The sequence below is a fragment of the Dama dama genome, chromosome 11 (genome assembly GCF_033118175.1).
Source record: "Dama dama isolate Ldn47 chromosome 11, ASM3311817v1, whole genome shotgun sequence".
NCBI classification, from domain to species: Eukaryota; Metazoa; Chordata; class Mammalia; order Artiodactyla; family Cervidae; genus Dama; species Dama dama.
Window position 1 is genome coordinate 18,177,795 of NC_083691.1, and position 570,312 is coordinate 18,748,106.

The window sequence follows — 570,312 nt, forward strand, 5'->3', positions numbered from 1 at the left end:
TTTTGTCAGGTTTCATGAAGACATTATATCTAACTATATATGTTTTCACCCTTCCCTAAGCCAGAACACATAAGCTTCCAGAACACATGTTAACTAATCTAGACTGTATCCTCTTTGCAACTTTCATCTCTTTATTATTAGAGAGGAAATTGCTTTACTTAATCAGAAGGTAAGTTGGAGACCCAAAAGGAAACTTTAAACATTTTAGGAACATTTTTTGAGGTCATTTCAGTTCAGTTCAGTCACACAGTCGCGACCCCATGGACTGCAGCACGCCAGGCCTCCCTATCCATTGCCAGTTCCTGGAGTTTACTCAAACTCATGTCCATTGAGTCGGTGATGCCATCCAGCCATCTCATCCTCTGTCATCCCCTTCTCCTCCTGCCTTCAATCTTTCCTAGCATCAGGTTCTTTTCAAATGAGTCAGTTCTTTGCATCAGGTGGCCAAAGTATTGGAGTTTCAACTTTAGCATCAGTCCTTCCAATGTATATTCAGGACTGATTTCCTTTAGGATGGACTGGTTGGATCTCCTTGAAATCCAAGGGACTCTCAAGAGTCTTCTCTAACACCAGTTGAATCTAATTCAACCCCATTTGAGGATTTCAGCATCAAAAATATTGAATGATAACAATTCACCATATAAAAACCTTGTAAGGGAAAATTCCTGCTTTACAGATGAAGACAATGACACTCTGCTATTTATAGCATTACAGTGAATAAATGACAGAACTGGTATTTAAACCCAGGCTTTCTCTCCCTCCACTCCTCTCCTGTCCAGATGCTATCCCTGATGGTAACACCTGGCCAGAGGTCACCGACTTGACTCCCCAGAGGCCCAGAGAAGAGCGCAGAGATGACAATATGCATCAGTGGGTTTTAGTCCCATACTAAATCTCGGGACTATAGTTTACCTTTTCTGTTTTTCCCGAATTTCTCACCTGGCTAGAGGATAATTTGCCTCGGATCCTATTCTGCTGTCTGGCGTGCAGTGAGTGAGCTTAGCAGAGCAGATTCTGTCTGCAGGTGAGGCCAGCCGCGAGTGGAGTAAATTCAGGTGAGGGGAGGCTGATAGCACCGCACTTGCCACAGACCTAGGCCATGTCTTTACCTCCTTCATTCTTGGTCCTGTGTCTCTTTCTTGGTTGAATTCGAATGCTGGAGTGGAAGAGAGCTATGCTCTCTATCTAGTTCCTCTGGAGCCCCACAGCTGTGGAATCTCGCTGGTTCGGCAGAATGGAGCTCCTGGCCTGAGCCTGACGGCCTTCAGCTCCGGACTGTCCTTTCTCTCCTGTGACAGTCCGTGTCTTGTGACCTGCGCTCTGGGTTCAGCTCCCAGTGACCTGTGTGTGTCCCAGCTGGCGGCCGTGAGGTCCGCAGGGCCAGGATACCCCGCTGGACCTCATCACCAGCACCTAGCATATAGAACAGTTACCAAGTCCAAGCTTGTACTGCTTACTACAAGATGGGCCAGTAAATCGAGAGACAAGTTGTTGGGGCAAGAATAGCAACTTGACTTGGCAAGCCAGCAGATGGAGAAGATGGTGGGCTCATGCCCCCAGAGAACCATCTTGCCTGAGTTAGAATTCATGCTTCTTTTATACTTAGAGAAAAAAAAAAAAGGACATAAAGTCAAACACTTCCCAGTACCCATCAGCCTCTGGAGGGGGTGTGCTAATTTCTTCCTCCTGCAGTCATTTCACAGGTGGGCATGGTCAGGATGCTAAACAATGGTATTTAGCTTAATGCTCATTATCTGGGAGGCAGAGTTCCCAGAGATGGGATTCCATTATGCGGAATTTCAGCTTATAGGTAACATCCCTTTTAGTGATGAACTTGTAATAGAATACAAAGTTTTCCCCTACTACAGAATGTGCGCAATAAACACATTTTAGTGAAAGAATATAAAAGTTATATTTTATTCCCTTAAGTAGAAGTATAATTTTCTATTTGGGTATAGGTTTTAGAAGTGGCCCACCCATCAATAGTGAATCAGAAAGTGTTTGTTTCTGCTTCTCCTTGAGAGCACAAACAAGCAAAAGATGTGTTTTCTGGCCCCAAGGATCTTACAATTTTGTTGATACATATTTTAAAAATTTAATGCATAATCATTCATGAGAATATATGACAAATGCCAAATCAGTTGCACATATAGGAAGGCCTATAAATCATCAAAAGGAGGGTTGTCTCTGTTGTATAAGGGAGCTTTGAGATAAGTGGACTTTGAAGGATGGATGAGGTTTAAAGAGAGGAAGTGACGTGAAAATGATATTTAAATGATCAGAGGTGTGGTCCGAAAAGGAACAGGATGCATTTAAGAACATAGAGTATGCTGGGCTGTTTAGAGAAAAAGTTTAAATTAAGAAGCAATAAAATCCATGGCTGATTCATATCAATGTATGACAAAACCCACTGAAATGTTGTGAAGTAATTAGCCTCCAACTAATAAAAAAGAAAAAAAAAAAAAAGAAGCAATAAGAAATAAGGTTGAAAAGGTAAGAGACATCTAGATTATACAGAACTTTGAGTGTAGTTCTTAGAATTTGGATCTCATTTTATAAGAAATATGTATAGGTATAACCTTTAAAAACTGTGAATCACTATATTTTGTACACTTATAATTTATATAACATTGTATAGCAACTATACTTTGATTAAAAAATAAATGACTAGGACTTCCCCAGTGGTCCAGTGGTTAAGAACTCATCTGCCAGTGAAGTTTGATTCTTGGTCTGAGAAGATTCAGCATGACTTGGGGCTACTCAGCCTGCCTGCCACAATTACTGAAGCCTGTGTGCCCTAGCAATAACCTCAGATACACAGATGACACCACCCTTATGGCAGAAAGCGTAGAGGAACTAAAGAGCCTCTTGATGAAAGTGAAAGAGGAGAGTGAAAAAGCTGGCTTAAAGCTCAACATTCAAAAAATGAAGATCATGGCATCCAGTCCCATCACTTCATGGCAAGTAGATGGGGAGACAATGGAAACAGTGAGAGACTTTCTTTTCTTGGGCTCCAAAATCACTGCAGATGGTGACTGCAGCCATGAAATTAAAAGATGCTTGCTCCTTGGAAGAAAAGCTATGACCAACCTAGACAGCACATTAAAAAGTAAAGACATTACTTGGCCAACAAAGGTCTGTTTGGTCAAAGCTATGGTTTTTCCAGTAGTCATGCATGAATGTGAGAGTTGGACCATAAAGAAGGCTGAGCACTGAAGAACTGATGCTTTTGAACTGTGGTGCTGAAGAAGACTCTTGAAAGTCCCTTGGATTGCAAGGAGATCCAACCAGTCCATCCTAAAGGAAATCAGTCCTGAAGATACATTGGAAGGACTGATGCTAAAGCTGAAACTCCAATGCTTTGGCCACCTGATGCAAAGAATTGACTCATTAGAAAAGACCCTGATGCTGGGAAAGATTGAAGGCGGGAGGAGAAAGGGACAACAGAGGATGAGATGGTTGGATGGCATCACCAACTCAATGAACCTGAGTTTGAGCAAGCTCTGGGAGATGGTGAAGGATGGGGAAGCCTTGTGTGCTACAGTTCATGGGGTCAGACTCGATTGAGCGACTGAACAACAATGTGCCCTAGGCACATAAGATAAGAGGAGACACCGAAATAAGAAGCCCTTACACCGCAACTAGAGAGTAGCTTGCCACAACTAGAGAAAGCTGGAGTGCAACAATGAAGAACAGAAATAAGTTCAAATACAGCACAGTCAGAAATAAGAACAAATAAATAAATAACTCTTTTTAAATTAGTAGAAGAAAAAAAATAAGGTCTTCCCTGGTGGTCCAGTGTGTTAAGACTCAGTGCTTCCAAAGCAGGGGACCTGGGTTTGGTCCCTGGACAGGGAACTAAGATACTGAATACCACATGACACAGTCAAACAAGAAAACAAAAACAAAAAGACATGTACATTAGTTAAAATTACTTTGTGTGTAATATAATAAATTCAAGCTAGTTTAAAAGATGAGAGGAATTTTTTTTTACAGAATTTGGAATATCTTGCACATAGTAATTACTTTGTATATAGCTTTTACATTGAGTTGAAGTTTTAGAATAATATTCCTTTAAGATGAATGGGAAAATAAAGAGAAGAACAATAGATGTGATGAGAAGGAAAGAATGCTAGTGAGAACAGTTATTAGAGGACCTTGAGCTCAATAAAAGAGAAGCTAGGGTCATCCTAATCCAATAATCTTTTGCTCCATGCCTCATTCTTTGGGCCTGACAGGCTCCTTTGTCCATGGGATTTCCCAGGGAAGAATACTGGAACAGGTTGCCATTTCTTCCTCCAGGGGATCTTCCCCACCCAGGGATTAAACCCAAGTCTCCTGTGTCCCTTGCATTGGCAGGTGGATTCTTTATCACTGAGCCGCCTAGGAAGCCTTTGGGATACCTTGATCATTCCCAAAAGGGATGCTTATGACACAGCAAACTGAATCTTCCTGGCTACTTTCTCTCTTCCTTTTCTGCAACCAGGGATAGAAAGTTTCCTGTTAAAGAAAACATTTTCATAAGAGGTAGTTTTTCTTTTCCTTTTCACTTTGTATTATCATCAGGCACACAAACTACTATAATCACATCTCCTTCTGCACAAAGGGGGACAAAGTCAAGTAATGCTATTTCTTTAAAAAAAAATAATAATAATAAACAGGAGAAAGAACAATTCACTGTATGATAGATAGTCCTAAGTTTTTAGAGTTTACTTTTCTTCATTGTACATCTCAATCTTGTTTTATTTTGAGAATTAATTCAGAGGGCAAACTCCACTCAGCCTGTTAATATTAGAATAAGCAGCTGTGAAAGCAAGATTTGTTTTAAAAGCTGTGAGTATAGTCCAGACAAAATCAACATTACTTCATTTGTTCAAAGAAGATTTAAAAAAAAAAAAAAAGACAAGTTAAAAGGAACGCTAAGATCAGAGAGGAAGGCATTCTGGGAAATGTAAATGAGCAAATATTCTCATATCGTTTTTTGTCTTTTAAGAAACAATTATGAACTTTTGTGACTTTATAGGAAGAAAAACTTAATGTAACATTAAACTGCAATTACTATTATTCCAACTTTATTTAGAATCTTTTCATGTACATTTATAAACCTTACATTGTAATAAGTAAGGTACACCCCTAATATGTTCTACTTTTGGCTTTTTCATTTTTGGTTTTATATAAATATGTCCATGTACTGATGTTAGCACACTTGTCATTCTAACATCATATCGTGTTGACATAACCCCTACATACTTGGTAATTGGAGAGTGAGTGAGAGGGTGTTCATACCATTACAAGGCCTTTCTCCAACCGCAAATTGGCTTCGTATGTGTAGAAGAACAGCCAAGTGGAACAGTATAAACAAAGAGGAAGGAAAGTCATTATGTGAGGAATGTTATTATGGTTGTTATTTTCAGGAATAAGTTCTCAGTAACTTATGTTTGTGAGGTTTTAATAAAAAAAAAAAACCCAACAGAGGCAAGGTAATCATTCATTTCAACATGTTGGAGGAACAGGCTTAAGAGACTTGTGTGCCAGTTACTAAGTTATTGTCTACTAGGTGAAAATCACCCTTTCACACTCTGTGATGTTGGAGCTGAGACTGAAAACCACACTTCCATTTTGCCAGCAGATCCATGTCTGGCTCTGTCCATAGGGGCATTAGGGGAAGTCTTCAACACTGGAAGGAAGAAGGAATTTGTCTCTTCCTAATTGCTTCCTGGTGACTTCCTGTTTACTTCATGTGTGGCTTTTGTCTACTGTGTGTGACTTCCTGTCTTCTTCCTGGTGACTCCCTGTCTACTTCCTGTGTGACTTCTGTCTCCTGTGTGTGGATTCTTATCTTCTTCCTGGTGTGTGTGTGTGTCTGCTCAGTATTACTCAGTCATGTCTGACTCTTTGCAACCCCATGGACTACAACCCACCAGGCCCCTCTGTCCATGGGATGTTACAGGTAAGAATACTGGAGTGGGTTGCCATTTCCTTCTCTAGAGGATCTTCCTGACCCAGGGATCGAACCCAGGTCTGTTTCCCACTGTGCCACCTGGGAAGCCCTGAGACTTCCTGTCTGTGTGCTTGCTCCTGCTTCTCACCCTGACTGCCAGGGTTCCTTCCTGAAGTATCTGGATCCAGATCAGAGCTGGGACTCAGAATTTTGAGAAAGGGCACAGACTGACTGCTGTCTGTTAACTGAGTGGGTGGAATGAGGCTGATCCTGTGATCATCGGGAACAAAGTTGGATACTAGAACCAACCACTACCACTGAGGTGAAAAGTCACTGCAGGGGAAAACTGTTAGAAAAGCAAGCAAAACTGAAGGATCAACTCCCTTCTCTCTATTTCTACCTTTCAGTCTCCTATCCTGCCTCCAATTGAGAAAATCTAACGTGGCAAAGAAGATATATTTTTCTCAGAGTCTCAGCCCCATTTCACAGAGCAGCTCAAAGAAAAATTGATTTAGAGTTGAGAGACAACAGCTTACTAATTAGCACAAGTGCTATACTAAATAAGAATGGCAAGGACTTCCCTGGTGGTCCGGTGGTTAAGACTCCATGCTCCCAATGTCAAGAGCCCAGGTTTGATCCCTGGTCAGGGAACTAGATCCCACATGCCACAACTAAAGACCCCCACGTACGGCAATGAAGATCGTAGGTCTCAAGGGCCACAACAAAGAGCTGGTGCAGCTAATTAAATGAATAAATAATTGTATTTTCAAAAGGGGATGGTGATAGGCCAGATCATGGCTTTCTTCCTATATTTAAAAGAGGGATGATGCTAGTATCTTTCATTAAGTATAAAGATTAAGGATAGGAGAAGGAGACAACAGGATGAGATGGTTGTATGGCACCACCAACTCAACGGACATGAGTTTGAGCAAGCTCCGGGAGATGGTGATGGACAGGGAAGTCTGGAGTGCTGTAGTCCATGGGGTCACAAAGAGTCAGACACGGCTGAGCAACTGAACTACAACAACAACATAAGGACTACCAAGTAGTTCAGATGCAAAGCTAAGATTCATGGCTGGACTATTATCAGCCTTACCTGATGAATCCAAAACCAGTAATCTCTGAAGGTTTACTCATTCAAGAAGGACTGGCAGTGAGACGACCCTGGTGCCAGGCATGTGTCGTCCAGCTACGTGGATCAACTGAAGGGCATGTCCCTGTTTTCAGGTCCAAGAGCAACGTTAACATGTAGGGAGAAATTGGCAAGCTAATATAATTGGTTGTAATATATATATATATATATATATATATATATATATATATAGAGAGAGAGAGAGAGAGAGAGAGAGAGAGAGAGACACACATAATTAACTTTGATTAAGATCCATTCAATTAGATGAAGTTGACTGCAGCATGCCAGGCCTCCCTGTCCGTCACCCAACCCCCGGAGTTCACCCAAACTCATGTTCATTGAGTTGGTGATGCCATCCAGCCATCTCATCCTCTGTCGTCTCCTTCTCCTCCTGCCCTCAATCTTTCCCAACATCAGGGTCTTTTCAAATGAGTCAGCTCTTCACATCAGGTGGCCAAAGTATTGGAGTTTCAGCTTCAACATCAGTCCTTCTAATGAACACCAAGGACTGATCTCCTTTAGGATGGACTGGTTGGATCTCCTTGCAGTCCAGGGGACTCTCAAGAGTCTTCTCCAACACCACAGTTCAAAAGCATCAATTCTTCGGTGCTCAGCTTGCTTTATAGTCCAACTCTCACATCCATACATGACCACTGGAAAAGCCATGGCCTCGACTAGATGGACCTTTGTTGGCAAAGTAATGTCTCTACTTTTTAATATGCTATCTAGGTTGGTCATAACTTTCCTTCCAAGGAGTAAGCATCTTTTAATTTCCTGGCTGTAATCACCATCTGCAGTGATTTTGGAGCCCAGAAAAATAAAGTCAGCCACTGTTTCCACTATTTCCCCATCTATTTGCCATGAAGTGATGGGACCGGATGCCATGATCTTAGTTTTCTGAATGTTGAGTTTTAAGCCAACTTTTTCACTCTCCTCTTTCACTGTCATTGAGGCTCTTTAGTTCTTCTTCACTTTCTGCCATAAGGGTGGTGTCATCTGCATATCTGAGGTTATTGATATTTCTCCCGGCAATCACTAGACCATTCAGGTATGACCTAAATCAAATCCCTTATGACTATACAGTGGGAGTGAGAAATAGATTTAAGGGACTAGATCTGATAGAGTGTCTGATGAACCATGGACGGAGGTTCGTGACATTGTACAGGAGACAGGGATCAAGATTATCCCCAAGGAAAAGAAATGCAAAAAAGCAAAATGGCTGTCTGAGGAGGCCTTACAAATAGCTGTAAAAAGAAGAAAAGTGAAAAGCAAAGGAGAAAAGGAAACATATTTCCATTTGAATGCAGAGTTCCAAAGAATAGCCAGGAGAGATAAAAAAGCCTTCCTCAGTGATCAATGCAAAGAAATAGAGGAAAAGAATAGAATGGGAAAGACTAGAGATCTCTTCAAGAAAATCAGAGATACCAAGGGAACATTTCATGCAAAGATGGGCTCAATAAAGGACAGAAATGGTATGGACCTAACAGAAGCAGAAGATATTAAGAAGAGGCGGCAAGAATACACAGAAGAGCTGTACGAAAAAGATCTTCACGACCCAGACAATCACAAAGGTGTGATCACTCACACTCACCTAGAGCCAGACATCCTGGAATGTGAAGTCAGGTGGGCCTTAGGAAGTATCACTACGAACAAAGCTAGTGGAGGTGATGGAATTCCAGTTGAGCTATTTCAAATCCTAAAAGATGATGCTGTGAAAATGCTGCACTCAATATGCCAGCAAATCTGGAAAACTCAGCAGTGGCCACAGGACTGGAAAAAGTCAGTTTTCATTCCAATCCCAAAGAAAGGCAGTGCCAAAGAATGCTCAGACTACAGCACAATTGCACTCATCTCACACACTAATAAAGTAATGCTCAAAATTCTCCAAGCCAGGCTTCAGCAATACGTGAACCATGAACTTCCAGATGTTTAAGCTGGTTTTAGAAAAGGCAGAGGAACCAGAGGTCAAATTGCCAACATCTGCTGGATCATCGAAAAAGCAAGAGAGTTCTAGAAAAACATCTATTTCTGCTTTATTGACTATGCCAAAGACTTTGACTGTGTGGATCACAATAAACTGTGGAAAATTCTGAAAGAGATGGGAATACCAGACCACCTGACCTGCCTCTTGAGAAACCTGTATGCAGGTCAGGAAGCAACAGTTAGAACTGGACATGGAACAGCAGACTGGTTCCAAATAGGAAAAGGAGTACTTCAAGGCTGTATATTGTCACCCTATTTATTTAACCTATATGCAGAGTACATCATGAGAAATTATATTTTCATGGTTCCTCTTGCTTAACTGTCTTGGCCCAAGATCAGCTAGCAACTTTCTCTTCCTCTTAACAATGTTAGCCTCAGCACACAGATGGGGACTAGCAAGTTACAATAGCTGAGAACTCTGCCTCTCTACAGCCTCAGGCTGCATCCCAACTCCAGTTGGCATAAACAACAGAGGTGTGGGCAGATAGGAACCCATACCTCACCCACGTACATGCAGAGTCCCAGTCCATCTGCCAGAACACCTAGTCTTTTCTAATCAGGACATTAACTTTAGACACAGGAAATTAGCTGACACAGTTCTGAAAGGTAAATTAATTTCTCAGTCTAGCCCTCCACCCTCTCAGAACAATGTCTCTGCTTCCTCTGTCCCTTGTGAAAACACCTCTCTCAAGAGCCACAAGTAAACAGGCTTTCATGTCAGGAATATCTTCCCCAATAATTTCTTTTTTTTTAAATGTATTTATTTTTTAATTGGAGGATAATTGCTTTACAGTATTGTGTAATTGCAGTGTCTGGTTTCTTGGGCACCAACATTATTGCTATGTTGGATCTTATTTCATTATCTAGGGTGGTTCATTCCACTGGCATCCTTATCATCTGTTCATATAATTTAGCTGTGTTCGGGTTCTCTCTGCTGTTGTGTTATCAGCCCCCACTGTGTCTTTACTGCACTAGTTCTGTTCTGGACAACTCCCCCAATGTCTTGGATTTCTCTGCAAACATTTATAGCACTAAGGCAGACTTTCAGAGGTACAGAGCATTCTTTTGTAACAATCTTTCTTTTCTCTTTTCTCCCTTTTATAAAAACAGTTGATCGGAGAAGGCAATGGCACCCCACTCCGGTACTTTTGCCTGGAAAATCCCATGGACAGAGGAGCCTGGTGGGCTGCAGTCCATGGGGTCGCAAAAAAAAGAAAGAAAAAAACAAAAAAAACAACAAAAAAAGTAGTTGCTATCAATTCATTCAAGGCTACTTTAAAGAGTTCTGTTGCCTCAGGAACTATAAGTTCTGTTGCCTCAGGAATTATAGTTGTGTTGTCAGGGTTAATTTTCATTGTTTCAAATATTTTTATTGAGGCTTTCTTCAGTAAATTTAGCTTGGTACGGTTGTACCTTTTCTGGCAAATATTCTATCACCTCTCATAGTTAGGAGTATATTAATGTAACATATCTGCCTCATTATGCTACACTATGGCTGATCAATGTTTGTTCTAGTTCAGTATTTAAACAAGACCGATCTGGTTTCCTTATCCAGGCAGCAAAGCACCAATTTTATTATAATTTTTTTGTCTAATTTCATCTTGACCTTGGCAACATTTCCTAACGGTTCACTTGCTCAACTTTATAGCGATTTAGAAAAAGAATTTAAAGAATGTTACAACGTTTGCTGGAAACAGTCATTGTTACCATCATTTGGAATTCTTTGCCACAGAGAAATCTGAAGCAAAGAGTAGATGACAAAAGGGACAGGATGTTGACAAGGGAATCCATATTTCAGGGGGGATGCCACGGCTGGATGGTTCCCTGGGTGCCCCTCAACAAGAAGATTCCCTGTTCTCCGCGGTCCACGCCCTAGAACCGCTGCTCTGCAGTGCTCCAGGGTGCTCCTCTGTGCTGATGGTGTGACACCATGGTGGTTCTACTCCTAAGCAAACACCTGCAAGGCAGCAGGACCAAATGAGGAAACACCAGTTGTTAGTTTAGGGTAATCTTACGAGCCAAAGCAAAGCTACTCTAATGTTTTTAGTCCTTTAAAAGCAAACAAAAAAGCCTACGTGTGCTGGCACCCTTCTCGCCCCACGTCACTTCTTACTCCAACCTCTGCTGCTAGACTGGCTTTGCTCCTGCTCTGACCAGCCTCGCACAGCCTCACCTGAGCCCCACACCTGTCACCGCCCCCTGCCCGGCCCCTCCCTTCGGAGGAAATCGTGACCGGCTCTGCACTCAGGCAACCTTGACCCGTGAGCGCGGCGGGGGCTGGGCACGCCATTAGACCAGGTGTGGGTAGGGGCCGGGACGAAGCCCTCCTCCCTCTGAACCCTGCACACAGCCCCACAGCGCATCCTTTCCAGGCTCCTGTGGTCCTCACGGGCGGGGCCGCGACCCCCAAGCTGGTTGCCTCCAGTGGGAGCTCTTGAGGAAACAGAAACAGAATCTTCTCCCAACCCAGAAGTCCTCTCCATGTTGGTAGCAGAAAAAGAAAACATTGTTATTATTGAACAAGCCTCGAACTAGAATGCAAGGTGCCTCAGAGGCAATTGACCTGCTAAAAGAATGCAGAGACAGAAGGCATCTCCCTACCTCCCACTGCCAAGCAGAAAGAGCTCCCTCCCAGCGTGTTCTCAAGGTTAACACTACCTAGTCCTGCAGCGCTGTGACCTGACAGTAGCACCGGTCACACAGTTCACCCCAACTTTACCTGTAGCTGGGGTTATCCAGTGGAAAACCGACTTCTGTCCGTATGACTGCAGGTCGTTTTACAAACTGGGGCAAAGCACTCACCAAAGTGAGGCTCCTCCCTCCCCCCACCCCAGGAACTGGAAGGGAGGGAAACTTCCTCTTTTGTTTCCCCCCAGATTCCACCTTTATTTATTTGTTGGGTTGGCTGGCTTTTTAATTTTGCAAATGATTTTTTCTTACCTTTTTTGGAGACATTTTATTTCTTGAAGTAGAGGTGATAGGAAACCACTTCTTTTGATGCTTAAATTTCAAAAAGGTGGTTCTGAAAATGTTTTCCTTTTAAGAGATGTCTCTCAGGTTCTTGAGAAAGCATTCCTGAGTCAAAAAGCTTAAAAAAAAATGCAAAAAAAGGCCAGCTAACAAAAGACTAATGTATTCAAAGGAATACATTTTAAAGAGTTGAGAAAGTACCTCCCCATTTTCTAAATTAAATGCTCTGAGAAAAAGGAGAGGACGGAAATCCCTTTGCAGCAGGGAGAATTAACACTCTTAGTTACTGTTTGTCCTTGCATAGCCAAAGCAGTGGGGCTTCCCATTGCTCAGTGGGGCCATACAGACAGGTGGCTCAGCGGCAAAGAATCTGCCTGCAATGCAGGAGACCTGGGTTTGATCCCCGGGTCAGGAAGATCCCCTGGAGAAGGAAATGGCAACCCACTCCAGTGTTCTCGCCTGGGAAATCCCATGGACAGAGGAGACTTGTGGGCTACAGTCCAGGGGGTAGTAAAGAGTCGGACATGATTGAAGAGACTGAACACACACACACACACACCCACACACAGACAAAGCAATAATGCATCTGTACTGGCTTTCCTTCCTTTCTCACCCACTGATTCCTGGGGCCACTTAAAAATCCACCTCCCTGGAAATCCTGCTTAGTGAGGAGCCCCAGGTAGGGTGCTGGTAACAAGGGCACTCTATAACAAAGCATCATAATTAAAATTAAAAGGCAAAAAATAAAAGGGGGAGATATTTATTACATAAGAGAGAAATAATATTCTAACATACTAAAAAATGTGCAAATTAATAAAAATACTAAACCCTCCCACAAACTTAAATTAGAAACCTTTTCCTCATCAGTTATTAAACACTTTTAAAAGATAATATTCTACTTAATCAAATGTAAGACACATTCATTACATGGTGTACCATTATGTTATGAGTCATTGAGAAAGAAAAAATGCAACCTGTTCAACTAGAACCCTAGTTTTTTTAATTTGATGTCTAATTTTATTTAATATAAAATAAAATGAGAGCCACAAACCTTGAATACGAACGTCTGAAATGTGAATTTCTGATATTTTTGAGTCAGATTTGGAATTCAAATTTAGAGTCTCTCCTCTAGGATTTTAATTATTGCAAGATTTTCCTTAGTCTGAATGACAGTTTACATTATAATTTTCACATCCATGAGCACTGAGTCAACAAAACAAAACCAAAGGTAAATTAAACACTAACTACTACAGTCCTTTAATGGACTGAGTACCAGCAATATACAAGTTCTGTTTTCATTTTTGTTACTTAATAAACTTATTTTTAGAATAGGCTTATATTTACAGAAAAATTGTGAAGATTGTACAGAGTTTTCATACACCCAGTACCCAATTCCCCCATTTTTAACATCGTTCATTAGTCACACATGTTGTCACAATTAATGGGTCAATATTAACATACTATTAATTAATAATAGAAAACTAAGATCATGGCACCAAGGCCCATCACTTCATGGCAAATAGATGAGAAAACAATGGAAACACTGACAGACTTTATTTTGGGGGGGCTCCAAAAATCACTGCAGTTAGTGACTGTAGCCATGAAATTAAAAGATGCTTGCTCCTTGGAAGAAAAGCTATGACCAACCTAGACAGCATATTAAAAAGCAAAGACATTACTTTGCCAACAAAGGTCCATCTAGTCAAAAGTTATCGTTTTTCCAGTAGTCAGGTATGGATGTGAGAGTTGGACTATAAAGAAAGCTGAGCGCCAAAGAATTGATGCTTTTGAACTGAGGTGCTGGAGAAGACTCTTGAGAGTCCCTTGGACTGCAAGGAGATCCAACCAGTCCATCCTAAAGGAAATCAGTCTTGAACATTCATTGGAAGGACTGATGCTGAAGCTGAAACTCCAGTACTTTGGCCACCTGATGCGAAGAGCTGACTCATTAGAGAAGAACCTGATGCTGGGAAAGATTGAAGGCGGGAGGAGAAGGGGATGACAGAGGATGAGATGGTTGGATGGTATCACCGACTCAATGGACATGAGTCTGAGTAAATTCTGGGAGTTGGTGATGGACAAGGAGGTCTGGCATGCTGTAGGTCACAAAGAGTCAGACATGACTAAGTGACTGAACTGAACTGAATTAATAATATTAACCAAAATCCCAAACTGGATTCAGATTTTCTTATCTTTTTCATAACATCCCATTCTCTTCCAGGATCCCACCCAAGATACCACATTATATTTAGTTATCCTGTCTCCCAAGGTTCCTTTTTTCTATGACAGTTTCTCAGACTTTCCTTGTGTTGGAAGACCTGGACAGTTTTAAAGTCAGGCATTGTTATAAAGTCTCTTGAGTGGGATTTGTCTGGCATTTTCCTCATTATAATACTGGGCTTTTAGGTTTGAAGGAGGAAAGACATAAAAAATAAAGTTCCATTTCCATCACATCATATCAAAGGTAATGACCATAAATAAACTTACCATGGCTGATGTCGACCTTGATCACCCAGGTGAAGTAGCATCTGTCAGATTTCTCACTGTAAAGTCATTCTTTCCCCTTTGTCCACAGTGTCCTCTTTGGGAGGAAGTCACTTTTCTCAGCCCACACTTCAGGAGTGGGAGGTTATGCTCTACTTCCTAAAGGGTAGAGTGTCTACATTGAACACTTGGAATTCTTATGCACAACAGATCTGTCTTTTCTCCCTCATGTATTCATTTATTCAGTCATTTTTTATATCAGTATGAACTCATGAGTACTTATTTTATACTTTGGGTTCCAGAATGATTTTATTTTCTTGCTCAAATCATTTCCACTTTGAATTCTGGATGCTCTTTCAGTTGCCTCCTTTGTTCCTGTGACATTCCTCAATCACTGTGGGCTTTGACTTTGTTTTTTGTTTTTTTTTTTAACACACCCTTATTTTCTGCCACTACAAGATGCTTGAGGTATGTCAACTATATCTCAATAAAACTGAAGGGGGAAAAACATGATGTATTATTTTTAAGTATGTCAGCATAAACTGTTCTCCCTCTGCCAAAAAGACTTCCTTACTCTAGTCCAAAAAAAGTACTATGGCTCATCAAAATACAATCTACTTAATGGTTTTCCTAGATCTAAAAATAAAATCAATTGTAACTGACTTTTAAGGAGGAAGTAACATTAACATGGTTTATCAGCATACATTAAACTAACTTAAATTTCTTCACAACATGCGTGTTTGCAATGCTTTGTGACCCCATGGGCTGTAGCCCACCAGACTCTTCTGTCCATGGGATTCTCCAGGCAAGAATACTGGAGTGGGTTGTTGTGCCCTCCTCCATGGGATCTTCCTGACCCAGGGATGGAACCCACGTCTCTTACATCTGCGGCATTGGCAGGTGGGTTCTTTCCCACTAACTCCACCTGGGAAGCCCTCTTCATAACATAGTTTACCTTAAACTCTTACTTGCTATATCTAAGGTATGAGTATAAGCTAAGCTGCTGTAACAAAAAGATTCTGAAACACTGTGGCTTTAAACAGTTAAAAGTTAATTTCTTTTTCAAGAACAGTCCAGCAGTGAGGTCCAGGATGAGTGAGGTAGTGCTGCCTTGTGGGGTTATTCAGTGACCTGGGTCCCATTCCTCTGAGTCCCTTTCAGCATCCGAACCCTCCCAGGGCTTCTTAGCATAGCATAGTTGAGCTGATTCACCTCCGCCCATGCTCATGTTTCGGCTCACAGGAAGGAAGAAAGAGAAGCTCAAGGTCACACAGTGTTGTCTCCAAGCGTTTAGATCACCCCTGTTCTGCAAGGAAATCACACAGCTCTGCAAGGAGCCTAGGAACTGTGGTAACTACTTGGGTATCTCTGTGCCCCACTGACAGTCTTAGAGCTTCAGTCCCTAAACAGGAGAAGGGAGGATGGGCGCAGTGTCCACTAGCCATCCCAGGTACGCTGCTGTCATCCTGAGATCTAATGTTGTTCAGTTGCCAAGTTGTGTCTGACTGTTTGCGACCCCATGGACGGCAGCATGCCAGGCTTCCCTGTCCTTTGCTATCTCCCAGGGTTTGCTCAAACTCATGTCCATTGAGTCGGTGATGCCATCCAACCATCTGAGATCTAATATCAGTTCCCCACAGTGAACTCCGTGGCCACAGCCCTTCGTGTTCAGTTCTTTCCGGCATGTGCCCCATGCCCTCTATCCTCATCCGGTTGCCCTGTAGTCCCTGCTTCTCACCTGCCCCTCCCAATCTCAAAGAATCTGACTTACTAAGCAGACACCAGTTCTTTCTTAACTCCTTAAATCCCCAAACTCTGAGTCCCTTTTCTTGGACAACACAGCTAAATTACTTCAGGGCACAGAACTTCCAAACACAAAAGTCCGTAATGAATGGTCTCCAGGGTATCCTGCTCAAGCCTGGAATCTTCCCTCCTTCAGACATCAAAAACCAGCAAACATGTGGCTCTTTCTCTGAGGGGAAGGAGAGCTTGGGCTTCCCGAAGATGGGAGAAATATTTCACTGTAAGTCCTTCCAGGTGGGTTCACAGCACTGAAAACAAACTGTGGGGCAAATATCAATAGATCTCCATCCTACATTAAATAATAAATCTCTATGCTACCCATGTATTATGGTGCTGAATTATATCTCCCTAAAATTCATGTTTGAAGTCCTACCCGCCAAGACCTCACAATGTGACCTTATTTGGACACAGGGTCTTTAAAGAGAGAATTAAGTTAGGACTTCCCCGGTGATCCAGTGGTAAAGAATCCTCCTGCCAATGCAGGGGACACAAGTTTGATCCCTGATCTGGGAAGATTCCACTTGCCTCAGGAAAACTAAGCCTACGAGCCACAACTACTGAAACTATTGCCACAAATACTGAAGCCCAAATGCTCTAGAACCATGCTCCACAGCAAGAGAGCCACCGCAGTGAGAAGCCTGTGTACTACAACTAGAGAAAGCCCGGGCACAGCCACAAAGGCCTAGTGCAGCCAAAAATAAATAAGTAAATAAATAAATTTTTAAAAAAGAGAAATAGCTAAGTTAAAATGAGGTCATTAGGATGGGCCCAAATCTGATATGACTGGTATCTTTATAAGAAGAGATTAAGACACAGACACGTACAGAAGGAAGACCATGAGAAAATAAGGAGAAGACAAAACTCTGCAAGCCAAGAAGAGAGGCCTCACAAGGAACCAACCCTGCCCACAGAACACCTTCCTTGTTCTTGGAGGCCTAGCCCCAGTATTGTGAGAAAATACATTTCTGTTGTTTAAGCCAGTCTGTGGTTTGTTGGTGTGGCAGCCTGAGCAAACCAACTAACTAATAAACGTGATTTCTGAGCAGAAGGCAGGTATTGTAGCAGCAGATTTAGAAACATTTGCTGATTTGTAATTATAGATTAATAACAGTAGGATTTAGCCTAAAGAGTAGGGACTCAAATCTGGGCGTCCGAATTTTAATTCTTATAATTTCTTCATTGTGTATCTGGCCTGGTACCTGGCCAAGTAACTTCTTTAGACCTTGGATTGCTTATTTATTACACAATGAAAGGCTTCGAACAGATCATCTTCAAGCAGTCAGTTTCTGAGTCCATGCTTGATAAAACTGTTAGAAACCCCCAACTGAATCACTCTATTCCAGCTTTTACAAAATGGGCTTTGTGCAACACCGGAACTTAGAGATAACAGATACTTCTATAAAAAGAAATCAAATAAGTTTGGGAAACTCTGTATTTTATATCCCACTTTTGGAAAGACATAAGGCCCATTAGCATCTTAAAGGATCTTTAAAAAAGTCCTACAGGAAAGAAAACTGTTGGTTTTGTGGAAGCCCAGGCCCTCTTTCCAAGCTTGCAACTTTATAAACATCCTGAGGGGCTAATATTCCACAGCCTTTGCTTGGACAGTGCTGACCTATCATGTACCTATGTTAAAATTCTCCTGACACTTCTTAAACCATAGAGCGGTTTTTCAGCAGTACTGCATAGGAGGTTAATTTATTAAACTTCCCTGGTAGCTCAGCAGTAAAGAATCTGCCTGCAATGTGGGAGACCTGAGTTTGATCCATGAGTTGGGAAGATCCCTGGAGAAAAGAATGGTAACCCACGCTAGTATTCTTGCCTGGAGAATCCCATGGGACAGAGGAGCCTGGTGGGCTACAGTCCATGGGGGTAGTGTAGAGTCAGACATGACTGAGCAACCAACATACTTTGAATTTATTACAACAGGGGAGAAAGATAGGGCTGAATTCCAGATACAGCAAGGATTAGTCTTCTTTTGGGAAAGGGACAGAATGAGAGGGTCAGTGGATGCAAAATTACTGACAAGGGACATCAAGACTTGGTGGGGGAGGGGAAGAGGGGTGCCTTGATAAACTGACTGAGCAGGACTCTTGCTGAAGTCAGGCCAGGGTGATCAGATAATAAGAGAGGGGGAGAGGGAGGAATTTGGTTAAATATCGAAGATGGGAGGATGCTTACTAAAACACCTTAGCAGGATTCTTGCTAAAACTGGACTCTGCAGGCTTAATTTAAAAAAAAAAAAAAAAAAAAGTTCCTCAGTCATGTCCATCTCTTTGCGACCCCATGGACTATAGCCTGCCAGGCTCCTCTGTCCATGGGATTCTCCAGGCAAGAATACTGGAGTAGGTTGCCATTCCCTTTTCCAGGGGATCTTCCTGACCCAGGGATTGAACCTGGATCTCCTGCACTGGAGTCAGATTCTTTACCATCCAAGCCACCAGGGAAGCCCAGGCTAAAGGCAAGGCCTAGTCAAAAAGACAGCTCACCGGAGACTCACTCAATTTTGGTTGTCATTGGGTCCGTCTGTGACAATTAATCACAAGAAGCTGCCACGAAATCTTTATCACTCAATCTTCCTTTGTTTTTTCAGTAAATAATTTCAGATAGTCTCATTTTCCAAGAGGGGGAAAAGATGGGAACCCAGTAATAGGACTTGGGCTCTGCTGGTTTCAGTTTAATTTCTGTATAGAATCTGCTGTGAGCAGAGTGTGCCTGAAGTTGTCTGGCACAAAAGCTCGTCTTGACGGTACTGCCCAGCAGCTCTGGTCTGGGACCTAACAGTGCTGGGTGCCCGTCCCCATGCAGAAATCCCCCAGGCAGTTTCCCATGACCCAGGGGAGATCAACAGCATGGGAGCCCTGGGGCCAACAGTGACCAGGAAAAGTCCGAAGACTATTTCAGTCCATGCTGTTAGCACATCTGGTCCCTTCTCTGTCTGTCACCTCACTTTCTTCACAGCAGCTGGAGGACATTTCTGTGGTGGGGTGGCAGCACCCTGCTTCAATGAAACAGGGAGCTGTGTGAACTGAGAAAGACTGTTCACGGAAAATGTAGCAAGAACAGTGGTGGTGTTTTTCCCCCACTAGACTTCACTGTTTATCAGGAAGCTATTTGTGATGAAGGCTTAAAACCCAACCCGAATGAGATGGGGTTATATAAACACCTCCTTTGCACCTACCTATGTCCCAGGGACTAAAACTGAACTTTAAGAAAATTAAATAATGATGGAAGTGAATGGACGTAAGAACCACCTGGCTCAGTGACTTCACATCCTACTGGATTAGGGTCAGTTGAGGAACTTGCCTGAGTACTACCCCTGAAATTCTGACTCAGTTGATCTAAGGAGGGAGAGGGAGGGAGGTTCTGAGCTTTTAAAAGAGAACACATGTTAAAATTTCCCCCAGTTGACTTTAATGTCTAACCAGGTTTGAGACTAGTGATCTGTTTTAGCCTCCTTAAACTTTATGGGTCAAGAAACTGAGGCCCAGAGAAGGGAAGTAACTTGTGAAAGGTCACACAGCTAAATAATGACAAAGACGCCCCCGCCCCCAAAAATAAAGCTGGCATTAGGCAGCACTGCAGGTTTTAAGAAGTTTATTTAACTTCACCTGGTAGTCGCAGTTGGCACACATCTTCACTTATGGTCTTAGAAAACAAGGTAAAAAATCTGCACACTTCTGATTCGTGTTCATTCATTCATGATCTGGATGTGCTGATTATAAGATTGTAAAGTTGACGAGGAGTAACTGGGAAAAAAATTATATTTCAGTCCTTGTGTTTAAATGTTTCTAATTATTTATCATTGTGTCATGTATTATGTGCATCACATCAAATATATATATATATCATTGCAATATCATTATCTGAAGATAACTGACACTAGAAAGAAAGTGTTAGTTGCTCAGTCATGCCCGACACTGAAATCCCATGAGCTGTATAGCCAGCAGGCTCCTAAGTCCATGGAATTCTCCAAGCAAAAATACTGAAGTGGGTAGCCATTCCTTTCTCCAGGGGATCTTCCTGACCTAGGGATCAAACCCATGTCTCTTGCATTGCAGGCGGATCTTTACCAACTGAGCTACCATAAGATAGAAACTAAATTTTTACAGAAAACAGTGAAAAAGGTTTGGACTTTATTTTGAAAAATGAAAGCATACTTAATACTTATAATTGCCATGACAAACTATCTCTTAGAATGAACAAAAAGAGAACTTAATGTTGATGGTTTTTACTGGCATTATTTTGCCATGTAACCAACCAAGCCCTTCACTTCCCATTCAACTTTCAAAAGATGATCTTAAAGAGAGGCACTTTGGCAAAAACACTTCAGAGCTTCATGAATTTTCCCAAGGTTTAAAAGCGTTCTCTTAATCCTTTGTTATTCAAATCCCCCTCCTTTCAAGCAGTATTCTTGTGTTTTTACTTGTTCCCTGTTCTTCATTGGGTACCAGCTGTTCTCCAGTCTCAGATCACCAACTTCATCAAAATCCAACATCTTTTGAAAACTCGACAATATCACTTCACAAACAACTTGCATGGGATTTGCATTATATTTCCATGTGCAATTACAATTTGTGAGAGATTGATGAAGACACAGCCAGAGTGATCAGGGATAGTTATGCTCATCCCAAGGAGGAGTGACATTTGAATGGAGACTGATTTTACAAGTTTTCAGTTGTTTAGTGATTACTTCCTGGTAGAACAAGTCTTCACACAGTTATTTAAAACTATGGACACTTGGATACTAACTGCTCAGCTAAGTTGAACACTCTGTACTGGTTGGCAATCCCAGTAGATCAATATGGCCTCTATGGAGATGAAAACTGCCTTCTTAGCAGGCAGGAAAAGCAAGCTTTGCAACCCATCCATGTGGTAGCTCTTCTCTGCCTAGGACACCTCTCTTACCTTTTTATGGTAACAGATCCCACCCCCCTGATTAAAGTGGGTGGACTTGACCGTTCTGGGTCAATTATTGTAGCCTGTGCTTTGAGGTTGGTAACTGGAGCAGTCCTCAACCCTTTTGGCCCCAGGGACCAGCTTCATAGAAGACCATTCTTCCACGGGGGGCAGGGGGCAGAAATGGTTTGTTGATGATTCACGATTGTGCTCTTGATTTCTGTTATTACATCAGCTCCACCTCAGCAGCAGGCATTAGCTCCCAGAGGTTGAGGACCCCTGCATAAGGGGGTCTTCCTTCCTCCATAATGAAATCCCCATTCTAGACCAGGGGCTTCTCAGCTGGCCTTGTGTCCAGCAGTGGGGTCCATACAGACCTGGTGTAGCCCTAGCCTCCCGGAACCTGGGTTTGGCGGTCACAGCTCTGAAGAAGACGGAAAGATGATGGGAGTGGTCTCTCCTCTGCCTTAAGAGGAGGAAGATTGAAGGCAAAAGGAGAAGCGAATGGCAGAGGATGAGGTGGTTGGATGGCATCACTGATTCAGTGGACATGAATGTGAGCAAACTCGGGGAGATAGTGAAGGACAGAGGAGACTGGTGTGCTGCAGTCCACGGGGTTGCAAAGAGTCAGACACGACTGAGCAACTGAACAACAGCAACAACTCTGCCTTATCGACTTGATTTCTGCAGGAAAGACTTGATTTCTGCGGGTGTCATCTCAGTCAGATTTATCCACTGGTTGGCACACTGGTGACAGCTGTCTGATGCCTGGATGCTCTCCTTGTTCTGTGCTGTTACTGTAGTCAAGCAGCATCTTCCCAAGGAAAAGCAGATGAGAGGGAGTCTCCTTGAGGACAGAAAAGAAAGGCTCAAATACCCAAGCTCCCTGGCTGTGTGTTAAAGTGAAAGTTGCTCAGTCATGTCCAGCTCTTTGCAACCCCATGGTCTATCTGGTCCATGGTATTCTCCAAGCCAGAATACTGGAGTGGGTATTCCCTTCTCCAGGGGATCTTCCCCACCTAGGGATCGAACCCAGGTCTCCCACATTGCAGGAGGATTCTTTACCAGCTGAGTCATGAGGGAAGCCCAAGAATACTGGAATGGGTAGCCTATCCCTTCTCCAGGGGATCTTCCCAACCCGGGAATCAAACCCTGGTCTCCTGCATTGCAGGCATGTTCTTTACCAACTGAACTACCAGGGAAGCCTGTACGTTAAAGGGACAAAGCAAAGACATTGTGGTCCTTGCTCCCCAGCTCAGAATGAACTGAGGCTGCAGCTGTTTTATTGCCTGAAAAGGATTTTGTAGGAAAATAATTTCTCCTGAAGGGCAGAAATAGACCTGAGGCAGGCCTGACCCCCTGGGTCTGCTCAGTGATGTGATGGGTAGGAAACTGACTTCTGATTGATCCAGAGTCATGGTAAAGATTCTGTGCGATGGGCCGCAGCGGGGGTGGGGTAGGGGCGGGAGGCATAGGCAGACAGTCAGATAGTCTCCAAAGTGAGGTCCAGTCATGCAGGGGATGTGAATTTAAGCCACGTCCTCCCCATGAGAATGGCAAAGGCACGCTGCTTTTCCCTGGTAGGTCCTCACGTCGGGCAATGATACTACCAGGTGGTCAACCCTTGGATTCCGGGAACCCTGCATTTATGTCTGGGTAGTCTTCCTCCCTTCATCACAATCTCCATACAGTTTTTTTTAATTAACGCTGCTGCTGCTTACTTGCTTCGGTCATGTCTGATTCTGTGTGACTCTGTGGACTGTACTCTGCCAGGCTCCTCTGTCCATGGCATTCTCTAGGCAAGAGTACTAGAGTAGGTTGCCACGCTCTCCTCCAGGGGATCTTTCCAACCCAGGGATCAAACCTAGGTCTCCTGTATTGCGGGCAGATGTTTTAGCACTGAGCCACCAGGGAAGCCCAAATTAACACTGTCACCTCTCTTAACAACGTACATTTTCACCAATCACATTGCCATCACTTTGTGACATCCACTCAGTGAGGTTTAGATCACAGGAAGGGAGAAGCTTCCCTGTTTCAAGGTGTCGGATCTGAGTTCAGGAATCCTTGCAGGAGAATCCATCCTGGCTCTGGTGGGCCACCATGCTGTGTGCAATGACCTCCAGGTAGCCCACTAGAGAATCAAGGTTACGACAAGCACATGAAAAATGATGCCTTTCATCTTTTTCCCTTTCAGAAAGGCAGATACTTACTGAACAAGCCAGCAGGTTCTACCAACCTTCACACTATTAACCTGGTATCATAAAATGAAATCCACAGTGTAAGCTAGTTCAGCTAGCAAGTTAGGAAGGGTCTGAAATTCAAGGCTGTACTATGGTTACCTCACACCAGCACTGCTTTCAAAAGTCCTCTCTCATTTGGGAGACTCTCCAAAGGTTGTGAGTCCCATTTCCACTGTGACATGTTAAAAATCATCATGGGTAAATTGTTCCACAGATAGTTTTGGATCTTACGCCAAAGCAATTTCCTGTGAATTGAACAAAATTGTTCTTGTAGGATTGAAAAGCCTATATTTTATTGTGGGGGAATAAAAAAGATCTAGAAATTATTCTTTCCAACCTAGGTTGTGTGGAGGTGGTACTATTGGCAATGTGACCTCAGTTATCTTGATCTGTAAAAACAGTATCCAATTGGCTTCTACCACCATATTTCAAAAAACAATTCTGTGGAACAGTTTGCCCCATGAGTGGAACCTTCAAAGCTCTGAGAGAAATTCAAAAGCTGTTCCTTTCTCTTGAAGCACACCAGTTAATTGCCTGCCAGATGGCCTCTGAAGACTCTCGTATTGAAACTACACCTATAAACAGTGAAATGTTAACAACATAAATGGCCAACTTGGCAGGGTCTGTGCCCTAATAGGCTAGAAATGTTGTGTAAGTGTCCCCAATTATTCAGTCATTATGAATTAGGACATAGAGAGATTGAAGATGAACTAGCCAGCCTTCAGAAGAGTCACACCCTGCAAGGGAGCACCCTTGGGTGCTCTGACTGACTCCTGGGTGTGAAAATGAGGAGTGGCTGGCCACTCATGACTGAGTGGCTGGCCAGATGCTGCAAGGGCTTCACCTCCTTCTCCCATCCTTTTAGAAAAGCAAAAGATTTACCTTGCTGAGAATGAAGGCAGGATGTACTTGTATATATGGAAATAGAAATCAAAAGTAAGTTAGGGAAAAGGAAGTGATGAAACTCTCACAAGTTCAAAGCCAGGAGTGTGTGGAGTCAGAATCATTGCTCAGCACTGGACAACCAATGGGCCCCTTCAAAGCAGACAAGTGCCATTGAAAATGAGTTCTTGGAAGAGTCAATCATAACTTAACAAAAAAGCGCTTCTGAAGGTTCGGTTAGGTCACAGGGTAGAATTTTGAGAATTATGATGAAATACTTTTCAAATTTAGAAGTTCACATCCAAAGAAAATGAAAACACTAGTTCAAAAAGATCCATGCACCCTGATGTTCATCACAGGATTATTTACAATAACCAAGATATGGAAGCAATGTATGTACTCACTGGTAGGTAAATGGATAAAGAAGATGGTGTGTATATATATACACACACACAAACATGCACACAATAGAATGTTACTCAGGCATTAAAAAAAAAAAAAAGTGAAATCTTGCCATTTTTGACAACACAGATAGACCTAGAAGGTATTGGGCTAAGTGAATAAGCCAGACAGAGAAAGATAAATATTGTATGATTTCACTTACATGTAGACCGTAAAGAGCAAAGAAATGAACAAACACAATAAAACTGGGACAGAGTCATAGAGTCAGAGAACAGACAGGTAGTTGCCAGAGAGGAGGAAGTCGGGGTTGGGGTGGGGAGGGAAACAGGTGAGCAAAGTTAAGAAATACAAAGTTCCAGTTACAAAATTAGTGAGTCACAGGTATGAAACATACTGTGTGGGGAATATAGTTAATAATTGCATAATATCTTTGCATAGTGACAGATGATAGCAAGCCATCATGATGATCATTTTGAAATCTACTGTAATATTGAATCACTGTGTTGTGTACCAGAAATTAACGTGGTGTTGTAGGTCAATTATACTTCAAAAACTAACAAACTCTTAGAAAAAGAGATCAGATTTGTGGCTCCCGGAGGTAGGGGGTGTTGGGAGGGGGAACTGGATAGAAGAGAGTTAAGAGTGCCTCCAGTTATGAGACCAATCAAGTATTAGGGGTATAAGGTACAACATGATAAAGATCACTAACACTGCCTTATGTTATAGGTGAAAGTTATTAGGAGAGTTAATCCTAACCATTCTCATCACAAGGAAAAAGTATTTTTCTATTTCTTTAATGTTGTATGAGATGCTGGATGTCCGCTAGACCTATTATGTTAATCGTTTCATGATGCATAGAAGTCAAATTATTATGCCGTACACCTTAAATGTATACAGCACTGTCAACTATATCTCAATAACACTGGCAGTGAACTGGGGGACTCTATAGCCAAACTGATAAAGAGTGTTCACTGAGGCCTGGGTCATGGTCTGGCTGATAAGGTAGAAGACAGGCCCCTCTAAATCCTGAGCAAAAACAAAGTTGAAAACCACGTTGGAAAAAAGAAGGTGCTTGGCAACCTAGATGTCCATCAACAGATGAATGGATAAAGAAGCTGTGGTACATACAATGGGATATTACTCAGCCGTGAAAAGGAATGCAATTTGAGTCAGTTCTAATGAGGTGGATGAACCTAAAGCCTATTATACAGAGTGAAGTAATCAGAAAGAGAAAAACAAATATATATTAGCACATATATATGGAATCTAGAAAGATGGTACTGATGAACCTATTTGCAGGGCAGTAGGGAGATGCAGACATGGAGAACAGACTTGTGGACATGGAGGGGAAGGAGAGGGTGGGACAAATTCAGAGAGTAGCATTGAAACAGATGCATTACCATATGTAAAATAGATGGCCAACGGGAATTTGCAGGGAACTTAAACCAGGGCTCTGTAACAAGCTAGAGGGGTGGGAGGTGGGAGGGAGGTTCAAGAGAGAGGGGACATATGTTTATCTATGGCTGATTCATGTTGATGTGTGGCAGAAACCAACACAATATTGTAAAACAACTATCCTTAATTGAAAATAAACATTAAAAAAAAAAAAGAAGGTGCTTGGAGGAAAGATTTAGGAAACTTAACAGGGAGAAATATGAACCCTGGAAGGTGGAAAATATGAAAGATGAAGAAGAATAATAACAAAATAAGAGAAAAAAACTTTTCAATGATGAGAGGTAAAGCCAAAAATTTTTAAGTCCACCAAATCAAGCAAGATTGAAGAACAGCACATCTGAGCATATTCTCATAAAATTTCACTACTCCAAAGAGCAGAAATTCTTCAAAGAGATGGTTTAAACTGAGGAATGCCTGGAGACCTTTTTATTCAAACAGTCACACACCGAACAGTCAAGAATGCACTGCTGTTGTTTGTACCTGTCGTGCCCTCGGAGCACATGGGCAGATTTCCGGAAGAATCCAGAAAGACCAGAAAAGTGTTCTAAAAACCTAGGAAAGACCAATGTAGGCTTCCCATGCCCAATGGGCTGCCACTCCGAGAGGCGACTAACAGGCAGTGGGCACGTCTGTGAAGATCCAGGGGTTCTGGAATGCTGTGCGTCCACCTGTGACCCTGTAGAGACATCACCTCCTCCTTATGGAGCCATTTCTGCAAAAAAGTTTTCACATTCTTTGCAATTAAAGAGACCTGACATCCCTTAGTGGTGTCTGCTGAATTTTCCAAATATCGACCGTCATCCCAACATGACATATCCACCTAAAAATAAAGCCTTCCAAGCTCCCAAATGGAAAGAACAAGTTCCTTACAAAGGAAATAGAATCCCTGGCATCAGGTTTTTATCTGTAACTCGGGAAGCTAAACAACAGAGTGGAATCTATAAACCACTGTGGAAAAAATAACACAACTCCAAGAATCCCACACACATTCAGGAAGAACAAACAAGATACCGTGGGTATGTGAGAATCAGAATAATCACAGCATAGGTTAGGATCTTAGCAGCAGAAGGCAGAACCTGCTCCAGCTAGTCTTAGCAGAAAGAGAGAGAAATCTTTGAAAGAGTCACTGGGAGAGCTGAAGAAACAGGTTATGGGATTAGGGCCTGAGAATAATTCTCTGATTCACACTGCAAAATAGATCTGCTAAGGATATGGACATTTTGGGAGGCCAATAGTCAGCTGATCACAGCAAGCAGAGTTATTTTATAGTCTGTATCCAATAACTTCAAGATCTAAAAGTATTAGAAAGTCTGTTTCTGTGGTACATTTTCGCAGATGGTTCCCTCACATGTTGCTCGCTTATGTTTGACAGTATGTTTGGTATGTTTGATTATGTACTGCCCCCTAGGCTCCTGGGGCTTTTCAGGAAGAGACAGTACCTGGATTCTGTCAATACACAGACTCTTCTCAGGCACTAATTTGGCCATTAACAAAAACACAAGCACCTCTTTTCTACCAATAATTCTGAATTTTTGTTGGAAAACCACTAAAAGTTGTATAGTCTATAAATTTTGTAATACTTCTTTAATCAAGTTATGTATACAAACAGGGCCCTGCTAAAACACATTTGCCCCAAGTCCGTGTAAAGCGTAGTCTTCCCAGGTGGCACTAGTGGTTAAGAATCCGCCTGCAATGCAGGAGACCTGGGTCAGGAAGATGCCTGGAGGAGAGCACGGCAACCCAATTCCAGTATTCTTGCCTGGAGAATCCCAGGACAGAGGAGCTGGGTAGGCTACAGTCTATGGGGTTGCAAAGAGTTGGACACATTGGAAGTGATTTAGCACACACGCACGCTGTGTAAACCACGAAGAAGCCCGAGCCACAGCTACACAGGCAGGAAAGTGGGGACGTTGAGCCAGGGATGCAGAAGCAGGGGTGGAACAGAGGGATCTGAGCTCTAAACTACGTAAGATGTCGAAGCAGGTGGGCTAGATGGTCGTCCTGGTGTGTCTCAGAGATAGGATGCTTGGTGGGGGCGTGGGAGTGGATAGGATATGTGAACACAGCAGAAGAGCACGTTTGAGACCAGGATGGGTCCGGTGTCCTATGAATGAATCTAAAGATGTCTGTGGGGCTTCTGGGAGATGTCCAACAAAACACGGGCAGTGTGATGTAAAGCCTGAGCATGGAGAGATGGGGGGGAGGGGGCCATTGGTGGATGGGGGCAGGGTGGGGGAGTGGTGAAAACCTCGAGGGAACATGAGATTCTTCCAGGAGAGTGTACAGGGCTAAGCAGTGGCTGAGACAGAACCCACTGAAATTTACTGACCACAGCTGAGTCTAGATTCTCACCCTCCTCCTGACCAGCAGGATGAGATCCCAGGCTAAAAGTGGGTAATGATTATAAAACTACAGCCCAATGCTTTATATAATCTAAGTCCTTGGATTTGTTTGCTAAGGCATAGAATGTACTTCTCATAAGTAAGAGCTAATAATGGTAACATGGCTTTACAGGTTTCATTAAATATGTTGAGGGTAAAAATTCAGAACTAAATCAAACTCAAATATGAGAAGACAAACAAAATTCATCTTAATATTGCGTCTTTATGTTTATTGTCCCCTGGGATGTTAGGTGCTATTAAAAAGCTCCTTCCTGGGACTTCCTTGGTGGTCCAGTGGTTAAGAATCTGCCTTCCAATGAAAGGGACATGGGTGTGACCCCTGGTCCAGAAACCAAGATCCCATATGCGGGAGCAGGGCAACTAACCCATATGCTACAGCTACTGAGTCCATTCACCACAACGAAAGATCCCGAGTGCTGCAGCTAAGCCCTGATGCAGCCAAATAAATAGATTAAAGATAAAAACTCCTTTTTCTGGTTAGTGATGCTTTTGAGAGGAGGTATATGAATTCTCTCTCCACTCCTTATTTTTCTTAATCAGGTTGTCTAGCAAGGGAATCTCATTTGGTTCTATCTTTAGCTGCGACTGAACTGACTGAAGTGACTGACTTAGCTGTGTTAAAATTTGGCTGGACTTCCTTGGTGGTACAGCAATAAAGAATCCACCTGCCAGTGCAAGAGATGTCGGTTTGATCCCTGGATCCAGAAGATCCCCTGGAGAAGGAAATGGCAACTCACTCCGGGATTTTTACCTGGGAAATCCCATGGACAGAGGAGACTGGTGGACTGTAGTCCATGAGGTCACAACGAGTCATATGACTTAGCGACTAAACAACAACAATATAACCATGTTAACAGCCTAAGGTACTTTAGGCAAAAAAATAATCCAAAGTTAAATAAAACTGACTTTACAACTGTAGACAGACTTAGAGACAAAAGCACACAGTTATTACTGAAAGTTAATTATCCATATTAGTAAGTTCACAGCCTTTAACTCCTGGCAGGATACAGGCAGGGTAGAAATAAGTGTAAATTAAAATGTGAATTTACCCAGAAAATTTCTTTTCAACTCACTGACTTTACATTTTAGCCACAAAGTCTATATTAATGTTAACTACATTATCTAATCAGCTAATCAAACTCGGTGACTTTTACTATTATTAAAGGACAGTAAAACATACATCAAAGATAGACAAGAAATCAGAGCTCTCAAGACTTCTCTTTTAAAAACAACATAGATAAATTTTGGGGGAAATACTTGTAATCTCACCGTCCTAATACAAAAATTATTTTCATTTTTACCTGTTTTCCATTCTTTGGCCATGTATGAACATTTCCATGTTGTTGCAATCATACCATACATATACTTTTGCAGTTTGCTTTAAAAATTTTTATATTATAAAATATTGTGATATTTCTACACTCTTAACAAATGATCATTATTTTCAAAGTCTTCATGTTGATAAACTATAATTTTCAGACATTCTCTTGTAGTTGGATATTTTAATCACACATAGTTTTTGATTTATTAGAGAATATGACAGAGAACAAACATCAGTATTTTTCTAATTAAGCTCCTATCTAATGAAAATGTCCAGTTTCATTACATCTTTACCAGCACAGAGCGTTACTACTTTTTAGATGATTTGACTATTTAGTGTAAAAGTTCCCTGTGGTTTACTTTAATTGCATTCTTTTGGTTATTAGGGAGAAAACATTTTTGTATGGATTTACATACCATGATTGGAGTGCTAATGATAAAACAAAAAGGAATGAAATAAATCATTGTGTAATTTCAGTACACTAACCAGAGTCTACCTACTAACTGAAGGAGCTTTGATTTTGTCCCCCTGTGTCAGCTTCATTACTTGAACAATCAGAAATCTCTATGTTATGGTGGGTTTTCTCCCCTTCTCTACTCTTATTCTGCTGGAAGAGGCCTTATCTTCTGTTGTAAGGTAGAATCCACGTGGCCTCCACAGAGTCCAACCGCTTTATGCTTTTTGTATTGCTATTCCACAGAAAAGTAAACTGAGGCTAAGAAGGCAGGTTGCTTACTCAAGATCATACAGGTCATGATTTGGCAAAGCCCAGGTTTGAATCCAGATAAGTTCCTCCAAATGCTATGCTTTCTCAAATGTGCTGACCAAGCCAGCTGATTACAAAATTAATGAACAGCTCCCGTTCTTTGCAAACACAAAGTTGCATGCATTTTCTTGGTGGCATTATTGTATTTTGCAATAACGAGTTTAGTAGGACATAAAGCCTTCCCAATGTCCTCTCATTTATGATTCCATAAAAATGAGGTTATGTAAGAGGGCCCTGTCTCCACTGTCCCTCAGGAACCACATATAATTATCTCTTGCTGACTGATTTAATTAAAATTCAAGAAGCACTGATTCACATCCAAAACCACATTCACTGTGATAAAATCTACTAGACAGAGTCCTTTGGTGTGCTAATTAATAAGACACACGATTCTCCTTTTATTTGCTTCGTCTTTGAGTATTTTTCCAAACATTCTCTTTAGGAGATAATGGGATTTAAATTTTTTTTCTTTATGCCACTTAATGAGATCTTGGTTGCTACCAGATTCAGGGAACTCATGCTAAACAATGTATATAACACAAGTCCAGCCATTTGATGGCTCTTGGTGGCTGTGTAATCCTGGCCAAAGATACACGTTCAGCAAGATGTCCTTCTATTTTGGGTGCTGGATGGAGCCAACAACTCTGGACAATTTTCTACCTTGGTAACTGGAATACCCGCAGCTTACTTCACTTTTTGTGAGGGGAAGCACACTAAGATACCTGAGATTCCAAAGAATTCTCACAGGAATTGTGATGGAGTGAGCAGGGAAGAGGAATTAAGATGCTTCATTTCTTGTAAAACAAACAAAAAAAAGTTGAGAGTGCAGACCATCTATGATAACTCCCAGCAAATGTCATTTAAATCCAATAATCCTTTAAAGTCCAGTTAATAAACAGCCATGTGATACAGGATATGTGATAAGAAAAGTATCTTGTTTGGACTAATCCCAGTTCCACTATTAACTATATAAGTGACCATAACACCTAATAATGCTGAATATTTAATATCCAGTTGGACTTCTCAGGTGTCTCAGTGGCAAAGAATCCACCTACCAATGCAGGCGATGCAGGTTTGATCCTTGGGTTGGGAAGGTCCCCTGAAGGAGTAAATGGCACCCCACTCCAGCATTCTTGCCTGGGAAACCCCATGGACAGAGGAGCCTGGCAGGCCACAGTCCATCGGGTCCCAAAGACGGGACATGGCTGAACATCTGAGCACACACACACAGCACACTACACAAGTAGTCCAGTTCTAGGTCTACCTTTTCAAACGCTAAGTTTTTGGTTTTTTTTCTTGCCTTCTTGCATTGGCTGTAGCAATAATCTTATCATTTACTATAGAGAGAACCGGAAAACAATTCAGCCTTTCCACTAATATGGCTGACAGAAATGTTTTAATTATTTTTCTTTATTCCTGATCATTGGACTACATTCAACATATAACTTAACACACAAATATATTCACAGGAATTCTGATGACTTTATCAAAAATCTTTTTGATGTGTTTGTAAATAATTGTATGCTACATGATCTAGTACGTTTCTTTAATAAAAGGTTAAGCCTCATTATTTTGGTTAGGCATCAATAGAAAACAAATTTTCTGCTCGTGAATATACATCTGATCATTGTAAACATATTCCAAAGACAAGCTGACTTTGTATTTTCAAACTTTATTTCAATGGCTGCATGCATGCTCCCAAAGCTGTGCACAGGGGGACACATCTTTACTTGTAAACAATCTAGGTCATGATGCTGTGTAGGTGGATGATAGGATTATTCCTGGAAGTCATTTTTATATGGAAACAGCTAGAACGATCTTAAATATGCACTGATGTGACTGCAAATCCCCAAACACATCTCAACAAATGGAACTAAATATAATGTCAGCTTGAATGCCCTTTAGCCAGGTCCCATGTGTACATAGCCAGTGTTTTGTTAATATTTTCAGCATACAGATTCTGCACAATTTTGTTGAACTTACATCTTGGTATTTTACAGTTTAGGGTGCTATTTTAAAGGGCAGAATTTTTTTCAGTTCCAAATTGTTCATTAATAAAATACAGAAATATGATTGGCTGACTTTTGTATACGGTGATATTGTGACCTTGATAAACTCACTTATTCTACTAATTTGGAGTCGATTCTTCAGGAATTTCTACAATCTTGTTGTCTGAAAATAGGAACGGTGTTGTCTTTCTTCCAACCTATATGCTGTTTTTTTTCCTGTCTGTGCCTTCCCACTCTGCTAGGACCTCCAGGGCAATACTGAGTAGAAGAGGTAAATCCTTCCTTTTTCTTGATTGTAGGGGGAAAGCATTAAGCCTTTTACCATTAAGTGTGTTGTTAGCTGTGGGTATTTGCACAGGGCTCTTTATCAGATTGAGGATGTTTCCTTCAGTTTCTAGTTTGTTGACTTTTTGTGTCTGTTTTGCAATAAATGGATGGTGGATTTTGTCATGTGCTTTTCCTGAACTCATTGAGATGATCATGGAGTTTCTTTTCTTTTGTCTGTGGATATGGTGAAGACGCTTGCTCCTTGAAAGGAAAGCTATGACAAACCTAGACAGCGTATTCAAAAGCAGAGATACCACTTTGCTGACAAAGGTCCATATAGTCAAAGACATGATTTTTCCAGTAGTCATGTATGGATGTGAGAGTTGAACCATAAAGAAGGCTGAGAGCTGAAGAACTGATGCTTTTGAACTGTGGTGTTGGAGAACTCTTGAGAGTCCCTTGGACTGCAAGGAGATCAAACCAGTCAATCCTAAAGGAAATCAACACTGAATGTTCATTGGAAGGACCAATGTTAAAGCTGAAGCTCCAATACTTTGGCTACCTGATGTGAAGAGCCAATTCATTGGAAACGACCCTGATGCTGGGAAAGATTGAGGGCAGGAGGAGTTTGAGCACGATCTCCAGGAGATAGTGAAGGACAGGGAAGCCTAGCATGCTGGGGTCTCAAAGAGTCAGACCTTAGTGACTGAACAACAAAATAGTGAGTTACACTGGTTAATTTTTAAGGCATAAGGCATATTATTGATTGATTCATTTGACAAACACTTATGGGCAGTTACTTTGCCAGGGCATGATGTTGGGTGCTGGAGATACAGTTCTGACCTGGGGGCAGGCCCTGCCCTGGGGGAGCTCAGGGATCGCTGAACCCCTAGTGCTCACTAGCTTTAGAGCCTGCACCCCATATCACTTCTGCTTGGAGGAGCACGTCACCAGGGTCCCCCTCAACCAGGATGGCATGCTTTTCCCGCACTTCTGGGTGAATGGGTAAGATACTGCTGGTCCCAGGAATAGGGGAATCAGGCAAGATACTGGGGTGGGTTGCCATTTCCTTCTCTAGAGGATAGAGGGTTCAATTCTGGGTGGGGAAGATCCCCTGGAGATCTTGCCTGGAGAATTCCACGGACCAAGGAGCCTGCTGGGCTACAGTCCATCATGTCACAAAAGATTCGGACACGACTGAGCGGAACTACCACCACTCATCTCAAGCAAGTTCCTGGAGCAGCAGCCCACTCTGTGCAGTGGACAGTGGGCAGGACATGGCAGCAATGTTCACTTCTGGGGGCAGGGAGAGGTTATCAGTTCTAAGGGGAATTGTCATCAGGTTAACTCATCAGTTACCAGGGAAACCAGCAGAATGCCACACCCCTCACCATCCCTTTGATAAGCTATCGTGATGGAGATGTTATGAACTAAAAAGTTCAAGTAATCAGTAGCTGGGAAGGTATGTAGGAAGTATGCAGGAAGGTCAGACCTGTGAGGAAGTGTATGTGAAGCAGGCACTGGTTGAGCAGGGACTCATAGAGAGTAAGAGGACAGCTGTCTTGGCGGCCCAGTCATACACATCCTAAGCTGCACAGTGGCAGGGCAGCGTTCTCAGAAATAGAACCACTCAAGACGGCCCAAACTTGGCTGAGTTCTAGTATGTACGAAGCTCTGGTCTTCCAGTGCGGAGCCACAGGACCTGCACCTGGTTACCAGCTGGCCAGGGCTGTAATCCCCGCAAGCCCTTTTGTTAATTATTCTTGAGATCCTAAGCAGAGGAACCTTTAAGGGGCATCTAGCCAAGACCCTTAAACCATCTCCTCAAAAATCTCTCATTCCCACTCTGGTGCATCTAGAGTGAATATTTGCTGAAAGCAGGCCCCTCTGGGAGAAATTTACCTACACTCTTGTTGAGCTCTGAACCTTTTAACTTCAGATGTGAAAATGAACAGGAAAGTGTCAGAGGCAGGATGGGGGGTGGGCGGTGGGCGGGAGTTTGAGTCTCGATATGTACATAACACCTGTGGTGAGTGGGTGGCTGAATAACACCTAGAGAAGTCGGGAGAGCAAGGTGATGGCTGAGCCTTCTACAAGAAATTAGTTTGTTCTATCCTTGCTTCTCAAACTGGGTCCTTGCGGGGCCACGAGAGAGTGTCTGCAGTGCATCTTCCTGCTGTGTCAAATTTACTCCAAGATTTTAGGTGAAATTCCACATCAAAGTAAACATGACTATATTAAGGAGTAAGTTAAAACTAAGATGGGAAGCCTCGTGGACATGTGATCACTTTGGAAGCTTGGATGTTCCTCTGTAATCAACGTTCCCGCTTTTCTGAAGTCAGGGAAGCGCAGGGGAAAGGCACTGCCCACAGTGATGTGCTCGGCCCAGGAGCATCCTTTCTGGGAGACAGACGAGCAGGTGTGGAGGTGTGACTTCCCTGCCCACTTCCCTGTCATTGTTATTCTTGTCACTCACGCCATTGTGAGCTCGGGAGGTGGATGAAACCAAAATCCATTCCTGTGTCTGGGTTTGGGAAGAGCTAATGCGCCAGGCCCCCAGCAGAGGTGGCAGCTAGGGGGTGGGGGAGACAGGAAGTGCTGACTGTGGCCTCCCAGGCCTGCTTGATATTCTGGGGACGCAGGCAGCAGTGGTCAGAATCCTCAGCTGAACCTGCCTGGCAGCTCCAGAGGCCGGAGGGCGCTTGGCAGGAAGGCCAGGAAGTGAAATAGCAAACAGTCTCCAAACAACGCACAGCCAAGGGGCCACTTGCTGCCCCCACCCCACGGAGGAGTCTGGGCGGGGGTCGGCGAGGGCTCTGAAGGGCCCAGCCAGCACCACCCCTTCCCCACAGGGACCTCCGCCCCTCTTGTCTCTCCATCTCTCCGGATGCAAGTGATTCTGGGCCGTGATGGCAGTTGTGGTGGCTGGGTCCCCGCCAGATCCCTAGAGAAGCACCTGGGGAGCCCCGGGAAGTGGGGGGGAGTCCGGGGAGGAGGCAACGTGGCAGAGACGCCCCTGCCTTCATGGTGTCCTAGGAGTCTAAGTGATGTTGTTCAGCCACCAAGTCGTGTCCGACGCGGTGCGACCCCATGAACTGCCGCCCGCCATAGGAACAACCTAAATCGTATGGAGAGCAGAAAGGGGTCTGAGTGACACAGGGTCCATTGCCTTCCTACACTGGGGGATAAACTGGGGTCCAGTGAAATGAAAATGTTTCCTTATTGGCAAAGGAGGACCCACACAAGGCCCCTGGCGGGGTGGTCTCCTCCCCTGAGGGAGTCTCCTCCATGCTGTCCTTCCCTCCTGGGCTTACTCCTCCCTCGGTTTGCTCCGGGACCTGCCCAGCAGGACTGCGACACCCTAGGGAGATGCAGCCCCGCAGGACAGTCAGGCCCGGTCCCAGGTCCCTGGCGGTGAGCTCCTCTCAGTCCAGCTGGCCCACAGGAGCACTCTCAGATGTTATCAGAGGGGCAGGAAACGCCACAGGCCCTTTAGCTGGGCCCGTTGTGGCGGTTCAGTCGCTCAGTCGTGTCTGACTCTTTGCAACCCCACAGACTGAAGCACAGCAAGCTTCCCAGTCCTTCACCAGCTCCGGGAATTTGCTTCAACTCACATCCAGTGGGTCAGTGATGCCATCCAACCACTTCATCCTCTGTCACCCCCTCTGCCGTCTCAGCTGAGCTGGAGACCTGCAACAGCCCGTGACTCGGTCCCAAGAACGGAGGGGACCCTGCCTGCACAGAGAGTGAAAGAGTGAAGAGCAGGGAGGGGTGCAGGCAGGAGCCACCTGCTGCCGCCTGGGGGTGAGCCCTCCGCCCAGGGTGGGAGAAGGAGGGGGTGGGCAGAACCAAGGAGCTGGTCATCTGAAGCCAAGAGAGAGAACGGCAAACCGGGGGCTGGAGCAGGCCTTGGGCCAGCGAGGCGAGCAGGTACAACGCAGGGGGCTCAACAGAGTCTGGGTGCCAGGCTGAGGGCCGCACACACCCTCTTAGGGCAGGAGGGACAGGGAGAGTAACCTGACATGCGTCTGATGCCCCAGCATCCCAACGGAGAGCTGGTCCTTTTTCAAGTTCTCCCTCCGCAGCAGAGATGTAGATACAGCCAAGAGCTAGGCGGTGGTCAGGCTGTCCCTGCAGACCAGGAGGGGAAGCCACCCAGGGTGTGGGTGCTGGGGTCATGGGCATGCAGGGTAAAGGAGAGTCTAGAAGATCCCTGGGGGCGTTAGGGACCCCTCTCCAGCCCTCAGGCTCTTTCAAGACTTCAGCTGGCCAGCAGCCCCAGGGACTGCTCCAGGACTGTGGTCTCCATGGCTGGCGGACACCGAAATGTCAGGAATGTAAAGTCAAAGCTTCCTGCTCCACAGACCTCTCCCCAAGGCCCCGGGTTTGGGGGAGGGGGTCTATAAAGGATCTGATATGACTGTTACTATTTATAGTCCATGGGCCTGCACTCAGGCCTGGGACCCTCCCCGCCCCCCAGTTATTTTGTGTATGTGTGCGTATGGTGTGCATGTGCATGTCCACCCCCCAGACTTTTGAAAAAGGGTTAGAATGATTGGTACCAGGACCTGGGTTCTAGCCAGCTCTGCCCAGACACGCCATGTGGCCTCCAGCAAGTGGAGCCATTAATATTCTATGGGCCTTTCCTCTCAGGTTTAAAAAGGAGTCCAAGCCATCTGAGGTTGTTCAAGAATCAAGGGAAATAACAGATGTGAAAGGAGACCACCTAAAATTCACTTTTTTTTTAATGAAGCCGTGTGCATATCTTCATTTATTTGTTTTTGCTCATTCATTCATTCAGCAAACACGCCTTGTGCCAGGTGTTGAGAACTCAGCAGGAAGAAGAACTGGTGTGGCCCTTGTTCTCAGGAAGCTAACAATTTTGTTTGGAAAGACAAACACGAATAATAAACACAAATGCGCATACTATGTTCAAGGTTATAGAGGGCAAGAACAGCCAGCTCTGAGCAGGAATAAAGCACAGACGTGGAGTGGGAGATGGACTGGAACCTCAGGCCTAGGATGGTCCCCCAGGAGGCGGGCCCAGGAGGTTCTGAGCCCAAAACTCTGTCCTCAAGGGACAGGACACAGGCTTATTAGCCAGGACAAGACCAGGAGCCTGGGAATTTGCCCAAACAGGGATGGGGTCTGTGGCAGCAGACAGGGTCCCAGGCGGCAGACCAACAATAGGACAGGAGGCATAGAGTCAGGATGTGCAGGGAAGTAAGACCATCAGAGTCCAGTTCCTGGCGGAGGAGGGTGCCAGGGACACAGGAGGACTCCTCCATAGGAGTGGGGTCCTGATCCTTAGCATCCAAGCCGGCCTGGGGTGCTGGCCCGGGAACCCTGCCCACCAGGGTCACACTCCTCTCCTGGCATGGCCGGCTTAGCATCCTGTGGCTTTGTCTCTTGTCTCTAGCCCCAGGCGAGAGCCAGGGAGGCTAAGACTGGTTCTGAAGACTCTAAGACTGGTTCTGGCTTCTCTGCTTTGCTTCTCCATGCTGTTCAATTCCAGAATTCACATAACTTCGCCTTGTAACTGCCTGGGGCAGCACTGGTCTCCTGACCAGGGCGCCACCCTGACCTCCTCTGACCCTTCTGAAAGGGTTTGAGCTTCAGGCTGCTGTCAGCCTGGGGCCCGCTGGCACATGGCTTGTCAGGACCTGAGTGGATTTGAGTCTGAAACAGGGACCATAATCTTGCTGGAGGTTCAGTGGTCCCAGGCCAGTGGGCCGACGAGTGAGTGAACGGATGACTGAGAAAGAAACCCGAGGGTTGAAGGCATGTGGAACCAAGATGCTCTTTTACATTTAAAAGAAACAGTTTGAAGGCCAGAATTTCCAATGTAGATAGAAATGGCTAATCCTCCCAAATATCTTTTCTAGTGAAGTGAAGTGAAGTGAAATTGCTCAGTCGTGTCCGACTTTTTGCGATCCCATGGACTGTAGACTACCAGGCTTCTCTGTCCATGGGATTTTCCAGGCAAGAGTGCTGGAGTGGGTTGCCATTTCCTTCTCCAGGGGATCTTCCCGACCCAGGGGTCGAACCCAGGTCTCCCTCATTACAAGCAGACGCTTAACCCTCTGAGCCACTAGGGAAGCCCTCCTAAACAGGTTTTACTTTTGAGCCCTACAATCACAGAAAACAAATAACGGTCTAGCTCTCAATATTGAGATTATATTCTTAAGTAGTTCCAGGTAGAAAGGGCTTTCCTCACTCAGTCCTTATAATAACACCACAGGGTAGATGCTACTTGTGTCCATTGCAAAGAAAATCCTGAGCTCCAAGAAGGAGGGCACACAGCCAGCGGCTGGCAGAACACAGACGGTTACACACACAGCGAGTCTTGCTCATGACCTTGGAGTTTGGCTTCTGCAGTTTGGTGCTGGTTAATTTTGTTTAAGCAACTAAGGCTATGAAACGATTTGGCTCCTTTTTGGTGTTTGTTTTCAAACTTTAAAGGCTGATCCAGACTTCTGGCTGCCCCCACAGTCTCCTCCTGTATTCATTCCTCCTGACAGTGACTTCCACAAAATCACGTGCTAAAGAAGGTGGGGGTGGGGGAGGAGTCTGCCGCTGGAAAACTTCCCAGGCGTTGTGGGGGGCAACCAGCATGCATCCTTCCTCATCAGACCCCCATCAGGGAGACAGACACAGCACCGGTTCCCGGGGAGGGGGGGGTGGGGGGGGATGGAAACCAGTGCCCCAAGGTGCCTCCATTAGTCATGAAAAGCTGGAGAGGTATCCTGGTGCCTACACACAGCTCTAGGCTTCAGCAAGTATTTCAGATAAATACACAGACAATGTCATCACCAAGATACTTACATGGCAAGCCTACTTAAGGGAAACACCTCTTTTGTTTGTTTGTTTGTTTTTTAAACTCTGAGAACCCTCAGGGAGCCTTTCAAGCATCTACTCTACATGACTTAAGCTGTGTTCGGCTCTGAGAGCACGTTAGAGACCTGCAGAGATCCTCCTTGTAGATCAGGTGATTTAAAGCTATAGCTGAGAAAACCTAGTGAAGCGGTATGACTCTCAGAAATCAAATATGCCAAAACTGTTAACTTTATTTTTCTATTTCACTAGCCCTCCCTCTTCTGGGTTGCATGCATGCTAAGTTGCTGTAGTGTCCGACTCTTTGCAATCCTATGGACTGTAGCCCGCCAGGCCCCTCAGTCCATGGGATTCTCTGGGCAAGAATACTAGAGTGGGTTGGCTTGCCCTCCTACAGGAAATCTTCCCAACCCAGCGATTGATCCCTCGTCTCCTGTGTCTCCTGTATCGCAGGCAGGTTCTTTACCACTGAGCCACCAGGGAAGCCTTCCCTCTTCTGGGGGCGGTAACAACTCATCTTGGTCGTGTCCGTGTTCCCTTACCCACTTTCCCCTGTGGTTCCTGTAAGTTCCAGTGGCGGAGTGATTGTGGCAGGAGTTCTGAGGGCTTGGGGAAGGGGACATCTCGTCTCCATGCCGTCATCTCACACTGTCAACAGCTGAAACTGCCCACTCGCCTGTTGGTCAAGTGGCTGTGCCAGCTCTCCTGGTCTGTCGACCCTCCCGTCTTCCTGGTGTTTCTCGCAGACCCATGGACAAACTGCAGCAGCTCCTGTGCGTTGCTGGGCACAGAAAACTCTGGGAGGTGGACAAAAGTCCTGCCCACTGGGACAGGCGCCCTTGCTTCTCCCAGAAGACTTTCTTCTAAGTTTAGGAGCTTATGTGCTTATTGGGGATTTCAGTTCCAGCCTGAGGCTCACAGCCTGGGAAATGGGTCTCGCATCTTGTTGTCTGTGCCCGTCAATCTAAACCATCAGTGCTACCGAAGAATCTGAAGGGCTCCCCACCTCCTCCCCTTATCTAGGTCCCTCCAATTCCCAAGGCCAGCTTTCCTCCTTTTCTTCTCCATCAGTTTTTCCTGAAAGTTAAGGCATTAAAGGCCTAGTAGGATTGTCCCTGTGGAAAATGCCATGGAGACCTGGTGGGGCAAACTGACCCCAAGCAAGACGCGAGAACTAGAATTGATGCTGTATGAAATGGCGGTCCAGCATGGCTGGAGCTGAATTCCTTGGGCCAAATCTGGTCTTTCTCACACGCTGTGTGATTCTTGGACAATTTATAAAAAATAAAAATTTAGAAATGGACAACAAAACCTCTATGCTTCCTTTTCCATACATAAAGAGCAGCTAATAGAATCTCATGCAGAAAGCTTATCATGAGAATCAAGCGAAATAAAGCAGGTAAACCATGTGACTCATCCCTGCTCACTGGTCTCACTGAAAGGAGGCTATGAAAACAGAGATGCTAATATTTCACCACGTTATTCACACTGCAGAAGGACAAGCTGAATGTTGTAAGTCCCCTTTGGTGTTTACCTGGAGAAACTCCTGGGGGTGACCCGATGTGGCTGGTTGCACATGGAGGCAGGAGTCAGCGGGTACAAGGTAGAAGCCATGCTCCACTTTCCAGGGAGAGCAGACCGCAGATGAAGGCTTGTAAGGCAAAGGGAGTCATCCCTGAGAAGCAGGCTGGAGTTCAGCAGAAAACTGAGAAAAGCAGGCAGGTTTGGGCATGTTCATTCAGGGACTGTGTACCAGGCAGGGAGATGCCAGGTGATGGGTGTCCAGAATGAGGGCTCCAGGGCAGCAAATGGCCTCTGGACCAGATGGAGACAGCAATCATGACACAAGAGCCCCTGAAGGTCAAAGCCATCACGGGGCTGGGCATGGGAATGCGGGGCTGCCCCTTGGAGCGGGTGGAGGGGGCGCCTTGGAGAGACTCAAAGCCAGCTGTGTAGAAATGGAGGGGACCGAGTTTATGTGGGTGTCAGGAGGGCTCAGGGCACAGGGCTCCCATCTGCATTGGAACCAGGTTCTGGAAAGAGACGGGCCCCCCCCAGTGGCCCTTCGGGGGAGTGAGGAGACTAGTTTGAGGCATTAGGAATTGTTTTGACCTTTTTCTCCCTCGGAAATTGGAATTCGAACGAGCCTGTTAGCTTATTATTGAAAATCATCAGGACCCAAAGGATTAGAAGCTGAGACTGAGGTTTCCACAAATTTAAACTTACTGGAGCGAGGTGGAAGGAATTATTGTAGGCAGATCATCTCCTCTAGAAAACACGAGAAGTGAAGATAAGCCTTGTTGGAGAGACACGTTCCCTGTGGTCACACCCACAGGGGAATTCCTGACCTCTTTATCACCCTAAAGGGCTGAGACAGACAGGCCTGTGCTCCTCGGAATGCTAAACAAACATCTGTTAAAGGAATGAACCTGTGACCTGTCACCAAAGCTTAAGTACATGAGTGTCACAAAAACCCCCTTGGGGAACCCAGGTCTTAAGCAGTACAAAGATAGCAATTTTCTAACATGTTTTCATTTTAGCATCAGAGTTTCTTTTTTTTTTTATTCTTTCTTCCACTCTACTGTTTTGTGATGTCTTAAGGCATCACGAAATTCCAAGGAGATGCAACACAAGATTTGAAAAGTAATTCCACCAGTAAGCTGGAGAGTGGTAGAACTGAGATCTGTGTGACACGTTACAGTTTACAAAGCACTTCGCCGGCCATTCCAGGGGTTTCGGCTTTGGAGGAGATGGAGCTGAGAGACATGATGTGGAAAAGAAGGTCGCTGTCTCAAAGACACAGAAACAGCCGTGAAAGATGCACTCAGAAGTGAAACCCCAGGGCTACATGCAAGTCTGTGTTATTGACAAACTCTCACTCTAAGATTTCCCAGGTCAGCGGATGACTCAGATTCTCCACCACCAGCTGCAGAAGGAAAAAAATGAAAAGATTAGGGAGAAATCCAGGGCTTCCCCTGGTGGCTCAGTGATAAAGAACCCCCCTGCTGATGCAACAGACATAAGAGTTTGAGCTGTGTCCCTGGAGGAGGGCCTGGCAACCCCTCCAGCACTCTTGCCTGGACAATCCTATGGACAGAGGAGCCTGGCGGGCTACAGTCCATGGGTTCACAAAGAGTTGGACACAACTGAGCGACTGAGCACACAGGGAGAAATTCAGCCCTATGTGCTTGTCTGCAGAGGAGGTGAGCTGGGATCAGGAGTGCAGAAGACTCTTGAGTGCAGAAGACTCGGATAAGAGCGGCAGTAGCTGGTCCCCTCTCAGTAGGTGACTCTGAGTCAGGGGGGAGGTTTGAAACCATCACCCGAGCACCTGAGATTTCAGCCAATGCATTTGGAAAATATTCTCTCTCTTCGCCAGGGTGGGAAGGGGTCATTCACGTGTGCAAGGACCACTCTGATTCTCGCTGGAAGGTTCCAGGCCAGCTCTGGTTATCCGGGGTGTCCGCTGACAATCATTTTCTCTCCCAGCACAACTCTGCCCTGGAAGGTGTCAAATGAGATGGATGCTAGGTAACCGTCAGGTCTGGCCCTGGCGCTTCCGGCTATTGTGATTGTTTATCTGCATTTTCAATTTACTGCACAGATTCCAAAACTCTGAGGGGAGATGGTATCTCGTTTGGGGAGATTGTAACACTAGACCTGTGCCCCTTCCACCCCAGGAGACGGCGGTGCATGGGGTACAATTTGACAGACTCTTAAAGGCCTCACACAGCCAAGAACAAGCCCCATGACTTTCATGGGGACTGGAAATCCCTCCATTAAAAATTCACTTCTGTGGACTTCCCTGGTGGTCCAGTGGTTAAGACTCTGCGCTCCCAATCCTTGATCAGGGAGCTAGATCTCACATACTGCAGCTTGGGGCTTCCCTGGTGGCTCAGATGGTAAAGAATCTGCCTGCAAGGCGGGAGACCTGGGTTTGATCCCTGGGTTGGGAAGATTCCCCTGAAGACAGGAATGGCTACCCTCTCCAGTATTCTGGCCTGGAGAATTCCATAGACTGTATAGTTCATTGGGTTGCACAGAGTCAGACACGACTGAGCGACTTCACTTTCACCTTACTGCAGCTAAGACCTGGAGCAGCCAAATAAATAAAAACAAGCATTTAAAAATAAATTAATAAAATGTTTTTAAAAATTCACTCCTTTGGTCTTGGTTGTTTTTCCTGAGTCAGGGATATTGGAATAGAAATAGAACACGGCAGGAGTCAGAACACCTGGCCCTGGGTCCCCGCCCCTGGTGTGAGGCTGGCTCTGCCCTTTCTAGCCTGATGACCTGAAACTCCAATACTTTGGCCACCTGATGTGAAGAACTGACTCATTGGAAAAGATCCTAATGCTGGGAAAGATTGAAGGCAGGAGGAGAAGGGGATGACAGAGGATGATATGGTTGGATGGCATCACCAACTCAATGGACATGAGTTTGAGTAAACTCCAGGAGTTGGTGATGGACAGGGAGGCCTGGCATGCTACAGTCCATGGGGTCGCAAAGATTTGGACATGACTGAGTGACAACTGAACTGATCTGACCTGACATAACCCCCTCTCTTCCATTGCTTCTCTCTCTCTTTTTTTTTTTTTCATCTAAAATGGCACCACTAATGCTTGTCTCACAGGGCTGCTGTGAGGATCAGGCAAGATAATGGATGTAAAAGCTGAACACTGCAGAAACCTAAGAAGGGCCGTGATTACTGAAATGCTCATCGGCAGGCTTGGCTAATTCCTAGTGGGGATTAGGGGGCAACTCCCCAGGCCCAGGCACATACCCTGGGGTGGGCAGAGCAGAAAAGCCAGGGGATCACAGTGGGGAGGAAGACTCCTGGAGAGGAAAGGCAGGGGACCTCCCCTCCTGCTGGCATGACTGAGAAAGCTTTGGGGTGAGGAGGGGACCAAGATCTTTCCTTGCTGGGAGCATCACGAGGGTCCCAGGGCTGCAGGCCCGCCTCAGCCTTTGCACCCTGCTCTCCTGTTGGCCACGGATGTGAAGCCCTTGGGGAGATTCACTTGGGCAAAGAACCATTAGCAGGGGCTTCCCTGGTGGCTCAGCGGTTTAAAAAAAAAAAATCTGCCTGCCAAAGCTGGAGACACAGGTTCAATCCGTGGTCCAGAAAGAACCCATGGGCCGCAGAGCAGCTAAGCCTGAGAGCCACAACTACTAAGCCTGTGCTCTGGAGTCCAGGAGTCACAACGACAGAAGCCTGAGTACACCCCAGAACCTACGCTGCACAAGAGAAACCCCACAACAGTGAGAAGCCTGCACACCCCAACCAAGAGGAGCCCCTGCTGGCTAAAACTAGAGAAAAGCCCCACAGCAACAAAGACTCAGCACAGCCACAAATAAAGAAATAATTTTTTTAAAAAAAAAGAACGAACCATTAGGAAAGACAACCAGCTTTGTCTCGGTCTGTGCAGACATATCACGCAGGTAATTGAAGCCGAAGGTCTGGTTTTCGCACAAGAAGCCCGCATGCATCAGAGTAATTGCTTGCTTTGTCACAATTTCCTGGATAATCTCCTCCTCATTGTTTGGCTGAAAGAGCCGACCTCGCGTCTGGGAGCTTGCTTGCCAAACATGATTGGGTCCTTGGAGATGAAAGGCACAGACAGCAAAAGCAATTTTCCACAGACACGTTGGCACACATACAAATTATCACGAGGGGGAAGATGTGCCTGTGTGTTCCACTGAGGAGGATGGTGTGGGATGAGGGGTGTGGAGAGGAGACGGCTGGGGAGGGAACCAGAGAGCTCTTTCTTATCGGGAACCTGCCAGAATCCCAGCTCTGTCCTAGGTAAAGTGAGTGAGTGAAGTCGCTCAGTTGTGTCCGACTCTTTGTGACCCCTGTAGCCCACCAGGCTCCCCTGTCCGTGGGATTTTCCAGGCAAGAATACGGGAGTGGGTTGCCATTCCCTTCTCCAGGGGATCTTCCCAACCCAGGGATTGAACCTGGGTCTCCCACATTGCAGGCAGATGTTTTATCACCTGAGCCACCAGGAAAGCCACCCTGTCCTGGATATCTTACATTAAAAAAAAAATCTCATTGAATTCTTGCAAGAGAGTGGAAAGCCTCTGCCAAGATCACATTTGATAACCAATAGCTGCCGTTTGCTGTGAGAATGAAGCAAGAGGTCTGGTCTTCTCGTCTGTTCGTGGGAGGGAGAACAGTGGCCTCAGTGGGCAGGGGGAGACATGATCGTGGGTGTGGAGCACCCGAGGGCACAGAGCAAGCATGTGACAAGGTTATTGCTAAACCATCTCTAGCTATTCTATGGAAGCAGCCTCTTAATCTCTGTTGTAGTTGTTGTTGTTCAGTCGCTAAGTCGTGTCCGACTCTTTGCGACCTCGTGGACTGCAGCTCACCAGGCTCCTCTGTCCATCACCATCTCTCAGAGTTTGCTCAAATTCACACGCGTCGAGTCGGTGATGCCATCCAACCATCTCATCCTCTGTCGTCCCCTTCTCCTCCTGCCTTCAATCTTTCCCAGCATCAGGGTCTTTTCCAATGAGTCGTTTCTTGGCATCAGGTGGCCAAAATATTAGAGCTTCAGCATCAGCATCAGTCCTTCCAATGAATATTCAGGGTTGATTTCCTTTAGGATTGACTGGTTTGATCACTTGCTGTCCAAGGCACTCTCAAGAGTCTTCTCCAGCACCACAATTCATGCAGCATAGCTGGGGGGGAAAAAAAGTTATAAAACAAATTGCTAGACTTTGAACTTCAAGGGAGGTAGGAGAGAATTCAAGAAGTGGAAGAATGAGGCATAAACTGAATCCATGCTCTGCAGTTCTCAACACCGTTCCTGAAGGCCTACATTCTAAGGAGTGTGTAGTGTTCACAGGCACCCTTCCTTTAGAGTTGAAACAGTAAGTAAAAACCAAGCTCAATTCCTGAGCCTCCCATACAACTCTAGGAAACAAATCTTCATCCTTTTGGTTATATATCCCATGTATAAAATGGAATTTCCCTTTTGGATTGATTTATTGAGCAGACATTTCTCATATTCATATCTCATGCCACATATGGCGATACATACCCAATAAGTCAGAAAATACAAAAAGGAGAAAACAGAACTGCATATTTATTCCAGCAGTGGAACAAAGATAAATTCCCAGCTCTTGAAAAATTGAGTCTGTCATCAGACAAGATGGGTTTGAATAAACAAACCTTTTGTTATCTTTGTGTAACAAAATTATATACTATATATACTAATAAGAAGACAACAGAATGGGGAAGTTATCTCACCAATATAACTGCAAAGTGTTTATTATTAAAACTGGTAAAAGTGTGCCATGTGCAGGTCTAGGTGCTCCTCCAAGAAGTGAGCAAAGATGTGTCCAGATGGTTCCCAGGTCCCCAGGAGCCATGGTCTGGCCTGGAGAGAGCTTCAGACCCCTGGTGCATCAGAGTCTACACATCCCAGTCACCTAATGAGCGCGTGTCTGTCCCTCTGTGTGTAAAATGGATATAATTACACCTATTTTGCAGTATTCTTACGAGGATAAATTAGAGGGCCTATTACTCCAGTGAGCATTCAAGAAATGGGATTATTATTATCATCAGAGGGTAAAAATGCACACCATTCCTGACAATTAAAAAAACAGAAATTACAATAATTCAAAAGCGACATGACATATCTATTGAAGTCGTGAAAAGATATCCAAATTCACCAATAAAAGGCTGAGCAAGAATATTCATAGCAGTTTTGTCCATAATTTTCAAATCCTGGAAGGAGCCCAGGTGTCCATCAGTAGATAAACAAACTGTGATATATTCATGCAATGGAATATTTCCCAGCAATGAAAAGAATGACTCGCTGATACACACAAGAATGTGGGAAATCACACAGTCACCCCAAAGAGTGACAGAAGGCTTACACAAAAGATTTTCTACTGAATGTTTCTATGAATATGGAATCCTGAAACTATAGGAAAAGTTGATCTGTAGTTGCTTAGATCACAATCAAAATTGTGGTTGCTTTTGGAGGCTGGAGTCCAGGATTGACTAGGAGGGACATGAGGGAATTTTCTGAACTGTGGGAACTACTATATTCTGGTATGGATTTACATGTGCATTTGTCAAAACTCAGCAAAGGAACACTTAAGATCTGTGCATTTCATCATGTATATATCATGTATTCACCTCAAAAGGCTTCCCTGATAGATCAGGATAGATCAGGGAAGAGTTGGTAAAGACTCCGCCTGCAATGCAGGACACCCTGGTTGGATTCCTGTGTCGGGAAGATCCCCTGGAGAAGGGATAGACTACCCTCTCCAGTATTCTTGGGCTTCCTTTGTGGCTTAGCTGGTAAAGAATCTGCCTGCAATGCGGGAGACCTGAGTTTGATCCCTGGCTTAGGAAGATCCCCTGGAGAAGGGAAAGGCTACCAGCATTCTGGCCTGGAGGGACTCTATAGTCTATGGGATCACAAAGAGTCAGACACAACTGAGCAAATTGCACTTTCACTTTCACTTCACCTCAAAAGGGAAACTATAAATAAATATTGCACTCTTAATTAGTGATGCTCACGTATGTTTATACCTGCTTTCCATACATCTATCTTAAAAACTGTCTGTAGGACACACCCCATCCTTTTGGTTATAACTTTCCAGCTCTGTTTTGTGTGACTGCAAGATCTGAATTTCTTCTTCCACCTTTAATGGTCCTTTCTGAACCCTCGTATAGCGCCTTGTCCCAAAGACAGGAGGCAGTATTTCTTGAACTTTCATAAAACCCAAGCCACTGGCTCAGGCACTCAGCCTGTGTCGTCTCATTTCACCTTCACAGTAACATCGTGAGGGTGCCATTATTCTCATTTTACAAATATGAAAATGGAGCCTCAGATTCCTAATGTAACCTGACCAGGGTGACTCAGGTAACAAGATAGGGTTTTTACTTGGAGAATGAATGGCATTCTTTCAGGCTTTATGTTTTAGAATAAAACCATGTTATTTTAGAATAAAACTATGAGAGTGTTGTGCTCGGTTGTATCCAGCTCTTTGAGGCCCTGTAGACTGTAGCCTGCCAGTCTCCCCTGTCCCAGGAATTTTCCAGGCAAGAATACAGGAGTGGGTTGCCATTTCCTATTCCAGGAGATCTTCCTGACCCAAGGATTGAACCCAAGTCTCTTGCATCTCCTGAAATGTCAGTCAGATTCTTTACCACTAACACCACCTGGGAAGCCCCAAAACCATTGGAATTAATCCTATTTTAAATGAAAACTCTTCATTACAATAAAAGTGGCAAACACTTTCATTTTATAATAGAAGAATCAGCCACCTAGGTTCTGGGGAAGTAAAATGCTTACAGCCTGGATAAAGGGTAAATTTTAATTCATTGATTTTTCTCCCCTACTTTAATCTCATAGTTTATAAATAACATAAGCAACGGCTTGGATTTATTTTTGCAGCCTCCAGGAGAAGATAGGTTCAGAGTCACTTCCCAGGGGCCAATCTTGTTCATCAGACTTGCTGCATGATGAGGCCAGGCTCTGAAGGATGGGTGGGTGCCTGAGTGACTCCACTTGGCACCTCCAAGCTGGGCCAAGTGCAAGTCTACAGCCGTCTGTCCTCAGCCTGTCCTCCTCACCCCAGGCAGCTGCTGTCCTGCCCTGGAAGAAGATACACCAGGAAGAAAAGGGGGCAAGTGGGTCAGAGAGTGGGCGGGGTGTCACAGGGGGCACGCCATGTACAACATATCTGCTGTGAACCCAGTTCATGTTCAGAGTTTGCAAATACAACTCCAGACTGGTGACTTGGCAACCTGGGCTCTGCCGTCTCGTCTCCAGGATGTGACCTTCAGGGTCATGGAAGGACAGGGACTGTCACTCAGCAGGCTATGACTTGGCATCACTTCCTACTGCTTCTGTTGGCCAGAATGTGGTCCAGTTGCCCCAATCCAACTGCAATAAAAGGCGAAAGAACGCATGCTTCATGTGTGCAAAGGAAGGAGAAAGGCGAGTTTCCTGTTTCCTATATTCAACAGCAGCCCATCCCAACCCCGCACACCTCATCCCTCTACCTCACTTTCCCTCCGTTTTTCTTTCCCATAGCTCTTCTTCTTCATACATTGAGAGGGCAACAGGCAGGAAGGCCCAGGGGTCTCCCAACGGAGGGAATAGGCTGCAAGTGTCAGACATCTTAAGCAGCAGGAGGAAACAAACAAGTGTTAGATTTTTTTCCCTTCTCTATACGAATTTAAAAAGAGGTTTCTTTTAAAATTCTGTGTTGCCATGACGACACATGGTTCCACCTGAACTTAACTTTTCTCAAACCTTGAGCTAACTAATGTGTTTTTCTTATGGGAATGTTTGTTTTAAGCTATGTTAATGAACTCACAAGCTAGTAAAGTAATGCTCAAAATTCTCCAAGCCAGACTTCAGCAGCACATGAACTGTGAGCTTCCAGATGTTCAAGCTGGTTTAGAAAAGGCAGAGGAACCAGAGATCACATTGCCAACATCTGCTGGATCGTTGAAAAAACAAGAGTTCCAGAAAAACATCTATTTCTGCTTTATTGACTATGCCAAAGCCTTTGACTGTGTGGATCACAATAAATTGTGGAAAATTCTTTAAGAGATGAGAATACTAGACCACCTGACATGTCTCTTAAGAAACCTGTATGCAGGTCAGGAAGCAATGGTTAGAACTGGACATGGAACAACAGACTGGTTCCAAATAGGAAAAGGAGTACGTCAAGGCTATATATTGTCACCCTACTTATTTAACTTTTATGCAGAGTACATCATGAGAAACGCTGGGCTGGAAGAAGCACAAGCTGGAATCAAGATTGCCGGGAGAAATATCAATAATCTCAGATATGCAGATGACACTACCCTTATGGCAGAAAGTGAAGAACTAAAGAACCTCTTGATGAAAGTGAAAGAGGAGAGTGAAAAAGTTGGCTTAAAGCTCAACATTCAGCAAACGAAGATCATGGCATCCAATCCCGTCACTTCATGGCAAACAGATGGGGAAACAGTGGAAACAGTGGCTGACTTTATTTTTGGGGCTCCAAAATCACTGCAGATGGTGATTGCAGCCATGAAATTAAAAGACCCTTACTCCTTGGAAGGAAAGTTATGACCAACCTAGATAGCATATTAAAAAGCAGAGACATTACTTTGCCAACAAAGGTCCATCTAGTCAAAGCTATGGTTTTTCCGGTAGTCATGTATGGATGTGAGAGTTGTACTATAAAGAAAGCTGAGCGCCGAAGAATTGATGCTTTTGAACAGTGGTGTTGGAGAAGACTCTTGAGGGTCCCTTGTACTGAAAGGAGAGCCAACCAGTCCATCCTAAAGGAGATCAGTCCTGGGTGTTCATTTGAAGGACTGATGTTGAAGCTGAAACTCCAATACTTTGGCCACCTGATGTGAAGAGCTGACTCATTTGAAAGGACCCTGATGCTGGGAAAGATTGAGGACAGGAGGAGAAGGGGACGACAGAGGATGAGGGGGTTGGATGGCATCACCGACTCAATGGACATGAGTTTGAGTAAACTCTGGGAGTTGGTGATGGACAGGGAGGCCTGGTGTGCTGCGGTTCATGGGATATCAAAGAGTCGGACATGACTGAGTGACTGAACTGAACTGAATGAACTATGTATTTACCCTAGACTCTGTCTTCAAGTTGGTTCTGTCTAAGACTCAGAACCAACTTGACAAACTAGTATGTTTTACTCATGCAAATGTTCGGTTCAGTGTTCTCTTAAGCTATGTTAATGAGACTGTATTTGCTTGGAAACCTGCCTTTCTTCAAGATTCATGTTAATCATTTTATGGCCCAGGACAACTCATCTTGTGCCAATGTTATCTCCAAATACGTGTTGTGGGTTAGGGGCTTGATGCCAGTCTCTGAATTTTGAGACATTTCCTTTCTCTGATTAGCAGACTGCTAGTTGCTGGAGAAGGAAATGGCAACCCTCTCCAGTATTCTTGCCTAGAGAATCCTGTAGACAGAGGAGCCTGGTGGGCTGCTGTCCATAGGGTCGCATAGAGCTAGACATGACTGAAGCAGCTTAGCATGCATGCATGTATTGGAGAAGGAAATGGCAACCCACTCCAGTATCCTTGCATGGAGAATCCCAGGGATGGAGGAGCCTGGTGGGCTGCTGTCTGTGGGGCTGCACAGAGTCAGACATGAGTGAAGCAACTTAGCAGCAGCAGCAGCAGTAGCTATATAACATCCAGCTAAAGACTAGCAGCAGGGACACTCTTTCTGTCCCCTTCTGATGTCTATGTCATAAGCTTTCTCTATCTCTTTTATACTTTGCTAAAACTTTATCACACAAAACCTCTGAGCGATCAAGCCTTGTCACCAGCCCCAGATTGAATTCCTCTCCTCCAGAGGCCAAGAATCCCGGCATCTTTTACGGCTCAGCAACAAACTTTCAACATCACATGTATTTATTTATATGTGAATTTATATATTTATTTATTTATTATGTTCCTGTTAGTCCTCCCCCACAAATAACATAGGCTCCACTCAGTTAGGGATTTCTGTCTGTTTTGTTCATGGGCCCAGAAGGGTACCTGGCACATGTGTTGGTTAAAGAGACATTCCCTGTTGCTTCCTAAGGTCCTCATGCTCCCTACTCCTTCCCTTTCCAGCTCCATCACTTGCCCATCACCTGCCTGCCAGCAGCCTGTTCATCCTTCAAACTTCAGCCAGGATCCCCCCTGCTTTATGAGGTCTCCATGACCTCCCTGTCCTCCTGCAGAACTTGTGCCAATTTCTACGATGCATCTATCCCAGTATTTCACAGAAGTTAGGTACCTTCCTGATGAAACAACAAGCTCCATCAAGACCAGGAATGTGGGACTTCCCTGGTGGTCCAGTGGTTACAACCCCACACTCCAAATGCAAGGGACCTGGCTTCAATCCCTGGTCAGGGAACTAGTTCCCACCTGCTTCAACTAAGACCAGTGCAGCCCAAAACAAAAATACAAACAAAACGAGCATACTAAAGACTTCATGGTGACAGCTGAATGAATGCACAAACACTTGGAATGGCCAACCGACTCTTCATGATGTGGACGGTCTTTAAAATGCATGAAATTTGAATGTAGACTGGGCAGCAGATGATATTATTAAATTAGGTGCAAAAATTTGGCATTAGAGTTAGGTCATGTACAGTTAAATATGTCTGTGAGAAATACATCCTGACATTAATAGGCAAACTAAGAACACGTCTGACATTTGCCTTAAAATAAAAATTAAAAAGTATGTTAGGAAGAAGTGTGCTTACCTAATGGGAAAAGATATTTGCAAATGGTATATCCAATAAGGAGTTAAAATCCAAGAAATACAAAGAACTCATACAACTCAACAACAAGAAAACAAACAACCTAGTTCAAAAATGTGCAGAGAGCTGAACAGATATTCTTTCCAGAGATATGTAGACAGCCAACAGGTGCATGGGAAAATGTGCCACATCTCTAATTATTAGAGAAATGTAAATGAAAACCGTGGTGAGATATCACCTCATGCCTGGTAGAATGGCAGTTATCAAAAAGATAAGAAATGACAAGTGTTGGTGAGGACGTAAAGAAAAGGAAACCCTTGTACTCTATTGACAAATGTAACCTGGTGCAACCACTATGGAATAGTGTGGAGATCTCTCAAAAAATTAAGAACAGAATTATTGTATGGTCCAGTTATCCCACTTCTTGGTATTTATCCAAAGAAAATGAAAACACGAATTCTAAAAGATATATGCACCCCTAGGTTCGCTGCAGCATTGTTTACAATAGCCAAGATATGGAAACAACTTAAGTGCCCTTTGATGGGTGAGTGGAGAAAGAATATGTGATACACACACACTGGTTATATACTCAGCCATAAAAAAGATAAAAGCTTGCCGTTTGCAGCAACGTGGATGAGCCTTGAGGGCATTAAGTTAAATAAAGTAAGTTAGAGAAAGGCAGCGATCACGCGATTTCACTCACATGTGGAATATGAGAAAATTAAACACACACACAAAATAAATGAACAAACCAAACCAAAGCAAAAATGTTGATACAGAGAACAGGGTAGTGGTCCCCAAAGGGGAAGGAGGAGGAGCGGGGGAAATGATGGAGAGAATCAACTGTGTGATGACAGATAGAAACCACATGTTCAGTGGTGAAGACCTACAGGGCATATGGAAGCAGTAACACAGTGTTGAACACGTGAAACATACAATGCTATAAACCAACGTTCCCTCAACAGACAACCTGTGAGGGGAGGCCTATGAAGAGACAAGGTGGGGAAACCTTCATCCCTGGTGAACTGGTGAACCTCACACTGTTCTCCCCACCTATGTATATGTTTGAAATCTCCTTCATAAAACCTAAAAGCGAACAAAGCGATGGGCCCTGGGTGTCGTCGTCTGGCTCCTGCATTGCCGCCCTACCCTCAGCCCGGGCCCTGCCATAAAACATCTCAGCTTTCTGCTTCCGACGAAAGTCATCTGAATTCAGAAAGTGTAGAGTGTGGCGATTAAGATTGAAACCAGACAGGACAGTCCCGTCCCCCGGGCCCGCTGAGGAATGAGGGCTCGTAAAACCACTTCATTCAACTCCTTCGTGAATGGAATCCACGAATCACAGGTTGAGTGAGTTTCCTAACTTCACGCAGCAAAGCAATAGTGACCCCAGAAGTAAAACCCAGGTCTGGGGCACCTAGAACCAGCTTCCCCCCACCCCTCGAGTCTCCAATCTGTCTGTGAAGAGTGCCCATGTCTTGGACACCTTTCAAATGCTTTCCCTTATCTAAACTCATCAGAGAGGGAAGCCTAGAAGACGGACTGGTATGTGCTGGTTAGGTGGATAAACATTTGTAAAATACTGAGCGTGGCTCCAACGTGCAGTCAAACTCGCTAAACATCCATCAGGGAAAACTTCAGAGTCCCTTGGAAACCCATGAGTTTGTGGAGCTGTGGTGGAAGGGTCATGTGTGAGGAAAAATGCTCCTGACCAAGAAGCAAATGAAAGCTGCTGGCCCTGTGCCGTCTGACCCCCGGTCAGAGGAGTCTTACCAGGGTCAGGGGCGTTTTAACAGAGCGGTCAGTCCTGTTCCAGCACAAGCTGCTCATTGATCTCCAGGCACTCAGAGTTCATCACCGGATGCTCTCAGCAATCCTCCTCTTTTTCCTCAGATAAAGGCAATGAGGCTCAGAGAGAATGCACTTACTGAAGACTGTGCACCCGGCAAGTGATTGACCCAGGACGGGAATCTCAGCTTCTCCTCTTTCCACCCTGCCAAGCTGTGTGTGAAGAATCCGAATGATTTTGGTCAAATGAGGATCACTGGTAAAGCAGCCAGAGGCGACTGACATCCTGACATAAGACGGCGGCCTGTGGAAAGAGGGACAGACAGTGTATCCTCTCAGCTCCCCGCCAGGGGCTCTGATAGATGCTCTGTCTCCTATAGACTCAGGGGCCCTCCCAGGATCTAGCAGGACAGGCCACAGCGACAGGAAGGTGATCAGCGGAAGACTCACTCATAGCTGCCAAGTCAAACTGTGTGGATCTGACCTCGGGGCTCAAAGTGCCTAAACCCTTTTCACCTGCATCTTTTTCCAGCTCAGCAGAGGGGACGGGGAGATGAGAGAGGACAGGGTCAATGAGCCATCCCTCCCCTCCAAGAATGTCGCCCTGTTCTAAGTGCCTCTCCAACCCCACTTCTAGCCTGTTTCTTGATCAGCACCCCTCCTCACCCTCACTCCAGCCCCACACAGAGGAAGATAGATGCATGTGTGTGCATGCATACACAGAGAGACACACACAGATACACTGTACTATTCTTCCCAGATCTGTTTTACAGACAAGAAATCTCAGCCCAAGCAGATGCAATGTATGTAGCATCATCCACAAGGGACCTACAGAAACCACAATTGGCTCCTAGAAAAGAATCACATTAAAAATAAGGAATAAATGAAAACACATGGTCACACACACACAAAAATCTATGCACGGATGTTCAGAGAGCATTATCCGTAATAGTCCAGTGGCAACAATCCAGTGTCCATCCGCGGACGAACAGGTAAACAACATGTTTCCCCATACAGTGGAATATTTTTCTACCTTAAAAAGGGATGACGTGCTGACAGGTGCAACAAACATGGATGAACCTTGAAAACATGATGCTCAGTGAATGAAGCCAGCCCCAAGGGGTCACATATTCTATGATTCCATTTCTATGCCGTGTCCAGAACTGGCAATTCCATAGGGACAGAAAGCAGATTAGTGAGGGGATGGAAGAAGAAGGGTTACTACAAAACCATGTGGGGTTTCTACTGGAGGTGATAAAAATGTTCTAAAATTAACTGAGATGGGGCAAATTATTTCAGTACAGTAAAAACTATGGTATTATACACTTTCAATGGGTTGATTGTACAGCATGTGAATTATATCACAGTGAAGCTGTTACTCAAATTAAAAACGAATGGTAAAATCTCCTAAACTTCTGAGGAAACTGCACAGTTCACTTTCAGAAGCCTTGAGAAACATGGGAGGCTGAAATAATGAAACTGGCTATCTTTAAGAAAGATAAATATTGTATACTAATGCATATACTGATGTTGAAGCTGAAACTCCAACACTTTGGCTACCTGATGCGAACAGCTGACTCATTTGAAAAGACCTTGATGCTGGGAAAGATTGAGGGCGGGAGGAGAAGGGGACGACGGAGGATGAGATGGTTGGATGTCATCACTGACTCAATGGACATGAGTTTGGGTAAACTCCGGGAGTTGGTGACGGACAGGGAGGCCTGGTGTGCTGCAGTTCATGGGGTTGCAAAGAGTCGGACACGACTAAGCGACTGAACCGAACTGAACTCACATATATGGAATCTAGAAAGTTGGTACTGATGAATTTATTTGCAAGGCAGCAATGGAGAAATGGACATAGAGAACAGACTTATGGACATGGGGAGAGGTGAGGAGAGGGTGAGATGTATGGAGAAAGTGTCATGGAAACTTACATTACCATGTGTAAAATACACAGCCAATAGGAATTTGCCTGTGTCTCAGGGAACTCAAACAGGGGCTCCGTATCAGCCTAGAGGGGTGGGGTGGGAAGGGAGATGGGAGGGCGGTTCAAGAGGGAGTGGGCATATGTACAACTATTGCTGACTCGTGTTGATGTTTGACAGAAAACAACAAAATTCTATAAAGCAATTATCCTTCAATTAAAAATAAAGTAATTAAAAAATAATAATGAAACTGGCTCTCTTCAGACACTCTTGTGGAGTGACCCATGGTAAAACCCCCAGAAGCCCCAGCTCAGGGAACACGCTGCCCACAGATGTGCAACACAGGTAACAGGACCCCAGGCGGGGAAACCAGGGAGACCCGGACCTCAGGTTGCCTCTATCCCCCCTTCCCAGCCAAGAAACACAGGCCGGTTCCTTAAGTTAGAGTGTTGTCTATAAAACGGAGAGGGAAGGAATAGCAGTAGGAGGTGTGACTTAAATGAATCCTGGACATGTAGTGTGAGTTCAAAGAGGTGACTGCTGCAGAGACCGTTGCTGCACCATCCGAAGGGCAGACCTGGACAGTCAAGACCTGGCTGATGGGAGGAAGGCATTGTGTCTTCATGTCAATGTTCCAAGCATCTTCAGGGGAGGTTTTTGCGGGCCTGTGCACAAAATGAGCAAGGTCTGTCATCCTCTCATGTGAAATCCAGAGCGGCAGAGTCCGGTGGGTACATTTGCACAAGACACCAGACAGCGTGTTACGACAGCATCACACCCAACCCATCATGCGTGTGGCTTTGCCTGAGACATTTCCCTGCATTACTTCCTGCTTTCATCATCAAGCGTGACCCGAACCTGTACTAAATGCAACGTGCTGGACCAGATGTCCACAAGGTGCAAAAGGGAGAAGCTGAGTCTCTACACTCAAGGAGCGCCTAGCAATTCCAGCGGGTAGGAGGGGCTGCTACTTGCATGCCAGTTTTACAGATGAAGAAACTGAGGCCCGGAGAGGCTAGATGACCTGCCCAAGGGCTCATAGCAATTTCAGGGGCTAGCAACGTTGAAAGCAACATGCTGAGTATCAGCTTCAGGCTGCCTTCCCCTGGGTCTGAGTTCTCTCCTTCAGACACCTGAGCGTGGGTTTAAGACTGTCAGTGGCGCCACTTGCCTCACAAATGACCAAGCACCGAGGACACTCATCAGGACCGCTGTGTGATTTGCAGGGACCAATGCAACGTGCAAATGCAGGACCCCTTATTCAAAAATCTTAAGGATTTCAAGATGGCCAGACTAAAGTGTAAACTGAGCCCAGGGCTCTTCTAAGCACAGGTCACACGGCCCTGAAACCACCCTGTCCCATCACTATCTCACAGATGCCCAGATACACGGAACAGACGGGTCTGTTGCAAGAAAGGAATTCTGGGCTGGGCTGTGGCTTGCTCTGACCCTAACATCCAGCCACCTGCCTTGTGCACGTGGATCTCTTGGGCGCTGACCCAGCATCCTTCAGCACTTCTGGCTCTGCAGATGTGAAGACTCTGGGCTGACACTGCACCACCTTCTTTGCGTGAGAAATCCGGTTTCCCAGCCAAGCTTCAACAGCAGTGACGCATGGATCCATTAACAAACCCCCAGGCATGGAGAAGAGTAAATATCTACTCAGAACTCCAGTGTGTTGGGGCTTCATTTGTCTTATTCAACTCTTTCCTTCCCTAGTTTGCAGTGCCTGTAGCTGTCTTGCAGAAAACCAGACAGGCAACCAAAAATTAGTTAATCTTTCCATCCACCATGCAAGTCTTCTTTTTCTTGAATAACAGGTTACATAGCAATTGCAGACAAGCCGAAAGCTACTAGCATTTCAACAATTAGAAAGATAATTGGATTTGTTGTGCAATGCAGGAAGCTCAAACACGGTGCTCTGTGACAATGTAGAGAGGTGGGGTGGGATAGGAGGTGGGAGGGAGGTCCAAGAGGGAGGGGACATACGTATATCTATGGCTGATTCATGCTGATATGTGGCAGAAACCAATACCATATTGTGAAGCAATTATCCTCCAACTAAAAATTTTAAAAAGAGAGAGAAAAAAGAAAGATAATATGCTATTAATTGGGCACCAGAAGCAGACTGAAGTGAATTAATTAATGAATTAGTTGTGAGGCTTCACCAGGTCAAAGCCCCTCTGTCATGGGTGAATTGCCCCAACCCCCAGGACCTCAGAATGTGATCTTATTCAGACATAGAGTTGTTGCAGATGTAATAAGACGAGCAGAGATAGTGAAGGACAGGGAAGCCTGGTATGCTGCAGTCCATGGGGTCGAAAAGAGTTGGACATGACTGAGCCTCTGAACTATAAAGGAGGTCACACTGAAGTAGATCAGTCCTGGGTGTTCACTGGAAGGACTAATGTTGAAGCTGAGACTCCAACACTTTGGCCACCTGATGCGAAGAGCTGACTCATTGGAAAAGACCCTGACACTGGGAAAGATTGAGGGCAGGAGGGGAAGGGGACGACAGAGGATGAGATGGTTGGATGGCATCACCGACTCAATGGACATGAGTTTGGGTGAACTCCGGGAGTTGGTGATGGACAGGGAGGCCTGGTGTGCTGCGATTCATGGGGTCACAAAGAGTCGGACACGACTGAGTGACTGACACTGAAGTAGGGTGGAACTTAATCCAATATGACCGTACGGATTTTTTTATTATGTATTTAGAAAATTTCTTCTGGCTGTGCCATGTGATATACAGGATCTTAGTTCCCCAGCCAGGGATTGTATCCACGCTCCCTGCCGTGGAAGCGCAGAGTCTTAACCACTGGACTGACAGGAAGACCCATCATCTGTATGCAGTCAAAAAGCACCTGAGAGAGGAATGGAGACTTGGACTCAGACTGCACGGTCTGCGGAGAAGCTCCTGCCTTTCAGAGCCTCAGAGGTCGGGAACCAGAGCCACAAACTGGCTGTGGTTGTTTGCTGGTACACACACACGTATGTGCACACCTGTGCACCTGTATGCCTGCATATACATGCACGTACATATATTCACACACGTGTATACAGAGGACTACAGGTGTGTTTGTACTGGTGTATATGTACTTACATTATATATATATTATATATATACTGTTTTCTACCTGTGTGTTTCCATGTATGTGTATTGCTTGCTAAGTCATTTTAGTCATGTCCAACTCTTTGCAATGCTATGGACTGTAGCCCACCAGGCTCCTCTGTCCATGGGATTCTCCAGGCAAGAACACTGGGGTGGGTTGCCATTTCCATCTCCAGGGGATCTTCCCGACCCAGGGATTGAACCCGCGTCTCTTACTTCTCTTACATTGGCAGGCAGGTTCTTTACCACTAGCACCACCTTGGAAGTCCATATATGTGTAATGTGTATCTATATATACACTGTATATAGATACACACATACTGGTATATGGATCTATATATACATGATATGGGTCTTCCCATATGCACGTATAGGTGTATGTATTGATATGTAGTTATGTATGTGTACTTGTATTTACTACTATGTATGACATGTGTGTATATATTTTTCTGGCATGTATTTACGTATGTTTCCTGGTGTGCGCACACACAGAATGCTCCTTGGTGGACCATACATCCCCTAGTTCCCAGTCCCCACTGCTCCCCTCTGCCCTGCACTTTGGGGTCTGTTCTCTGCACTTAACTTGCATGTAAGGGTGCAGCGCTCTGACCCAGCAGCGCCACCTGCTGGTCACCTTGGTATTTCTGGCAGAATCTGGCCACCTGCGTTTCAGGGAAGGGAGAATCTGAGGGTTGACCCCAGGGGACAGGCACTCCGAGGAAAGCCCCCAGAATCACAAGGCCCTCAGATGACCCCAGAAGTCCATTTGTAACTGTGGAGATGGATTCAAAGGGCCGGAACCCCCAAGAAGTCAGTGATTCTGGATGGGGGGAAGGCTGAACCCCAAAGGAATATGAAGTCTGGGTGAGCCCACGAAGGAGGGAGAGTCTCCACCCAGGAAGGCAAGCTTGCTGGGCACCAGCTGGCACTTCTGCCCCATCTCAGCCCGTCACCCAACCCCGTGGCCAGGCCCCAGAGATGACATCTGGCAGGGGGCAGGGGCAGAATTTCACGTGCAGGGTAGAGGGTGATGGGAGTCTAATCCAGGAGGAGGGAAGGTTCCAGGGGGCCCTGGGGAGTGAATTAGTCCCTGGGGAACCTGGAGGGAGGAGAGTTTTAGGAGAATCAAGCCAGAGACCCAGACATCAGGGTGTGGAAAAGGTCCCCCAAGCCTGCTCATCAGAGCAGGTGTGGGTGAATCATGGGGGCAAACCAGAGAGGAGCAGGGAGCCCCACCACCACCCTTGGCCGGAGCCCCTGGCAGCACCCACGGGCGGCCGGTCAGCGAGCTCACTGCCTCCCTGTGGCCTTATCGTCACCGTGACCATCATCCCGTGGTCCATCCTCCCCTCAGGTGGCGTCTGCCTCCTTACAGGGCTCTCGTCCTGCCTTTGGGGTGGTCCCACACTCCTCCCCCGGAAGGCAAGCCCCCGTCTAACTGACCAGAGCCTGCAGCTCCTGGAAGGCAAGGTCAGCCTCGCGTTCCTCCTGCCTCTTCCCAGCCCGCAGGCCCTGGGTCTGAATCACATAGTCGCCTGGGTCTCAGGTCCTCCAACTTTAAAACAAAGAGGTTAGGGGACTTCCCTGGCGGTCTAGTGGTTAAGACTTCCCCTTCTAGTGCAGGTGGTGTGAATTCAACTCCTGGCAGGGAGCTAAGATTCCACATGACTCACAGTCAAAAAAACAAAACATAAAAAAAAAAAAAACACAGAAGCAATATTGTAACAAATTCAATAAATTTTTTTTAAAGTTGTCCACATCAAAAAAATCTTTTAAAAAAATAAAGAGGTTAGACTGGATTGTTTCGAAAAGCTTTAATGTTCCATTGTTCTCCAAAAGCTGAAAACCCATCTAGCTAACATTAAAAAGGGTTGATAAGTAGGTACACATGTGATCTAAATCTATAAATAGGTATAGAATATAGATGTCAATGTGTGTATACAAAGACACACATATTCCGCTGAGAGTCTGGGAGCCATGACCCTTAAGAAGCACACCTGGCACCTAGATCAGTTCAGTTCAGTTGCTCAGTCGTGTCTGTGTCCGACTCTTTTTGACCACATGGACTGCAGCACGCCAGGCTTCCCTGTCCATCACCAACTCATGCTTGCTCAAACTCATGTCCATTGAGTTGGTGATGCCATCCAACCATCTCATCCTCTGTTATGCCCTTCTCCTCCTGCCTTCAATCTTTCCCAGCATCAGGGTTTTTTCCAATGTGTCAGTTCTTTGCATCAGGTGGCCAAAGTATTAGAGTTTCAGCTTCATCATCAGTCCTTCCAATGAATATTCAGGGCTGATTTCCTTTAGGATTGACTGGTTTGATTTCTTTGCTATCCAAGTGACTCTCAGGAGTCTTCTCTAACACCACAGTTTAAAAGCATCCATTCTTCAGTGCTCAGCTTTCTTTATAGTCCAACTCTCACATCCATACATGACTACTGGAAAAACCTTAGCTTTGGCTTGATAGACCTTTGTTGGCAAAGTAATGTCTCTGCTTTTTAATATGCTGTCTAGGTAGGTCATAGCTTCTCTTCCAAGGAACAAGCGTCTTTTAATTTCATAATTGCAGTCACCATCTGCAGTGATTTTGGAGCCCGAAAAAATAAAGTCTGTCACTGTTTCCATTGTTTCTCCAACTATTTGCCATGAAATGATGGGAGCGGATGCCATGATGTTCATTTTCTGAATGTTAAGCTTTAAGCCAACGTTTTCACTCTCCTCTTTCACTTTCATCAAGAGCCTTTTTAGTTCTTCTTCGATTCCTGCCATAAAGGTGGTATCATCTGCCTATCTGAGGTTACTGGTATTTCTCCCAGCAATCTTGATTCCAGCTTGTGCTTCATCCAGCCCAGGCTTCTCATGATGTACTCTGCATATAAGTTAAATAAGCAGGGTGACAATATACAGCCTTGACATACTCCTTTCCCGATTTGGAACCAGTCTGTTGTTCCATGTCCAGTTGCTTCTTGACCAGCATAGAGATTTCTCAGGAGGCAGGTCAGGTGGTCTGGTATTCCTATCTCTTTCAGAATTTTTCACAACTTGCTGTGATCCACACAGTCGAAGGCTTTGGCATCGTCAATAAAGCAGAAGTAGATGTTTTTCTGGAACTCTCTTGCTTTTTTGATGATTCAGTGCATGTTGGCAATTTGATCTCTGATTCCTCAACCTTTTCTAAATCCAGCTTGAACATCTAGATACTGACTGTAAATTCTATTCCCCACTAGGTGGACTGGGGCTCCTTGGAGAACTGGCTGCTTCCATGGCGTGGACAGAGGAGAGAAAGAATGGAAGGAACTTGGGTTATCTTGCTGCACCAGAAAAAAGGGAGCACTCAGAGAATGAGGGAGCACATCAAAAGGACACAGAAGCCAGCTCCAGGGGCTCCTGGAGCCAAATCTGAGACAATTTGCACATAGACATACAACAATAGTAATGGATTGTAACCCACTGAGTAAATGGAATAGAGATGAATAAACAGGAAGTCTGATGAGGAATGGGATATTCACAGAGTGTCAATGTATCCCTCCACAGAATATTTTTTAATTGCAAACGTAACTTGCAGGGAGAAGCCAGGCAGTCACCACTGTAACCAATGGATAAACCATGAGCGTGGCGTCCATCGTTAATGGGACGAACTGAAACCACGTGCCACCTAAGCAGCGCTTCTGGGATGTTCCTGCCAAAGATTTTTAACCAGAATCCCATCACAAAGGAACAGCAGACACACTCAAACAGAGAGACAGGCCATGGACAAACAGATCCTTAATCCTCCAATTGTAAAAGTCATGAAACTCTGGCTTTCCTTAGCTTAACTGTGGAGGAACTGCTCCAGACTGCAGGGCACCACGGAGCCCACAGCCAGATGCGGTGCAGATCAGAACTGCATCCCTTTACGACGAAGGAATCATGGGGACAGGTGGTGAGATTGGAACAGCGATGTCATCTCGCGATGTTGTGACCAAATAGGAGGAAGTCTTTATTTGCAGGAAATATACTGAAGCAGGAAATACATTCAGGGGTGAGGTATTCAGGGGAGGCCTGGTGTGCTGCCGTCCATGGCGTCGCAGAGTCGGACACAACTGAGCGACTGAACTGAACTGATTCAGGGGTGACGGAGCATCATGTCAATGTATCCTCAGATGATTCTAGAAAAAAAAAATGTAATTTGTGCTGAAACTTTTCTGTAAGTTTGAGATTGTTTTGCATTTTAAAAAAATGACATCAGTTCAGTTCAGTTGCTCAGACATGTCCGACTCTTTGTGACCCCATGGACTGCAGCACACCAGGCCTCCCTGTCCATCACCAACTCCCAGAGTTTACTCAAATTCATGTCCATTGAGTCGGTGATGCCATCCAGCCATCTCATCCTCTGTCATCCCCTTCTCCCTCCACCTTCCATCTTTCCCAGCATCAGGGTCTTTTCCAATGAGTCTCAGGTGGTCAAAGTATTGGAGTTCTCAGGTGGTCAAAGTATTGGAGTTTCAGCTTCAACATCAGTCACCCACAAAACGATCTCTGGAAATTCCTGAGAAAGGAAAAGCAGGGGTCTCTTCTTTCCAATAAGGAATTGCAACCAAGAAAACATTTCTAAGCCTGTGTACCCAGCTTGAGAATCTGGCCCCCGGAGTGGGCCTCCCTGGCCCCAGGCCTATCTTCCCTCAAACCCTGAGAGCACAGATGTCAGGAAAACACAACACCAGCACCCCTGGCAGCCCAGCCCTGAAGAGCGTCAGAACTAGGGTCGTATCTGCTTTTGCGGAGCACGTGCTATGTGTTAGGGGGTTTGAAGTCAAAACCACCAGGAAGTGACTCTCAGCTCACATGCAGTGTGTGACCTTGGGTGAGTCACTTAACCTCTCCGAGCCTCAGCTTTCTGCTGTGTGTAATGTCTACTTTGCTAGGCTGTGGTGTAGATTAGAGAGAATTATGCAGAATGCTTGGTAGAATTATGGTTTTCAGACATTAGACCTTTGGCAGGAGGCCTCCGAATCCCCAGGGAATCTTTGCAAGAAACACAGAGTTTTCACCCCCTCCTAGAGATTCTGATGAAGCTCACCCGCCCAGTTTCAGTTTTACCAGCTCTACATCCCCCTCACCCCCACTTCTGCTTAGATCAGACTAAACTATGTGCCATTTCCCAAATGCCATAGTACTTCTTACTGTACCTTTGTACATGCCGTTCACCCACACAGAATGCCCTTCCCCTTAGTTGGACTGGAAAACTCCTACACATCTTTCAAAATCCAGCTGAAATGTAGCCTCACTTGGAAAACCTTTCCTGATCCCCACCTCCCAGCACCCCCTTCTTTGTCTGATTCGTTGTTATTACATCAGTAAGAAATATAATTACATTCCTTTGAAGGCAGGAGGAGAAGGGGACGACAGAGGATGAGATGGTTGGATGGTATCACCGACTCGATGGACGTGAGTTTGAGTAAACTCCGGGAGTTGGTGTGCTGGCGTGGGAGGCCTGGCGTGCTGCAGTTCATGGGGTCACAAAGAGTCAGACAGGACTGAGCAACTGAACTGAACTTATGTACATTTCACAGTGAATGTCTATTTTAAACAACCACACCAGGGACTAATTATTAGCCTTGTTTTCCTGTTTAATACAAAACAGCTGAGCCTCAAAGAGCCTAAGCCGCTTGCCCCAGGTCCCATAGCCGGCAGGGGCAGAGCCAGAACTACCCGCGCCCGCCCCCCCCCCCCCCCCCCCCCCCAGGCAGCTCAACTCTTAAGCATCATTGTCTTGGCTCTAGTCTTCCACCAGGTGTGAGTTCTGGGATGTCAGGGACCATTTCCCTTTCATCCCTGATCCTCATTGTAATTTCTGAGACACAGCCAGTAGGGCTCCCTGAACATTGGTCCCTGTCTCCCAGGTCCACACCTGGGCTTTCCCAGAACTGGGACAGCTGGGAGCCTCTGGGGTGGGTGAACCTGATGCTTGCAGAAGATACAGAAGAGGAGAAAAGCGTTTTGGTTTTCTCAGGGTGCAGCTCTCAGTTCCACCAGACGATGGCGCCGCTGCACCATTCAGGCCCGGCCACAGCCCCGGGCGTTCCACTGTGGGGTTTCCATTGGGCAAGTGCCCATTCTGCTGTGATAGGCAGAATTTGCAAAACTGAAACTTCATGGATGAAAGAATTAATGTGCAAATGACAGAATAAAAATAGAGAGAGCATGGAATTGATACTGAGGCACCCCCTCCTCCTTGGGGAAAATACCCTCCTTACTTTTAAGTAGGAGCTGACTTGTTAAAGCAGACAGCATGGCTATGTGCTCTTATGGGAAAAGATGCCAAAAATCATAACATCTAACCGCAGACAGCTGAGTGCACATGAGCATGCCCTGTGCAGCGGGCCCTGTGATGGGGTGAGACTCCAGTGTCCAGCTTCACGACAGGGACACCAGGGCCCCCACAGCCTCGGTTATAGTACTAAGTGTCATTGACATATTATTCAAGTACATTTACAACTTTCCAAGCCTAGATTTGGTGCACAGGCTCACGTCCTCAGTCGCTCAGTTGTGTCCAACTCTTCAACCCCATGGACTGTAGCCCGCCAGGCTCCTCTGTCCATGGAATTTTCCAGGCAAGAATACTGGAGTGGGTAGCCATTCCCTTCTCCAGGTTATCTTCTGCATCCAGGGATCAAACCTGCGTCTCCTGCATCTCCTGCATTGGCAGGTGGGTTCTTCACTGTGGAGCCACCAAGGAAGCCCAGATTTGGTACCCACGGCGCAACAAAGCATTCCAGATGCAGATTGCTCTCTGGGGAGCCTGGCACAGGGACCACCATGCTGGCATTTGTGGCTGAGGGTTTGGGGACCTAGGAGAAGGTCTGGAAAACCCGGGCCAAGGGTTGAGATGGGCTGGGGTGGACTGAGGACAACATGGTGCCTTTGAGGGGAGACTGAGACCCTTCCTTTCTCAGAAACGTCTCTTCCAGGAAGGCCTCCAGGAGCTAGGGCAGAACCGTCTTCCTCCATCTGGTATCTGCCACCCTTGCCCCACCCAAGCCTCCTCCTCTTCTTCCTCTGTGTCCTCTCCTTGGAAATCTCATCCAGGTCTGGAGCCTTAAGTGTCCATCAGAGATGCTTCCAAGATACCACTACTGAACATAAAGACATTCCATCAGCAAATAAACACACACACAATTGATGTTGGTCTGGTTACCCAAGTCTACACGCGTCATAAAATTGCCTAGACCTGTACCCACAGACAACATATGAATCCGCTGAAATCTGAACCAGCTCTCTGGATGGCACCCGCGTCAGCTCCCTGGCTTTGATTCTGTACTTATGCAAGATGTCACCATCAAGCGAAACTGGGTGAAATCCTAACTCTTCTTTTTATTTTTTCTTTACAACTCCCTGTGAATCTGCAATTATTTGAAATTTTAAAGGTTGTAGGGAAAGAGCAGTTAGCCAAGATGGCAATGATCAGGCTCTCTCACCCCATGTTTTGTAAACAATGACTTTGCCTGGTTATGTAACACCTGAGGTCATTTATAGCCCTGTGCACACACATCATGATGTATTTGCTTGGCCACGTGACACTTTTATTCTGTCCTATATAGTGAAAGTCACTCAGTTGTGTCCAACTCTTTGTGACTCCATGGACTATACAGTCCATGGAATTCTCCAGGGCAAAATACTAGAGTGGGTAGCCTTTCCCTTCTCCAGGGGATCTTCCCAACCCAGGGATCAAACCCAGGTCTCCCACATTGCAGGCAGATTCTTTACCACCTGAGCCACCAGGGAAGCCCATCCTATATAAGCACCACCTGAAAAGCCCCTGCTGTGTGTTGTAGTGGCATCTGCCATTAGCGGATAAAGAATGTCTGCAGCTCCTACGGCATCTTCTCCCAGCTTCTTCCCTTCTGCTCCCTAGCTCATGCCTTGCCTACCCTGGGTTCAGTGAACAGTGAGACAAAGCACTTTTTTTTGAGAAAAGTGTCCAGCCCACGCTTCTGTCCTGGGCTCTAAGACTGTGCGTCCAGCCACCGTCCCCCAGTGAAGATTCCTGCAGCCTCTTCAAACTAGCATGGTTGAGGAACCCCTTTACCCTCCCCCACCTCCACCCCCCACCCACTTTCTCCTGCGGCTTCCTAGTCTCCCCAGGAACTCCAGGCCACAGTCCAGACCCCCTGCCTCAGGCCTGTCTTCAGCCTGCAGCCCCAGCGCGTTTTTTCAAACACAAAAACCATCCTGGCATTTTGCCTTCCAGGTGCAGCAAGTGCTCAGCAGTTGCTTTCAAGTCTGAGAGCACGGGCTTCCCCGGTGACTCAGTGGGAAAGGGTCCAGCTGCAACGCGGGAGACGAGGGTCCGATCCCTGGGTCGGGAGATCCCCCGGAGAAGGGAATGGCAACCCACTCCACTATTCTTGTCTGGGAAACCCATGAACAGAGGAACCTGGAGGGCTACTGTCCACGGGATTGCAAAGAGCCAGACCGACTTAGCGACTAAACAACAACAACATTCAGGCCTCGCTCACTCAGGTTCTCCGAACCATCCAGGCCTCCACCTCTGCTGTCCTTGTTGGGCCGGCACAGTCCGGTTGTAGCAAGAATCTTGTTACGTCAGTGGAGAAGGAACCCCACCCTCTAATCACCCTGAATATCTGATCAAACTCCATGACTGATCCCCCAGGCCTGCCTCCAGCAAGAATCCAGTTTAACCAGAAACACCGCCCACCCCCCCCACCCCACCCCCCACCACCCCTTACCCCAAAGCTTCCTCTTAGCAATTTTCCGTTCACTGACCCCTACCTGGTCCCTGGGCCATAAATGCCCACGTGGCCAGGCTGCTCTCGGATTTGAGCCCAGTTCTGTCCTAAGGGCTCTTTTCACCACTGCAGGAGCTACTGGTTAAAATCTGCATTGACTGCTTTAACCACCGTCCAGCTCTGCGGCTCTTGGACAGTAGCTGAAGTAAAACTGAAGCTTGATATCAACCAGGCCTCAGAAATAAAGGGCCAGCACCCTGGGCTGGTGAGAGTCGAGATGTTTGATTTAAGGCTGACAGACACGCGGGACTTGTAAGGGTCTAGGTGGTCATGTGCGTGTGTGCTAACTCGCTTCAGTCATTTCTAACTCTTTGTGACCCCATAGACTATATAGCCCTCCAGGCTCCTCTGTCCATGGGATTCTCCCGGCAAGAATACTAGAGTGGGTTGCCATGCCAGGATCTTCCCAACCCAGGGATCAAACCTGCATCTTTTACGTCTCCTGCACTGGCAAGCAGGGTCTTTACTATGTCGACTAAAAAGATGCACAACTTGAAAGCTGCGAGTTGAGTTTTATTTGGGGGCAAAATGAGGACTGCAGCCTGGGAGGCAGCACCTCAGATAGCTCTGAGAGACTGCTCCAAAGAGGTAATGGGAGAAGGTTGATATATAAGATTTTGGTGATGGAGTTCAATGCAATCAAGCACTTAATTTACAAAGTTTTCTGCTCCTCACAAGATCTGATGTCATCTTGAAGGGATTTAGTGCTTTTCTAGATACCAGAAGATGCAAAAATTGGGATCATGTAATCGGTTCCTGAAAATACCCAATTATCTAAAGATCTGTCCCACCAGATTCCCTGCAGCACAGAGGGCCTCACTCCACCCTGAACAAGTCCCTAAGGCCATGTTGAAGGTCACAAGGTTCAATCTCCACAGGTGTGTGTGCTTAGTCACACAGTCGTGTCTGACTTTCTGCGACCCCTTGGACTATAGCCTGTCAGGCTTCTCTGCCCATGGGATTCTCCAGACAAGAATACTGGAGTGGGTTGCCATGCCCTCCTCCAGGAGATCTTCCCACCCCGGGCATCGAACACAGGTCTCCTGCATTGCAGGCAGATTCTTTTACCGTCTGAGCCACCAGGGAAGCTCAATCTCCACTGAGTCTGAGTCCAATCTCTGCAGAGGCAGATGGCAAACACCCTTGTTGTTCACTCATTGGCAATGCTATTGGCAAGTGCAGTTGGTAACTGACAGCCACAAGCATCACCTGAAAGCTCCTAGTCAGTCACAGTTCAGTTCAGTTCAGTCGCTCAGTCGTGTCTGACTCTTTTTGACCCCTTGGACTGCAGCACGCCAGGCTTCCCTGTCCATCACCAACTCCCAGAGTTTACTCAAACTCATGTCCATTGAGTTGGTGATGCCATCCAACCATCTCATCTTCTGTCTTCCCCTTCTCCTCCTGCCTTCAATCTTTCACAGCATCAGGGTCTTTTCCAATGAATCGCTTCTTTGAATCAGGTGGTCAAACTTTTGGAGTTTCAGCTTCAGTACTGGTCCTTCCAATGAATATTCAGGACTGATTTCCTCTAGGATTGACTGGTTTGATCTCCTTGTAGTCCAAGGGACTCTCAAGAGTCTTTTCCAATACCACAGTTCACCATAGTCAGTCACATCAAGTAGCAAAACCTGAACCTCTGGTTTCCAGAACCGATGGAGCTTCAGAAAGAACTGCATCCCCTTGACTACACCATCTGCTGGGTGTGGACCTTGAACAAGTTGCTTCATCCCTCCCAACAGCTTGTTGTCTCTTTTGGGAAACGGGGACAAGAGTGCCTGGAAATCACGCTCCGTGGGTTAAACAAGGAGCTCAGTGTGTGTTCCGTCTGTTACCGAGTCCAAGTTTGCCCAGCTCACCATACAATAGGCCAATGAATCCGAGATGAAGTGTTGGGACAAGGAAGGGACTTTATTCCGGAGACAGCCGACTGAGGAGATGACAGGCTAGTGCCTCAGAATAACCATCTTGTCGGGGCTTGGATGTCAGATTCTTTTATGGATCAGAGATGGGTGGAGAGGTGAAGAAACAAAGTAAAAAGACTATTCAGTCCTTGCAAATGTCCCCTAGAATGGCAAGCCTCCGGTAGGCGGTTGTGTTAGTTTCACTTCTTTACTGTCCTTCACAGGTGGGCTGGCTCAGGTTCTCTCTCTGTGGCAGGCCATTACGTATGCCTACAATAAGCTGGGAAAGCCTGAGGACAGGAGGAGAAGGGAGTGACAGAGGATGAGATGGTTGGATGGCATCATCGACTCAATGGACATGAGTTTGAGCAAGCTCCAGGAGATAGTGAAGGACAGGGAAACCTGGTGTGCTGCAGTCCACGGGGTTGCAAAGACCCCAGTCGTGTCCAACTGAGAAACTGAACAACAACTCTTACATTGCTCAGAGGTCAGGTGTTGGGTCAGGGCACTTTGGAGACAGATGGTCTGAATCCCCATAGCGCCACCCTGAGATCTGTATGCCATCTGAGAAGTCACTTAAGCTCCCCAAGCCGCTGCTTCTTCCCATGTCAAATGGGGCTAACCATGTCTACCCATGCAATTTTTGGTGAGAAAGTGAGGAAAGTCATCTGGATAGAGTAGGTTTAAGGCATTTACTCCAAGATTCTTGGGCACAAACCCCAGGTCTGTGACCTTGGGAAGGTTTTCTAGCCTCTTGTGCCTCAGTTTTCTCATCCATAAAATGGGTGCAGTTATGGCACTTACTCCGTTATGTAACCACTAGGAATTGAGTTTGTCTTTGCAAGGTGCTTCCCCTGGCCTGGCAAGTAGTGAGAACTAGCACAAACATCTTCATAATAACACAAGTGGTCGTCGTGGTCATTTCAGGAAGGGTCTGGCAAGCTTCATTCTCACCCCACACCACGACTGTGCCTCTCACATATGCTCAATGACCACTCAAACCAAATTGAACAGTGAGGAAGCTTTGTCTCCCAGCCGGGGAGGGGGCAAGAGGGATCACAAAACCTGATTTTGTGCCAAAGACTCTGACTCCCTTCTCTGGGGTTCCCTCCACCCCTTCCCCTCTTTCATGGGCTGTCTTCACGTGCGGGCTGGGCCAGGCTCGCCTCTCATTCCCCAGACACCACACCAGGCACGTCCACATTCATTACTTCCCAGAATCATCTTGGCAATCTCTGAGATGGGTCCCTTTGAAACCCGTTTTACAGCTAAAGAAACGGTGGTCCAGAGTGGTCAGGCAGCCTGATGGCACAGCCAGCAGGAGACAGAGTTGGGGGTGCTGAACCCCAAGACCCTCTGAATGGAACTCAGTCCAGGCCTTCCCACCGCCCCTCCCTGCGCTGACCTTGAGAATGCAGGCCCTGGGAAGGCCACCATCGGCCTCTTCCCCCAGGGGGATCAGACCAGTGGCCGCTGATGCAGACTGCTTTTCTGTGACCACAAAGCTGACCCTGGCTGTGGCCGTGACAGCCCTGGGGGTGGGTGGGACCCCGAGGAGGGCCAGCCCTCTGCTCTGTCGCTCAGCCAAGTCCTCGGGCAAGAGGAGGGCTGCTGGGGGACCTGGAGAAGGAAGACAAGTCAGCGCTCACAGTGGACTCCCCTCTGCCCCAAAGCTGTCTGAAGAAAGATGTGAAGACGCAGAGAGGGCAAGCTACAGAGAGAAAAATCACACTTCTCCGCAGGCTTGAGGGCAAGATGTTTAGCACTAATGGCTCCTTTTGTTTGTCCCAAATCATGAGAGAAAAGTCTACCATCAACAGCTACCTTTGGGGTGTGTCTCATCCACTGTTCATGCATTGAGTCTCAGATAGAGCCCGAGGGCCCAGAGGACGTGTCTATGACGTCCTCCCATCCTGAGGCCTGGTTCCCCAAGGCTGGCGAAAGGAAGACAGGAGAAGGAAAATCTCTTCTCAAATCACCTCCTTGCCTAAAGTCTTGGTCAGAACAGAGGGCTAACCATGAGCAGCTCAATGGCTTTCACTCTAGTAAACAACTTTGAGCCAGGTTTTACCGACCAGAATAGGGTGTCTTTTCCTGGCATGATCTGAACCCCCGAAAGTCAGTGTGATTCTGGCTTCTCCTTTACAAGAGAAAGTTAGCAATAGTCTCTCTGGAGGGCGCCTCACAAATGGCCTGGTACCCCGCTTTCCCCTTTTCTGCTCAAGCCTCAAATGCCGTGTTTAAAAGCAGAGCTTTGGTAATTTCCTGGTGGCCCAGTGGTTAAGACTCTGTGTTCCCAATCCAAGGGGCCCAGGTTTGATCCCTGGTTTGGGAACTAGGTCCCACATGTCGCAACTAAGGTGCAGAAAAGTCAAATAAATGAATCTTTTAAAACTTTTCTTCTTTTTTTTTTTTTAAGCAAAAGCAGAGTTTTAACGAGCCCTGCAGCAGCGTTTCTCTACGTGATGCAGTTGAATCCTAGGAGGTGGATTCCTGTGTCCACTTTTAGAAAAGGAGCCTCAGAGATGCACGCACTCCTCTCAGAACACCTGGGAGTCACAGCAAGGGTCTGTCTGTCCTGAAGCCCGGCTCTCTCCCCTGCATGAGGTCTTCAGCCCAGACCTACCAGCACTGAGAGCCATCCGGGGCCTCCAGGGACAGCATCTCCCCCCGCTGCTGCTGGGGCTTCTGCAATTTTACGACTCCATCAGCGGTGAAAGTGTGTTTTAATGAATGGGCTTTCGACAGCAATTCATCAATTAGTTAAAAATTGCATCTGATCGATCTTCCCAGGAGGTTTGGCTTCTCAGAAAGAGCAGCCAGAGCGCCAGCTGTGTCCTCTGACCGCATCTGTCTCCATCTCACTGGCTTTTGTCATGTCTAACAGCCGGAGTGAGATAAATCTATTTAAGGCTGGGGAAAGAGGTAACTTCTACTTCCTTAAACCATGCTCCTTTCCGTGGCCATTTTTAAAAGTCAACAAATCAGATGCTTTACATTTTAAAAATAAAACAAGTCCATTTAAATAGCTTCCAGCTGTGTGATGCCTTGTTTAAAGGGTTAGGGGTGCAGATCCTTGGAATTCTACACATGATGGATCCAATGTTGGGCAAGAAGGGCAGGAGAAATAAGTCAGCAGGAGCGTAGTGTCAGCTGGAACCCAGGGGCTGGTGAAGAACTAGGAGCGTCTCCCAGATGCCTGACCCAATAAAGTGGTCCCTGGGCACACAGGTACCTATTAGGATGTTAACCAAATTCTGGGCATTGAGTCCTTTCTTCTTCTTGGGCTACTGTTGACCATTCTGTTCTGTGATAGTACCTCTTCTGGGCTTGAGAAAGGGGAACCCAAGAACCTTTCTTCCTTATTAACTAAAGTGAAAGTGTGAATCACTCAACCATGTCCAACTCTTTGCAACCTCATGGACTGGAGCCAGCCAGTCCATGGAATTCTCCAAGCAAGAATACTGAAGTGGGTTGCCGTTTCCTTCTCCAGGGGATCTTCCCGATGCAGAGATCAAACCCAGGTCTCCCACATTGTGGGCAGATTCTTTACCATCTGAGTCACTTGGGAAGCCCTTATTAATTAAACCCATGTTCAATTCAAAGAAACAACACATCAATCTAAATTTCCCAGTCACTCTGTAAGGATGTGAGGTTCTGTGACACAGTTCTGTCAAAGGAGAGTCAATGGAAGATGTTGGGCCAGGTTTCTAGGCCCTTCCTGCCTTTTAAGCTCCACCTCTCTCTTCCTGGGACAGAGACATGATGACTGGAGCTCCAGCAGCCAGCCTGGGACCACAGGGCAACAAATTCCTGCCAGGGATTTTTGTAAGCAGGAGTAGAGGGGGCCCAGGTCTCTGAGGAGCTGCTGTATCAGTTTTGGACTGCCCTCCCCTGGACTTCTTTTGCATGAGAGAAACATACATCCCTATCTTGGGTTCAGTTCAGTTCAGTTCAGTTCCTTTGTTGTGTGTGACTCTTTGCGACCCCATGGACTGCAGCACGCCAGGCTTCCCTGTCCATCACCAACTCCCGGAGCTTACTCAGACTCATGTCCATTGGGTCAGTGATGCCATCCAACCATCTTATCCTCTGTCATCCCCTCCTCCTCCCACCTTCCATCTTTCCCAGCATTAGGGTCTTTTCCAATGAGTCAGTTCTTCTCATCAGGTGGCCAAAATATTGTAGTTTCAGCTTCAGCATCACTCCTTCCAATGAATATTCAGGACTTATATCCTTTAGGATGGACTGGTTGATCTCCTTGCAGTCCAAGGGACTCTCAATAGTCTTCTCCAACAGCACAGTTCAAAAGCATCAGTTCTTCAGTGCTCAGCTTTCTTTATAGTCCAACTCACACAACCATACATGACTACTAGAAAAACCATAGCTTTGACTAGATGGACCTTTGTCAGCAAAGTAATGTCTCTGCTTTTTAATATGCTGTCTAGGTTGGTCATAGCTTTTTACTGTTATTCACATTATCTGTTCTGCTAAGTCGCTTCAGTCGTGTCCGACTCTGAGCGACCCCATAGATGGCAGCCCACCAGGCTCCCCCGTCCCTGCGATTCTCCAGGCAAGAACACTGGAGTGGGTTGCCATTTCCTTCTCCAATGCATGAAAGTGAAAAGTGAAAGTAAAGTAGCTCAGTAGTGTCCAACTCTTCGCGACCTCATGGACTGCAGCCTACCAGGCTCCTCTGTCCATGAGATTTTCCAGGCAAGAGTACTGGAGTGGGTTGCCATCGCCTTCTCTGATATTATCTGTTAATAGCAGCCAAATTCAGTCTCAGAAAGTGAGAAGGGAGTAGCCGTAGTACATTAAGAAGGTATCAAAATAACCGTAGCATGTTAAATGGTTGTCAAGAAATAACCCATACAGTACCCAGTCTGGAATAAAATCTACAGAACTATTAGTTCCTAAGGCTGGGCTTCTCTTCTACCCTCATGGCTATGAAGACGGAGTAGTGAGGGAGTGACAGATTCTCCTTCTTGGGGAGAAGACCCCAGAGCAGGAACGAAGCTTGTCTTGGAGTTTGCAGAACCATCACTAAGGGAACCACCCCAAACCCCTTAGCTGCTCCTGCCTCCTGGACCATTGTTTATGATGGGTTGCAGTTCCTTTGACAGGGGAACAGGGGCTCAGAAGGTTACCAAGATTTAAAATTCTTGGAAATTGTAACTCTTGCTCAAAAATAACCACAAAGTCAGCATGTAAGTAAGGTACACCAGTTAACAGCATTTTTAGGACACTGTTAGTGAACCAGTTTTAATCAGGAAGTAAATATAGTCTTATAATAAGTATGATTTATTCAGGGCTAGATTATAGAGATTATCTTTAAAGTCTGGTATGTCAAGAATTGTTTTTTATGTGCTTAAGTAACCCCACATAATATTACGTTGCTACAGCCCATTCAACCAGGGAACGATCAGCCAGCAATATGCAAGTGAGTGATTGAAGGTTGAATGAATGACATTGCTCCCAACAGAATACAGGCTGGACAGGGACAGAAAACAGTGAATATCAGAGACCCCAGTCAAGCACTTACCATCTGCCAAGCACTGCTAAGAAACTGTCCCACATTACTTTGTTAATCCTCAAACACCCTACGAGAGAGGCATTGTGACTGTACTCATTTCACAGTGGAAGAAATTGAGGCTGGAGAAGATTAAGGTGCCCATGGTGACTTGCAAATAAAAAATGTCTTTTATCCACACCTATGTAGTTTTATTTACTGGTGTTCATTCTTTCTTCATGCGGAATTGAGTTCCTATCTTGGGTCCTTTGATTTAGGTCTCCCTCTTGTATTTTTTGTAGAGGAGGTTTGCTGGGACAAATGCACTCAGTAAGTAATACACTTGGCATGAATTCTAGCTGAGCAGAAAGTTACTCTCTGCTTTTGGTTTGGGTTCGAGCAGCTGTTTCTCCAGTGGCCCCTGGGGGTCAGCTGCAACTGTGGGGCTTTCAGATTGGGAGTGGGCAGCTGGGAATGAGGAACAAGCCCCATAGACTGGGGGTCCTCACCTCCGTCGCGTGTGGACATCACTCTCCATCTGAGGGAGCTCACGCTGGCCTCGCATCCTAAGGGCACGGTGGTGGTGGTAGTGGTTTAGTCGCTAAGTCCTGTCCGACTCTTTCCAGCCCCATGGACTGTAGCCTGCCAGGCTCCTGGGACTTCCCAGACAAGAATATTGGAGTGGGTTGCCATTTCCTTCTCCAGGGGATCTTCCCAACCAAGGGATGGAACCCGAGTATCCTGCATTGGCAGGTAGGTTCTTTACCACCAAGGAAGTCTTCAAGGGTGTAGAAAAATGAAAGGGACTTAAATACCTTTTGCCCTGAGAATTCCACATCCAGCTTGAGATAACAGGTGAAGCCCGAGGCTTCATAAAACCAGGACTGAGACTTAAATTGTTGCCATGAGCTCTTGCTTGGTTTGCTTATGGACAAAGGCCTGTCTGACTGATATCAGGAAAGCGGAAATCTAGAAAGCTAGAGCTGGCAGGCTGGAGCAAGGTCTTGAAGCCAGCATCCTCACTTACAGATAAAGGGTCCGAGACCAGAGAGGTGATGTGACTTGCCCAAAGCCGCGGGATGAGTTAGCAGTCTTTCCAGGCTTCCTGCCATCTGCAGAAGCACCCGTCTCTCTGGATGACTCACTTCCCAGGGGCCGTGAATCAAAGAAGTGGGAGAACTAGCCAGAAAGATGCTGAGTGCTTCCTCAGTGGTCTGTGTGACAGAGGTGTGAACTTTCCTGGCCCCACTGACCCAGATGGCACCCAGGTGCTAATCAATGGTCAGAGCTGAGTCCTGGACCCTGAGTCAGGAAGGCGGGTTCTCACCAAGACTCTGCTGCTCCCTGGACTCCAGAGTCAGTGACCTTTAACGTCCCTCCGGCTTGAGGATTAATGAAATCTGTCAGCCACTCACTGTTCCGCCTGTGTCGTTTGATCAACAATGTCTGTTTGCATAACAAGACCCTTTCATCTCAGGATTGTGCATTTAGTTATGTCCACTTGACCCTTCTGTCAATATTCAGCAGGGCAATACGACAGATCCTTCCAGTCTGGGTCCCCAAACACATCATTAGCTGGGAAGACAATGGAAGCCCTGCGTTCTCCACACTGTGCTTTCAACTTTGACTTCAAACATAAAAGGACAGGTGACACTTAAGTGCCCTGAGAGTTGACCAACATTTGAAAAATCTGAAGAGATTGCACTGATGACTCTTATGACCCTGGGTGAAGTGTGCTTTTCATATTTATTAAAAGTCTAAGGCTATTTGCTTTCCCACGAGATAGGCAGTTAAATAGAAACCTGAACATTCTCCTTACAATACGGGAATTTTCCTGAACTGATTCTTTTCTAGGAATGTCAAGGTACTTTATGCTCTAAGACCAAGACCTAAACATGTGGCTAGAAATCATGGGTTTGGTATTCATTTTACCCCAAAGTTTGCCCTTTACCTCAATATCCCCGTTATAAAGCCAAGAGTCAACACACAGGTCATGAAAAATAAGTGGTCAGTGCACATAAAGTGTTCTGAAAATAGAATAACTGTATATGTGCTTTTATTAGCATCTTGGACAGTAGTAGCAAAATGTTAGTCATTCAAACAGCCAAGTTCAACTGCACTGTGAAGCTTCTAACCAGTCCAAGGCAGAAATCTCCACTAAGCAAACAAGTTGTTAATATTTGCATCGAGGCCCGAAGGTAGTTGCTAAATTTTTTAAAAAAATCTTCTCCTTACCGAGGATGTAACCCACAGGGGTTGAGCATCAGATGATTAAAAGCAAAAGTATGAAGCAGGCATTTTCCTGCTCTCTGATGGTGCTTGGCCCTGTCTCTTTAGAACAGAAGGAACAGGCCATGCCATGGAAATGGGTTTGTATTGCTTCCAAGGGGAAGTTCTCTTCCTGCTGCTATCAGAAGCCAGTTCCTCTCCCACAACTCAACAGGGCTTCCTAAGGGCGAGATAAACAGATGGGACTACAGAGTGAGTGACTGAGAAAACCTGCAGACAGCCTTGGTGATGCAGCCCAGATGCCCAAGGGGAGTTATCTGATGCCTATTACATACCAAGTGGGGCTTCCCTGGTGGCTCAATGGAAAAGAATCTGCCTGCTCATGCAGGAGACATGGGTTCAATCCCTGGAGAAGAAAATGGCAACCCACTCTAGTATTCTTGCCTGGAAAACCCCATGGACAGAGGAGCCTGGTGGGCTGTGGTCCACGGGGTCACAAAGAGTCGGACACGACTTATTGACTAACACTGCTACTGCTATTGTATTGCTATGTGCTAGCAGTGAGAAATCAGAAATGGAATTTTTAACAAATTCGTTAACAGTAATGCCCCCAAATCTGAAATATTAAGGATCAACATGACAAAGGTTTTTTAAGACCTGCACTCTTATACCTACAAAATATTGCTGAGGGAAATTAAAGAAGACCTAAATAAACAGGTCTCTGAATTGGATGATCTCCAGGTTCCTGGTCAGTAGATTGAAGCTACTCAGGAAATATTTAATGATTGCTTTTTAAAAAAAATGTCCATTTAAGCCTTATTATCAAATAATGAACATCCACTGAGTAGACTTCTGCAAGATTACTTTTTCCTATAGCCAAAGGCAGAGACATTAAGAAAAAAAGAGAGAATGTAGAGCCTGAGATTCTTACTGGGACATCCTCATGAAGCAGCAGATGTCCTGTTATGTAAGCTCCATCAGTTCAAATGGGCCAGACCCGGGCATCTCTGCCTGGGCATTACTGATGTCATTTGTCGTGGGGGCCTGTCCAGCACATTGTGGCTTGCTTGGCCTCTCCTTGACTAGATGCCAGCATCACCTCCCCAGTGTGACACCCCCCAGATAGCTCCAGACCTTGCTAAATTGCCTCAGCCGTGAACCACTGATTTTGAGCCCACAGGGCAATCCCATTTATTGATAATGTTCTAACTCAATCTTCAAGACGTTCCTCTGACAATTCTATCTTCCTGTAACAAGAAACTGCATCAAAGAATCGTGTCACAGTAGTGACCAAAGTTGCCATGGCTATTTTTCAAAAATGGAAACCAATTAAACACCTACCGTGGACAAATACCACCAGGAGCCATCTCACAGCTCTTAAATGAGAGCGGAAGTGGGCAGACTTCAGAATCTTAAATGAACAGAATTCCTGAGAGACACATGACTCAGAACGGAGGTTAAGGGCTGCCTTAGCATACACTCAACAGCAAGAAAATGTTTCTATTCTGTCAGGCATTTGGCTGGTATGTGTTTGGATCTCTTCTCTGCCTCTTACCAGCTATGTGATCTTTCCTATCTCAGCCTGTTTCCTCACTGTACCATGAGGATAAAAACGTATGATGAAGACAGCTAATTGCTTGCTCTGTTATCCATTTTCACCTTTCTCCTTCTTAACAGAATCCTGAATTTTGGTGGCCGTATTGCCACCAGGAAGAAAAGACTACAGTTTTCAGCTTTACAAGGATAGAGGTATGACCTTCTCTACTACCAGCCCTTTCCTTTTTCCTTCCTGTTGCTTGAAACAAGAATGTCATAACTGGAACTATGGGTGTAATAACTGGAGTTCTAGCAGCTATCCTGGACCCAAGAGGAAACCTTGAGAATGGAAGTCATGTTTTGAGGACGCAAAAGAGTAAAAAGAGGCCTGGCTCCCTGATGACACCTCATAGAGAATTTCCAACCTCTAGAATCCCTCTGCGTGAAAAAGAAATAAAATATCTTAAATATTTTAAAAAATTTTTTGGCCGTACACAGCTCGGTTTAATCTTGGCTTGTGGTGGGGATGACGAGATATACACATAAAGTCTCTAATGAGGTACCTGCCTTTCTGATGGGACCAGGACCGGCGGTTGGTCAGTATACCAAAAGGGCAGAGTAAACTCGAAAGTCCTAAAAAATGCCTACCTATTCTTATATGTCTTATTTTAATTTAAAATGTACACTTATTCATTCATATTTTCTTTGAGCCCCTTTTTTTGGGGTGGGGGCAAGAATACTGGAGTGGGTTGCCATTCCCTTCTCCAGGAGATCTTCCCAACCCACAGATTGAACCTGGATCTCCCACATTGTAAGCAGACACTTTACCGTCTGAGCCACCAGGGAAGTTTATTCATTCATATTTTGAGTAGTTGTTCTTGATGAGAGTTCCACTTGTCATGCACTCTCATGAAGTCGTTTTTCTAAAATGAAATTGTTGGTAATGCCTTGGTGTCCAGTGGCTGGGACTCCACCCTTTCACTGCCAAGGGTGCAGGCTCAGACCCTGGTTGCGGAACTAGGGTCCCTCACACCACACAGTGTGACCAAATAAAAATTTTAAAAATAAATAAAACAGGGCTTCCCTGGTAGCTCCGACCGAAAAGAATCTGCCTGCAATGCCAGAAACCCAGGTTCAATCCCTGGGTCAGGAAGATCCCCTGGAGAAGGGAATGACCACCCACTCCGGTATTCTTGCGTGGAGAATTCCATGGACAGAGGAGCCTGGCGGGCTATAGTCCATGGAGTTGTAAAGAGTTGGGTACGACTGAGTGACTAACACATCGGTTGTTTCTAGACGATGCTGTTTACACCCACATATTTTATTGCATTACATATAATTAAACAATATAATTAAAATAGGAGGTGACGCTGGAATAAACAGGTTTGGGAAGAAGCAGCTGCCTCCTGATCAGCATGCAGCTCTGCTGTCAGATGCAGTGACAGTGGTGTGAGTGCTCCGGGGAGGAGCCTGCTGACTGTGGACTATCAGCCTGCACACGGCTTTCAGAGTGAGAGTGTCAATTCATCTGTCACGTAGAACTCGTTTGAGTTCCACTCACCATAGAGAAAGAGGAAACGAATATTATCGGTTGCCCAGAGGAACCAGAGATCAAATTGCCAATATCCGCTGGATCATCGAAAAAGCAAGAGAGTTCCAGAAAAACATCTATTTCTGCTTTATTCACTATGCCAAAGCCTTCGACTGTGTGGATCACAATAAACTGTGGAAAATTCTGAAGGAGATGGGAATACCAGACCACCTGATCTGCTACTTGAGTAACCTGTATGCAGGTCAGGAAGCAAGAGTTAGAACTGGACATGGAACAACAGACTGGTTCCAAATAGGAAAAGGAGTACGTCAAGGCTGTATATTGTCACCCTGCTTATTTAACTTATATGCAGAGTACATCATGAGAAACACTGGGCTGGAAGAAGCACAAGCTGGAATCAAGATTGCTGGGAGAAATATCAATAACCTCAGATATGCAGATGACACCACCCTTATGGCAGAAAGTGAAGATGAACTAAAAAGCCTCTTGATGAAAGTGAAAGAGGAGAGTGAAAAAGTTGGCTTAAAGCTTAACATTCAGAAAACTAAGATCATGGCATCTGGTCCCATCACCTCATGGGAAGTAGATGGGGAGACAGTGGAAACAGCGTCAGACTTTATTTTTCTGTGCTCCAAAATCACTGCAGATGGTGACTGCAGCCATGAAATTAAAAGACGCTTACTCCTTGGAAGGAAAGTTATGACCAACCTAGATAGCATATTAAAAAGCAGAGACATTACTTTTCCAATAAAGGTCTGTCTGGTCAAGGCTATGGTTTTTCCAGTGGTCATGTATGGGTGTGAGGGTTGGACTATGAAGAAAGCTGAGCACCGAAAAATTCATGCTTTTGAATTATGGTGTTGGAGAAGACTCTTGAGAGTCCCTTGGACTGCAAGGAGATCCAACCAGTCCATCCTAAAGGAGATAAGTCCTGGGTGTTCACTGGAAGGATTGATGCTGAAGCTGAAACTCCAATACTTTGGCCACCTCATGTGAAGAGTTGACTCGTTGGAAAAGACCCTGATGCTGAGAGGGATTGAGGGCAGGAGGAGAAGGGGATGACAGAGGATGAGATGGCTGGATGACATCACTGACTCAATGGACATGAGTTTGAGTAAACTCTGGGAGTCTGTGATGGACAGGGAGGCCTGGCGTGCTGCGATTCATGGGGGCGCAAAGAGTTGGACACGACTGAGCGACTGAACTGAACTGAACTGATTACATACCAAGCACTGGACACACAGTTTCTGATCTAACTTCATAGCTGCTAGGTTAGATACAACTTATTACCTCCATTTCACAGAAAAGGAGCTGAAGGGTCCAGATCTTAGGTACTTTGCCGCAGTGGCAGAAATTCCAATGCTCATCTGCCTGGTTCCAGAATTTCAGCACTCTTCACAGAAGGAAAGCAAGAGGGTTCACCCACAGAACTGATTCGGTGTCTGGTTGATGATAAAATATTCTCGGTGCTCTGTCGTAGAAGTGCTGGCCACCGAAGTCCACAGAGTGTGTGGCAGGATACAGAAGCTCCCATACTTCCCCAAACTGCCAATTCATAAGCACTGGGCATCATTGCTCATCAAACAGCCTCCTTGTCAGGCGTGGTCTTTTTTTAAAAAATAATTTTGTTTATTTATTTATTTATGGCTGTGCTGGTCTTCTTTTTTGCTCAGGCTTTTCTCTAGTTGTGGCGAGTGGGGGTTACTCTCTAGTTGCAGTGCGCTGGCTTCTCATTCTGGTGGCTTGTCTTGTTGCGAAGCACAGGTTCTAGGGTGCTCAGGCTTCTGTAGTTGCGGCATATGGGCTCAGCAGTTGCGGATCCTGGGCTCTAGAGCACAGGCTTAGTAGTTGTGGACCACGGGCTTAGTTGCTCTGAAGCATGTGGGGTCTCCCTGGATCAGGGATTAAACCATGTCTCCTGCATTGGCAGGTGGATTCTTTACCACTGAGCCAGCAGGGAAGCCCTAGGGCTTGGTCTTGCTGGCCAATCAGATTGACCAGTGCCTGGGCCTCACCAGTTGTTAAATATTTTGAACATCACTGCTGGCCACCCCAACACCAAACCCCAACAAACTGTGCTTCCCAAGTGGGCTCCAGAAAGATGAATAAAATCGAAGAACTGAATCCAACACTGAACTCAACTGCCCTTGGAGAGGATTTGGGGCAGACCCACACCAAGTGAGTGTGAGCCACCCAGGCCATTTACTCCTTTGCCAGGGCTCACCCAGCACAGACTAAGGCTCTTGCTGGCTGCCCCATGGTTATCCAGTGAGGCAGGGCCTGGGGAAAACGACTTCACAGTCTGGGGAGACAGACAGATGGACGATGAAAACAGAGGACAGGAAACGATTGGGCAGAGGTGAGTTGAAGGGGCTCATAGAGCACCAACTAAGGTGCTGTGTTATTGTCCACTGTCCAGTGTCTTACTGTCCACTGTCTGGGTGGAGGGACAAGAGTGCCCAGCGGAGTCTGGAGGGACCAGAAGTCAGCCAGAAGAGGATGCTGATCACGGGTCTAACAGCACAGCTAGAGCTGGTGCAGAGGGCCTGGGGCCTCAGGACACAGACACAGACAGTGTGTGAGGGGATGGATGAGGGAGGGCAGAGAAGAGGGCCAGCTCTGCATACCTCCCGGATGCTCTCCATCAGGTCCTGGAGGGCAAGACTGCAGCAGTGTCCCACCCCCACCCCCAGGGTCCATAAACTCCGGGGCATCCTCAGATTTCAGCTCAGAAGTCACTTTCGGGACTTCCCTGGTGGTCCAGTGGTTAAGACCTCTCCTTCCAACGCAGGGGATGTGGGTTTGATCCTTGGTCGGGGAGCTAAGATTCCACGTGCCTTGTGGTCAAAAAAACCAAAACATAAAACAGAAGCGATATTGTAACCAATTCAATAAAGGCTTTTAAAAAATGGTCTACATTAAAAAAAAAAAAAGAATCTCGAGGTCCTCCCTCCCTTCCTCCTGACCCCCTTACTCCAGGGGGGCAGAAACTGGGGACTGTGTGTTCACCACCCTGCTGCCTGGGGCCGGCACATGTGTTGAGTGAATGAGGACACAGGTCATCAAGGCTGTTATGAGTCATGGGTGGAGCTGACCAGTGTACCCAAGTCATGGGCAATCACAAAGGGTTTCCAGAAGGACAGTGAGAGGCTAGTAAATGAACTTAGGGCGCCGACTCTTACCGCTGAGTCGAGGATAGATGGGAATGGGGTGAGGACGGGAATGAGGGGAGCCGTTAGAGATCATGTGATCATCCAGGAGCGCCATGGGGCCCCACGGGCTGACTGAACCACAGGGAGACAGGGGCGAGTACCCAGCACGACCCAGACTCTGGGCTGGCACTTTACGTGCATGAGGTCATCCGATCCCCACTATGACCCCAGGAGGTGGATTTATTATTTATTATCATTGTGCTGAAGCTGAAACTCCAATACTTTGGCCACCTGATTTGAAGAACTGACTCATTTGAAAAGACCCTGATGCTGGGAAAGACTGGAGGCAGGAGGAGAAGGGGATGACAGAGGATGAGACGGTTGGATGGCATCACTGACTCAATGGACGTGAGTTTGAGTAAATTCCGGGAGTTGGCGATAGACAGGGAGGCCTGGCGTGCTGCAGTTCATGGGGTCACAAAGAATTGGACACGACTGAGGGACTGAAATGAACTGTAAACGCTGCTGGTGAAACAGGCCCAGAGATGCCAAATAACTTGCAGGGTCATTCGATAAGGAGTGGCAAGTGCCTAAATCAGAGATGCCCACGTGCTGCCTGCCACCTGTGGCTGAATGTGGACAGGTGGGCACAGGTTTGGAGAGAGCCAAGGGGCATCTGTCTAGCCAGGCCAGGTCCAGGTGCCCTGTGGTGAAGGTGCCAGGTGCCCTGGAGTGTGTGGGACACCCTCTCGCCCATTTGCCCCAGGTGTCTTCACGTTGAGGACAAGGGACAGAGCTCAGATGCTGAAGTCGCCTCTAAGAAGAGAACTGCTCCTGGCCTGACCCTCCACTCCTTGTGAATCATGGCAGTGAAATTGGAACGTGCCAGGCTCCGTGGGCAGAGGCAGTAGGAAGAGTGTCCGGGCCGACGCCCAGCACGCCCGGCCGTCACAGAGCCCTCCACCTCTGCATGCGAGTGATGGCAATGCGTTCCAACAAATAGTGTTTATGTTTGGAATCCAGCTGTTAAGAGAGAGAACAACCGGGATCAGGCGCTTTAGGCACCTCTAAGACATGTTTTCAGATTTCAGAAAACCACGTGAACCACGCTGTTTCAAATTCTTCCCCATGGAAGTTTCAGACTGAAGCTTCTTTGTTCCTGCCGAATGACTCATGGCTGCCCTTTAAAAGAGGACGAAGCAGACGTGTTCTGGTGAGGAAAATACATAAAGAATGCAGTGCATTTTCCCAAACAACCATCAGACCATCTAGTTTAGGCCAATAAGAGCAAAGCCCCCGAAGCTCTCAGGCTGACCTCCCCCGTGAGGGCCTCGTCCTGAGCCTGGGTCCCCAGGAACAGACTGACCAGGACGGGAGAAGGAAGACCGGCTTCCCCAGGGTTATTAGTGTTTCCGGGGTTCTATTTGAAGGGATACTGCCTGTTCTTCTGAAACGTTGTTTTTCTGGGTGGTCATTCTCAGTAGCAAGGAGATAATAATAATTATCTCCCTTTTATTGTAATAGTAATTATTATTACATAATAATAATAATAAATTATATACAATTATATATAAATATAATATATTATATAAAATATAAATAAAATATATAAAAATATAATAATAATAATTATATTACCTCCTGATTATTGTAATAATTGTAAGAAGCTAAGGACACACTTTTACAGCTCTCCCTGTGTGATAAACATGCTCTATGTACAATAATTCCTTTAATTCTCATAGCCTTCCAGATGAAGAGCTCAGGCTCAGAGACAGTAAGTCACTTGCCCAAGGTCACACAGTGAGTAAGTGACATGTACTGTGCGTGCTGAGTCGTGTCCGACTCTTTATGACCCCGTGGACTGTTGCTTGCCAGGCTTCCCTGTCCATGGAATTCTCCAGGCAAGAATACTGGAGTGGGTTGCCATTTCCTACTCCAGGGGATCTTCCCGACCCAGGGATCAAACCCACACCTCTCATGTCTCCTTTACTGGCAGGAGGATTCTTTACCACTGAGCCATTTGAGTAAATGGCACAGCTGGGCACCAACAGGTGGTCTGACCCCTTCCAGCATCTCTGCGTCTCCAGCCTTGGTGCCCACCTTCCACAGGCACCCTGGGCTGCAACAGCCTCCTCTGAACCTGCTGGCTCAATTGAGTTCAACCTTAGTATATTTAGGCCTTCTTAGTTGTACAAGCCGATAAATTCTCTCCTGTATGTTTAAGTTCTTTAGAATGGGATTTTAACTCTCTCAAACATAAAGAGCCCTAATATAGAAATAGCCTATAAAGTGTGTAGAGTGCCGGACTCAGCAGCTTGATCATTGACTTGTTGGCAGTGGGCGCCTCTGGAGGTTTTGAGTCAACAAGCTCCTCCTTTGGTTTACACTAATGTTCAGAATACATTTGAGCACCACCAGGGTACCCTGGGCTGGATCATCCACTGATAAATACAGGTGATTCCCACCCCGAGAAAAACACTGTTAAATTCTCCCTTAAGTGATGCTTGACAATGTCTTGCATTGTGTAAGTGCTTGTTGACCTAACACACTTGGCTCACAATGGTGGAAAATGGTGCTATTGGAAGGATGAATGGTCCATGTATGAGGGGTAAAGGTCTGGGTAGACTGGACATGGTGGGGATACTGTCGGGGGCTGCTATTGGGGGGATGCGCTCCTGAGCAGAGACGAGAGCACAGGAAAGAAGGGACAGCCTGGAAACCATCCGACTGGACAGGAAGATTGAGGACGAGCTGAGCAACTGGATGTGGAAGCAGAGGAAAGAACAAGGAGACGGGGTGAGGAGAACGGGACGCTGTGACTAGCAGGGCATCGGGAGGAGAAGCTGATTTGAGAGGGTGTCGAGGAAGACTGAGTTGGAGTGTGAACACCTGTTCCAAAGCAGTGGGAAAGGCCACCGTGTGCCCTCCGGGGGGAGGGGGAGGAGTGGTGGAGTTCTGGAGCAGGTCAGACCCACAAGACCTGGATTTGGGTCCCAACTCTGTGCTCTCTTTGCTCCGTGACCCCAAGAGCATCACTTGACCTTTCCAAATTTCAGAAAGGATGATGGTGCCCTCCTCACTCCACCTGTGCATGGGCAGACTGAGTGAAATGATGTCAACGGTGTCACGCCAAGGAAAGGGTGGTTATGAACGTTATTCCAAAACCTGATAGGGGAGTTCCCTGGTGGCTCAGTGGTAAAGAATCCGCCTGCTAACGCAGAGGACACGCGTTTGATCCTTGGTCAGTGATGATCCCACATGCAGTGGAGTGACTGAGCCCATACTAAGCCATGCTCTAGACTCTGGGTACCACAACCGCTGAAGCCCCTGCGCCTGGAGCCAGTGCTCCACAACAAGAAAAGTCACTGCAAGGAGAAGCCTGTGCACTGCAACTAAAGAGTAGCCCCCACACGGCAACAAAGACCCAGCACAGCCAAAAATAAAAAAAAAAAATTAAAAAAACTTTTGAATTAAAGAAAAATTGATAGGAGAGTTCGTTGATGGTCCAGTGGTTAGGACTCGGGGCTTTCACTGCCATGGTTCAATCCCTGGTTGGGGAGCTGCTGCTGCTGCTGCTGCTAAGTCGCGTCAGTCGTGTCCGACTCTGTGTGACTCCATAGACGGCAGCCCACCAGGCTCCGCTGTCCCTGGGATTCTCCAGGCAAGAGTACTGGAGTGGGTTGCCATTGCCTTCTCCGGTTGGGGAACTAAGATCCCATAAATAAAATCGATAAACTGTGAAAAAGCATTAAAAACTGTGTGCCAGTGTAAACAGTTATCAACTGTTTGGATTAGAAGTTCGAGATCATCAGATCCTCCCTGGATAACTGTAAAGACAGAGACAGTAGGGATTTGGGACCTAAATGGTGGAAATAATGACTTTGGGTCTCAGTGTGACCCCCGCACTGGGATAAAAGCTTGAATATGCACTTTCTCTCACCCGCTGAACTGCCATCCCAAGCAGAGCCTGTCACTAATGAAAGAGACAGGCATGGACTCCGGCGTTTCAAAACTTCATCTGGAACAATGAACAGAAGTCAATTATCTAGCGCCAGAAATTGCTTCCCAGATGATTGATGGAGCTATTAGCAGGTCCTTGGCAGGCTCTGCTGCTGCCTTCGGGCTGTGCGGTCCAACAGCAGTGGCCTGACCCTCCTTGGAGCCCCCTGTCTGGGACCAGTTCACCCCTCAGAGCTTCCCAAGGTCAAGTGGGCCCTGAGTGGCTCTGCCATGAGCCCACGAGCCACCTCTGTGCCCATGCCAGGCTGTGTTCTCCAGTCTGACTTGCTCGGTAATCTGGGCTCAGCACAGAACAGTTAAAACCAGAACTTCCACAGCATGGGGAAGCAAAAAGGGTATCTGTCCCCGGGGTCTTCCCTGATGGCTCAGCAGTAAAGAACCCACTTGCCAATGCAGGAGACGCGGGTTCGATTTCTGCATTGGGAAGGAGGAAACAGCAACCCACTCCAGTATTCTTGCCTGGGAAATGCCATGGACAGAGGAGCCTGGCGGGCTACAGTCTGTGGGGTCGCAGAGTGTTGGACATGACTTAGTGACTAAACCACCATCATCTGTCCCTGGCACCAGCTAAGAGCAGCTTCTCAGCCAGCTCCTTGGAATAGATGTGACATCTAAGCGGCAGAACAGGCATGCCAGGTCCACCATAGGTCAGACCATTCTGAAAAGCAGCCATTTGATACTTCGACACTCTCTGACTGACCTTCAACCTTCCACAAAGATGCCCAGTGGGACTAGAAATTCTTGAGGAGACAGAGGAAGGCTGGGTTGATGAGTGGTCCCTGCTCACATGCGCCTTTCCCAGGAGGAGGCAAAGTTCCGCAAGCCGTGGTGGGTGAACTCAGAAGTGCCTCCCTCCCAGGTATGCACCCTAGGCACAAGTGGTGCTGGTGGTGAAGAACCTGCCTGCCAATGCAGGAGACCTAAGAGACACAGGTAAGATTCCTGGGTCAGGAAGATCCCCTGAAGGTGGGCATGGCAACTCACTCCAGTATTCTTGCCGGGAGAATCCCATGGACAGAGGAGCCTGGTAGGCTGCAGTCCATGGGGTCACGAAGAGTTGGACATGACTGAGCGACTTCACTTTCACTTTTCACTTTCATGCATTGGAGAAGGAAATGGCAACCCACTCCAGTGTTCTTGCCTGAAGAATCCCAGGGACGGGGGAGCCTGGTGGGCTGCCGTCTATGGGGTCACACAGAGCCGGACACGACTGAAGTGACTTAGCAGCAGCAGCAGCAGCAACCTGTGTAAAGTAAATGGCAAATGAGAAGGCCCCACAAAGATGCTCCATGATTATGTTAAGTGACGGAATAAAGGACTGAATGAGTGAATACATGTCTGTTTTCACCAATGAGTTTTCACTTGCAGCCTCAGCAGAGGTTTACTGCTTGAAAGTCTCTGGAGTCCCGGGCCCCACCAAGTGGCAGGTGATGCAAATCAAACAGTTCTACTCAACTCCTGTTAAGACCCTTTCAAAAAAGCCAGCCGTCTCCTTACATCAATCAGTCCTAACTAAAAACTCCTAGAAGCTACTTGCAAATAATCAAGTCATCAACCAAATCAAGTTTCTAAGCTCTTCACTGAGGACCTACTCCTGGGACTTCCGTGGTGATATAGCGTTCAAGGCTCTTCACTCTCAGTGCAGGGGGCCTGGGTTTGATCCCTATCAGGGAATTAGATCCCACTTGCCCAGCTGAGTGTTCCAATGCTGCAACTAAATATCCTGCAGGCCACAATTAAAACAAACAAAAGATCCCACGTGGCACAACTAAAACTTAGAGCACACAAGTCAACAATATAACTATTAATAATCATAAAGACACACGCCTTCTAGTTTATCAAGCCCACACAGAGCCATTCAGTGCCTGGTTGGGAAAGGGACCCCTTCGGAGACACTGCTGCCTCCAGGACTCTGCCCTCAGAGTCTAATACCTTCGCAGCATGGTGGTGACCGACAGGAAGGGCCCCGAGCTCCGTTCTGCACAACCAGCCCTGGGCCCCTTCAATGAAGACGATTTTAAATTCGACTATCTGACCAGGCCTCTGTCCAAACTTAGGTACAAAGTCGAGGGTTTCCACATCATAGAAGACTGGAGTAGGCTGTAGAGACCACGTTCCTTCAGGAGCATTTGCTAAAATGCGCTGCTTGGGAAAGAAAAAATGGACGGGCAAATCTGTGAGGTTTCTGGGTCTGGAATGACAGAGACTTCCGGTGGGGAGGGAAGGGCTTGATATGGAGGGAGTCATGGAGGTCTTGAATCTCAACTTTCCTTTTTTTTTTTTTTTTTTGCCTCTGGTGTAAATTCACACATTCAAAGTATACTTAACACATTTAAGGCCACTACTAAATGCTGGGTCTCGGGGATATAAAGCTGAAAGGAAAACAGGCTGAATTCCCTTTATAAACACACAGTCTAGTAATGGGGACTGACATGATGTTTTTCCAGTAGTCAGTGACAGATGTTAGAGTTGAACCATAAAGAAGGCTGAGCGCCGAAGAATGGATGCTTTTGAACTCTGGTGCTGGAGAAGACTCTTGAGAGTCCCTTGGACAGCAAGGAGATCAAACCAATCAATCCTAAAGGAAATCAACCCTGAGTATTCATTGGGAGGACTGATACTGAAGCTCCAATACTTGGGCCACCTGATGTGAAGAACCAATTCATTGGAAAAGACCCTGATTCTGGGAAAAATTAAGGGCAGGAGGAGAAGGAGATGACAGAGGATGAGGTGGTTGGATGGCATCATTGACTCAATGGACACAAGTCTGAGCAAACTCCAGGAGATAGTGAAGGACAGGGAAACTTGGTCTGGTGCAATCTATGGGGTCGAAAAGAGTCAGACTGAGTGACTGAACAACAAAAAAGGAACCACATGCTATAGGAGCAAAGATGGAGATATGCCCAACTCTACCTGGACAGAGGGAAGGGGTGGGCTGTGAATTTTAAGGATTATGAGCTGAGCTATGAAAGATGGAAGGGACTCACTAAGTAGACGAGAGCCATGGGGCATCCCAGAGACATGAAAAGATTTGTGCTAAGACCCAACTGTGCAGAAATGTACAGCACCTTGGGGCGCTATCAGTGGTTTGTCCCATTCCCTAAACTCAGCCAGAGAGGTCTTTCAAAAATCAAGTCTGCTCTAAATGGTTCTGTGGCTCTCTATTCCTCTAGGTAACGTCACAAAGTCCTTAATATGGAATCTTCTGAGCTCTTCCATGACCAGAAAGATCCATGGGCCTCTCCAGCTTTCTCTCTCATCACTGACAGGCCACACTTTCCTTCAGTTACTTGAAAACACTCAGATCTCTCATCTGTGACCCTTCGCACACACAGGCTTTCACCACCAACTTCCAACTCACATTCATCATTTCTCACTCATTCCTTTGGATCAGAGGGATCCCTGCCTTCGAGGTCATGAGATGTCCATCTGCTGTGCTCTAGCTAAGCACCTGTTGAACTCAATGAAGTATATACCTTCATGTCCAAAGTCTGTCCTCTGCCTTCGATTGCCAGCTCTAGGGGATCAGGGACAGTGGGTGCCTTGCTTGCATCACTGGATTATCAGAATCCAGCACAGGATCTGATACACGACAGGAACTCAAATGAAGGAATGAGTCAAGTGTGATTGCATCTCTTGATGTATGTGAGGCTTGATGAGAGATTAGGCTGAACAGTTACATAGTCTAGACCATGAAGGACCCTATACAGTACACCAAGGAATCTGGGTTTTATTCGCAGACTGTGGGGAGCCATTACTAGACTGGTATTTTTAAAAGGTCATTTTCGGAAAGATAACCCTGGTTTCCATGTAAACAGGAGGGACTGGAGGAGGACTTTTCGATCCCTGGGTCAGGAAGATCCCCTGGAGGAGGAAATGGAAACTCACTCCAGTATTCTTGCCTGGAGAATCCCATGGACAGAGGAGTCTGACTCTGGGGTTGCAAAGAGTTGGACATGACTTAGCGACTAAGCATGAATGCATGCAAGCACCCTGGGCCGGAGACAGGAGGACTTGTCATAAAGCCCGTTCTTCATGCACGGACAGAATGAGGATCTGAATCAGTGAAGGATGAGGGGGGAACTGAGGGGACAACCATGTGGATATTAAACAGGTGGAAGCACCAGCATTGGATGACTGACTGAATGTGTGGTAGGAAGGAGAAGGATTTAGGATGACTCCACAGTTTCTGTTTGGGCAACTAGATGAAGAAGAGCAAGTTAAATGAACAGAACCATGAAGTGAATTGTCTTTTTGCTTTGGGTTAGCATTCACTGGGGCCCCAATCAAAGAAAGCCATCTTTCCTCTGGTTTGGGGTCAGCTTTTCTGAGCAAGGAGGTGAGGAGGTCTGGCTTTTTGCATTGCAAGAGACTTACACTCAAGAAGTGTGAAGACTACTTATTCAGCCTGCAAACCAGGGGTCTCTGAAGCCCTCCTCAAACGATGTGAGTCCATCCTACCCTGTTTCAGCATCCCTATCTTTGGTATCTGATTCAGGTCTGTAAGCTTTTGCTTCTGAGAGCTCCAGGCTGGATTGCAGTGTCAATTTATGGAGCAGGGCACAAAAGAGTCATTGATCAGCTGCTTCTCCTCCCATCAAATCCCTTGGCCATTCCTCTGCCAGGTTCTGTCTCCAGGGTAATGACTCCAGTTGACCCAGTGTGCCTGACCCTGTTTCCAGAAGTCTGGCCCTGTGGGGGGTCTTCTGGCCACGTTGGGGAGCAGTGCCCAGGGGAGGTTCAGGACAGGACCCTGGCGGAGCCCAGAAGCCCAGGCTCAGAGCTGCTGTGCTCAGAGCTGATGGAAAATCTGATCAGGGCCTGAGCAAACAACACAGCCCACATCTTGGCATCTGTAAGTGGGACTCACCAAAATGCGATGCGGAGTCGGTGAGTGAAGTCAGCTTTGGCTGCGAACCTCGAAAGGGGTGGGTAGGGGCAGAGTCTGGGGAGGAAGGAAGGGATGAAGCAGCACACGTCGCCCGGGTGTCACCCTGGTTTGAAAACGAGAACAGAAAAAGGAGCCCTTGGAGGAAGGGTCCTGACTCCAGATCCAGAGGCATCAGCCATTGCTCAGCTGGTATCTGCCCGAGGCAGCCCTGAGCACCCTCCAGTCAAGTTAAACGGCCTTAGGAAACGACTCACAGCCCCTTTCCAAGGAAAGTCACACATACGGCCTCGAAGACACTGGGAATTCCACGGAACTGAGAAAATGAAGTCTCCGTTTAAAGTCATGCCAAGGGCTCTTATATGACTAAGGATTATTACTTCTGCTTAGAGGCAGTGCATGTCTATAGCTCCAGATCCTACTGGCAAACCAACCCCTCCCCGAGTGCCAGTTAAGCAAGCACTTTCAGAATGAGTACTGGGCATTCTCAGATCCTGTGGGAACACTTTTGCTCTCAGATCATAATTTTGTCAGGAGTTCTCCAGAGAAAGAGTTATTGTTTTGTGGAGAGGGCTTGCTCACCTCAAACCTCCCCTCTAGGATTTGTTCTGACACAGGCAATGCACTTGAAAATGAGTTCAACAGTCTTGGTTTTGGGTTTCTCCTCTAAAATGGTAGATGTAGCTTTCCAAACTTGCTTTATCTAAAATCTCCTGGAGCTCACATTAAAAATCCAAATTTCCAGACCCTTTTCCTAAACATTGATTCAGTGGGTCTAGAGTAGGGTCTTCTGGAATATGGATTTTGTTTGTTTTTTGCTGTTTTTAAAAGGATATATAATATATAATGTGAAAGTGTTAGTCGCTCAGTCGTGTCTGACTCTTGTGACCCCATGGACTGTAGAGCCCTCCCGGCTCCTCTGTCCTTGGAATTGTCCAGGCAAGAATACTGGAGTGGGTAGCCATTCCCTTCTCCAGGGGATCTTCCTAACCTAAGGATCAAACCTTGGTCTCCTGCATTGCAGGCAGATTCTTTACCATCTGAGACACCGGGGAATAATATAATACATATATATTATTGGAGTATAATTGCATTATCATTTTGTGTTAGTTTCTGCTACAACAAAGTGAATCAGTTACGTGTATACATATATCCCCTCACTCTTGAACCTCCCTCCCACCCCATCCCATCCCCTCCCACCCCACCCCTCCAGGTCATCACAGAGCTCCCAGCTGAGTGCCCTGTGCTTTACGGCAGCTTCTGACTATCTGTTTTACACATGGCCATGTATATACGTCAGTGCTACTCTCCTGATTCATCCCCTGCTCCCCTTCCCCCATGACGTCCACATGTCCTGTTTCTAGGTCTTTTTCTCTATTCCTGCAAACAGGCTCATCTGTACCATCTTTCTAGATGGAATCTGGCCTTTTTAAAGGGTCCCTGGAAATGCTTGAGATTAGGCAAGTAAAAGCACTATTTTTGAGTCAGGGGCTCTGGTAGAGGGGGTGGGCCAGCCCACGGTCATTCCTACTGCACCCCAGACAGGTAAGCAATGACCGAATGAGGAGGAGAGCATGCCGACCTGGGTGACCAGAAGGTAACGTGGGGACAACAGGCAGGAATGCTCTGGGGGGAAGGAAGTGGTGCCAGGACAGGGTGGAGAGGCAGAGGGACTTTTGCCAACCATTCTGCATTTCCTCAAAGTTCACAAGAAGATCATCTCTGAATAAGATGTTCTAAATAAGGCTGCATCTGCCAGGATTATGAATCACCGCCACAGGACTGTTTGGACAGGACCTGTTTGGGATGTAGTGACAGGAAGGAATTCATAGACTGTCTGGAGAGTTGGGAGAAAACGTAATTATTGGGGAGGTTTCATCGGCGCTGGATGCCCAGACCACAGGCACCGATCATAGGTTCCGTGTGTGACCTTGAGCTCCTGTTCCACAGACCACAGAACGCCTCTGTGAAGGGCGTGAGTTTGCTTCTGTGCATGAAACCAGGGGCCTCTGCAGACACCACTTCACCATCACCTCTGCATCCCCGGGCCCAGCACAGCACCGGACACACCATCCACGAGGGCCGCCAAATGTCTTTGCGCAGCGTCTTGCATCTTTTCTGACCTTACATCTCCTGGCATTGTGATGAAGCCATCTGACTCATGACCGGGGTGAGGTTTGATTCTGATTTTCTCTATAAAGCATCAGGAAATGCTTAGACCTGTGGCATTTCAGAGACTTATTCTCAAGTCTTTCTGTATTCCCTTCAGACTCAATGCTGACTCAGGTCCGTCCCTTCAAACGGATGTGTTGGGAAACCCCCCCAGACACAGATTTAATAACCCAACATTCCGGAAGCTCAAGGGTGGGCTCCTTCCTGGGGAACCTTCACTCTCTTTCTCCAACTCGGCAACATGCTCTTTTGTCCCAGCTGGAACATGTTGCTGAAACACCAAGTAGTGTGAGCCTTCTTTGACAGCTTCAATTATCAACTCAAGGAATAAAAAGAAAAGGCGGGAAGAGGTGTCAGAGGCAGAAAAACATCACAGAGTTGGTCCTCGTGTGGCATGAAAAGTGTGAAGGGATATGTTTTTCTTCTAAGTTTTAGTTCTCTTTTGGGAGTTTAATTGTCGAGGGGCATGATAAAGGTCTTATTGGGCCATTTAGAAAAATAAATGACTCAAAGAAAGATTTATCCATGATAGAATCACACTACGTTTTCAAGGGTAAAATGTATGGACTAGTAATGATTTTATTAAGCAACTGCTGTGTGCCTGGGGCTTCCCAGGTGGCTCAATGGTAAAAAATCCACTAGCCAATGCAGGTGATGAGGGTTCAATCTGTGGGTTGGGAAGATTCCCCTGGAGAAGGAAATGGCAACTCATTCCAGTATTCTTGCCTGGAGAATCCCATGGCAGAGGAGCCTGGAGGGCTACAGTCCATAGGGTCACAAAAGAGTCAGACACAACTCAGTGACTAAACAACACGCTGTGTGCCTAGATAATCTCTAATTCTTGAACTATCCTGCTAGACTCCTTTGCCCATATCCACATCTTTTCAGTGGAGAAGTTAAGGCAATTTGCTCAAAGTAACAGAAAGTTGGAGAGCCAGGATCTGAATTTTGGACCCAAATCCTAGGTTACACTTTTGGAAAATGTCTTTAACACTTTCTATGAAGCTAATTTGTGTTTTGGTAATTTCTTTATTCACTTACCATACAACTCAACCATTTAAAGTGTACAATTCAATTATCTTTAGCATACTCACAGTTGTACAACCATCACCACAAGCAATTTTAGAACATTCCCATCATCCATAAAGAAACTATGTGCCCTTTAACTATCACCCTCCTATTCCTCCAACCTCTCCCGTGCCCTGAGCAACCAGTAATCTACTTGTCTTTATAGATTTGTCTTTTCTGAATATTTCACATAAATGGAATCACATAATATGTGGCTAGCTTCTCTCACTTCGCACATTTTCAAGGCTCATTCTTGTTGTAGCCTGTGTCAGTACTTCATTTCTCTTTACGGCTGAGGAGTATTCTGTTGTTTTAGGAGTGGATCTGTGCTCCCTCAAATCCGTATGTTGAATTCCTATCCCCTAAAACTTCAGAGTGTGGCTTTATTTGGAAGAAGGATCATTGCAGATATAATTAGCCTTGATGAGGCCGTATGGAGCAGGTCGGTCCATATTCCAGTATGATCAATGTCCTTATAACATGGGGACATTTGGACACAAAGACATGCACACATGTTGAATACCATGTGAACACGAAGAGAGAGAGAGATGAGAGCCATGCTTGTACAACCCAGGGAACAGAAAAGATTGCCAGCAACCCACCAGAAGCTAGGAGACAAGCACATATTCTCCCCCCCAGATGTCAGAAGGTATCAGTCCTACCACAACTTTGACCTTGGACTCTAGCCTCCAGAAGTGTGAGATGATACATTTCTGTTTCAGCCACCCAGTTTGTGGTTCCGTGTTGCAGAAGCCCTAGCAATCTAATACACATTATATGAACTGACCACATTTTGTTTATCCATGTATCAGTTGTTGGACATTTGAGTTACTTCTACTTTCTGGTTATTATGAATAACCAGGTAAACATGTGTGGACAAGTTTTTGTGTGATTGTGTGCCATCATTTCTTTTGGGTATATACCTAGATGTGAAATTGCTGGGTCATTTGATAACTGTGTTTAAACTTTTGAGGACTATTTTCCTTAGTGGCTGCACCATTTTACATTCCCACCTGCAGTGTGTGAAGTTTCCAGTTTTCTCCATATCTTCACCAACACTTGTTATTATCTGTCTTTTTTTTTATTATAGCCACCCTGGTGGGTTGGAAATACATCATACTTTGGTTTGATTTGCACTGCTCTGATAACTATAATGTTGAGCATCTTTACATGTGCTTCTTGGCCATTTGTAGATCTATTTTGGAGATACATCTATTCAGATGTATCAGTTTTAAAACCAGGTTGTCTTCTCATTATTGAGTTGTAAGAGCTTTATATTCCACATTCTAGATACAAAACCTTTATCAGATGTCTACTTGCAAATACTCTTCCACAACTTGTGGATTTTTTCCAATTTCTTGATGTGCCTTTGAAGTACAAAATTTTAAAATTTTTATGAAGCCCAATTTATCCATTGCTAATTATCCATTGCTAATCAACCCCCTGCTTTGCTGCTACACCTGCCTACAATCATTTTTCCAAGACCAGTCAGTGATCTTTTTCATTTTTAAGTATAAAGCAAAGCCTGCCATCCTTCTTGTGCAGGAAAATCTCCAAGATTCTGAGGTGTCACGTGATCTGCCCCCATCCTCCTCCTTCATCACTTCACATCCTCTCTTCTCTCCCTCCCTCTCTTTTTTGATATTGTTTTGCTCACAACAACCCAAATGCTCTGTCCTTTTTTCTCTAAATGTCTATCCAGTTCCTGCTTTGGAAACTCTGTGTTCACTCTGCCTTTGTAAAAAGCTCCCCTGCTCCTTCTTTTCATTCTGGGCTCAGCTCAACTGTTCCTTTCTCCAAGAAGTCTTTCGTGATTGCCCTCCCTAATGTCGCTATCCCTCACCCACACCAGATACTCTTTACTACCTCATCCTGTCCATGTGTGTCAATGGAACTCACATGAAATTATTTTATTTATTAATTTACTTACTATCTTCCTTTTCCTGCTAGAATCTAAGTATGATAACAGCAGCAACCTTTTCTGGCTTGCTCGCAACTACATCCTGGTTTTGGGGGTGGTGTTTAGCCTACAGTAGATAGTAAGTGCTAGTTGAATTACTGAGCAATGGAGTAAAACAGCAACTAGACAGAATGGACTACAGCATGACTTTTCAGAACTGAGAGGAACCTTCACGAACCTCAGCATCAGAAAGAACCTTAACCCTTTAGGTTTTATCAAGTCCCGTGGGCACGGTACAGTTTACATAGTTTGGAATACTGGGCTTCTGACAGGATGGAAAGTCAGGTTCCAGCTTGCGGTGTCTGCATCCTTTACGTTTGCTAGACCTCAATTTTTAAACAAATGACCTGGGGGTCCTGTGAAAGTTCAAACTCTGGCTCGGTAGGTCTGAGACTCTGCAGTTCTACCAAACTCCCAGCTGAGGCTGATGCTGCCAGCAAGGGGACCACACTTTGAGAGGTAAGGGTGGAGGGGACAGAGTGCCTTAGTTTACATGGGGAGAGGTCACCCCGCCACCAGGTGGCAACCAGCCACGCAGCAGGTCTTCTGGTGTTGACATCCAGGGAGGGAGACTGAACAAGTCCGTTTCTGAAGAAGTCGGGTCATCAAGCAAACTGCCCCCCACCCCCAAGTCTTGACTTCCCTCTGCAACTGTATGTTTACCAGGAAACTCCAGCCAACAGAGAAGGAAAAACCCAGGATGCTGCCTACATCTTCATCTCTCAAACCTACAGGTTTTCCTTGTATTGAATTCATGTCTTCCTTCATTTTGTGTATCAGAAGAGAAGCACATCCAAGCAATCCAATTCACGTTTATTAGGCACCTACTTGTGCATGTTCTGCGTTCTGGGGCAAAGATAAACCAAACCTGGCCTCTTCTCCCCTAGGAGCCTAGTCTCTGAAGGTGGTGAGATGAGAAACAAATGCTCAGGCCATATGCTATAACGTGGAACTTCCTGTCATGGAGGCATCCCGTTCTTTGGGGGAGGTGAAGCACTTTTTCTTTCCAGGGTGAAGTTAAGGCTCATCAGTGGAATGAAACAAGTGCCCCCATCTCGTCTGGCTAATGCAATCACTCCACATGCCAAGAAGAGGAGAGAGGGTGGTGGGGAGCACAGGAGAGAGGAAAGACTGGAGACCTTCTCCACGGTGTTAGGACGTGGAAACAGGCACTTCATTTTGCTTCCTAGCAAGAGCATCCGACACAGGTCTAAAGCACAGTGAAAGCACAGAGGAGACGGCTGACCCTGCCTAGAATGTTCGTTCAAAAGAGACTTCATAGAGGCGAGTTTGCCTTTGACCCCAAAAGGTGGCCAGAAGTGTGTCAGATGGACAGAAGACGAGGGCTCCAAGCCAAAGGGCTTGCGGGTGAGGGAACACTTAATGTTAAATGAACAGTGAGAGTTAGGTGTGGCCTGAGCTGGTTGCGGTTGCAGGGTGGTGAGAACCTGGGGGTGTGGGGTGGGGAGGGGATGAGGCTGGAGCAGAGAGAAAGCTATGAGAGGTCTTGCTAACTGAGTTAGGACTTGACCTTCTAGGAAGCAGGTTAGAGGCAGATAACTGCATTAATTCACCTCATAAGAGGACTCTATGGGCTGAAAAAAATGAGAAGCTTGGTGAGGTTGGAACAGGGTAAGCAAACTTCCTCCTTGAAGGGCCAGATAATTCCTTAAATACTTTAGGTAGGTGGGTTGTAGGTGGGTTGCAAGGACTCAACTGCACCACCACCCTGGATAATATGTAACTGAGCGGCTGTGGCTGGGTGCCAATAAAACTGTGGTTTTTGCTTAGTCACTCAGTCGTGTCAGACTCTTTGAGACCCCATGAACTGCAGCATGCCAGGCCTCCCCGTCCCTCACCATCTTCAAGTTTGCCCAAGTTCATGTCCATTGCATCACTGATGCCATCCAGCCATCTCACCTCATAAAACTTTCTGAACACTCAAATTTCAGTTTCATATCATTTTCATGTGTTAAAAAAAATATTCTTCTCCTGATGTTTTTCAACCACTTAAAAAAATGTCAGTGGCTTCCCTGGTGGCTCAGTGGTTAAAAAAAAAAAAAAAATCTGCCTGCTAATGCAGGAGACTCAGGTTGTATCCTGATCCAGGAAGATCCCACATGCCGCGGGGCAACTGAGCCTCTGCACTAGAACCCAGAAACCTCAACTCCTGAGTCCACGCACCACAGCTACTGAAGCCCAAACGCTCTAGAGCCTGTGCTCTGCAACAAGAGAAGATACTGCAATAAGAAGCCCATGTATCACAACTAGAGAGTAGCCCCCACTTGCCACCACTAGAGAAAAGTACATGCAGCCAAAAAAAGACCCAGCACAGCCAAATAAATAAAATTAAAATAAAAGTCAAACCATTCTTTCATTGGGGACAGTACAGAGTCAGGCTGCAGGCCATCTTTAGGCCCTGGACCATAGTCTACTGACCTGGCTGGGAGAAGGTTAACAGTCAGGGGAGTTAGGACAGAGCCTGGGACACATTAAAGGGTTTAAACTTAATCCTGTGGCCAATGGGGAAGCACTGGAGGTCTTTAGAGCCGGGATCATGTACAAATGGACTGCTGGGCCACCTAAGAGGGTGTCCCACAAAACCTAAGAATGGGTCGAAATGGTGGGAGAGTGACTGAACTCAAGAAATTATTGCAGGCACTCTTTAATAAAAGTTTTAGCAAAATTCATGTGCATACAGAGAGCTAATTAAAGGGTTTTTTCTTTGCTTTTTGATTCAAACAGACCACACCCTCTGTTGGCACTGGTTCGTGTTGGTCTAAGTACTTGAAAACAACAAATGGCATTTTCTTAATTACTTGAAGACAATTTCTATGAACACAAGTTGCCTTTAATATTTTAATATTAAATATTGCCTTAATTTGCATGTGTAGTCCAGTTTATTGAGGTTTTGTCCTATGTGGGCTTTATCCTGTTGGCATGACTCAGAGGGGGAAGGTCTCATGTTCTGCCTCTTGGCGGGGAAGATGCAATTACACTCAGCAGTGAGCTGGTAAATGTTTAACAACCTGCTCTGCAAAAAATGTCTGTGTGTGCATACATACATAAGTTTATTTTCATTTAATTCTACAAAGGATGTAGAGCACCCAATTTGTAAATAATAACAAATTATATAATACTCTTTATTATAAATTCCATTTGTCGTTGTTGTTTAGTTGCTAAGTCGTGTCCAACTCTTCTTACACAGACTGTAGCTCCTCTGTTCATGGAATTCTTCAGGCAAAAATACTGAGTGGGTTGCCATTTCCTTTTCCAGGGTATCTTCCTGACCTGGGGATTGAAGCTGCATCTCCTGCATTGGCAGGCAGGTTCTTTACCACTAAGTCACCAGCTCATCGAGCTCACTGATTTTCACAGAACACTTCTGTTGATTTTTGCCCAGCTCTTGTATTTAAAGCCAATCGGTGTTTGCAGTTCAACCACGATCTGACAAAATAAGACTACAAGTAAGTGCTTGATTATTACCCAGTTTGGCAGAGAAGTTCCTCATGTCATTGACAAATAAGTGTGCTTCCGACATGAATGCTGGTTGACATTTTTATGTTAATGGCTAAGATGAAAGTGAAGCCATGAAATGCCTGCTGTGACTTCACTCATCTGTCAATGAGATGAGTGCCCTCTTTGCTGAATCATATGACAGTTTGTAAATACTGGAAGAATATTACCTCAAATATTTTCACAACTCATAATGTAAGGGCTACAGACATGACACACTTTTAAGTTTACATCTTTTTTTTGGCAAAGTGATGCCACTGAAAGGTATAAATAAAGGGAGTGACAATTATGCCCTCTATTTCTGAGCTTTGAAATCTGCACTTTTAACATTTTCTTGACCCCTTTATTACACTTAGACAATCAACAAAACAATAAAGTTGTGATTTTTTCTTTTTACAGTTGCCAACTGTGCTGGTGTAAACAGTCCCACTGTGGACAATTTGAAACTGACAGAATGTAGAGTTAGGAAGAGTTGTGTCGTAGTACACCATTATAGTGGTATTCATACCACACAGATACAACCTACAGTTTGCAAAACACCTGGAAATTTAACAGTCAGCTCTCTGGAGTCAGCAGGAGCTGCCTACAGCATAGTAAACGATACCTCATTTATCTAGAACTGATTTTTGCAATGGATAAAGAAGCTATAGTACATGTATACAATAGAATATTACTCAGCCATATAAAGGAACGTGTTTGAGTAAGTTCTAGTGAGGTGGATGAATCTAGAGCCTGTTATACAGAGTGAAGTAAGGCAGAGAGAGAAAAACAAATATCATATATTAATGCATCTACATGGACTCTAGAAAAATGGTACTGACAAACCTATTTGCAGGGCAGGAATAGAGACTCAGATAAAGAGAACAGATTTATGGACACAGTGGGGGCAGGAGAGGGTGGGACGAACTGAGAGAGTAGCCCTGAAATATCTACATTACCACGTGTAAAACAGATAGCTGGTGGGAAGTCGTTGTATAACACAGGAAGCTCAAGCTGGTGCTCTGTGACAACCTAGAGGGGTGGCATGGGGTTGGAGGTGACAGGGAGATTCAAGAGGGAGGGAACATATGTATACTTATGGCTGATTCATGTTGATGTTTGGCAGAAACCAACACAACACGGAAAGCAAGTATCCTCCAATAAAAATAAGTAATCAGTATTAAAACAAAACCAAAAAATGAACAGACCTAAAGTATCTTCTAGTGAAGTTAGCTATGAATAAATCAATTTGCCATCTAAATCTACCAGCTTAATAAAAAGACAACATTCTCAAAAATTAGCCCCCAACGTCATCTAAAACAGGCCTGTTCTCAAGTGAATAGGACCACTGATTAGATTTCCCCAGTAGCAACGTGGCCCTTGCAGCAATTCCCTCTGGTGCCTAAACTAACACAGAATACGGATCATGGAATCATGAGATGCCTGCTCAGGAAGTAGCCTTTGAAATTAGCTCGTCCAGCTTCCTTCATTTTACCAATGGGCTGAGTCCAGGGAGGTTAATTATTATAACTTATTCAAAGTCATAGAGAAGCAAAGCTGACATCAGAACCTAAGTTTTCATTTGTAAAATGGTTTCTGCATGTTGATTTTCCCCCTTCAAGTGCTAAGCTGGGATCACTGTGGTTAAGTGTATTCAAATTTCTCTCACTTTGCAGATAAATGGGTCCCTTAAGAAATACTGTTTGAGGGTGAATATTGCTAAGAATGGAAATGGAACTTCTGCTTAAGTTTACATGTTCACATCTGGCAGGGGGGGGTGCACATTTCTTCTTGTTTTTCTATTTAATTACACTGTTAACCATAGTTCTTTTAAGATATAGATCTCTCCTTTCCAAGAATAATCATTTACAAATTAATCATTTACAGCAAGTGAACTGGCTAAGTCTTGTGTTAAGTCAGCCAACCCTTAAGCAAATTTCAGAGATAAGAATGTATTTTAAACCTTGATTTCAGAGTGAAAAATCTCAGGTTCTTGAGAACTACTAGGGTTAGAAAATTCCTTTGGAAAATGGGCTGTTGTCCAATCGCAAAGGGTTGCTGAAAATTTCATTTTTGAGAGAAGAGTTTCTTTCCTCTTCATTAGAAATGACAAGTCTGCAACACCATGTTTCTTTTCTTAATAATACAATCCTGCAACCTCTTATCTGAAACCAACCCCTAAGGTGAGATGGGTCCGGAATTTGTCAGAGTTTTGAGAGTTAATACACCACATACACTAGCTATTCTAAGTCACGCCCAGTGAGGTCTGGGGCCATACTCCATAAGCAAGTATATTTATAGTTTGCAGGAAAACATAAATATTACGATGAAGCAAGACTGTAAATAGTCATGTCAATTTAATTTAGGTCAATTTTACTACTAAAAGTGTTGCTTTTGAACTTTAGATTTTTCAGATATTCAGAATTTTAAAGTTCTAGATAAGGGAGTATAGGCCTGTAATGGTTTTCCCAGCATGTTTTTCTTTTCTCCATGAATTCCCCCCTGCCCCCCACCCCCAAAAAAGCGTGTGTCTATAATGTCTTCTTAATCCACATTCAACTCTCATTTTTTTTTTATTTATTGGAAACTACTCATTCTATTAATTTCAGAGACACATTAGCTACGTTTGGTTCTGATCTTGCTTTAATTCTGGCTTTTGTGCTGGGCAAGGTTTTCTGAGATTCTCAGGGATGGCTGGAGGAATGAATTGCTTGGGTGTTCTATCACGGATGTTCTCTCTGCAGTGGACTTGGTAGGATGACTTGCTTTCCACCAGCCTTCTCATCCCTGTGTATAACACAGTGCACCTTTGCCATTTTATTTTTGTTTACTACAGGTTTCTGAGGCTTCCCTGGTGTATCAGATGGTAACAAATCCGCCTGCAATGCGGGACACCTGGATTCGATTCCTGGGTTGGGAAGATCCCCTGGAGGAGGGCAGGGCAACCCACTCCAGTATTCTTGCCTGGAGAATCCCCATGGACAGAGGAGCCTGACGGGCTACAGTCCATGGGGTCACAAAGAGTTGGACATGACTGAGCACCTAAGCACAGCACAGTACAGGTTTCTGTACCTGAAAAATACTATTACATTATAAAAAACAAGGACAGTAATTGCACATGAAGGGAGGATAGAGAAGAACACGAAGCTCAACTTGGTCTTTGTAGAAGAAGAAGTTTGGCTCAGTCTGGTTAATGCCATACTAGTTGTCAAGGAAAAACACTACTTTCTTCTCTTCTTATATCCTTAAATCTGTAGCCTGATAGATATTATTCCTCTAAAAATCAAAACTTGAAAACTTACCCAGGATAAGAAAAACAACACAACTGTAGCTAGAGAGCTACCTAGGAGGGAATAGAATCCTCCTGGTGTAGATGATGTGCTCAGGCGTGTCTGACTCTTTGTGACACCATGAACTGTAGCCCGCCAGGCTCCTTTGTCCATGGGATTTCCCAGGCAAGAATACTGTAGTGGGTTGCCATTTCCTCCTCCATGGGATCTTCTAGACCCAGGGACTGAACCCGAATCTCTTAAGTCTCCTGCATTGGCAGGTAGATTCTTTACCACTGTGCCACCTGGAAAGCTCATCGGAGAGGGTGCATTAATATAAATAATATCTATAGAACCTGAATTGTAGAGACGAGCAAATAGCAGAAACTACCAAAGACACCAAAAAGGGTGAAAAAACATAAATAGAAGATAGAAAGAGAGATACTACAGCTTTAAAAACAGTAACTTATTGCCTGGTACAGTTATAAAAGCTATCCACTAATAACAGTTATTTCAGAAAAACGAAATTTCATATGAAATGCTACTAAAATACCAAAGGCCATACATAATGTCTGACCCATGCTGCCACCTCATATAGCAAATTCTTACAAGGGAGCTTTAAAAAGATTGTTTGACTGGTCCACTGTCCTACAGTGTCAGGAGACTGCTTTGTCTCAGATATTAAATTTCCAATGTCTCTCACACTTCCTCCTTTTCCGATGCACAAAAGCTTTTTGTAAAGTTTCTCTTGGTTTCACTGCTGGCAGCTACAGAAGGCACACCATATGCTTGGTGTAGTGTTATGAGGTGGGATTTTATTTGACCAGTGTCTTCAGAACTCCTGGATTAAAAAAAATTTTTTTTAAATTAGAGTATGAAAGTGTTAGTTGCCCAGTTGTGGCTCAGTCTTTTGCAACCCCATGGACTGTAGCCCGCCAGGCTCCTCTGTACAGGGGATTCTCCCCACAAGAATACTGGAGTGGGTAGTATTTCCTTCTCCAGGGAAATCTTCCCCACCCAGAGATTGAACGGAGGTCTCCTGCATTATATGCAGATTCTTTACTGTCTGAGCCACCAAGGAAACCTTATTAAAGTATAGTTGATTTAACATGTTGTGTTAATTTCTGCTATAAGGTAAAGTCAATCAGTTATACATATATCCGCTCTTTTTTAGATTCTATTCCCATATCCATATAGGTTATTACAGAGTATTGAAAAGTTTCCTATGCTATATACAGTAGGTTATTAGTTATGTACTTTGTATATAGTAGGCTCCTCTGTCCCCATGAGATTTTTCCAGGCAAGAATACCGGAGTAGGTTGCCATTTCCTTCTCCACGGATTTTCCTGGCCCAGGGATTGAACCTGAGTCTCCTGCATTGGCAGGCGGATTCTTTACCACTGAGCCCCACCTGGGAAGCCCATAGTAGTGCTATGTCAGTCTTCATTTCCCAATTTATGCCCCCCCCCCCCCCCACCTTTTAAAAAATGATTACGATCCTTTCCTTAAGAGTTGTTCAATGGAAATCTGTACTAATTCAAACTCTTTACTGGGCCAGTTATGTATAAGCTTCGCCCCCTTTTGTTGCATGTTCTGGCTGAAATCATAAGAAAAAGCTCCTTCTCCTGGTTCTGTCTTACTCCCCACACTGGGCCCCTCTACTTCCCCCAGGTGCACCATTTCAGCGTATTCTTACCTGCCTAGAGTGAGTTCTGGCCTAGTACCTCGAGACTATTTCTAACTAACCGAGAACGACCCAGGACGGCAGGAACACGGACAGGGACACTGACCAGGGGTCCTGTGAGCCCTCGGAGGAAGCGGCCCGATTTGGATCTGAACCCCAGTGGGCCCCTCACTGTACTCTCGGGAGCACCGTTCTGTCTTCCGTGTTAAACGAATAGCCATCTCTTTACTTGCCTCACAAGGTTGGGAGGACTGGGTGACTCCATGGTCGTTTCTCATTACCGTCACCGAACCCCCAAACTGGCTGGCGGGGGGCGCGTCGTCCTGTAGGGGGCGAGCTCCTCCCACACTTTCTCGCGCGCCCGGACGGGCATCCCCGGAGGCTCGGGGGTGGGGGACGGCCAAGAAGGGAATCCACTCCTGGGATCCACTCCTGGGGTGGGGCGGGGACGGAGCAGGGGGAAGCCGGTGCGCCGCCCGGGAGGTGTCCAGAGCACCCCGCGCGCGAGTCCGGGCACGGGGCGGGAGGGGGGCCCGGGACGCGCCCCGGAGGTCTGTCCGGCCGGCCCGGCGGGGCCCGCCATGGAACCCCGGCGCGCGCGGCTGGGCGCCCGAACGCCGAGACAATGCGGCGCGCGGCGGCGGGCGAGCAGCTCGGCGGGCCCGGGGCGCGCGCCGCCTTCCTTCCTGCAGGCTCGGCTTCCCGGCGGCGGCGGCGGCGGCGGCGGCGGCGGCGAGCGCGCGGATTGGCGGCCCGGCCCTCCGCGCCGCCCCGCCCAGCGCCCGGCCGGCCGCCGCCCCCCGGCCCGGGCCCGCCCCTCTCTCCGCGGGAGTCGCTCGGGGCCCGCGGCTGGCTGGCTGGCGGGCACTTCCCGCCGGCTGTGCGCCTCCGCTTCGGGGACCGATCGCGAGCGCAGGCGGCAGCGGCGGCGGCGGACGGACGGACGGACGGACGGGCCGCGCCCGAGCTGCGCGGCGCTGCGCGCGCGCGTCCCCTGCTCCCGCCGCCCGGCCCCGCGGGCGGCCCACCCGCGCCCTGCGGCGGCTCGTGCGGCTCCCGCGGCGGCGGCCCGCGCCCCGGCGCCTCCCTTTGTCCGCGGGCCGGCAGGCGGCGTCCGGGCGGCCGATCGGAGCCCGCGCAAAGCGGCTGAGGCGGCGGCTGCCCCGCGGCCGGCCGCCCGCCGCGCCGAGGCGATGCCGGACCAGATCTCCGTGTCGGAATTCGTGGCCGAGACCCATGAGGACTACAAGGCGCCCACGGCCTCGAGCTTCACCACGCGCACGGCGCAGTGCCGGAACACCGTGGCGGCCATCGAGGAGGTGAGCAGCGCCCGCGGGCTTCGCGGGGCGGCCGGGGGCGGCTCCGGCCGCAGGTAGCGCCGCGCCCGGGTGCGTCCCCGCCCCCGCCTGCCCCCGCCCCCCCCCCCCCGCCCGGGCCCGGCTCCGGCATCCCGGGAAAAAGTTTCTTTCCCTCGGAATCCGGACGCGGCCGGGCGATCCCTGCCCGAAACAGAAGCCCTTTGTTCCAGGAGAAGGCTGCTGCTGCCAGGCTACCTTGGGCCTTTTTAAGACCACCCCCCGCCCCTTCCCTCCCCAGCCCCCCGCGGGGCGCCGGGCCGGACGGTTCATATCCCGTCCCCCTTGCCCGCGCCCAGCCAACTTTGGCCCGAGAGTCGGGGCAGTGGTGAGCGGGGAGCCCCCACCCTGGCCGTCGCGGCAGGGTCATCGGCTCGCCAGCGGGTCCCCGGCGCCCCCCCCCCGTCCCCAGTTTGGGGAATTGCCCGGGTGCCTAGCCTGCCCGGCGCGGCGCTCTGTGCCCGGGGCCCGGCTCTGCCGGACTCGAGGGCCGGTCCGGGGGACCCCGGCTGCCCAGGAAAGGTGTGCGCACCTTTAGCCAGGGAGGCCCGCCCGGTCCCGCAGCGCGCCCGGGGAGGAGTGCGGGGAGCCGGGCTTCTGATACGAAGGACTTTGCTCCCTTCCTCTCCCCAGCCCCACCACCCCGGGATGTGTGTGTCTTACCTGATCGCTCCCCCCGGACGCCTCCCTTCCTCATCAGCCTGGAAAAGGCCTGATTTTAGGCAAGGTGCAGAGTCATCGTCTGCTGCTAACTAGGAAGCCCTCCACGTCCTGGGCGAGCGCACTTAGGACCAGCAGGCTTAGGTGACGGTCAGAACGGCCTGCTACCGAAGGGCAGGGTTTGGGAGGCCAGGGCCACCGCTGACTGTGGTTTGGGGCTTTTTCTCGCTTCTCTGCCCTCATTTACCCTTACCTGTCAGACGGGACGAGCAGTGCATCCTTTCCAGGGTGGTGATGAGGGTCAGAGACAACTATGTGTCAAGTGCTTGGTTTATACTAAATAGGTATGTACTAAATGTACTTGGTTTACAAGCCCTACGGTGCCGCTGTTGAATCGATGATCACCTTCTTTTCCGCCACAATGTCAAGGTACATTCTTGAAATGGGGTATGGTAGGTATTTTAGGAGAGGACTGGGCCTGAGTGAGTGAAGGGAGGTCACCAGAAGAGCTTAATTAAGCGATGGCATTCAGTTTTTTTGCCCACTTGAACAAAGCAGCTGCTGTTAGGAACTGCTTGGGAAAAAATAAATCCAGAATGTTTTCCCTTAATGAAAAAAAATTTCCTTTGTAGGCATTAACAGTCAATAATAGGCTAAATGAAAAGCAGCACATTCAGCATTCTGAATGTTTTAAGTGTAGTAAGGGCATCCTCCCCTCCCTCCTTCCTCGCCTCCCACCCCCCCCCCCCATTTTTTTTTTGGTGGAAGAGAGCTGCATGTAAACGTTTTGCGGTGAGCTGTGTGATCCCACATCACTTAATTCTACTCTTATTAGCAAGGCTTCAAAATGATGCCTTCAAATTAGGCTGGTGGGGGATGAGTGTCAGAAGTTTCTTCAGAAGTGCTGGTTGAAAAGCAAGAAAAAAATTTTCGCAGTGTTTTGAAAATACATCATTAATAATGTTTATTGACTGATAGCAACCCAAAAGGTAGCTGAGTGTGTTTTCAGGGAAGGGAGCTTTTATACACCATGCCTTAAAAAGAATGCTTAATTGTGCTTAAAGTTCTGTTTCTTTTCCCTACTGCAGTTTGTCGGTTAAATATTATTAACACTGGCAGATGTTGGAAAGCTAGGCAAACAGGAGTTGCTATTAAAATTGGCATACCCTTTCGTGATTAATGTTAGTTTGCGGTGTGTAGTTCCAAAGCTCTTTTAGTGTGCTGGGCAGATTACCCTAGAGCTCAGTTACTGAGTGGATGAAAGAGAGACCGGATTTGGTCATTTTATTTAACTGCAGGCTTGCTCCATGTTGCGTCTTAAGAACACACACGAATTGGTTAAAATCTCAAAAAAAAAAAAAAAATTACAGTTCTGTCTCACTTTAAGCAGATCCAGTACACATACTGAGATGATGCCACATGTGAGCTTACATTTATGAGAGAACTGAATTGGGAACAGTTTTATTTAACAAGTATGTCTTCATATTTTGATTTTAACCAAGCATGTGCTTCCTGCAGACAGTGGTTATTGGAACAGAGTTACTCATTTCACAGAAATAAATATAAAATTTGCAAGTCCATGGTCCTATGTTTAAACATACATGTCACTGAATTAGTAAACTAATTTTGAACCGAGTAACCTTTGTGTATCTGTTATTTCCAGGATAGGCTATGTCTGCTAAAAATCATCCTACAACTGAAGTGTACTTTTTCTTTGATACGCGTGCCTGTAGCTGGACTATCCTACCCAGTACCATGAACCTCTCATCTGTTGCATTTATTTCTCATTCTCGAGTTACACTTGAAGAAGTTGAGGCTTAGAGATGCTAATTTGCTCAAGGTTATAGAGCTAGTAAGTTGAAGAGCTGGAGCTTGAACTTGGCTCCATGCCGTTTTCAGAAATGATGCTGCTGTTTGTTACTTTCAGTAAGGCTGAATTCTCTAAATGACTCTTTTGTCAGATTGTCCAAGTTCAGATTCCACCACTGGCCAGTTGTGTGAACTTGGATGAGACGACTAATGTTTTCTCGTTTGCCTTGATGTTAGTCTGGATAACAATACCTGTCTGCCTTGGAGAGGTGAGAGAGTTTAATGAGATAGTCCACAACACAGTACCTGGTAGACAACCGGTGTAATACATGCTAACTGCTTTAACAGTTTGTATTATAATTAATCCATAGAACCTGATGCAGATATTTGGCCCCAAGATGAGATTTACATGGGTGGGTTGATGTGGCCTAGGAGAGTAGGGGGAAAGGAATGGTTGAATGAGTAAGTGAATTGAAAGCTACTACATGTCTGTTAACCATTGCTTTTTAACTGGTTTGTTGTCTTGGCAGCAGGTCAGCACAGCAGTGTTTTAAAATTTTCACTTGGTGATCTCTTGGTGAAGTAATTGTTTTGCACAGTTTTAGCCAAGTCTGATGCTTCAATTGGGATCTGCCCTGTGTTTTTGGAAATAATGGAAAAAATCAGTAGTGACTGAATCTGAAAACCCTCCCCTCTACTGTTTGTGGGGGTTTTATTGCTGTCTCACGTTCTTTGAGTCTCTGAGCCCTTTGAAATATTCTCAGAATAGGGAAAAGTTGTACATGTATGTGAAATGTTCATAGTTAGACCCTCCTTTAAAGCATCAGCCACTCTGTCGTGCTTATTTGGCTTTGTCAGATACATAGTTTTAAAAATAAATTTGATGTTGACTTGTAAGTATTAAAATTTAATCTGCTTCCTTCCGGGCCATAGTTCTCCACTCTGTTGTCCTTGGTTGCCTTGGAAATCTCATTGCTGTCACAAGCACAGGGTTCTAACTGCAGGGAGAGAGGGAGCATCTGGACTGCCCAGACTCCCGGGGGCCTTGCTGTCCTTGGGGCCAGATGCCCCTCCCAGCAGCTGTTAGTGGGAACCCGGCCTGTGTACTTTTTAGGCAAGAGTATGGTTCTAAACCCTGTGTGATTTGTTTGAAAAACACCTCCTCCAAATAGCAGATTAATGGATTTTAGATTTATTGTCGGGTTTCCCTGATGGCTCAGATGATAAAGAATCTGCCTGCAATGCAGGAGACCCAGGTTTGATCTCTTGAGTTGGAAAGATCCCTGGAGAAGGGAATGGCTACCCACTCCAGTATTCTTGCCTGGAGAATCCCACGGACAGAGAAGCCTGGTAGGCTACAGTCCATGGGGTCGCAGAGTTGGACACGACTGACTGAAAGGACATCACCTACTTGCCCAGTCCATTCTTATTTTCAGAAATGAGCCTGTATGGGTCAGACAGGACCACAGTAAAAAAAAAAAAAGACATATATGTTTGTTTATGTGGCTGCGTCGGGTCTTACTTGCAGCAGGTGGGATCTTTGCTGTGGCCCTCCGACTCTGACTGTATTGCGCTGCCTCCAGAGCCTGGGTGCTCAGTAATTGTGGCTCAGGGGTTTAGTTGCTCCATGGCATGTGGGATCTTTGTTCCCTGGTCAGAGTTCAAACCTGTCTCCCCTGCACTGCACAAGGCAGATTCTTAACCACTGGACCATCAGGGAAGCCCGAGGGCCGCCTTTTTATGCTGTATTCTGTAATCTGGACATAGGTGTCTGGAAATCTTGGAGTGATTTGAGAGAATGATCTCTGCTTACGAGATTCCCATTCTCCGCACCCCCCTCCCCCAATTGCCCCTTCAATTTGTCTCTTTCTTGTGATTAACAGTTAAAATACTAATGCCTTCCTGGTGGGGTTTCAGGCCTGTCCCTCATTCAGTATTTAGTAAATGCTTGCTGTGTGCCAGGTGATGGGAAGAGAGTTCCCAGGAGGAATGTGTTCTATCTTTGAAGCAGCCTGCAGCTGAGTGGGAGAGACAGCCATCCTATAAACAAATCAGTGCAGTAAAACATGGTTAGGCTGTGACCACAAGATTGTCCAAAATCCTGGATGCCCAGGGATGGCAGGGGTCAGGTGTGTCTGGGGTCATGGATAGGAGGGCCTTGCATGATGACATGGGATCGAGTCTTGAAGTCAGGATAGTCATCTGTAGGTACTAAGCTGTCTCAATAGAGCCTTTTGTATTTGTCTCCCCGCCTTAGGTAAATATTGACCCACTCCTGAGGTGGTGGCCATCTAGGCCTCTGGTTGAATTTTCATAGCCAATTCACAGCACTGCTCAGACCACGAATTTGGAATAATCCTTGATTCTTACCCTCCCCATTCCCAGGCCCTGATGCCTTTCTTCATGGAGCACATTCATTTTAGATCTGCACTGTCCAGTTTGTTGTTGTTCAGTCACTCATTCGTGTCCGACTCTGTGACCCCATGGACCAGCATGTCGGGCTTCCCTGTCCTTCACCATCTCCTTGAGTTTGCTCACACTCGTGTCCATTGAGTCGGTAATGCCATCCAACCATCTCATCCTCTGTTGTCCCCTTCTCCTCCTGCCCTTGATCTTTCCCAGCATCAGGGTCTTTTCCAATAAGTCCGTTCTTCTCTTCAGGTGGCCAAAATATTGGAGTTTCAGCTTCATCATCAGTCCTTCTAGGGAATATTCAGGGTTGATTTCCTTGAGAATTGACTGGTTTGATCTCGTTGCAGTTCAAGGGTCTCTCAAGAGTCTTCTCCAACACCACAGTTCAAAAGCCTCAATTCTTTGGCGTTCAGCTTTCTTCATGGTCCAACTCTCACATCTGTACATGACTACTGGAAAAACCATAGCTTTGACTAGACAGACCTTTTTCAGCAAAATGATGTCTCTGGTTTTGAATACACTGTCTAGGTTTGTCATAACTTTCCTTTCAAGGAGCAAGCGTCTTTTAATTCCATGGCTGCAGTCACCATCCACAGTGGTTTTGGAGCCCAAGAAAATAAAATCTCATTCCTTCCACATTTTCCCCTAGTGTTTGCCATGAAGTGATGGGATTCAGTTCAATTCAGTTGCTCAGTCGTGTCCGACTCTTTGTGACCCCGTGAACTGCAGCACATCAGGCCTCCCTGTCCACCACCAGCTCCCGGAGTCCACCCAAACCCATGTCCATCGAGTCGGTGATGCCATCCAATCATCTCATCCTCTGTCGTCCCCTTTTCCTCCTGCCCTCAATCTTTCCCAGCATCAGGGTCTTTTCAAATGAGTCAGCTCTTCGCATCAGGTGGCCAAAGTATTGTAGTTTCAGCTTCAACATCAGTCCTTCCAATGAACACCCAGGACTGATCTCCTTTAGGATGGACTGGTTGGATCTCCTTGCAGTCCAAGGGACTCTCAAGAGTGACTAGTGATGGTTAATTTTAGGCAGTATCCAACATGGCAGCCTGAAATCAAGCATTCAGTTTCTTGGCTGCCCCAGCCACATTTCAAGTGCTAATAAGCACATGTGCATTGGACAGTGTAGGTTTAGAACATTTTTGTCATCGCAGAAAGTTCTGCCGGACAATGCTTTTTAGATGCTTGCAACTCAGAAGGGTCTACTGACAGCAGCATCAGCATCGCCTAGAAGTTTGTTAGAAACGCAGACTGTCAGGGCCCACCTTAGGCCTTGGAATCGGAATCTATGGTTTCCCAAGATCCCCAGGTGCATTCTGTGCTCGTTAAGGTTTGCGAAATGCCGTTCTCACCGTGATGGACAGTAGAATCACTTGCAGGGAGGGAGGAGGTTGTAGAATAGAGAGATGCCTGGCCAGCTCCATGAAATTCCGACTTTATTAGTTAGGGTGGGTCCTGAAGCACTGGCATTTTCTAAAGCCACCCCCTAAATGGGGTTGATGATCACTGCAGTAAAGTAAGGTAATGCCAGGTAGTGACAAGTGATAAGTTACACAGGATACAGGAATAGAATGAGACTCTGAAGAGCAGGAAACTGAAATCAGGAGAGGCCTCTCTGAAGAGGTGGCATTGCAGCAGAGCCCAGGACGCAGTGAGGAGCCAGGGAGGAGCAGCCTGTGAAAAGGTGGGGGTGACTCAGCCATCCTGGAGGAGAGGAGGGGTGAGGGTGGGGGCCGGGCAGGCCAGATCACAGGAGACCTTGGCGATGTCGGGAGGGGCTGGGTTTTGTTCTCATGTGGTGGGAAGCCGTTGGAGGGTTTGATCTGATTTACATTATTGGTATTTCAGGGTGGTCGTTCCAGGCAGGATAGACAGGCAGGGCAGGAGAGAAAAGAGGGAGATTGGTGGGGGCTGGGGGTCTTCCCGCAGGCGGATGCAGCGGGGGCGATGAGAGTCCAGTGGAGACCCTCTGTGCTGACGGTCATGGTGTGCGCTAGGGTGAGCTGAACAGAACAGGGTCCCTGTCCCAGTGGAGGCAGAGGCCAGGCTCCGGCCCCCGAAGAGTGGACCTCCTGGTGTCCCCCTGGCGAAGCTGACACCCAGGTGTCAGCGGGTGGAGGCCCGCGGTGCTGCTCAGCACAGCTTGCTCTGAAAGTTGTGTTGGAACCAAGGCTGGACGTTCATTTGGTTTTCCACAGACGCAGGTCAGAGAAGGGAGAGAGGACGCAGAGCTGCGTGGACGGGGTGTTTGCTTCCGTCCTCTTGTTTGTAGGTAGATGTAGCCTGTGACACTTTCTTAGCGGTGTCAGATGTCTGGGACACTGTTCCCATTCAGCTCCCCAAACACTCTTCTTTCCACTAAAAAAGAGGTGGTGAATTCACCTCCCCTCCTGCCACAATAGGAACCTGCCTGCTTTGCTTATACTTTCTCTGTGTCATACGGCCTTCAGGTGGTTGCCAGGGTCCTTCCAGGTACTTTTGTACCGTTATGGTTTTATCATATGGATGATGTGGAGTAAATGAACCAGAGCTGGAATGCTGGAGCTGTGTTTTCATTTGTATTTGGTTGTGTTGGGTCTCCTGATACGTAAATAGGCCTGGGCACCTACCAGTGTATTGTCACTGTGGGGTGCAGTGACGTAAAAGCGGGCAGGACCAGCTCCTTCCCCTAAAGCCCTTATTTTCTCAGTCTTTTGTGTGCAGTTAGTGTTTATCCCTTCAGCACTTCTTTTGTGCTGTGGACCCTCTGGAACTCTGGTGAAGATATTTCAGAAAGATGTTTTAATGCATCGAATAAAATTGAACCCAGGTCTGCTGCATTGCAGGCGGATTCTTTACTGTGTCTGAGCCACCAGCGAAGCCTAAGAATACTGGAGTGGGTAGCCTATCCCTTCTCCAGGGGATCTTCCCAACCCAGGAGTCAAAGTGGGGTCTCCTGCATTGCAGGCGGATTGTTTACCAGCTGAGCTACCAGGGTCCCCTCATACAATCTTAAACGGGACCAGATCTATTGAAATACAGTTAGAAAAATATTTGAAAAAAATCTATAACACTAATATGTATTTCTTTACTAATGCATTGAATATCAAGATCTGGTTGGTTGTGGGTCCAATAAATACTTTAATTTTGAGGTCCTGATGAATGTAAGCAATGTGGGGAGCTGTTTCTAACGACTCTAAAAATATTGAGTCTTCTTTTTGGAGTCACAGGTACTGCTGATGTTACCATGGTGTGTTGCTTACATTCATAATTGAGGGAAGTGCTAAATTTTAGTTGGGGGCTAATGAAATACAGATGTAATTCTTTTTTCCAATCCCAGCTCTCTGAATTCAGACTAAGAATTCCAGGCTTGACAAGATTATTTTAGTTGATTGTCTTTTGGAGTGAGTGAGTGAGTGACTGTGTAACAGTGTTGTTTAAACAAGCCTTGTGATTATTACAGTGTCATGGTCATGAATTGGTTCTTAGAGTTCAGCAGAGAGGGGTGACACCCCGAGCCTGTGTTACAATCATCGAGTAGTAAAGGTGCTTAGAGGAACTAGGGGTGGAGGGTAAAGCTGTCAGTTGTGGTTGGACAGCCATGCTCTCCGAATTTTTTTCAAGGTCAGGGCAGTTTCTCATGTGATCCCAGGTTAGTTTATACCCTCATGCATGCCTTGGAGTTCAGTGACACTATGAATTGCATCTATGAGTCCTGTAGTTAGGACCCTGAGCTGGGCTGCTCAGTTCTATTTTTACCTTTCTTATTTTTCTGGTTTGTCATCTGCTGTCCTTAACTCTGAAGGGCAGGCTTGGGTGTGAAGTGATAGTTGGACTTCTGCCTTGTTTTCAGTGAAGGTAACGTATTTGAAACGATGCTGTTGTTGCATGAGTGTGTTTGGGGTGTCTACAGCATAGCTGAAATGTTACTGTCAGTCGCTGTTTTTTTTTTTTTTTTTCTTTTCTCTTGCCTCTTAGCACTTATTGGATGCTTACAGTATGCCAGGCTTGCTTTAAATTTTTTACACATATTAACTCTTAACTTGTTCAATGATTACGAAAATCCTGTAAGGTCTCTGGAACCTAAACCACTTTACCAGGAGCACAGAGCTAGGAAGTGGTGGAGCCAGGATTCAAATGCAAGCATTTTGACCTGCGAGTTTCCGCTCCTGTAGCCTCCGGCTGCCTCTGTGGAGCCTGGCCTGGAAAACGCTGTCTGTATTGATGCCTCTGTGATTATTTGGCGCGACCTCTCTCTTGCTGTCCAGTTTAGTACCACGCACCTGCTGCCTTCCTTGAGTGGGTGCTTCTGGGGAATGCTTGCTGCCTCTCTGCCTCCTCTGTCTGTGTTGCCCCCCAAATGGTTCCTCTTTACTCCCTTCACTGCTTTGCTGACATGCCCAGCCCTGCAGAGCTTGGTGGCCCTGGGCACTGCTCACACCCTGGCAGGAGGCCTGCCCTACTAACGGGATTATCATCTCTCGCTCCAGCTGAAGATGGCTCTGTCAATATGATTTTATACGCAGATGCTGGCAATCAAAGTCCTTGGCTGGTGAAGACAGTTCCCGCAAATGATGAATTGCCTTGGCTTTTAGGATTCTAGCCAGGTAATCCCGATTTGAGGGCCTCTTTCCCTAGTTTCCTAGAAATCACAATCTTAATAGAGTTTTTTTGTTGTTGTTTTAATTTTTAACACCAATGGCTGACATTTCTTTGAGCACTAATTCTGTGTTAAGGGCCGTGCTGTGTTGTAAATGGAAGGTTTTGATGATTGAATCCTTTCACTTGGCCTGTCTGGTGTAGATCCTGTTACCTCTGGTTTATAGTTGAAGACACCAAAGCTCAGACAAGTGCCGTGACTGCAGGTAGCTAGCCTGCCCCCCAGTTAGCAGATGATGGAACCAGGAACCCCAGCCACGCCGAGATCAGCCTGTGTGCTTAAGACTGTTTTCCTGTTGGTCCTTTAATGTCTCCCTGATGGTCTCCTGCTGGCATCTCTTGCCTGTAAAGATCCCTCTTATGGGTGTTTCTCTGGGCTTCAGTCATGCAGGTTGATAGTCGTCCACCTTCTGCAGGTGGGTCTCCACTGTCGATGCCATTGAGGTGAGGTTGCCTGGGCAGGGTTGTCAGACTCTAACCCCTGGGGAGGTGCTTCACGTCAGAGGTGTTTATTAAGCGGCCTTGCCTGCTTTGGAGTGAGTTAGGACACGTCCCCCCACCCCCAGAGCTGAGAACACTATCAGAGCTGCTTGTAGAGGACTCCAGAGCCACGTAGGCAGTGACCAGTCCATGCAGTATCCCCCCGGTGTCAGCAGATGTGTGCTTGGAGAGTGACCACTGCAGGGTCACAGATGTGACTTGTCTAGGCAGACTGAGTACCCTGCTGGCAGTCAGGGAACTCTGGGGAGATTCTGAGGGGAAGCGAGAGTGTTCAGTCCCTGTACTGTGTCTGTTCCTCTGCTAGCCCTGATCTGATAGCTCTCCTGGTGTTGGGCCTTGGGCAGCTGATTTCACTGGTCCAGCCTCAGTGGCCTCGGTTGTAAAGTGGAGGATGAATGAGATGTTTCTTAACATTGTGTCTGCAACACAGTTCACCTGCCTCTTCTTGCCTTCTTTCCTTTTCTTGACCATCTCCTCCACTTTCTCATGGCCATTCAAGAAAATCCATACCTTTCAAGAGGTTAGAGGTGAAAATATTCCTTTCTCTACTCCCCCGTTAAACATTCCCTCCCCCAAAACACCCCTGGAGTCGATAAGGTGGTTGGCCCAGAGGCTGGAATTTCTTTGGGCGCATCACTAGTTTGTCTGGGACAAATGGTGCTCTGTACTTTGCCATCCCGTCTCATGAAGGGTCTTTCCAGGTGTATGCCTTGGTCTCTTGATCACAGCGCTGTTGTGCTTGGCTTCCCTGGTGAAAAGAAACAGGACTTGCCCGTGTGGTCTCTGATTGCAAAGTCTGTTAGCGGGAGCGTCACTGTTGATCGCCTGGTTGCAGATACGTGCCTCATTTGGCCGGATGTACCGTGGTACCTGAGAGTTTTCCAGTCCAGGGCCAGGCCTCGTCTGTCTTTGCAGCAGCGAGCTCAGAACGGTCCATTGTTTTTCCCGGTTATCCTGGCCTTTTGGCTGCTGCTTTCTGTAAGCGTCATCTTGACCTGTTCACTGTGGGGACCCCTTGCTTCTTGACCAAAGATAACTGTTGAGCTTCCTGGTTTTCTTCTCATCTTGTAAGTTCTCTTGTGGTTTTTTCTTTTGTGGCCAGTAGGAATGAGGTGTGTTTACTCCTTGGGCTGTTGGGTTGTCAGAACCTGCAGCTTTTGTTTGCCCTGGTGGTAGCTTGCCAGGCCATAGGCTTTTCTCATGGGGAAGAGGTATCAGGCAGGGTGGTGCAAGGCGGAAATCGTAAGGAGGCAGAAGGCTCCCCACCTCCTCCATCTCCCTTCCCTTGCCTCCTCCACGCTATGGTTTCTTTTCCTTGGAGACCAGGTTGCTGATGCTGCCGACTAGGCGGTGTCCAAAGCTGAAAATTCTCACCTCCCTTGTTTTTTCTCCTGCGTTCTCTTGCCTGCACTCCTTTGGTGTATTTCCAGACCCCCAGGCCCTGTACATCCTTTTTAAAGCGGATTTTCCAGCCAGAGGGGACACACAAGGGAAGATTTAGTTTGGGGTTTTAGTCTGCGACTTTCTTTCCTGGGGAGTTGCTCTTTGGTGATGACATTTCACGGTGGCCTCCTTTCCTACCACCCTGCCTCCTCTCAGTTTTCCAGGAACTGGGTTTATTGTTCTGTCTTTTAAAAATGATTTATTGTCTTCTGTAACAGTGTGGAAGGAGCTTAATTTTTTGAAGTGCACCGTCTTCTTCTTTATGGCCAGAGCAAAGTAAAGGTTTGATTGATCTTATGACACAGTTGCTTTAGTCATAGCTAATGTGAAGTCTCTTAAGGGCTTCTGTTTTATTTGCTCTTTTTAATTTATAAACCTCCTTGCATCCCTGAGCATCTGTGCACAAAGCCAGCGAGGCCTGGGGTGTCACATTCAGGGCTTTATTCCTGCCCTTGATGTACTGTGAGTTGGTAGAGCGTTCTGACAGTTGGCTAGGTTTTGGGTTGAATTAGGGAGTAGCAGTGTCAGCAGATGAGTGTTTCAGGAATTTGTTACTGGTTTTCCCAAGGAAAATGTACTGTTAGGTTGAATAATTAAAGCCAGTGGTAGACGTGTGTTAGAAGGTAAATAGAAGAAAAAGCTGTTGTCAGTAGCTGCTGGAACAACCATCTTGTTTCTCTGTAGGTCAGGGTCATCCTCAGGGTTCTCAAAAAGGCCAAGTAGTGAAATAGAAATAACAGGGACCAGCGCTCAACAGCTGAGACCAGTGGAAGGGAGGAAGAGAGAACACTGGACTCACTCAGAGTGTGGGGCTACCTCTTCTCTAGGGATCCCCGAGGCTTCTCCCCGCTCAGCAGCAGGTCTAACAAGAGTTCCAGTTGGTGCTGTCTGCCCTGGTGGGCAGGGAGGCATGTGATCCTTTGAGGGGAGTTTGCACGAGGATGGTTTTTGAGCTTTGCTGTGTAATTTTGATGACTTTTAGTTCACTGAGAAAATTCACTTACGTGGAACAACTCCTTCCTTTGGTGTTAGTCCAAATGTGGCATTTAGGACATCTTTCAGGATGGGGTTTGGGCCATGGCAGAATGACATGGAATCAGTTTCTGGGTCACGCAGGCTTTCGTGAGGACAACCCTGGGCTCTTAGATGTCTGCTGTTAAGAAGCATGCAGTTTGCTATCAGACCTCAGAGTATCTTGGCATTTCCTTCTCGGGGGCAAGGGAGCTTCAGAATCCACAGTTAGGCCTGCTCTTAGTTTTCCTGTTGGACCCTCCTGCCAGACCCTGAGAGTGCCTCAGGTTAAGTGTCCCTTCTTTTTGAATCCTTGGAGTCCCAGGTGCTTCCCAGCCCATGGTTCTCAGAAATTGTCTGTTGAGTGTGAAGGTCCAGGTAATCTTTGTTTTTGTGATTTTATATCTTGACCTTCAAGTGGCTTGCTGTATGTTTAGAAATAAATTTGTTTTGATTTGCATCATCAAGATTGTCATGTTATCCTTTGAAACAGGTAAATCTCTATAAGAATTACCGGAATCTCTCTCTAAAGCACCCTGATATCGACTTTCTTCACTCAAAAATATCTCTTTTATTCTGTAAAACCTTCCCTAACATCCCTCATCTATCAGAACTTTCTTCTCTTTTTGAAAAATAATTTTTTAAATTTTATTTTATTTTTTGGCTGTGGTGGGTCTTTGTTGCTGCATGGGATTTTCTCTAGTAGTGGCAAGTAGGGGCTACTCTAATTGCAATGTGTGGGTTCCTCCTTGTGGGAGCTTCTCTTGTTGTGGAGCAAGGGCTGTAGGGCCCGTGGGCTTCAGTACTTTCGACTCCAGGTTCAGTAGTTGTGCTGTATGGACTTAACTGCTCTGAGGAATGTGGGATCTTCCTGGATTGGGAATCAAACCCATGTCTCTTGCATTGGCAGGCAGATTCTTCACCACGGAGGCACCAGGGAAGCCCTTCTCTGAAATCTTAAAGCTGTTACTCTGACTCACTTTTGGATCAATCTGTCCGTCCATACATTCAGGGTTTGGTTGATCCATCCGTCCACCCATTGATCTATTGATCCATCCATCCGTGGTGGATTGAGGCATCCATCTGTCTGTCCGTCCGTCTGTCCATCCATCATTGGGGCAGACCTGGGATGTCTCATGCTTGACATGAAGTGTGCTGCGTGCAGTGTGGTGGACCACAGCGGCTGCGGGTCCTCCGTGTGTGCGGAGAGTGGCCCATGCTTCCCTCCTTGGTGCTCACTCGCTTCCACAGGGCCGGGATCTGATCAGAGAAGACACAGGAGGGGGTCACCTGTCTGAGGGTTTGGGGTCCTCAGAGTTGTCCCTGTTTGGTCAGGACAGTGGATGGCAAGCTTATAGTCCACTCTGGTTTTGTTTGCAAAAAAAAAAAGCTAAAACAAAAACCAAAGTAAACTAAAATGAAAATGGTATTGGCAGTTTAAAAAGAATTATAAAAAAAAAAACGCACCCAAATCTGAAGACTGTACAACAGAGACTGTGTGGATGTGGCCTGCAAAGCTTGAAATACTTCCTGTGGGGCTCTTCACAGCAAGTGCTTCTGCCCCAAGTTACGCGGATGGGCTCTGAGTGTAGAGTCTGGGCTGAGTGGGCAGAGGGCTGGGGTGTGTGGAGCCTTTGGGTGGCTGAGTCCAGTGGTCCGCGTGTCACACAAGCGCCCTGAGCAGGTCTTCTCCCTGTGGAAGCACCTTCTCTGCCCCAGGCTGCAGGAAAACACCTCAGCTTTTGAGCAGAGGAGTGAAGTGAGCAGGGCTGGGCTTCAGGCAGCCCATCTGGCATGGTGAACAAGGGGCGGGGGGAAAGCATCAGCCCTTCATTGTGGGGGGAGGCCCTTGGAAGGGGTACCTGGTGTTCTGCACCCTGAGTCCTGCGGGAGCCGACTGCAGGCCTGCCCGCAGGAGCGGTCGGGGTGACTCGCCTGGAGAAGGCATGCGTTCCCACCGTCGACCTGCTTCCTGCGTTTGTGTTCTCGTTTCCTGAAACCAAACTGCAGACTCCTGAGAGCAGGAGCTCTTTTTTTTGAAAAAAATAATATGCTTATGTTTTTATTTAAACTCGACTGTTTTTCAAAACACGGTTTGGGCTGGACAGGTTTTATGCCCATTTTACAGCTGAGAAAACAGCCTCCCAGGCGTCTTGTGGCTTCATTAAAGAAGACAGTCAGTGGTAGCCCTGAGAATTGAGCCCAGATCTCACCGCTCTTGTCACTGAGGGATCTTTCTGTTTCCCAGAGCAACTGAGTACCTGCTTAGTTATTGTTTTATTGAGTTAAAAAAAAAAAGATGTGGGTACAGTATTTATGCACAGACTCTACATGCTTAAAGCTTCTTCGTTCAGTCTATTTTAAAAGCGATTCAGAATGATGTACATGTATCATTTGCTATGAGTTACTGTCTTTAGAAATGGCTAGGGAGGACAGATAATTTAGAAATATTTGCACCTTACATCAGAAGAGAGTTAATAGTACCCGTTACTATTAATACTAGTGGTATTAGCTGTTCTGGGAAAAGGTACTGTTTATTCATAATAAGCAGATAATAGCAGCAAGATTGGAGAGGAAAGCCCAGATAGCATTGAGTGTAGGTGTAATTATAATTTAAATTCCATGGTGGGGGGTATTTAAATACAAGGTTTTAAGAGCTGAGTGGTAGTGTAAGGCATAACTCCAGTCTTGTATGTAGCAGGAGGTATTTTTTGGCCCTGTAACCTTGGAGACGTCATCAATCTTGAATTATTCATCATTGGAATGAAGTATCTTTTGAGAGAAGCATATCTTCTTCAGTGTTAAAAATATGTTTCTCTCATGTGTCATAGTGAGTATTCTAGTTACATTGCACATTTCTTTCTTTCTTTCTTTCTTTTTTTTTTTTTATATCCTGCCCACTCTACTTGGTTATCCTTGAGAAGAGAGAGAGGGTTTTAGGTGGTAGCTATGTGGTACCCAGTCTTTGGGTCTATAATCATATTCCACATTTTTACAGTTTTCTCAGTCCTTTTTGTTGCTGTTCTGATATTTGACTTTAGATCTCTTTCTTTGGGGAAGGTCACTTTGGTGGCTGAAGGGGAACTGGGCCCATTTAGGGGCTGCTAGAGGATGTAGTTTTGTTATGCTTGACAAGTAAGCAGCGCCCTTCCTCCTGAGTGGAGCTGATTTGTGATCGACAAATGAATGGTCTCTTTCCATCTGGTTGTCACACAGATAGGCGAAAACGATGGTGCCGTTTGAACACTGAGTTTCTCAGACTCCCAGGGGACAACAGAATGTGTATATGAGTTGGCTTGCCCAAATGCAAATGATTTCTATTGATACCTAATGTATGTAAATTTATGCTGCTTGGTTGACAAAGACATTATGAATGGTACTGTTTCTCAATAGTGTTATATAACTGAAATTTTTGTTTTATCGTCACAATGGTGAAGTACAATTCCTGCTGAATTTCTGTGACATTTCCAGTTGCTCCAAAGCTGGCTAAGGGGCTGTCACACCAGAGATGGAAGATTCCAAGTCTTCCGGAGTGAGTGTTTGCATGCCTCACTCCTAAGGGCTTTGACTGTCCTCTCCCCACGTGGAAATGCCCTGATTGAGGGCAGGGTGAAAGTGGATGGTCAGGGTAGTGCGATGACTCAGCAGAGAAGAGGGGTCTTAGTCCAGTTTGGGGGGCGGGGCGTGACGCTGAGACAAGGGACTGCTTTGGGAAGAAAGTTATCTTTTCCTTTTTAACATTGAGTCCTTCTTTTCTCCTTCTGGCAATTACATTGCACCTCAAATTCAGGGACAGAGAATCCAGACAGGTTGTGAGAGAGAAGGGCTTCGTCAGTAGAGTTGGTGGGATTGGGCCCCGTGTGCCTGGTGAACCCTGCTCAGGCCTGGTGGGGGACGTTGGCACTAGGCTGTGCTTCACCTAGTGGTCATGACAGTGGTCATGATAGCTTCTGCTATCTTCACCTCTGCTCTCCCCTGAGCCCTGACAGCGGCGTCTCCCCATCTGGCAGTTAACCCACCTGAGGACTGTGTGCCCACCCTCACTGAACCGGGTGCTGGGGCAACCTGCCTGGTAGGTAGATGTCCCTGCCCTCCTGACCATGCCGCTAGCCTGGTGGGAGAGGCCGGTGGCCAATGTGCTTCGTGCAGGAGCTGAACTTTTGCTAGATCTGGAAGCATAATCAGGCATTAGGTAGACTGCAACAAAGCCTAATGCACAAAAGAGCCCTCTGGGATATTTCCTGAGTAAATGAGAGAATGAATGATAGCAGGAGGTAGGACTCTTCTAGGTCGGGGACTGAGTATCTGAGTCCAAGGTGGGGCTGAGTAAATGGGAGAATGAATGATAGCAGGAGGTGAGACTCTTCTAGGTCAGGGACTGAGTACCTGAGCCCAAGGGGGAGCTGAGTAAATGGGAGAATGAATGATAGCAGGAGGTGAGACTCTTCTAGATCGGGGACTGAGTACCTGAGCCCAAGGGGGAGCTGAGTAAATGGGAGAATGAATGATAGCAGGAGGTGAGACTCTTCTAGATCGGGGATTGAGTACCTGAGCCCAAGGGGGAGCTGAGTAAATGGGAGAATAAATGATAGCAGGAGGTGAGACTCTTCTAGATCGGGGACTGAGTACCTGAGCCCAAGGTGGGGCTGAGTAAATGGGAGAATGAATGATAGCAGGAGGTGAGACTCTTCTAGGTCAGGGACTGAGTACCTGAGTACCTGAGTCCAAGGTGGGGCTGAGTAAATGGGAGAATGAATGATAGCAGGAGGTGAGACTCTTCTAGAATGGGGACTGAGTACCTGAGCCCAAGGCGGGAGACTGGTTGCATGCAGAAAGATAAGGCAGCCCAGGGCTCTGGAGGGCTTCGCCCAGTGGGTGATTCTCTCGCTTGGGGCAGGGCAGTATTGGGCTCTTTGTCCGTGTGGCTGGGAGAGAAATGATCATGTGGAGTAAAGAGTCCTAGCCTTGCTCTACAAGGACAGAAAGGCATTGGTCGAGAGCAGCTTTATGATTTCTGCAATAGAGGGAATTTCTGCAAAAGGAAAAGGTTGTGTTTGCTTCTTCCCCCATCATTCATTGAAGGTCTCCCTGGCCCGTTCCACCACTGGGCGTTTACTCATGTGAGTGAAGAACATCCTGGATTTCCAGGCGTTCACAGTTTCACACAGTTCATCTGTGTATACAGATGCGTAAACAAACAATTACAGTATGGTTTGATAAATACAGTAAGATGCAGAGGCAGTTGCTATGGCAACGCCAAGTCACTCATGACATCCTGCGAGAGCCAATAGGCTTGCTTGCTCAGGGTCTTCTTGTAGGGGACCCAGTGGAGGAGTGATGGTGAGTGGTACCCTGCCGCTACCACTCAGATGAGCCTGACGCTGTGTGCCTGGATCTGCCCTGACCCCAGCGAGTGGGTTTGCCCATGCAGAAGTCTTAACAGCAGCCGTGGGCTGAGCCCGGGTGCTGTGACGTCTCTAGCAGGAGCAAGAAAAATCTGCGCTGGGACCGATTCCCCAGAGGGCAGTCCTACAACCAGATTGTCAGGCGCTCTCCCTGGGTAGATACAGCCTCATGAAGGGGAGGGGTGGCGGGGACAGAGAGTGGCTTCCGCACACTGACCTGGGTTCTGCCAAGAACCAGGATGCTAAATATAGTCCCCGTGTCTCCTGAGCTACTGGGTGAAGAGGATGTTTCTTGTTTCCCGTCTAGTCTGGGAGCGAGGGCAGGTATGGGAGAAGGAGAATAGGTTTTCTCCCCTATTTGAGGGTCTATTACCAGGAAACCATCTACATTTCATAATCAATGGAAGAATCCTTTCAATCAGATCAGGCAGATGTACCAGGGTCTTGACTAGAACCTGGAGAAGGCAGTGGCATCTCTGTGGCGGGGACAAAACAATCTCCGTGCGGAGTCCAGCTGCCTACGCTCCAAGTGTGGACCACAGGGTTCGTGGGGGCCCAGCTTCCACGCTCTGAGTGTAGACCGTTGGGTCCGTGAGACCCGGCTGACCAGTGCTCTGACCAGAGGACTGCAGGGTTTCGTGGGGCCCAGGCATTGTGTGCGGAGGTGGGGGGCGTGGTCCTTGGCTAGTTCCAGTGGCAGGGGACAGGTCAGTTTCCTGCCTCCTGATAGCACAATCACCAGCCCGTTTTCAGAGAGGAGATCAGGTTGCTCTGTGGCTATGTGTCACTTTCCTGAGCCTCTGACTGTTTCCTCTTATATACCAGTCTAGCGGGAAGAACTCCTCTCCCAGCCGCAGGGCAGGTGGGTGGCGTTCCATCTGCTGGAAGGATTTTTCTGCTGTGACTCTGCACCTCCCATCCCTCCAGCCAGGACTCTCCACTTCCAGGAGGCAGGTGACAGTCTCCCCTTGACTCCTGACTGGGCTCTCAGGCTCCGTGACTTGACCTCTGATCCCCTCCTCCTCACTGCCTGCTCTTGCTCTGGGATGTGCATGGAGTCACATCTAACTTTGAGCCCCATTTGGATGGCATCGCTGACTCAATGGACATGAGTTTGAGTAAACTCTGGGAGTTGGTGATGGACAGGGAAGCCTGGCGTGCTGCAGTCCATGGGATCGCAGAGTCAGACACAGCTGAGCGACTGAACTGAACTGAGGGGCATCTGGTGTGGCCGCAGCCTGGGCTTCATATAAACGTGGGTTTGAGTCACAAAGCAGGCTTGCCGTCTGCTGAGTCTGTGCCAGTCACCAGGCGTGATTTGGCGCAGGAGTTACTGTTGCTGGTGCTCGATCAGCATCTCCTTCGTTTTTCTTAGAGTGAAAGTCCCTTGATGAGGGACCCTGTGTTGTCTTCCTGACCCAACCCTGCCACCCTTGCTCCCCCACCCCATGCTGCCTCCCAGGGATTCTACTTCAGAACCTTTCCCTGCCATTCATTCTGCCCAGAACCATCTTCTCGTCTCACTGCTCATCTGCACGGTTCACCTTCTTACCTCTTTTAAATAGACATCACCTTCTCGACGTCCTACCCTGACCACTGTTTAAACCAGTTCCCTGCTGCCAGCCCTTTGACCATCTCTTGTCCTGCACAGCTCTTAGCGCCTCATAACCTAGGACATAACTTACTTAGTTGTTACGGTTTTAATTTATTTTCTAATTCCCTCTTCCCTTCATTAGATCATCAGCTTCATGGGGGCAGGGATTCCTGGCTGTCTCAGTTAACGATGCATCTCCAGCGCCCAGAATTGTGCCTTGTGCCTGGCACACAGTCTATTAATAGTGCACATTTGTTGAATGAATAAAACTGGCCAGCAAATACAATTTGGATTGCGGGAAGTGAAACACATGATCTAGGAGCGCTGGTGCTGTTGCTTCATAGAAATCTTGTTTCTCGGGATTGGCGGTCCAGCAGTTAGGACTTTGCCAAGCCGAGGGCCTGGGTTTGATCCCTTGGTGGGGAAGCTAGGATCTTGGAAGCTGTGTGGTAGGGCTCCCCGCTCCTCCCCAAAGAAATTTTGTTTCTCTGGCTGTAGCGAAGACACTTGATTCTTAGAGGACAGTGCTTGAAAAGTTTTATTAGTGAATGAAGATCCCTGAAAAAGTAAGAGCATGTTTGAGGGGGTCAGTTCTGCAGGGCTTGGGGCTGCTGCCTGCCCGCGGGGGCTCAGATCCAGGGTTAGACCTGTGCCCAGCCTCGCTCTGTATCCATCTCCAGACGGGGTCTGGGATTCCCCGTGTGTTTCCAGATTGCTGCTTAGTAGGAGTGGAGAGTGCGGCTTCTTATTTCTTTTACTCAGTGGATCCAAAGTAGTTTGGAGTTGGTGTAATTCACAGACACGGCTTTAAAACTGTGAGTCAATTAATTATTGTCCAAGGGAGCTTGGAGGTTCACCTCCAGGGTTGCTTTGGTGACAGCAATCTTATGTCTATGTGACAATTATGACAAAGGCTGGTATTATGTTGGGACTTTGAAGAGTCTATCAGATGGTGAAGGAATTGAGAAGCAATGGTTACCACCTGTCCTGTCTCACCCTGTTTTCTGGTTTGGAGTATTGCCTTGTGGAAATTTATTTATTTGTTAATGTTAAGGCCTCCAAAATAAACATTCTCAGAATGGTTGCCAGGATTACAGGGTTACCATGATGAGAGGCTGGTCTGCTTTTTGAACTTCTTTCTTTTGTAAGCCCTGGTAGTTTTTTTTTTTTACTGTTGATAAGCTCTTTTCAGAGAAACCATATGAATCTTTCAGATTTCCCTCTTTTAGTAACACGACACTTCTAAAACTTGTATGGTGGCCTGGGACCTGTAGTTTTGCAGGGATGACAAGATGGATGAGATGTGGTTCGTGCCCAGGAGGAGCTTCTGTTACCCCTGAGCCTGTGCAGTGATTAGAGCCTCTGCTTTGAAGCCACTTGGACCTGGACTCCACCACTGATTTCACCAGTTAATGCTTTGTTAAACCTGTTTAGTCCTTAAAACAACCGTGTGGGTAGTAGGTACTGTTGTCATCCCCACGTTTAAAGAGGAGGAAACTGGGACAAAGAGATTAGGTCCCTTTCCTAAGATCATTGAGCTAGGCACTCACAAAGCTGGAATCTCCACCCCAGATACTCTGACTTTTGAGTCCATGCTTCTCGTCCTGACACTCTGCTGCCTCCCAGCTTCCTAACAAGCTTGAGCTTCCTAAATCCATACAATGGAAGAACTGGTCGTAACGCTGCCTGGGTGCAGGATTGGTGTGAGAATTAAGTGAGAAAACCTCTGTAGAGCACTCAGCCTGTTGTGTGGTGAGGGCTTGTGGCAGCTGGCGCTGCTACCGCAGCCTGGCGGAGGGAGATAAGATGGTACACAAATTATACTCATGGAAAGTAACGTGTGTTAAGTATCCTCGAAGAGCACTGATAACAGAGATGACTTCCTGTGGGGCCCTGGGAGGCCTTAGTTGGAGGACAGACTTGACACCACCCGGGCACTGCCCATCAGTACGGCAGGCACCGTCCGTTTGATTAGCTCCTGGAGTTAACTGGGGCTCTAATCAGTTACCAAGCCTAGGACTGAACTAGATGGGAGATACCACAGGGTGGAGGAAAGGTGGGTCTGTTGGGAGGAACCAGAGGGTTGGACTCTTGAGTTGAGCAGAAGGAGTGAGAGGAAGGCTGACCAGCACGGTGGGGCCAGCAGGGCCCACTTCCGGCCTTGTGAATGCTTAATTAGCTTTGCATATTGTCCTTCTGTTCCCTGTCTTTGGAAGTTTTCTCCCACACCTTCCTTCCAGTGGATTTCTAGAAATACCCTATTTTTCATGACTCACTGACGGAGAATATCCTGTTTGGGGAAGTCCTGGGGGAGGCGTTTCGGGACAGTGTGAAGGGTGCTCCCCGTGATGAATGGTGTGGGCACCAGACGGCTCTGCTTTTCTGCTTCCTCCAGAAAACCCTCCCTGCCGTGTACCCGTCTGAATTTCTCCACATGTGGGGTTTCAGTGCCTTGACCTGACTGTGCCCACTGGAATCTCCCTCCTTGTGTTGTAGGCAGGAACCTATGTGTGGCTGGCTGCAGCCGTGACTGATGATGGGATTAATGGAATTAGATACGGAGCCTGGAGTTTGAACCTGACTGCGCCAGGCGACCTTTTGAACCAAGCGGATGGCCCGACTTCTTGTGCAGCAGGGAGGCCGTGGTGGAGCCTGTGCCCGGTGCCCTGGACCAAGTTGCTTGCAGAGCGTTGTTGAGAGAATTAGAGAAATGGGGACGGCCTCTCAGGGCAGACAGAGCGCACACAGTGTGCAGTCAGTCGGCCCTTCCCTTGGATGGTCTGATTTTACCATGAACTGCTGCTGTTCTGTTTTTTTTTAATTATTGGCCTTCCTCCTCCTAACAGAGGCCGGATGTTTTAAATCATCACGCAGTGGCTGTCTTCTGTATGGCCCGAGGCCTTCTGGCAGGCTGATTGGAGAGCTCGATACATTAGGTGGTGAAATAATAGAAAAAAAAAAATAGGAGGGGCTGAACTTGAGCTGTGGAGAGGGCTGCGGTCGGGGGGCTGGCCGGGTTTAGATGGGAGGAGTGGGCACTGGTGTGGGAGGGGCTGGCCGCTGTGATGTGGGGCTGGACCCAGGGGCAGGTGGCAACATGTGAGGAGCCAGTCAGGCTGTTTTGTCAGAGACTCTGAACCCCAAGGGCGGCCGTGGTGGTGGTGTACCCGGCATGGGGTGCAGAATGTGGACTGATGATGCCCTCCCGTGAATGGTGAGGGTGGTCGGATTAGGCTGGCACAAAGCTGCTCAGCCTGGGCAGATTTGCCTTCCAGGGGGCTTTTGGCAACATCTAGAGACGTGCTGGATGGCTTCAGGTGGGGAAGGGGAGGGGAGCTGCTGGTGTCCCGTGGGTGGTCAGGGATGCTCCTGAACCCCCTCCAGTGCACACAGCGCCCAGAACTGCGGGGCTGGAAGGTTGTCAAGTCCTGGGAGGCTTGGGGGGCTCAGGGGACAGCTCTCTGTACCCCCCGGCGACTCTTGCTTCCCTGGTGAGATGAGGGAGGGTCTTGGTGGGCCTGAGTTTCTTCTTAAATTAGGACAGGATGAAGACGGTTTAGGAATTCTCATAAGCTGAAGCTTAATCAAGTGAAGTGAAGATCATGATTTCAGGGCACTTGGATGTATTAAGTCGATCAAGACCTTCAAAGGATTGCATTAAAGTGCTGATCCTCTTAAACTCTTGGCATGTTCTCATCTCTTCCTGTGTTATTCTTTCTGTTCTTTACCCTTGTGCTGTGCAGAATACTAAATGACCTCCTTTGGGGTATAGTTTGATACCTTACTTTTATGATATGAAGATTAATAAAATTAAAACTGCCTTAGTACTGATACAAAGAGCTTGAATTTCATTTACTTTTATAATTATCTGTACTTAAAAAAATCTTAATTCAGTATCTGTAAAAATAGGAAGACTTTTCACCAAAGAGGTAAAGGGAAGCATAAAGATTGATAGAATAAAAAAAAAAAAAGGCAACCCATACCCCATTATTGTGTATGTGTATGTAGCCATGAGAGTTACGTGATACATTTTGCTGTTTCTGAAATGCCCAGACTGTAAAATTTGGCATTATAATTGATTTCCAGCAAATTAAAATCCTTTTTTCCTCTTGCTTTTCTTTCTCCTTTCCTATGTCACATAAAAAATGTTTATTTGCTTCTGAGAATGTGTTGACTTCTGATTTATCTCTCATTTAAAGTTCTGCCTTAAGCCAAAGAGCTTAGACTTTATCCTGTTTATGTAGGGAGGTGTGGCCAGGTTTTGAGCGAAAGGACAGGGACAGGGCAAGGTCTGAGTCAGAAAGAGCCCTCGGAGGCTGGAAGCAGGGAGACAGGCTGGCTGGCCAGGGAGAGGCTGGTGAGAGAAGAGGATGAGGTCTGAGCCTGGGCCGGAGCCCGGGGATGGGGCGGAAATGGACAAGAGGGACGAGTCTCAGTGACCTCTTGGCTGTGGGGGCTGAGGAAGGGGTGGGAAGTTAGGAAAACACCCAAATTTCTGGCTTGCATGGGTAGAATCTTCTTAAAAAAAAGAAGAAGCGGGGAGGAAAAATCCCTGTTTTGTGCATACTTTGATTGTTAATGTTGCTTTCTGGCTTGGGCTTTTCAAAAGTACGTGAAAACGGCGCCATGTCTTGGGGCTAGATTGAGGCCTTTCTTACTGTACTGTGAATTTTGGATTAAAAGGTGATGTCTTTGGAAAGATGAGGATGCTTCTGCTTCCTTCTGCTGTTTAAGAAGTGTCCGTTTGGTCTGTCCGCTGTGTGATTGGAACGCTGGATTCTGAGCCTCCAGGAGGGATGGGAACCCGTCTTGATCTTCTGGTGAAGAGCATATAGCACACACAGTAGGTAGGCACCCAGCATTCTGCCTTTAATTTGAGGAGTGGTTGTCCTGAGAACACGTGGACGGTCAGATAGAGATTGAAAGGGGTCTTACACCTATTCCCAGATAAAAGCAAGCGGTAAGGCCGAGGAGGTCCCGGTGGTGTGTGGCATCCCGTGTCTACCTTGTGGTCGCACGGGTGCAGTTCCGTGGCAGGCGTGGAGCCCAGATGGTGTCTTGCGTGGCTGTGTTGTGATTTCTGTGGTTTTTTCCCTTCTTCTGCAACCGGGCAGTGGTGAGTGGGTGGCCCTTACCTCTGACCCTGGCTTCCAGTCCAGGTTCCAGCACTCCTGGTATTGCTTCCGGATGGGCTACTTAGCAGTCTTTCACACGTACTATCTACTGACGATGAATACAAACTTCAGGTTCAAGTTACACAGTGCGGCTTTTTGCTTGCTCCATCTTTAAAACATAACCTCATCTCCTTCTGGTCTTCAGTAGAAACTTCTGTGTTCTCTTGGGCTAGTCACTCCTCCTCTGTTTGGAGCCTCCATCTGCTTGCCTGTGACACCAGAGAGCTAGACTGGGGCCCCTGGAGATGCGAACCGTTTGGGTCGTGACGTTCCAGGTCTTTGTCAACACCCATCCTCCGAGCAGCCACGCTCAGTCCCCTTCTAAAGCTGTGTCCCTCCTGATCATGTTTGCCCTCGTGTGGAAGTTGTTTTATTCCTGCGTTACTTAAAGGTGTCTTTCTCAAGAGCCTTTTCTGATTTATAAGTCAGAAGTCCCCCTTCGAGGCAGGGAAACCGCAGAGCTTGAAGCATTTCATGTCTTGTAAGTACAGTGTTGTGTCCCAGTGGGGAGGAGGGTGCAGGCCTGCAGCCTGCGAACGAGGAGTGGCCGAGTGTTTCCTGTTGTGGTCAGCTTTATCGTGATGTGATTTACATGTAGTAAAATGTACCACCTTTAAGGGTACAATTCAGTGAATGCTGACAGATAGTCGTGTAATCGTCATCACAATTACGATGTAAAACAACTTCTATCACCTCCCTGAAAGTTTCCTCCTGTTTCAGACGAACGTATTGGTGGTTCTTGTAGCTTTTTTGTAGGTTCCTTAGCATTTTCTGCACAGATGATCATGTCATCTGTGAATAACAAGTGTTACCTCCTTCCTTACTGTTTGTCTTATTTTTTTCCTGCTTTACTGCACTACTGGGCGCTTCAGTACAATGTCAAGCCATCATGGGGGGGTAGTGGACATCTTTGCCTCATTCCTGATCTTAAGGGGAAAGCATTCTTTCTTTCACTGTAAAACATAACATAGCTGTAGGTGTCTTCTGTAAGCCCATTATCAGGTTCTCTTCTATTTCTAGTTTGCTGAAGATTTTCTGACATGAATGGGTGTTTAATTTTGTCAGATGCTTTTTCTGCATCGATTGAAATGACCATATGGTTTTCCTTTTTTAGCTTGTTAAAAAGTGGTGAGTTCCATTACATTTTTAATGCTGTGACTACCCTTTGGTATGGAAGCCTTATGCGTAGGGTAAGCACAGATTTTGTGTCATATTGGGATTTGAGGATTAGCTGCACTTCATTTTTTGATTTTTTTCTCTTCCATTATGGTTCATTACAAGATACTGAATATAATTCTCTGTGCTATACAGTAGAACTTTGTTCATCTATTCTATATATAGTAGTTTGTATATCTGCTAGTCCCAAACATCTGCTTCATCCCTCCTCCACCCCTTTTCCCTCTTTAGTAAACGTAACTTTGTTTTTCTATGTCTCTGTCAGCATGTGTCCAGGAGCATATTTTATCAATATTAAGCAGCAATGTTGATAATGTAGAATTTGGGTTGAACTGTTGGCATGTAAAACATTTTTACTTGCCTAATAGTTTTCAGTAAAAGGTTTTCTGGTAAGCCATCACCTATTGCTACTGTGTATGCTAAGCTACAGCTTGATTATGAGTTCCTTATACACAGTGGAGTTGGCTATATATATATATATATATATACGTACTTGAAAATGAAACTGATTTAAGTAAATGGTCGTGCCTTCACAGGAAAGTGTCCCATAATTTTCCCATTGTGGACACAGTCAACATTTACTAAGCACCTACATCATGCACCCTGAGAGAAAGGCCTCAAAGGATGAGTTCAACAGGCACAAACAGGGTTGAAGGCTGGTGGACACAGGATTCCCTGGTGGCATGTGTTCGAGTCCAAATAAGTTTAATGTTTCAGGCCGCCTATTAGACAGATCGAGAACTTTGTTACTGGACAGACATCTGTGAATTTTAAGCCTGATTCTGCCGTTAGCTCTGTACTTCTCGGCAATGTGGTTTATTTTGTTTAGCCCTAGTTTCTTTGTATGAAACAAAGGAGATGAAGGTACAATGGGTATTTCACAGGTGTTCAGTGTGTGTGTGTTTCTTGTCTTGGAAGTGAGGCGAGAGGTCTGTGCTCTGCTGGAATGAATGTTATTTTTTTTTCCAGAGAGTAGTGATGGGTGTTCTGTTTGGGCTGGGATCTCATGGGAGCCTGTTTTGGTGGTTTACAAATAAAATCTGCTCTGGCCTGGATCTTGGGAAGTGCAGGCTCAGTCCCTGGTTGAGACTGCAAGTGCTCTTCCAGCAAGCAACCCACTGCCAGCACATGGGTCAGGCAAGGTAAATATGTTCACTGAACCAATGCACCAAGGTTTTACAGTAACCTCTGGAGACCTGCTTTTCTAAGTCTTTCCTTCTGGAAGGATCAGACCTTGCGAGGTTGGATGCTACAGATGGTGACCAGTCTCAGCTCTGTAGCAGCTGTGTCCAGTCTGGTGGTGATGGGTGCTTGACGGTCTTGCAGCCTGACCTGGAATGAACATCTTGTGTTGAGCAGAGCCTGGCTTCTGTTTTCTGAGCCTTCTGTTTGAAGCCTCTGGAGAGAATAGCTGGTGGCTAGATCACTGCTGGCCTTCCCAGTGTCTCAGTGGTAAAGAATCCGCCTGCAGTGCAGGAGATATGGGTTCATTCCCTGCGTGGGGAAGATCCCCTGGAGGAGGGCATTGGCAACCCACTCCAGTATTCTTGCCTGGGACATCTCATGGACAGAGGAGCCTGGCTGGCTATAGTCCATGGCGTTACAAAGAGTTGGACACGACTTAGCAACTAACTAGCAATAACAAAGATCATTGTTAGGAGAGGATCCAAAGGCCTGTGTCTCCTTGTAGTTCCAGGGTAGAATCAAAGAGAGAATTCACAGCTGATAACCATCTTATTATCTTTCTTTTTTTTTCCTGTTTCCTTTTCTGTTTCAACTTTTCTTTCTTTTCCCACCTCTTTTATGGAGGAGAATTGCCCTCTGTGGGGCAGCACAATATTGGGGAAGCAGCTTTTGATTGTGTAACGATTGTCAGATGAGACTTTACATGTATCCAGACCATTAGGTATGAGACCTTGGTGAGTATTAGTTGCTTGGATATAACTGAGGCCCAGTAACATAAAAATCACATTTGTGCTCATACAAGATGCACAAGTGACCTTGTGTATTTTCTTTATTCTGGCCTACCCTCAGTAATGACTTCAGGTATAATGGAGAAAAGGCATATGGATTAATAAAGGTTTGTACTTTGTCTTCCATCAACAGGAATGTTTTGCCCCAGTGAGCCTTGAAAAATTCTACCATGCACATTTTTGTTCACAAATTATAATCACAGTTGGTAAAGGAACTCAGATGGAAAATGTGACTAAATCAGAAAAGGAACTGTTGAAATGATATTTTTTTAAAAAGCATCTGCTTACTGTGTCATGCAGATGAATTTTAATTAAAATACTTTCAAGATCTACTTAGGTGGAAAATCAAAGACATACTCTCTTTTTCAGGGAGGTAGGGTCCACTTGGAGAAATGGAAGCTTGTTATGTTTGTAGATGGAGTAATTGGAGGCAGAATGAGTGGGTAGGTAGATCACTCTGGTGTGTATTTATTCATTCATTCACTTGTTCATTTACTCATCAAGCAATTTGTATACTGTGCTAATTGCTGAGAATTGTATAAACATGGACCTTGCAAGGCTCACAGTCTAGTTGTAAGGGACAGAGAGGTATAATCTGGAAATAATGTGGTAAAAATAGCCAGCAATCTTTGTTTCCTCAAATGAAAAGTGGTTCATGTGTGTTAGTTTTTATGAAACATGTATATGAAGTTTGCTTTTGGGAATTAGTGGAAAATTTACTATTATATAAGTTTACCATTAAAGAATTTGAAGCCAGTGAGGCTTTAACAAGCCATTAAGATTAGGATTAAGAAAATTACTAGAGTTAATGAATATAGTGAAGTTGCAGGATATAAAATTAATACCCAGAAATCCCTTGCTTTCCTGTACAATAACAGTGAAAACTAAGAAAGAGAAGTTATTACAAAATAGCCCCATTCCCCACTGCAGCAAAAAGAATAAAATACCTAGGAATAGACCTGCCTGAAGAGACAAAAGACCTGTATGCAGAAAACTATAAGACACTGATGAAAGAAATCAAAGGTGACACAAACAGATGGAGAGATACACCATGTTCTTGGATTGGTATTTTTCACAGAACTGGAACAAAAAAATTCACAGTTTGTATGGAAACACAAAAGACCCCAAACAGCCAAGGCAGTCTTGAGAAAGAAGGAGCTGGGCTTCAAGTGGACACTTGACTGTGATGTAGAAGGTCAAGACAGGAAACATACAGGCCCAGGAAGGATGTCAGCTTCTACCTCTCATTGCCGGTGTGGCCGGGGCAGTTTCCTTTGTCTCCCAGTCTGCAGACTGTAGGGCTTCCCTGGTGACTCAGACGGTAAAGAGTCTGTCTGCACTGTGGGAGACCCGGGTTCAATCCCTGGGTCGGGAAGATCCCCTGGAGAAGGAAATGGCAACCCACTCCAGTATCCTTGCCTGGAGAATCCCATGGATGGGGGAGCCTGGCGGGCTGCAGTCCTTGGGGTCACAAAGAGTCAAACACATCTGAGCGGCTTCCCTTTCACTTTCTTTCACTGCAGACTGTCAGGAGACTCCAGTGTCATCATGCATGTTACATGCCTCTTCCAGTGAGCAGCTGTGGTCAGGATTTAGTACTTAGGTGGCGATGATGTTATTATTGTTACTAGTAAGAGATTCCAGGAACTAGGGTTGATTTTCATACAAAGAGCAGGAATCCTCCCAGACAAAAGCTTCTGGTCTGAGAAAGACTGGTACGGCCTCTGTTGGGGAGGATGTTTTTTTCTAGATCCGTTGATGACTGTGGGGTGGTTGTGCTGCTGCTGCTAGTCCTTGACATCTCGGGTTGACGGGATGGTGCTGCCTGAACCGAGCTGGCCTGCAGGACTAGTCAGTGTATCCTGGGCCTGCTCGGTCACTCACCATGCCCCGTGTGGAGCGTTCTGTAAACACAAGCCCTGAAAGATGAGCCATACATTTATCCTGGGGCATTTCTTGAAGTAACGGCAGTTACCTCCTGTAATGCAGTTGCTATGTCTTCTGGCACATGTTGCTCAAGTATCACGTCTTCCTGACTTCTCTGTCTGGACACACTGCTCTTCACTGTTGTGTATTCCTGGGGAGCAGAGGACACAGGAGGCCCTGCCTTGGGGAGTCCGGTGATGCTCTTGCTTTGCAGTTGATCTATCTGACACGTCATGCCCGCGTGTATCACTTTCTGTGTCTACTGGGGTGACTCTGGACCCTCCTTGGCGCAGAGACTTTGTTTCTTCTTCTCTGATTTTTATTTATTTATTTTTGGCTGTGTTGGGTCTTTGCTGCTGTGCATTGGTTTTCTCTAGTTGCCGTGAGTGGGAGCTACTCTCTACTTGCTGTGCACGGGCCTCCCATCGGTGGCTTCTCTTCTTGCAGAGCACCTGGGCTCTAGGAGCAACAGGCTTCCATAAATTGTGGTGCACGAGCTTAGCTGCCCTGAGGCACGTGGGACCTCAGTTCCAAGACCAGGAATTGAACATATACCCTGCATTGGCTGGCGGGTTCCTAAACACTGGACCACCGGGAAAAGCCCAGAGACTTTGGTTCTGTTTGCTGCCAGCTCCTTTGGTGCCCTGAACAAAGTCGGAGACATGACTGGGGTCACAATAAATATTGGTGGTTGGGGCCCAGGTGCAAGAAGAGTGAGCCCCACCTTTGACTCGCTGATAGAACTTGTTAATACAAGTAGTGTGTGGAGGAGACGGTTATTTAAGTTTAGTGAAAGGATGGAGCTCTGGACTGGGGGCTGTGGGTCTGCTCCTCAGAAATTGCTTGACTTTGGACAACACTTTCCATTTGTGAGCAAAAAACTTGGATGGGATTCTCTGTAAGTCTCTTCAGACTCACCCTCCCTGCTCATTTAGCATAGGCAGACTTAATCACCGTTCGAGGTGCACGTATCTTTTCAGTAACCCAGATGCTGCAGAGCAGGTGAGTGGTGTGAAACTTTTAATCCTTCAGCTGTATGTAAGGTTTCACCCTCGGTCCAGAATTCTTTCAAAAAAATGAAAACACCCTCAATTCAGTAATCTTCGGTACAGTGTGCCTTCCTCGCTCCTCCGTCCCCCGTGTTCTTGATCCTTCCTTTGCATCCCAGTCATTCAGCCACCGTGGCACCCCTGCGTGGGAAATGCTTGTCCCCGGGAAGGCCTGGCGTGCAAGCGGCTTGTGCAGAACCGTCAGTCAGTGGGGGGTTTCATTGAGGAGACGGCTCTTTGCCTGGCAGCAATTCATCTGTCCCTGAGTTTTGATGGCACAGTCTGCAGGGGCCTGGTGTTGAGGAGGCAGCTGCTGGGAGCCTTGATGAGGCTGAAGTCTCTGCTGTCAGCTGGGGAAACCTTGTGCTTTGAGCTTCCCTGGTGGCTCAGAGGGTAAAGAATCCACCTACAATGCAGGAGACCTGGGTTCGATCCCTGGGTTGGGAAGATCCCCTGGAGAAGGAAATGGCAACCCAGTCCAGTATTCTGGCCTGGAGAATTCCATGGACAGAGGAGCCTGGCAGGCTACAGTTAAAGCGGTTGCAGAGTTGGACGTGACCAAGGGACTTTCCCCACCACCTGTGCTTTGGGGGAGAAGCACCACCTCCGCACAGTCCCACATCACCAGGTGCCTCGGGTGGGGAGTCTCAGGCGGCCCCCCGTCCTCCTCTGCTCCAGGTGATTGATGGTTTGGCCCTTTGCCTCCCTGATAGAACATCAGCCTCAGGGACCTTATTCCTCAGGTGCTACTGTCGCTTTTTGATTCGTGTGCTTCTGTGGGTTTGCTGGCTGCTTGCTTCCCTCGTGGCTGAGACGGTGAAAGCATCTGTTTGCAATGTGGGAGACCCAGGTTTGATCCCTGGATTGGGAGGATCCCCTGGAGAAGGAAATGGCAACCCACGCCAGTATTTTGGCCTGGAGAATCCCATGGATGGAGGAGCCTGGTGGGCTACAGTCCGAGGGGTTGCAAAGAGTCGGAGACGACTGAGCGACTTCACTTTCACTTTCTGTGAGAAGGGTCTTTAAGGGAGCATGAGATGGCAGAAGGAACCTGGGTGGGCGCTGGCGTTTGTGTTCGCAGGTTCAGAGCTCACCCCCACTGCTCACTGGCTCATGTGTCGTCCATCTTAAAAGCTCAGTCTGGCCCTCAGTGTCCTCATTCTGCAGTTTGGGAGTGGTGCTAAGTCACTCGTTAAATGAAATGGCATCCGAGAGCGCAAGGGCCAGCAGCAGGCACAGAGCAGGTGTTCGGGGCATGGGCGCTGCTCCTGTTACTTGCTGCACGTGCCAACGTGCCTGTCCGCGCCTTGTCTCTCTCCTCCTCACTGCACGCGGCAGGTGTGTTCAGGTTAAAACCTGGCGCTCAGCTGGGCTGATCCTGGAAACTGTCCCTCTCTGGCCTGGTCCCCCCTCTGCTCCACACAGACACATGGACCCACCCTCACTCACACTCACTCTCACACATACTTACACACTCACACTCTCTCACACACACTCACACACGCACACTCACATACACACTCTCAGACACACACACACACTCTCACTCACACACGTACACTCACACACACACACTCTCTCACACACTCTCACACATACACACTCTTGCTCATACTCTCTCACACACATACTCTGTCACACACACTGTCACTCACACACACTCACATACACACTCTCACACTCACTCTCACACATACTTACACACTCACACTCTCTCACACACACACACGCACACTCACATACACACTCTCAGACACACACACACACTCTCACTCACACACGTACACTCACACACACACACACTCTCACACACTCACACATACACACTCTTGCTCATACTCTCTCACACACATACTCTGTCACACACACTGTCACTCACACACACTCACATACACACTCTCACACTCACTCTCACACACTCTTACACACTCATTCACACACATACACACACTCTCTCTCTTACATGTACATACTTTATCTCACACACACACACACACACACACTCTGTCTCTCTCACACATGCACACTTTCTCACACACACTGTCTCTCACACACACACACACACAGTCTCTCACACACACACACTGTCTCTCACTCACACTCACTATCTCATAACCACACAAACTCTCACACACACACACACACACACTCTCTCTCTCTCACACACACTCTCTCTCTCACACACTCTCTCTCTCTCTCTGTGATAACCTTTTTGTGACGTGTCCCCCAGCTCTTAGGCACAGTCTTGCCCGACGTATCTAGGGGTCAGACACTTAGCCACCTGAAACAGGTCCAGGAACTGGAAGTCAACAGAAGAGGCCTTGGCTCAGCCGCCCTGGAGTCTAGGCTGGCCGAGAGGGCCGAGGCCGGTGGCCGAGGGCAGAGAAGATGCGGCACGAGAAGATGCGGCGTGGTGCCTGGTGGTCCTGCTTCCCACATGGACCGCCCAGGTGTTCCCTGCCAGGCGGTCTTTGGTGCTCCCAGTGAGCCTCAGCGTTAGGCAGAATTGTGCTCCATCCTCTATTTAGGAAAACGGGACAATAGAAAATTTGCTTTTCTGGGATTTCCAACCAAGATAAGTTTTTCTTTTTAAGTTTTATAAGTTTAGTTTTTGGAGTTTTAAAACTAAAACTTTTTTTTTTAGTTTTTTAAAAAAAGAAACTTTTGGTACTTCTGTGTTATTTTTTTCCCCCAGATAATCAATTTATTTAGAACTCTTAGTTTTCAAATATGAGGAAATGTTAGACCATGGGCTGTGGAGTCACAGTCCAGGGTGTGACTCTTGATGACTTCTGCCACCTACTTCCTAGGTGACCCAGTGAGAGCTATTTGAGCCTCAGTTTCTTCTTCTCTGAAACAAAGGTAATGCCCCTAGCTCAGAGGGTTCCCAGGAGAATTCCTGACGCACCAAGCAGAAGGCATCAGATGCGGGTGACTGGTAGGTATGGGAATTTGCTCTGTTTCCCTGGCATTCACTCTGTTTCTAGCCATAACACCCGCCGATGTCTACTAGTAAGTTACTCGGTGAATTTTCTTGGACCGTTGGATGTGTAGGTTGTGTATTTCAGTTAGATTGGAAGTCCCTTATGGTCAGGGACCCTGAATCCATGGATGAAGTTTGTGTTAAATAATACCATTCTTTGTAATCTATCCACTCCTGTGTTCCATAGAGACTTAGACTCCTAGAATTTAAGTCTAGAAAAAACTCCATGCTAGCATTCCTGTGGACAGTGGCAAGTTCTTCGATGAGCCAGCCCAGGCCAGGGCTGAGAAGTTGACCGTTGGCCAAGGCCACACAGACAGTTAGTGGTGGAGCCAGGTTGGCCCTGGGGTGTCCTGGGTGACCCAGGTTTCTTCCCTCTTTACGGCCAATGGGGGCCTAATGCCTTGTTCTTCTGCTGTGAGGTTCCGGGCTCAACATCCTGCTCTAGGAGCACCTTAAATGTGAAGTGAACCTGGCATGAACTTGGCCTGCACAGTGGGTCTGTGGCTTCACCCTGCCCCTTAACCCTCTCTCTGTCTCTTCCATCTGCCCCCAGGTCTCCAACGTGGGTGGCAGAGCTTTCTGCATGTAGCAATTTTCATGTCTGTGATGGTTGTGGCGTCTATAGGGTTTTGTAGTTATACACTTGAACCACACATTCAAGCTTGTCTTGTGCTCAGATGAGGAGGGGTTTGCGGGGATGTCGTCGGCTGTGTCCGCCACGTGAACTCCCCAGGGGCTTGCCGGAACTGTGCCCCGGAAGCGCCTTGCTGAGGTCACGGGGAGAACCCCTTGGAGGAAATGACAGGTGTGATGTGCCTGCCCATTGGGCCTTTGCGGGGTGGGGCAGCACCAGTGGTGCCATGGGGCCCAGAGAGTGGACGCCGCGGGCGTGCTGAGTCCCGCCGGCGGTCTGCTCCTTCAGAGGAGGCCAGGACCTCCCTGAGGGCCCTGGTCACAGAGGAGGCGCCCTGGAAACCCCTCTGCCAACCTCTGACTTCTCGTTTGGGCTGGTTCTACGTGGGGTCTGTGAAGGGAGTGTGGGCCCGTCAGGCTGGGTGCCGTCGGGGAGGGAAGGCAGGATGCCAGCTCCTCCCATCTGTGCTGTTTCCTTACAGAGGAAATGTACTTCATCTCCTGAGCCTCAGTTTCACTGTCTGTCGTTGCTCATTCGCTTTACGTGTCCAACTCTTTGTGACCCCATGGACTGCAGCACGCCAGGCTTCCCTGTCTTTCACCGTCTTCCGGAGTTTGCTCAAACTCATGTCCATTGAGTCGGTGATGCCATCCAACCATCTCATCCTTTGTTGTCCACTTCTCCTCCCGCCTTCAAACTTTCATTATCTGTAAAATGAGGGAAGTAACACCTACATTAACTACCTCCGGGGTTGTTATGAAGCTGAAATGGTACACGTGGTCTCTCTCCTTGGGGCTGAACCTCCATCCATCCTCATCACTTCTAGCATTTAGCTTGCTGCCAGACACAAGTGGGCATTTACGGTTTGTTGACTAGCGTTCTGTAATCTGCAGGGTATGCCGCACACATGGTGATTGTTCCTCATGATTCAGCTGCTGGTGTTTGACCACAGACTCTATGGTTGGTCAGGGGAAGCGGCAGGAAATGCCAGGCAGTCTCACTGTATCCTCGTTTCTAGAACCCTGGAGTCCTGGCAACTCCCAGTGCCACGCACAACTCGGGATGTCAGACCCGGGGCCCTGTGCAGCAGTCATGGTCTCAGTCTTAATCATTTAACACACTTTAGAATGTGTGAAGTGTTCCCCCATCCCACAGCTGGTCTAAAAGGATGTGGGGACATTGCCTGGTTCCCCAAGGAGAAATACAGTGTGCTGTGTTTTTGTCTAAACCGAGTCCACAAATAGCCGCCAGACATGGTTGGAAAGCAGTAAGCTGTAGCTGAGAGATTAACCATGGCCGGTCCAGCGAGGGAACCAGCAGGAAGGGAGGCTGACCTGACAGGGCGGCGGATGGGCCTGGGCTGAACTGAGGGACTTGAAGAACAGGAAGTGCGGGCCAGCATCTCTCATTTTCTCCTTTCCTTAATTTTTTTTTTTTTTTCATTAATTAACCTGTCTAGTTCACTGAGTTTCTCTCATCAGTGCTTTGTAATGAGCCAGACTGTATGCTTGGCATGTTCCGACAGGGAGACATTTGCGTGTGGCCTGCAGAACATGGCCCTCAGGGAAGGGCTGGAAGGAGAGCCATCCTCTGTGTCAGACAGCCGGTAACACTCCCTGCTCAGATGCTGACCGGAGGTGCTGTTGCCTGTGGGCAGGGGGGGCAGGCGGATGCCTGAGGCCATAGTGTTGGAACTGCAGTGGAGTTCAGGTAATTGAGGAGCCAGTGACCCTAGAGGAGGTGACCTTAAAGGCCTTTGGAAGTTACTTGAAGAACTGAAGGCTCATGCAGGTGTGAGATTTATTAATACCTTCACCCCTAAGGTGACTGCTGGCCGACATCTCCATGTTGGTAGCTTGACCTTCTGGTGAGTCGTACTGACATACACTTGACGTTTCTCCCTCTTTTGAGGAGTCCAGGCCAGGGAACTATGACATTTTTAGTTAAAAATTAAGTTTTGCTCTTACCAAGGATTTGTTTGTACGTTTGGAATAGGACTGATTATTCACAGTATTAATGATCGATCTATTCTGTTGAGATCCTTGGGCAGGATTCTCAGTTACCCTGGAAAATTAATCCATTATGTCAGGTGCATTTGGCTTCCCTGGTGGCTCAGAGGGTTAAGTGTCTGCCTGCAATGCAGGAGACCCCGGTTCGGTCCCTGGGTTGGGAAGATCCCCTGGAGAAGGAAATGGCAAACCACTCCAGTATTCTTGCCTGGAGAATCCCATGGACAGAGGAACCAGGTAGGCTACAGTCATGACTGAGTGACTTCACTTCACTTCACTTCACTTCAGATGCGTTTGAATGCACTTATAGTCCCTCCTTGGAAAGATGGATAGCTGAAATGCAAACTGCCTTAAAGACAGTAATTTCATTGACTCTTCTGTCTGGGACCTCAGAGGGGAAGTGACTTGTCTCGGGCCATGGTACGAGTAGGTGACAGAGCCTGCCCATGCCTTTTCCCGGCCATTGTGCCCACCCTTGGTTTTGCACAGTCCATCATTCCTGTCCCTGTAATAAACATAAATTGGGCTGCTCGGCTTCTACTAGCAGAATGCCTACTATCAGCTTCTGCAGATTTCTTGAGAAACAATACACATTTTGTATCATTGCTTTTTTGAGGGACAGTGAATACTTCACATGTTAGCTTTAATAACAGATAGCATTCTGGTCCGAGAAATGTAGGATATCTACTTTTATATCATCTGGGATGGCAGCTGCAGTGGGCATGTGTCCTGAGTGGGGCAGGTTGTGGGGTGAGTTGGGGGTGGAGAGGAGAATGAGGACTGACCAGGGGTCCTGCAGGCGGGAGGGGGCCTGCAGGTGGGAGGGGGCCTCTCCCCTGGGCTGTGGGAACCTGTCCCCTGCTCTCCCTCTGACTCTGTCAGCTGGGGTTTAGTTTGCTTTGGATAGAGAACAAAGAAAGTAAAACCAATGGTCTGAAGCCCTTCCTTGGGGAGAAACACTCACATCCCCAGATGCTGAAAATAAGCAGCCTCTGAGACCCCTGGCAGCCGCCTCAGCCCACCGAGAGCTGCTCTTGCCTTTGGCTGCCTGTCCCTGCCCCCAGGGTCCAGCCGCATCCCGCCAGCTCGGCTGACTCTCTGGCCGCCTCCTCCTGCCAAGCTTCTGGCTCCTCTTATACCTCACCTTTCCCTCCTCCGTGACCTGGCCGGTCCTGTGTTTCTGTCCAAGCCACCGTCTCCACTTCCCAGCTTCCCCCTGCTTCCTGGGTGAGAGGGTACCGTCTAGGGGCAGAGTGGTTCAGAGGGAGGAAGAAGGGGTGAGGCCCTCTGTCCCCCTGCAGTCTTCCTCTCTGGTCCCCACATTGCTCCTGGCTGGGTTCAGTTTGCTTTCTGATGTGGTGGAAGCCGTCTTCCACTGTGTGTGTGTTTAGCAGAGGTTCCTATTCTTTGGATGCACTCATCTGATGCCTCGTCTATAAAGTGGCCCTGCCGTGTTCCAGGCTGGGGGTGCTGATAGTGAATTCCCCCCGCACCCTTGTTTCAGCTCTCGCACCCCTGAAGAGTTCTGCACGCTCCTGTGATTAAACGGAGCAGGGAGCGGGGAGCCCCTGGTGTCGACCCATCTGTAGGCTTCCTGGTGCCAGGAGCCCCACTTGGAGCATCAGGGCTCCGGGCAGGCTTGATGCTCTCACGCCCCGGGCACCTCAGCTTCACCCCTTACACAAATGTCTGCCCAGGGAATGCTCCTTACAGATGACCACCCCTAGGTTCTGGGGTGGAGTAACCTGGGGAACAAGCCCACCCAGACCCAGGCTGTGAGTGCAGGGTCCTGGGGGGCTAGATGTCTGCCATGCCATCTGGGGGGGTGGGCATGGGTGCCCAGTAGGTGGCCCCGTTGGTCCCCGTTGTTCTCTCCCTAAGTGGACAGGGTGTGGCTGCAGGAGAGCCGGGGCCAGGCCCCCCAGAGCAGCCATCAGGCCCTGTGCAGCCCCGGGTCTGTCTCAGCAGTGACCAGCCACGTGACCCGCCCACGGGGCTGGGCTCTGCAACAGGGGTCAGGGAACATGTGTACTGACTTGCATATTCACCTCCTTTTGCCCCCGGAAAACTCCCGCTGTTGCGCTGCTGCGAGGGTGGTTCTCTGTGTGGCAGGCGGCTCTGGGGCCTTAACAAGCCGGCTGCTTCCTTCCTTCCTCCTTCTGGATTTCCCTCCTCCCTCCTTCCCGCCTCACCAGAGGGCAGGGCGCCAGGCCTTTGGGATGGGAAACAGAAACCGAGAAGTGGAAGATCAAGACACGGCCAGATAGCGGTCCTCTCTCTGAGCTTCCCCTGGAAAAGCCCGGAGTCGATGGTGGAACTAGGCATGCCCGCCACCTGCCTTCAGGCCCCGCCTACCCCTCCTCGGCTCTTGGAAGATTCTAGAACCCCAGACTTGTTACGCCTGTGGTCTGGGCAGGTGTGCCCAGGTTTGGTCTGCACAGGTGTGCCCCTGCACCTGGATGAGCTTAGAGGAAGGGGCTTAAAATGAAGCCCAGGGAGCAGGGTGCAAGAGCGATGATTTCCCAGTGTTAGGAAAAGTGCATGTAGAAGCTTGCTAAGCTCCCCTGGCCACTCTGGGACCTGGGAACCCAACTGTCAGCACACAGGGCTGGGGGCGCAGTTCTGGAAGCCTGCTCCTTAGCTTACAGAACAAAATCTTACTTTGTGCTCTTTGTCTGCACACGGGGCCCGGAAACAAAACGACATCTCCAGTTCCCCCTGCCCCGTTCGGGTTACCAGCATGGTGTTTGTGTGGCTTGCTCCTGTGCCCCCAGGCTGACCTCACTCCCGGCCTCCCCTGCTGCTTTTTCTGCATGGCCAGGCCTGCGGTGCCAGGTCCACGCCTGTTCCCCACCCCGCTTCCTGCAGGGGTGTGCTGGCATCCTCTGGTATAAGGTCCCTTCTGTTTGTGAGCAGAGCACTGTGGGAGGTGTTGGGGCACCCGGGCCAGGCCCTCCCCCTGCCCCTCATCTGTCCGGGAACAGGGCACCAGGGCCAGGGAGACTGGGGGTGCCTTTCTTTGCTTCTGGTAGGGTGTAACTCTCTTTCCAAAATTCTCCTTTCCCTTTTAGCTCCTCAGATCTCCCAGAACCCGCCCCCCAGTAAAAATCAGGATGGGGAGCACTTTTATAAAGCTGGGTTCACATCATCTGTTTTCGTTTCTCTGCCTTAGTGATTCTGATAAGGCCCATGTTGGGGGCTGGCTTTCCAGGGAGAGGGTCCTTGGGGAGCCTGTGGATATTCGGTCCTTCAGCGTTACATGCCTCAGGGCTCTCCTTTGTTATGCCGGGTCTTTGTACATGGTCTGTGTTCTTTTCCACTTCATGGCTTCAGTTGTGTGACCCAGTTGGCATCAGTCATCCTAACAAGTCTAGACTTGGATCCTAGGAGGGTACTGTCGTGTGTGTGGTTATCCCCCTAGTTGGGCATTTGTGGCTGTTTACCACTTTTTCTCAGTAACATCTACACCCTTAAACACATAATCTAAATCCCTGAATACAGCCTAATTTTGTCTGTCTAAAAAATTTTATGGTGTTATGTTGCACATTTATTTTTGCACATTACTTCTTTAATATTTCTGTGAAGTTTCATTGGTGTTCTGGGTGGGCAAAATTTGTTCGTTTCCATTTTTATGTAGCATTCTGTTATATGCATATACGACAGTCCATCCATTTTCCCATTGACAGGCATTTGGTTTTGTCCAGTTTTCAGCTCCTTGGAAGCGTGCCACGAACATCTTTGTATGTATCTTCCAACACAGATACTCACATACTATGAGTAACTTTGATTTTATTAGGCAACACCAAAGTTTGACCTTCTGGTTTGTCCTCATGCACACGTTGCACACAGCTGTGATCCAGCTTGGCTATTTATTTGATCTTTATTCTTCATGACACCTGCTATTCTCCTGGCCTCTGCTTTATTCCCAGGAGGAGGGCAATCCATTATTGCTCTCGCTGTAAACCAAGCCTGCAGGCCACAGTGCATTTCTGTGCTTCCCAAAAGGCTTCTGGAAATATTTGACACTGTCATTAATGTTCTCCGTGACTTCAGAAGTCAGGCCAAACGTGCGATGAGGCAAAGCCGCCATCTCAATGTCTGTACAACCCTTTCTTGGCAAAGCTGTCCTTAGGGCACAGGTCTGCACATTGTTTTGTTTTGCTATTTGGTCTTCTGTCCTTCAAATCTGTCATTTCCTCTCCAGTTGGTCCTTCTTGAAAGGACTGAGGGGACAGGAGATGGGTCAGGCTTGGATTGTGGCCCGAATGGGGAGGCCTGTGGTCTGCTGTCCTCCAGGGCAGCATCTCTGGTTTGCAACAGTAGGCCAGGCCATTGCCACCCTTGCTGGCTCCAGCTGTGGCCTTAGGGAGCTGGGGACCAAGCTGGCCCTGTGCCGAGCCCTCCAGGTCAGGGCAGGAGGAGCAGGGTGCCTGACAGTGCTGGAGAAACGTTTCTGTAGATCCACAGGTCAGGGGTCAGCAGAGTTTATCTGCAAAGGGCCAGATAGTAAATATTTCAGGCTTTTCAGCCCCAGAGGCAGAACTGAGGAAACTGTGTACATGCTTAGATAATAAGAGATAAAATAAATTTCCACAAAATTTTTTTATTAATCAAAAAATATAATCATGATGATGAAGTATAGTTCTTTTGGTTTTGTTGTAGCTGTTCAGTCTCTAAGTCGTGTCCGACTCTTTGTGACCCCATGACCTGCAGCATTCCAGGCTCCCTTGTTCTTCACTATCTCCTGGAGTTTACTTAGATTCATGTCCATTGAGTCGGTGATGCTATCTAATCATCTCATTCTCTGCCATCCTCTTCTCTTTTTGCCTTCAGTCTTTCCCAGCATCAGGGGCTTTTTCCAGTGAGTCGGTTCTTCGCATCAGGTGGCCAAGGTATTGGAGCTTCAGCTTTAACATCAGCCCTTCCCATGAACATTCAGTGTTGATTTCCTTTAGGATTGACTGGTTTGATCTCCTTGCTGTCCAAGGGGCACTTAAGGGTCTTCTCCAGCACCGCAGTTCGAAAGCATCAGTTCTTCAGTGCTCAGCCTTCTTTATGGTTTTTTGGTAATGCAGGTCTGCTAACGAGAAGAGTGGAATTCCTTCTGGGAGGAATGACGTGTCTCTCTCTCGCTTTCTTTTTTTTTCTTATTCATTTATTTAATTGAAGTATAGTTGATGTACGAACCTTTCTTTCAATGGGGGTTTAGAGTGACTATCCCCCATCACCCCATCATCACATAGATTGGACAGATCCTTGGCTCAAGGCCGCCTGTAAACAGACTGAGGGGCAGACATGCCTGTCGGCCCCGGATGCCTGAGGCTCGCTTTAGACGACTGGAGGTGTGGTCCCACAATCCAGCATCAGGACCAGGATGCCTTTGTGTCAGAATGGAGGTCCCCGTGGCGCCCTGGGAACAGGGGAGACAGGTGTGTCACGTGGTGATGTGGGTGCCAAGCTCACCGAGGGAAGAGGGCGTGGGCCCCTAAGTGCTCCCAGTGTTTTATGGGGCCGCCCTGGAGGTTGGCCCACAGAGGGACTGGCAGAGAAGAGGAGAAGCATCCAGGGCCACCTGCTTGGAAATGGTCTCGGGTCCACGACCGGAGCTCCAGAGGAAAGGGAACGAGGCTGAGGAGCTGACTCTGTAATTTTACTCTAAATATTCGTCTGTGGCTAGTGGCTGCCGTCCTGGACAGCTCGGGTCTGAAAAGAAGTGTGTGCGTCCTCCCGGGAAGATGTCCTTTCCCACGCTGCACACAGCCCTGGACCAGCCGTGGACTCAGAGGAGAGCTGCTTCCGTGAATAAATAAGAACTGTGGCTATTAATACAACAGTTTAGGGGATCAAAAGAGAGGCCTTAAAAGTGGTTGTAGACAGTTGTTTATTTTCCTCTGAAATATCTGAGACACATCCCCACAGCCTTGTTTATGTGATAAATTTACTCTGTGAAATTTGCTTTATAAACTAAAGGTCAGCTGTGGTCCGGCTCCTCAGAATTAATGAGCTTTGGCCAGACATAGGCTGTTGCATGGTGCCTGCTTAGGGCGGTATTGTCTATTAGATTTTTGCTTGTTTATAGTTTTTACATGCAAATTCTGGTTGTAATTACAGCTTTTTTTTTCTCTTTTCCTGAACTCGGGTAGATTTTAGAAAGGGCAGGGTGTGGGTGAGGGTGTGATCTGGTTAGAAATCTCAGCCCAGTTGGTAGAAGCTTTTCGTTCCTTGAAACTCTCAAATTTTTATTATTTTTGTTCTAAGATTCCTGTGCTGTTTTTATATATAAATGACAGAGACTTTTTCCAGCACTCAAGTCTTCATCACTTGAACTTCTGACCAAGTTCAACCTTAATTATCTGTAAATATGCACCATAATGAGGGGTGTGTTTTTGCGTGGGGCGGTGATTGCATTTCCCTCTTGTAATTTTAATAAAAAATTACCTCTACCGCCCACCTTACCTTTACTTCCAGGCTCTTCTTAACAGACTGGAAAAGCAGCCGTTACTGCTTATCTGCTCTTTCCTGAGTTCAGGAAACAGCATGGCCCTTTAATGACAAGGCGAGGATTCCATGGGGCGGCATATTTTTACAAGCCTTTGAATGATCAGGGAGGGGTGTGTCCCGCAGTATAACCTGGGAGGAGAGTGTCAGAGTTTAACCTTGTGATAAAGCGTGTTTCCTCTGCCGTCTGCTTTCCACACTGAAGTTCCCATTTTTCTCAGCGTGATCGAGCCGAAGCCCCGTGGACAAATTACTCTCTTGGAGGACCAGGAGCTGGAGAGTTGAAGCCTGGTTGAGAGTAGATCTTGGTGGCCACTCCCAGACCTTTCCAGCATGTCTGCTGCCCTGCCTCGACCTTCCCTCTGTAGGGCCCAGCCGGTCCCCCACCTTTGGGTGGGCTTTCCCTGAATCCACTTCCCTACTGGCCCAGATCCATGTTCTCACTGGGTTCGCATGACCTTCTCCTTCCCTCTGCCCTCTGCCAAGAAGACTTCAGTGGCTGCCCCTTGTCTGTCCTTAGAAGAGAACATTAGGAAGGTAAAAAGAAACAGTAAAATTAGTTTTATTTATATTTTACTTAACCTAGTATGTCCAAAACAGCATCACTTTAAGGTGTGCCATGAGCCACATTTCCATGCTCAGCAGACACTTGGGCCGGGTAGGTACCCTACGAGGTGGCATCCATCTCGAGGCAGAGCTGGACAAGTAGAAAAGCAGGTCAAGCTCAGTCCTGGACCCCTGGCTGTGGTCACAGTTAATTTGTGTTTATTTCAGGCAATGAGTTGCTAGATTATAAACTCCATGAAGGCAGGGGCAGGTCCTGTTTTGTGTACCATCGTATCTATATAATATAGCTCATATTCAGCTCGTGATAGGTGCTCAGTAAATCTTCAGTTCAGTCGCTTAGTCACGTCTGACTCTTTGTGACCCTACAGACTGCAGCATGCCAGGCCTCCCTGTCCATCACCAACTCCCAGACCTTGCTCAAACTCATGTTCATTGAGTTGGTGATGCCATCCATCTCATCCTCTGTCGTCCCCTTCTCCTCCCACCTTCAATCTTTCCCAGCATCAGGGTCTTTTCCAATGAGTCAGTTCTTAAGCATAGAACTTGGTAGGAGAAGCTGTGAGGAGCACCCAGATGACCCATCCAAAAAGACTTTGAGGAGGAAGCGGTACCTCTAAACCAATCAAACCAAATTCAGTGTGGGAGCTGAGGGTCACGAGGAGGAAGGGGGAGTGTTCTGGGTGGTGGGGGAAGGAGGTGTACAGTACTTGGAAGCCAAGAGAAGGTAGCAGGTTAATGGGAGCTTCATTAATTCATTGTAACAGAAGATCAGGGTGCAGGTTCATCAAGCTCTGCCAAAGAGCTGAGAGGTTGTCCTAGGACCTCCTGGGCAGGGAGTGGTCCCTCCAACTCTTGTGAGTTTCTCTCTTCTGTGCAGAATGTTTTCAACCTTCACACCTCCTACCGCACAGGAGGGGCTTAATATGAATACTGGCTGACTTACAGTGTTTCCATATAGTCTGACCAGGTTGCTGTTGATGTCTTCTGCTGTCTGTGGGAAGCTTTAGAAAGAGGAGTAGGTTTTATTATTTGAATGCAAGTCAGACTCTTCCACACACTTTGCTACACAGCGCAGTGGTAAAGAATCCACCTGCCAAGGCAGGAGACACAAGTTCCCTCCCTGGGGGGGAAGATCCCCCGGAGGACGGCATGGCAACCCACTCCAGTATTCTTACCTGGAGAATCCCATGGACACAGGAGCCTGGCAGGCTACAGTCCCTGGGATTGCAAAGAGCTGGATGCGACTGAGCATGCAGGCACAACAGATTCTTTGCTAGTGATTCCAAAGTCTGGACAGGACCAAATTCTCTCCAGAGACTAGGCGAGACGTTGAGTAGAACAGATGTGTTTTTCAGTAGGAGCCCCTTATGTGGGGATTCCGGAGCTTTTAATGCCTGTGTTGAACTTGTGTCTTTGTATGTGGGTGCCGTGTTCTCTGACACATCATTGTCCAAGCTTCAGGAAGTAGTGTTTCTGACATAGCCCTGAGTAAACCCTGTCTTCTTGCTGGCCCTGGGGACTCTGGGAGTCGGTGCATGCGTGGGCAGTAAAAATTGGTGAGATTTTGTGAGAAAGATAGTTCAGTAGTTATTTTCATGGGTTATTTGCTATTTCCAAATATCTTTTTATATCTCAAGGGAAAGTCAGGAATGGATTAGAGATGACCTCCTAGGAAAATAAAAGCTAATTCTCTATAATTATGTTTACTGTCTTATGTTAGTCCCTACCTACTCTTTTCTACAAAATATTGGAAAACATTGCTTTTTTATTGCATCCTTTCTTTGTATTTAACCACTCTGTCAAATATCTGGTGCCTTGTGATCATTTTTCTGTGTAAAATGGTCAGCAGCAGTCACATCTGTTTTTAGCGTCCAGCAAAAAATAGTCATTGCTGCGTTAGAACTAGGACTTACGAAGCAGGTATTGAAAAGGGCTTCCCTGGTGGCTCAGTGGTAAAGAATCCACCTGCCAAGCAGGAGATGTGGGCTCAGTCCCTGGATCAGGAAGATCCCCTGAAGAAGGGAATGGCTACCCACTCTTGCCTGAAGAATCCTATGGACTGAGGAGCCTGGCGGGCTCAAGTCCATGGAGTCACAGTAGTCAGACACAGCTGAGCAACTGAGCTCACGTTGAAAATGGATTCAAGAGGAGATTCAGGAAGGCCGGATGTCCAGAATCTGTCTCTCCGGGGAGAGGTGTGCTCTGTGTAAGATGATCTGTCATTGTACTTTTTTGATCAAACTCAAAATGAGTAACAAGTACTGTTATTGATTATCTACTGTATACCAGACATTAGGCTAGCTACTTCCCTGCAGGTGTGCATTTAGTCTTCACAAAAGCCATGTGTTTGGTGTCCCTGTCCCGGTTTACAAATGCTTTTTCCCTCCCATCACAACAAAAAGTGACACCCCTTGCTCTTCATTGGGATAAAGGGACATTTTACCCCTGTGTCTTTTGTGATTAAAACTCCAGGTATGATTAGCCATTGAACAAATTTTATTTGAGCCCTTACTACGTGCCAGGCATCGTAACAGCTGAACACACCTATGGTGTGGTGGGTGGTCCAGGCCCTGGCAGGCTGGAACGTCCCCGGGCCTGGCTCATTCACAGGGATAAACTGAGGGTTGGTGGAAGCAGAGTTGGTCCAGGTTGACTTGCTACACTGTGGGAGGCCAGTATCCAGCGGGCACAGCGATCAGAGACAACTCAGAGCCTTCAGATGGATGAGGGCATGGAAAGACGGTGGCTTTTAGGGACCACCTGCTTCCCTACCACACTGAGCCCTGGTCCCAGGGAGGTGGCCCCAGACCAGCCTCCCCGTGGCTCTCGTGTGGCTCTTCTCTGTAGCTGTGATCTAAGCTCAAGCGCGTGTTAATGAGTACATTCTCTGTATTTTAGGCCTTGGACGTGGACCGGATGGTTCTCTACAAAATGAAGAAATCCGTGAAAGCAATAAATATCTCCGGGCTGGGTGAGTATGCGTTCTTTCCTAGTCTTCTTTGTGGACAATTTTGTATTCTCAGTCCGGATATCATAATGTTAATTACTGTGAGTGACTAATCAACCGGACTTCTTTTTCTGGGTGTACAAATTAGAGAGAGAGGTGAGCTGGGATGTGTCATTCTTAGGAGCGTGTGTGTTTCCTGTCTTCTGAAGTGCAGTTGAGTTTCCCGTGATCGCCCTGTGTGAACAGCTTTGTCAGACTGGTTAGGGGATGGACTCACTTCTGCCTCTGTAGTTTGGTTTCTGCTGTTTGTTAATTACTCCAGATGCCCTTTCCATTTTCTCTCTTACCTGTCTTGTCTGGAAAGAAAATAAATAGAAAAGCACAATCAACTAATTTGATTGTAGTAATATTTAATCTAGACTTCATTATATGTTAAAAAAAACAAAACAAAACATGGAACTTTTGACCTAAAAGTGACAGGCTGCACGTATGTGGCAGGTTTGCTACATGCACAGGACTTTACAAATGATAGAAAATGTCTTTTAAGTCATTAAGCGACTGTGAAGTTAGGCTCAGAAAGAAGATGGCAGCCTCTGGGGACCAGCAGTTGTGAGGAATCCTGAGAAGGTTGGAGCAGGGCTGATGGTGGGCAGAGAGAAGGGCTGGCTGGTGGGAGACAAACACCTGCTGAGGGTGGCAGGTGCCCCGGGGGTGCCTATAGGCACTGGCCTGGGAGGGGAGGGGCCCGGGCTATGCCCCTGGGAGCACCACGTTGTGCCCGTCACCGTCGTGGTCCCTCCCTTCAGGGAAGACAGTGACTGGAGCAGAGGGCAGGGAGTGCTGCTGGTGGTGTGGTGTCAGGAGGAGGGCTGTGAGACCTTCTGGAAGCGCAGGGCCCACGTGACACCCCCATCCCCCAGCTCAAGTGCAGGTGACCCTCATGGGCCCCACGTGACACCCCCGTCCCCTAGCTCAAATACAGGTGATCCACGCGGGCACCACGTAACAGCCCTGTCCCCAAGCTCAAATGCAGGTGACCCTTGCACAATGCTGGTTTGAACTGCGCAGGTCCACCTACACGTGGATATTTTTCAGTAGCAGATTCGAATAAGATCCATGGTTGGTTGAATCTGAGGATATGGAGGAACCACAGGTATAGAGGGCTGGCTATAAATTATACCCTGATTAATCCCCGCCTTATTCAAGAGTCACCTGTAAAACAGACTCACAGACTCAGAGAACAAACTTATGGTTTCCATAGCGGGCAGATGGGGGAAAGAGACAGGGAGTTTGGGATGGACATGTATACACTGCCATAAAAACATTAAAAAAGAGTCCCCTGTCGTGTGAGCACAACTCTATTAGCTGCTCTGTCTCTCCTCCAGTGAGGGCGGTGCAGACCAAGACAGTGAAGAATAGTAGATTTCAGCTGCAAAGATGATACTGCAGTTGAGAATAGCCAAGTATATTTAGGAACAGATTTAACAAAAGATACTAAGAAACTGACATTGAAAACTACAAAATGCTGCTGACAGAAAGAGGTATATGGTGTGTGTGGGGGGTTGGAAGACAATATTGTTAAGATGTCATTGCTTCCCAAATTGATGTTACTGTTCAACACAATCCTAATCAAAACGTCAGCAGGGGAACTGACAAGCTGATTCTAAAATTTAACAAATGCTGCCGAAACAGCCGAATATCTACATGGGAACAAGGGAGCCATGACCCTCTCCCATCGCTTACACAAAATATTAATTTGAAATGGATCACAGACTTAAATATAAAAGCTAAACCTAAAAATTTCCTGAAGAACACAGGAGGATATCTTTGCACCCTGGGGTAGGCAAAAGTTTCTTGGGTAGGGCAAAGAAAGCTATAAACAAAGAAGAAAAAGAATGGATTGACTTCATCAAAATGAAAATCTAACTTACTCAGATAGTATCAAGAATAGCCTAACAGTTGAAGAGAAGCTGAAAAACTCATATTTGACGAAACAGATTTAATAAGGCAATCAAAGCAAGACTTTTCAGTAAGAATGAATGATTTGGATTCTTCAAGGGGCTAGGGAGGTTATTAAATTTTTGAAATGGGCAAGTACTAGTGAAAAAGAACCGGTAAAAGACTTGGAAGTTTTGTTTTTTTAAAACAACTTGTTGAAATGAAAACTAAAATTTGATAAATGGCAAGCTACACACATAGGAAGACGGAATTAGTGGGGCCCCATGTTATGTGAACACAAGGAGCTGAACAGATGGACACTGTGAAGTAAAAATTAAGAGCCAACGAAAATAGATTCAAAGGAGTCAATATTAGCATCCACCTAAAAGGAACTCCAGAAGAGGGAAAAGAGAGTAGAAAGAGGGGGATTTTTTTTAATTGATAGGTGAAAAAAAGTCCCTGGAACTAAAGAAAGATTTCAGATCTCAGATTTAGAGAGTCCACTAAATTCTCAGGGAAATAAGTTTTATATAAATGTGTGTGTACTAATATCCACATGTACATATATGTATGGGTGGATATGTGTGCATATCTCAAGACTTGTCCTCCTGTCATGACATCAAGGATAAAGAGAAAATTAAAAACTTACCAAGATGGGGAGGAAAGCTTATCCATAGGGAAAATATTTGTTGAGGAAAATAGGCTAAAGATGAATGTTGCAGAGTTTTGACTTTATAGATATTTCTCCTCCCTTTATTTTGCATACTTTATATGTTGTAATTATATTGATGTTAAGATGATTAGACAGGTGTTAATTGTTTGTGACAAGTGCCAAATGAATGTGAAATAAATTTAGGAAAGCCAAGAAGAGCTGGGAGTTAGGTTCCCTGCTGAGCTGGTCCCCCCCCCGCCTCCGCCCCCCCACTATATTGGAAAGCTTTTTGGGCCCGGAGTTTGTGGCATGGGGCTGCTGTGCCCTGGAGCAAGCACTCAGCATCTTTTAGCCCTGGCTTCCTTGTCTCTGAAATAGTGCATTTAGATTCGGGTGCAGATCAGTGGTTCTCAGCCGAAGTGGTTTGCCACCATCAACACAACACACACACACATTGACAACTGAAGAATGTGTGTGTGTATGTGTTTCGTGCATGCACACTCACTCTTGGTACCTAATGTTAGAGGCCAGGGATGCTGCTGAAGGTCTTGTGACACACAGGGCAGCCCCCAGCAAAGAGTTATCTGGTCCCAAATGTCAGTAATGCAAACCTGAGAAACCCCCGTCTAGATCCCCACAGTCCTCTACAGCTGTCTTTTTAAATTTATTTTATTGAAGTACAGTTGATTAACAATGTTGTGTTAAATTCTATGCAGCAAAGTGATTCAGGTATACATATATACACATACTTTTCCATGTTTTTTTTCCATTATGGTTTATCACAGGATATTGAGTATAGTTTTTCCCTGTGCTATCCAGTGGGACCTTGTTGTTTATCCTCTACAGCTTTTTAAAAACAAGCAACAAAAGAAAAACAAAACCACCACCATGCTTAGCTTGCCAATACGAGGATATTAACTGATTACCTGACAACCCCTGATTTTATGGAAGAAGGAAGTGGTGTTTTCAGTGACTAACACCTAACTGGAAGTAAACATGTTGGGAAATTTTTATTAATTTTTTTTCTATTTAAAAGTAAACGTCAAAAACAAGAGTATAAAGCTTCCTCCCTTACTAGAGCCCTGACATTTGCTGAAACAAGGGTTCTTCAATATCTAAAAAGGTGATCACTCCTGAAAAAAGCATTTTTCCTGGTTAAAGTTGGGGGTAGACAGAATAATGATTGTCTTATGTTTTTGAATGTTTCTGTGTACCTTGGGTGTTCTACACCTTCATACTCATCTTTGCAACACGTGGTCCTCATTTTACAAAGAGGACGCTGAGGGCAAAGGTTGCAGGTGTTCTCTGGATGCTTCTGGAGCTCAGCCTCCTGCCAGCAGGGCTGTGATCAGTGGCTCCTCTGCTGCAAGGCTGTCACTGTTGACCCTGGCAGGCTGTCTTCCAGACATCAAGAAACCACTAAGAGATGGACGTCAATTTCTCTGACAAACAGCAGATTACAAAAAGTATCTTAAGAGATTTTTTTTATTGTGTTCACTTATAAACGTTTGAGTTAATCATTTAAAGCTTGTGTAAAAGGGATATTTCATAGTCTGATTAGGTTCAAAAATGAACTTGAAGTCCTGTGTTGAGAACTTGTTCTGATCAAAAGTAATACGAAGTCACGTGCACACATTGTCTGTGTGGCCGCTGCCCGCCTTGAGAAAGGATTTCCCGTGGCTCCTGAGGCTGGCCTGGGGCCCGTCAGGGCAGCTTTTCAGCAAACAAGCATTAGGAGGGGAAGGTGTGTGCACTTTGGCGTCCGGAAGCTGCCTGTATGAATTGAACACCACTGGTGGCTGATCCACCTTTCTGACCTGTACTGCGGAACACATGCCTTAAACCTCATTTCTGTACCTCCCCCCCCCCCCCCCCAGAGTCATTTTCTAAAACACGACTTGGTGATGTCGCTTCTGTGCTCAGAACTCTGCAGTGTCTCTTGTTTGTCCACATTGATGTTCGTGAAGTTCCAAACCTTGAGAGAAATGAGGAAGGACACGCTTCTGTGGACTCCAAAAATTTTAGGGAAATTGGACCAGAGCGTGGGTGACAGGTTTCTCTTCCTGCAAAACTAGCCAAAAAGGGTAACATGCTAGAGTGGATTGTGAGGGAGAACTGGTCTTAACCTTTTCCAAATTCATTTGCCTATGAAACTCCTGCCATCTCCCTGGACCTGCCCCTACCTCGAGCCTCAGCCTAGTCAACACGGCAGGAGACCAGACGCGATCCCAGCTCCTGGCATCCCCTGGGCCCTGGATACCTGTGCAGAGTCCCTCCCGCCTCTCCGCGCCCTTCTTTGTGCACATGCAGCTCTCCGTGTGCCCCCACGTGCCACACTTTGTGTCCTCTTTCCTCAGCACACGCTCTTCCAGCTGCTTGAAATGGCATTCTGCCACTTGGTCGGAGGGGAAACTGAGGCTTCAGGAGGTTGAGGCGTTTGCCTGGAATTTTGACATGGCATTCTGGGCACCAGCCTGTTCTTTCTGAAGCACTGCGCAGAGCAGGCTGACCGTCTGCCTGACCTTGCGGGGAGGGGGGCCTCTATTTTTGTCGCCTTTTACCCATCTTTACATCATGCCAAGTTTGAGTTATTATAAGGCTGTGAGTCTCAATTTTTTTTTTTTTTTTTTTAAGCCAGAGTACTGATCCTGGAATCTTTATTTCAGAGCAAGTGTTGTCTCCTTCAGTCACCCGAGGAAACCCTGTACCTTCTCATGTGAGCTGCTGACATGGTTCATAGCATTTTGGATCTCTTCTCTAGCACATTTTCTTGATTATATTTAGTGGGGGGATTTAAGGATAGATTAAACCGTTTTAGAACTAGATGTCAGAAGTAAGCCAGGCAGATTTAGTAAGGGTTTGAGCTGCTAGCGATGAATTGGTTAGGAGCGTTGTAACTACCGTCCTTCTGGCTCTGAAGACAGTTCCAGGAGAAGTCACCATAGTGGTTTGATCATTCTTGTTGTTCAGTCACTAAGCCCTGTCCAACTCTTCGTGACCCCATGAACTGCAGCACGCCAGGCTTCCCTGTCCTTCACTGTCTCCTGGAGTCTGCTCAAATTCATGTCCATTGAGTCGATGATGTCATCCAACCATCTCATCCTCTGTCATCCCCTTCTCCTGCCCTCAATCTTTCCCAGCATCAGGATCTTTTCTAGCAAGTCGGCTCTTTGCATCAGGTGGCCAAAATATTGGAACTTCAACATCTATCCTTCCAATGAATTTTCAGAGTTGATTTCCTTAGGCAGATAGGAAGAATGCTCATTTTATGTACTATTAGAAGAACAGTGAAGATAATTTAGTATTTATGCCTCACACTGCTGTATACTTTTTCCTATCTCATGTTCCTTAGTTTATGTGCCAGAGGAACTTCTCTGCCAAGTTTCATGGTTGGTGGTGGGTCGGCCCCATCCGACCTGAGGGCTCTCCCAGGCTGGCCGGTGCCTCCTGCTGCAGGAGCGTGTCATCTCCATGTCTGCGTCCTAGCACACTGTGTCCCGAGTGGCCCTGCTCCTGGTCTGTCCACACGCTCTCCTGTCCCAGGCCTGCCCAGCCTTCCCCATCCAGCCGGGACCTGACACGGTACTGGCCTCCTTTCACTCTTTTGTATTAGTATCCCGCGGCTGCTGTAATTACCACAGGGTGCCTTAAAATGACAATGATTTATCTTCCAGCTCTGGAGATCAGGAGTCCAAGCTGATCTCACCAGGCTGAAATCACGGTGTGAGCTGGCTTCTTTCCCGAAGGCAGGGAGGTTTCCCTACCCTTTCCGGCTTTTAGAGGCCCCTGCGATCCTCCGCTCGTGGCTTCCTTCCATCTTCAGAGCCAGCCACGGCTGGTGCAGGCTTTCTCACACTCCATCACTGTCTGCATCTGCCCGGGGCTGCCATAACAGTGCCACCAGCTGGGGGGCTTAAACCTCAGACATTTGTCTCACAATTCTGGAGCCTGGAAGGCCAAAGTCAGGGTGCCAATGTGCTCATGTTCTCGTGAAGGCTCCCTTCCTGGCTTGCACATGGTCATCTCCGCATGTGGTGGAGAGAGAGATGGAGAGTGTAGGCGTGCTAGAGCTGGTGGGCTCTCTGGTGTCTCTTTTTATTAGTATAAGGACACTAATCCCATCTTGAGGCCCTGTCCCCCTGACCACATCTAAACCTAATCACTTCCCAAAGGACTGGCCCCCGAGTATCATCAAACTGGGGGTTCTGGCTTTGGGGGTGGGGGAGCGGCTCATGACTCAGTCCCCGGCAACACTGCCTCTTCCCTCGTCCTGTGATTACGCTGGGGGAGCCCACCAGGATGATCCCGGATAAGCCTCCCTGCTCAGCTGAGCTGATTAACAACTCCATCTGCAACCTCAGATGGCAGCACACCCCACCGCCCCCCTCTCCAAGGATTAGGAGGTGGATGTCTTTGTGGGGGAGAAAACAGTGTTCTGCTGACCACGCTTCTCTGAATTGTGAGTTTTGAGGTCAAAACTGAAAGAGACTCTAATATGCAGACTCTGTTCACTCTTTAAATCTTGCTGTTTATTGTTCCCTAAGAGTTTTATGTCTCTTGATCTTTGCCCTCCAATTAGATGACAAGCCCTGAGGTCCCTGACCCATTCTGAGAGGCAGTGTGGTTTAATGGGTATCAGAATCCTGAAGGCCAAGTGGGTGGTGCCTCTCAGAAAGTCACCGGGAGTGTCGTTTACTATTCTGAGCCTCAGTTGCCTTGCCGCACTTGTAAAATGAGAATGTTAATATTTCATAGGCCTGTTAGTGACAGTGAGCTGAGGTAACACGGAAAAGTGAGAGACGTGGTTCTGGACACAAACAGTGAGGCAGGTGCAAATGTACTTCTTGTGTGTTCCTTGCAGTGGCCAGCATGGAGGCTGGCAGATACGCAGTATGTGCTGGTAATACTCGTTTGTATATTGTTATGGTTTTCCTATAGGTTCTTACACTGTCCTCTTAGTGCAGGAGAGATAAACTTATAATCCTACTTTTCTAAAATCCTTTTTTAAAATTGGGGTATAGTTGCTTTACATCCCATATCAGTTTTTGCCGTACAGCAGAGTGACTGGGAAATTTAGATCGACAGGTTGCTTCCTTGAAATGAACGTGGGTTTAATTAATAAGGGCTTCCCAGGTGGCTCGGGTGGTAAAGAATCTGCCCACCACGTGGGAGACCTGGGTCATATGTATACATATATCCCCTCTTTTTTGGATTTCCTTCCCATTTAGGTCACTGCAGAGCATTGAGTAGAGTTTAAGCTTGTGGTTTTAGCCGTAAACAGGATTTATATAGATTTGTGTATGTAGAAGGGGAGGCAGTTGAGATGTCTTGGAGCAACCAACTGTGTTATTTACAGCCTGTGAGCAAAGAATAGTTTTTAGCACTGAGTGCATATCTACCCAGTAACCTCAGGATTGCCTCTTGGCCTGCAAAAGTTTTTAATATTTCTGTCTGCCCCTGTTTCAGGGCAGTGGTTCTGACATATGAAAGTGCTCTTGCAGGTCTTATTAAAAAGCCCAGGCTGCTGGTCTCTGCCTTCAGGAGCTTCTGAGCTCAGTAGGTCCAGGATGGGGCCTGAGTATTTTCCACCTGAATGAGTTCCCAGGTGATGCTGAAGCTGCTGGTCTTGAGAATATGCCCCATCCCCACTTTAAACATTGGACCATGTCCCCATGTATGCAAAACAATAATTTTTTTGCACAATAACAAATGTATTATGTTTATTCCCAATTTCCAAAAGGATAACAACACAGCTAGATGTATTTTCTAGATTGTCTTGTGTACAGGTTTGCAAAAGCAGTTACTATGATGATTTGTTGAGAAACTGTTTCCACAGTAATTTTTCCCACCTACAATAGACTGCTATCTGACTTCTTAAAAAAAAAACAAAACAACAGTTCATATTTATTCTAATCGTTTCGTGGTCTAGACTTTCACAATTTCTTTCTCAGCTCTTAGGTGCTTTTTTTCCCCCTGGGAAGTTGACGCCACCATTTTTCAGCTGTTTGACATATCTGTGGGTGGAAAATTCATCTTTATTGAAAAGGAAGCAACAAAAGATTTTCATTTTCACTTCTCTAGAATTACTCTAGCTTAAAAGCTTGATGGAGCTATTTTTACCAAGAGTGAGATATTCCTTCTTTACCCTTAGTCTGAACATCCTAGAGAAATTGGCACATCCTTGAAATGAAAAATACAAAGAAAGAAACGCTAATTTTTCTTCAAACCCTTATCATCTACTACCTACAAAAGAAAATGAGAGTTCAACTTTGTTTCTCCCTGTTATTTGCAATGCTAAAGAGAATGTGGCTGTTAACACAGAGAATTATTTCTATCACCATATCATAATTAGGATAGAACAATTCAAAAATATATGTAATTATTTAGGAAGTGAAATGTAATGTGCATTAAGCAGGTACTATATCTGGCATGATTTTCCGCCTGTTACATGAGAAAATAAATTATAATCCTCAGTGTTTGTCAAGAATGAGGTGAAACTGGTATTCTGTTACTTTGTGCAGTATTGAGAACTGGAGCATGGAGTTTGTAGAAAGAAATTTGGCCATGCATATCCAGAGGAAAGGGAAGCACTGACTCATTGGAAAAGACCCTGATACTGGGAAAGATTGAAGACAAAAGGAGAGAAGGGTGGCAGAGGATGAGACGGTTAGATAGCATCAGTGAGTCAGTGAACGTGGGTTTGAGCAAACTCCGGGAGATAGTGAAGGACAGGGAAGCCTGGTGTGCTGCAGTCCATGGAGTCACAAAGAGTCAGACACAACTTCGTGACTGAACAACAACTACATCAAGAAAAATAAAATCATTTTTGGGGAAAGGCACAAAGATGCTACTTGCATTATCAAAGTGAAAAACTGAAAACCTCCTATAACTAAGTCAGAATATAGCTCCTTGGTGGAATAATGGTTATATAGCAATGTGAAGAAAAATGCTTATGGTGAAACTTTCAGACAATAAAACTGAGGCTACAAAATATGTGTATACCATTATTTGTGATTAAAAAAAGAATGGATTGTAACACCTGATGATAAAGTGAAGAAAGTACATCTGTTGAAGTACTTTTATAAATTTAAGAATGGAAACAATAATGGTCTGACACTCATATAAAGTGTCCTTTATAGGCCAAACCCTCTTCTGAATAAATACAGTGAATCCTTACACTGTGAGTTAGGTCCCATCAGTAACTCCATTGTGGATGAGGTCCCTGAGCCGTAGGGGAGTGACTGACCCAGGGCCGTCCAGCTGGCAGTTACAGGAGCTAGATTCAAAACCAGGTCTGCTTCCCAGGCTCTCCTGTAACCATGGCAACCTGGAGACACCGCCTGGGGCACAGGGGTGATGAGGTGCCAGGGGTCAACAGGGGCATTACAGGGGCGGTCATGCCATGGGGGCGTCCTAGACCTCATCTGGCTGAGCCGGAGCAGCTCTGATGAAAAACCTCCTGGTGGTCTGGTTGGTCACACGTTCACTGTGAGCCCGCATGTGACCGGCGTGCCAGAGGTGAGCACAAGTGACCTTTGGGAAGTGTGTAGGTAGTGGCCCCACTGTTGAGTTGTTAGAGCAACTCTCTAAGAGGAGACCCACATGAGAGCTGGAACCCCGTGGTGGTGGTGGTGGTGGGGGTGACGTGAGAAGGACCTGGGACGTCTTCACTTGCAGGGGCCCATATGCGGGGAGCAGAGGGTGCATCTGAAGGCTTTCTTGGAATGAGGAAGTGAGAGGATTCCTTGCTCCTTTCTGGGGTAGTTTCAAGACAGCAGGTTTTGACTCAGGTCTGAGAGAGAAGTTAGCTGGGGAGGTCAGCCCCGGGCTGAGCTGGTTGTCGAAAGGGCTCCAGCAGAGAGAAGGCTGGTGGGTGGCCCGGTGTCTCTAGGGCAGTTTAAGGGGGAGCTGGAGTTGTGGATGTGAAGACCTTGAGGTGTCTTCCAGGGGCGAGGCTCTGAGCTCCTGGTTGTCTCTTCTCTGCTGGTTAAGAACAGTGACTGGAATTTAGATGGCTAATTTGTGGAATCCCAGCAACTGTGATCAACATATTAATCATGGAAGGATAGCACGTCTGAAGGAAGGCTAAGATCTGTGACTTAATGTCCCAGGTATTAACATGAATCATGTGTGGTTTGTACGTAATCAGGTATGATCACACATAATTAAATATGATTAACATGGTCGTATTTTGGGGGTAGGGAATTTATGCTGATCTAGGCTAGGGCTTTTTTACCTGGTGTGTTAGTTCTATGAACAGACCTAAAGGGTCCGTGCATCCCAAAATTTGTATGAAAAATTATGTCAGGATACCTTTTCCTGAAGAGATAATCTACAATGTTCTACTGATTTTTATTGTACGTCATCCAGTCCCTTGGACTGCAAGGGGATCAAACCCGTCAGTCCTAAAGGAAATCAACCCTGAATATTCATTGGAAGGAGCTGAAGCTGAAGCTCCAATAGTTTGGCCACCTGATGCGAAGAGCCAACTCATTAGAAAAGACCCTGAGGCTGGGAAAGATTGAAGGCAGGAGGAGAAGGGGATGACAGAGGATGAGATGGTTGAATGGCATCATGGACTCAATGGACGTGAGTTTGAACAAGCTCCGGGAGATGGTGAAGGACAGGGAAGCCTGGCGAGCTGCAGTCCATGGGGTTGCAGAGTCGGACATGCAAAGAGAGACTGAACAACAACATCCGGTAGATAGGTCTCGATTTCTCGCCCCTCCCCACCTCCCCCACCCCGGGTGTGCTGCTGCACGAGTGTTATACAAAAGTGACTGGGGTTGTGTTCAGTTAGTTGCACAGACTCCAAGTGTCATTTTTTAATCTTTATTTATCTGTTTATTTAACTGCACCACTCATCATGCGGGATCGTAGTTCCCCAACTAGGAATTGAACTGACCCTTCCGCTGGTCCACCAGGGAAGTCCCCCCAGGTGTCATTTTTGTCGTCATTAATATAGGGCAGGATCAAAAGATTTCAGGTGATCACAGACAACAGTTGACACATTTTAATAGCTCACACCGTGACCTTCTGAACTGATTATTGGCTTTCTGTGCCAGACATCCGCAGCAGTGACATCCAAAGGTCTCCATAACGTCAGAGGGGACACTCCAGGGAAGTCTTGATGGAAATCAGTTCCCTGTGAAGTTTTGAAAGTAGGAGGGGCCCGGCGTGTTGGAGAGAGCAGAGGAAGTGGTAAGACCCAGGGGCGAGGCCGTCTCTCCAGATGGCTGTGCGCCTGGCTTGAGCGGGACCCAGACAGCTTGTGGGAGAGGACAGGCGTTCTCACCAAACCCTCTTGGTGGCAGGTGCTTGTGGCTCATCAGAGACGATGCAGGTACTCAGGCCAGCTTGCAGAGGCTGCGTTTGTCATGTCAGCTGGTCCAGGAGAAGCTGGTACAGAAAGATGGATTCTGGTCGTCTCAGAGGCACAGAGAGCCAGGGTCAGTGAGCCGTTGTAGCTGGCATGTACGATTTCTCTCTTTTATTTATTCCTTGCATTGTTATCTGATGATAAAGATAATATGAGCTTAGTTTAGAGCATTAAAAAAAATCCAGAAAAGCAGTGGATCAAAGTCAGGGTCCGGTGCATGCCCGCCTCTCTGAGATGGGAGGGGCTGGGCTGAACTCCTAGTCTGAGGTTCCCAGGCTGTGACCCTGGCCAGTCAGAACTGCCACCTGGCCCCCATAGTCTGTCCCCTCCTCCAAGAAATGCCCGCTCGAGGAGGACACAGCGATGCACCGGGAAGCACCTGGCTTGCACAAGCTGCCAGGTACTGAGCACCTGCTCTTTTAACACCACCTTAGCATTTTGATGTTCTTTCCTTTTAGCCTTTTGCCTACGTTTTACATTTAAAAAAAATAGAGATGAAATACATAGCATTTAAAAAAAATTGAGATGAAATATATAGTTCTGTGTCCTGCCTTTTTTTAACTTGGCATTCTATCCCGACCATATTCCTACATCATGATGTTGAAAGCTTACATAATATTCCATTTTATAAGAGATACTCTTAACCATTTCCATATCGTTGGAGCTTCATGCAGTTTCAGCTTATCAGTGGTTCCCTATATACATCTCTAAGCGCTGGATTATTTCTTTAGGATAAGTTTCTAGAAATGAGAGGGAATGACAGACCACGTTTGGAAAACTTGTCATGCAGATTACCAAATTGTGAATGGAAAGATTGTTATCTGGGATGATTCCAGAAATGAAAGTTCTAAAAATGGTTTTCTCCCTTGGGGTGTTCACAGGGTTGAGATTCTGTTAAGCAGAGGGGATTATCTTTGACTCTGGGAAACTGCTTTCCCATGTGCTGTTTGCCGAGAGTCAGATCTGAAACCAGGCGACGTGCAGGGCCCACGGCTTGAGGGGAAGTGGCCTGGCCCCCTTGCCGTTGAATTGTGCAGGTTCTCCTGGTGATAGAGTTGTGGCTCACATTTGAATGTTAATCATCCTCTAGGTAGGGTTTTTATAAAGCCACGACTGTAGAGAATGTATTTCTTTCCTAAAATGCACCCTTAGTGGAGCTGTCTGCATGGATGCTGGGTGTGTGCAGTGTCTGCTTGGGTTCGCTTCCGCCTGACCCGTGAGTGGCCGGTGGGCTGGAGGGTCCCAGTCAAGGGGAGACCGTCAGGCTGCCTTCCCCCATCCCCACCCCCATTTCTCTCTGGTCAGGGCTCTTGGAACTTTGGGTCACTGGTGCGTGTGCTTGGCCTGCAGGATTATAGCACGTCCTCGTGTTTGCCTAGAGCCGGGAAGAGTGACTATGTGATGAGCAAATGAAGAAACGTTTCCCTGCATGCTTGGGGGGACTTGGAAGTACTGGGCACTGGGAAAGCTGAGTTCTAGTTCTCTAGCTGCATCAAACTAGCTTGTGTGAAGCTGAGCAAGTCAGCACCCTCTCTGAGTTTTGGTGTCCTGGTCTGTGCAGAGGGGGGTCTCTGTCCTGGGTTTCTTTTCAGGATCCTCCAGACTGCCAAGACCCCAGGAGTGGCCCCGGGTGGGTGGGACAGTGAGGCCAGTGCTCTCCTGAGATGGCCTTGTGTCAGGAGTTGGGTGCCGGCGGGCACTTGCAGAATGGGACAGTGGTCACAGCCTCTGCTCACACAGGACCTCTCGGCCATTCCCCTGGGGTCAGTACCTTCCTGTTCCTGCTCGTCTCTCTTGAAATTCCTACCTGACCTGGAGCCCCAGCTCAAACGTCCCCTTCTTGATGTCAGTGAACCCCTGGTCCCAGGATGTTGCAGGCCATCACACATGGCTTGGTGCATCTGTCCCAGAACGTAGGTCACACGTGTCTCTGTCACACTATCACAGCCCAGCGAGGGGCAGACACTCCCAGAGGTGTGAATGTGGTGGAGGTGAGTTGGCTGCAAGACCCTTCTTGTCCTTTGGTAACACTAGACAGGCGATTGGCTTCCCCGACATGCTGTGGTCCATCTAGTGGGAGTAAAAATGCTGCCTTTTTTCCTTTTGGATCCAACATTTTGCTTGAACGGCATGCACTGGGCCTCCTCCTCGGTATCAGTTTTTAAACTGACATAATCAAGTAAACTACAAGGCACACAGCAAGGCCCAACTTTTACCCCTAAACATACTGTGTGTGCCTGCTTGCTGGCTTCACGGCAACTCTTCATGCAGGAGTCTCTGATTGCACCCTCTTTGACGGATTGGTGGAGGATCTGACCTTGGTGCAATGAGGTGCAGGAAGTGGGAGGGCTGCTGGCCGGGGGAGAGCTGGAGTCTCATCTGCTGTGGTCTCAGGGATTCACATTCTCATCCTCCCGAGCCCCTCCTGCATTGGAGTTTCTTGGCCCTGAATCGTGAATGAGAACCAGAGTGGAAGCTGCAGCTGAGCAAGGAGGAGGTGGGGGAGTGAGCTCTTCTGAGAGGGACAGCCTTCACAGTGCTCTAAATAGGAGATGAGAGACCCAGGTTGGGCTCTTTCCAGAAACTTGATTCCCAAGCCATTTATTTTAGGTTCCTATTTTAAATTTAGTTTTGGCAAAAGAAAAATAAAGCAGCTCAACGACTTTCTCTAGTAGGAACATCTCAAACTTTGGGTGATGTGGACCAGTAGGCCAGACAGACAATACGTTATGTGTGAAGAGTTTACTGTCCTGCTGGTGGGCACCAGGCCCAGCTGTTTCAGGGAGACCCAGAAACGCACAGGCTGTGGTCATTTTTCAAGAAGCTTTTTAAGTGTGTTTGCAAGAATAGAAATTGGTCTTAAAAACCCCAACTAGATCAGTGTGAAGAGGTTCCCGTTGACCTAAGCTGGGACAGTTTTGCGCATCAGAAGATAGTGATTGCGGTGGATCAGAATGCTTTAAATATAAATACATGAGGTGATGGTGACAGTGATGGTCCAGAACACTCATTAATCACCATCGGGGTTGCTGGGATCAGCACATTATTTTGAAGGTTTAAAAGGGAAAGAATTTTTATTAAAAAAAAAAGTGACCTATACCAGGTGGTCAGTTAAAAGGCCCAGAAGGAGGAATGAAAGGAAGTGCATCTGTCCTTCCTGGCCTCGCTGGCTGTTTTCATCTGTGCCGGGTTGGTCGATCACCCCTGGAGAGCAGGCAGCATCCTTTCTCCCAAGGTTGTCCCAGGCTTGGGGCAGCCTGCATGAATAGAGGATGGACTTGACCCCTGACCCACCTCCTTGTGTGATCTCGGGCAGATCATCTAGGCCCTCTGAACCGTACTTCACTCAGCAGATAACAAGGGATGCTGCAGCTGGTACCATGTAGTGTCATTAGGTTTAATTGAACAAAAGGCCTGTGGGCCCCTTAATAGTCTTGACTGAAAACTGACACCCCCTCTCCCCCCTCACCCAGAGCAGCTGTGAGGGTCCAGGCGTGTTGTGAAGGCAGCACGAGGCTCCCGAGGTGACTGTAGCCTCCGAGTTCCTGTCTGTTTCAACGGGGGCAGGGGGGGTGGCAGTGGTGACATCAGCCCCAGACATCTGCTGGTGGCCACCACACCCTCGCAGAACCACACAGAATTGCCCACGTCTTGACCGCTGGTTTTGAAATAGTTACAAAACGGTGTGTAGTTTAAAAGGACCTGCCCTTCACTGTTGGCCACATGTTCTAGAATTATAGAGCAAAGGAGGGGTAACCGATCCGCCTCTGAAATGGAGTTTAAAAAATCTAAAACTTGCCTGCCTTTGGCTTTGGCAAGGTAAGCTATTTTTAGAATGGACGGACAGCAGGGCAACCTCAAATGGGCTTTGGGGTCAGGCAGACTCGGGTTTGCACCCCAGCTCAGCCACTTTCTGCCCTGCTTCCGTGGACAGCTTCCTTGACCTCCTTGAGTCCCAGTTTCCTTTCAGCATTGTGAGAAGTCATGCATGTCAGGTGTAAGTTGTTGAGGTCTGGAAGAACTGTGGATGTCATCTGTGCTCAATGTAGATGACACCTGTGCTGCTGTTAACCGTTGTCACGGCTGGTGGGCGTCTGCTGGGTGTGGGTGAGCGGGATCCTCCCCTCATTCTTTGATTCTTACCTTCTCCTTGTGAGTCTCACAGTGGGTCTTTGTCCTTCACGTGGCCCTGACTGTAGCCCCATGAGAGTAAATGCATGTGCTCCCAGGTCGTCTGTGTTTACTGGGAGGCACAGACTCCAAGGTCCGGCGCTACCGCCTGTTCAACACAGCGGGGGTAAGGGTGGGGTGTGCGTGTGTGTGTGTGTGTGTGTGTGTTGCTGAGTATAGTCTCAGAAAGAAAGTGAAACTCTGTTCAATACAGCGGGGGTAAGGGTGGTGTGTGTGTGTGTGTGTGTGTGTGTGTGTTGCTGAGTATAGTCTCAGAAAGAAAGTGAAACTCGCTCAGTCATGTACGACTCTTTGTGACCCCATGGACTGTAGCCCACCAGGCTCCTCCATCCATGGGGTTTCCAGGCAAGAGTACTGAAGTGGGTTGCATTTCCTTCTCCAGGGGATCTTCCTGACCCAGGGATTGAACCCGGGTCGCCCACATTGCAGGCAGATGCTTTACCGTCTGAGCCACCAGGGAAGCCCAGAAGTACATATAATGCATCCAGAGCTTTCAGGCTCTTTTCTAGCATAGAAGATAGTCATAATAGAAAGAAGGACCGAAGTGGTGGAATTAGTGTTCTCTTGTCTTTGTTAGATTCTTGGGAATTCCGTAAGGCACCCACATGCCCCTGATGAAAGCCAAGGGCGCAGTGCCCGCTGGCAGGGTGGGTGGGCAGGCACACCGTCAGTGGATCCTGGGGTGCAGCTCAGGCCCAGGGCCGCCTTCCATGAGCACGTGTCCCCTGTGGGTCCCAGCACTGCTGACGGTGGTCCCGTTTCCCTGAGGAGGACTTTGTGGGGGCCACAGGTGGTTTTTTAGGATCTGTTCTTTGGCGAAGGAGCTGCAGCACGGGGCCTTCTGTGGTCACCTGGCAGCCCTGGGCCGTCCTCCTTGTGGGGCAGCAGTCTGGAGACATGGCTGACCTTGGCAAGTGTGGTTCACGTGCAGGCTGACACGCCCGCCCACCTGCCCTGTTTACACCTGTAGAGTTGTGTCACGTTTCTGACTGGAGCCATGGAGGAGCGGAACTCAAGTGTCCATGCCAGCAGGCTGTTTTATCACAGACTGGCAGGTTCATTTAAAAATGCTGGCCCTGAAGTGAGGGCTCACATCCGGCCCCACTGGCTAACCAGAATTCCCTATCCCCTTCCCACCCTGCTTCTAACCCTGAGATGGGACTCTGGCTTTTGCAATTTGACAAGGATCCGTGTATGATTTTGATGCCCATGGGGCCTGGGACCCACAGAGTTGGAGACTGAGAACCCAGGCTTTTCACTCATTAAGCTACTACTGCCTCAGAGCCTAATGGTGGTAAAACACCTTTAGACGGGTGACCAGGGTTTGCTTTTTTCATTCAGACAACACATGTGTGGTCTTACATCTCAAGCACAAAGATGAATAAGACTTAGTCCCTTCCCTGTAAGCACCTGGTGTGTTGGAGACCACGCTTACCAGGTGGTTGCATGCTTACCATGCTGAGTGCAAGACCAGGACGGTGTTGAGGGCATGGAAGGCCTGGAGAGGAGGGCAGGGCCCCTGGGCAAAGGGCACGTGATGAGGAGAGGTGCCCTGGCCTGTGCTCCGAGGACCGTGGCTTGTCTGTGTTGCAGGAGAAACCAGGGCGTGTGGCTGGCTGAATGTCCTACCAGAGGCTGGGTTCCAGGAGAGGACTAGGGCCACGGGCTGCGAGTCCTGCAATCATGTGGGCCGTGAGCGGGGGCGGGTGGGGGGACATTGTCTTGGGATTTCATTGCATCAGTTAGAGATTGTGGGGCCATGGGGGGAGGTCCCCTTGGGATCTCATCACATCAACTGGAGACGGTGGGACTTGTGTGAGGCGCCTCCCTCCTGGTCATCCTGCTTGTTCTTTGGGGTCTGTTGCTGGCGTGATTGGGGGCTTCCGTGGTGGCTCAAGTGGTAAAGAATCCTCCTGCCTATGGAGGAGACACAAGTTTGATCCCTGGGTCAGGAAGATAACCTTGAGGAAGAAATGGCAATCCGCTTGAATATTCTTGCCTGGGAAATACCGTGGACAGAGAAGCCTGGTGAGCTACAGTCTCTAGGGTCGCAGAATCAGACACGACTGAGCACGCACATACGCTGGTCCAATGGGTGGTTGTTGGGACAGCAGTTATTTCTGTCCCTGGTGCAACTTGACTTTTCTCAGCTTTTCAGGCTTTTAACATGTCCAATTTTGCTCACACGTCAGGACCAGGCAGAGGGCGGGCCTGGAGTGTTGATGCCCTGACCGTGCCTCTCCCGTTACTGTTGCAGCGCATGTGGAAAACGAGGAGCAGTACACACAGGCGCTGGAGAAGTTCGGGGGCAACTGCGTGTGCAGAGATGACCCGGACCTGGGGAGCGCGTTCCTTAAATTTTCAGTGTTTACAAAGGAGCTGACGGCGCTGTTCAAAAACCTGGTGAGTGTCATGAGCGTGTGCGGTGAACAGGCGGTGCGGGAAGTGCCGGCCGATGCTCCGGCCAGGAAGGGGGCTCCATAGACGGTAACTGAAGTGTGTTTGATGAGCGAGGAATATGTTTCCTACCTCCCACAGTACCTAAAAGAATTATATTTTCTGTGTACATTAGGTCACTTGGAAATAATTTTAGAATTGCAATTTTTACTCAAGTGAGACTTTTTAAAAATTTAACTCGGCATTTTACAGGTGCACAGCTGAGGCTCAAAGTGGATAAATGCATTCATCTTCTTAAGGGGCTCTGAGTTCAATTTTCAGTAGTTTCTTAACTGGGTAGAGTAAGCCTGTTTCTGGTGATGAGAGTAGGTATTTAAACTTCCAGTATTTAATAGATATGTTTCAGACTCGTCTTACACAGCAAGGTAACCGATAATCAAAGCCCAGAAATGACCATGAATATTTAAAGGCCATTCATGCTCTCAAATGCAGAACCTAAGAAAAGACTCACTTTTTAAAGCAGACGGAAGTACAGACTGAGTACTTCCTGCCTGTGGTAGGTGCTGGATAAAACGGGGTGAATGGGTTCTTTCTTGTGCTTGGCAGCCCTGTCTTGTCCCCGTTATGGGAGCCGAATTCTGAAGAAGTGGGCAGAACTGAGAGGGAGGGGGTGTGTGACCCTTTGGGCAGTTTCTTCCTCGAGGGGAATGTACTCGGGGATGGTCCCGGCATCTCTTTCCTGTTTTTTCCTCCTTAGCTTCTTCCAGAGGTCATGGACAACCAGACCAGGTCAAGAACTCAATAATGCTTTCTGTGTAGGTCACAAACAGCAGCGTCTTTTTCATTTGTCCTGTCAGCAAGCTCATAACAAGTGAGAAACGAGCTCCTCATTCTTGCAGTGGTGATGGTGGTGGGTTTGGACGTCTGGCCTTGGAAGGGCAGAGACAAGGGATCACAGCGTGGGGGTTAATAACCAGGAGGGGAGAGGACCAGATCATTACGGCTCTCTTGGTCTTTCTCCATGTCCTCACTCGTGAAATGTTTCAGTTGGAAATGGTAAGAGTAAAAAGCCATTGCTGTGCTGAAGTTCTTTACTCGGGTTAATCTGGAGTCTCTTGGGGCTGTTGTCAAGTTTGTCTCCCGTTTGTCAGGTGACAGGCTGACGGCATGCAGACCAGACGTGGAGCCCAGCACCCGCCCCCGCTTCCAGCCCCACTCCCTCCCTGGACATGGGCACTTGGTTTGTTAGGGCCTCATCGCTGAGTCACAGGGGAACTTTTCTTTCCTTTTTTTTCCCCCCTAACTGGAGAAACTGCACAATCCCAGGGAAGTTCTCTTTAGATGCTGACATGCGGGGGGTCTTCTAGTGTAAAACCAGCCTGCGGACTAATCCCCCAAGCCCCTAATCCCCCAGCCCCTCGGGAGGTAAGCCCCTTTCCGTCTCACTGAGCTGCCAGCCAGCTGCCACATGCCTCCCTCTTAAATATAAATGAACTGCCCCCAGAATGAAGGAGACCAAAATAAACAGAAGGAAGATCTGAGGGAGGAACAGACAATGCAAAGAACAGAAGATAACCTTAAAGAGGCTACATTTAATTCCTCAAAAGAAGTTGGAAGGGAGAGTGGGATACAGCTTGTCTGTCATTAAAGAGGGGGAGACGGTTAATGTAGGAAAATGTGACATTGGAAATCCTACGAGAAGGGATAGAGTAAAACAAGTCTCTCACAAATAGATCAAAAGGACCAAACAAGACCAAAAAGTGGGGGAGCAGTTAAAGGATGGGTCGGGGATCAATCCTCAAGGTCCATTGTCCAACTGACAGACGTTCTACAATAAGAGAATAGGAGACAGAGGAGGCTAACCAAATGAAGCTGAGTGTGAGTGCAACCGAGTGAAAGACGGTTCCTGAAACTAGATGGAAGGGCCCAGGACGGTAAGAAAAGACCTGCCCACCCCAAGGCATCCCCTGTGAAATGGCAAAAGACCTTAAATGCTTTCAGAAAGCACACACAGGATTAAGCATCACGATGGGACTGGCCGTCTCAACAGTAACCCTGGAAACTTTGAAAGGTCTGGAACGTTGCTGCTAAAATCCTGCGGAACATAGTCTAACCTAGAATGAGACCCAACACCTGAGCATGAAAGTAGACTCAAGAGATGTTTCAGACATGCAAAGCTCCCAAGCGTCATTTCTCTGAAACCCTTAGAGGTTGTGCTTGAGCACCGTGAAGAGGGAAACCAAAAAAGAGGAAGATGTGTGAGTCAGGGACCAGGATCCAACCAGAAAAAAAGCAGTGAAAGGAGTCCCACGAGGACGGCGAAGGGGAAAAGTCAGCGCCGTGACTGAGCGGGCGGCATGGTGTCAGGAAAGGTTAGGGGCCAGGGTCTGTCCCCCACCCCAAGCAGCCACCTCTGGGTCTTCTTTCAGCTGATCTCCACTCGGGTTTTCTCAGCTGTGAGATGGAGATGATGACGCCATGCCTGGCTTTGTAAGGAGCACAGCCAGTCGCTTTTGCACATCTTAGCTTATTTCATGGAGAAGGCAATGGCAACTCACTCCAGTATTCTTGCCTGGAGAATCCCAGGGACAGAGGAGCCTGGCGGACTGCTGTCTATGGGGTCGCACAGAGTCAGACACAACTGAAACGACTTAGCAGCAGCAGCAATAGCAGCTTATTTCATCCTTGTTGCAGTCCCATAAGGTGAGTCAGTATTGTCCCCACTTTGTAGATTAGGTAACTGAGGCCCTGCTGGTTTAAAGAGCTCCTCTCCCTCCCAGCGGCTCGCAGTCCTTGCCAGCTTTTGGACGTGTGCCTCCAGGTGTAGAAGAGCCCACCTGCATCGATCCATACGGTGGACTCCTACGTGAAGTAGCTTGTCCTCAGCTTTAACATGAGCAGCTGCACAGTTAGACAAAAGCAGCCCCTTTATTTCTTGATTTTCTGCAAAACTAAAAGCAGAGCAGGGCCTGGACATTGTGACAGGTACACTGTCACATGGGGCCCCTGGCTCTGCCATCCGGGGCACATCAGAACCCCTGCCAGGGACAGTTAGGAGTCACATCTAGGTCTTAAAACCCCAATCCCATGCCCTTTCCTCTTGGTATTTAAAGGAATTCAGGCCCCCTGTCACCTCCTTGGGAAGAAAAAGGGACAGAACAGAAGGGAAGGCAATTCAGGGGAAAATGTGGCATAAAGACAAGCCCCTGGGGGTTGTATTGCTGCAGCTGCGAGGCGCCTAACACCACGGCTGCCTCATCCTAAAACGGGTGAGAAAACCACCCCGCTTCACCTGGCCAGCATCAGGATAACGGATCAGTGGGAAGGGCTTTTGGTAAATTACAAATGCAGCACACAGGTGGCATGTCTGTGTTACTGTGGTCAAGTAACTTATTACAGGGCTTCCCTGGTGGCTCAGATGGTAAAGAATCTGTCTGCAATGCAGGAGACATGGGTTCGATCCCTGGGTCAGGAAGGTCCCCTGGAGAAGGAAATGGCAACCCACTGCAGCATTCTTGCCTGGAGAATTCCATGTACAGAGGAGCCTGATGGGCTACAGTCCATGGGGGTGCAAGAGTCAGACGTGACTGAGTGACTAAGCAAAAGCAATGTACTACAGGTGGACAGCAGTAGCTCTGAGTCCAGGTGCATAACTGTCATTAGTTTTTACTTTTTACTACCCTGTTTCCAAGCAGATAGCTTATTTGTGTGCAAATTTGCGTTCCCAGGCCAGGTGCCCCTAGCAGGGTTGGTGCTGCAGGTCTGTGGCCATAGAGATGCCAAGGGGCCGCCTCTAAGAAGCTATCACTGAGAGTGAGCTGCTTATAGGAGAATTCTCCTTTTTTGGTATTTTGTATACCATTCTTACTCCTATTTTGGTCAAACCTGTTCTATCTCTTGTTTTAAAAGCCTGGCTTTTGCTTTTCTTTCAGGCATTCAAAAACCATTTCAGTTCCACATGGCCAAGACCCTCAGTTTTACCTCCTTGTCCAGAAAGAATAATAATTACCACCTACCTGCTCTTCAGTATGAAAGAATGTTTATAAGGCAGTTAGAATATCTCCCAGAGAAAAGCTAACTTAATATAGAGTGATGATTTTGTTACTAATGGGTGAGATTCTCACCTTCAGAGAGGCTATGAATTCTCTCTGCAGTAATGCAGGAAAAAGCAAAAAGCAAGGTTGCCCCCAGAAATGTAACACAGGCTGGTGATAAAGTCAGCCCAGTCTCCTGTGTTCCTGGAAAGGTTTTCCAGGGCTGCTTCAACGTTACAACGGGGCCTTCTGAATGCATTTGACTCAGTTCTAATCAGACGGATGAACCTAGAGCCTATTCTACAGAGTGAAGTCAGTCAGAAAGAGAAAGACAAATACTGTTTATTAATGCATATATGTGGAATCGAGAAAGAGGGTACTGACGAGCCTATTTGCAGGGCAGAAGTGGACACGCAGACGTAGAGAACAGACTTGTGAACACCAGGGGGTGGGAAGGAGAGGGTGGGATGAATTGAGAGAGTAGCATTGAAACACACGTTACCATATGTAAAATTAGAGAGCCACTGGAAATTTGCTGTGTGACGCAGGTGGCTCAAGTCCAGTGCTCTGACAACCCAGAGGGGTGGGGTGGGCTGGGCTGGGAGGTGGGAGGGAGGTTCAAGAGGGTGGGCCCATAGGTATACCAATGGCCGATTTATGCTGATGTTTGGCAGAAGCCAGGGCTTCCCCCGTGGCTCAGTGGTAAAGAATCCACCGACAGTGCAGGAGACCTGGGTTTGATCCCTGGGTCGGGAAGATCCCCTGGAGGAGGGCACGGCAGCTCACTCACTCCAGTACTCTTTCCAGGAGAATCTCATGGACTGAGGAGCCTGGCAGGCTACAGTCCCTAGGGTTGCAGAGAGGCGGACACGGCTGAAGTGACTGAGCATGCATGCACGTGTGGCAGAAGCCAACACGATATTGTAAAGCAGTGTTCCTCCAATTAAAAATAATTTTTTAAAAAAAGTGGCCTTTTAGTGAAGGGCTGCGTGAAAGGACAGATTTCCTGAAAGTCCGGTTGCAGGTATGTCGTGTCCAGCTCTGTTTTCAGAGAATGTCTCATGAAATATATACGCTCAGGCCGTAAACCTGCCCCCGGTGAGAGCATGGCCCAGGACGGAGCTCCAGGGCGAGAGCTGCCAGCGGCCCAGGGGCTGAGGAATTTCACTTCACCCACATGGAAAGAGGAACCTAAAGTTCCACTGTCCCATGTGTACGGAAGTAAAAAAAAAAAAATTTTTTTTAAACACACGATTGGAGTTAGAAGACATTAATAGCCACAGAGCAAAGAGCTAGTAAGGTTGTTGGGGAGAGTGTGGCTTTGTCCCTGTGATGCGGGCAGAGCCCGACAGGGAGGCCTGAGGCAGCAGGTGCTGATTCTCCACGATAACAAAGCTCATCGCGTTCTGCTCGACATGGAGCTCACTTAAGCAGAGACTCTCAGCCTCAGTGATCCCGTAAACTTTCTCCCGTTTTCGCGTCTACTGAAAATGCCTTACATTCTTTCTCTTCTGAAAGCATTTTTTAACATTGCAATAGAGTTAATTTACAGTGTTGTGCTAGTTGCAGTGTGTAGCAGAGTGATTCAGTTATACAGGTATATTCTTTTTCAGATGCTTTTCCCTTGTAGGTTATTATAAGACTTTGACAATAGTTCCCTGTCTGTTGTTCCTGTGTTTTATCCATAGTGTGTGTGTGTTAATTCCAGACTCCAAATGTGCCCCTGTCCCCGCTGTCTCCTTTGATAACCATAAGTTTGCTTTCTATGTCTGTTTTCCATTTGTGTTTTTAAATGCCCTACAGTATTTATTCAGCAGGGGCATTGATCGTAATTTCATCTTTAGGGGAGGAAGGTTTACAGTTGTCTCAGTCCAGTTCAGTTGCTCAGTCGTGTCTGACTCTTTGTGACCCCAGGGACTGCAGCACACCAGGCCTCCCTGTCCACATCGCCAACTCCTGTAGTTTGCTCAAACTCATGTGCACTGAGTCAGTGATGCCGTCCAACCATCTCATCCTCTGTCGTCCCCTTCTCTCACCTTCAGTCTCTCCCAGCATCAGGGTCTTTTCCAATGAGTCAGTTCTTTGCATCAGGTGGCCAAAGGATTGGAGCTTCAGCTTCAGCATCAGTCCTTCCAATGAATATTCAGGACTGATTTCCTTTAGGATGGGCTGGTTGGATCTCCTTGCAGTCCAAGGAACTCTCAAGAGTCTTCTCCAACACCACAGTTCAAAAGCATCAATTCTTCGGCGCTCAGCTTTCTTTATAGTCCAACTCTCACATCCATACATGACTACTGGAAAAACCGTAGCTTTGACTAGATGGACCTTTGTTGGCAAAGTAATGTTGTACAGTTGTCTAGGGCATGAATTAAGGAGCTTCGCTGAACTCTAGAGAATCACCCCAGTGCCTGGTACCTGCTGTGTAGGAGTAACTGCCCTTAGACTGGTGCCAGACTGTCGGATTTCCATTTTCAGTGTCTGTTTTTTTTTTTAACATCCTGACACTGTTTGCCCTGTTAATTGCTGGTCTCTACCGCTCTTGGCACCTGCTTCCCCAGCGCTGTGAGCTGGAGAACGCCATGGCCGGCTGCTTAGGTTGTGCACAGTGTAGGAGTCTGTGAGCTCTGAGTGGGAGGGCGGGAGGACTGGGGCTTCCCTCGGGGAACAGAGTTCTGGCTGGACCTGCTGACAGTCACGTTGGACACCTGGAAACCTCTGCCGTGAATGATTTTTTGTCTGGCCTGATACATGCTTGGAAATTGTTTTCACTGAAGAAGACTCTCGAGAGTGCCTTGGATGGCACGGAGATCAAACCAGCCAATCCTGAAGGAAATCAACCCTGAATATTCACTGGAAGGAAACTGATGCTGAAGCTGAAGCTCCAATGCTTTGGCCACCTGATGTGAAGAGCCGACTGGTTGGAAAAAACCCTGGTTGATGGGAGAGATTGAAGACAGAAGAAGAGGGCAGCAGAGGATGAGACGGTTGGATGGCATCACCGCCTCAATGGACATGAGTTTGAGCAGACCCGGGAGATGGGGGAGGACAGGGAAACCTGGCGTGCTGTAGTCCATGTTATTGTAGAGTCGGACACAACTGACGACTGAACAAGAACATCACAAGACTTCAGCACCGCAAGCTGTTTCCTACACTTGCAGATTCCTGACCCAAATGAAAGCATGTCCTCAGTTGGACCGAGACAACCAAAGCAATAAGGCTACTTACCGTCAGAGCCCGTGTTTGCTTGTAGTACAGACACTACTGTGTATGCATTGTACTTCGGTTCCATTTCTTTCGGAAAAGGCAGGGCCACTTCATTGTAACTCCTATGGTACACTGACTCCTCAAAGTCAGGGAAGGGGGAGCGGGCCCAGGAGGAGAGCTCAGCTGAGAAGAGTGAGCAAGTGCCTGTTGGGGGCACCCAGTTCCCGGGGCAGGAAGCACTCACTGCTTCAGTTGGGGCTACTTTTATTAGGATGCTGTGCGGGCCAGCCCAGCCCTGTATGGAGGCCTGAGGGTGTGACCTCGGAAAGTGTCGAGGTGACTCTCACTGCCTCGGGTGCTTGGGTCCTCGGTAGAGGTGGGCAGGGATTCTGAGGGCTATCACAGGGTCCATCCACGTCCAGGCCCTTCGCCAAGTTCATGAATACATCCCTTACGTTAAAAGTGAAAGTGTTCGTCACTCAGTCATGTCTGACTCTTTGCAACCCCATGGGCTGTAGACTACCATGCTCCTCTGACCATGGGATTTTCCAGGCCAAAAATACTGGAGCAGGTTGCCATTTCCTTCTCCAGGGCATCTTTCCGACCCAGGGATCAAAACAAGGTGGATTCTTTACCCGCCACCAGGGAAGTCCTCCTTTAAACCTAAAACTTGACAAACTACATCAGTACTTGTATATTGTAAATTCTGGTTTACAAAGCTCTTGGACATCGTTTGTTTCATTTGCCATCCCCAGAGTCCTCGTCTTGCCCTCAGAGAGCCCTATCCTTGCACTCAAGTGGAGTCACCTGGAGCCAGTTAGAAACACAGGACCCCCACCCCCCACCCCCAGGCCCTTGTCCCCTAGGCCTGCCAAACTCAATTTTCCCAGGGCATGAATCAGCCCATTCAAGTCTTAGAAGCATCACCTAAGAGCTGAGGTTCTCAAAGTATGGTCCGTGGGCCAGCAGCAGCATCACCTGGAACTAGTTAAAAGACACAGGTCCCACATACACCTACTGAATCGTGGTTCTCAGCTTCACCCAGTGACAGCACCTGAACAGCTGCTAGAACACTGTCTGCTGGGCGCCGTCTCCCAGAGTTCACCCTCCATTCGCATTTCTAATCAGTCCTGGCGACACTGAGCGTGGTGTCGGAACCAGCTATGCTAAGGACATCCCAGTGGACCGCTTCCCATCTTCCCCCGGGGAGACTTGAGGCCAGGGTGCCAGAGTGTTCACTCGGCTGCAAGTGTCCACCCTCAAATTCTCAGAGCTGATGCATTGGAAACAGTGCTTTCGTTTTTGGTGATGGCTTAACTCAGCAATTTTAACGTCACGTGGGTTTTAGAAGACGCTATGGATTGATGAGTCCTGGGCTCTTCTGTGCTGGCCCCAACGCCTCTCAGAGTTGACCACACAGCTGTAGGTGGGCTGTGGTATGTTGTTTCGTCCTCTGCTCCCCAGTGGAAGAGGGTCACTGTTTTCTGTGCACTTAGAACCTAAAAGATCAAAGCGGAGTGACTGCCAGAGACGCAGTGCTAAAGGCAGAAACCAGGTCAGCTGTCTCCCCTCTTTCTTGTGTGAAAGTTGCCAGTGTTTTTGGCAGCTGCCTGGTTTTGATCTTTCAGTTTGCGTTAAACACTCAGGAACTGCGTGGGCTCTCCGTCTCCCTTTTTAATTAAACAAACCATCAGAGTGACTCTGCTGCCAAGAACCAGGCCTGGGCGCGTGTGTTCATGAGGGCCCCGTTTGAGTGAGCGCGCAAGACACTGCGTGGTGTGTGCACATGTGTGCATGCGTGGTAGGCCTTGGGCAATGTTTTCACCAGTCCCTGGGGAGAAATCACCAAAAATGAAAGTGGCCTAGATGGTTTTTCTTTGTCAGGTTTTCCTGCGTGTCTCTGAGGAACTGCTCTGGGGACTGGAAATAGGGAACCCTGATGTAGATGGCACGTCGTGGAGGGTGGACACCGCCCGGGGAAGCAGGTGTTTGGCCTCTACCAACCCCGCTCCCGCCGTGGGTCAGGAGTAAGCAGCCCTGACCGCTCTTAAGGTCAGTTGCCTCTGGCAGGGAAGTGACCAGCAGAGTGCTGGCCTCATTCTCAGCTCAGCTGCTGCTTAGCTGTGGGGTTTGGGGCAAAGTGTGTGACCCTCCCCTCCCACTGTTTCCCCTTCTGTACATGGGGCTAACACTGACCTCTCTCTCAGCAGATGTAAGCCTCGCAAGTGAGTAAGTGGCCCTGTGCTATGGCACTCAGGCCACTTTGCCTATGCTTCTCCAAGAAGTTTTCTGTCTGGATGTTCGTTCTCTCGGATAAGCAGCCTTTGGAAAGAACAGAAAACTGCTGTGACCCTGCCAGGCATGCACCTGCCTCGGGCCTCAGTGTGAGGAATTCCCTCTGCTGGGAACGTGCTCCCACCAGCGTTTCTCTGTGCCTACTGACCACTTCCTCCAGACTCTGCTGCTTGTCACCTTCTAAAAACACTTCCTGATCACTTTTCAAGAGTCCCATCTCTCGAGTAGCCATATCTGTAAGATTCAGGCGTGCATGCCTAGTCACTCAGTCATGTCTGACTCTTTGCGACCCCATGGACTGTAGCTCACCAGGCTCCTCTGTCCATGGAATTCTCCAGGCAAGAATACTGGAGTGGGTCGCCATTCCTTTCTCTGGGGGATCTTCCAACCCAGGGATGGAACCCAGATGTCCTGTATCACAGGCAGATTCTTTATCGTCTGAGCTACCAGGGAAGGATGCCCTTTGTAAGATCTGTAGCAGCTCCCAGACTGGAAAGAACTCAGAAACCTGTCAGCAGGTGTGTGGATAAGCCAGGTGATGGAAAACTGTTCAACAGGAATGGGAGGGAGCCACTGATGCAACAACACTGATGGCTGTCAAAGCAAGGATGAAAGAAGTCGGCAGAAAGCAGTGCACCGTGTAGGGTTTCACATATGTGAAGCCCTGGAAAATGCAGGTTACTCTGTGAAGACAGAAGCAGATCCACTGTTGCCTGGAGACTGGAGATGGAGGAATGAACAGCTGGGAGGTGGGGATTGCAGAAAGGCCCTGGGGGTGATGGGTGCACTCACTATCTGGATTTGGGCAGTGGTTTTCTGGGTGCATGCATGCATCATAACACCCACTCTGATGTGGGCAGATTATTGTACTAAGACATCAGTTACACCTCAGAGCTACTTAACATTTTCTTGAGGTTACTCATGTAAAGCACTGCTGTCCACCACAACCATGTGTCAGTGGATATGGTCTGTATCTGCTCTATCCAGTATCAGAAGCCACTCACCACCTGTGGCTCTTGTGCACCTGAAACATGCTAGCGCAGCTGAGGAACTCAGTTTCTAACTTGATTTAGGTTTAAGCCACTTCAATTTGGATGGGCCTGTGTAGCTAGTGTCTGTCGTACTGGACTGCACAGGTGTAAAGCCATTCCTACTACTCTAACACACCCTGCAGCGCACACAGATGCACGTGCGCGCACGCGCGCGCGCGCACACACACACACACACACACACACACACACACACACACACACACACTCTCCCTCTCTCTCTCTCTCTCTCTCTCTCTCTCCCTCCCTCCCTGCCCCAGGTCTCAGGCTCCAGCTCCTGGGGAAGACTTCACAGCTCCAGGCAGGTGCAGTCTGTTTTCCTTGGTGCATGTCCTTGGCTCATGCCGAAGCCTCTGCTAGGAATGTCCTTGTTTGAAGCAGTGAGGTTTGAGGTCTTTGCAGCTCTCTGTCCTCCCACACAGAGGTGCTGCTGGGGCCTGTGCATGTGTGAACAGGTGTTTGCCCTTCTTTGAAGTCTTGACTTTACCTCCTTAATTCTGTGATTTCCAGTAGTCATGTATAGATGTGAGAGTTGGACTAAAAAGAAAGATGAGCACCAAAGAATTGATGCTTTTGAACTGTGGTTTTGGAGAGGATTCTTGAGAGTTCCTTGGACTGTGAGGAGATCCAACCAGTCCATCCTAAAGGAAATCAGTCCTGAATATCCATTGGAAGGACTGATATTGAAGCTGAAGCTCCAATCGTTTGGCCACCTGATGCGAAGAACTGACCCATTGGAAAAGACCCTGAAGCTGAGAAAGATGGAAGGCGGGAGGAGAAGGGGATGACAGAGGATGAGATGGTTGGATGGCGTCACTGACTAAATGGACATGAGTTTGAGTAAACTCCGGGAGTTGGTGATAGATAGGGAGGCCTGGCGTGGTGCAGTCCGTGGGGGTCACAAAGAGGTGGACACGGCTGAGTGACTGAACTGAACTGAACTCTGTGATTGAGCAGCATTTGCTCAAGTTAAAAAGGAAAAAAAAACCCCTGTAGATCCCAGTGTCATCATTTCGGTCTCTGGTTTCTCATAGATTAGGCATATTAAAATAAGCTTATATGACACCGCTGCATTTCAGGTAAGGCTCTTTAGCCATGTTTTATATATGGCCTTTTAAGGAAACGCTGATTGTCCCCAAAGAGTGAGGGTTTTTGAGGAGAGCCCTTGAAAGACCTGTTCTTTTCTAGACTCAAAAGCCAAGAAGATTCTGCCCAGCAGCTTTTCTGTCCTGAGTCTTCTCGTTGTTTGTTGTTCAGATGCTAAGTTGTGTCAGACTCTTTACAACCCCATGAACTGCAGCACGCTGGGCTTCCCTGTCATTCACCATCTCTTGGAGCTTGCTCAGACTGATGGCCATAGAGTCAATGATGCCATCCAACCGTCTCATCCTCTGTCGTTCCCTTCTCCTGCCCTGTCTTGCCCAGCATCAGGTTCTTTTCCAGTGAGTCAGTTCTTCACATCAGGTGGCCAAACTATTGGAGTTTCAGCTTCAGCATCAGTCCTTCCAGTGAACACTCAGGACTGATCTCCTTTAGGATGGACTGGTTGGATCTCCTTGCAGTCCAAGGCTCTTCTCTTTGCTGCTCCTGAGAACAGTGCACTGTGATGTGAGAATCCTTTCTAGTGTCAGGCTTCTGGACGGATCCCTAGGGCAGTGCAGGTGTGGTCACTGCCTGAGTTAGGAAGGAGGACACACGGAGGGTCCTGGGGGTCAGGCTGGGACCAGGGGCAGAGCTTTGCCTGGCTCAGCAGCTGCTGGTGATCACTGATGAGCTGAAGAAGCAGCTGAGACCTTGCTCCTGTGTCAGGGGAAGTGTTGGGGGGGAGCAGATTTTAGTGTATAAAAGTGGCAACGCTAGGGTTGAGGAATTTTGAGACCAAAACATAATAAATAGGAAGAAGCCATGTGGAAAGATGGCTGCTGTCTGGCTGTATTCCCCCACCCGCCGCCATCTCCTTATCTGTCTCTGCTGATCAGCTGTGACATTACCGAGGCCACTGTTGGTCTCTGATAGCCCGTCTGCCTGTCTGTCCAGGACTGACTCATTCTTCTCCTACTGAGATTATGGATGTTGGATCACTTATCAGTTCCTCTTGTCAAGACATATCCAAGTGAACCCAGGGAAAGGGAAGTCCTCCTCTCTAAGGGGAGGACTGTTAAAGATTGCCTGTGTGCTCTTGGTGTTAGATCCGTACTTACTAGCAGCGATTAAGAGTTATAATTTGTACTTAGATCAAGCTTGGTGTTTCAGAAAAGCCATTTTACTTACGCTTGTTAAAAGTAAGTCAGAGGATAAGAGAAAGCCCAGTGCTTGCTCAGTGCTAAGGAAAATATTTGCGTTGGGTCGCCCAGGGGTGATTTTAATTCTTCCCGGAGATCATAACAGTTTCGTTGCTGGTAAGTTGAGGCTGGAGCCACTGAGCACGAGGCATGTGCGGTGAGAGCCCTTGGCTGTGGTTTTCACCTCTCGTGGCCGGAATGGGGATGGTTTGTTCAGCTGTGGACCCGAGACTGCGGGACAGCTCCGGTATAGGCTGTCCGAGGGGGGCCCAGAGCTGGTCCTTCCTGTGCCGGGCCCGGATGGGACACCTGGGCTCCGCACACGGTTCAGGGCTCAGGCGGAGAGAGGACCAGTCATTTCCCGGACGCTCACCCTGAGTCACTGTGTGGTGTTCAGGTTGCGTATGAGAGCAGGTAGAAAAAAAAAAAAAAGAAAGCAGGTAGACACAAAGGGCAGGCAGAAGCTGGAGCCGGGGGTTCGGGTGGGGTGCTTTGCTAGTAAACCCACTGTTCATAACAGTTTCTTCTTTAAAAAAGGAAAAGCAGCTTTATGAGCTGTGTTGTATATCATAAAATGCACCCATTCCATTTCTACAAGTCAGAGATTTCTAGTAGCTTTACCACGAGGTGTGCAGCTGCCACCTCGAATCAATCTGGGGACATTTCCTCCCCTCCCGCCCCCAGTAAGTTCCTTCCTGTCCCCTCCATGGTTAATCCCCATTTCCACCCCCAGCCCCAGGCAACCACTGATCTACTTTCCGTCTCTTTTGTGATAATTTCACTAATTATGTTCTGATTAGAGAAGTAATAGCTTCTTATTTTAGATCATTTGAGTAACCCCAGAAAGAGAAGTGGCAGGAAGGAGGGCCGGAACCCCCTTGGTGGGATCCTCTCCAGGCTGCTCTTTCTAGCTCTTACCCTCCGCTGCCCGCTCCGCCCACCTGGCCGAGGTGCTTCCCCTGAGTCTCCTCGGTCCTGTGCCGGGATGCTCTCCACCCGTTCCCACAGCGCAGAGTCCTCCCCGTCTTTAAAGGTCCATCCCATGTGATCCCCCGTCAGCAAAAGATTTCCCTGGTGTTCAAACTGAAGGCGATGCTCTCTTCTGAGCACTTCCATGGTGTTCTATTTATGGCTCATAGGGTTTCCATGTGGCACCTACATGCTTCATCTTCCTTACTAAACGGTGAGGCATGAGGACCGAGCTTCTGTCTAACGCATCTTTGTCTCCCAAGCCCTCTCACCTGCTCCATCTTCCGTTGCCCCCTGAGTGCCCCGCGTGACTCCTTCATGACTGTCATCACGGCTGTGATGGCTGTTACCTGTCACGCCCGCCTTGTCCCCAGTGTCCAGCATGAAAGCTGGCTCCATGTTTGCACATTCCTTAGGTTTTTACTCTAATATTTAACCCTTGAGTGCTGAAGCCTGGTTTACCTCTTTCACCTAATACCTGTCCTCACTACCTGACTTCTTATTTCAATTTAAAAAATAATAATAAATAAGAATAAAGTCTTTTTTTTTTGGCCCCACCACACAGCTTGTGAGATTTTAGTTCCTTGACCAGGGGTTGAACCCAGGCACTCTGCAGTGAGAGTGTGGAGTCCTAACCACTGGACTTCCAGGGAATTTCTGATAACAGTCTTAAAATAGATGTGTAAACAAATTCTGGGTGCTATTCTTCCCTGCTGTGCAGAACCTTGTTTTTCTCACTCATTCATGCATGCACTCACAGGTAATGCACCTCTCATAGAAACACATCAGAGTTCTTCCTAGAAACACAAGTTTTAATCAGCAAGCACCTTATTTTTTTTCTCCCCCAACCCACCGTGTATCTATTTGTTCCGGTGTCTTTAGCTCAGCCTCCTGCCCTGAGCGGCTCTGACACCCCCTCCCCGGGCCATTCCTGCTGCCCGTGGTCTTACACTGGCCTTGTCTAGGCAGCGCTCAGGACTGAACCAACTTGTTGGACTCCAGCCAGGACTCTTCAGTCCAGTGGACGAAGGGGCAGAGTCAAGGCTTAGGAATGGGAACAGTCATGTTCTTCCCAAGCCCAAGTCAGCCTATCTGACTGCTCAGAACCACTGGTATCTGTACAGAGTCCAACATGTTGCATGTTGTGTGTCTTACACTTTTCGTTTAATTCTTGGTGTCTACATATTTGTGAAGACTCTTGAGTGTCCCTTGGACTGCAAGGAGATCAAACCAGTCAACCCTAAAGGAAGTCAACCCTGAGTGTTCATTGGAAGGACTGATGCTGAAGCTGAAACTCCAATCCTTTGGCCACCTGATTTGAGGAGCTGACTCTTGGAAAAGACCCTGATGCTGGGAAAGATTGAAGGCAGGAGGAGAAGAGAGCAGCAGAGGATGAGATGGTGGATGGCATCACTGACTTGATGGACATGAGTTTGAGTAGGCTCCGGGAGTTGGTGATGGACAGGGAAGCCTGGTGTGCTGCAGTCCATGGGGTCACAAAGAGTTGGGCACGGCTTAACAACTGAACGACAACAACATATTTATTCTTCCTCTGAGATGGCAAACATTGATTTGTTCATTTGTAGCCAGCTTTCTGCTGTCTGTAAAATAGGTGCTCAATAAATACATGGTGAATGAGTTAACAAATTCCCACATTCATAATATGATGTTTAAAGCTATTAATGTATCTCTAGATTCTGTCTCTTATTGTTGTTCACTTCAGTCACTCAGTCGTGTCTGACTCTTTGTCACCCCATGGACTGCAGCACGCTACACTTCCGTGTCCTTCCTCTCCCAGAGCTTGCTCAAACTTCATGTCCATTGAGGCAGTGATGTCATCCAACCATCTTATCCTCTGTCATCCCCACCTGCCTTCAGTCTTTCCCAGAATCAGGGTCTTTTCCAATGAGTCAGTCGGCTCTTCACATCAGCTGGCCAAAGTATAGGAGTTTCAGCTTCAGTATTAGTCCTTCCAATGAATATTCATGATTGATTTCCTTTAGGATTGACTGGTTGGATCTCCTTGCAGTCCTAGGGACTCTCAAGACTCTTCTCCAACACCACAGTTCAAAAACATCAATTTTTCAGCATTCAGCCTTCTTTATAGGCCAACTCTCACATCCATACATGACTACTGGGAAAACCATAGCTTTGACTTGATGGACCTTTGTCGGCAAAGTGATGACTCTGCTTTTTAACATGCTATCTAGGTTTGTCATAGATTTTCTTCCAAAGAGCAAGCATCTCTTAATTTCATGGCTGCAGTCACCATCTGCAGTGATTTTGGAGCCCAAGAAAATTAAGTCTGTCACTGTTTTCATTACTTACCCATCTATTTGCCATGAAGTGATGAGACTGGATGCCAGGATCTTAGTTTTTTGAATGTTGGGTTTTAAGCCAGCTTTTTCAAACACCTCTTTCACCTTTATCAAGAGGCTCTTTAGTTCCTCTTTGCTTTCTGCTGTAAGGGTGGTGTCATCTGCATATCTGAGGTTATTGATATCTCTCTTGGCAATCTTGATTCCCAACTTGTGCTTCAACCAGCCCGGCATTTTGCTTGATGTACTCTGCATATAAGTTAAATAAGCAGGGTTACAAAATACATCCTTGACGTACTCCTTTCCTAATTTTGAACCAGTCCATTTTTCTGTGTCCTTGACCTGCATACCGGTTTCTCAGGAGGCAGGTAAGGTGGTTTGGTATTCCCATCTCTTTAAGAATTTTCCACAATTTGTTTTTCCTACATTCTGCTTTAGTGCAGTCAGTGAAGCAGAAGCAGATGAGTGCTATGGAGAACAGAAAAGCTTGAAGCCGCCCCTTAGGATGTGTGGCGTGTGTGAGCTTGATAAGGCGAATGCAGGGTGGAACCTGTTAAGTCCCTTAAGAAATTTTCTAAAAAGAAAATACTGGGGATTTCCTCAGTGGTCCAGTGGTTAAGAATCTGCCTTCCAATGCAGGGGACACTGGTTCAATCCCTGGTCTGGAAACTAAGATCCCACATGCCACAGGGCAACTAAGCCGAAGTGCCACAACTAAATCCTGACATAGCCAAAAATAATAATTTTTTTTTAAAAGAATATATTGGAGGATCGGTGTGGGGGTGGGCATTGCTTCCTGCTGAGCAGTTGGGATGTTAATGAAAATGGTGGCACCTGAGTCATCCTCATGGACGGGCAGGTTTTGGGCATCCAGGGGCACGGGGAAGACCGTGAGCTCAGGATGGAGCACGTCATCAGTGACCTTAGACTCCGAGGAGCAGGAAACGACAAAGACCTCTGTTCATCTGGACACGGGGATGAAATGTGGCAAATGAGGTTGGACTGTGAGGGTCGAGATGCAGAAGTAGGTTTGGTTTTTATCAGGGACACGTCGGAGAAACTGAACAACTTCGAGGAAGCGGTTGGGGCGGGCAGAGGAGGTGATGTTTCAGTCCAGAAAAGGGGCAGGGAGGTGAGAAGGCAGAAGGAGCGTGTGGACGGGTAGCAGGTGGAGAGGCTGGAGCCCCAGGAGGCAGGCTGAGTGCCAAGCTGGTGGGTGGGGACGTGGGACATGTGTGTGAGCCCCCACGGCTCAGCGGAAACCCAGGCGCGCTCCTGTCGGGGGTGAGTCACCTGCACGGCCTCACCTTAGACTCAGGTTTTCATTATTTAAGTCCGAACTCTCCAGGCCGATCCTGGCAAGTCATAGCTGAGGGCGTTGTGTCTCTGCTGGTGCGTGCCGAGTCGAACTGTGGGAGCCTCAGACAGAAGTTACCCCAGAAGGCATTTCGGAGACAACAGTCATGACTTGACCATTTATCTGGCAGGGGAGGTGGCTGGTGCAGGCATGGTTACGCACCTTGCTAGTAGTAGTTTTCAGGTAAATTTCTTCCTCTATTTTGAAAGTTCATATGCTGAATAGTGCGTGGAAATCAGATCCCACGTTGCTGTAAAAGTTGTGATGGTGGTTGGCCTTCCAGCCCAAGGAAGCGCTACGAAAAGTGAAATTTTCCTTAGTTGGGTTGTAAGAAGGAAGGGTCTTACACAGGGCCCCTCTATCTGTTGACAGTCCCGTAATTTCGGTGCAGGTCTCTGAAGTGACGCAGGCGCCCGCCGCAGCAGGTCGCACGGGCAGCTGTGCTGACTTGGGGGGCGTGTGCGGGGGAGGTGAGCACCGAGAGCCTCAGCTTTCTTCTCCCTGGGGAGGGATTCTCATCGGGTTGAGAACCCAGGGACTCTGCGCCTTGAGCTTTCTTGCTCACTGAAGCTTGGTGTCTTCCAGTTGGCTCACAGCTGAGTGGCTGGCGGGGACAGGCCCTGAGTGTGTCAGAATGCTTTGGTTCCCCTCGATTTAATCCATGGTGACAACTTGCTAAGTCACTATCTCTCGCCTTCTTGCTTCAGGGGCAAGAGCAGGCGACCTCGAGACCGCTTGTCCCTCCTTTTCTCACTTACCTGCTTTCTCCAGCCACCCCCACCCGCTCAGTGCTTGTTCCGTCTCTCTCACACACATTCTCTTTTAGTTTCCTTTGTTGGGGGCCATGCTGTGGAGACTGGGGGTGCAGACTTCATAGCCCAGTAATAGGTTAATATTTTGTGAAATATAAACAGATGTAGACTTTTCACTGTTAGGTTTTCATTCATAAGATGACATCGTTACGGAGACTGTTAATGATGGGGTTTTAGGGAAAGTTTATCACCATGTGTTCTTTTAACCTCCTTACTGTCCTTGCTTTAGATTAAAAAGGAAATGGAATAAGAATATTTTTCTGTTTTTTTGTTTTTTGTCTTTTAGATTCAGAACATGAACAACATAATCTCCTTCCCTCTGGACAGTTTGCTGAAGGGGGACCTGAAAGGAGTGAAAGGGGTATGACCTGCGGAGTCCTGTCCGGGGGGCAGTGGTTTGAGGACGGCATTGCGGTCTGGCTGGCCCGTCCAGGCAGATACCCCTCAGGCCTTCCTGAAATGGCGGGATAGCTCCACGGCACCTCCGGCTCCCTTGACTGGCCACCTTGGCACCACCATTCAGTGGTGACCCGTGGCTTTCCCAGTTGTCCCGCTGGTGCTTGAGATGTGGGAGGGAAAGAAACAGGAAACTGAATGACTATGGGCTTGGCCAGCGGAGCAGGGAAGCCTGTGTGCAATCCGGTTTTCCAGCTGGTCTAGCCCTGACTGACCCCTGTACAGGCCCCCTGCAGGGACGTGGTCTCCCCACTGGGAGATCAGCACTAGCAAGGCCTGAGCCACCTTCATTCTTCTATCCTGCAAAAGGCGCCCATCGTCGAGGCCTCACCAGCCTCCCACAAACCCTCAAGCCGTAAACTGTGTCCCGAGCACATGTGTGTATGGCCCAAGTGCAGTGTGGGGCCAGGTGCTGAGCAGAAGGTCACTCGAGCCTGTCTCTGGCACAGACAGGTGTGTGATACAAGAGGGAGACGACCATGCCTCAGTCCTTAGGAGGCCGAGTTCTCTGATCCCCAGCGGCCTCCGCAAGGCCAACCTGGCCGACCTGGGGTCTCTGCAGAGGCAAGCCGTGCACGGAGAGCTGTCCGGGCAGGGAGTCTGGCCGGGTGAGCCGTTAGGAGTGAACACGTTGAGGAACGTTACTCATTGTCCCCTGGGGCCCCAGAGAACTAGTCAGGGGAGGTAGGCAGGAAAACGGGAGGGCTGGGCGCACAGGGCAAGTCCTGCCCCGGGGCCTGCAAGTCGGGCCAGTCTGCAGCAGCCAGAAGCAGTCCTCCCCGGGGCCTGAGCTGGGGGGAGTGGAGGTGAGGCTGATGGGGTGGACTGGCCCCCTCTCTGGAGGCTTTAGGTGCCAGGCTGTGGAGCTTGGGCCTTGTCAGAAGGCTGGAGAAGAGCCAGAAAGAATTAGAAATCCCCGCAACAAAAGGGTTTTCTCTTCCAAAAGAGCCCTGTTAAAGGGAGCATACATAGGTGGGAACAACTTGATGGAATTTCTGGTGGCTCAGTACATTTTTAAGCCAGGTTTCATCAGAGAATGTGAGGTCCTGAGTTCCAGACAGAATCGTGCAATTCTCTCCTAGTTCACATTGTAGAGAATCTGCCTGCAATGCAGGAGACCCAGGTTCAATTCCTGGGCTGGAAAGATCCCGCTGGAGAAGGAAATGGCGACCCACTCCAGTATTCTTGCCTGGAGAATCCCATGGACAGAGGAGCAGGCGGACTACACAGTCCATAGGGTCACAAGAGTCTAACACGACTGAGCGCCTAAACCATCAGGTCACAGGAGACAGTAAATGGCTTTTATATTCTTGTTTTGGGGCCCACATCAGGGGTACGTGTGTTGAGATTCTTGTATTAATAAAAAGAAAAAAAAGAAAAAAAACAGAGTCCTTTTATTTCAGAGGGATAAATACTTGCAGATTAAATGTTATGTCTTTCTGGGTTTAATTTCAGAATAATTCTAGGGCAGAGGGCAGGGTCTAGGTGAAACAAGACGTGCTGTGAGTTGATAACTCATTGTAACTAGCTGACTGGCACATTATACAATTCTCTCCACTTCATTCTGTGTGCATTTTGTATATTCCATAATAAAAATTTCTTAGAAAAGAAATGCCACCACTAGTCTAATTAAAAAGCCTATACTAAGAGCTTAGGCTCTTTATTTTTCATGGGATCACATACGTCATTTATCGCAGAAATTAATACTCCTTTCAGGGCTAGTCTTGGGAGAATTAAGTTTATCTTGCCCAGAAATTCATGATTAGTCCAGTTTAATTTATTCTTCTCTATTTACAGGATTTGAAGAAGCCTTTTGATAAAGCTTGGAAGGACTATGAAACAAAAATGTGAGTGTTTTTGTTTTAAAAAATAAGCATGGGTAACTTGAGGCTTTAAGATTGCGCTTTTATTGCTTAAAGGTATTGTCTGAATGAACCTTAATCCAGGAAAGAATTCACCCAGAACTCTGTTGCCCTGTTCTGCTGTGATTCTAGATGTTTTCTTCCGTACCGGGTGTCTGCCTTCCTGATGTTAACTTCTTCAGACAGGCTTTTTCTTGTCCCTCCTCTTCTGTCCTGTGACTGCCTGATTGTTGTTTTCAGGAATGTTAATTGACTGCTGCTGGTTGACTTTAGGCAGCTGCTGTAACATTTCTGATCACAGTTTCTCGATTCCTGGAGTGGAGAGGATCAAGCTAGCTAGAACTGGGTGAGCGATTGTGGGGATAATGGTTTCGATTATTTTAAATACCTGAGAAGTAGAAAATATGTTTTAATGCCTCGTGTTTGCTTTGTAATGGCTGTGCCTTGGGTAATAGAGTTTTCTCAGTGGAAATAGAAACTTTTATATGAAACCATCTGGGAAAGTGGGAAGTGTTCAGAAGAAAGCCTTTTCAGATGTCACTATTGTTGGTCACTCGCTAAGTCAGGTCCGACTCTTGGTGACCTCATGGACTGCAGCCCGCCAGGCTCTCCAGTCCTTCACTATCTCCTGGAATTTGCTCAAATTCACATCCATGAGTTGGTGATGCCATTTAGTCATGTCATCCTCTGCTGCTCCGTCTTCCTTTTGCCCAGTTTAATCTTTCCCAACTTCAGGGTCTTTTCCGATGAGTCAGTCTTTTCCAAACCAGTGGCCAAAGTGTTGGAGCTTCATCAGTCCTTCCAGTGAATATTCAGGGTTGATTTCCTTTAGGATTGACTGGTTTGATCTCCTTGCAGTCAAAGGGATTCTGAAGAGTTTTTTCCAGCCCTACAGTTTGAAAGCATCGATTCTTCGGTGCTTAGCCTTCCTTATGGTACAACTCTCACATCCATACATGACTACCAGAGAAAACATAGCTTTGATTGTACGGACCTTTGTCAGCAAAGTGATGTCTCTGCTTTTTAATACGCCATCTAGGTTTGTCGTAGTTTTCCTTCCAAGGAGCAAATGTCTTGTAATATCATGACTTGCAGTCACCGTCAGCAGTGATTTTGGAGCCCAAGAAAATAAAATCTGTCACTGCTTCCACCATTTCCCCTTCTATTCCATGAAGTGATGGGACTGGATGCCCTGATCTTAGTTTTTTGAATGTTGAACTTCAGGCCAGCTTTTTCACTCTCCTTTTTCATCCTCATAGAGAGACTCCTTAGTGCCTCTTCACTTTCAGCCATAAAGGTGGTATCATCTGTGTATCTGAGGTTGGTATTTCTCCTGGCAATCAGATGTATCTATAGGTAGGTAATTGGGTTTGTTTGTTTTTACCAGCCCCGGGCATCTGTTCAGAGGTAGAGGATCACAAAGCTCACACCAAGCAATACCAAATCTTTGGTGCTCATCCTGTCCTAGAAATCTAAAGTTCCCGTACTCCAGATTCTGGAGTTTTTCTAATGGCGCACATTCACATATTAACACAGATTATTAAACCCAGAGAGCCTCCAAACTCACTAGGCTTGGCCCGTTAGCGTCCTGGATCCATGTGCCAATTCAGTTCAGTAAACAAGAAGGGGATCCGAATTCCTGCTTTATAGACGGGACAACAGGCCTCGGTATTTGCTCTGGTCAGTCACAAGGGACAATTGAGCCAAGGGCAGGACGTGGATTTCCCCACTTCCATTCAGCTGCTGTCACTGCCAGACTCACGGGCCTTAGAGAAAAGGCTTCTGTGCATTTCTGAACCTGGGACGTGAGGGGGTCTCTGAGGCGGGTTGCTGGAGAGAGTCTTCAGGTTCTGAAAGTGAAAGGTTTGAAAGAAGAATGAGATCAAATTCTATAAAATCAAGACACACATAGATATGGTGAGGACTCACAAAATCCCAAAATTGGAGGACAAATGAGCACCACCCTTTAAAACTCAGAGTTATTGTGATGCTGGAGAAGGCTCTTGAGAGTCCCTTGGACTGCAAGGAGATCAACCAGTCAATCCTAAATGAAACCAACCCTGAATATTCATTGGAAGGACTGACGTTGACGCTCCAATCCTTTGGCCACCTGATGCAAAGAGTCAACTCATTGAAAAGACCCCGATGCTGAGAAGGACTGAGGGCAGGAGGAGAAGGGGACCACAGAGGACAAGAAGATTGGATGTCAATGACAAACTCATTGCCATCATCATGAATTTGAGCAAACTCCAGGAGATGGTGGGGGACAGGGAAGCCTGGTGCGCCGCAGTCCATGGGGTCGTAAAGACTTAGCAACTGAAAAATAACAGCAACAATCCTGGGATAAATTTTAAAAGTCACTCTACCCACTTACATGTGAGATTAGATTATCCTGAGAGGCCCTGTGATGCGTAACAAACAGCCTTAAGACGTCTTTAAAATTCCTGGCCTGCAGTTCCATACCTGACCATTTTGAGAGTGACCGACGTCTGGACTGGATCTCAGGCCCTTTGCAGTCGCGGTGGCGTCAGGGGCGCCTTGGGGCTGCGTAATTGTCCCGTGACCTCAGGGGCCTCCAGTCACACCCCGTCCTGGGGCGTGAATCACTGCAGCAACTGCAGCAACATCTCTACCAAGTGGTCACCTTCAACTCACCCATTCAAGTCAGTGACTGTCTACTGTGCGCCTAGCACCGTGCTTCAAATAGAAAACAAGAATTAGAAGCTCTGTTTCTTGCCTCTTCTTGGGGACTTAGAAGTCCCCAAACCATGGGGACTCTGGACCCAGAGGAACCCATTTCATGCTGAGCGCTTTCTGCGGAGTGTTGCTTGTGTAGTGTTGGTGTCCACCTTGGGGTGCTGTGCGAAGTCTCTGCCCGTCTCTTGGTGGTAGCCTTGACACTTCTGGGGGCTTTCTGTGGCTTTTGTTTCGTTTGCTTTTCTCCCGAATAAAAGTCTAGTAGTTCAAGCCCTCCCTAACTGATGTGACTTGTAGCTACCCTGGTTCTCCGTCTCAGGACATGCTCCAGGGAGGGGTCAGCTGGTACCCTGTCCCGCACACTGGACTCAGGAGCACAGTCAAGCCAGGAGATACAGACAGAGGGAATGAAGCTTAAAAACAGGAAAGGCCATCTGTTTCCTTCTGTGACTGTGAAAGTGTTAGAGCTCAGTTGTATCCAACTCTTCACAACCCCATGGACGATAGCCCCCCCCAGGCTCTTTTCTCCATGGAATTCTCCAGACAGAAATACTGGAGTGGGTTGCCAATTTCCTTCTCCAGGGCATCTTCCCGACCCAGGGGTTGAACCCAGGTCTCCTGCATGGCAGGCAGATTCTTTACCATCTGAGCCTCCAGAGAAGTCCTCTGTGACCTTGAGCACTGTCCCAGTGGAGTTGCTTTGGAAGCATTTGCTGAGTTCAGTACTCAACAGAAAGGGCCAAGATGGATATTTGTTGGGACAAATCGCATCTTTTCTTCCCAGTGAGTTCAAGTCCGTCCTGTGCCAAGGCATCTCGGGGAGCATTTGTGTCCAGGGTGGGTGTCAGGATCACAGAGGGGGCTCCCCAGTCTGGAGTTGTCTTGACTGATTCTCTCATTTTTCCACCTGTTAGAACCAAGATAGAAAAGGAGAAGAAGGAACATGCCAAGCTCCATGGGATGATCCGCACGGAGATCAGCGGGGCTGAGATCGCAGAGGAGATGGAGAAGGAGCGGCGCTACTTCCAGCTGCAGATGTGCGAGGTGGGCGTGTGAGGTGGGCGGGCCGGCCCACCAGAGGCCTCAGTCCAGCGCGGAGGTGCTGTGGGTGCTGTTGTCCACTTTCTGCCCCTCAGGGAGCCTTAGGCTCCTGGAGTGTGGGGTTAGACTAATCTGACATCAATGTTTATTAAAGGTAGGGAAAGACTCATTTGAAAGATGGAGGAGGAAATGGCAACCCACTCCAATATCCTTGCCTGGGAAATCCCGTGGACAGAGGAGCCTGGTGGGCTATAGTCCATGGTGTCGCAAAAGAGTCGGACATGACTTATCGACTAAACAACAGAACTTGAAAGAAGGTTCTTTCTGCCTCACACAGATCCTCCTGGAAACACCTCTTCTCCGCTTTAAGTCAGCTAGAATACCCCCTTAAAGTGAAGTCGTTCAGTTGTGTCCGACTCTTTATGACCCCAAGGACTGTAGTCTACCAGTCTCCTCCATCCATGGAATTTTCCAGGCAAGAGTACTGGAGTGGGTTGCTGTTTCCTTCTCCAGGGGGTCTTCCTGACCAGGGGATCGAACCTGGGTCTCCCGCATTGCAGGCAGATGCTTTACCATCTGAGCCACCAAGGAAACCAGAATACACCCTTAGGTGCTTTTAAGGAGGTACCAGGGGGGGTGAGACCCCCCCCCTCACCCCTGCAGCCGTGGTCCCCTCTGTGAGCGTGAGGGTCTGTTTCCAGAAGCTCCTGCCTCTGCAAGTGTCCACCCCCCACCCCCACCCTGGGCTCCCCCTGCTCGGGGTAGGGATGCTCCCAAGGCCTGAAGTCCTCTGGCCCACTCCACCTGCAGCCTGAGTCCTCGCCTCCGGGAGGAGAAAATGGCAGTACTGACACTCAGAACTTTTCTTTGCTGGAGGTTCAGGGATGGAATGGAGAAGGACATGGCAACCCACTCCAGTACTCTTGCCTGGAGAATCCCACGGACGGAGGAGCCTGGTGGGCTGCTGTCTATGGGGTCGCACAGAGTCGGACACGACTGAAGTGACTTAGCAGCAGCAGCAGGGATGGAAAGTCCCCAAGACCACCCATGCAAGCCTTTGCTTCCAGCCTTTTTTTCGTGCCTTGCTTGGGGGGCTGTTGGTTGAAACAGCTCGTGGAAACAGATCCCCCCTCGCCCGAGGGCTCATGCCTCCAGGCGGTGGCAGTGGAGTGTCCGTGTTTGGTGGCATTTGTGTTCCCCCACAGCAGTCCAGACGTACATTTTGAGTGTGCCCGTGCAGGGGTGATGTTTGTGATAGGCACTGAGACTCGGTTCAGCCAGCTTTCCATTCCCTGTAAGCCATCCACAGCAAAGCTCATCAAAAGGCACTTGGTGATTTTAGGATGTTTGTTAATTACAGCAAGCACCTAGCCTTTCCATATGTGTATCTTAGGAGTGTATTTAAATGAGTTTCTATTCCCAGAGTACACTAAGTGGTCTTCGGAGGAGAATCGGTTCCTGGGACAAGAGACGTTTGTCTGATGTTAGTACAGCCACACCAACTCTCTTTTGGTTTCTGTTTGCATGGGGTTTCCTTTTCCAGTCTTTTACTTTCAACTTACGCATATCTTTGGCTCTGAAGTGTGTTTCCTGTGGGCAACCTATATTTGGGTCATGTTTTCTTTATCCAGTCTGACAATCTCTGCCTTTTGATGGGATTCTTTAGTCATTCACATTTGATGTTACTGTCTATGTGGTTGCGATAGTAACATCAAAAAAGTCTGTTCTTTTACCTTTTTTTTTTTTTTTTTAATGTCTTAGGTCTTTTTTGTTCCTTTGTCTCTCCTTTGCTGCTTTGTTTTTCATTACGTGAATATTTAGAAAGGTGTAACTAAACTCAAAGTGTTCCTGTAGATAGGAGAGTGGATGTTTTTAGCCACATGCTGTTTTATCCCAGCAGGCATCACTTAGACTAACACCTGCCTAGTCCGTTTCGCACAGTGTTGGAGAAATCAGCCTGGATGACAGGAGACAGGGACGAGAAAGCAAAACCGCTGCATGTCCTGCAGACACAGGGCGTTGCTTTTATTGGAGAGGGATAAAATGAAGTAGCAGTGTTTCACGGAGAGTGGATTTGGAGGGGCGCGTGTGTGAGTTCAGGTTGTGCTCTCTCTTTGGCTAGTGAGGAGGAAAGCTGTTGACCTGAACTCTGCAGGACTGCTTATTCAAGTATGTTCAGGGACGAGAAACTCAGCCTGGGTGTTACTGGCATTTCCTCGTGTTGAGGCTGTGCTTTCTGTAGCGTGCACCTAGTGTGCACCCAGCACTGGGGCTTGTCCTTGTCTGGGCGAATGGGCTGTGAGGACTGTCAGAAGGGTTATTTTATTGGAAAGGTGCTATCTACCCGACACCGCTAAGTCACACACACGAGTTGTCTGTTGGGCGGGTCCCCAGTCTGTGCTGAGCATCACAGGGTCCCCGCTCTGCAGAGCTGGCTGGGGCAGGGCCCAGTGCCGTGTGCAGGCACAGAAGTGGAGGTGGGCCAGCGGGCTGTGAGGTCGGAGTTTGCAGAGGAGGACGCATCTGATAAAGCTGCGGACGCTGACCAGCCAGACCTGGGCTGGAAAGAGAGTGTGTCTGAAAAGCAGTCCCCGAAAACCTGGCCCCTCAGAGTGAAGACTGCTGCAGTTACAGTGGCTTTAGAATCGTGCAACCGCTTCCTCAAACTGAAGCCCTCGAGCTTTGTAAATGCTCAACATTGTTCAGGTGTTTACCATTTTAGTTGCCTCGGATCTAATGTAGAGAAGTGACTTTCAGGTGTTTATTCTAAACCTGTGGGATTTTTTCTTCAAAACGAATTTTATAAAGACATTCAGTATGCCAGATCGGTAATACAGAGCTCATGTGAATAGAGAATGTATGAGAGATCCGCCCTTGCTTTTCTTATCATTATAAAAATATGTGCTTTAAAACATTGGTCAGTATATATGTGTGTGTATGTATATATGTGCATGCATGCGTGCTTAGTCGCTCAGTCATGTCCGACTCTTTGCAACCCAACGGACTGTAGCCCGCCAGGCTCCTCTGTCCATGGGGATTCTCTAGGCAAGGATACTGGAGTGGATTGCCATGCCCTCCTCCAGGGGATCTTCCCAACCCAGGGATTAAACCTGTGTCTCTTATGTCTCCTGCATTGGCAGGCGGGTTCTTAACCACTAGCACCACCTGGGAAACCCATGTATATATGTGTATATGCATAAAAGAAATTAAAAGTCACTACAGATTTTATTTATTAAGGTAACCACCTTGACATTTAGCTGCACATCTTCCAGATGTCCCTGGTACGCGTACGTTAAAGACAGTTTGTGTAACCAGGATCATTCTCTACTGCTGCTTTGTATCCTGATTATTTTCACTCACTAGTGTGCCACAGACATCTTTGCACATCAGGAAGTCTCTGCTTTATTGGCTTAATCACTAATAGCCCTTCTTTCTATGGATGCGCCACACTTTAGTTCCCTGTTCATTACATTTGGCTTGTTGCCATTTTTCATTTTTACAAGCAAGTCTGCAATGAACCTTCTTTTCCATTCATCTTTGTAAATTTTTATGATTGTCTTCTTAGAATAAATACCCAAAAGTAGAATTTCCAGGTCAAAGGGCACATGGATTTTAATGTTGACACATGGCCAAACATCTCATTAACCATCTAACCATTTTGCTACATTGCCAGACATCTTATTTAATTAACAGTGAAGAAGTATCAGAAAGGAGGGAGATGAGGATGTAAAGGCAATGATGTAGTTACCGTTTCAGAGCAGCTGGGCAGGAGGACACTTGAAGGCGAGTTTCCCAGGTTACAGCTGAGATGCCAGTGGTCAGCGGGGGTCAGCAGCTCTCTAGGGGGCTTTCAATCTTAGAGGTGACTTATTCTCAGGATTGTAAATACATCCTATTTTGATAGTGAAGGGGAGAGGGAATTTATGGGATCTTTTGTTCTATAAACTCTTAGCAAAGAGCAAATGTACGTCCTGATGCTAGTTCTATATATCCCTGGGGTTTCCTGCTGTCTTATGATTGTTAATGAATTCTCCAAGTTAAAAATGATTTTAATTTATTTGAATTTAAAATTTGTTTTTTTAAATTCAAACAATCACAATGTTTATTTAAAGTGTCGGGGAAGTGTTTCAATATCAGAGATGTGGAGACAAAGCCTTAACTACGGAAGACCTGCAGTTAGTGTTTAGACAATGACCTACCTGAAGAAAGGGCCCTGGAACAGGGGATGTGGACCGCAGAGTCCAGAAGGTGGAACCCTTTCACTCTAACCATCTTCACTCTTCCATGCAACTGGGGCAAAAGTTTCCCCTAGCTGGTTAAGATAGACTGTTTTATTGCAGGGAGTTCTTGGCACTTAAAGCTAAACATTTGATTACCCAAAGGTCAGGTAATTCATGTGGCACCAAAATAAAAGAAGCATTTAGTTGTGGCCTTCAGAAAATATTAAGCATCTATCATGAGACCTACCCATAATACAGGATGTCAGAGAAGGCCCAGAGGTGACCTGTCCTCAGAAGTTCATGTTCAGATCATTTTCTGTTTCTATGACATTTCCTGTTTTTGTTTTTTTTTTTTTTTAACAGTATCTGCTGAAGGTCAATGAAATTAAGATTAAAAAGGGAGTGGATTTACTTCAGAATCTGATCAAGTATTTTCACGCTCAATGCAAGTAAGTTCTTGGTTCTTTTCCTTCATTATCATGGTATTTCAGATGTTTCTCTCTTTAGGGCAGCTTCTTGGAGATATGTAGTATTATGCTGAGGAAAATATGCTTGTATTTAAAAATATACTAGTAAATAAGTAAGAAGAGTGAAACAGTGAGGCATGCTGCCACACAGACGAACCTTCAAAACACATAAAGTGGAAGAAGCGAGAAACAGAAGACCACAGACTGAATGAGTCCACTTACTTGAAAGATTGGGAATGGGCAGACCCACTGAGGCAGGGCTTGAGGGGAGGGGGAGAGTGGGGAATGACTCCCAGGGGCCACAGGGTTTCTTTTTGGGCTAATGAAAATATTCTGGAATTAGACAGGGCTGATGATTTCTCAACTTTGTGAATAAATATACTAAAATCCACTGAACTGTATGTTTTAATAGGTTGAATTTTACAGTTTGAGAATTATATCTCAAAAACTAAAAAATAACATAAAAATCTACATTACTTTATCAAATGTACTTTTTTTCCTTTTTTTGTAAATCACCAAACTAGTTTGATTCTTGGATGTTCTTTTTGTTAAAAGAGAAGTGAGATGGTGTTAATGCAGAGTCTTAAATTAGGAGAATACTTCCATGTATTACTGATCTATAAAACAGATGATATGCTAAGCAAAGGCAGCTGTCTGGGGAAAGAGGGTGAACCGTTCAGGGTCAGGGGACTGCTCACGTGCTCATCTTCGCTGTGTCTGTCAGCTCTCCGTCCACACCGGGGCCTCATTGTCTTTCCTGTTCCTCAGCCTGAGTCTCACCATTGACGTGAACAGGCTGCGGGCTCAGTCACTGCTGCTGTTGGCTGTGTGCGGTGTTTTGGGGGCCCCCTGAGATACTGGAGACAGGGTGGTGTACGTCCCGGGCCCAGCGCCTGCTGGAGCAAGACGCAGGCAAACCCACATATAATCGGACGCTTCGCAAAGTGTTCTGACATACCAGAGCCTGAGAGAGTCTGACAGAAGGACCTAATTTAGATCGAGGTGGAGGGCAGAGATTCCTTCTCTGTTCCGTCCTTGCCGTGTTTTCCAGCTGGCGGAGCACGCACCTGGCCCACAGGAGGTGTTCAGATTCTTGAGTTACCTGCAGGTCTCTCTCAGGGACGTGGATTCTGGAGTCTGAAGGACACAGAGGGGCCGGCAGGTGGGGAGCAGGGGAAGAACCTTCCAGGCAGGGTCAGGGTCTCGAGGCAGGAGGGAAGCCAGCCCGCCTGAAGCCTCGTGAGCAAACTGAAGCTGCATGGGAAAGCTGGAGGCGGGCATGGCCTGGCGTCTTGTTCACGGCATTAGATTCTGTCCCACACATACGGGGAGGCGCGCAAAGTTTCAAGAGGAGGCTTCATTCAGCAAGTGTTGGTTGAGCTCCGGAGGACACAGAGTGATACAGAAGGTCCAGGTGATACAGCAAGAAGGAAACTGAGCTCCTCCCTGTGTGGACCTACCGGTGGGACGGAGGACAGCAGCTAGCCAGCCAGCAGGGGTGTGATAGTCTCAGGGAGCGGCTGTGACCTTGAGGAGATGGCTGCAGGACGAGAGGAGAGTGGAGTTGATTGGGAACATCACGGAGGTGTCTCCCAATCCATTTCTGCTTTCACGGGGTTGCTCTGGGTGCCGAGAAGGACCAGATGGGATGGGATGGGTGTGCGACCACTCAGGCGCAGGGGTCGTGTCCAAGGGTGGCTGGAGCCCAGGCTGCCTGGGCCTGGGGATGTGTGAGTGACATGGAAATCTCTCGAGGGTGTTGTTCCCACATGTGTCCACATGCCTTTCCCTTAACGGGCTGGGCCCCGCACTGGTATCCTTTACCCTGCTGTCCCCTTGGCCTGGAACGCAGTTCCGTTCCTTCTGTGCCTTCCCCCAGCCTCTGGTCCTGCGAGACCCAGCTCAGGTGTAGCTGCCGCTGTGAGGGCGTCCGCTCGCCCCACCTGCACATGGCTCTTCCCTCTGTCACCATGGTGCTAGCTGCACATCCCCGCGATGGCGCCTTTCGTGTGTCCTGTCTCCCGCCCAGCTGTATCCTCTGCAGAGATGTCCTCCGGGACGTTTATTTTTTCACCTTCGGCCACGCCCCCTTCCCCTGGCCCGGTTTGCAGCGGTGAATTGCACTGAATTGGGTGGAGCCGGGCTTCGGAATTCTTAACACACCTCTGGGCATGCTGTGTTTCTGAAGTGGAGGCCCAGCAGCCAAGGGGGATGTGTCGTGTGCTTCATCCTGGGTTAAAAGAAGCGCTCCCGGCGTGGAGCTCAGAAAATAGGAAGACCCTCAGTTTGTAGAATTTTTAAGATGATTTCTTTTATAGAAACTCAAAATGCTATGTGATGACCATACAAGTTACTTCTTCAGTCTTCTCCTGGTAACCTTATGTGAGGCCATTTAGGAAGTGGATCGCTTCCTTGCTGATATTTTATTTTTTAAGAAGTTATTCTGGGGTTTCCTTTTTTTTTTTTTTTTTTCCTTTATTTTGCCCAAACTAATCAGTTGGTTAGCAACAGACCACTTGTGGAAAAGTGAACGAGTTGGCCTTTTATGGGCATGAGCTCAGTAACTTTTAAAAATGATGAGTCTTCCATTACTTCCTTTTTGGATGGAGCATGTGTGTGTGTGTGTGTGTGTGTGTACACACATGTATATACCGCATGCTCTTCAAATCATTTAAGAAGCTTTGACTTTTCAAATGCATATTTGGAGAGCATAAAACGTGGAGCTTGAGTGATTCAGCCACTGGATGAAGGAGCCTGTGGCCACACACGTGTTTATCCGCCAGGCAGTTCCCATGCGTCCCCATGTCACACTCTCTGTCTCCACGTCTCACGGGAGCACGGCCCTGCCTGGCAAGCGTGGTGACCCTGGGGCAGAGGCAGCCTGCTCAGTGGGGCTGCTGGTCTCTGCAGGTGCCCAGAGGCCTCATGGTGGAGCCAAATTCCCTGGAAGCATACTTGCTTGTTCTTCCTGAGAACTTAGACAGACTTTACTCTTCTTCTTCCTTTTTGCTTTCTCCAGAAGCCTTCTTGAAGAGTATCTTCTTCATCTTCAGTTGCCCAGATGTGTCCGACTCTGCGACCCCATGGACTGTAGCCCATCAGGCTCCTCTGTCCATGGGATTCTCCAGGCAAGAATACTGGAGTGGGTTGCCATTTCCTCCTCTAGGGGATCTTCCCGACCCAGGGATCAGACCTTGTTCTCCTGCATTTGCAGGCAAATGCTTTACCACTGAGCTACCTGAGAAGCTGATTGTCTTATAAACTTATGATCTATGCCTTTTATATCATGTAAGGGAAGAAGTGGCATCTTCAGTTCCTAGAAGAACCTGGACAGTGTCTTAATAACTTTAGCTGCTGAAGACTGAGGCTCCTGTTCTCTAGTGGAATCTAAAACTAGGCAGTGTTTAAAACAAACAAAAACGGTGACATTCTAGACAGTGGTGATGAGCGCTGCAGTGACTCGTTCTTTGTACCTGCTGGGAACCTCTGTGACCAGTGACGGCTGATGTCCTTGGGTTGCAGATGGAATAAGACCTGCTCTGGTGCCCGGGAGGGGTTCCCTCCAAGAGAGAGAGGGCCAGAGGCCCCCAGCCGTGAGGGGGTGCTGGTGGGAAGGCTTAGGAGGGGGAGGCCGCCCTGCTGGTTGGGCACATGAAGGTTGAATTTCGGTGGGGGTATTATAAAGGCTGGCGAATTTGATCAGGTAGGCTAGAAAACGTTGGATAAAAAGCAAAATTTGGTATTTGGTAGTATGGATGATACTGTTGAAGCCTGGGAAAGCACTGACAGGCTCAACCTAAGAAAACTGCCTGGGAGTTTATACTTAGGCTTGAAGTGACAGCAGTTGGTAAAGAGGCCTCTTGTTCTGAAGCGTTCCCCCTAAGGGCAGAAGAGATAGACACGACACACATGCCTCAATAAGGATTGGTACACAAAAGATAAGAGTTTTGGAAATCAGTGGGAAGAGCTTTCTAGGTAGATGGTCAAGATTGGCGAGGCTTTCCACGACTATGAAATCTAAGTCTGGATCATTATTCCAAGCGCAGGGTCCAGTGTTGCAATGCAGACAGTGTCTGTGATGAGAAACACTTCTCTGGGCAACTGACTCCACTGCAGGGTGCATGTGGGGACTGTCGCCAGGCTCGGAGGTTCCAGGGCCAAGCACCTGCTGCCCTATGCCGGGAGCAGGACCCTTTCTGGGCCAATATCTGTGATGTTTCTCCCCCTCCCTAAACTAGCGTGTATTCAACTTCCCTTCCCTCTCTGCCTCCTTCTCTCCTTCCCCACCTCCTGCCCCCCTGCAACCATCACCTCTTGCCTTCACCTATTTTACAAGAATTTGAATTGATTAGTGAAATTAGTTATACAAGAAAAAAAAGTAACTCACACAAAACATCAGAACCAAATGAGTTCTTGACAAGAGGGACATGTTTGCCCTCTCATTCCTGTGTTTGTGCTTCCCAGTTTCCTTTTCAAATTGCTGCTCTGGGTTGGGCATTGTGCTCAGAGTGGAAACATAGGGACGTGCGAGACATGGCATTTCTGCCCTGGCAGTGGAAACAGACACGTGGAAAAGTCATTATAACCCGGACACAATTGCTCCACCAGAAGCATGTTCTATATTTAGAAAAAAAAAAGAGTTAGGCAAAATGCAGGAATGAGAATATAAAGTGAATTGTGCAAATATCTAAAGATTAAAGTAAGAAATGCTGATAGCCCAGCCTCTTTCCTAATAACCAGCTCATATCGGTTCGTGACCCGCATGCTGTGTGTACGTTTCCCCCTTCCTTCCTTCCTCCTCCCTCCTTGGAGTTATTGTATTAAGTATCATGCAGTATTGTTTTTACAACCCCTCCTATTAATTGCAGACTTGATATGGGAAATTCCCACAGGACCGTTGCTGAGTTTAAAAGAAAGAAGCGTGTGAACCCCAGGTCACTTTTTGAAGATAGTCTCCTTGGTACCCAGTAAACCAGCAGAAGTTAGACACGCCTTCCTTCCTTCATTAATTTCTTCCTTCAACAAATATCGTGTGCTTGAGATGTGTCAGGTTTTGTGGGTACCGTGTCCTCACTCTCCCAGAACTTCGGATCTGATGGGGGAACTATATTTTAAACTGTTACCCCAATGAACACATAATGGCAGTTGTGGTGAGTGTTTCGAAGCCAGAGACAGAATCTCTGAGAGAATCTGGTGAGGAGACCTCTTTGAAGGGAGGGGAGTGTGGCACACCTTGCTGATGAGGCCGTATTTAGCTGAAAACTTGGAGAGTGAGTGGGAACCAGCCAGGTGAACCAGAAGGCAGACTGCAGGGCCTCCTCAGAGGAAAGAACAGTCTGTTGCTAAGGGCCTGAGGCAGAGATGACTGGGTGGCCATGGAGGAGTAGGGAGAAGTCAGTAAAGGGGCAAGGAGGGTGGATTGAAGCTTGGAGGTGGGCACTTTAGGCCTTGTTATAGGTTTTGAACCCTCGCCTAAGTTCCCAGAAGCCTCTGCTTCCCCTCGAATGGGCTCAGAGGCCAAGCTGCAGAAAAAACTCATCCAGCCTCCATTCTCATTCGTGAATCGCTTGTTATAAGTGACTTTATGAGCCCTGGGTTCTGAGCATTAAAAATGTTCCTTTTGATATTTGATCTCAAGTTCTCTGACCACGTCTCCCTGCTCTACACACAGGGCCATCTGTGTGCATTAAGCCAGCTTGCTTTTTTCTTTATCCTTTGTCTTTTCCACTTAGCTGTGGCCTGTTAAGGAGCCTAATTTAGTGTCTTATTCTTACGTTCACCCTGTGCTTCTCTGGCCTCAGACTCTTCTGCTGAACCCAAGTCTCTGCTGTGATTTGTCGGGAGAGTCCTGTTTCCCACTATAAACTGAGAATTTAGGGCTCATTTTATATGAAACGGTAGTGTTTCAACCTTTTCTGCTCTGTTTGTTGCTGGGTAAGTAGCTCTTAGCATCTAGTCACATAGACTCTTGTTATTCAGATGGTGGTTTCTCTCGCTTGGGCTGTGTGGTTCCCCTTCCCTGGTGTCCACAGACTCTGCCTATGTGGCATCAGCAAGTGACTGGTGACTACCTGAATCTTCCAGGAAAAATCACAGACACTAGGCTCATTGCAGTTCCTTCTCAATTCATTGCTCATAGGTTTGAACATCACTTTGTTCATGGTTTGCCTGATATTTTAAGGTTTGGTTTCTAGTCTTTTCCCCCCCAGAAATTACATCATGATCTCAGCCATTTCCTTTAAAGAAGTCTTTTTTCTCCATCTAACAAAATTGTTTTCTCTTTTATGAAACACAGCCTATGCTGTTTTTTCCTCCTAGTTTTTTCCAGGATGGACTGAAAGCAGTTGAAAGCCTCAAACCTTCCATTGAAACACTTTCCACAGACCTTCACACAGTAAGTAACTTCCCTCCCAAGTGAGTGTCGAAAGTATGCACTACGCACTTGGATTTAAACGTTGCTTCCGTGTGGTGTCATGTTTGTATGCCGCACTGCCCAGAATGTGACTGCCCTGGAGTGCCCCCATGAAGCGTGGGGAACAGGGTTCCCACTCTGTCCTCCGTCTTTGTTTGGGAGGGAAGGTTGCAGTTGTTGAGAAATGACCATGAGCTTCACCATCTCGCTGCACCTCAGCTATACTTTCTCTGCTTTGTTATGTTTTTTAAAGATCAAACAGGCCCAGGACGAAGAGAGAAGGCAGTTGATACAGCTCCGAGATATTCTGAAATCGGCATTACAGGTTGAACAGAAAGAGGTGAGGGGATTTAAGTTTGAAAGATCGCTGTTTTATCCTTTCATCCCTTAGTCTCGGGGGCTCTCGGACTGAAGAGGTGAGATCCAGGTCTCTGGGTGCTCCTTCACTGCGGGGTTGTATTGAACAGCATGAAAATATGTAGTTTGTTCTTTGAGTTGGTTTTATAAAACCATCTTTTAAAATACGCTTATTTCGTGGAGGAACCATTACCATAGGCCTTGCCTTAATGGCAGCATTTCAACAACTGCTGCTCCATCCATCTTACCGTCTCTTCACGTAGGCACTCGTCGTTCATATCAATTACTGTTGATTCGCTCCCCGGGGCTCTGTGGTTCCGCTGCCCTGATGTCCATGGGCCCTGCCTGTGTGGCATCAGCAGGTGACTGGTGACCATCTGAATCTTCCAGCCTGGAGATGATGTTCCATAAAATGGGAGGAACTCGATTTTCTGCTTTCTGATGGGCATAAACCTTAGTTTCTTACATCGTCTCTTTCATATAATTATTCCTTCTCTGTGTACTAACACATTTGCAGTGATCATTTGTATGTGGGGAGCTCGGTAGAAAAATCATTAAAAGGTACATTTTAAGGTGATTTCACATGTTTGCTACAGTGCAGATATTATAATGTAAAATTTAATGCAAACCCACATCCTTGTCAATGAAATTAAGTGAATTTCAATTGTCAATGAAATCAATCGTCTATTAAATGACTTAGCAGGGTGTAAAGTTCACTGCTAGCATTTTGGCATGCTCTATTTTGTTTGAAGTTCTTGTACTGTAACTGAATATTGTTGTTTTTCTCCCGAATGCATTTACCTTTTGTGACCGAAGTCTAGGAGAGTAAGTAGTTCAGTATTTTTAATAAATCGTACAACTTTGCATGCTTTCTTCATGAACTTCAAAAAATAGATAATTCTTCCGTGAAATGTCTAATAGCAGTTTTTATCTTTGTTCTTCCTCTTCCAAGAGCTGTGGGTTTTATTAAAAGACCAAAGAATTTGAATGCATAACTGTTAGTGAAATGGAAGTTTTCCAAGTTTCCAGTTTAGCCTTTGGGGGTCACTCCTTTGTGAAGGTGAAACCGCTGGCCCCTTCCTCTTCCACTACATCACTGAGTTCTGCCTGTCTTCGGAAGCACCTCGGTGTCTGCCTCGGGGGCAGGGACTGCCTCTGTTCCCCACAGCCCCAGTGACCTGTATTGCACATTCTGTTTGAGTGACGTTTTAAAAAAATGACAGCGTATACATTTGGGGGCTTGTTGGCTGTGTCCTCAAATGTACAGATGCTTTTTTCTCCAGCTGGACCTCATGCAGGCAGAGGAGGCCTTCCAGCCTTCTGTGCCCAACTGGCCATCACGTCATCACACCATATTGCTCCTTCCATAGGCTCTTGATTAACACGGGTCAGCTGAGTGAGAGGTTGGCAGATTGAGGTCGGATGTAGTGCTGGAAATTTCTCACAGCCTGGTGACTTCCTCCCGGGCTAGAGAAATCTAGGTCCTGATATCCCCAAACATGGAATATAAACAGCAAAAGGGGGGGAGAAAGAGCTTGGAGTATGGAGACTACAATGGCCTGATTGTAACCAGAGGAGATGGCACTGATGTAGGAGCCACCGGCCCCAGAGAACTCAAGGAGGATCCCTGAAGAAGGGTCAGACCTGTGAAGCAAAACCCAGGTTTAAAATCCCGGAGAGCAGGTGCTGGGGTTCGGTAGCCTTCTGGGCACAGAGGGGGGGGGGGGGGGGGGCTGTGTTTGCTTTGGCTGCCTGGGAAGAGGAGGTTATTTATAGCTCTGCAGAAAAGTGTAACAAACTTAACCAGCACAGACCAGAAGTCTTTAATGGCTTGTTGTTTTTCTGTTTTTTTGTTGACCAGCCTGTCTGCCCCAGATGCACACAGGGGTCAAGTGAACCTTCTTGACTGGCTTCTCTGGCTTTACGCCCAAAGAACCCACTCATCCACTGGCTGTGAATGTGTTGTCTTTTCTGTGTCTCACACTCTGTGTTGCTTTTTGATGATGATATTTCATCAGCTGGACATTCTGTGAATACACTGCAAGTAGTAAAAAAAAAAAAAAAAGTGTGTAAATTAAATTTGATCTGTTTTAAAATGATTTTTGTAATTGAGGTCCCTGCAGTTAAAAGAATTGAACATTTGGGCGTTACTGTTGTTTAGTTCTCATTTGCTTCTTTTTGGATTCTCTTCTGGATTCTCTGTGACACAGAAAAGTGAAGGTGTTGATGGATTTTATTCAGTGTTTTAAAAATTCTAAATCTCCATGATTATAGTTCATAAAAATTAGGTAAGATGCCCCAAAGAAACTGCGTTGTTGGTTGGTAGGACTTACCCGCTATGTCCTCTGTGGCATTTCCTGCCTGCTTCACTTCTCAGGGTTTTCCAGGCACTTGACAAGTGTGACTAGTAATCAGGCCTTACAGCAGCATGGCAGGGCAGGTAGTGTTAGCCCACGTTTACAACCTGAGTCTGAGAAATGCATTTGCTGGAGTGAACTCAGGTTTGAGCCCTGGTTGCTTCCAGTGTAGGGCTCTTCTCTTTCCAGCTGTATTATGTGACTTTAATAAGATCTCTGTCAGATAGGATCTCTTAAGAAGTTACTCAGAGGGAATTCTCTGACGGTCCAGTGGTTAGGACTTGGCGCTTTCACAGCCAGGGCTCGGGTTCAATCCCTCGTTGGGGAACTAAAATTTTCTACAAGCTGTGTGGCACGGCCGAAAAAAAAAAATGCTGCCCAGCAGTAACGGGGAACAGGTGGTAAGAGATGTTCACAGACCACAGCTTAGTGCTCACTTGGCATAGCCCCGCCTCGTTATGTCCATGCACATGTGTCCAGGGACATGCCTGGGAGAGATGGGGGCAGTTGGACATCACACCACTCCCTTCTCAGAGAGACTTGAAGCCTCCAATCCATTCATCATGAGAGTCATCTGAACATAGACTTTCTGAGAGGCGGATGGATAAAATGTGAAAGTGTTTGTGATGTTCTAGATTCCTAGGGAGCTCAGGGATATTTCTGGGGTGTGTGCGTGTGTGTGTAAAATATGCAGCATCCTTCTCCCAGGGCCTTCCCAGGTGGTGCAGTGGTAAAGAATCTGCCTGCCAGTGCAGGAGACTCATGATGTGTGGGATCGATTCCTGGGTCAGGAAGATCCCCTGGAGTAGGAAGTGGCAACCCACTCCAGCATTCTTGCCTGGAAAGTCCCATGGACAGAGGAGCCTGGCGGGCCACAGTCCATGGGTTGCAAAGAGTCAGACACGACTGAGCGACTATGCACATGTCATGTCCCCACCCCATTCCTAAAGATTTCAGATACGGAGTCTACTGCTCATCTCGGTGGTTTCTATCTCGGCAGGCTCCCGTGGCTAACCCTTCATAAGGCCACACAAAACTGAAGATCTTGGTTGGTGCCTGGGATCTGGGGATTTGTCTGGGTGTCACAGGACAGAGGGTATACGGGTATTGATAGAATTTTATGAGCACTTTCTGAAGGTCTATAAAATGCCTACATAACCTGTGTGCTTCAGACATACAAACCGTCTCCACGGGGAGGCTCACTCCGTCGGGTCTTAGGTCTTCCTTGGCCCTCCTGGGAAGCATACATACGCTGGAGAGCCTTCGAGAGCCTGGGCAGTGTGGACGTCCCGGCCAGTTGTCCATGTTGTTAGGTGATGGGTCTCCTTAGAATGAAAGGCTCTTGTCCCTTGATGTACATTCTGTTCAGCTGAAATCTTGGTTATATGAGAGGGCCAGCTTTACTCCCTTCCCTTGATCACATGTCGTATAAACAGGTAAAGAAAAGCTGTTTTTTTGTTGGGTCACAATAGAAGTCACCTGGAAGGTGCTGCAGTAGTTCTAAAGTAGGTTCAGTTTTATGTTAGATGGATTATAGTCCTCTTACAAATTTTAAATTTTATAGTTTCAGATTTGCTTGCACTTTTAAATTGATTCAGGAAACACCTTGTCTGAAGAATAAAACAGTAATTTCTTCCCCAGCCTCTGGCATCGTGTCTGATTCTGCTGAAAAGAAGAACGTCCTTTATATCCTGTTCATAAGACCTGTGAAGAGTTCTGATTAATATGCATGGCATGAACACTTTCAGCAGTGTGTCGCATGTTTCACCACTTATTTTGTTCAGGGTTTTTTTTCCCCCCTCCCCAGATCAATAGACGTATTTCTTGGTTGTACAGTGTAGCCTTTTGACAGGTCTATTTTTAGGCTTTTGCAGAGATTCAGATAAGTGAGAATTGTTTCTCCATTTCCCCTCCACTGCATTCATTTCCAGTGATGTTTAAAACTGGTTTTCTCTAAACGTCTAGTGCCAGTGTATGCTGCCCTTCTGAGAGAATGTGGGACCTGGAACCATTCTCATCTCATGAATGAGCTGTTTGCCTTGTTGTTTAGGGGCATGAATCCCTGTGGAAAAGGGGGCTGTTTCTGCTGTCCGGGGCTTGCTTGTTCAGGCTCTGTTGTCAGTTCAGTTGTGGAATGGTTGTGCATATTATTGATTTCTCAGATGAAGATTAAAAAAAAAATTTTTTTTTTTTTTTTGCTGAATTATCTCACCTATATTCCAGAGTTTAAAAAGTCAGTGCCAGACAGCCCATGTTCATGGATTGGAAAACTTACTATTCTTAGGATGGCAGCATGCCCCCAAACTGACCCACAGATTCAGTGCCATCCCTATCAAAATAAAATCCCAGCTGCTATTTGCAGAAATCCGCAGGCTGATTCTGAATTCATATGGAAATGCAAAAGGACCCAGAATGGTCAAAGCAGTCCTGAAAAAGAAGAACAAAGTTGGAGGACTCAGCTTTTCTGGTTTCAGAACTTACCACAAAGCTGTAGTAGTCAGGACAGTGTGGCATTGACATGAAGATGGGCACATAAATCAGTGAAACCCTCACATTTATGGTCAGTGGATTTTCAGCAAAGGTGTTAAGACAGTGCAATGAGAAGGGCTTCCCTGGTGGCTCAGATGGTTAAGAATCTGCCTGCCATGCAGGAGACCTGGGTTCAATCCCTAGGTCGGGAAGATCCTCTGGAGGAGGGAATGGCAACCCCCTCCAGTGCTCTTGCCTGGAGAATTCCATGGGCAGAGGAACCTGGTGGGCTACCGTTCATGGGGTCACGGAAGAGTCAGACACGGATGAGCGACTTTCACTTTCCAATGAGGAAAGAGTCGTCTTTTCAGTAGATGACGCTAGGACAGGATAGCCAGAGCAAAAGAATGCATTTGGCCCCTGCCTCACGCTATAATAAAAAGTTAGTTCAAGAAGGCTGGAGTTTGCCAGGTGTGGTGGAATGGGCCAGATTCTCAGCTGACGGGGTGGACAGTCTGCCCCGAGGGATGCCCGTGGCCCTGCTGCTGGGGTGCATGGGGTCAGAAGGAGGTTGTTGTTCATGTGTGTAACATCCCAGGTGTTCACACAGGTGGTCTCCCTCAGGCCTTCCTAGGTTTACGGTCCTGAATAGAAGTTGTTTCCTGTTTTCCCAGGAGGAAACTGAGGCAGGGAGCTTAGTAACTTGCCCAAAGAAAGAGGTGAAATGTTGTTTGTGTGTTTTGCTTGAAAGCCTGGCCTTTGTCAGCGCGCTGTGTTTCCTTTCTTCTCAAAGGCTGCTTTTGCTGCGCCAGGAGCTTCTTGCCACCATCAGGGACTTAAGGCTTGTAAATGAGTGAAATCTAAGTAACTTCACAAGTCACTGCCAGACAGCCCCTCCTTTCAGCCAGTTTGGGGATGCCGGTGTTTGTTATCTCCCTCTCCAGCCTGTGGGTGGTATTTATGGGTCCCAGGATATGACTTGTATGTCCCTTTTTGGATGTGTTTAAGAGGGGAAATTCTCTAATTTAAAAAAAAATTTTTTTTTTTTGTAAGGGCGTCAGTGTCTTTGTGTGCTGCCTTTTGAAAATTGGAATCTGGACAGGATTAAAAACAACTCACTTCTTGACCCTTTTCAGGATTTGCAGATGCGCCAGAGCACGGCCTATAGTTTACACCAGCCTCAGGGGAACAAGGAGCACGGCACGGAGCGCACCGGCAACCTCTACAAGAAGAGCGACGGGTGCGTAGACGGCGTCGCTACAGGCGAGGGGTGTGCGTAGGGGTGTGCGTGTGTAGACGGCGCCGTTAGAGGTGAGGGGTGTGTGTGCATGCATAGACCGCGTCGCTAGAGGCTTGCGGGGGGTGTGTGTGTGTAGACGGTATCGCTAGAGGCTTGAGGGGGGTGTGTGTGTGTGTGTAGACGGCATCGCTAGAGGCTTCAGGGTGTGTGTGTGTGTGTGTCGTGTAGTGTCCTGCATCCACAATCTCTCAACTCCTTATCTTTGCCCATGTATCTATAAGGATCCGAAAAGTGTGGCAGAAAAGGAAGTGTTCGGTGAAAAACGGCTTTCTGACCATTTCCCACGGCACCGTAAGTATCCTTTCATCGCAGTCCCCATGGTAATGGGATGAGAGGTGCGGGCTGGAGGCCTGGTGAGGGGATCTGGCCCTGGGTGCTGGCCCTGAGGGTGCATTTTAAACACGTTTCCTGCTGAAAAAGCTTGTCTGGGTTCCTCCTCTGTTTGGTACACGTGTTCCTGTTCACAGTTGCCCGATCTGGGGCCCTTGCTGCCTAACAGCGTCAGGAACATCTGAGGAGTTGGGTGGTCTGTGTTTGGAAATTGAACGTCGCACTTGGGATGATTTCTTCTTTTCCATTAGAGAAAAGCAGGCGGTCAGGACTCTGGGAATCAGAAATCCAAGAGAGGAGAGATTTCAGTAACTTCACTGCAGACACACTGCACCCAGCCTTCATCAGGTTCTTTTCTCCAACCCTGTATACAGTTGCCCATGCAGGAAACTGAGCCAACATAGGCTGAGCCAATTGGAAAACTAATTGGAACAGGATGGTTGGCTAATCTGGCTTGCAGAGACCGGGACTTGTAACCACAGTTATAGACATGGCCCTGGTCTGTGATGGTCTTAAGGCTTGTTATCACCTTACTGGGCGTGGACATGGGATCTGGTGAAAGCCACGGAGGCTGGTAGACATTTGTTAAATGTTTGGAGGTGGAGTTGGTGGCCGTTTTGCTGTGACAGAGGATGCTGGTGGTGGCCTGTGTTCCCACGCTCCAGGCCAGAGGCCTGGCCCTGACTGCAGGCCACGGTGGAGAAGAGCCTTCTTCCCTCCCCGCCATCACCAGCTCCCCTGGGAGGGGCAGAGCTGGGCAGGAGCGCACACAGGCTCTCTGGGCGCCCGGGTGCGTGGACGGAGCTCATGGCTCAGTGTGGTTCCAGGGAAACGGCCCTTGTCCGTGTTGAGGAGTAAGGAGACAGAGTAAACCTCACTCAAAGGATGGCACTGCGGCATGGTCTGTGTTCCACTGGGAGAGGTGGCTTCCTTCATGTCCTCTGACTCTGTGTGCGGAGGGAGAGACCATAGAAGTAGTGGGTGCCAAGAGTCAGGAGGGGTCTCTGGGGACCTTTGACCTGGGGGTGGAATGGGGCTCCCGCCTGGGCAATTGAAGGTCATTTCTCTTCTGTAAAATCCGGCCTTTCTGGGCTGCCTTTACAGTCACCTCTTCCCTGTGAGGCCTTGCAGTCTGGGTCCTGATGTGATGTTCTGTCCATATAGGCGCGCGCGCGCGCGTGTGTGTGTGTGTGTGTATGTGTGTGTGTGTGTCGGGGTGACAATACTGTAGACTAAGGAAAGCAGATTGATTCAGCCATCAATCCTCTTTAACGTGGAGCGTGGAAAAAATGGAGGAAGGCCAGGTTCCCTTCCTGCCCTAACACCTGTGATTCTGTGGTTTGCTTTCCAACTGTTATCTACTCTGTTTTAACTCAGGTTTAATGTCTCAGTGCAGAAAATGTTATAAAGTAAGACTGAGTTTCCCTGCATGCTTGTTTACAGCCCTAAAGTCATCGGGTCTCTTTGGCTTCATTGGTGTGTCCACGAGACCCAGGGCCTCAGCTTGAACCAAAGAGTGGTTCTGCCTGCACTTCAGAGATGACAACAGGCCTGGTCATTTCTGGTAATCCTTTGCTGACAACATTGGTTCTCATCACTTCTGTTGCTTGAGCTTCCTCTTAAAAGATACAGAGGCTTAGTTTTCTTGAAATGTTGCCGGGTTGTCCCAGTTTTCAGCAGATATTACTGTTATAACCAGCTTTACCAGTGTGGGGACAGCTCAGCTTGCAAGCCACACCACCACGTGTTGAGTTAGCGTTTCCTTTTTGGGGATTCTGCTGCAGGGAGTCCTTCTCTCTGGACACCTCCTCCTGCCTTTAGCTGCCTAGCCCTCGATGACCTCTGCCTCCAGCCCAGAAGAGTGGCAGGTAGGGGCTTTGTCCCTCTGCCTCCCCTGGGAAACAAGTCAGCCCTCTTTCTTCAGTGGGGTTCCCTGTATGCTGCAGAAGGCAGACCCCGACACCCCAGTGCCACCGCAACCACAGAGCGTTCACATGTGAATGAATCCTCTACTGAGAAAGGAGAGAGGCCTGTTTGATTTGGTCTGGTTTGAATCTGGCTCCTTGTGTAGCTTACCTGTTCAGCCAGCATCTCCCTTAGTGTGCTAATTTACCATCAGAAAAAAAAGGGGGCAGTTTTTCCAAGACTTGACCAAGTAAGTGGGAATCTTAAGAGCAGAATCCGCCACCCAGCTGAGAATTGGGTCTTTACGTTGTGCAGAAGCTCAGGGTGTACTCGCATTGATAGGAAAGCTAGTTTCTTCCCTGGGAGCTGGCAGCCTTTGGCACATGAGATTGTTGTCTTCTGTGTTTCAGCGGAGGGGCAGTGATGACATCCGGGGTGGATTCAGTAGGAAGCCCAAGTTGGTATTCCCCATTAGCCAAGGCTAATTGTGTTTTCTGGCACCAGAAAGAAGTTATCCTTGGGACAAAATGACTCTTAATTAGATATCCTCCTTGCCAGGTTCATCGCTTTGCCACACTGCCAAAGACTGGAGACTGCACCAAGCTGGAAGAGAAAAGTCTGTTGGCTCTTACGAAAATCTTAAAAAAAAATTTTTAAATGATTATCAATCAGGCAGAAGGAAGAATATAAGCTTCCTTTTTAAAAGCCTGACAAATTGGGGGAAAATGTAATGGCCTGATTAAAACGGAGCCTAACTAATAACCCATGTCTTCATGGCACACACTTAGGGCTGTAGGTCTGTTTTCTGCTCCTCCCTGAGTTTTTTCCTACTAAACCAAGGCTCCTCAAATTAGGCCCTCAAGGAACATTGGTATCTGATGGACTAGATGGACATGTTCCACAGCTGAATTTTAATGATGGGAGCATTGCCCCCAAAATTGTAGCACGGAGGCAATTTAATGGATACAATGTTCTCTGCTTAAAATTTTTCTCCCATGAATTTTTCCGACAGCTTTGCTGGCAAACTCATCATTAATGTGAATGGGCCAGTAGCAAGCCCTTGTTAGTGTAAAACTCAGAACAGCTCAACGTGGTCGGCTTCTGTTTGTCGTGGACCATTCTCACGGTTGTCCTTGTGGAACGGTAGCCACGTTCACTCCATCGTCATTCCTGTTTCATAGATAGGCACTGGATGTTTTTCCAGTATATTGAGTATCTCTCGGCGCACTCACGGTGAAGTCGGAAGCTTGTCTTTGAGAGAAGTTGTGTCTTAGTAAGAATGGACCACTTTCCCAACTGCCCAGGGAACATGAAAGAATGCAGGTTGGAGGGGGACGGAGGGAGGGGGGAGCACTCACTCCAGTGTGGTTCTTTGCTGCACTCAGGACACTGAGAGATAATCCAGTAGTGGCTCTGCTTCCCAGGAAGCCGTGTCGAGGGCCATCAGGAGCTTAGGCTCCAGGGCCGGGCTGTCTGCTTCCAGTGTTGGTGTGGTTGCTCCCAAACTGTGCCTGCATCATCAGATTTACTGTCAGGGTCACTTTCTATGTAAATGGTGGAGTAGTTCCTCCCTAGGAGAATTAAATGAGTGAGTTCTTTGAAAATGCTTTCAACAGTGCCTGCCTCATATAAGCACATACGATAATAACCACAAGAACAATAGCAGCAAAAAAAAAAAAAGAACAATATCAGCAACTGAGTAAAAGTATCCATTCTTATTCAAAATCATCTTCTCGTCCATGGAAGCGTTTCTGCATTGACCACGATCTGTCATCACCCCTGTCACCGCTCCTGTATCTAGATTCAGTGGACACCAGCACTTGGAAGTAGTCCAGGAACATCACCTGAGTGCACCTGAACACTTGTGGGATCCCAAGAGGTAACACAGTAGACGGATACCTCTTGTGGGCCAAGCCCCCTGGGGAAGCACTTGGTTGCAGTTGTGGTGGTGTGGGCTCCTACTGTAGAACTATACCGTTAGATCTCCTGGTTCCCACCGAGCCCGTTAACTCTCCTGATACAGATCCGAAACTGGGTTTATGGTGCTTGGGACTGTCAAGGTGTGCTGGATCAGGCCGAGCATAGAGTCCTGGAGCAGGGATTTCTGATGACCCGGGGCGTCTGTTGGGCATCTGCTGTGATGGACACCCCGTGATTTCCACGTGAGGGATGAGGGCAGCATGGCCGTGACCAGGAGAGTCCAGTCCAACCCTGACTGTCCAGCTCCTGCTCACCGCCAAGTTCCTTTTATGAAACGCTGCCAGGGTCAGTCCTCTTGGAATGGAGGCCCTCTCGACTCCAAGCTCAGTTGAGGTGGGTCTGTAAACGCTGGTCTGCTCAGGTGTGAATGCGTGTGAGCGTGTGTCTCAGTTAGTCCCACATCCAGGCGTCTGCCGTTTCTTGCCTCGGCTGGTGACCTCGGGAAGGGTGAGTAAGAACAGCTGAACTCTGAGACATTCGACTTGGTCTCTGCTTTAGCGGCATGGTGGGTGGTAAGACAAGCCTTTCATATTGGGAGATTACTCCAAGATTTCCGAGGGCATTTTGCCATTCGGAATTATTTTTTTTCTGAAATTATCTTCTTATCCTCTGCCCTTTGCTTTCTGGGGACTAGTTATGATAGTTTTTGAAATGGTAGTAAAGTAGTCATTTTTGCCACGTCTCTGACAAAAGGGTGCTGTGATCTCTTGTTACCATTGTGTGTGGAGGGGGGAGGGGATACATATGTGAATGAAGTGGGTTTTGTGGAAAGTTCAGTCACAGATGGCTGGCATTAAGGATCATGAATCTATCATCTGTCATTATTTCAGAAAGCCGGGGATATGATTCCGCTGTTATGTGTGTGCCCTGAGATTACTCTCCCTGAAAGTGCTCAGGAAAACACTTTGAGGTCACTAGAAGTTGATCTGGGAGCCTGTGTTCCCAGCTGATCAGGACGGAGTGCCTCTGGCCTCTGGCCAGGGAGCATTTTGATCTCAGGGAGCCCACTGCCCTTGGACCCCAAAGCTGGCCCAGCATCACTTGTCTGCCCACCCGGGTCAGGCTGTGGGACCCCGAGTGTCCCTTGCAGGGAAGGGCAGCTGCCTCCTGGGAGCTGAGACCCAGGGACACCCTGCCAGGTACCTGTGTCGTGCCTTCCAGAGAAAGCCTGCCTTTTGGTTGCTGTCTTTGCAGCCCCGCGAGACCCTGTTCTTGCTGCATTTTGATGAGGAGTGATGCTGTGGTTTCCCATTCCTTTCCACCCAGCTCTGCTTTTGTTTTTTTGTTTTTGTCTTTCAACAGGCTAACCGGCCTCCCGCAAAGCTTAACCTGTTAACCTGCCAAGTGAAAACCAACCCTGAGGAGAAGAAGTGTTTTGACCTAATTTCACGTAAGCTTCTTTCTCAGACACTCGGCTGCAGAGAGATTATTTTAAACTCTCGTCTAGGGCATCAACCCCATTTCAAACAGTGCATTTTGAAGAATTGGTTTTCATGGAGAAATGCCTTTTTTCTGGTGACTGCGTCCTCTCTTCCTCCCCCTGGTAACTACGGTCAGCTTGCTGGTCTCTTGGGTTGAGGACAGGAAGCTGCTCCACTCAGGGGCTCTGTAAACCCGCCACATCCTCTCCACTTCCCGGGCCTCCGGTTTCCTCTTTGTAAACAAGGAGATTGTGCTAGATCAACCCTCCAGCCTATAGTCCTTTCATTGTGAAAACAGGGCGACTCTGTCTTCAGAGCTCCACTGACTTGGGGGTTGTTAGAAACACTGTCATATTGGCGTGATGCGGCCCCCAGCAGAGCCCTTGAGACCCCCAGGTTGGAAATCGACTTGTTTTCCCACCATAGAATCAGCGTTTCTGCTCCTGCAGGCTGCTTGTTTTGGAGGCACACCCAGAAGAACCCCACAGTCTGCTCCTTTGTGGCGTGAGGCCTCTCGACCTCCCCTGAGGATGAATGCTGTCTTACTAGCCTCAGTCTCTCCTCAGATCGCGAGGCTTTTAAAGACGTGTGTGGGGTTGTATTATTGAGGCTGGGGAGTTTACTATGTAGTTTAATGCTCACAGCCCCTGGAACGACCAAGGGAGACAGGGCAAAGTGAGAAGACCCTGGCCTGATGAGCCTCCTGAGAGGCTGGGGATCGGCCTCCGGACTGATTCTTCCTGCTGAGCAGGTTGCTGGGGGCAGGCATCACCAAGACACCTTTGTTCTCTTAACACACGTGCGTGGTGGAGGAAACAAGTTAAGCTACAGATGGACAGCAAGGGTGTGGTTTCGGGTGTGGGTCCACCAAGCCCCCAGGAGCTTCCCTTCCTCCTGAGCCTCACCCTGCAAAGCCAGCTTGACTCTCTCACCCAGAGAGCCCAGAAGAAGAACAGACGGACCACTGGCTTCAGCTTTTTCACTGCAGGATCCTCCTCTACCCATCTTTCCCCCAGAGGGAGATTGCCGTGCTGATCAAGCTGTCAGTGAGCCTGGCTGCTCAAGGAGGACGTTCCTGTGGCCAGGCCAGCCATTCCAGGAGCGCGTCTGACCCCCTTGCCCTCGATACCCTCCCCCCTCCCCCCATTTACAAATCCAAGTCCTGAGCTGTTAGCCTCAGATCACGTGGTCCACCCGGTGGGGTGGGAGGTACAGAAGCTGGAGATGGTCTGGGTCAGTCTCCTAAGTGGGATGGACCCTCAGGGTCCACACGGAAGGCAGGTGGCCAACTGGAGTCCGAGCCCACAGTGGAGGAGCAGCCCAGTCCGGGACCTGGCATAGCGGGGTTCCGACCACATCCTGTTGCTCTTCTCCCTCCTGCTGAAGCTCCTAGATACTGTTCTTGGTGTAAAGGCATCTTGTTTAGTGTGCATGCCAGGGAATTCTTACTTGGCAGTCTTCACAGAGAATTTCTCCCGATCCCCACCATTCACGTGCTAGAGCACAGAATTAGCTACAGACGTGGGTTGCTGTCTCCCCACCCTACCCTATCTCCTTGATTTTCCTCGGGGCCTGTGCCTGGTCTGACCATGAAGTGACTTGGGGAGAATGGAGGGTGTTAGCCTGATGTCAGACTGGGGCCTCTGGACAACCTGCCGTGGCAAGGGCTTCCCCAGGACCCGGGGTCTGCTTGGGGTGGGTGAGGCCCTGCACCCCGGGTAGACTGGAGGCGGGGAAAGTGGCCTCTCCTCTCTTCCCAGCACCTGGCAGGGACGCTCCGCTCGGCCACTAACATCTGCACTGCAGGATCAAGTTTATTTTTCTGAACTTGACGCAGTTCTCTTAAACCCTGTTCCTTTCCTCAGTAACAGGGGTGGGGGTAGGATTCCCCCTGGGTGTCAGAAGAAAGGTAGGAAGAGGCTGGAACCTGGAGTCAGAAAACCTGATGCACTCGTTCCTACCCCTTCACCTCTCCGGGCCTCAGCCTCCTCTCGGCCAGCGCACCAGAAGTCTCCTGAGGACTAAAGCGCTTGCACAAGTGTAATAACAGCAGCGGCTGGAGATGCCGTGTTTGCTTTCTTTGAGGGGCATCGATGTTTATTGTGAACCCTGAGAGAGTACACGCCCTGCCTGTCCCTGCCCTGCTGTCTACAGAACTTGGATCTCCCTCACCCCCTTTTCTTTCTTTTTTTGTGTTTTAAATTTAACTTTCTTTTTTACGTTGTTTCTGGACCGATTGTAGACAGAATTTCTGTATATCCCTTTTCCAGCCCTCCTAATACTGACAGCTTAGTACAGAACTGCCTAATGCCATTAGCTCATTAGCATTAGTCACTCAGTCATGTCCGACTCTTTGCAACCCCATGGACTGTGGCCCACCAGGCTCCTCTGTCCATGGGATTCTCCAGGCAAGAATCCTGGGTGATCCTACTCCAGGGGATCTATCTTCCTGACACAGGGATCAAACCCACGTGTTCTGCATCGCGGGCAGATTCTTTACTATCTGAACTATCTCCTGACCATGTCTGGAGCTGTGAAAACCAGGATGTTTGCATGGCTGCGATGCCCGTAACTGAGAATCTTATTCTCATTTTACCATTTCCTCTGTTAGTGTCCTTTTTTCTGTCCCAGGGCTTCACATTGCTACTGCTATTTCGTCCTAGTCTCCTACAGCCTATAGCGGTCCTGTATCTTTCCTTGTCTTTCGTTACTTTGATACTTTGAGAATTATTGATCAGCTTTTTGGTCACCTGGCTCTCAGTTTGTGTTCCTCTGATGCTTTCCCACAACTGGACTGATGTTACACATTTTGGGCTAAGAACCCAGAAAGCTTGTAAGATCCTTGCTCTAGAAAAGGGTTTCATACTATTCAAAGGGCCATAGCAATTGGGGACCAACTCAGCAGCAAGTTTAAAAAAAAAAAAAAAGACTTGTTCTCTTTAGACTTGAATGGAGGAACAGAGGCGGCTTGCTAATTTGCATCACAAAGCTACAATTTCCAAGCCAGGGCCTGCCTGCGAAGGGGTGGGAGTGCCTGATTGTATACAAATCATTGACTTCCTAGTGGAGTTTAGACTCTTCCCAAGGTTAATTACAAACCACTTTCTTTTGGAATAGTGTGTGAATTACTGTCCAGGCTTCAATTGACAAAAACCCTTCCTTGCCCTGCAGATGACAGGACGTACCACTTTCAAGCTGAGGATGAACAGGAGTGTCAAATGTAAGTTACGCGGCGGAGGAGCCCGGGACGGGCCATTGTCCTTGGGATTTAACAGAGCGTCACTGTTACTTCTCTAGATGGATGTCTGTGCTGCAAAACAGCAAAGAAGAAGCTCTAAATAACGCATTTAAGGGAGATGACAACACAGGGGAAAATAACATCGTCCAGGAGCTGACGAAGGAGATCATCTCGGAGGTCCAGGGCATGACGGGCAACGACGTGTGCTGTGACTGCGGGGCGCCAGGTGACCCAGCCGCCCCCTCCCAGCCCAGGGGCTGTGGAACCTGGTCACGGATTTTTTGCTGTCCTGTCACATGTCCAGTTCAGAGCAGCCCAGCCCAGCCCCGGCTCCCTGAACTGTGTGCAGAGTGGGGAGAGGGTGTCTGCCTCCCAGCCCCCAGGACAGGCCCCAGAGGGGAGAGAGCTGAAATTTATAAACGCTTTCTGAGAACTGGAAACAGAAGCACACAGCGAGGGTGAAGTCGGGGTCACCGGTCACTGCTGGCTGGAGGCTGCGGCTCCTTCCGGGGTTTGATCCACCCTCTCTTTGTACCACGTCTGCGGCAGCTTTAAGCCGCTGTCTCGCCAGTGGCCCTGGAAGAGCCACTGGCTTTGTCAGATGGCGGTTTTCCTGTTTGGAAAGCGAAGGGACCAGTCCAGACTGCTTGTGGGCCTCTTCCAGCTGCCGTGTTCTGTGAAATGAGCTTTTTATTTCTGAGTTTTGATAAAGCCTACTGGGCTTCCTGGGTGGCACTAGTGGTGAAGAACCTGCCTGCCAGTGTGGAGATGTAAGAGACGTGGGTTTGATCCCTGGGTCCAGAAGATCTCCTGGAGGAGGGCATGGAAATCCACTCCAGTATTCTTGCCTGGAGAACCCAATGGACAGAGGATGCTGGGGGTGACAGTGCATAGAATTCCAAAGAGTCAGACACAACTGGAGCAACTTTTTAACATTCGCTGGGGTTTCATTTTTAATGGACAGAAATTATCATTGTAGATTTTAACAAACAGTACTTTAAAAGTTTAAAGAGTTGGCTTACTCTTATAATTCAGATGGAATAGTATTGGTCAGGGGAGCTGCAGAGTAGTGTTTTCTGAATATTTGTAAAATAGGAAAGGTTGTGGCCTGGTTAGGATGGCCACTTACCTTCTCGTTCCTCTAATTCTGTGGTGATTCTTATTGAAAACAGAGCAAAGATAGAGTGGACAGTTGAGACGTGCCATGGTGAGGGGCGGGGGGGGGGGGGTTCCTGTTAGGTTGGAGGCTGTATTTGGGGGTAATTTGAAGAATTACCTCCTGAGGCCTTGGACCATTAATAACACGTCTTTGGCAGGTGATGAGGTGGGTAGCAAAAGTAGTAAATCACACTTTTTTCTTAGATGAGGACATGTAGTACTTGGACTTCTAAAACACTCTTGTAAGAAACAAAGTCAGAGCTACAACATTTTTGTTTTAAAATGCTAAGACAATGCTGAGACTCTAAAGTATTAATAGTCTACTTTAATATGACATGACATATTAAAGCATGTGTCTACTAAGCATGACACAGTTGATAACAGCAGAATAGGTCCAGAAAAGTGGAAACACAGGTGCCCAGAAGTGTTTCCAAACTCAAATAAAATTTTTATACCTTGAACATTTTAAAAATAACTTCAAGATTCACATGACCAAGGTTACGGTATTTACCTGCAATGAGTTTCTGAGGGCAAACAAGCAGTTCCAAAGAGAATTGAACTTCTGGACTGTGCTCACATGCTCAAGTATGTTTTATTTTGAATTCCGAGTGTTTCAGTAAACCCAGCATGCAGCAAACCTATCTTGACTGCTTAACTGTGGCACGTGGTTAGGACACTTTCGCAAATAAGTGAACATGCAATGCGAGCTGTGTTTGAACCTGGGTAAAGGCAGGACTGCAGTCTGACTCCGCAGCGTCAAGGAAGGCCCCTGGCCTCTCTGAGCCAGATCGTGAAGGCACCGGCCCTGTGTGCGTCCAGATCCTCCTGTGTGTGTTAAATGAGCTATTAAAGGAAAGCACCTGTAATTTCTGAAGCTCTTGTTACAGGTGGAGCTGTTCCTACTGTACTCGCTTCAGCTCTGTGCTGAGCAGAGCTTGGCATCAGCACAGAGTATGTGTTCTCTGCTGGTATTGTTAGCGTCTTTGACATACAGACATACGAATTAAGGCTGTCCCCCATGTGGCACTAGACTATCCCCTTTGCTGATACAACCTGGTGGGTTGTGGTCTGTGTCCAGGGACCCGTGACGGCTAGAGGGCACTGTGTCCTATTCTACACACAGCCCTGTCCCTTGGGAGCATTTATTAAATGAATGGAAGGATGGGCAAGTGGAGCTGTAGGAAGAAGGGGAACAGATATGTGCACCTGTGCACTGTGTGTGACTTGTGTGTGTACTCAGTTGCTCGGTCATGTCTGACTCTTTGCGACCCCATGGACTGTAGCCCACCAGGCTCCTCTGTCCACGGGATTCTCCAGGCAAGAATACTGAAGTGGGTTGCCATGCCCTCCTCCAGAGGATCTTCCTGACCCAGGAATCGAACCCAGGTCTCCCACATTGCAGGCAGATTCTTTACCATCTGAGCCACCGGTGGTAATTAGTGATAATGAGGGTTCCCATTGCACCTAGGATCTGGCTGCATGGTCCATCAAAACTCCATGTTGAGTAGTAACTATACAAGAACCAAGTCCTGACCCTGGCCCCTCCTTACAAGCTTCGGTGTTCCTCGCTGTCTTTGGCAGATCCTACGTGGCTCTCCACCAACCTCGGCGTTCTCACCTGCATCGAATGTTCCGGGATCCACAGGGAGCTGGGCGTTCACTACTCCAGGATGCAGTCCCTGACGCTAGACGTGTTAGGAACGTCCGAACTGCTGGTAAGCTTTAGGTCCCTTGATTTTGGAATTTTGGAGTGAACACAGATGAGCTGAATGCGAGGTTTCCATTTTGGTCTCCTAAAATTCCCCTGAGCCTGGTAGCTGTTGATATTGTCAAGTACATCTGGGTAATTAGAAACTCACGGGTAATCCCTCCTCCTCGGCTACTAGAGGTTGAGGGTTGCAAAGCTTTATTCTTAAATGACTAAAATGGAAGTGAACTCGTAAAGGAGCGTGGAGACTGGTATGAGTGTTGGCAGAGTCCGATTCTTCCCAGGCATTGAGAGGACATGGAGCCCAGAGACCGGAAAGACTCCTTCTCCAGAGTCGTCAGCCAGGTTCTGCTGAGTCTGCGGTCACTACCTGGCTTGAGCCTCGGGTGGACTTTTTCTCTGCCCCTTATTGTTTGCCTTTTGGGAGAAATAATGATATTTGCTTCTACTGCTTGTATTTCTTTAAAAAACAAACAAACGAAACTCTCATTCTTGGTTCAGAGATACACATAGCCATGCACTATAGATCACTGTTAGAGGTTGAAGCATTTTCTGTGAAGTGACTTTCAGAGCCTGGAGACTGTAGTCCCATCAAGGAACAAGTGCTTTGGGGGCACCTAAAGCATGAGCTCTTTGGAGTGTTTTCAGAGTCTGTAACTGCTGATTAGAAGGCAGTGTTTGAAGTTCTTTGTTGAGATAACCAAGCATTGGACAGTAAATATTAAGAGGATATTGATTACCATTGATTTTAATGTCAAGAGCAATAGTCTTGGCAGAAAATCAATTGCTGTGGTCAATAGACCTCTCGAGGGGCCATAAGTCTCATTGATGATCATTCTGGAACCGACGTGTCTGAACTTGTAATGCGTTTTGAACTATCTTGTCAAACAAATCCGTCGTGTCTTTCCAAGGAATTCCTTTATGGTCTTGAAAGACAAAGCTGGGAGAAATTACAGTGGGTTCTGGTAGCCCAGTTAGTAGCATCACTGATTAATTGAAGTTTAAAACTAAGCTATCCTTGGCAAGACCCAAGCAGCATATTCTTTGTTACATAGTACAGTTATTGTTAATGTCATAACACACATAGGCTCCGTCATAGATCTGTGTGTGCAGGCAGTGTCCTGGGTAACTGGAGACAGTGCGGACATGAAACCTTGGTACCTGGGGACAGCATAGACGTGAACCCCTCACGTGCATTTTCATTGAGCACTGCTAAACCAGGGCAGCTGCTATACAGCCCTTGTGGTTGTTCAGCTCCTCAGTCATGTCCGATGCTCTGCGACCTAGTGATTTAAAAAAAAAAAAAGAAACAGTGGGAAGTGTTAACTGGTTTATGTTGAGGTTTAACTGCTGATTTTGCGTGAGGCACTTTGCAAAGCTTTGTGTGTATTAGCTCATTTGCTCTTCAACCCCGTGGCCTTGGTGTATTATCCCCATTTTACAAAAGAGGAACTGAGGTTTAGAATGTTGTAACAAGCCCCAGGTTATGTGTTATCCACATACCAGGTCTGGAGTGGGGGGCCTCTTTAGTCAGAGCTCACACTCTTAACCCCCTAAGGCTCACCCCGTGGGGAGTGCATAAACCTCACTGCAGCCCCTCCGTGTCCCCCCTCCCCATCCCTGACAGTGTCTACAGCCAACTGTCTGGGAGGCAAAGACGTCCTGCTTTGTAGTCTGCTCAGTCACATGATGTAAACACTCCCACCAGGGCCATTTTCAGGCTACCGTGTGAATCACTAAATGAGCCATAAGAGAGGTTTGGTTACACACATATAGTTAGCTCACCCCACAAGACACTGTTGTTGCAAGTATCTTCAAAAATAGAATAGTAAGATGTAGTAAAATCAGAAGTGATGAGTTTTGAGGACTACTTTGTTTTTAGTATAATTTTTATATTAAAACCACACCGTAATGCTTTCAGGATCTTAGTTCCCCAACCAGGGATCAAACCTGGGTTCCCAGCAATGGAAAAATGCAGAGTCCTAACCACTGGACCACCAGGAAATTCCTTAGTGTAGTTTATTTGATTGTGAATTTATAGAATGTAATTTTTAATAATGACTGTTTAACAGCTGAGCTCGTTTAAGCTGGTGGGAGCCTGATACCAGCACATCTGTTACACCTGCTTAAATACATCTCAGAAATTTATCTGATGGTCTACACGAGACTGTTGCCTACTGCAGAGGGAAGTGCCAAAGAGGGTTGGAAGGAAAATGTTTCCGTCTCGATGAAAGGAGGAGGTGACCTCTGATCCCTGGCTCAGAGCTTCCTTCCTGTCTCTCAGAGCCTCATCTATGTAATCTCTCAGGCGTTTACAGTCTGACCAACTCAGCCATTGTGGAGAAATCCAGGCAGAGGCCGCTTAACTGACAGCTGCAACTATTTCTGATGTCTAATCTCTGCCTAAACTCCCTTATCTAAGCCTCTTTTCCTCCGTGATTATCAGAAAAACAAAAGGGCAGAAGCCTGAATCACGTGGGGTTTATTCCCACCCTCTCTTTGCCCTGAACTCTAGCCACTCGCAGGAGGGGGACGTCTCCCTGCCTCTCACCCCAACCCAGTTACTGCGGGCATGACCCGACGCCCAGACCCTTACTCCTCTGGTATAGATGGAGAGTGTGTGTCAGGTGTTAATAACACTGGTAAGGCATGAGAATTTCAAGCCTTTTTAAAGCACCCAGTTATTTTGTTTAGACAGATGCTGCCTGAACAAAAGATCTCCTGAAGGCTTGACTCATGCACGTCCTGTGTGTGCATGTATGTGTTTAGAATTCCACCTGGTGCATAGTAAGAACTATCAAGTATTGTCATCTCCTCCTCCAGAAAGATTGGAACAAAATCCTCCCAAAAGAATGATCCGCGTGTCGTAATGTGTGAATCCTCCAACTGGACCGACTGCTCCGTTTGTGAGCTTTTCAGGTTCACAGAGCCATGGTGTCAGGGTCCTGGGCTGGTGTGTTCATCGGAGTGTGTCTTCTGGGGTCGCACATGGTAACTAGACACTGTGTACTCTCTGAAAGAGATACGATGGTGAACTGGAGGAGGACTTGCTGGTGTATCCGAGGCTGCGGCCTGCCCCGAGCCAGGGTCCCAGCACCAGGGGGTCCTGTGACAAGAGACGGGGTTTTTGAACAGCCTGATGGAGACAGCAGAGACATGAGCAGGAAGCTTCGTTTCCTGTCAGCATTGCGTTCTGAACAGACAGATGCTCACCCTGTAAAATGCTGCCCCTGTCCTCCCGTATGGCCTCAGCGTAGCCCTCATGATGGAAGTCTTTAATTCTGTCTAAATTGTCTTGCAAACAGCTTCCCCTGATGTGGTGCTTCACCATTTCCTTTTTAATTTGTTTTTGTTTCAAGCACGCTGAAGTCCCATGTTTAGTCGAGTGGTTTTAGCAGCAATCTGTGAAGGTGGCTGGTTGGCAGTCATCTTTTCTTCCTTTTTCCTTCTCCTGGAATCACTTCTTATTCAGTGGAAGGAAACTGGGGTAATTGAAGTATTAAGTTGATTAGTTCAGGGAAGCTGTGCCATCTTAACTGGCGTGCACCAGCTTATTACCCTTAGATGTTAAAGCAACTCTACTTTCAGAAAGCCTCCTGAAAAGCAAAGATTTTAAAAAGATGAATTTCCTCCTTAAAACAGAAGATTATGATTTCAGCTCTGATTTTTAGATTGGTCATAGAACAGTATTATTGGTATGAGACTCCTAGTTTCATATGACCAGTTTCACATTGTAAGTGAAGTTACTAAAGAAAACTTCGGTGTTCTGTAATTGAATTTGAGTCAGTAATCTAAAGGGCTTCCCAGGTGGTGCTAATGGTAAAGTATTTGCCTGCCAATGTAGGAGACGTAAGAGACACGAGTTTGATCCCTGGGTTGGGAAGATCCCTTGGAGAAGCGAATGGCAACCCACTCCAGTATTCTTGTTTGGGGAACCCAATGGACAGAGGAGCCTGGCGGGCTATAATCCCTGGGGTCGCAAAAAGTCAGACACGACTGAAGCGACATAGCATGCATCCACAGTAATTTAAAAATCACCTAACATCAGAGAATGGGGTCAGAAACCCCAGGAGCACACAGTCCTGATTCAAGCCCATTTTGTGACCTCCTCATGCCTCCTTCTCCTGAGGTTGTTAACAAGCTATTAAATGTAAAGCAAATGAACTAACAGCTGGATCTGCAAGAGAGGGGAGAGGAAAACCCTCAGAAACTGAGAGCCTCCTTACAGATGACACCACTGTCTCGCTCGGGGCTGAAATGAAGCCATTCAAGCTACGAAGAGCAAGAGGAAGTAGCAGCATCAGCCCCCGTTTACTGAGTGACTGTCACGCTCCAGACGTTGTCCCAGGTCCTTTCTCTTATCTAGCCTGAACAAGAGCTTTGTTTTAAAAAGGTGGCTAAAAGGTTTATTCTTAAATCACAGTTAAGAACTTTTTAAAAACCACAAACCCTATCAGAAAAAATTGAGCACCAAAACCTAGACCTCTATGTAATGTATAGTTGCATTTGTCTTACTTACTAAGAAGTGTATTGTATACTTCATAAAATATATCTAAAGTAGACATTTTAAAGGCTCAGGGGAAACAGTTTTTTTCAGAGTATTTTTTTGTGCTCCCTTCTTTGGAGGCAGCAGGTTAGAGCTCACTGCTGTTTCTTAGCTCTGCCTACAAGGGTCAAGTTCTTTCACTTTCCCAGAGCCATTTTTGTCCATCTGTGTGCCATGCACTCCAAGCTTTCCAACCTTCTGGGACCTGAGGGGGCCCAGGAGATGACATCCCATTTTCCTGCGTGAATTTGGAACCACTTGGGAGATTGAAGGTCCAATTCATTGTTGAAAACCACTGCATCCGCTGACCTGGTTCCCACGTGTGGGGGTAGCTGAATCCCAGACTTGGACTCGGGGCCGAGGCGGGGCCAGAGGGGCAGACCCACCTGGTGCTGCATTCTGGGGGTATCCCAGGGGTGTCCGTCCTTCCGAGCCCCTCGGGCAGGGACGTCTTTTCTCTCACTGTCCTCTTCTCCCGGCACAAGTACAGGAAGACAGAATGTCTCGGGAATTGTGACCTTCCACCCGGAAGCATGAAAACAGGGCACCGGAGGCTCCCTGTCCTCACCCAAACTCTGGAAACCATCTCTAGAGAGAACCCACAGCCCCTTTCTGGCTCAGGGGCCCGAGAGGGTAGGTGCCCCGGGTCTCCAGGGATGTGTCACTGCTGGACCCCTTCTTCAGGTGCTTTGCGCATCAGGGAGACGTAGTCCCAGGGCATGGGGTGGGGGGTGCGTCTAGAGCAGAGCCCTGCTCTCCCACCATCCTGCTGTCTCCATTCCTGCATTGCTGGTTCAGCTCTCATCACAGGTCCCTTCCTTTGCTTTTTTGTTCACCTCTGTCTTGTTTGAGCCCCTTGGAGCAGGCCTAGAGCCCAGCCTGCCCGAGGGCCCCATGTGTGTTCTGGCCATCCCTGGGGCTCACTTCTCTGACGACATGGCTTGTAAGTGCCCCGGACCCCCCAGATCTGCTGGGGCCCCCTGTCCCCTCGACAAGGTCCCCCGTCCAGGGACAGTGCTCTGGGAGCAGAGGCCATGTGGGTCGGGGCTGGTTAACCAGCCTTCCTGCTGCCCTGGCTCCTGCCCTATCCTGCTGGGCCCCCGTCTTCTTGACACAATGCTGCACCCTCCATCTGCAAACGCTGTGCTTCGGCTCCTGATTCCAGACGGTTCTCTGTGGGCTAGACCATCCACTAGGACTCCACGAGGCTGTGAGGTGGCCCGTTGCCCATGCTGGGCAGCTGTGACGCACAGCCGTGGTGGCCCCCTGGACCAGCTGGCCCCTGTGAGCCAGCCAAGCCCAGCAGAAGGGAGGCAGCTCCCGATTCCCAGGAATCCTCCTCCTCCCCTCGCCCCCTCCCGTCTGCCCACGGTCCCGGGGGCTCCTGGGGGCGGTGCAGGGGCTTGTCCTGGCACCCCCCTGAAGGCGGCTATGTTTGGCTGTGGGACACCGTTCATGTTGTGCAGAGCGGTGGGGCCTTAGCAGGTGCCTGGCTCTAAACCGGGGCTCCGACACTGGGGTTCAGTCTAGAGTCTTGGTACGCCGCATCACCCTCTGTGGCATGCTTCTCTGATCATCAGCTTTGTCTCCGGAGACAGAGCAGTGAGGCGGCCTGGAGTTTTGCCACCAGAGGCCCCGGGACCCGGCCTGAGGCCCAGGCAGCAGCTCCTGAGAGCCTGGGGCTCAGGACATCCTGAACTTGGTTCACAAGGACTAGGAAGACTCAGGAAGGCTCCCCACCCTGATCAGGAAGCTGGCGTGTTTCTCTGTCCTTCGCACCCCACCCCCGCCACGACCCCCTCTCCATGTCATGTGACCGGCCACCAGGAAGTGTGGCTTTCTCCAACCCAGACCCCTTGGCTGTTCCTTCAGCCGCGCTCCCTGAGAGAGGCCGTTCGGGCACAGCCTAGCTTCCCAGAACATCCCGCTCACCTGTGTCCATGTGGTTCACTGAGGGCAGAAGCCCCGGAAGCGTCACTGTTCCCACTGTTGTTTTCAACATGGAAATGGGAAATGAAAATACTTGTTCTCTGCAAAGCACTGGGCCTGGTGTTCCTGTTCAGTTTCTTTGTTTCATTGGATGTTGAAGAATCCAGTCTCCATCGGGTGTTGAGCAGGGTGCTGGGGGTGGGATGAATAAGTCCTTGTTCCTAAGACCCCAGTCACCTGATCTTGCACTGGGCCCGGTGTTCACGTTCGGTTTCTTTGTTTCGCTGGATGTTGAAGAACCCCACCTCGGTCAGGTGCTCAGCTGGGTGCCAGGGATGGGACAAATAAGTCCCTGCTCCTAAGACACCAGTCACTCCGGATTTGTGCACCCATTCAGGAGTGTGCCAAGTGCCACTCTGCTGGGTGGCCTGGCTGCCACCAGCCATGGTATTTACGTGGTACCCGCCGCATCCAGCACAGAGCCTGTGTCAAGGAGCAGCGATGAAACCTGCTCCTTTCTAACTAGGTCGGGGGTTGATCAGCAAGTGAGAACCTTACCTTGAAACAGACGTGTTTTCAGTGCTTTAGTGTATTGAATGCTTTCACATAAAATCCCATTTTATCATTATTTGCAGGCTGGCAAGGTAGGTATCATCCCCATGTTTCTATTAAAAAACCGAAGCTCAGGGAAGCCGCCTTGCCTGTGGTCACAAAGCCAGTAAATAGAACCATGATTGAACGCGAATCTTGGCTTCCTGGCCCAGGTCCCCCCCTCGCTGGCAAGAGTAAAGGCTGTTAGATCTCTCTCAGCCAGAACGCAGGTTCTTCTTGGGGTGGGAGGTTGGGGAAAGAACTTGAGTTGAGCCAAGTTCCTGCTCCTCCCAGTCCACGGAGGCTTTCTGTCCAGGGAACGTTTTACGAGAGCCCTCCTCTGTAACAGGCGCTTCTTGTCTCTGGTTTTATGGGTACCTCTGGGGTTTGGGTTTTGTCCAACTTCATTAAAGGCAAACCGCTTTATTGCTCTATTTCTTAGCGACCATTAAATAAATCATCAGCTGTGTGAGTAGTGTGGAGCGGTGGAAGGTATTAATAATTGAGTGCACTGAAACAGACTTTTGTTTTTGCAGCTTGCCAAGAATATCGGGAACGCAGGCTTCAATGAAATCATGGAGTGCTGTCTCCCCGCTGAGGACTCGGTCAAACCCAACCCGGGCAGCGACATGTACGTATGCGGCTGGTGGGTCTCGCCCGCTGAACAAAGGTTGGCTTGCCCCTGGGCCCCCAGAGGCAGGGGGCTAACAAGTCTGGGTGTATCAGTTGTTGCTTCTTTAAGGAAGAAATCAGCCTGTGTTGTGTATAAAGTCTCTGCAACCCTTCTGGGTGTCTAAGTAGAAATTTGATGTGGCAGTTTTTCTTAGAAGCCATAGGCAAGCAGATTTCCCTGGGGATTGGGGGTTGGGGGGGAACGCTGAGTGTCACCCTCTATGTGGGCACAGCCTTGCCTCTGTCTCAGGGCAGGGTTGTTGCCCTCCCACCTGAGTTCTCTCTGAATTCTGAGCTGCTGAGAGGGTGGGTTATCACAGATAACTTGATTATGTCTGGTCCTCAGAGCAAATGTGGAGTGTGTTGTTCCCTTCAAAAAACTTTTTGTTTCTGTTTTAACTGTTGACATGAAACCTGATTAGGACATGTTCATGCCTCATCATGCACCCAGCTGGCCCACTGAGGCAGAGCTGACAGCAGGGGAATTTCCTACCAGTCTTATCGTATAAAGCATAAACCACCCAGGCCGCACACTGGTCCTTGAGAGAAGTGATGGATGACCGGGGGCCAGGGCAGTGCCTGGCCTGCCCCCCAAGGCTCCAGCCCTGTTCTCCCTGGGTGGCCTGTCTGCTGCACCAGGACTGGGGTGGTTTACCCGCTCTAGGGGGGCACAGTGGGGCAGATGGGGGTGGTCCCAGGCCAGTTCAGTATTTGAGTGGTATTGTTGTTCAGTCGCTCAGTCGTGTCCGACTCTTTGCAACCCCATGGACTGCAGCACGCCAGGCCTCCCTCTCCATCACCAACTCCCGGAGCTTGCTCAAACTCATGTCCATTGAGTCAGTGATGCCATCCAACCATCTCATCTTCTGTCACCCCATTCTCCTCCTGCTTTCAATCTTTCCCAGCATCAGGGTCTTTTCTAGTGAGGCAGCTCTTTGCATCGGGCGGCCAGAGTTTTGGAGCTTCAGCATTAGTCCTTCCAGTGAAGATTCAGGGTTGATTTCCAGTCAGAGTGTGTTTTGGCAGGAAAGGGGAAGCGAGAAATACGTGCTCAGGGACTTGCCTGGTGGTACAGTGGATAAGAATCTGCCTGCCAGTGCAGGAGACACAGGTTCGATCCCTGATCCTGGAAAATTCCACATTCCATGGAGCAGCTAAGCTTGTGCTCTGCAACTGCTGAAGCCGGCACACCCTAGAGCCTGTGCTTTGCAACAAGAGAGGTCATTGCAATGAGAAGCCCCCGCTCGCTGCAACAAGACGAAGCCTGTGTGCAGCCATGAAGATCCAGTGCAACCAAAAAAAATAAAAACAAGAAATAAATAATTAAAAAAAAAGACATATGTGCTCAGAGAGAAGAGAGAATCCATTCACTGAGACAGCCGTCCCCTGGGAGTAACCAGAGCGAGAGCTGCTGGCAGGGCTCCCCCAGGTGTCGGGCAAGGACCCCGAACAGTGGTGGGGAGAGGGTTTCCTGCTGTGGGGGTGGGTCTTTGGAAGCCAGGGCCACAGGATCTGGGTTCTTTGGCCTCGGGTGAGGTGACTTACCTCCAGGGAGGGAGCTTAGACAGACTAACGGGAGGAGCAGGTGTCCTGCATGTCGCACACCCTCACAGGTGTCAGCCTCGGAGGTGAGCGTGGGTGGGGTTGGCTTAGCGTTGGTCCTCATCTGAGTCCTGGAGCAGATGGCAGTGGTGTGGCATTTCCTTGAGATTGCACGAGGTGTGATTTTAGATTCCAAGCACGGGGCTTACTGAGTTGGTATCCTCTCCTGATGAGGATCTGAATTCCAAGTCTGTATCCTTACCCAGACCTGGAGAGACAACAGGGAAGTATAGAAACCTGCATCCTTCCCCACCACAGGAGCTGGGAGGGTTCATCAGCTTCCCCGGGCCCTTTTCCTTTAATAGAAAGAGAGGGACAGCCATCCCCCCGCTCACAGTCACTGGGACATACGTCAGGGGTGAGAGGGTTGCTCACCTCGTGCTTGGCTGGTGTTGGCAGCCCTTGTTGCTCCCTGTGGGTGTGGGTGCTGAGAAGTTCGGGTCCTCTCAAGGCAGGTGCCCGTGGAGAGGTCCCTTGACATGGGCTGACTGGGTTACGAGAAGGTCTGTTAGGACAGTGATGTCGTGGTCCCCTGGGGCACTTCACTTACTGTCTCATAGACACTTGCTCTCACGGTGAAGGGCGTGGTCTCCTGAAATCCTGTAGTATTGATCCACTTTGAACAAAGTATAAGACATGGTCACTGATTTCTTCCAAGTACCAGGGGTACTTTATAAAAGCAGAGCATTTGTTTTTTCTGGGCAAAAATAGTTCTAAAAAGTGAATCCTGTCTGCGTGGAACTCTTGGATATAAATGTTCCCTCTACACTGAGCCCCTGCCCCGCCTCCCAGCCTTGGCACCAGTGAAAAGGATGTTTACTCCTTTTTTTTTTTTCAAAAAGAGGGCAGATGACCAGTGTGATAGCACACTGGCACCCACGTGGATGCCCCCTCAGCTGAAACCAGTTGCAGGCATAGCTCTGTTTTAAAGCATTTCATCCCACTTTACATTGTACCTAGGTGTCCACATACTTTTTTCTACTGAATCTCACCTTACTCATGTTTGTTTGTCCCACCATAATATGTTGCTTGTGATGGGAAATATTCGTACATAAACAACGAAGCAATGAGTCAGAGGTGAAGCCCTAGCTCTGTGACTACTTCGAGAAGCTACTGTCTTAACTTCCAGATTAAAAGGAGTGCACTGCTCCTGGCTTTATCTCAAAGCAGCACACCATCTGCAGATGAATCTGTTGAAAGGGAAGCCAGAGACCGTCTCGTGGCCTGTGAATCCCCAGATGGGTTTGGGGGGGGTGTTGAGAGATATAAATAGGCAGGAAGCAGGGAGCTTCCTGCTCACTGAGGCCAGAACTGTTTCTCTCCTGTGATTCAGGGCTCTCATACACGCCCTGTCCTTTGGAAGTATAAGAAGCCTCCCTCTCTGAACACATGCCAAACACATTATTATTAAATTCATTGCTTTCCTCCAAAAGCCTTAACCTTTCCCAAAAAAAGAAGAGGTGGAGGGGTCACACTGACAGAGTCAACTTCCACCAGGAATCCGTGGGGCCTGGTGTGGTCCCAACAGACCTGTACCTGTGCTGGTGGAGGGACCACCTTCTGGGTTTGGGACCCAGAGCCTGGACAAGTGGATGAAACATTTAAAAAGTATAGGGTCCAGTTTATCACTAGCCTCTTCCTGAGGGTTCATAGTGATTCTGTCCCAAAGTGATTATTAGAGCCATCTAAGCCTTGATACCTGTCCAGCCCTGCCGCCCGTCATAAGAGACCTGTAGAGTTTCATCAGACGGGTTGTTGGTTTTGTCCAGCCGGGACAGTCACCAGGCAGCAGCCAGAGCATCGCTCTGGCCGGGAGCCCCTGCGAGGAGAGCTCAGTTCAGCGGAGCAGGGCGGCCCTCGGAGCTGCCGGGCTGCTGGAGGGCGTGGACTCACGGTCACAACGCTGTTGCGAGGGTGAGATGGACAGCACAGCTCCGCCCAACCTGTGGCCCTCAGTAACCGTCCCCTGTCGGGGACACGTGTGAAGTCCCCCAGCACAGTTCACGCGAGGCAGCGTCTATGGACACCCAGGTGGTGGTTTATTAGGTGAAGCTGGCAAAGTGTTGTGTGCCCCCGCTGGAATCCCGGAGTTGACCCACCTGCTTCTGAACCCTGGTGGGCTGCAGTGAGGACCCACGTGGGTTGACCTGGGGGCCTTGGGCCCTGACGATCATAGAAGCAGGTGCGGTGGGTGTAGCCCTGGTCCCCAGGGAAGGAGCGAGCAGTGCCCCGGCCAGGAAGAGCTGGTGGGTTCCCCCAGCGCCTCTTCACTCCGTGCTGCCCTGGTTACTGCATACGGAACCCTGGTCTGAAGGCCTCAGTGTGCTGTCTCTGTCTCTGTGATTCCAAAGAGGCCTGCGAACAGATGTCGTTGGCTTGTGCATGCCTCACAGGCCGTGTACACTTGCACAGGATGAGGAGGTTTGAGTCGCTGGCCCAGAGTCACTGGGGTGGGGGGTGGGGAGGCGGAAACACCTTGATCCGTGCTGAGTTTTTGTCTTGGAATTTTTAACAACTTGGTTGAAATATGAGTCACATACCATCACAGTTCACCCATTTAAAGTACAGTTCACTGGCTTCTAGTATATTCTCAGTTGTTCTTCCATCACCACAAGCAATTTTAGAACATTTTCTTCATCCCAACAGAAAGCCCCGTACCTGTAAACCATCCCCTACTCTGTCCCCTTATGCCCCGCCTCCCCGCAACACCCCCTCCCCCCAGCCTCGGGCCGCTGCTCCCCTGCTTCCTATCTCTACACATTTGTCGGTTGCGGGCATTTCAGTGAATGGAATAACACCACGTGTGGACTTGAGTGTTGGCGTGTTACATTTAGGATTTCAGGATGTTTCCAGGGTTCGTCCACGTGAGTGCTTCATTCCTCTTGTGGCTGAGTCGTACTCTTGTTATGTGGACACCACGTCTTTTTTACCTGTTCATCAGCTGATGGACCCTTATGACTTGGATGTCATGGGTAATTAGCATTTACTGTCCCTCAAACACCATGTCTAGGTTTTTATAGTTGCTGTTGGCTGCATGTTATGGTCCTTGGAGTGAGATGCTCAGTCCTCTGGACCAGGAGCCGCTGTTTTTCTTGCTCCATCTTTCGAATTCATCAGTACTTTCCGAGGCCCTAAGGACCTGCTGGGAATGCAGCAAAGTGTCACCTCATGTGCTTCGCCCAGGCTGTGTGCATTTCACAGATAAGAAGATTTGGGGTCACGTACTTGCCCAGGGTCACTTGGCAGTCTACAGCGGGGGGGGATTTTGGCTCCCCTGGATTTGATGCCGCTCCATGCTCCTTGGAGAGATGGGGTCTGTGCCCACAAGGCTAAGTTAAAGCCTTGAATAGACCATGAAGATGGACAGCTCGTTTGATTTCATGGGGCACATAGGGAACCTGCCTGCCAGGCATGGTGCCCACAAACAGGAAAACAGCCTTCCCTCGCAGTCTGCCAGTCCCCCAACCCGGCTGCTCAGCCCTTAGACCTAGACCTTGATACTGCTTATCTTGGGTGTCCAACCTCCTGAAAGTGCTAGAGGCAGGGTGGACGCTGGTGCTGCAGGGGAGTCACATGCTGCCTGCCTCCTGCTCTGTAATTTTCTGCCCATGCCGCTTGTTACCATGTTGTGGTTCAGTCACCAAGTCAGGTCCAACTCTTTGCCACCCCATGAACTGCAGCATGCCAAGCTTCCCTGTCCTTCACCATCTCCCAAAGTTTGCTTGAACTCACATCCATCGAGTCGGTGATGCCATCCAGCCATCTCATGCTCTGTCACCCACTTCTCCTCCTGCCCTCAATCTTTCCCAGCATCAGGATCTTTTCCAATGAGTCAGCTGTTTGCATCTGGTGGCCAAAGTATTGAAGCTTCAGCATCAGTCCTTGTTACCATGAGGGGGTGGGATTATTTTAACTCATTACAGGTGAATGGATGTTAAGACCCTTAATCATTTACAGAGCAGTTATGTTTGATTTCAGGAACGCAAGAAAGGACTACATCACTGCCAAGTACATTGAGAGGAAATACGCAAGGAAAAAACACGCGGATAATGCGGCCAAACTTCACAGTCTTTGTGAAGCTGTGAAAACAAGAGACATTTTTGGATTACTTCAAGCATACGCCGATGGTGTGGATCTTACAGAAAAAATCCCACTGGCCAATGGACATGTAAGAAAGGACATGTAAAAACAGAAAGGGTTGGGAGGGTTGATGGGGAGTGACAAAGCAGTGTCATCAGAAGTGCTGACAGTGTCATTAAACACCCTGAGCAAAGAGGCAGTGAGTCCTGGGTGAGTGTGGTTGATTCTTCAGCCAAACTGTGGTGGCAGCTCTGGGGAGAGAGTCCATCCCTGGGGGAAGGAGCCTTTTCTCAGACGCCTAAGCTTCATCATGTTGATGATGCAGGGAGGGGGTCAGAAAGCTTGAGAGGACTTTGCAATGAAACCCCCGCAATTTTTCATTCTTTTCCGGGGAGGGAGGAGGACGAGGACCAGTCTCTAAATGACAGGTTCCCAAGGGCAGATTTTGCCATGGAGATTGGCTTCCCTGGTGGCTCAGCTGTAAAGAATCTGCTTGCCAGCATAGGAGACTCAGGTTTGATCCCTGGGTTGGGAAGATCCCCTGGAGGAGAGCATGGCAACCCATTCCAGTATTCCTGCCTGGGAAATCCCATGGACAGAGAGCCTGGCAGGCTACATACAGTCCATGGGGTTACAAGACACAACTTAGCAATAGGTAACACATTTTAGAGATAGGTTTTTCAAAGGACAGACTCAGAGGCTTTTAGAAGAGAAATACATGCTTTCACTTGCGTTGGCCGCAGAACTGAGTGTTCCCCTTGGGACTCTGGAATGTTTCTGTTTGGTCTTCAGGAGCCGGATGAGACTGCCCTCCACCTTGCCGTCAGGTCCGTGGACCGGACTTCTCTCCACATTGTAGACTTTTTAGTTCAGAACAGGTAGGTGTCCTGAAATCAGGGCTGGTGTTTGATTTTGCTCCTGGGTGTTTCTAGGGAAGGGATCAGGGTTTGCCTCACTGCTTCCGCAGTGTGGCCAATGTGCTAGAATTTCCTCAGGTGTGACTAGGAGTTACGGGACAGCGAAAGGGCTTTAGGTGTGGGGTGTTCCCGTGCAGTCTTAACCCCTTCTAGTGTCTGCAGCATCCAGCTTCTGTTGTCTGGGGCTCAGGGGGACACCCCGTGCATAGGTCTGCTGAATTCTGAGCCCCTGGAAAGCATCCTCTGGCTGTAGCCCCCTTGACTGTCAAGTGGGGAGTGGCCCCCATGAGGTCAGACAGGGCAGCCCCCAGGCTTGTCCTGTGAGGTGGGGGGGTGGTCCCGATGACATCCGGCAAGGCATCCCCCGGCTTGTCCTGTGAGGTGAGGGGTGGTCCCGATGACATCAGGCAGGGCAGCCCCTGGGCTTGTCCTCTGAGGTGGGGGGGTGGTCCCGATGATGTCAGGCAAGGCAGCCCCCGGCTTGTCCTGTGAGGTGAGGGGTGGTCCCGATGACATCAGGCAGGGCAGCCCCTGGCTTGTCCTGTAAGGTGGGGTTCCCATGACGTCAGGCAGGGCAGTCCCCAGCTTATCCTGTGAGGTGGGGGTCCCATGATGTCAGGCAGGGCAGCCCCTGGCTTGTCCTGTGAGGTGGGGGTTCCCATGACGTTAGGCAGGGCGCCTAGAGCAAAGGGAGAGGGAAGCAGGAAGCAGGGCTCCACCTCCAATGAGGGCCGAGGTCAGAGATGAGGCTTTTTTTTTTTTTTACTGAAAACGTAGCTGCTTGGAAAAAAGGAACAGTGAATGTGGCTGGTTTCTTCCTGTCGGGATCCTGAGGCATCATCTCCTGGTGATCCCTCCGCGTCCCCACGTGTCTGTTCAGGGTGGAGCCCTGCTGTCCCGCTCAGAGCGTGACGTCCAGTGGGCTGAGTGGCTCGTCCTGGGATCGCCCGGTCTGTTCTGTGTTCTGTGTTGGCAGATCCCCTCGTTCCCCCGGAGCCTGTTTTCAGGGTGGTCCAGGGCGAGCCAGCTCAGAGGAGCCTGGTGACTCTGAACTTTGGAAAAAGTGGCTTTTCCCCTTCCTGGCAAGAGTGTCGTCAGTAGGACGAAAAGAGCTCAGCCCAGCCTTCCGTGCAGTGGGACACACTGGGGGGACCTTGGCAGTGTAGCGGGAGGGACCCTGGTTCACCTGCTTCTCCCAGCACCTGCTCAGGGGTATACAGGTGTCTCGCCCCCTTTTTTTGGCTGGCTCTGCCATCGTCGTTTATTCCCCGATGGCCTTAAGCCCAGGCCACCTCCTGCCACAAGCTGGGCTGGCGCTGTGGCCCCCCCACCCTGGAGGAGGACGAGAGACCCTGCCAGCCACGAACCCGGGCACCGACTGCCTCTCCCACTCCCAGACCCTAGTCTTCTGACCTGAGACTCCCCTGTCCTCCTCTCTCTCTCTGCGTCCGTCCTCGCCAGCGGGAACCTGGACAAACAGACGGGGAAGGGCAGCACGGCCCTGCACTACTGCTGCCTGACGGACAGCGCTGAGTGCCTGAAGCTGCTGCTGCGGGGCAAGGCCTCCATCGGCATCGGTGAGCCTCAGCCCCGCCTCCTCCTCCTCCCCGACCCCTCTGGCCACTGGGCTCCGGGCAGAGCCTGGAAGCTGGCACCACCCAGGAAGACAAAGCCCGCTCTGCCAGGCTGCCGCGGTCTGATACTTAACAGCAGTTTTCCTCCGCTGTCTCATGGACTTGCCCCCATGTTGCTGGCGTTTTCTGGGCCATGAGAGGCAGAGGATGGCCTGCAGCTGTTAACCGGTGGCCAGGTGACCCTGGACAAGGTTCAGGCATCTTGCCCTCCTCTTTCTGACTCTACCTTAGATCAGACTTGGTCCCTCACTGGCCCTGGGTGGGCACGTTTACTGCTGGGAGTCACTGCCCACTGCCCCTCTGTTCACTGGCATGGAACCTCCTCCATGAGGGACCATGTCTGCTTGGCTTCCGTCACTTTCTCCTCGCGTAGCCCTGACCTGCAGCTGGCTCGGCACGGCCTAACCCCCAGGACATCTGGCTGTGATGTGTCCTGGGGAGGAGCTTTGAAGAATTATCAAACGAAGAGCCAAGACTGGAAAAAAGCTCATGCCTGCTTGAGAGCCGAGTATTTTTATTTTTTAATTAATCATCCAACCTCATTGACTGAGGTTTGTTTAGAAGAAAATACACAATTCCAAATTTACGGACTACTTATTAATAAAAGGAGGTGTAAAGTCTTTCAGCCAGGTTCCTGGAACTAGATTAGCAGTGCTTTTGGTTAGAGAATTACCATGAACTGCTTTACTCAGTGAATTACACCTTGGATGTTTATTTTTACATTAGTTGGCTTAACTTTAGTGCTTTTACTTTCATGATTAGTTCAAACCTTGTCTTTTAAAACCTTACTGACTGCACACTGCTTAGTTGTGTATGATTTCAGAATAGTTCAGCCCCGACAGGGGCTAAGTCACCAGAATTCATTAGTCAGGTCCAGTTTCATTTGGGCTGCTTCACTGGGTCTCTGTTTGATAGTCTTCGGGTATCAGACCTTTGCTTGATTTGGCCACAACATGTCCTTTCATCCCACCGTCCCTTAGCTAACGAGTCAGGAGAGACACCACTGGACATTGCCAAGCGACTCAGGCACGAGCGCTGCGAGGAGCTGGTGAGTCTCCCCCGGTGGGGTGGGGGGGTGCCCCTTGGGGAGGGTCCGCAGGAGGGTCCTGAGCAGATCCCAGTGTCCTAGAGGGGACACTCTTGGAGCAAGTGTCCTGGGGCACCTTTAGAGAGGAGGGGACCACCTGCCTAGCGGGACACTTGGAACATGAGTCAGTATTTTCTGGTTGGGCTCTGGTTGGTGTTGTCGGCTCTGGCTTTGGGGGTAAGTGGAGCCAAGGCCCCGGGGTTTGCAGGGAGCTCTACTGCTGTGGCTTGGGAAGGTCACGCCAGCTCTCCCCACTGTTGCCTTGTCTGTAATGTGGAGTCGGCTACGCCAGTCTGTAGGGTCGTCATGGACTTGAACTCTGCGAAGCCGTGGGCACGTACTAAGTGCTCGGTAAACAGAGCAATTAACAGTCACTGCTGTAGAAGATGAGGAACATTATTATTACTATCCTGAGCTCTTTGTATCCATTAACTCATTTAATCTTGATAACCCTTAGGACACTGATTAGTGGGTGCCTACTGTTACCCCTTCGGACACTGATTAGTAGGCGCCTACTCTTTCCTCTTAGGATACTAATTAGTGGGCACCTACTGTTATCCCTTAGGACACTGATTAGTAGGCGCCTACTGTTACCCCTTAGGACATTGATTAGTAGGCGCCTACTGTTACCCCTTAGGACACTGGTTAGTAGGCACCTACTGTTACCCCTTAGAACACTGGTTAGTAGGCACCTACTGTTACCCCTTAGGATACTGATTAAGTAGGCGCCTACTGCTTCCCCTTAGGACACTGATTAGTTGGCCCCTGCTGTTACGCCTTAGGACTCTGATTAGTGGGCACCTACTGTTACCCCTTAGGACACTGATTAGTAGGTACCTACTCTTACTCCATTTTACAGATGAGGAGCCAGCTTCAGAGGGTTAAATAACTTGCCTGAAATCACATGGCTACTGTCTGGCTTTGGAGAAAATTTAGACCCTGATGTGCTAAGACACCCATTTATCTGATGCAATAACTTCTCACCTGTGCATCTAGAATGAAACCAGCTGGCCACCTTCCCAGAGAAAGCTGGGAAAGCAGTCATTTATGTCATTTTTTGCAGGACTTAATTCTCTTGCGCTGGTCAGGAGAAGCGGGGTCTACAGTTAGCGGGCTTGTTCCTTCTTGGATTAAGTGCTCCCTGTGCAGTTGTGGGTACCCAAGGGCTGGCCATTGCCCTTTAGATCTCAAACACTCCTTGGCTGCATGCTGTGACTTTGCAGCTTACAAAGCACTAAATGGGAGTTGTCGGGTTTGAGCTTCCAGGGTATGTGTGGATTTGGGAGGGGCGATTGGCCTGAGACGCAGCAAATTAAATAAGCCAGCCTCATGATGGGGCACAGCTTCTCTGGGGCGCAGACCCGCTGCCTGCTGCCTCTCAATCCACATCTGCTTTACAAGGTCGAGTGTGTGAGCGGAGTCACTGACGGCCCATTGTCATCCTCAGCTAAACCAGGCCTTGTCTGGAAGGTTTAATTCCCATGTTCACGTGGAATATGAATGGCGACTGCTCCACGAAGACCTGGATGAAAGCGACGACGACATGGACGAGAAGTTGCAGGTCTGTGCCAGCTTGCAAAACATGGAGAGTTTTATGATGAGCATCCTTCAGAGTGGTGTGGGCCCCAGCCTTATATTTAGGGCAGAAAGCTGTTGTAGGAAAGGAAATAGAGTTTATTTTTTGCTTCCGCTGATCTCGGTAGTTTTTGGGTTTTACCCATCCCACAACTGCCCCTGTCTCCCAGCTCCTACAAATGTGACTTTACGGGACATTAGTTATGTTATCATGGCAGCCGCTCACCTTCTGATACAAAGGATAGATACAAGAGGGCCTCTGATTCTGGTGGATGTTAGAGAAAGCTCTCTCACTGAGAATAATGTGATGAAAAGCCATGTTTCCCCCAGGAGTGGTTTTTGTGTTCACCGAGTTGATCTTTAAAACCTTCATTGAAATCAGTGACCCTTAGATCTCGTTTGGCCCAACTCTTTTCTCTATCAGATGGCCCATTCAAGCCTCAAGACTGAGAGGCTAGCTTGGCCACAGTGAAGCCAGCACTTGGGGACTGCCCAGGGGCTCTTGCCTCCTCGTCCAGCTGCTCCTCGGGATGCTCTTGCTTGTGCACTTGGGGGCACCCCTGGGAGGTAACCACCTTCACACCCGTCTCAGGGCTCAGAGCCAGACCCATGACAACTACTCCAAAACCTGTATGCCTAGAAGCTGTGAAATTAGAGTGCCATGATGTAAGGTTTTAATTCTTACTGCTGGACTTTAATGTCCTCATATGTATATTTCAGAAATATATGGCGTTTCTGAAAGCTGTTGGACTATTCTGTTTCTTAGAATAAGGAATTTCTGAGTTCGCTCTAAAACAGTATCAAAGTGAGAGGAGCTGGTTATTTTATACTTAGATTTTCCTTTAAAAAAGGTGAAGGTTTTGGACTTCCCTGGTGGCCCAGTGGGTAAGACTCCATGCTCCCAATGAGGGGGCATGGGTTTGATCCCTTCTTGGGGAACTAAGATCTTGTATGGGTCAGCCAAAAAATAAATAAAAAATACAATAAAATAATTTTTTTTTTTTTTTAAAAAGGGAAGCTTTGAAACATCTGCCCCAGCATGAGTGCTTCTTGGTCAGGCACACATCCGTTATCAGGTTCCCAGGGTCATGCAGGCAGGGACTGGGCGGGTCCTGTGGTCCCAGTGAAAGCCCAGCAGCAGTGCTGACACTCACGCCCCCCGCTCCACCCCATCCCTAGCAGAGAGCGGCGGGCGTGGTTCACACAGCCGTACTCCCTGTTGGAATTTAAACTCTGTAGGAAGAACCACCGGCCATTGAGCTCTGTGCACTGAAGCTGAGTGTGAGCCGTTGGTTGGCCGGAGCCTTGACCAGGCAGGTGGTCGTGTGAGGGCAGGTGGGTGTGACAGCCGGTACTCATACCTGCTAAACTCTGGGCTCTGTGCCGGTAGTTAAATTTGTACCCATTTAACAGATGAAAAATAGGATCAGCAAGGCTAGTTTGCTCAAGATCACAGCTGTTATAACAAAGCTGACATTTGAGATAGGAGTTTGATCAAATTTACCCAAGTCCCTGGTTCCTTGCATATGACCTTTAGGTGGAGCAAGGGTCAGCAAACCTATAAAGGGCCAGATGACAGATGTTTTAAGCTTGTGGGCCTAAAATACAAGCCTTTGTTCCAGCTCCTCTCCTCCAGGGTGGTTGGAGAGCAGCCATGGGCAGTGTGTAAACCTCAGGCATGGCTGCTTTCTGCTAATGTTTTACTTGTTAAAACAGGCGGTGGTCCCATAAGTCATAATTTGCTGACCCTGAGCTAGAGGACTCTGTAGAGTCCCGAGTTCTATGGGAGGAAGATGTTGATCTCCCCTGAATTAGCTGTGTGGCTGTTGAGGATCGGTCACAGCTGTGGATGCTGTCTGAGAAGGATGCTCGTGGAGGGGACGTGCAGTGAAAGCAGAGCTACGCCGGGCCAACTCCGGCTGGTACAGATGAAGCAGCTTATGTTCTAAGTTCTTCCCAGGATGAAGGATTGCAGGTTCTTGTAAAGCATGCTTCTTTTGGTGGGTGTGTCCATTAAGAGACACGCTAAGAGTGAGGTTTAGGTCTCGCCGCTGTCCTGCAACGGCAGAGATGCGCTGTGCCCAGGTGGTTGAGTGGCGTGCCTGGGCTTGTCACCAGCACATCCATAGCCATGACTCGGAGGTCAGCGCGTCTGCATCTCACACACTTCTGCCCACCACCCCCCACAGCCCAGCCCCAGTCGGCGAGAAGACCGGCCTGTCAGCTTCTACCAGCTGGGCCCCAGCCAGCTGCCGTCCAGCGCCGCAGCTCTGGCGAGAGACGCCGGCGGCCTGGCCAAGGACAAGCAGAGGGGCTTCGTGCCCAGCCTCCTGCAGAACGAGACATACGGTGCCATCCTGAGTGGCAGCCCGCCGCCCACCCAGCCTGCGGCCCCCGGCTCAGCCAGCGCCCCCCCACTCCCCCCGCGGAACGTCGCCAAAGGTATGTACTGAGCTGTTGGTCGCTCTGGGTGCAGGAGTGCTGTGACTGGGGTCACGCTTTGGGGACTCTGTCCTTGCTTTGTCCCCAGCTAGCTCGCCTGTGGGCCAGCGTCAGGACGCGTTTTTCTTTTGGGTCTTTTGTTTTCGGGTCTTTTAACGTTCTTTGCTTCCAAAATGAGCTCCATCATTCTTAGGATGGTGGGAGTGTGTCTTGGCTTCGTTCTTGTTCTGGGCCGGGCGGTGGCTTGTGTGACTCAGGGACTGCACTGCGCAGGCCTGGGGTGGCCGGGTGAGCCCTGCCGCTGTCCCTGGGTGTTTCCCGCAGACCTGCTTCCTGGTGCTGTTGTCTTTGCTGTCCACCCCTCCCGTTACCTCCATTCTTTCCCTTTCTATCTCTCTCCTGCCTGTACACGGCCAGCTTGTGGCATCTGATTATTTCTTCTCTCTGTGATTCCCCATGAAGTGAAGGATAGAAAGATGCTAATTTGGGAAGCAGTGCTCAGCCTAGCTGTAAAAATACAGAAGAGTCCCCAAGGGTCCTGCTGGCACTTCAGGTGCTGAAGCTTTGCTGTGCTGGCCTCAGTCAGTCTTTCACAGCGTAGTGAATTTGACACCACAGATGCTATTTTCTGTTTTTATAAAAATGGAAACTGAAGGCCCACCCACTCGCCCGCCCGCAAAGGTTAAGTAATTTACCCAGCACTGGAGGCCCACTGGCCATTTTGCTCCTTGAAGGCAGGTTCAGCAGATGGCCAGGCTGGCTGTATGCTGGGGCTCCAGGGGGCTTCCCGAGGGTGGGGGGCAGGAGCCTGCCCTGGGTGTGATGTCCAAGCCCCACGGCGGCTCTAGGCTGATGGCGGCCCCAGAAGTAAGTCCCAGATTGCATTTCGCAGGAGCTGCTCTTGGAGAGGGGCACATAGCCGAGTGGCGGTGATGCTGGGAGGCCTGAAGTCTGTGCTCACAGAGTGGGGTGGCTGTTGCCCCCCACCCCCATCCCTCTGCCCTGGCCGTGGTGCAGGCCCTTCCACACGGCTCTGCCTCAGCGCTCAGGGAGGCCCAGAGGTCACTGGCCACACCGGGCAGTCCTTGCAAACCAGCCCGCCCCCTCCTGCAGAGCCCATTCCTCCTCCCAGGCCTGCGGGGAGCCCCTGTGCAAGGAAGGAGGTCACGCCCTGCAGCTGGAAGGGGCCACGGTGTATGAGGGCCGCTGTGGTCCGGGGGTCTCATGGGGGCGGCTTGTTGCCTCCCCCACCTGCCTCCCAAGTCCCAGGTGTGTATGTTGTCTTATGAGGCTGGAGCTAAATGGTTAGGTCGTTGGCACCTCGTGAGCAGCTTTTCCTGACTGTGTATGTCGTGGGCGGAGAGATTTTCTTTTGCTCCGTTGGGTCACAGAACAGTGGTAGAAAGCTGTTCACCTGTGTTTCTTGGCTTCCTTCAAGTCTTAAGATGAGAAGGGTTTGGAGGGTTCCCCTTTTCTTCCTTTGGTGATGGAGATCACCTTTCACCCCCTCCAGCCCACTGAAGCCTATCTTTGTTTTCTGTCTGTTCTACCCTTGATCCACGTGGACCCCAACAAATGGAAGAAGGTCAGTGCTGTCCCCGTCAGCAGACGTGGGCAGCCCCCCCCACCCCAGGTCTGCCCTATGTGGCTGTGGCCTGTTTTCATCTCCAGGCCCAGCCAGCCATGTGAGCCACATGCAGCCTCAGACACGGTCACGCCTGTGCCCTGGGCTGACGCCGCTCCCTGAGGAGGAGCGGGCAGAGGAAGGGTGTCACCAGGTGCCGGCGTCCAGCCAGAAATACATCTGCCCTTCACCAGCTGTGTGTGACTTGGCCCTCCTCTCACGTGCTCTGTCTGAGGACAGGTGCCCCCACCCTGGCCCCCAGCGAGGTGCTGACCCCATGGGAGGACGTAAATGGGTAGAGACGAGCAGATGTCCCATCCCTGAATGCAGCGCTCAAGAGGGTCACTGTGGTTATCATTTCTCTCTTCAGACAGTACTTCCATTAGAGACATTGGTAAGATGGAGACCAACTGGGAATTTTCCCAGGAGCATCGTTGGTTTGGTGTGTATTGGTATCTGTCTTCCAGGTGCCAGAAAGAATTCTTTTTTTTAAACAAATGAGCGGCCTGTTTGTGGTCTGACCGCTGTTCTGTCCACAGAAGGGTCACGTTTCCCGTCGCACAGGCAGAGGATCAATAATGCCGTGTTCTGTTTCTGTTTTTGTTCTGTGCTCCTGCGTGCGTGTGCATGCCTGCGTGTGCATGGGCGTGCGTGTGCGTGCGTGTGCAGCTCAGCCAGCCTCCTCTGCTAACGCCCCGTGGAAGACAAACTCTGTAAGCGTGGACAGTATAAGCCGGCAGCGATCTTCGTCAGATCCGCCCGCTGTCCATCCACCGCTGCCCCCTCTCCGCGTGACATCTACCAGTACGTTTTTTTTTCCTTTTACCTTTCTTGCCGTCGGGCTTCAATACTACATGGTTGGCTGGTGGGGAGGAGGGGGTTGGTGGTCCTCTCGGCCGCCACGTGGGGAGCAAGCCCCAGCCTGCACGCTGCTGGGGGCTCCCCCGTGGCCCCCTCCTCCCTGGCAGCTGGCCGCTGTCTGTCCCACTCCCCACGGGGTCCACCCCCACTCTTCTCTGTCTCCAAGCACTCCAGCAGCGTTTCTTTCTCTCGCACGTTGGTGCCGGGGCCTCCTCTGGCTGTTCCGTGCTTCGGGGTACCGGCTTGTGTTCCTGTGGATTAGAATCTGCTCTGTGTTTCCCTTCAGTGTCATGTGTCCACCAGGGGGAGGGGCGGGGGGTGCAAAGCGGGGTTGGGGGGTGGCGACTGGACCAGGGAGGCGAGGCCTGGACACTATAGGAGGGGCTCTGGGCTCTCGGGGTGCGGGTCCACTCCGAGAGCGCTGAGGGTTTCTCTGGGTTTCCTTAGCTGGAGTTAAGGTGGGAGAAACCACCCCGGCTGCAGTCGGTGCCCTCCGGGTGCTGGAGGCCAAGCGGGCAGCTGCCTCGGGGAGGGGCTTCCAGAGGCTGCAGTGGGACAGGGGCACCCAGGTCCGGAGGCGGCAGCGAGGAGGTCCGTGGTGAGAGGCGCCCAGCAGGTCTCTGAAGCCCACTCTTCTGCCTCATGGTCCTGAGTCCCCGGGACTGTAGATAGGCATGCGAGAGTCTGCCTTTTGACTTTGCTTTTAAAGCTTATGAAAAAAGGAAAGAAAGCCTGAACTGGACCCCTCCCTGCTCAGCCAGCGCCCCCCACCTCTGCCGTCTGGGGCCGAGGCTCCTGAGGTGTCCACGTCCAGGCCCGGGGGCAGGTCACTGCCTCTGCTCGGACTGCAGGACACGGGTGCTGGCCGTTGAGAAGGGCGCTGATATTTGTCAGCAAACGGGAAGGAGGCTCAAGGTCTGGCCCCTTGTCTTACCAGCCCCATGCCCTCACTGAAAGCCTCGGCTCCCTCATTCTCTGTAAAACATAGAGAATATAACTTGTTGCCCTGTCCCCTTAGAGACAGGAAGCCTTCACGGAGTTGGCCCCAGACTGACCGACTGGCCACTGGGTGACATGGGTGGGCCCCAGGGCAGGAACCAGGACAGGCCTCCTACAGCTGCTTCTCCAGGTTCCCTGGAGGATGGAAGACCCAGTTGGCTTCCCCAGGAGGGGTTCTAGCTGAGAAAACACCCCCCAGGCCCATGGAGTCATTTTAATCCTCCCTTAAGGCCTAGAAGGACTCTCCACTGATACTGCTGTCTGAAAAGTCTTTGGTGGAAGTGGGTGTTTTCCTCGTGAAATAGTGGAAGGAGAAAAGGAAGCCCTCGTCAAAGGAACCTTGGGTGGGGAGCCTGGGAATATGACGCCTGGAGGCTAACCCTCTGTCTCTCTCTCTTTTTTCTCTCTGCAGACCCCTTGGCTCCCACGCCACCCCCTCCGGTGGCCAAAACGCCCAGTGTGATCGAAGCCTTGAGCCAGCAGAGCAAGCCAGCCCAGCCTGGACTCCCACCCAGCAAAGCCCCGCCACCCTTGCCGCCCCAGCCGCCCAGCCGCCTCCCCCAGAAGAGGCCTGCTCCCGGGTAACTGTGCTCGTCTATGTCCCCCTCGGGGGCCAACCAGGTCACCATCCATGCTTCCTGCCTTCAGGGGGCTTCCCAGTGCACCCACTCCACAACTTCACCTGCTGGGGTTTCTCTGAATGTTTGAAATCATCCACGTTTCAAATTCTGCTATGACCCCTGAGGTCAAATGTTGCATGACTAATTCATTAGGTTTCAGGGGTCTTCAAAATAATTTACCAAGAATATACTGCAAACATTTCATACCAGTGTGTGTCTTATATCCACATGATGAATTTAGATTTCTGTCGAACATAGACACTGGGACTGGGGGAGTTAAACTCCTCAAGACACAGGGCCTCTAGGTCTTACTTGTTGTTCACTCATAGGATTATCTTGAATACATGAACTCTTTGCAGTGCAGGGCATGTATTTCCAACAAACTAGGACATTTTCCTACATAAACATAACACAGCCAGCCAGATCAGGAAATTAACATGGTTGTTATTATTTAGTCGCTAAGTTGCGTCTGACACTTTGCGACCCCATGGACTGTAGCCTGCTAGGCTTCTCTGTCCATGGGATTCTCCAGGCAAGAATACTGGAGTGGGTAGCCATTTCCTTCTCCGGTGGATCTTTCTGACCCAAGGATCGAGCCCATGTCTCCTGCATTGGCAGGCGGATTCTTTACCACTGAGCCTACCTTCCAAAATGCAGACTCCAGGTTTTGCCATTTGTCTAAATAAATGTCCTTTACCACATTTATTGTAGTAAAGCTCATGGGATCCAGTTCATGGCTTTCAGTATGGATCTTTATGGTAAAGAAATGGTTCCTTTTAGTGGAATGATACTTAAGACGCCAAGATCTGGGTGGTCGGTGTCTTCATTGCCGTTGGAGTGTCAGTGCTCCCAGGCAGGCCTTCTGAATGATCAGAACTGGGGATACATAACGTGTATATTCATACATATACATGCATGCTTGTATACATGTATAAACATGTTTATTTCTGTTTCTTGTCTATGTGGATGGAAATCCATGAGTTCACACTGTCTCCAGTTTCTCTGGTTCTAAGTAACAAACTACACCAAAATGTATTGACATAAGACACAACTGTCTTATTATGCTCATGAGTTTGGGTCAGCACAGGGGGAGTGACTTGTGTTTACTTGACAATATCTGGGCCTTTAGCTGAAAAGATCCGAGGGCTGGGGGTTGTTCAACACAGAGCGATTCATCAGAGGAGGCCTCCCCAGTTCACACACGTGGTTGGTGCTGTCTGTCAGCTGGGGCTCTCGGCTGGAATACTTAACGTGTCCTGGCCCGTCTCACATCAGGGTGACTAGGCCCAAGAGCAAGTCCTGGAAACCAGTAGGGCATCATGGCTGCCTTCTACTACTGCTCGGCACAGGCAGAGCCTGGACTCAGTCAGGGGAGGGTGGGGCATTGCAGTGGCCATGCAGTCCATTCTTGGTGTTTTAAACGCTCCACAGGGTTCACTCTATTATAGCTTTTTATTCCTTTCTGCACTTGTTACTCCCTTTTCTAATGGTAAAAAAGTCCGGCTCCCATGTTTACATGACTGATCGGTACCCTTATGAAATGCATCTCCCATCCCCGCCTTCTCCTTTGTGCAGAAGCTTCCTCTCCCTGCTGGAATCTGGGACCCTCCTGGGTCTCCAGCTCCCCTGACAGGCCAGCCCCTTCCCGCAGCCAGGTGGATGCCTTCCTGTATCCCCTCAGGCAAACCCCCATCAGGCCCCCGTCCATGGACACCTCGGGCTCTGACTCCCCGGGGTGAGGTGGTCTGTTTTCATCCCTGCTCCCAAGTAGATGATGGAGCCTCTCAACATAGAAACTACATCCTTTATCTGAGAAATCATCATTGATTTTTTTTTTTTAATAACTTAGCATCTGTATTTTTCTGTTCTAACTTGTAGTCCAATTCTTACTATTCAGATATCGGATCCCCTTGGCCTTTCCTCTATGTGTATCACCTTTTCTCTTTATTAGAGTAAGCTGATTGCTCTAACAGCCTACCCCTGGACCATCTCAGTGGTTTAACATAAGGAATTCACTTCTTGCTCCCACGAGTTGAGTGTCCCCATTCTTGCTTGTACAGCAAACCCAAGGGGGTGAGTCAGAGACCCACACCCCTTCTACTTCTGACTCCACCATCTTTATCCCCTGGGCCGAGGGTTAATTCCAGATTGCCGGGAGAAATATCAGTAACCTCATATATGCAGATGACACCACCCTTATGGCAGAAAATGAAGAACTAAAGAGCCTCTTGATGAAAGTGAAAGAGGAGAGTGAAAAAGTTGACTTAAAACTCAACATTCAGAAAACTAAGATCATGACATCTGGTCCCATCACTTCATGGCAAGTAGATGGGGAAGCAATGGAAACAGAAACTTTATTTTGGGGGGCTCCAAAATCACTGCAGATGGTGACTGCAGCCTTGAAATTAAAAGACGCTTGTTCCTTGAAAGAAAAACTATGACCAACCTAGACAGCATATTAAAAAGCAGAGACATTACTTTGCCGACAAAGGTCCATCTAGTCAAGGCTATGGTTTTTCCAGTAGTCATGTATGGATGTGAGAGTTGGACTATAAAGAAAGCTGAGCACTGAAGAATTGATGCTTTTGAACTGTGGCATTGGAGGAGACTCTTGCGAGTCCCTTGGACTGCAAAGAAATCCAACCAGTCCATCCTAAAGGAAATCAGTCCTGAATATTCATTGGAAGGACTGATGCTGAAGCTGAAGCTCCAATACTTTGGTCACCTGATGTGAAGAACCAACTCATTTGAAAAGACCCAGATGCTGGAAAAGATTGAAGGCAGGAGGAGAAGGGGATGACAGAGGATGAGATGGTTGGATGGCATCACCAACGTGATGGACATGAGTTTGAGCAAGCTCCAGGAGTTGGTGATGGACAGGGAAGCCTGGCGTGCTGCAGTCCCCGGGTCGCAAAGAGTTGGACACAGCTGAGCGACTGAACTGACTGAGGCTTAATACTGCAGGAGAAACTGGGAGGGCTAGCAAACCCCTGGGGCCTGAGTGATGCTCTCTCTCAGACCAGTCCCGTGGCCCCACCTAGAGGCAGGGGCTGGAAGTGCAGCTGCACTGCAGAGGGGCCAGCTCCCAGCCCGCTTCTGGTTCTCCATTCCGGCCTTGTTTCCCTGCTTGCTTGCTTGCTCGCTTGCTTGCTTTTTACAGTCAGCTTTCTGGGAGATTTTCTCAGCTTTTTGTGATCATATAATGTTCATGTTAATAGTATCCTGTTGGTTTCATGGACTCATTTTCTCTCATCTCTTCCACGATTCTTTTCGTTCTGACTTCTGTTATGTCATAGATGTTTCCCGTAGGTGTGGTCTTCCCTGTCACTAAGTTGCCCCTTCAGTTGCAGCACTAGAAGCTGGCAGACTGCACCCTGATGCACAGAGGAGCTGCTGGCCTGGGTCTTGCTGTATAGAGCAGTCTCCCTGGGTGGCCCTGGTACTGGACACCGCAGGTTCCTTAGAGAACAGACTTCTAGTCTATTGCCTGAACGGAGCGTGTTTTCTGGTAGTCAAACGTAGAAATAAAGATAAGCTTTCACTTGGCCCCTCGGTCCTGAGGGGAGCCGAGCCATGGTCAGTCTCGGGGGGTTACAGGCAGCAGGAGTCATGGTACAGAGGACGACACCGGCCAGTGGGGCCCAGACAGTCCTGGCAGAGCCCCCAGGGCCCGCGGATTGATCCAGCCCCACCTGCCACCGGAGGAGACCTGGGCCACGTGGGACGGGAACGTCGGAGGCAGAGCTGGTTCTCAGCGCCCAGCTTCCTGCCCAGACCCGGGGTGTCAGCCGCAGGCTCACACAGGACAGGGGAGTCCTGGGAGGAGCCTAGTTTTGGAAAAAGGAACCCCTGGGGGCTGGCGCTGTCCTCTGGGCCTCTCTCTCTTTCTTTTTCCAAGAGAAAAAGAATTAACTTGGATGGCAGTTGATAAAATTAGCTTGCCCGTTTTCAGTTTGAACACGGACAGGTCCTGTAGAACAGGGAGTGAGGTAGGGTGGTCACGTGCCTTTTGGGCCTACTGTACCAGTGACTCTAGGCTGCCCAGTCATGGTCAAGAACCCGCCTGCCAATGCAGGAGACGTAAGAGACGCGGGTTCGATCCCTGGGTCAGGAAGTTCCCCTGGAGAAGGGCATGGCAACCCACTCCAGTATTCTGGCTGGAGAATCCCATGGACAGAGGAGTGTGGTGGGTTACAGTCTGTGGGGTCGCCCAGAGTTGGACACGACTGAGCAACTTAGCATGCACGCATGTACCAGTGACACTATTTCCCCTTCTTCGTAGGCCTGACAAGTCAAGCCCACTGATTAACAAAGGCCAGCCGAGAGGACCTGGTAATTATTTCACGTGAACTGGTCTGTGAGGGCAGAGTGGGGGATGTATCCCGTCGCGGTCAGCCCTGTCTCCTGGCCCAGCTGTCCTGTCCAGGGCAGGGCAGCCACCCTGCCCCCCCGCAGAGCCCCTGGTGCCCCTGTTCCTGGGGCTGCCCGGTACCATACCCCACATTCCACTCTCCTTCTGCCACTGGGGGCGGGTGGGGGGCCCGGCAGGGGATGGGGGAGGTGATCAGTGGAGGAGGTTATAGCGTCTGCCCCACAATGACAGCTGCAGGCCGGCACAATGTACAAAGGCCGCAGGGAAGTCACAAGTTTCTTTGGCCTTCAGGGGATTTTCTGTCAATGATTAGAAAAACCTCAGGAAACCTGCCTTGTGAATCTGACACAATGGCTTTTACGTTGTCTCGTGGTGATGGCTGAGGGGGCATATTGTGAAGTTGACTCATTTTGGCCCTAAAGCAGTGGACCTCTCTGGAACAGAAGCTCTGGGTCCTCTGTCCAATGCCATGGTCATGCAGCCCCCTGCGCCCATGCCCAGGAAGTCCCAGACGGTGAGTGGACGAGCCCCTTCTTTTCTGCCTCTCTGCTCTGGCTGGGAGTGTGCGGGTTATCCTCCAAGGGCTCAGATCTAAGCTGGACATGGCCCAGAGCTCACAGCTGACGGGCTGGCTCTAGGACCAACCCCTGTCTGCACACCAGGCACCGGACTGCCACTCTCTTCCCTGGGTTGGCCTCCTCCAGGAAGTCCCCCTGCCCCAAGCTGCACTGAGCCTCCCCAAGTTGACCCTGGTGGGTGCACAGGCCTGTAGGCTTGCAGGCCCCGGGGACCCGTTGGAAGCAAAGCGGCCCGGTTCTCCCCGAGCAGGCGTGTCTCCCCACACACTGAGCCCTGAGCCCCCTTCTTAACACAGACCAAGCTGAAGCCCAAGCGGGTCAAAGCCCTGTACAACTGTGTGGCCGACAACCCTGACGAGCTGACGTTCTCCGAGGGGGACGTGATCATCGTGGATGGCGAGGAGGACCAGGAGTGGTGGGTGAGTCTGGGCCTGGGGGGGGTCTTTCCCCAGGTGAGGCTGCCCTGTCCTGAGCAGCCTCAGCTGTCCTTTGTGTTTCTCCCCACTTCCGAGGGGTCCCTCCTTGGGTGGGCGGGCCATGTGGGCTGCAGTTTCCAGAGCGCACCTGAGGGTCTGCAAGGAGGACGTGGCCTTGGGAGTCTCGGGCTGCTGCCTCCTCCACAGTGCAACGACAGATTAGTGCTTTTTAAACTTTAGATTCTGACCAGCAGTGGATGTGTACTTAGTTATTGCTAAGTCGTGTCTGACTGTCTGCGACCCCATGGACTGAAGCCCACCAGGCTCCTCTGTCCATGGGATTTCCCAGGCAAGAATACAGGAGTGGGTTGTCATTTCCTTCTCCAGGGGATCATCCTGACCCAGGGATCGCACCTGGGTCTCTTCCATCCCCTGCTTTGGCAGGCAGGTTCTTCTTCTGCTGAGCCACCAGGGAAGCCCAGTGAGTTGACAGTGGAAACCTGAAGTCACAGCCAGCCTCAGCCTTTTTTTAATAGAAATATACGGCATGGTGTTCCCTGGTGGCCTAGTGGGTAGAACTTGGGTGTTTTTCACTGCCGTGGCCCCTGGTTCAATCCCTGGTCAGGGAACTAATATCCTGCAAGTCGCATGGCATGGCCAAAATGAATAAGATACCTCTTCAGTTTTTCTGTATATTTTTTTAAAAAACGTATCAAGTGCAGAAATGCTGCCCCTAATCTCCAGGGCTCCTCATTTTAAAAAAAAAAAAAAAATTTACATTTTGGTGCTTTTCTTTTAGACTTTTACTTATCTAATTTACATCATTGAGATCAGACTTGATATAGAACTTACATAATTTTCCCAGAGCAAAAGTGAATGATTTACTGAAGTCTCATAAATGCTTGCCTACATTTAAATAGGACTCCCTCGTGTTTGCCACTTTCTGTGACTTTAAAGCTCACAAGCTTCTGACATTCAGTCCCTTTGTCTATTGAAAAAACAAAAACACAGATCGGGGTGGTGGTCAGATCCTGTCCTATGTGCCCCCCAAGACTGCCAGGACTGTAGTGGGGGCGTCTTTGAGGGCACCAACTGGCCTTGAACAGGAGTTCTGAGTAGTAGGCAGGGATGGTTTGAAATGTGAGTGGAAGAAAAAACAGCTTAGATGTTTTACCCAAGTAATTCTTTCCCAGAAGAAGTTCTTCCGGACAGTTTTTTTTTTTCTCCCCTCCAAATGCTAAAATGCCCTTCAGAGTTTCCAGCATTTGGAATTTTTATAACCACCTAACCTTGTACTCGTTTCAGATCGGCCACATTGACGGAGATCCAAGTCGCAAGGGCGCATTTCCCGTGTCTTTTGTGCACTTTATTGCTGACTGAATTGCTACTGAAGAAAACACTTCTTTTAAAAGTCATGTCCTGTTTCATTTTGGTACCAGTACTCTTGCCAGATAACCTGTCTCATGACTTGTACCCTACCCACTTTCTCTAATGCCACTGTTCTGCTTTATAAACTCAAAAGGCAATTTATATATATATCAATGAATTGTTTTTATATTTTGTGTTTTTCATGAAACATTGCTATACTTTTATTAGGAAAAACTCAATTTCCTAAGAGGTGAACTGAAAAGTGATTTTTTTTTTTCCTGAAAAGTGATTTTAACTACATAATCAAGCCTGAATCTACAGCATTAGCTGAACCTCAAAGTAGTTTGGACTGTTGGGAAGAAATGCGTCCTGCTTTTCTTGGCCCATTTCTTTAGTCGGTGACCTTTAACACAGTTATTCTTTTTAGGAAGCCGGTAAACTTTTGCTTTCCAATTCTGCAGCTAATCTGCACTTTCTAGATAAAATGCTTCAGTTCACCTTTAAAGACTTAAAAAAAAAAAAATACCTTGAAAGATTTCCTTTGAAATCCACCCAACATTTATTTAAAGCAACTTGGGAGTGTATACGTAAGCGTTGTATTTTCCAGCACCTGGTGTGTGAGGTTACAGCCGTCATTGTATCCTGCATGAGTGTGTAAACTATTGTGAACAAGCCTACCTAAGCCAACTAGGGATGGTTTGCTATGGCATACGTCAGCTCCAGATTGTATAAAACTGCATTTCCTGAATTCGGTTGAAAACTAAAGATGACGGATTGCGACACGGTTCTTCAAGCTAGTTTATACGCTTTAGGTGTCCTGGGATTCGCTTTCTCGAGCCCCCTGGTTGCAGCCAGAGTACCGTCACTGAGTCCTCGCTGTTTCCTGTCCAGTGTACCGCTGCCTTCCCTTCTAGCTCGAGAGAATGTTTCCTCGATTTAGTGTCTTGTCTTCATAGAATATACCAACAGGAATGGTAGTTACACTGTCTTGCAATTTAATCTGTCCACTTGTTTGTAATCACGAACATATCAGAAATCTGTAGGTTCCAGGTAATAAAATAACCCCAGACATCCGGACTTCCTGTTGAAGTCCATCATATCATTCTTAAACTTAAGCTACTAGAGGCAGGGGGGTGGGGGTTAGGTTGTATACAATAAAATAAAAACTCATTAGGTTTAATGAACTTGACTATCATACCTCTACTTAGTCATGGTGGGTGTAAGATTCAGAGTAGGTATGTTGAAAAATTTGGCGCTCTCTGAGAATAAATAGGCATATAATGCCCACTTAGATTTTTACCAAAAGCGGTAAATTTAAGGATAGGCTTGGAAAGCAAGGTGACAATGCTGTTTCTGCATGTCATGATGGTACATTTGATTGAAGCAGCCTGTCTTTATTATGCAAGACTCTTGTTGAGTGTAGAGCTTTTTTTTTTTTTTTTAAAATTTCATTGTTTTGTTTTTTTATTTCACTGATATTATAAAGGAAGACAGAACAAACTGGAATGTTTTATGATGTTGTATGGCAATTTCGTTTTTTACCTTTCAAAGTTCCGGGTAAAAATGTGTTAGATCTGTAATTAAAGTCTTTATTTCTTTTTTTTTTAAGCACTACATCTGTTTTCACTAATTGTTCGTTTCTGTTTTTGAACCCTTCATTAGTTAATTCTCTCATAGATTGAAGAACATAAACAGATGTTTTGCACAGTGCACTTCATATGTATATTTTAGCACAGCCCTCCCACATCCATACCTTATAATCAATCAGCCTTTTGCCTACTTGGTGCCAGCTATATAAGGAATTAATGTTGATCCATATCAACATTGGAACACCAGTCCCAAACTGATATATCAGGTTCACTGGTACATACATAAATATCTAGGAAATATTTTCCCAGTCTACAATTTGGTGGTGCTATTGTGCGGTAATTAATATTACTCTTGCCGGAGGAGAAATTATATTAACTTCCCTACTAATGATGTCCTTTCCTAGTTATTTGCTCTTTGCAAATTAAAAAAAAGCAACTGAGAAAAAGGAAAACACTGTAGATAATCTATTTATATTTAAAGTTTACGTTTTGTGACCTCAGCTGCAGGATTCTGGCATTTGGCATGCCATCCTCCATCAGGTCTGACCTCTAGGGATGGCAACTCAGAAATCTGTCTACGGACTAATGGTTAGCGTGTGATCTGTGAAGGGTGGGAACCACGACTGCAGCCTGGATGCTATCTGAGATGTATGATATTCAATTCATTCACTCGATTATTTCCGTCTAGTTGCAGCGCAACTGTATATATTGTATAACCTAAATCAGTTATTTTCATTGTCCTAATTAGAGCATGTTTAATAAGTTTACTCTTCTTGTTAACTAGTCATCTGACTGGAAAAAAATAAAATACTTTTAAATGGACATGGTGTTTTTCATGTTTTTAATCTTTTGAGTGTTCAGTTGCTTCAGTAATGTCTGACTTTTTGCAACCCCATGGACTGTGGCTCACCAGGCTCCTCTGTCCATGGAATTTTCCAGACAAGAATACTGGAGTGGGTTGCCATGCCCTCCTCAAGGGGATCTTCCCAACCCAGGGATCGAACTACCACGTCTCTTTCGTCTCTTGAATTGGCAGGCAAGTTCTTTACCACTAGTGCCACCTGGGAAGCCCCCTTTAGTAAAGCACTGTATATAAAAAGACTTTTAAAAAAAAATACACTAGTCTACTGAACATGAAATTCTTCACAGTGTAGGACTTCTAACATGATCAATAATCTCTGAGGGTTTTCAAAGATAATTACTGTGGTTTATATTGTGGTTTGCTAACAAGTTATCCTGACAACACACCTTGTATTAAAGTTTCCCTTTTTGTGACTTGAGTTGACAGCATCACTGTTTCAAACCAGCATGATTCGTGGGTCCCTGGACCAGACCTCTGCCTGATTAGAGCTCCGAGCTGGTGAGACTGCATCGCCAGCCAATGCTGAAGGACAGATGGACTGGGTCTTCCTCAGAAAGTTCTCCATGTTCCTTACTCACCTAGGGTGCTTCTGTGACACATAAAAGTTATCAGGCTTATTTGTGTCTAAAAGCGACAAATGACGTTGCTCTTTTAGTCCCAGTAGGTAGGTAACTTCAATGAGTTAATTCGCTGTTAAATAAGACACATTTTACTAGAAAAACAAATGACTGGTATTTTATACACTGCATTTTCTTCAGAAAATCGAGAGCAAAAGATTGCTCATATTTCCGTAACAGTTCAACACTGCAGACTGGAAACAGAAACTATTGAGAAAACAGCTGAATTTGCACATGAAGCTTACTTCCCCCTTGCAGAATTCAAGGTTTCTCAGAAGTCAATACAGAGTCGAAAGCAGTGGATAAAACTTTGCAGATTGCTTGTGCTTGTTCCTACATTAAGTGAAAAGATACAATAAAAGAATTAGTAAGTCTGTTCCCCAACTAGATCAGACCCTCCTAACGCCTGTCCTAAACCTACACACCGCCAGTGTGGGGACGTCCAGGACACGGCCTGCCTGGGTCACCACTTCCTGGGCCCCTTCAGTAACTGCACGCGGTAACACAGGACCGCAGCCATTGGGAGGGACCCTCACGAGTCAGGACCACGAGGTGCAGGAAAGCGGGGCTGCCCGTGGAGGACACCCCCCTTCCGCTCACCTGCTTTGCATTCACTCATGAGGCACGAGTGCTGCTTCTGGGCTAACAGCTCACAGCCTGCAGTAGGCTGGTCCGCTGGCTGACCTGCCGTCTGGTACACGCATTCCCCTGTTATGCCAGGTATCAGACAACGTGGCAGACAGCATCTCTTCTGCCTTTGAAAAATCTAAATAATCTGGTTTTACTACTTGGTTTGATGAATGAGACCTGTAACCAAAGAGACTGAAAACCTTACCAGGCTGTTGCACTGGTAAACCCACAGGCTGTATTCTTGGTTGCTCGCATCTGTGGTCTTCAGAGCCAGTAAACTCTTTCCTGCCCCAAGACCATCGTCGTAACACACCATCCGGATGATTAAATACAGAGCGTGCCGATGCAGAACGTCCTGCAGAGGTCAGGGGAAGAAGGACCATGCTATTTCTTCACATGTCCACATTTTCCAGGGCAGAATTTACCGTGAGGCTTTAAACAGAACATACCCATCCATGGATCTATCTGGCTCAACGCAGTTTTTACAGGTTTTTCACCAAAAGGGACCTTCCGGTGAACTCGGTTAGGGGCCAGTTTGCCTTTAGAATCATGCCTTCCTATGTAAGTTCTAGGAAGACTGAGACAATCTAAATTCACGGCCCTGTTTTCTATACCCAGCTGACAGCTGCTCTGAATTGGTGTGGGGTCCTAAGCTGAAAATGCAGGACAGACCAGCCGTGGGTGTGGGGTGTTGGGGGGCTTGGACCCTGTGCTTTGCTAAACTGCTTCAGTTGTGTCTGACTCTTTGAGACCCTACAGACTACAGCCAGGCTCCTCTGTCCATGGAAGTCTCCTGGCAAGAGTACTGGAGCGGGTTGCCAAGCCTTCCTCCAAGGGATCTTCCCGACCCAGGGATCAAACCCTCGTGTCTTACATCTCCTGTATTGGCAGGTGGGTTCTTGGCCACTAGCACCACCTGGGAGGCCCTGGCTTGGGCCCGACACAGAAGCAAAAGCCTCTAATCATTTACCCTAGGAAACTGGTCACTTTCAAGGCCAGCTGCCAGGAATGACGAAAAACCAACCACTCTGCAAACAGGGGCAGATCTAACTACAAAAAGGCCATTCCTGGTCTGAACTCCCCAAACCCATTTTCTCCTTTAATTAAATTACTTACATACTGATCTGATGTGGACACTTTTATACCGTACTTGGAAACTCCCATAATAAATTCTTCCTCCAGTGGAACGAAGGGCAACTTTCCATCTTGCTTTAAAGTAAAAATAAATTACATTTAAAAATGTTTCATTCTTGATTCTGATTAGTCAGTTTTAGCATCTGGCCATCGCAAACCCAAACCCTTTAAAGAATGTGGGGGCACAGCCCTCTTCTCTCCAAAGAGGCATAAGAAATACCCCTCACTTTTTTTTTTTTTCCAGTAAGAAGTCCACAAATTTGACCAGAACTCAGATCCATGTGCCTCATGGTTCTTGTTTGCAAACTGACACTCCTCACAGATACCAGTGGGGCTTATATATTTACACTAGAAAAATGTAAGGCTCCTTATTCAAAGTTTACTGTAAAGTCAGCACGTTAAATAATAGGAAACACACTGTAGGAACCATTCTCAACAGGTTTATATCCTACCCAGGTGTCAGTATGTCTGGCTATCCCAGTGTCCCAGGGCTGTGGGCGAATAAACACAGCTTGACAAATGGTTTTTTGGCTCTTGAAAACATCCATCAGTATTTTGAACTCTTCAGAAACAAGGAGGACAGCAGATAATGCCTGATGGTTTTCCTAGCAGATTATCACATTTTATCTGCTTAGTGTACCTGACTTGTCTTCTCTAAAATAAAAACGATACTGTCAACCATCAGCAGATGTTCCACACGGTCAACGTTTTTGTGGAACCGTTTGCCTGCACTGAAGAAATTATAGTCATGAGCGGTGTCCACCTACCCTAGTTCTTGGGTCCTCACATGCAGGCTTACCCTCATGCCTATCAGCTCACACAGGGTAAAGCAACTCCAAGAATCCATGCAATGCTACAGTTGTGGAGTTCTGACAAGCCCAAGTTTACAGTGCTGTGAGAGACAGCAGCCCCTGTCGGTGTGAAAATAATCCTAGCATACTTGTGGGGGGCGGGGGGAGCATTATTAGAAAACTTTCAGGAGACTATTAGTTGTTGCTTGCACGATGTTGGAATGACTGTATAGATTCCAAAGTAAAATGCTGGGATAATCGTGTTAGTTGCCTCGTCAATGGCGGATTAGACTGGCTGATTTCTTCTCAGACAGAGGAGACTTTCTTCAGGAGGACATGAAACGGCATATGAAACAAGCTCACCTCCATGCGTTAAGAGACCACATGATCTTAAAAGTGACCAACACTCTACAAATTTGGTGAGGAACCTTCCCATTGCAGTAATATCCCTTTGTTCATGAACACAAAGATGGGCAGTTCCATCTTCTAGAGACTCGGGGAGCAACTGACTGTGGACAGTGTTCAGGCTTCCAGCTCATTCACTCCCTTCACTGATAAAGAGTACCGACCTCACAATACATTATGCACAAACCTTACACCTTTGTCTTCATTTTCACTCTAAATTTTCCTTCGTGATGAATTTATTCTTTTATTTTCTCGACCGGGATATATTTTCAAATCCTACCTCACCTCAATCGTTATTGGAGACAGGGTATGAATAGAGAGAGATGGGAGTTCAACACCATGAATGAGATTGCTCATTTGAATAACTGAAAATAGTTTCATGGAGCCACAGTTAAGATTTGCTGGAGTGTTCTAAAGCTAAGCCTGTGGTGTGCACTCACTCACTGCGCTCAGCTCCCCGTTTAAACAAAGAGATGTCCTCAGTCAGCCCCAGAAAGAGTAAAAAACCACCGTTTGAAGGAAGGAACCAAGTCCCTGTGTTCCTCTGTGACTCAGTCCCGGGGTCCCTCCTCTGACCACAGCGCTCAGTGACATCTTAACAGTGATAAAAGCCTGGCTTCAGGAGAAGCAGTGAAGAGACTGGAAGAGTGTCATCTCTCTCCAAAGCCACAAATTCACCCCAGAATCTGAGAAAATAGAACTTTTTTTTTTTACCTGAGCAACATCTATATAATTTATCAGGTCCAGTGGCCCTTCGAGACTTTTCCCCTCTGAGATTTTCAGTTTCTCAATGGCACCAACATACTTTATTCGAAATTCTGCACAGGTGTCTGAATTGTTGTTGCTTTGTCCTAAAGGTAAAAGAAAAATCGTAAGACTACAAAAGAAACAGCTACATTACAGGGTATCTTTAACCCCTCCCCATACAGGAAATCAACTATCATTAGAACTAAACCTTTAATAAAAAATTAAAAATTTTTAAATGCAAACTTTTTGATGCAATGGGAAAGAACTTGAATTTTCACTAACGTTTTCCTCAGTGACTCACAATGTACTAAATATGTAAGATCTCAGTAGGAATAAATTAAGTATTAATAGCCTTCACTTCTTCAAAAAGAAAACTAAAATGTCAACTTGACAATGATTGAGCACCTTTATAATGCATATGACATTTGATTATTTTTTTGGTTTCTTCTCCCACTTTCCCATGGGAACTTTTTCTTTCCTGATTCAGGAAACCTGGTCTCTCTCTCCCATTCAGCCAGAAAAGACCAGGCTTTCTTTCCCCCAGTGTAGATGGAGTAATGCCAAACAGAACCAGATGGTAACAGGTGAAGAACTCCATGTGCCATAAAGGCCAGCCAGTACAAGGTACCACAAAGGATTTACGACATCTGACATAGTAAGGCAATACTATGTGGTCACTCTTAGATCATGTTTATGTAATACAAAGATGCCCACATTTTTAATATTTCAAAGCGTCTGGAAGTAAAGACAATAGACCTTATGCTACCATGTCCCCTCTTCCACCTCTCCTACTCCCACCACCTTGCATGGACTCAGTTGTTTGTGATCCCAAAAGTAGAAGGATTTTGTAAAACAAAATGAATGTAGTTGGTTTCCAATTAGACATCAGCTAACAGGTGGGTCGGAAGCCACCTTTGATTTCTAGAGAGATACTCCTTTTAGGAGGCTGCATAAATGTTTCCAAGGGCCAGTGACAGATCCCTGCTTATAACCGTGTGCTCCTGATGTTAACCAGCTGGTACATCTCTGGGTACAAGGCTCCCTAGTCTTTTTAATCAGCAGGACATTGTCCTACCCCCTGCGAACAATGTAACTCCAAAATAATTTGCCCTCCGCCAGCCCACTTCTTAACAAAGCTATTCTAATACTTCTAAACTGTCACCACCATGTAGCCACACATAATTTTGCTCCACAACCATTAACAAGCAGTTTGCTCCCGTGGCTTTCACCACCCATTCCTCACTGCAACCCACCTTCTACCAGATCCTGGACCATTTCTGAACTCTTGTCAAAAATGACAGAGCAGAGAAAGAAAACCCCAAATAATCAAGAACTCCTTGTCCACTCTGGTAAAACCATGTGAACTTCAGTTAAAAGCCCGAGATGATAAATGATCCCACCTCTGTCCATACCTGAGCTCTTGGTGGAATCGGTGTCAAGGCTTGCCACAGTGCTGGACCGTGAGAGCCCCCCAAGGCTGGAGTCTACAGACTGAGAAATAACAATCAAACAAACAAACACAAACATTTTAAACATAATTAGAAGCACTATTTTCTTTCAAATTCTCTACCAAACATTCAAATGACTTATTTACTATCACTGAATTAACACATATAAAATCAGGTCAGTTATTCATGCAGATCAACTATGACAGATTCTTTTGAAGACAAATTCCATAGCAAACTTAAAAAAAACATAATCCCAACTGCTCTTCCCATAACACAAGTCTGGGATCAACACTTTTTAAAATTAAAGCCATTGCCTTTATAGCCTCATAAGATAGTTGATATTTACATCGTATTGAGACTTGAGATTTCACATTGCATGTGAAAATCTATACTTCACTTTCATATTATTTCCACAGAACCCAAGAAGAACTCTGTGCAGAATGCAGGCAGGGAGTGCTCTCCTGTTTAGTAAATGAGTGGAGAGATGCAGAGCGGTGAAGTGATTTGCCCAAGGTTACGTCTAGTCACCCCAGACTTCAACCCCACGTCTCCTGACCCTCACCCCAGTATCACAACGCCTCCAACTACTACCTGGCCCCAGCAGGTAAACACAGGTGAAGCGGCAGACCAGAGAATAACTGTGATGTGAATTACAAAGAAAAACCAATGAAACTGTTCAGCAAAATTCAAAGAATCATACGTGTCAATGTAGTTTGTTCTACAGTATCATACTCTCAGTATGCTTAATTTTTTAGAAATAACAGTAAAAACCTTTGATTAAAAAAATAATAATGACTTTTTGGGAATTCCCTGGTGGGCCAGGGGTTAGGACTCAGCACTTTTACCGCTGGGGCCAAGATTTGATCCCTGGTTGGGGAACTAAGATCCCGCAAGCTGCATGGCTCGGCCAAAAAGAAAAAAAAAAATCACTTTTTTATACTTCAAATCAAATTAAATTTTAAAAGTGCAGTCAAATTTTTAGGTGTTTAAGAAGTGAATCAAAATCAATGTAAAAATGTATCAAGTCTTCAGTTTTATTTCTTCTCTTTCTTAATAATTGCATTTCTGGGAATCTCAAACAAGAGCACAGCTATGTGCACAGAAAGGGTCATCATCACGTTGAGTTTCCCCTGTGGGTCAGCTGGTAAAGAATCCACCTGCAATGCGGGAGACCTCAGTTCGATCCCTGCATTGGGAAGATTCCCCTGGAGAAGAGAAAGGCTATCCCTCCAGTATTCTGGCCTGGTCGCAGAATCAGACACGACTGAGCGACTTTCACTTTCAAATAAGAGCTGTATGCACAGAGACGGTCATCATCATGTTTGTGTGGTTCTGACAACCTGGAAGAAACCTGAATATTCAAACAGTGAAGGAAGGGGACCTGGAATTAAGATGCTGTTACAGAGTCAGGCTGCCTTCTGGGAAGGGAGTAACAGAATGAGCTTTTGTGCTTCCAGTTACCCCCGCACACAGGAGAAGGCCAGAACCTAGCGACCCCCTGAGCAAGGAGGAAGGGAAGGGAGAAACTGGCCTATTTCCCTTGGTTCTGAATGACAAGAGCAGAAGCTTACTTCATCCTAGAGCACATGTCTAACGGACACAGGCCTGCAGAGAAGCCACACCAGACTCCCCGTGATTTGGGGCAACACCTCACTCCAGGGCATGGGTCTTCCTGCACCCCCCTGGACCCCCACCCTGCCGGGCCAGCAGGTCCTTGAGCAATCGGCACACGAGCTCTGGTCCAACCTGGCCATCAGCAGGTCCATGCATCTCCCCTTCTCCATTTTCTGATCTAGAAAACAGCAAACTGGGCCCAGTTCAAGCCTGCGGGCCTCACGCTGAGGTAACAGCGGGGTGGTTCTTGACGAAATTCAGGAGTTTAGACGCCTTAAAGAAAAACTTAGTCACCCCATTCCCAGACTGCACAGGACTCTGAAAATGTCAGGTTTCTGTTGGCTACACGCTGAGAGCTCAGCCCTCCCGCCGGATGGAAATTCCTGCAGGGCAGTGGTGTCGTGTCCCTCCCTGAGTGTGCTATCCTCACCCAGGGCGCTGCCCACAGGCTGGGGAGAGGCACCTCCTGGAGGTGCTGGGCCCTGGGCTCCTCTCCTGCCCCCTGCCTCGCCCAGTCCAGGTTCTGGGCACAGACACCTTTCACAGCTGGGAGCTCACAAGGGTGAAGGATGATTTTAAAAAGGCTTTCGAGTCCTGGGGGCTTCCCTGGTGGCTCAGATGGTAAAGCATCCGCCTGCGATGCAGGAGACCCAGGTTCAATCCCTGGGTCGGGAAGATCCCCTGGAGAAGGAAATGGCAACCCACTCCAGTATGCCCTGAAGAATTCCCTGGACGGAGGAGCCTGGAAGGCTACAGTCCATGGAGTTGCAAAGAGTTGGATACAACTGAGCGACTTCAGTTTCAGTTTTCTAGTCCTAGTCCAGTGGGCCCAGTGGGTCAGGACTCGGGACTCTGAGTACCCCGCACACTCAAATCAGCACATCTGCCTCACTCTCCAACTCACTCCCCGTCGTGGACACAGAATTATAATGACACACACACACCTCAAGCCCTAGAATTCAAGACATCCAGTTCTTTGACTGCCTGTCAATTTCCTTGACCAGTGTTTCAGTGAGACCTCTCACAGGTCCCAATTCATCTACATTAGTGGATTTAAGGACATCAGAAAAATCTACCAAAACAAAATAAAATTAAATCAAACAGGATGTATCTTGTGCAAAAAAAAAAAAATGTAAAATCCCCAGTTTGAAGAACATCACAGGTCTGCAATGCTTAGTACCTTTCACGCACCATTGCTCAGAAGAAACAGTTCTCACTGTTTTGGCCGCGGCCTCCACTCCACCACCTACCTTGCTCTTGGTACTGATTTCACTGCTCTGGGAACTGCTACTGCTGTGGCGCTTTTTGCCTTTCCGAAACATCTTCCACCATAGCTTGATCCACAGGCTCCTCTGTAAGAGCAAGCATTGTTTAGATATATGGAGAGAAGCAACTTTAAATCTCTTTACACATAATAGGAATAAAATTAAATAATAACCACCAATTCCTCCCAGTTCCGTGGTATACTCCTTTTCCTTAAAACATAAATATTCCCTGCCAACCCACAAAATTTGGATACTATTTCATTCTTATTCTTTTCTTGAATCACAAAGTTTTAACCCAGTGAACCTGAAAGGTAGGAACCTTTTTGTCGTCTCTAGAAGTATGAAAAGCACCAATCAGAAGTACCAGACACCTGTCATCTAGTCCTCAACATAGTCAAGTGCCTGCCTTCTCTTTAATCAAGCCCAGACGTTAGTAAAATATGTGACATACTAGTTTATCAACCAAGATTCTGAGATCAGTTACCGTCTCCGCTTCCTGTACTGTAAACAGCAGGGCCAAGAACTGAAAGCACTGATGCCTCTGGGGTTTGGTGCATTTTTCTTGAAGTCGCAAACTATGTTTAGGGAAAGGCAGACATGACGATAATGTCAGGGGCTACCTCTCGCCTCATTCCAGTAAGGCCAGGAAGGAGGTGACCTAAATATTCCAGAGTCAACCTTATGTAGATCTTTAATGAACTATTTCTCCTTGACCATTTCACAGGAGCAAGCATATTATACTTGAACAATGATGAACTGGCCAGAGAAATGTTTCATAGTTCAAGTGCTTTCACACTGTCTCACTTAATCCTCACAGCATCTGGAGACACCCAGAGTCTGCTCCAAGTGTTCTCTGAGGGTCTGTCTGCTGCTGTATCCTGCTGGGCTCTGACCCAACCCCCAAAGGGGTTCACAGAAGGGAGGTTAGAATCCACGTTTCACAGATGAGGGAACTGTCACCCATCTTTCAGGAGAATGTGTGAATTCGAGAAACTAACAAATGTTTACTAAAGACTGATTCTACAGACGGAAAAAGGGGTCTGCTTACTGCAGAATCGAATGCTATTCTACCGTCTTCAAAGGTTCCACAGATAGCAGTCTGCAAAGATAGCTTCCTTTCACTCTGACATGGTCAGCTCTTGACAGAAAAACAGGGTACCTGATGAAGGAAAAGAATGAATAAATCAGTGAATGTCCCTCTCCAATGAACAGTTTCTCCCAGTGAATCTGGAGATACTCCCCTCTCTGCCCCCACCACCAAGTCCACTCACAAGCATCTGACCCTAGACTTGACTCCTGAGCCCAAGCATTTTGATCAGCCCCATCATCCAATTTATTTCTATATATTTGCTTCATTTGTGGAGTAGCAAGAACACCCAACTCATTCATTCATTCTTTCCTCAGTGGCCAGCGAGCACCTACCAGCTGCTGGGACTACACCAGTGAATAAGACAGATAAAGTCTCTGACCTCAGGGAACCTATTTTTTTTATTTATTTTTAATCAATTTCATTTTTTTCTGTGTGGGACCTTAGTTTCCCCATCAGGAATCAACCCTGTGCCTCCTTGCACTGGAAGCATGGAGCCCTAACCCCTGGACCACCGGGGAAGTCTGGGGAGCTCATTTTTACAGGGAGTAGCCAGACCAACGTGAAAACCAAGTATCAAACACATTATTTGGAAATAATAATTGCTCTAAGGGGAACTAAAGCAAGTTAAGCAGATAGCGAACAAAGGAAGGGGTGACTCTTTGAGACAGAAAAAAAGATGTTCTGAGGAGGTGAGAGCTAAGACCTGAGAGAAGCAGGAGCGGACACGACGTGGAGGAGAAGCACCGTGAGTGGAGGACATGGCAAGTGCACAGGTCCTGAGGGATGCCATTTGACGTGAGGACCAGTGAGACGCCAGGGAGACTAAGAACGGGAGGCGGAGGGACAGAGGCAGGCGAGACAGAGTCACAGAACACCTCGCAGGCCACAACAGAAGTTGGGGTTTATTCTGGGTTTCACAGGAAGACTCTGGAAGGTTTCAAAGAGCAGTCGGGTGGTACGATCAGATTTCTGTTTTAGAAACATGACTGGCTGCTGGGCAGGGAACTAGCTACAGAGAGAACCTAAGAGTAAAAAGAGGGAGACTACTGAGAAAGCTTTGGTGGGTGACTTGTTGGATAACTTTGTTGCCGACAAGAGCTTCCCCATTGCAGGATACTTTTCTGTCAGAGAAGGCAAAAGCGCCTTATTCCAAAGGCTGCCCAAAACTGGGTTACCCTAGCAGCATAAAGGACCATAATCTGATGGATTAAAATGTTGTTGTATAGCACATTTGAGAACATTTCAAGTCTCTCTATATATACCAATTTTAATGATTTTTAAAAGTTTGATAGTATTATTATGGATTCCCAAAGCATCCATTCAAACCCCTAGAATACTAGAATGATTTGAAAGTCACTACATTATAAGGCCTTGGCAACTCCTTAAGACTTTCTTTTTTCATCATTAGTCTAGGAACTGTAGGGGGAAAGCACTTATGAAAGCCTTTGATATCTGCCACTATTTTGATGCATGTTCTTAATTAAGCAAATCATTCTTGTCTCTGAATTATTCATGCATAAAAATAAGGCCAAAGATACTGCCACTTGGATGTTGCACAGACTCATCAAAGGCAGAAATGCCTAAAGCAGAACCCGTCTTCCCCTCCACACCTGCTCCTCTCCCTTTCAGTAAATTACATTATTTCTGGTAGAAAGTGGGAAACCACCAACCTGTCACTGTCCTCCCGCCCCACATCCAGTTAAACCCAAGACGCACTGATTTTACCATCTGTAGATTATACCATTCATGAATCAAACAGGGCCTGCATTGTTCTAGACTATGGTTACATAGAAATACTTTTTCATTATCTGATGAAAGTGATAGATCCTTAACTCATAAAAAATGCAAAAAGTCTGGAACGCAATTTAAGGAATTCACCAGCCTCCAGGAGACATTTCAAGGGAGAGGGACCCTGCCTGTCCTGAGACAGGTTGGGTCCTGGGACCCTTTGCTGCAATGCCTGCACCTGGACAAATGCCTCCTTGAGCAACAAAATATGAAGAAACTATATGGAACTAAAAATAACTGTGTGCATGCATGCACAAATGTCTTGGAGGAAAAGCTATGACAAACCTAGACAGCATATTAAAGAGCCGAGAAATGGCTTTGCAGACAAAGGTCCATATAGTCAAAGCTCTGATTTTTCCAGTAGTCATGTACAGATGTGACAGTTAGATCATAAAGAATGCTGAGTGCCGAAGAATTGATGCTTTTGAATTGTGGTACTGGAGAAGACTCTTGAGAATCTCCTGGACAGCAAAGAAATCAAACCAGTCAATCCTAAAGGGGATCAAACCTGAATATTCACTGGAAGGACTGATGTTGAAACTCCAATACTTTAGTAATCTGATGCAAAGAGCTGACTCATTGGAAAAGACTGATACTAGGAAAGATCGAAGGCAAAAGGAGAAGGGAGCAGCAGAGGATGAAGACACTAAGATAGTATCACTGACTCAACGGACATGAATCTGAGCAAATTCTGAGAGATAATGGAGGACAGGAAGCCTAGAGTGCTGCAGTCCACGGGGTCACAAAGAGTAGAACACAATTTAGCAACTCAATAACAACAACACACGTGCAGTTGGGGCAAATTCTGGACAAGACACAAAAAGACCAAAAACCCAAGTGCCGCTTCTGAAGAGCAAAAACAGGGTACTGCGCATGCCTCCTGCACTCACCACCACCAAGTTCAGTTCAGTTGATCAGATGTGTCCGACTTTTTGCAACCCCATGGACTGCAGCACGCCAGGCTTTCCTGTCCACCTCCAACTCCTGGAGCTTGCTCAAACTCATGTCCATCGAATTGGTGATGCCATCCAACCATCTCATTCTCTGCGTCCCTTTCTCCTACTGCCTGAAATCTTTCCCAGCATCAGGGTCTTTTCAAATAAGTCAGTTCTTCGCATCAGGTGGCCAAAGTATTGGAGTTTCAACTTCAAAATCAGTCCTTCCAAGGAGCAAGCGTCTTTTAATTTCATGGCTGCAGTCACCTTCTGCAGTGATTTTGAAGCCCAAGCAGAGAAAGTCTGCCGCTGTTTCCACTGTTTCCCCATCTACTGGCCATGAAGTGATGGGGCTGGACGCCATGATCTTTGTTTTTTGAATGTTGAGTTTTAAGCCAGCTTTTTCACTCTCCTCTTTCATTTCCATCAAGAGGCTTTTAAGTTCCTCTTCACTTTCTGCCATAAGGGTGGTGTCATCTGCATATCTGAAGTTACTGATATTTCTCCTGGCAATCTTGATTCCTGCTTGTGCTTCATCCAGCCGGCATTTCACATTATGTACTCTGCATAGAAGTTAAATAAGCAAGATGACAATAAGCAAGGAGTACCTTGACGTACTCCTTTCCCAATTTGGAACCAGTCTGTTGTTCCACAGCTGGTTCTAACTTTTGCTTCTTGACCTGCATACAGATTTATCAGGAGGCAGATAAGGTGGTCTGGTATTCCTAACTCTTTAAGAGTTTTCCACAGTTTGTTGTGACCCACAGTCAAAGGCTTTGCAGTAGTCAATAAAGCAGATGTTTTTCTGGAACTCTCGTTTTTTTGATGATCCAATGGATGTTGGCAATTTGACCACCACCAAAGGGGTGGGTAAAACACCTAAAGCCACCCCTCCTGCCTGACCCCTAGACACACCCCTACTCTCTGGCCAACCTTTGCCTGAATTTCTTGACTGGCCTCTTATCAATTTCTATTGATTAGGGAAGGCTAAGACCACTGGTTGGTATCAGTCCCAGCTGGACTTCTTGCCATTTCAAATCTATCACCAAGCTCCAGCTAAAATGATTTATTTAAAACTCAAGTCAGATGCTATGTAACCAATTTAAAATCTTTCACTGGCTCCTCAAAGTTAAAGCCTGAAGTCACCAGGACAAGCACAGTTGGTCCTGCATGACCTGGCTCACTTCGACCTCTCCAGTCTCCTCTTCCACAATCAGCTTCACAATCACTTAATATGTAAAGAATGGCACAGCTGCCTGAGGTTCTCAGCATGCATTATGCTCCCTGTTTCCACACGTTGCTCCTGCTGTTCCCTCTGCCTACAATACCCTTTCACCTTCTACTTGATCGCTAACTTCGGTCACCTGTCAAGACTCAGTTCAGACTTCTCTTCTAGAAAGCCTCCAAGTTGGGCTAAGGGATGGTCCTCCACATCTTGATTTTAGCATGAGTCGGCTACTGCCCACTTGTAATTATCTCAGAACTGTGAGTGCATCAAAGACCAGGGCTAGGTCATCTCTGTATACCCGATGCCTGGCACAGCCTGTCAGAGGCCATGCTAGCCAACTAGAGAACTTTGTTGTGAGATAATACCCAGATGACAAGTTCCACATACTGAATACCTACCATTTGCTGTCCTGGGCTAAGCGTCATATACATATATATAGAGAGGTATCTACATGTATACGTATGAGTGTGTGTGTTTCCCTGGTGGCTCAGCAGTAAAGAATCCTCCCTCCAATGCAGGAGCCTGGGGATAGATCCCTGGGTGGGGAAGATTCCCCGGAGAAAGCAATGGCAACCCACTCCAGTATTCTTACCTGGGAAATTCCATGGACAGAGGAGCCTGGAGGGCTAACAGTCCGTACTCAGTAGCTTAGTCATGTCTGACTCTTTGTGATCCCAAGGACTGTAGCCTGCCTGGTGCCTCCATCCATGGGATTCTCCAGGTAAGAATACTGGAGTGGGTTGCCATGTCCTTCTCCAGGGGATCTTCCCCACCCAGGGATCGAACCGCTGTCTCTTACATCTTATGCATTGGCAGGCAGGCTCTTTATCACTAGTACCACCTGGGAAGCCCAAAGTCCATAGGGTCGCAACAGAGTCAGACACTACCAAGAGACTAAAAAACAACAAAAAATGCTATATATGTGTGTGTGTGTGTATATATATGTCCTTATGCTGTATATACAGTACCTCTGACCCTCTCTAATGACCAGCAAGGTTGCAATATTACAGCCCCTTTCAAATGAGGCAGCCAAAGCTCTAAGTTTATTAAGCAGCTTGCCCAAGGCCACAAGGCTAATAATCAGTTCGGTTCAGTCGCTTAGTCGTGTCTGACTCTTTATGACCCCATGGACTGCAGCACACCAGGTCTCCCTGTCCATCACCAACTCCTGAAGCTTGCTCAAACTCATGTCCATCACGTCGGTGATGCCATTCAACCACCTCATCCTCTGTTGTCCCCTTCTCCTCTCGCCTTCAATCTTTCCCGGCATCAGGGTCTTTTCCAATGAGTCAGTTCTTCGCATCAGGTGACCAAAGGATTGGAGTTTCAGCTTCAACATCAGTCCTTCCAATGAATATTCAGGACTGATATCCTTTAGGATGGACTGGTTGGATCTCCTTGTAGTCCAAGGGACTCTCAAAAGTCTTCTCCACAGTTCAAAAGCAACAATTCTTCCGCACTCATATTTCCTTACGGTCCAACTCTCACACGATTGAGGCCAAATCGGGAACCTCGGCAGAGCTGCCGCCAAAGCTCCCCGCAGACCCCACCCAGCTCCCCAGGTATTCGTCGCCGTCGTGAGCGCCTGCCACGTGCTGGTGCGCTGGACAGTCAGACACGGCCCCAGCCCCGCCCCGCTGCGGGGAAAACTCCAGCGCGCGGAGAAACCGACAGGATCCGGCACAAAAAAAGACGGCCGCCCTTCGTCGCCATGAGCTCAGATCAGGGCCGGGCGCGGGGAACAGCGCCGCGGCTGCTCGCACCCCTTCGCCTTCCGACAGGACCCAGCCAGACGCCACATCCGTCGTCACCGGGGCCGCAGTCCCACCCCAGACAGGGATCGGCCCAGGGCCCTGCCTCCACGGGCAGGCCCAGGCCCGCTGCGCGGCTCCCGCCGCCCGCCTGGCGCTGCCCTCCGGGCCGGGGGCCCGGGGCAGGCGGGTCCCTGCGGAGATTGCGGCACCACCCATCCGCCCCGCGCGGCTGCCCTCCCCGCCGGCGCCACCCTCGGGGCAAGCGTTCCTGACCACGCTCGGCCTGAGCGCGGCGACTGCCGGGCTCTCACCTCCGCGCCGTCCGCGCTCAGGCGTCAGACACCCACCGCCCGGGCAGCCGGAGGAGCCCCGGAGGCTCCTCCGGTTCTAATTCCAGCGCCAGCTCTTCCGGGCCCCTGAACCCCGCCCACCTGGGCCCGCCCCCCGAAGCCTCGCGCAGGCGCAGTCCGGACCCCGCCCCAGGTCCCGGGAAGCCTGGGCGGGGAGGAGCCTTCCAAGTTGGGTTCTGCGACAGGAAGTCGGAGGGAGGATCCTAGTGTCTCGGGCGCCGAGATGCCGGAAGTTGTGCTCTCGTGGGATGGAGCGGGGGTGGCTCTTCCGTCTTAGGGTCTCTGTGTCTTTTCTTCTAGTTTAGAAAGACTCCTGCGACCTGTTGTTCTTCATTCCCTTTTGGACTTCTGAGATGTCCGCGATTCCTGCAGAGGAGAGTGACCAGCTGCTGATCCGACCCCTGTAAGGGACCTGAGAGGGACTGAAGCTGTGACTGTGAGGCGAGGAGGGGAACCCGATGGTTGGCCTCAGTAGCCCCCTGCCCCAGGCCCGCTTGCCTCGGCAGCCTGCTCCTGGCTCGCAGCTGCGGGCAAGGCCTCTGCGGCTGCAGCGGTTTGAAGAACTGTGAATCGGAAGGGGCCTGCTAGGTTGAATAGGATTTTGCTTTTTCTTCAGTTTCAAGGGAGGATAGGATGTTGGGTTTGGGGGCCGAGGGGGTGGAAAAAGGGCCTATGGTGGGATCGCAGGGCGCTTTCGTATACGCCCAAGAGGGGCGACTCATGAGGGAACCAAGGATGCTCCGGATAGCAGGGTGAGATGATAACTTGGATAAGGCAGTGACAGAGCGAGGAAGAACTAAACTTGTGCCTTATTAACCTCCAGGACTCATATTTGCCGAAATGTGAAAGGGGAAATACATTAGGGAACTTGTGAGTTCCATTCAGAGCTCAAACTCTCCTGGAATAGGGAACGTAGGAAGTGGGAGAGATGAAAAGGCAGAAATGTTAGGACAATATCTCAGCCGTTGATTGACCGTGAGAGGGCTTGTCTTTAATTGGAAATGGCCTTCTGTCAGAGAAGCACCTTATGGACCTGGAATGCTGCTTAGAGAAATGAGAACTTGCCTAACTGTGCAGTTTGAATTCACAAACATGTTTATTGTTAGACATGAGTTAGCACCAAGTGAACACGTGCATTTTTCCAAAGGTAGAAAGTATCTCCTTCACTTGTTCATTCAATAACTCCTTGAGCACCTACTGGGGATGGAACACAAGTTTGCCCGCCGCTCACTTCACACCTGTCGTCTCTTCTTGTGTTCAGCAAACTCTGAGCGAGTGTCAAGCAGCACACTAGGCACTAGGGATACAAATAAGACGGGGCTGAGTTAACTGAATTCACCCTTTTGATGGGAATTGCAGTGCCAAATGAAAAGTGCTGGAGAGAGAGTTTGGAATAACCGCAGCCAATTGCTTTGGAGTCAGACCTGAAATCCAGTCCAATCCAGTCCACAGCTCAGTGAGTTGTGACCACTGTAAGAGGACACACAGGCATTGCACTAAGGCCCTGAGAGTGTGCAGAGTGGGCTTCCAGTGAGAAGACAGTGCCATCCTGCGCCCTGGAAATCAGGACACTGAGCTGAGTCCTAGAGATTGACTAGAAATCAAAGATAGCCAAAGCATGGGGGCAGGGATGTTGCAGGCTGAGGAAGTGGCACATGTGAAAATGAGAGGTCTCTCTGTGGCCAGTCTCCCTATGGGTGCAGCTAAAAGATAGCAGATGAGATGGTAGAGGCTCTCAGAGTCCAGCTTATGAAGGACCTTGGATACATACATACCAAGGATTTGGAGTCTTTATTGCCAGTTATAGGGAGCCAAGGAAGGGTCTTAAGCAAGGATGGGATGTGGTGGAAATTATGCTTTAGGAAGATCAAAGATGCCTCTGGCAGCAGTGGCACAGATGAATTAAAGGTGTAATAAGGGACTTCCCTGGTAGTCCAGGGGTTAAGACTCTGAGCTGTCACTGTGGGGGATGCAGGTTTGATCCCTGGTCAGGGAACTAAGATCCCTCATGCCACGTGGTATGGCCAAAAAAAAAAAAAAGGTGGATCAAGTGGAGAGAATCCAGTAGGATGAGATCGAAACAAACCAAGGGATAAGCAATGAGATCTTGAAATGAGTGAAATGAGCAGCAGTGGGTTGGAAAGAGAGCCCTGAGAGAGTAAAGAAGTGAAAGCTTTAGAGCTTTGTCAGTGATCAGATACGTTAGAAGAGGCAGATGTTGGAAGGGAAGGCAGGGCAGAGAGGAGAGTTAGGATAACTCCAGTTCCCAGGTAGGATAATTGGTAAGTGGTGGTGCTACTCCAGGAGTACCTGAGATGGGGTAGGTCTGGAATAAATTTGGGAGTTTTAAATTCTTTTATAACAGCCTTATTGAGATTGAAATCACATCAGCACACTCATTTAAAGTGTACAGTTAAACAGTTTTTAATCTATACAGAGTTTTATAATTATCACCACTGTCTAATCCAGGACATTTTCATCATTCCGGAAAGAAACCCTGTATCATTGCCCTCCAACCTGCCCAGTCCTCAGCCACCGTTAATCTTTCTGTCTCTGCAGATTACCCTGTTGTGGACATTTCATATAAATGGGTTGCAACATGTAATCTTTTGAAACTGGCTTCTTTAATTTAATGTAATGTTCCCAAGTTTCCCAATTTGGGAGTTTTTACTCATTCAGTAAGTTTTTCTTGAGATTTCTTGCATGTCAGACACTTTGCTGTATAGCAGTGAATGAAATAGACGTCTATGCTATTATGGAGCTTTCACTTTAATAGTGAGAAATAAGCCATAAATAAGTAGATATAATGACATCATGTAGTAATAAGTGTTACGATAGAGTGGTCTGAAGAGCAAATGAGGTGACATTTGAACTGAGACCCAAATGATACACAGGAGCCAATTATGTCAATATCAGGGCAGAGTGTTCCAGAAAGAAGAGGACTAGGGACTTGAAGTGCAGAACTTGTTTGGCATATTTGAATATTAGGCACCTGTGAGATGTCCCAGGAGAGAGACCAAAACCAGGTGACTGTTAGAGGTCTGGGGTTCAGGAGAACAAATATCTGTATTTGGACTACAAATAGAGAATTGGAAGTCCTCAATGTGTTAAAGATGTGAGGATGAAGATCAGAAAGACTGAGAAAGGAGCCAAGGAGAGAACCCTTGAAATAACAGCTTTTGAAAGATGGGTAGAGGCAGCTGCATGAAGGAAACTAAGGAGGAAACCAGCAGGACAGGATGAGAGCATGACGTCAAAGAAACCAGGCTCAGAGAGGGATGGAACAGGACAGATGACGTGCTGCCTGGAGAAGAGTGAGATAGAAACTGAGAAGGGCTCTTTGCACTTAGCAACACAGAGCTGTTTTTCAGGGAGAGTTTCAGAGGGATGGTTGGTAAAAAGCCAGAATTCAATGTATGCAACCTTTAGTAAGCAGACAGGGAGACTAGAGATTAGAATTAAGGGATTTTCATCTGGGGACAAGGATGACTGGCATGTTTAAATGCAGATGTCAAAGAGGATAACAAGGGGAAAGCCAATGATGTAGCAGGGGTCAGTACCTCAGCGGAAGGGAGGGAGAAGGCAGAGTGTAGAACCATGGTGAAAAGGTTAACCTTACAGAGAGAGATCTGTTCTCTGTTCCAGGAGAAGTGGAAGAGGAGAAGGATGTGAGTGCATTGGCAAGTTGAGGGAACCGATAAACTCAGTAATTTTTTGATACAGACAGCCCATGACTCAAGTAGGATAGAGCATGGGAAAATTTAGGAAAGGGGAGAAAGTTTAAAATAGTTACTATACCAACAACTGTAGGAAAAACTGCACCAAAAACTGGAGGGACACTCTAAGAGGGAGCACAGAGGGCCAGTTAAAGTGGCAGGCCAGGGGCTCATGGTAGCTCTGTGGTTGTCTGATTTTCTTTGTCTGCATCCTGCTCTGAAGTAGGATCTCGGTCTGAGGATGCATCCATCTCATGTCAGTCCTGGAGCCTATCTGTTCTTGGAGCCAGGGTCCTGGTATTAGGCCTTTCCATATGCTAGGTGCTTATCTACACTGCTTGGCAAATAGAAACTGCTTGAGGGAGTTCCTTGGCAGTCCAGTGGCTAAGACAGTGCTTTCACTGCTGAAGTCCTAGGTTCAATCCCTGGTCAGGGAACTAAGATCCCACACGCCCCACAGTGCAGCCAAAAAACGGCTTGATGTTAAATAAGTGGGTGAATCATAAGCTACAATGGTTGGGATAAGGCATCAAAGAAGGCGAGGGGTTAGACTGGTGAGGCTTAAAGCCTTGTGATAATTGGAAAGAAAGGCTGTTTGTTCTGAAGAAAGGAAATTTGTTTTAAGTGAAATAACAAAGTAGAAAGAAAAAGGAATGAGATTCACATGTATGAATAAGTATTTAAGCCATTTGGTAAATGTGTATTATCATCTTAAAATGAAAGAATTTTTAACTGCTTATGGGTTTTTACTTAAGTGCTGATTCTAAAAGTCTAGTTAAATCATCTGAGTCACTACTAGTTTACATTTTAAATACATCATCATTTTAACCCTAACATTCAGAAGGCTAGATTTAACCTTTGGTCCTCTCAGTCTGACCTCTCAGAGGCCACTTTCCATTTTTTTCCCACATTGACGCTGTTCTTCCCTGTCTTTGTAATTTTGTGGAACTCATCTGCCTCAAGTTAGTCTTGTCATCAGATGGAACATAGTTTAAGTTGTAAAAAAAAGTTTGAGTTTATTTGGCTTCATTTTGATGGCTTTTTAATCATTTTTATTTTTTCCTTTGAATGTTTACAGTGGAGCTGGGCAGGAAGTTGGAAGATCATGTATTATTCTGGAGTTCAAAGGGAGGAAAATAATGGTAAGTGGCTCAGATGGTAAAGAATCCACCTGCAATGCGGGTGACCTGGGTTCGATCCCTGGGATGGGATGATCCCCTGGAGGAGGGCATGGCAACCCCCTCGGGTATCCTTGGTCTTCCCTGGTAACTCAGCTGGTAAAATTTCTGCCTGTAATGTGGGAGACCTGGGTTCGATCCCAGGGTTGGGAAGATGCCCTGAAGAAGGGAGTGGCTACCCACTCCGGTATTCTTGCCTGGAGGATCCCCATGGACAGAGGAGCCTGGCGAGCTACAGTCCATGGGGTCAAAAAAAGTTGGCCAGGATTGAGCAGCTCAGCACAGAATAGTCAGGTTAACAGTGTATCTGCATTGAGTGCCAGGTCTGTTCTGGTTCAGTAGTTTTATTCGATTCGGCAGTTAACTGTTTTGCCCCCATGATAATGTCATGGTTAGTATATGTGTCTATAAAATGTTAATGTGGAAAATGAGTATACTTCCACTTGGCATTGACATAATATTAAACTGAGGAACTAAAGATTGTAAAACTGTCAACTGGATCTCCTAATCTAAAATTCTTCCAAGTCCCTCTTTCCTGAAGGTCTGCCAACGTGTCTGCCCCACCCCCAGTGGGAGACCCCAGGGAACTGGCCTCCTGAACACATGCAGAACTCCAGCCTCCTCCTGGGCAGTGGGACAGTAGGCCAGGCCCTAGTGCGGTAGCCGAGGTGCCTAAGTTAGCACCAGGGTGCCTGGCCTTGGGCAAGTCAGGCCCCCTCTCATCCCGTTTGCTTAGCTGAGAGCTGGGGGAACTGGAAGAGTGGTCTCTGGGGTCCTCGTTAGGAAGGCGGTACAGAGGCTCATCAGGGTCTCTTGGTCTCACTCCTCCCCTTCTCCCACTCTTAAAAGAACAGGCACATGGCAGACACACTCTTTTTAATCATTTACTGTATTAATTTGATAGAAACACCCCCCCCAAATGAGGATATAATCCAGGAATGACTGGCTCTGAAGACTTTGTCTTCTAATACTTAAATTGTCCTGATCAGAGAAGTTTCCTGTTTTTCTAATCATTGCCTTCTCATGATAGTCACATCTGGTAGTAGTTAATCTATACACTTGAAAAATGCTAGCTATTTCTCATATTAAAGTTCTTGCAAAAGCGTTCATTCATTATTAGAGTGCCTACTAAAAGTAACTGGAAAGAAGATTTCTTGGATTTTGTGTCCTGTGACTCTAAATATGAGCTGTATTTAAATTTGGGAAGTTAGAATTGTTAATGGCATATTTGCCCATTTAATAAGAATTGCATTCCAAACATATAGAATCTTTCCTGATTGTGTATGGTATGATGGGTCAGTTATGATGTCTATTTGTTGACTGAATTTGAATAAAATGTGGAGAAGACTGTGATCTCTTTTCCCATGTCTTTCAGCTGGACTGTGGGATCCACCCTGGCCTGGAAGGAATGGATGCTCTTCCTTATATCGATTTGATTGACCCAGCTGAGATTGATCTCCTACTAATTAGTCAGTAAGGGTTTTTTTTTGTTTGTTTGTTTGTTTGTTTTTCTTTTTTGTTTTAATTTTTATTAAGGGCATTGTTTTTCAAGGACGTTTACTATAAAGATCATTCTTTACCATATTTTAAGATTCTAGTGTTTTAAAAATATTTTCTACTGGGAATTATATTGCAAACATCTAAGACAGCATGCCGTATTGTCATCACAGGTGAGAGAAGTTTATGACAGAAAACTTCCTTTCGCTTATCTAGAGTGAATGAGGAGGAGGGACGAGATAGCATAGGCCTTGATCATTGTAAAACTTGAGACTAAGAAAGCCCTTTCACAGAATATCCCTGAGACTGCTGTGTTGCCTGAATATTCATTGGAAGGACTGATGCTGAAGCTGAAGCTCCAATACTTTGGGCACCTGAGGCAAAGAGCTGACTCATTGGACAAGGCCTTAATGCTGGGAAAGATTGAGGGCAGGAGGAGAACGGGAGGACAGAGGATGAGATGGTTGGATGGCATCATCGACTCAATAGACATGAGTTTGAGCAAACTCAGGAAGATAGTAAAGGAGAGAGAAGCCTGCCGTGCTTCACTCCATGGGGTCACAAAGAGTTGGACACAACTGAGCGACTGAACAACAACTGTGTTGTCACACTGTTCTGTGGGAACTTCATATGTAAACCGTGATGGGTTTCAACTTTATACCACTAAAGCGCTCGTTATAATTTTGACTTCTGAGAATAGGCTTGGCTGTATTTTGAGAGAAATACTTTTGTTTTTCTTATGCTAGAACTAAATACATTATTCCTTCCCTCTGCACATACCTACTCTGGGTGTACTGAAAGTATCTAATTGTTACATAGAACTCTTCTGTACCTAAAGTATATGATATATAATATTTTAAGAATTGACAGAAGCTCTTTTTTCTTTTTTTTAAAGTTTCCATTTGGATCACTGTGGAGCTTTGCCCTGGTTTCTACAGAAGACAAGTTTCAAAGGAAGAACATTTATGACTCATGCTACAAAAGCTATTTATAGATGGCTTCTTTCAGATTATGTCAAAGTTAGGTAAATTACCTTAATAGATTTATACATGCACTTGGTTCTACCCGATACATACAGTTCATGATATAGACCATTTTGTGTTTTGAAATAAGACATTTTCTTCTTATTCACAAGGGTATCGTTCATTTAATCATTCAGTCCCCAGCACCTCCTTGGCAGAAAGGCTTTATGTAGCTGTTGCATCCTTTTAAGTCTTTGAAATTTAGGTGAGTTATAAGGTATGATAGCAATATTCTATATATGGAATTTCATAATTTATTAAAATTTAAAGCAGAATACATTATACAGTGCTATGTACTGAAATCTTTTTTTGGGTGATTTGATCAAAGCAAATTGACTGTCTGAAGTGAAAAGGTTCCCTGGGGAAGCTTTTTCCAGCTGCAAGAGGAAAATCTGCTCCTTTTCCAGAAAGTTTGGAGCCTTCTTGTGATAAGTATAGCACAAATGATGAACCTTCAAAGGCTTACTGTTTCATATATATATTCCTAGGGTAGCTAAGATGAAGTTTGCTATTCTATAAACATACAGAAGAATGGAAGAGTTATCCTTGGTAATGATTATACTGGTTAACACTTAAATGAAGCTCACCATATGCCAGGCGTAGCCCTCAGTTCTTGACATATGTTAACTCCTTTCATCTTCATGTCAGCCTTGTGATGCAGACTCTGCATAAATCCCATTTTACAGATGATTAGACTGAGGCACGGGTTTCTCTGGTGGCTCAAATGGTAAAGAATCTGCCTGCAATGCAGGAGACCCAGGTTTGATCCCTGGGTTGGGAAGATCTACTGGAGAAGGGCATGGCTACCCACTCCAGTATTCTCACCTAGAAAACTCCATGGACAGAGGAGCCTGACGGGCTGCAGTCCATGGGGTTGCAAAGAGTTGGACATGACTAACTAACACCTTCACTTAACTTCACTTTTCAGACTGAGGCACAGAGAGGTTAAGTAGTTTACCTATGATGGTCACAGTAAGAGACAAAACTGGAATTCAGATCCAATCAGTCTGGCTTCAGACTGTATCCTTAACCCTCAACAAAGTATGTTAGCATAATTTTCCAGAGACAAGCCTTTTCATATCACAGGTGGGGAAAACTGCTGTGATTCAATGTGTGTGAATGCCTTTATCTCACAGGAGATGTTGGGGGTAGGAAAAAAGGTTGAGAAGTACTATCCTAAAGAGTACTTTGTCTTAATTTAGTGTGTGTGCTTTGCTTGAAATCATGCTTTATATACACTAAGCATTTTTCTCATGATAGCAGAGTAAAAAGATATACAAAAGGTCCAAGAGATTAGAAATAGCATAACACCTACAATATGATTTTAAGAAATATGTGGCTATGTCATCCACAGACAATTTCTTTGAGTTTAAAGACTTATAAAAATCTTACCCTTAATTTTTTTGTGTTGGCATCTTTAAAAATTTAGTAACATATCAGCAGACGACATGCTATATACTGAGACAGATTTGGAAGAAAGCATGGACAAAATTGAAACCATCAATTTTCATGAAGTGAAGGAAGTTGCAGGAATCAAGTTTTGGTGTTACCACGCCGGCCATGTTCTGGGAGCTGCCATGTTCATGATCGAGATCGCAGGCGTGAAGGTACGCTCTAACTTGGAAATTTCCTGCCCATAGGAAATCAGTGCAAGGCTTACGCCACCGAGTGGTACTGAAGAATATTACCTAAGGCTCGCAAAGTGTGCAAACACTGAAACAAGGTAAAATTAAGCCGGAACTTTTGCCTTGTAAATACCATTGTTCCTACCTCTGTGTTAGTACTTTCTGTATCATGGTTAAGAAGAGTATAATAAACATCTCAAAAAAGTAAAGAGTTCTTTCCTGATCATCATGCCCTTTTTCTCTTAAGATACTGAGAGTACATCTCAAGGTTATCTTTGTGGGCTAATTCTGGGATTATATTATTCCCATTAGTTAGATTGAATAATTGAAACTCGAGATGGTTTATGACTGAGTTAAGTTACACATTTTGAATTAGACACAAGCAATGCATCTACATTTCATTAAAAATGTAGGCTATTTTTTCTATTGCACTTCATTTTCAAGAATTTTTGAGTGAAATATATTCAGAGTAAAATGAAGCATTCGAGAATTCTAACTTTCTAACTTTTCTAATTTCTAACTTTCTCCTTTTCTCAGCTTTTATACACAGGTGATTTCTCAAGACAAGAAGACAGACACTTAATGGCAGCTGAAATTCCTAACATTAAACCCGATATTCTTATCATTGTAAGTATTAGTGCCCTGTATTGTTATTAGTGTATTGTAAGCAGGACTTTTTCTGGGAAAAAATGACATGATCTCATTTTCATATCTGTGATCAGATATAAATATGTCTAGTTTGTTAGTACAAAAATTTTTTGGCCTCTCTTTGTAGTGCAACCCCACTTCCTGTTAAATATATTAGCTAGTCTAATATCAGAAATGGTATGGACCTAACGGAAGCAGAAGATATTAAGAAGAGGTGGCAAGAATACACAGAAGAACTGTACAGAAAAGATCTTCATGACCCAGATAATCACAATGGTGTGATCACTCACCTAGAGCCAGACATCCTGGAATGTGAAGTGAAGTGGGCCTTAGAAAGCATCACTACGAACAAAGCTAGTGGAGGTGATGGAGTTCCAGTTGAGCTATTTCAAATCCTGAAAGATGATGCTGTGAAAGCACTGCACTCAATATGCCAGCAAATTTGGAAAACTCAGCAGTGGCCACAGGACTGGAAAAGGTCCGTTTTCATTCCAATCCGAAAGAAAGGCAATGCCAAAAAATGCTCAAACTACCACACAATTGCACTCATCTCACACGCTAGTAAAGTAATGCTCAAAATTCTCCAAGCCAGGCTTCAGCAATACGTGAACCGTGAACTTCCAGATGGTCAAGATGGTTTTAGAAAAGGCAGAGGAACCAGAGATCAAATTGCCAACATCCGCTGGATCATCGAAAAAGCAAGAGAGTTCCAGAAAGACATGTATTTCTGCTTTATTGACTATGCCAAAGCCTTTGACTGTTGGATCACAATACACTGTGGAAAATTCTGAAAGAGATGGGAATACCAGACCACCTGACCTGCCTCTTGAGAAACCTGTGTGCAGGTCAGGAAGCAACAGTTAGAACTGGACATGGAACAACAGACTGGTTCCAAATAGGAAAAGGAGTACGTCAAGGCTGTATGTTGTCACCCTGCTTATTCAACTTCTATGCAGAGTACATCATGAGAAACGCTGGTCTGGAAGAAGCACAATCTGGAATCAAGATTGCTGGGAGAAATATCAATAACCTCAGATATGCAGATGACACCACCCTTATGGCAGAAAGTGAAGAAGAACTAAAGAGCCTCTTGATGAAAGTGAAAGAGCAGAGTGAAAAAGTTGGCTTAAAGCTCAAAATTCAGAAAACTAAGATCGTGGCACTGGTCCCATCACTTCATGGGAAATAGATGGGGAGACAGTGGAAACAGTGGCTGACTTTATTTTGGGGGACTCCAAAATCACTGCAGATGGTAATTGCAACCATGAAATTAAAAGACACTTGTTCCTTGGAAGGAAAGTTATGCCCAACCTAGATAGCATATTTAAAAGCAGAGACATTACTTTGCCAACAAAGGTCCATCTAGTCAAGGCTGTGGTTGTTCCAGTGGTCATGTATGGGCGTGAGAGTTGGACTGTGAAGAAAGCTGAGTGCCGAAAAATTGATGCTTTTGAACTTTGGTGTTGGAGAAGACTCTTGAGAGTCCCTTGGACTGCAAGGAGATCCAACCAGTCCATCCTAAAGGAGATCAGTCCTGGGTGTTCATTGGAAGAACTGATGCTGAAGCTGAAACTCCAGTACTTTGGCCACCTGATGCAGAGAGTTGACTCATTGGAAAAGACCCTGATCCTGGGAGGAATTGGGGGCAGGCGGAGAAGAGGACAACAGAGGATGAGATGGCTGGATGGCATCACCAACACAATGGACATGGTTTTGGGTGGACTCCGGGAGTTGGTGATGGACAGGGAGGCCTGGCATGCTGCGATTCATGGGGTTGCAAAGAGTCGGACACGACTGAGCGACTGAACTGAACTGAATATCAGAACGGATATTCTGTCTCTGAAATATTCTTGGTTAGGTTAATTACTCCAAATGTGTAGAACATCTTAAAGATTGTGTAGAATGGCATGGCCCCACTGTCTTTGCCGTGGTGACTGTCTTCTGGCCTCTAGCACCTGCTAACTTTATTTGTATGTCTTACCTTCCTACTAGGTTACAATTCTCAGGAGAATAATAATAAAATTAACTGTACAGAAGCTTTGGTGGGGAGGGGATGATTGGTGAGGAGCAAGTTAATAAATGTGCATTGGTCCTATGGTTTATATAAGAATATTGGTGGAAGTGCTGTCTGTTTCCCCCTCACCACCCACAGCATCCCCCAGCTACCCAAGCGTGAGGGACTGGTGTATATTGCTGTCCATATGCAGTGTATTGTCAGTGAACTCAATTTGGCTTAGCTTATGGTATATTCAGCATGTAAACTGACCTTAAATTAAGGGAAGTTGGGTTTTTTTTTAATTCTCAGGAGAAAAAGTTATTTTCACTATATCTGGTACTGTAGAGCAGTACCTCTCAAATTTTAATGTGTTTATGAGTCATCTGGTAATGCTGTAGAAATACAGATTCTGACTGTGGCTGGGCTGGGGCTCTGGTACTTCCGATAAGCTCTTGGGGGGCGGCCAATGCTGAAAGAAGCATCCTAAAATTATCTTGAGCAGGGAAGGTACATTTTTGAACTCTTTCCTGATTTTTTCCCTTAGCCAGACCTGAATTCTAACATTTTTATTCACTCTTCTTTCCAATTAGTGTTTTAATAGCACATGTTCAAGTAAATGGCATATTAATAGAGACATAGGTCACTTTGCTTCTACGTTTGATTGATATTTACCTTTTGTATTCTTTGAGACTCACCAGCCTTGGTCTCACCCTTCTCACGTGTTGTTTAGGAATCTACTTACGGGACCCATATCCATGAGAAGCGAGAGGAGCGAGAGGCAAGGTTCTGTAACACCGTCCATGATATTGTGAACAGAGGGGGCCGGGGCCTCATTCCCGTCTTTGCTCTCGGACGGGCGCAGGAGCTCCTCTTGATTTTAGGTACGCCTTTTCCTTTTTATTCGGGAGATTCTCAAAATCCTACAGTGCTGTTAGAACAAGATCACTGCATGTCCTTGGATAGGTCACTCTACCCTCTGGGCTTTGATTTCTGTATTTAAGACGAGGGAATTGGTGCTAGTAAGAGCCCAGAGACACAGCGACTGTCTACCAGTGCTGCTGGGAATATAAATGGTGAATAGGCAGCATCTTAAAAATCCCCTGCCCTTGGACCCAGCAGTTCAACCTCTGAGAAATAAATACATCGAAAATTCTGTAAGAGATTTCATAATTCTAAATATTTCTAATGAAATATTATGTTAATAAATATCACACTCTAGGAAAAAAATCATGTTTCAGATGAATTAATACATATTTTTACATAATATATTAAGTGGACCAAAAAAGTAGGGTTCAAAACTGTGGACTCTGACCCTGGTTAGGTACAAAATACACAAATGACTGGAAAGATATCCAGATACTAAATCTGGATAGTGAGAAAGTAGATGATTTCTTTTTCCTGCTTTTCTCCATTTTTCAAATACTTTAATGAGTATGTATAACTTTTTGTAATAAGAGGAACAGTGGGTGTCACTTTTTGCATATATCTATATTTAGCAACCCTTTTTAACAGTCTGTGATTCTTTTCTGGGGAATGCATTCTTCTTTAAGAATAACTGGTAAGTGCTTTATACATATATGGCTTCAACGTGAAGAACTAGAAATGATCTTGAGCTCTCACTCTCAGTTCTTCCATCTGTATGATGATAGGGATAAATGGAATCCCTGTTACACTGAAAAGGGCAATAAGGGGAAAGACTAAATGACCTCAGATCAAAAGCAAATCTCTGAGAGAAACAGGGCTTCCCAGGTGGCGTTAGTGGTAAATAAAGAACCCACCTGCCAATGCAGGAGACAGAAGAGGCGTGGGTTCAGTCCCTGGGTTGGGAAGATCCCCTGGAGGAGGGCATGGCAACCCACTCCAGTATTCTTGCCTGGAGAATCCCATGGACAGAGGAGCCTGGTGGGCTGTATACTCCCAAGAGGTCGCAAAGAGTTGGGCACAACTGAAGGACTTAGTAGAAGCTAAATTTTCTAAAGCCTGAGCCAGTCCTTTTTCTCTTGGTTCTCCTTTCCTACTGTATGTCACATTTGTCCTTACAGAAGTCTCAAAATGAAAAGTCTCCGTAGCAAAGTAATGAGAGGGGTAGAAGAAATGAAGGTGTAAAACCAGGTTGTCACCATCATCTGGTTGCCAGATTTAGTAAATAAAAATACAGGACACCAGTTAAATTTTAATTTCAAATAAATAATATGTTTGATATAGCAAATATTTCAGACAAAATATTTTTAGTATAATATTATTATTTAATGTTATTATACTAAAAATCTTTTATTTGTCTGAAATTAAAGTTTAATTGAGCATTTGCTGTTTTTGTCTGACAACCCTACTATTAAGTATATTGTGAGTCCTTTTATGAACGAAGACTGCTCTATGCCCTTGTTCCTTGTCCCTTAAATTCTCCCTGTACTGTTCTATAATAGAGAGGATGACCTTGCCAACCTCTGGTTTCAGATCTCACCCATGATCTAACCATATGATTCTGGGCAAGTTATTCATCTTTTTTTATTAACACTTAAAATTTTCTCATAAAAGTACACACGAAAAATAGCAGGCTGTGATGTGATCTTGGGATATAGTATACTTTGGAAGGTATTTGAGAAATCATAAGAGTATATATGAAAGCATCGACACCGTTAAAAATTCTAATTGTATCTAAAAGAATATGAACTTAAACCAGAGGGCAAAGCAAGAAATGTAACACATGTGACAGGAAAAGTCCCAGTCCTTACATAGAATTTTCACTTATAAATCAAGTTAAAAAAAAAAATGGCCGCAGTTTTCAGCCTTTTTAGCCTCAGCTTCCTAATATATATAGGCCTAGAGATGATCACACTAAGTGAAGTAAGTCAGACAGAGAAAGGTAAATATGTGTTATCTCTTATATGTGGAATCTATAATATGATACAAATGAACTTATTTCCAAAACAGAAACAGACTCAGGGACAGAAGACTTAAAGTTACTAAAGGGAGAAGGGTGGGGCAGGGGGGATAATTGGGGCCTTTGGGACGAGCAGGTACAAACCACTGTGTATAAAATAGATAAACAGCAAGGCTTTACTGTGTCGCACAGGGGAACCGTGTTCAGTATCTTGTGATAAACTAGAGTGGAAAAGAATCTGTGTAACTGAATCACTTTGCCATACACCAGAAGCTAATACAATGTTCTCAATTAACTCTGAAAGTGTAGTGAAAGTGAAGTTGCTCAGTCGCGTCTGACTCTTAGCGACCCCATGGACTGCAGCCTACCAGACTCCTCCATCCATGGGATTTTCCGGGCAAGAATACAGGAGTGGGTTGCCATTGCTTTCTCCAATTAACTATACTGTCATTTAAAAAAAGAAGGAAAGAAGTTCTGGTTTTATAAGCTTGAGTTAGGACCAATTTTAGAAAATTTTTAATTTAATTTTTCTTAACCTCTTTATAGTTTTTTTTTCTTTATAGTTTTGTGCTTTATTTCTTTTCTGAATTTTTTAAAAAACTGCTTGTGTGTATCATTTATTATTTGAGCTATTTACCCCACATTAAGGGGAGAAGGAAATGGCAACCCACTCCAGTATTCTTGGCTGGAGAATCCCATGGACAGTGAAGCCTGGCAGGCTACAGTCCATGGGGTCGCAAGAGTTGGACACAACTTAGCAACTAAACCACCACCTCACATTAAAAATAAAATGTGTTTCTTGTAAAATCTTTCTAGATGAGTACTGGCAGAATCACCCAGAGCTCCATGATATTCCAATATACTACGCATCGTCTTTGGCCAAGAAGTGTATGGCAGTGTACCAGACATATGTGAACGCCATGAATGACAAAATCCGCAAACAGATCAACATCAATAATCCCTTTGTTTTCAAACATATTAGTAACCTGAAGGTGAGTGCTTGTGGAAGAAAGAAGGATGAATAATACTCAAGTAAGTCATTAGCAGTGGGAGATGCCTGCCATTGATCCTCTGGTTGACTCCATGCTGAAGTCTTACCATTTCCTGAAGCAGGCATCACTTTTCTGAGGGATGTCAAAAACTTAGCAACTGGCATTCCTTTTTGCTTAAACATATAAATATTGCCATTTGTTCCAAGCCTCTACATGTTCTCAATATTTACTATTGCTAAATAACTTGGATTTAAAAGGCCCTGATGAGAAAAATATCTGCTATATATTTTTTCTGTTCCTACTCAAACCTAATCATCTTTTTGATTAGCACTGCAGATTCCATATGTGAAAATTTTCATGTTTATTTTTCTAGAGTATTCAGTAAAACCTAATTTCCTTTCATTTAAATAAAAAGTTTCATTTGAACTAATACTCTAATCATAATAACATAATACCCTAAATAATTCAAGTTATAAGTGGTCTTACAATTATTAATAGGTTCTGTTCACAAAGTATTTTTTAGGTTAATTGCTTAGGAATTAGATCCACGTTTTCCCTAGAAACAATGTTAAACTTAGATTTCCAGGCCAACTCAGAATACTGATGAAGTGTGCAAAGCCATTGTGAATCTTTGGGGAAATTCTTTCATCTGTCTTGGATAGATAGAAACCCATTTGACTCTTCCTTCCATTTGACTCTGCCTGTCTGCTAGGCACTAAAACTGGTCCTAATGGTTTTTTAGTTACCTACAGAAGGTTTTGAAGGTCAGTGTGAACTAATGGCTTTTTTTATCATTTTGTTTTCCTTTCATTCTCAGCCTAAATAAACTGTTCAGGGACTTAAAATGTTTGCTAGTTTTGTCAAGGCCCTTCCGATCACGTGATTAACCTTTTTACGTCACTTTTTGGTGTTCTTTACAAATAAAGAATGCTTTATCTTAACATGCTCTTATCATTTCCTTTCCTCTCTCAGAGCATGGATCATTTTGATGACATTGGTCCCAGCGTGGTCATGGCCTCCCCAGGCATGATGCAAAGTGGCTTATCCAGAGAGCTCTTTGAAAGCTGGTGTACTGATAAGAGGAACGGCGTCATCATAGCCGGCTACTGTGTAGAAGGCACACTTGCCAAGGTCAGTCAGAGCCTGAGACCGTTGGGCACTTCCTAATCAAGGCTGCCGAGGTGGCGCTGTCCTCCCAGGTTTCTCCATTGAAGTAGTTCTTTAAATGACATAGGTCTTGATTTTTTAAAATGAGGATGGCAGTAGGCAGCTAGAGCTGATCTTACGGTTGACGAATGAGATCCAGGTGATGGATAAGCATGTGAAAGCTTGAGAAGTACTCATCTAGTTACAGTAAAAAAAAAAAAAATTGTGGAAGGGCATCTATTTGAGACAAACACATGGATTATCCTCATCTGATGAAGAAAAGCTTATTAGCAAGTGTTCTCTTGAAAAGTTGGAGAATTAAAAAGAAAAGTTGGAGAATGTGTTTCGGTTGAGTGCCCACCTTCCTCTTAATATAAAATATTTGAGGGCTTCTCTAGTGGTTCAGTGGTAAAGAATCCGCCTGCCAGTGCAGGAGACAGTGGTTTGATTCCTCATCCGGGAGAATCCCACATGCCACAGAGCAACTACGCCCTTGCGCCACAGCTATTGGGCCTGTGCTATAGAGCCAGGAGCCACAACGACTGAGCCCACGTGCCCTAGAGCCTGTGCTCCGCAACAAGAGGAGCCATCACATTGAGAAGCCTGCGCACTGCAACTAGAGTATTCCCTGCTCCCCGAAACTGGAGAAAAGCCCATGCAGCTGCGAAGACCCAGCATAGCCAAAGATGAATAATAAATTTTTTTTAAATGGTTGATATTAACTGTGAGAGATGTAGACACTGATGTGCAAAGCTTGAGAGGCAGGTTCTGAACATTCCTGCATCACATTCTCTTATTGATAACTTCTGTTTTATTTTTTAAATACATTATGATTCCCAGCTCTGATCATTTTTATTACTTTACCTTATTCTGCTAGTCACTTAGTGTTGGTTGTGTATCTAACGTAGATTTCAGAGTAGAAATACTTCGGTCATTTATACAGATCTCTCACCCGGAAAGGGACTTTCCAGGGCAGATGGTTGGGGATACAAGTGTGCTTTTCCAACCACAAGTTAAAATTCTCCCTTATAGGACTCCAAATACACTGAATTTTTGTTAATCTGCTTATTTTCCAGATTAAGCGTTTGCTTGATTGAGAAAATAAGTATTTGGTATTGACTGAATCAATAGTATTAGGATGCTCTTTGTGCTAAAGGTCCTAAATTAGCATGAGTTTATGACTAGGTGAAAAAGTAGAAAACATACCTTTTGTTTTCTAATTAGAGAGTTTATGTGTTTTGTTTACTTTTCTTTGTTTATAACAGCATATCATGTCTGAACCGGAAGAAATCACTACCATGTCCGGGCAGAAGTTACCTCTGAAAATGTCTGTTGATTACATCTCTTTCTCTGCGCACACAGATTACCAGCAAACCAGTGAATTTATTCGTGCTTTGAAGCCGCCTCATGTGGTTAGTGTTTGCGTTTGATTTTAGCATTAAAGGCTCAGGAAGAGGCTGGCCCAGCAGCAGCTGGTCCTGAGAGCAGCCCCCCCTGACAGTGTTGCTCTCGTCACAGGCCTCTCATGCCCTTAGATCTGACCTTCACCACTTCCCTTTGAGTTAGGCGAGCTGTGCACTTTCATTTTCTCCATTTTACATGGGATCTCTGGCTCATATCTACCAACTCAGCTTCCTTTCCATTATTTTTCTGCTGTCTCCCCAGTAGCTTAAGAGCACTGACCTCGCAGTGTGACTGCTTTGAATCCCGTCTCCATCCCTTACTTGCCCTGTAGCCCTGGGCAAGTGACTTAACCTTTCCTTAGCTCATCTATAAATGGGGATAGTACCACCTCTTAAAGTTCTTATGAAAACTAAATGAGAGAATATATATTTAAAGCATGTAACACGGTGCCTGGCATATAGGAAATGCCTCTTAATGTGAAGAGAGGAGAGAGGCAAGCCATCATAGTAAGAGTTAATGATGTAGTTAGATATGAAATACATTGCACGGCTCCTTAAGTTTTATGTAATTTTGATGGTAACAGTTATATTTTGGTGGGGCTGGAGAGAGTTAAACTAGAAAAAAGTTTCTTAACTTAAAGGAGCACTTACAGAATGTAAGATGAAAGATGAGGAAATGGATGAAGTACCCTCTCTGAGTGTAGCATATATCAAAACTCCATTCCTTTTTATGGTTTGAATAATATTCCATTGCATGTATATACTGTGTTTGGTTTATTCATCTGTTGATGGACACTTGGGTTGTTTCCACCTTTTATAATTAGTGTTTACATTTCCACTATTGTAAATAATGCTGCCATGAACACTGGCATCTAAGTATCTGTTTGAGTCCTTTTTCTCAGTCCTTTTGGGTATATACCGAGGAGTGGAATTGCTGGATCATGGGCTAATTCTGTGTTTAACTTTTGAGGATCACCAAGCTGTTTTCCACAGCAGTTATACCATTTTACATTCCCACGGCAATGCACAAGGGTTCCAGTTCTCCATATTCTTGTCAGCTTGTTATTTTCCTTTTTAGAATCATTACCATGCTAATAAGGACGAAGCAGCATTTCTGTGTAGTTTTGATTTTCATTTCCCTGGTGACCAAGGATGCTGAGCATTTTGTGTCCCATGTTGTTCCTATTTTAGTTCTTTCTAGCAAATAGTCCTGATGGTTACTGCTGCCCCTTCATGAGCAGATTCTCTGGTGGAAAAAGTCCCTCTCCTACTTGGCTTTATATTAGTTAAGTGTAGGCCCTTCGTGGGTGTCTACTAATGTATGTGGTTTACAGATACTCTTCCAGATTTTAAAGCCATGGAGGAAAAGCTGTGTTGCACTTCCTCTCTGGAATCACCCCCTCATCCTCAGTCCCATTGCGTTGCTCTCCAGAGTCTAGCTCTGCTGTCAGTTTAAATCCCTGAATTGGATTTGATGTTTACCCTCCTCCAGTAGCCAAGTCAGCCAAGTCTGCCCACACAATAAAATAATAATTACCAGTGGTAGCAGTAAACAATAGCTGGCATTTACTGACTGTTTTCTGTGTGCCAAGCGCCGTGCTAGTGTTTTATATATATCAGCTTGCTTACTCCTCACAACCAGCAATGGCTCTGTAGACAAGGCAACGAGATGTTAAATAATTTGCCCAAAGTTACACAGCTAGCAAGTGGCAGTGCCAGGATTTGTGGTATAGCAGCCAGGCCCTAGAGCTGGGGCTCATCATCTCCAGGCCATGTGCCTCTGCCTGTAGTGACACTGGGCAAGCTTCTGTTAGCCCCGGTTAGACATCATCTACCAGTAGTCTGTAGGTTAGAAATGATCTGTCTTGGGGCTTTCCTGGTGGTCCCACGGCTAAGACACTACACCTGCAATGCAGAGCACCTGGGTTCGATCACTGGTCAAGGAACTAGATCCCACATGCCACAACTAAGACCCAGCGCAGCCAAATAAATATTTTAAAAAAGAAGAACATTAGGAAAAAAAGAATGATCTAAAAAAAGAATGATCTGTCTTGTAAAATATAGGTTATGAAAGTCAATTAGAAAGACTGTTAGTTAATGCAATACTTGTAAATACCTCTCTGAAACATCATTTCATTTGGTTGTGAAATGTTTTATATGGCATTACTTTAAGAAACAGAAGAAAGCATCAGAAGTTATTTTTTTCCATAAAAAGCTTCTTTTGATAGTCTTATATTAAGAAACCTAAAGAAAACTCTGTGTGTTTTCTGAGACAGTAGGAGTAGCAGTAGTTGCATGCAAGAACCATGTACATTTAAAGTGGGGAGAGACTACAGAAGTCACCTTGTCCAGCCCCTTCCTAGAAAAAGTCAGCTTCCATAAAGTTGTGTATCTTGCTAATGGCAAATACTGGAATGGAAAAGAGATTTCTTAACTCCCTCTTGAAATAAGGCAAATAGAATGAAAACCTCATACATGTTTGATTGACTGGGGATCCTTAAATGTAGTAAAGTTTAATGACTTCAAGTATATCTCCATTTCATATAATAACTAATTCAGATAAAGGCCAACACTAACCTGAACTAAGGATGCTTCCCTATGCTCTTTTAAAATTTATGCTTTGTAGATTTTAGTCCATGGAGAACAGAATGAAATGGCCAGATTGAAAGCAGCCCTGATTCGAGAATATGAAGATAATGATGAAGTTCACATAGAGGTTCATAATCCTCGGAATACAGAAGCAGTGACCTTGAACTTCAGGGGAGAAAAACTAGCCAAGGTAAAAGGTTATGGTTTTTAATCCTATCCATTCCTAATAGTTCATAATCCCTTTAGGGAAATGTATATTAAGAAAATCAAGCTCTTAATCGAATCAAAATAATGTGCTCAACAATGATTTCTGTCTCCTCAGTATGTTAATACTATAAGACTTTATCCTTGTGTTTTTAGGATTTTTCTATTTCCACTAGTATGTTTTTTCATATGGAAAATTTTCAAATAAATTAGATTTTGAGTTTCATAGCTTTTAATCCACATTCCCAACTTACTTTTCATACCTATATCAGACAGTAAACAAATGTCCATTACTGTTTTGTTTTTTCCACTACTGTTTTTTACTACATCCAATACAGTATTCTGTCTACCTCCTGGCATTCTCCCTAAGAAACTGAAGATAGGCCCATGTCTAAACATAATGTCTGTGGATACGATGGAATTTATAAAAATTTGTCTTTTCAAGAGTTAATCATTTTTGATGAAATGTAAGATTTTCACAATTTAAAGAAGAAATACTCGAGAAAAAAATTTTTCACCTGGAATTTTAGTGGGATGCTGTTAAGAAGTCTGCATTTTTACCTCCTGTTCATCAAAAGTCTTTTTAAGATACCGCTAACAGGAGCTTTTTTGTGATCTGTCTGAAGCTTTAAATATCAAGATTGTTAATGAGCAACTTGACAGAATTCTTTTAGTACATGAGCCAAATTCCAGGAAGCTGTTTGATAAATATAATTTCTTCCAGTCAAATTGAGGAAAATTTGCAGAAATTAGGATATAAGGCTTTTCTTGCAAAGTAGAGCCAACTGTTGTATTGACTCCTGAATCTCACTGTTCACAGAACTTTCCGGGGGATAGTTTAATGGAAAGTTTCAAATGGTCATCATTATGATTGAGTCCCTGAATTGTTAATTGCGTTTCACAAGATTCTGTTCTGTTCAAATTGTTTTGGGCTCTTTTTCTTCTTTTTTAAACTAGGTCATGGGCTTTTTAGCAGACAAAAAACCAGAACAGGGCCAGCGGGTCTCAGGAATACTTGTTAAAAGAAACTTTAATTATCACATACTATCTCCTTGTGACCTCTCCAGTAAGTATACTATTAAATGTCGAATGTAATTTGATTTTAGTAGATTAAAAAAATCTGGGACTTCCCTGGTGATTCAGTGGTTAAGACTTCCTGCTTCCACTGCAGAGGGCTCAGGTTCAATCCCTGGTCAGGGAACTGAGATCCACATGCCTTGCAGCCAAAATAATTAATTAACTAAAATTATATATTTTTTAAAAATCTATAAGAAAAAAAAAAAATCTGAAGAACTCTTACCTAGTGGCCAAATTTTAAGTAACAATCTAATAACAGAGTACAAATAGTCAAAACTTAATAATCTAGTTAACGTTATTTGAAAAAAATCTTCCTTGAACTATTAAAATGTTTAAACAACTTTTTTCTTAATTGGAAACATAAGCTCTTCTGTAAGACCAATTGGCTACTGCTGATGCTTCTCAAGCCTGTCTTCTACATTTCACATGAAGTACTGGTACCTTCATTTCCTGAAATGATGTTAGACTCTCCACGTAAACTTTTTGATTTGTATGACCTGTAGTGTTAAGTTGCTTGCTGAGCCTTGTGTTTAAGCCCATGCAAATATAAGCCATCCTTACCTGTGCAGTAACTATGTTATTTGTGCATGCGTGCTAAGTCGCTTCAGTCATGTCTGACTCTTTCAGCCCTATGGACGGTAACCCGCCAGGCTCCTCTGTCCTTGAGATTCTTCAGGGAAGAATACTGGAATGGGTTGCCATGCCCGCCTCCAGGGGATCTTCCTGAACCAGGGATCAAACCTGCGTCTCTTACACCTCCTGCTTTGGCAGGCAATGTATTCTTTACCACTAGCACCACTTGGGAAGCTCCAACTATGGTATTATCTTCAAGTAAATAACTGTGCTCAATTCTATTTATATGACACTAATAAAAATGATTTAGCAAGGAATAAGAAATAACAGCAATGTTTAGGATACAGCTGTGAGATGAGCCAACTGTCAGCTTTCAGACCATCACACAGTAGAAATATAACTTGTTCCCTTAACAATTGGTGAGGTCTTACTCTATGCCAGACATTGTGCCAGGTACTGGAAGACTTGAGATGTGTTGAAACACACCGTCCCAGGCCTCGAAAAGCTCTCTGTTTAGGGAAAGCATGTTGTGAAGAGCTAATGACAGTACTGACCCAGGACCTACAGAGTGCATGAGTATGTGAGGAGAGAATGGGCCTAGAAGAGTTGTGAAAAGCTTTGTAAACCAGTTGGCTTTTATGCCAGGTGGTGAAGGATTGCTAACCAGAAAAGATGGCAGAACACAGCTGGCCTACTGACTTGGAGTTGTTTAGTGACCTATGTGTTTACGGAAATGAGAGTGCCTTCTGGAGCACAAGTTAACTGCTGGCTGGGGTGGGGGGGGGTCGGGTGAGGGGAGGGGGTAAGGGGAACGATATAGAATGGGAACCAATTGCAGAGCACCTTGTTAGCTTGAAAAATGTGTTCTTGTTTATTTTGCTTTTACTTCTCTTTCCTTTACTCCCGATCTGTTTTTGCAAATTGTGTTTTGTGGAACTAGTATTGTTTTTTTACAGCATATTTATTTTAATTTCCTCTCCAGATTATACTGACTTGGCCATGAGCACTGTAAAACAGACCCAAGCCATTCCATATACTGGTCCTTTTAATTTGCTCTATTACCAGCTACAGAAATTGACAGGTGTGTATTTCTTGACATTCACTTAATTATTTTCTGTTTTTTGCATGAGTCTATATTGAGGAAAGGATGTTAATTTTGGTAATTGTGTCAGAATTGCACAAATTTTATTTGTACTTCCCCTGGTCATGTTATCACCTTTAGGTGAAATTTTAAAAATAGACTGATAAACATTTTTAAAATCCCATAATATCTCTTATTATGTGGAATGGAATGGCAAACTACTTCAGTATTCTTGCCTCAAAAACCCCATGAACAGTATGAAAAGGCAAAAAGATAGGACATTTGAGAGATGAACTCCCCAGGTCAGTAGGTGCCCAATATGCTACTGGAGATCAGTGGAGAAATAACCCCAGAAAGAATGAAGGGATGGAGCCAAAGCAAAAACAACACCCAGTTGTGGATGTGACTGGTGATAGAAGCAAGATTCAATGCTGTAAAGAGCAATATTGCATAGGAACCTGGAATGTTAGGTCCATGAATCATGGCAAATTGGAAGTGGTCAAACAGGAGATGGCACAGTGAACATCGACATTCTAGGAATCAGTGAACTAAAATGGACTGGAATGGGTGAATTTAACTCAGATGACCATTATATCTACTACTGTGGGCAGGAATCCCTTAGAAGAAATGGAATAACCATCATAGTCACCAAAAGAGTCCAAAATGCAGTAGTTGGATGCAGTCTCAAAAACAACAGAATGATCTCTTCATTTTCAAGGCAAACCGTTCAAACAGTAATCCAAGTCTATGCCCCGACCAGTAATGCTAAAGAAGCTGAAGTTGAACAGTGCTATGAAGACCTACAAGACCTGCTAGAACTAACACCCCAAAAAGATGTCATTTTTATCTATAGGGGACTGGAATGCAAAAGTAGGAGGTCAAGAAACACCTGGAGTAATGGGCAAATTTGGCCTTGGGGTACAGAATGAAGCAGGGCAAAGGCTAACAGAGATCTGCCAAGAGAACGCACTGGTCATAGCGAACACCTTCTTCCAACAACACATGGACATCACCAGATGGTCAACACCAAAATCAGATGGATTATATCCTTTACAGCCAAAGATGGAGAAGCTCTATACAGTCAGCAAAAACAACACCGGGAGCAGACTGTGGCTCAGATCATGAACTCCTTATTGCCAAATTCAGACTTAAATTGAAGAAAGAGGGGAAAACCAGTAGACCATTCAGGTATGACATAAATCAAATCCCTTATGACCATACAGTGGAAGTGAGAAATATATTTAAGGGACTAGATCTGATAGACAGAGTGCCTGATGAACTATGGATGGAGGTTCATGACATTGTACAGGAGACAGGGAGCAAGACCATCCCCAAGAAAAAGAAATGCAAAAAAAGCAAAAAGGCTGTCTGAGGAGGCCTTACAAATAGCTGTGAAAAGAAGAGAAGCGAGAAGCATGGGAGAAAAGGAAAGATATACCCATTTGAATGCAGAGTTCCACAGAATAGCAAGGAGAGATAAGAAAGCCTTCCTCAGCGATCAATGCAAAGAAATAGAAGAAAACAATAGAACGGGAAAGACTAGAGATCTCTTCAGGAAAATTAAAGATACCAAGGGAACATTTCATGCAAAGATGGGCTCAATAAAGGACAGAAATGGTATGGAGCTAACAGAAGCAGAAGGTATTAAGAAGAGGTGGCAAGAATACACAGAAGAACTGTACAGAAAAGATCTTCATGACCCAGATAATCACAAAGGTGTGATCTCTCCCACTTACCTAGAGCCGGACCCCTGGAATGTGAAGTCAGGTGGGCCTTAGGAAGCATCACTTTGAACAAAGCTAGTGGAGGTGATGGAATTCCAGTTGAGCTATTTCAAATTCTAAAACATGATGCTGTGAAAGTGCTGCACTCAATATGCCAGCAAATTTGGAAAATTCAGCAGTGGCCACAGGACTGGAAAAGGTCCGTTTTCATTCTAATCCCAAAGAAAGGTAATGCCAAAGCATGCTTAAACTACTGCACAGTTGCACTCATCTCACACACTAGTAAAGTAATGCTCAAAATTCTCCAAGCCAGGCTTCAGCAATATGTGAACTTGAACTTCCAGATGGTCAAGCTGGTTTTAGAAAAGGCAGAGGAACCAGAGATCAAATTGCCAACATCCGCTGGATCATCGAAAAAGCAAGAGAGTTCCAGAAAGACATGTATTTCTGCTTTATTGACTATGCCAAAGCCTTTGACTGTTGGATCACAATACACTGTGGAAAATTCTGAAAGAGATGGGAATACCAGACCACCTGACCTGCCTCTTGAGAAACCTGTGTGCAGGTCAGGAAGCAACAGTTAGAACTGGACATGGAACAACAGACTGGTTCCAAATAGGAAAAGGAGTACGTCAAGGCTGTATGTTGTCACCCTGCTTATTCAACTTATATGCAGAGTACATATGAGAAACGCTGGTCTGGAAGAAGCACAATCTGGAATCAAGATTGCTGGGAGAAATATCAATAACCTCAGATATGCAGATGACACCACCCTTATGGCAGAAAGTGAAGAAGAACTAAAGAGCCTCTTGATGAAAGTGAAAGAGCAGAGTGAAAAAGTTGGCTTAAAGCTCAACATTCAGAAAACTAAGATCATGGCATCTGATCCCATCACTTCATGGGAAATAGATGGGGAGACAGTGGAAACCGTGTCAGACTTTATTTTGGGGGGCTCCAAAATCACTGCAGATGGTGATCACAGCCATGAAATTAAAAGACGCATACTCTTCGGAAGGAAAGTTATGCCCAACCTAGATAGCATATTTAAAAGCAGAGATATTACTTTGCCAACAAAGGTCCATCTAGTCAAGGCAATGGTTTTTCCAGTGATCATGTATGGATGTGAGAGTTGGACTGTGAAGAAAGCTGAACACTGAAGAATTGATGCTTTTGAACTGTGGTGTTGGAGAAGACTCTTGAGAGTCCCTTGGACTGCAAGGAGATCCAACCAGTCCATCCTAAAGGATATCAGTCCTGGGTGTTCATTGGAGGGACTGATGTTGAAGCTGAAACTCCAATACTTTGGCCACCTGATGCAGAGAGCTGACTCATTGGAAAAGACCCTGATACTGGGAAAGATTGAGGACAGGAGTAGAAGGGGACAACATAGGATGAGATGGTTGGATGGCATCACCAACACAATGGACATGGTTTTGGGTGGACTCCGGGAGTTGGTGATGGACAGGGAGGCCTGGCGTGCTGCAGTTCATGGGGTCTCAAAAAGAGTCGGACCTGACTGAGCAACTGAACTGAACTGAGTATCTCTTATTCTTGATCCACATAAAATTCTAAAATTGATAGTAGTTTTTGCTTCTTGTATTTAAAATCCACTTCAGTTTACATAATTTTTATACCTAGTATACCTAAATTTTATAATGTCTTTTCTTTGTTCAATGAAAATAATTTTTCTGGTTCTATCAGTACAGATCTATAGACCAGGTTTTTTAAGAGTGCATGACCACTGCCCAAAGGTCAGTAAAGAGTAACCTCTTCTGTTTTCATATTAGACCATTTTTAATTGGAGACTTTTGTGGATGAACATCATGAAGGTCAAAGACTAAAAACGTGGGCTCTCTCTGATAAACAAGAGCTTCAAATTGCAAAGTTATACTTTTTATTAACATGTTCTTTGTAATTGACATAGTACAGTACTGCTAAAAGATGAACCAGTAAAAAGAACATCTTTTTTTTTTTTAAACCTCAGAACCTCATGTTAGAAAATAACACAGGCAGGAGGGGGGATCAGGAGGGGGGATCGGGATGGGGAACACATGTAAATGCATGGCTAATTCATGTCAATGTATGGCAAAAACCACTACAATATAAAATAAATAAATAAAAAATAAAAGAAAAAAAAGAAAATAAAACAGGAAGTTAATAAAATATGTCTGAAAGTGTTAAGTGTCAGCTGCTGAGCAGCTGAGCAGTTAACTGAGCAGTTGTGTCCAACTCTTTGCAACCCATGCACTATAGACCTCCAGGCTCCTTTGTCCATGGGATTCTCCAGGCAAGAATATTGGAGTGGCTTGCCATTCCCTTCTCTAGGGGATCTTCCAGACCCAGGGATTGAACCTGGGTTTCCCGCCTTGCAGGCAGATACTTTACCATCTGAGCCACCAGGGAAGCTCAAAATATGTCTGAATTAACCCTTAATTAAAAGGTTACTGGGAAGACCAGAAAAGCTTTATCTTAGACAATGGAATTGCCCTGTAGAACTATTAAAACCTGTTAAGACAGAAGGTAGAAGTGACGGTTCATGTTAAATATTAAGATGCTAGTTGCTGAATCTCTTTGTACAAACATAGATGTTTGACAGACATCAGTTTGCAATTGATAACATGTTTGTTCAAGGTAAATTGTATCTAGTTATGTGAACTTTTGTAATATAATGCATGTTGATCTCTTTCAATTGCTATTAGCAATTTATATAAAATCTACTTAACTATTTAAAGTCTGTCTATACACGTGAGTTATTAAATTTTTTTCATTGTATCATCTTATTTCAGCTATCTCTATAAATAAATAATTATGCTCTAGAAGATTATTTTTAATTTTTTATTATGGCTTTTTTCCAAAATTTTTTATATTTACACAATTTTTAAAGGTTGCTTTCCATTTATAGTTATTACAAAATACTGGCCGTCTTCCTCATGTTGTACAGCACATCCTTGAGCCTATCTTATACCTAGTAGTTTATACCTCCCATTTCCCTGCCTTATATCGCCCCCTTCAAAAAATTATATACATCTTAACAGTTTCTTTTTTTTCAGGTGATGTGGAAGAATTAGAAATTCAAGAAAAGCCTGCTTTGAAAGTGTTTAAAAATATTACTGTAATACAGGAACCAGGAATGGTGATATTAGAAGTAAGATGAGATCATTTACCTAAACAAGGAGGGGGAAATGTTTTGAGTTCACATGTAATTATAGCGAAAATTGGGTTCTTCCAAGTCAGGAAAAAAAATTGTTGGAAAATATATGTGTGTATATTTTTCTTTGCAAGATCAGCTTTAAATATAGCATAGCTAGGCATTTTCTATATAGTTACAATAGCATAGACACTAATAAATTAAGACTTAGTATTTAGTTTGTGTAATGAGCCAAAGTCTCTCATATGAGTAAGTGTTAACTGATTTTGTGGTATCCTAGAATGTCTTCAGTAATATCAAAAGGTTTTAAAATTCTCAAGATAAAAATATAATTGTTACTTTAAAGCAAACAAACTTGTTACGCAGTTCTTCTTAAGAGGGTGGAATCCTGAAGGTTCAGTTAGCAACATTAAAATGACCCAAATCCACAAAGGCTCGAAATGATTAATTTAGATAAATGTGGTTCCCACTGTATAATTTTATTTATTTTTTCCCTCTGTTATAACTTTAAATTCATACTGGTAGAATTTAGGACCCACACACAAATGACTTTGATGGTTCATTTTCATAGGTTGTGAAAGTCACTCAGTCATGTCCAACTCTTTGTGACCCCATTGACTATACAGTCCATGGAATTCTCCAGGCCAGAATACTGGAGTCCGTTACCATGCCCTTCTCCAGGGATCTTCCCACCCCAGGGATCAAACCCAGGTCTCCCACATTGCAGGCAGATTCACCGTCTGAGCCACCAGGGAAGCCCTTTCATGGGTTGGTGTCTATTTAAAGAAGGATTTTCTCAGTGAGTCCTGGAACTGAATGATCCAGGAAGATACCTTGTCTGTTTCTCTGCCTCACGGCAGAGTGTAAATTTCCCAGCTCTGTGGTCTACTATTCTGTTTATACATATTACTTTTTAAACAAACAGAAAAAGATCGGTCAGTGCTGATCCCACTGCAGTTCTCTTGAATTGTATTTATAAGGCTAAAAGTAACTGAAAAACTGTCAAGAGAAATAGTTATCTATAACATGAAGTTATATAAAATAGTATATTCATATAAAGCATATCTGAGAAAGGGGAGAAGTTATTACAGACATTAATTTAGCTCTTGCTACTAAATACTATTAAGAGAATGCATTTTTTTATTTCCTAGAATTAACATGCCAAAGAAGATCTTCAAGGTAGATCTTCAAGTGACTCTTATTGCTTATAAAAGTACTCTTTGGAGAGATAATAATAAGAGGCGGGGTGGGTGGGGGTCTCACCTAACCTAGTAGACAGGGAAGACTTTCTAGAGCATTGGGCACATGGCAGTGACAGAGGATCTTAGGCTTCATATGAGAGACAGAAGTAAATCTTTAAAGACGATACTGGCTGTGCTACTAAAATCTAGTGGCTAGAAATTTGAGTTTGAATCCTAAAACTAGCAATTAATTACTGTTTATGTTATGCAAATTACTTTTGAGTCAGTTTACTCCTTTATGATGAAGATGTGAGTTAAATGAGAGGATGCCTATAAGACACTCACCACAAAGGACGTACTTGTTGTTTAAAAAAAAAAAAATTAGAGAAGTCAGCATTATTAGTTAATTTCAGTAAATAATGGGTCAGTTGATTTCAGCAACATGCTAGAAGCGGGAGTCCCCCACGTACAGTCTGTGGATGGGTGGTGGTGATTGCGGTTTGTGGGCGTGGCTGGGCCGTACCCCGCTAATTCTGCCTCTTGCTTTGCAGTGGTTGGCAAATCCTTCCAATGATATGTATGCAGATACAGTCACAACCGTGATACTAGAAGTTCAGTCAAACCCGAAAATAAGGAAAGGTACAGAATTACTTCATTTTTTTCAATTCTTTCATTTCTCCCATGGTTCTGTGAAATAAAAAGCAGAAAACAGTCCTCAAGAACTTGAAATCTCTTGATTGTTTCATTCCTGTAATTCAAGATATATGAATAACAGTGTATATTACTAATATTTTACTTACGTTTTATCCTGAGTCTCCATTTGTGCTGTAAAAATGTGGTTGCAATTAACAGGAAGATAAAAATCTCTTTAGTAATAGTCCTCTTAAGAACAATCAGAAATTCCAGAATATTGCTGAATTGAGCCAACATTTCTAATATGAAAATATGCTGCTATATTCATGTCTAGTAAAACTTGTTAAACAAAACGGAATTTCCATTGGGTGCAGTTTTGCAGTAATTTTGTTTTCTAAGAAGCATTTTTTAATCAAAACACCCATAAAAATATCTTTGTATCATTTCTTCATAGTTTGACTCTATTTCATACATAACTCAGTATAACACATGTTAAGGTACACATGTACGGTGGGCCTTTGTGTTCCTGGGGAGGAAGCTATGCTTGAAACATTCTGGGAAGCCTCACATGCCAGCTCTATTCTAGAAGCACCTTCAGTGAAACACTCTGATTCTTCTTTGATAGCATTTGCTCCTGTTTCGTTTCTTAAGCTGCTAACACCTCAGTCTAGATCTGGAAACAGCAGCTGTATCTGTACCTGCATGCATGTTCAGCCCTACCTGCCATTTATTTTGAGTCCCCTCATTCTGAGGACACATAAGCTACACATTTTCCTCAATTTACCTCCACAGGTAGATGCTGTATGTACGTTTGTCACTTAAAGGATTCCAGTTAACCATTTTGGTTTCTCAGCAACTATCTTCTGATTGTTGATTTGGAAATTATCCTAACCAGGAATATGGACATTGAACCCACCGTTGCTTTTTTCCCCCAGGTGCAGTACAGAAGGTTTCTAAAAAATTAGAAATGCACGTTTACAGCAAGAGGCTGGAGATCATGCTCCAGTAAGTGTTGCCTGATTACTGCTCAGCCGGGTAGTGACGCAGGAGGGAGGCGCTCAGTGGTGCCATCGCTGCCTGGCTGAGACGCTCAGACGAGGCCACCGAACTGGTCTGGTGCCTGTTTTCTATCAGTAAAGTGGCTTGAGCTGCTTCCTTCCAACTAAACACCGCAGCCACTGCTGACTGTAACTCACAGGAGGCTTTTGGAATTGATCTTAGAGGCCCAGAGAGCCAGTGGACTGGGGTGCTGGGATTTGAAGACTACTCCAGTGCTTCGTAGCTGTGGGGCTTTAAGCAAATCTGTGTCTGTTTCCCTCCCATCTGAAAGGGGCTCCTTACCAAAATGAAGTGAAAGTGAAAGTCGCTCAATCATGGCCGACTCTTTGCGACCCCATGGACTATACAGTCCATGGAATTCTCCAGGCCAGAATACTGGAGTGGGTAGCCCCTTTCCCTTCTCCAGGGGATCTTCCCAACCCAGGGATCAAACCTAGGTCTCCTGCATTGCAGGCAGATTCGTTACCAGCTAAGCCACCAGGGAAGCCCCCTTAGCAAAACACATACAGGTTAAGATAATGTATATAAAGTACCTAACACAGTGCCTGCTGAATGGAGCATTTTTAGTAAACGATAGCTGTGTATTTTACCTGTCTTGTAAAATTAATAAAATACCTGAAAGTAAATATATCTCAGGGGTAGATGGGGATAAATGCTGTGGCTGACAGTAAAGACTCTGCCTGCAATGCATGAGGCCTGGGTTTGATCACTGGATGGGGAAGATCCCCTGGAGTAGGAAATGGCAACCCACTCCAGCATTCTTGCCTGGAGAATCCCACGGACAGAGGAGCCTGGCGGGCTATAGTCCATGTGGTCACAGCAGAGTTGGACACTACTGAGCGGCTGACACTTTCACTTTTCGGGGGTAGGTATAAGTATTACACTTCACAACTACAGGCTATTTCCAATATTATTTTCGCCAAAATATATAAAACTGTACTCTACATATTTATAAAGCATTTTCCACTAATAATGCATCTTTGTTTATTTTAAGGGACATATTTGGAGAAGACTGTGTTAGTGTAAAAGATGGTTCTATTCTTAGTGTCACAGTAGATGGAAAAACTGCTAACATAAACTTGGAGACACGGGTATGTAGCTGTTCATTTCTACATTTCAAGACACTTGGGGGAAAAAAGTGAAAGCAAAACTCTCTTACATTTTGGCATTTCCTTCCAGTTTTTTCCTACATTTTAAAAATTATGTTTGTGTTACCAGTTTTGCGTCCTTACTTTTTATTTCTCTTTTGTCATAAGCATTTTTTGCATGTTGCTGCATAGCGCACATTTCCCTTGTCTTTATTACGCCACTGTTTTCTATTTGCATAATGTGCCTTAACCTCAGCATTTCTCTAGTTTGGCATCCAGTTGACTCCAGATTTTTCAGAGAAGTTGCTCTTCTGTTGGCAGCAAGATCCAAGTGATTTTTCTAAACAATGGGCTTCCAGAGTGTAGGGCCTCCTCCTACCACACCCAGCAGATCTTTCAGGATTATGTCACAGGCAGAAATGAATAAGTATATCCTCCTTTTGGAGTTGTTTTTGAAGATTAAAACAATTCTACTAAAGAAATAACACTTTTGGTATTTCTTCTGTATAAACTTTGGCTGTTTAGATGTTTTGAAAAAACACTAGATTTATTTTACCTCAATAAGAAAAACCAAAAAAAGCTAAGAACCTAGAGAAGAAATATTGAGAGCTAGTAAACCTATGAAACAAACATTCAAATCAGATCCACTAATAATTAAAGGAAATACAGATTTAAAGCATGGGACATCACTGTTTCTGTGCTTATATTGGCACAAGTTAAAAAGGGTGCTATGACCCAGTAACAGTGAAAGAAACTGGGAACAGTGACTTCCAGGGCTATTTTGGACAAGGAGGAGGCTGGAAGTTGGGTGTTGCATTCTTTCTGCAGGGTGGTTTGGTGATCTGCATCCAAAGTCTTCAAAAAATAAATACTTTTATCTACAATTCCACTTGCTGGATTTACCCAAAGAAGATAATTAGGCAAGTGAGCAAAAGTATCTATAAAAGGATGTCTGTTTTAGCATTGATTATAACATAGAACGGAGAAGGCAATGGCACCCCACTCCAGTACTCTTGCCTGGAAAATTCCACGGATGGAGGAGCCTGGTAGGCTGCAGTCCATGGGGTCGCTAAGAGTTGGACACAACTGAGCGACTTCACTTTCACTTTTCACTTTCATGCATTGGAGAAGGCAATGGCACCCCACTCCAGTGTTCCTGCCTGGAGAATCCCAGGGATGGGGGAGCCTGGTGGGCTGCCGTGTATGGGGTCGCTCAGAGTTGGACACGACTGAAGCGACTTAGCAGCAGCAACAGCAGCATAATGTAGAAAAACTGCAAGAGACCTACATTTCCAAGAGTAGGATCTAATAAATAAAACAACTGAAAAAATAATGTGTGTTATACCCTTATAATGATACTATATGTATAGCCACTAGGAATGATTTATTAATGTGCAAAGTTGTCCACTTACATTATTGAGTGGGAGGGGAAAGTTACAAGATAGCAAGTATGATAAATTATCCCATTTTTGTTTTAAAGGAATGTGTGTATAACCAGAAGTCTAGAAGATTATATACTGAAAGGTTAACAGTAGTTATCAGTAGGTCATAGAATTAAGGGTGTTTTCATTGCTGAATTTTTACATAAGGGGTATTTATTGTGTGACAAAAATTCTTTTAAGCAGCTTAGTAATTTGTAGTTAAGAAATAACTGGGAGATGACTGGGCTTCCCAGATGGCGCAGTGGTAAAGAATCCGCCTGCCAGTGCAGGAGACGTGGTTTCGATCCCTGGGTCGGGAAGATCCCCTGGAGGAGGAAACGGCAACCCACTCCAGTATTCTTGCCTGGGAAATCCCACGGACAGAGGAGCCTGCAGGATACAGTCCATGGACTCACAAAGAGTTGGACGTGACTGAGTACGCATGCACAGGAGATGATGAGTGAATAGAGATCAAATTTAATACCAGGTGTTGAGTAGATGACCGCATCTATTGTTTGCTCAGTATTTCAGTAATTTGTATTGCATAGACTAAATTCCTTGGAGTATCACTTGCTGGATCAAAACACAGGCTGTGAAGTAAACAGTTCTCTCAGCTTTCCTGTTATTCTTTTTTTCCTCCCAAGTTAGCCTCTAGTTAGACCCAGTCGTCATGCCACTGGGGATCTGTGCATCCAGCTGCAGGCACACAGATGTGCAGTGCAGCCATTCTGGCTTTTGGTAATCCAGGCCCCACCCCCTTGGGAACCAGTTGTTTTTAAAGAGCATTAGTTTACCTCGTATATAATTCTAGACACTTGTGTTAAAAGGCATGTCTGTGCTCTCACTTTCAGACTGTAGAATGTGAAGAAGGCAGTGAGGATGACGAGTCCCTCCGAGAAATGGTGGAACTGGCAGCCCAGAGACTGTACGAGGCCCTCACACCCGTCCACTGACAGCCTCTCTCTGTCGGCGTTCAGCCTTTTGTAATGCCTGATTCTACTTCTGTTGCTTAAAATAAAATACATTCATTTCTCTGGGGTAGCCTGTTCACTTTCGATGGCAACTGGCCTTTATCCCAGCACCTTGAATACTGCTAAATCACCACCAAATTTGTCCATTATTCTCGCACTGCTGAATAAACCGCTGTTATTGATTCTGCTTCTAGGCATGTATGCAGCTCCCTCAGGAACTTCAGATCTGTTCCCAGCAGCCGGGTCAGAATGTCTTATGTCCCTTTTAAGGAAAGGTAATGTGTGATGGTTTGAGTTTTCATTTATGTCCTCTGAATTTGAATTACTAATTAGAGATTATCGCTTAAAAGTTTTAAGCCGCCTTTCTATTCCTTCCCAATATTCTTGCCAAATTCGTTAATTTATAGTTTGTAACATTAGGACTTTAGAGATTCAATATTATTTTCTTTGTATAATTCAATTCAGAGATATTCAGAATAGAATTTTTGTGACTCAGGTTCAAGGGTTTTATTCTTATGTTGTCGAATTGTTTTATGCGTAAAGTAATCAGTAGTCCAATTTTCTCAAGTACAAGTAATTTAGACTTGCAAGTAACCAGAGTGTTGGGTGCTGTGTGCTGAGGGCTCAGGCCGGGGCTGCTTTCTCAGGGAAAGGGCCTGATTGCTCCCTCTGAACGAGAATGAGCACAGACGGGGGCCAGCTCCTCAAGTCGCAGCCCAGCTGCAGAGCTGTGACACTCACTGTCAGGCTCAAGCCTCCACTCATCCAGTCACTGTTTAGTTCTTCCCTGTGCTTCGGTGGTGCACGTCAGTGCCTGAATCTGAATTTTTGCTTGAAACAAAATACATCTATTTCTATAAGGTACTCTACTTTGGCCCAAACCAGAGGTCTAAGGGTCACCTTTTATAAGTGGCATTTAAGATTTTGTTGAGATAGATTTAAAAACATTTTTAAGTTAATACACACTTGTGTTATCTTTACAACCCAGGTCATATACAGCGAAAAGAGCAAGTCCTGTTTCCCAGTCCCTCCCCCTAAGGTACCAATTTCAGTTAAGGATGCTGAGCTGCTCTTGAATCTGCACTGTGGCTCTGAGTCCAGGTCACTTTCAACCATCTGGTTCCTGCCACAGTGTTTCTTCTCTCCCTATGATTGATTCCTAAAATAACAGACCTGCCCTCAAGCCACCCCTGCTGGGAATCCTGCAGGGCTTCTTCACCTTAATTAGGGTGAAGTCCAAACCTTAACTTGGCCTCACAGGGGGTTCTCAACCCTGGCTGCACATTGGAATCACGTGGGAAGCAGTGACGCTGTGCTGATGCCCACATCCCACCACCTGCAGTGTAGTTAACTGGTCTGCAGTGATCTACTTCATCAGCACACTCTTAAAGCACTCAGGTGATACTAGTTGAAGCCGAGCACTCCCAACCTAAAGACAGGGTCCCTGCCTGCCTCCAGCTCCAGCCACTCCCCCGACACTCCACGTCCAAGCCACGAAACCGACAACTTTTCTAACACACGTGGCTTCCCTGCTGGTCTTCCCCTTAAGCTCAGTTCTTTCGGGACATCCTTCTGGCTCACTTCGATCACAACTGTCAAACTTCATGGCTATGACTGAGGTGACAAGGACTCTCCTTTGAGCAAACATGGGCCAGGCTCCTCTGTCTTCTAAGCCTCCACTTTGGGTCCTACTCTTAGCCCCTTTAGATCAGTTTTAGTGAGAATCCCACTGAGTCGGTTTAACAAAAATTCTTCACTATTGATCTAATCACCCAGAATAGCCGCTCAGATTCCTCATCCTGATATCACCCTACCCTGCCTTCAGTGTGAACCCTGTCAGGGAGATTTATCCTCCCTCCTTGTGGTTTCACATTCACCTGACCCCTCCCCCTGCTCCTTGGCTACAGACCCCCACTCTTCTTTCTTATATCCAGAGTTTAGTTAGGTCCATAAATCAAGGTAAATTGGAAGTGGTCAAGCAGGAGACGGCAACAATGAACACTGACATTTTAGGAATCAGTGAACTAAAATGGACTGGAATCAGTCAATTTAACTCAGATGACCATTATATCTACTACTGTGGGCAAGAATCCCTTAGAAGAAATGGAGTAACCATCATAGTCAACAGAAGAGTCTGAAATGCAGTACTTGGATGCAATCTCAAAAATGACAGAATGATCTCTGTTCGTTTCCAAGGCAAACCATTCAATATCACAGTAATCCAAGTCTATGCCCCGAACAATAATGCTGAAGAAGCTAAAGTTGAACGGCTCTATGAAGACCTACAAGACCTTCTAGAACTAACACCCAAAAACGATGTCCTTTTCATCTATAGGGAACTGAAATGAAAAGTAGCAAGTCAAGAGATACCTGGAGTAACAGGCAAATTTGGCCTTGGAGTACAGAATGAAGCAGGGCAAAGGCTAACAGAGTTTTGCCAAGAGAACACACTGGTCATAGCAAACACCCTCCTCCAATAACACAAGAGAAGACTCTACACATGGACATCACCAGATGGTCAATACTGAAATTAGATTGATTATATTCTTTGCAGCCAAAGATGGAGAGGCTCTATACAGTCAGCAAAAACAAGACCAGGAGCTGACTGTGACTCAGATCATGAACTCATTGCCAAATTCAGAATTAAATTGAAGAAAGTGGGGAAAACCACTAGACCATTCGGGTATGACCTAAATCAAATCCCTTAATGTTTATACAGTGGAAGTGACAAATAGATTCAAGGGATAGATCTGATAGAGTGCCTGAAGACCTATGGGTGGAAGTTCTTGACATTGTACAGGACGCAGTGATCAAGACCATCTCCAAGAGAAAGAAATGCAAAAAGGCATAATGGTTGTCTGAGCAGGCCTTACAAATAGCTGAGAAAAGAAGTGAAAGGCAAAGGAGAAAAGGAAAGATATACCCATTTGAATGCAGAGTTCCAAAGAATAGCAAGGAGAGAGAAAAAAAAAAGCCTCCCTTAGTGATCAGTGCAAAGAAATTGAGGAAAAAAAACAATAGAATGGGAATGACTAGAGATCTCTGCAAGAAAGGACAGACATAGTAGGGACCTAAGAGAAGCAGAGGATATTAAGAAGTGGCAAGAATACACAGAACGATACAAAAAAGATCTTCATGACCCAGATAACCACTATGGAGTGATCACTCACCTAGAGCCAGACGTCCTGGAATGTGAAGTCAAGTGGGCCTTAGGAAGCATCACTACGAACAAAGCTAGTGGAGGTGATGGAATTTCAGTTGATCTATTTCAGATCCTAAAAAATGATGCTGTTAAACTGCTGCACTCAATATGCCAGCAAATTTGGGAAACTCAGCAGTGGCCACAGGACTGAAAAAGGTCAGTTTTTATTCCAATCCCAAAGAAAGGCAATGCCAAAGAATGCTCAAACTACCGCACAATTGCACTCATCTTAAACGCCAGCAAAGTAATGATCAAAATTCTCCAAGCCAGGTTTCAATAGTACATGAACCATGAACTTCTAGATGTTCAAGCTGGATTTAGAAAAGGCAGAGGAACCAGAGATCAAATTGCCAATATCTGCTGGATCATCGAAAAAGCAAGAGAGTTCCAGAAAAACATCTACTTCTGCTTTATTGATTATGCCAAAGCCTTTGACTGTGTGGATCACAACAAACTCTGGAAAATTCTGAAAGAGATGGGAATACCAGACCACCTGACCTGCCTCCTGAGAAACCTGTATGCAGGTTAAGAAGCAACAGTTAGAACTGGACATAGAACAACAGACTGGTTCCAAATAGGAAAAAGTACGTCAAGGCTGTATATTGTCACCATGCTTATTTAACTTATATGTTGAATATATCATGCAAAATGCTGGGTGGGATGAAGCACAAGCTGGTATCAAGATTGCCAGGAGGAGGAAAAAAAAAAAAAAAGATTGCCAGGAGGAATATCAATAACCTCAGATATGCAGATGACACCACTCTTATGGCTGAAAGCCAAGAACTAAAGAACCTCCTGATGAAAGTGAAAGAGGAGAGTGAAAAAGTTGGCTTAAAGCTCAACATTCAGAAAACTAAGATCATGGTATCTGGTCCCATCACTTCATGGCAAATGGATGGGAAAACAGTGGAAACAGAGACTTTCTTTTGGAGGGCTCCAAAATCACTGCAGATAGTGACTGCAGCCATGAAATTAAAAGACGCTTGTCCTTGGAAGAAAAGTTATGACCAACATAGACAGCATATTAAAAAGCAGAGACATTACTTTGCCAAAAAAGGTCCGTCTGTTCAAGGCTATGGTTTTTCCAGTGGTCATGTATGGATGTGAGAGTTGGACTATAAAGAAAGCTGAATGCCGAAGAATGGATGCTTTTGAACTATGGTGTTGGAGAAGTCTCTTGAGAGAGTCCCTTGGACTGCAAGGAAATCATTCCTGAATATTTATTGGAAGGACTGATGCTGAAACTGAAACTCCAATACTTTGGCCACCTGATGGAAAGAACTGACTCACTAGAAAAGATCCTGATTCTGGGAAAGATTGAAGGCAGGAGGAGAAGGGGCTGACAGGATGAAATGGTTGGATGGCATCACTTACTCGATGAACATCAGTTTTAGTAAGCTCCGGAAGTTGGTGATGGACAGGGAGGCCTTGTGTGCTGCAGTCCACGGGGTCGCAAAGAGTCAGACACGACTGAGTGACTGAACTGATGAAGTCTACCTCTGTCCCCTACTGCAAAATCCCACCAGAGTCCTTCCTGGGTAGTCTGCTATACTATCTTTAGCAAATGTCTTAACTTTTTTTTTTTTTAAACTGAGGTCAAAAGGTTGGATGCCTCATTCAATTAACAAGGGATAGCTGTGATGAATGAATCCCTTGGAAGTCCTTGCTATACCGCTCGTTAGTTCTTCAAACGACTTGCCATTTGCTCAAACACCTGAACCCACCTTCGCGGGGTAGATGTTGGATCTGATTGCAGCGCCACATCGCTCTTTCGGGGTTGTCTTCCACTCGCAGAGCCTACACTGGATACTAGCCAGAGGGCGGGCGGATGCAGCGTCGCCTCATCTGTCTCGGGGAGTCAGTGGGCTTCCGGACGACAGGGTCACCACGCGCCCACGCATCTAACGGCTCGGATAATGGAATAAAAAGCTAATGAATTTCAGGAGGCTGAGTTTTTGTAAACTGACAAAAATGAGCTCTCCAAGAAGCGACAGCTAGCGCATGTCTTAAAAGTGACCTCCAAAGAAGCATCCGCCTGCAATGCGGGAGACCTGGGTTCGATCCCTGGTTTAGGAAGATCACCTGGAGAAGAGAAAGGGAACCCACGCCAATATTCTGGCCTGGAGAATCCCATGGACTGTATAGTCCTTGAGGTCGCAGAGTCGGACACAACTGAAAGACTTTCACTTGGTCTCCAAAGGAACCCGCTCCTGGAGCCCCTAAGGGACCATCCAGGAAGAAGAGCCAACCAGCAAATACCTGCTGGCGAAGGCTTCGGACTGCGCAGGCGCCTCGTCCTCCCGCCGGCCCCGCCCCGCCCCCGGCTGCTCGCCCCGCCCCCGGCTGCTCGCCCCGCCCCCGGCTGCTCGCCCCGCCCCCCGCTGCTCGCCCCGCCCCCCGCTGCTCGCCCCGCCCCCCGCTGCTCGCCCCGCCCGGATATCCGGCGTGGCCCCGCCTCCCGGCCGTCGGCATCATGGCGTTATGCGAGGCTGTGGCGAGCGGGAGTCCTCTCCTCTGGCCTCGGGTTCTGCTTTTCGGAGACTCCATCACTCAGGTGACCGCCGCTCGGCCCCGCGTCCAGTCTGCGGACCCCGGCTCGGCCCCCTCGGCCTTCCCGCGCCCCTTGGGCCTGCGGCCCCGGCCGAGAACCGCGGGCCTGGATTCTTGGCCTATCCCTGGCTCCCATTTCCCCCGACTGTCCCGGGGTTGCGGGGCCGCCTCCCCCCGCAGCCCGCCGCCCCCAGGCCGGGCGCCTCCGAGGCCGGCAGCGTGGGCCCCTTCGTGACACCGCGCCGGTGTCATACGGTGTCACGTATGGTATGTCAATGTATGTATGTCACATACATACGGTGTCTCGGCTCATTTCTCGGCCTGGGAGTGACGGCCTCGGGGGGCGGCACGGCCTCGCAGTACTAGACCCCGGTCTCGTTGAGTCTTGGGGAGCCCGTTTGACAGATGAGACCGTGTGCGGGCGCGTTTAGGGGCTCGTCCGGGCCGCCCCTGGGCTCACTTTTTTTAAAATTAATATATTTTTTATTGAAGGATCGTTGCTTTACAGAATTTTGCTGTTTTCTGTCAAACCTCAACATGAATCAGCCATAGGTATACATATGTCACCTCCCTTTTGAACCTGACTCCCATCTCCCTCCGCATCCCACCCCTCTAGGTTGATAAAGAGCCCCTGTTTGAGTTTCCTGAGCCATACAGCAAATTCTGAAAAGGGACTTTTAAACTCCCTCACAGCAGGAGCAGTGCTCTGTAGCCCAGAGCTTCCCTGGGCCGGTAGCCTGCACAGGTCCCAGGGTGGGGCTAAAGCACTTTCTGCAGTTTTGTACTTCCTGTCACCTCCATGCAGAAACGCTGGAACCAGTTCACCTCTGTGCTTCCTCTGATGGAACAGGTTGATCCAGGAAGAGATGCTTCCAGGTGTTACAGGGTTCTTTGCCTTTCCCTAATCAGTGGGCAAGAGACCAGTCAAGGAATTCAGGCAAGGCTTGGTTGAAGCTCCTGGGGCCACATGGAGGGAGTGAAAGCAAGTAACATGTTCCCTTGCTTGCTCCTGAAGGTGGGGCAAACTGGTTCCTTAGATGGGGTGAGGGTAGGTGTGTTTCGGGGTCCCGAGGCGGGTGGCTCAGGTGGTTTGCCCCACCCCCAAGTGTGTTGAGTGCAGGGGGCACTGGGCAATACCATGCTTTTGCTCGTAACAACCCGCTTTTGTTCCCAGCTCTTCAGAAGTGGCAGTTGGGTTTTTGTTCTCTTTGTATCTTGTCCATAACTGGCCCCACCTTGGCGTGGATGCAGCCATTTTTAGCCCCTTACCGTGTCTTTTTATTTTGTTGCTCCCGTGTCCAGAGGCATACACTGCAGCAAAGAGCCAGATCATGTTTTTACCCAATATTATTTCAGCTCTCATCAGAGGAAAAATAAATGTTCTTAATTCAGGGAAGGAGTTCATTTTAAAAATGACCCTCTTGCGGCTTTTGTTTCTTATTTTTCTCACATTCAGATATGACTTCTTAAACCAGTTTTATTTTTAGGCTTCTAAGGACTTTCCAAATTCCACAAGGGAATGTATATCAAAAATACTCTGAGTTCTCTAATTTCCTTATTAATTCAACTATGGTGAGATAGTGTAGTGTGGGTTTCATTTCCTAACTAGACAGTTGATTTTATTTCTTGTACCTCTCAATTATCTTTTCTAAATAACAGTGACTCTAGTATAGGTCTCAATAAGATGCAGCTGGGGACTTCCCTGGTGGTCCAGAGGTTAGGGCTCTGTACTTCCACCACAGTGGGGGTGTGAGTTCACTCCCTGGTCAGGAAACTTAAGATCCTACGTGCCTTATGGTGTGGCCAAAAAATAAATAATAAAATGCAGCTGACTGGCTCAAATCCTGTTGCCAGGCAAGACCCCTCACTTGCAGAGTGCTGCTGCAGTTTGCAGCTATGGTAATCCCTGAAATGACCTCGGAGCAAAGTGAATGGTGCAGACCAAGAAGTCAGAGAACGCGCAGAGAGAACAGGACAGGGGCTGCTGAAAAGATTGTCCTGATGACATGGATAAGTAGTAACCGGCTTTTCTTTCTTCAGTTTTCTTTCCAGCAGGGTGGATGGGGAGCGTCACTGGCTGACATGCTGGTCAGGTGAGAATAGTTTCTAGATTGGTGCTTGAGTGCTTATTGGTGGAGAAGAGAGGGAATGATAGTGCCAAACAGTAAGTCCCTCCTCTCTTCCTCTTTTCGGCCTTTCCCAGTTGGTGTATGTAAAGGGGTGGGGGAGGGGGGATAGCACTCAGGTTCAGTTAAAACTTGGCCACTGCATGAAACCGAACCCTCAAAGTTGTGAAAAAATGTATCAGGGGTTTGGATCTAAAACATATGGCTATTCACTATCTAAACAAGTTCTTTTTCACTTAACGGCAGATACGACCTAAATAATTAGCAAGGAAGTCAAATGAAATAATACAAAATATGTCCTGAAACTACAGTTGGATTCCTTTTTGGGTAGAGACTTTTTTCCTCCCAAATTCACTTTATAAAACATAACAGAAAAAAAAAAAAAATATATATATATATAGCAGAAATAGTGGGGGTGGGGAGAGAGAAATAGTGATGATTTTGACATTCCATTTGCCAGAATTCATTTAAGCATATGCTAATGGATTATTAAAAGGAAAACATGTCCCAGTTCAGAGGTTAAGAAATATTTAGAAACATTTCCACATTAGAAACAGGAGACACCAGGATTTGTGGTTGGGTTTCGGTAAGCTGATCATCAGTTTGCTTTTTCCCCTTCGGAAGAAACAACAAGCTGGGTGTCTGCCAGCTTTTACTACTTGATAATTTTCTTCAGCAGTATAACTAACACACCAAGAAAATATATTTAATGTAATTTCTGAATTTGAACTGTGTTTTAAAATGTCTTCATTTCTTCTTCATCCCCTAAACCAGAAATGAAAAAAGTGACCTTCCAGCTTTTTCTACTTACAAATGCTTTCTCTGTTTAAATTGACTTAATCTAAAAGCCCAAAAGTGTCGTTTCATTCCTGTTTTCTCTCATGTAAGAAGGGTAGGAGGTTCTAATAGCTAACTTTATTGAGTGCTTACCAGGTGCCAGAGAGGTTAAAATACTTCATGTTTATTATCTCATTGAATCTTTACAACTACCGCATAGTACAGCTAGGGAATTCTCCCATCCATTTGGTGCTGAGAAATCTAGGGTGGAGAGAGGTAGGTGAGGTCACCCAATAGCAAGTGTCAGGTGGCGTGGCCTTGAGCCCAGGCTCCTCCCCTCTGGGGACAATGGGGACCCTGCCTTCCTGTTGGAGGGTGAGTAAGCTACTGGGTGCTGCTCAGTCAAGAACCTGGCTTGTAAGTGCTCAGCAAATGCTAGCTTTTGTTTTTAGTAATTCAGTACTTGTTTAATTGATCAGTTAGCCTTTTCTGATCAAATAGAAGATACTGAAAAGAATAGTCATTCCAGTCATCTGAAACTCTAGAAATGTCTGACCAATAAATGTTTTCTGAATCGTTTTAGTACTACAATCTGGTCGGAACTGTTTGTTTACTGATGTGATGGCTAAGTGAGTGACTGAAAGTCTCTCAGTCGTGTCCAGCTCTTTGCGACCCCGTGGACTGTATAGTCCTGGAATTCTCCAGGCCAGAATACTGGAGTGGGTAGCCTTTCCCTTCTCCAGGGGATCTTCCCAACCCAGGGATTAAACCCAGGTCTCCTGCATTGCAGGCGGATTCTTTACCAGCTGACCCACAAGGGAAGCCCAAGAATACTGGAGTGGGTACCCTATACTTTGACCAGGGATCTTCCCGACCCAGGAATCGAACCAGGGTCTCCTGCATTACAGGCGGACTTCCCTCGTGGCTAAGATGATAAAGCGTCTGTCTACAATGCTGGAGACCAGGGTTTGATCCCTGGGTCAGGAAGATTCCCTGGAGAAGGAAGTGGCAGCCCACTCCAGTACTCTTGCTTGAAAAATCCCATGGATGGAGGAGCCTGGTGGGTTACAGTCCTTGGGGTCGCACTGGACATGACTGAGCGACTTCACTTTCACTTTTCTTTACCAGCTGAGCTATGAGGGAAACTTGTGATTGTTAAAGACCATTTAATTAGAAGCTAGTTAATTTTCAAAACTGAGAGTAATTGTAGGGAATTCCCTGCTGCCCAGGACGCAGATTCAATCCCTGGTCGGGGAGCAAAGATCCCACAAGCCACGCAGCCAATAAATAAAGAAAATTATGTGTATTTCTTAAAGATGAAGTTGTAGACCATGTATGGATATGTCACATTTTAAAAGCATCTTGTGACAGAACTGAGCGGCTGTGGCTGACCCACAGGGAGGCCTGTGTGGGCTGAGATCTCCCTGATCCTGGCTCTGCCCACAGAGCCTGCCTTCCCTGGGCTCTCTGACCTCAACCAAGGCCACGAAAGCCTGTTGTGAACGAAAATACCGTGTGGAACAGAGACTAGAAGCTTGGCAGCAGGGGTTCCTCATGTGGGCGTCCTGAGCCCACCTTCTCCCAACAGGCAGGTCCCTGGAGCAGCCAGGAGGCCACGCGGGGAGCAGCGTGCCCAGCGTCAGAGGCGCCGTCTGCTTCACGCCGATGTCCACAGTCCCGGCCTGCCCTCCCTTTCTGTAATGCTCCTTTCCGTCCCACCGACAACTGCCCTTTGGAAGGACACGTTCTGTCTTTAGCCATTTGAACACTTGGTATGAATGTTTTTTGCAGACCTAAGCCCGGAACTGATTTGATTCAGTTAAAACACTGAATTAACTTACCTAACTTCCAACTCTGCACATTACTAAGAATCACCTTGCTGTAACTGCCCTTCTGTACTGCCTGGATGAGCGTGCGTGTGCACTCTTGCACCGGACTCTACGGCCCCATGGACTGTAGCCCACCAGGCTTCTCTGTCCATGGGCTTCTCCAGGCAGGAATACTGGAGTGGGTTGCTATTCCTTTCTCCAGAGGATCTTCCCGACCCAGGGATCCAATCTGAGTCTCCTGTGGCAGGCTGGTTCTTTACACTGCGCCCCCTGCCTGCATGGAGAGCAATACACTTAAAATAAGAAATGGAGTCCCATAGGGACATCCTGAAGTTTTAGCTTTAAGTAAGATCTTTGTATATTCAGTACAAAAGCATTTTAACAATTCTTAAATCTACTTAAATGCTTTTGAAATTTATTGATATGTTAATATTTTGAATAATTCTTTTAGCCTCTGAACTTAAATTCCTGTTGTTAGCCAAGAATTTGTGTGAAAACCTTGCTTAATTTTCCAGTTTCTTTAGCTATTTGAATAACATGGGCACTATATAGTGTGTTAGTCAATCCAGACCTTGGATATTCCCCTTTTAGACAGGAAGTGTAACAGTTTCAACCCTGGGCCTCACTAGCAGTTTTTTCCTGGTTCCCAGCCTTATTATGACTTTTTTTTTTTTTTTAATCTATAATGGCTGGCATTTATTGAGATCCTTATATAGATAGATCTGGCCACTATGTTTTAGTCGTCAAGTAACCTAGCAAATGAAGTATTAGTGTTCATCTCTCAGTGGTAGGGAGACAAGCCAAGGGAAACTGAGTGGCCAAGGCACCCTTGCTGGTTGGGGCGGCGAGGTCTAGCCACTGGCCGCTGCGTCACTGCCACACCACGCGGGCGGGGGCGGCTCTGCCTCTTGTTTTTTAAGTGCAGCAGGGACTTCACCACTGGATGGATGTGATACAGACTACAGACTTACCAAAATTCTAGAGTGCTCCCCTGTCAAATATTCTCAGTGGAGGCTTTAGAATGGCTAGTCAGTTTTTTGCAATCATTACACACCAAGACACAAGACTCAGAAATAAATGTCCCTGAATTTCTGTTGTCATCGCTCCCAAGACTCGCAGATGCTGAGCTGTCAGAGCAGAGGCCCTCCTCCTCTCTTGGGCCTTTGGTGCCCCAGCTTCTCTGCTTAGTTGCTTACATGTAAGAATTTGAACCAGACAACAAAACTGACCACATCAGTTTGCTAAACCACAAACTGAACTCTGAGATGCATTGGGGAAAAAAATTGTTTTAATGAGTAACTGGAAACATCTAGGGCTTCCCTGGTGGCTCAGAGGTTAAAGCGTCTGCCTGAAATGCAGGAGACCTGGGTTCGATCCCTGGGTTGGGAAGATCCCCTGGAGAAAGAAATGGCAACCCACTCCAGTATTCTTGCCTGGAGAATCCCATGGACGGGGGAGCCTGGTGTGCTACAAGTCCATGGGGTCGCAAAGAATCGGACACGACTAAGCGACTTCACTTCACTTGAAACATCTACAAACCTACCAAAGGTCATAGCTACTCAGTGTTAGCTCCATTTCCATGGTTGGTTTTTTCAGCGTTCCATATAGTATTGTGAATCAACTGGTTTAAACTGAAACACAACTAATCTACTAAATCAAAACCATGGGGTGATAGTGATGGTGGCAGTGTCGTTGATGACCTGAACAAATGCCCCCACTGGTGGCTGCTGTAGACAGCAGGGGACACATGGACAGTCTCTGCCTTCTGCTCCTTTTAAAAGCGCCCCACCAACCAGACATGGCATCAGCAAGTACGTACAGCCCCTTTGTCTGTACTTCACAACCTCTGTCACGGAGGCCTAGGCAGACTTCCCTCGGTCTCGGAACCAGGAAGGAGTCTGACGTGCCTCAGTCAGGCCCTGCCCCAGTCCCACACGGTGAAGCCCGGGCAGCGTCAGCCACCGGGCACTGCCCACCTCCTCACAGACACACCCCTTCCCTCACCAAAGCGTGGCTGCAGGGGGCTGGAAACAGTTCTCTGCCCACAATTCACCATTTTTTTTCATTTCAGAAAATGTGACGTCCTGAATCGTGGATTTTCAGGTTACAACACCAGATGGGCCAAAATTATCCTCCCCAGACTCGTCAGGAAGGGGAGCGGGCTGGACAGCCCAGTGGCTGTCACAATTTTCTTTGGTGCCAATGACAGTGCGCTCAAAGGTACAGCCACTTGCGTTTCCGTAGTCCGTTTGTCACTGTTTTCTGTTACAGCCAACTTAAGTTTCTGCACTTTTTTCAACTGTTTTCATTATCTCCCAGGAGGTAGTTTTGCCAAACTTACAGTGGGTTCCCCGAGTTTACTTCCAGTAATTTCTTCTGTCTTTAATGTCAGTCAGTTTTACCCCCAACTTCACAGAGGCCTGAGTCCTTGGCAGACCTGCAGTTTCTGGAGTTTCATGCTTTTGGACTCCATCTGGGCTGCGCTCAGTTCCTGAGGTCCCTCTTTAGCTGATGCAGTTGGCAGGAGAGAGCCCGCTGTAACACGTCGAGGTGCGACTCACTGACGGAGGAAGGGCCACTCTGGGCAGCAGCGCGGGAAGCAGGTCCGAACAGGAGGCGTGTCTCCGTATTTTTGGAAGAACTGTTGCCATGACTGGAGGCACAGCTGGCCAGCGCAGGCCCCTTTTCCTTCCCTGCTTGTGAAAGGAGGGCCCTCTGATCAGAGTACCTGAGAGGAGCAGAGGCTTCTCTGGTGCCCCGCCCCCTCCACAGTGCAGGTGGGGCCCTCAGGTGGGGCTGAGAGCAGGGAGGGGCAGCTGCCAACCGTGATGAAGGCTTCTTGCGCCTGTGAGGTTATAAACTACAGGTGTTGGCAGAGACTGGAAGTGCTCTCCGTGAGACAGAAATTTCCCAAAGAAGGAATTTCTTTCAATTCAGGCCAAGGAAAAACAAGTATGAAAACAGTGGAGGAAATTGCCAAGGAAAAAAATATAGATTTATGAAATAAACTTAAAATAGCCTATGTCACAAAAAAGAAAATGAGGAAAGGAAAATTAAGGAAAATATTTGCAAAAGCATGACGACAAAAGGTTAATGTTTTTAATGTAGAAATCGATCAGAAAAATATTCACTCCAATATATAAAAATGGGCAGAGGCAGGAACAGATGGATCACAGCAGGAGAAATGTAATAGGCAGTACATGTTTGAAAATGTAATGCCTTCCGTCATGCACAAAATGAAAACTGAGTCAAGGAATATTGGCATTTTGACTCACATCAGTGGGTTTAAGCAGCATTACTACAGCTGCCAAGCATGGAAAACAGGTGCTCTTGCAGGACCGGAGGAGGGGTGGGGACAGGGAGGACTTGAAATCTTTCTGGAAAGCTCCCATCCAGACCCCCCTCATCTAGAAACCTGGCCAGCCAGGTCCATGTGCAGAGACGTCTCTGCTCTGTTATTTACAACAAAACGTTGGCGTGCTGCACAGTGAGGAAGTAGAAGCATTCACTGTGGTCACCCTACAAGCCAGCACCAGGTTCCTGAGGACTCCTTGTGGACACACATGCTCATAATGTATGTTTAACAAAAAACAGTATGAAAAACAAAACAAAAACACAGTATGGTCATTTATCTTTAGTGTGATCTGTCTTGTCTTTTTTTTTTTTTTTTTTTGAAGTATACATATTGGCTTGGAAAGGACTGAAAAGAAATATGACCAAGTGCCCACACTGGTTTTCTAGGGGGTAGGATCATGAGTGCTTTCACTTTCCCCCTGAATTACACTCTGGGGGGTTTGCAGAAAGCCTGCAGCGAGCCTGTGAGCCTGTCTGGAAGGAACCCTCGCAGTGGTGACAGCTGTGGCTTCGCTGTCACTGAGCTCCCTCCCGGCAGGCCCCGTGCTGTGAGTCCTGACCCTTGCTGATGTAACCTCACAGCAACCCCGTGAGCTCCACCCTGCTGTCACCCCATTTTACCAGGAGGAAATGGAGGGCAGGAAGGTGGGTCATTTGTCCAAGGGCACAAGGCCAACCAGTGGCAAAGCCAGGCTAGAACCTGGGCAGGTTCCCTCCACAGCTCGGGTCTCATTTACAAATCCAGCCTATTGGGTTCATGACCACAGAACAGAAAGCAGGAGAAGCAAGCGCACTTACAAGGCTCCAAGCCAGGGCCGCTGAAGTCCGTTTTATGAAGAACCCCGCGCTGGAACTCTTCCCCCTTCCCCACCCTCGGTGCCATACAGTTCCCTGGTGACGATCGGGGCCCACCTGTGAACATGCATCAGCCTGACCTGTCACCCCTTAAAACAACCCTGCTTTGGGGCTGAAGTGTCCGCCTCCCTCCCGAACAGACGAGAACCCCAAGCAGCACGTGCCCCTGGAGGAGTTCGCGGCGAACCTGAGGAGCATGGTGCGGTACCTGCAGTCCGTGGACGTGCCCGAGGGCAGGCTCATCCTCATCACACCACCCCCGCTCTGTGAGGCCGCATGGGCGCAGGAGTGCCTCCAGCAAGGTGAGAGTGGGCTCCCGGACACAGGGCTGCGTCCTCTGGGGTCTGTAACTCCTGCTTTCAGTCAACAGAGGTCACAGAAGAGCTCCCATCATGTTTCCTGTTGACAGAAAGCATGTAGGGGCCAGCCCTTTGCAGAGAAACTGAGTGAGCGCTGTGGTCTCATCCGGCTCTCACCTCCTCTGGTTCAAAGTCGATGGGTGGCTCTTCCCCCGTCCAGCAGTGGCCTCTCATTCCATATGCCAGTTCAGGCATGTGGGCCCCGCAGTCTTCCCCACACACCCCGTGCTGGCCCCCAGACTGACTCCATCCACCTCCAACCAGGGCTCTAGCCAGGCAGCTCAGGTCTCCCCGCCTGTCTGTCTGGTGTCCCCTAAACGCCCTTCATGGCTCCATTGGCCTTGGTTCCGTGCTGGGGAGCAGGACACACGTGATCTGCGAGGCCCGTCCTGTGCCCCCTGTGAGCCCCATGGTGGGCCAGCTCGGGTCCGTCAGCAGGTATACCCATTACCCTGCGCTGAGAAGCCCTCCAGGTCATAGGACTTGCACAGAGGGGCCAGCTCCTGGGTATGTTGGTTGCACCTGGATTCTCTTTTCTCAATAGGCTGCAAATTAAATCGCCTGAACTCGGTTGTTGGTGAATATGCCAGGGCCTGTTTACAAGTAGCCCAGGACTGCGGGGCTGAGGCACTTGACCTGTGGACCCTCATGCAGAAGGACGGTCAGGTAGAGTGGAGTGCACAGTCCTGGCGGGGACCCAGTGCAGAGGGTCGGATGGGTGGTCCTCTCCCCCGCTGGGTTGGATTGGATGCGGGGGAGGACCTGGAGAGGCTCCGGGAGAGAGTGTAGTCGCAGCGGCCCTGGCTTGGCCATGTTCTCTCCCTGCATTCAGCAGCTGGCATCTTGCTCTGGGAACCCCTCTGACAGGAGTTGGCACACAGTGAGACGAATGAGCAGTAAATGGTCAGATGGCGTGAGAAAGTACTGCTGCTAGAGAAAAGGGGCCAGTGGCTCTCAGTGCATCACGTCCAAAAGAACTTTCCAGGGGTCTAGAGCTGGGAAGGTCTTCCTTGGCGGTTACCTGCTCGGACTTCATCAGAGCAGAGGAAACTAAGGCCCAGGAGCGGTGTAGCCTGCAAGTCCTGAGCCAGCTCCCGATTCTGCCAGGCGGGGCGGGGCTCAAGCAGAGGGGGAAGACCCCTCCCCAGAGGGGAAAGGGCTCCCATGGTCAGTGTTCCTGAGATGGGGGGCCATGGGGGGTCTGGACTCTTGGCTGGATGGTACAGATCGTGCACCTGTCAATATAATATCCAGACTGAAGAGTCAAGACAGCTCAGGGCCCAGTGTGTCCAGCTGTTTTTCACGAGTTTCACTTTGTTGATCCCAGCCGAGTGCTGTGTTCACTCACTGATCTCTTCTCCCATCTGCTGAGCCGGAAGGACGCGTCAGCTCAGGTGCTCTCTGATGCTGTGAGCTTGGGGCGCTCCGTGTGTCCTACGTAGATGGTCGGGGCCTCCGCAGAGGACGGGGGACCTGGGACGAGCTAGGGCAGCTCCAGAGGGCTGCCAGTCAGGCTGGGGGCCCGCCAGCAGACCAGCACACGCCTTTAATTGAGTTCTCTCCCCCTCACAGGACTTTTCTTCCTATTTGTCAGACGGACTACATTTATCAGCAAAAGGAAATGAGTTTGTATTCTCCCATCTCTGGCCTTTGATAGAGAAGAAAGTCTCCTCCCTGCCTTTTCTGCTCCCCTACTGGCGAGACGTAGCAGAAGCAAGACCGGAACTCAGTCTCCTGGGAGATGGGGACCACTAGTCACTGAGAACCAGGTCCCACTGTCTATCTACAGAACATGAAGTCGCTGGTGCACAAAGACCCCAAGATAAGTGGCCAAACGATTTTTTTTTTTAAACGTTTCAAGTCTTTTGCTCCTGACTTTGGAACAAAAAGTACTATCTGCCACCAAGATGAATAAAATCATTAGAATTTTCTTAGGACAGCTTTGTACCTAGGTATATCATGTTTTGATAATAAATATTTATTGATTGATGCAGGTGTCATCTGTGCCACAGCTACAAAATATGCCCAGAGCAACTTGTTAATAAGTGGAAAAAAAGATAGACAGTTTTGTTTCTTAAAAAGTCACAATTTTATAAAAAATGGTTTTCTTGCATTCACTCATACATACACCCACACACCCCACTCACCTTCTATCTGATTGCAGAAGTGTAACTACAATGTAAGAATATCATGACTAGTTAAAGAGAGCAAATACCATAAGGTACAGGTTCAAGTATTAGTGTAACAGGTATCTGCGTAACAAACGTCCTTAGGAAAAAGGATATGATTTGTCACAGGTTTGGATGATTGCCCTCAAAGCTTACAAGTTATCTCAGTTAAAATGTGTTGGCTGGTGAGCACATTTCAGTACTTAGCAGGGGAAAAAAGCTTTTAAAGCAGATCAGAATTCAACCTGATGGTTTTTATCCTTCACATAGTGAACGCAGACGTTACTGAAGCACTAGATCAAGAACAAACACAGGTGAATACCAAGGGTTTTTAGAAGTCAGTTGTGTGGGAAGAAAGCCCCAGGCCAGCACATCACACCCCGTTCCTTTGGCAAGAACCATCTCACATACCCTCTTGGCCACTAGTGTTTGAGCAGAGGCAACCATACTCTTACTCTGAAGTAGTTCAGGTTTCTGAATGGCAAATGTTTTAAGAGCATGATAACAGTGCTGATACATGAAGATACAAAAAAAACTGCCCAAGCTAACTAGGGTCCAAAAACAGTTGGGAGGATTTTGTAGATTCATTTGGCTATAATTTGTAACCTTCACTATAAGCTAGATTGTTTTAATTCTAGAAATTAGAAATTCTAACAATTTAGAATTAAGAAATATTAACCTAACTAACTTAATTCCCTTCTTCTGTTACAAGTTCTAGGTATTACCTAGAACTACCTAGAAACAGAACCCACATTTTGGAGATAATGTATAACTTGGTTTTATCTCCCTTTGTCTTGAAGGTAAAAGGGAAATCTGTGTCCTGTTACCCTCACACACAAACCACTAAATGCCTATGTTCGCCAGGTCATTACAGTGTATTTAAAAAAGAAACTGATCATCTCCCTAATCAGTGCTGTTCTCAATGTAAAAAGTTAATTTACAAAAACGTAAATATTCATAACCTAGTCCAGCCATAGTTTCTGCTTCTGCACCACAGGTTGAAAGATAAAGATCAAAAAAACTAAAACCTGAAAGCCTCAAAGTAAGCCAGATTCACCTTACCTCTTCAAAGGAAAAGGGCCTGACCACACCAGTATTACGTATGCAAAGGAAGTCCAAACACATGACCAGCATCTGCTGTGAAGTCACTTCCTTATTTCTCTCAAATCCTCACAAAAAATATGCAGTGATTTGAGGTCAAATTCATAAAAAATATTCTGTCCACGAAGTCAGAGAGCCCAGTATGCGGCTGGGAACTAGCACTCGGTCTCCTTGCTGTCCACGCGGTTCTGACGCTGCAGCTTGAATGATGAGGCCTTTTCACTTCTGGTGACCGGATGATCTGTAAGGTCCTCAAACGACTTGGCGGCTGCACTGCTATTTGGGAAGGGATCCTTCTCAAAGCCATCCTCGTCGGCATGCGAGTCTGTGCTGGGGTCCTCCTGGATGGTGTCCATCCGCTGGTGGTCCAGCTTTGGGGCCAGGGGTGCGGAGGGCACGGGGGGCATCACTGGGGTGGGCTGCAGGCGACCAGGGGTCTGGGGCGCAGGAAAGGGCTTGATGATGCGCACCGATGCTGAGTCCATGCTGCTCAGCATCTCGACGTTCTGGAGAGACACGGGGCAGGGGGTGAGCCCCACCAGACGGCCGCACCTGTCAGCACCCTCATCCCCGCCCACCTTCTGAGGAAAGCAATTAAACAGCTGCCAAGTGTCCTGACAACCCGTGTGTGAAGACCCAAGAGAGTCAGAAGAACCCTTGTCAAGTTAAGATCCCAAGACAGGAAAAGCTCTCCAAACGTGAAAGTAAGTCAGCGCTGAACAGCCAACCACTCAGGGCTGCAGGGAGGGCAAAGCGGCGCTCCTCTGTAGTATCAGTCTCCATCCAAGAGACTGACTAAAAGGTCACCATCAAGAGAATGCACGTTCAAATCCTGCCTGCCAGAGAACGGCCCTCCAGCCAAAGAAGGCGCAGCTGGGGAGGCCAGTGAAGGTCTCTGCTTAGCAGGCCTCCAAACACAATTGAAAATGACTTCCTTTTGTGTGAGATACTTACACTGGGGTGGAACAGAGACAGAGACTCAAACTGCTTATCCAGTTTCTTATCCTAGAAAGACAAGAAGAGTGGAGTCATTCCTACAACCTGCTCAGTACAGGCTCGGTCCTCCTAAGCCCCTCCTAACAGCTAGTGAAGAGCTAGCTTAGAGCTTGAGTCGAAGGAAGAGTGAGCAGGTCCAGCAGGTGAGAATGTGAGTTCTACTCAAGCTTGAGGGGTTCTGCCACAAGTGTTTCCTCTTACACTTGAAGGAAGTATGCTTTTTGGTGTTAATTGCAGAAATAGGCAAGGTTTGCTGTTTTTCTGAGACTCGCCTCATGCCCTCGGCAGGAACAACCAGGACACCTCCGTGCATGCTCCGCATTCAGAGACGAGGCTGACCCTGAGGGCAGCCCTGGGAGGTGGAGGGGCAGGGCCCACGGCCTCACTTGGCACTGACCTCAAAGTGCCCCACACCCCCCAGCCTCAGTACTCTTCTCAGTGTGTCCTGAGCTTCTGTGGCCCAAACTCTGAGAGGGACTAGGCCTCAAGTCATACTGTGGAAGGCTGGACACACGGTCCCCGCCTCTGCCCTGCTCCCTGTCTGGGGCTGACTAGTGACGGGTGACCACGGGCGAGGCGGGAGGCCGAGCCCAGGCCTGACTGCCCTGACCATCTTCTGTGCTTGGAGACCAGCCACTGCGCGCCCTCCTGTCGGCAGCTCTGCTCAGAAATCAAAGGCCGGGCCTCCGTAGTGGGTGGTACTGTTGCCATGTGTCAGAGCTTCAACTCTTAACAGAGCTGGGCTTGAGCAGAGGTTGCCTCAGGCCCACCAGGCTCATCAACCTGAGGAAGGAACCTCACGAGACAGCGCCGTGAGGGAAGGTGGCCAGGGCCAGGAAGACTGGAATTCCCTGCATTGGAACTTCCCAAGTGCTCACAGGAGGGACCCTGCTCAGGGGTTTCAGAGCAAAAGCCTGGAAGCCTGGGTCTGAGTTCCTCGTCTCTGCACAGCAGGCAGATCCTCACTTTCCCACAGAAGCAAGGAGAATTGATTTTTAAGAAAACTTATGAAGTACTGGAGCTTCTCAAAGTGCAACCAAGCTTGTTAGCTGTTACTTGTCTTGAACAATCAAACGACTGCTCCATGTCCTCACAGGGAAGGATCCGAACACCCCAAACGGTGCTGCCGGGACCCTGGACGAGATGGGGCAGTGTCTCTGGACGGCTGCTGGTTGCCATCTGCGCTGTGACAATAGCCTGAAAATGCTCGTGCCGCAGCTTCACTCAAAAGTGCTAGACAAGTCCAGCTACAGAGTCTCTGGTGCTTAGAAAGTATAAAATCCCTCAGAAATTACACACAAGAACAAAACGGCCACACACAAAAAATACCATTTTTAAAAATTTAGTCTTTTAACAAGATATGCTTTCCTAGGGGTAACACCGACAATGTCATTAGAAACAGGTCAGAGTTTTCTAAGACTAAATTTTATCTTTTCAAAACAGCTCTATGGCTAGAGGTGCTCAAGTTTAACAAAATATTTCAATTACTTAAAAACTGGTGACTTACCACACAATGGACCAGAATGCTGAAAGGAATCCAGAATATCAAGGAGAAAACCAGGACGGAACCGACGATGTTGTCTGCCAGAAACTTCCCTGTGAACAGTTCCAAACAGTGAATGTCCTGAGCAAGGACTCAGGAGTCAAAAAACAGCATTCTTAGAGTATCATCAGGTGTTGGGGGCACAGACTGCCAGCGGGGTACTGCGATGGAGCCGGCACTGAGAGGCCGGACCCATGCCACCCACACGAGACCTGAGCACCTCCCCACACACGGGCGCTCTCCCCAGAACAGCCCAACGCACTTGTGGAGGACACGTCACATCATGGGCGGCCCACCGGTCCCCAGAGGGATGGCCCGGGGGGATCCTGCTAGAGGAGGCTCGTACTAGGAACAATGCTCGCCAAGACAGTGCTGCTGCTGTCTGGGCCCCATGGTTATTTCTGGGACTAAACTCAATTATGCATCCTAGAGGACATAGTGTGCATCCTCACTTGTGGAAAATCTGAGACCCACTTCTAAATAAATGATTCTCACATCAAGCAGGATTCTGGCAATCTACAGCTTGCAGTCTACAATCTGATGCACTGCACATTTATGCTGTCAAGAGTTCATTTCCAGTAAAGCAGTCTGTAATTTCTCTTCCCTTGTCTGAAAATCTGTGCATCCATGCTATAGGGGTACAGACCTGTAAGTCCCATTTTTTTTTTTTTTAAGCCAACCAAGTCATTTCAGAACGTAAGTGGTGACTGTTTCCCTCCTCTATTGCAGGACTGTTAGTTGCTCAGTCGTGTCTGACTCTGTGACCCCGTGGACTAGAGCCCGCCAGGCTGCCCTGTCCATGGGGGTACTCCAGGCAAGAACACTGGAGTGGGTTGCCATTTCCTTCTCCAGGGGATCTTCCCAACCCAGGGATTGAACCTGGGTCTCCTGCATTGCAGGAGGATTCTTTACCCACTGGGTCACCAGGGAAGCCCACTGCAGGATTCGGGCATATCAGTCTGAAACCACACTTTCTTACGTTGTCAGGGAAGTCAGCTCAGTTCTAAGCAGCCTCCCACCCGGGGAAACCACATACCGAACGTATTGATGCTCAGCTTGTCAATGAACTCCCAGAAACGCTCGATGACATCCTGCACTCGCTTCTCGCATTTGCCCTGAGAACAGAAAACGTCAGGTGTTACCTCAAGGGCCATGGGTTTAGAAGGAACGTGGGCTTCCTTCATGTTGAAACACATAACGTGAAAAGGGATCCACCTGTGACACATTGAGATGAGGACCTAAAGTCCGTTTTTATAAGTGAATTTAGAGTCACCAGAAGACAGACTCCAGAAAACCAGTCTGTTAAAGATGGGTCAAATCAAGTAAAGCTGCACTGATCACACACACACAAACACACACCCAGAAGCCTGCAGAAGCCTCCCAAGCCCCTAGCAACCCTCTTCTGTGAGCGTGCCAGGATAGCCGTGTTTCTATAAGGAGCACAAGGATCTGACGAAGGTGGGTCGGGCTGCCGGCAGGTCGTTCCTACCTACTCTGTACCCATTTCAAGGTCAGAGCCCACAGTTCTGCAGCATAAGTTTTACAATTAGCAGAGAAAACCAAGTGGGAAGTGAAGTCGTGTCCAACTCTTTGCAACCCCATGGACTGTAGCCTACCAGGCTCCTCTGTCCATGGGATTTTCCAGGCAAGAGTATGTAAGTGGGACTCACTGCATAAAAGCAACCAGCTTTAGCATGAAGCCCCCAGGGCCTGTGTGGTCTCCAGAGACAACCATGGAACCTACCTGACTCTCACACGAGGACAGTGGTCAGACGTGGCACCGTCTGTGTTCTGATTTCCTTCCATTTTCAAAGCTAAGCATTTACAAGACAAAAGCTTCACATGAATAAATACTGTACATAAATAAATACTCACATTCATGTCACAGAAGCCTACTGTACAGGGCTTGCCCTTCCTCAAAAATAAGTTCTTCTGTTCGGCGTCGACATACGGCAGGCAGCGGCCCGAGGGGTCCCTGCAGCACACCTTGCACGAGTTGTCGGTTTCTGAAACGGAGCAGAGCCTCATGTACATGAGCTCCGCTGCTGCCCTGACCCTGCCGGGCCCCCAAGGGCGGGGTCGGGCTGGCAGGCAAGGGCCACCTCCACCCCTCCTGCTACAGACACGCGCTCACCATTACATGCACAGGACTCCAGCCTCTGCTCGCGCTCACAGAAGGGCACACACTTGCCGTCCTTACACTTGCCGAGATCCAGGCACACGGTGTCATCGGCGGCATTTCCGGGAGGCGGGCACTCGCTGCTGTTACCTGCAGTGCGGGGCACACGGTCACCCGTGAGTCACCCGGACCTGCTCCATTGGGAGCTGGGGAGCACTGTGCCAAGCACTACGCTGCCCAGTGTCCACTCAGCCCCGCGGCCTTGCCTCCATCAGGATCTACACGTTCCAGGCATCCTCTTCGTAGTGAAACAAAACGTGCGTATAAAAGAATGTGTATATAAAACAGATCCCTACTACTGCCACTAGTAAAAGACACCTGTGAGCCCTGACTTGACCGCACACTCCCCCAGAGAGCCTCCTGCCCACAGCCCTCCCCAGCCCACACGACCACGGCCACCCTTCTTCACCTTCTTCCATTCGTCTCACCTCAGAACCTTAACGCACGCTGCTCAGTCCCCCAGAGAGTTCCTGTCTCCCTCTTTCAGGTGTCCTGGCCCTTTACATTTTCTCTCAAGTATCTCCTCCCCCAGACAACCCGAGGCCCCCACCTCCGCTGGAGGCCCCTCACCCCATCAGGCCCCATTACTACACGCCACTTCTCCTCTTCACAGCACATCTTACAGTGTTCATCTATTTGATCATCTGTGGTTCTTTTCTGTTTCTGACCACCAGACTGGTAAGCTCTATGAGAGCAAAAACCAAGTCTATTAATGAATCAATGTATGTCCAATCTTGTCACACTGTAGGTAAACCAGAGACATTTGTTGAAAGAATCAATGATTCTTAAAGACAAAGAAAAGCCACCCAAAAATGTTAAATTCAGGAGAATGTGTGAAATGAGTGACTCATTCTGGAAAATGAGAAGCACAAGCAGTTAAAAGTCAACGCTAAAAGAGAAGAGAGAAAGGACTGTACAAAGACACCACAGGCCTGGCCTTTCAAGTGAGGAATGAAAGTGAAAGTTGCTCAGTTGTGTCCGACTCTTTACGACCCCATGGAATTCTCCAGGCCAGAATACTGGAGTGGGTAGCCTTTCCCTTCTCCAGGGGATCTTCCCAACCCAGGGATCAAACCCAGGTCTCCCACATTGCAGGAAGATTCTTTACCAGCTGAGCCACCAGGGAAGCCCCCAAGTGAGGAATGGAACCAATCAAAAGAATTCAGACTTAACTACCGAATAACACAAATGACATAGTAGAATGGCTGTGATCAGAAAGACGGAATTCCCTGGCAGTCCAATGGTCAGGACTGAACTTCTACCGCAGGGGGCATGGGTTTGATCCCTGGTCGGGGAACTAAGATCTTGCATGCTGTGCAGAGCAGCCAAAAAAATAAGACAAATAATAACAAGCATTGGTGAGGATTTGTAGAAATTGGAACCTTCACACATGCTGGTGGGAATGTAAAATGGTGCAGTCACTTTGGAAAACAGCCTGGCAATTCTTCAAAGGATTAAACAGATGTACCACAGGACCCAGCAATTCTACAACTGGATACACACATACACAGACACGTGAGAAATAGCCTAAGCCTACACAAAAACTTGCACACAAATCTGCATAGTAGCTTTACTCACAGCAGCCAAAGAGCAGCAACAATCCAAAATCCATCAACTGATGAATGAATAAGAAAATGTGATATATCCATACAATGGAATATTATTTAGCAATAAAAATAAATGAAGGAATGATTCATGCTACAACATGGATAAATCCTGAAAACATTCTGAAAGCAGCACACACATTGTATGATTCCATTTATATGAAACATCCAGATTAGGCAAATCCATCAACATAGAAAGTAAAGTGGTTGTCTGAAGCTGGGAGGATGAGGAGATTCAAAATGATAGCTATAGGGTATAGGTTTCTTTCTGAAGCAATGAAAACTGACTGGTACGTGGATGCACAAACATGAATATACTAGAAACCACTGAACTTACACTTCCAGTGGACAGGTGGTATGAAATGCTTATTATCTCTCAATAAAGTGGTTATAAAAATCAAGCCAAGCAACCAAAGGATATATAAATTAAAAAATATAAGACGGGATAGATACACCAGACAAATAAGAAGGACACCATGACCACACAGGCAGCAAACCGAATATTAAACAATTTAAAAGAGTATATGCATAACTGATTCACTCTGCTGTGTGCCTGGAACTAACATAACACTGTAAATCAACTGTACTCCAATAAAAGTTTCAAAAATTTAAAAAAAAAAAAAAAAAAATTAAATCACAAGGGTCAGAAAGGAGCATTACATAGTGATGAAGGAATAGCAAGACCAAAATGTGGAGAACATGTACCTGATAATACAGCTTGGAGATTTTTTGAAAGGAATAACTGACAGAACTACAGGGAATATTGACAATCAATACAGATAATCTTAAAACTAGCTCCAGATAGATTAAAGTCCTAAAGGTAAAAGATAAAATTATGAAGCTAACAGAACCAACTGTGGAAAATATCTTTGTAATGATCCACAACTCAAAAAAATACACACACACACACATACACATACAAACAAAATGACAGATTTGATTCAAGAGAAAGATTTCTGTTCCAAAAGGACAACAGATAGGAGGAAGGCATATGCAGTATTTAAACCAGATGGATTATCATAAAAGAACTCCAAATCAATAACAGCAAATATTAAACCCAACTTTTTTTTTTAAACCCAATTTTTATAAATGGACCAAATAAATGAACTAATTATGCACAGAAGAAATCTAAATAGCTAATATAGAGATAGATGTTCATGAAAAATGTAAATAAGGAGAAGAAATCACTTTACACTCAGACTGGCAAAAGAGAGCTACATAATACAGTGTGCTGACAAGGACATCAGAACCTGGACACCCCACGATGGCCCTGACTAACCCACTCTGCTGTTCCGGAGACCACTGGAGCGCTGCCCTCCACGACGAAGCAATTCCATGCTTCCCTGTGCACCCAGGAAGCCCTCACGGCTCCCACAGGAGACATGTGAGGGTGCCCAGTGTAGTCCTATGGGCAGTATTAGGAGAGAAACCCTAGCAGCTATTGCTTGGTGAACAGATAAGCAAACACAGTAAATCACTGGAAACCCAGCAAGGGCCCAAAACAATGAACTAGACATACACAGAAATACAAACCAATAGAAAACACAATCGTAAAAACATGGCACTGAGTTTTCAAAAAAGATCTAATGTAAAGTATCATTTTGGCACATTAAAAACACACATGTGTAGAGTTCCCTGGTAGTCCAGTAGCTAAGACTCTGTGCTCAACTGCAGGGGGCCACGATTTTGATCCCTGGTCAGGAAACTAGAGCCCACATGCTGCAACGAAGACCCAGTGCAGCCAAATAAATAAATATTAAAAAATACACATATATATATATATATACACACACACACAGAAAATAACCGGCTTCCCAGGTGGCTCAGTGGTAAAGCCTTTGCCTGCCAATGCAGGAGACGCAGAGACACGGGTTCAGTCCCTGGGTCGGGAAGATCCCCTGGACAGAGGAGCGTGGAGGGCTGTAGTCCATGGGGTCACAAAGAGTTGGACAAACAACTTAGCAACTCAACAACAACAGCAACAAAAAATAACACATTATCTCAAGGACATACACCTATCCAGGCAAATATCAAAGACATTAAAGCTGATGCCTATGAGGGAAAGGAGAATGGAAGTGAATGATCGCAGGTCTTGCAGTGACCAATGCGAAGCGTGCTGCGATCAACTCAGCTCTGTCTGTGAGGTAAAAGTTCATCTGAATGAAACATTAACTCTGCTTTCAAACACAGGCATACCCGGCTGAACAAATTATTCTAGGAGAACCACCACGAGGACATACCTGTACAATAAGACACGCCTTTGCAAGTAGCGTTAATAGCCTCTTGGCACTTCTTCTGGGCCGTCTCGAACTGACAGTTTTTACAGCAAGGACTGTTCCTGTCGCTGCAGAGGAAGAGCACACAGTCCAAGTCAATGGCCAGCTTCACAGCACAGACTATGGTCATGTCCCAGGGCCCCGAGAGGGCAGGGCAGAGCCTCCTGGCTGCGGCCACCCACTCCTGCAGACTCCCAGGTGCTGGCACCACCGGACAGAGTCCCTCTGCCCTTCCCAATGCAGACACGGGCAGCAGTGGTCCACAGTGACTCATCTTTAAAACACCTTCGTGTCTCTGGTTTTCATTCACTTAATACATTTTTATTCTTTTTTTAAAAAAGGGACTTCCCTGGTGGTCCTGTGGTTAAGACTCGTGCTCCCCATGCAGGGTGCGTCGGTTCAATCCTTGGTAAGGGGACTAAAATCCCTCATGCCACATGACCCAGACAAAAATTAAAGCAAAAAAAAAAAAAAACCGCCACAAAAAACAACCCCACAAGGCAATCAGTAGTCAAGAAACTAGGCAGCCTAGTCAGTATTTACAGTGTTAATATGCACTGTATACAGTTAAATCTGGCACTCACCATAAATTAAAGTTACCCCCTCTACTTCTAAGCCAGGCACAGGACATTAAAAATGGAAATATAAGACCTTCTAACTTGTAACCTGTAACAAGTTAGAGGTTTGTAACTAAACCTTCCTCCACGTTTAGTTTCTGTGATTCAATGGCATTCTTCAATGCTCTTCTACAGCACAGATACACAGGAATGAGTTTATGTCCTAGGATTGTTATGAAAGAATGTGCCATGAACCTCCTTGCTAAGTCATCTTTGTACATCTCTGCTTCCTTAGGATTCTCTGTACTATGGCATCGCTACAGCAGAGAGGATGCAAGACTGAGGATTTGTCATGGAATGTCAAATTGCTTTCCAGAAAACATTTTTCTTGCTGTACAGGGGTAGACACACACTTCACAGGCCCTCTAATGATTCTAAAGGCCCTGTATTTTCAGCCCATCATCGTGGGGACCCCTCGTTAGGCACCCAAACACCCACCATGCCGCACCCCTCACCTGCACTGCACACCTGGCCTCAGCGTGCAGTCGCTGTTGCAGCAAGTGTCGTTGTTGAGGTACATGATGCCGGGGTCGCACTCCTCGCCCTCGTCCACCCTGGAGTTCCCGCACACTTTGTTGCTGCGTTCTTGGAAACACTCCTGGGACTTGCTTTCAATGGTCTTATAGATGGACTGTTTACTGCAGTTTGAAAACATCTTAAGAGAAAAAAGGCCACAAAGGACCCAAGATAACATAAAAATCCAGGCAGTGTTTGTGCTTATTCTCCAGGGACAAACTTTAACACAAAAGCCACAACCAAAACCAGCTTGAAGGCTTATCAGGGTTCACGGTCGCCTTTAAATGCCATTTGCACAGCATCTTCCTCTGCAGGAGGCTAGAAACATTATGTGAATTGGTAAAGAGCCTAAAATTCTTCACAGGAAAGTAAGCTACACAAATGCTGAGACCAAACACCCGCACCAGTCGGGCATGAGCAGAGAGTCACCAGACTAAGCCTCAGGCTCAGAGTGGCCCCACTGCGGGGACACTGAGAACCAGGCAGACCCCTGTCTTCCTAGATACAATAATCCAGGCCTGAAGAACACGTCTGCTCCGATTCCCTGAATTTACATCAGTCATCTATGTTTAAAGTGTTTTAAAAGTTGAGTTTATTAAGAGATGTGATACTACATATATATATGTGTGTGCGTATATATACAGTCTATTAAAAGATTAAATTTCAAATTATTACCTAAACGTCTTCACTGCTTCCCAAGATCTTAAGTTTGAGTTGCTACAGTTGACCCCTAGCTTGTCTACTTGATATGCAAAACCACAGAAATAACCTACATTTGGGCATTTTTCCTGATGCTCTAAAATAGAGTCCAGTTCCCAAACAATTTGAAAATATCAAGAAAAGCGAAAAAAGATTTGGGTAAAACTCAGCCCGAATACTTTTAGAGGTAGGGCCTCCACAGTCTGCAAATGACTACAATGGCTTCATCTGCCACCCAGACAAGCGCCATGAGACCCCTGAGGAGCAGAGAACACAAGACCCTCATGAGACAGTATAAAACATACACTCATCTCTGGCCACAGCTCCGGGCACAGAGCTCCTGAAACCTCCATAATTTCCTAGGTAATAGGAGTGTCTTTGGTTGTAATGAGCAGACTCTGAGTGGGCTCCTGAGTGGACACTGGTCACCAGAAAGACCAAGTCATGATTAGAAGCTTGGAATTTTCAGCCCCACTTTCCATTCTCTTACAAAAAGTAAAAAGAACCAGACAGATGTCTATGAAGACTTTCAGTTCAGACTCTACAAGTGAGCCACAGCCACTCTCAGGAAGTCTCTGAAGCTATTTCCCATGTCCCAAGTCAACGAGTGTCGAGTATTCCAAACACCTTCAACAGAATATGATCTCTCTACTTACTTGACAAAGTAAACAGTATTTACTGCATACCAGGTACCCCGAATGAGCACTAAAGACAGAGCTGTAAAGCAGAAAGGAAAGGGCCTGACCCACAGGACACTTACATCTGGCAAATTATACATACTTTGTTGCAAAAGTTTATTAAAACATGCAAATTGTGAAGCAATGTAGAGTTAATATGAGTGATACGCTTGTAAATGAAAGAAAATTTTAACTGAAAGTCTGAGCCCACCAGACCCTGCAAACTAGGACTCTAGTGCAAGGCATTAAGTAAGTAATTTTCCATACAGCTCAAAGCAACACATGATTAACCTTGACAACACACAATCCAAATGGGCAGATTTAGATGGACCATGTTTCACGGACTTGGTAACGTGCAGTTCCATCCCTAGCTGTTGTCGGTCAGTCACTCAGCCACTCAGTCACGTGACCCTGTGGACTGCAGCATGAATGGAAAGCTTTTCTGGGCTCTCATTATCATTCAGCATCATCTCTTCTTACCTAATCACATTAAAAAAATAAAGTGCCAGAAGACACGTACCTTATTGTTCTCGTGGTCACCGCTCACAGCTATGGGGTACATGACATACTTCCCTCCCTGGTCCTCATTTGGGGCACATTCCGCCAGACCGTCTGGGTCGTGCTCTGCTCCAAAGTTGTGCCCCAATTCGTGAGTTGTAACAAGGTCAGCTTCCTGAAGGATCATGCAGAGAAAACGTTACTTCCTAACACCTAACCATCACCTGCTGTGGAGAGTTGGGCTCTGCTCTTAAATGGGACCTGATCAGTCAGATTCAGATCAACAACAGGGCAACAGATGGACTAGGACTTCTTCTATCAGTTATAGAAATTAAATGGAATATTTAAGATTGTATTGAATACTGTTAAGTAGTATTATATCAATGAATTTAAATCAATGTAAGAAAATATAAATTAAAAGATAGATTGGAACACTGAATGAGGAACCAAACACTGGCCATTCCAAAACTGCCTGGCACTGATAAACCAAAGAGCTAATAACCAATCACCCAAGTCCCCTGCCCCCCGCCCCTCATCTCAGTCACACTTCTAAGTGTGGTGGGAAGGTCAAAACTAGACAACTAAAGAACAGCACAACAATACTGCTTATCCCAGTGACTGAATTCTTGTCCAATGACAATCTTAATGACCCAGAGGATTTTGTTCAGAATCCAGTTAAAGGATTGTACTGAACCTATCAGATCACCAGAGGATTTCTATCTGAATAGAAAGGTAAATTTAGTCAGTAAAGCTAAAACTTTTCCCATATTTAACTGCATAAAATAACAATTTACTGATTTCTTTTTTTCTCTCCTGAAATGAGGGGGGCGGGAATCACTCCATGGACATGAAAAAAATCTGTACATATTTTACAAGACACTGTATATTTTTTAAAAACAAATAGTCCCAATTCTGAAACCAATATGTTGAAGGTTTTCAAGTGTTAATATTAAAATGGTAGTAAAGAAAATTTTGCATTTTTAGCAAAAAAGTATTCAAATCCCAAAGGTGCAATATGGGGAAGTAATTCCAAACTATGCTTTGGAAAAATTCATTAGTGGATTCTCTAACCCACTTTAAAAAAAAACAACAGACTAACACTTTAAAAAACATATAAATAATTTATTTTTCTTGTTCCATGTGTCTTAAACAATAGAAAAACTCTGGGAGACATGTCATGAAATCAAACCACTGATGACACTATAATGCCAAAAAGGCAAAGGAGAGCACCATAAAAAACAATTTTGGAAATTAAAGTTTCCAAAAACTACTTATCATATTTTTCTTCTGAATCCCATTTCACTTTTTTTTTTCTTAATTCACCGAAGTCCATAATTTATATTAGGGTTTGCTCTTTGTGTTGTACTTTCTATGGGTTTTGGCAAACACATAATGTCTTTTTCTTTTTTAAACAAATTTTTTTTGATGTGGACTATTTTTAAAGTCTTTATTGAATCTTTTTTACAACATTACTTGTTTTATGTTTTCGTTTTTTGGCCATGGGGCACGTGGGATCTTAGCTTCCTGACAAGGGATCGAACCTGCACGGCCTGCTTTGGAAGGCAGAATCTTAACCACTGGACTGTCAGAGAAGTCCACACATAATGTCTTATATCCATCATTAAAGTACACAGAACAGTTTCAACACCCAAAAGAAAATCCTCTGTAACTCTGCCTACTCATCCCTCCCTCCCTCCACTCTTGGCAACCACTCATCACTGTATTGCTCCCATGGGTTTGCCTTTTACAGAATGTCATATAGATGTAATCAAACAGATTGGCTTCTTCTACTTAATAATATACATTTATGGTTCCTCCATGTGTTTATAACTTGATAGCTCTTTTTTAAAGTGCTTAATAGTATTTCATTATCTGGATGTACCAGTTTGTTTATCCATTCACCTACAGAAAGACATGTTGGTTGCTTCCAAGTCTTGGCAGTCACTAATAAAGCTGTTATAAACATCCACATGCAGGTTTCTGTGAGGACTCCTTTGACTAAATACTGAGGGTGCTGGGTCCAATGTAACACCAGAGTATGTTTACTTTTCTGAGACACTGCCACAGTCTTCCTAAGCGATTGTATTAATACCATTTTGCACTCCCACCAGCTATGTATGAGAATTCATGTTGTTCCACATCCTCACTAGCATTTGGTATTATCAATACTTTGGATGTTAGCCATTTCTATTTGTTTTATAACGGGCTCTCCTTGTTGTTTTGATTTGCAATTGCCTAATAACATACAGTGTTGAGCATCTTTTCACTATGTTTATTTGCCACCTGTATATCTTCTTTGGTGAGGTGTTTATTAAGATCTTTAGCCTATTTTAAAATTGGGTTGTTCATTTTTTTATTTTTGAGTTTTTAGTATATTTGTTATATGTTCTGGATAGCAGTACTTTATCGGGAGCTGCAGATGAAGGGCTCCAGAAAGGATGTCTTTAGGAAAAACAATAATCCCAAACTGGTCTCAAAAGAAGTTTGACAGCTGACAATATTTTCTTCTTTATACTTTTCATATTTGTCACTAAAAACATACATCTGTTCAGGCACAAAAAACAGTATGCATTACTTTTTAAAAAGATATCTACATAAATATGTAACTGCTGAGGTCCCACTACAATAATAAACTCAAAATCTACTCTTTTAAAAATTAAAGAACATACCTTTGTAAGGATGGTTTTACCATAATTTTTTGTGCTGGTCAAACCACTATTCAAATATATATTTTTCTTCCCAATTGGACTGTAATAAGCTACAGGGAAAAAGAAACAAATGGCTTGTTCAATAATTATAATTATTATGACACAATTATATTATAATCCAATCACCTTGCTATTCCCAAATATTTCATACAACAAATGAAAAACTTACCCTTTGGACAAACACCTCCATGACTGTTCGCTCTGGGAGAACCAACATAAGCTAAGCCAAGAGTTCCCATATCAAAATCTTGGTACGTGAAAAGATGTGCTAAGCAGACTTTAGATGCTTCTTCAGCAATATCAAAACTAAATTGCTTTTAAAAAAACAAAGTGCTCTTAATTAGATTAACAGTTACATCAGACTAAAAGATGTTTCAACTAAATATTCCAGAATACTACCATACTGTACAATTGCATTGTTTTACATTTTTTTAAACCAAAGTATAGTCGATAGACATAGATTACAGATGTACAATACAGTAATTTACATTTTAAAGGTTATACTCCATTTACAGTTGTTATAAAATAATGGCTATAGTCCCGTGTTGTACAGTATATCCTTGTAGCTTATTTTATACATAATGGTTTGCACCTCTTCATCCCCTACCCCTATATTGCCCTTTCCCTCTCCTCACTGCTAACCACTAATTTGTTCTCTATATCTGTATTTCTTTGTCACCACATCCACTAGTTTTCTGTATTTCTGGATTGCATATATAACTGGTATCACACAGTAGCCTTCTCTAAATTATTTACTTATCGTAAGACCCTCCAAGTCCATCCCTGTTGTTGCAGATGGCAAAATTTCATTCTTTTTCTTGGCTAAGTAGTATTACACAGATACAGCACTCTATGGATCTCAAACTGCTAACAGCCTCAATTCCGCTCAAGCTTTGAAAACCTGACTTCACTTCAGTCTTGTGAGACTCTAACCAGAGAATCCAGATGAGCCACACTGTGCATGGACTAAGCCTAGAAACCATCAGATAAACAAAGTGCTGTTTTAAGCTGCTAAATTTGCGGTAATTTGTTTCAGCAGCCATGGGAAACTAACAAATTAACAACACAGTAGAAGATAAACGTTATCAATTCACAGAAGGCCATTTTACAACAAAGCAAAGGTATAGACAGCGTGCGTGTTAGTCACTCAGTCGTGTCCAACTCTTTGCAACCCCATGGACTGTAGCCCGCCAGGTTCCTCTGTCCATGAAATTCTCCAGGCAAGAATACTGGAGTGGGTTGACATTTCCTTCTGCAGGGAAGTCTTCCCAACCCAGGGATCGAACCTGTGTCTCCTGCATTGCAGGCGGATGCTTTACCATCTGAGCTACTAGGGAAGCCCATAGACAGAGACCCAGGGACAAAAATGATAAATCGTATCATGTCAAGACAAGAATCCATATGGCATATGGTATTTATGTTATCCTTAGTTACCAAAATAAAAACACACAAATTAAAAATTTCCTAGAGTACTTTCAGATCTCCACATTACACCTCTACCACCTAATATATTTTCATACCATTTGGTAATTACTGACCTCAGACATCTACTAATAAGCTTCAAAGAAACCTGAACTAACAAAATCATGTATAAGAAATTTATTCAGAATAAGGTGTGCTGGGAGCCATTATGGGAGATCCCACCCATGACGAGGTCATGAAGAAAAAACCTGACACGCAAGGCCGTTCAGGATACAAGGGACCCTCCAGGTTGGCCTCGGCCTCTACCCCACCCTGTATCCTCCTCCCTTTTCTGCTGTTGTTCTTGTTTGCCCTGCTGCAGATTGTTGTGTTGCCTGCCGAGAGTTCTCCTGCTCCTCTTTCACTGAATAAAGACCAACTTAAAACCCTAATTAATAAATCTCCCAGATGCTGGTATCCTATGAAGGGGCCAGGGATGAAGGAAATGCTTCAATTCAAACCCTTTTGCTGGCATTCTGGCTTGTTTGATAAATGTGTGCTCTCATTGCAAAAAATGCTCATGATTGTTCTAAACATCCTAAGCACAGTACGCTAACAAAAGAAACTATTAAGCATAGGTCCCTCCTCGGGATGAGAAAAGCCCCACAAATATAATAGCCACAAATGAGCCTAATAGAAAATAGTTTAGATAGAGATTAGCTGGTGACTTCTTGCAGGTAATTAACTTTTAGACTAAGAGCCTGTTTTGTGCCGTATCTGCTGTTTTTGCAATCCTTTGCATTTCTGTTCTGTAAAAATGTAATCCTATCTAGTTCCCATGGAGATGACACCTAATAGAAAGAAAACAGATTAACCACAAAAAAGACAGGGTTGGCTACTGAAGTTGCTTAAAGTCACACCAGGTGCAAGCCATAAACTGTCAACCGGCCTGAAAGCCAAAAGATATTATACATAAAGATTAACCATAAAAAAGGCCCTAATAGGCACAGAGCCCTTTGAGGGGTGAGGAAGCCCTATTAGAGAACACAAAAAATATTGTTTTAAAAGTAGTTATTGGATCAACATTTGATTGATGTTAATGTGCTCAGGTTGTGCAGTGGAAACTATTGTTAACATAGTTGGAGATCTAGAAAAATAAGAGTTTAGCCCTAGTGTAAAAACAATAAGATAATTGTTAATTTTAACCAAGAGTGCTAAAGCAGAGGCTGCCTCACCGGTGCTGCAGTCTTTGTGTGTTAAACTTTTTAGATAAATTTAGCTGAGAACTTCTGCAAAAAGACTGACTTTTGTGTTAACAGGATTGTATTTCTATTATGTTGCAACCTGCTGTATCATGAGACTGCCACTTTTCTGCTTTCTGCTAAGCTCAAGGCCAGAAGATAATGTACAAAAAATCTATGGGAAAAGACTCTCATAAACAAAAATATACAGAGAACACCTGGTTTCGTGAAGGACAAGCTGATGTAATGTTAAACTAAATCTGTATGCTTATCGCCCCCTTAGAAATGTACCAACTTAGGGTATAAAGACTACAGTGAAGAATAAAACATTGCCAGACTCTGCTGCACATCCCGATCTGGTCTCTCTCTGTTTCTCTCTCTCCCCCTTTCTCTCTCACTCGCCAACGCCGTTCATCCTGAGGGTACCCCTGGATCCTGCTGGGGCAAGGACCCCGGCAAAGGTGGGTATCCATTTATTTCCTAAAGCTCCATTACTTTGTTGGATTCGCAGAGATTTTACCATTAAGAAGCATTGTTTTCTAGCAATTTTCACTTTCAGTTCTGTCCACCTTGCTGTCTGCCCAGCAACAGGGGAAGAGGTCATCCTGGATCAGCTGGGGGGTGCTGACCCTGGTGCTCACCACCTCTAAGACACCCCCTCATTAATACAAACATGACCCACATTTTTAGAAACCACAGAATGGTGTTAAACAGTATCACACTCAGGGTTCCATGACCTACTTCTAGTAACGTCTTCACATCCCAAGCATCTTTTTCTTCATTTGGGTAACTTTTTGCCATATTGAAGTGCCTTTCACCAGGTTTCACCACTTGTGGAGACTTGAGAATGCGAATCTATACTTAAAGAGATAAAATACTTAGAACACTTCAGAAAAGTTCACAAGACTAAAATAATACTGCATTGTTTCAACTAAGTCAAAAAAGACCATTGACCATTCTTTAAAAAAAAAAAAGTTTTAGAGTCAAAATTCCATAAAATTCTTCAATTCTAATATCCAATGATTAAAAACAAACTGAGAACCAAAATGGTATGAAAAATGTCAAAGAATGATTTATAAATTTATAAGTGTACTCATTTTTATTTCTTATTTAGTTGGAAAAAATAAAAATCTAGGTTCCATGAGCCTAAAATCATTTATTCCAGTGATTCAGAGATGAGAATAAGATGTACAGCTCTGCACACCAGACATGTGAGTAAAAAAAAAAAAATCCTTATACATATAGCACAAATTCATATTAATCCTACTTTAAAAAAAAAAAAAAAAAAAAGGATGCTGGTTTCTCTCCAAAGGCTAATGCAAAAAGGAAGAAAGTCATGCTCAGCTCACTGTTTCTCTCATCTCTTTCAGATCTGCCTGCCTACAGAGGAGATACTGCAGTCTGCTCCCCAACCATGTGGTAAACTCACTGGGGTGGGCTTTGAAGCTCTGGCGCTGGGTGATCAAGATCCATTCTGGGATGAACTATGTGGGAGCCCACTCTGAGTGCACATTTAAGCCACATTCTCCAACCCACCTACCATCATTAAAGAAGCTGGTATTTTAATCTCCTACCACATCTAGTTTTTCTCAAACTGGTTCCAAATTCCTAAAGCAAAAAGCAGCTTTATTCATTGGTCTGCTAGAATTCAAATATACTGCAGCTATTTTAAACAAGTGAGACACCTTTATTGTACCATAATGGGGTAATCATCAACATATTCATGAAATGAAAAAGCAAGGTGCAAAAGAGTACAACATATCACACACAGACAAACACATGCTATACATGCATAAAATATCTCTGGGGAGATATGGATGAAACTAGCAACATGGATGTCTCTGGGGAAAGGAACTGGTTTGACGATGGGTAGCTGAGGAGACTTACTTTTCACTGGCTTTTGTACCATGTGTATATATCACCTATTCAAATAGAAACTTTAAAAAGGAAATGCAAAAGAGTAAAAGAAAACGGAAAAGGGAAAAATAACTCTTAGTTTTATACAGGTACTATAAAAGTGGAACATTTATTAGAAGTATGATACATGATTTCAAAAGCTTTCTTCTTTTTATTCTCTAAATTCTACACTACAGAACCTGTAATATGGCTACTTTAGTACAAACAACCTGAAAAAAACGAGATAATTTCCTTAATTTATATGTCAAAATGTCTGTCCAAAGTAATAGCCAATTTCAGAATACCAGATACTAACAAGTCTTATCAATTTGGAACAATTTTCACTATGTGATATAATTGGGATGACATTAATACATCAATGCTGGACATCATTAACAGATAGGAACTCAGAAGATTCTTAGGAAAAGAGATCTAATGGTTCTATATGTATAAATGCCTTGAAAATGTACACACAGCATTTTTGAGTGAATTTTCTAAGGTTTCAACAATGTGTTAGAATTCTAACTAAAGACATTAATTAAGCATAAGCAAAAGTAAAGCAACACAGAAGATAAAAAGGCCATGAAAAAAAGAAAGATCTTAGTTGCATAAGGTTTCCTGCCTAAAACAAGCCTAAGAACAGAATATTTCATAATCTATAAATAGTATCAAAACACTTAAGTTTATCAGATAAATCACTGTCATATCAGAATATTAATTCATGATTAAAGTAGAAGATAAGTTTTTGGGCTGTTAATACAAGTGACAAATATTTATACCACACAACTTAGTTGAACATTATAACACCCATCCATTGATAAATACCTGTTCTATCTGTATTCCATAACCTTTAAAACCTGCATTGTCCCATGAAGTGTTTCGATAGATGTCATCAACTCTGTCAATTAGCTCTATCTGTGTGTATAAAAAGGGAGTAAGAGAAAGACATTATGTATATTTCACCATTCTTTGCAGTCTAATATAAGTTCTTCAGGGATTTAAAAAAAAAAATCAATTTAAATACCACTGTAAAAGTTTCACCAAATAAAAAAACTGACATTAGCATGTTATTCTTAACGTTGACAGTTCTATCAAAGAAATTATTCCTAGACGCAAAATGTTACCAGAATAAAGCAGTTGTACAATTAACCCCCAATTTCAGGTAATCAACTGCATAGAGAATGGAAATATCAAGTAATGGGTTTTTTTAAAAACTGCCACTCAACTATAGAAATCAAAGTTAATAGTCAATTTACCTAAAATAGCCCAAAGAAGTACTCTGTTCACTCACGCCACATACTTCAAAAAAAAAAAAAAAAAACACCTTCAGAAAGTAGTAAGGAGCAGTGACACATACCACCACCATTATCTCAGACCCTTTCTAGGCAAAGTTCAGCACCCAAGCACGAGGCAGAAACAGGAATGAGGTCTCACCGTGTCTCCTCTCTCCTGTCCTCTCACGGGGGTGGGGGAGAGGTAGAGTACAGAGATTACTGAGGGAGGAGGGACAGCATTACAGCCAAGTATGATTCAAACTACAGTAGGAACAAGATACTCATTACCTAGCTTTTCCTTAAGAGAAGACTTCACTGTTCAAACTGGGTAAATGAGGTTTGTTCTGGCAACTGCGAAGTATGTTACAGGTCTACGAAATTGTTCTTTGCTTATGGTAACTCTAAGACCAAGAAATGCAATTTCTGGGAATTCCACATGGTCCAGTGGTTAGGAACCTGCCTGACAATGCAAGGGACATGGGTTCAGTCCCTGGTCTTGGAAGATCCCACATGCCGCACAGTAACTAAGCCTGTATGCCACAATTATTGAAGCCCACATGCTCTAGAGCCTTCAAGTCGCAACTAGATAAAGCCCACACTCAGCAACAAAGACCTAGAGCAGCCAGAAAAAAAAAGGAAATGCAATTTCTAAGACAAGACCTTACCTTATATTCATATTCCTGGTGTAATGAACAAAGAAGTAAACTAAGAGCCCCTAATACAAAACCCACACTAAGAACAGAAGCCTCTCAAGAAAGACTACCTGGGCTTCCCTGGTAGCTTGGTGGTAAAGAATCTGCCTGCCAATGCAGGAGACACAGGTTCAATCTCTGATCCAGGCAGATCTCACATGCCGTGGAGCAACTAAGCCCTACACCTGAGCACCGAACTGTTGAATCTATGCTCCCCAACAAGAGAAGCCACAGCAATGTGAAGCCCGAGCATCCGACAGGAGAGTAACCCCCGCTCACTGCAACTAGAGAAAAGCCAGCACAGCCAATAAACAAATTAATTTTTAAAAAGAGTTTCTTACTTAGGAACAAGAACTATAGTGACTTCACACACTACTCCTACTACCCTCGTAATAAAATTACTTGACATGGAGGGCAAGGGAAAGAAGGGCACAAAGAACGCACAGTCTGGGACCAGCAAGGCGAGGAGAAAGGCGGCGTTGCTGTGCTGGGCTCTGCAGCGCTACAGAATGAATAGCCACATTCTCTGTTACTCCCTCAATGTCATTCCACTCACTGCCAAGTGATCACGAGGAGTGAGGGCAGACTGACGAAAATGTCAATGAAATGAGATTCCCTTGACTTTTAAAATTACAACTGTAAATGCTTAAAAATCCAGCCATCAATGGTTCTGTAATCTTGCCTTCAAATCTTCACCCTACAGTTATGACACTGAAGTTCCATTTATTTCACCCAGTTATGGTCTAACAGTTAGATATTTTACATGATACAAACCAAGTGACCAATTCCTCTGATATATACATATAAGCAAAAATAATACACATAAGTTCATACAAATACTTTTTTCCCCCACTCTGGAGTATACATCCATATGTCCCAGCAATAGGACCACTGTCATTACAACAGTGATGTTTTCACAGAGTTCAGTTCTATAAAGACAGAAGGTCTATATTATGAACCTTCCCTAAACATAACACGCATAAAACTTCTGATGTGCAGAAAATCCTAGTTGAAAGGTAAAATAGGTTTTCAAAAATTTGAAAATAGCATCTAACAACTATTAATAATCAAACTACATTATTGTTTAAATAATGTAAGAACCTTAGGTGACAGACCTCAAATATTCTAGGAAATCACAAATCATCTGAAACAGATCTCATTTCATTACATTTCAAATTATAGCAGTCTTCTCTTAAATGGCACTTGCCCACCTACAGGAACGTTTCTGCCGATTATATCCTCCAATGTCAAATACTCACCAAGTAGTTGGTAGTTGTACTCTCTTCCCCTCTGCCCATGTATTTGTAAAAGCGATGATCTGCTACCACCAATAATTTACACGTGTTCTTCAAGGGATTAGGGTCGGCTCGTCTCTTCACCCGATGAACAAGCTCTAATATGAATTTGGATGCACTATTAAATCAAAATTCACCAAAACAAGGAGTTTTTTTATAGCAAAGTTTTAAATCTAGCATATTTTTGAAACAAATATTATTTGAGCTCAGTATCCTTAACAATATCTTGAACAAGAAAAATTTGGAGAAAGAAAAGTGAAAAGTAAGAATGAGATTTTCAAATTGTAGAATTCAAGGGACTTCCCTGGCATTCCAGTGGTTAAGACTCTGCACTGCCAATGCAAGGGACACGGGATCGATCCCTGCCTTGTGATCCCGAATGCCTTGTGGCGCCGCCAAAAAAAAGTAATAATAAAAAAGTTTTAAAAAAATTGTAGAATTCAAAAACAAGGAAAAGTGTAAAAGTACTTCACAGAATAACCACCTATCTATTGCTCAACTATGGAGGAGTCATTTTCTTCTAGAAGTCTACAAATTAACTAAAGTAAAAATAAATATATCCAGATAATCCAACATTAAAAAATTAGTGAGGGGACTTCCCTGGCAGTGCAGCGGTTAACACTCCGAGCTTCCAATGTAGGAGGTGCAAGTTTGATCACCAGGCAGAGAATTAGGATCCCTCATGCCACTTGGCATGGCCAGAAAAAATTTAAAAATAAAACTTGATCTTTAAATAAAACAACAATAAATGGGTAGACAATCTTTAAAGCACTCTAAATTCATCTATCTCAGGGCTGCTAATCATCTTCTTTTAAACAAAATATACCTCTCTTGCTACCAACTGATTTCTTATAAACGTATCTGAAGATTGTTTATTCACCGTACTATTCTGTCATTTCTAAATACCTGATAATGAAAATGTTTTTCCTCAGATTATTCAGTTTGCCCTTTCCCAATCTTTTTTCTAGTGTTTTCAATTATTACAGGCAAAAAAAAAAATGTAACTTAAGAAATTTTTGAACAATCCTGTTTCCTGTCTATAGCCATACCACCCTGAACATACGTGATCTCTCCTGAACAACTATTTTCAAGCCAAAATTAATACTACAGTTACTTGATAATCATGTTTTTTTTTTAAATCAACTAACAACCATCCCTATTGAAGACAGCTGTTATGCTTGCTTTTTATTTGAAATGTATGTTTTTCGTCTTACCATCAGGCAGCTCGCTGTCTACCAGCCCTTTTGGAAGCAACTCTTCATTATCCGCCTTTATATAACCACACACTTTTGGAGACTGCAAACGCGAAACATTCTTGATATCTTCAGATTTATAAACTAACATTCTTTTGTCTTTAGTATCATTAATTAGTCTCCAAAGTGGCTAAAATAGAAAACAAATATAACTGAGATGGAAAATATAAAAATGCCTAAGTATTAAACTCTTATAACATCCTTTGCCTATTGTTAGATATCAGTAACATTCATTTCCAGGTTAAGTAAACTGACTAGTCAAGACCAAATTCTTCTCTGTAAGGACACTGGTCTCATCTGAATTAGATAGTTCACACAAAAAAAGATGCTGTGTCTGTGTATATGTGCATCTATATATCTCCATATCCATCATGGAAATGAAAATCAAAACCTGAAGGACACCATATCCCCTAGGACAGCTGTAATCAAAACGACATATAACAAGTATTGGCAAGCAGGTGGAGAAACCCTCATCTACTGCTGGTGAGAATGGAATATGAAATATAAAATGCAGTAAATGAAAATGCTGAGGATGTAAACTGTGGTCACCATGGAAAACAGTGAAGCAGCTTCATAAAAAAGTTAAAAAAGGAGTTATCATATGAGCCAACAATTCCATTCCTAGTATATTACATACCCAAGAGCAATGAAAATATATGCTCACATAAAAACTTGTTCAAAAATGTTCATAGCAGGATTAGTCATAATAGCCGTTGAACAGTAGACACAACGCACATGTTCAACTGATGAATCAATAAACAAAATGTGGTATATCCAAATAATGGAATATTATTTGGCAATAAAAAGAAACGGTGTACTTGACACATGCTATAACATGAATGAACACTGAAAACATTCTAAATGAAAGTAGCCAGACACCAAAAGATCACATGTTGTGTGATTCCATTTATATGAGTTGACCAAGCAAATCTAAAGAAACAAAAAGACAAATATAAACAGACAGAGAATAGATAAGTGATTTCCTAGAGCTGGCAGAGTTGGGGGTTGGAAGCAGATAGTGGACTTCTAAGTAAGTAATAAACCACTTGACCAATTTAAAAATGACTAATCTCATGCTAAATCCTTCAACAAACCTGATGAGTTTACTTTTAAGTGACCATTTCACAGGAAAATGTTAATTATGATCATTTTTTTACTTGGTGAAACAGAGAGGAATGAATGAAAACAGAATTCCTAACTGTCCCAAAGGGAATTGTTTGGAAAAGTGAGGAATCTGAGAAAATTTAACTTGGATCTTAGGGCTTTCCTAGTGGCTCAGTGATAAAAAATCCTCCTGCAATTCAGGAGACCACCTGTGATGCAGGAGACATGGGTTCAAGCCCTGGGTCAGAAGATCCCCTGGAGAAGGAAATGGCAACCCACTCCAGTATTCCTGCCTGAGAAATCTCATGGAAAGAGGAGCCTGGCAGGCTACAGTCCATGGGGTCACAAGAGTCAGACACAACTAAGTGACTAACCACCATCACCAACTTGGATCCTAAATGCACACATTTTTGGACTAAGAAAAGACGATCTTAAGGAAATAAGCAAACATGTGCACCGTGGCAGAAATAAGGCTGCGCACTCCCCCCACTGTTCAGCTTGTTGAGCACAGGAGGTTAGCTTTTCCAGCCTGTTCTGTAGGCAGATCAGAGACAAGAATTCTGGAACGTGGGCGGAAGTGACATAGGCCACTTCTAAGCCTGGCCCATAAAATTCCCCTGCGGGATTCTCCAGCTGTTCCCCTTCTGTGGCAACCTCAGAGAACATGTGTCCATGTTCCAGAATATTCTCTTTTTTCAGGGACGCAGAAAACACTTCAACCCACAAATCGGGAGCAAACGGTTTGTTTTCTGAACTGGTATCTGACATGCAGTGATGTGTCTCATACAAAACGTGGCTCCTCTGGACTTGGTTTCGACTACTAGGGTTTCTTTTTTTTTTCGACTACAAGGGTTTCAATGAAAGAGTGGTCAGAGCCTACAGCTTCATCTTTTAACTTCTCAGACTATGAACTGTCACCTTTTATTGACCACATACTTCCAGAGCATCTAGGAAAGAGATTTCCTTTTCATCTTTGAGAAGCTTTACCTTTTGGGGATTATTAAGAGAAAGAATAAAGACAAGAGGAGGGGAAGAAAGTTTCCTATTCTATTATCCATCCCACATATGACTTTCTCTCAATTGTTGTACTTAAAAATACAGAGTGTGTCATAAAAATACAGAGTGTGTCCTATGACAGTATCTTAGATATGTTTTTTAAAAGTCTTTCATCTATTTTTCTGGTCTTAAAAAAATAAAACTTAAATACAAGGAGAAAATAAGTATAATTAAACAGCTTTTTCTTCCTAAAACAACTGTGAAATGGCTTTCTAAAAATAAGAGACATATGCTCCTTGAAAAAAAATTCACATGCAGACTTACCTCTATATTATATTCTGCCCCATCTGTGTTGATTCTTATTGTAATATCATCATCTCCTATGTGTGCTAGAACCCTAGAGTCAGGCTCACCTTAAAAAAAAAACAGCCATTATTAAAAACATTTAAAGCAAAAAAACTATGCACTACTGTTGATAAAAATCAACCACACCCTTATACAGCGTGGAATGCATCCAGGCACTGTGGAGATCTAAGGAACACAGCCCATAAAGTGGGTGGGTATTCTCACTCCCGCAAGAGGAATCTCAACTCTAGTCATCTGAAATCGGCCTCTTTCCCTCGGGTCATCTAGAGTGTGTTACAGAACAAAAGAAAGTACAAAATTTCTTCTGGAATAATTTTACCTATTTTGGGGTAAGAAAGAGGAGGCAGAAAGCATGATCTAGAATATACAGGTCTGAAACTATACTTTTTGAGTATTTTAGGGCCATTTTTTTTTCTTATTGCAGAAAAATGTCCAGAAGTAAACTGCAATTGCTTGTTTAATATATTTTATTAAATAAATACATAATAGGAGGTAAAATAATTGATCTATGATCCCATCTCCCTTGTTTACAATCTCATAAGGGAAGTCTACAGTCCTTCCCTGGAGACAAAAGGAAGTTAAATTCCTATGACTTAAGAGGAACTCCACTGTACGATCAAAATACCCAATCAGTAATGACATGCTGGATAATACCCATTTCCTGCTGTTTGCATGCTTCTGCTTCCAGACTTACAAAGCTCAAATAAAAAAGACAAACAATAGAATTTCTTGGCCACCCCATTCTCCTCCCCTCAAAAAAGAAAATACAACTCTAGTTTAATCTGGACACCCAACCTCCCAGTAGTGGTAGCAGTGTTAGTCACTCAGTCATGTCCGATTCCTTGTGACCCCACGGACTGTAGCCTGCCAGGCTCCTCTGTCCATACACGAAGGCAAACAAATGAGCACCTACTCACCAACCACGTGCCCGCTAAAGAAGTCCTGCCACTTGACGGGGTACTCCCTTTCATCTTTCCCATCTACCACCACGACTTTGAAATTTTTGGAAAAGCGTTCAGTACTTGATGTCAGGTATAATTTAAAATGCCTAAAGAAAGAATGCATCTCAACTTGAAGCACATAAACCTTTAGGAGGAAACATGTCAACATCAATAAGCATTTGTAACATGTACACCCCGACCCAATACAGTAATTCACCTTTCAGGAATGTATCCTAAAAAGATACCTCGACAAAGTACATGTATAAAGATATTCCCTGGAGCACTGTTTGTTATGGGGGGGGGGGGGGGGGCGGGGATCACTTTGATTAAACAATATCCATCTGCAGGGTACTAAAAACAGGAATATTTATGCAGCTGTTAAAAATGAGGTAAATCTATTCTATCTATATCACTTACACAAATATAGATCTATATGCAAAAAATACTCATTAAAATCTTTTGGAAGTTTGTAAGGAAACTTGCTGGGTCTGGAAAGTGCAACAGAATTAGAAGTGAAAACCTCTTATACTTGCTGTCTTTTTTGGGGAGGGGGGCCCCAAGGCCTAAGAGATCTTGGTTCCCCCACCAGGGATTGAACCCTCACCCCCTGCAGTGGAAGCCTGGAGTCTTAACCACTCAACTATCAGGAAAGTTCCTCTGTAGTTTTTTTTTAAAGCTAGGTACATATATTACTTTAAAATACTTGAAGAAGGCCTATCCCATGTATAAAGAAAAAGTCAGTCCATTTATATTCCTCTAATGTTTGTTTTTTGATATGAATAAAACTCTCTAAAAAGACTTTATAAAGAGGCCAGTAATTATCTAACAAATTTACATCTGTGAAACATGAGATATTAAAATTAATGACCAAACAGACCACACATCTATCCATGTATGCTATGAGATAAGAGCAATTCAATGAGGAAAGAGCACTGAATTGTAGACCCAGCTCACCACTAGGCTGTGGAGGCCTAAATAAATCCTTTATCTCTAAAGCTCGGTGTCTTCATTTTATATATGAAGACAGTACTCAGTATAAGGCTGACAATTCTAAAGCATCACGAAAGTAGTATAACCATTCAATTAATTAAAATTCTTTGTCAGAATTCCAAAAAATAAATTATACCATCATTAAGCAACAATAAACAACCATCATTAACACTTTTGAAACAAACATTTACTTTTTAAAAAATAGTCATTAGTATGAATTTTAAAATAAGCAATACATTATTACAAGAAGCATGACAGACTATAATTAGACTAATTACAAATCTTTACACTGTAACTTTCTAAGATTTAATTAGACACTCCAATTTTTCTGCTTTTACCAAACCAAGTACCCCACTGCCCCAACATTATTTTATGAATACTTCATATTACCTTTTCAAGGCTGAAAAAGTCAGTAGTGTTTCTAAGTGTGTTGAGGCCTGCAGCTCCCTTTTTCTCACAGAGTGCTGCTGGATATTGGATAAGGAGAGGATATCGTAGTCCGAGAGCAAAGAATCAAGCTTTTCTGAAATAAAGGTAAAAAGGTTATTAACACTGAAACCTACTAATCAATTGTAATATCATTAAAAAGAGAGTCAAACAACAAACTCTTCCTGATGTAATGTCCCAGCAGTATCAAAGTATTCTTATCAAACACACACACACACACACACACACACACACACACACACTCTCTCACACACCCCTGAATCTAATTAAGATCGAACTTACAGTTTTTAAGACAAAAAGGGATTAGAGGTTGCCAAATTCAATAACCACCTTAGGAAGTAACCAGCCACACCCAGAATGTTCCATTCCTGCAAAACAAATGACCCAATTTTTCCAGGAAACAAATGGCATGAGAAAGAAGGGAGAGGTGCAGACAGAAGAGACTTAAGAATACAGGAAGCAAGTCGAGGTGTGAGCCTTCTGGGCTCCAAGGTCAAACGAATGGGTTCTGGAAAGAGACCTGGGACACTCAGGGAAATGTGAACGTAAGTCCATGTCCATGTCTTAATAATTTTAATACCTCAGAGAATATCAGAGTATGCAATGAACTAACTTCTAAATTCAAGGCATTTATGGCTATATGTTCAGAATTTCTAAGAACAAGGCTGCCTAAGTGACCTGCCCACTGTCCACCTGGGCAACATCAATTCCTTACCACTTGATGTAAAGTAACAACGAGCAACAAATGTATCAATGGTCTGGGCAACCAAACTGGAAAAGCAAATCTTTTATAGAAAAAAACATTCCAAATTAGAGAGCAAAATAGTGGTGATATCCCTATCACCGTGCTCTCAACAGATACAGCAGAACAGCATCCCACGGGACACCAAGAAGTGCAGTGGTAAGACCAAACAAATCCCTAAGAAAAAAAATCTAACACTTTTTTTACCAGACTGACTTGGAACCCAAGAAAAGCAAGGCTGCACTGCCGCAAAGGCAGGACAAGCACATGTAAGTTCTTATTTGGCACAAAACAAGAGTAAACACTGTATACGGAAGTCACTTTTTATCAACAGCAACTCTTCTGTCTCTCCCACCATCAGGAAGATTTCTGGAAGACACTTTTGGTGACTTAAGTCTCTGTAAAAACTGTCTAAAAATATTTGAGCCGATGTTTCCTTTCTTCTCAACAACTATCACTGCAGAAGCAACGGTATTCAAAATCATTCCAGTGGACTTAGAATGTCCTCAAAATAGAGCAGCAGGAGCTTAAAATACAAGTCTGTTGCTGCTGCAGTTAAAAATGCTCACAAAACCATTTTTAAAAGAATCTACCCTATACTTTTCTCCATCCTCTTCTCCTAAATACCCTCAACTGGTTCTTTCATCCATTCATTCACTATGTGCCAATCAGTGGCCTAAGGGCTAAGATACAGCATTCAACGAGCAAAGTCCTTGCCTACAGCAGTGGGAAAGACAGACAACACTCCAGAAAACCCACGCCAGTGCTGTGGGCATGAGAGTAGGAGAGCAGAGACAGGCAGCGGGGAGGGTCAGTTTATACAGAGTGGTCAAAGAAGGAAAAACGCCTCACTCTCGCATGATATTCAAGCAAACCTGCAGAGGCACACTGCTATGTAGTCAAAGGAGATTTAATCAAAGTCCATTCAAGGCTCTACCTCAAGATTAAAGGGGTAGCAAATTTCACACTCACTGGGTACCACCCATTTTCTGTTAACAAAAATTGCCTTTTAATTTTATTCCAGCTGTTTCGGAAGGCGCAGATCTCTTTTATGCCAATGGATGGTTATTGGTGACTTGACCTTGCTAATTATAATGCTAATTATAACCAATGAAAAACCTTAAAGAAGCTTGTCATTTATTCAACAATTTTTGAGTGTTTTGTTTCCTACAAGACTCCATACTAGGCATTTTACATTATCTCCACAAACATCCTTGGGATATTTTCCCTACCTTACACATGAAGAAACAGATTCGGAGAGAAAAGTATCACAAAGCTAACAGCACAGTACAAAGATTTGAACTGGGGCCTGTCTGGCTGAAAACTTCAAGCTTTATTGATTTCAACTTTGAAACTGCTTAAAAATAGCCTAGCTCTTCCTGGACATGCCACTTCTTGGCCTCCTCCTTTTTGATTGTCAATCAAACATGATTCTGCCTCCCTCTGAATTCTTCAGCCTTTTGTTTACACCTCTCTTCTGGCATTTTTGAGTTATATTTGTCTTATCTCACAAACAGACTGTAAGACAGCCAAAAGTGAGCTCCGTTTTAAAATCACAGTATCCTTACCTCACAAGACCTGGCACAGAACCCTGCACAATACAGCACTCCCACGTTCACAAATTGCACAAATTCTCAATGCTGAGATGCTGACACAATCCTTTAGCCCTTCAACTTCCTTGATACAGGTTGGTACATGGACTGAGTTTCACTCAAGATCATAATCACTCCTACTGACTGGGATACTATAGTTTTATTGTCAATGATACAAGCTAGTTGTTCTCAGAGTGTCCTCCCCACAACCAGCATCACCTGGGAATTTGTTTTCCCCTCAGTTCTCCACAATCGGAAATTCTAGGCAAAGGGCCCAGTCATCTGTGTTTTAGGTGCCTTCCAGGTGATGCTGACGTACACTCCAGTCTGAGAACCACTGAACTAGGCAACTAAGGAAACAGCTCAAAGTGAAGGGAAAAATCTTCAAGCACTAAGATGTTCACTGTTCAGTCTCGCGTTAGTTTTAAGAACAAAAAACTGAAAACAAACTAAGTACCTGGCAAACAGAGAAGTGACTGCACTTCCTAATGACAAAGACAAGAAATCTGCAACCATTTAAAAGCTGTCAACAACAGATTTTAAGAACATGAGAAAATACTTATACTATAATATTAAACAAGCAAAGGTAGATTTTAAAATCTATTCATATTGCATGACCTTAACTATGTACAAAAATAGGGCTAGAAAAAAAAGAGCAAGATAGTAACATCATTGGTTATCTTTAGGTGTTTTTCTATAATAAGCACTTTTAAAAGGGAGTTAGCTAAAGCACTTTAAAGTACTTAACTAATATGTTTCCATTGTAATTTACCCTCTTTTTAACTAGAGATCTCAAACTGGACAGCCTGCAGCCATTACAGACAGACAGCAGACGCCTTTCCTTGTCCTGCACTCTTGAGCTCCTGCTCTTATGCAAGCAGTAACCTTCCAGATGCTCAGTATTTCACTGCACTTCACCAACTACTGGTGATCCAATTTTCCATAGCTCTTTCAAAAAAATTTCTATTTCCCCCATCCAAATCCAAAAATCTCCAAAAACTTAAATATGAAACACGTAACTTCCTGCGGTAGAGTTTATGACAGTCACTACCAGACAATGCTAAAAGAATTATCTTATCAGCTCAGGGTACCTTCATGTTCTCTCTTTTAGAAACTCCACAACGGCTGCCCAGCACTCTCCACATGAGAACACTTTCCTCGCTTCCTACAAGTTGCTCCAGCAATCACCCTGAACAACCAAGCTTTTCTCATTTCAGCTGCTACAAACACAAATTAGAAAAAGACACAAATAAAAGAGTATGGCTTTTACTCTTGGCATTTACTCTTTGTATAGAGTACACTATACAATTTATAGTGTAGGAATATAGTATACTGGGCTTCCCTGATGGTTCAGTGGTAAAGAATCTGTCTGCCAATGCAGGAGACTTAGATTTGATCGGGAGGCTCCCCTGGAGAAGGAAATGACAACCCACTCCAGTATTCTTGCTTGGAAAATTCCAAGGACAGAAGAGCCTAGCGGGCTACAGTCCATGGGGTCGCAGAGAATCGGCCACGACTTAAGGACTCAACAATACAGTGCGCTATTCAGGAGTACTGTATCATTTAGGATCTCCTCCCAAACCTGTCAGCTCTCCGCTGCCACATGTTAGTTTCCCTCACTTGGCCTCTTCTGCCTAGTCCTCCTTAGGGACTCTTACTCACTGCTTTTTAAGCCTTTCCACCCCCACCCCTTTCTTACAAGCACATCCTGCACGTATGTATTCTTCCCCTTTCCACCAGACCCCACCTACTCATTTACTCAACAAATATTTGCTGAAAACCTCCCACCTTCCAAGCACTAGGGATATTAATAGAGAGAAAGAAGATATATTTCCAATACTGCGACTTTGGGAGAAAGAGCATGATACCCCCTGCAAAAAAAATCACGATAAAGTACTTCACAAGTCTAGGGAGAGGAAACTGCAAGAAGTTATAGAAGGACACAGAGGGAGCATGACCTGTGTGGCAAGCCAAGGATGCTTCCCCAGAGAACAGCATTGAAGTTAAAACCAAAAGGATGAGGAGGCAGCCAAAAGAAGAAAAGGACAGGGTTCTCAGTAGAGGGCATATCTACGTTGAGGTCCACAGAAATACAGAACGTCATACACACAGAGAACTGAAAGCAAGTCAGGGAGGCTGGAGGGCAGAATGGCGGGGAGAATATGAACAGGTGGGAGTCTGCAGAGGCAGGCAGAGGTCTGGTCAGGGAAATGAATTAAGGATGCAGGACTTCGGACAAGGGCAACAGGTATCAATTGGAAATTTCATTCTGACTGTGAAACCAAATCCCCTAAAACAAAGTTCTCCTGCTGAGCTTATGATCAACCTCTCTATCCAAAACTTAACCTCTCTATCCAAAACTTGGGACTGAAACCAAGCAGGACCCTCCCAGGTACAAAAGCCTTTCTGTCTCCTGTTGCTTGTTTGTAGAAAAGGCTTTAGTCTCCCAAGCATTCCCTGAGTTCCAAACGGCAGATTCAGGCAATTACTAGAGAAGTGAGGGACTGCAGAAACAAAGCAAAAGCAGTCAAGAAACAATAGACAGTCCGAGTTCCTCCTCCAGGGACATACAGAACAAAATGACACAAACCTCTGAGTTGTTCTACAGGAACTAGGACACCTCCCCCCTCCCAGGTGGAGGATGGTGACGACAAGCTCACCACCAGAATACAGACCCCAGACTGGTTGGGACCAGAAGGTTGAAGATTAAGACTCATGAATCACCACCCTGTTGCCTCACCACCAACCAATCGGAAGAAGGTCATGCTCCCTGCAACACTCACCCCAAACGTTACCTTTAAAAACCTTGGGTAGCCAGGAAGATGGATCTACAAGACTACATCTCCCATCTTCTCCACTGGTGCCCTTCCAATCAATAAACCTTTTTCAGCTTCAAACTCAGACATTTCCATTTGTTGGGCCTCACTGTGCGTCAGGCACATGAACCTGGGTTCAACAACAACCATAGTGACTCTTTGCAAACCCATGGACTGTACAGTCCATGGAATTCTCCAGGCCAGAATACTGGAGTGGGTAGCCTTTCCCTTCTCCAGGGGATCTTCCTGACCCAGGGATCGAACCTAGGTCTCCCATATTGCAGGCAGATTCTTACATTCCCTGAGCCACCAGGGAAGCCCTGAACGGGCTAGAGGAGGACAAACCTGCAGTCTAGGAAATCAGCTAGTAAGTTGCTGTGCAATCTGGGTAGAGATCACTAGCTGACCCTCAAGCTTCTCACTTGGATATCTGGGTAGACAGTAGCACTGTATTCACTGAGATTTCAAAAAAGAAAACACAACTGGGAGCAGGTTTGGGGAAGGGATTTGTTAAAAAGAAAACACAGCCTATGATGCCAAACCAGGCTTAATACCTAACCTAACTGTAGTTTCAATCTTCACCAGAAAAGTAATCTTAAGCAACAAGTTTGGAATTGCCTGGTCAGCACCAAGGAGGTAATCCGTCACACAGACCCCTTCATCCCACAGAGGAAGAAGAGATACTCCATATGATAAAATCCTTACCAGTTCCCTTCCCCCCTAAAAAGATGATGTCTTGGCCTAAAAACTACCCTTAATTCTTTCACTAACAGCACCCGTGTCCCATCCTTCTTCCTATCAAAAGCTTCCATTTGGTCCAGACCCTCAGAGAACCCTTCCAGCTGCTGGCAGACATGCTGCCCAATGCATAAAGTGCCTCATCAAGCCAACTAGATCTTCAAATTTACTTGGCTGAATTTTGTTTTTAACAGGTTGACATAAGGGGACAAGTGGATACTGAAAGATTCTGAAGTTCTATACTACATCTTGTTCCTTTATATATAGTCTGCAATTATTCATTTACATAGAACTTTTTTGCATTAAGTCATCATATGTTTGCAGTTGCATCACTGAAAATTCAGTGATTTTAGGCAGAGAAAGAGTAAATCTGTTAGTCTCTGATGTTCAAAATCAATACCAGTGATAAAAAACAGCTGATACTTCTTTATGTTCTCAAAGAATACAGACAAAGCTGCACTTTCAGGTCTGCAACAAACCAGCTTTCTGGATCCAGAAATGGAGTGGCCCACAGGTTTGATAAACCTTCCACTCCACCCTTCCCTCAAACCTGAATTGTTGTATCTTTAGGATATGCTTTTATGACCACTGACTTTAGGACAATGACATAAAATATACCCTTACCTCATTCATCATGTCCAGAGGCAAGTTTTTAAAGTAAAACTGATTTTTTTTTTTTAACATCAGAAACATTTTGTTTTGGGGTACAGCTGATTAACAATGTTGTGATAGTCAGGTGAACAGCAAGGGGACTCAGCCATACATGTATCCGTTCTCGCCCAAACCCCCCTCCCATCCAGGCTGGCATATAACAATGAACAGAGTTCCATGTGCAACACAATAGGTCTTTGTTGGTTATGAATTTTAAGTATAGCAGTGTGTAGATAACCTTCCCAAAGTCCCTAACTATCCCTTCCCCCTGGCAACCATAAAGTTCATTTTCTAAGTCTGTGAGTCTCTTATTAAACTGATTTTTAAATAATGAAGTGTTAGAAGAATCTGGAAACATTTGTGAACTTTTTACTTAATTTCTCTTTCCTTTTTGCAATCAACCGCATCTTCCTGGAATTCAGCTTGCGGTTGTCATGCAGAGCTGTTGGAGCACTCTGCTCACTCTCCACGACTCTGCTGCAGAGTACCAAGAGTTCCTCCAAAAGACACAACCAGAGTCATGTCCTCACTTCTTGCAGAAGTGGGAAAGGTAAAGCCAGGGTTGCAGTCTAGTGTGTATTTTGCTTCTGCAGAAGACACAGGAGACTTGACTGCTCTTCAGTACTCCTCCAAATACGCAGGACAAGGGAAAGGCCTGGTCACTTTGCAACAAGCCCTAGGCATGGAAGAATCCCTCCGTGGGACTAAGGGATAAGAAAAGAAGAACTGGGCTGTCTGCAAGGCGGTGGGCCCCAAAGACTGGGAACTAAAAACTTCATTTAATGGGTTTATCCCAGTTTGGGGGATGAAGGGTGAGGTGCCTCAAATAACTCCTTATCAAGAGCCCTTCAACTGGGCTGGGACTAAACCTGGGCCAAAACTCTCCAGCAAGACCAGTCACAGGGAAGCTGAGCCAAAGGGAAAGTAAGTCTAGCTCAACGTGTGCTTAGTCAATCAGTCCTATTTGACTTTTTGTGAGCCCACAGGCTCTAGATCCATGGGATTCTCCAGGCAAGAATACTGAAGTGGGCAGCCATTCCCTTCCCCAGGGGATCTTCCTGATCCAGGGTATTCCCAAACCCAGGTCTCCTGCATTGTACTTGGATTCCTTACTGTCTGAGCCACCAGAAAAGCCCCAGCCTAAGGGAACCTTGAAAAAACCCTGGATTGATCCATAAGGCTCTGCAGCTGAAATGGATGCAAATTCGGGTTAAGAAATGAGATTACTTACAGTTTGCAACATTGCTGCCTATTCCTGGATTAAATCTTGTCTCCTATATACATTCTTCTAATCAAATAGATAAGTAATTTTGGACATCTGAAGTAAGTGGACTTTTGAAATTTGAAGTATCTGTGAATACTGAGATGGATACATGAGAGTGGCACTTCAGAGAACAAGACGAGGTCAGAGATCTGTATTTGGTAGTTATCAGGACAGTCAAATGGTAAGTGAAACCAGGGTACCAGATGAGACAGCCAAAGCCTACAACTCTTATTCTAAAATCATGGCATCTGGTCCCATCATTTCATGGCAAACAGATGGGAAAAGTGGAAAACCGTGGCAGATTTTATTTTCTTGGGTTCCAAAATCACTGCGGATGGTGACTGCAGCCATGAAATTAAAAGATGCTTGCTCCTTGGAAGAAAAATTATGACAAACCCAGACAGCATATTAAAAAGCAGAGACATCATTTTGCCAACAAAGGTCCAGCTAGTCAAAGCTATGATTTCTCCAGTAGTTGTGTATGGATGTGAGAGTTGGACCAAAAGGAGGCTGAGCACTGAAGAATTGATATTTTTGAACTATGGTGTTGGAGAAGACTCTTCAGAGTCCCATGGACTGCAAGGAGATCAAACCAGTCAATTCTCAGGGATATTCTCAACCGTGAATATTCAATGGAAGGACTCATACTGAAGCTCCAATGCTTTGGCCACCTGATGCGAAGAGCCAACTCACTGGAAAAGACCCTGATGCTAGAAAGATCGAGGGCAAGAAGAGAAGGGGGCAACAGAGGATGAGATGGTTGGATGGCATCATCGACTCAACGGACACTTAGCTTGAGCAAACTCTGGGAGATAGTAAAGGACAGGAAAACCTAGCGTGCTGCATGCAGTCCATGGGGTTACAAAAAGTCAGACAAAAAAAAAAGGTCAGACACAACTTAGCAACTGAACAACAACTTTTATTAAGAGGCAGGAAAAAAATTTTAAAAACACAAGGAAGGACGTAGGGAAGGAGATACCTGGCTCCTTGGCTCACTTTAGGACTAAGGGACATATGAGAACGCACTTCATTTCACCTCACTACCTCTATGAAGGTTTCCCTGTGAAGACTTTTCCTGTCCTTTCCTCCCTCCCTCCCAATCTTCTGACTTTCTTCAAATTATACTTCCAACAGAAAACACTCACCACCTCTCACAAATACTAAACGGTGAAGTTTCCGATATTCAACCACACTGGGCCTTGAAAGACACCTACACTTAATGTTCTGGAAAACCCCATGAAGGCCAAAAGGAATTCTCCAGTTTCCCCACCCCGGCTCTCTGCTTAACTCTTCATTCTATTTTAGAAATAGTTTATCTCTTTCACTAGTACACAGCAGAGCTGCATTAAATTTCTCTTGAAGCAAAGTGGGGTGAGCAAGTGTTTCAGTTTCAATAGAATCCATCCTGTAAGCAAAATTTACATCAAAAGAGGAAGTCAGATGTCAAATATTGAGCAGAATGATGCCATCAATAATGAGAAATGAGCACTGCAAAGTGGAGAATCCCCACACCAATTACCTCAGGGTACACGATTCAGATACAAACTTGCACCCCTCATCTGTAATGGTATTTTTTTCTCTCCAACCACTATATTCTCTTTTATCAAATGTTACACAGAGAAAACTTTTGAAATCAAAGTGAGACTTATATACCCCAGCTGCAACCTCAACAAGATACTATGACTAGGCTCACATGACTCATAAATTTCCTAAATTATGCAATTCGTAACAGTTCAACTGAAATAATTTTCCATTGCCTATGCAGTACTCCAAAAGGCAGAATTCTATTATATATATATGTATTCTTCAGAAAATGTTGTCAAACCCCTAATAAATATTTAGTACTGTGGTTATACATGGTAACATTTATAGGATAAGAAGGCTGTTAAACAATAAACCACATTCTTTAACTATGAAATTACTCATTGGCCTTGACAAATTCAATCTAAATGCTAGGGCAGAGTTAAGCAACAAATTACATTCAAAGCTATCAAACACACACCAACACACAATATTCTTCAAAAGAAAAAATACCCACAAGGCATGTATTTATTGGTATATATTTATCACTAATGGTATGGACCTGACAAGTCACTACACTTTTCTGAGACTCATTTTTCCTGCCACTTTATTTAAAAAATTAGACATGATCTCCAAGTTTTGTTTCAATTCTAACACTAAATGCCTCCATCAGGAATGTCCTTGTTTTCTCTTTTCAGCTACTTAACCTTACTGCCAGGCTCAATATCATCACCTCCTTCAGGGAGCCTTCACTAACCTTCCCCAGCTAGGTTCAGTACCACCTGATGAAATTAATTCCCCGCCATAATGTCTTCTAACAGTCTCCCTCATACTTTCCTAGAATTTTCTGCTTAGATCTCTCTATTCCACTATACCAAAAGCTTTTTGAAGATGGACTTGTCTGATCATTATACTTTCAATGCCACACATATTACCTGCATACAGTATGTGTTCTTCAAACATGCAGTGAATAAATGGCTAAGTCTGTGCATTTTTCTGGCACCAATTATCTGCACTTTGCAAATAAAAACACATGGTCAAAAAACAAAAACAAACCCTCAAGATTTGTGACTGTTCCTGAGAACAGACCTAGAAAGCAAGGTTTTCTTAGAAGAAAATATAGATAGTGCAGGTACTATGTGCGTTCCTAGGATTTGTGCTACTTAAAGTTTCCTACTTGTGAACAACAGAATGATAACAAAACAAAGTTGTATTAGTGGTACAAATATTTGTATTTCAGTTTTGTTATTCTTTTGTTCACAAGTGGGAAACTTTAAGTAGCACGAAGCCTAGGAATGCATATAGTACCTGCACTATCTCTATTTTCTTCTTTTTTTAATATTAAGGTTTCTCTGGTAGCTCAGCTAGTAAAGAAATCTGCCTGCAATGCAGGAGACCTGGGTTCGATCCCTGGGTTGGGAAGACCCCTGGAGATGGGAAAGACTACCCACTCCAATATTCTGGCCTGGAGAATTCCACAGACTATTCCATGGGGTAGCAAAGAGTCTGACACGACTGAGCAACTTTCACTTTCATTTTTTTTTTTTTTCATCTTTATGAAGTGGATCCTTACCTTCTTCCTCCATCCTGATCACCCCTAACTTAGCATTTTCCTTCAATCTGTATTAACTTATCATATCTCAGCACTTCCTACCAGGTTCTCCCTAGCCGTTCATTAAACTAATCACCTGCAACTCATTATCAATTTGAGATAACCACAAGGCAGTAGTTCAGGTGAGAACACAACACCTTTAATACTTTCCATCAATTACGGTTTTTGTCCATTTAATAAGAAAAGAGAATTGCCAGGTAAAGTAATGCAAATTTGTTACTGGCCATAAAAAAATCTACATAGTGTCTCAGTCTGCACAATATTATATTACACGGCATCATGGTAAGACTTGGAAACCAAAACAATCATGAAAAATCACGGAGGCTAGAGCTTCTCACAGCGGGAAAATACAGTTTCATCCTTTATTACTAATTAACCAACCTCTCTTACATGTTAACTTTTAAAAGGTAGAGAACCCCAATGGTCACTGTAAGTTTTCACAAACTAATTTCCACCAAATTTCACATCTCTCAATGTTAGTCCTTAAAAATCCAAGCTCTTCAGAAAATCTAAATAACCCTCTACTTCTAGCCTCAAAACTGGTCAAACTGGGGGTCCCTGATCATTTTTGTTTAAAATGACAAGGAAGGCATTCACAGTAAAAGGCATCACGAGCTGGCCTGGCAGGTTTAAGTACCTCCAACAAGCAGCTACATTTTAAATAACTACACACACGCTTAAAATGTTCGCAAAATACAACTCCACGAAGAGTTCCCCAGTCACCGCCTTCCAACCAGATTACAGCCTAAGGACCTCCTAGGCAAAAAATCTAGTTCGCTTCCTTAGAGCCGCGGAAGACATGGGGAGCTCTGGGTCTCACTATCCTCCTCCAGAACCCTGCCTTTGCTAAGAACAAAATGTAGCTTTGTTTGTTAGCGGGGCAGGACCGGGACCGCATCTCCCTCTCCGAAGACGAGCCGTCACCACTCCCTGTCTTACCGCTTTCCGGAACACACGCCCAAACACAAACTCGGGGGGCAGACCGCTCCCAGGCCCTCAGTCACTAACCGGAGGTCCCCCATCCCACCCCAGGACCCCTTTCCCATTCAGAGAGACAAGCCCAGCTCCTTTCCTTCCCCGATTCCGAGAGCCACACCCCCTTCCCATACCGAAAACTTCGGGACGCGCCACCGTCGTCCAACACCCTGCCTCCAAACACCTGAGAGATCCCACTGCTCTTCCCCCCAAAAGCTGAGCGCCCCAGGCGCCCGGAGCCAACTCCCCAGGGTCCTTACCGAGTCGCCGCGGGGAGCCCCGCTCGTCAGCAGGTCGCGGCGCCAGCACCAGATGAACCAAGCTGGTCAGCAAGAGGACACCGTGCCTCATGGTCCCGGCCCGGCCACCGGCTCCACCTCTCTGGGGGGCAGCCTTCGCCTGAAGGGGGGGGCTCGGGAAGCCGCTCACATTGGGAGACGAAGAGATCCGCCCGGGCCGGCCCTTCAAGCTTCTTATTCCTCCCGCGCCGCCTACCGGAAGACTCCAAAGCCCGGCTAGAGGCCCCCAGGAAGTGCAGGCAGAGCGCCCAGAGGCTGGCGCAGCCTGCTTCCGGCCGCCGCCGACCCCGCCGCACCGCCCACTGCCGGAAGCCCGGCGCCACGCGCGGCATGCCGGGAGGCCCGCGCTCGCTCCGCCCCGGGCCGGCGCGTCGCCATCTTGCCTCGTCTGACGCTCCGGGCGACGTCCTGACTCGACCCAGTGGGGCCGCCCCTCTGTCCCCGGGTGACCGCAGCCAGGAACGGAGTAGCTCACCCTCAGAGGTGCGTCCGGCCGCATCCCTCGGTCCCACCGCATTTGAAAGCGCTGTCCGTTCGCTTTCAGTCGTGTCCGACTCTTTGCGAGTCCATGGGCTGTAGTCCGCCAGGCTCCTCCGTCCATGGGATTCTCCAGGCAAGAATATTGAAATGGGTTGCCGTTTCCTTCTCCAGGTGAATCTTCCTGACCCAGAGATCGAACCCTGGTCTCCCCGGGTTGCATGCAGACGCCTTATATTCTGAGCCACCAGGGAAATCTATCTGGATAGGATCCCTGTTTTCCTTGGTGGCTCAGAATCCGCCTGCCATGAGAGAGACCCAGGTTCGATCCCTGGGTCGGGAAGACTCCCCTGGAGAAGGGAATGGCTACCCACTGCAGTATTCTAACCTGGAGAATCCCAAGGACAGAGGAGCCTGGCGGGACTGTAGTCCGTGAGGTCGCGAAGAGTCGGCCGGAACTGACTGATCGACTTTCCCTTTCACCCTTTTCACAAAGCCAATTGTAGAACCCTGGGGTCCAGAGCAGACGAGGAGCCCCTGGCCGGGTGTGCTTGGGTTGATGACCTAGCAGCGAAGTGCTGGAGCGAATGAAGGACAGCTCCCGGGAGCGAGAGGCCCCCGTGTCCGTCCACGCACCAGCTTCTGCGAGACAAGCCTCCCAGTCGCAAACGGGGTGCAGCTTGGCTCTCCGGGTCCCGCGTCCGACCAGCCGGGTGTCTTAGGCCTCCGTCCATTGTAAGGAGAAACTTTTTTTTTTTTTTTGGTAAAGGACGGAAATAAACAGGTGCTTCCTTAATGCAGTTTCTCTTTGGCCCCGCTGTACGTTCAGGGTGTACAAGGAGTTCCAGAAACTAAACGTTGGACCTAACCCCTCCTTCTGCCTGTACAGGGTCTAGAATCGTCCAGCAAACTTCTTGAAATTCAACTTGGTGGTAACTTTTTACTTAGATTGGAAATTTGCCTAGACAGTTTGTGTTTTGTTTTGCAAATCCTTTGCATCATTTTAGCTCTAGTTTAGAGTGTTCATGGTACTTAATAAAGCATTCTAACAACGTTGGATGTGAATTGCTGTTTTGGTTCAACTAACGTTTATACGAGTAGGACAGAATACATTTTCCACTTAAGTACAAGAAATAAAGCCTTTTCTCCATTATGAAATGGTAAATTGTTAGGAATGGAGTGTTATTCCTGTCTGGTCAAGTTTTAAGGCTGCTCCTAATAAGATACTCATACTGTGGTTTAAATTTAGGTTCACTGCGGCATGCCTCAGTAAAATCTCAGCAGCTTTTCCCAACAGTTATTATCCATAGTTACTAGTTTTGTGCATTTTTGACATAACTAAATCTGGTGTGATCATATGAGGTGTAAAATGCCTTCATTAAACATATACATTGATGACATACCTAATCAAAAAGTAAGGCAGAGGTACACCTCTGCCAATTGTATATAATTTTTAAAAGATGTATACCATATAAAATGAGTTGGGTACAGTTTTTTGTACAGTAAGAATATATTTCCTGAGCATCCAGATACAATCCTCTCCAGCTTATAACTTTAACAGATCCTAGATTGCATTGTCTGCTACCCCAGCTCCTCTACTGTGCCTAGATCACAGTACTTAACTGTTTAATAAATGCCATTTTAAAATAGTAAAATTCCTGATTTTCTTATTCATATCCAGCAGTCCTAGATTTTCAGACTGTCACTTTCCAGTAATTTTTCCCATTCACAAATCAGGACCCAAATTATGATTTCCAGTTTGAGGATTATCTTAAATTTATAAATTGTCCATATAGTTAAGATACAAGAGCACCACGTGGGGGAGATAAAGAGTCAGAAGAACAGGGTAAGAGGGATGCACTGGATAGAATCAGAAGTCTGAGCCAGCTGTCTTCAAACTTTTATACTCGTCCCCAAAAGAATTTTCTTTTAAATATGTACATTTTTAAATCATAAGCATTTGCAAAGGATGAAATTTCCAGCATATTGTAGATACTAGCATTTAAAATTAAAGCTGTTAGGTTTAAATGTACCCAATGGAATATAAATACCTGACAGATTTGACAGTCACTATCATAGCCAGCCTCCCAGATGGCCCTTAGTGGTCTCTGCTCCCTGATACTCAAACCCTTATATAGAATCATACCCCTTCCACACTAGACCCGGGTTGGTCTGTGTGACCAACAGCCCATGGAAGTGATGGTATTACACTTCAAGGATTAGATTGTAAGAGACTGTGTCTTCCATCTCAGGTGTTCTCTTGCTTGCTTGCTCTCTCTCGGATCACTCACTAGGTGAAGGCAGCTTTTGTGACATGAGAACATTCAGGAAGTCTATGGAGTGATTCATAGGAATACAGGTCAACAGCCCACAGCCAGCAAGTAACTGAGACCCGCCAAAGACTATCTGATTGAACTTGGAAGTGAATCCTCCAGTCCTAGGCTACCTTTCAGACAACGGCATTCCCCCAACCCAGCAGCTTGACTGCAACCTCATGAGAGACTGAGCCAGAAACACCCACCCAACCATTCCCTGATTTTTGTCCTTCAGAAACTGGGAAATAATAAATACTGGTTATTTTAAGTTTCTAAATTAGGGGTAACTCGTTAACAGCCACTAATGCCCATTTGAAAAATAACGTGAGCAAGATGACTGGATCCAGATTCCTCTCCTTAACACCATAAGGGTTTCTTTTAATTTAGGATTTAATAAAGATGTGTAAAAGATGACTTGAGATTTGCTGATCCCTTGCTATAGAATGAAATATTTACCATTTACTTGCTGCAAGTGAACTTAAAATATTTCTAATTACTAAATTCACACAATTGGTACGATTCACACAAGCATTGGTACTGCTTTCATCTAAATGATCAGATGTAGCTCTCTAGTTCTGGCTGAGTTTGGAGGCATTTTCTTCTTGTCATCCTTGCTGTGTTTCTCTTATCAGGCACTATTTGCCCTATACCAATCCCATCAGTCCTTATAGATATATAACATCCTCAACACTCTAACGTGAATTATTCCTACATCCGTATATATATATATATATATATATATATATATATATATATATATTTTTTTTTTGGCCAGTGAATAAATCTGTGTGAAGTTAGCACCTGAAAAAGTACGAGTAAATCTGCAAGTCTCCCTCAGAAATCAGAACCCTCTTATTGGAATATGACTATATACAAAGTCGTGTACCAAGAACTATAGTTTCCAAGATTTTAGTTCAGAAATGTTAATGTATTTCAGATCCTTTTAGAAAGAAAGCGGGCTTCCTAATAGCTCAGATGGCAGAGAATCTGCCTGCAATGCAGGAGACAGGTTTAACCCCTGGGTTGGAAACATCCCCTGGAGAAGGGAATGGCTACCCACTCCAGTATTCTTGCCTGGAGAATTTCATGGACAGAGTCCAGAAAGAAAAATGAAAAAATATATCATGCATGGAGCAAAGCAGATTATTTGAGTATCTATGCTGATAAACAGATGATTCTTTGGGAATCTTTTTTTAATAAAAAATAATAACCAGCCCTCTTGAAACTGAATTATTTCCCCTCAAGTCTGAAAAGAGAAGGAAACTAGTCATTTCATTGAAAAAGACACATGCATCCCATTATTCATTGAAGTACTATTTATATTAGCTAGAACATGGAAGCAACCTAGACGCCCATCAACAGATGAATGGATAAAGAAGTTGTGGTATATATACACAATGGAATATTACTCAGCCATAAAAAGGAACGCCTTTGAGTCAGTTCTAATGAGATGGATGAACCTAGAACCTATTATACAGTGAAGTCAGAAAGAGAAATATTGTATTCTAATGCATATTTACAGAATCTAGAAAAATGGTACTGAAGAATTTACTTACAGGGCAGCAATGGAGAAACAGACATAGAGAATAGAACTGTGGCCATGGGGAGGCGAGGAGAGGGTGAGATGTACGGAGAGTAACATGGGAACTCACATCACCATGTGTGAAACAGCCAGCCAGTGGGAATTTGCTCTATGGCTAAGAAACTCAAACAGGGACTCTGTATCAACTTAGAGGGGTGGGATGGGGAAGGAGATGGGAGGGAGGTTCAAAATGGAGGGGATAGATGTATACCTATGGCTGATTCATGTTGAGGTTTGACAGAAAACAACGAATTTCTGTAAAGCAATTATCCTTCAATAAAAAATTAAATTAAAAATAAAACTGGTAATCTACATTGCCTCTTAGGTGATTTTCTCTACATATCCTTTGTAGCTTTGTAATATGTAACATGTTAATGTACTACTATGCAAAACTTAAATCAGTTTTTAAGGTGGTTTTACTACTTAATATGATGCAGTCATTGAGAATGATGTTTCTGAAGAATGTCTCATGACTTGGAAAATTGGCACAATTAGATGAGAAAGAGCAGAAAATTGAACTATGAACTACTTATATTTACCTCTTATTCTTCCTTATGATTATATGCCTACCTGTATTTTCTAAATTACAATGAAATCAGTTAGCATTTATTAAAAAGAAAAAAAAAGGTTCATTTCTAAAACTTCAGTAACAATTTCTTTCTCTCCCTGTCTCCCTCACACACACACACACACATTTTTTATGTCTTTTTTACAGGCGTCCTTGTCTTTTATCACAGAATGATTTGCAGTGGCTAATCTGGCTGTGAGCAAAGCATATCCCTTACAAACTGTATACCATACGAAATATGGAGCTGTGTTCTTTTCCTTCTTAAATCTCTCTCTTCTCGTGAGATCTCAGAGTAATTGAGCCATGTGAATAACTGAACGTAGAGAACAGATTGGATAGAGAGAAAAAAATGTCAACTTGTGCTGGTATGAAATCACCTCAGGTCTGAAGTGGCCAAAAGTCATTACCCTCAGGTTGACAGGCCTGAGAGAAGGCAAGCGCCAATTACCCTCCAGTTCTGCAGTGGCCGGAGGCCTTAATTGAAAACATGTTCTATTTAATCCTTTTTAGAAAAACAGAACTCAGGTAATGAATGTTTAAAATATGCTAATTCTTTAGAAAATACCTCCAAAGTGGATGAAATCAGTATGTCAAAGAGATACCTGCACCCCCACGTTCACTGCATGATTCATAGCCACGCGTTCCAGGAAACAAACTCACTCAGAAGGACAATGCAGATAGTGGAGTGCAGTTTATTACACCGGCGGGCCCAAGGCAGAGTCTCCTCTTAGCCGAGGATCTCAACCAGTCTTTGTGAAAACCTTATATACCCTGAGTGTATCAGGTTTGCTGAAACTAGTCTGAAGAAAGGAAAAAGAAAGAACAATAAAAGTTAACCCGTGATTCATATGCCTTAAACCTAGTTAACAGTGGACAATTATCAATAGGCTTGTGGTCATACCCCAATAAACATAATAGAATGTATGATTCTATTCGGTTACACAGATAATCAGGGTATTCTTTTAGGCATGGAAAGCCCTAGGGCTCTTCCTTCCGGGGGCCTGGTTTTCCAGTTGGTATGTCGTTTCCATAGACACTGGGCATATAGCTCAAAGTCCACAGTCCGGCCCAAGATGGAGTCCTGCTTTCAAGACAGAGCCTGTTCTCTTTTCTCCTTCAATAGTAGCCAAGATTTGGAAACAACCTGTGTCCACTGGCAGGTAAGTGGATAAGGAATATATGGTATATACATACAATGAGATTCAATATTTAGACATAAAAAGGAAGGAAATCTTGCCATTTGCAACAACATGGAGGAACCTGAAGTACATTATGCTAAATGAAATGTCGAGACACAGAAAGATAAACACAGTATGATCTCATTTATATGTAAAATTATATAAAGGGTAAACTCAAGCAGAGAGTAGAAAAGTGGTTGCCAGAGTCTGGGGGTGGAAGCAGTGGGGATGGGAGATCTGGTGAAAGGTACAAGCTTTCAGTTATAAAATGTGGGGATCTAAGGTACACTATGCTGACCATGGTTAAGAACACTGTTTTATACACTTGAACTTTGCTCAGAGAGGAGATCTGAAGTGTTCTCACCACACAAGAACAGTAACTATAGATACAGTAACTAGCTTGATTGTGATAATCATCTCACAGTGAAAAGGTATATAAAATCAACACAGTGTATACCTTAAATATATACAATTAAATATATATGTGTTGTGTGTGTATATACAATTTTTTATCAATTATACCTCAACAAGCCTAGAAAAAAAAAATACCAAAGATGCACATCATACCTTTGCCCTCAATAGACTTACATTCTAAAAAATGAAAGGTACAGAGAAACACAAAAACACATACAATGTGATACTGGTCTAAAAAAAAAAAAAGCTATCATGCATTTTTTTCCTGTCAATTTTTTTAAATAAAATTTTCATTTGGGAATCATTTCAGATGTACAGGAAAGCTGCAAGACAGTTTAGAGTTCCCATTCTCTTCACTCAGCTTCCACTAATGTTAGTATCTTACATAATCTAGGTATGTTTTGTCAAAACTAGAAAACATCAGATTTCACAATTTTTAGAAATATGTGCCTTTTTAAGTCTTTTAAAAATTGTGATGAAATAGACGTGACATAAAATGTATCATTAGTGGCATTCAGTACATCCAGGGTTGTATAACCATCACCACTATCTAGTTCTAGAACATTTTAATCACCCCCACAAAAAACCCCCAGACCCACTAAGCAGTCATTCTTCACTACTCCCTTCTTCCAGCCCTTGATAACCACTAATAGGACTGCACAGTTTCAGTTCCAGGATTCAACCCAGGATATCATCTTGTATTTAGCCACACTGACTTTTTACTCTTTAGGTCATACAAAGCTGTATCTAAATATTTTCCTCTGTAGATAAGCACCATTAACACGCTTGGCTGGCGTTAATGGAAACTGTCCCGCTCAGCCCCTCACTCTCTCCTCTGTACCAGTCTAACAGCCTCTAAAGTGACTTTCTTGCCTCTGGTCTCAGATTACACTTAGATAAAATGCCTCCTCCTCATGGCATATTTCTTGCCTCTTTCATAATCTATCCTGTTTTGTCCCACAATGTTGTCCACCGATGTTATCTTGCTTTTCTCCACAAGAGCATACGTTCCTGAGGCAAGGACCATGTTACCTTCAACAGCAAATAACACAGTCCTGTGCAGAAGGCTATTCCCATTAATCAGACAAATTAGACAATTTAATGCTTGTAATGGATGGAATTGTGTCCCATAAAAAAGATATGTCTGGAACTTTTTGGGGTATGTTCAATCCCTGGTGGGGGAACAAAGATGCCATATGCAATGAAACAGTCAAAAGATGAAAAAGAAAAAAACAAATAAAAAAAAAACATGCTCCAGCTTAGCGATAAAGATGTGAATTTTAAACAAACAAGGGGATGTAGTTGTCATCTAGCTTGGTGATGTTTGGAAGATTTTTTTGGCTATTATTGTTTTTAGCAGTAGCACTCTATCTCCAAAAGAAACAATGTACAAAATAGATCAAAGCAGAGCATTTGGGATTGAAGTACTCCTGAAACATGTTCCTAGAATTCCCCAGCCTTCCTGAAGTTTACAGAAAGAGGGCCATTGATGTTGGCAAAGTCTCAGAGCAAGTTAACAGGCAGGAATGACAGCCCAGGGCTCTGATCTCCAGTCCACGACTTTGTTGCCTAAACCATGGTAACTTTTTTTTTTTTTTGGTTACACAGTAGCGGCTTGTAGGATTTTAGTTCCCCAACCAGGAAGGGCACCTCTACCCCCTGCACTGGGAGTGCAATATCCTAACCACCAGACCTCCAGGGAAATCCCTTTTTCTTTTTCCTTTTTTTTTTTTTTTTTTTTGACTACTGGAAAACCATAGCCTTGACTAGATGGACCTTTGTTGGCAAAGTAATGTCTCTGCTTTTTAACATGCTGTCTAGATTAGTCATAGCTTTTCTTCCAAGGAGTGTTTTTTAATTTTAAGGCTGCAGTCACCATCTGCAGTGATTTTGGAGCCTAAAAAAATAGTCTGTCACTGTTTCCATTGTTTCCCCATCTATTTGCCATGAAGTGATGGGACTGGATGCCATGATCTTAGTTTTCTAAATGTTGAGTGTTAAGCCAACTTTTTCACTCTCCTCTCATTTTCATCAAGAGGCTCTTTTAGTTCTTCTTCGCTTTCTGCCATAAGAGTGGTGTCATCTGCGAATCTGAGGTTATTGGTATTTCTTCTGGCAATCTTGATTCCAGCTTGTGCTTCATCCAGCTCGGCATTTCACATGATGTACTCTGCATATAAGTTAAATAAGAAGGGTGACAATATACAGCCTTGACGTTCTCCTTTCCCTTAGCACACTCATTTCTGCTAAGAAGTACTACCTCCCCAGAGTCATCAGGAATCTTCTGCACTTTAAACTGAATAAGTTAGCAATGAGTTTTCTCTAGCTATAGCTGAGTGAAACAAGATTTTGAAGGAAGAATAGGAATTTGCTAGGTAGAAAGGGAAGGGAAGGATGTTCTAGACCCAGAGAACAAGACTTACAAAGATACACAAGCACGGTCCTTGATGAGCTGTGTTATGAAGCACACAGCACAATCACAGGTTTCTTGCCAGGGAAGCTGAACGTGACTCTTGTAAAGCCTCTTGAGCTAACTTCCACTTACAGGAGATGGGGTTGAGGGCAGAGAAAAATCAGCTACATAAAACTAAAAGCAGCAAAGGGAGATATGGATAGAATAGAGAGACCAGCTACATAAAACCACAGGAAGCAAGAGACAAGTCCAAAACGGGGCCATCTAACAGAATCTGGCTTCAGCACAAGATGACGCCGCCACCCCTCAAAAGAGGAGCGTGCTCTGCATTAAGAAACATAAGACCCCCTTCAAACAAACACAACGTGTAGACCCTTTTTGAACCTACATGGCAACAAATCACTACAAATATTTTTTAAGACAATTGGGGAAATATAAATATGAACTGAATAATAAATGATGCCAATGAATGTAGTTTTGTTAGGTGTGATTATTGTTATTATGAAAGGAAATATTATGTTTCTTGTGAAGAGACATAATGCCCATTATTTGCTTTAAAACACTCATAGAAGTAACTTTATTTCATCATAAAGAATTAAAGCAAAATGGGGACAACAGAGGACGAGGTGGTTGGATGGCATCACTGACTCAAGGGATTTTCCAGGCAAGAGTACTGGAGTGGGTTGCCATTGCCTTCTCTGATCCATATCGGCAGGTGGTACCAAAAGATCCTAGACAACATGGGCTATTTGCATCACCCTCCTTTCCCCACATCTCTCCACACTGCACTCTCCTCCCACTCCGAAATGCAGACACAACTCACACATTTGATCCACTGGGACTGACTGAGCTGCTGCATGGCACAGGCACTGTGTTTTGGTATGTCTGGTGCTTCATATGTTCATTATGCATGTCTCGTCAGATTACAAACCTGATAGGTGAGTGAGGCCAGCTCTGTTATGTCTTCAGAGCCTTTGTTGCCAAATACAGGACTGGAAATATACTAGGTCAGCAACAATTTGAATCACTTCTTTGAGTCATTATTCCTTTCATTATCTGATCTATTAGAAATTTAAGCAAAATTTGCAGAGCTAAACTCAGGATACCCGTTACCCTGAGAGAAACACTTGTGGTTTGATCTGAAATAAGCATTCTGATTGATAGCTGCAGCCCTGCACCTTAAAAGCAAATGAAATACGTCAACACAACGCAACAGTAAATGCCTACATATTACTTTTTCCATTTTTATCTTTGAGAGAGAAAGCTCATTCAAATTTTACTTTTGCCTTGAATCAACAATTTAAGAACTAGAGAAATTAATAGAATAAACACAGAAGGAACTCAACTGCAAGAGAAATATCAGGCCTGTAGTTTGACCCTCGTGACCCACAGAGCCACTCATCAGCTCACATGCAGCCCTAACAAGTCTCTACGCTTCTGGCCCATGGTTGAGATGTTAATACATCCCTGGCTTCCTGCCTCAATCTCCCAACACTGATTTCCCATTAACTCTGAACACAGACCTCTAACCGCATGTCCACCAGCCAGAGATCCTCCTTACCTAAGACCTTCAGGATCAGTTCTAAGTCACCCTCTCAGCAACTTGTCAAATCATGCAATCTGCTTGCTCAGTATTAGACTATAACTGCATTTTTACTTTAATACAAAAACCAATGACATGGGCATGACTGCGAGGGTGAGGCAGAGTGAAACAGAACCTCCTAGGCTCGTCTGCGTTATCAACCCAACGATTTCAGTTGCCGAGAGGAAGGCCCTCATTCATTAGCCTCAGGTGAGCACAACTGTCAAGTGTGCTGCTAGATTCAGAAGTGACTCCTTTTTATTCCCCTGCGGTGAAAATCACCTGACCTTTTACTTTGGCCTTATTGTCCACGCTTCCTTAAAGCCATGGTTTCCTAAGAACCAAGTCCTGAGCATCACCATCTGCATGGCCTGGGAACTTGTTAGAAAGGCACATTACCTATGGGCCCTACCTCAAACCTACTGAATCAAAAACTGTTGCAGTAAGCCCTCCAGGTGATCACGATGCATGCTAAATTTGATAATTATGGCCCTGTGGCACTACAATCACTTACCATAGTTAACTCTTGAGAAACAAAGGCATTTCTTCTTGGTACTTGTTCTCTGGGTCTTTATTCTCTACTTATTTCAACAAAATGACCTTTCCCCATCTGTTCCATCAGAGAATGCTAATTAGAAGCAAAACCCATGCTTAATAGTTTTTTTTTTTTTTAATTTGCATTCCCAAGTTACACTGTCATTTTCTTTTTGTGTCTACCATGTCCTTGAAAATCTACGGCAATAGCCCTGCTCCAAATGTGGTTGGTTTTCTCTTCCACAAGACTGGTTTCACCTTATTAGAACTTTCCAATTCTGAAATCAGGCTGTCCTGCTACTGTATCAAAGTAGTCCTCATCTATACATCCCACAAATATTTACACCTCGAAATACTTTCATGTATTGGCTCAGAGGCAGGGTAACTGTCTATCTTTCATAGGCAAGAAAACTGAAGCTGACAGAGATGAGGCCTACAACTAAAAAAGTGGCAAAGCTGCAAGTTAAACGAGTGAATAACAGAATGAATGACCACAAAAGCTAGGTCTCTTTCCGACAGATCACATGTCTCTCACGTGAATCAACAAGTAATCTTGCCCCATTTATGCTCCTAGCTCCTAAGTGGTGGTATTGCTTCAGTCTCAGAAAACAACAGTCTTCAGAAATCTTTCCAGTGAATCCTCCAAGGTTCTAAGTTCTCGAACAGCTGAAAGAACACCATCTGTTACAGAGAATGGCTCTGTTTAGATGTTCAGGGCCATGTCTAAAGACCTACAGGTCTCAGCACTAATTCCAAATGGGCAAAAAACCTGGCAACACCAGAAGAAAATGAGAAACAAGTAGTCTGATCTCCTTCATAGGCCCAAGTTAAAGTCAGATGGTGTGAAGTGGCTCATAAAATGAGGGATTTTTTTCAATAAATGCCAATTCCTCATGTATACACATGTCCTCAGAAATGAGGTTAACCTGAGCCTCACTGAGTGGGTTTAACTCCCCTATATTTCCATAGTGGAAAGAAAATCAGGCTGTATTCTAAGTTAAACTGGTCTTAAACAAACCTTTTCTGGTTTTCTGTTGCCACAGAAATGATCCTGTATATACAGGCAAATTTCTACTATTAATAACTACATCAGGGCATTTTGCAATAGCCTAGGTGACAGTGGACCCTAACCTCAGGCGCACATACCATCAGAGCCAGGAGCAAAGTGAACACCCGAGAGAGACAGAGAACTAAATCAGCAAGCCACAGTGTAGCATTCCAAACAAATGAGTCTACAGTATATAATTTCATTTGTCTAAATTAGCAAGGAAATTGCTAAGTCTTTAGTTCAAATTATAGTCATTACACAACTTTTTTGATACACATTTGGATAAGAACCTCAGATACTCCTCACAGAACTGTATTTCAGCTCAAACAAAAGAACTTAAAAGAGCCTAGAGTAGTAAGGCCTATTGTACTGATTTTTACTTGGGACTCAACCCAGTTTCAAATCCATTTAATAATTCATGTCTCATGAAAGCCCTTAATAAGCCTCTTTGCTAGTGGTTTAAGTACCTCCTCGATGGTCTTAGGCTAAGGCTGTGATATGTTGCAGAATCAGTGTCTGAGGACAAAGAAAAGACAAAAGAATTAATCTTTATAGAATCCCTCCAGCAAGTAGAATAAAAGTATCACTCTCAAAAGGAATCCCCTTTTTTTCTTTAAAAAGGCAACAAGGGACTCACTACTCAGCACAGTCTAAAGTAGAAAGTGCACCATTATCACAATATTGTTTAGTGGAAGGAACCCAGCAGTGCCACCATTAAAACTCTGACACCATTAACCACAGTAAAACTATGAGCAACTTGCAATCCTAGGACATGAATCTTGTCAAGAAACCTTTAAGCTCATCTAGAAGAAATCACTCTTAAATTCAATTGAAATCAATTTTACATCACAACCCACTGTTCACATAAATTGAAAATGATTTCACAAACTATTATGCTTATTAACATGCCCATATTTCTATTAAAAAAAGGGGAGGGGCTGGCCGTGACCGACTAGGTTTCCATTGTCCACTAATTGGTCATATCTAAAGTTTAAAGAAACTATCCCAGTTTTAATCTCAAAAAAGGGCAACATTAACACAGTAGCAAGTATACCAACTTTCAGGTAGATTACCCAAGTTTGAATCCTGATACCAATACTCACTTAGCTATGAGACTCAAGTCCTAGAGCATGTCATTAGCTTCCGTGCCTTAGTTTCCTCATTTCAAAAATCAGGAGAGAAATCTACCCCCAAAATTTTATGAAACTGAGTTGAATTTGTGAAGATGCTTAAAAACATAACCCGTGAAGATGAGTAAGTCCAGCTTCCAATACGGTCATCCAAGATCACATGCAGCTGCCAGCGGGGACCCTGGGATAGAACCTTGCCAACGGCCTCACTGCCACACTGCAACGTTGGGTATATGATTAACATTGATTACACAAGGGCCTTCAGTGTGAACCACACGAAATTCTTGGTAATGAACATTAATTTTTCCTTACTTTCTGAAAATCATTAGAGGGCTCACACCTTTTAAGAAGACTTATGAGAGAAATATAAACTAAAGCCTTCAATTTCTAAATCTGAATGGCAAAAGAAACAATTTTCATTGAAAATTCTTTTCACTTTACACAGTAGAGAACTACTGTGAATCTGGAGCTATTTTCACCTGTTTTTGTCTACTTTTATCTAGTTTCAGGTCAGACATTAGCTGGGATCTTGGGAGTCAGTTGACTTTTTTGGACTTGTTGCCATAACCATGGAGGTTCAGAACGTCCTAATATTGCTTGAGCTGGTTTTAAGGTTTCCCTCAAAGGTAAAGCTGACAGATTAAGGGGTAAGTTGGGCAAGAGTTAAAATAACAAATCCTCCAAATATGGGAGAAAAGAAACTAATTTCTACTTACCTGCCACAGTAAGTAAGTAGAAGCACCCACAACTGGCAATAGTGGCACAGAAATTAATTTGGTTTTGGCATCTGATTTCAAACTATACGTCTGCCATTTAAGACACACAACTTTGGACAAATAACTTCATTTTTTTTCTGATCAGATGTCCTATCGGTCAAAGGGAAATTTATTTGGCAGGGCAGCTGAGAGGATTAAATATGAAGGTACATGACCCAGCACTAGAATGATTTCAATCAACGCGGATTCCCTGTAACTAAAACAAAAGGACCAGACCATTTATGGCCATGCTCAAGGTGCTATAAACTGATGATGCTTCGTTCAGTCTCCAGCTTCTCCCCTTGGCTATTTATTATTACTTACTCCCTTTAAGCATCAGGTCTGAAGCTTTTGTAAGTAAATGTGGCTAAGCAGTAACTGGCAAGTCTGCTGTGAACTGGACTTCACGATGGTCTGGACTCATCTTTAGGTACTACAGGTTTCTTAAGCACCTGTTGAATGGATCAAAAACGTTATTGTGGCAGGTTGTTTATATTGATACTTAACTGTGATGGCCTCAAAATTCAATAGTAATGTATATGATATTCATACATGGTAATTATCCTCTTGCAAACATGGTAAAACAAATTATACAAGGGAAGATGATACACGGCAGAATAAAACAAACATAATTGCCTTAATCACTGTAAAGTAGATGTCTTCCTAAACCATAAGAATGAGGAGTTTACGTGTTAGTCTTGTAAGTATCAGATGACACCTATCTATAATCAGTACAGATAAAACCTGGCTCATATTAATAATTTAACAAAAATTATCACATTAGTGTACAAGGCAAACCATTCAATATCACAGTAATCCAAATCTATGCCCTGACCAGTTATGCTGAAGTTGAATGGTTCTATGAAGACCTACAAGACCTTCTAGAACTAATGCCCCAAACAGATGTCCTTTTCATTACAGGGAACTGGAATACAAAAGTAGGAAGTCAAGAAATACTTGGACGAACAGGCAAATTTGGCATTGGCGTACAGAATTAAGCAGGGCAAAGGCTAATAGAGTTTTGACAAGAGAACGCACTGGTCATAGCAAACACCCTCTTCCAACAACACAAGAGAAGACTCTACACATGGACATCACCAGATGGTCAATACCGAAATCAGATTGATTATATTCTTTGCAGCCAAAGATGAAGACGCTTTATACAGTCAGCAAAAACAAGACCGGGAGATGACTGTGGTTCAGATCATGAACACCTTATTGCCAAATTCAGACTTAAATTGAAGAAAGTAGGGAAAACCACTAGATCATTCAGGTATGACCTAAATCAAATCTCATGATTATACAGTGGAAGTGAGAAATAGATTCAAGGGATTAGATCTGATAAGAATGCCTGAACAACTATGGACAGAGATTCGTGACATTGTACAGGAAACAGTTATCAAGACCATTCCCAAGAAAAAGAAATGCAAAAAGGCAAAATGGTTGTCTGAGGAGGCCTCACAAATAGCTGTCAAAAGAAGAGAAGCGAAAGGCATAGTATAAAAGGAAAGATATACCCATTTGAATGCAGCGTTCCAAAGAATAGCAAGGAGAGATAAGAAAGCCTTCCTCAGTGATCAGTGCAAAGAAACAGAGGAAAACAATAGAATAGGAAAGACTAGAGATCTCTTCAAGAAAATTAGAAATACCAAGAGAATTTTTCATGCAAAGATGGGCAGAATAAAGGACAGAAATGGTATGGACCTAACAGAAGCAGAAGATATTAAGAAGAGGTGACAAGAATACACAGAACTATACAAAAAAGATCTTCACGACCCAGATAATCATGATGGTGTGATCACTCACCTAGAGCCAGACATCCTGGAATGTGAAGTCAAGTGGGCCTTAGAAAGCATCACTAGGAACAAAGCTAGTGGAGGTGATGGAATTACAGTTGAGCTATTTCAAATCCTGAAAGGTGATACTGTGAAGGTGCTGCACTCAATATGTCAGCAAATTTGAAAAACTCAGCAATGGCCACAGGACTGGAAAAGGTCAGATTTCATTCCAATCCCAAAGAAAGGCAATGCCAAAGAATCCTCAAACTACCACACAATTGCACTCATCACACGCTAGTAAATTAATGCTCAAAATTCTCCTAGTCAGGCTTCAACAGTATGTGAACTGTGAACTCTAGATGTTCAAGCTGGATTTAGAAAAGGCAGAGGAACCAGTGATCAAATTGCCAACATCCGCTGGATCATTGAAAAAGCAAGAGAGTTCCAGAAAAACGTCTAATTCTGCTTTACTGACTATGCCAAAGATTGTGTGGATCACCACAAACTGTGGAAAATTCTGACATAGGAATACTAGACCACCTGACCTGCCTCCTGAGAAATCTGTATGCAGGTCAAGAAGCAACAGTTAGAACTGGACATGGAATAGACTGGTTCCAAATCTGGAAAGGAGTACATCAAGGCTGTATATTGTCACCCTGATTATTTAACTTATATGCAGAGTATATCATGTGAAATGCTGGACTGGATGAAGCATAAGCTGGAATCAAGATTGCCAGGAGAAATATCAATAACCTCAGATATGCAGATGACACACATATGGCAAAAAGCAAAGAACTAAAGAGCCTCTTAATGAAAGTGAAAGAGGAGAGAGAAAAAGTTGGCTTAAAGCTCAACATTCAGAAAACTAAGATCATGGCATCTGGTCCCAAAACTTCATGGCAGATAGATCGGGAAACAGTGACAGACTATTTTGGGGGGCTTCAAAATCACTGCAGATGGTAATTGCAGACGTGAAATTAAAAGACACTTGCTCCTTAGAAGTTATGACCAACCTAGACATCATTTTAAAAAGCAGAGACATTACTCTGCCAACAAAGGTCCGTCTAGTCAAAGCTATGGTTTTCCCAGTAGTCATGTATGGATGTGAGAGTTGGACTATAAAGAAAGCTGAATGCTGAAGAATTAATGCTTTTGAACTGTGGTGTTGGAGAAGACTCTTGAGAGTCCCTTGGACAGCAAGGAGATCCAACCAGTCCATCCTAAAAGAAATTAGTCCTAGGTGTTCACTGGAAGGGACCGATGTTGAAGCTGAAACTCCAGTATCTTGGCCACCTGATGCAAAGAGCTGACTCATTTGAAAAGACCCCAATGTTGGGAAAGACTGAAGGCAGGAAGAGAAGGGGAAGACAGAGGATGAGATGGTTAGATGGCATCACCAACTCAAAGGACATGAGTTTGGGTAAACTATGGGAGTTGGTGATGGACAGGGAGGCCTGGCGTGCTGTGGTTCTTGAGTTCGCAGAGTTGTACACGACTGAACTGAACTGATCCTGGGAAAGACTGAAGGCAGGAGAAAGGGGAACAACAGGGATGAGATGGTTGGATGGCATCACTGCCTCTACGGACAGGAGTTTTGAGTAAACTCCAGGAGTTGGTGATGGACAGGGAGGCCTCATGTGCTTGCAAGTCCATGGGGTCACAAAGAGTTGGACATGACTGAGCAACTGAACTGAACTGATTACATTTGTGCTTAAATAGGCCCTCAAATATTTTTGAAAGGTTGCCCTCTATTTAAGTGACTAGAATTCTGATCTTCTCAAATTGTTTTACTCTTATTAGAATTTTCACACTTTAAATGGGCTTCCCTACTTTTCATGGTTTTTAAAAAACTGTCTACTCATAAACATTTATAGTTATAGACATGAATGTAGTCTACCAATCCCATCCAAAAAAAGTACTGTTCTTTCCCAATCTAAGCTCTAATAATCACAGCTGAATGTTGGAAGAGAAATCCCTATTGCTTTGATTTTTGGATCATCGTTTAGGTTTTAATAACTGAAAATAATGAAGGGGGAATTCCCCCTTCATTATTTTCAGTTATTAAGACCTAAACAACATTTTAAAGGGAAAACTGTCGATTAAAAAGTTCTGACTACTGGGGAATACCCTGGCAGTCCAGTGGTTAAGACTCTACTGCACCAGGTACAGATGCAAACCCTGGTCAGGAAACTAAGATTCCTGCATGCCACAGAGCGTGGCCAAATAGGTAAATAAAAATTCTATCTACAAAATAGATGTAACATTTAGATTTTCTGAACTCAGTAATTTTAAAAGTTAAGAAAGCTCAAATGTGGCTTTAAACCCTCCCTCTACCCCAACTTGAGTTCTCTGCAGTAGTCTATAAATATCCTCTATACATCTGGATATAATACTATAGCCTGGGCCCACTCTTAAAGATGTTCACTTCTGCAGCAAGGATATAATCTGGGACTAACCTGCTCTTTAAGAAGGAAGGTACTTTCATAACTCACCAAAGTAGTGGAGTGATTACTTTATTCCGTACTTACAACTTGGTTAGGACTGATAACTGTCCCATTCAATTCTGTGTTTTCATTTCCCTCAGAAAGCAAATCAAGTGTAAATGAAACCTTGTTTCATAGTCACAGATTATTTCCTGACTTGACAGGCTAGTATAATAGCCATGGTGATATTATAAAACCAAAATTATTTGGAATTCATCAACAGTTTAACTGTTCACAAAGAGAATCATTTGAAAACTGAAGGTACTCTTAAGCTTTTAGCATTCAGCTGGAATATCCACTGAAGCATAATTCTAACACCAGCCAAGGCACTCACAATCACTTAACTTTAACTTGTCTAGGCTCTCCAAGACAAGCGATCACAACACAGAAAACCAGGCAGCACCGCTCCATTTCACAGAAGAAAAAAGGGAAGCAGCAATAAACTTCAGAAGGCAGTACACTCATCTGTCCCTTAAATGTGAGTATGCAACTGTTACAAAGCCAGAGTAGATGGTTTATAAAATGTAACTTTATTTTATGTTACTCTGCTGTTACATAGGGCATAACATTTTCACAAGGCTTTTTTGGGACTACAGTCAATGATTAGCAACATACAATAGTGGTCCAACTCTCTAAATGACAATCACTAGACAAACTGGACACCCTCTCACATGTGCACAAATCTGCATGGAAAAGTACTAATGTTTTAGACTGGACTGTGTGCTTTTTCCCCCTTTCTAATGTATTAAGAAATGACATGCACTTTAATTTGCCAAAAGCAATGCTTGTATTCTGGCAGCAACATGCTACTTCTATTACATAGTAAAGTGAATACCAGAACTACAAAGGCAGGAGGTGTAAGTGAGTTTTTATTGGGAAGGGAAGTTGTCAACTCAAACAGCAGCAAATGAAGAGTGAATAAGGAAACTCCCTGTTGTCACAGATACACAAGTCCTCCATCACATATATATGATACAGGAGGCATTTTAATCTGTGATCCCCCCAGCCCCAAAATGTCAAATGCTTTTCCATTCAATCTAATACTTCTGGATTCCTACTAAAAAGGAATACATTAAGAGGATGGAAAAGTTGCTTACTGAAAGGAAATCTCTGAAGAAGAGTAAGGGGAGGGAATGTAGAAATTAAGAAGTTATGTAGAACACTCTTTAAATTGTAATTAGCTACATTTTCTTATCTTCACAGTAATACAAAACACAGTCACTTGCAGAACTGGTTCAGATTACTTAAATACCAGATACATTTTTAGTCTTCTATATAAGTGTTTGGAAGTTACTTATGTTTGTATGAAATGAAGCTATTAATACTTTTCTACAGCAGTAACTGCACACCAGGAAGGCTAAGACAAACACAAATCAAGGAATGGAGTTTTCCCAAAGCTGCAGTGTGAAAAGACTATAAACAGCTGATTCCATACACATGAATGGGTTTCTTTGCTATAGGAAATCCAAATGGAATAAGGAATGGAGATGAGTAAAAAGGTTTCAAGGGGAAGAAAGATGACACCCTGTGTGCACTTAGTTTTCTGCCCCTTCTGCTGCATCACATTCTTCTCCTGCACTGTCTGATGTCCATAACTGAAAAGAAAAAAAAAAAAAAAATCACATTAAGTTACTATTTCTAGATGACAATTATTTCAGGTCCAATTATATTAAAATGTAATTGTGAGAGCAGTAAATTATTCAAATAGAGACTATGACTAAGATTGGAAGTTATATTTCTCAAAACCCCAAATAACACCAACTCCTCCCAAAATGTATTCTAGGAGACCTTTCAGTGTACATCTGCAAAGTGATATACTCTGAGTACATTTTTAAAGCTTACTGTAATCTCAGTCAAAAAGAAGGTAACTAACATCCTTAGAATTTAATGCTCTCACAATTCCTGACAGCTCAATGCTATTCTTAAAAAGTATTACTGAAATATAATTCATGAAAGTAATAAAGCCAAAAAATTTTTTTTATCTAGCAGAAGAAAAAGCATCAAAACTGGGGCGAGGGGAGGGGCCACAGGAGAACTACATTAAAAGGTGAATTCCTTCTTCCACATTTTGTCTAAGATTTTGACATACCAAATTTTCTTAAACCTACAAAAGTAAAACTCAACCTGTACTTTTTTCTCCATTACTTTTTCCTTGATGCCCTTTCTATATAAGAGGTAGGGTGAAAAACTATAAAGAAAAAAACAAATTAAAACAGACAAACTCTCCATATTAACATAATTTATCAACATCTTCATACCAAAGTGTAACAGTCAATAATGTTAACCTTATGAGTTCCTAAAATCTAGTGTATTTTCTCAGGAAGGTCTTGATAAAATGCCTATTCAACTGCCTGCAAAATCTGCCAACAAAAGAAGAGTTACCCTATACAAAATACTAATGTGTATTTAACATTGCTGTGTAATTTTTATACATCTGTTTTCTAAGACCAGGCATAGTTCCACTGTAGCTGCCCTGGAAGACAGAGAGCCTGAACAGATATTGGCACTTTTGCCCTGAACAGGAAACACAAACGAGAAGAAGGGGGTGCTCACTGTGAGGTTGTCTCTCAGCAGCTGCATGATGAGGGTGCTGTCTTTGTACGAGTCTTCATTCAGTGTGTCAAGTTCTGCAATAGCCTCATCAAAAGCCTGACAAATATCAACATCCACAATGAACAATACTTATCATCAACACAAACTGATCCTCTATGATCACAGACCATTTTTATGTAATGTATGAACAGCCACCTTACTTTCTATTATTAAAACAAAACTAAAACCACTTCCTCAGATTCTCAACTTACGAATTTTTAAGGATGACTTGAAATTTATAAAGATATATATACTTAGTTACACAAGCATTTCTTAGTTCTTTCATAGGACAGACAGCACAGTAGCTATGCCCAATATATTTCTTACAAATAAGAACTAGTATTTACTTTCCAAAACCCCTCTGAATGCGTCCATTTTAAAACACTTTGAGGAGTGCAGAGATTCTAGCAATCACACCTGGTAGGCATTACTTTCCAACCCTCCACATTTCTTTCATACTTTTTCGATTACTCTGACCAATATGCTCTTTAGATAGATCTTACTGCTTACAACCAAAGCTGGGAGAGTAAGGTAGTGGTAGGTGCTCATGATGGTAAGAAAAAAGAAGAGAGAACCAAATAAACATAGGAGAAATCATAACTGGCTATTCAAGTAAAATGCCTAGAAATTAACACACTTGCTATCTCAAATAACCTAAGGAAGGTATTTCTGGACACACGTCTTACCGTTTTAGCCAGTGTGCAGGCCAGTTCCGGGTTATTGAGGATCTCATAGTAGAACACAGAAAAGTTAAGAGCCAGCCCCAGCCGGATGGGGTGTGTGGGTTGCATCTCTTTCTTGCTTATATCGAAAGCCTCTTGGTAAGCTCCTTGGGAATTATCTATCGTTTCTGTGAAGGGCAAAAAACGAAATAAAAAAAAGCATGGTACTGAAAATATTCCATCTAGTATACAGTCACACCTTTAACACAAGCTATTAAGTTGGTAGAACCAGTCTTCCCTCTGCAGTGTTCTTTTGAAACCACAGTAGCAAACCCAAAACATTATCTTGTACCAGATTATTAATAAAAAACTAGTTTATAAGGCTGCTTGCTTATACTCAGCTTAATTTAAAACAACAACATCAACAACAACAACAACATAAGAGCCTCTATTTTTGTGACTTATCTGTAAAAACAATACTGATCCTTGGTATCAAGATATATTAATGTGAAAGGCAATATAAAAGTGCCAGTATATAGATCACAATCTGATCTGAGTTTACTGACTGGCCTAATAAAAATGTCACCTCCTGAAAAAAATGTTCAGGAAGTATTACCAACACTAATCTGATTATGGCATATCTTGAAAAGGTTAAGTTTTCTGAATGAGGCCACCAGGCCCATTACAAGCTCTAAAAAGCCTGACCTAACAGATATTAAGTTATCCCTTTAGAGCCTGAGTATGTGCTTTTTTTCCTCTGAAATGGCACATTTACTATCTAAACATAGCTGGTATAGCCCTCACACTGAACTAAGGAGCTTGCTCTCTGGCACACAAGGAGGTGCTGCAGTGAAAACACTGAAGTGTCTCAGTTTCCAGACTGTAAATACAGACTATTTACAAGTCCCAGACTACTGGAGTATTCTACGTTTAGGACCAGAAAAATCCCAATAAACCAGCAAGGGTTAGATCAGTTAATGCTGGGGCCCTGGTCCAGTCTCCCGAAGATATCCCTTGACAAGCTGACATTTATATATGTTCAGTCTGTGCAAACATCTGTCACATCCCAGTTTGCTTATCTTTGTGGCAACAGAAATTATACATTGGTAACACAACAGTTTTAAGTGTACAGACTCTTGTTACAGCAAAGTACAAAAGTTTTCTCTTCCTATCTCCAATTACACTGATATAGGGGATAGTAAAACTCACATTTACTTAGTAACTCTCTGTAGAAAAGAGGAGAGGAGAACATAACTACCATTTTCAGAGGCATGCCTTTTTCGGATGGGGTAAAATTAGGAACAAAATAAACTAATTGAAAAAAAAAATGAGTTACGTGATACTTGTACCTAAAACTTCCTTGATAAATTTAGCAGCAGACACATACACAACATACTACAGTATACTCAACTACTAATACTCCAGAGATTGGGTTCACTACTAATAAATTCACTTCAGCTTTTTAAAGTCAAGTTAGGAAATTTGGTTCCTCTTTTCCCCATATCTCCGCTTTCTGTGATAAATCATATACCAGCAGTAGTACTTTCATCTCATTTTTCCTCTGTATCTGGTTATGTGTAATTAGTCAGTGTTATGATCCCTCAAAACAGGCAGTAGAGTTAATAAATAAATATGTCAAGCAGAAGTAGTACAATGTCCTGTTTTTATAGTATGTATGTAATTTTCAGTTATCTTAAGTTTGAAGATACAAGATGCTGAAGATGATATGACATAACAGAATCACCCAAAGCATATGTAAAGAACTCTGGGGCTAAAAATATGATGAACCAAATTCTAAAGCCTGAAAGATTATGTTTGTTTTTAATAATATCTAATCAGATTATAATCAGTTTGAATTTTTTCATAAAGAGCACATAATGTAAATTCATGACTGTATTTTCATTTTTGAAAACACAAGATAACATTACAAACTTGCTCTCCCTTCCTTTTATATTTTAGCTTTACCCATAAACCGAATACACTTACGCTTCCGATCATCACCACAAGCAACTTCAGCAAGGTACCGGAAGTAATCTCCCTTCATTTTCAGATAGAAGACCTTACTCTCTGGATTAGTTGCATTGGCTATTAAATACTTATCCAACAATTCCTGAAAGAAACAAGTTACAACATTAGGCACTAGTAAAAACAACTGCCACAGTAATCTACACCATACCACCCTGTACTGGAAGCATGGCTAGAAAGCAGGGGTCAGGTGGTTGTCATTAGTTGAATGCTTTGGGATCACAAGTCATAATGGTAAAGCTAGATTACATCAAACACTAATTAGCAAGAGCCTGTCTGTCCACTCATTCATTCATTTAAGCAAGCATTTCCTGATACTTGGGCTTCCCTTGTGGCTCAGCTGGAAAGAATCCTCTGCAAGGAGGGAGACCTGGGTTCGATACCTGGGTTGGGAAGATCCCCTGGAGAAGGGAAAGGCTACCCACTCCAGTATTCTGGCCTGGAGAGTCCGACATGACTGAGCAACTTTCACTTTCGTGATATTTGTTGGATGCTAGGCACTCTACTTGACCAGAGGGGATATAAAGTCCCTCCCTGCCCTCAGAGTCCAGTCTAGTAAGAAAAGAAGTGAGTACACCATTAACAGTGCGGCTCTGTAAGAGGCTATAGAAGCACAGAGGGAATATCTGGCTCTATTGCAGATGGTCCTTGTTAAGACAGGCTTCCCTGGAGACGGGGTGTCTGACTTGTCAAGAAGTTGCAGAAGGAATGCAGCAGTTAGAAAACAAGGGTATGCAATCATTTTAGAGAGGGGAAATAAAATGTTTTAAGACATTGAGTATGAAGAAGACTACAGTCCCAGAACAAGTCATTATGGCCTACAGCAGGGCTACCCGGTGTCCTCTGCACATGAGAGCTCATCCAAAAAGGGGGAGGAGTACAGGGGTTGAGACGAAGAGCTCTACAAACTTTTCGAGCAATACAACAGTCATGTCCCTCATGTGAAACTATTTTTTTGAGTTGGGTTAATATTTAAGTTTTTTTCCCCCCTCATTTTGTACCAAGAAATGTCCACTTGATCCAATGAGCCAATGCCTCTCAAACTGAGGGATTTGCACAAGGTGCACCTAAGAGTATTAAAAAGTCACAAAAAACAAACATGATCAATACCTTCTTGGACTATCAATTTTACTTGATGTTAAGTAATTTAAAAATCTTTCTGTACTAAAAAATATTACAGAGAAAATTATTTTAGAAATTTTAAAATACTAACACCTCATAGATTTGTTTTGGGAGTAAAATCAACAAACAGATACTAAAGAAGTAAAAAATGGCTTAGAAAATACACCTTTAACTCAAGAACTTTCTTGTTTATCTGAATAAAAAGTGCCTAAACAAAATGCAGTGATTATATGAATATTATCTTAAAGGAAATAAAAACATTTTAAATCTTTAAATTTAATGAAAAATATGCTTAGGTTAAAAAATATATTTTAAAAAGGTCTGAAGCTCAAGGGAAGTTAAACTTAGGATTACAGTTAAATTATCTAATGAAGCCCCAGAACTGTATACATTATAAAAGTGGCAACTATCAAAAGTGTGGCTTACATCTGGAAAGCTGCTGGGCCAAGCCCGAAGCAACAGAAGGGCCACACCCAAACACTAAAGTCAACTGAAACTAAATGTTGCTTCTGAATTGAAGGCTCATGTTGTAAGAGTTTTCCGCTGCTGGGTATCACCAATACAGTTTTAACAGTACTGAAACAAACTTGAGCAAAAACTCTTTCCCAGAGTTATACAAAATCATACTACTGTAACTTATTCCTCGAATGCCATTTTTACATATCATGGATGACTTTTAACTTTAAAACTACATCTATGGAACACTGGACTTTAGGGTTTTTTTTTTTTTTTTTTGATGGGGGTACAATGGTAATACAGCCATAAAAAAGTTCTCTAAGTTTCTAAGTCTCAAACTGACTCAGTCATCCCTAACTTTAAGAAAAAAGTAGACCAAGAGTAGATTCTGAGTAGCAGTATCAAACAACGCCAGACACAGTGTTTCTACTGTGGGAACCAACACCACTGCCTGCATCTGAACTAAGGAGCTACAAGGTAAAATGAAGCACCTCTCACTTTTCTTCTTCTCCAAGTGAGATTCCAGGGAGGATCTCCAAAACAGTGCCAGCTCTGAAAACGCAGCACTTACAATCAAAAAAAGAAAAAGAAAAAAAGAAAGCTACTAGAACATTTAAGACCAGATCTCTGTGACTAAGTGTGGCAGAAATGTGGGAGCACGGGGGCTCAGAAAAGCCTGACTGGAATGAGGACGGGGGAGATGAGAGAGAAATGTGATTCTAGCTCTTATGACCCCTCCGTCACTTGAGCCAATGTGGGAGTGCTCATGAGGACTGTCTTACTAGCACACTGGCCTTCCAAGGAAGTTGCTAAACAGCTACTGCATTAGTGGTTACACAGCCACTTATGAAGCGAACTGTACACTCTTCCCTTCTAAAATGATTAACTTTGATCACTAATTTGCATATAGCCATTACGTACGATTTACAGTGTTGGCTTTTATTAAGTGACTTGTGCATTACTTCCATCCTGGAGTTCAGCCAGGTCATGGTTCTTTGTCAGATGCCACTAGCTCTCTGTGAAGGAAACAACAGGTACAGAATAACTCTGTCTTTTCACATGCTGTCAGCAGTAGCCATGCAGATTTTAGCCCAATTAAAAGACATTGGATTCTGCTTCATGTCTTACCAAAATGATCACGGCTGAATCAGGTATTATGCATACCAGTTATTCATTATTAATACCATATAGAATAAAGGCTAAAAATACTTATGGTACATAGCACAAGTGTACATTTTTTTTTTTTTTGTTAAAAAAAAATTAAATTATAAAAAAGACTCAAAACAGGTTAGACAGTAAAAACCAAAATGACAAGTGGCTCCCTGGAATAAAAAAATCTTCCTAGATGAGGTCATTGGTAAAAAGTCAGTAGAGAGGAAGTGAATTAATTTTTAGCATTAATGTATTTAAAAATTCCTTCCACTAATTAGTCCTGTCATTACTCTTGTCAATAAAACAGGCGATCCTCTTTTTAACTCTTCCACCAGCAAATTTTATGATCCTGGGAGGCTTGGAGAGCTAAATCGGGGTTCCTTCCAGGGCTGAGTGTCACTTGACCAAGAGGCAGAACCAAGAAGTACATGCCTTTTTGAGAGACATGTGACTAAACCAGTGCACTTACTACCCAAAATTACAGGATGTAACATTCTAGACCAAAGAAACTCACATACGAGCAAAAGTCAGAGGAAATAATTTAAGCCATTATTATAGAAGTCATTTCATGAGACACTAACAGACCTTAGAATAAATTTAATCTCAGAAAAATAGGATGGGAATAACAATAAAGAGGACTATATCATAAAAGTGGTAAAGAACCACTCAAGAAATGGAAACTGTCAAGAAATAAGTGATGCAAATTTAGTACAGTAACTAATTCCTCAGCCCCATATCTTAGAGAAAAGGTTAGGAATAACAAAACTCCAATACTAATGCTATTTCTAGGAGTGAATTATTTTTACACACAATAGTCCAACCATCATTTCAATAACTTTTCCAAAGTAATTCATTAGGCTTCAGTGGTTAATAGTCTGTGGCATTCAACAAATATTTTTATCTTTAATTTACTTATAAGTGATTTGTTTTATAGACAAAACAAAACATATTCCTCATTATATAGTTTATACTTTATATACCAAACTGATTTTTTAAGAGAGCAAATAACTAATGAAGAATCTTAAAATACAAACAAAATAATTGACAGGAAACAAAAAAATGTTCTAAGGAGTTTCAATTATCAGCTTACTGAAACTCATTAAATAAAACACTACTAATATGTTCAATTTCTAATTTCAGGGTATATATACTAGTCACTATCTGTATATTTTTATCAACACATTATCACAAAAGATTACATTATTCATTCAACAAATATTTAAGTGTTCAATATGTGCCAAACTGTATCTTAACCACTCTTGTATGTGTTATTTACATAGAGAGAACAACTATGATAAATTTTACAAATGAATAAAATCACCAAGAAAGCAAGAAACTTACAAAGCCATATAATTAATTAGATGGGACCAGAATCTGAAAATAAAGCTAGCATTCTAAGCACCATCCTATAAACAATGAAGCATATCTAACAGAGATAAGGTTTTGACCTTAAGTTATTCAATTAGTAAATTATCAAACAAAAGAATTAATATAGTATATAGAGCAACATAACTGTTCAACAAATGGAACATTTATCTAAGCTATTTATCTAAAGCTATTTTAATAACATCCCAACTTCAAGAATTATATACAGTATAAAGAACCACTGACATGTTAAGAATAGTCTCTAGAAAAAACTCTATTACGTTTAACTCCAAGAGACCAAAATCAAAGTAAAATTCAATCACTCAAGAAGGAAGTCATATTTCATCCAGGAAATTTTATTGGATTTTATAAACAGGCAGAAAGCATGGAGGAAGAGGACATTTCCAAGGCACAGAGCCCATGTCATAGGAAAAGGCACAACTGTACAAACAGGTAGAAAGTCACTTGAAGATGGTAAAATCATTTTAAAACAAAAAGTAGAAAAAAATTGCCCAAAATACCAAAAGTACTTTTTTTTTTCTTTTTTTTTTTTTTAATTTTTCAGTAGGTTTTGTCATACATTGATATGAATCAGCCATAGAGTTACACGTATTCCCCATCCCGATCCCCCCTCCCACCTCCCTCTCCACCCAATTCCTCTGGGTCTTCCCAGTGCACCAGGCCCGGGCACTTGTCTCATGCATCCCACCTGGGCTGGTGATCTGTTTCACCATAGATAATATACATGCTGTTCTTTCTAAACATCCCAACCTCACCTTCTCCCACAGATTTCAAAAGACTGTTCTGTACTTCTGTGTCTCTTTTTCTGTTTTGCATATAGGGTTATCGTTATCATCTTTCTAAATTCCATATATATGTGTTAGTATGCTGTAATGTTCTTTATCTTTCTGGCTTACTTCACTCTGTATAATGGGCTCCAGTTTCATCCATCTCATTAGAACTGATTCAAATGAATTCTTTTTAATGGCTGAGTAATATTCCATGGTGTATATGTACCACAGCTTCCTTATCCATTCATCTGCTGATGGGCATCTAGGTTGCTTCAAAAGTACATTTTAAAAAGGAATCAAATTTCACAATATTTATTATAAATTACAACTGAACCTCAGTGGAACGAATGCTGAACTAAAAATCTGGTTTTCCAACTAGAACAAGTTCCTTAATTTCCTCTATAAAATAATAGAAATATTTTCTAGTTTTAATAATCTATGCTAATTCTAAGGTACTAAATCAAAGGAGCAACCTGTTAAGCAGAGCAACTTCCAGATAAAAATGCTTCCTTAATATTTTTCATTCACAAAATTCTGTAAATACAGTATGTTAAACATTTAGCACATTGCCTACCACACAGTAAGATTCATTATTTGTTAAATGAACATTAACCATGACAGCAACATGGTAATGAAATGATACAAAGCAAAAAAAAAAAAAGTCATACCTAGTATAGGGCTTAAAATGGCATAGGACTTTTCTTGAATTATTTTTCTAATTCTCTATTTTTATCAAAGTAGTAATGCACAATCGTTAATTAACCAGCATTCTAAATTTTTTTAAAAAGTCCCTCCCATTCTTTTCTCTGTTTAACTCCTTCAGCAAATTTGTGTGTGTGTGAAAAATCATGATCTCATACTAATATATCCAGAATTCCAGGTTCAACCTCACAGGACTTTTCTTCCCTTACTTGTATCTTCACACAAAATAAGACTCTAGTTTCCATTAAAATAATATGTAATACATGTCATCACCTAAAACTCAAAAGTGAAAAGTAAACTCTCTCTCCCTTCCCTGGATCCTGAGACAGCCAGTTCTTCCCCTCCCAAGGCAACCATCACCATCATTTTCTTATACGTTCTTCCAGATATATTATACATTTTAAATCCATACACATTCCCGTTCTCATGTTAGTCTACTATGTACATTGTTCTACACCTTGCCTTTTCCATATAATAATCCCTCTGAGATAATTCCCTATGAACATGTTTATAACTGTCTCACTCTATAACATGTAACAACACTGAAGAGCACTGTGTATGCCTACTATATGGGCATATCATAATTATTTAGTCTACTCTGATGACCATTTAAGTTGCTTCCCATCTGATGATATTTCCAACAATGTACCAAATGTACACTTGATCCTTGGAAGATAGATGTTGAAGTGTCCTTCCTGGGGCAATTTTAATTTACATCCCCACTAGCAATGTATGAGTGTTCCAATTTCTCAGCCTCCTTCTGAACCCAGAGTATTATCAAATGTTTTTTATCTTTTCCAATCTAATAAGGAAAAAATCTTACTATGATTTTATTTGCAGTTTTCTTTAAACAGTATGTTTAAATCCTCTGCCATTTTCCCAAGGAGTTTTTTCCCTTACTGTTATGTAGGGATATATGTTAATGAAAAGTCCGTTTTTCAGATTTATCTCATATAACTTCATGTATTCCAAGATTTTATTTAGCAATAAATTATATTAAATCAGACATAATATTACGAATGTTTCTGACCCATAGGTTAACGACTGTTTGATTCTAACACAAACAAAATATACAAACAGAAGACTTAATTGAAATATAAGTCTGTGTGTGTGTTTAGGTTCTGCCCACCTGACCAGATGAAATAACACATATTAAATGTGGCCTGAATACTAGCATATCAGATTAAAAGATACACACACACCCCTCTCACTCACTCCTGTATGAAGTTTTTAAGAAATTTATAACTCATCACCTTAAATAGACATGTAGAAACATAACTTTCTGGTTGGGCAATACAGTGAGACCAAGCATTTTCCCTTCTAAAAATAATCAAAATGCTAAACAGAAATAGATAAAATAGAAGAAAAAATTACAGCAAAGTTCCAAAGGAAGGAAGGAAGTGCTAGATAGGAAGATGAAACAAAAGTTAGAGCAAAAAGTAAAAATTTACAATACAATGACAGCAATGTGTTAGGGGGTAAGGACCCTAGAAAAACTTTGTCATTGCTGAGAAGCAGCAAGAAAGCTATTTCATGGACTTCTGGGGGTTATGGGTGTAGTTTCCATGAAAAACCAAACACAATCTGTGCAGGTGCTATTCAAATTTTTATCTCATATATGACGTGTGAATCCATAAACTGAGTTCAGTTCAGTTGCTCAGTCGTGTCCAACTCTTTTCGACCCCATGAACTGCAGCACGCCAGGCCTCCCTGTCCATTACCAACTCCTGGAGTCCACCCAAACCCATGTCCATTGGGCTGAAAGTGTGCGTAAATGTGGGCCGTGGCTTATTGTGCCCAGCAGAAACAAATCATCAAAACCACTTCCATAATCCAAGGCACCCACACAAGTTCCATAGGAAACACTACATCCAAATTTTTTAAAATAATGAAACTAATCAAGGAACAGGTATACCATGATGAGAGTGCAACAGACAAACAGATGGTAAGTACCCAAGAACTTAAATGAAACAGTGTGCATTAAAAAAAATATATGAAAAATGTCTAAAAATTCTTAAAGAATCCTCCAAGGATATATATTTTAGTATTTACAGATTAAATGGATGATGCCCAGGACTGGCTTCAAAATAATGGATGTGTGTCTGTTGGGGATATAAACAAAATTCGTAATTGCAAGGGCAGGGTAATGGTACATGGGGAGTTATTACAACACTCTCTTTATTTTTGTTAAGTTTGAAATTTTTCTTAATTAAAACAACCAAAAATATTGGAGAGGAAAAAAAAGAAACACAAGTCCAAAGATAGGATTCAATAATTCAAAACCATAATTAATTCAAAATCATAATTCAAAAAGATGTATCCTTTTGCAGCCCAATGTTCACTGCAGCACTATTTACAATAACCAGGACACGGAAGCAACCTAAATGTCCATCAACAGAGGAAAGGATAAAGAAGTGGTACCTATGTACAACGGAGTATTACTCAGGCATAAAAAGGAATGAAATTGTGCCACTTGCAGAGACGTAGATGGATCTAGAGACTGTCATACACAGTGAAGTAAGTCAGAAAAAGAAAAACAAATATCGTCTAACACCGCTTATATAGGAAATCCAGAAAAGTCATACAGATCAACTTATTTGCAAAGCAGAAATAGAGACCCAGACATATGAATACCAAGGAGGGAAGGGAAGGTAGGATGAATTGAGAGATTGGGATTAACATATATACACTGCTGCTGCTGCAGTTAGTCACTTCAGTCGTGTCTAACTCTGTGCGACCCTACGGACTACAGCCCACAGGCTCCTCTCTAGGTAACAATACTGGAGTGGGTTGTCAAGCCCTCCTCCAGGGGCTGTTCCTGACCCAGGGATCAAACCCTAGTCTCCCGCACTGCAGGCAGATTCCTTACTGCTGAGTCACCAGGGAAGCCCCGTAGATAGCTAATGAGAACCTACTGTACAACTGAGAACTCTCCTCAGTGCTCTGTGGTGACCGAAGTGGGAAGGAAATCCGAAACAGAGGGGATATGTGCACATCTAAAGCTGAATCATCTGGCTGTACAGCTGAAACACACACAACATTTTAAAACAACTGTACTTCAATTTAAAAAAAGAAAAGCATCTTGGAGATGGGGGAGAGAATTTTTTAAATTAAAAATAAAAAGGACTTCTCTGGTGGTCTGTGGATAAGAATCTGCCTGCCAATGCAGGGGACAGGGGTTTGATCCCTGGTTTTGGAAGATTCCACATGCCTCGGGTAAGTAAGCCCATGTGCCCCAACTACTGAACCCGCGCCTACAGCCTGTGCTCCTCAACAAGAGAAGCCCCTGCAATGAGAAGCCCGTATACTGCAACAAAGAGTAGCCCCCACTAACCAAAACAAGAGAATAGCCCAAGCAGCAACAAAGACCCAGTACAACCAAAATAAATAATTTTTTTAAAAAAAGCAGTAAAAGAGAAGGCACGTTTGAAGAAACTCCTCAGAATGCAGAATAAAGAACCAGCAAGATGAAAAAATGTGGGTAAGTCAAAAAGATGCAAGATAACATGCAACAGGAATTCCAGGAGAAATTAGAATGAGGAAGAAATGTTACGTAGAGATAACGACTGAGATTCTTCCAGTTACTAGTATAAAAAATCTTCAAAGTGGAAAAACACACTAAATCCCCCCAAAAATAAAACAAAAATGAATTCATATGTAGACCAGCATGGCAACATTGAGGAATGTCAAAGACAAGAAAATTCTTAAAAGCAACCAGAGAAATGACACATTACCTATAAAGAAAGAAAGAACAGTATGGCTGACAAGTTGATTTTTCATGAGAAAACAATCAAGTATCTTAAAAGTGAGGAGAAAAACAACTGTCAGCTAAAATTTCATAACCAATTAAAGTACCATATAAAAGCAAGTGCAAAATGAAGACGTTTCCAGACAGAGGCAGAAGTTCCCGCTTAGACCTTTACTGAAGAACCCCTTTAGAGTTAAGAAGAAAGTAATGGAACAAGAGAAGTCACCAAGTAGAGTAATACAGTAACTAAAATATGTATTTCAGAGCAACTGAAAAATTCCTGGTCATAATCGATGAAAATAACTCTTCCAAAACTGCAACATAGACTCATTAGAAGATGCTGAATAACAATACATATGTGACACATGTTGCAGAGGACAGTATTTCAGATTATTTAGAAGGTCAAAATTTCTTTCATATTAAGTATGTGGAGAGGATTGAGTTGGCTATTAAGGACATGTGCTTTCCAATCCTCTTTTAGAAGATTATCTAAATTTTTAAGGATAGTTAATGTGTTCCCCCTTCTTTAATCCAACAAGTGTCAGGCTTTAAGACTACACTTTGTACTATCACAGTTCAATCAGCTACTAGGAGGAAACATTTCACTAGGATAATCATGGATCTCAAACATTTCAACAGCTATCTATTTTAAGGTAACTGACAAGATGTGGATTCACTTTAGATATTTATTGGCACAAATTTAGCCAATATTTATATGCTAATGCTCACAAAATCTGCCTTTTATCTAGCTAGATAATTTACTTCTGTAACTCCTACCTCATTTTACTGCAGTTAATGACAATCCCTACTTAGGAGCCTATTGTGAAGATTGAATGACTCAATACAAATTACTTAGAACACTGCTTGGTACACAAACCTCCATCACCACGCACCACCACACAAGCACCAGGCCGAGTGCTCCTATCTGTATTTATGGACATTGGGATGGGCCACTGGGACTTCAAACTTCACTCATCCTAAAACATATTAAATTTGACTTCCAAACACAATCCCCTATTAATTCTCCTCCCCTACTACATTTTGTCTTCAGAAAAGCACTCCCTTGCCCTAGTTAGAAACCTGAGTGTTATCCTAATGCTTCTTTGGCCTCACTCCCCTGATCAGTGAGTGATCAGTGAAAGTCGCTCAGATGTGTCAGACTATGCAGTCCATGGAATTCTCCAGGCCAGAATACTGGAATGGGTAGTCTTTCCCTTCTCCAGGGAAATCTTCCCAACCCAGGGATCGAACCCAAGTCTCCCGCATTGCAGGCCGATTCTTTACCAGCTGAGCCACAGGGAAGCCCAAGAATACTGGAGTGGGTTGCCATTTCCCTCTCCAGGGGATCTTCCCAACCCAGGAATCAAACCAGGGTCTCCTGCATTGTAGGAGGATTCTTTACCAGCTGCCTGCAAAGTGGGAGACCCAGGTTCAATCCCTGGGTCGGGAAGATCCCCTGGAGAAGGAAATGGCAACCCACTCCAGTATTCTTGCCTGGAGAATCCCATGGAGGGAGGAGCCTAGCAGGCTACTGGGGTAGGCTATAGTCCATGGGGTCACAAAGAGTCGACATGACTGAGCTACTTCACTTTTTTTTTCTTTACCAGCAGAGCCACAAGGGCTCAAGAATACTGAAGTGGATAGCCTATTCCTTCTCCAACGGATCTTCCCAACCCAGGAATCAAACCGGGGTCTCCTGCATTGCAGGTGGACTCTTTACCAACTGAGCTACCAGGGAAGCCCTCATACCACTCCCCTGGCACCCCATATTTAGTCACCCAAGCCTGTGGATGTAGTACTTTCCAAGTCAAGACTTTAGAAACCTTCTTCAAGAAGCACAGTATACTTTCGGAACACACATCTCCCCTCTCTTAACTATAAACCACTGAAGAAGACTTTATTTCATCTAGAGTAACACACACACAAACGTATTTGTATAGTAAATTAATAAAAATGTAAAACTGTAATATGACAGTATGTAAATATACTTTAAAAATAAGGATGAGTCAATCAGAGTCAAACAGTGCTCACAGGATGAGTCAAACAGTGCTCACAGGCATGGAAACAGAAGAGGGATACAGACACTGAAGGAAAAGGATACAATATACAGTCATAATCAGGAAGTTGCTTACGTGGAGGGCCAACTATACTTATTGTACTACATCATTTTATGTGACAGACTTGTATCTGCAGATTTTGGTTTCATGGAGGCTCTTGGAATCAATCCCCGTGATACTAAGCGATAACTATTAATTTATAGTCTTAGGCGAGTGAGAATCCCAGTCAATCAATCCACTGACTAATCCATGCCCTACCCTGGAGATGACAGCCATTAAACATGTGAGCAGCCATGCAATTTCTCATGTCATAATGCCACATTTCCTATGCAACTCCCTCATTATGACTTGACTCCTATGTGAGCCTGCCTTCTGAATGAGAACTTACTGGTCACACCACAAGTACTTCAATCTTTGTGCTAGTTATTCCTCACTGTAAATGAATACTATCAATTTTATACATCAGTTACAGAAGCCTGATTATCACTGGATCTATCTATGAAAAATAGCTCTACCCTGATGTGTCTGAGTCAACAAGGCTAAAGGTCATAAAATAAAGTACCAGAGGTAATGCACCCCCTCCCACCACTCTATCCACAATCTTACTTCTCTGCAGTGTCACGTGGATGAGTGTTCTTACACCTTTTGAAATATGAATAGCCACTAGACCTCAATATGCCTTAAACAGAAATAAATTTATTTCTAAACCTGTTTTTATATTTCCATTGCTTATTTCTAATCATCCCACCATCCCTCCTACCCACAGCTCATCACCACAACCTCTGATTTTTCACTCTCCATTTCCCATCCTACCACCAACTGTTCAGCCAACATTTTCACCTGTCCTCTCAGTCTCATTTCTATTTCTATTACCCAGAATTAACCATATCATTTCACTTCAACTAATCCAATAATCTAACTGATCTACCAGGTTTTAGGCTTTCTTCTTTCTCTAACCCATTTTATATCCTGCTGTAAGACTAAGCATAAATTCCATTCTGGGTATGTTAATCCACTGCTCAAAAAATCCCAATGGCCTGTTAAAGAATAAACTTAAAGCCTAGCGCACATGGTCCTCCAAGATTAGACTCCAAACCTAGAGCCTTTGACTAACCTAAGTGATAAGTAAAGGCTGATACCCTTGGCCATCACAGCAACGGATGAAGCTGGGGAAGAGATCCAATTTCCCCAGTGTGCCATACGATATGGCTATTCCCATATGCCACAACACAAAGAAGCTGGGAGGCACTGTCTCGGGTGACTGACATCCAACATATATCCATTATTACCACTCCTGCACTGGCAGGAGAAGCAGAGAATAATGAGGTAGCTCTGAAATACTTACAGTGGCACGCTAAGAAACAAAACAGCAGGTACAGGCACGTGAAAAGGCAAACGCTGTAAGTATGATATCTCTAGCACTATGCAGAGAAGACGGTCTCAGGTCTCTGAAGAGTCTTCAAGTAGCAAGGCTGGATGCAGCAGAGTTGAGAGTAACTAGTCATTAAGATCATCCAACTCCTGCCTCTTCTTGTTGGTTTCTGTGCTCATCAAACAATCTTCTAATGCTAATTTGGCTCCTCCAATAAATTTGTCTTCAAGCAGTAAACACGGCTAGACAAAGACTGCCTCACCTGTGGCTCTGGCAGCTCCCCTTTCTGTGTGCCAACGAAGATCTGGAGGCCATGAGTCCAAGGGGACAAACCCTGGGCTGTAAATGTACACTAGTGTGTTGTTCATCTGGCACCCTGACAGACAGATGGACAAACAATTCTTCCTTATCCTGACCTGAGGGAGGGAAACCTGTGAAGAAGGGTTATCAAGTCTTCATATCTCCAATTTCTATTTACTAAAATGTAAACAGCTCTGGAGCATTCATGAATGTGAACATGCCATTCTGGAGAAAGGGTGTAGACTAAAAACCACCTTGTATAAAAAGTGTTCAGACTGTTGAGATATGATTCTAAAAGGAACAAAGGACCTAAAATTCAATGCTGGTTGAAAATCTGTCAAATTAATAATCTAAAATTAATATGAATTAAGGTGACATGATGACCTGTCATCGTGGTCAGAGAAATTAATATAGATTCCTCAGATCCAAAGGGACACGTGCTACTATAGTCACAGTGAAAGTAAAAGAAGCCAGAGTGGTCCATGCAATTGTGTGGTTAACTGTTTTTGTGGGCAAAAGGAAACAAGGAGCTAAAACCCACAAGATAAATAGGGAAAGAAACAGAAAAAAAGAATTCACAGCTCTCAACAAAAAGAGAAAAAGCTTTATCTATGCCCCTGTACCCAGTTATTTCTGAAGTCTTTCTCCTGGTCCACAAGCTGTCGAGCATCCCATGACGCAGGTGAAACAAGTACCAGGGACAGCAGTACCACTGCCAAAATCTACTGGAGCACAGTGGCACTGTTAGGGGCCCTTTTGTGAGGACAGTACCCCTCTCTCCTAAACAATGAGCACTTAAAAAATAAAAATACTCTCCTGTAGAAGAACGTTTGTCTTATCTTCCAACTCAGCTACAGAGCTGTTACAACTGCAGTGGTGAAGACACATAACAGAAAGAGTTTTAGCCTCAGACAAATAATAAGGTTTGTGTAAACTGCAACGTTAAAGAAAATCACGATCTTTGTCCCCTTATTTCACCCAAAGCAGCCGAGCCAATTCCAGATACTCTTAGAAACAAGTGTAGTGTTCAGTCCTTTGTCTCTGACTTGCTGTCTCTCCACGTTTTAGCAGCTGAGTATTGAGTGGCCACAACAGCAAGATAGGAATGTTATCCTTTCACCTCAAAGCTCCCAACTCTCTGGCCAAAATACGAAGGTTTGGAAAGACAGTTTAATACATACACTTGCAACACTAATACTGCTTTCCAAATCTGCTGATCTGCATCAAAAACAATTACACATACACAGCCACAATTTGCCAACATTTACAGATTGGTGCTACCAAAAGAACCAAGGCAAATATCAATGTCCATACTTCCTTCCCCTTAGAGAACTAAGAAACTATGTTAGCATCCAGAAACTATGTTAGCCCCTTCAATTTGCAAAGTAAAACAAGACAAATGATAGTGAGAAGACAAGAGTGTTCCTTAAAAGGAAAACAAAACAAAACGAACAGAACAGGAAGTCAAATCTTAGTTTGGTCATAAGTAATCCAACTGGACAGACATCCTAAAAGAAAGTATGTTCAAGCAATTAAAAACAGGTCAAATTGCCTTCCTAGCTTAGTAGATGGGTCAAGTTTTGCTATATCTTAGGAAAACTACCAAAAAGAGATAATAGCAAAGATACCAGTATACTTTCACATGAGCTTTGTCTTTTGTTAGTCTATGCCAAAAATGAATTAAGCCATTTCTACATTATAGAAATTACACAATTATTTGCAGATTAACTTTTCCATCTATGGCTAAGCTGCACCAAATGCATTTATCTCTGCAGGTGTATTATATACAACCCTCTGGTCTAGCCTTTAGTCTACAAAATCTATTTCAGGGCATAAAGAGAAGAACAGGGTCAACAGGAATTTAAGAGGTCATGATAAGAAAATTAATCTGCACTGGCAACTAAACTTACATTGGTTACTGATTATATTCAACTGAACTACTGGGTACAACACAAAAAAAGTAATTTTGAAAAATTATTAAGAGTAATCAAAAGAAAAAATAAAAATGAAGTCCTTGTTCTTATATACCCTTACAGCTTACCAATAATGATCTGACTTAAAGAGGAAGCCACTAGAGTAACTCAGGACACTGTAAACTCCAGACAATATAGAATTGGGTCTCATTACTAGACGATGGGAAAGGAAATATTATATCAACATAACAACCCATCCTTACACAGAGGAGAGAGTAAGAGCAATGCTAAGAAACTACACAATATAGGAGAGAACCATAGGTAATTCTATGTGGCTGGAACACAGAGGGAAGTGTTCTTTTCTCTCCCTTTACGCCAAGTTTTGTCAAGCAATACCAATATATAGTAAAAGATAAAATGGGGCTGGCTCTACCTACTTGAAGAGCACAGACACAAATGGACCAAAAATTGAATATAAGAACTAAGATGATAAAACTCTTAGATGAGAGCATAGATATAAATCTTTATGACCCTGAATTCCATAATGGTTTCTTAAATATATTGTAACAGAAGCACAAGCAATCTAAGAAAGAAAATGTCATATTCTATCAAAATTAACAACTTTTGTTATTGAGCTCGGCCAATGCATTCTCCCCACCTCTTTCCCTAATCTTTTGAAGTTGTTACTCTCGCCATCCTTTCTCTAATAAGTTGGTTCTCAAGGTTTTTTCCTCTACTCTAAATATCTTGGCAACTATGAGAAAGGTAAGGAGGAAATAAAAATTTCCAGGGGACCACCAGTAGTTTGATATAGACTCCCATCTCAATTTGTTCAGAAACATAAAGTCACTTCAATATACACCATTTCCCATTTCCAATGCCAGTCCCTGGATGTTTAAATATTATGCAATTTTTTCAAATGCATTAAAAGCTAAAATTAATTAAAATCTTTAATTTAAAAAAAAAATAAAATTTTCATCAAGAATCAAATACCTGGTCTCTGTAATCAGTACCCAAATAATCTAGAGTATTTTCTGATCAAAAATGCATAAACCCTTACGATAACCTTTCTAACCTCTTTGCCAATCCATCAGAATCCTGAGAGGACAACATGAGCATTGAAAGCCTAAAAAAACATATTGCCAAATACTTGGAAATAGTACCAGGTTGAAAGATCAGAACACCTAATACATATATGTTTAATTGCAGGTGTCTAATACTGTGGTTTTTAAAAGAGTAAAGCTTTTCTGAGCTGTGTTCAAATAATGTGTGGCGAAATGAGCAAAACAAGAAGGAAAATGGGAGTACTAAATATTCTAGATAAGTAACAATATCTGATTTAAAAATCAATGTCATTACAGTTTTAAAGTATTTTCATGTACTTTCCCACTTATTTCCCACAATCATCCTGACATTTACAAAGACAAATCTAAGACTGTCCTTTAAGAATAAAGCATTAATATTATTAAGTATTAAGCATTTAATGCTTAACAAGCATTAAGATTAAATTTACATGGGTCATTACTGTCATGTTCTCACCCTCCACACCACTGTTTCTCTGAGTAAAGCTTGCAGCAAACATATAGGAGGAGGATGTTCAAAGCTTTAAGGCAGTAAACTGAGGATACTTTACAACATATATTTAGCACCACACTATGCCAAATCCATCTGGAGCAAAACGTGCAGCAGACAAAAGTAATCATGCAAAGTGCTGTTCCTATGGATGGATAGAATTAATAGTCAAGATCTGTGCAAAAGACAAGTTTCATTAAAATGCTTCAACCAACGCTGGCTAACAGCTAACCTGACTTCCCGTCTCCAAGAGCTGTCTAACTTTCAAACCTAAAGGCAACCAGCTCCAAAAGCCATTATCTACAAATTTCATTCATGCCAACTCAGCTTCTAGGCTGGATACTGGGGAGTGAAATCAAATTAACCTTCCTTAACCATTCTAACGTAAGGAAGCAGAAGCCATTCCAACATACTAGTTCTTAAGTAAGTTTTTCAGGAATTAACCAGGGATTCTTTCTTACCCAATACCTAAAATAAATTTTTCTTTATTATCAAGTCTGTGATTTTTCTGGTCTCCAAATCTATACTCCTAGAATAATTTGGGGGGTAGAAAGACTGGGCAATGAAAAAGGAGTGGAAGGTTTTACAAATTTCATTATCACCACATAATCACAACTACTCAGAAACCTGCTCAATCACACAAAATGATCCAAGAGCAGCAATTTTCAAAGTGTGTTGAGAACTCCTCTGTTGTTGTTCAGTCGCTCAGTTGTGCTGGACTCTTTGCAACCCCATGGACTGCAGCACGCCAGGCCTCCCTGGCCATCACCAACTCCCAGAGCTTGCTCAAACTCATGTCCATCCAGTCAGTGATGCCATCCAACCATCTCACCCTCTGTTGTCTCCTTCTCCTCCTGCCTTCAATCTTTCCCAGCATCAGGGTCTTTTCCAATGAGTCAGTTCTTCGCATCAGGTGGCCAAAGTATTTGAGCTTTAGCTTCAGCATCAGTCCTTCTAATGAATATTAAAGGTTGAGTTCCTTTAGGATTGACTGGTTTGATATCCTTGCCATCCAAGCGACTCTTTCAAGAGTCTTCTCCAACACCACAGCTCAAATGCATCAATTCTTCGGCGTTCAGTCTTTATGATCCAACATCCATACATCACTACTGGGAAAATCACAGCTTTAACTAGATGGACCTTTGTCAGCAAAGCAATGTCTCTGCCTTTTTCTGAGAACTCCGATCCCTGCCCCCATCTTTTTGAGTGGGGTGGGGCAAAAGCACAAACCACTTTCATAATACATATTAAGATACTATTTGCTTTTTTACTGTCATGCTCTCACGAGTGGAGTTTTCCACAAGCTATAAAAGGTGTGATACAACAAATAAAACAATGCCACTATTCTCAATTTTCTTTTTAAAAAATGTTATTATTACACTTCTATGCCATATCTTATACATGACATATCTAATACATGTAATATCTCATACACTTCTATGACATATCTTTGTCAAATTCAGACAAAGTAAAATGGTGGTTCTTGGGATGGGAGAATATGGAGTTACTGTTTAATGGGTAGAGTTTCATCTAGAGAAGATGAAAAAGATCTGAAATGCTGGTGATGACTGTACAACAAAGCGAATGTACTTAATGCCACAGAACTGCATGCTTAAAATGGTAAATCTGACATCAGGTATAAGTGAAGTCGCTCAGTTGTGTCCAACTCTTTGTGACTCCACGGACTGTAGCCTGCCAGGCTCCTCCATCCATGGATTTTCCAGGCAAGAGTACTGGAGTGGGTTGCCATTTCCTTCTCCAGGGGATCTTCCCGCCCCAGGGACCGAACCCAGGTCTCCCGAATTGAAAGCAGACTCTTTACTGTCTGAGGTACAAGGGAAGCGACATCAGGTATACTTTACCACAACTGAAAGAAAAAAAAACTAGTAACGTTCATTTTTAATGTGTTTATTATTATTAGATGGGTTATAAAATCTTCAGTTTAAAATTTTAATAATGTAAATATCTATAGGTATAATCTACACAAACAAAAGCTTTTAGGTTCCACAATTTTTTGTTCTTGCTGTTCCACAATATTTTTAAGTTTGTGCAAAGGGGTCTTAAGTCCAAGAAGTTTGAGAACCACTGCCCCAGAGTATAGTAAATCACGTAAGTCTTCCATTGCATTCTTCACCTCCATAAATCTATTTAGCACTTACCACCAAATAAAAGCAAAAGCCAATGGTGCCGAGTCTATCAGCCCAATCTTCTAAGTGGACAGCAATACCTTTCCATAAGTTCTCCTATCTTGAGGTCAACAAGATGTGGGCTTCACCATTTTGGGTTTTTTTCCCCAGTAAGTATTAAAGGCATTCAACCACAGCAATGTAGAATATTATACCGTTAACATATGGCAACAGTGAGCACCTACTGACCCACTACCCATATCTTACAATTAATCTTTGACCAAATTGCTTTATCATACATGTATCTATCCAATTCTGTTAGTTTCTGTGTAAACTGAAGATATCAGTACATGACTGTCACTAACCAATGTTTATTTTCTTTTCAAGTAAAAATTTACATACAACAAAAAGTACAAACATTAAGCACATACTTGCCAAGTTTCCACAAACACATGTACATGTGTAACTCAAATCTGTATCAGCACAAAGACCGTTACAATCACCATAGAAAGTTCCTCCATCCCCTGAAGTTCCCACTCTTCTGATTTTTCACCTAGAGACTACTTGTGCTTGTTCTAGAATTTCACATAATTAGAATGACATTATGTGCTTCTTCACTTAGCATGTTTTTGAAATTCATCTATATTACAGTATGTATCAATAGTCCATTCCTTTTTACTGCTGAGTAGTACTCTATGAATATACCACAGTTAATTCATTGTCCTAATAATGGACTGTTTTCAGTTTTCTGATTTTAGAACAAAGCTACTATGGTCATTCTTGTACAGGGCTTTTTCTCTTGTGTGAAAACTTAAGAGTGGAAAATTTCTAGGGGAGAAAACCTTTTAACCATGGAAAATCTCAAACACATACGAAAGAGCATGATGAGTTCTCATTAAAGCCAGCTGCTACTATATTAATTCACACACACACACACCTGTTTCACCTTAACCCCCTCCTCCTATTTTGAAGTTGCAGATACCATCACTGTGTCTTTAAATACTTCAATATATAAACAACATTTATAATCTGGTCAAATTACTTAAGTAAAAATGGATGAACTATAAATTTTCTTCATTTCACATCTTTCAAACAGTATTTCTCTACCATCCCTCCTTGATACCTGGAAAGTCAATGGCACAAAGATACCTTCTGCTGTTGCTCTGAAAGAACTAGTGCTAAACACAAAAACTGGTATTGATAAATATCATAAAGAAATAAACATCAATATCATCAAGCAGATTTCCCAATTGTTAAGCACCTTGAATTACCTAATCTCATGACATGGTATCATTTTATAAGTGAAACTGGTGTTGTTCAGTTGCTAAGTGATGTTCCACTCTGTGACCCCATGAACTGTTGCACGCCAGGATTCCCTGTCCTTCACTATCTCCCTAAGTTAGATCAAACTCATGTCCATTGAGTCAGTGATGCCATCCAACCATCTCATCCTCTGTCGCCCCCCTTCTCCGCCTGCCCTCAATCTTTCTCAGCATCAGTGTCTTTTCCAAAGAGTCAGCTCTTCGCATCAAGTGGCTAAAGTACTGGACATTCAGCAACAGTCCTTACAATGAATATTCAGGGTTGATTTCTTTATGATTAATAGGTTTGATCTCCTTTGTTGTCCAAGAGACTCTTAAGAGTCTTCTCCAGCACCACAATTCAAAAGCATGAATTCTTTGGCCCTCAAAAGTCTTTATGGTCCAACTCTCACATTCATACATGACTACTGGGAAAATCATAGCTTTGACTAGATAGACGTTTGTCGGCAAAGTGATGTCTCCGCTTTTTAATATGCTGGTCTAGGTTTATCATATCAAGTGAAACCGTATACAAGACTTAAAAAAGTCTGACAACTAGCCCTTTGTGAGAACAAAGGTAGTCCTCGTTATATCCTTAGGAGGTGAACAAAGAGGTAAAATTTCAACCCTTTCAGTAACTAGATTTTTGTTAACCTCAAATACCTATCTGTGCTGGAGAGGGTGAGGGGAAATGGCCATTCTCAGCAACAGCTAATGACAGTATAAACACACATAATCTTTTCCAAGGGCTATCTGGGAAAAAACTGGAAATTTCATTTCCCAACTAAGTAAAGTCTTGCATAAAGCAACAAGGATGTTCTTTTCAGTGTTGTTTGTAACAGAGAAAAATTGTTTACAATCTAAATGTTCAATAGGGCATTAATATAATTACACAACATCCAAATAAACACACTACAGGGTTTACGTCTAGAACCACATATGCTATACTATTAATGGCAGTTAGGGAAAGGAGGGAAATACTTGCCACTCAGCAATTTTAACTGCCACTTTCTAAAATAGGTTTCACTGTAATTTCAGTTGGATCCTTTTTCTTTGTGCCAAGGTTGGTTTTTTTCTTCTTTAAAAAAAAAAAAAAAAAAAAAAAAAAGCTCAAGGCCTTAGAGGTAACCCTAAGGTGGAACTTTGAAAATACAGGGTCCCCTGAATAACTGCCAGAAAGGTGAATTGTAGAGTTAAACAGCATACAGAGTGACAAAGAAATAAAAAATAACTGAGATCTTAGACAAAGGGTTCTGACAAGATGCCATGTATTAGTAAGAACCTAAAGGACAGGTGTCATACAATTCAATACAACGTAATACTTCTTGCTTTATTTATGACCTAACTCAGAGTTCCTCAACCTTGGCATTACTGTCATTTGGGTTGGGTAATTCTCTGTGGCAGCAGACTGATTCTCCTATGCATTAAGTGATGATCAGCAGCATTTAGGCTTCTATTCACAGGAGTTAGTAGCAACTCCTCACTCCCACCTGAGTCTTAACAACCAAAAACACTATCTCCAGAACTTGCCAAATGTCCCTGGTGGGTAAATTCACCTGACTGAGAACCACTGATCAAGACTTATATGTCCATATATACAATATTCCACTCCATTTCACTCTTCAGAAAGAACTCTTAGCTTCAAGCTTACATTTTAATGGCAAAAAAAATGCAAAAGTCAAGTTTTAAAATGTTATTGCATTTTATTGAGGAGGGCATCAAAATTACAGATCAGGTTGAGTTTTGTCCATGACAGATCTACCCTCCTCCCTCCTAATTTACACTTATCAAACTGTACAAATTCCTCAAAACACTGATCTTTTAGTCAGTGACTATGTTATTTAGAGCTAAATGTGTTTCACACAATTTCATCTGGAGTCACACCATCTGGATTCCTTGCTCTTCCAAACTCAGTTTTGTGACATCAATCAAGTTACTTAACTTCCTCATGTCCCTGTTTTCTTAACACAGTGGGTATATCAAGTTCTTAAAGCAGTTCCTGGCATATAGTAAAAGCCCTGTAAATGTCAGCTATTACCTATTATCTTAACTACAAGCCTATAAAGACAAGCATCATCTTCACCAATTCATAGATAAAGAAACAGAGGCTGCAAGAAACTTGCCTAGAATCGCAGAATTATAAGGTTACAGAGCAGTGATCCTAAAACAGACAGTCTTGACTCCAGAGCCCATGATTTTTCAATCATGTCAGTAAGCTTACATTAAGACTCACTAACTATCAAGAACATACTGGTTTCTTACTTCAAAATAATAACTGGCACTAGACACATTTTCTTTAAGACATTCATTTAGAACACAACTGAGTTCAAATGTATTACGGAATTAAGATAACAAGATTTACATACCAACAGAGACTTTCGATTTCTATATATTTTATTTTCTATATATTTTAAATGATTCTTACTTTAAAAAATAAGAACACAGACCTTAACTCCTGAAATTGTTTAAACACTATACTGAAGCAATCTACTGAAATCAGTCTAATAAAAGACCATCAACAGAGTTGTTTGAGACAGAGGTTACCTTGTATACTGCATTCGCTTAGTGTCCAAGGTCACGGACTGTACATGATGTTTGTTCCCACGTCCCAGAAAGGCTCTGTATACCCCTTGGGTTTCTTCGATTTGCCCTTATCTCACACCCAAGTTCTTAATGACTCCTGAACACCTTACTCAATTTTTTAACCACTGCCTTTCTGTCATACAACTTATTAATCATTTTTACTTAAACTTTACCATTTCCAACATTTCTTAATAGGATCACCAATGACTTTTTCATCACCTCTTCCTAAAGGCATTTCACTGAAGTCGTCAGCTTTTCAACATTTTTCTTTTTTTTGGACTGTATATATTATTTTTTTATTGAAGTAAAGTTGAATTAAAATGTTGTGTTAATTACTGCTTACAGCAAAGCGACTTAATTCTAGATACACACGTACATTCTTTTTCTATGTCCTTTTCCATTATGGTTTGTCACAGAATATTGAATATAGTTCCCTGTGCTATACAAAGTTGCTTTTAACATTTAACAACTAATGACATGTTCTTCAACCTAGACTACAAAAACTACTCATTTTAATGTTGGAAGTTAGAGCACAGGTGGAATGACTGGGAGCATATAACTTTAATAGTCCAAGAACACCAGAATTGGAAGAGACAGAAATTTTAGCCCAACTCTCTGGTTTCACAAATGACAAAGACAGATAACTTGGTGACAGCTTCCTCTCTAACTCCTCTTCGATTCTACCAAGAACTTGGCCTTGACCATTTGGGTCCCATTATCTCGTTTTCTCTTTAGATTACTTGCATTTCAACATTTTTTACTGCCTCCACAATTCAATATCCTCTCTCAATCCAGTGATTATCAAAAAGGTTGAGTTGTCCACCATGTTCATTTTGAGTTAATAGTCCAAATAATTCCACCCAAAACTTACTCTATCAAACAGAAAGAAAAGGCCAAGAATCTCTACTTATGACCCAAATCCTGCCTATCTTCTATGTTACTCTTTAACTACTAGCGTCCTATAACACGTCAGTGTCATCTGCTTCCTCCACACCAAATTCCTCTTCCTGTTTACCAGAGGGGAGCAAAAAGAGAAAACCTAATCTTAGCACTCATGTTCAACAATTTTAGATTTCATTTTCCTTTCCCCATTATTTTGATAGATTCCTTATTAAATCACTAATTTACCAATCATCAGACTTGTTCACTAACCAACCCTTCTTATCAGTTCAGATTACAAACTGGTAATTAGCACCCAAATTGTGAATTCCAGATGCTGCCACCTACACATCATTGAAAAATCTTCCCACTGTCAATCAAATAAGAAAAATTCCCTCTGACATTCTCTTACATAGTTCCTACCCTCTTACAGGCTTTTCTACAACAATAGCTCTACACATATCCTGTTCTTCACACAAACCCTTTTCCATGCATAAGGCCAATCCTGTATATTCCTTCTTCCTGTTCTGCCTGAAATATTGACACCCCCCACTCCCATCCTCCTCCTTCGATGCTCATTCCAAAAGTCACTTCTTGTAAAGCCTTTCCTGAGGTTTCTGCTTCCTTCAAACGACAGAGCATTTTGTTCAGAACTGTCTTCTGGGAATTACATATTTATATTTGAGTACTTTCACATGCACTCCTTTTTATAAATTACTGGAGGACAAAATCTCCAGTTCTCAGCTTTGTTCTTCCCCTGCTGCTTAGCACAGAGCCTTGAACATGCTAAGCTCTCAAACACAGACAACTTCAAGATGGGCTTTCTCGGGATTTTTTTTAAGTTGGCCATTAAGTCACAATTGGTTTCTTAAGCCATTTTACTAATAAAAATGTTTTATTTATACCCTGGCATCTGAACTTTTCTATTTCACTTAGTTTAAAAAACAGAAACAAAAAACCTGTCCTAATTTCAGGGGATCTGGCCTACTGAAATGATCTTCTTGGTTTCTTTCAAATCAGTTATCAACTAAGCAAACTCGCCTCCACTTAAGCCATCATAAAAACTAAAATTTATAGGAGCCAGAAAGTAAAACAAGTATTCCCAGTTAACTTGCTATAGAACAGGAAAAATTCTGTGGTCATTCTGAATTGCTGCAGGGTAAATAACAAACTGCAAAGAAGTAACAGCACAGAACAAGAGACTGAAATATGCTCTGAGAGCGCCCCAAAGTAACACCTGTACAGAAAAGCTTCTTGGTTAACAGTGGGAGTTCTTACAGTCTTCCTTGATGACACAATGGATGTTGCCTACAACTGCTACCACGTGCAACTGAAGTCTACAATCACTTTTAGAAGTTGGCAACTTTTTTTTAATACAAGCAATTCAGTTTAAAAATCCTACGTGCCTCTATGCTAGGCAGGGAGTGGAGAACAGAGATGAATATATGACTTTCTTAAAGCAAAAAATCTCAGTATGGTTTTCTCCACTTTGTACACACTCTCTGCATTGCTTCCTTTCCCCCTTTACCAGCTATTTTCATCAGCCTGATTTTGTTCAGATTGCCTATTATTTGTACTGGAAAAGGAGGTGAAAGAAAAAAAATCCTGCCCCACGAATCTGATGGAGCAAGGAAAAATAAGGTTGGGAGAGCAAGAGGCATTTTCCCCTCTAGTCCCTCTGAAAAATCACCAATCTACAAGATGTGTCTTTCAAAGCCCACCTAAAACATGTGTTAACACACACATCAAAAATTAGTAGTCCTCTTGTAAAAGTGGCACTGAAAACAAGTAAGGACATCAGATATTTCGTATTTTATTAGCAGACCTTTAAGAACATTCCGGATACAATAGTGGTACTGAAATTTGAAAACCTTACCTTACTAATCAAAAGATCATACAATGACAAAGCTAAAAATGTTCTCAGTAATAAGCGTGAATCATAGCAATCACCCTACTCCACCCAAAACCCACCCTTGCTAAGACCGGACAGTTCAAAACCTGGATAGCTTTCCCTGCTTGCTCTAAGCCAAAGAGGAATTCATTTCAACACCTCAGGGTTTAAGTGTAGCTATGTAGCAGCAAGGGAACGTTATCCCGTACTGAAATTCGCCAGGATACTTCATTCTTTTTATTTAGCTGTGCCTTTACCACATTTACCAAATTCTCCCCCTTCCCCGTCTTTAAGGAGGAAAAAGCTCAACAGCTACTCTACTTGAAAAACGAATAATCTATTCAGGTTTTCGAAGTAAATTTGCATTCCTAGGTTTGGGAGGAGAACCGACTTATACTGTCACTATCCAAAAGGTACCGCACTTTCTTTCAACGGAAGCCTGAGCCTATCAATTGATTAAATACATGTGAAGAAGGGTTCCCAGATCGCCTCCGTAAGCTGAGGAACGAGTTTCAGTCTGCTACCAACCTACTCGCACGTTTCAAAGTTATCTGGTGTGGAGCAATCCACTATCTAGGAAAGATCTACTTACCACTGGGGAGGGGGGAAAAAACCAAAAAGCTTCCTGATCTCAAGAACTGAAATGCACCAACCCACTATCTAGGAAAAGATCTACTTACCACTGCTGGGGCGGGGGGAAGCTTCTTGATCTCAAAAACTGAAATGCACCAACCCACTATCTAGGAAAGATCTACTTACCACTGAGGAGGGAGGTGTGGGGGAGGGAAAAAAGCTTCTTGATCTCAAGAACTGAAGTGACACATGAAAGAGGCCAAAGCTAACCACCTCAAACACAGCGGCAGACCATCAGGCAAGCCCCGGCCCCCATTCCGTTGCCATGAACATCCCGAGGGAGGGGCTTACACAAAGTGTGGGGGGGGGGGGGGGGGGCTCCGCCGCCGTCCCCCGTGCCCCCAACTTCTCCCTGCACACGGAGAAGGTCCACGGGACTCACCAGGACCGTGGTGCAGATGGACCTCAGCTCGGACTCCACTTTCTCCCGGTAGTCCTTGATCAGCTGCAACTTCTTGTCCGAGGTGTCGGTCTTCTGCTCGATGCTGGAGATAACCCTCCAGGCGGACCGGCGGCCCCCGACCACGTTCTTGTAGGCCACCGAGAGCAGGTTGCGCTCCTCGTTGGACAGCTCGGCGCCCTGCTCCGTCACGGCCTTCATGCAGGTGGCCATGTCGTCGTAGCGCTCGGCCTGCTCGGCCAGCTTGGCCTTCTGGATCAGCTCCGTCTTCTCCATGGGGGCCGGGGGAGCGGACTGCGAGGTGGAGCGCGGACCCGGGGGGCTGGCGGGGGGAGGGGGGACGCGGCGAGGAGGCCTGAGGGCGGGCGCCGGGGGGCGGCAGGAGGGCGGGGGCGGCGCCGTCAGACAATGCGCCCCGCCGCCCGGCCGCCCCTTTTGTCCGTCTCAGCGCGCGCGGCCCAGTTGAATTTCCCTCCCCTCGCCCACGCTCCCCCCACCGCGGGACGCCCGGGAGGGCCTGGGGGGTGGGGGGCGCCCGCCGAGCCGGGCGGCGCGGCGTGAGGAGAAGCCGAGGTGAGGTGAGGCGGGGGTGATGAGCCCGGCCCGCCCGGGGCCCAAGATGGAAGCAGCCGTTGGCCCGCACCTTCCCGCCGGAGCCTGTCCCTGAGGAGAGCGGGCGTCGAGGCCGGCCGCTCTCTCCCCCTGCCCCCCCACCCCGGGGAAGGCCTCCCGCCGGACTCACTGGCCCGGCCGAACCCCCGAGGAGGGATTTCCCACCCCCCGCCCCCGGCCCCGCGCCCCGGGGCGACCCCGGCGCTCACCTTCACGTCTCCGCGGCCGCGGCGCGAGTCCCACCACTTGGATCCCTCTTCTGGCTTTAGCCGAGGACCCTCCCGTCTCAGCCTACCTCGGAGCCGAGAGGCGGGGCCGCCGAGCGGCCCGGCCCTCGCGGCCGCCCACCTCCGCCAATGTCGCGCTGAGATATCCTTGAGAGTTCCGCCTCCCTCCCCGCCTCTGGCCAATGAGGACTGAGCGCGCGGAAACGGGGGTGGGGAGAAGGGGGCGGGGCGGGAGGGGGAAGGGGAGGCTAGGAGGGTGGGTCGGCTTGGGCAAGTTCGGTTGGCCGGCAGGCTGCGGCTTCGGCCACGGGGTTTCCTCCAATTAGATCCAGGGTAAAAGGACGTCACTGTTACCATGGCAATGCTGTTACCAACGCCCCTCATCCTCCCCGCCACCCCCGGCACTCGTGGGCGCGGCACGGGAGCCGGGAGGCTCGCACGACCTCTCCTGCGGTGGCCGGGTTCTCCTGCTGCAGCGGCGTTGCAGACGGTTCACTGCATCTTGTGGGCTCCCCATGCAGCTGCGGCTCTCGTCGGCCCGGGTGAGGTCGGGCCTGGGAGGGTGACACCATCGGCTGCTTTGTTACCCAAGCTCCTGTCTTTCCTCCACCTTCCTATTCGTGACAAAGGTTTGGAGCTCAAGACAGTGAACCCAGCCTTTAATGACGTTGCGATGGGGACCGTGAATTAGAAATAATCCCATCCCCATTAAAGAGGAATTAGTTCCTGGAGTGGCATAAGCTTGGGTTTTACACGATACGTTCGTTTTCAGACGGGCACCTAAAACCTGAAATTTCCTTGGAAAATACCCTCCCAAAAAAGTCCAGGCATTGCCAGATATTATGATTTTCTTTAAAGTGGGAAATGACCTTAGGGATAATTGGGAGAATAACATGCATTTAATCCCCACCCCCTAAAGCAACTGTTTTTATATTTCTTTCCAGACTTTCCAGGTCACGCATTAAAATACTTATTTTTCACATCACTGCTGTCTTACATGTACATGCTTTTTATCTTCTGGTATTATTTTTGGGAGGACAGTCGAAAAGCTAAACTTCTCTCCCTAGATGTTGACTGCTGACTTTCCCTTGTGAACACCCTTCTGAAATGAGAGCGACCGCCTCAGATGGCTTCTATTCAGGGTCATCGCCAGCCCTTTCCCTTCCCTTTAAACGGGGCGCTCCCCTCCTGCCACTCCCTTCTCTCCGGAAAGTTCCCAGTGCCAGACTCCAAATAAGGTGGCAGTCCTGGGTGTCTGGAGAGTGGTCTTTGTGCCATCTGGGCTCACAATGCCACTATTCCAGTTCCAGCACATCCAAGGGAAAACAGATCATTGAGAGCAAAGAATGCCACAGCCAAGAAAGAATTTCACATTCTAAGTGGAGGTCTTAGAAGCAGATCTGGAGACTCTCTAGAATGGAAGATCTGAGCACTGAGAGAGAGCAGGAGAAGGTGCGAACTTTCCAGAAATCTAAACTCCCTCCCGGCTGCCCCTCCCTATCCTGACTTGTAAAGGTTGCTTTGTGCTTTGACAGACAGGAGAGGCCTGGGCTGGAAAGGACTTGCGTCTTAGTGCAGAAATGCCTTCCTGTGTTCCAGCGTTCTAATGGAGGTCCCTGCTGTTATTTCTGGAATCCCTGGGGCCAGGCTGTAGACACACGAGTGTTTATGGCTATGTGGGCTGGGGTGGAGCCGGACACCAAGAAATCCCCATGGAAAGAATTTGCATGTGCAAGGGCAGATAAAATGCTTTCTGTATGACCAGTGCATTTCAAGCTTACTGGAATTAGAGACAGTTCAGGCCAGAGGAGAGACAGCCCAGCAGAGGTGAGTGGGGAATGGAGACCTAGGAACAGGATGGTCAGGAGATAGAACCTCTGGTAGGGAGGGAGGGTAAGAGCAAGAACACTAATTCTTTATCAGAAAGCCTGGACGGTACTGCCATCTCCCGAGGTGACCTTGGGCAAGGTTTACTTCTCTCTGTAACTCAGTCTTTACAGTTTCTGCTTTCATCCAATCAGATATTTATTGAGCAGCAACTCATATAGTTACAATCACCTGAACTCATGGGTAAAAACTGCTTGGAAGCAATGGCACACTATAAAATTATGTTTCATCAGGGACCAGAGGGGTAGGTTAAATCTAAAGTCCTCTGCCCCTGAAAGAACTTAGAGAAAATTAAAGCTCTGGGGACTTGAAGCCCCTGGACACATAAAGAGCTAATACTTATTGAGTGATCACATGTGTCAAACGCCGTTTTAAGTCTTTTGCAAGTCTTAACCCATTTAATCTGCTTAAAGCCACTATGAAGTAGGTAGTACAGTAAGTCCCCTGCCTACAAACCTTCAAGTTTCAAACTTGCGAAGATGTGAATGTGCCTTTGACGAAGGTCAGGCGTGAGTGATACTGCAGCTTGTCTTCCGTCTTCTATTGACGATCCTTCAAGTCTGCCACCTCCTTCCTCTGGTCAGTAACTCTTCTTGCCTGTTCCCGCGATGCCAGCCCTTGTATGCCAGCTGTTGTACTGTACTCCTGTACTTTTCAAGGGACTGTCCTGAAAGATTAAACATGTTTTATTATTTGTGCTTGATTTGTATGTATCATTTGTGTGAAAAGTATTAAAACCCATTACAATACAGTACTATATAGCCGATTGAGTTCGTTGCGTAATTGGGCTAACTTTGTTGGCTTTATGAACAAATTGGACTTATGAATGCACTCTCAGAACAGAACTCACTCATATGCAGGGGACTTACTCTACTCTTATGATCACCTTCTCCATTTCACAGATAAGGAAACTGGGGCACAATGCTTGGATCGAGCACAGAGTGGAAGAGCTAGCAATGGCAGAGCCTGGATGGATGTACACCTATGTGCACTGCCTGGTAACCAAAGCCCATCCCTGTAATGGATGCTCACTGCTGTAGGGACTCTAGGAAAGACCACACTAGTCTCTGTTCTCTAAGAGTTTCATCCTAGCTTAATATAAAAGGTGTTAAACATCCATATTCAACATGCTGGGAAGAACTCTAGGGAACAGAGAGCTAAGAAAGAAGGCATCGAGTTCTTACTTTATCTGTTTGATGTTCTTGTTATTTTTTCTAAATTGCTTGGTGAGAAGAAGCTGCTGGGGGGAACACACTGAGCTTGAAGCCAGAAGATCCTAAATCCCAGCTCTGCTACTTATTTGCAGTTTGACCTTGAACTTCCCAGGTGGCTCAGTGGTGAAGAATCTGCCTGCCAATACAAGAGACATAGGAGATGCAGGTTCAATCCCTGGGTCAGGAAGATCTGCTGGAGAAGGAAATGGCAACCCACCCCAGTATTCTTGCCTGAGAAGTCCCATGGACAGAGAAGCCTGATGGGCTACAGTCCACCGGGTCCCAAAGAGTGAGACACGACTGAACCACTAACATTTGACCTTAACCACTGGCAGTTTTCTAACCTGTAAAAGCATTCCCTACCCCAAAGAGGTCCTGGAGCTATCCCACAGGAAACGTTAGGCATACAGCAGGTATTCAGTAAATATTGGGGGTTTTTTTCCCTTCTTTCCCTCTGCTTGGTGGTAGAGTGCAGGGGAGGAAGGGAAGTGCCGGTCCTATTATAAGCCTCAGAGCCTTATAAAAAGTTAGTAAAGGCTTATCTCTTGAATCACTGTTGTAATTAGTGAAGTTAATGGTCTGCAGAATGGCTACACTCAGTGTACACTTCGGAATGAGTGAGTACTTCTGGTTGAGCTTACTCTCATAAATTGTTTCAGTGGTTTATTTGCCCAGAGCAGTGGGTCATCCAGAGGAACTTCTTCCTCTCCGGCCTTGTGGCAGGTATTTCACTGACAAACATGTGAGTGGGACTTTTCATTGCAGATTTCCATATAATCACCATCAGTGCTTCTGTTGAGAGGGTGGTTGAAAAACTGCTTGACTGTCCACTCCACCGGGAGGGGCTAAATGAGATTCACTGAGAGCCAGGACAGTTTGGTCAGGGCAGGGTCTTCCCACACATTTCCTGGCTGAGGGCTGGGGTCAGGCTAATGAAACTCAGTCTCCCATCAGCCCTGCAGCGAGTGAAGCTCATTCTTGCCATCTGCAGGCATCCGTCTGTGCTTGTGGGTGTCCCGATTCTGGCACCTCCTGGACACCCATGGGCTATTTATTGTTTTCCAACTCTCACTGTGTGTTCTTAGGGAGAAATATCTAATCAAATCATTCCGTCATTAAAAAACAGATAAGTCTTCCGGCAACAGTTCTGCTACGATTTGCATTTTAAACGAAAGAAAGCTCTCACATTTGAAGAATAAAAGTTCACTGGTAGGGGAATTTCCTGGTGGTCCAGTGGGTAGGACTCAGCACAAGCCATGTAGCATGGCCAAAAAAACAAAAAAGTTTACTGGTAGAATTTCAGACATTTTGAAGCAACATTTGGTCCACTAGCCTTTTGGGGAAGGACTTTGGCATTCTGACATTTCTCCAGCATTTCCTATATATCAATAAGTTACTTAAAAAAAGATTGCTTTTGTAATGATAATAGTGATGATAACAGTATTGTTTAAAAATGTCACAGCAAAAAAAAAAAAAAAATGTACCCATCATGGCTTCCCTTGTAGCTCAGTTGGTAAAGAATTTGCCTATAGTACGGGAGACCTGGATTCAATTCCTGGGTCAGGAAGATCTCCTGGAGAAGAAAATGGCAACCCAGTCCAGTATTCTTGCCTGGAAAATCCCATGGACAGAGGAGCCTGGCGGGCTACATACAGTCCATGGGGTCGCAAGAGTTGGACACGACTTAGAGACTAAACCATCAGCACACATCATATTAAAAATGAAACAATACATAAATGTACAAAAGAGAGTAAAAAAAGAACCTGTAAAGCTGTCTCTGCAAGGGGACCATTGCAGGCATTTTGGGAACCTCTTTCTAGACACAGCTGCTGGTTTCATTTGGAGACATGCTTGTGGTCTTACATGTGTAAGATTATATTCTTCACTTTCTTCAGGGCAATGGTTAATTTTATGTGTCAACTTGGCTGGATCACAGTGTGCCCAGTATTTGATCATACATTATTCCAGATGTTTCTATGAGAGTGTTTCAGGGAGAGATTAACATTTAACTTTGTGGACTCTGAGTAAGCAGATTGCTCCCTTTGATATGGGTGGGCCACATCCACCAGTTGAAGGCCTGAATAGAATAAGAATGATCTCCCCCGAGCAAAAGAGAATTTTCCAGCAGACGGACTTTGTACTTGCTCTGTAACGTCAGCTCTCCCTGGGTCTCTCACAAACTTCAGACTCTAACAGAAATACAGTTTCTCCTAGATCTACCCCCTACAGGCTGATCCTGGAAATTTTGGATTTGCTAATTCCTTGAACTAAATCTCTCTATATATCTTACTATATATGCATGCACGCATGCGAAGTCACTTCAGTCATGTCTGACTCTTTGAGAATTTATGGATTGTGGCCTGCCAGATTCTCCAGGCAAGAATACTAGAGTGGGTTCCCATGCCCTCCTCCAGGGGATCTTCCCAACCCAGGGATCAAACCTGAGTACCTTTGTTCTGCCTTGGCAGGTGGGTTCTTTACCACTAGCGCCACCTGGGAAGTATATATATGGTGGTGACAATGCAGGAGACACAGGTTCAATCCCTGGGTTAGGGAGATTCTCTGGAGAAGGAAATGGCAACCCACTCCAGTATTCTTGCCTGGGAAACTCCATGAACAGAGGGGCCTACAGAGGAGCAGGCTACACAGTCCACGGGGTTACAAAGAGTCAGACATGACTGAAGTGACTTAGCATACCTATATATCTTATTATTTTTCTCTGGAGAATCTTGATTAATACTTTCATTCAACAAACGATATCTTTTACTGGCTTTAAGTGTTCATCCGTGACATTAGATTCACCTCTGAGCTTCCTGAGAGCTAGGGTTTTCTTCTTTGATCTTGTATCCATAATGCCCTCGCAACGAAGGTGAGCCACCCTCCTCTGCAGGTGAATAAACTGATGCCCAGGGAGGTTAAATTACCAGTCTCAATTGCTAAACTACAGAGGTAAGATTAAAATACAAGTCTGGGTGACTTCAATCTTCTACAACAATAAACAAGACTGCACTACCTGCCATGGAAGATGAAAACTCCAGTGTTTGCTGGCCTGGGAACAATGTTTAGTTATCTGAGGCTCGTGGGTGGCTAAGTATATATCTGCTGGTGAGTCAGCGGTTGGTTTTATTTTCATGTGGAAGCCTCTGTTTTTACTCTCAATGTCTCTGCAGGGAGCGGGTACCTCTTCATCCTTTATCTGTCCCCTTTAATTAATTACATGTCCGTCTCTCCTCTCCTCTCCCCGCGCACCCGTAAGTCTGTGACCTCCAGTGGGCAGAGTTTCATCTGCTTTCCATGTCCCTGGTGACTGACTAATGGAAGACGTTCACAGAGGGTTTGTTTTGGGGCTTCCCTGGTGTCTCAGATGGTTAAGAATCTGCCTGCAAGGCAGGAGATATGGGTTCAATCCCAGAGTGGGGAAAATCCCCTAGAGGAGGGCACGGCAACCCACTCCAGTATTCTTGCTGGAGAATCCCATGGACAGTGGAACCTGGCGGGTTATGGTCCATGGGGTCGCAAAGAGTTGGACACAGCTGAGGGACTAACACATTCACACTTCACATTTTTGGGCCATTAAGGGTGACATCTCTGATACCAGCAATTGTTGATGCTGTGTGCTTACTTTGTTTCCACCGTATATGAAATCACTAGAAGGTTAGTAAATTCTCAGAGGAAAGCATGTGAAGCAGAGCTGTATACCCCTCAGGGATTCCATGAACATGGAATTGCATCCACTTTGACAAGCACACCAAGAACCTTGAGGTTGACCCCAAAGGGACCTGAACATCAGAAAATGTCCTAAAGTTTCCGCACTGATGCTCACCCATGGAGGAGTGAATGAGCTCTCCAAGGAGCTGCCCACCCCTGACTCAGGCTCAGCTTCCTATCTGTTCATTCAACAAAATATCAAAGGGTCTACCCTGGGCCAGACATGACCCTTGGGGCTGGGATTCCAAGAAGAATGAAGACAGAGCGTTTGCCTGGTGAGAGCCTGATGGAGAGCAGGGAGGTGGGACAGCTCAGAGGGGCGGCAGGGAGTTCTCACTGGCTTCTCAGTTCTCAGCTGCTCAGCGACCTGACTTCCCAGCCACAATGGTTTCGAAGTGACTGTTCAGAAAGTAGAATTCCTTTCAGAATAGAACTACTCCTGAAAGCCCCTCTGAAATCCACTCGACCTTCTTTCTCATCAGATGATTCACAGCAGAGGAAGCGCTGGGGCTCCAGGGCCAGCCCGGGCCTGTCCCTGTGGCCTGACCTGGGAGCTGGTCTCCATGGAAGGTCTGTGCAAGGCAATCAGTTGACAGGTAGAGACGACAGACCTATGAAAAATTATGAGCTTGCCATGCTGACAGCACACTCGTGAATGTGGTGGGCTTTTCTAAAGCCCACCAGACTTTCTGTAAAAGGTGTGGCAAGCACCAGCCCCACAACGTGACCCAGTGCAAGAAGGGCAAGGAGTCTGTATGCCCAGGGAAAGTGGCGTTAGGACAGAGAGCAGAGTGGCTGTGGTGGGCAGACGAAGCCAATTTTCTGGAAAAAGGCTAAAACTGCAAATATTGTACTGAGGCTTGAATGCGTTGAGCCCAACTGGCAGATCTGAGAGACTGCAGGCTATTAAGAGCTGCATGCATTTTGAGCTGGGAGGAGATAGAAGAGTAAGGGCCAAGTGATCCAGTTTTGAGCTTCCTATTTTGTTTTATTGTGAAAATAATACAAATCTGAGATTGTTTAATTTTAAAACAGAAAGCCCAAGAGGCTGGTGCCTTTTAATGGAAGGGTGCGCAATCCATATGTCTTAGGCAGGTCTAGGTATGTAGTAAGAAGCCTCAATTACCACCAAAAATGCTCACTATGTTCTTATTTTTTTTGCTGTTGTTGCTCATGTCAACTATATATATGTATATATATTAAAAATATAAACACTGTGTGTATGTAGATACAGTGTTTAGATTTTTTTTTTAAGTTTGGGTACATAAAGAAACACATCTTCAACCATCTCCCAAATTATGACTCATCTGCAGACAATTCAGGACAGTTGAATGGATGAATGAACACACAACAGCCGGAGAACAATGCACACAGCACTGATTGTGTGGCTCTCACAATGAGAGCTATGGGAGTGGAGAGCAGGGAGACATGAGTGTGGGCCAGAGCCATTGCAGAGGACGTCAGGGTTCGAAAGGCTCCAGAGAGAGGGGGGTCGTGGTAAAAGGGGGGTGCCACCCAGATAATGATGGTGTGGATACCCATCTTCCACTGTCCCGGTGGAGGCCTCTGGAAGGACAGGGAGGCCATAGCGTCTCCTCTTTGAAAGGGAGTCAGCTTTGGACGGACCTGAGTCCTGAGAAGGGGGTTCTGGACAGAAGGCTGGAGTGCAGACCATCCGAGGAGGGCTTGGCCTCCACGGTGTAGAGGTAGACCCTTGTCGGTCTCTTTACCTCCCTCTGCGTAACAGCCCAACCACACAAGCAGCTTAACAAGTGCATGGCGAGTTGGGGAGACTGGTTCCATTAATGTCCTGGGCTGTTGGGCAGGGCTGATCTCATAAAAAATGCAGGTCTCTGCTTTACTTTCCTGCTTAAAACCCTTCAGCTTCATTTAACTGCAGCTCAACGTAGTGGTCGGATTCAGAAGCCAGATGGCCTGGCTCTGCTACCCACAGGATAGGGGATCCTGGGAGGTTAGTTAAGTGCATGGAGCTTCACTCTCCCCACTTGTAAGACAGGCTAATGACCTAGCTCCAAGGTTGTTATCAGGATTCAATGAATTTATAATAGAAGGCACTTTGAACAGTGACATGTAACTGACACCAGTGGTAAAGAACCTGTCTGCCAATGCAGGAGACCTAAGCAATACAGGTTCCATCCCTGGGTCTGGAAGTCCCCTGGAGAAGGGAATGGCAACACACTCTGGTACTCTTGCCTGGCAAATCCCAAGGATAGAGAAGCCTGGTGGGCTACAGTCCATGGGGCTGTGAAGAGACAGACACGACTGAAGCAGGTTTGCACACAGCACACTCATATATGTGTTTGTTAGATGAATACAATCAACTGCAAATCCTTAGGAGAACTCACAAGGCCCCAGTGATGCCACCCCAGTTGCTCTTCTGTCTAATCTGTTGCTTCACCTGTGCTTTGGCTTCTTCTGAGCTCTTCTCCTTCACCTGGTTCATCTGTCACCTCCTGAGTCTGCAGAAATGACCGCCTCTTGGGGCTGTCCTTGGGTTCCTCTCCCCTCTCAGCAACGCGAGCTCCCCCATCCTGTGCTCTGCAAGCAGGAAGCATGGGACATCACTTCCCCACCCCCCGCACCAGGAAGATGGGGCTATATCTCTGTAACTTTGTCTCTGTAACTTGCCCAGGTAGCCCCAGTGCCCAGCAGAGCACTTGGTGGCTAGACTGGGTACCAAGAGATGGACAACTAAAGAGACAAATCGATAAGCGCTGGAAGGAGGAATCATGGACAAGTATACATCAGCCACAGGGCAGGGTGAACTGAGGATGAGGCTCAGGATGGCCCCGGGCTCTGGCCAGAGTCCAGACCCCAGCTGGAGGCACCTGTGACTCTCTGGGAGGGGCTAGAAGCCCCAGGGAACCCCTAGTGTCTCCCACTTCCCTCCATCCTGTCCAGCTCTATAGACAAACTCCCAGTTGCTCCTGAAGGATGGTGATTAAGAGAACCCAGTGAGGAAACTCAGGGATTCAGTGAAGGACAGGGCAGCCTGGTGTGCTACAGTTCATGGGGTCACAGAGAGTCGGACACAGACTTGGTGACAAGTGAAGGAAGTGTTGCAGAGGGAAATCCCTTTTGAAAATGAATAACCCCCTGATTTATTTGAACAGTTTGTCTTCTGGATTTCCTTAAAACCCAGGTAAGAAATTTAAGGACATCATGGTGTTGGTGGGGGTTTAGTCGCTCAGTTGTGTCCAACTCTTTGCGACCCCATGGACTGTAGCCTGACAGGCTCCTCTGTCCCTGGGATTCTCCAGGCAAGAATACTGGAGTGGGTTGCCATTTCCTTCTCCAGGGGATCTTCCCAACCCCAGGGATTGAACCCAGGTCTCCTGAATTGCAGGCAGATTCTTTACCGACTGAGCTATAAGGGAAGCCCCCAGGGACGTCATGTATCTAAACAAAATACATAAAAGCCTGTTCTATCAAAAGCCACCCCTGGAAGGAAGGAGCAGATGCTGCCTTGCTGTTTTTAATGGACCACGAAGCGCCTGGAGGCGGCCAGCGCTCTAATCAATGTGAATGAGCTAATGATCCCCTGTGCTCTCCCTACTCCTGGTTCTGAAATTCAGAGATGTGCCAGTCAGACTGATGAACCCAGGACCACTTTGAAGGATCCTATAGCAGCTGAATCGCCGAAATGTGTTCAAACAGAATGTGGTAGCAGCAGCTGCTATAGCTGTCAAGCAAGCTTCCTGAAATAAAGGGGAAAAGGCAGCAACAGCCTGTTGCTCTTGAGCCAATAGATTTAGAACACGGGATCAAGTAAGATGAAAAAAAATTACAGGAAGTCGCTGAAATGAGAACTTGGCTCACTGGGCCAAAGTAGGCAGTCTGGGGTCTTGGACAGAAAATTTCAGCTACCACACAGGCAGTCTCTGAAGGGTTAGGGATTGGGGGGCTGATGCTGAAGCTCAGCCAGGATGTGATGATGAGGGGGCAGGAATCTGGCAGCCCCTCTGCTCTCAGAAGTCAGGCCAACCCAGACGGAGTCATGAGGGGGCCACCAGGGTCCTTGGAGCCTCCGCACATAAAAGCACATTTAGTCACAAGGCCAAGAGGTGCTCAGAAAATGCATGCTTCCCTTTCCCTTCCTGAAGACCAGGGATGCAGTTTGGTCAAGGTTAATTTCTGAATCAGAGTCCTTAGTTTTAAATAACAAAAACTGATTCTGACTTAAATGTAAGACCATTACTCCTTACCAGTTGTGAAGAAGGCTGGGGAACCAGCCAGTCAGCCAAGATGGGCGGGCACTGGGGACAGTGTGCAGTCAGAACCATGGCCAAAATTTCACCGCAGACCTCAGCCAGAGGGATTCCCGTTGCTTCTGCAGCTGGGCCCCAGACCTTGGTCGGTCCCTACTGCACTGAATCTATGGACACCAGACCCTGGACCCTGGATACTGGGTTCATCCTCATAGAAATCCCAAGTCAGCTTTACCACTGCTCCCAGAAAGAACTCGCCACAAGCCCTGCTTCTGTGAGCCACTCACCCGAGATTCAAAATCACACTGTGGGGTTGCTGGCCAGGCCTGAGTGAAGTGCTGTGTCATGCTACAAGACAAGCTAGGAGGTTGGTATCTCAAGTATACAGCTTCCAAAGAGGAAAGAGGGCTATGCCTCCACCTCCCCTCCCCCATAAGATTCATAAAGTGAAGAATTCCTCCAACAAAAGAAGAGGCTTCAATGCTGGGTGGCTCCCAAAATAGCCCAGTCGCTTGCAATTACACTGGAGATTCAGGTCCACATGGTGAAGAAAAGCAAAAGCTGTTGCGGGAGGACGGCTGGTACATGAAATTAGGAGCCTGAGAGAAGCTTGAGCCTGCAGGGCTCTCATTTTTCTTTCTCTTGAAAAAAAGAGGCGGGAGTTGCTTTGCTGTCATCATTACCCCTACCTGGAAGGCTTGTCCCCATTCCAGCTTGACCTCCTCCCAGATCCACAAAGATCTCTCTCTGGTCCAAGATGCTATTTTACCTCTAGATTGCATCATACTTTTTAGAAATGAATCACTTTATTTATATATGACTTGTAAAGCTCCTCTAGGATGGATACAAAAATCTTATTCATTTAATAGTCAACAAACATTTATTGAGTGTCTGTGAGGCTTTGGGGAGACTGAGGGGACAAAGACAGGGCCTGTGCCTTAGAAAAGAAGGTCATTTCTGGTGCAGACGTGGAGGTGTGAGGCCTCCTGACCTGATTTAAATGGATCTCAAGGATTAAAATGTTCTTGGCCATTTTGGGGGTGGGGGTAAGTAGTGCCTCCTTCCAGAGAGAAGGAACAAGGTAGACAGAGGCAAGGAGTCGTGAGAAGTTGTGGTGTGTCTGGGAAACAGAGTGGGTGGGATGTGGGACATGTGCGACCCAGCAAGGGAGAGGGGGATACGGTTGCCAGTGAAGAGGGACCACATTCTGAGAAGCCTTGAATGTCTTTCTCAGGAAGGGGGCCGGTATCCTGAGACATCAGGGATCATCTGATACTCTTTTCTTTTATTCTGGTAATTCATATTTATATAACATAAAATTGACCATTTTAACCAGTTTGCAATTTAGGTTTCATTGGCATTAAGCGCACTCACATCACTGTGCGCCAGCTGCCACCGTCCATCTCCAGAACTTTCTGATCTTCCCAAACTGAAACTCTGTGCCCAATCGACAACAACTCCACATTCTGCCTCCCCCGACCCCCAGCCCAGGCAACTCCCATATACTTCCTGTCTATGTCATCAGATACTTTTATTTATTTGTTTTTAAATATTTATTTATTTGGCTGTGTCGGGTCTTTGAGGTGACACATGGGATCTTTAGTCGTGGCATGCAGACTCTTAGTTGCTGCACATGTGGTCTAGTACCCCGACCAGGGATCGAACGCCAGGCACCTTGTATTGGGATCATGGAGTCTCAGCCAGTGGACCACCAGGGACGTCCCTCATCAAATACTTCTAAGCAAGAGAATGAACTGATGGAATTTTCCGGAAGGATCCCTCTGCCTATGATATGAAAGATGGCTTAGAAGACTTAAGGTAGGAAGTAGCTGCAGAAAACTCCAGAAGAACCAAGAAGGCTGAATGGAGGCAATGCAATGGTGGCCAGACAGGCCGGGAAGACTAAATTTCAGAGATATTGATTAGATGTAGGAGTTGATTACGCCAAGGCATCTTTTTCTACTTTATGCTCTCTATATTGACCCCCACACCCCTTCCTGTGTGAGGAAGAGAGAGGATTTATGATCCTATAAAATTGATTTTTAAATAGCCCCTCTGACCCTATTGGCTCACAAATATTTCACAATTACAGCCCATGTAGATGGTGGAGTACGTTCCCACATCATTACAGTAGGATACGTGCTGTGACTTTGGAATAGATTTGATCACTGCACGCTTTGATCAATTTTATTAAAGAGAAATAATTTACAAGAATAGTTTGTGATCATTAAATGTTCAGTGGCAATTCAGAATGGTTTCTGTGCTACGAAAAATGATCCGAAGCTTGCGTTCAAAAGACAGCTGACTACTCATAGAGTCTGGAGTGGATCTCAGAAAAAACCTGGATTCCAGCCCAGCTCTGCCATTCACCAGCAGTGTGGCCCTGGGCAATTTGCTTAACCTCTTTGCATTTCTGTGTCCTCTTTAGTAAAGTGGCTGTTGATTAAATGAGCTGATTCCTATAAAGCACAGCAGCGTCTGCCCTACAGTAACTGCTTGGTTTGTGTGGCTATTGCTATGGCTGGAATGATAGTGATGATGGTCAGCATCATCACTTCTGAGGCCTCTTGCAGTGCTGAAACCCTGTGCCTGGCAGCTAGCTGTTCTTGGACGGAGATGGAATTGTCCATTCCCTGTGGTTCTGAAAGGAAGGACTTGCCCGCTCGCTGCAGGGTCTCCCTCCCTCCCTGAAAACTCAGCCTTAGCTGTTCTGCAGGAGAAAGCATTGCACATGATGCGTCTGCCAGCCTCACTCTCCAGCTTCTCACTTCTTCTCCCAACACGCTCTGGTTCCAGTCACCCTGCCCAGGTCTTCTTTAGCAGCTGAGATGTTTCCTTTCTGGTCCAGATGATGTCTGTATCTCCTGCCAGCTCTGGGAGCATAGGAGGTGGAGGACTCAGGCCCTCCTCGCTCTGCTGTCTTGGACCACAGCTGGATGTCTCCCCCCGCAGATCAGCTGTCCTGCCGGTCCTTTCTCAGAGTCTGCACACAGCCTCTCTCTGCCTTCCTTGGCTCTTTGAACTCCCCTTTGGTGCCCTTTTGAAAGGTGTATCCTGGTCACAGAAACTCATCTAAAGCCTTGGATGATGGGGCTTTGAGCTCTGAGCCGGCTGATGGTGTGTGAGCAGATGCAAGACTGCATCCAGGACAAAGCAGGGAACAGTGTGAACTCTGCTGAATGAGAAGATACTGGCAAGACAATGGATGAGACATGAGCTGGAGGCAGCTTTGAATCTCACAACAATAGGCAATGGCTTCAGTCTTGTCTGTGCACATAGGATTGAGCTCTTTGCCTGAGGGAGACCTATGCCTTCTTCTTCATGGTGTATAGTTTCAGATCATTTGTTTCATAGGCAAGATCCACAGGGTTGGGCATGTACCTAACTGACCGATTGATTAGAGAACCAAACATTTGTTGATGGAAAAAGCTTTAAGGTGTTTTAAAAAAAAAATTTCTCCTTGAGGTTAAACATCACAAATCTGAAAGTACTTTGGTTATGAGGCTTCAGGTTCTATATCCCCATATGTAGTTTAGTTTTCAGATCTTTACATCTCTCAGGGTCTTTAAAAAGTACTTTGTTGTTCACTATGTGCTTTGGTATTTCCCCAACTTGAGGGTAGAGGCAGTGTTTATCTCTTTCCCTGCACATAGAAGGTATTCAATAAATATTAATCTCAGGAATCTTTTATCGCAAAAATTATTCATTCCAGACAGTTTAACTTAGACTCTCCTTCATGTGGTCCCGGCCACAATCTGAGTCTTTGATTCAAGCACGTGAGACACCATAAGTGTTCACTGGCATTCTCCTTGATTCCAAGGTAGCTGACTAATGGTTGGGGATATGGTTCAGATATTAAAGGGATCAATGCTTCATCAGAAGCCCTTTTTACACCTGCCTTCACTTTGTAACCATTTCCGTGGTTTCTGATGATAGCAAGTATTTGTCTACTGTTCCTGATACAAGATTCTAGGCTCCTGACAAGCTTTCCAGAAAAGTTCAGGCAGGAAAACCACGACACTTTCCAGAGTTCTTTTAAGGTGAATTTCATCATGGGCCAGAATTTGGAGAACAAAGACCTATTCTCCTGGTTTGTAAGGAAGAATATCTCCAACAAACAGGAGTTCTTTCCAATTCTGCTTTGTTGAGTCTGACTTGAACACCGCTTCACTCAGACCAGGGCCCTCACTGTTGCTGGGAGGAGCTTCAGTGAGCCTCTCTCCGGGGTCTCCACCTTGGAACCCTGAGGTTACAGGAGGTCACATGGGGCCAATCTCAGTGTGTGTGTGTGCTGCAGGATAACGGTGTAGGTTATGGACCTACTGAAGCACATCTGTCCCCAGGAGTAAGTAGTTGTGGTGTCTAAGCCTTCTGAGCTTCCCAGGTGGCGCAGCGGTCAAGAATTCACTGGCCACTTTTCCGGTAAGCAGCCTGAGCTGACCCCTAAAAATGGTGCGCTATTCACTCGACCCAGAAAACCCCACAAAATCATGCAAATCAAGAGGTTCAAATCTTCGTGTTCACTTTAAGAATGCTCGTGAAACTGCCCAGGCTGTAAAGGGTATGCATATTCGAAAAGCCACCAAGTATCTGAAAGATGTCACTTTAAAGAAGCAATGTGTGCCATTCCATCGTTACAATGGTGGAGTTGGTAGGTGTGCACAGGCCAAACAGCGGGGCTGGACGCAGGGTCGGTGGCCCAAAAAAAGTGCTGAATTTTTACTACACATGCTCAAAAATGCAGAGAGTAATGTTGAGCTTAAGGGCTTAGATGTAGATTCTCTGGTCATTGAGCACATCCAAGTGAACAAAGCCCCTAAGATGCGGTGCAGGACTTAGAGAGCTCACGGTCGGATCAACCCCTACATGAGCTTTCCCTGCCACATTGAGATGATCCTTACTGAAAAAGAACAGATTGTTCCTAAACCAGAAGAGGAGGTTGCACAGAAGAAAAAGATATCCCAGAAGAAACTGAAGAAACAAAAACTTAGGGCCCGGGAATAAATGCCGCAGAAAATAAATGCAAATAAAAGTAAAAAAAAAAAAAAAAAAGAATTCACTGGCCAATGTGGGAGGCGCAGAAGACGCGAGATTGATCCCTGGGTTGGGAAGGTCCCCTGGAGTAGGAAATGGCAACCCACTCCAGTATTCTTGCCTGGGAAATCCCATGGACAGAGGAGTCTGGAGGGCTACCAGAGTAACCCGCCAGACTCCTCTGTCCATGGGGTCATAAAGAGTCAGACACAACTGAGCATGCACACATGCTAAGCCTCCCGAATGCCCCTTGTTGCTCCAGCTCCTCTTTGGGACTCTACAGATTCCCCCATACCTCTTTCCAGCCACCCCTTGCTCAGCCCTGGGAGTGGGGTGGGGAGAGGGATCCAGCCTGGCAGCTAAGGGGACCCTGACATGCTGGCTGGCTAAATACTTTGGATACCATTCCTGGGCAATGTGGTTTGATTCCAGTGCATCAGAGAGCTGCATTCGTGAGTTCACAGCAGTGGAAACTGTGCGTGAAAATTGCTTTAGGAGAGCGAAGTTGGCTGCTGCTGTGGGCTAATCCTTAGAGATGGGCTAGCAGCAGGGTGAGGACCTATTCAATGCTTGAGTCGTGTCTGTGAGAAGCCGTGGCTCTAGCTGTAGAGAACTGAGAATCTGCGGCAGAAATGATTAGGGAAATGGAGAGAAAAGAGAACGATGCTCCCTCATTGAAACCTCTCTACAGCTCTCCATCCCCTAGGATAAACCAAGCCCCTGGGCGTGTAGCATCAAGCCCCTGGTCCTGGTCCTTGCCTCCTCTATCCTCACTTCTAGCCAGCCTGCTGCCCTCAGCAACCCCCCCACCCAGCATTTAAAGGGTGGGGAGAACATAACCGAGGGTTTCAATCAAATACAGAGCAGAGAGATCAGAGATGGGGCTGAAAGGGAGGTAGAAGTGAGTACATGAGAGGCATACACAGATTTTATATTTACAGAGAGATCTATGAGTTATGTGTTACAGTAACTTGTCATTAATTGGGCTCTTTCTATATGCAAGATATTCATCTTCTGATCTTCTTGGCAATCCTCATATACTTCCATTACTATCTAGTGGGGATGTCATAGACACCACACAGTCTAGATCCATTTTATAGATGAGGACACCGAACTCAGACTAGTTAATGTGACGTTTGAGAGCTTCCAATTAATGGCAGCAGCAAGACTAGAACTCAGCTCTCCACATTTCCTAGTGTTGGGTCCCAGTCCCTCGGCTCACTTGTGCAAAGCAAGCCCTTGAGAACTGACACAGCTCCTTGTTTATTCAGGAATGAAATAGGCGATGAAAGGATACTCAGGATGAAGCAATCAGGATCTTATCTGAAGCTCAGAAAGTAAGTGGAACCCATGACTTGTTTTTCTTTCCTTCTTTCTTTTAAAAATAATTTTATTTATTTATTTTTTACTGTACTGGGTCTTCATTGCTATGCAGACTTTTTCTCTAATTTTGGCAAGTAGGGGCTACTCCCCAGTTGTGGTGTGCAGGCTTCTCACTGCAGTGCCTTTTTTTGTTTAAGAGCATGGCCTCTAGGTGCATGGGCTTCAGTAGTTTCGGCTCTCAGGCTCTAGAGCACAGGTTCAATAGTTTTGGTGCACGGGCTCACTTGCTCTGCAGCATATGGGATCTTCCTGGGCCAGGGATTGAACCCATGTCTCCTGCATTGGCAGGAGGATTCTTTACCCATGAGCCACCAGGGAAGTCCCCCATGGCTGGTTGAACAGATTTCCACTGCATAAGCATAATTTTTAGTTTGAAAAAAAAAAATTGCTTAGAAGCACCAAGACTCCTTCCAGGCATCTTCCAAAGTCCAATTCCGAGGCCTCCCGTCATCGGCTTGATCGTGGGGTCAGTTTGCACACAATCCACCTGCAGGGCATTGATTCCTCTCCCAAGTCTCCTGCTGACCTCACCGTCATGAGTGCGCTGCTTCAGGCCGGCTCCGGTTCTTGTTCAAAGTCACCCTCAGACACCATCGATCCCATCAGCATTCTTTTCAGGCTGCAGGCTTATTGGTCTGCAGAGAAAGCAAATATTGGAGGATTAGAAGCTGTGTGCTCCTGGCTTTTCTGGAAAGTGCTGGGCCCTGCCCCTGGTGGGGTTTGCAGAGATACAAGGAAGGGGCAGATGGAGGCTGACAGTTGGGCAGAGCTGGTGAGAAGGCCTTGCCTGTGTGAGTGGTCTCCGGATGACAGCCTCAGCCCTTAGAGCCTCCTTGGCTGCTGAGTCCTCCCCAGCAGCTCAAGGTTGTAACTGTACTTTCCTGCCCTTGGTTCATTCTTCTCTACTCCTACCCCAATACAGGAGCCATCTTTTTAACTGGAGCTCAATGAGCACCTCTTGGCACCGGTCTCAGATGTTGACTTTTGGGCATCCTAGTTGTGGGAGGCCGTGGGCTGTGCCCAGGTTGGGTGTCAGGCAGGCAAAATGCAAATCTTGGCTCTACCAGTTGCTAGCTGTGTGACTTTGAGAAAAGTTACCTGCCTTTTTTGAGCCTTTATTTCTGAAATGGGTGTAGACTCAATATCCAACTTGGTAGCCACTAATCTCATGAATGGGTTTCCTGATGGCTCAGTAGGTGAAGAATCCACCTGCACCCCAGGAGACATGGGTTCCGTCCTTGGTCTGGAAAGATCCCTTGGAGGAGGTCATGGCAACCCACTCTGGTATTCTTGCTGGGAAAATTCCTCGGGAGGAGGAACCTGGTGGGCTACAGTCCATGGGATTGCAGAGAGTTGGACATGACTGAAGCACCTGAGTGCCACATAGCACACAGCACAACCTCATGAGCACTCGAGATGTGGTTGGCTCAAACTGAGATGTGCTGAGAGTGTAAAATACACACAGGATTTCCTCCTCTGCCACATCCACAGTGACTGGAGATGCTGATGGGAGGGCTATTTTTCTTGCCCCAAGGAAGCCTGGGATGGATGCCTGCATAGTTCTGGAGAGGCCTTTATGGAAGGCCCTCTTCCCTGTCAGTCACACCTATGGGGGCACCAGAAGTCTGGGAGGCCAAGTGCATGCTGTGGCTGGCAGCCTCTTGGGGCCCAGCCTTGCTTGTACCTGGCATGCCTGTGGCATGGTATGAGAGAGAACATTCCATCTCCCATGCTCGTCATGGGTTGGGGGTGCCACACTGGGGAACAATGAGCTGTAGATGGTGCCAATGGAGTTTCTGGTTCTGGCACTTCCACCCACTGCCTGGGGCACCTTGGATAGGTACTCCTTCCAAACCTAAACTTCCTCATTTCTGAATTAGACTGGCCTCCCCAGGGATGTTGCTAAGTGATCTCCAGGCCTTTTTTATTTTTTTCTCCCTCCACTAGATGTTCCCTGGTTTATAGATTCATCATTCCAATCTCTGCCTTTGTTTTCACATGGCCATCTTTTCCCTGTGTGTCTGTCTTGACATGACATTCTTCTCTCTTATAAAGACACCCATCATAGTGGATTAAGGACTCATCCTCGTCCAGTAGGACCTCATCTAATTAATTAATTCTGCAAAGACCTTATTTCCAATTAAAGGCACATCCTGAGGTGCTGGGGTATAGGATTTCAACATATCTTTTAGGAGGACATGATTCAACCCATAACGCTGAAGCTGAGGCTCCAATCCTGTGGCCACCTGATACAAAGAGCCGACTCATTGGAAAAGATCCTGATGCTGGGAAAGATTGAGGGCAGGAGGAGAAGGGGGCGACAGAGGATGAGATGGTTGGATGGCATAACTGACTCGATGGACATGAGTCTGAGCAAGCTCTAGGAGATGGTGATGGACAGGGAAGCCTGGTGTGTTGTGGTTAATGGGGTTGCAAAGAGTTGGATACGACTTAGCGGCTGAACAATCCAACCGAGAACTTACCAGGAGGAGCTGAAATCAAGGTCTGTTCTTTGCTCCCTTGTTTGGCTACTTCCCTCTACTGAAAGTCACATCTTTCTCTCCTGTCAGCTACTCTGTCTAGGTTCTGATAATCATTCTTCCCCTTTGCCTTGGAACTGCATCCATCCCTTGTTGATTGCCCTAAGCCCTTGCCCATTACTTTGAAAATAGTTCTCAAGTAAGCTCTCCTTCAATTTCCTAATCTGTACATCTGTTTCCTGAAATAGTCTTACTACCCATCTACCTATCTATCCATTCATCATCCATCCATTCACCCATCCATCCACCCACTCACTCATCCATCCATCCACCCATCCATCCATTCACCCACCTACCCACCCACTCTTCCTCCTATCCATCCACCCACTCCATCTTTCTGCATAGCACACAGTTCATTGTGGATGCTCAACATATTCAGCAAACACTGAGCCTTAGCTCTTTGGAAAGTGCCAGATCCTGTGCCAGGAATGTAGTAAGTAAACCACAGTCCCTATTCTCCGGAAGCTGGTGATACAGTCCAGGGATAAGAATATAACATACAGACCGTATTTCCTAATAGTTATCTGCATCTAGCAGGGGTGGAGGGAGCACAGAGGGGGAAAAAATGCCTGGAGAATTACTCAGCAGGATTAGGAGACAACTGAGGAGGTACATTCTGGGCTCTGTTGTTTTTAAATTTTGGAGCAGTTTGGGTCTGAAATTTTCTGTTTGTCTTCTAAGAGACAGAGAGAGCTCAGAGTTGATCATCAACATCTCCCTCTGAAAGAGGCTTCCAGATGGCCAGCTGTCCCCTGACCATGTCCTCGGAGGACTGCTCTCCCTTGGGCCCCTGAGGCAGCTCTCTCTTTGTTCTTGGGAGGCAATTTCTGAGAACAAACACAGGAACAAGGGAAAGGGGTGCAGCCAGAGCAATTTGGATTCACGGTGAAGCTCCTACAATGGCTTCTTTGAACAGGCCCTGTGTAACCTGAAAGGGGCTGAGCGGGTGGGAGAGCGTCATAGAAGCCCACCAAGGAGCTGAGCCTCCTCCAAGGATGAGTCAAGTTGAGTCAATTCAGCGGGCCTCAGCTGAGTCCCTGGAACAAGTGATTCATCCTTTCAGGCCTGGAGATACAAAGATAAGGTCCCAGCCTGCCCCCCACAACCCCATCATCTAGCTGTAATGAGTGATGCCCAGTGGGGTCCGGGAGACGTCCCCAAGGTCATACAGCCATCAGCGGGTGGTAGTTTTGAGACAGGAAATCGAAATTTGTTGGATAAATATATAATGAGTGCTGATAATGTGCCTGACATTGTCTGGTTTCTAGGTGCACTGGACAACAGGCAGAGAAGGCCTCTAATTCTGGAGGCCTTTCCTTTTTGGGGGCAAAAGGCAAAGGCTGTCAGAGAAGGGGATCTAAGAAGATCGTGTGACTTCACCCTCCACAGGCTTCAAAAACTGCCAAGGACTGAGTTGGGCGTGAGCTCCTGGGTTCAGTACTTAGAAGGGACTCTGTGAACTGCAGAATTTAATTGATTCTACTCTCAAGAGGAGGCCCTACACAAATAAAGATGTAGGGGACAGTCAGCATTCAAAACGTTTTACAGTATGTGTTAATACATGATATTTGCTTTTCTCTTTCTGACTTACTTCACTGCAAAAAAAAAAAAGAGAGAGAGTGAGAAATACTTAAAAAAAAAAAAAAAAGTTACAGTAACAAGCAATCAGTAGAACTGCCCAGTGACAAGGCTTCTCCCTCACCCCTCTCTTCCTGTCTGTCTCTATGGTGACCATTACTAGGACTGGTCAAGGTCAAATGTGGTCAGTCAAACAGCAATACTCCCAGGGACTCCAGCAGCTGCATCTTGGGTTAAACGATGGTGTGAAGGGCTTTTGTATTTCACATTATGAATTTCTTTGCACGATGGCAAAGTCTTTTGTTATGGCACATATGATAAAAACATTAAACACATTTTTTTTTTAAGAAAGAAAAATAAACCGCCCCTTGGCCACAGGACTGACTTAATTTTCACATTTCCCTTCCAGCTTTTGTCTATATGCAGCGTTTTTATACTCGTTGGTAATCACAGTGGACAGAGAATTTTGTATTCTGCTTACAAAGCCTTTTTTTCCCTAAAAGCATTTGTTCCTTCATATAGATGCTGAACTTGAGGCCAATCTTTGTTGGCACATCAGTTTTCCTCTTAGGAGCATGAACGCGTCACTGAAATGACGATAAGAGATGTTTTCCTTGCTTGATTGGGTGTCTGTGAAATGCTTTGTTGTTCAGAGTTTTACAGACATAGGAGTTGACACGAGAACAGAACAAAACATACTTTTCTTACAGATTATTTGTGTTGTTATCTAAATGGGGTGTTCTCTCTGTGTGGGAGAAAATTCCCCATGTAAATTGAGTAGACACAGCATTGGTGGTGTAGTCTGAGATACCAGGCTTGGGACCCTCGCTAGCTGTATGACCTTGGGTCACTTATCTAATTCTCTGGTCCTCAGCATCTATCTCTGCACAGCGAGGAGTGTAGCATCTATCTCATCAGGCCAGGGAGAGGATTCCATGAGATACAGGCTGGGCTTTGACCCTTAGAGTGTATAGTCTATGTACGTGTCTGCGTTAACTATATGTTTCCTGTGTGATGCTGGGATTGACCTTGAGCAAGCTTCTTTGAGCCTCTGTACATAAGTGAAAAGGGAAAACAGAAGTCCCAGTGAGACTAGACAAAATAATGAAAACAAGAGTGCTTTGTTATTTAAGATATGTCTGTCCATCAGCCCAGCTGTCACTCCGCCATCTTCCTGTGTCTCTTTCCCCTGGTTCTAGGATGAAGGGTGGGAGTTCCAGGGCTATTTCTAAGGTATGTCCCACAACCAGAACCAGAGCCAGAAGCTTCCAGGGACTCCCTGCCTGGGCCTAGCTCCAAGCCCGGGGGCTAAGTGCCGTGTGCACCAACTCTTCACTCAGTCACCCTGCACTGCTCAGCCTCCAGGGCCCAGTTCCCTGGGAGCTTGAGCAGAGATGCTGAGGACTCCATCAGGAGTTAGCCTTCCCCGAACAGCAGCAAACGGGCATCGAGTGGGGGTCCCAGGACCGGGATAGGATGACCCAGGCTCTCGCAGGGTGGGTGGGGGAGGCACTGGCGGCAGCTCCGGTAGGAACACCCTGCAAGCGCTGGTGGCAAGTCATCGGTCCTCCCTCCTTCCTTATCTGACCCTTTCACTTTCTTTCCTCCTCTCCTCTGCCCCATGTTCTTCCTTGGTTTCACAATCCTGATTATCTCCGGATCCTACTGATATAGCCAGCCTCCTCCTCTGCCAACTGCAGCCCCGGGGCGGGACATGGTCCCCTCCCCAGTTCTCAACATTCATTTTGAAAACTTTTAGAACAAAGCAAAATCAACAATTAGGTTTTGAGCCACTTTGAAGATAAACTTTTCAAATGAACTGCTTCTGCTAGGAAAGGAAACCAGGGGGAAAAACCATTTACAGATGATCTCAGACTTTGACGTGAGAACCAGCCATCTGACCTCGGTTCCCGGATGGGGTGACTTGGGAAGGGTGAGTGTGAAACGGGCAGGCACCTGGTCACACACACCCCAGCCCCTTCCCCTGAACTTGCCTTCCTCCTCACCTCTACAGAGCCCGCAGAGGCTAGCCAAGGCCGCCCCATCCACTGTGGGTGCTAGTGACTTTCCTTTTTTCAAGTTTTCAAGCCTCAGCACGCTTCTGATGGCCGGTCCTTTGTGAAGGGTTCCCAAAATACCACCTGCTCTCTCTCTGTTCAACCTCTAACCACCCAGTTCTGCTTTTTCTAGGAGTTCTTGAAACACTAAATAAAACTCTTTGTGTTTATTAGCTAGCAGAATGTACAGATATCTTAAAAGTCAGAAATCAGATAGTTTTTTTTTTCTTTCTCAAACAGGGCTTTAGAGGGAACGTTTTACTGCAGTCAGTTCAGTAATGGGCTCCCAGCTGGTGGAAGGTATGGCAGTCTATACCTTGTCTCTCTTTCCCAGGTAACTGAAATCCGGTGCTGCTCAAGGGCTTCCCTTGGGTATCCCTAAAAGAAGAAACACTTCTTCCCTCTTCTCACACTCACACCAACACTTCTGACACCAGATGTGCCACCAACAACTTCTCCACCTCCCTGGAAAATCAACCCTTAATATTTGTTGGAAGAACTGATGCTGACGCTCCAAAACTTTGATCACCTGATGTGAAGAGCAGACTCACTGGAAAAGACCGTGGTGCTGGGAAAGAGTGAAGGCAGGAGGAGAAGGGGTGACAGAGGATGAGATGGTTGGATGGCATCACCGACTCAATGGATATGAGTTTGAGAAAACTCTGGGAGATAGGGAAGGACGGGGAGGCCTGGTATGCTGTGTGCACGTGGTCACAAAGAGTCAGACATGACTTAGTGCCTGAGCAATAACTGGACACCAAGTGGGTGTCCTGCAGTGCAATTTTGACACTGACTCCCTGCAGGTATCACTGACCCCAGAGGTTAAGAGCTCAATATACAAGACTGCCCCCACTTCAGATGTCAGTGGCAAGGTACCCATACTTCTGTTTGATTTTGCTACAAGCTGAGGTCCCTACAACCCACCCTCCAGGTTCAATAACGTGCTCTAACAGCTCACAGAACTCAGAGAGATGCGTACCTGTGTGATTACTACACAATAAAGGACACAGATGAACAGATGGAAGAAGAGGTACCTAGGGCAAGATCTAGAAGGGTCCCAAGTGTGGGAGCTTCTGTCTCAGTGCAGTTGGGGTACATCATCCCCTCAACACATGGAGGTGCTCACCAACCTAGAAGCTTTCTGAGTCACACAGTTTAGGGATTTTTATGGATGCTTATCATGTATTAATAGGAATGATTATTTATTCCTATACTCACTCTTGGTCCCCTTCTCTTCTCTGGAGGATGAGGGTGGGGTTGAAGGTTCCCAAGCATGGCTGGGTCTTTCTGGTTATCAACCCCCTTCCTGATGCTATCCTGGAGCCACCAACAGCCACCTTATTAGAAAAAAGGATACTCCTGTCACCCAGAAAATTCTAAGGGACTAAGGAGCTCTATGTCAGGAACTGGGAACTGAGACTAATATATTTATATATATTTCACCATTACCCATGTAGAAGTGAATGAGTCACTGCTACAGAGTGACCATCTATGGCTGTCCCGTGTTGTCACTGAACTCCTGAATATGCGTGCATTATTGCAGTGCTTCACTTCCTTTAACTCACACAGGGTAGAGATTGTTCCAGTCACTTTGGACATGCAGAAAAGCTATTTAGTAAATGAACAGTGGATAGATCAATGCTTCTCTGAGGCTATTATTGCTTTCCTTCTTTCTTTCTAAATTTAACACTGGTTTATAGACTTTTTCTTTACACAAGACTAGAGAGATTGCACATTAACCACCATATACCTATCACCCAGCTTCAGTAATTATCATTTTGCTACTCCTGTTTCATCCACTTTCCCACCAACACTCTTTTTGCTTGAGTATTTTACAGCAGACCTCAATCATCATATGGTTTCAACCATAAAGACTTCAGTATAGATTTCAAATAGGAAAAGGCTTACACAAACTCAACTACATGCCACTGGTTGTTAAAAAAAATTAACAACAGTCCCTTAATATCATCTTAGTACTGAGGCCAGATTCAATATTCCTTGATTGTCTCAAAAGGGTTTTTGTTTTTTTTTTTTTTGCAGTTGCTTTGTTCATTTTTGCCACCCCTCAAGTCTTATGGGATCTTTAGCTCCCCAACCAGGGATTGAACCCATACCCTCTGCAGTGGAAACCTGAGTCCTAACCACTGGACTGACAGGGAATTTGAGGATACTTAAAAGGATGTGGCACTGGATTGGCATGTCCTTATGTCTGTTTTAATCTCTAAGTTTCTCTCTTTTTATTTATTTATTTGTTTCTAAAAGACCACTTATTTGTAGAAGCCAGGTCACTGGTTTTGCAGACATTGCCCAAGTTTTGGATTTGGCTGATTGCACCCACCTGGTGATCCTGGGTGTGTTCCCCTATCCCAGGATAGCAGATGCTGGTGATGAGCAGTGGCTAGATCAATGCTTCTCTGAGCCTATTAATGCTTTCCTTCTTTTTTTCTTCCAAATTTAACACTGGTTTATAGACTTTTTCTTTACACAAGACTGGAGAGAATTGCCCGTTAATGGCCATATACCTATCACCCAACTTCAATAATTATCACTTTGTTATCAGGTGGCCTAGACCCGCCTAATTTCAGTGAAGCTTAAATGATGAAAATTGTGGTCCCACACGAAACACTGCAGCTGTTACTCTGCTTAACTGCTTTGTGGGTTTCTCTCAAATAATTTTTTGGGGGGAGGGGAGGTAAAGATGATGGGGACTAACATTCATGGGAATCTTTAACCAATGCTAGATAAATTCCCCACTTCCCCATTTGGTGGTATCACTTTGAGGCATGCTCAAGATGACTTTCAGAGGGTCCCCAGTTATCTGTCTTTCATTGTTTCTTGGTTACTATTTTATTAGTAAAGGGTGCATAACCACTCATTATTATTAGCACACACACTTCATCGTCTTTTATCCCAGGTTTTACTTTCTTTGCTTCACTTCTTTCTGAGACCATCTCCCAAATAAGCTCGTTGTTGTTTAGTCGCTAAATTGTATTTGAATCTTTGCCACTGCAAGGACTGTAGCCCACCAGATTCCTCTGTCCATGGGATTCTCCAAGCAAGAATACTGGAGTGGGTAGCCATTTCCTATTCCAGGGAACCTTGCCGACCCAGAGATCCAAACTGCGTCCCCTGCATTGGCAGGGGGATTCACAAGGGACGCCCCCTAAATAAGCTCCCTCCACCCAAATCCTTGTCTCAGGTCTTTTTCCTCATGGGTCCGGAACTAAGATACCTCCCTATTTCCTGTAAATGATGGTTACACCTAGATGCTTGACTAGATTCAGGTTCCTTATGTTTTTCTTTTTGGCAAGTTGGCTTCTTAGAAGGTGTTATGTGCTTTGCTGTACCACACCTGTCACTGGCATCATGTGGGCGAGGGCCTCAAAATATTACAGATATTAGGGATCTACCTTGAAGACTCAAGAGCTTTCCTCTAGTGTGTCCCATGGCCCATTTTGGAGCTACTCTCTCTGCATCTGCATCTGAGCTTTTCCAAAGTGAAAGAAAGTGAAAGTGACAGTCGCTCAGTTGTGTCCAACTCCTTGTAACTCCATGAACTATACAGTCCATGAAATTCTCCAGGCCAGAATACTGGAGTGGGTAGCCTTTACCTTCTCCAGGGGATCTTCCCAACCCAGGGAATGAACCCAGGTCTCCCACATTGCAGACTTTTTCTTTACCAGCTGAGCCACGAGGGGAAGGCCAAGAATACTGGAATGTAGCCTACCCCTTCTCCAGCGGATCTTCCCGGCCCAGGAATCGAACCAGGGTCTCCTGCATGGCAGGCAGATTCTTTACCAACTGAACTATCAGGGAAGCCCCAAGTTGGATATTCTCTGCCTGCAGGTAGCACGCTGTTTGTTTAATTGGAGGAGACATGTCTGACTCCCTCTGATACACAGCTCTCAAAGCAGCAGAGTTTGGTTCCCTCCACCTCGCCAGAGCCTCCATGTGTGAGTCATTTCTGCTGGGTGTGTATGTTTAAAAGTCCTCATGGATGGAACACTCAGTATCACGAAAATAGAAGCTCATCAAAGGTGTGTTTTGCTCAGCTGGGTGGCCATTAACCAGTTCCTGTGAGGCTTAGCATCTTGTAATGGAAAGCGAGGGGTGGGGGGAGACATCAGCTGTGTGAGTGCATGCGAGCGTGTGCGCAAGTGTGTGGACACACAAGAACTCTTTCCCCTTAAGTAGCACAAAGCGTCACCTATTTAATATGATTTCTCCATCTGAGAAGTCTTCCTCCTTCTCTGTTTCTTCTCCTGGCCCTCAGTTGGTCCCTCCTGTCTGAAATACCTGAAATAGAGGACATTAAGGTTGGAGGTGGCTTAATGAGTGAAGGGAAGTGGAATTTCAAGTCGAAAGACTTTGAAGAGTCACTGCATGACCCTGGGCCAGTCGCTGAACCCCCATGGGCTCTATTTTTTTATCTTTAAGTTGGATATAATAAAAAACATATATTAAAATGCTTTGATTTACACGAGAGAGTACATCATAAAGAAGAATTTTTAAAACTAGTTTTATTTATTTATTTTTGGCTGTGCTTTGCAAGCTTTTCTCCAACCATGGCGAGTGAGGGCCACTCTCCAGTTGCTGCGTATGGGCTTCTCATTGTTGCGGCTCCAGGGCTCTAGAACACAGGCTCTAGTAGTTGTGGCACATGGATTCAGTAGCCCCACAGCATGTGGAATCCCCTTGGACCGGGGATCGAACCTGTGTCTCCTGCATTGGCAGGCGGATTCTTGGCCCCTGAGCCACCAGAGAAGCCCTGAGAGAAGGATATCATAAGCAGTAAAGCCTTTGGACAAATGAGAGAGGGTATTTCTATGCCTCAGTGGGAATGAATTTTCAATTTTTTCTTGGACAGGTTTCAATAGGGATAGAGATGAGGATTTTGCTTAGTTGCGAACAACAGAAACAGGCCCAGGCTAAATGAAGGAGAAAAGAGACTTATTGACAGGTTATTGAGTAGCTTTTAGATTTGCCAGGAAGCCACAGAGCTAGGTGTGCAAAAAGGTCAGGAGTGAAGCACTCTGTGAAATGACCACGGTCACGGCCGAGAACACACCGTGGAATTGGGTCACTAGTATGGCCACTTTTAAACACAGGACAGCACCTCCCAGAATGTCCACACCCTGCAGCCTCTGTGCCTCCTCCTTCAGACCGTTCTCCGTGGTCCCTGCTCCTAGGCTTGCTTCTGGCCAGCGTCTGGTTGGGCATCTGAGGCAGGCCGGATCACCCCTTCAGCAGTGAGAAACGGGGGAGATCTTACATCAATAGGCAGGAGCAGCAGAGGGATTAGGCAGGAGGCTGACAAAGGCCAAGCTGAACACTGATAATGTTGTTGTTTAGTCACTAAGTCGTGTCTGACTCTGTGACCCCATGGACTGTAGCCGGTCAGACTCCTCTGTCCCTGGGATTTGACAGGCAAGGTCACTGCAGCCTGGCTTCCCCGATGACTCTGGCAAAGAATCTGCCAGACAATACAGAAGACACGGGTTCAATCCCTAGTCCAGGAAGATCCCATATGCCCTGGAGCAGCTAAGCCCGTGTGCCACACTACTGAGCCTGTATTCTAGAGCCCAGGAGCTGCAACTACTGAAGCCTGTGTGCCCTAGAGCCCGTGTTCTGCAACAAAAGAAGCCACGGCAATGAGAAGCAGACGCATTGCAACTGCAGAGTGGCACCCGCTCGCCACAACTAGAGGAAAGCTCATGTAGCATTGACGACCCAGAGCAGCCAAAAATAAATAAAATTAAAAAAAAGAAATACTGCAGTGGGTTGCCATTTCCTCTCCAGGGGATCTTCCCTACCCAGGAATCCAACCTGCGTCTCCTGCATTGGTAGGCGAATTCTTTACCACTGAGCCACCTGGGAAGGCCACTATTGTCACACTATTGGTTATTGATCAGATCCAAGACTTCCTGACAGGTGTTTGTTGAGGATCTCCTGTGGCTGAGTATCACAGGAGCTACATGTAGATAAAACACAGCTTCTGCTTTGAATCCAAAGCAAAGATTGTGTAAACTATAATATGCAACATGATGAAATCATTTGTGGCTGTTATTAATGACCTTTATGAAAGTGCTTTTGATACACTGTTAATGAAACAGAAGAGGAGAATACCAAATTGAACATACACTTGATCACAACGGTATGTAACAAGCATGTATGTGTGGAAGGTCATGTATAAAATGGGAAAGGGTTGTTTTGGGGCTAGAGTTAGCAGAATTATGGATGTTTTTTATTTTTAAACATTTTTCCTTTAATAAAATTGAAGAGAAATGTGGCAAACCTTTTAATATATACACTTAAAGGCAAACTAAGAGCTTTGGTAGTCTGATGTTAGCAATACTCAAAATTTAATAGTATCCCCTTATCCTCATAAGGGGTGAGCCTGAATAGTTCATTCTATAGCATGGGCACAGTGTTCCGCAGCTGAATCCTCAGATCCCAACGCAAAGTCCAAAGTGCAAGAATCCTTTACAGACTGTTCTGGCAAAGATTCATTGTGGCTGCTATTTCCTTTTCTGGAGCGGAGCCTGGGAAGAAGAAGTCTGTTGGGACAGGCCACACCCTGCCCTTGTTCAAGACTGACAGGGATCTGCTCTCCTGGGGCTGGGCCAGCTCACTTTGTTTGCTCACTGACAGGTCCTTCTCGGGGGCCGTCAGCAGAACCTGAGGCCTGGGTGCAGGTGCTTCGGCCTCCCAGACTGGCTCCCTCCAGGTCATGATGACTTCAGCCGGAAGACTGGACAGCTGCCTGGAGTTGTCTCCTGGTTTAGAATTCGTAGATTCGATAGTACTGTCAGCAAATTTCTACTCTATGCCCTGCTGGCTATAACACTCTAGGGTTTTGTTTACTCATGAATACAAAAGGAGATATTAACTCTACTTAAAAAGTAAAGAGTTTCCTTCAGCCGAGAAAACACCAACAGAATATTTCACACACTCTGGATGGCCCCAAAGACTCTCAAGTTGAAACTCTTATTTTACAGAAGGAACTGCGAGTCTCATGAATGGATGAATGAATGATTGAAGTCTATCTTGAGCCCCTACTTTTGCTTCTGAGCCTTCGCTGCCTCAGCTGGACTTCTTGGCTTCTGCAGCACCCCACATTCCATAACTCCCCCTCCTACAGGCAGCCTCCCAGCTTCACCCTGGCTCCCAATTCAGCTTCCATTCCCTGACTTGAGATTTCTGACTCTTTCTGAGAATGTCTCTCAAAGCCTCTTTGTCAGCAGCGCATAGAGATAGAAGTTTTCATTTTCTCATTGTGACAGCTTTAATGCACTATGAGTCTTGAATTAGAATCACTCCCTTGATACTCTTTAATCTTTCCTAATACTCTTCTGGGCAGCCATCGCCGTGGGGACAAGTCCATTACTTATTCTTTGGACGTGACACAAAAGAGCTGATGGATTTCTCACCAGCCCTGTCATTTTTTTTTCCCCACTTAAAGGACTAAACATCACTGCAATAGTCTAGCAAATAGTAAACATCTATACAGAACGTTTAGTAAACGTCTATATGTCTATGGTAAACATCTATACGTCTTACTTGGCAGAAGTTCAATTGTTTTAAGTGCAACTTTCCTAAAATGTGCTGCTTTCACAAAGTGAGCCGCACCAGTGTTTTGCAAGCTGGCCTGCTGAGTACAAGAGGGCCTTCGTTCAGGGTGCCTGAGGCAAGGCACCGGCAAGTGCCCTGACCCATAACCAGGTCAGTGCTCAGCAACGTCACAAAACGCATCCACTTGCATGCAACCTAGGTTTCCTTTGGCTGGAATTTGTGCTTCTATATTTGTGTCAGACCATCTCAGTGTCACTGGTACTGTGTACTTGTGCGTTAGTCGCTTAGCCATGTCTGATTCTTTGTGACCCCATAGACTGTACCTTGCCAGGCTTCTCTGTCCATGGAATTCTCCAGGCCAGAATATTGGAGTGGGTAGCCAGTTCGTTTCTCCAGGGGATCTTCCCCACCCAGGGATTGAACCCAGGTCTCCTGCATTGCAGGCAGATTCTTTATCATCTAAGCTACCAGGGAAGTCCATCACTGGTTATTATTTATCCCTTAATACTTTAAAAGGAAACTTTCTATCAATACTATGCATGCTAACTACATTTATTCTGATAGACATAAAGATATCAGAATAAAATAGGTTCATCTGTGTACCACCTAAAATCGTTTCACATATTATTGATACTAATGCTATGCACGCCTCAATTGGATAAACAGTGTGGTCATTGCAATGAGAAGTTTGACCAGGTGTAGATCTAGCATGGAGGAAGGAGAAAGATGATGTTACCCAGAGTCCTGCTCCTGGATTTTGCTTTTATTTTGAGAATGATGTAGCTCCACCCCATATCATATCCCATATTAAATAAGATATATACCCCTTATTTTTTAGAGCAGTTTTAGTTTCACAGAAAAACTGGGAAGAAAGGAAGAGATTTCCCATAGACCCCAACCCTATCCCCACCCCCACACTCAACCTCCCCCCATTATCAACATCCTCCACAGAGAGTATGTTTATTACCATTGATGAACTTACACTGACACATCGTAATCACGCAAAGTTCATAGTTTATGGTAGGGTTCACTCTTACAGTGTTGTGCGTTTTATGTGTTTTGACGAATACATAATGACACGCATCTGTCATTATATATCACATAGAATATTTTCACTACCCTAAAAATCCTCTTTGCACTGCCTTTTCATTTCTCCCTCCTGACCTTTGGAAAACGCTAAATTTTTTTTTTTTTTTACTGTCTCCATAGTTTTGCCTTTCCCAGGATGTTATATAGTTAGAATTATGAAGCATGTAGCCTTTTCAGATTGGCTTTTTTCACTTAGGAATATGTATTTTGGCTTCCTCCATGTCTTTTCGTGACTTGATAGCTCATTTCTTTTTCTTGCTGAATAATATTCCACTGTCTGAATGTTCCACAATTTATCTATCCGTTTACCTACTGAAGGGCATCTTGGTTTGCTTCTAAGTTTTGGCAATTATGAATAAAACTGCTATAAACATCTGTGTGCAGGTTTTTGTGCAGACATAAATTTTCAATTCATTTGAGTAAATACCAAGGAGTATGGCTGTGAGACCATATAGTAAAAGTGCATTTAGTTTTGTCAGAAACCATCACACCATCTTCCAAATTGACTATACTGTTTTTCATTCTTACCAGCAATGAATGACAGTTCTTTTGGCTTCATATCTTTGCCAACATTTGGTGATGTCAGTGCTTCAGATTTTAGCCCTCCTATTCGATGCATTGTAATATCTCACTATTGTTTTAACATGTAATTCTCTAATGACATATGACGGTGAACATCTTTTCATATACTAGTATTTGCTCTTCAGACATCTTCTTTGGTGAGATGTCCACTTAGATCTTTTCTCATTTTTTAATTGGATTGTTCATTTTCTTACTGATGAGGTTTAAGAGTTCTCTGTGTATTTTGGATAACAGTCCTTTATCAGATACATCTTTTGCAAATATTTTCACCTAATCTGATTTGTGTTCTCATTCTCTTAATGATGTCAAGCCACTTTTTTAATTTTGAATTTTGTTTAGACTACTTAATTCTTGTCATTTAAACTTAATACAATTATATCTCTGTAACTTGAGTTGTGGATGACCAGTTGATATAATGCTATGCTTTAATTAAATATTTAACATTCTTGATTTTGTCATCTTCATGAGTCAATATCATTTTTCTGGCTGTACACATTTTTATAAAACCTTGGAGCACATGTTGACCCTTTGAGTATGGGCCCTAACAGATAAGCCGGTTCTGGCTGACAGCAATGGCACTCTTCACTTAATGCTCGGTCAGTGCTGTAAAGCAACCGTCAGAGTCTTTTAGGATTGGCACTGGTGGTGATAAATGATTTGAACTGGAAGAGCTCTTAAAGCTCATCATAATCCAATCCTTCAATTTTCTAATAAAGAAACCTGAGACCCAGGGAGAGGCAGTGACTTACTGTGTCATTATTACCATCACCATTGTCTCCATCACCATCTACCATTTATTTAACACCTTCCAAGTGTATGTATCTGAGGCCACAGAGAATAATAAGACAAGCTCTTGCCTTCAAAGCGGGCTTCCTTGTGGCTCAGATGGTAAAGAATCTGCCTGCAATGAGGGAGACCTGGGGAAGATGTCCTAGAGAAAGGAATGGCTACCCACTCCAGTATTCTTGCCTGGCGAATTCCATGGACAGAGGGGCCTGGCAGGCTATATAGTCCATGGGGTTGAAAAGAGTTGGACACAAGTGATCAACTAACATTTTTACTTTTTTTTGCCTTCAAAGAGTTTGCAATCCATTGAGATGATTGGTCATATAGTGAGTTAGTGGTCCATCTCCAACTAGAGTCCGGGTCTTTCTCTGTATTCCCAAGGCAGTGCATGGCCCATTACACTGTGGCCTCTATCAGCATAGTCACATGGGGGGTGTATATTCTTAACTTGGTAGAGCAAATTAGCACGGTAGACCCTTACAGGAAATGATTATGTTCTTGATAGCAATGGTGATTCTGGCTCAATGTACAGGTGTTTGGGTGTGATCTGGACTGGGTGCCAGACAAGATGAGTCATAAAAATGCCTAGGGAAGGATTCCATAGGCCTGGCTTGGATCAGGTGTCCACTTTGGGGCCAATCATCTATGGTTATAGAGTCAATGAGAGTATGGAAATGCCTGCTGGAATCAAGTGGTTGGAGACACAGGAGCAGTCCTCAAAAGGAGGGTGCTTTTCCCAGAAGAAGGAGGAGGAGTCAGGCAAAGCAACAAGCCAACCTCCTCAATTGTAGAAGTTCATTCAAAATGACACTAAAGATGTTTAGAGGAGAGAGGCTCTGCCCCATTGTGGATCAGCAATGGAATACTAGTCATGGCATTTCAGATGGAAAGTGACGAGGTAGGCATTGGCAAAGGCCCAGGGGGAAGCAAGCAAAAGGCAAAAGGCAAAAGGCAAAGCCACACATGGAAGGTAGTTAAGTTTGTTTGCAAACTAAACTGGATACAAGAAAGATGACAGTGAGTGGGAGGTGAGGTTTCAAAGTCAGTAAGGGGCTATATCCTGGAGAACCAGGTGCCAGAATCTGGGCTTTAATTTGTAACCACTAGGGATATGGCTTGCCAGATAAAATACAAGATGTTTGTATTCTGAATTTCAGATAAATAGCAAATAATATTTGCATAGATATATTTATATTGCTGCTAAGTTGCTTCAGTCGTGTCTGACTCTTTGTGACCCCATAGACTATAGCCTGCCAGGTTATTCTGTCTATGGGATTCTCCAGGCAAGAATACTGGTGTGGGTTGCCATGTCCTCCTCCAGGGGATTTTCCCGACCCAGGGATGGAAACTCCATCTCCTAAATCTCCTGCATTGGCAGGTTTATCCTAAACAGCATTAATTGGGTATCTGAAATTCAAATTTAACTCGCATCCAGCATTTTTATTTGCTAAATGTATCCGTCACAATTGGAGAGCCAAGGAAGGGTTTTGAGCCAAGACATGCATGAAGCTGTTGATGGAGCCCAGACTCCAGCACCTCTTCTGTCTGGGGCCCAGAATCCAGGCCAGTGAAATCCGAGGTCCTTTACCGTGAGTCAGGCTTTTCCAGCTCTCGGGTTTCCTTGGGTTCTCTGACTCTCCCGTTGTGGAGCGGGTGTTAAGTGCACTCTTTTTAATGTCTTAATGCTCTCTGCTCTGGAACATTCATCCTTTGTCACTGTGGTAACTCAATTGGAGCCCTAGAATTCAATTAGCCAGATGCCCCATTCCCTGGAGGATGACTCAGGAGTCAAAATCCTGGGGCTTGCTGACGTCACCCACGATTTATTCCCTCAGGGAGTATCTGGATAGAAACACAGGCAGAGATGAAGAGAAAGGAATCACGCATTTGCAAACGTGTCGCCTGCTCTCCTGCCCCTCGCGTCCTTCCTCCAGGGCGGCGTGGTCACAGGGCTGGTCCATACGGCCTGGGCTCCCAGCACAGCTGTGAAGAAGGAGCTCATCAGCCTTCACAGCCAGGCCCCTGGGGGAGCTGTTATGAGCACACCCAGGAGCCGACTCACTCGGGCAATTTTCACTTACAGCAGCACCAAGTCAGCTGGGAAAACACATCCTCTTCAAGGAGAATTCAGGTGCCCCATCCCAGCTTCTTGCTCCTCTCTTCTCACCCTTCACACCTTCCCTATCACAGTACGATTAAAAAAAAAAACAACCAACCAAGAAAAAGACGGCATTTGGGATCTTGCTGCAACAATCCTGTAGGTGCCAGAAGCAGCCAGAAACTTCTTCTCCGAAGTCTCCACTTTGACTGCAGCTCCAGTGACTCCTTCCTCAGACCTCCAGGTGAAGGAGGATGGCTGAGGTCCCCTGGCCCCAAGTGCCCTGGCCCCTTCTCCAGCTGTGCCTCTCACCACAAGCCACACCCGTAGCATCCTGCCCTCGGGGCTCCTGCAAGCACTCTTCTTTCAGCCTGGGGTCCACCACCTGCCCTCATCCACCTTCAGATCTCAGCTCACCCACTGGCTTCTCCAAAAGGGGACCTTCTCTTCTCCCCCCCACCCCCAGAAGGCTGTGCCCACTCTGTCACTCTCAGAACATTGCCCACCCCCAACCTATCCGTTTCCATTCCTGTTCTAGGGGTGGGGCTGCTCGAAGTCAGCGTGTGTGACCTTCATCTCTCTTCTCCAGGCTCTCAGCACCAATTTCAGACTGGTTTTAAAAATAATTCCAAGGGTCTTCCATGTTGGCCCAGTGGCTAAGACTCTGAGCTCCCGATACAGGTTCCATCCCTGATCAGGGAACTAGGTTCCACAGGCTGCAACTAAGACCTGGTGAAGCCAAGTAAATAAATCAGTTCAGTTCAGTTCAGTTCAGTCTCTCAGTCATGTCTGACTCTTTGCGACCCATGGACTGCAACACTCCAGGCCTCCCTGTCCATCACCAAGTTCTGGAGTTTACCCAAACTCATTGAGTAAGTGATGCCATTCAACCATCTCATCCTCTGTTGTCACCTTCTCCTCCCGCTTTCAATCCTTCCCAGCATCGGGGTCTTTTCCAATGAGTCAGCTCTTCACATCAGGTGGCCAAAGGATTGGAGTTTCAGCTTCAACATCAGTCCTTCCAATGAATATTCAGGACTGATTTTCTTTAGAATGCACTGGTTGGATCACCTTGCAGTCCAACAGACCCCTAAGAGTCTTCTCCAACACCACAGTTCAAAAGCATCAATTCTTCGGCGCTCAGCTTTCTTCACAGTCCAACTCTCACATCCATACATGACCACTGGAAAAACCATAGCTTTGACTAGATGTACCTTTGTTGGTAAAGTAAAAAAATCATTTCAGCATTGCAGAAGAGTATAAAGCAAAATTGGAGGAGGAAATGGCAACCCACTCCAGTATTCTTGCCTGGAGAATCCCATGGACAGAAGAGCCTAAAAGGATACGGTCCATGGGGTCGCAAAGAGTCAGACACAGCTGAAGCAACTGAGCACTGGGCATAAAGCGAAATAAATGATGCTGTCTGCCACTTCTCAGTCCTACTTCTCAGAGGCTTTTCTGGGTATTTCCTGTGTGAAGGAGCGTGGTATGTGGGCAAACCCCAGGCCACGTGATGCTCGCTGTCCCAGGCTCTGCCTCCCGCTCTTTGTTGGTGTGTCTTAGACAACTTTGCACATCAGTACGTGTGATCTGTCTCAGTTTCTATTGACAGCATAACATACCATAATGTAAGTGTAGAAAAATGCATTTGCACAATCCTGTGTTCATGAATGTTTAAGTTGACTTTTTCCCCCTTGATGTTCAAAAGAATGCAGTATGGATAGGCACGCGGTAGACGCATAAAGGTGCATAAAGTAATATGCTCCTTTCTGCTCTTGTGCAGGGGTACTTATAAATTAAATTCCTAAAAATGAAACTGCTAGGACATAGAAAAGGTATTTGGAATTCGTCAGATGCTTTGCAAAAAGATGGCAACATATTAAATTCCTATGTACAGTGTTTTCCTTTTTCTAGAAGCTCTTACCATCATGAGGTATAATCAACCTTTGTGATTTTTATCTGTAGGAGAAATATAATTCACTGTCCTGATTGGAACTAGTTTGTGTGTGTGCTCAGTTGCTGAGCTGTGTCTGACTCTTTGCAACCCCCTGGACTATAGCCCACCAGGCTCAGACTCTGTCCATGGGATTTCTTAGGCGAGAATACTGGAGTGGGTTGCCATTTCCTTCTCCAGGAACTAATTTAATTATGACTTAAGCAGCATTTTTTTGTAGCTTGATTATTTATATTTCTTTTTTTAATGAACTGCTGAGTCATGATGTCCTTTGACCACTTTCATATTTGTTTATTTTTCACTCTGACACTGATTTGTAGAAGTCTTTTATATTTTGAGGAAATCAGTCTGTTTTCATATATATTACAAAATTTCTTCAGTTTGCTGTTTAATTTATTTCCTCTTTCTTCCTTTTTTTGAGCTCTGGTAAGTTACTATTTTTTATTCCTTTCTTGTTTATCTTTTGCCACACAAATTTTTAAATATAATAGTGAAATCTATTCATCTTTTCTGGCTTCTGAGAATACATACTCACTAAAAAGAAGTGAACAAGGGACTTCCCTGGCCGTCCAGTAGTTGCGATTCCTCGCTTCCAATGCAGGGGACACAGGTTTGATCACTAGTCTGGGAACTAAGATCTCACATGCTGCTCAGTGTGGCTAAAAAAAAAAGTGAATACGTGAAAGAAAAAGCAAACACCTGTGGCACTCATTGTTTGTACCCTCTGCATATAGTGAGGGTTCTGAGCACGAAGAAGAAGCCAGCCCAGGCCTCAGGGCCAGTCTGGTCAGAGGCCGGAGAGTCTGGGGAGTGGTGGCCCAGTGCCCAGGCGTCAGCCTGTGGGAACTGTGGCATCACGGGGCAGACACCCGATGGACTTTCACCGACACCTCCTTCTGGCATCGCTTACAGCCCCCAGGGCTCAGGGCTGGGAATGGGGGAAGGGCACTTCGCTCTGCCTTCAAGTCCACAATGGTGGTGTCGAGGCCGGAGCAGCACACGGTGGGTATGGCCACCTCTAGGACTGCTGCCTGCCGAGCTCTCTTGTGTCCTGGGCCTGGGATCTTTCCTGCTGACCCCCCTCCTTCACAGGTGTCCTTTAGCCCCTTTCCATCCCTGTGGGGGCTTTTTGGCATCCTGATTCCAGGTTTGCGCCCGGAGCTGCAGCCCCTGCCAGCACCGCCCTGCTCCTGCCTGCCAGCCCCTAGCCTGCCTCCCCCCACTCCCAAGGTGTCAGGTCTACAACATCTCCTGGTGACTGTATAGTCTTCATATGATGAACCTACCATTGACTGGCTGTCTGCCATGTGCTAGACTCTCTGCTTGATGCTGTACACCTCAGTTCAGTTCAGTTGCTCAGTTGTGTCCGACTCTTTGAGACCCCATGGACTGCAGCACTCCAGGCCTCCCTGTCCATCATCAAGTTCTGGAGTCTACTCAAACTCAAGTCCATTGAGTCAGTGATGCCATCCAACCATCCCATCCTCTGTTGTCCCCTTCTCCTTCCGCCTTCAATCTTTCCCAGCATTGGGGTCTTTTCCAATGAGTCAGCTCTTCACATCAGGTGGCCAAAGGATTGGAGTTTCAGCTTCAACATCAGTCCTTCCAATGAATATTCAGGACTGATTTCCTTTAGGATGCACTGGTTGGATCTCCTTGCAGTCCAAGGAACTCTCAAGAGTCTTCTCCAACGTCAGAGTTCAAAAGCATCAATTCTTTGGTGCTCAGCTTTCTTTATAGTCCAACTCTCACATCCATACTTGACCACTGGAAAAACCATAGCCTTGGCTAGATGGACCTTTGTGGACAAAGTAATGTCTCTACTTTTTAATATGCTGTCTAGATTAGTCATAGCTTTTCTTCCAAGGAGCAAGCATCTTTTAATTTCATGGCTGCAGTCACCATCTGCAGTGATCTTGTAGCCTAAAAAAATTAAGTCTGTCACTGTTTCCATTGTTTCCCCATCTATTTCCCATGAGGTGATGGGACCAGATGCCATGATCTTAGTTTTCTGAATGCTGAGCTTTAAGCCAACTTTTTCACTCTCCTCTTTCACTTTCATCAAGAGACTCTTTAGTTCTTCTTCACTTTCTGCCATAAGGGTGGTGTCATCTGCATATCTGAGGTTATTGATATTTCTCCCGGCAATCTTGACTCCAGCTTGTGCTTCATCCAGCCCAGCATTTCACACGATGTACTCTGCATATAAGTTAAATATGCAGGGTGACAATATTCAGCCTTGACGTACTCCTCTTCCTATTTGGAACCAGTCTGTTGTTCCATGTCCTCCTTTACAGTCACCAATAGAGTTCTCAGAGCATTGTGTCCTCATTTCACTAATCAGGAAGCTGAGGGTCAGGCAGATGAAGTCAGCCTAAAATCTCATCTCCTTCAAGGGGCAGGTCCCAACCCTGACCCACTCTATCTCTGCACCTGGGTCACTGAGTCTCCTTCTGGCTTCAAGCTCCACTTGTAGAACGAACTTCCCTCCAGGGCCTGCTGTGGGCCTACCCCCAGGGAGATAGGTCAGTCCAGCTGTTCTGGCCCACCCCTGAGCCACCCACTGCCTTCTGGAGGGAGGTGGAGGTTGGAGGGTTACTTCACCTCTGTTCCTATAGCTTTTGCAAATGTTGTAAACAACAAGAGGGAAAAAGCATGCAGTTCTCTCCCAGTGGCTCGGCTCCTCCCCAGAGTGAGAAATGCCAGACATTTTGTAAACCCTGAAAGACACAGTGCTGCACCACCGGCGGGATCACACTGCTAGGAAACCAGCTCTTCACCCACCACCCACCCCCCAGCCACCTCATCCTCCGGAAGGAACAAATGTGGGGAGATTTCCCAGGAAAGATCTGCTGTAGCATCTCCGGTGGGCTTCCCTCCTGAGGCCTGCCAGACTCAAGGCCTTCTGGAGGTGTGAAGCTGAGAAAATGAGCTCCTTTCCCCTCTTATATCTTAAAAAAGTGTTTCCTCATGGAATGAAGCAATGTGTGAACATATTATTATGAAAGAAAGTGAAAGTGTTAGTCGCTCAGTCATGTCTGACCCTTTGGGACCCCGCAGACTGTAGCCCGCCAGGCTCCTCTGTCCATGGGATTCTCCAGGCAAGAATACTAGAGTGGGTTGCCATTCCCTTCTCCAGAGGATCTCCCTAACCTAGGGATCAAAACCATATCTCTTGCATTGCATGCAGATTCTTTACCATCTGAGACTCCAAAGAAGAACTACATTATTATAATCAACTCAGATATCAATAGAAACTTAAAGCTTCCCAGAAGATATTACTGATGGTATGGTATGTATCATACATCTATAACTAATTCTTATTTATAACTTACTAATTTCAAATTATAATTACAAACGATATGGTTATATCTGTCATATACATCACATATATATTTTTTAACATAAATGCAATAAAGCTATAATATATAAAATACTATCATTCTGTGACTTTTTAAATTTTAATTTTTACATATTAAACTTGAATTGGAAAAAACTCCACGTGAGAATATTCAGTTCTACTTCATTGTTTCTAATGTTGTTCTGGCATATTTTGCAGTATTATTAACCATCATTTTGGCTTCCTAGGTGAGTCAGTGGTAAAGAATCCTCCTGCCAATGCAGAAGATGCAGGAGACCTTGGGCTTGATCCCTGGATTGGGAAGATCCCCTTGAGGAGGAAATGACAACCCACTCCAGTATTCTTGCCTGGAAAACCCCATGGACAGAGGAGCCTGGTGGGCTACAGTCCACGGGGTCACAAAGAGTTGGACACGAGTTAGCCAGTAAGCACACACGTGATAATCATTTTAAAAAATCTTAGCTTAGTGGTTCTCAAATTGTGGTCCTTAAATCTCCAGGGAAATCTGAAAAGCTGCAGGAAGCTCTTGAAATCAAAATTATTGTCACACCAAGGCTAAGATGTTCTACTGCTTTCTCTGTGCTGACAGTTGCCCTGAGGATGCAAAAGCACTGCTGGGCAATATGCTGATGCCTTAGCACAAATCAGGGCAGCCAGAGACCCCAAACTGTTCTGGTGGCTGTTGCTCACCACCCTGCACTCACAGGGAGAAAAGAAGCCACTTTCACTTAAGAATGTCCCCAATGTGGTAGTAGAAATTATTCATTTTGTTAAATCTCAGTCTTTAAAGACAGGCCTTTTAGCATTCGGAGGGAGGAACTGGGAAATAACGGTAAGCCAATTTTAGACCTACTGCAACACGGCGGTCATCTGAAGAAAAGTGTGTGTCATGGAGTTGCAAGCTGAGTTAGCGGCCTTATCCGCGGAGCATCATTTTTACTTGAAAAGAACAACTGACAGGCAGGGGATGATTATTCTGACTCGGATGTTTGGCAAACATTTCCACAAAAATGAACAAAGTGACCCTGTCACTTCAAGGAGAGCACCTGACAGTATTTGTTGCCAGTGAGAAGATTCAAGTTTTCAAGTGAAACTATGAAATTAGAATTTGGAAAATTTGTATCTGCCAACTTAAGCTTGATGGCCTGTCCGTACTTAAAGACTGATGAGCTGTGGTTAAAGATTAATGTGAGTTTTTAAAATATTATATGTTGAACTATGTCAACATTAGGAAAGCGCTGAGTAACTCAATGAACCAATATTTTCCAAACAACAAACGCATTGTTACAAAATCATGCATGGATAAAAGATCTGTTCAAAGTACAAGACAGAACAATGGATTTTCATGTAACAGAGTATAAAAAGGGTATTGATATGGATTCAGATTCCACATGGCAACTATCTGTAAGAATCCACCACTTGTTCCCACTGGCTATCTCTTTTACATATGGTAATATGTATGCTTCCATGCTACTCTCTCAATTCATCCCACCCTCTCCTGCCCACACTAGGTCCACAAGTCTGTTCACTATGTCTATGTCTCCACTGCTGCCCTGCACATAGGCTCATCAGTACCATCTTTCTAGATTCCACATACATGTGTTAATACACAATATTAGTTTTTCTTTTTCTGACTTACCTCACTTTGTGCAAAGTAAGCTCTAGGTTCATCCACCTCATTAGAACTGACTCAAACATATTCTTTTCTTATGGCTGCATAATATCCCATTGTATATATGTAGGGAACACAAACCCAGTGCTCTGTGACATCCTAGAGGGATGGGATGTGGTGGGAGATGGGAGGGAGGTTCAAGAAGGAGGGGACAATTGTATACCTATAGCTCTCTGGCAGCTCAGCTGCTAAAGAATCTGCCTGCAATGTGGGATACCTGGGTTTGATCCCTGGGTTGGGAAGATCCCCTGGAGAAGGGAACAATTACCCCTGCAGTATTCTGGCCTGGAGAATTCCACAGATGGAGGAGCCTGACATGTTACAGACCATGGGGTCACAAAGAGTTGGACACGACTGAGTGACTTTCAGGTGGCTGAGTCATGTTGATGTATGGCAGAAACCAACACAACATTGTAAAGCAATTAGCCTTCAATTAAAAATAAATAAAATTTTCAAAATGTAATGGAATATACATGAACTGTATTTCCTAAGAGAAAATGAGCCAAATTACAGACTCAAATAACCAAAGAAGAAAGTTAATGAAAGAAAATATACCAAATATAGCAAATACACCAAAATGATACTTCTGGTAGTTAGTTTACAGACAGTTTCAGTATTCTTTTCGGTGTTTTATATATATGTATATATTGTCTATTAAAATGTTTTCTTAACAGAGAATGTGTTGCTTATATAATCAGAATGTTTTTGCACAAGCAGTAATATTATGCCAGAAAAACAGAAAATACAGGCAAGCACTAAAGAAAAAAATGCAAAGTAAAATTATCTGTAATCCTACCTCTCAGAGGCAATTATATATAAAAAAAAGAACCTACCACTTGTTTAGAATTTAAGTAATGTTGGAGAATATCCAAAATTATCTGGAAAAAGCTATTAACATATTCCTCTTTTTAAACTATGTATCCAGCTATTCTTGAAATAGTTCAACCAAACCCATATATCATGATGGATTGAATGCAAAATGGCATAAGAATCAAGCTGTGAATATAAAACAGTGACACCTTCTCACTAAATATTTTTGTTTGAAGTGTACAGTTATTTTCCACAAAAACATTTACATTCACAGTAATGGGTAACTATTATTTAAAATTTATTAATAGATATTTAAAAACTTTACTAGTTTTAATTTCCCATAGAGTTAATATGGACAGATGAAATGGAAGTGTTCATTGCTCAGTCATGTCCAACTCTTTGCGACCCCATGGACTATTGCTTCTGTCCATGGAATTCTCCAGGCCAGAACACTGGAGAGGGTAAGCCATTCACTTTGCCAGGGTATCTTCTGGATCCAGAAATCGAACTAGGGCCTCCCTAACTGTGAGCAGAGTCTTTATATCTGAGTCAGCAGGGAAGCCCATGGGTATGTATGATCCACATAATTTAAAGCTCTGTGGGTTCGTTGATGATTTTTTGTCCTGAGACCAAAAATTGAAGACTGTCGTTGTATATAACAAGCTGTTAGACCTGGAGGCTAGTTGTTTCACTTGACCTTCCTTTGGCCAGAACAGGCAGCTCAAGGTCATTCAAGGACGAAGGATCTGTCTGTCTCCGTATCTGACAGATTCTCCTCAATACCCAGCACACACGTACCCCTGACTTCCTCTGTCCTGAAAAACCAGATAAACACGCTTGACTTGAGTGTAAATCTGAGTTCCCAAGGTGGCCCCGGCTCCCTGGAGCATGGCGGCTCTGAGGGGGCCTGGGGGCCTCCTGAATGAGGCCTCAGTCTGGTGTCTCTGTGCTCACTCCAGCAGGCAGAGGGGAATTCATGGAAGAAACATGGCCCATGGGAGATTCAGAATTTATGTTCGTGCAGATCTGTCCGGACCTACCTGTGAGGAGAGCAGTGGAGCTTCAGAGCTAATCCTGGCGGATTCCTGCGAGGAGCCTGGAAGGAACACCAGCCTCTTTGTGCGGGCTCAGAGGGGCTGCTGCTCCAGCTACAGGGGCCTGAGCTGAAATTCAGGCATACTGGCGCACAGACGGACAGACAGAAACATGCACACAAATCCAGGTTTTTTTTCTCTCTCTCTCACATATACACACACACCCATAGGACTTAGCCACATAAATACACATGCCTGTTTTAATTTCATCCCCCATCCCTACCATCAGGTTTAACTACACACACATGAACAGACAGACACACGCACCCAGAGTTACAGTCGTAAGCTCAACACACACACACACACATCACTATTTCAAACACCTGCTATTCCCAGCTTGATCGTAGGGGACCAGCCAGGAATGACAGGAGCAAACAGGGCTGGGCCACTCCCTGCCCAGAACAGTGGGCACACCATCCAGGAAGCTGAGAGTCTGTAAGCTGTGGTCTCGCTGTTCCTCGTGGGATCGACGTATGGAAGAAACCACATCGTTTTTGCCCTGAAGAGCCAAGTGCAATAAGATCTGTTTTCACAGGAGCTGTAACTCGTCCGTTCCACTGCACTGCATCCTGGGTGGGAAGTGCAGGGGCAGCCCGCGCCCCAGAAAGCACAGGCTTTGAGGGCAGGTGCGGGTGAGGAATGACGAGAGAGCTGGAGGAAGATGCTGAAACTGTGAGGTGGGGAGAAGGGGTCACACAGGATGGACCAGAAGGCAGGTCTCCCCAGCCTAGTGCCCAGCTCTGATGAGGATACAGACCACCCCCACCGTGTCTTCTGGCATCCTCGTGACCCCTGACCTCATGATTCAAGAGTGATACACCCGGAACTCGACACACAGGTCCCGGGAGCCAGCAAGAGGCTGAAAGCCTGCTTCAGAAAGTTCAAATAAAAGAGGGAAGCTGCTGGATTAATAAGTGTTGCCCTGTCTTGTGAAAGGGCTACGTGGAGATTCAAGTCCTTGGCATTAAAAGGAAAATCACCGTATACTTCTGTGCAGACTCATGTGTAGCAGTGGGAATGATCTGGGCTTCAAATATCGAAAACCCCAAGGTGGACACCTCTGTGGTCTCACGTGGCAAACAGAAGTAATGTTTACAAGGACCCAGGCTCGCTTTGTCTCTCTGCTCTGCTGTCCTTTGCCCTCAGATGAGCCGCTCCCAGTAAAGCTGTGATAGACCAATTGTCACATTCTAATGACAATATCCAGGGACTGCTTCTTCCCATGGGCTTTGTTTTTTCCTTGTAATCCTGGAGGAGCCTTCCCTGGAAGCCCCCTGCAGACTTCCTTTCGTCTTTTATCTATGTATTTTAAGTATTTATTTATTTATTTGGCTGTATTGGGTCTTAGTTGTGGGAAGCAGGATTCTCTTTGCATCTTTTATTGTGGCATGGGTTGTTGCATGGTTCAGTAGTTGTTGCAAACGGGCTTAGTTGCCCCAGGGCATGTGGGATCCTGCCCAACCAGGGATCAAACCCGTGTCCCCTGCGTTGGCTGGTGGAGTCTTAACCACTGGACCACGAGGGAAGTCCCCCTTTCCTCTTATTGGTCAGAACTCCCAGAAAACCTACATTGAACAGTGACTAGGCAGGAGAATGACATCATTACCACGGTCCCGATGCCCTGGGGCTTGGGGCTGACCGCTCATGAGGGTGGGTACCTGACACCATCTAGTTCTGCTAGGAGAGAGGAAGGAGGGACTGGAAGTTTCCAAAAGGGGCTCCCACACCACCTTGCACACCTCCTTCCTCCCACAAACACCCTGAGGTTGATAGAGCGGGACGTTGTGTTTACAGGTCGTTTCCTTGGAATCTCTCAAGAGCCATAATAACATCATCATCTGAACAATGTACATCACAGAAAAGTAAAGAGATGGATCCACAGTCCCCAAGCCCAGGGTTTTCTACCTCCCTGTGTGGCAGCTGCAGGCTCCATACCCTGCCCCATCCTGCCCCTGAGAGAAGACAGGGCAGGAGACTGGGGCAGGGGGTGGGTTGCAGCGATGGGCCTGGCTGGGTCCGGGCCCTGCCAATGCTCAGATGAAAGCCCTCTGCTCTCAGCCTCGGTGACCCCATTCACACAGGGAGGGGTCAGACTCTGAGACCTGGAAGGTTCCTTCCAGCTCAAACCCTTTGATTTAATACCTTCTAAAAGAGATCTGGGGCCCTCCAAAAACAAAAACAAGAAAAGAACCCAGTGCATCTGTGGCTTGTCAGCGTGGAGGCCCCACGACAGGCCTCCAAGGGCTTCAGCTCCACCTATTTTGGGCTCATGATTTCATCCCAAGGCCTGTGCCAGGCCCTGTGGTTTCTCATCTTTCCATCCTGGTCTGGATGACAAAATGACTAAAAATACCGAGCTCCCACAGGCCCGCCACCCGGCCAATGCCCTCCCTTGAGTCAATCTTGTTCGGTGCGAGGTGTGCCTCGGGGGTGGCGGCCCAGGACAGGCCCCACGTGGCGGTTTTGACTCCCGGCAACCCCACTCCGGTCTGTCCATGTGGCAGGTGCGGGGCAGGGGGGCTCTGCTGTACTGCTTCCCGCTCTGCGACTGGGTGAGCTTGGCCTGTCAGGAGCTCCTGGACCTCAGCTTCCGCATCTGGAAGATGTATAACACTGTTGTGAGAATTAAAGAGAGCCTGCGGGGAAAACCCAACCCAGACTGAGGGCTTGATCCGGGCAAGACCCCACTTGCCCTGGCCGTCCTCTCCGCTAGGTCCCGCTTGGAGGGTTCAGACCCCGATACCTGTCTCTCCCTCCAAATCTGAGGTGAGCGAGGTGGGCTGTGGACAGGAAGCCCTTCCCTTAGCTGCCCCCTGAGCTGGTCTCAGATGAACTATGTGAAGGGGAAGGTGCAGAGGACAGGCAGCCGATGGCTCTGCTGGGGTTTGTGCACTTGGTCTCCAGTGCCAGAGCCTCCACCTCCCTCTTCTCTGCTGAGGGTTCTGGGAGGCCTGCTGGAAGTGGGAATTAAAGATGAAATAAAAGGCAGTAGGACACCTGAGCACAGGTGAGACCCAGAGTAGGGGAGTTTGGGAATATCTTCTCAGGCTCCATAAGGAGCCCCATGACCTGGGGTTCATGCTCTTAACCTCTCAGACTCTCAGTTTTGTCTTCTGGGCAAAGAGAAAGATTAAAACGCCTGCCTTATACATCCCTGGGGCTTCCCTGGTAGCTCAGATGGTAAAGAATCTGCTTGCAATGCAGGAGACCTGGGTTTGATCCTTGCATTTGGAAGATTCCCTGGAAAAGACTACAACAACCCACTCCAGTATTCTTGCCTGGAGAATTCCATGAACAGAGAAGCCTGGTGGGCTACAGTCCATGGGATCGCAAAACATCCTTAGAGGAGGTGAGGATCAAAAGGGGTGAGTCTGGAGTGAGAGCACCCTAGGGACACACACATATTTATTTTGTCACTTTCAGCCTGAAGACAGCCTTAAAAAGACTTACACACACACATACTCACACACACACACACACACACACACACACACAACAGGTTTGAGATCAAATTTAGTCAATATTTTGTCCACGACACTAATCCAACAAACATTCAGAGCACCCAAAGCGTGTCAGGCCAGGGAAGTTGGGACCTGGGGCTGAACAGGTGTGTGTGACCACTGTCTATAAATGAGGCCGGGCTGGAAACTCACCACTGCTTGCTGCTGAGTTCTGCTCATGGTCCTCGGGGGTGGGACTTGAGAGGTTTCTGGGTTCTCAATGGTCCCAGGCCTCTGTGCTGCAGGCTGCCTCCAAGAAACCTGTGATTTAGCATCTCAGGCTTCAAAAGAAGACTCCAGTCCACTGCCTGTGCCCCTCTGTGCCGCCCAGGGCTCTCCACATGGCCATCGCTCACCAGAGCAAAGATGCTCAGCCACCCCACTCTCCCTAGTCCTTTCAGCTTTATGCCTGGGATCTACTAAGGGGTCTGGTTGCTCCAGAGCCACAGTCCTCAACCTTTCTGGCACCAGGGACCGATTTCGTGGAAGACGATTTTTCCACGAGCCGGGGGTGGTTTGGGGATGATTCGAGCACGTTACATTCACTGTACACTTTATTTCTATTACTGTCACGTCAACTCCATCTCAGATAGTTCGTCAGGCATTAGATACCAGAGGTTGGAGACCCCTGCTTCTAGATGTGAAAACACAACAGGACCCCTGGCCCCTCCCCCACACAGCCACGCCCAATCTCGTTCCCTAAGGACTTGGCTTGGCCTCTGTGTCTCAGACACACACATGCACACTCACTGTTTCATTTTCCAGCCTGGACACTGTCTCCTGACTCATCACCCCCTGCTCCACCCGGACATGGAATCTCTCCCCACACTCGCTCTTCCCCGTTGAGCTGTGATGCAATTTTGCATAGATCAAGCCACTCTTTATATTATTAGACCACAGAGACACTTTCTATAGCTAAAAGAAAAATATGTGGTGAGCTATGACTCTTTTTCCTTCTTTACAGAGTGCAGTTATCCTTGAAGTTAATCACCATCTTGTTTCATAGCCTGATTTTCTGTGTGTTTATTGCCAGTTCCACTCCAGGCTTTCTGCCAGTTGCTGAAGGCCCTCCTGAGACATTTAGGTGTGTCTGGGCGGTGGCAGCCCACTCCAGTACTCTTGTCTGGAAAGTCCCATGGACAGAGGAGCCTGGTAGGCTGCAGTCCCTGGGGTCGTGAAGAGTGGGACACGACTGAGTGACTTCACTTTCACTTTTCACTTTCTTGCATTGGAGAAGGAAATGGCAACCCACTCCAGTGTTCTTGCCTGGAGAATCCCAGGGACAGCGGAGCCTGGTGGGCTGCTGTCTATGGGGTCGCACAGAGTCGGACACGACTGAAGCGACTTAGCAGCAACAGGGGCTCTCTTGGATTCATCTTCATGGAGTAGCCCATCTCCCCAGCTCTTCTTCACCTTCAGTATCAGTACTCGCCGCCTGTGTCTGGAGCTCAGCTGTTGCCTGACCTCTGTCTTGGCCTCTTTGGGGAAACTCCCCTGGCTGCTTTTCTGTGTTGGGTCACTTGTTTCCTGGGTCCGGCGGCCTCTTCTTTCTTGGGTTAGTCTTCATTTTAAGAGGGACCACGTTCTCTAGAGGTTTCCGAGAAGGGAGTTCTCGTGGGTCTTTTTGAATTCTTGTGTGTCTGGAAACGTCCTTGTTCTAACTTCTCACCTGACAAAGAGTTTCACTGTTTACAGAATTCTAGATCATATCATCACCCACCACCTCTTGAGTTTTGAAGGGTCTTTTAGCTTCCAGTGTCTCTGTAAGAACCCAAACTTGTGCCTCCCTTTGTGAAGGCGGCTTGCTTCCCCTCCCGGAAGCTGGCAGAAACTTCTCATGGCCACAGTGTCCTGAAACGTGGCGGTGTCCTGAAATGTCATGGTGATGGGAGTGGTGAGATCTAAACAAACAGGTGAGAGCAGTTGGCTCACCAGGGCTCGTTTCTCCAGAGAAGACATTTCCAGTCCCTCCCCACCCCACCCCTACCCCCAGGGCAAAGACTCAGCTCGCTGCTTCAGGCAGGGGTGTGGGGAAATGGCCTTGGCATTCAGTATTTGCAGGTTCACTTAATCCGGATGTTTGTGATGAGATCTTGGAACCTCCGGTCCAAAGGGTCATTCTCTGCCCTTTACCAGGGTGTACATCTCCCATCTTCCCTGCGATGGGAGAGGGCAAGTGTCCGTCAGTGAGGAGCGGAGGGGACCTCAGGACCCACCTCCTTCTTTGGCTACTTCAGGTTATCCTCCTCATTTCTGCCACTCCTTTACCCTGAGTTCCAAAGGGTCAGATACTTCTGGTTCCTTGAGAGTTCTCTCTCCACTGGTTGGTTCTCAGTTTTCTTCTCTGTGGGTTTGAGGTTTCACTTTTGGGGAACTGTGAAGTTAGTTCCACTCTTCCACTTGCTTTCTAGCTTCTCAAACATTATTGTGGTCCGTTCCCCTGGCGTGCGTGCATGCGTGTGTCTCTGTGTGTGTGCGCACACACATACATGGCTCTCTTTACTGCAGCTCTGGTGGGGTTTGGGAGGGATGAGACTAGATGTTCAATCTGCCATCTTTCCCAGGTAGTCTGGTTTCAACAACATGAGCAAAGTCTAGAAGCCGCAGGGCATGGAGTTCACGCCACTAACCACATAGGGGTTTTTCCACCCCAGAGACAGTGGGATCCTTGAGGTCAGGGAAGCAGTTTGAAGAGAATCTGAGAAGGAAGGAAGTGCGTAGCTGTTGTAGGTCCTTGAGAAAATCCTGACAGGGTGCAAGTAGCAGTGGCAGAGACCCCAGGCAGATTGGGGAGACCCTGCTGGTGGAGCCCACGCTAGAAAACCTAGCAGAGCCAGCCCCACCGCAGGCTGAGGCCAGCGGGACAGAGGCCGGCCTGGAGTTGGACAAGTGAGATGTAAGCTCCCCCGGAAGGTCGGTAACCCTCAGAGAGAGGGGAAAGGGAACTCCAGAATCAGAGTCATGAAGCTGTCAGGGATGGAGGGTCTTTAAGAATTACTTTCTTCAGTGTCCCCATTTTAAGAAAGGGGATTCTGGGGTGTGGAGAGGGAAAGGGACTTATCCCAGGCCGTATGGTCAGGGCAAGACAGTGTTCCTTCTGAAGCAACGCCTTTAAAGACAGTTTTGTTTTGTTTTTTAAATTTTCTAATATATGGACCATTTTAAAAGTCTTTATTGAATGTGTTATACAACATTGCTTGTTTCATGTTTTTTGGTTTTTTTGGCTGCGAGGCACATAGGATCTTAGCTCCCTGACCAGGGATGGAAACCATGCCTCCTGCATTGGAAGGCAGAGTCTTAACCACTGGGCCACCAGGGAAGTCCTCAAGACAGCTGATGGAGTCTTAACTGTTTATTCACTCAGAAGTCCTGTCCTTGAGGAACTGTTCCCCTCCTGTTCTGATATGCTCAGCTGGAGCTTCCTTGAAGCCTTTTGAATGAAGCTTATCTTTGCCACCAACTGTCTTGAGCTTATCTCGGGGTGGTCGTGTGACCGAACGAGGGGCTATTTGAAGTGGACGTTAAGGTTGAAGGAGGAGTTCACCACTCAGAGGAGAAAGGACATTCTCAGCAGAGATTGTACCAAGATGCCCAAGATGCTCAGATGTGGGTGCAGAGATGTAAGAGGCTTGCTGAATGACAGAATAAATACAGGCAGAACCAAGCCACAGGGACGGCCCCTGAGGAGATGGCCAGGGCCCTCTGCGCCTGGTGGCAGCCAGCAGACTTGGGTCTCAGACCTCAGTCCTCCTGGCTGCCAGCTGTGGCACCCACTGGCTGGTATTTGTGGAACAGACTCCACAACGTTGCCAGGGAAACGAGGCATCCTGTCACCACTGTTCACCACCGCTGGGCCGCCAACACCCACCACGCCCAGCTCAGAGGCTTTACTTGGCCCCTTTCTGCCAGAGTCACATGTACATGAGCTTTTATGTCGTCGGTTTGCTCACTGGGGTGGGGGTGCTGCCTAGAGACAGGGCATTACCTTTGGTATCTGAGAGCCACCCACCCATGGCTCTTGGTGCTGAGTTCTAGGCAGCTAGTTCCAGGGACTTCCCTAGTGGCTCAGACGGTAAAGAATCCGCCTGCCAATGCAGGAGATGTGTGTTCGATCCCTGGGTTGGGAAGATCCCCTGAAAGAGGGCATGTCAACCCACTCCAGTATTCTTGCCTGGAGAATTCCATGAACAGAGGAGTGTGGCAGGCTATAGGCCATGGAGTTGCAAAGAGTCGACACAACTGAGCGACTAACATGCACCCAATTTGGGGGAGGATTTGGGTCATTGACTGTCAACACCCATATGTTGGGGCCCCCAAGCTCCTCTTACTACTTCCTGTTTTGACTGACATCCTCTCTCACTAGTATACAGACACAGACGACCTGCCTGCATGGGAAGACCAGTGGGAAGGGTAACTAGCAGATGATGCCCAGAGCTGGGAAGCCAAGTGCCCTCTGCAACCTCCCCATCCCACTTGGTTCAGCTCACTGGTCTCTCTGGGGCAGGCTCATCTCTGCCCAGCGGTCAAGGCCAGGGCAGCAAGAAGGGCCAGATCTGGGAATCTGGAGACCGGTGTTAAATCCTGACCCACCACTGAGAGCCTGCGTGGCCTCAGGTAGATGGAGGGGCTCCTGAGTGCCTGGGCTCCAGGAGCAGGCGAGGATCAGACAGGGGGGCAGGAAACCTCCTCCCGAGACACCCTGGGATCCTGGAGTGGGATGGGGAAAATGGTTCTAGCTGGAGTTTGCTGATATTTCTAGAAATTCTCAAGTTTGGGCAGACTCAGACTGGGAAGGTGGGCCTGCCCTGCTGCTGGGGAGGATGGTGGCTGCAGAGTGGGAAGGAGAGACAAACCCTGCTTCTCGCCGAGTGTTGTCCCGGCGGGGGCCCTGCTCCTCAGCGGCCTCCCGCCTCTTCAGGAGAGGACCTGGGTGTTGCCTGTGCCAGGTGCAATCATGCCGTGTGTGTTCCTAAAGCAAATTCCACCCACCTGCCATGCGGGGTGGTGGGGCGCACTGTCAATTATTCCTGGGCCCTCCCCCACCCCACAAGTTGTAAAATCCACACTGGGTCAGGCTAAGACATCCCCTGGCCCAGCTGCACAGCCCAGCCCGAGGCCTTGCTGCCTCTGAGCCTGCCACCCAGGGCCTGGGACCTTGAGGCCAGTCTCCCTGGACACCTTTTCCTGAGGGTGACGGTCTTCCAGCAAGTTCAGAACCCCACAGTCCTGTGACCCCCCCACTGGCTCTCCACCCCTCCCTGGCCTCCGGGGTCCCCCTTCTCTCCACCCTCCTCCAGAGTTAGGGTCCCCAGGAAACCAAGGACAGGGAGGAGGGGACTTGGGGGCCTGTAACAGAGACCTCCAGAGCTTTGGACCTAGGAAGCTGGCTTTTCTGTTGGGGAGGGGCATGGGGGTGATGCAGGGGGAGAAATCCTTGTTTTCAGCCCCAGAAACTCTTTCTGAGATGCTGCCCCAAAGGCCATGGGATTTAGAGAGCAACTCTCTTGCCTCTTCCACTTTCTGGCTCTTTTCTGAAAGTTTTTAATGTAGCTTTTGTCTCACAGAACCATCAAATACCACTATGCAGCCACCATGGAGCAAGATGTTCATCCCTTGCACTCGTTAGTTTATTCATCAAATATGTACTGATGTTTGTCGGATACCAGGCAGGGAGAACACAGAAAATGAGAGGCAGGGCCTGCCCTTGGGGTGCTCCTGGTCTAGACGGGAGACAGGTAAGTCATGGGGGAGTTTGGTGAGTTGGGTAGTAGCATGTCCATGTATATGCAGGTGTGTGTGCACGTGTGTGTACAGGTGTGTGTGCGTGCGGGTGTGTGTACACGTGTGTGCACAGGTGTGTCTACAGCTGAGTGCAGGTGTGGTGTGCAGGTGTGTGTACGGGTGTGTGCAGGTATGTGTATGGGTGTATGCAGGTATGTACAGATGTGTGCAGGTGTATGTGCATGGAGAGAAGGTGGATGCCTGTTACGTGAGGGGGGTCCCAGGAGGGCGTTGCAGTGCCCTCTGCTCTGGCCCTCTGGGGACGACCTCTGGGGCTTGATGGCTCTGCCCTGTTCATCTTTAGCAGGAGGGAGAGGCAGATGGGGGCAGATGGATGAGGAGGGAGGAGATGGGAGAAAACTGGTCGTTAGGAGCACATGCCTGAGAGCAGGATGTGAAGTGGCTCATTGTCCCGTTGATAAGCAGTGGTCAGGATGTAAACTTGGTCTTCAGGCTTCTCTCCACAGCTCTGTTTTGAGGTTGAAGGGGCCCGCAGGGCAGAGGGGCACGGGGAGGGAAGATGTTCTGCAGAGGAGACACAGCCCCCTGGAGGAGGCTGGTCTGCACCCCCAAGGAGACTTCATGCCGCCTGCCTGGGGGCCGGGCTCACCTGTGAAGGAGGCTCCTTGTCTCCAGGATGAGCACCCCCTGCTCTGTCTTTTTTGCGCGCTAACGAATCTCAGATCCTTTAACCTTTCTCCCCAGGCTCTGTCTCTGAGCCGGTAAATCATTTTAACACGCATCTCTGCTCCTCAGTTTGCCTGCTCCGTCCAAATAACTCAAACCTCGAAGAGCTGGCTTCGGTAAATGGCAGCTGGAGTGGGGAGGATCTGAACAACATTTTCAAATATCTGAGCCACACGTGTCACAGCGTTTCCCACTAGGAAGGGGCCCCTTCCTCTCCTTCCCACCCTGTCCCAGCCGTGCAGGCGTTCCCATCACAACACTATTCACTCAGTATTCAATAGTCACTCACTGAAGCTGTGGAAGAAAAGTTATGACCAAACTAGACAGCACATTAAAAAGCAGAGACATTACTTTGTCAATAAGGGTCCGTCTAGTCAAAGCTATGGTTTTTCCGGTAGTCATGTATGGATGTGAGAGTTGGACTATAAAGAAAGCTGAGTGCTGAAGAATTGATGCTTTTGAACTGTGGTGTTGGAGAAGATTCTTGAGAGTTCCTTGGACTGCAAGGACATCCAACCAGTCCATCCTCAAGGAAATCAGTCCTGAATATTCATTGGAAGGACAGATGCTGAAACGGAAACTCCAAAACTTTGGCCACCTGATCTGAAGAACTGACTCATACGAAAAGACCCTGATGCTGGGAGAGACTGAAGGAAGGAGAAGGAATGACAGAGGATGAGATGGTTGGATGGCATCACTGACTCAATGGACATGACTTGGAGTAAACTCCGGGAGTTGGTGATGGACAGGGAGGCCTGGCATGCTGCAGTCCATGGAGTCACAAAGAGTTGGACACGACTGAGTGACTGAACTGAACTGAAGCTGTCCTCTGTGACCACGGAAAAGAGTGAGGCTGCGTAGGGGAGACAGAAGAAAACAGATCATGCATAGTGGGACAGGGGCTGGAACAGACAGACAGATTGATGACAGAATAAAAAGGTGGCCAGAGAAGGGGACATTTGAATTGGGCCTTGAGTGACAAGTAGTTCAACAGACAAACACAGAGCAAAGAAGAGAACAGAGTGAGCAAAGCCAGAAAAGCGAGGGCTGTGTTTGGAAGACATGAGGGTAACCTTGTATGTTGCAGCTCCAGGTCACATGTGAGTTAGGAGAGGCAGCAAAGTCAAGTTTGCAGAGGCCTTTAGTGCCAAGCTAAGTAAATGAGAGCCCTGCAGAGTGGCTGAGAGGGGCCCGAGCGACCCCTTCCATTTGGACTTCACTGTGACTTATCATTCCTAGGCGATGACACATTCTGTTTGGAAAGGAGATGAGTTGGAAACACACATGTTCAGAGGCCAAATCACTTTATTTAAAAACATTCCAGCTGGAAACCAGTTGCAGACACCTACTGGAGTATCCTTGCTCCCTCAGCCAAGCGGCCTCTGCTCCCAGCAACCCAAGCCTGCCGGGGGCCTTGGGATGTGCATTTGGTTTTATCTTTGATTACACCTCGAGTGAAGCCTCCCATGAGTCTTGCAGGGTTGAACCACCTCCATTTACACAACGGTTCAACGAGAAATCTCAGAGGATGGCTGGTGAACACACTCATTCACACCCCCACAGTGGAGAGACAGAACATACTTTTCCTGAATGCCTGAATATTCTCTTTTTTACAGGCAGGTATGTGCTCTGGTAGAAAGAACAGTGTACTCGATGTAAAAAAAAAATGCCTGGTTTTGAATTTTGTCCCCACCATGACATTTAATATCTCTGACAAAATAGTGAACTCACTGAGTCTGAGCTTTCAAATTTGTTAAGTGGAAATGGGAGGGTTGTTATGTTAAACTGGACAAGATCACATATGGGAGGACCAGCCCAGACTAGTAGTAAGTAAATAAGTAGCATGTTTGTCCTTCCTTGAGAAACTGATCTTCTGGTTTGGGAATTATTTTGGAAAATATTGGTCTAAATAAATGTGTACTTGACACCTTCACTCATGTGTACATTCAGTAAATCTTAATATTTATCCATCTCCTGCTTCATGATGGGCTGTGACATGGTATTGAGGAAACAGGAAAGGCCTTGTCTTACCTTTGGGGAGGCCCCAGGTCTGGGGGGAGGGCAAGATGAATGAATGTCTTCTGTCCAGGTCACCAGGTCCAGCCGGCACTTCCCTTCCATGCAATAGTCCTGAAATGTGAATCTGATCCTGCTTTACTGCTGAGTGGGTCTCTGGTGCCTAATGGTAGGTAAGCCCCTGCTGACCTCAGTTCCCTAGAGCTCTGGTACCAGCGGCCCCTCTAGACACACATCGTATACCTCCTCCTCCTGCCTCTTTGCTCTGCAGCCTTCAGCCTGGACTGTGCCTCTGGGATACACTGTGTCTTCGCATCCTATTCCCTTTGTCCGCTGCCCACTAGACCTCTGACCGCCCAGCTTGGGTACATCCTCCCCATGTGCTCCTGCCCCTCAGGCCCATCATAGGCACTGATGTCTGGGTTTGTTACAGACACTGGTCTTGCCTGGGAGCCCCTCAAGGGCAGGGCCTGTGTTTTGCTCACTGTGATTCCCCAGGGGAAAGTCCTCGGCCTGGTTGCAGGGGCTCAATAAATTCAGCTGAACTGGAGGTTTGTTTTAAGATGCAGGCTGCTTCTTTTCAATGCACCTTATTAGTCAGCAGCTTTGGAAAGAGAGCTGACCCAAAACGCGTGACCCTCTCACCTGGCCTGAGGCAGGAGGTGGCAATGGGGAGGCCAGGCCGCTGCTCAGGACCCTGGAGCCACCGGGACACAGACAGGAACCTGGCCGCCCCCAGCACGTGCCTGTAGAACCAGTGTAGCCCCTCTGCCCCCCTCCTCCCGCCCTGAACCTTCTATTTCCAGTTCTGTTTTCTGCATCTTGCTGCCTGGGCCTTTCTTGGCAAGTCATCTTGATCTCTTTGGAAAGAGGAGAGGGGTTTGTTTTTGAAAGTGCTTGCTGATATTCCCAGAGGGCTGCGAGGAGCATCTGCAGAAACAGTCAATGTTGTCTAAAACTTATTCATGCACAGCTCCCCTCCGGTCTCTCTACTGCCTGGAAGGCTTTAATAAACAACAATAGCAGCAACCGCAGCAATAATAAAAGCAGGCTGCCATTTGAGAGCTTCCCATGTTGCTTGAGGGCTTCCCTGTTGGCTCCATCGGTAAAGAATCTGCCCGCAATGCAGGAGCCCCAGGTTTGATCCCTGAGTTGGCAAGATCCCCTGGAGAGGGAAATGGCAACCCACTCCAGTATTCTTGCCTGGAAAATCCCATGGACAGAGGAGTCTGGTAGGCTACCGTCCATGGGGTCGCAAAGAGTCAGACACGACTGAGTGACTACACCACCACCATGTGGCTTCTTCACTGTTACTTTGAGGGGCTGTTATACTTAACACAGCCAAACCCAATACCCTAACCAATTCAGATTTGAATCTAGGCTTAGTTGACAAAGCTCTAGATTTTAAAGCCACAGCCTTGTGGAAGGCAACCCAGCCGAGAGGGAGGTCACGGACAAGAGGCAGAGGGCACGATGTTTGAGGTGAGTAGGAAAGGGAAACACCATCTGCCATGGTCTGAGAGAGGCAAGAGCCTGAACTAGGGTCTTGGAATACTTTACATGAGTGAAAAACAGTATGTTGACAAGAGAGCAGGAAAAATGTGCATGTGTGCTCAGTTGTGTCCGACCCTTTGCAACCCCATGGAGCCTGCCAGGCTCCTTTTTCGATGGGATTCTCCAGGCAAGAATACTAGAGTGGGTTGTCATTCCCTTCTCCAGGGGATCTTCCCAACCCAGGGATCCAACCCATGTCTCTTGTGTCTCCTGCACTGGCAGGCGAACTCTTTATACCTGAGCCACCTGGGAAACCCAGCAGGAAAAAAAATAAACTCTAAATCAGCAGAGGTGCTTTTCCAGCCCCACAGGGGCAGCCTTTCAGTCCCTGCAGTGAGCATTGTCTGCCTGTGACCTTGAAGGCCCAGGGAAACAGAACTCAGCCACCACGGTTTGGGGGTCTGGGGGGGTGTGACCCCTTCTGCACCCTGCGGGCTGCTAGAACAAGGTGTCTTTCTCACGGATGCCGGTCCCACGCGAGCATTCTGGGCGGCAGCCTTCCCCTCCTTGTCCGGGGTGCACCTGGAGTCAGGGGCTCAGCACCTCTGACCTCCCACCCTGCTAGAGAGACCAGGGGGACAGATGAAACCAGTTGCCCATCCTGGCACTCATGGCTCTTTGCAAGCTGGGGCACCCGGATTTCATGTGCAGCCTGATGGATTTCTCACTATCACCCCAAACTCTGGCTCTATCACTGGGCTATTCCCTCGGCCTCCCTCTGGCCACCTGCTCCTCAGGCTGCACTGCCCAGGCCCAGCGTCACCCCTGGGAAGCTGAGCCTCCCCACCTCCTCCCTTCTCTCTCCCAGGATCCTGCTCACGGGCATCCTTCACTGGACAGAAAAGCTTTGGAAAGAGCAGGGATTTCACCGATCTTCTCATGAGATGCTTGGCATGGGAAAGGGTTTCAATGACTTTTTAATGGATGAATGAAGACTCGAGCCACTTTTCCACAAGCCCAAAGTGATGGAAAGGAAGCATATCAGTTTCCCCACGGGCTCAAGCAGAAAATGATGGGAAGCCACACGGGGACATGAGTGACAGAGGTGAGAACTGTCCCTGTGATGACTTCTGGGAGGCTGAGCTGGCCTCATCAGCTCAGGAGCAAGCAGTTCTGCACCCAGCTGACAGTGCCTGCTGGACCCAGGGTCCTCCAGCCCTCACTCTGCTGTGGGCTTCAGCTGATGCTGCAGAAACAGATGGGAAAACTGAGGCCTCGGAGCTGAAGAATCAAGTCACCTGCTTTCTAAAGGCAGCTTCTGACCTCCCGTTCCTGCTCTGCACATGGGCCATGAGCCACTGTGGGCTGGTGGAGAATATTCCAGACTTGGATCCAGAACATGTGGGTTTAAGTGTGGTTTCCATCTCTGATAACCTCACACTGATACCCTCCCTTTCCAGAGCCTTAACTCCTCATTCAGGGGACAGGCATGGTTTCCTTTCTGCTTACTTCACTGAGATGTTGAACCAAGGAAGAAAAGAAGTGAAAAGTTTCATAAATGATAAGGACTTCCTTCAAATACAGATTTTATTTTATATTTTTATCTAAGGATTGCAAATTAGATGAAAGACCAGTAAAGCCATGACTTTTTTTTTTAAGATTTTTTTTTTTTGATGTGGACCATTTTAAAAGTCTTTATTGAATTTGTTACAATATTGCTTCTGTTTTATGTTTTGGCTGAGAGGCATGCGATCTTAGCCTGACCAGGGTTTGAACCCGTACTCCCTGCACTAAAAGCCAAAGTCTTAACCACTGGACCACCAGATAAGTCCCAAAAGTCATGACTTAAAAAGAAAGCTTACAGGAAAGACACTCACCACTATGTGATTAAATCTGCTAATCAGTGTGCAGTGACTTTTGCTTTATCTTGTGTTCGCCTTCTAAAGTATTTGATCTGACTTGGTGACCTAAGGAAACACACACACACACTCAGCTTGGTTGGTGAGAACTTCCACAAACACAGTAGATAAAATCTTAGTTTCAGGAGGTGTTATTACTATTACCTACTTCTAAAAACAGAAGTGGGAAGATATTCAATAAATATTGGGTGTGTATACTTAATGTAAAAGAACATTTAAAAAAGAAACAAATCAGGAAAAATATTCCAATAGAAAAATGGACAGAAAGTCCAAGCTAGAAGACATAAATGCCCAAATAAATGCTCAAATAGAACCTTAGCCACATCAGAGACAAAAGAACGCAAGTTAAAAATAATGAAAGTATAGTGTTTTGCATATAAAACCAAAAGTAAAAAATATGAGAGTACACATTAAAGGAATAAAAGGATATTTCACCACAAAATTTTACTTCTAAGAGAATATGCTAAATAGTTAAGAATATACTCAAAGCTTTAGTTACAAGAATGTTCGCCCCAATAGCGTTGATTCTTGCAGTAAAGGATTGGCTATAACCAATATAATGGTAGGGGATTGGTGTTCTTTCAGTGGGCTACTTAAGTGCCAGCAAAAGTGATATCAGAGTGTACACACATATATACAGAGCTCTAGTGGGGTATATGCAAGCATGATACATGGTTAATCTCTAGGTGTGAAATTATGGGTAACTTTTATGGTTTTCGTTGTTGTTCAGTTGCTAAGTTATGTCTGACTCTTTTCGACTCCTTGGACTGCAGGACGCCAGGCTTCTCTGTCCCTCACTGTCTCCTGGAGTTGGCTGCTCAAACTCATGTCCATTGAATCGGTGATGCCATCCAACCATCTCATCCTCTGTCGTCCCCTTCTCCTCCCACCTTCAATCTTTCCCAGCCTCAGGGTTGTTACCCTTATTGTTGTATTTGCGGTGAAAATGAAAATCGCTGAATAAGAAAGCACTTGTGGGTGCTCTCATTGGTGGAGAGGTCTTCCCACACATAGCCTTAGATCCTCACTAGAAGCGTGGAGGAGAGGACAGGGGGGCTGCAAAGGTGGCATCGCTGGCCATAGCCACAGGGGAGCTGGGGGAGGACTCAGGCTCCCCTGCCCCCAAAGCTGGCGCTCCCCGAGCTGAGAGTGATGTTTCAGCACTTGGGAAAGGGGCAGCCTCTCTGATGCCCTAGCGAAGGGCACTTCCCTGCGGGGAGTGGGGAACTGTGGCATCCCTCTGGCTCTCTTCTTAAATCAAGCTTGGGAATTCCCTGGTGGTCCAGTAGCTAGGACTCCAAGCTTCCACTGCAGGGGCCACGGGTTTGACCCCTGGTCGGGGAACTAAGATCTTATAAGCCATGAGGCATGACCAAAAATAAATAAATAAATAAACCAGCCTCATCAGAACTCGTCAGACATGGTCCTGCCACCAGGAGCTCTGCAGCTTCTGGATGCCTGAAGAAGCCCACCCTAGCCCCTAGTTCCTTCATGTGAATCTGCAGGGACCTGTGTTCTCTGGGAGGCTGAGCTCTAGGTAGGGACCTCAGCCTGCCCTGCCTGTACCCACCATGAGCGGGAGATGCTGGCAGGTCCGTGTGCCTCCCTGAGCCTCAGTTTCTCCAGCTTCACAATGGCCATGGCGTCTTCTATCCAGTGGAGGCCTTGAAGGCCACCCTAAAGAATTCAGGTTTAGTCAATGGAAGAAAACTCCCCATGTGATTGTGCCGAGTGGAATCCCAAAGGCCTCATTCTCCTGACCAGGGTCCACCAGGCTCAGCTGCAATGGGCAAGGCCAAGCTGGAGGGATTTGCACCCCAGAGAGGTATTCCCTGCTCAGAGTGCAGGGGGTGGTGTGGCCCTGGGTCCCTGCTGTGATGACCCTAAGGTCAGGGGTCACTTCAGCCTCCCTCCCACAAGTGGTACCTCGACATAGGAGTCCGACAGTGAGTAGGGAAGAGGGACATCCACTCCTGCGTGATTAGCAGGCGCCTTGCTGAGCCCTGAAGATTTGGAAGATGGAGAATGTTCTCTGAGGAAAAATTTTCCAGATGTTTTTGGAGAACAGGTGCTATTTCTGAAAGACGAGAGATTTCCTCTCTGTGGCTGCCAGATGTTTTCTCTTGTACGCTGTTGTCCTTCAAGGAACTAGAGAAGTTCATCATTATTCTCCACCAGTGAGATATGGAAAGATGGGTTTATTATCCCATTTTATGAATAGGACACACTGAGGCTTGGGCAGTTTAGTGGCCCTTCCCTAGTCAGAGCTTGTTTGTGGTAGACCCAGGAGTTCTAGTTCTGCCTTTTTAGTCAATAACTTTTTCACTTCCTGCCCACACCCATGATGATATTTTTTTAAGCTTAAAACCCTGGGTGAAATAATGGTTTTTCCACTTATTGGTTGAACAATCTTGAGTTGGTTATTTGTAGCCAGCTAAAATACAGGATGTCCAGTTAAATTTAAATTTCAGATAAACAATGAAGTTTATTGAATGTTCCATGCAATATTTGTAAGCAACTTAAGTGTCCACCACAGAGGAATGGATAAAGAAAATGTGGGATATATAGATAGATAGATTCAGATATATACATATATACATACAGTGGAATAGTAGTCAGCCATAAAAAAGAATTAAATTTTGCCATTTGCATCAATGAGGATGGACTTGGAAGGCATTATACTATATTATATCACATATAGGTGGAACGTAAAAAATAGAACAAACTAATGTGTGGTCAGTCGCTAAGCTGAGTCCAACTCTTTGTGACCCTATGGACTGTAGCCTGCCAGTCTCCTCTGTCCATGGGATTTTCCAGGCAAGAATACTAGAGTGAGTTGCCATTTCCTTCTCCAGGATATCTTCCCAACCCAGGGACTGAATCCATGTCTGCTGCACTGGCAGGCAGATTCTTTACCACTGAGCCACCAGGGAAGCCCACAACAAACTAATAAATAAAAAAAGAAGTGGACTCACAGATCTAGAGAGCAAATGAATGGCTACCAGTTGGGAGAGGCAAGAGGGGAGGGGCAGAATAGGGTTATTTTGAGATTATAGGAAATCATGTGTGTGAAACTTTTGAAAATGGTAAAGCACTATAGAATTTAAAGAATCTTTAATTCAATTAAAAAAAAACAACTAGGCAGGGATAGATTTGGCAAGAGGAGTTGGCTTGCTATCATGGTGGTAGCTATTAGCCTGTCAAGTGATTTGACTCCAACTTCTGTAGGTATTTTCTCATCAGTCACTGATTGCTAAGCACAGATATTCTGCCCTCAATTGTCTGAAAACCACACACCTAGCTGTGAAAACAACAGGCTTGGGTCCAAGCTCCTTGGGGGAGCCTGCAGCACCCTTGTCTCCCAACCCTGAAGTCCATGGACAAGACTCTTGTCACCCGGCAGCTGCCTTTTCCACCAGCACAGACAGGAGGCTGCAGTTATGGGACTCTCTGTCTGGACATTGCCATGGTAACCTCTGGCAGCTGTATCTCCAGCTCAGAGCTGAGAGATATGCAAGCAAGAAAATGAAGTCCTGGAAAAAAACCCAACCGACTTCAGCAATCTAAAGAGCAGTCATCGAGCCCAGGAAGCCGTGGAAGGAGTGGAAAGAAATAATACAAGACCAATAATAATTATGCTAACAGCAGTATCAAAATTATCTGTTGTGTTCATACAGCACTCTGCATCCATGGTCTCAATTTATGTCCACCATCTTCAGCATTTCCTCTAGTCATTTATTCATTCAGCACTGACCCTGTGACTCCTATCAGTGATGAGGCAGAGTCTGCCCTCAAGGACCTTAGAGTTTAGTGTAGGGTTGTGGGAAGCCACAGAAATAAAGAAGTCAAATCATTACAAATTGTGAAAAGGGCCATGAAGGAAAAACACAGGATGCAGGGTGAGAAATGAATGTGTCCCTGGGGTAAATCTACCTAGAATGTAGGATAAGGGTGGGTTGCTCAAAGGAGGTGATGTTTCAGCTAAAGGGCTGAAAGGTTAGAATGAGTCACCAGGGAAAGAATAGGGAAGAGGGCGCCTTAGGCAGTATGACCAGCATGTGCAAAAGCCCCGAGGCAAGAAAGACTGGAGTGTTCCAGGAAGGGAGTGGAGACGGGTCTGACTGGAGGACAAGGAGTGAGCTGGGAGTGGTAGTAGGTGAAGTCAGGGGAAAGTCACAAAGCACATTTTGTTCTCTGTAAGTGTCTCTGTCAACACCACGGCCAGAACGCTTGTGTCTCCATCCCCAAACGTGTTTTCTTGTTCAGTTGCTCAGTCGTGTCTGAATCTTTGCAACCCCATGGACTGCAGCACTCCAGGTTCCCCTGTCCTCCACTGTCTCCCCGAGTTTGCTCAAACTCATGTCCATTGCGTCTGTGATGCCATCCAACCATCTCATCCTCTGTCACCCCTTTCTCCTCCTGCCCTCAGTCTTTCCCAGTGTCAGGGTTTTTTTCCAATGAGTCAGCTCTTTGCATCAGGTGGCCAAAGTGTTGGATCTCTGTGTGGAATCCCTAATTCCCAAGTGATAATGTTGGGAGGTGGGGACTTTGGGAGGTAATTAGGTTGAGACAAGGTCATGAGAGTGGACGCCCTGACATGGGATTAGTGCTCTGATGGGAAGAGAAAGAGACTGGAGCTTTCTGAGGACACAATGATTGTTCACAAGGCAGGAAGAACCTGCCCATGTTGTCTCCCTGAACTTGGACTTCCCAGGCTCAGAATTTTCTGTTGGTGAAGCCACTTGGTCTGTGGGGTTTTGCTGCAGCAGGAGCTGGCTTAGCAGTGTTAGGGAAGCAGAAACCATTCTAGGTACTTCGTGTGTGCTCAGTCCCTTCAGCCGTGTCCCACTCTTTGCAGCCCCATGGACTGTAACCCACCAGGTGCCTGTCCACGGGATTCTCCAGGCAAGAACACAGAGGGAGTTTAATATAGGGAATTGACTACCACATGTCAGAAGGGTTAGAAGAATGAAAAACAAAGGGGATGGGGAGTGTGGAGGAGAAAAAGAAAGAAAACAGGAAATTATTGTTACCCAGAGGCTAGTGAAATGCTTGTATACCTGTACTGGGTCCCATAAACCCACATGGATAACGAGCCACGCTCCCATCCTCATCCTGCAAATGAGCAAATCAGGGCAGAGCTTTTCAGTAAAATTAAGGACACCATTTTTTAAAATTATTTTTATTCGGCTTTGCCGGGTTTCAGTCGGAGCATGTGGGATCTAGTTCCCTGACCAGGGACCTGGGCCCCCTGCATTGGGAGCTCAGCATCTTGGCCAATGGACCACCGGGGAAGTCCCAAGGACACTATTTTCAAATTCATTTTTTTTTATATAAAAGTTTTGAAGGCTTCCATAGTGGCTCAGTTGGTAAACAATCTGCCTGCAATGCAGGAGACCCAGATTTGATCCCTGGCTTGGGAAAATCCCCTGGAGAAAGAAAAGACTATCCACTCCAGTATTCTTGCCTGGAGAATTCCATGGACAGAGGAGCCTGGCAGGCTACAGTCCTTGGGATTTCAAAGAGTAAAAGTTTTGAAAATTTAATTAATTTATTTGTTGCATTTTTGGCTGTGCTGAGCCTGTTGCTCCGTGGGCTTTTTTTCTAGTTGCGGCGAGTGGAGGCCACTCTCTGGTTGCAGGGAGCAGGTTTCTTCTTGTGGTGGCTTCTCCTGCTGCAGAGCATGAGCTCTAGCACACTCGGGCTTCAGTAGTTGCAGCACATGGGCTCAGTAGTTGCAACTCTCAGGCTCTAGAGCACAGTCTCAGTAGTTGTGGCATACATGCTTCATTGCTCCAAGGCATATGGGATCTTCCTGGATCAGGGATCGAACCTGTGTCTCCTGCACTGGGAGGTGGATTCTTTACCACTGAGCTACCAGGGAAATCCAAGAACACGATTTTTTATCATTTATAGAAAAAAAAGCCTTAAAATATAAGTAAACAACTGGGCACCTGAAACCATCTCAATATTATAAATCAACTATACTTCAATTAAAAAAAAAAAAACTAAACAAGTGGCATAACGAATAACTGCTAAAATAAATCAATAAAGAGTGCCTACAAACCATGAAGAAAATGGGTAACAATAGGAAATTAGGTAAGGGCCATTAACAACCAGTTCCACAAAAAAAGAAATGTAAATGTATCCTAAAACTATGAAAAGATACTTCTTCACTGTGATAAGAGAAATAGAAAGCAAACTTCAGAGGACACCATTTCTCATTCATCAGGTTGGTAAACATCCAAGAGTTTCAGAGTGCCAGGATACAGAGGGAGGGACCAAGTTTCTGGGCTCCTGTGTTTCTGCGAGTGGGACTTGGTCCTGCGTCTAAGGGGGTCAGGTGGCCACCCCCATCACACTTGGGGTGTGACCTGTCACTGTCACTTCGTGTTTATCTGTCTTCCAGCTGAACTCTCACTTGGGGAGGTAACGTGTGTGCAAGGGTGCTCACCATAGTACTGTTTGCTAGTAACTGTCTGGAAATGAATTCACTGCCTTTGGTAGGGGGCCAGTTAAGTAAACTAGAAAATAAGATGAGGCAGAAAAAACTCTACATGTACTAAAAAGGAAATTTCTCTAAAAATATCTTTAAGGGAGAAATATGATAGTTCAGCAATGTGATCGTTCTGGTCCCCCTAGAAGCCAATTCCAAGATGGAGTTAGACATGCAAAAGACTTATCGGGGGAGGGATCGGGGAAGGTGGGGGTGGGGCAGCCATCAGCCTGGGTGCAGGTCTCACCCTGTGTGAGGGGAGCAGGAAGGAAGGAGGGTGAGAGGTCAGGAAGCATCTTTTTTTTTTTAATAGTATGAGTTTTTTGTTTTAATTTATTTGTGGCTGTGCTGGATCTTCCTTGCTACACAGCCTTTTCTCTAGTTGTGATGAACAGGGGCTACTCTCTAGATGCAGTGCACAGGCTTCTCAGTGCAGTGGCTTCTCTTGTGGCAAAGCACGGGTTCTAGGGCAGGTGGGCTTCAGTAGTTGCGGCTCCCGGGCTGTAAAGCACAGGCTTGGTAGTTGTGGCTCATGGGCTTAGCTGCTCCACGGCATGTGCAATCGTCCTGGATCAGAGACTGAACCATGTCTGCTGAATTGGCAGGTGGATTCTTTACCACGGAGCCACCAGGGAAGCCCAGGAAGCATCTCGAAGGCATCACAGGGCAAGGAAGTCTCCACCAGGCTGATGGGGGTGTCCCCAAGCTGAAGTGGCCTGTCGAGGGGAGTTTCCTGTCTCGTGGAAGGAGCAAGCCTGCCTTAGTGCCCCTGCTGGAGGTCATCAGCTGGAAATACCCTGCAGCACACCCAGCCTCAGTGAAGCAGGTAGTGGATCCAGAGGGCAGCAGCTGAGCCGTCAGCCAGCCATGTTCCCTGCACCAGCTGCTCCTCTCGGAACCATCCTCCACATCCTCACAGGGCAGCTTCCTCTTACCTCCTAAGGGAGGCTTTTCCCTCTGAAGCTGAATCCATGCACATCCTGTTTCCTAGCTCTTCCACTCCTGGACAGAAACGCGCTCCTATGTTTGTGAAAAGACATGCACGAGATTGCTTGCAGCACGCTCTTCATCAATTCCCTTCAAGAAAGATCAACCAGAGTTGGCCTTCCCTGGTGGTCCAGTGGTTAAGAATCCTCCTTGCAGAGCAGGGACACAGGTTCGATCCCTGGTCCAGGAAGATTCACATTTCTGTAGAGCAAGCAAGCGCGTGTACCACAACGACTGGGCTCAGCAGCTGCAACTACTGAAGCCCGCTTACCCTAGAGCCCGTGCTCCCCAAAAAGAGAAGACACTGCAATGAGAAGCCTGTGCACTGCAACTAGAGAGTAGCCCTCACTCATTGAAACTGCAGAAAGCCCGTGTGCTGCAACAAAGACCCATCACAGCCAAAAATGTAAAATGAAATAAATAAACCTTTTTGCAAATAAAAAAAAGGTCAACTGGAGTTCAGGGAGCACATGGTCCCAGAACCTCCAGACCTGAGTTTCCAGAGAAAATGAGCTGGGGCCCAGTGAGCTCTGTTCTCCTCGTGGACGGACTACCCTTCACACAGCTACCAGACACATAGACTCCCAGCAGTGGAAGTTGGCACCGAGTCTTTCCCTCTCCCGGATTTGTAGGTGGGACAAGTTGATGCCCAATGAGAGAGGGAGGGGTGATGATTTTCCCAAGGTCGTATAGCAAGACAATGTAATTGAAGCCTATTGACTCCCTGGTCCTGGAAGGAGAAGGGGATGAGAGAGGATGGGATGGCTGGATGGCCTCACCGACTCGATGGACATGAGTTTGAGTAAACTTCAGGAGTTGGTGATGGACAGGGAGACCAGGCGTGCTACAGTCCATGGGGTCACAGAGAGTAAGACACGACTGAGCAACTGAACTGAACTGAACTGACCTGACTCCCCAGTGGGCCTGCTCCACTGTGCTCTATATCTTATCTTTCCTGGCATCAGAGAAGGTGAGGCCTTGAAGCATGGAGGTCTTGGGGTTCTGGCTGCCCTTTAGAATCAGCTGGGAATGCCCAGGCCTGGACCCCGCCCTGGACCACATGAATCAGAGCCACTGGGGGTGAAGCCTGGGCTTGGGTATTCTTTTAAAACTCCCCGAGTGATTCTAACATGCAGTCAGGATAGAGAACCACTGTTCCAACCCCAGAGATGAGCATGAACCCTGGAGATGGGCAGTGTCCAGGCCACAGTGATACGGTTACTGAGACCAGAGTGGATACCATGTCCTCTCTTTGGACCCAAGCTCAAGGCTCTTTCTAATTCAAGACACTAATACCCCTCTGCCCCCACAAACCCTCCAAAAAGAGTCTAATATCTGGTCCACATCACAGTGGTGCTAACCCCTGTGAGGAACACATCACCCTCTGCTAACCCCTGTGAGGAACACATCACCCTCTATACCTTTGGAGCATAATTCAGGTCAAATAACGAGCAAGTTTAGAATTCTGGTGCCACAATGACAGAATTCACTCATTTCCAGTCTTTGAGAGTTTCAGCCACCCCACTTTCCCCTGAACTATCCTGTCTACTCCTCCCCATAGCAAAGCTTCTATAATCTCTGTTCTGACAACACACCTGCAGCATGTATCGCTAGTGTCACTGAACAGATTTGCTACATGAGGCCTCAGGGAAGATGAATGACTTCTTCAGGGTCACAGAACAATGAGGTGGCCTTAGCCAATAATTTGAACCTAGGTTTGCAAAAATCCAAGAACATGCTCTTTCTCTTGTCTTTTGCCAACTCTCATCAAACTCTGGCCGGGCTCAAACTGTTAGCCACTTTGTGACAGGTCGCCGTGTCCTCGATCTCACCCTGGGTTCAGTTCAGTTCAGTTCAGTTCAATCGCTCAGTCATGTCTGACTCTTTGCGACCCCATGGACTGCAGCACGCCAGGCCTCCCTATCCGTCACCAGCTCCCAGAGTTTACTCAAACACATGTCCACTGAGTCGGTGATGCCATCCAACCATGTCATCCTCTGTTGTCCCCTTCTCCTCCTGCCTTCAATCTTTCCCAGCATCAGGGTCTTTTCTAATGAGTCAGTTCTTCACATCAGGTGGCCTAAGTATTGGAGTTTCAGCTTCACCGTCAATTCTTCCAATGAATATTCAGGAGTGATTTCCTTTAGGATGGACTGGTTGAATCTCCTTACTGTCCAAGGGACCCTCAAGAGTCTTCTCCAACACCACAGTTCAAAAGCATCAATTCTTCAGTGCTCAGCTTTCTTTACAGGCCCCCCAATTAAGTTCTCTGACTCTTTCTTTCCCAGAAGTCACTGGCTGGACTGTGTTTCAGGGGCCCATGAGGCCTGTCAGGGTCTGAGACTTAATCTGAGACTTGTGGCTGGTCAAGAACCAGCTTTGGCTCCAAAATTCTGCCTCCTTATCTCTACAAGGGTCTCTGGAAGGCTCTCAGAAGCTGTCCTTGGGAAGAGAAACATTTAAATTAGCACTGAGTTTCAGGGAAATTTGTGTTGAAGCAGAGACTGTCATCTGAAGCCTGGGCTTTCCTTTGTAAGTTTCATTTTAAATAAGGGTGTTTATGCAAATTTGTCAAGAAGGTTTAAAAATCTTGACTTGCCTCCGGAGCCAAACTCTGCTTTCCTAATTGGATAGGGAGTCATTGTTAAAGCTCGCGACCAATGTTCTTCGCCAAATTGCGTGTTTTACAAGAACAGCTCTTGAAAACATATAATTCTGATGTTGTGAAACTGTTGCATCAGTGCAGAGTTTTGAAAAAATGGAAACGTTCACTCCCAGAAAGGAGGGGGTTGTTATTCGAGGTTGTAACTGTCTAGAGTACTGTCTGCCTAGCGGGGGAAGGAGACAGGCATTTGTGGGCTGATTTCTCAATAGTGTGGGAAGGTTGGGGATTGGGTGTGATGAAAAGAAGAAAGGACTTCAGATTCGGAGACCTGGTCACCCTTTGCCCCAGGCTGCCAATTGCTCAAGGCCAATCATTGAAACTTGCCGACCTGGTTTTCTCAGTGGGAAAGTGAGCGAGTTGGGAGTAGATGCCCCCAAGTAACTTGGGTGCCTAAGGACCTTACTTCTCTGGGCCTGCTTTTCCCACTTGGCAGGAAAAGGTGTCAAGTGGGGTGGCTCAGGGAACAGCCTGGTCCTAAATTCCATAAACTCTGAAATGTTTGCCTGGTGACGACTCTGTCCCTGGTGAGTCCTGGTCCCCAAGAGGCCTCTCCGGGCAGCTACCTTCATCACGTCCTTCTTCCAGTGAGGTTAGTCAAGTAATTCTTCACTAACCATTCTTGGGTCGAGTCTTTCCAATGCCAGAAATAAAGGAGGATTTAAGGAAATTTCATTTTTCTCTTTTGGATCACTGTTTACAGTTGAGAAATGGAATGTTTTCTGCCATATCAGTAAACAAAAATGTCACAGTCATCAGCCCTCCAATGTGAGCCTAAGGGCACTCAGGAAGGAGAACAGTATCTGCAACCTAACAACCATCAGATTTCAGCCACTCCCAATGGTAAGCCTGAGGCAGCTTAGGACGTGATACTGGCCTGGGATAGCTGAGATGCAAATGAAAGGAATACTGTCCCTGAGCCCAGACTCTGGCATCTTCCCATACAAAGAGAACTGCTAAATTCCTTAACTTGGGCTATCTGATTTTCTTTGATTAGCAATGATCTTTATATGTTCAGGCTACCTGCCCTTTTTTGCAAAATTTCTATATAACCTGGCTCCTCCTCTTGCCTCCTCTGAGCTGTTCTCCCAGGGTCATTTGAGATTCTGCCTCCCGGGCTTGAAGCCCTAAAAATTCCCATCGAATAAAACATAACTCTCAACTTCTAGGTTGTGACTATTTTTTTTTAAGTTGACACCCTATTTATACACTATAAAGTGATTGATCTGTTGGGAAGAGAATATAGGGTACAGACCAGGAATGGGTCATATTTTTCCTCCTTTGCCTTGAAAAGATACAAACCTCAAGGGACTCCTTGAACAACACATGTCTCCTGGAAACCTCTCTGAGACTTTGGAGGGGGCGCGTCTTGAGTCTAGGGCCGGCCTGAATCACACAATGGGCTGGGGAGTGGTCTGGCTGCTACCGCAGGTCTTTTACATTGTCCTACCTTTTCCTGTGGTCCTAGAATGGCTCCTTCAAGTCCATGACTACCTCCCCTGCCAGCTCGGTGGCTGTTGGGGACTCAACCTCCGTGGCTCCTGTCCCCAGGAGAGTTTCTCACTATTTAGTTTCTTCTGGGTGGGTCCTTGTAATCAGACGCTTTCCCCTTTGCTCCCAGCTTTCCTTCTAGTCCACCTTACAGCTCTTCTCGTATCTCAAGGCCAGAGTATCTCTCTCAGGTCCCTGTGAAGTGAAGGGAAGTGACAGTCACACAGTCGTGTCTGACTCTTTGTGATCCCATGGACTGTAGTCCACCAGGCTTCTTTGTCCATGGAACTCTCCAGGCAAGAATCCTCGAGTGGGTAGCTATTCCCTTCTCCAGGGGATCTTCCTGACTCAGAGATTGAACCTGGGTCTCCCACATTGCTGGCAGATTCTTTACCATCTGGGCCACAGGGGAAGCCTGAAAACCAAGGCTTTCTTGTTTGGGCCCCCACCCTTTATTCTGGCTCCAGCTCAGCACTGGCCACCCCTGCCCCCAGCCCAGTACCCTAGAGTCCTGGGTGTGCTTATGGGAACAGCCTGTGTGATGTCTTCTGCTCCTGTCTGAACTGAAATGACCCTCCATGCACAGGGAACCAGTCCTGGCCAGGAGTGCCTGCTCTCCATGTGTGCCCAGGACAGTCTTCTGCTACTCCTCATGTGTCACTCTACCTCTGCCCCTTATTCAACCCCCTGCTTCTCAGTGTCAGATTCTGTGCCTTGAGAAGCTCATTTGATCATTTTTTTGCCATTTTTACACAGAAGCACACATTCCTTCAGTCTAGTCAGTAGTGGACACAACAGCTACTGATTGTCTACTAAATGCTCAGTGTGGACACATCAGGATGCTTCCAGCTGCACAAAGCAGAAAAGGCTCCAAATGACTTGTGATAACAATGGCCAACATAGGAGGTCTTATAATCCTGCAACAATCGTAAAGTAAATACAGTTATTATCTCTTTGTCTATTTTATAAATAAGAAGACCAAGAAGAGAGAGAGAAGCATACCAAAAGTTATAAGTGGTAGAGCTTGGATCTGGTGGTCTAACTCAGAGCTTATACTTTGGGCCACTACACACATACTGTGTACTGAACCATACGATAGAATTCTTTCATTTAACAAGATGTCCCAAGGTGGGAACATTCAAAAAGCAATGAATGGTGGCTTAACTTTGCCACCAAGGACCGGGGTTCTTCTCATCTTTATGCTCTGCCATCTTTGCCTCTTGGCTTTTTTGTTCAGTATTATCCCTTTATGTTGGGCTTTCCAGGTGTCTCAGTCCACCTGCCAAGCAGGAGACATGAATTCAATCCCTGGGTTGAGAAGATCCTCTGGAGAAGGAAATGGCAAACCACTCCAGTATTCTTGCCTGGGAAATCCCATGGACAGAAGAGCCTGGCAGGCTACAGTCCATGAGGTTGCAGAGAGCTGGAGAAGATTTAGCAACTAAACAACATCAATCCCTTCATGTTATAATATGGCTGTAGCAGCTCCAGGTATCACATACTCACCCAACAATAACCAAAGGGCAGCAAAAGAGTAAGTCCCTTCCTTATGGTTCTTTTTAAGATGAGGGAAACATTCCTCAATTTACCCCAGACACCTCCTTTCATGACCCCTTAGCCAGAATAAAATGACATGTTCATTCATGAACTACTCACTGAGAAGAAACGGGCTTGCCATAATCGGCTAAGATAATCAAGACCAACCCCTGTTGAGCTGGGTAGAAGCACTGCTTCTTCTGAATACAAGGATGCCTGAGAACCTGAATGAAGTTGGTTTCTGGTTTGTCAACAAGGAAGGGGAACTTGAGGGGTGAAGGCCTGCCAAACCCACCTCATTTCTTTTTCTCATCATAACCTGACCAGATAGGGATTATTATCCCTGATGCTGGGAAAGATTGAGGGCTGGAGGAGAAGGGGGCCACAGAAAATGAGATGGTTGGATGGCATCACTGACTCAATGGGCATGAGTTTGAGCAAGCTTAGGGAGATAGTGAAGAACAGGGGAGCCTGGTGTGCTGCAGTCCGTGGGGTCGCAGAGTTGGACACGACTTAGCAATTGAACAACAGCATTATCATTTTATAAGTAAGGAAATTAAGACTCTGAGGGAATGAGTTGGTTGGCCAAGGTCTGTATCCTCGGGCAGTAGGGAAGTACTGGAAGTGAAAACCTCCTTTCCCATGGTTTACCAACCGCACTGAAAGATTCACTGTCAGACGGATCTTGCTGTCCTGTTCCAGTGACTGCATCTTTAACAACAGTTTAATGACCAGAGGAATCCTCACGTTTTTTGCCTCACATTACTTTGCCAACATAGGTCCATCTAGTCAAACCAGTCTGTTTACTGGTTTTTCCAGCAGTCATATATGGATGTGAGAGTTGGACCATAAAGAAAGCTGAGCACCGAAGAACTGATGCTTTTGAACTGTGGTGTTGGAGAAGACCCTTGAGAGTCCCTTGGACTGCAAGATCCAACCAGTCAATCCTAAAGGAGATCAGTCCTGAATATTCATTGGAAGGACTGATGTTGAAGCTGAAGCTCCAATGCTTTGGCCACCTGGTGCGAAAAGCTGACTCTTTTGAAAAGACCCTGATGCTGGGAAAGATTGAAGGTGGATGGAGAAGGGGACAGCAGAGGATGAGATGGTTGGATGGCATCACTGACTCAATGGACATGAGTTTGAGTAAGCTTTGGGTGTTGGTGATGGACATGGAAGCCTGGCATGCTGCAATCCATGGGATCGCAAAGAGTCGGACACTTCTGAGTGACTGAACTGAACTGAACTGAATCTTTATGTGGTGTTCACAGTCCTCGGGATGGGGGGAGCAGCGCACTGTGGGGCAGCGGGGAGCCAGGCTCTCCCAGCTCCCTCCTGTGGGGGCACAGCCAGGAAGCACAGCATCTCTGGGCGTGGGATTCTTTCTTATTTGCAAATCTGTAGATTTTAGACAAGCCTGTGCTGCAGGTCCCATTCCAGAAGGCCCCTGCGAAGAGGTGGCCCCAGGGCCAGCTTTTACAGACCGCCTTTCTAATTCTCTTCTGAATGCTGCCACCTTTGATTTTCCAAGCCCCAGGACAGGCTCAGCCCCATCACCACTCCTGTGCCCCTTCCTCTCAAAGGTGTGGGGCCTGCTCTCACCCCAGGGCTCCCTCTCCTCATCCTGTGATCAGAGCACAGCTTAACTATTTGTGGACGCCACTGGGGACTACTCCCCGGGGAGATGCATATACAGAAAGCTGCAGCAGCCCGAACTCTAGGCAGGCCTGGGGGGCCAGGAAGCTGTTTGTCTACACGGATGGCTGACACTTTGGGAAAGTCGTGGGATCCGCTGTCCAGGCACATATGAGGTGGCAGGTCAGGACCACCATGCTTCTTCCCTGGAAACAAGCAAGAACACAGACTTTGATTTTCCTCTCCCTTCTATTTGTGAATTTTTCACTCTGTTCATCCATTTACCCATTCATCCATCCACCCATCCATCCATCCACCCCTTCATCAAAAATGTCTGAGCCCTTGCTGAGGGGCAGGTATGGAGTACAATAACTCACTCTTGGTTCCTGCCCCATCAGTCCACTTCAGTCACTCAGTCATGTCTGACTCTTTGCGATCCCATGGACTGCAGTGCTCCAGGCTTCCCTGTCCATCACCAACTTCTGGAGCTTGCTCAAACTCATGTACATCACATCAGTGATGCCATCCAACCATCTCATCCTCTGTTGTCCCCGTCTCCTCCTGCCTTCAATGTCTCCCAGCATCAGGGTCTTTTCCAATGAGACATTTCTTTGCATCAGGTGGCCAAGCTATTGGAGCTTCAGCTTCAACTTCAGTACTTCTAATGAATATTCAAGACTGATTTCCTTTAGGATTGACTGGTTTGATCTCCTTGCTGTCCAAGGGAATCTCAAGAGTGTTCTCCAACACCACAGTTCAAAATCATCAGTTCTTTGGCACTCAGCTTTCTTTACGGTCTAACTCTCACAGCCATTCATGACTATTGGATAAACCAGAAACCTTGCATTCTAGGGATTAAACTCCCCAACCAATGAGTATTTATAAAGTTGTAACCCCTCTCCCCCCATGGGCATTTGGGTTTGAACTTTGGTCTCCACAAAATGAATACATAAATATGGATAATTTAATGGTGGTCTCTCCAGGATCGAGCAAAAGTGAAACCAGAGCATTCTTTTTAAAAAGGGGCTCTGCCTTTCCAGAAATTTTTAAATCTCTTGAAGGTCAGTTAGATCACCCCTCTTCCTGGGGGTCTTGAACACCTACTTCTGAGCTGTGTACCTCAGGAGAGATTAGTGATTCAAGCCTTGAAAGGGCCACAGGGAAGTCACAAGTGAACCCTGAAAGAGGGGCTCAAGTGCTCGTTGTGGGGGGGCCAGTTTAGCTGGCTGTGGGCTTCCTCTCCGCAGGGGTCTGAGTTAGTTGGGAGCTGCTTGGGAACCTTAAATGTACTGCAGGTCTGGACCTGCCCTGGGGACAGAGCAACTTCAGCCCCAAAATGCCTGGTTTCTGGCCCTGGTGGGACCTGATGGTGGGTGATGAGTTTGCTACCAGGTTCTCTTCCCGAGGGAAGAGACTGACATGTTCGAGGGATTGGTATATTTCCAAACCTGGCTCCGTACTTATTATTTTAAACACGTCTGTAGAAGCTGTCAAGTTTAACAAAAGGTAGCCTTTTAAAGGCATTACTAAATTTTTAATGACTTTTTTCATCCCTGCACATTTTCTCAGATGGTAAAACCACAAGCATAATCTTCGTCACATTGGGGCTTTGTTGTAAACAGTTATCGAATGTCTCAAAAGGGTCTCCACACTCAAAATGTGGGGAGCCTGTCCCAGGGCAGGGTGATGACCTCTGGGAGCCCCATGCTCTTTCCCCACACTGGCAGGAAGCCTTGTGGGCGGGGAACCTCTTCTCCACGGCAGCCCCCTCCTCCGTGGCAGTTCATGCGCTGTCACTCTGGCTCTTGGAGAAAGCCTGAAGTCACAGTGGGCCTGACTGCATCCAGGTCACTGCACCCGAGTCCCCCACCCTCCTGAATCCCACCCCTCCCCTTCCTGTGAATTTTGCTCCCACAAAATCATGCTTCCTTTTACCATGTGGTGTGAATTCTATTCCCTTAAAACTAAACGACGGTCCTGCAGCAGGGCAATTAATAGGTTGCTTCTTTTCAAAGCATTCATTAGAAAAGTCCCTGATGCTGGGAAAAATGAAGGGCAGAAGGAGAAGAGGACGTCCAAGGATGAGAAGGCTGGATGGCATCACTGATGCAATGAACATGAACTTGGGCAAACTCCGGGTAATGGTGAGGGACAGGGAGGCCTGGTGTGCTGCAGTCCATGGGGTCACAAAGAGTCAGACACGGTCTGGCTACTGAGCAACAACACCACCTTTTCAGTTAAAATTAGGTTCAAACCACATTTGAATGTGCAGCACTGCTCTTTATTAAGTTTCAAATTAAAACACCTGATGCCTTGATTTTAGCCAGTAAGACCTATGTCAGATTTCCAACCTACAGAAATGAAAGGGAATAAGTCTGTGTTATTTGAAGTCACTAAAGGTGTGGCCATTTGTTCCCACAGCGACAAGACACTAATATAAGTACTCAAGAAACCTTGGGTTTCTCAGTTGCTTCTGGGAAAGGGGAATAGTTGAAGGACAAGAGTGAAAAAAGCATACTCTTTAAATTTTTGAACTATGTGAATGTGTTATTTTAATGCACATGAAAATGTCTTGAATGTTTGGGGACCTACTGCTGTGACCTTCAGGGTCACTCCCTTAACCCACTGTGGACAGGCCTCCACACACCTATGAGTGTCCAGTCTTCTCTGCAGCAGAAGACAGGATCCAGGAGAGAGTCAGTAGAGATCCCAATGAATCCAGGAACCCCAGGGAGGCTGGGCATCCCTCTCCTACCTTCCCACCCTTTCTCTGGCCCCTCCTGCCCTGTGGGAAGCAGCATGGTACAATGGAAGGGCCACTTAGAGTCTGAAGACTTTGGGTCTGAATTCCTTTTCTATCACTCACTCGTTTTGAAACTGGACAAATTCCTTTACCTCTGTCTCTGTTTCTTCATCCAAAAATGAGATGAGTAGTCCCCTCGCAGTGTTTTTGTAAGGATTAGGTGCATGGTACTTAGTAAGAGCTTCATAAATATTAGATAAACCTGGATCCTGTTAAAGTTCATCTTGTTTACCTTTGGGAGAATTTACACTGAGAAGTGCACTTAGCAGACATGAGATTCATATTTCCCCTGGCCAGAGAGCCCCTGAAGGAGACAAAAATGATCACCATTGCCATTCTGTAGGGCTTCCCTGTGGGCGCAGTGGTTAAGAATCCGCCTGTCAATGCAGGAGACATGACTTCGATCCCTGGGTCGGGAAGATCCCCTGGAGGAGGAAATGGCAACCCACTCCAGTATTCTTGCCTGGAGAATCCCCATAGACAGAAGAGCCTGGTGGGCTATAATCCATGGGGTCACAAAGAGTTGGACACAACTTAGCACCTGAGCATACATGCACATCATTCTATAGCAAATCACATTCTCTGGTCTGCCTTCACTTGGAGGACCACAAGCATCCCTCAAAGACACCTGTCCTCAGCTACTGCCAGAGGTCCTTAGGTATGTCTGCCTCTGCCTGGGCATGCTGGGTGCACCCGGGGGTGTGCCCGGCTCTCCTGGGTGCTTGCTGCTGCTAAGGGTGGGGTACTGAGAAATTGGAGGCTGGTGTACTACCTAGTGATCCACAGTACATTCTCTCCCACAGTTTCTTTTTTTTAAAAAAATAACTTTATGTATTTTTTTTTTTTTTTGCAGGGCTGGGTCTTCGCTGCTGCACAGGCTTTTCTGTAATTGCAGTGAGTGGGGGCTTCTCGTTGTGGTGCCTTCTCTTTTTGCAGAGTGTAGTCTCCAGGACATTTGGGCTTCAGTAGCTGTGGCTCCTGGGCTATGTAGTTGTGGCTCCTGGGTTCTAGAGCACAGACTCAACAGCTGTGGCACATGGGCTTAGTTGTTCCACAGCATGTGGGATCTTTCCGGTCCAGGGATCAAACACATGTCTCCTGCACTGACCAGCGGATTCTTTACCCCTGAACTACCAGGGAAGCCCTCTTCCAGTTTCTGAGAGTGAAGAATCCAGTAGTAGCCTAGCCACGTAGTTCTGGCTCAGGGTCGCTCACGAGGCTACAGTCAAGCTGTTGGCTAGATAGATCTGCATCATCAAAAACGGTGAAAGGGTTTGAGGCTCCCTCTCCAAGAGGGCTCACTTCACGTGGCTATCAGTTGGAGTCCTCAGTTCCTTACTGACTATTGGTTGGACTGACTCCAGGTTACCTTCTGGGCCCCTCCAAACTCCACGTAGGGTCTCTCCAGGGCAACTGGCTCCCCCAGAGTGAGATATTTGTGTGCACGTGCATGCTCGAGATGGGGAGAGAGAGCAGAACAGAAGCCACGGTGTTTTCCATAACCTAACTCAGAAAAAGAAATGCATCTGTATTCTCCCTAATCTCAAGCTGAAATTCGGCATTGCTTTCAATTAGACATGTAGGCAACAAACTAAAGCACTTAAGAGGAAAGTTACTAGTTTCTTTATCATTGATGCAATCACAGACCGGTTCATATCATGTGACAGTTTGTTAGGGATGTCTCCAGATCTAGACTAAGGGCATCATCACATAATCAGATCAAGGCTGACTGCAGGTCCAATGCTGTCTTGTTGTCTCAAGTGTTCCCAATGATGCGCCTGGGCTGCCCTACCTCACAGCTTTATTCTCTTTCTTTCAATATCATTGTTTTTCTTTTAAATCCTATGTATTTTATTTCATTCATTCAAAAATAATATTGGCTACTAAGGGGGTCCCGGGAACAAAAAAGGTCAAGACTGCTGAAGCCAGGTGACCTGTCTCCTCTAAGACTCGCCTCTGCATGGGCAAATCAGGCCTTCCACGTCTACTGCCAATGTGGAACATGAACAGGCTCGAGCCCTTCACCCCCATTAATCCCGTGAATGGCTTCCTCGTGGATTTGCTGTTGTTTGCTTTTTGGTGATGGTGCCTGTTGTGGTGTCCGGGCCTGGCTGGTGACTCAGCGTCTAGGGTCTTGATGGGCTGCAGGTGGGTCCCTCCAGACTCTCTGTTCTTGGAGAAACGGCTGCTGAGAGTTCCCTGAATATGTATCAGGAACTGATTTCACTGGGGGAAAAAACCTGTGAAATTCTTTATGCAAATATGAAAGCACAGAGCGGAGCTTATCTCCCCTGGCCAAATCCACCTGCCTTGTCCTCAGCTGCTTCAGACAGAGCTCAGCCAATGGACACGTCTCTAAAGAGGGAAGTGGGGAACATCTGTGGAGCTCTTACAAGCATCTCCCCATTTACTGCTCCTAGCACATCTGGGAGGTGGTCTCCTATCCCCATTTAACAGATGAGGAAATGAGGCCCCAGGACTTTACAGGACTTCCTCCAGTTAACCCTGTTTGCAAGCGATAGAGCTAGGACTTGACCCCCAAGCCTGCAAGCACACTGTTCTCACTCCCTCAGTGCTGGTGAAAGTTGGTGGCCTGGGGTTGGTGGGTGCCAGCTTGACTGCCAAGTTGAGCAATTATTTCAGTAAGTTCCTGAGTAAGTGAAAGTCGCTCAGCTACACCTGACTCTGTGACTCCGTGGACTGCAGGCTGCCAGGCTCCTCTGTCCGTGGGGTTCTCCAGGCAAGAATACTGGAGTGGGTAGCCATGCCCTTCCCCAGGGAATCTTCCTGACCCAGGGATCGTACCTGGGTCTCCTGAATTGCGGGGCAGATTCTTTACCGTCTGAGCCTTACTGGGTAGCCACCAAAGGTTCTTGAGGTAAGGAAGTGATACAGTAAGAGTTTCACTTTAAGAAGTGAATTGGGGGCTGGAAGATGATTTATGGGGTCACCAGCCTGGAGACAGGTAAGCTGGTTAGGAAGGTATTGCAACTGATCAGGTGAGACAGGCTGAGGGCCTGAAATAAGATGATAGTATGGGGTCAGGAAGGTGAGCCTGCAGGGATGGGGGCAGAAGCCAGACATCAGACTGCATGTGGGGGTGGGGCTGGGAGGACCCCATGGAGCATCTGGACCAGGGAGAGGTCACAGGAGCCGCCATATGGATGTGGGGGTGGCCGTGGAGGTGTCTCAGCTCCTTCACCCTTGGAGGAAGCCAAGCTGGCCTCTCTGGAGCCCGAGTTCCCCAGGTGCCTCTGGGGCCCAGGAGAGACCAGCCCTTCCTCGCCCCACACCTGCTGTCTGGTTTTCTCCTCTTCTGACAGTTTAGCCTCATAAGTTGCAGGAGCAGATGCTGTGACCGCAAGCTGGAGCCATGAAGCTAATTGTGGTTGCCTAGAATGAGCCGCCTCAGACGTGGGGGAGGGTTGCATCACTTTATGGGAGACCATCCGAATGGCGGAGACACACGTCTCTTCCTTCCCCAAAGGGCCAATCATAGCAAGTTTTCTACTAAAGATAGGGCTGCTGCTGCTAAGTCGCTTCAGTCGTGTCCGACTCTGTGTGACCCCATAGACTGCAGCCCACCAGGCTCCCCCATCCCTGGGATTCTCCAGGCAAGAACATTGGAGTGGGTTGCCACTTTCTTCTCCAATGCATGAAAGGAAAAGTGAAAGTGAAGTCGCTCAGTTGTGTCTGACTCTTAGCGACCCCATGGACTGCAGCCTACCAGGCTCCTCCGTCTATGGGATTTTCCAGGCAAGAATACTGGAGTGGGTTGCCATTGCCTTCTCTGAAAGAAAGGGCAGTGGGCCCAAATCTCACCAGTTCCTTATCAGGAGCCTCAGGCAATGACCTCATCTCTCTGTCCCTGAGTTTCCTCATCTGTAAAATGGGAATAATACCTGTGCCCACTTCAAAGTGCCCACTTCAAAGTTAAAGCTAAGTGGGTTAAACCATGATACTAGTACCTGGTATGTAATTGGAGCTTAATAAATAGGTATTGAACAGATGAGTGTTTCAGAAGAAGGAAAATCAGAGGTGGGTTTTTTTTTTTTTTTGCATGTGAAATGACAAAACCTTAGATAAGAAAGTCCTGGCTTTGTTCCAGCTACTTCCCAATATAGTCCATTAAAGGGGGTGAGGGGAGAGTTACTGGAAGAAATAAATTTAAAGCCCACAAAAAATTATTTTCTTTCTCCTTTTCTCCTCCTCCAGCTCCAGACTCACATCTCCCAGGTCCCACCTGCTGCTGGACCATCTGCTCCAAGTCTTCCTGAACTTGGTAAATGGCACCGCTTAGCAGCTGAGAACAGAAAGCTAGAGTGGGCTTGTTTTCTTTTTCCCCCCAAGTTCACAGCCAAACTGTCTCTACCTTCTTGAGCCCCATTTTTGACCCAGAGCCATTTGCTCTCCAGGGCACCCTCTGCTGTGTCTGGGGACTTGTTTGATCATCATGATTTGGGGGTCAGTACTGGTGGGCAGAGAGACCAGGGATGCTGCTAAACACCCCACAGTGCCCAGGATACCCCGCCACAAAGTTGTTCAGCTAAGACATCAGTAGTGCTATGGCGGGAAAACCATGCTCTGGCCAGAATTTCAGCTGAACCACCCTGCCTCAGTACCACACCGGGTCCCAGATGGGTCTTCTCCGGCCTGTGTGATGGCAGCATCCTCCTATGGGCCCCCTCGTCTATGCTGGTCCTCCTTCCGACTTGACTCCGCATAAGCAGCCAGGGGCAACTTTCTAAAAATCCAGGCCATCCCCCCACCTTAAAACCATCCTGTGGTTTTCCACAGCCCTTAGAATGAAGCTCAGGCTCCTCTCCTGGCCAGCAAGGTCCCTGATGATAGTCTTTGCTGCTCCTCACCCGTCTCTCTTTCTCTCTCTCTCTCTGTAACAGGCTGCTCTGGCTGCATCTCTTGTCCTCCGAGGTACCAGGTCTTGGCTCTCTGCCAGGGGTGCTCCCCCAGACGTTCTGTGGGTGCCTTCTCATCGCTAGGGTTTCTGCCCACGTCTGCGCCCACTTCAAAGAGTCGGGCGGGGCTGCCGGAGGGCTGTGTGGTTGAAGGCGGGTTTGGTTCCTGTGATTTTGTGATTCAGCCTGTGTTCACTTCTCTGCTCTGGGGCAGTGGGGACTAGGGGGTGTGAGGCTGCTTTTCGTCAAAAACAGATACAGAACTAGAGCAAGTCAGCTGTTCTCAGCATCTGGAAGCTTGCCTGCATCCTCTGATTTATGAGTGTTGAGCAGCAGCTGACTTCCTCCCCCTCTCTTCCTAACTGGAGTGGATGAGGAGGAAACGGGACCCAGAACCCTGGGGAGCTCTCCTCTGCTTGTTAACTTGCAGCCTGCAGCTTACACAGCTCACACTCCTGGCACAGCCTTCAGGGGCCACCACTGTCTGGGGCTCAGCCCGGGCACAGCTCTTGTGACCCACCTTCAGCCCCTGGTTAGCTCGGGGCAGCCCCTCTGCCTGGAGTGAGTGTCCCCCTCCCACCCTTCCCCTCTGCCTGGCCCAGGGACAAGGGGCAGGGCGCCAGGACGGGAGGCATAGCGGGGAGACAATTTACTCAGGTGACTGCGCGGTGCCCAGCTCAGGTAGGCTGTTTACACGTTATTTCTCCTTTAACATATTCATCGTGCCAGACTGTTGGGCCGCCTTCATTATGCTCATTATCCAGACAAAGGACTTCCCCGGTGGCTCAGACAGTAAAGCATCTGCCTACAATGCAGGAGACCTGGGTTCAATTCCTGGGTCCAGAAGATTCCCTAGAGAAGGAAATGACAACCCACTCCAGTACTCTTGCCTGGAAAATCCCATGGACAGAGGAGCCTGGTAGGACACAGTCCATGGGGTCACAAAGAGTTAGACATGACTGAGCAATTTCACTATCCAGACAAATAGAGTCACAGAAATTTAGGTAACTGCCCAGGATTACACGGGGGAACAAGGTTCAAATCCCATTGCATGCTCAGCTGACTCCAAAACTCCTAGACACCTCCCTCCGAATGTCAGCTGAGGTGTGTAATAACTGAGACCAAGAGAACAAAAGAGATCACGCAGGTGTGGGTGCTGGGGGTGGGGTGGTATTTGGAGCTTGACGATCTGGTCCTCCAAACTTTCTCAGCCAAAATAGGTGCAAAACTAGATGTTCTACTTTTTTTTTTTTTTGCCAAGCTGTGTGGTTTGCACGATCTTAGTTACCCGACCAAGTATCGAACCTTTGTCCCCCGCAGTGAAAGCACTGAGTCCCAGCTGCTGGACCCCTAGGCACATCCCTGAATGGTCTGCCTTTTTGAAGTGTTGACCTGAAAACGAAACTCCTGTGAATAGAAAGTGAAAGCTCCGGGACCCACTTCCTCAGTGAACATTTGCTGAGTCCCGGGTGTGTTCTAGGAGAGGAGGAGACTTGTTCACAGCCCAGGGTGGAGGGTGTGAGTAAAGATGGGTTGGGGAGGGAAGAGGAGGGAGGGCCATGAGAGGTCACTGTTGGGAGGGTTCTGACGGTGAGCTAATCTGAGAAACCCTTGCTGTGAGATTTTGACCCCCCGCCATGATTTGGGGTGGGGGGGATAGTTTATCCCAGAGGTGTCAACTCTGCTCCTTTGGGGTCTGGTTTGTGTGTGAAGGGGTGTGACTTTGTGCATTGAGAGGAAAGCTAGCTGTGTGTTGGGGGTGTGTGAGTGTGTATCGGGTCGGGGGTGGTTCCCAGGGGCTCCTGGGAGCTGCTCGCTTCTTTGGCCCCCAGGTGGCCCCCTCCCCTGACTCAGAAGAGCCTCTGCCACCAGTGGAATCTGAGGTGTGTCTGAGGGGGAGCAGCTGAGGAGAACTTTCTACACCCTGAGGAGACATGGGCCGGACGTGTCCTGAGGGGATGCAGACTCAGAGAGTCTCCGCAGGCCATGCCACCTGAGCAGATTGGGAGGAGGTGCAGAGGGGAGGGAAACCCCAGGCGCGGGCGGCCCTCACGGGGCGCAGCCGGCCCTCACGGGGCGCAGCCGTTGACAGAGGGAGTAGGCAGGCCGCCAGGCTCTGGGCTAAGTGCTGACACGAGTGTCGCTTCTGAGGCCGGGAGCCCGGGACGGATGGAGCCTGGGACGGATGGAGCCCCGGACAGCCTTGGCCGACTGCTCTTCACCCCAGACGGATCTCTTCCAGAAACACGTGTGCTCTGGCCCCACAATACAGCCCAGCACCTGCTCAGGGTCACAGCAAACGTACCAACTCAGGAAACCAGAACTGAGCCACCGGGATGAAAGTGGTTCTGTCACTCACCGGTGGGTGACCTCAGGCAGCCATCAAGGGCTCTGGCCTGGAGTTCCTTCCTCCTTGCGTATTGGGACCAGCACCCCCACCCCCAGCCCCAGGGAAGCTGTGGGGATCAAACCAGGCAATAATAAAAGTGAAGCATCCATTCAGACTCCTCAGTCACCAGGGAAATGCAAATTGTGCTTCATGAGAGACCTTCTCCTGCCCACTGGGGCGGGGAGGGGCTGAAATGAATGATACCATGTCAAGTGCTAACCGGGACATGGAGCAACTGGCAACCTCACATGCTGCTAACAGTTTGGTGGTTTCTTGAAAAGGTAGACATCACCTAGACATCTCCAGGTGGGCTTTCCTGGTAGCTCAGTGGTAAAGAATCCGCTTGCCAATGTGGGAAACATGAGTTCAATTCCTGTGGACAGATCCCCTGGAGAAGGAAATGGCAACCCGCTCCCAGTGTTCCTGCCTGGGAAATTCCATGGACAGAGGAGCCTGGTCACGAAGAGTCCATGGGGTCACGAAGAGTCGGACATGACTGAGCGACTGAACAAGAAGAAGACATCACCAGAGAGTCCATGCCGCATGAGTCCACTGGTAGGGTCTCATCCCTGTGGTTCATATTTCAGTTCTGCTATCTCCTAGCTTGATGACTTTGGGCATAGTGCTTAACCTTTCTGGCCTCTGGGAGACTGGCTATTATTTTCATTTGTTCTGAATTATCTATATTGTCTAACGTGGTCTGTGAACCTGACTAACAGATTCACTTCTTTATTCATTTTTTCATTCATTCTCGCAAACACTCATTGGTGCCCTGTCACATCAGACCAGCTCATTCCCAGGCCTATAGTCCTACCGACCCCCCTCATTCACCTGTTAAACCTCAATAATCGAACCCTATTTTAAAGGAGAAAGGGGTGGCAGAGGTTGAGATGGTTAGATAGCATCACCAACTCCACAGACATGAATCTGAGTCATCTTTGGGAAATAGTGAAGGACAGGGAAGCCTGGCATGCTGCAGTCATGGGGTCGCAAAGAGTTGGACTTGACTTAGTGACTGAACAATAACAACAAATGGGAGATAAAAAAATACTAGTTTATTAGAAGTTCATTAAAGTGAGAGGTTTTCTGAAAGTGTATCAGGCCTTGTGCTAGGAGCACAGTTAAAGGACTGTCCTTGGGCTTCCCTGGCGAGCCAGTGGTTAAGACTCTGCCTTCCAAAGCAGGGGGTATGAATTCAATCCCTGGTTGGGGAACTAAGGTCCCACATACCATGTTCGGTTCAGTTCAGTTCAGTTCAGTCACTCAGTCGTGTCTGACTCTTCATGACCCCATGGACCACAGCACACCAGGTCTCCCTGTCCGTCACCAGCTCCTGGAGTTTACTCAAACTCATCTCCATTGAGTCGGTGATGCAATCCAACCACGTCATCCTCTGTCGTCCCCTTCTCCTCCCGCCTTCAATCTTTCCCAGCATCAGGGTCTTTTCAAATGAGTCAACTCTTCTCATCAGGTCACCAAAGGATTGGAGTTTCAGCTTCATTAGTCCTTCCAATGAACACTCAGGACTGATCTCCTTTAGGATAGACTGGTTGGATCTCTTTGCAGTCCAAGGGACTCTCAAGAGTCTTCTCCAACACCACAGTTCAAAAGCATCAATTCTTTGGCACTTAGCTTTCTTTATAGTCCAACTCTCACATCCATACATGACCACTGGAAAAACCACAGCCTTAACCAGATGGACCTTTGTTGGCAAAGTAATGTCTCTGCTTTTTCAAATGCTGTCTAGGTTGATCATAACTTTCCTTTCAAGGAGCAAGCATCTTTTAATTTCATGGCTGCAGTCACCATCTGCAGTGATTTTGGAGCCCCCCAAAACAAAGTCAGCCACTGTTTCCACTGTTTCCCCATCTATTTGCCATGAAGTGACGGGACCAGATGCCATGATCTTAGTTTTCTGAATGTTGAGCTTTAAGCCAACTTTTTCACTCTCCTCTTCTACTTTCATCAAGAGGCTCTTTAGTTCTTCTTCACTTTCTGCCATAAGGGTGGTGTCATCTGCATATCTGAGGTTATTGATATTTCTCCCTGCAATCTTGATTCCAGCTTATGCTTTATCCAGCCCAGCATTTCTCATGATGTACTCTGCATATAAGTTAAATAAGCAGGGTGATGATATACAGCCTTGATGTACTCTTTTTCCTATTTGGAACCAGTCTGTTGTTCCATGTCCAGTTCTAACTGTTGCTTCTTGAGCTGCCTACAGATTTCTCAGGAGACAGGTCAGGTGGTCTGGTATTCCCATCTCTTTCAGAATTTTCCACAGTTTGTTGTGATCCACACAGTCAACAACTTTGGCATAGCCAATAAAGCAGAAATAGATGTTTTCTGAAATTCTCTTGCTTTTTTGATGATTCAGCAGATGTTGGCAATTTGACCTCTGGTTCCTCTGCCTTTTCTAAAACCAGCTTCAACATCTGGAAGCTCACGGTTCACATATTGCTGAAGCCTGGCTTGGAGAATTTTGAGCATTACTTTACTAGCGTGTGAGATGAGTGCAATTGTGCAGTAGTTTGAACATTCTTTGGCATTGCCTTTCTCTGGGATTGGAATGAAAACTGACCTTTTCCAGTTGTGGCCACTGCTGAGTTTTCCAAATATGCTGACATACTGAGTACAGCACTTTCATAGCATCATCTTTTAGGATCTGAAGTAGCTCAACTGGAATTCCATCACTTCCACTAGCTTTGTTCCTAGTGGTGCTTCCTAAGGCCCACTTGACTTCACATTCCAGGATGTCTGGCTCTAGGTGAGTGATCACACCATCGTGATTATCTGGGTTGTGAAGATCTTTTTTGTACAATTGTTTGTATTCTTGCCACCTCTTCTTAATATCTTCTGCTTCTGTTAAGTCCATATCATTTCTGTCCTTTATTGTGCCCATCTTTGCATGCGGTGTGCAAAACAAACAAATAAACAAACAAAAACAAAAAAACAAACCACAGTCCTGTTCAGGGCCATGGTGGATACATAACACACAACAGACAGCTACAATGTAGTAGGAAAGTATAGGGCCAATGGAAGGCAGAAGGAGTTCTGGGAGCACAGAACAAGGACAACTAATTGGTGCTGGGCATATAGGGGAAGGCTTCATGGAGGAGGTGACACCTGAGTTAGACAAAAGAAATGGAGGAAAGAAGTCCTGTGGCAGCACAAATAAAAGCTAATTTTTTTTTTTTTAAAAGAAAGAACTATTCCCAAGCTGTGGTAATTTGTTCTCTATCAAGAGAAAACAAAGAAACCACAGTGACCGACTCTCAGCATCTCCCGAATCAGTCAAACAGGAAAGATTTAGAGCATCTGCCTGGGAAGGCAGCTAAAATCCCCAAGAAGGTGATAGCCATAGATTCTAACTGCAGCAGAGCTGTGATTAAACTGCCCGCCTCAGCTGCTGGCTACCCTCCCAGTAGCCTCATCTCTCAGGGGACCAGACAGAAACACTGGGCCTTTTATGTGGTCCCTCCAGAGGCAGGCCTCCATACCATTCTCTGTTCAGGGAGCCCAGGAAATAGGTGTCCGTATCACAGGTGAGGAAATGAAGAGGAAACCCCTCGAGCTAAGATCTAGGTGACCTTAGGCCCCGGTGCATGGGTGAGGAGAAGCAGAGAGTCACCCGGAGGGCTTTTGATGCCCGGGTCTGTCAGCCTCATTGAATTGGTCCGGGTGGTGCAGGAGACACGGCTAATTACTAATTACCCAGGTGATCCTCACATGCAGGCAGGATGGAGAAGTACTGACTCAGAGCGAGGGATTTGTGATGTTTCCAAGGGTTCTGGATTTGGGAAAGAGAACATAGGAGAGTAAGTTTGGGGGAGTCCAGAGAGAGACAGCAGTCCAGAAGGTACTGAGCTGGATGAGTTTGAGGCATATCAATTAAGACAGAAAGATGTCAGCTGCTTCTTGTTTGTTGTTTAAAGGGTGAAGGCGAGAATGAACAACTGGACATCTCGGTTAGGGGTTGCTTCTGAACTCTGTGCAATGGGGATCAGAGAGGGCTCCTCAGAAACCCTGTTTGCAAGGAAATTTGCATTCAGGCTGAGCACCAGGTGGTGGGAAAAGGTGAGAGGCATGAGCATGAGCCTGCGGAAAATCACAGAGCGAGCTGTGTAACAGGTGCTGGGGATGAAAACCGAGCCCTGTTTTTAGCGTCTCTGCTTCCAAGTTTTCTTCTCTGCACAGCTGAACGATGCACTAAGTTTGCTTCATAGCATATTTCTTAATGGTCTCTGGCAGCGCAGAGGCAGCCTTCATATTCCATTTGTTCCTTGGATAATGAGCCTAGCCTCAGAGCCAAAGGAGAAAGCCCCAGTGCTTGTTAAATCTGCTGGCATGGGCTGTCTGCTCCCCAGAACCTCTATCAGACTCTGATGAAATCTCCCGGCTCAGGAAGGCCGTTTGCATCTAGGAAAATGGCCCTTGGTGACTAATAGAAATCCAGCTTTATATTGATGGGGAAGGGCTTTGATAAGCAGCAGTAATTTTGATTGCACAGTGAAATGGAGCTCATCTCTATTTCCTTTTGGGGAGCCTGGTTTATGCTTCCCCCAGACAGCACTTCCCTGGGGCTCCCAGACAGTGGGTTCGCCAGGTGTAATTAATCTCAGAGGCTCCCTAGTCCAGTTTTTGCACACAGCACACAATCTGTCTTATTTTTTCCCCAGCCTCTCAGCTCAGAGAGAATTGTGATGATGGGGCAACCCAAATTCTAATAATGCTTCAAGTAGTCATTTGGGTTTGATGCATTTGGCCTGGTGCAGACAGAACCTGAATGGCTGGGAGGATTCTGTCTGGCTTTTCCTCCCCCCAGGAGTCTGGAAATTAAGGCTGTTATTTTCCATTTGGAGTCCTGGGAACTGGCTTGTTATTGCCAAAGACAAAGGAATGGGTTTCTAGAATGATCACTTAGGAGAACAGGGCACCAGAAAGGAACCCTAGATGCTTCCAGAAAGGTGGGCAGTGGTGATCTCAGCAGGGTAATCTAAATGTGAAACATCTCTGTCAACTACTTGAGATCATCTCGCCATGGGTGGAAGACTCCTGGACACATCTCCACTGGGCATCCAGTCCCTCTGGGAAGGCAGGAAAGACCACTTTGCCTTAAGGGTTTTACTGCACCCTTTGGGGAAAAACTCTAGTCTTCCAGAGTTTCTAAGACACCCATTAAATGAGGATGTGTAAGCTAAGGCTTCCAGAATAAATTCAGTTCAATGCAAACAAAAGTGTTGCAGACCTACTGGTGCCAGGAGGGAGGCGGCGGGTGAAGATGGGAAAGGATGCACTTGATCACACAACTCTTGTGTCACGGACAGTCCCTGATCGAGCCCCGGCTTAGTACCAGGGTCATTTCTTCATGAGAGATGCAGAAATGAAGGAGGGAGGCCCTGACTGCTGGAAGCACTTCTATTTGGGCAGGTAGATGCGAACTACCATCAGAGCCACAGAGTGACAAACACTGTCCTGGGAGCTACGATAGAGACCCCAGAAAAGATGTAAAAAAAACCCAGAAGACACTGGACTTGATGCTGAGCATGGAAACAAGAGAAGCTGGAGAGAGGAGGAATTGGGATTTCAACAAAGCTTTGACCGTTTCTCTTCTTAGTCTGGTCAATAGTAGCAAGAGCTAACACACCCACAGCATTGACCATATTCTTGGAGCAGTTTCAGGGACTTTACATGTATTCATTTAGTCCTCATCACAAGCCTTTGAAGTAGGTACTATCATTATCCCCATTTTATGGATGAAGAAACTGAGACACCAAGAGGTTAAATGACTTCTCCAAGATGACCTGTAATAAATGGCAGAATAGGATTTGGTCCCAGACAATCTGACTCTAGACAAATCTGGTACAGTTAGGTGGATCTCTTCTGGTTGAACAACCCTACCCCAAGAGGGTGTTTCTTCATGCTTTGCTTGGTTTAGTCAAAATAATTCATTTTGTAAAAGCAATAAGGCATTGGAGAAAGTTTGGAGAAACGACTGAAGCTTCCCCTTCAGGGCTGACATGATGTTGGCATGAAGCGGTTGCAGACCGCTCTTCTGACCAGTGGGGGCGTTTCCTGGTATTACAGTTGGCAGTAACAGTCTCGCACCACAGAATAATGTTATTTCAGTGTGAAAAGTGGTAGTCACTCAGTCGTGTCTGACTCTTTGTGATTCCACTGACCTCACCAGACTCCTCTGTCCATGGAATTTTCCAGGCAAGAACACTGGAGTGAGTTGCCATGTCCTCCTCCAGGGGATCTTCCTGACCCAAGAATGGAACCCGGGTCTCCTGCACTGCAGGCAGATTGTCACCATCAGAGTCACCAGCAAAGCCCTATTTCAGTGCAAACCCCCATAAGAATCATTGGTCAAGCCCAAAGCAATGGTAAATACCAATTGGGGGAGATAATACAGTCAACAAAGAAAATCTGGACACTTGGCCCTTACCCCAAAGAAGCAGGACAGGGGGCTGCAGCAATAGACAGCCTTTCCCCAAGGAAAAGCCTAAAGCCAGTAGACGAAGGGTACAGACGACATCAGTGGAAGACCTCGACCCAGAAGAAACTACATGTAGAAAGAACCTGGTCTGAAGGACTGATCTTTAGGCCTAGATAAAGCATTTTCTGGGGCTTCCCTGGTGGCTCAGCAGTAGACAATCTGCCTGCCAAGGCAGGAGACCCAGGTTTGATCCTGGGTTGGGAAGATCCCCTGGAGGAAGAAATGGCAACCTGCTCTAATATTCTTGCCTGGAGAATTCCATGGACAGAGGAGCCTTGTGGGCTTCAGTCCATGTGGTCACAAAAAGCTGGACATGACTTAGCAACTAAACAACAACAACAGAGCATTTTCTACAGTTAAAGAATTTTCTATGGTGTCCGTTTCCTGAATAGCTCATGTGGTCCATGTGCAGGGACACCTACAGACGTGCAGCTTGTCTACTGCAAAAGAGGGCCCACCTGAGGGACGAGTGAGGACTAGAATCCAGTCTGCCTTCCACTCACCACACTATGTGCCCTTGGGGAAAATGGAACATAGATTCCAAGGGCCAACGTCTGGTGTATTTGTTGGCTGGGGGGAGAGCCCAGCAAAGATGGTGAGTGGGTCACCCCAGCTGCCACTGCTGGGTCCTGACCATCCTAGGAGAGAGGGCCAGAGGGGGTCCTTCTGCAGGTGTTGGAGAAATGCAGTGAAAAGAATGTTATCGAGAAGCACTCGCACACAAAGGGAGGTATCCTCTCTTCCCTGGCCTCTGCTGAGACACAGACAGACAGACAGATATGCACACCCGACCAGGTGCCAGCACACAGGTAGACACCACCCCCCAGAGGACCCAGGACACACAATTAGGCATGGCTGGCGGCCCCCCGGCACCCCACAGACTGGAGTCAGATGAGCTGTCGTGTTTTCTACACCTGTGCCTATACACACGCACTCGTACACCTGTGCACACCCCCTGCCCCAGCAGGCGTGCACACCCACACGCGCACTGTCACTCTGGCCTGTGGGGGCAGGGTAGGAATGCTCATGAGCTCTGAGTCTTGGCCTGAGCAGGTGTGTGGGCGTCTCCTGACCCCAAACGGGTGGCCGGTTGCAGGAGACAGGCCTCGGGTTAGCTGCGCACAGTGGCCTGGCGCGCGGGGGTGGTGAGTGTTGTTGCCATGGAGATGAGAGCTGGAGATGCCATGCTGGGAAGCAGGCTCTGTGTGGGTGGCCCCGGGGCATGGATCCACACACTACGGGGATGGAGGGAGGGTGGGCATCTGAGGGTCTGGGCTGGGAGGAGGGCTCCTGGGGTCTGGTGGGGGCGGAGGGGGTCAAGGATGGCAGGACTAGCTGCCCGTATCTCAGGCCTGGGCATGAGGTGCTGAGTTTGTTAGCTGGTCTCCGGCTGGCTGCACAGAACCAGACGATGGGCCGTCTTCCCTCACTGGCAGTTCTGGCTCACCCACAGCTGAGGTGAAGCCCACAAGGAGGGCAGAGCAGGCACTTAAGATGAGAAAGATAATCAGCTTCAGGAGAAGAGCTATACGGGGAGGGTCACGGACAGACAGAAGTGGTCTGACTCTGTCAGATTTGATATCCATTTCCTGGGCCATCACTTGTGAGCCTGGGCAAAGTATGTCACCTCTCTCATGGTCTGATGGTTGCCAGGGCCACGTGAACTCTCAGTCCATGGGCTGGACCCTCAACTGACCGGCCAGTGTCTCACCTGCACACCCAATGGCTTCGTCTGTGCTTCCGGAAGAGGGACCATCTACCCTCTGCTTCTCTGTAGGGGAAAGCAGGGTCCAGGCTGTCAGGACAGTGGGTAGAGGCTGGCTTTGTCACCAGAGAGAGCAGGACTCAGATCCTGCCTCTGCCCCTCAGCTGTGTGTCCTCGGGAAAGCCGTGGACCTCTCTGAGCTTCACCAGCAAATACCTCCTTCCTCAGTGGCTCAGCTGGGACCCCAGGGCCGTCGGTCTGGCGCCTGATGGAGTCTGATGCCTGACATGTTGTGCTTCTCAGGCCTCTCAACTTCTGCCAAGGGGGCCTGTGGGGCCCCCCTGACCCCTGGGCCTTGGGGGAGGGCAGGTGTTGGAGGAAGATGCAGGAGTCTGTGTCTAAGGGGGCTGGCCGATGGCAGTGCAAAGCCAGGGCAGGGGTGGGAGCCCTCCGCTTCCCCTGTCTGGGCCAGGAGGGTGAGATTGGACTCTCTGTGCTGAAAGCCTGGGGGCAGGGCACCCCTTCCTCCCCCAGAGAGGGCGTGGGGCCAAGCTGGCAGCACTGGAAGCAGCCTTGAATAGAGAGGTGGCGAGAAACCCAGTGGAAGCCACAGAAGGAGAAGGGTTGGCTCTGGGCTCAGAGGCCTGGGGAGACAGTGGTGGGGGGTGTGCGATATGGGAGGAGGGTCAGCACCCACCACACTGACCAGCATCTATTGGGATTTCCGTGGAAATGTTCGCTTAGGCAGAGAAAACTCTGTTACCTTGGAAACCCAAAGTCTTCTCTGCCAAGCTGAGTCCCTTGGTGGGAGAACAATCTCAGGGATGCCAAGGATGGCAAACTTAGGGGTCTTCTGGGACCTTCCCAGGCAGGCCCCGGGGAGACCTGCAACCCTGCCCCAGGGGACAAGAGGGTCACAGCCCTTCACTCACTCGCTCACTCACTCATTCAATCAACAAATACCTGCTGGTCTCCATCAGGCCCTGTGCTGGGCCCTGGGGATGCAGAAATTCATCTAACATGGTCCCTGAACTTGAGGAAGACACGGTGTAATGGGGAGACAGGTGTGTATTGATAAATGAGAATGATTTAGTGGGTAAGGGCTTTCACAGGGCTATGGGAGAATGCTGTGTAAGTACAGAGGGAGGGTGGGAGGGCTTCCTAGAGGAGGTGACATTTTTGCTAGCCTGGGGCAGGGAGGCCACCCCAAGCAGAGGGAGCAGCAAGTGTAAAGTCAGAGAGGATAGAAGCAGGGTCTCAGGAGGTGGACGAGACTCACTCACATCCAAGGCGAGGCCGTGTGCTGCAGTGGTCAGTGCGAGAACCAGGCTGCCTGTCCTTGAACTCCAGCTGGGTGACCTTGGGCAAGGTACTTCAATATTCAGTGCCCAATTTCCTTATCTGTAAAACGGAGGTGGTAACATGACCCACCTTAGAGGGCTGTTATGGGATAAACACCTTGGAATGTGCAAACCACTGAGCAATGCTGGCCCCTGGTAATATTACTATTAATAATAGCTCTTCCCCACCCCACCCACCTGAGCTGCTCAGGGAGGGGCCGATCCTGAAGGCCAAGGGCACTGGGTGAAGGGCACTTCATCTCTGGCCAGGCTCCTCCTGGAAGGCACTTGGGAAACCCAGCCCCTCACCCAACCCCCACCCATCCTACAGCAGAGAACATGGAGATCCTTGGTCCCATCCTACAGCAGAGAACACGGAGATCCTCGGAGGGAACAGGGCTCACCAGGACCCACAGCAAATTCGCAGCAGTGCGCTGGTGGGGTTAGCGTTCATCGAATGAGAGGCTGTTATGTATCTGACCTGAATAAATAATTTATTCCTGGATTTTAATAATTTAAAAGCCTTCATTTCATCGGCATCTCATCAAAAATAGAAACTTTCTGCTTTTTTCATTCTAGATTTCTTTTTAAAGTAGCACACGGGAACAGGGGCCAAAGTAACAGCCTTTGAAGGTTTTGTGGCAGCCGACCCTGGACAGGCTGCAAACCCTGAGTGTCTGTCTGGACAGGAGGCGAGTGGCCCTTGCTTCAAGCTTCCCCCCTTCGCTTCTCTTTGGTCAGTACCCGCCTGTCCTTGGGTCTGCTGCATGAGGGGACAGCGGCTGCTGGAGGAGCTGGGCCAGAGCCCTGGGGCCCTGGGTGCTGTGGACAGCAGGCAATGGCCAGACCCCCATCCCCTATCCCGTGTCTGCGCCCAGACCTGGGCCCACAAGCAATAGCAACGTCTGTCCCTGAGCAGGGGCAGGGGCGGGGGGAGCTTAGAGAAAATGTTGGGGAACCAGGCAGACAAAGATGCATAGAGGGAGGGAGCACTGGGGGAGGGGAGGCCTCCTCTCCTCCTGGGGGGTTTAGGGGCTTCTATGAGCCCCACCACTTGAGCAGCTGGGGGCTCTGCCTGCCCCAGGACAGCCCCACCTGGTTCCCCTGTGACCTTGCAAAGCACAGCTTCCCAGAACCAGCATCCTCCAGGGAAGCTGGCTGGGGTGATGAATCGGCACAGGCCCAGCCAGCCTCGCGGACCCTCTCAGCTGCCGTCAGCACGGGTTTCCCCGCTCACCCCACGGCTGTTCCTGCCTGCTGTCCTCCCTGGAGCTTTCCCCAAAGGGTAACCACAGCTCAAGTTCTCCTCCCAAACAGGAATGCACCCCCAGCTGGCCCCCACTCCCTCTCCCAGCCTTCAACTCAGACTCTGTCCTTTGTATTTGCATCTCCGAAGGTCGTCACGCCCTGAGGCTTTGTCCAGCCCTGAACATCATGCTCTATCTTGTTCAGCTTTTGGGGTCTTGGTACAATAACCTCTAACACAGCAACCTCTTGGGGAGCTTGGAAGCCTTCAATGCTTTGTATCAAATTAACCCCACTGACCATAAACTATCCTAGTGCGTGTGTGAAGTCACTCAGTCATGTCTGATTCTTTGTGACCCCATGGACTGTAGCCTGCCAGGCTCCTCTGTCCATGGGTTTTTCCAGGCAAGGATGCTGGAGTGGGTTGTCATTTCCTTCTCCAAGGGATCTTCCTGACCCAGGGATTGAACCTGGGTCTCCCACACTGCAGGCAGACTCTTTACCATCTGAGCCACCAGGGAAGCCGAACTATCCTAGTAGATGAATAGTATTTATTATTGAGTAACTTTCACGAAGGACTTCCCAGGTGACACTGAAAGTGAAAGTGAAAGTGACTCAGTCATGTCCAACTCTTTGCTACCCCATGGAATCTATACAGTTCATGGAATTCTCCAGGACAGAATACTGGAGTGGGTAGCCTTTCTGTTCTCCAGGGGGAATCTTCCCAATCCAGGTATCGAACTCACATTGCAGGTGGATTCTTTACCAGCTGAGCCAAAGGGGGAAGCCCAAGAATATTGGAGTGGGTAGCCTATCCCTTCTGTAGCAGATCTTCTCGACCCAGGAACTGAACTGGGGTCTCTCGCATTGCATGCAAATTCTTTAACAGGTGGTCCTAGTGGTAAAGAACTTGCCTGCCAATGCAGTAGATGTAAAAGATGCCAGTTTGATTTCTGGATTGGGAAGATCCACTGGAGGAGGAAAGGGCAATTGACTCCAGTATTCTTGCCTGGAGAATTCCATGGACAGAGGAGCCTACAGTCCATGGGGTCGCAAAGAGTCAGACACAGCTGAAGTGACTTAGCACGTTAGCCTCCTGGGATGTGTTCATTTCTTTAACACAATTTCCTCTCTTTAAGTATTTAAGTACTTGTTGTTGTTTACTTGCTAAGATCAGGGGATTTCCCAGGCAAGAATACTGGAGTGGATGGCTATTTCCTTCTCCAGGGCATCTTCCTGACCCAGAGATCAAACCCGAGGCTCTTATGTCACCTGCATTGGCAGGCAGGTTCTTTACCACTAGCACCACCAGGGAAGCCCCATATAAGCCCTTAGGTTCTGCCATTTCTTTGCGCCTTCATTTTCCTGTGAGGCCCCCATGGACAGGTACAAATCTGCATGCTTTTCTCCTATTCCTCTGTTCTTAGATCAGTTTAATCCTCAGGCCCAGCAGAAGACCTCGGAGGGGAGAGGTCAAGCCCCGCCTCCCACATGGGGGAACAGCCAGACGGTTCGGGGTGAACATGTGCTGTGTGTGCTAAGTCACTTCAGTCGTGTCCAACTCTGTGACCCCATGGACTGTAACATGTGGCGCCTGTGAAAGCCCAGGAGCTGCACGCACCTCGGCCCCAGACTGAGCAGAGGAGGAGCAGACACAAACCGCCAGCCCCAGAAGTCACACAGGCTGAGTGGGGACCGATGAGCAGTTCCCCACCCCCGCCTGCCCACATGACTCAGTCCACCCACTGCCTGAGCCCTGTAGACGGCAGGTCTCCAGCCTGTGGCAGATGGTCAGGAGACAAGGAGGGATAGCGTTGGAGCTGGAGGGTGGGGTTCTCAGAAGATGACTAAGGCACCCCCAGAACATACCTCCGTCTTTAATAAAGGCCACAAACAAGCCTGTGCCATCTGGGATGATGGCTCCTACGTAGCATTGCCGTCAGCAAGCCAGACTTGCCAAAACTCCAAGCCCCTAAAAGGCAACCAGAACTCCCGCCAAGTTCAATTCCAGCACCTCCAATAAATGATACAAACTTTGGGCAATCAGCTCTCCTGAAGGGACTTATTTCCTTTGCCGGACAATGAAGAGTGGTGGGTTTTCCCTTCGGATCTGAAACATCCCGTTTTTAGGATGTCAGTCTAATACCGCTATTAAAAATAATCTCCTCAAATGGTAAGATTCTTCCCCACTAAGTCCTTATAGAGTATAAAAAGAAAATTAGCCAGGCAAGCATGGAAATCCTGTTTTTAGGACACGTTTCCTTTGGGTTATAAATAAGCAGATCTTAGCGGAAGGGCGCCTCGAGGCTGGATCTCTGAGGTCCGGCTGCTTTGCCCTTCACCTGGGCACACATATTTCTGGTAGAAAGGACGTGATGGGCCCCTGGGGAGACAACATTCCTGTTGACAGTTGTTGCCAAGGGAACATCAGGCCAGGCGACACACAGGTAGAAAGAGCTGGCTCTTCTTGTTCACCTTGGAAAGCACCGGGAAGCTGATTACATTTTCTTAGAATTACAGGTGGGTCCCGAGAAGCCTATTCTCCTCAAGCAGCTCACGACTCAGAACTGTACTGGAAACGATGCTCGTGTCTGTGCCATGAGCACGCGTCATGAATTTCACAGGGTTCCCTGGGGAGGTCGCTTCTCTTTCCCCACCTGCAACACAAAGGGTTATTTCCAAGGAAAAATCAGGGGGTTTCAGGGTGCCCCTCAGGAGACAGCCTGGGCAGGAAGCCCTGTGCGCTTAGCTGCTCAGCTGTGTCTGACTTTTTGCGACCCCATGGACTGTAGCCCACCAGGATCCTCTGTCCATGGGGATTCTCCAGCCAAGAATACTGGAGCGGGTAGCCATTTCCTTCTCCAGGGAATCTTCCCAACCCAGGGATAGAGCCCAGGTCTCCTGCATTGCAGGCAGATTCTTTACCATCTGAGCCACGAGGGAAGCCCAAGAATACTGGAGTGGGTGGCCGTTCCCTTCTCCAGGGGATCTTCCCGACCTAGGAACTGAACCAGGGTCTCTCCTGCATTGCAGGCGGATTCTTCACCAGCTGAACTACCAGGGAAGCCCACTCTCATCCATTTTTTCCCCCAGAATGTAGAAATCGATTTATTTTTCACATGTCTCCATTTGGGCGTGTCCAAGTTCAATTATGAGTTAAGTAACAGCAGACCTTTTGTTTCAATCAAAGTTCAATACTTACCCCATCTAACCCTAGAGGGTCAAATGAAGTGGAAATCATATATATCATAATGCTTATGTTAGAATCATCCCTCTTTGAAGATAAGAGCAGGTGTGGTGTCAGTTAAAATAACAGCAACTAAACTAAAAAACATTGACCAAAATTTCTCTCCTAGGAGAGAAAATGGGCAAACATCTCTGGGCTGGTGGGGTGACTGCTGCAAACACAGAATCACCCCCTGGGTGACCCGGGTCCCCCAACTCTGGAGGCTCAGTGGCCTCCTCCCCTGGGGGTCTCTGTCTGGGGCCTCTGCCTCCACAACTTGGGTCCGCATCACCCCTGCCTCTCACTTGCCGGGCTTTCCCTCAGTGGGAAGGGCAGGTGCCCACACTTCTCGAGGAGGAGACAGAGGACTCTGTACAAAGTGGTTGGCTCCTTTCAGTCCCCTCCCCTGGTTCCTGCCTTCTCCTGCAGGAGCCGCTCCAGGGATGTGTGGCTGATGTTTCCACCACGCAGGGGAGATTCTTCTGCACCTCCGAGGAGAACATCCCCTCCATGACCTCCCTCCTCCTCCATGGCCTCACTTCTCCCCCACAACCTCCCTCCTCCTCCACCGCCCTCCTCCTCCATGGGCTCCCTCCTCCTCCACCTCCACCACCTCCCTCCTCCTCCAGGACCTCTCTCCTCCTCCCTGGCCTGCCTCCTCCTTCCCGGCCTCCATCCTCCTCCTCCTCCTCCTCCTCCTCCTCCACGATCTCTCTCCTCCTCCACAGCCTCCCTCCTCCTCCACAACCTCCCTCCTCCTCCACCTCCTCCACCACCTCCCTCCTCCTCCACGACCCTCTCTCCTCCTCCATGGCCTGCCTCCTCCTTCCCGGCCTCCATCCTCCTCCTCCTCCTCTTCCACCACGGCCTCCCTCCTCCTCCGCCCCCACGACATCCCTCCTCCTCCACGGCCCCTCTCCTCCTTCACTCCACACCCTCTCTCTTCCTCTACCACCATCCCCATGGCCTCCCTCCTCCGCCACGACCTCTCTCCTCCTCCACGACCTTTCTGAGAAACCCCATGAGTGGCTGGTGGGGAGGTTAAGGCAGGATGTGAACTCTCTGGACTGCTCCTGCATCTCACATCCAGCTGAGGGGTTTCAGGCTGCAGATTGCTCTCTCACCTTGGAGGCTTCTCATCCAAACTATAAGCACTTTGCTCATCTGCTCTTTCTCACAGAACGTCTCCTGTATATTCCTTGCTTTCTTCCTCGGAGCCTTTGGAAGGAGGGGAGCACAGTGGGCCCTCTGCATAGAGAACAAAAACCCCACATGTCTGGGCTTGAAGCCTCCTTCTACACCTGGATGCCCCCCCTGGAAAACAAGAACACAGGGCTCTCCTCCTTCCCTCCCATGAACCCTCATGTTCATTGCAGCACTAGTTACAATAGCCAAGACATGGAAGTAACCTAAATGTCCATTGACAGATGAATGGGTAAAGAAGATGTGGTACATATATATATATACAATGGAATATTATTCAGCCATTAAAAATAAAATAATGCCATTTGCAGCAGCATGGATAGAGCTAGAGATTGTACCAAGGGAAGTCAGAGAGAGAAAGACAAATACCATATGATATCACTTACATGTGAAATCTAAAATATGACACAAATGGGCTTATTTACAAAACAGAAACAGACTTACATAGGAAACAAACTTATGCTTACCAGAGGGGAAAGGGAGTGGGGGAGGGATAAATTAGGAGTTTGGATAAGCAGGTCCAAACTATTGTATGTAAAATAAATAAACAACAATTTGTCCTAACATAGAGCATAGGGAACTATATTCAGTGTCCTGTAATAAATCATAATGGAAAATAATATGTAAAGGAATATATATATGTTTAACTGAATCATTTGGCTATACACCAGAAACTAACATAACATTGTAAATCAATTATTCTTCTATCAAAAATTAAATTCTAAAAGATCCATATTTTTTTCCATATTTTAACATCCCTGAAGTTAGAGTGTCCCTTATATTATAGAGGACTTCCTTATGTTGGTGGCTCAGATGGTAAAGAATCTGCCTGCAATGCAGGAGACACAAGTTCAATCCCTGGGTTGGGAAGATCCCCTGGAGAAGGCATTGGCTACCCACTCCAGTATCCTTGCCTGGAGAATTCCATGGACAGAGGAGCCTGGTGGGCTACAGTCCATGGGGTCACAAACAGTCAGACACAATTGAGCAACTAACACACTTGGGGCTTCCCATGTGGCACTAGTGATAAAGAATCTGCCTGCCAATACAGGAGACACAAGAGACTCAGTTTCCATCCCTGGGTCAAGAAGATCTCCTAGAGTAGGAAACGGCAACCCACTCCAGTATTCTTGCCTGGAACATTCCAAGGACAGAGGAGCCTGATGGGTTATAGTCCATGGAGTGGCAGAGAGTTGGACACAACTAAGTGACTAAGCAGCAGAGTGTAGTATAGAGTCTGTCATAGTTTGATCGCTGTAGAGTCTCTCCAGCTGGGGCCCTCTTCATGGGGTCAAGGACATGCCCTCCCATAGCCACCCTCCTCCAATTCCAAGGACTCTGTAGGCTTGTTCCAGAGGTCTGTTCTTCTGGAGCCCATCCAAGACAGGTGTTTGTGGGGGCAAGGAGTGCAGGTGTGGGCAGGCTGGGTCGATCACGTGTGTGCCTGCTTGTGTGAATCCTTCAAGTGTGCTGCAGTGTGGACGGGAGCAGAAGGGGGCAGGTGAAATGGCTCCCTCACACCATCGTGTTTTGGTGCATAACTCCAAGGACGCCAAAAATTCTGAATTTGAACCTGGTCTTGCAGGTCCTCGTGAAGGAATAGGTGTGAAGGTAAGAGGCTGGAACATATTTTATTTAAAAATTTATGAACTTGTTGCATAACTTTATATCTACAGAATTCTCCCTGCCAGAATACTGGGGTGGGGAACCATTCCCTTTTCCAGGGGATCTTCCCCACCCAGGGATCGAACCTGGGTCTCCCACATTGCAGGCAGATTCTTTACCATCTGAGCCACCAGGGAAGCCCCAATAATTTATGAACTTGATGTATAACTTTAAAATATTTAGACATGCAGTATGTGAACATCTGGTTGCCCCAGGGCCAGCCGGTCTTAGGGTGAGTTCTGGAAAGTCCTTTTCTCTGAAGACATCAGTCCTGGAATCCTCACAGGTTGTCCCCTTTACAGGAATGCCCTTCCCTATTTGTCTGCCTGTCCAGCATCAATTTTGTCCTTAAGTCTCAGCTCGGATTCCTGACTGTCCCCGGGCAGGCTTGGGCTCAGAGGGGGCCTGTGCACCACTGTCCTTCTCAGCACTCACAGGTCAGCGCTGCCTGGGCTGCGTGGAGGCCTGACTGATAGAGGGAGCCGGGAGCTCTGACCTTGACTAACACTCCTGGAATTCCTAGGTCCTGGCATGGGTGCTGGCTGGGGAAGTTTCAGGGGGTGCCTGCATCACCCTGCAATACATTTACCCCCTTAGTCCATCTGCTTAAGACGGACTGCTCCTCAAACCGCTGTGTGCATGTGAATCACCTGGGCTCTGGTTAAAAAGCAGGTTCTAATTCTGGGGCCCAGGGTGGGGCCTGAGACTCTGCATTTCCAACCAGCTCCCCGTGGATGCCGATGGTGCTGGTTGGAGAAATGGCCTTGGAGTGGTGAGGCTGAAGCGTTCATCACTTCCAGAATGTCAAGTTCAATAGATGTGCAGCTTGTAGCCAATGCTTTCATGCAAGCTGTGGACAATGCAACTCAGAAACCAGCCTGCAGCTGCCGCAGTGGGCCCATGGGAGAATCCGGAGGGGCCATCCCAAAGAAGAGCAGTTCCGGGCCTTTGGGAATCACCCGAGGGTGCTTGGAATCCAGGGCACTAGCCCTGTGGCTCCCAGGCCTGTGCATGGCTCTCGGTTATAGGCTCAGCTGAACCAGGGCTGGCCAAGTGTCCTGGGGTGGGGCACCTTCTCTGAGCCTCTGCCCCATGGGCACTGTCTGCCATTAGAGTGAGAGAGGGGACACTTCTCAAAGAAAATAGGACAGATGTGGACAACACTTACCACGTGCCACACACCCTTCCCTGTGCTTTCCCTGGGCCAGTGACTTTAATCCCCATGGCAACCCTCAGAGGTGGGCACTTGCCTTCTTATTAATGTCTTACTGATGGGGAAATTGAAGTCCCAATAGAGGAACTGCCCAGGGCCACATAGTGCCAAAAGGCACCAGAGAGTCTGGCTCCAAAGCCCAAGTACTTAACCAGCTGGTCCCTGGCCTCTCTGGTATGAGGCTGGTTCAGATAGTGATGAGTGGGCTTCTTCCTCTACCCCTTACCCCACAGCCCCAGGGCTCCTCTGCAGACATGGCCACAAATGTCTTCTTTGGCCCTGGGGCTCTGGCCACAGACAGATCAGTCCTGGAGAGCACCCCAGGGCCCCTCCCACCTCTCCTGGGCATCTTTGGGCCTCCAGAGCTGGGACTGGCCGAACCTTCCTGGACCTGGTGTTGCTGGCCCCTGGAAAAGGCTCCTATTCCTAGATTTGGAGCTGTCCTGTTTAAAACTAGCCCTATTTTGTGACCAGGAAGGTCCCCTGGAGCAGGAAATGGCAACCCACCCCAGTATTCCTGCCTGGAAAGTTCCATGGACAGAGGCGCCTGATGGGCTACCGTCCATGGGGTCACAAAGAGTTGGACACGACTGAGCACATGCACACACACACACACACACATTTGGTGACACCTCGAGCTCTCCCAACCTAAGCCCCTTCCTCATTGTACCGCCATGGTCTGTTTTCTCCTCGGTCTTCCCCTGCTGAACCATATGCTCTCATAACCCAGGCATCTTCCTCTTTCCTCTCATTTCCAGCTCTGCCCCTGGGGTACCGTAGGTGCTGAACTGAGTTGCATCCTGCAGGGGTGATGCATTTGCAGATCCTGCCACCAGAGGGCAGGCGCTCCCAGCAGCAGGAGGTCAAGCCACAGGGAGATGGCGGGGCTGGGTGGATCCGAGCGCCCAGAGATGGACCTCTGGACAGGAGAGGACCAGGCGAACCGGCTCCCTGCTTAGGACATCTCTGCACTTTCCCCTGCCACGTCCAGCTGCAGCTCCAGAGCCCCTCTTTTCTTTCTTTCCTGCCTCTTCCCCCTCCTTCTTTCCTCCCCTCTCTTCCCTTTCAGTTTCCCGGGTCAAACTGGACGTTGTGTGCCTTCGGGCCAGACACTTTCCCCTCTTAAGTCTTAGTTTCCTAATCTCAGCTGCTGTGCATTTCTCCTACCTGGGGACTCGGGGCCCTCAGTGTAAGGCCACCCTTAGCCCAGCCCAGCCGTTCTCCACCCACTTCACCACCACCCCCACCACCCCCGGAGGGAGGAGGTCCAGGCTGAGGCAGAATGGTGGCCCCTTGTTGTAAGCGGCCTCCTCATCAGGCCTCCTGCTCCATCCCTGGCGGACGGTATCCCAAGGCCAGAGTCTGTGGTGCTGCCTGGGGCAGGCTGCCGTGTTCGGACCGGGATGACCACCGCTTCTCCAGCCTACGCTAGATGCTCACCAAACACCTGCTCTGTTTACAAATAGATGAGAAGACAGGAATGGATAGATGGATGAGTGAATGGACACATGAAGGAGAGAAATTCATGGCTTGCATCAGAGCATTTGTTCAGTTCAGTTCAGTTCAGTCACTCAGTCATGTCCGACTCTTTGTGACCCAACAGACTGCAGCACACTAGGCCTCCCTGTCCATCACCAACTCCTGAAGTTTACTTAAACTCATGTCCATTGAGTTGGTGATGCCATCCAACCATCTCCTCTTCGGTCATCCCCTTCTCCTCCTGCCTTCAATCTTTCCCAGCATCAGGGTCTTTTCAAATGAGTCAGTTCTTTGCATCAGGTGGCCAAAGTATTGGAACTTCAGCTTCAGCATCAGTCCATCTAGTGAATATTCAGGACTGATTTCCTTTAGGATAGACTGGTTGGATCTCCTTGCAGTCCAAGGGACTCTCAAGAGTCTTCTCCAACACCACAGTTCAAAAGCATCAATTCTTCAGTGCTCAGCTTTCTTCATAGTTCAACTCTCACATCCATACATGACTTAGAAAAACCATAGCTTTGACTAGACGGACCTTTGTTGGCAAAGTAATGTCTCTGATTTTTCAAATGCTGTCTAGATTGGTTATAACTTTCCTTTCAAGGAGCAAGTGTCTTTTAATTTCATGGAAATTAATTTCAGAGCATTTGTAGCAAAGGGAGTTTCATAGTCACTGCTGGCAGAGCCCTAAAGCCTTCTCAAGTCTCTTGGAGTTTGGCTCCAAAGAGAGTCAGCTGAGGGCTTTGTCCCCCTTTTGAAGCTCCTGTCCACTTGGGACTTCCCAATGATGCTAGCCCTTCCCACTTGGCTCTGGTCCGGGCTGTCTTGGGTACAGGGCGGGGTAAGGATTCCACTAACTGTGAGGGTTTACTCCTTCACCCCAGGTTGGCTGCAGCACCAGCTGGCCAGCTTCAGAGGTAGTCACTGGCCAAAGGACCCTGGTGGGGGGACCCTGGGATGCTCCAGGACCAACTCCAGGGTCCTGAAGGCTGTGTGACCACCCACTGCCAGACGTCCAAGCCGGATCCTGAACCCGGGTGACCATTCAGCCCCCACCCTCCCCTCACGCCATCCTGTCTCTGGAGGAAGGGTTTCTGGGTGGGCCCGGATATGAGATGTGTCATGATAGTGGGTTCTCGGTCCCCAGCTGAGCTCATGCTTTCTTATGTCTCTCCTGGTGCTGGGGCCACATGTAGGGACTTGCCCGTTGCTGACCTAGATTTCCAGGCTCCTCCGTCAACACCTCCAGGGCAGGGCAGGGCATGGCTCCTCAGAGGCCCAATCAGAATCTGTGACCCACATTTCAGAGACTTGACTGGCCGTAGGGGGACACCCACCAGCAGTCCACCTGGGGCTCAGGGGGCTGCCGGGGGGTTCCTGGTGTCAGCCTGGCTCGGCCCCTCTCCGCAAGGCACGAGTGAACCCCACTAGGTGCCTCCCAGTGGGGAGGGGATGGGCAGCACCCCAAGGAGGCATTTAGAGACACGAAATGAAAGAGCCTGGAAGGAGGGACTCTGTGTGTCTCCAGGGCGGTTTCTTCCTTATGGCTCTCGAACAGTCCCTGCTGCTGGTGGTAGGATGGGGTGCGGTGGGGTGGGGGAGTGGGGAGGTGGGGTGGGGTGGCATGGGGGTGGGGGGTGTTGGTGTGACTCAGAGCCTCCCTCCCCACCCCACCCTCCCGCACCAACCCCCGAAGACTTCTGCTGCAAGCTCCACCCCTAGGTTTGACACACACAGAGCTCTTGTTGCTACCTGGCCTAGAAAATTCTGCCACTGGCTTGGGGCTCCGGTTGCTGAGTCAAGACGAAGCACACATCGTGGGCTGTGTCAGAGGAGACTGTAGGGAACCGCAGACCGCAGACTGCACGGCTGAGGCCCTGGCCCTGTCGGAATTGCCCTCTACTCCCTCCCTTCTGCCCCCTCCCCACCATGGGCCACGACGTCTTCCGGCTTCTCTGGGTCCTTCTCTCCGTGAGCCTGCAGTAGTTCAGACAGCCCCATGTGATCAGTGCCCCCAAAGCAGGGCGGGGCCACCGGAAGCCCAAGACTGTCTCCACTTACTGGAAGTTTGTCAGGATGAGCCAGAATATGTGAACTGTATTCCTTGTAGATTTTTCCGAGATTACGGACACCTAATTAAAAGTCTTCTTCATAAAGAATTCCTAGAATCCCAAGCAGACCTAGGGGACCCAGTTTGAGGCACTTTCAGAGAGTGGAAATTGAAGGTCAGGGACTAGGCCAGTGTCTGGTCTACCCAGCTGTCCAAGTGCTGCCCTTCTCTGATCCTTGCTTCCTCATCAAAGCTTCCTTGATTGGACATCCTTGCCTCAGTGATTCCTCAAAGACATCCCAAGCCCGATGGCCGGTCAGATACTGGGCTTCAAGCTTGGAGCTACATCCAGAGGTGGTAAACTGGCTGCCAGCGGAGGCCCCTCTGGGCGGAGGCTAGGATGCACCCGGGGCTGGGAGACTGGGAGCCTCTGCCTCCCCTCGGCTGCAAGGTCACCACTCACTCTTCAAGGTCGTCTGCACATTGATAGCTCGCTGTTTGGAAGAGCTCAACTCAGGTCTCCTAGCAATGACTGACTAGGGGTCCAGGCTGCACAGGGCGCTGACCCTGGCGGGGGCCTGGCCTGAGCTGGCGACTGGAAGGTCCATGTACTCAGGAGGGATGGAGAGAAGTTCTGACAGACAGCCTGGGACATCCCCCTCACCAAGGTTCTGGAAACACGGCCCCGGCTCCCTCCCCAATGCCAGGAGGCTATTGCCCCCATTCTCAGGAGGTGCTGAGGATGAGGGGAGGCTGTAGAAACTGCTCCCAAGGCCGAGCCCAGAGCTCTCTCAACACACACACACCACATGTGCAGACATTCGGACTGGACGGTGTGTGGAGCTCACCTGGCCCACACGCTCCCCATGAGAGAGGGCTGGCCCAGGCCCAGGGCTCCCTGGTGGCCATCAGGGACACCTGGGCCTCCTGGCTCCCGGCCAGACCTCTGGGCTTCAGAGTCCACAGCTGAGACCTCTCTCTGAGAATCCAGCTGCGACATCAATCAGAGAACTCTCTCTGATTGTCTCTGTGACTGCGACACGCAGGTCACAGCAGAAGTGTAAGGACCACTTAAAAGAGGCCGGCTGGACAGGGCTTTTCTCGGTTTCCCCTCCGTCTTCCTGACCGCCCCTACCATGACCTCCTCCACACGGGGCACCATCTGGAGGACCCACCTCAGAGGGTCCCATCCTCACCTCCCCACCGTCTCCTGTCACCCCCTTACATGCTAAAGGGACAGGCTCAAGGCTCGGCCAGCTGCTGTCCCTGCTAGGATTCGAATCTGAAGAAAGGGACGGAGCACCTGGGTACCAGGAGACAGTCTACCCTGGGGGTTCCTGAGGGGCTGAGGGACAGCTGCTTGGCCCAGCTGCATGGGCTCCAATTGGACCTTTCAATTCTCGCTCCGAAGTCTCTCACTGCCCTGGCTGCTGCTGTGCCCAGACCCGGTTTTCCACCCTCTTTTGAATTCAGTCTCTGTTATGGTTTGACTTATATTTCCCTAAAATTCATACATTGAAGTGGTAATCCCCAGATAATCTAACCTTAGTTACAAATGGCATCCTGGCAGATGGAATTAGCTAAGGTCATACCGGAGAAGGGTGAGATCCGAATCCAATCAATTAGGAGTGGTAGTGTCGGTCGCTCAGTCATGTCCTACTTTCTGCGACTCCATGGACTGTAGCCCACCAGGCTCCTCTGGCCATGGGATTCTCCAGGTAAGAATACAGGAGTGAGTAGTCATCCCCTTCTGCAGGGGATCTTCCTGACCCAGGGAGTGAACACAGGTCTCCTGCATTGCAGGCAGATTCTTTACCATCTAGGCCATAGGGAAGCCCTGGTGCCATTATAAAAAGGGTGGATTTGGATACAGGCCTGCATAGAGTGAGCATGAAGGTGGCATCTACCAGCCAAAGAGACAAGCTTGGAACACATCTTCCCTCACCGTGCTCAGAGGGAATCCACCCAGCTGACACCTTGACCTTGGATGCCTGGCCTCCAGAATTTACTAATAAAATGCAGGAAGAAAGATGTATGGAAGAAGGAATTCTCCTCAAGACATCAGCATAGAGATTCTGCCTGATTTTCCAGTCTTCCAGGCTGCCTTACAAATTTTGAACTTGCCAACCCCCAATCATGTGAAATAATTGCTTAAAATAAATCTTTTTCTCTCTCTGAGCCTTGGAGTCTCTGTTTCCCTGGAGAACCCTAATACAGTCTCACACATATTCTTCCAATAAATTAACTTTGCTTACACTAACCTAAGCTTCATTTCTTGTAATCAAAAAATCCTGATATAATAAAAGATTTTTCCATTTTGATTGAATTTTTAAAGGCGGTTTGATAAAGTGCCCATCAGAGGGCTAAGAACTTATTCAAGCATGGGAATAGGAAAGGAGAAACACAGACCAACGCTGGCAACATCCCTCCAAATAGAGCCCAGGGAGAATGGTTAGTGAAACTCAAGACTATTTGTGTGGTTGGCAAAGCCCTCCCCATTGCGGGGCGGGGAGCGGTGGGGGTTGACTCTGTCATCTATCACGGTCTCCTGCCATTGACTATCTGAAACGTTCAATCCCCACATTCTGATTCCATCACACCAAGAGAACTTCTGCTTCCTAGAGAGAAAAATGCACTAATCACACCTATGCAAAATGTTGGTCCGTATGACATTCATTTTTAAAATTTATTTTTAATTGAAGGATAATTGTTTTACAATCTTGTGTTGACATCTTTCATGCAATGAGAATCAGCCACGAGTAAACATATATCCTCTCCCTCTTGAACCTCCCACCAACCCTCCACCCTATCCCACCCCTCTAGGTTGTTACAGAACACCTCATTGAACTCCCTTTTGTATAGCAACTTGCCATTAGCTATCTACTTTACGTGTGGTAATGTATATGTTTCAACGCTACTCTTTCAATTTGTCCCACCCTCTCCTTTCGCTGCTATGTCCAAAGTCTATTCTCTATGTCTGTGTCTCTATTACTGCCCTGCAAATAGGTTCATCAGTACCATTTTTCTAGATATGTGTTAATATACTATATTTGTTTTTCTCTTTCTGACTTACTTCACTCTGTATAACAGGCTCTAGATTCATCCACCTCATTTCAGCTGATTCAAATTCATTCCTTTTTATGGATGAGTAATATAGTCCGTTGAATATAGGTACCACAACTTCTTTCTCCATTCCTCCATCCACAGACATCTAGGTTGCTTCCGGGTCCTGGCTATCGTAAATAGTGTTGCAGCGAACATTGGTGTGTATGTCTTTTTCAGTTACGGTTTTCTCAGGGTACATGTTCACTAGTGGGATTTCTGGGTCACATGGTAGTTTTCTTTCTAGTTACTTTTTTTAAGGAATCGCCATACTGTTCTCCATGGCAACTGTGTCAATTTACATTCCCACTAACAGTGCCAGGGCTTCCCTGGTAGCTCAGATGGTAAAGGGTCTGCCTGCAGTGCGGGAGACCCAGGTTCAATCCCTGGGTTGGGAAGATCCCCTGGAGAAGGAAATGGCAACCCACTCCAGTACTCTTGCCTGGAAAAATCCCATGGATGGAGGAGCCTGGTAGGCTACCCTCCATGAGGTCTCAAAGAGTCGAACATGACTGAGCGACTTCACTTTCTAACAGTGCAAGAGGGGTTGACATTTTCTACATCAGTCACGTGATCTTGGTCCTCGTGAGCACTTCCGCCAGAGATGGATCCATCTTGGCCAGTTGGCAAGTCCTCTCGGAGCCCGCAAGGCGGACTCCAGAGCCCTGGTGGGTAAGCCCTGTGAAGTTGGGAGGGCCGGGCCCTGCCGCAGCCTTTCTGGGAGGAGCAGGCCTGCCCTTTACCAGCTGGGCGCTGCCCCACCCCAACCCCTCCTGTGCTGACTGTTGGCTGACCGCCCCTTCACCGCAGGCTGCCTCTCCCCACCCCACATGGCGCGCTCAGAGTTGAGGATTAATGGCACTTTGACTCAGCTTTCTTCTAAGAGCCTCTCTTGAGGGCAGGGGCCCCTGCTTTGGGCTCCCCCAGGAATGTCAGCCCTCTTTTTATCCACCTGCCATTGGTCGGCTTCCCCCAGAGTGGCCCTCTCACCAGCCCTTGGAGATCTGTCTCTTTTCTTCCCATTCTGTGACTCTGTGCCCACTGGCCTCTCTGCCCCAATCTGTGGCCCTTCTGAGACATCCCCAGGCCTCAGGGCTGTGGCCCGTCTTCCCCAGGAACCACCATGAAGGCCGTGGACAAACAGCTTCTGCTGTAAAACAGGGCTCACCCTCAGCCCAGATCACAGGAGACGCCCCATCCCTGGCTCAGTGCCTGGACACGGCCTGCCCTGCCCACCTGCCCCTCCCTGCCTCTCTGGCCTTCTCTGACACCCTACCTTCAGCTCCAGAGTGCTTGGAGCTTTGCTGTTCACCCTCCACCTCCAGCTCCCCCAGGGCCTCCTCACCTACGATGACTTCTGACCCTACTGCCCAAGGCCAGACCTGCCCAGTCACCCTGCCATAGTCAGAGCCCTAGCTGATGTGTGCTCTGCCCTGCCAGCTTGCATACCCACTCCTCAGGTGCCCCGGGCAGTTAACCTGGAGCCTCTGCCCTCCACTCTGACTTCTTACTCACGCCCCGTCTCCACCTGAGTCAGAACCATGGCTCCAACCCCTAACGTCAGTCCTGTCTTTGAACCTGGGGTTGGTATTGGTCCCAAGCAAGCTGCTGGGCAAGCAGTTAGAGCCTGACTCCCGGTGCCATGGCAGATTGGCCCGTGTGGTTCCCCAAGCCCATAGAATGACGAGGCCTCAGAGACCAAGGGGACAACAGCAGTAACAGCTCACGGCTGCTGGAAGCACGCGGAGCCAAGGTAACGGATGTAGCAGCACCAAAGTCACACCCGAGGGCCTGCAGGCCAGGTCAGTGGCAATCCAGGTCAAGTTTGCCTTGCAGAATGGCAGGCTATTGAAACCCTTGAAGTCAATGAAACCACAGGAGGCCTGGCGTTGAAAAGAGGGGAGTGACGGAAAGTCTTTATTCGAGAGAGCTGGATCCCCCATGGGTACTGCCTTCTACAAGGCCAGGAGACCATCCACTCCCATCCCCGGGGGCTGCTGGGAGAGTCTCTGGAGAACCTGAGTCAGAGGGGCCCAGAACTGGAGACAGGTGGGGACCGGGAGGGGTCAAGGCAGAGTGGGAGCACATCAGTGTCTGCAGAGCCATCTGGGCAGTCCTCTGCCCTGCCTGGCCTCCGCTCCCTGTAGTGGCCACTGTCCGGCTCCACCAGGATGCCTATGTCCCTGGGACTCCTTCCAGGTGCCCCTCCTGGGCATCAGCTGCTGCTGCTCCCTGGGGCTGCCCTTGCAGCTCTCCTGGGAGCTGGGGGCTCTGGCTCCTGAAGCCACTGGGCCAGCACTTGCTCAGTCCCCCGGGGTGGCCTTTGGCCGGTGACTGGTGGCTGTTCCAACATAGTTTTCCATCCAGAAGCTTTCCTTCGGGCCACCCGATCTGGACGTCTTAAAGAGATCAGGATGCAGGGGTTGTGGTCACAGCTCCTGAGCCTGTAGGGAGCAGGCGGCCATGCCAGCACCACGAGATGCTGGCCAGGGAGACAGGGCCACGCCCAGCATAGCATGGATGGCCCAAAGGGAAGCTTCTGGACTCTACTCAGAAGTTCCCTCTCCCTTTAAGATGTGGATCCTCCTGAAGGCAGCCCAGCAACACGGTGATGTGCACCAGCCCGGCTCTAGCCCCTTCCCCACCCCTTCCGGTACCAGAGCCCTTCTTTCTGTGGCTCACTTCTCTTTGTGTCCAGCTTGGCACCACTTCCCGTCAAGCCCCAGTGGACGCTCCGTTCTGCCAGCCTGGCTCCCCCTCTAGAGGCTCACAGAGACCTGGGGCCACCAGGCTTGCATAAGTAGCCATTCTAAGAGTACTTGATGAGTGGATGGGTCCACATGTGTTTGAAGACATATTTGCGGTCTTAGTTCCCCTGCTCCTCTGGGGACCTTTGACCCCAGTGCCCCTCCCCCAGGCTCTGTGGCATTGCCCCGACTGGCCCAAGGTGCATCACCACTCACCTTCCCAAGATGGCACGCCTCCCCGGCCACTCCCACTGCCCCACCCTGGAAGTCCACTGCCTGGGCCCCCTCCTTGTCCGTCTGCTCCTCTGCCTCCTAAGTCCCCTCCATCCCCCCCGAATCTCGCTCACAAGGGCTGGCTCGGCCCCCTTCGGGGGGTTTGCTGTGAGGACTGGCTTGCTGAGTGGCATGCCTGAGCCAGAGGCAGGCCCGTACCAGGAGGGCCAGAACCCACGTCTGGTCACGGTGGGGCACTGACTGCAGCTCCCTGCCCACCCCACGTTCACCTGGTGTGGACAGAAACCTCTTCCCTTGGCTCAGCCTAGCACCTGGTAGAAGAGCAGATACAAATAACCAGGTTTTCAAAGGACGCTTCTAACCCTGTAGTGAACTCGAAGCTTTGGGGTCAGGATCAGATCCTCCCATCACTGGTGGTCTCGGTCAGATCAATAGAGTCCCTGCATCTATCACATCCTCAACTGGGAAATGAGAATGCCTACCTGCATGGACAATCTCTGCATGCTGGGTGCTTGGCATCACTGCCATACCAAGAGGGCCCTTAAAGGTGGCAGTGATTATTGTTACTGCCATATCCTCTTGCCATAAAGAGTTGGTACCAGCCTCTCGGGCTTCCCTGATAGCTCAGTTGCTGAAGAATTCGCCTGTAATGCAGGACACCCCGGTTCGATTCCTGGGTCGGGAAGATCCCCTGGAGAAGGGATAGGCTACCCACTCCAGTATTCTTGGGCTTCCCTTGTGGCTCAGCTGGTAAAGAATCCGCTTGCCATGTGGAAGACATGGGTTCGATCCCTAGGTTGGGAAGATCCCCCGGAGAAGGTAAAGACTACCCACTCCAGTATTCTGGCCTGGAGAATTCCATGGGGTCGCATGGATATAGCCCATGGGGTTTCAAACAGTTGGACATGACTGAGCAACTTTCCCTTTCACCAGCCTGTAGGGGGCATCTTACTAGAATTTGCTCCTGGAAAATCAGCGTTGGGGCAAGAGCATCTTGATTTCAGACACAAGTGTCCTTGTCATCACTGCACGTTAAAGAGTTAAGCATCAACCCTTTACTTGCGGGGTGACTTTGGGTGACTCTGGGAGCACAAGCTGGAATCAAGATTGCCGGGAGAAATATCAATAACCTCAGATATGCAGATAACACCACCCTTAAGGAAGAAAGTGAAGAAGAACTAAAGAGCCTCTTGATGAAAGTGAAAGATGAGAGTGAAAAAGTTGGCTTAAAGCTCAACATTCAGAAAACTAAGATAATGGCATCCGGTCCCATCACTTCATGGCAAATGGATGGGGAAACAATGGAAACAGTGAGAGACTTTATTTTTGAGGGGTGCTCCAAAATCACTGTGGCTGGTGACTGCAGCCATGAAATTAAAAGAGGCTTGCTCCTTGGAAGAAAAGCTATGACCAACTTAGACAGCATATTAAAAAGCAGAGACATTACTTTGCCAACAAAGGTCTGTCTTGTCAAAGCTATAGTTTTTCCAGTAGTCATATATGGATGTGAGAGTTGGACTATAAAGAAAGCTGATTGCTGAAGAATTGATGCTTTTGAACTGTGGTGTTGGAGAAGACTCTTGAGAGCCCCTTGGACTGCAAGGAGATCCAACTAGTCTATCCTAAAGGAAATCAGTCCTGAATATTCACTAGATGGACTGATGCTGAAGCTGAAACTCCAATACTTTGACCACTTGATGTGAAGAACTGACTCATTTGAAAAGACCCTGATGCTGGGAAAGATTGAAGGCAGGAGGAGAAGGAGACAACAGAGGATGAGATGGTTGGATGGCATCACTGACTCAGTGGACATGAGTTTGAGTAAACTCTGGGAGTTGGTGATGGACAGGGAAGCCTGGTGTGCTGCAGTCCATGGGGTCGCAACTGAACTGAACTGTCTGGGGGGCCCCTCTGGGCCTCAGTTTCCTCCCCCGAAACCAAGGTTCACAAAAGAGATGAAGACTCCCAGGGAGATCCTGGATCAGGCATGCTGTTCCCACACAGCGCCAGCCTGGACGTCTGCACCAGGTTTTGTTTGTACCAGTGCTGGCGGAGGAGTGGGTCTGCTGTGGGAACTCCATGCAGAGAAAAGATGCTCATAGAGAGAGGTTTCAGAAACCCCAACAAGACAGCTGGTAGACCTGTGGGCACTGTGGCATCCAGTTTCTCTCACTGACACACACAGCACTGGCTGATTCCATGAGAACCCTCTCTCTGCACCCTAAAATCCTCTCCCAGGCCAGGACCAAGGAGCCGAAGTCGCCAAGAGGCCCCGGAGTCTGGCAGGCAGGCCTGTTCCACGCCTCCTGGCTAGGAGACACTGAGCAAGTCATGTAACCTCTCTGGGGAAGAAAGCAAGCTGTTCCTGTAGTGAGGATTTCAATAGTGTCTGTAGCGAGACAACAGGAGAACCAAGATACTCAGAAGTAGTGGCTGGTGTTCCCTCAGCCAACGGGTGGGCAGAACTAAGAAGTTAAAGCCTCCCAAACAGGCCTGAGACTCATCCTGGTCCACCCGGAATGGGTGTCACCTTAGTGATCTCCTTCCTCTGGCAAATCCTGCCTGAGAACCCTTGGGGTCTGTGGGTGACAACTGGGTGATGCTCACACAGCCCCAGATCAGGGCCTCAGCCTTTGGGAGTAAACAGGGTGGGACCAGGCTGCACATCCCCCAGCAGGGCTGGGGGGGTGGTTTGTTTTGGAGGTCTCAGCCTGGAGTCCACTGGGCCAGCTCAGGCAGGTGTTGATATCTCGGGAGCAGATGTCCTGGCTTCCCTCACCCCCGGGAGGCAAGGAGGTGGGTTCAGGGCAGGGCCGCGGATGCCAGATGAGGCTGAGCCCCGGAGCTGCCACCCACCCCTCACACATGCATGCACACGCACTTGCACACTTGGTCGGCCTGACACACGAACGGGCTGGTTCTCCTGGCCATCGTCCAAGGGGAGCTGAGCCTCTGGGCAGCAGGGCTGGCTGGACCCAAGAGAAGGGCCGGCAGCTCAGGCCATGCCCTCGGGCGCCTGCCAGGGTGGCCACAGGGATCAAGCGGCTGGAGAGCTCAGAGAAGATGTTGCCCTGATTCACTGCACCCTCTGCCCACTTGGACACCAGGACTGAAGTCAATGAGGGGCTTCAGACCAGACCTCCAGAGAGGTCTCCTATCCCTCTGCCCTGGGAGGTGGTAGCGAGATTCTACCCCAGACGGAGGTAGGTGCCTCCGTGCCCTCAAACCAACCCAACCTGGCACAGGTGGGCAGGGAGGCTTCCTGGAGGAAGCAGGCTCAGGCCAAGGGGAGGCGGCAGCCCTGGCAGGACCTGCCTGCCCGGGTGCACTCTCTGTCATCAGTAAAACGCTCAGTCCGAGCCCAATTCCATCACTCAGCGAGGGGCCCAGTGCAGAGTAGGTGATGGTGAGCCTTTTGTTGAGTTGAATCAAAGCAGGAGGAGGGAAGGGAAGGCGTCTTCCCTTCTGGTTCGACGAGGGCTCCCTTCTGCTCTGTGGAAAAGTTCTGGGAGCGTACCAGCATGTCTGGGGGCCGGAGAAGGGGCACCTGAGCTGCCCATGGGTGTACAGCAGGACAGCCAGTCCCAGCCGGACTCCAGGGCGGCATCCACAGGGAGGCCAGCTGGGCGTGCTTCTCCAGCTGCGTGGTCTGGCTGCCCCGGCCTAAGAATGTGTCCAGAGCCCCAGCCTCCCCAGCAGCCCAGGCTCCCTCGGAATGTCAGGCACCTTGGCGAAGGCGGGGCTGCAGCCTCACCCACTCAGGCCCTCCCTGCTCGGAGGCCAGGCTAGCCCAGCCCTCCCAGCACAGCCCGTGGGGCACCTGTTCCGGGACTTGGGGCCAGCAGGTGTCCGCCCTTCTGCCCTGCACCCTCTCTTCCTCCCCAGAAAGAGGAGGAAGGGAGCACAGTCCTGTCTTTTCCAGAAAGTTCTGGACGCAATCCCAGGTCTCCGTTCCTCTCTCCTGGAGCCTGGCTCAGACCCACGCTCTCTTCCAGCCAGTCCTCACCTTGCCCAGCCTGTGGGCACTGTAGTCACAGCTCTGTCTTCTGTGGCTTCCTTCCGGGGACAGAGCAGACACCCTGCTGCTCTGACTGGATGCGGGCAGAGCTCTGGTCTCTTGGTTGGCATCTCAACACCCAAGCTCTCCCAAGAGAAACTCAGGGAGTGCCCCCACGAATTCGTTATTCACAGACCATACTCTAGAAGACTTGCGTGTGACCTTCTCATCCATATTATGCTGGTCTCACAGCTCCCATGTCAGGAGCCACCTCGGACCCCCATGTCCACCTGAGCAAAGTACCCGGCGCTGCATGAGACGATCCGGAGCCTGCCTGTGTGGACCACCTCTCAGGCTGGTGGGGGTGACCAGCAAGTAGGTGACAGCCCAAGAGGGGCTGGAGTGTAGTGATGAGGGACCCAGGGGCCAAGGGGAGATGTCCCCCAGACAGGGCAGGGAGTGCGTTCCTGGAGAAGGTGCATGGATGCCATTTAAGTCCATCAGCTGCCACTTTTAGTGCCTATTAAGTGCCAAGAGTCTCTGTCCCCATCTCCAATTTCTAGGAATGCCCCTGGTGTAAACTGAACTTCCTTGGTGGCTCAGACGGTAAAGAATCTGCCTGCAATGTAGGAGACCCTGGTTCGATCCCTGGGTTGGGAAGATTCCCTGGAGTAAGAAATGGCAACCTACTCCAGTATTCTTGACTGGAGAATCCCAAGGACAGAGGAGCCTGGTGGACTACAGTCCTTGGGGTTGCAAAAAGACACTACTGTGTGACTGTTTTTTTTTTTTTCACAGTGTAAATTATTATTGTCTTTTTAAAGATGAAGTCTGAGCCCCCAAGAGATCAAGTGATGTCTGTGACGGCAGACTGGTCAACCTGGGCTCCTCTGTGGGCCAGCTCGTCCTCAGCTCCTACACCCCACTGCGCCCCGACAAGGCAGCAGAGTCAGTGAGACCTGAGATGGGGTTGGGGGGTCGGGATGGAGGGATATAAGGACTTGTAAGAATGAGACCAATAGGACTTTCCCCTTCCAAGCGCTTAAACCGTCTTCTCTGTCAGGAGGCCCTGGGTGCCCAAATGACCCGTGTTGGTGGGACTCGGCTGTCGGGACAAGCAGGATGAGAGGGTGCAGTCTTCCCTTCCAAGGTCCTGGGCCCTCAAGCTTTGGGATCCACAGAGATTAATCCATCAAGGGTCAACATTCAGCAGGATAAATGCTTGGAGCCACAAGGTGGCGCCTGCATCCCCTTCTCAGGGCCAAGTGCTCAGCTCACTAGATTTCAGCAGGGCAACTTGGTGCCTTACTGGAGCCAGGGGGCCAGAGACAGCTTCTGCCAGAGGGGCATCCTGGAACCTTTCCGAATGTGGGGATTTATGACCCCCGGGATGGGAAAAGGACCTCCAAAATGAAGGGAGGACCTAGGGGTTTGAACGTGTGTGTGTGTAAGACAGTTCCCAGCTTGGCTGTGCCTGAACCCGTGTTTGTGAGAAAGGTCCTAGTTTTGCATCACAGGTCACAGTCCTCATACGTATCCTGTCCTTGTCACTTTGCACATCTAGGTATTCTTGTTCAGAGAATACTCGTAGGGTCTGCGGGCAAAGTTGGAGGGGACATGAGCCTGGAGAGATGGGCCTGGAATGCCAGGGGTAAGGAGCTTGTTTAGCACTCAGACGACGATGGGGAGTGTCTGAAGGCTCTGGATCACTCTGGCTGCATGTGATCGGAGGTGGGGGGAGGGCAGGAGGGGAGAAGCCGTGTCCTGTACTGGGCATCAGGCGCTGGGCGAGCAAGTGGAACAGAGTGGGAGAGTTCCCTCGTCCTGACACTTGTGCCCAGAGTCCGCACCACCAGCCTCCACATCCCTCTCTAGACGGTCCCAGGAGGGCATGTCCTCCCATCTCAGTGCTCTCCTCCCCTTGGTGCCAGGAGGGCATGTCCTCCCATCTCAGTGTCCTCTTCCCTTTGCTCCCAGGCTCAGTCTTCCTATCAAAAGTGACCTCCCTACGCCCCGTTCTTTGCAAGCTCTGCTAACAGGGAGCTGATGACCTCAAAACCAATCTGTGCCTCTGGACTAGCAGGTATGTGTACACACACAACCTGCTGCTTCAGTGTCTTAGGCCCAAGAGGGGACTAGCAGTGAAATTTCAGGAAAAGTGGCAGGATTTGGAGATGATCGAGTATAGCAGGTAGGAGCCTTCTGAAGTGTCTCCAGTCAGATCAGAGAGACAGGCCCTCATCGTAACCAGAAAGGTCAGCTCCCTGGGGTCCTAGGACTCATCTCTGGTTCCCAAGGCCATTTCCTGCTTCATTCTCAGTGACAGCACATGGACCAGCTGCCCCATCATTAGTGTCCAGCTCTGCTCCAGGCTTCTTACTGTAGCTAGAAGGTGGTGACAGTTTGAACTCAGGTCAAGGGGCAATTTGTGGCCCAGAAAGATGAAGTCAGTCACTCAAGGTTTCTGTGTCAGAGCCAGCCCAGCTGCAAGACTGAGGCTATTTATTTATCCTGAAGATTTATTTCCTACATTACACAATACCTATGTGCATGATTATTCCTTGCAGCCTTATATGTAAGAGCAAAAATAGTGGATACTCCCTGAATATCCACAAGCAAAGACTGCATGATTTAAACATGGTACATCCACAAAATGGAGCATTAGGCAGAGGTGAAGAAGAATGAGCAAGGGCTTCTCTGGTGGCTCGGTGGTAAAGAATCTGCCGATGCAGGAGACATGGGTTCAATCCCTAACCTGGGAAGATCCCCTGCCCAGGAGCCACTAAGCCGACGTGCCACAACCATTGAGCCTACGCTCTAGAGCTCAGGAACTGCAACTACTGAGCTGAAGCAACTGCAGCAGCTGAAGCGCTGCAACTACTTTAAACCCACATGCCTAAAGCCTGTGATCCACAGCAAGAGAAAGGAATGAAATTACAAGCCAGCGCACCTCACCTAGAGAGTAGCCTCTGCTCACTGCAGCTAGAGGAAAACCTATGCAGCCCCAAAGATACCGCATAGCCAAAAATAAACAAATGAATAAATAAAATTATCTCTCTCTCTCTCTCTCTCTCTCTCTATATATATATATATATATATATACACACATATATATAGAATGAGAAAGAGCTCTAAAAGCTGTTATGGAATGATTCCCAGAATATACTGTTAAGTAGAAAAATAGAGTGATACAGGGCATGTCAGCTTTTCCGTAAAAAGAAAAATAAGAAAATACATACAATTCTGCTTATTTTTTTGCAAAAAAAAAAAAAAGAACACAAGAAGGGTAAACTAGAAACTAATGAAATTAATCACCCACAGGGGTGGGTAGGAATGGAGTGAAAGGGAAAGGAAAGGAAATGCTTGTCCCCAAAAGGGACAGGACTTCTTGGACAAATGGGTGACTCTAGGGCTGGGAAGAGGAAAGCACAAGATGAGCCTGGAACTTTTTGTTATGCCTGAAAATAAGAAAGGATGTGATATAGGAAGGGTGGGAATACGTCAAAATGATGTTCAGCCAGTCCACTTGAAGAGGATGCCCCTGGCCAAATCTGGGACCATTTGAGCATCAGAAAGCATGATGATAGTGATGGATTATGACATATTGATTCAAAAAAAATCCATGGGTCTACAATGATCCTAAAAATGAAACCAACATATAAATAAACTGGGGGAGATGGGAAAGCTCTTCTTCATAGGAGAAAGATGACAAAAGTAACAGGGATAAAAGTTAGAAAACAAACCTGCAACCATTATTGAGTAATTGATACAAATAAGAATATTTAAGCTATTGAGTGAAGATTGTTGGGTAAACAAATCTTTACAGTCTCAAAGTATCTCCCCAGAGTTGATTGAGTAATTACAAAGAGAAAAGAAAGATATCTTTATGGGAGAGAGAAGCAGTGGAGAAGGTAGAGGGCCCTGCCTTCATCCAGTAATTCAAGTAAACATCAACAATGATGACACACTCTCACATCAAGTGTCTCCTGGTGTAACTCCCTGAGAAGAACACAATGTCACTGGCCCACCGCTCCCGCCAAAATTGCGACATTCAAATCAAGGTCTTGAGGAAACAATCCAACAAATACAAATTGAGGGATGTTCTCAAAACAGTGGATTTTATTCTTCAAATATATCAATGTCATGAAAGACCAAGAAAGGATGAGGGCTTTCCAAATTCAAAAGAATGGGATTTTTTACAAGAGCTTAAAAATTTATCCTAAAATTTACATAGAAGTAAAAAAGACCCTCAGATATGCAGATGACACCACCCTTCTGGCAGAAAGTGAAGAAGAACTAAAGAGCCTCTTGATGAAAGTGAAAAATGAGAGTGAAAAAGTTGGCTTAAAGCTCAACATTCAGAAAACTAAGATCACGGCATCCGGTCCCATCACTTCATGGCAAATAGATGGGGAAGCAGCGGAAACTGGCTGACTTTATTTTTTTGGACTCTAAACTCACTGCAGATGGTGACTGCACCCATGAAATTAAAAGACGCTTGCTCCTTGAAAGGAAGGTTATGACCAACCTAGACAGCATATTAAAAAGCAGAAACATTACTTTGCCAACAAAGGTCTGTCTTGTCAAGGTTATGGTTTTTCCAGTAGTCATGTAGGGATGTGAGAGTTGGACTATAAAGAAAGCTGAGCACCGAAGAATTGATGCTTTTAAACTGTGGTGTTGAAGTAGACTCTTGAGAGTTCCTTGAACTGCAAGGAGATCCAAACAGTCTATCCTAAAGGAAATCAGTCCTGAATATTCACTAGATGGACTGATGTTGAAGCTGAAACTGCAATACTTTGGTCACCTGATGTGAAGAGCTGACTCATTTGAAAAGACCCTGATGCTGGGAAAGATTGAAGGTAGGAGGAGAAGGGGACGACAGAGGATGAGATGGTTGGATGGCATCACTGACTCAATGGACATGAATTTGGGTAAACTCTGGGAGTTGGTGATAAACAGGGAGGCCTGGTGTGCTGCAGTCTGTGGAGTTGCAAAGAGTTGGACAGGACTGAGTGACTGAACTTAACTGAACTGAAAAAAGACCCAGGACTTCCCTGTGGTCCAGTGGCTAAGACTCTGTGCTCCCAATGCAGGGGGCACGAGTTTGATCCCTGGTCAGGGAACTAGATCTCACATGCCACAACAAAAGATTTTGCTAACTAAGACTCGGCACAGCCAAAATATATAAACATAAATGAATGTATAAACATAAATAAATATTTTAAAAAGTAGATCATTGACTCGGTAAGTCAACTGTAAAAAAGGAAAGCAAAAAGGGAGGATTACCGTGACAGAAATTAAGACTGACCACAAAACCATTTTAATGAAAATAGCCCTAAAACAGACCAATGGACCTATGCGACATAGAGGAGCACTTAGACTCCTATATATTCGCAAATTTAATGTAAGGTAATTTGACACCACTGATCAATAGGGGAAAGACAGATTTTTTTTTTTAAAAAAGATAAACAATATTGGGAAAACTAGCTTACTATGAGGAGGAAAATAAAACTGCCAGTTACCTAACACAACACAACCTATTGCAAAGACACACTGACATTTTATAAGAGAGTCGTGCTTAAGGCAAGCAAGCATATTCTGCTAAACTCGTCAGTAATCAGAGACAAGGAAACCAGAGTAACAGAAGATTGGCTTCCCACAGTAAAGGGCTGCAAGAGCCAAGATCCGGGAGGGGCAGGAAGTGGGCAGAGGCCCCTCAAAGTGTGCGGTGGGAGGTGGAATTCTTACTCTAGTTCCTTACTGACTCTTAAATTAGGTTCATCTCTTACGTGACTCAGCGATTCCACCCTTGGACACCCATGGGGGTGTTCTTCGTGACCTTGTTTGTTGGTGGCTTTCCTGGGCAATGTCAAGATCGATTGATTCCAGGTCAGATACATTGGACCAGATCCTCAAGGAGCCAAAGACACCAAAGTCATGTCAAAGGAACTCAGTGTCCACCCTGAAGATGCTCCCACTGGCCAAAGACCGGCTGAGCCTTCATAACAGTGATGACCACAATTAAAAACAATCGAATATGTTTACATTCACAAGTCTATAATGATGCCAAAAAACAAGCAAGCAAAAAAAAAAATATTGATTGCTTTTAGACAATACTAGAAAATGGCTTCATTATTTTGAAAGCAGATAAATAAAGGGAAAGAATCAAGTAATTATCCTGCTTTTCTGAAAAGAATTGTACCTCAGAGTTAAACCAAATAGGTGATAAAGGGACCATTTTCTTTACATGTGTGTGTGTGTGTCTGTGTGTGTTTATACAGACACATTTATACATGTATACATATATATATTCCATCCAACACCACAAAGAAAGAATGATACAAATGACAATATCACTGTTACGAACTGCATTTTATCCTCCTGAAATTCACAGATGGAAGCCCTAACTTTGGTGTGATGGTGTTTGGAGACAGAGCCTTTATGGAGGTAATGAAGGTTAAATAAGGTTAAATGGAGTCTGGAAGTCCAAGATCAAGGTGGGTCCTGCTGGTTCCTTGCACGGCACTGTGCAGAGGCAGCAACAAATACTTGTCAAGTTGAATGGGATGAAATTACGAGAGAGCTGGACCTCATGTGTGGTTTTTCCTCTCAAAGCCTCACCCTCTCTCACTGGGACATAAATGTCAACAGAAGACAGGGAATGAGGCACGTCATGTTGTTTTTTTTTTTTCCTGTGATTCATTCTCAGTTCTACATGCAGCAAAAGAAACTCCCTTTCTGGGGTCACCCAATTCACATGGAGAGAGACCCTAGAGATGTCTTCTCATGGCTGGAAACGTCTTCCGGGGAAGAGTTCAAAGATGTTGAAGTTGACAGAAATATTGCAAGAACTACTGCAAAAGTCTTCCTGGCTGCTTGCTGTGAGAATGGGGGGCCCAGAAGTTCCCAGGTGGTTTCTGGTCTTCAGAGTCTGGTTTACCTGAGACCCTGGAAGCCACGACATGTGGAAATGTGTCCTTTTCCTGAAGCACCATTGGGTCTCTGGGCACAGAGCTGGAGGGACTCCTGCAGGGGGAGGTGGTGGGAGGGCAATATGAAACAGCACTGGGCTCACTGGAGGTCCAAAGGGTCCCAGGAATGTGTTCAGTCCCAGTGTTCAGCATCTCTTGTTAGGAGAAGTCATGAGCTCCGCTGGCCTTTGTGAATCTGGGACTATTAGTGGTTTCTAGAATGCAGGCCTCGTGGGACTCAAGGCCTGCTTGATTCCTGGCCAGTCTGGATCCTTGTCCTTAGTCCTCCCAACGATACTTCAGGAGCTGAGCAGGGATGTAGGGGTGGGTTTTTTGCATGGGTTTTGGTCTTGCGGGACAGGGACACCAGCACACAATGACGGGATTGCACAGTGTGGGGCCCTCAGCAGATGGAAGTGCCTCTCCTCTGCCTTCCCAGACCAGGAGGCCATGTCCAGAGATCAAGGTCATGATTTCTGTCCAAGGTCAAGCCGAGGAGAGTTAGCTCATGCCTCATGGTTCTGGCTCTGGGGCTAGGAGAGCAAAGGTGAAATCATGAGAGCCCACTAAGAGGGCTCCTCCAGACTAAGATCTCAGATGAAGTCACAGCATCAGAACGCTGGCTCCTGGACCGACCGTCCTGCTCTGCCAGGCCCTGGAGATGAGGAGGGGCTAAGAGCCCAGGTTCCAGCTCTAAGAGGCACATAACGGACATGTGAATTTAGGGAAGCTACTCCCCTGCTCTGCTTTGCTTTAACCCTCAGTGAAACCCACCCTTGTAGAGAGTCGTGAGGACTGAATGACTCGAAGTAAGAAGTGACATGAATGCACAATAACTACAGCCTCCGGACCCAGGGGCAGGGTCGGGTGGGGGTGCAGCTAGAATGCAGGCCCCACCTCCCCACAGGGGACTCTGTCTTGGAGGAAATCTCGCAGCCTCTCTGTCTCCCAGCCTCAAAATAGGAGAGACTCGTTCCATAATGAGGCAGTGTGTGTGGAATCACGCTGGAGGGCTGAGCACAGGCCAGGGTCCGATACAACAGTTACTATCCGAACTGATCTGGTCTGACTCCCTCCACTCAGGGAGGAGAACAGAACACGACACCCCAACATATGCATCTCTGGCAAACTGACCATTGTGAGTTAAAGACACATGAAGGACAGCAGATGCAAAAAGACCACCCTGACTTTCCCTTCTGTTTCTTAAAAGGGAGAGCTGAAATTCCCAGGACTTCCCTGGTGGTCCAGTGGTTAAGAATCTGTCTTGAGATGCAGAGGAAGTGGGTTCAATCCCTGGTTGTGGAACTAAGATCCCACATGCCACGGGGCAGCTAAGCCTGTCAGGGCCCACAACTACTGAGACCTTGTAACAAAAGACACTGCATGAAGAACAAAGATCCCATGTACTGCAACTGAGACCCGACTCAGCCAAATAAATAGATAAAACAAAAACAAACAAACAAAAAAAGCCAGCTAATATATTGTACAGTAAAGTTCTTGGTGAAAATGGAAAAAAAGGGCAGGAGAGAGATGAAATTCTCAGGTGAAAGATGTCCTCCCGACCCTAGACAGAAAGAAGCGTGCTTAGTATCAGGACGGGCAGGTAAGACCAGAGAATTCTGGGCCTTGTGAAAATAACTCATCTTCCTTTAGCCTGCTCACACATTTCAGTTTCTTTTCCACAATAGCATCTCTCTGCTTAACTCCGTGTAAAAGTATGGAGGTCTTGCCCCTTCTTTGGGTCTTCATTTCCTTTTGAGGGCTCTTGTGGTTCAGTGGTAAAGAATCTGCCTGCCAATGCAGACAGGTTTGATCCCTGGGTTGGGAAGATCCCTGGAGGAGGAAATGGCATCCCACTCCAATACTCTTGTCTGGAGAATCCCATGGACAGAGGAGCTTGGAGGGCTATTGTCCATGGGGTCGCAAAGAATCAGGCACCACTTAGTGACTGTACAAAAACAACATGTCTTCTTTGGAGAAATGTCTGTTTAGTTCTTTGGCCCATTTTTTGATTGGGTCATTTATTTTTCTGGAATTGAGCTGCAGGAGTTGCTTGTATATTTTTGAGATTAATCCTTTGTCTGTTGCTTCGTTTGCTATTATTTTCTCCCATTCTGAAGGCTGTCTTTTCACCTTGCTTATAGTTTCCTTTGTTGTGCAAAAGCTTTTAAGTTTAATTGGTCCCATTTGTTTATTTTTGCTTTTATTTCCAATATTCTTGGAGGTGGGTCACAGAGGATCCTGCTGTGATTTATGTCAGAGAGTGTTTTGCCTATGTTCTCCTCTAGGAGTTTTATAGTTTCTGGTCTTACATTTAAATCTTTAATCCATTTTGAGTTTGTCTTTTTTCCATTGTATATCCTTGCCTCCTTTGTCGAAGATAAGGTGTCCATAGGTACGTGGATTTATCTTTGTGCTTTCTATTTTGTTCCATTGATCTATATTTCTATCTTTGTGTCAGTACCATACTGTCTTGATGACTGTGGCTTTGTAGTAGAGCCTGAAGTCAGGCAGGCTGATTCCTCCAGTTCCATTCTTCTTTCTCAAGATTGCTTTGGCTATTCGAGGTTTTTTTGTTATTTCCATACAAATTGTGAAATTATTTATTCTAGTTCTGTGAAGAATACCGTTAGTAGCTTGATAGGGATTGCATTGAATTTAGAGATTGCTTTGGGTAGTATAGTCATTTTGACAATATTGATTCTTCCAATCCATGAACACGGTATATTTCTCCATCTGTGTCCTCTTCGATTTCTTTCATCAGTGTTTTATAGTTTTCTATGTATAGGTCTTTTGTTTCTTTAGGTAGATATACTTGTAAGTATTTTATTCTTTTTGTTGCAATGGTGAATGGTATTGTTTCCTTAATTTCTGTTTCTGTTCTCTCATTGTTAGTGTATAGGAATGCAAGGGATTTCTGTGTGTTAATTTTATATCCTGCAAATTTACTATATTCATTGATTAGCTCTAGTAATTTTCTGGTAGAGTCTTTAGGGTTTTCTATGTAGAGGATCCTCTATGTAGAGGATCATGTCAGTGAAGTAAGCCAGAAAGATAAAGACCAATATAATATACTAATGCATATATATGGAATTTAGAAAGATGGTACCAATAACCCTATATGCAAAACAGAAAACGAGACACAGAAGTACAGAACAGACTTTTGGACTTTGTGGGAGAAGGCGAGGGTGGGATGTTTCGAGAGAACAGCATCAAAACATGTATATTATCAAGTGTGAAACAGATCACCAGCCCAGGTTGGATGCATGAGACAAGTGCACAGGGCTGGTGCACTGGGAAGACCCAGAGGGATGGGGTAGGGAGGGAGGTGGGAGGGGGGATCGGGATGGGGAATACATGTAAATCCATGGCTGATTCATGTCAATATATGGCAAAAACCACTACAATATTGTAAAGTAATTAGCCTCCAACTAATAAAAATAAATGGGAAAAAAAATTTTTTTAATAAAATTAAAAAAAAAAACATGTCATATGAAACTCCTATTAAATAAATCTGTATGCTTTTCTCTTGTTGATCTGTCCTATATCAGTTTAATTCTCAAGCCCAACTGAAAACCCCTAAGAGGGCAGGAGGATCTTGCTTCCCCTACAGAAGCTAAGCCTCAGAAGGTCCCAAGTCTGCTTTCCATGGAGCTTCCATCTGGCTGGTGTTTATCTGCCTCCCTCACCTGTCTGATTTTAGTCTGAGAAGTCAATTCAAGGCCTGAATCAGCCCATCCTTCTATACGAACCCCTCCCCACTAAGTTTCCATCAGAGTGTTAGCACTCCTGGGTCATGGGTGCCTGGGGACAAGGCAGAGGCCCTACTTAGGACATGACAGCACAGGTCACACAGGCAGGGTGTCCCCACAGCAGACACAGGGTGGAGCACTGGGAAGCCAAGCTGAGAAGGATGCTGATGTCTGAGAACCTCAGAGCTGGCAGCAGGCCGGTCCTGATGCTCAGGTTGTTGATAGAGAAACTGAGGCCCAGAGCGAGAACGTGACACACAGGGACACATGGCCCCGGTGGCAATCCTGGGATGGAATTCTGGTTTGCAGTTCTGTACTCTTCCTCCCACACCTTGCCCTCGGAACAAATATTCTAGTAAGTGCAGACTTCGACCTGAATGTGTTCATTTCTGAGCTCACAAATGCCTAATCCTCTGTAACATTCCTGGTGAGGGCCTTGAATGCAGTTCAAGGAGCTAATTCCCAGGGTTATGTGTTATAAACCCAGAACTGCCCAGCTTTGGTGGTTTAAAGCGGTCCTAGTATTATAATAACATGTAATAGAATTGCTTGGCTTCCCAGGTGGCCCTAGTGGTAAAGAGCCCGCCGGCAAATGCAGGAGACATAAGCGACACAGGTTCGGTCCCTGGATTGGGAAGATTCCCTGGAGGAGGGCATGGCAACCCACTTCAGTATTCTTGCCTGGAGCATTCCATGGACAGAGGAGCCTGGTGGGCTACAGTCCATGGGGTTGCAGAGTCGGACACGACTGGAGCACCTGAACACAAAAACACACACATAATACTATTTATATATTAACTCCTGGCACCCTGCTTCACTGTTTGCTTTTTCTCTACATGATCTTATAACTCTCTCAACAACTCCTTGAGGCAGGTGTTAGGGTTTCCATCCTGGGGACCCAGAGTCTTAAATAGAGAGACTGAGCCACTCAGCTAGTAGTGATTGGCACCCACGGTCTCGCCCTAACCCCACAGAGGCCTCGAGAGCCCACACTCATTTGCTATCGGCCAGAGGAACGTTCTTCCTGGAGGTGGAGACAGGCTGACTACCTACAGGTGGATATACTTTGGCCTCAGATTATTTTTTAAATATCTTGAGTCCACATTTCAGAATCCAGCAACTTCTTGAAAAGTGAGGATTTCTCTCTTAAAAAACAAAATCTGGAAGCCCTGGCAACACCAGGGACCCCACCCCGTTTCTCCTTCCCTCTGTTTAGGAGAGCTTCTTTCTTCGACCAGCCTGCTTTGTCTGGTTCTCGTTATCGTGACTCTGCCGGTTACTGAGCTGTGATGAGACGGCGTCTGGAAACCGCTTCAGAGCTGACAGGGCCCCATCCTGGACCAGCTGCTGAATCTTCCTCAGTCCGGAAAGAACCTCTTCTGGGGGCTCCAGCTGGGTCACAAGGAAAGAGATGTGCAGATTTGTGCACGGCTGTGTCGGCAAACATTTACGGAGGACCAGTGGCGGCCGGGCTCTGTTTGTGCTGAGGGGTGTGGAGCAGAGTGGGAATTCCTCTGCCTCAGAGCAGTCTCGGCTGAACTGGGTACAAGAGTGCCACACCTGGGTGCTCTGAGTCCAGTGCTGACCAGTTGTCCCCAAGTAGCATGTGCCCTGGGCAAGGTATATCCCCGCTTGGGACTTCAGCACCCACCTCCGAGGACCAAAGGGCTCGACCGACAGCTCAGGTGACCGCCCCCTTGTCTCTCCCGGAGTCCAGGTGATAAAGGTTGTGGCGGACTCTACTCTGCATCATCTCATTTAGAGAGGTGGGCAATGAAGGCACGCTGCCCAGGGCTCCAGAGCCATCTTCAGAATGCGTATTGCTTTGTCCTATAATTTCTTGTTTTTGATAACACTGAAGAGTGCCCCTGGGCTGTGCTGGAGCCCACTGACTCCTGGATGGCTTACTGAGGCCACAGGTCCTGGGAACAGCAGAGGAAAATGAACACGATGAAAAGGACAGGCTGTCTGGAGTATAGGCCTTTATTAAATCCCAGAATGCTGGTAACATTTCGGGGTACAAAGAGATTTTTCTCTCTTCTGGAGCTGCCAGAAAAGGTTTAAATCAACAGCCTCTTTGCTGAGTGTTGCCTACGGTGGATAGCTTGGGGTGGTTGAGCTTCAGCCTTGTAGGAGAATCACACACAGCATACATTTGAATGGCACTTTACAGTTTACAGAGCCTGTTCATGCTGTCTCAGTTAATCCTTACTGCAGTCCTGGGAGGAATCAGACAGAGAGGTGAGGCAAGTTGCCAGGCGCAGATCAACAAAGAGAAGAAGCCAGGATTAATCCCACATCTTTTGCCTACAGGTTCAGACCTCTTCATACTATATCATGCAGTACACACAGTTAAATTGTTAGGAGACACAAGCTGGAGAATCTAAAACATATATTATTATTACTTTTTGAAAGGCTCTTGGAGGGGTTAGCATTTGAAATAGGTCTTGAAATGGCTATCAATTTTTTTCCTGTTTCAGAACATCATTGTAGACAATTTGGAAAGTATAATAAAATGCACCAAACAAAAAAAGATTGATAATCCTGACACAGAGGTGCAGCGTCTATAAATCATTCACATTGTGTTTTTTAAACTAGTTGAAATCATACTTTCTATATAGTTTTGAATTTTTTTTTTCCTTTAACATACATTTTATCACATTCACTTTGAATGGGTTGAATGCCAGTGGGTGTATGATTAGGGAATTCTGGCCTAAGAACACAGCTGGAGAAAAGGTGTGGGGACAGGGAAACAAAGGGCATATTCAGCAAACAGTGAGTAATTCTTTGAGGCTAAACTTGTGACTCTATGATGAGCTGAGGTTTAGCAAGGAGTCGAGAAAGACTTTTAATGTCAGATGGTGGAGAGCCTTGAATGACACACTAGGAAATTTGTAGTTTATTCTGTTCTCCTTAAAGAATAATACATTTTACACTGTACATATTTAGAAAAAGATGAATGGAAGCATTCAGAAATAGTTCACATCCTAACTAGGCAGATGCAATTGCTCTTAGTATTTTGAAATGTATAACCTTACAGTTTTTTTCTTTACACATTTCTTTTTCTCTCCAAACGGGGACCTAACACATGGATTCTTTTCTAATCTGATTATAATTCCATTAACATCTTTCTTGGTCATTAGAAATTCTTTTGCAATAATAGTTTTTAAATGTATGCACCAGAACTCTGCTTTTAAACAAAGTCTTACCAGGAACCTCAAAAGCCAAAAGGGAGACATAAATCCTCTATAGAGGGATATAGAGCTACTGTGATCAGAACATGAATGGGGGCCCTGACACCTGCCTGACCCTGTAAGACACTCTGACCCCATTCTGAAAACCACTGTTGCATAACGTCATGCTTTTGGCTGCAAGGTCTGAGTACAGCATCACTTAATCAGCTTGCTCAGTTGTTTCCAATTTTTCCCTTTGTAAATTGACACTACATTCTTTGAGAGCATCCCATAATTATTTCCCAATGAAGGTTTTTGAACATGGGTGTGACATAGTCAGAGCTATTAGTGTGAATGCCAAATACAGTAAAATCTTACTTAACTGGAATTCAGCTAACCACAGTCCTTAATTAGCCGATTCTCTTTTGCTCAACTTTGGGGAACATAAAGGAAACCCTCTTCCTCCCTCCCTTTTTTTTTCTCTCTCTCAAACACATACACTAGCACACATGTACAGAATTATGAAGTAGGGATACAGTTAACAAATATATGCAATAACTGTATTTTGAAAACTATGTAACATTACTGAGAGAAATTAAAGTTGAGTGCAAATGGTGAGATACACCATACTTACGCACTAGAAGATTCAGTGTTGTTTAAAATGCCAATTCTCCCCAAAATCAATCAATAGATTCAGTACAATGACATTCAAAATATTAGCAGGGTTATTTTTAAAAATTTAATAAGAAAATTTTAAGGTTTATATGGAGGTGCAAGCCATGTAGAATAGCCAAAACAACATAGAAAAAGAGCAAAGTTGCAGGCCTTATCCAATCTAATTTCAAGATCTTTTAATACTGTAAAGCTGACAATAATTAGTACAGAATGGTATTCAAGCAAAAGTTGACATATAGACCAATGGGACAAAGTAAAAAGTCCAGAAATAGATCCACATATGTATGTGTTAGTCACTCAGTTGTGTCTGACTCTTTGTGACCCCCAGTCCTTGGGGGACTGTAGCCCACTAGGCGCCTCTGTCCATGGAATTCTCCGTGCAAGAATACTGGAGTGGTTTGCCATTCCATTCTCCAGGGATTTTTCAGACCCAGGAGTCAAACCTAGGTCTCCTGCATTGCAGGCAGATTCTTTACCATCTGAGCCACCAGGGAAGCCCAGATCCACATGTATTTGTGGTCAACTGGTTTTCTAGCAAAGCTGTCAAGAAAATTAAATGGAAAAAAGCATAATTTTTTCAATAAAAGGTGCTAGAATAATTCATTGGCTATATGTACAAAAGTGAACTAAAACTACAAATTTAAAAAAAATAGGATAAAACCTTAGTGATCTTGGGTTAGGCAAATATTTAAAAAATAGGACACATAAATTTAAAAAATCACTTACTTGGACTTCATCAAAATTAAAAATGTCTGCTCTTGTGAAAGCACAATTAGGAAAAAGAAAAGACAAGGCAGAGACTGGGAAACTATGTTTGCAAAACATACACAAAATAAAAGGACTTATGTCCACAATACATAATGAATTAACAATATTAAGACAAGACAAAATTAGGCAAAAAATCTGAACATCTTATCAAAAACATAAATGCCAGAAAAGTACATGAAAAGACATTCAACATCACTGGTTGTTAAGGAAATGCAAATTTAAACCAAATGGAGATACTACTACATATCGACTGTAGTGGATAGAATTTAAAAGACTTGGCAATGCCAAGTGTTGGCTAGAATGTGGAGCAACAGGTTAGCATTTATTTACAAAGTTAAATGTTCACTTACCATATGACTCAGGAATTCTACTCTTGAGCATTTTTGGTGAATAATAAAATTTGGGTAAAAATAAAATTGGTGAATTTTATTGTAAATAAATTACACTTCTACTGACATTTGGATTCATCTTTGTTCACTTTTTTGTCATTCTTCTAGCCACTCAGTGGTCCATATTTAATGGTTCACATTTTCAATGTCTGCTAGTGTTAAGAACAATCTATTTCTGTTTGTTGTTTTCTTCATTTTTTTTGAGAGAAAAAAGATGTGGGAACCTCTTTCCTTCACCCTCTTAAACGTTGAAGTCCTATAGATGATGTGAAAAATCATGGAACAAAAAGAAAAAAATTTTATAAAGAAAAACCATGGACTGGGTCTATCCCCATCTCTTAGTGTATTAATTCTCATTTTGAGACACTACCACAATGATAAATAAGAACTCAGATCTCCCTTACTTTCTCATTTCCACTTCCCTATCCCCTCAACACAGTTATAGTCAGGATGTATTTAATTACGATTGCACAAATGCCATTCACTAGAGACCCACCTGTGGAGAAGGAAATGGCAACTCACTCCAATATTCTTGCCTGGAAAATTCCATGGACAGAGGAACCCAACGGGCTACAGTCCATGGGGTCGCAAAGAGTTGGCCACAACTGAGCACGTCAGCACAGAGACCCACCTGAACACTCTGCCCATCCCATACCACTTTCACTTTTACTGGAGTTACCATGGACAGAGGAGCCTGGCAGGCTACAGTCCATGGGGTTGCAGAGAGTTGGACATGACCGAGTGACTTTCAGTCACCCACTCATTCATCTTCCCAGGTGCCCGGTTTTCTACACACTTATCATTAATTTCTAATGCCCCAGTAAAGTCTGCTTCAATTCTGTTAGTAATGTTTTCCATAATCTCAAATATGTTATATTTATCTTATTCTTAAAGACCTTCTTCTCAGAGCCTTCCTTCCAAGGTCCCCAATTTACACAGAATGCTGTACAGATGTCATCTGGAAATTTCCATTCATCTTCATTGAGGGAATTCTTGTTGCCTCTTACACTTTGGATCCCTTACTTCCTAGATTCCAGGTATTTATTTCTTGGTTTACTCCCTCTTTTCATTGGATCACTACCTCCAGTAGTTCATTAAATGTACAAGAGAAGTAAATGATTTTCATTCTTGTTTGTCTGAAAATATCTTATTCTATCCTCACCTGATGAACAGTTTCAGTTCAGTTCAGTGGCTCAGTCATGCCTGACTCTTTGCAATCCCATGGACTGCAGATCAAAGGAGATGAACAGTTTAGCTTTATATAGAAGAGGGGACATAAGGGAGAGCATCTAAGGCATTAGTCCATTATCCACTACATCCCAAAGCTTTGTCATTGAGAGATCTATTGGCTCTGACCCTATTCTCTTTTCCTCTGGAAGTTTATTCTATCTTCTCTGTATTGCTGGTATTCAGAGTTGACAGTGGTGTGTCTGACTCTGGGTTTTTTCTTTCTCTCTGCTAAGCATATCCCTTGAGTGAGCTCTTTTGAGTTGAAAGCTCATGCCATAGTTCTGAGAAAATCTCCTTGATAATTCTGTCCCCTTGGCTCTCTTTCTGGTATTTCTAGTTGTTGGTTTTCAACCTCTTAGACTTACCCTCTTGCTTTTTCTCTATTTTCCATTTTTCTGTCTTTTTGTCCTGTCTTCTGGAAGTTTCTCTGAATTTACTGTTTATGTTAAATTTTTATTTTGACTCATATATGTAAGTTTTCTCTGTTTGGGGGATTTTTCTAAAGATTTTTTTTCCACGTACACAATATCATCCCTACTCTTTTCAGAGAGGTAGTTTGACACTCTCTCTGATTTCTCCCAGTTCTTTTTTCCATTTGTTTGTTTTGTTTTCTGTCTTTCAAGTTAGAAGCTTTCCCACATGTCTGGAGGTACTTAGCTGTCGCCTCTCACTTGGGAGCCTAGAAAGCTCTTTGCACATAAACCAGACTTGGGACCTAGGGCTTCAGTCTAATAGGACAGAAGTTCACACCAGCTCATTGTAAAGAATCCTAAATGGTGGTGTCTGGGCTCCGCTCAAGAGAAGATGCTTATCTTTTGCCTGGTGTGGCGGGGGCGGGGGGTGGAGGATGTAAAACTTGCTATGGGCATTCTGGGAAGACAGAAGGGCAGCATTCAGATTTTCATTCATTTCTGAAATTTGTATCCTCCTATCCCACCTGCCCACTCTCAAAGCATCTTCAGTTACCATTGCCTCTCCTTCCATTTCCCTAGTCCTGTGGACTTAACCCTTAAAAAATTATTGAAATAGTTGGTTTGCAATGTTGTGTTAGTTTCAGGTATAGAGCAAATTGATTCAGTTTAACATTTTCTTCCATTAAAAGTTACTACAAGATATTGAGTGTATGTTTATAGTAGCCAGGACATGGAAGCAACCTAGATGCCCATCAGCAGACAAATGGATAAGAAAGCTGTGGTACGTATACACAATGGAATATTACTCAGCCATTAAAAAGAATACATTTGAATCAGTTCTAATGAGATGGATAAAACTGGAGCCCATTATACAGAGTGAAGTAAGCCAGAAAGATAAACACCAATACAGTATACTAACGCATATATATGGAATTTAGAAAGATGGTAATGATAACCCTACATGCAGGACAGAAAAAGAGACACAGATGTATAGAACAGACTTTTGGATTCTATGGGAGAAGGCGAGGGTGGGATGATCTGAGAGAATAGCATCGAAACATGTATATTATCAAGTGTGAAACAGATCACCAGCCCAAGTTGGATGCATGAGACAAGTGCTCGGGGCTGGTGCACTGGGATGACCCAGAGGGATGGGATGGGGAGGGAGGTGGGATGGGGGTTCAGGCTGGGGAACACATGTAAATCCATGGCTGATTCATGTCAATGTATGACAAAAACCACTACAATATTGTAAGTAATTAGCCTCCAACTAATAAAAATAAATGGAAAAAAAAAGATATTGAGTGTAGTTCCTGTGCTATATAGTATCAGATTAACTCTTTTACTTTACTGTTATTTTAGTGAAGTTCTGGGAGGAAAAAAAGCAAATAACGCATTATTCAACCTGGCCTATGCTGTTTCAATAATAAGGAGACGATAAGAGATTCAGAGAGGACTTGCCTTCTCCGTGGGACCCCATGACTACCCAAGTCACTGCTTCTGACTGGGTCTCTATTATATGCATATATCCTTCTCTTTTTAAGATTCTTTTCCCGTATATGTCATTACAGAGTATTGAATAGAGTTTCCTGTGCTTTGCAGTAGGTACTTAATAGTTATCTATTTTATATGTACTGTGTATACATCAATCCTAATTTTCCAATTTATTGGCTCTCCTCCCCTTTGCCCCTGGTGGTCACGTACGGATGTGAAAGTTGGACCATAAAGAAAGCTGAGCGCCAAAGAATTGATGCTTTTGAATTGTGGTGACAGAGAAGACTCTTGAGAGTTCCTTCTACTGCAAGGAAATCCAACTAGTCCATCCTAAAGGAAATAAACCCTGAATATTCATTGGGAGGACTGATGCTGAAGCTGAAGCTCCAACTCTTTGGCCACCTGATGCAAAGAGTCGACTCATTGGAAAAGACCCTGATGCTGGGAAAGATTGAGGACAGGAGAAGAAGGGGGCGACAGAGGATGAGATGGCATTGCCAACTCAATGGACATGAGTTTGAGCAAACTCCGGGAGATAGTGAAGGACAGGGCAGCCTGGTTTGCTGCAGTCCGTGAGGTCTCAAAGAGTTGGACATGACTCAGCGACTCAACAACCTTCCCCCATGGTAACCATAAGTTTGTTTCCTATATCTATGACTCTATGTTTGGTAAATAAGTTTATTTGTACTATTTTTTTAGATTCCACATATAAGTGATATCATATATTTGTCTTTACTAGATGAAAATTTAAAACTCTTTGTATTCTAAAATTGTTTGTTTCAGGAAACCAGATCTCCATGGCTACCTTTTTTTTTTTTTTTTTTTAAACATTTATTTAATATATTTTATTTGGCTGCACTGGGTCTTAATTGTGTCATGTGGGATCTAGTTCTCTGATCAGGGATTGAACCTAGGCCCTTGCATTGGAAGCATGAAGTCTTAACCACTGGACCACCAGGGAATTCCCCATGGCTACCTTATTGATTTGTCTTATTTTTGGTGTTCCTAAGATGTCCCACCAATCTGTTTTTAAGATCTTTAAAAAAAAAGAAAAGATCGTTTCTTCCCTACTCTGGAATCGACGGCCACAGGCAGGGCTGGCTTCATGGGTGGGCAGTCTGCAGTCACAGGGGAACCCATACACAGAAGCGACCCAGGCTAAGTTTAGAACTCTGACGTCACCATCTTGAAATTCTTATTAGTTTTCAATCCACATTTCCAGTTTGTGCTGGGTCTCACGAACTATGTAGCTGTACTGGCCACAGGAGGGTCACAAGCCAGGACTCTTCCTTCAAGGACTTTAGGGCCCGTGGCCAGAGCTACGAACACCAGTGTTCTGTTAACTCTGCTTCCTGGGAGGGAGGGAGGAGCAAGACATATTTGCCTGAAGATTAGATATAGAGAAACCAACCCCCAGCAGGTTCTGCAACTTGGCTGAGATCTTATCACTCAAGATGAGAACTCCTGACTTATTTAAGCTGAGCGCCTCACATGAATCTTACAAAGCTGTTTTGCTTCTGTTTGATTGGGGCTGTGCCTTCTGGCTGTTGATGTCTTCTGACAAGGCAGCTATGAATCCAGAGGACTTTATTCATTCATCCACTCACTAATTCTCTATGAAAACCTTTATGAAGCACCTACTCTGTCAGCAGAAAGAGTGGGCCCTTTGAAGAAGGGAGAAATGAGTTATAATGTACCCCCTCCAACTCTTGCTGGCCATGTGACCTGGTTTGACCTCCTGGGCCTCAATTTCCCTTCCCCTCTGATGAGAAGAGATGATTGCCTCCCAGCCCAGTGATGAGATAACCTGAGTAATGGGCCTTTTACAGCACCAAACACCCTGGGCCCATTGAGTATTCATTTCTTTACCCTTCTCCCAAGCATTATGAAAACCAAGGCTGTTTTAGCCTCAGTGATGGACAGACTAGGCTGAAGCAGGCCTTGGAGCCCTTGGTGGTCCACAGTTGATTCCCTCTTCCTCCAGCGGAAATATCGATGGAACCTAGGGGAGAGGGGAGGCTCATGCATATGATAGGTGTCAAGAATGGCGTTTGCTCTCTGGACTAGCCCAGTGCTTTGTTATTAGCATTTAATAGGTCCCCAGAAAGCTTTGAAGATAATAATAGGTCTCCCCTCCCTTTCAACTGATGATCTTGACGAGATATACTTATGTCTGTAATAAAATTCAGAGGTTCTCACAAGGAGCCAAGACTTGCTCTTATCTTTAAAAAAGAAAAAAACTTAAAAGTCTAGTTATGAAAATTAAACTCACAGAGAGGAGTGGCCCAGGAATGTGTGCTAAGAAATGCCTCCTCTGCAAGCTGTGCCTGTTTTGTGAGATGGATGGGGGGATGACGCAGTGAATGAAGCCTCAGGACAACTTAGGGCATTTGTAGCTCACGTACCAGCTTACAGAACATTTGAAAAAAAATTAGTTGTTTTCATGTGTTTATTTGGTTGTGCTGGGTCTTAGCTGTGGCATACAGGATTTTTCAGTTGTGGCACGTGGGATCTAGTTCCCCGACCTGAGATGGAGCCCTGGGCCCCCTGAATTGGGAGTCTTAACCGTTAAGCCATACCACCAGGAAAGTCCCCAGCATCCTGTTTCCACCTCACAGTCTCAGAAGGTGTCTTGGTAAAGTCATCATTTCCACATGCAGACGAGAAACCTGAGACTCAGAGAAGTGACTCGTCCAGGTCACACGGCTGGCAGGTAAGTTTCAGGGCCAAGATTCAGATCTGCACTCCTGATTGTAGTCTCTCTGCTCTGTTGCCTCCTGGAAACAGTACTTAGCTATTCCCACACTCAGCAGATCCTCTTAACTAAAATCTAGCTGAGCTGTCCTGGGCTCTAAGCCCTGGGACATTGAGAGCATTTGGGGGGGATGGGGTCAGGAGGCGGTGGTAGAACCAACTCGGATACTCAGCTGTGGCCACACCCAGCAGATCGGGGGCCCCAGCCTGGCCGAGTGGTGGTCACATTCCAGAGATTTCCATGGCCTGGTCAGGTGGGAATAATGCAGCCCCTCAGGGTGGCCTCATCGGGGACCAGTCTGCCGCTCTCATCCACTCTCGGAATTCTCTGCAGCCCACTCTCCTCCTAGTCAATACTTCATTTCCATTCACATAAAAACGTGCTGCCATAGTTTACATTTTTACCCCTCTGCACCTTCCTACTCTTCCTTACAGGCCTTTATGGACTGTCAGTCCTGTTCCTCAGGCTCAGCCTTGACCCCACTCCAACTCCACTGTGATCCTTAACGCATTACTAAAGTCTTGTCAATGCCGTTTTGCATCTGGTGAAGTCCTATGCTAAGCTCAACTCTACGCTTAGCTCAGTGTTGTTCAGTCACTCAATTGTGTCCGACTCTTTTCTACCCCATGGACTGCAGCACGCCAGGCCTCCCCATCCCTCAATAGTTCTCGGAGCTTTGCTCAAACTCATTTCCATCCAGTAGGTGATGCCACCCAACCATCTCATCCTCAGTCATCCCCTTCTCCTCCTACCTTCAATCTTTCCCAGCATCAGGGTCTTTTCCAATGAGTCGGCTCTTTGCATCAGGTGGCCCAAGTGTTGGAGCTTCAGCTTCAGCTTCAGTCCTTCCTGTGACTATTCAGGGTTGATTTCCTTTAGAATGGACTGGCTTGATTTTCTTGCTGTCCAAGGGACCCTCAAGAGTTTCTTAATAGCATTTGGCATTTCTTCTTTCTTGAAACTCTCTTCACATGGCCCTGGTCACCACACTTCGCCCATTTTCCTCCTTCACATCAGCTGCTCCTCCTCTACCCCTTTACTAGGCTGTTCTGCTCTTCCAAACTCCAAATGTCACAGGGCCCACGTCTCAGCCGGGGCTCTCACCTCGCATCCACTTGCTGATCTCACTCCCCAGGAGCTCTCATTTAGACCCAGGGTTTTAAATCTCATTTTCACACAATGATGCCCAAATCCACGTCTCCAGTCAGAACATCTCTGAATTCCAGGTTCACCTAGCTATCGTATTTCCTCTTGTATTTCTAATAGACGAATTAAACTTAGCATGTCCCAATCTTGATTTTCACCCCAAAGCTTCTCATAACCATCTCCGCTTCACCATTCACCTCACGGTGTCATCCTTGATTCCTCTCTTTCTCACAACTACATCCGATCCACTGTTGCTCCACTTTCAAAGTATATCTGTATCCCACTGCCCACTGTGACACTCTTAACCAAGTATAGCCCTTTCTGGCCTGGATTCCTGAAACAGCCTCCTGTGGACAGAGACTGTTCCTGCCATACCAGTGAACAGAGGACGTTGTGGCCACAAAGACATCAGTATCCCCTCTCCCCATGGCGCACCCTGAGGAGGTTCAGAATGGAGAGAGCAGGGTACTGGTGCTAGGTAGCTAAGGTACACATCAGAGGAACGATGTCAGTGAGCCCAGACTCTTGCATTTTCCCATACGTAAAAAAGTGCTAAATTCATTAACTTCAGTTCAGTTCAGTCACCCAGTTGTGTCTAACTCTTTATGACCCCATGAACTGCAGCACTCCAGGCCTCCCTATCCATCACCAACACCCGAAGCTTACTCAAACTCATGTCCATCAAGTCGGTGATGCCATCTCCTTCAACTACTGAAGCCGAGCACCTAGAGCCTGTGCTCTGCAATAAGAGAAGCCACCACAATGACAAGCCCTCGCATGGCACCTAGCAAGCAGCTCCTGCTCAAGGCAACTAGAGTAAAGCCTGCGCGACAATGAAGATCTGGTACAGTCAAAAATAAAAAAATACATAAAATTATTTTAAAAAATAAAAGTCCCTTGGACAGCAGGGAGAACAAACCAGTCCATCCTAAAGGAAATCAACGCTGAATATTCACTGGAAGGACTCATGCTGAAGCTGAAGCTCCAATACTTTGGCCACTTGATACAAAGAGATGACTCATTGAAAAAGACCCTGATGCTGGGAACGATTGTGGGCAGGAGAAGAAGAGGGCGGCAGAGGATGAGATGGCTAGATAGCATCACTGACTCAATGCACATAAATTTGAACAAGGGAGATAGTGAAGAACAGGGAAGCCTGGTGTGCTCCAGCCCATGGGATCACAAAAAGCTGGACACGACTTAGTGACCGAACAACAGTGAATGACAAAATTTTTAAAAAATGAAGTGTGAAAGGAATTATTGAACTTCTGAGGAGCTGCTAACAAGAAGATGCACCAGGGAGCATATATTCTCAACAGTAAATAATTTTTGTTATGAAAGCAATATTTTTGGTAAAACTGTATCCATACAACCAGTGAAGGAGTGGCTGCTTTGACCAGAACGATAAAAAGACTGAGATTAGGTTGCCTTCAGTGCTGTGGGCATAACCCATCCGTGGCCTCATCCACCAGCAGGAAGTGGCAGCAAAGGCTGAAGGCAGGATTGTGCTCATCACTGCAGGATGCCATGTGTGTGTTAAGTCACTCAGACATGTCCGACTCTTTGTGACCCCCATGGACTATAGCCCACCAGGCTCCTCTATCCATGGCATTCTCCAGGCAAGAATACTGGAGTGTGTTGTCATTTCCTTCTCAAGAGGGGATCTTCCTGACCTATGGATTGAACCCACTTCTCTTTTTTGTTCTGCATTGGGAGGCGTTCTTTACCTCTAGCGCCACCTGGGAAGCCCAAGGTAAGTTAATGGATCTAGTTAATTTTTTAAACACAAAACTATTCAGCTGTCACAGGATCGCTACTGTAACCTGTAATGGGCGGAATCTCCGTGGAAGTCCTTCCTTCCACAGTGATGGTTGTGGATATCTTGTGGCAAAATGCTTAAAAAACCTATCAGGCTTACAGATAAGTTATCTTTTTTCCTTTTCACACCAAAATACAAGTATCAGATTTGGACACAGGATGACAAATGGCTGTCAGTGGTATATTGCCCAGGAGATATTTTTGAAATTGTCAATACACCTAATGGAGTAAATGGGATGTTTTAACCAAATAAGTAGCTGAGTGACTGGGTGTGTTGAGTGGCCTTATCTTTATATTTAAGATCTCAGACATCCAGGGGCCCCTAATGCTGCCTGATAATTTATTAGCTTTCTGGTTTAACTCTCCCATTTCCAAGAGATGTTACCTCTGACCCCTCCTCAGACCTTCCATACCCCCACCGCCTAACCCCACACTCAGCTGATGATGTCCCCTCTCTCCAGAAATGATCAGAAAAGCCTTTCTGGGTATTCCCATAGTGCCTGAGTCAGCTCACACACTCTCATTTCACAGAGGAATTGTCTACAAGGCCAATCCTTCTGCTTGGCCATCTCTCAGCTCAGGGAGAGCCCCCTGAAATTGTGCCCTCTCTCTTTTGCATCAGCACTTTTCTCTCCCTGACAGTTCATTTCCATGAGCTTATAAAATGTCTTAAAGAAGTGGGCTCTTTGCAATCCTATGGACTGCAGCACATGGGCTCCTCTATCTTTCACTGTCTCCTGGAGTTTGCTCAAACTCATGTCCATTAAGTTGGTGATGCTATCTAACCATCTCGTCCTCTGCCACCCCTTCTCCTTTTGCTTTCCATCTTTCTCAGCATCAGGGTCTTTTCCAGTGAGTTGGCTCTTCCCATCAGGTGGTATCGGAGTTTCAGTTTCAGCATCAAATCAGCATCAAATCAGTCCTGGTTTGATCTCCTTGAAGTCCAAGGGGCTCTCAAGAGTCTTCTCCAGCACAGTTCAAAAGCATCAATTCTTATCACTCAGCTTGCTTATGGTCCAACACTCACATCTGTACATGACTACTGGAAAAACCATACCTTTGACTATCCAGACCTTTGTTGGCAAAGTGGTGTCTCTGCTTTTTGATATGCTGTCTGGGTTTGTCATGGGGCTTCCCAGATGGTGCTAGTGGTAAAGAACCCATCTGCCTAATGCGGGAGACGCAGCTTCAATCCCTGGGTCAGAAAGATCCTCTAGAGGAAGGCACTGCAACCTACTCTATTATTCTTGCCTGGAGAATCCCATGGACAGAGGATCTGGGCAAGCTTCAATCCATAGGGTCACAAAGAGTCAGATACAACTGAAGCAATTTAGCAGGCACAAACTAGGTTTGTCATAGCTTTCCTTCCAAGGAACAAGTGTCTTTTAATTTTATGGCTACAGTCACCATCTACAGTGATTTTGGAACCCAAGAAAATAAAATCTGTCACTGTTTTCACTTTTTCCTCTTCTATTGTCATAAAGTGATGGGACTGGATACCATTATCTTAGTTTTTTTAAATGTTGAGTTTCAAGCCAGGCTGGCTCTTTAGCCATAAACAAAAAGACAAAAATCCCCAATGCCATGGTGCTCATCAGTTCAGTTCAGTTCAGTCGCTCAGTTGTGTCCGACTCTTTGAGACCCCATGAATCGCAGCACGCCAGGCCTCCCTGTCCATCACCAACTCCCGGAGTTTACTCAAACTCATGTCCATCGAGTCGGTGATGCCACCCAGCTATCTCATCCTCTGTCGTCCCCTTCTCCTCCTGCCCCCAATCCCTCCCAGCATCAGGGTCTTTTCCAATGAGTCAACTCTTCACATGAGGTGGCCAAAGTACTGGAGTTTCAGCTTCAGCATCAATCCTTCCAATGAACACCCAGGACTGATCTCCTTTAGCATGGACTGGTTGGATCTCCTTGCAGTCCAAGGGACTCTCAAGAGTCTTCTCCAACACCACAGTTCAAAAGCATCAATTTTTTGGTGCTCAGCTTTCTTTATGGTCCAACTCTCACATCCATACATGACCACTGGAAAAACCATAGCCTTGACTAGATGGACCTTTGTTGGCAAAGTAATATCTCTGCTTTTTAATATGCTATCTAGGTTGGTCATAACTTTCCTCCCAAGGAGTAAGCGTCTTTTAATTTCATGGCTGCAGTCACCATCTGCAGTGATTTTGGAGCCCCCAAAAATAAAGTCTGACAGTGCTTCCACTGTTTCCCTATCTATTTCCCATGAAGTGATGGGACCAGATGCCATGATCTTAGTTTTCCGAATGTTAAGCTTTAGGCCAACTTTTTGACTCTCCTCTTTCACTTTCATCAAGAGGTTCTTTAGTTCTTCTTCACTTTCTACCATAAGGGTGGTGTCATCTGCATATCTGAGGTTATTAATATTTCTCCCGGCAATCTTGATTCCAGCTTGTGCTTCTTCCAGCCCAGCATTTCTCATGATGTACTCTGCATAGAAGTTAAATAAGCAGGGTGACAATATACAACCTTGACATACTCCTTTTCCTATTTGGAACCAGTCTGTTGGTCCATGTCCAGTTCTAACTGTTGCTTCCTGAGGTGCATACAAATTTCTCAAGAGGTGGGTCAGGTGGTCCAGTATTCCCATCTCTTTCAGAATTTTCCACAGTTTACTGTGATCCACACAGTCAAAGGCTTTGGCATAGTCAATAAAGCAGAAATAGATGTTTTTCTGGAACTCTCTTGCTTTTTCGATGATCCAGCGGATGTTGGCAATTTGATCTCTGGTTCCTCTGCCTTTTCTAAAACCAACTTGAACATCTGGAAGTTCATGGTTCATGTATTGCTGAAGCCTGGCTTGGAGAATTTTGAGCATTACTTTACTAGCGTGTGAGACGAGTACAGTTGTGCGGTAGTTTGAGCATTCTTTGGCATTGCCTTTCTTTGGGATTGGAATGAAAACGGACCTTTTCAAGTCCTGTGGCCACTGCTGAATTTTCCAAACTTGCTGGCATATTGAGTGCACCACTTTCGCAGTGTCATCATTTAGGATTTGAAATAGCTCAACTGGAATTCCATCACCTCCACTAGCTTTGTTCCTAGTGATGCTTCCTAAGGCCCACTTGACTTCACATTCCAGGATGTCTGGCTCTAGGTGAGTGATCACACCATCGTGATTATCTGGGTCATGAAGATCTCTTTTGTATATTTCTTCTGTGTATTCTTGCCACCTCTTCTTAATATCTTCTGCTTCTGTTAGCTCCATACTATTTCTGTCCTTTATTGTGTCCATCTTTGCATGAAATGTTCCCTTGGTATCTCTAATTTTCTTGAAGAGGTCTCTAGTCTTTACAATTCTGTTGTTTTCCTGTATTTGTTTGCATTGACCACTGAGGAATGCTTTCTTATCTCTCCTTGCTATTCTTTGGAACTCTGCATTCAAATAGGAATATCTTTCCTTTTCTCCTTTGCTTTTCGCTTCTCTTCTTTTCACAGCTATTTGTAAGGCCTCCTCAGGCAACCATTTTGCCTTTTTGCATTTCTTTTCCATGGGGATGGTCTTGATCCCTGTCTCCTGTACAATGTCACGAACCTCCGTCCCTAGTTGATCAGTACACTTCAGTACTCTTGCCTTGAGAACCCCATGAACAGTATGAAAAAGCAAAATGATAGGATACTGAAAGAGGAACTCCCCAGGTCGGTAGGTGCCCAATATGCTACTGGAGATCAGTGGAGAAATAACTCCAGAAAGAATGAAGAGATGGATCCAAAGCAAAAACAACACCCAGTTGTGGATGTGACTGGTGATAGAAGCAAGGTCCGATGCCGTAAAGAGCAATATTGCATAGGAACCTGGAATGTTAGGTCCATGAATCAAGGCAAATTGGAAGTGTTCAAATAGGAGATGACAAGAGTGAATGTCGACATTCTAGGAATCAGCAAACTAAAATGGACTGGAATGGGTGAATTTAACTCAGATGACCACTATATATACTACTGTGGGCAGGAATCCCTTAGAAGAAATGGAGTAGCCATCAAGGTCAACAAAACAGTCCGAAATGCAGTACTTGGATGCAGTCTCAAAAATGACAGAATGATGATCTCTGTTTGTTTCAAAGGCAAACCATTCAATATTATGGTAATCCAAGTCTATGCCCTGATCAGTAATGCTGAAGAAGCTGAAGTTGAATGGTTCCATGAAGACCTACAATACCTTTTAGAACTAACACCCAAAAAAGACATGCTTTTCATTATAGGGGACTGGAATGCAAAAGTAGGAAGTCAAGAAACACCTGGTGTAACAGGTAAATTTGGCCTTGGAGTACAGAATGAAGCAGGGCAAATGCTAATAGAGCTTTGCCAAGAGAACGCACTGGTCATAGCAAACACCCTCTTCCAACAACACAAGAGAAGACTTTACACATGGACATCACCAGATGGTCAACACCGAAATCAGATTGATTATATTCTTTGCAGCCAAAGATGGAGAAGCTCTATACAGTCAGCAAAAACAAGACCAGGTGCTGACTGTGGCTCAGATCATGAACTCCTTATTGACAAATTCAGACTTAAATTGAAGAAAGTAGGGAAAACCACTAGACCACTCAGGTATGACCTAAATCAAATCCCTTATGACTATACAGTGGAAGTGAGAAATAGATTTAAGGGACTAGATCTGATAGACAGAGTGCCTGATGAACTATGGTGCTCATAGTCTAGTTCAATTACTTAAGAGTCACTCAGTCATGTCCAACTCTATGTGACACCATGAACTGTAGCCTACCAGGTTCCTCCATTCATGGGATTTTTCAGGCAAGACTACTGGAGGGGATTGCCATTTCCTCCTCCAGGGGACTTTCCTGACCCAGGAATTGAACCCAGTTCTCCCGCATTTTGGGCAGACGCTTTACCATCTGAGCCACCAGGGAAGCCCCTGGTGAACTTTTAGTTCAATACACAACTGCTATTTAGTTGGATATTCAATTCTGTCCCCTGCCCATTATAATATTTCAACATTTGAAATCAGGGCCAGTCTTGAAAATTAGAGGCTTATAATCAAGCTGTTCATATGACAAGTCTTGGTGCTTTGAAGATAGCTAAGAGTCTGAAGTTTCAGAGCCAAGCCTGGTAAATGACAGCTGGAGAAGAGCATTTAACTAGCACCATGATAAAATAATAAGACTGAATACTCCACTGCAGTGGTTGCCTCTTGACAGGAACTTTGTCCTGTTTATCTGTAATTTCCCAGTTCCTGGCACAGTGCCCTGACACACAGTGGCGTTTTAATGACTTTGGGAAAGAAATGAATTGACAAGTGAAGGAGTGAGCGAATACAGAGCTACTCCCTTGGTGATCTTAACTACTCTCACGACTTTAAATACCATCTAGGCAGAGAGCACACCCAAGAATATATCTTCAGACCAGAACTTGCCTCTGAATGCTAGACTCCTACATCCAATCACCTTCTCATCCTACCTGCACATCTTATAAGCATCTCTAACTTCATATGCCAAAGATCAAATTCCTGATTCTTCCTCTATCTCCTCCCAAACTCTTCCAACCACAGCCTGCCCCTACTCTGTCAAATATATCGTCACTCTTCCAGGTGCTCAGGACAAAAATCTTGAAGTCATACTTGACTCCCTTCTTCCTCTATAGCTGCTTGATGGACTTTTCGTCCATCAAGTTATCCCTAGGGTTCTACCTTCAAAATACACATTTCCATGTCTACTTTTCACTGTCTCCCCTGCTTTCACCTGGCTCAAGTGGCCAGGATTATTGCAGTAGTCTCCTGACTTGCCTCCCAGCTTCTGCCTTTACCTCTGGCAGTCCATTCTCACAACAGCCAGTGTTGGTTACTTAGTCATGTCTGAATGTTTGTGACCCCGTGGACTGGAGCCCGCCAGGCTCCTCTGCCCATGGAATTTTCCAGGCAAGAATACTGGAGTGGGTTTCCACTTCCTCCTCCAGGGGATATTCCTGACCCACAGAATGAATCCGTGTCTCCTGCACTGCAGGAAGATTCTTTACTCTCTGAGCCACTGGGGAAGCCCCACAATAGCCAGACTGATCTTTTAAACATGTCAGATTGTGTAAATCCTCCACCTGCTTATACAGTTTCTCTAAACCCTTACAACTGGATTTTTGTCCCCACCTCATTTTCTGCTCTCCCTTTAGTTCACCATTGCAGCCACTGGCTGACCTCATTGCTGATCCTGAAATGAACTCAGGACTAGAGCTCTAGTCCTTGCTGTTCCCTCTGCTGGGAATGGCATTCCCAGCATGGTTCTTACTTCCTTGCCTCATAGGTCTCCTTCTCAGTGAGAACTTTCTTGACCACTTCACTTTTTTTTTTTTAAATTAACTTTTATTGGTATGGTTGCTTACAGTGTTGTGTTAGTTTCTATTGTACAGTGAAGTGAATCAGCTATAGGTATCCCACATACGTGTGTCCCATCCCTCTTCTTTTTGGATTTCCTTCCTATTTAGGTCACCACAGAGCATTGAGTAAGGTTCCCTGATCTATACAGTAGGTTCTCATTAGTTATTATTTACACTTAGACTTTGTATCAATAGTGCATATATACGTCAACCCCAATCTCCCAATTTTCCCACCCCTGTTTGTCCCACCCCTTGGAGTTCATACTGTTGATTACTCCATTCATACTGTGGACCACTCCTTTTAAAATTGAAAACACATTATGGCTCCCATTCTCCTTTACCTGTTTTATTTTTCCCTCCTTGGCTATCATGCCCATTTAATATACCATATATTTTCATTATTTATTTTTTCTTTCCCCACTAGATTATAATCTCTATAAAAGCAGGAATTTTTCTTTACTGGGCTCACTACTGAATCCCCAAGACCTAAAACAGCACCTGTTTAATGAAATGAATGTGTTCAATGAAGGGACAACAATGAAACTAATTCAATAACTATTTACCATGCGAGGATCCCTTGCAAGGGACTCATGGGTAGTAGCTAATTTTTACAGAGGAGGCACAGAAAAGCCATGATTAGAAACCCAGGTCTAATTCAACAATGTGTTCTTTTCTCCAGAACCCAGTACCTCTCCTGTGCTGTGAAAAGCCAGAAGGAGGTGGAGAGTCCAGAGGGGTTGGGGTCCAAGCCATGGCACCCCTCAATAGCCCACATACTTAAGAGTGGCCAGGAGAGATCAGCTGTCAGTTCAGTTCAGTTCAGTCACTCAGTCGTGTCCGACTCCTTGTGAACCCATGGACTGCAGCACACCAGGCTTCCCTGTCCATCACCAGCTCCCGGAGCTTACTCAAACTCATGTCCATCGAGTTGGTGATGCCATCCAACCATCTCATCCTCTGTCATCCCCTTCTCCTCCTGCCTTCTATCTTTCCCAGCATCAGGGTCTTTTCAAATGAGTCAGTTCTTCACGTCAGGTAGCCAAAGTATTGGAGTTTCAGCTTCAACATCAGTCTTTCCAATAAAT

The 570,312-nt window shown here is 46.2% G+C and overlaps 6 protein-coding genes, 1 long non-coding RNA gene and 1 other non-coding gene across 14 annotated transcripts; 5 read left to right on the plus strand and 3 right to left on the minus strand.

The window, feature by feature from the left end:
• Window positions 1-108,254: 108,254 nt before the first annotated feature.
• Window positions 108,255-261,457, plus strand: ASAP2 (ArfGAP with SH3 domain, ankyrin repeat and PH domain 2). 2 transcript variants are annotated; one of them, XM_061154787.1, is made up of 28 exons: window positions 108,255-108,421; window positions 154,830-154,902; window positions 173,296-173,441; window positions 192,042-192,116; window positions 194,009-194,058; window positions 197,685-197,814; window positions 202,395-202,480; window positions 208,817-208,892; window positions 209,164-209,250; window positions 215,230-215,333; window positions 215,615-215,684; window positions 220,911-220,998; window positions 224,201-224,249; window positions 224,327-224,493; window positions 227,007-227,140; window positions 234,736-234,830; window positions 240,452-240,641; window positions 241,346-241,431; window positions 242,932-243,047; window positions 244,085-244,152; window positions 245,639-245,752; window positions 247,956-248,208; window positions 250,502-250,636; window positions 252,105-252,273; window positions 256,595-256,644; window positions 257,107-257,198; window positions 257,559-257,681; window positions 258,984-261,457. In XM_061154787.1, the coding sequence occupies exons 1-28, from the start codon at window positions 108,296-108,298 to the stop codon at window positions 259,056-259,058; spliced, it is 3,027 nt and encodes a 1,008-aa protein (XP_061010770.1). In that variant the 5' UTR covers window positions 108,255-108,295; the 3' UTR covers window positions 259,059-261,457. The 2 variants fall into 2 exon arrangements, with proteins under 2 accessions (XP_061010770.1, XP_061010771.1); XM_061154788.1 differs by lacking the exon at window positions 250,502-250,636.
• A 733-nt stretch (window positions 261,458-262,190) lies between these two features.
• Window positions 262,191-277,385, minus strand: ITGB1BP1 (integrin subunit beta 1 binding protein 1). 2 transcript variants are annotated; one of them, XM_061154791.1, is made up of 8 exons: window positions 277,255-277,385; window positions 271,197-271,307; window positions 270,134-270,235; window positions 267,234-267,312; window positions 265,789-265,925; window positions 263,861-263,953; window positions 262,950-263,099; window positions 262,191-262,447 (listed from the first exon to the last, which is right to left on the minus strand). In XM_061154791.1, exons 3-8 carry the CDS (start codon window positions 270,203-270,205, stop codon window positions 262,376-262,378), a joined length of 603 nt encoding a protein of 200 aa, XP_061010774.1. In that variant the 5' UTR covers window positions 270,206-270,235; window positions 271,197-271,307; window positions 277,255-277,385; the 3' UTR covers window positions 262,191-262,375. The 2 variants fall into 2 exon arrangements, with proteins under 2 accessions (XP_061010774.1, XP_061010775.1); XM_061154792.1 differs by lacking the exon at window positions 271,197-271,307 and having other exon boundaries at window positions 277,255-277,365.
• A 116-nt stretch (window positions 277,386-277,501) lies between these two features.
• Window positions 277,502-312,209, plus strand: CPSF3 (cleavage and polyadenylation specific factor 3). Of its 2 annotated transcripts, XM_061154789.1 has the most exons (18): window positions 277,502-277,696; window positions 282,088-282,151; window positions 283,563-283,660; window positions 284,580-284,708; window positions 286,136-286,313; window positions 286,869-286,958; window positions 289,706-289,856; window positions 292,673-292,848; window positions 293,821-293,979; window positions 295,260-295,406; window positions 298,024-298,176; window positions 299,148-299,256; window positions 300,823-300,921; window positions 305,696-305,790; window positions 307,526-307,613; window positions 308,543-308,612; window positions 309,661-309,757; window positions 312,027-312,209. In XM_061154789.1, the coding sequence occupies exons 1-18, from the start codon at window positions 277,647-277,649 to the stop codon at window positions 312,126-312,128; spliced, it is 2,055 nt and encodes a 684-aa protein (XP_061010772.1). In that variant the 5' UTR covers window positions 277,502-277,646; the 3' UTR covers window positions 312,129-312,209. The 2 variants fall into 2 exon arrangements, with proteins under 2 accessions (XP_061010772.1, XP_061010773.1); XM_061154790.1 differs by lacking the exons at window positions 277,502-277,696; window positions 282,088-282,151 and having other exon boundaries at window positions 283,563-283,656.
• Window positions 312,210-317,796: 5,587 nt separating this feature from the next.
• IAH1 (isoamyl acetate hydrolyzing esterase 1 (putative)) lies at window positions 317,797-329,187 on the plus strand. Its single transcript, XM_061154796.1, has 6 exons — window positions 317,797-317,902; window positions 319,939-319,991; window positions 324,702-324,850; window positions 326,980-327,141; window positions 327,743-327,864; window positions 328,771-329,187. The coding sequence occupies exons 1-6, from the start codon at window positions 317,822-317,824 to the stop codon at window positions 328,951-328,953; spliced, it is 750 nt and encodes a 249-aa protein (XP_061010779.1). The 5' UTR covers window positions 317,797-317,821; the 3' UTR covers window positions 328,954-329,187.
• TRNAF-GAA (transfer RNA phenylalanine (anticodon GAA)) lies at window positions 323,948-324,019 on the plus strand. The gene has a single exon. It is a non-coding gene; the product is annotated as a tRNA-Phe (tRNA).
• Window positions 329,188-329,263: 76 nt separating the features above from the next.
• ADAM17 (ADAM metallopeptidase domain 17) lies at window positions 329,264-371,208 on the minus strand. 3 transcript variants are annotated; one of them, XM_061154793.1, is made up of 19 exons: window positions 370,848-371,208; window positions 358,620-358,752; window positions 357,216-357,346; window positions 356,257-356,345; window positions 353,794-353,962; window positions 352,544-352,677; window positions 350,144-350,233; window positions 348,164-348,277; window positions 344,950-345,094; window positions 344,742-344,830; window positions 342,095-342,247; window positions 340,138-340,337; window positions 339,030-339,133; window positions 335,141-335,275; window positions 334,882-335,012; window positions 334,043-334,121; window positions 332,971-333,059; window positions 331,422-331,472; window positions 329,264-330,973 (listed from the first exon to the last, which is right to left on the minus strand). In XM_061154793.1, the coding sequence occupies exons 1-19, from the start codon at window positions 370,936-370,938 to the stop codon at window positions 330,623-330,625; spliced, it is 2,478 nt and encodes an 825-aa protein (XP_061010776.1). In that variant the 5' UTR covers window positions 370,939-371,208; the 3' UTR covers window positions 329,264-330,622. The 3 variants fall into 3 exon arrangements, with proteins under 3 accessions (XP_061010776.1, XP_061010777.1, XP_061010778.1); XM_061154794.1 differs by lacking the exons at window positions 356,257-356,345; window positions 357,216-357,346; window positions 358,620-358,752; window positions 370,848-371,208 and having other exon boundaries at window positions 352,544-352,697; window positions 353,794-353,933; XM_061154795.1 differs by lacking the exons at window positions 352,544-352,677; window positions 353,794-353,962; window positions 356,257-356,345; ... (1 more) ...; window positions 358,620-358,752; window positions 370,848-371,208 and having other exon boundaries at window positions 348,164-348,282.
• A 5,228-nt stretch (window positions 371,209-376,436) lies between these two features.
• Window positions 376,437-391,690, plus strand: LOC133064542 (uncharacterized). Its single transcript, XR_009694650.1, has 3 exons — window positions 376,437-376,988; window positions 389,503-389,621; window positions 391,130-391,690. It is a non-coding gene; the product is annotated as an uncharacterized LOC133064542 (long non-coding RNA).
• On the minus strand, window positions 389,655-421,753 carry YWHAQ (tyrosine 3-monooxygenase/tryptophan 5-monooxygenase activation protein theta). 2 transcript variants are annotated; one of them, XM_061154797.1, is made up of 6 exons: window positions 421,607-421,753; window positions 420,768-421,107; window positions 394,384-394,507; window positions 392,422-392,585; window positions 391,697-391,792; window positions 389,655-390,738 (listed from the first exon to the last, which is right to left on the minus strand). In XM_061154797.1, the coding sequence occupies exons 2-6, from the start codon at window positions 421,059-421,061 to the stop codon at window positions 390,679-390,681; spliced, it is 738 nt and encodes a 245-aa protein (XP_061010780.1). In that variant the 5' UTR covers window positions 421,062-421,107; window positions 421,607-421,753; the 3' UTR covers window positions 389,655-390,678. The 2 variants fall into 2 exon arrangements, with proteins under 2 accessions (XP_061010780.1, XP_061010781.1); XM_061154798.1 differs by having other exon boundaries at window positions 420,768-421,140; window positions 421,607-421,731.
• Window positions 421,754-570,312: the final 148,559 nt, after the last annotated feature.

What these genes read in the sequence shown, in the direction of transcription:
- ITGB1BP1 (XM_061154791.1), bottom strand. Translation starts at nt 270,205, where the DNA reads ATGTTTCGGAAAGGCAAAAAGCGCCACAGCAGTAGCAGTTCCCAGAGC. An exon ending in TGTCCACATCAGATCAGTAT is followed by an intron (nt 263,100 to 263,860) that starts GTAAGTAATTTA and finishes TGACCTCTGCAG; the next exon opens with GACGTTCTGCATCGGCACGC. An exon ending in TTTACCAGTGCAACAGCCTG is followed by an intron (nt 262,448 to 262,949) that starts GTAAGGTTTTCA and finishes CACTTAATGTAG; the next exon opens with GAACAAGCACAAGCAATCTG.
- ASAP2 (XM_061154787.1), top strand. Translation starts at nt 108,296, where the DNA reads ATGCCGGACCAGATCTCCGTGTCGGAATTCGTGGCCGAGACCCATGAG. An exon ending in CGGCGCTGTTCAAAAACCTG is followed by an intron (nt 173,442 to 192,041) that starts GTGAGTGTCATG and finishes TTTGTCTTTTAG; the next exon opens with ATTCAGAACATGAACAACAT. An exon ending in TATTTTCACGCTCAATGCAA is followed by an intron (nt 202,481 to 208,816) that starts GTAAGTTCTTGG and finishes TTTTCCTCCTAG; the next exon opens with TTTTTTCCAGGATGGACTGA.
- IAH1 (XM_061154796.1), top strand. Translation starts at nt 317,822, where the DNA reads ATGGCGTTATGCGAGGCTGTGGCGAGCGGGAGTCCTCTCCTCTGGCCT. An exon ending in TCGGAGACTCCATCACTCAG is followed by an intron (nt 317,903 to 319,938) that starts GTGACCGCCGCT and finishes TTCTTTCTTCAG; the next exon opens with TTTTCTTTCCAGCAGGGTGG. An exon ending in GCAGGAGTGCCTCCAGCAAG is followed by an intron (nt 327,142 to 327,742) that starts GTGAGAGTGGGC and finishes TTTTCTCAATAG; the next exon opens with GCTGCAAATTAAATCGCCTG.
- ADAM17 (XM_061154793.1), bottom strand. Translation starts at nt 370,938, where the DNA reads ATGAGGCACGGTGTCCTCTTGCTGACCAGCTTGGTTCATCTGGTGCTG. An exon ending in GTAAAACCATCCTTACAAAG is followed by an intron (nt 342,248 to 344,741) that starts GTATGTTCTTTA and finishes ATGATCCTTCAG; the next exon opens with GAAGCTGACCTTGTTACAAC. An exon ending in GCATTCTGGTCCATTGTGTG is followed by an intron (nt 331,473 to 332,970) that starts GTAAGTCACCAG and finishes TTGTCTTTCTAG; the next exon opens with GATAAGAAACTGGATAAGCA.
- YWHAQ (XM_061154797.1), bottom strand. Translation starts at nt 421,061, where the DNA reads ATGGAGAAGACGGAGCTGATCCAGAAGGCCAAGCTGGCCGAGCAGGCC. An exon ending in CCATCTGCACCACGGTCCTG is followed by an intron (nt 394,508 to 420,767) that starts GTGAGTCCCGTG and finishes TGTTTCTTTCAG; the next exon opens with GAATTGTTGGATAAGTATTT. An exon ending in CCTGCACACTGGCTAAAACG is followed by an intron (nt 391,793 to 392,421) that starts GTAAGACGTGTG and finishes GATATTTGTCAG; the next exon opens with GCTTTTGATGAGGCTATTGC.
- CPSF3 (XM_061154789.1), top strand. Translation starts at nt 277,647, where the DNA reads ATGTCCGCGATTCCTGCAGAGGAGAGTGACCAGCTGCTGATCCGACCC. An exon ending in TCAGATTATGTCAAAGTTAG is followed by an intron (nt 284,709 to 286,135) that starts GTAAATTACCTT and finishes TTAAAAATTTAG; the next exon opens with TAACATATCAGCAGACGACA. An exon ending in TAGAAGGCACACTTGCCAAG is followed by an intron (nt 293,980 to 295,259) that starts GTCAGTCAGAGC and finishes TGTTTATAACAG; the next exon opens with CATATCATGTCTGAACCGGA.